The 534,761-nt window shown below is 60.1% G+C and overlaps 34 protein-coding genes, 6 long non-coding RNA genes and 3 pseudogenes across 107 annotated transcripts in view; 21 read left to right on the top strand and 22 right to left on the bottom strand.

The window, feature by feature from the left end:
- EPPK1 (epiplakin 1) overlaps positions 1-25,547 on the bottom strand; it is a 29,205-nt gene extending 3,658 nt beyond the window's left edge. The window contains exons 1-3 of one of the 4 annotated variants that reach the window (XM_086695508.1): positions 25,396-25,428; positions 20,906-21,001; positions 1-20,015 (exon numbers count right to left, since the gene is read on the bottom strand). The exon at positions 1-20,015 is cut by the window's left edge and continues 3,658 nt beyond it. In XM_086695508.1, coding sequence (XP_086551634.1) covers positions 1-19,960 — 19,960 coding nt within the window. In that variant the 5' untranslated portion in view covers positions 19,961-20,015; positions 20,906-21,001; positions 25,396-25,428. Of the gene's footprint in view, positions 20,016-20,905; positions 21,002-24,771; positions 25,002-25,395 lie in introns of those variants that run through there. The other 3 variants (XM_086695510.1, XM_086695511.1, XM_086695512.1) reach the window with 3 other exon arrangements.
- On the top strand, positions 24,150-29,099 carry LOC147571757 (uncharacterized). Of its 6 annotated transcripts, none has more exons than XR_015246792.1 (4): positions 24,155-24,282; positions 24,369-24,816; positions 28,330-28,525; positions 28,825-29,099. It is a non-coding gene; the product is annotated as an uncharacterized LOC147571757 (long non-coding RNA). The 6 variants fall into 6 exon arrangements; XR_015246794.1 differs by having other exon boundaries at positions 24,161-24,282; positions 24,609-24,816; XR_015246797.1 differs by lacking the exons at positions 24,155-24,282; positions 24,369-24,816 and adding exons at positions 26,509-27,179; positions 27,674-27,828.
- Positions 29,100-32,794: 3,695 nt separating this feature from the next.
- Positions 32,795-35,646, top strand: LOC147571756 (uncharacterized). The gene is made up of 2 exons (XR_015246770.1): positions 32,795-34,982; positions 35,297-35,646. It is a non-coding gene; the product is annotated as an uncharacterized LOC147571756 (long non-coding RNA).
- Positions 35,647-48,859: 13,213 nt separating this feature from the next.
- Positions 48,860-49,466, bottom strand: LOC147571755 (large ribosomal subunit protein eL39-like; annotated as a pseudogene).
- A 16,861-nt stretch (positions 49,467-66,327) lies between these two features.
- On the bottom strand, positions 66,328-122,357 carry PLEC (plectin). Of its 19 annotated transcripts, none has more exons than XM_086695033.1 (33): positions 122,223-122,357; positions 120,782-120,980; positions 90,052-90,136; positions 89,577-89,658; positions 88,673-88,750; positions 88,494-88,586; positions 87,430-87,596; positions 86,626-86,741; positions 86,439-86,545; positions 86,234-86,353; positions 86,061-86,156; positions 85,775-85,902; positions 85,431-85,524; positions 84,807-84,961; positions 84,402-84,711; positions 84,239-84,316; positions 83,986-84,147; positions 83,750-83,854; positions 83,547-83,642; positions 83,225-83,350; positions 81,950-82,102; positions 81,701-81,855; positions 81,489-81,615; positions 81,199-81,382; positions 80,964-81,121; positions 80,670-80,848; positions 79,347-79,485; positions 78,878-79,234; positions 78,712-78,795; positions 78,435-78,539; positions 78,235-78,333; positions 73,871-77,251; positions 66,328-73,756 (listed from the first exon to the last, which is right to left on the bottom strand). In XM_086695033.1, the coding sequence occupies exons 2-33, from the start codon at positions 120,972-120,974 to the stop codon at positions 67,538-67,540; spliced, it is 13,731 nt and encodes a 4,576-aa protein (XP_086551159.1). In that variant the 5' UTR covers positions 120,975-120,980; positions 122,223-122,357; the 3' UTR covers positions 66,328-67,537. The 19 variants fall into 19 exon arrangements, with proteins under 19 accessions (XP_086551159.1, XP_086551161.1, XP_086551160.1 ...); XM_086695035.1 differs by having other exon boundaries at positions 89,577-89,666; positions 90,075-90,136; XM_086695034.1 differs by lacking the exon at positions 122,223-122,357 and adding an exon at positions 121,725-121,910.
- Positions 122,358-122,554: 197 nt separating this feature from the next.
- Positions 122,555-129,194, bottom strand: PARP10 (poly(ADP-ribose) polymerase family member 10). Its single transcript, XM_086695957.1, is given in 16 exon segments — positions 122,555-123,181; positions 123,184-123,254; positions 123,256-123,274; positions 126,608-126,820; positions 126,823-127,094; positions 127,297-127,491; positions 127,493-127,617; positions 127,731-127,897; positions 127,900-128,031; positions 128,034-128,107; positions 128,109-128,337; positions 128,423-128,503; positions 128,506-128,546; positions 128,548-128,642; positions 128,645-128,673; positions 128,746-129,194. Coding segments are annotated over 16 exon segments (2,565 nt in total). The 5' UTR covers positions 129,131-129,194; the 3' UTR covers positions 122,555-122,744.
- Positions 129,195-129,270: 76 nt separating this feature from the next.
- LOC147571753 (uncharacterized) lies at positions 129,271-133,194 on the bottom strand. Of its 2 annotated transcripts, none has more exons than XR_015246541.1 (3): positions 132,589-133,194; positions 131,022-131,451; positions 129,271-130,183 (listed from the first exon to the last, which is right to left on the bottom strand). It is a non-coding gene; the product is annotated as an uncharacterized LOC147571753 (long non-coding RNA). The 2 variants fall into 2 exon arrangements; XR_015246542.1 differs by having other exon boundaries at positions 131,022-131,381.
- Positions 133,195-133,212: 18 nt separating this feature from the next.
- On the top strand, positions 133,213-135,397 carry GRINA (glutamate ionotropic receptor NMDA type subunit associated protein 1). The gene is made up of 6 exons (XM_086695050.1): positions 133,213-133,546; positions 133,643-133,755; positions 133,824-134,024; positions 134,140-134,268; positions 134,431-134,574; positions 134,679-135,397. Exons 1-6 carry the CDS (start codon positions 133,213-133,215, stop codon positions 134,826-134,828), a joined length of 1,071 nt encoding a protein of 356 aa, XP_086551176.1. The 3' UTR covers positions 134,829-135,397.
- A 16,326-nt stretch (positions 135,398-151,723) lies between these two features.
- On the top strand, positions 151,724-175,994 carry SPATC1 (spermatogenesis and centriole associated 1). The gene is made up of 7 exons (XM_086695559.1): positions 151,724-151,849; positions 152,709-152,806; positions 153,160-153,370; positions 167,241-167,969; positions 168,084-168,584; positions 168,702-168,841; positions 175,590-175,994. Exons 3-7 carry the CDS (start codon positions 153,163-153,165, stop codon positions 175,917-175,919), a joined length of 1,908 nt encoding a protein of 635 aa, XP_086551685.1. The 5' UTR covers positions 151,724-151,849; positions 152,709-152,806; positions 153,160-153,162; the 3' UTR covers positions 175,920-175,994.
- LOC147571751 (uncharacterized) lies at positions 153,377-159,258 on the top strand. The gene is made up of 2 exons (XR_015246806.1): positions 153,377-154,853; positions 155,535-159,258. It is a non-coding gene; the product is annotated as an uncharacterized LOC147571751 (long non-coding RNA).
- On the bottom strand, positions 171,840-178,321 carry LOC147571750 (uncharacterized). 7 transcript variants are annotated; one of them, XM_086695565.1, is made up of 5 exons: positions 174,400-178,321; positions 174,190-174,275; positions 173,564-173,619; positions 172,775-173,020; positions 171,840-172,630 (listed from the first exon to the last, which is right to left on the bottom strand). In XM_086695565.1, the coding sequence occupies exon 1, from the start codon at positions 178,319-178,321 to the stop codon at positions 177,380-177,382; it is 942 nt and encodes a 313-aa protein (XP_086551691.1). In that variant the 3' UTR covers positions 171,840-172,630; positions 172,775-173,020; positions 173,564-173,619; positions 174,190-174,275; positions 174,400-177,379. The 7 variants fall into 7 exon arrangements, 6 of the variants coding, with proteins under 6 accessions (XP_086551691.1, XP_086551687.1, XP_086551688.1 ...); XR_015246805.1 differs by having other exon boundaries at positions 172,775-174,275; positions 174,400-177,641; positions 177,754-178,193; XM_086695561.1 differs by having other exon boundaries at positions 173,176-174,275.
- On the top strand, positions 178,320-180,741 carry LOC112859396 (sphingomyelin phosphodiesterase 5). Its single transcript, XM_025922605.2, has 7 exons — positions 178,320-179,147; positions 179,243-179,315; positions 179,471-179,611; positions 179,686-179,775; positions 179,866-179,929; positions 180,007-180,142; positions 180,215-180,741. The coding sequence occupies exons 1-7, from the start codon at positions 178,320-178,322 to the stop codon at positions 180,305-180,307; spliced, it is 1,425 nt and encodes a 474-aa protein (XP_025778390.2). The 3' UTR covers positions 180,308-180,741.
- Positions 180,356-193,590, bottom strand: OPLAH (5-oxoprolinase, ATP-hydrolysing). Of its 3 annotated transcripts, none has more exons than XM_086695556.1 (27): positions 193,333-193,590; positions 189,498-189,721; positions 189,228-189,419; positions 188,569-188,668; positions 188,369-188,492; positions 188,090-188,285; positions 187,846-188,011; positions 187,592-187,730; positions 187,429-187,496; positions 187,024-187,289; positions 186,775-186,887; positions 186,513-186,683; positions 186,188-186,325; positions 185,963-186,101; positions 185,730-185,842; positions 185,350-185,501; positions 184,557-184,717; positions 184,372-184,473; positions 184,115-184,289; positions 182,390-182,574; positions 182,118-182,264; positions 181,889-182,023; positions 181,599-181,748; positions 181,350-181,507; positions 181,108-181,268; positions 180,817-180,914; positions 180,356-180,563 (listed from the first exon to the last, which is right to left on the bottom strand). In XM_086695556.1, exons 1-27 carry the CDS (start codon positions 193,565-193,567, stop codon positions 180,417-180,419), a joined length of 4,155 nt encoding a protein of 1,384 aa, XP_086551682.1. In that variant the 5' UTR covers positions 193,568-193,590; the 3' UTR covers positions 180,356-180,416. The 3 variants fall into 3 exon arrangements, with proteins under 3 accessions (XP_086551682.1, XP_086551684.1, XP_086551683.1); XM_086695558.1 differs by lacking the exon at positions 193,333-193,590 and adding an exon at positions 190,258-190,334; XM_086695557.1 differs by lacking the exon at positions 193,333-193,590 and adding an exon at positions 189,963-190,124.
- Positions 193,591-204,409: 10,819 nt separating this feature from the next.
- On the top strand, positions 204,410-204,501 carry LOC112859798 (small nucleolar RNA SNORA70; annotated as a pseudogene).
- A 50-nt stretch (positions 204,502-204,551) lies between these two features.
- Positions 204,552-204,962, top strand: LOC147571749 (large ribosomal subunit protein uL16-like; annotated as a pseudogene).
- A 3,184-nt stretch (positions 204,963-208,146) lies between these two features.
- On the top strand, positions 208,147-210,493 carry EXOSC4 (exosome component 4). The gene is made up of 3 exons (XM_025922799.2): positions 208,147-208,579; positions 209,766-209,972; positions 210,085-210,493. Exons 1-3 carry the CDS (start codon positions 208,409-208,411, stop codon positions 210,442-210,444), a joined length of 738 nt encoding a protein of 245 aa, XP_025778584.1. The 5' UTR covers positions 208,147-208,408; the 3' UTR covers positions 210,445-210,493.
- A 1,084-nt stretch (positions 210,494-211,577) lies between these two features.
- Positions 211,578-215,018, top strand: GPAA1 (glycosylphosphatidylinositol anchor attachment 1). Its single transcript, XM_025922473.2, has 12 exons — positions 211,578-211,764; positions 212,031-212,210; positions 212,293-212,404; positions 212,597-212,744; positions 212,824-212,925; positions 213,014-213,210; positions 213,285-213,481; positions 213,576-213,729; positions 213,879-213,974; positions 214,130-214,320; positions 214,402-214,572; positions 214,684-215,018. The coding sequence occupies exons 1-12, from the start codon at positions 211,691-211,693 to the stop codon at positions 214,925-214,927; spliced, it is 1,866 nt and encodes a 621-aa protein (XP_025778258.1). The 5' UTR covers positions 211,578-211,690; the 3' UTR covers positions 214,928-215,018.
- A 7,092-nt stretch (positions 215,019-222,110) lies between these two features.
- CYC1 (cytochrome c1) lies at positions 222,111-224,588 on the top strand. Its single transcript, XM_025922713.2, has 7 exons — positions 222,111-222,277; positions 222,887-223,083; positions 223,169-223,295; positions 223,383-223,540; positions 223,629-223,789; positions 224,099-224,199; positions 224,285-224,588. Exons 1-7 carry the CDS (start codon positions 222,149-222,151, stop codon positions 224,387-224,389), a joined length of 978 nt encoding a protein of 325 aa, XP_025778498.1. The 5' UTR covers positions 222,111-222,148; the 3' UTR covers positions 224,390-224,588.
- Positions 224,589-225,353: 765 nt separating this feature from the next.
- Positions 225,354-230,180, bottom strand: SHARPIN (SHANK associated RH domain interactor). 3 transcript variants are annotated; one of them, XM_086695645.1, is made up of 9 exons: positions 229,691-230,180; positions 229,228-229,402; positions 226,622-226,753; positions 226,403-226,544; positions 226,236-226,326; positions 226,005-226,158; positions 225,808-225,926; positions 225,594-225,719; positions 225,354-225,514 (listed from the first exon to the last, which is right to left on the bottom strand). In XM_086695645.1, the coding sequence occupies exons 1-9, from the start codon at positions 229,886-229,888 to the stop codon at positions 225,431-225,433; spliced, it is 1,221 nt and encodes a 406-aa protein (XP_086551771.1). In that variant the 5' UTR covers positions 229,889-230,180; the 3' UTR covers positions 225,354-225,430. The 3 variants fall into 3 exon arrangements, with proteins under 3 accessions (XP_086551771.1, XP_086551772.1, XP_086551773.1); XM_086695646.1 differs by lacking the exon at positions 226,622-226,753; XM_086695647.1 differs by lacking the exon at positions 229,228-229,402 and having other exon boundaries at positions 226,236-226,319; positions 226,622-226,749.
- Positions 230,181-230,395: 215 nt separating this feature from the next.
- Positions 230,396-233,603, top strand: MAF1 (MAF1 negative regulator of RNA polymerase III). The gene is made up of 8 exons (XM_025922492.2): positions 230,396-230,769; positions 231,582-231,707; positions 231,801-231,929; positions 232,007-232,172; positions 232,312-232,433; positions 232,516-232,635; positions 232,789-232,938; positions 233,064-233,603. Exons 2-8 carry the CDS (start codon positions 231,625-231,627, stop codon positions 233,083-233,085), a joined length of 792 nt encoding a protein of 263 aa, XP_025778277.1. The 5' UTR covers positions 230,396-230,769; positions 231,582-231,624; the 3' UTR covers positions 233,086-233,603.
- A 123-nt stretch (positions 233,604-233,726) lies between these two features.
- On the top strand, positions 233,727-242,899 carry WDR97 (WD repeat domain 97). Its single transcript, XM_086695648.1, has 23 exons — positions 233,727-233,856; positions 234,058-234,185; positions 234,364-234,992; positions 235,133-235,254; positions 235,418-236,117; positions 236,188-236,330; positions 236,419-236,655; positions 236,731-236,821; positions 237,017-237,149; positions 237,246-237,367; positions 237,637-237,697; positions 237,875-238,024; positions 238,127-238,384; positions 238,467-238,592; positions 238,690-238,773; positions 240,065-240,481; positions 240,561-240,752; positions 240,840-241,037; positions 241,127-241,248; positions 241,328-241,490; positions 241,819-242,363; positions 242,449-242,510; positions 242,587-242,899. Exons 1-23 carry the CDS (start codon positions 233,727-233,729, stop codon positions 242,787-242,789), a joined length of 5,016 nt encoding a protein of 1,671 aa, XP_086551774.1. The 3' UTR covers positions 242,790-242,899.
- Positions 239,700-241,198, bottom strand: LOC147571748 (uncharacterized). The gene is made up of 2 exons (XR_015246842.1): positions 241,100-241,198; positions 239,700-240,954 (listed from the first exon to the last, which is right to left on the bottom strand). It is a non-coding gene; the product is annotated as an uncharacterized LOC147571748 (long non-coding RNA).
- A 1,868-nt stretch (positions 242,900-244,767) lies between the features above and the next one.
- Positions 244,768-253,532, bottom strand: LOC147571747 (testis-specific serine/threonine-protein kinase 5-like). The gene is made up of 10 exons (XM_086695956.1): positions 253,525-253,532; positions 251,832-251,952; positions 250,690-251,132; positions 250,257-250,365; positions 249,856-250,058; positions 249,696-249,751; positions 249,312-249,441; positions 249,108-249,223; positions 248,532-248,666; positions 244,768-248,445 (listed from the first exon to the last, which is right to left on the bottom strand). The coding sequence occupies exons 1-10, from the start codon at positions 253,530-253,532 to the stop codon at positions 248,258-248,260; spliced, it is 1,509 nt and encodes a 502-aa protein (XP_086552082.1). The 3' UTR covers positions 244,768-248,257.
- HGH1 (HGH1 cochaperone) lies at positions 245,208-248,182 on the top strand. Of its 2 annotated transcripts, XR_015247051.1 has the most exons (7): positions 245,208-245,833; positions 245,906-246,006; positions 246,108-246,206; positions 246,412-246,503; positions 246,596-246,718; positions 246,802-247,801; positions 247,863-248,182. XR_015247051.1 is itself a non-coding variant. In XM_086696020.1 (6 exons), the coding sequence occupies exons 1-6, from the start codon at positions 245,208-245,210 to the stop codon at positions 246,976-246,978; spliced, it is 1,218 nt and encodes a 405-aa protein (XP_086552146.1). In that variant the 3' UTR covers positions 246,979-248,182. The 2 variants fall into 2 exon arrangements, 1 of the variants encoding a protein (XP_086552146.1); XM_086696020.1 differs by having other exon boundaries at positions 246,802-248,182.
- A 1,189-nt stretch (positions 253,533-254,721) lies between the features above and the next one.
- MROH1 (maestro heat like repeat family member 1) lies at positions 254,722-317,883 on the top strand. Of its 5 annotated transcripts, XM_086696082.1 has the most exons (43): positions 254,724-254,983; positions 265,637-265,703; positions 266,707-266,852; positions 271,103-271,234; positions 271,751-271,913; positions 272,083-272,181; positions 276,308-276,459; positions 277,057-277,197; positions 277,555-277,647; positions 279,537-279,615; positions 279,851-279,964; positions 289,924-289,997; positions 291,687-291,809; positions 293,457-293,564; positions 293,768-293,912; positions 294,058-294,098; positions 294,354-294,495; positions 294,767-294,819; positions 295,247-295,354; positions 295,663-295,782; positions 295,942-296,064; positions 296,863-297,009; positions 297,115-297,141; positions 298,082-298,204; positions 298,445-298,524; positions 298,624-298,735; positions 298,816-298,911; positions 299,530-299,634; positions 302,025-302,160; positions 302,266-302,378; positions 303,224-303,376; positions 308,365-308,519; positions 311,202-311,367; positions 311,946-312,142; positions 314,447-314,584; positions 315,000-315,114; positions 315,640-315,786; positions 316,015-316,203; positions 316,523-316,678; positions 316,750-316,884; positions 316,959-317,061; positions 317,139-317,204; positions 317,621-317,883. In XM_086696082.1, exons 2-43 carry the CDS (start codon positions 265,682-265,684, stop codon positions 317,704-317,706), a joined length of 4,923 nt encoding a protein of 1,640 aa, XP_086552208.1. In that variant the 5' UTR covers positions 254,724-254,983; positions 265,637-265,681; the 3' UTR covers positions 317,707-317,883. The 5 variants fall into 5 exon arrangements, with proteins under 5 accessions (XP_086552210.1, XP_086552208.1, XP_086552209.1 ...); XM_086696083.1 differs by lacking the exon at positions 297,115-297,141; XM_086696080.1 differs by having other exon boundaries at positions 316,750-317,061.
- Positions 317,884-317,910: 27 nt separating this feature from the next.
- BOP1 (BOP1 ribosomal biogenesis factor) lies at positions 317,911-343,050 on the bottom strand. Of its 4 annotated transcripts, XM_086696085.1 has the most exons (16): positions 342,906-343,050; positions 341,602-341,802; positions 331,528-331,608; positions 320,801-320,955; positions 320,606-320,723; positions 320,426-320,527; positions 320,136-320,348; positions 319,889-320,050; positions 319,709-319,789; positions 319,569-319,638; positions 319,354-319,486; positions 319,070-319,250; positions 318,688-318,976; positions 318,522-318,606; positions 318,334-318,441; positions 317,911-318,250 (listed from the first exon to the last, which is right to left on the bottom strand). In XM_086696085.1, exons 1-16 carry the CDS (start codon positions 342,999-343,001, stop codon positions 318,097-318,099), a joined length of 2,229 nt encoding a protein of 742 aa, XP_086552211.1. In that variant the 5' UTR covers positions 343,002-343,050; the 3' UTR covers positions 317,911-318,096. The 4 variants fall into 4 exon arrangements, with proteins under 4 accessions (XP_086552211.1, XP_086552212.1, XP_086552213.1 ...); XM_086696086.1 differs by lacking the exon at positions 341,602-341,802 and having other exon boundaries at positions 342,906-343,048; XM_086696087.1 differs by lacking the exons at positions 331,528-331,608; positions 341,602-341,802; positions 342,906-343,050 and adding an exon at positions 321,178-321,393.
- Positions 321,401-324,429, top strand: SCX (scleraxis bHLH transcription factor). 3 transcript variants are annotated; one of them, XR_015247079.1, is made up of 3 exons: positions 321,401-323,166; positions 323,886-323,991; positions 324,111-324,206. XR_015247079.1 is itself a non-coding variant. In XM_086696095.1 (3 exons), the coding sequence occupies exons 1-3, from the start codon at positions 322,594-322,596 to the stop codon at positions 324,382-324,384; spliced, it is 900 nt and encodes a 299-aa protein (XP_086552221.1). In that variant the 5' UTR covers positions 321,401-322,593; the 3' UTR covers positions 324,385-324,429. The 3 variants fall into 3 exon arrangements, 2 of the variants coding, with proteins under 2 accessions (XP_086552221.1, XP_086552222.1); XM_086696095.1 differs by having other exon boundaries at positions 323,939-323,991; positions 324,111-324,429; XM_086696096.1 differs by lacking the exon at positions 323,886-323,991 and having other exon boundaries at positions 324,111-324,288.
- Positions 343,051-343,227: 177 nt separating the features above from the next.
- On the top strand, positions 343,228-367,588 carry HSF1 (heat shock transcription factor 1). Of its 4 annotated transcripts, none has more exons than XM_086696090.1 (14): positions 343,228-343,517; positions 362,088-362,196; positions 362,527-362,663; positions 363,019-363,143; positions 364,299-364,374; positions 364,448-364,509; positions 364,653-364,749; positions 364,839-364,975; positions 365,061-365,336; positions 365,730-365,810; positions 366,660-366,765; positions 366,837-366,902; positions 366,988-367,057; positions 367,139-367,588. In XM_086696090.1, the coding sequence occupies exons 1-14, from the start codon at positions 343,401-343,403 to the stop codon at positions 367,342-367,344; spliced, it is 1,665 nt and encodes a 554-aa protein (XP_086552216.1). In that variant the 5' UTR covers positions 343,228-343,400; the 3' UTR covers positions 367,345-367,588. The 4 variants fall into 4 exon arrangements, with proteins under 4 accessions (XP_086552216.1, XP_086552215.1, XP_086552218.1 ...); XM_086696089.1 differs by having other exon boundaries at positions 362,085-362,196; XM_086696092.1 differs by lacking the exon at positions 365,730-365,810 and having other exon boundaries at positions 343,229-343,517.
- Positions 367,589-367,766: 178 nt separating this feature from the next.
- DGAT1 (diacylglycerol O-acyltransferase 1) lies at positions 367,767-378,972 on the bottom strand. Of its 2 annotated transcripts, none has more exons than XM_086696093.1 (17): positions 378,553-378,972; positions 373,998-374,085; positions 371,908-371,948; positions 371,732-371,817; positions 371,596-371,648; positions 371,313-371,418; positions 371,053-371,166; positions 370,847-370,921; positions 370,656-370,759; positions 370,526-370,564; positions 370,406-370,447; positions 370,275-370,319; positions 370,073-370,185; positions 369,930-369,995; positions 369,758-369,845; positions 369,607-369,669; positions 367,767-369,502 (listed from the first exon to the last, which is right to left on the bottom strand). In XM_086696093.1, exons 1-17 carry the CDS (start codon positions 378,753-378,755, stop codon positions 369,347-369,349), a joined length of 1,482 nt encoding a protein of 493 aa, XP_086552219.1. In that variant the 5' UTR covers positions 378,756-378,972; the 3' UTR covers positions 367,767-369,346. The 2 variants fall into 2 exon arrangements, with proteins under 2 accessions (XP_086552219.1, XP_086552220.1); XM_086696094.1 differs by lacking the exon at positions 378,553-378,972 and adding an exon at positions 374,296-374,553.
- Positions 378,973-385,199: 6,227 nt separating this feature from the next.
- Positions 385,200-388,798, bottom strand: SCRT1 (scratch family transcriptional repressor 1). Its single transcript, XM_086695181.1, has 2 exons — positions 388,263-388,798; positions 385,200-386,219 (listed from the first exon to the last, which is right to left on the bottom strand). The coding sequence occupies exons 1-2, from the start codon at positions 388,375-388,377 to the stop codon at positions 385,282-385,284; spliced, it is 1,053 nt and encodes a 350-aa protein (XP_086551307.1). The 5' UTR covers positions 388,378-388,798; the 3' UTR covers positions 385,200-385,281.
- A 14,835-nt stretch (positions 388,799-403,633) lies between these two features.
- CATSPERQ (catsper channel auxiliary subunit theta) lies at positions 403,634-406,094 on the bottom strand. The gene is made up of 8 exons (XM_086695955.1): positions 406,080-406,094; positions 405,693-405,891; positions 405,418-405,461; positions 405,192-405,342; positions 404,831-404,925; positions 404,524-404,719; positions 404,152-404,237; positions 403,634-403,941 (listed from the first exon to the last, which is right to left on the bottom strand). Exons 1-8 carry the CDS (start codon positions 406,092-406,094, stop codon positions 403,756-403,758), a joined length of 972 nt encoding a protein of 323 aa, XP_086552081.1. The 3' UTR covers positions 403,634-403,755.
- On the top strand, positions 404,887-412,004 carry SLC52A2 (solute carrier family 52 member 2). Of its 7 annotated transcripts, none has more exons than XM_086695775.1 (5): positions 404,887-404,905; positions 410,038-410,228; positions 410,339-411,221; positions 411,317-411,440; positions 411,548-412,004. In XM_086695775.1, the coding sequence occupies exons 2-5, from the start codon at positions 410,099-410,101 to the stop codon at positions 411,758-411,760; spliced, it is 1,350 nt and encodes a 449-aa protein (XP_086551901.1). In that variant the 5' UTR covers positions 404,887-404,905; positions 410,038-410,098; the 3' UTR covers positions 411,761-412,004. The 7 variants fall into 7 exon arrangements, with proteins under 7 accessions (XP_086551901.1, XP_086551902.1, XP_086551900.1 ...); XM_086695776.1 differs by lacking the exon at positions 404,887-404,905 and adding an exon at positions 409,249-409,341 and having other exon boundaries at positions 410,038-410,125; XM_086695774.1 differs by lacking the exon at positions 404,887-404,905 and adding an exon at positions 409,259-409,341.
- Positions 406,056-409,165, bottom strand: FBXL6 (F-box and leucine rich repeat protein 6). 3 transcript variants are annotated; one of them, XM_025922865.2, is made up of 9 exons: positions 408,709-409,164; positions 408,267-408,425; positions 408,038-408,101; positions 407,599-407,730; positions 407,417-407,524; positions 407,217-407,330; positions 406,917-407,148; positions 406,595-406,841; positions 406,056-406,306 (listed from the first exon to the last, which is right to left on the bottom strand). In XM_025922865.2, exons 1-9 carry the CDS (start codon positions 409,113-409,115, stop codon positions 406,156-406,158), a joined length of 1,614 nt encoding a protein of 537 aa, XP_025778650.2. In that variant the 5' UTR covers positions 409,116-409,164; the 3' UTR covers positions 406,056-406,155. The 3 variants fall into 3 exon arrangements, with proteins under 3 accessions (XP_025778650.2, XP_086551905.1, XP_086551906.1); XM_086695779.1 differs by lacking the exon at positions 407,599-407,730 and having other exon boundaries at positions 408,709-409,165; XM_086695780.1 differs by lacking the exons at positions 407,417-407,524; positions 407,599-407,730 and having other exon boundaries at positions 408,709-409,165.
- A 22,659-nt stretch (positions 412,005-434,663) lies between the features above and the next one.
- Positions 434,664-453,336, top strand: ADCK5 (aarF domain containing kinase 5). Of its 3 annotated transcripts, XM_086695619.1 has the most exons (15): positions 434,665-435,795; positions 444,124-444,230; positions 445,035-445,184; positions 450,686-450,761; positions 450,893-451,093; positions 451,170-451,310; positions 451,400-451,513; positions 451,615-451,746; positions 451,815-451,898; positions 451,993-452,074; positions 452,153-452,231; positions 452,318-452,409; positions 452,496-452,748; positions 452,836-452,952; positions 453,039-453,336. In XM_086695619.1, the coding sequence occupies exons 1-15, from the start codon at positions 435,784-435,786 to the stop codon at positions 453,142-453,144; spliced, it is 1,746 nt and encodes a 581-aa protein (XP_086551745.1). In that variant the 5' UTR covers positions 434,665-435,783; the 3' UTR covers positions 453,145-453,336. The 3 variants fall into 3 exon arrangements, with proteins under 3 accessions (XP_086551746.1, XP_086551745.1, XP_086551747.1); XM_086695620.1 differs by lacking the exon at positions 450,686-450,761 and having other exon boundaries at positions 434,664-435,795; positions 450,898-451,093; XM_086695621.1 differs by lacking the exon at positions 451,615-451,746.
- A 3-nt stretch (positions 453,337-453,339) lies between these two features.
- Positions 453,340-472,523, bottom strand: CPSF1 (cleavage and polyadenylation specific factor 1). The gene is made up of 38 exons (XM_086695617.1): positions 472,442-472,523; positions 472,187-472,345; positions 461,508-461,535; positions 461,273-461,415; positions 461,088-461,168; positions 460,822-460,973; positions 460,596-460,742; positions 460,327-460,466; positions 460,133-460,243; positions 459,960-460,053; positions 459,752-459,839; positions 459,552-459,674; positions 459,414-459,465; positions 459,217-459,311; positions 459,071-459,145; positions 458,911-458,991; positions 458,740-458,829; positions 458,377-458,487; positions 458,160-458,301; positions 457,904-458,082; positions 457,686-457,822; positions 457,426-457,600; positions 457,144-457,350; positions 456,905-456,994; positions 456,667-456,810; positions 456,442-456,594; positions 455,484-455,600; positions 455,314-455,404; positions 455,159-455,243; positions 454,949-455,090; positions 454,712-454,864; positions 454,459-454,635; positions 454,313-454,379; positions 454,184-454,231; positions 453,955-454,110; positions 453,744-453,873; positions 453,516-453,654; positions 453,340-453,439 (listed from the first exon to the last, which is right to left on the bottom strand). Exons 2-38 carry the CDS (start codon positions 472,328-472,330, stop codon positions 453,392-453,394), a joined length of 4,335 nt encoding a protein of 1,444 aa, XP_086551743.1. The 5' UTR covers positions 472,331-472,345; positions 472,442-472,523; the 3' UTR covers positions 453,340-453,391.
- Positions 472,342-473,266, top strand: LOC147571742 (uncharacterized). Its single transcript, XR_015246823.1, has 2 exons — positions 472,342-473,022; positions 473,106-473,266. It is a non-coding gene; the product is annotated as an uncharacterized LOC147571742 (long non-coding RNA).
- Positions 473,267-475,987: 2,721 nt separating this feature from the next.
- SLC39A4 (solute carrier family 39 member 4) lies at positions 475,988-480,806 on the bottom strand. Its single transcript, XM_086695756.1, has 12 exons — positions 480,197-480,806; positions 479,410-479,694; positions 478,745-478,940; positions 478,477-478,628; positions 478,216-478,387; positions 477,747-477,919; positions 477,452-477,589; positions 477,249-477,371; positions 476,986-477,040; positions 476,695-476,847; positions 476,393-476,580; positions 475,988-476,301 (listed from the first exon to the last, which is right to left on the bottom strand). Exons 1-12 carry the CDS (start codon positions 480,392-480,394, stop codon positions 476,173-476,175), a joined length of 1,962 nt encoding a protein of 653 aa, XP_086551882.1. The 5' UTR covers positions 480,395-480,806; the 3' UTR covers positions 475,988-476,172.
- A 3,789-nt stretch (positions 480,807-484,595) lies between these two features.
- On the bottom strand, positions 484,596-490,491 carry VPS28 (VPS28 subunit of ESCRT-I). Of its 2 annotated transcripts, none has more exons than XM_025922702.2 (10): positions 490,341-490,491; positions 488,090-488,157; positions 487,433-487,461; positions 487,283-487,320; positions 486,891-486,980; positions 486,021-486,126; positions 485,798-485,899; positions 485,201-485,254; positions 484,997-485,088; positions 484,596-484,909 (listed from the first exon to the last, which is right to left on the bottom strand). In XM_025922702.2, exons 2-10 carry the CDS (start codon positions 488,124-488,126, stop codon positions 484,792-484,794), a joined length of 666 nt encoding a protein of 221 aa, XP_025778487.1. In that variant the 5' UTR covers positions 488,127-488,157; positions 490,341-490,491; the 3' UTR covers positions 484,596-484,791. The 2 variants fall into 2 exon arrangements, with proteins under 2 accessions (XP_025778487.1, XP_086551883.1); XM_086695757.1 differs by having other exon boundaries at positions 490,271-490,389.
- A 249-nt stretch (positions 490,492-490,740) lies between these two features.
- On the bottom strand, positions 490,741-503,839 carry TONSL (tonsoku like, DNA repair protein). 2 transcript variants are annotated; one of them, XM_086695758.1, is made up of 26 exons: positions 503,754-503,839; positions 503,564-503,659; positions 503,140-503,282; positions 502,347-502,530; positions 501,866-501,995; positions 501,527-501,698; positions 501,328-501,442; positions 500,644-500,789; positions 500,391-500,543; positions 500,030-500,155; positions 499,708-499,888; positions 498,384-498,466; positions 498,192-498,281; positions 497,771-497,843; positions 497,530-497,693; positions 497,332-497,455; positions 496,462-497,192; positions 496,290-496,366; positions 495,736-495,889; positions 495,571-495,649; positions 494,722-495,023; positions 494,390-494,561; positions 493,494-493,669; positions 492,895-492,968; positions 492,225-492,358; positions 490,741-490,999 (listed from the first exon to the last, which is right to left on the bottom strand). In XM_086695758.1, exons 1-26 carry the CDS (start codon positions 503,776-503,778, stop codon positions 490,809-490,811), a joined length of 4,095 nt encoding a protein of 1,364 aa, XP_086551884.1. In that variant the 5' UTR covers positions 503,779-503,839; the 3' UTR covers positions 490,741-490,808. The 2 variants fall into 2 exon arrangements, with proteins under 2 accessions (XP_086551884.1, XP_086551885.1); XM_086695759.1 differs by having other exon boundaries at positions 498,192-498,466.
- A 4,094-nt stretch (positions 503,840-507,933) lies between these two features.
- On the bottom strand, positions 507,934-521,478 carry ZFTRAF1 (zinc finger TRAF-type and ring finger containing 1). Of its 4 annotated transcripts, none has more exons than XM_086695705.1 (4): positions 520,029-520,642; positions 511,275-511,513; positions 510,289-510,500; positions 507,934-508,692 (listed from the first exon to the last, which is right to left on the bottom strand). In XM_086695705.1, exons 1-4 carry the CDS (start codon positions 520,404-520,406, stop codon positions 508,301-508,303), a joined length of 1,221 nt encoding a protein of 406 aa, XP_086551831.1. In that variant the 5' UTR covers positions 520,407-520,642; the 3' UTR covers positions 507,934-508,300. The 4 variants fall into 4 exon arrangements, with proteins under 4 accessions (XP_086551831.1, XP_086551829.1, XP_086551832.1 ...); XM_086695703.1 differs by lacking the exon at positions 507,934-508,692 and adding an exon at positions 509,054-509,861 and having other exon boundaries at positions 520,029-521,478; XM_086695706.1 differs by lacking the exon at positions 507,934-508,692 and adding an exon at positions 509,054-509,861 and having other exon boundaries at positions 520,583-521,478.
- A 146-nt stretch (positions 521,479-521,624) lies between these two features.
- Positions 521,625-523,809, bottom strand: TMEM276 (transmembrane protein 276). Its single transcript, XM_086695708.1, has 2 exons — positions 522,646-523,809; positions 521,625-522,427 (listed from the first exon to the last, which is right to left on the bottom strand). The coding sequence occupies exons 1-2, from the start codon at positions 522,736-522,738 to the stop codon at positions 521,942-521,944; spliced, it is 579 nt and encodes a 192-aa protein (XP_086551834.1). The 5' UTR covers positions 522,739-523,809; the 3' UTR covers positions 521,625-521,941.
- A 118-nt stretch (positions 523,810-523,927) lies between these two features.
- Positions 523,928-531,341, top strand: KIFC2 (kinesin family member C2). 2 transcript variants are annotated; one of them, XM_086695701.1, is made up of 19 exons: positions 523,928-524,084; positions 524,327-524,408; positions 524,583-524,740; positions 524,859-524,997; positions 525,159-525,283; positions 525,371-525,436; positions 525,526-525,654; positions 526,085-526,162; positions 526,278-526,392; positions 526,470-526,579; positions 527,012-527,120; positions 527,230-527,387; positions 527,567-527,640; positions 529,156-529,225; positions 529,343-529,464; positions 529,553-529,676; positions 529,813-529,942; positions 530,032-530,288; positions 530,374-531,341. In XM_086695701.1, the coding sequence occupies exons 1-19, from the start codon at positions 523,986-523,988 to the stop codon at positions 530,626-530,628; spliced, it is 2,400 nt and encodes a 799-aa protein (XP_086551827.1). In that variant the 5' UTR covers positions 523,928-523,985; the 3' UTR covers positions 530,629-531,341. The 2 variants fall into 2 exon arrangements, with proteins under 2 accessions (XP_086551827.1, XP_086551828.1); XM_086695702.1 differs by lacking the exon at positions 527,567-527,640 and having other exon boundaries at positions 523,931-524,084; positions 529,156-529,260.
- Positions 530,949-533,424, bottom strand: FOXH1 (forkhead box H1). Its single transcript, XM_025922927.2, has 3 exons — positions 532,877-533,424; positions 532,415-532,519; positions 530,949-532,326 (listed from the first exon to the last, which is right to left on the bottom strand). The coding sequence occupies exons 1-3, from the start codon at positions 533,243-533,245 to the stop codon at positions 531,484-531,486; spliced, it is 1,317 nt and encodes a 438-aa protein (XP_025778712.2). The 5' UTR covers positions 533,246-533,424; the 3' UTR covers positions 530,949-531,483.
- Positions 533,425-534,761: the final 1,337 nt, after the last annotated feature.

Raw genomic sequence — 534,761 nt, 5'->3', positions numbered from 1 at the left:
CGTCCTCGGCACGGGCCAGCAGCGGGGTGAGGGCGGCCCCCACCTCCCGCGCGGTCAGCGTGCCCGCCCGGTACCTGTGCAGCAGGTCCTGCCTCAGGCCCTCGGGCACCTCCCGGTAGAAGAGGAGCTCCCAGACGGAGACGCTCTGGCCCCGGAGGGCGCCCGCGTCCGGGGTCACGCGGGCCTCACGCAGGGCGCCGCGCAGCTCCTCGCTCAGCTCGTGCACGGCGGAGCCCCGGCCGGCCAGCTGCAGCATGTAGAGCCCGGTGCCGGGGTCCTGCACGCAGCGGCGAAGCAGCTGCACGTAGGTGAGGTTCTCGTGCGTGCTGGGGTCGAAGAAGCCCTTGGTGTCGTCGCTCGGGTCCGCCAGGACGCGGTTCATCTCCTCGTCGAAGTAGCCGCGCCGGTAGGCCACGTCCACGGGCAGGCGGTGGCTGTGCACCGGGTCGATGATGCCGCCCGTGGCGATCTGGGCCTCCAGCAGGCGGATGCCGTGCTCCCGCACGATGAGGTCCTTCTTCATGGCCTGGAAGAGGGAGATGCGCTCCCCGGTGTAGGGGTCCGTGTAGCCGGTGACGGCGCGCTCGGCCGACAGCAGCTTCTCCTGGATCTCGCCGCCCACCACGCCCGCCGCCACCGCCTCCTCCACGGACAGCCTCTGGTTGCGCACGGGGTCGATGACGAAGCCGGTGGCCGCCTGCGCCTCCAGCAGCACCAGGGCCGTGCCGGGCCGCAGGACGCCCTTCCACATGGCCTGGTAGATGCTCATCTTCTCCTGCCGCCCGGGCTCGTCCTTGGCGGGCACCAGCACGCCCGCGATGCAGCTCGTGCCCTGCAGGTAGCGTTTGACCGAGTCCATCTCTGTCACCTCCTGCAGGGTCTTGGTGCCCTGGGCCAGGTCCCGCAGGGTCTCGGGGCCCAGGATCCCGGACGTGTGCAGCTCGGACGCGGACACCTGGCGCCTCAGGCCCGGGAAGGACGCCTTGCTCAGCCGCTCCTCCGCCTCCTCGACGGCCTGGGTGAGGACGGCGATGAGGGCGGGCACGGCCAGGGCGCCGGCCGCGTGCTGGGCCAGGAGCTCGTCCCGGCGGGCCTGGCTCAGGTAGGAGGAGAAGAGGACGTCCCACACGGAGGGGCGCTGGCCCCGGAACTGCCCGGCGCGCACCTCCATGGTGGCGGCACGCAGGGCCCGCTCCTGGAGGCCACCGGCGGGCTCGGCGTCGGCCCCGGCCGGGGAGGGGCCCTCGTCGCCGTCGCCGCGCCCGGGGGGCCGGGGCTCCCGCTGGCCGCGGGCGGCGTCCCCCGACGCGCCCTCGGTCCCGCCGGCCGCCTCCGCCTCCTCGATGATGGTGGTCAGCCTGCGGGTCAGCGCGGGCAGGCCCAGCGTCCCCGAGCCGAAGCCGGCCAGCAGGTGCTCGCGCGTAACGCCGCTCACGTAGCCGGACGCCAGCACGTCCCACACGGGCACCGCCGGCCCGCGCAGGCGGCCCACCTTGACCTCCATGGTGGCGGCACGCAGGGCCCCCCGAGGGTCCGGGGGCGCCGGGCGTGGGCTCCCGTCCTCGGCACGGGCCAGCAGCGGGGTGAGGGCGGCCCCCACCTCCCGCGCGGTCAGCGTGCCCGCCCGGTACCTGTGCAGCAGGTCCTGCCTCAGGCCCTCGGGCACCTCCCGGTAGAAGAGGAGCTCCCAGACGGAGACGCTCTGGCCCCGGAGGGCGCCCGCGTCCGGGGTCACGCGGGCCTCACGCAGGGCGCCGCGCAGCTCCTCGCTCAGCTCGTGCACGGCGGAGCCCCGGCCGGCCAGCTGCAGCATGTAGAGCCCGGTGCCGGGGTCCTGCACGCAGCGGCGAAGCAGCTGCACGTAGGTGAGGTTCTCGTGCGTGCTGGGGTCGAAGAAGCCCTTGGTGTCGTCGCTCGGGTCCGCCAGGACGCGGTTCATCTCCTCGTCGAAGTAGCCGCGCCGGTAGGCCACGTCCACGGGCAGGCGGTGGCTGTGCACCGGGTCGATGATGCCGCCCGTGGCGATCTGGGCCTCCAGCAGGCGGATGCCGTGCTCCCGCACGATGAGGTCCTTCTTCATGGCCTGGAAGAGGGAGATGCGCTCCCCGGTGTAGGGGTCCGTGTAGCCGGTGACGGCGCGCTCGGCCGACAGCAGCTTCTCCTGGATCTCGCCGCCCACCACGCCCGCCGCCACCGCCTCCTCCACGGACAGCCTCTGGTTGCGCACGGGGTCGATGACGAAGCCGGTGGCCGCCTGCGCCTCCAGCAGCACCAGGGCCGTGCCGGGCCGCAGGACGCCCTTCCACATGGCCTGGTAGATGCTCATCTTCTCCTGCCGCCCGGGCTCGTCCTTGGCGGGCACCAGCACGCCCGCGATGCAGCTCGTGCCCTGCAGGTAGCGTTTGACCGAGTCCATCTCTGTCACCTCCTGCAGGGTCTTGGTGCCCTGGGCCAGGTCCCGCAGGGTCTCGGGGCCCAGGATCCCGGACGTGTGCAGCTCGGACGCGGACACCTGGCGCCTCAGGCCCGGGAAGGACGCCTTGCTCAGCCGCTCCTCCGCCTCCTCGACGGCCTGGGTGAGGACGGCGATGAGGGCGGGCACGGCCAGGGCGCCGGCCGCGTGCTGGGCCAGGAGCTCGTCCCGACGGGCCTGGCTCAGGTAGGAGGAGAAGAGGACGTCCCACACGGAGGGGCGCTGGCCCCGGAACTGCCCGGCGCGCACCTCCATGGTGGCGGCACGCAGGGCCCGCTCCTGGAGGCCACCGGCGGGCTCGGCGTCGGCCCCGGCCGGGGAGGGGCCCTCGTCGCCGTCGCCGCGCCCGGGGGGCCGGGGCTCCCGCTGGCCGCGGGCGGCGTCCCCCGACGCGCCCTCGGTCCCGCCGGCCGCCTCCGCCTCCTCGATGATGGTGGTCAGCCTGCGGGTCAGCGCGGGCAGGCCCAGCGTCCCCGAGCCGAAGCCGGCCAGCAGGTGCTCGCGCGTAACGCCGCTCACGTAGCCGGACGCCAGCACGTCCCACACGGGCACCGCCGGCCCGCGCAGGCGGCCCACCTTGACCTCCATGGTGGCGGCACGCAGGGCCCCCCGAGGGTCCGGGGGCGCCGGGCGTGGGCTCCCGTCCTCGGCACGGGCCAGCAGCGGGGTGAGGGCGGCCCCCACCTCCCGCGCGGTCAGCGTGCCCGCCCGGTACCTGTGCAGCAGGTCCTGCCTCAGGCCCTCGGGCACCTCCCGGTAGAAGAGGAGCTCCCAGACGGAGACGCTCTGGCCCCGGAGGGCGCCCGCGTCCGGGGTCACGCGGGCCTCACGCAGGGCGCCGCGCAGCTCCTCGCTCAGCTCGTGCACGGCGGAGCCCCGGCCGGCCAGCTGCAGCATGTAGAGCCCGGTGCCGGGGTCCTGCACGCAGCGGCGAAGCAGCTGCACGTAGGTGAGGTTCTCGTGCGTGCTGGGGTCGAAGAAGCCCTTGGTGTCGTCGCTCGGGTCCGCCAGGACGCGGTTCATCTCCTCGTCGAAGTAGCCGCGCCGGTAGGCCACGTCCACGGGCAGGCGGTGGCTGTGCACCGGGTCGATGATGCCGCCCGTGGCGATCTGGGCCTCCAGCAGGCGGATGCCGTGCTCCCGCACGATGAGGTCCTTCTTCATGGCCTGGAAGAGGGAGATGCGCTCCCCGGTGTAGGGGTCCGTGTAGCCGGTGACGGCGCGCTCGGCCGACAGCAGCTTCTCCTGGATCTCGCCGCCCACCACGCCCGCCGCCACCGCCTCCTCCACGGACAGCCTCTGGTTGCGCACGGGGTCGATGACGAAGCCGGTGGCCGCCTGCGCCTCCAGCAGCACCAGGGCCGTGCCGGGCCGCAGGACGCCCTTCCACATGGCCTGGTAGATGCTCATCTTCTCCTGCCGCCCGGGCTCGTCCTTGGCGGGCACCAGCACGCCCGCGATGCAGCTCGTGCCCTGCAGGTAGCGTTTGACCGAGTCCATCTCTGTCACCTCCTGCAGGGTCTTGGTGCCCTGGGCCAGGTCCCGCAGGGTCTCGGGGCCCAGGATCCCGGACGTGTGCAGCTCGGACGCGGACACCTGGCGCCTCAGGCCCGGGAAGGACGCCTTGCTCAGCCGCTCCTCCGCCTCCTCGACGGCCTGGGTGAGGACGGCGATGAGGGCGGGCACGGCCAGGGCGCCGGCCGCGTGCTGGGCCAGGAGCTCGTCCCGGCGGGCCTGGCTCAGGTAGGAGGAGAAGAGGACGTCCCACACGGAGGGGCGCTGGCCCCGGAACTGCCCGGCGCGCACCTCCATGGTGGCGGCACGCAGGGCCCGCTCCTGGAGGCCACCGGCGGGCTCGGCGTCGGCCCCGGCCGGGGAGGGGCCCTCGTCGCCGTCGCCGCGCCCGGGGGGCCGGGGCTCCCGCTGGCCGCGGGCGGCGTCCCCCGACGCGCCCTCGGTCCCGCCGGCCGCCTCCGCCTCCTCGATGATGGTGGTCAGCCTGCGGGTCAGCGCGGGCAGGCCCAGCGTCCCCGAGCCGAAGCCGGCCAGCAGGTGCTCGCGCGTAACGCCGCTCACGTAGCCGGACGCCAGCACGTCCCACACGGGCACCGCCGGCCCGCGCAGGCGGCCCACCTTGACCTCCATGGTGGCGGCACGCAGGGCCCCCCGAGGGTCCGGGGGCGCCGGGCGTGGGCTCCCGTCCTCGGCACGGGCCAGCAGCGGGGTGAGGGCGGCCCCCACCTCCCGCGCGGTCAGCGTGCCCGCCCGGTACCTGTGCAGCAGGTCCTGCCTCAGGCCCTCGGGCACCTCCCGGTAGAAGAGGAGCTCCCAGACGGAGACGCTCTGGCCCCGGAGGGCGCCCGCGTCCGGGGTCACGCGGGCCTCACGCAGGGCGCCGCGCAGCTCCTCGCTCAGCTCGTGCACGGCGGAGCCCCGGCCGGCCAGCTGCAGCATGTAGAGCCCGGTGCCGGGGTCCTGCACGCAGCGGCGAAGCAGCTGCACGTAGGTGAGGTTCTCGTGCGTGTTGGGGTCGAAGAAGCCCTTGGTGTCGTCGCTCGGGTCCGCCAGGACGCGGTTCATCTCCTCGTCGAAGTAGCCGCGCCGGTAGGCCACGTCCACGGGCAGGCGGTGGCTGTGCACCGGGTCGATGATGCCGCCCGTGGCGATCTGGGCCTCCAGCAGGCGGATGCCGTGCTCCCGCACGATGAGGTCCTTCTTCATGGCCTGGAAGAGGGAGATGCGCTCCCCGGTGTAGGGGTCCGTGTAGCCGGTGACGGCGCGCTCGGCCGACAGCAGCTTCTCCTGGATCTCGCCGCCCACCACGCCCGCCGCCACCGCCTCCTCCACGGACAGCCTCTGGTTGCGCACGGGGTCGATGACGAAGCCGGTGGCCGCCTGCGCCTCCAGCAGCACCAGGGCCGTGCCGGGCCGCAGGACGCCCTTCCACATGGCCTGGTAGATGCTCATCTTCTCCTGCCGCCCGGGCTCGTCCTTGGCGGGCACCAGCACGCCCGCGATGCAGCTCGTGCCCTGCAGGTAGCGTTTGACCGAGTCCATCTCTGTCACCTCCTGCAGGGTCTTGGTGCCCTGGGCCAGGTCCCGCAGGGTCTCGGGGCCCAGGATCCCGGACGTGTGCAGCTCGGACGCGGACACCTGGCGCCTCAGGCCCGGGAAGGACGCCTTGCTCAGCCGCTCCTCCGCCTCCTCGACGGCCTGGGTGAGGACGGCGATGAGGGCGGGCACGGCCAGGGCGCCGGCCGCGTGCTGGGCCAGGAGCTCGTCCCGGCGGGCCTGGCTCAGGTAGGAGGAGAAGAGGACGTCCCACACGGAGGGGCGCTGGCCCCGGAACTGCCCGGCGCGCACCTCCATGGTGGCGGCACGCAGGGCCCGCTCCTGGAGGCCACCGGCGGGCTCGGCGTCGGCCCCGGCCGGGGAGGGGCCCTCGTCGCCGTCGCCGCGCCCGGGGGGCCGGGGCTCCCGCTGGCCGCGGGCGGCGTCCCCCGACGCGCCCTCGGTCCCGCCGGCCGCCTCCGCCTCCTCGATGATGGTGGTCAGCCTGCGGGTCAGCGCGGGCAGGCCCAGCGTCCCCGAGCCGAAGCCGGCCAGCAGGTGCTCGCGCGTAACGCCGCTCACGTAGCCGGACGCCAGCACGTCCCACACGGGCACCGCCGGCCCGCGCAGGCGGCCCACCTTGACCTCCATGGTGGCGGCACGCAGGGCCCCCCGAGGGTCCGGGGGCGCCGGGCGTGGGCTCCCGTCCTCGGCACGGGCCAGCAGCGGGGTGAGGGCGGCCCCCACCTCCCGCGCGGTCAGCGTGCCCGCCCGGTACCTGTGCAGCAGGTCCTGCCTCAGGCCCTCGGGCACCTCCCGGTAGAAGAGGAGCTCCCAGACGGAGACGCTCTGGCCCCGGAGGGCGCCCGCGTCCGGGGTCACGCGGGCCTCACGCAGGGCGCCGCGCAGCTCCTCGCTCAGCTCGTGCACGGCGGAGCCCCGGCCGGCCAGCTGCAGCATGTAGAGCCCGGTGCCGGGGTCCTGCACGCAGCGGCGAAGCAGCTGCACGTAGGTGAGGTTCTCGTGCGTGCTGGGGTCGAAGAAGCCCTTGGTGTCGTCGCTCGGGTCCGCCAGGACGCGGTTCATCTCCTCGTCGAAGTAGCCGCGCCGGTAGGCCACGTCCACGGGCAGGCGGTGGCTGTGCACCGGGTCGATGATGCCGCCCGTGGCGATCTGGGCCTCCAGCAGGCGGATGCCGTGCTCCCGCACGATGAGGTCCTTCTTCATGGCCTGGAAGAGGGAGATGCGCTCCCCGGTGTAGGGGTCCGTGTAGCCGGTGACGGCGCGCTCGGCCGACAGCAGCTTCTCCTGGATCTCGCCGCCCACCACGCCCGCCGCCACCGCCTCCTCCACGGACAGCCTCTGGTTGCGCACGGGGTCGATGACGAAGCCGGTGGCCGCCTGCGCCTCCAGCAGCACCAGGGCCGTGCCGGGCCGCAGGACGCCCTTCCACATGGCCTGGTAGATGCTCATCTTCTCCTGCCGCCCGGGCTCGTCCTTGGCGGGCACCAGCACGCCCGCGATGCAGCTCGTGCCCTGCAGGTAGCGTTTGACCGAGTCCATCTCTGTCACCTCCTGCAGGGTCTTGGTGCCCTGGGCCAGGTCCCGCAGGGTCTCGGGGCCCAGGATCCCGGACGTGTGCAGCTCGGACGCGGACACCTGGCGCCTCAGGCCCGGGAAGGACGCCTTGCTCAGCCGCTCCTCCGCCTCCTCGACGGCCTGGGTGAGGACGGCGATGAGGGCGGGCACGGCCAGGGCGCCGGCCGCGTGCTGGGCCAGGAGCTCGTCCCGGCGGGCCTGGCTCAGGTAGGAGGAGAAGAGGACGTCCCACACGGAGGGGCGCTGGCCCCGGAACTGCCCGGCGCGCACCTCCATGGTGGCGGCACGCAGGGCCCGCTCCTGGAGGCCACCGGCGGGCTCGGCGTCGGCCCCGGCCGGGGAGGGGCCCTCGTCGCCGTCGCCGCGCCCGGGGGGCCGGGGCTCCCGCTGGCCGCGGGCGGCGTCCCCCGACGCGCCCTCGGTCCCGCCGGCCGCCTCCGCCTCCTCGATGATGGTGGTCAGCCTGCGGGTCAGCGCGGGCAGGCCCAGCGTCCCCGAGCCGAAGCCGGCCAGCAGGTGCTCGCGCGTAACGCCGCTCACGTAGCCGGACGCCAGCACGTCCCACACGGGCACCGCCGGCCCGCGCAGGCGGCCCACCTTGACCTCCATGGTGGCGGCACGCAGGGCCCCCCGAGGGTCCGGGGGCGCCGGGCGTGGGCTCCCGTCCTCGGCACGGGCCAGCAGCGGGGTGAGGGCGGCCCCCACCTCCCGCGCGGTCAGCGTGCCCGCCCGGTACCTGTGCAGCAGGTCCTGCCTCAGGCCCTCGGGCACCTCCCGGTAGAAGAGGAGCTCCCAGACGGAGACGCTCTGGCCCCGGAGGGCGCCCGCGTCCGGGGTCACGCGGGCCTCACGCAGGGCGCCGCGCAGCTCCTCGCTCAGCTCGTGCACGGCGGAGCCCCGGCCGGCCAGCTGCAGCATGTAGAGCCCGGTGCCGGGGTCCTGCACGCAGCGGCGAAGCAGCTGCACGTAGGTGAGGTTCTCGTGCGTGCTGGGGTCGAAGAAGCCCTTGGTGTCGTCGCTCGGGTCCGCCAGGACGCGGTTCATCTCCTCGTCGAAGTAGCCGCGCCGGTAGGCCACGTCCACGGGCAGGCGGTGGCTGTGCACCGGGTCGATGATGCCGCCCGTGGCGATCTGGGCCTCCAGCAGGCGGATGCCGTGCTCCCGCACGATGAGGTCCTTCTTCATGGCCTGGAAGAGGGAGATGCGCTCCCCGGTGTAGGGGTCCGTGTAGCCGGTGACGGCGCGCTCGGCCGACAGCAGCTTCTCCTGGATCTCGCCGCCCACCACGCCCGCCGCCACCGCCTCCTCCACGGACAGCCTCTGGTTGCGCACGGGGTCGATGACGAAGCCGGTGGCCGCCTGCGCCTCCAGCAGCACCAGGGCCGTGCCGGGCCGCAGGACGCCCTTCCACATGGCCTGGTAGATGCTCATCTTCTCCTGCCGCCCGGGCTCGTCCTTGGCGGGCACCAGCACGCCCGCGATGCAGCTCGTGCCCTGCAGGTAGCGTTTGACCGAGTCCATCTCTGTCACCTCCTGCAGGGTCTTGGTGCCCTGGGCCAGGTCCCGCAGGGTCTCGGGGCCCAGGATCCCGGACGTGTGCAGCTCGGACGCGGACACCTGGCGCCTCAGGCCCGGGAAGGACGCCTTGCTCAGCCGCTCCTCCGCCTCCTCGACGGCCTGGGTGAGGACGGCGATGAGGGCGGGCACGGCCAGGGCGCCGGCCGCGTGCTGGGCCAGGAGCTCGTCCCGGCGGGCCTGGCTCAGGTAGGAGGAGAAGAGGACGTCCCACACGGAGGGGCGCTGGCCCCGGAACTGCCCGGCGCGCACCTCCATGGTGGCGGCACGCAGGGCCCGCTCCTGGAGGCCACCGGCGGGCTCGGCGTCGGCCCCGGCCGGGGAGGGGCCCTCGTCGCCGTCGCCGCGCCCGGGGGGCCGGGGCTCCCGCTGGCCGCGGGCGGCGTCCCCCGACGCGCCCTCGGTCCCGCCGGCCGCCTCCGCCTCCTCGATGATGGTGGTCAGCCTGCGGGTCAGCGCGGGCAGGCCCAGCGTCCCCGAGCCGAAGCCGGCCAGCAGGTGCTCGCGCGTAACGCCGCTCACGTAGCCGGACGCCAGCACGTCCCACACGGGCACCGCCGGCCCGCGCAGGCGGCCCACCTTGACCTCCATGGTGGCGGCACGCAGGGCCCCCCGAGGGTCCGGGGGCGCCGGGCGTGGGCTCCCGTCCTCGGCACGGGCCAGCAGCGGGGTGAGGGCGGCCCCCACCTCCCGCGCGGTCAGCGTGCCCGCCCGGTACCTGTGCAGCAGGTCCTGCCTCAGGCCCTCGGGCACCTCCCGGTAGAAGAGGAGCTCCCAGACGGAGACGCTCTGGCCCCGGAGGGCGCCCGCGTCCGGGGTCACGCGGGCCTCACGCAGGGCGCCGCGCAGCTCCTCGCTCAGCTCGTGCACGGCGGAGCCCCGGCCGGCCAGCTGCAGCATGTAGAGCCCGGTGCCGGGGTCCTGCACGCAGCGGCGAAGCAGCTGCACGTAGGTGAGGTTCTCGTGCGTGTTGGGGTCGAAGAAGCCCTTGGTGTCGTCGCTCGGGTCCGCCAGGACGCGGTTCATCTCCTCGTCGAAGTAGCCGCGCCGGTAGGCCACGTCCACGGGCAGGCGGTGGCTGTGCACCGGGTCGATGATGCCGCCCGTGGCGATCTGGGCCTCCAGCAGGCGGATGCCGTGCTCCCGCACGATGAGGTCCTTCTTCATGGCCTGGAAGAGGGAGATGCGCTCCCCGGTGTAGGGGTCCGTGTAGCCGGTGACGGCGCGCTCGGCCGACAGCAGCTTCTCCTGGATCTCGCCGCCCACCACGCCCGCCGCCACCGCCTCCTCCACGGACAGCCTCTGGTTGCGCACGGGGTCGATGACGAAGCCGGTGGCCGCCTGCGCCTCCAGCAGCACCAGGGCCGTGCCGGGCCGCAGGACGCCCTTCCACATGGCCTGGTAGATGCTCATCTTCTCCTGCCGCCCGGGCTCGTCCTTGGCGGGCACCAGCACGCCCGCGATGCAGCTCGTGCCCTGCAGGTAGCGTTTGACCGAGTCCATCTCTGTCACCTCCTGCAGGGTCTTGGTGCCCTGGGCCAGGTCCCGCAGGGTCTCGGGGCCCAGGATCCCGGACGTGTGCAGCTCGGACGCGGACACCTGGCGCCTCAGGCCCGGGAAGGACGCCTTGCTCAGCCGCTCCTCCGCCTCCTCGACGGCCTGGGTGAGGACGGCGATGAGGGCGGGCACGGCCAGGGCGCCGGCCGCGTGCTGGGCCAGGAGCTCGTCCCGGCGGGCCTGGCTCAGGTAGGAGGAGAAGAGGACGTCCCACACGGAGGGGCGCTGGCCCCGGAACTGCCCGGCGCGCACCTCCATGGTGGCGGCACGCAGGGCCCGCTCCTGGAGGCCACCGGCGGGCTCGGCGTCGGCCCCGGCCGGGGAGGGGCCCTCGTCGCCGTCGCCGCGCCCGGGGGGCCGGGGCTCCCGCTGGCCGCGGGCGGCGTCCCCCGACGCGCCCTCGGTCCCGCCGGCCGCCTCCGCCTCCTCGATGATGGTGGTCAGCCTGCGGGTCAGCGCGGGCAGGCCCAGCGTCCCCGAGCCGAAGCCGGCCAGCAGGTGCTCGCGCGTAACGCCGCTCACGTAGCCGGACGCCAGCACGTCCCACACGGGCACCGCCGGCCCGCGCAGGCGGCCCACCTTGACCTCCATGGTGGCGGCACGCAGGGCCCCCCGAGGGTCCGGGGGCGCCGGGCGTGGGCTCCCGTCCTCGGCACGGGCCAGCAGCGGGGTGAGGGCGGCCCCCACCTCCCGCGCGGTCAGCGTGCCCGCCCGGTACCTGTGCAGCAGGTCCTGCCTCAGGCCCTCGGGCACCTCCCGGTAGAAGAGGAGCTCCCAGACGGAGACGCTCTGGCCCCGGAGGGCGCCCGCGTCCGGGGTCACGCGGGCCTCACGCAGGGCGCCGCGCAGCTCCTCGCTCAGCTCGTGCACGGCGGAGCCCCGGCCGGCCAGCTGCAGCATGTAGAGCCCGGTGCCGGGGTCCTGCACGCAGCGGCGAAGCAGCTGCACGTAGGTGAGGTTCTCGTGCGTGCTGGGGTCGAAGAAGCCCTTGGTGTCGTCGCTCGGGTCCGCCAGGACGCGGTTCATCTCCTCGTCGAAGTAGCCGCGCCGGTAGGCCACGTCCACGGGCAGGCGGTGGCTGTGCACCGGGTCGATGATGCCGCCCGTGGCGATCTGGGCCTCCAGCAGGCGGATGCCGTGCTCCCGCACGATGAGGTCCTTCTTCATGGCCTGGAAGAGGGAGATGCGCTCCCCGGTGTAGGGGTCCGTGTAGCCGGTGACGGCGCGCTCGGCCGACAGCAGCTTCTCCTGGATCTCGCCGCCCACCACGCCCGCCGCCACCGCCTCCTCCACGGACAGCCTCTGGTTGCGCACGGGGTCGATGACGAAGCCGGTGGCCGCCTGCGCCTCCAGCAGCACCAGGGCCGTGCCGGGCCGCAGGACGCCCTTCCACATGGCCTGGTAGATGCTCATCTTCTCCTGCCGCCCGGGCTCGTCCTTGGCGGGCACCAGCACGCCCGCGATGCAGCTCGTGCCCTGCAGGTAGCGTTTGACCGAGTCCATCTCTGTCACCTCCTGCAGGGTCTTGGTGCCCTGGGCCAGGTCCCGCAGGGTCTCGGGGCCCAGGATCCCGGACGTGTGCAGCTCGGACGCGGACACCTGGCGCCTCAGGCCCGGGAAGGACGCCTTGCTCAGCCGCTCCTCCGCCTCCTCGACGGCCTGGGTGAGGACGGCGATGAGGGCGGGCACGGCCAGGGCGCCGGCCGCGTGCTGGGCCAGGAGCTCGTCCCGGCGGGCCTGGCTCAGGTAGGAGGAGAAGAGGACGTCCCACACGGAGGGGCGCTGGCCCCGGAACTGCCCGGCGCGCACCTCCATGGTGGCGGCACGCAGGGCCCGCTCCTGGAGGCCACCGGCGGGCTCGGCGTCGGCCCCGGCCGGGGAGGGGCCCTCGTCGCCGTCGCCGCGCCCGGGGGGCCGGGGCTCCCGCTGGCCGCGGGCGGCGTCCCCCGACGCGCCCTCGGTCCCGCCGGCCGCCTCCGCCTCCTCGATGATGGTGGTCAGCCTGCGGGTCAGCGCGGGCAGGCCCAGCGTCCCCGAGCCGAAGCCGGCCAGCAGGTGCTCGCGCGTAACGCCGCTCACGTAGCCGGACGCCAGCACGTCCCACACGGGCACCGCCGGCCCGCGCAGGCGGCCCACCTTGACCTCCATGGTGGCGGCACGCAGGGCCCCCCGAGGGTCCGGGGGCGCCGGGCGTGGGCTCCCGTCCTCGGCACGGGCCAGCAGCGGGGTGAGGGCGGCCCCCACCTCCCGCGCGGTCAGCGTGCCCGCCCGGTACCTGTGCAGCAGGTCCTGCCTCAGGCCCTCGGGCACCTCCCGGTAGAAGAGGAGCTCCCAGACGGAGACGCTCTGGCCCCGGAGGGCGCCCGCGTCCGGGGTCACGCGGGCCTCACGCAGGGCGCCGCGCAGCTCCTCGCTCAGCTCGTGCACGGCGGAGCCCCGGCCGGCCAGCTGCAGCATGTAGAGCCCGGTGCCGGGGTCCTGCACGCAGCGGCGAAGCAGCTGCACGTAGGTGAGGTTCTCGTGCGTGTTGGGGTCGAAGAAGCCCTTGGTGTCGTCGCTCGGGTCCGCCAGGACGCGGTTCATCTCCTCGTCGAAGTAGCCGCGCCGGTAGGCCACGTCCACGGGCAGGCGGTGGCTGTGCACCGGGTCGATGATGCCGCCCGTGGCGATCTGGGCCTCCAGCAGGCGGATGCCGTGCTCCCGCACGATGAGGTCCTTCTTCATGGCCTGGAAGAGGGAGATGCGCTCCCCGGTGTAGGGGTCCGTGTAGCCGGTGACGGCGCGCTCGGCCGACAGCAGCTTCTCCTGGATCTCGCCGCCCACCACGCCCGCCGCCACCGCCTCCTCCACGGACAGCCTCTGGTTGCGCACGGGGTCGATGACGAAGCCGGTGGCCGCCTGCGCCTCCAGCAGCACCAGGGCCGTGCCGGGCCGCAGGACGCCCTTCCACATGGCCTGGTAGATGCTCATCTTCTCCTGCCGCCCGGGCTCGTCCTTGGCGGGCACCAGCACGCCCGCGATGCAGCTCGTGCCCTGCAGGTAGCGTTTGACCTGTTCTTTTTCTCTGATGACATCTGAGGTAGTGGCCCCCTTGACCATATCCTCTAGCATCTCCTGGGTGATGATTCCAGAGTCGATCAGTTCGGAAGCTGTGATTTGTTTTCTGATCCCTCGGAACCACAATTGTTTGTTGTCCTTTTCCCTCTCATCGATTATCCCTAAGATGATGCTTACTACCTTCTGTAACGCTTGGGCCGTGCCTTTTTTGTATTCACCTATCAAGTCGAGCTTTCTCTCCTCCGTCACGTATTCCGAGTTCAGGACCTCCCACAGCGATGGCTTCTGGTCCTTGAACCGTCCCACCTGTACGTCCACCTGCTCAGCCTCCAGGGCCCTCCTCGTTGGCTCATCGATGTAGGCGGGCTTCTGTTGGTCCTTGACCACCGGGAAGAGCGTCCACCCTGTCCCTGCTTCCTTTTGGCTCCTTTCCTGCAGTTGTCGGTAGGTGACCCTCTCCTGAGTGTTTGGATCCACAAACCTTTTATTCATGTGCTTCTGATCTGAAATGAGCGGGTAGGTGTCCTGGTGTAGACACCCCCGTCTGTAGGCCACATCCACAGGCAGGCGGTGGTGGTGCTGTGGGTCGATGATACCCCCTGTGGCCTCCTGCGCCTCAAGCAGTCTGAGCGCGTCCTCTCTTCTGACTAAGTTCTTTTTCATGGCCTGGAATAGCGGGACTTTGTCTCCCGTGACCGGGTCTGCGTAGCCTTGGGCGGCCTTCTGGGCCTCCAGAAGCCTTTCCTGCACGTCCTCACCCACCAGGCCCTCAGCCACGGCCTGTTGCACAGAGAGCCTCCTATGGCTGCAGGGATCCAGCATGAACCCAGTGGCTGCCTGGGCCTCCAGCAGCTGAGCCGCAAACCCCATGGGGATGAGTCCTTTCCTGCTGGCGTCGTAGAGGCTCATCACCTCTTGGGTGGAGGGCACAGTCACCCCCGCGATGCAGCCACGACCTTCCAGATAGGTCTTCACATGTGCCAACCGGCTGAGATCCTGCTCACCCCATGCCTCTCTGTGCAGTACATCCAGGGTCCTTTTATCGATGATTCCAGAGTTGAACAACTCCGCAGCTGTCACCTGCCCACCGATGCCTGGCACCTGGATCGCCTCATACTGCTTTTCTGTTTCCTCCACGGTAGCCATGATGAGCTCCAGCAGCCGCTCGAGGGGTAGATTCTGGGCTCTATACTCCTGGATGAGTTCCCGCTTCCTTTCCTCTGGGAAGTACTGGGAGGAAAGCAGGTCCCAGAAGGAGACTTTCTGATTGGCAAACCTCCCCACGTGCATTTCTGTAGTTCTGGACTGTAGGACTTGTTTTGTGGTTTCATCGATATAAACGTAGGTCTCTCCTTTCTTTACAATTTGTAACATGTACAGGCCCGTCTCGGGGTCCTCCACGCAGCGCTCCAGCAGCTGCAGGTAGGTGAGGTTCTCGTGCGTGTTGGGGTCGAAGAAGCCCTTGGTGTCGTCGCTCGGGTCCGCCAGGATGCGGTTCATCTCCTCGTCGAAGTAGCCGCGCCGGTAGGCCACGTCCACGGGCAGGCGGTGGCTGTGCACCGGGTCGATGATGCCGCCCGTGGCGATCTGGGCCTCCAGCAGGCGGATGCCGTGCTCCCGCACGATGAGGTCCTTCTTCATGGCCTGGAAGAGGGAGATGTGCTCCCCGGTGTAGGGGTCGGTGTAGCCGGTGACGGCGCGCTCGGCCGACAGCAGCTTCTGGTAGGTTTCCCTGCCAAACATCCCTGATGCGAACGCCTCCTCCACAGTCAGCCTCTGGTTGTGCACGGGGTCGATGAGGAAGCCGGTGGCCGCCTGCGCCTCCAGCAGCACCAGGGCCGTGCCGGGCCGCAGGATATCCCTCCTTAGGGCCTCAGAGATGCTCATCTTCTCCTTCGTGCCCCGGACGAGGACCCCGGCAATGAAATTGCTTCCCTCCAGGTACCGCTTCACACTGTCCATCTCTTTCACCTCCTGCACAGTCTTTCTCCCCTGATTCAGCTCATCCAGTGTCTCCTTGTCAATGAGCTGGGACCTGAACAAGTCGTTGGCCGACACCTGCTTCCGGAGTCCTCTAAAGGTGGCCCGTGAGGGCTGTGTCTCTGCAGCCTCGACCAGGGTGGTGACTGCCGTAGCCACCTGCCGCATGGCTGTGGCCCTCCCGGACCGGCAGAGTGCCGCCAGCTCTCGCCGCTTGTGGACGCCGACGTACTCGGAGTGCAGCAGGTCCCACAGTGACACGCGGAGACCTTTGAACCTCCCAGTGCTGACAGGTACCTTCGTGGCCCTCAGGGCCAGCACCGTGTGCTCGTCCACTTCGAGCACCGTGTCCTGGGCGAGCGGCAGCAGCCAGAGGCCGGTGTCTCTGTCGGAGACACAGCTCTCCTTGAGCTGCATGTACGTCACCTCGTCTCGCGTGCTGGGGTCGAAGAAGAACTTGTTGTCCTCGTCTTTTGAGGTCAGCACCCGGCTGACCTGCTCATCCAGGAGGCCAAACCTGCAGGCTGCCTCCTGGGGCAGGTGCACCCCGTGCACGGGGTCCACCGCGCCCCCCGTGGCCAGCTGCACCTGTAGGAGCCGGAGGCCCTCCCTTTGGGGCACCAACCCCTTCTCCACGGCCTGCCACAGTGAGAGGGAGCCTCCTGTGTAGGGGTCGGTGTACCCAGCCACGGCCCTCTCGGCCTGCTGGAGCTGCTCGCTCAGTGCCCCGCCCACCAGGCCCGCCTTCACTGCGCCTTCCACAGACAGTCTCTGGCTGGTCAGAGGGTCAATGAGGGAGCCACATGCCACTTGGGCCTCCAGCAGCCTTCGCCCCAGGCCCTCGGGTAGGAGGCCGTCCCTCATGGCCTGGCCGATGCTGGCCTTGGTCCCCGATGGCTGCAACAGCAGGCCTGCTACGCAGCCCGTCCCCCACAGACGGGCCTTCACGCTGGGCTCCTCAGCGACCTCCGCGGGTGACCGCGTGCCCCGAGCCAGGGCCGCCAGGGTCTCCGCGGTGATGATGCCGGCGTCACGCAGCCAGACGGCGGGAACCTCACCCCTGGGGCCGGGCACTGTGACGTGAGCCCGTGCCAGGAGTTCTGCCTCCCGCACCCGCTTGTGCACAGCTGCCTGCAGCTGCTGCAAGGTGATCCTCCCCAGCCTGAAGTCCTCCACGAAGCTGTTCCGCTGCTCCTCGGTGAAGTGGCCAGAGCCCAGCAGCTCCCAGAGGGACGTGCCGTCCTCAGTCCCCTGCGCCGCCTGTAGGGTCTCCTGCACCTGCTTGTCGGTGGGGATGGCCGGCGCGTGTTCGGGCAGGGGCAGGAAGTAAAGGCCAGAAGCCTCGTCCCTCAGACACTGCTCCAGCAGCCGGGCGTAGCTGGTGTGTCCCCGGCCGTCCGGTGTGGGGAAGGTCTCGGATGAGCTGGACAAGGCCTCCTCCATCTCCTGGTCTATGTAGCCCCGCTGGGTGGCCACGGGCATGGGGAGGTGGTAGTGGCCTGTGGGGTCAATGACCCCCCCTGTGGCCAGCTGGGCATCCAGGAGGCGGGCGGCCTGCTCCTCAGGGATGAGGCCCTTCTTCATGGCCTGGAACAGGGACACCCTCTTCCCAGAGAAGGGATCTCGGAAGCCGGTGACAGCGTCCTCAGCCCGTCTCAGCTGGCGATACAGCTCTGGCCCCACCAGCTTCCTGCGCACAGCCTCATCCACCGACAGGGTCTCCAGACTGTGGGGGTCCACGATGGCTCCAGTGGCCGCCTGGGCCTCCAGCAGGGCGAGGGCCACCCCTGGCCCCAGGACCTCCTGCCTCATGGCCTCGTACAGGCTGAGCCGCCGGCTGGCGGGTCCCAGCAGCACGCCGCCGAGGGCACCGGAGCCGCGTAGGTACCTCCGGACGCAGTCCATGTGGAGGAGGGCTTCGGGGCTGACCGCCCCCTCCAGCACCCGGTCCAGGAGCTCCTGGTCGATGATACGGGCCTCCAGGAGCTGGTAGGCCGTGACCGGGCCCCGCAGCCCGGGCAGCGTGATGTCCGCCCACCTCCCCATCTCCCTCTCCAGCCACTGCGCCACCTGCTCCAGGGAGATGCTGTGCTGCTGGTACCTCCGCAGGAGCTGCCTCCTCTGGTGCTCGCTGAAGCATTCTGAGTTGACCAGCTCCCATGCGGAAACTCTCCGCCCCTGGAAACGCCCGAACTTCCCCGACAGCAGCAGGCTCTGGAAGGCCTGCCGGGTGGTGCCGTCCACGAGCGGGGGCTGGGTGCCGTTCAGGGGCAGCAGGCGCAGGCCCGTCTCGGGGTCCTCCACGCAGCGTTCCAGCAGCTGCAGGTAGGTGAGGTTCTCGTGCGTGTTGGGGTCGAAGAAGCCCTTGGTGTCGTCGCTCGGGTCCGCCAGGACGCGGTTCATCTCCTCGTCGAAGTAGCCGCGCCGGTAGGCCACGTCCACGGGCAGGCGGTGGCTGTGCACCGGGTCGATGATGCCGCCCGTGGCGACCTGGGCCTCCAGCAGGCGGATGCCGTGCTCCCGCACGATGAGGTCCTTCTTCATGGCCTGGAAGAGGGAGATCTGCTCCCCGGTGTAGGGATCCTTGTAGCCGGTGACGGCACGCTCGGCCGACAGCAGCTTTGCAAACACGTCAGGCCCTACGAGGCCAGCCCTCAGTGCCTCCTCCACAGAATATCTCTTGTTTTCCTTCGGGTCGAGAATGAAGCCCGTGGCCGCCTGTGCCTCCAGGAGGATGAGGGCCGTGCTGTGCCTGAGGAGCCCCCTCCCGCGAGCCTCGTAGACGGCGAGCCGCTCCTGGGAGCCCGGCAGCAGCAGGCCTGCGATGCCGCCGGTGCCCTGCAGGAACCTGTGCACCGAGCCCAGCCTGCCCACCTCCTGGGCTGTGGTCTGCCCTCGCTCCAGCCGCTCGTACGTGTCCTGGTCGATGATCTCTGCTCTCAGCAGCTCTCCTGGGGCCACGGGCACCCTCAGGCCGGCAAAGGTGGTCCTGGCTGTGGCTGCAGCCTGCTCAAGGGTGGCCCTCAGCGCGGCTGCCAGCTCCTCCCCCGAGATGGCGCCTTCCTTGTGGCGCTGGGCCAGTGCCGCCCGCTGCTGCGCAGGGATGGGCTCAGAGAAGAGCAGGTCCCAGAGTGATGCGGGCCGGCCCTGGAACTCACCCACGGCGACGGTGGTCATGGCCTCACTCAAGGCCTCCCGGGTGCTGTGGTCAATGAATGGGAGTCCTCGTGGCTCCTCTCCAAGGGGGCCCCCTGAGAGGGGGAGGAAGGCCAGTCCTGTTTCTGGGTCGGTGACGCAGCGGGCCAGTAGCTGCCCGTAGCCCACGCTCTCCTGTGTGTTGGGGTCCCAGAAGCCGGTGGCCCGGGACAGACACTGCTGAGTCTCTTGGTCCAGGCATCTGAAGCGCAGGGCGGCCTCCGGGGGCAGCCGGAGCCTGCGGGCCGGACATACCAGCCCACCTGTGGCCAGCTGGGCATCTAGGAGTCGCAGAGCCAGAGGCCTGTCCACCAGCTCCTTCTTCATGGCCTGGAAGAGGGGCACTCGGGTGCCGCTGAAGGGGTCATGGTACCCCGTCACCGCCTCTTCCGCCACCAGGAGCTGCCTGTGGAGCTCTGGGCCGACCAGGCCCGACCTGACGGCCTCGTCCACCCGGAGCCGCCGGCCGGTGGCCGGGTCCACCAGTGTGCCGGTGGCGGCCTGAGCCTCCAGGAGCGGGAGCGCGGTGCCCATGGGGAGCAGGTGCTCGCTGATGGCCCGGAAGAAGCTCTTCTTGTGGCCTGCGGGCAGGACAGCCCCCGCGATGCTGCCGGTGCCCTGCAGGTAGCGCCTCACGTCAGCCCGCGCGCTCACCTCTCGGGCCGCCAGCCTGCCTTCCCGAAGGCCCCGGGCGGCCTCGTCATCCAGGACCCCCACCTCTAGCAGCTCGGCCAAGCTCACTGCCCCACTCAGGGTGGGGAAGGTGGTCTTGAGGGGCAGCAGCGCCAACCCTGTGCCAGGGGCTCTCACACACCGGCCCAGCAGCTCGCGGTACGACAGCTGCTCCAGGGTGTTGGGGTCCAGGAAGCCAGGGGCACTGGGGCTGGCCTTGCGCTCAGACAGGCCACGCCACGTGTCCTGGTCCAGGAGACCCTGCTGACAGGCCGGCTCCGGGGCCACCCGTGTACCCCGAATGGGATCCACCAAGCCCCCCGTGGCCAGCTGGGCCTCCAGCCAGCCCCACCCCAGTGCTCCGTCTACCACCTCCTTCCCGATGGCCTGGAAAAGTGCCAGCTTCCCGCCACCGTAGGGGTCAGGGTACCCAGTGACCGCGCGCTCGGCCACCAGCAGCTTCTCCTTTAGCTCCAGGCCCACCAGGCCCTGCTGCAGGGCCTCGGACACAGGGAGGAACCGGCCTTGCATGGGGTCCACGAGGCCCCCGGTGGCCGCCTGGGCCTCCAGCAGAGCCAGCCCAAGCTCAACGGGCAGGAGGCCTTGCTTCATGGCAGCGTAGAGACTCTGTGCCTGGCCGGAGGCCTCCACGTACACCCCAGCGATGCTCTTAGGCTGGGCAGACGGAGGCCCAGAAGGGGTGCTGGTTCCCGGCACGGCCTTCATGGTCTTGGGGACGATGGCCGGGTCAGTGCTGTTGGTGACCAGGACATCAAGAGGAGGAGAGGCGTGGCCATTCATCACGCTCAGCCTGTTGTGTAGAACTCACTCACCCAAGGTCCACTGCGTCTGCTCCCTGTAGGGGGTAGAAAAGGCTCTGTTAGGGGTCCTGGAATGGCCCAGGTGGACGGGAGAGAGAGAGTCAAGAGGTCAATCCCAGACCCTGAATCAGCCTCCAGACATGGCTTGCCCTCCTGGGGGATGGGGGTCAGCATCCAAGTAAGGTCTTTTGCCCTGCCCCATGGGGTCCCAGGAGGGACCACGGGGGACCTCCGGCCAGCCAGGGCGGCCTCCAGGACGTGTGGGCTCTGTTTTCCTGCAGGCCATCCTCTGCTCTCCATCCCAGCCCAATCCCCTCAGCCCCTGCCCTCAGGGTCCCGTGGTGGGGGCTGGGCCACCTGGGCCAGAGCCCCTCCCCCCATCTCTCACCCAAACCTCCCATCTGCTCCCCGGGGCTTCTCCTCCATCCTTGGGTCAGGGACATCAGCACCCTTCCCTCTTCCAGTCACTGCCTCCAAACCCCCGCCCTACCCCAGACCCTCTGCTCTGGCTTCTGTTCCTTCCCAGATCTCCACTGGGCTCCAGCCAGAAGCCCCCACGGTGTCCCGCCCCAGCCTGGCTCTGTCTGCGTCCTCCTCTGCCCACTCCAATCCTTGTGCTCTCTGGGCTACGGCCTCTTTGTGCCCACACTCGACTCAGGGGCCTGAGGGAACACAGACTCCGTGTTTGCATGCCAGTCCCGTGGGAGCCATGGGTATGGCCACGTCTCTGGTCAGCTGGCTCCAAGCCCCAGAGAGGCTCCAAGGCTGTCCCCTCTCAGCAGACGGCTCTGTGCCCCAATTCTCTGAGCAGCAGTGACAAGGGCTTCACACCTGCACACCAACTCCTCCACCCAGGCCTGTCCCCTTCCTGTGGGATTAAATTGTGTCCGCCTGAGAGACATATCCAAGTCCTGACCGCCAGTACCTATGACTGTAGCCTTATTTGGAAATAGTCTTTGCAGATGTAATTCAGTTGAGGTCACAGAGGAGGAATGGCCCTAATCCAAAATGACTTGAGTCTCTATAGGAACACACAGGAGAGAGCCCATGGGGCACCGTCTGGAGCGGCTACAAGCCCAGACGCGTCGAGGACCACCAAGCCCAGAAGCATTGACCTCAGATTTTGGCCCCTTGAACTGAGAAGGAGTTTCTGTTGTTTGAAGCCATCCAGGTTGTGGTAATTGTTGTGACAGCTTAAGGAGCCATAGCCTCCCTCCCGCCTCCGCCCTTCCAGCCGGCCCACACCCGGTTTCTGCAGAACCACACCCGGGCCCCCCTTCCCCCTCCCCCCGGGCGCAAGCCCACACTTTGCTCCCGCTGGCACCGGCTGTCTGCTCAAGAGCCCGAACACGTCTGTCCTGGCCTCCCAGCCAGCCCCCGGCCTGCGCCCCAAGCCTGCTCCCGTGCCCGCTCAGGCAGCAGGCTCGCCCCCGCCCCGAAGCTCTCACTAAGATGAACTCGGACTGTGGTTGCCAAACCCAACAAATGCATTTTGGATCTCACTGTCTCTGGGTGGTGGGTGTGGGGCCTTCTCACTGGTGACAGGGCTCCGCTCTGCCCCCACTTGCCCATTACATCAGGGAACCCCTCACACCGTGTCTCAGGCCCCGCCCGTCCCGGAGTCCAGGAACCACGTGCCCCGGTCTCACGAGGTGCCTCAAACTCCACTGCACCCCCACGACTGCTGGTGTTCTGTAAAGGGTTCCCCCACACCCACTCCGTGCAGCCTGAGCCCTGAATTGCTCAGCCCCCACTCGCCCCCACTGGCCCCACATGGGGTCGCTGTTTCACACCGGCCCCTCTCCTGTCCTACAGCCTCCGTGGCTTGCTAGTTCCTACTGTGGCGCTCAAGGCCACCTTCGTTGCTCCTGCCCTCTCCACCGACCTCCGGCCCAGGAACAGGGTGGGATCAGCAAGTGGCCGTGAGGCATCCATGGGAGGCCTCAGCGCCAGGGTGGTGCAGGGGGCAGCATGGCCCAGGGGGTGTCGAGCACCCCCCAGTGACAGTAAGAAGCTGGGGCTCCGACAACACACACATCTGGAAGGGTGGACGCTTGGGGGCATGACCCAGACCCCATCTGGGGCTTCAGGAGGGCTGTTGGCAGGCGGCCCCCACTTCGGCCCCCTCGGGAATTGCCTTGCCCGTCCTGGGGCTGCACTGGCTCAGGCCCTTGACTTGACATGGGGCCCGCATGTAAGCCCAGCCCCTGGGAGTGGGTGAAATCCTGCCTCACCCCTTCCCTACACAGACGAGGGGCCCTTCCCACCCCCTGCAGCTCGCGTGCTGCTCAGCTCAGACTGGTGGTGCCAGGACCAGGCAGACACTGGGCGAGGCTCTGGAGGGGCACACCGCCACCCGGCTGGCCGTGTGAGCTGGGATCGGGGAAGTGCCTCCATCTGCCAGCGTTCCGAGTAAACGGAGTGTGGGATCAGGCATCTGGGATGGGGGTTAGTGCAGAGCACACGGTGGGGGTGGGGGGCATTGCTAAACAACGAGACTTTGGACGAACACAAAAGGCTGTGAGTGACCAGCTGGATGACAAAAAGTCCTTGTGGACACCTGAGGCTTTGTAGTGACCAGTCAAGAGGCTCTGATCTCTGCAGCGCAGGGCAGGCTGGGGGCTCCATCGTGAAAGGGCCACTGCAGGCAAGCTCCAGCACCAGCTCACCGGTGGTCCCGTGCCCAGGGCCGGGGGGGGGGGGGGGGGGGAGGTGACCATTCTAGAATGTGATGTGTCTGTCCCTGCAGCTGGACCATATGGGTCCAGGAACCAAGCGATGGGAGCAGACGTGGCCCCCACCATGCCTCTTATGACCCCACCACCCGTCCCTGCAGCTCCGGGGTCAGTCCCACAGGATGAGTACTTCTGCCACGGACACAGCCGCAGTCCCACTGAGCTGAAGGCCACGGCTGCTCCCAGGGCACCCCGGCTCCTTGTGTCCAGGACCAAGGGGCCGGGAGTGACCCGACCACCAGGAGAAGGCAGGGTCTGGGTGGGGTGGAGGCAGGGGTGTGGCCGTTCCTGTAGCTAATGGACACGTGTAGCCACAAGGGACCTCAGGGGCAAGGGTTTGCACACCCCAGGTGAGCACCAGGCCCGGCCGACGTGCGGTAGGGGTGGGGCGGGGGGAAGGAGGAGCGGAGCCTCAGAGACGAGGCCCATGCCACAGCTCTGGCTGGGGGCCCACCTGTTCACTGTCCCCTGTGCGTCTCCCCAGGAAGAGAAGCCCACGGGTGCCCTGCAAGCAGGGTTCCAGGGCCTGGTGTGATGGCGGTGAGTGCACGGCTGCCTCGACCTCCTTCCAGCTGCGAGCGGGGCTGCACCAGAGGCTGGCTCTCTCCTGTTTTGTGTCCTGCACTCAACGGGCCACCCCGAGTCCACTCCTCAATATGCTTGCCATCAGACCCTGCTTCTGGGGCCCGGCCTGGACACTTGCCTGGCTGCTGGGTGGGATACTCCCTTCGCACAGGGTGCCCTGTGCCAGGACTGCCTTCAGCGGGTCTGTGAGCCCGGGACAGGCCTGCCCGTCTCGGCAGGAACGCCAGGTGACACGGCTCCTGGGGCAGTTAGATAGCTAGAAGAGCGTGACTTTCCCTTGGCAATGGACAAAGGTGGGGAGAGGAGAGGGACCTCATTACCCAGCAAAGAGAAGGAGGGACATTCGGGGCCACGGCGGGTGGCCCTTGGCCTGGACATAGACAGCCGGACCAGAGCCCTGATGGGGCTGTGCTGGGTGGGGAAGGGCAGCGCCGAGACAGGAAAACCAGAGCAGTCACCAGCTTGGGGAGCAGGAGGCTCCGGTTCCCCGCACAAAGGGGATTCATGGGGAAGGGTGCCTGGGGGGCTCCGTCGGTTAAGCGTCCAACTTCAGCTCATGATCAGGTCATGATCTCAAGTTTCATGGGTTTGAGCCCCACGTCGGGCTCTGTGCTGACAGCTGGAGCCTGGAGCCTGCTTCAGATTCTGTGTCTCCTTTCTGACCCTCCCCTGCTCTCTCTCGTGCTCTCGCTCTCAAAAACAAACATTAAAAAATTAAAAAAACAAACAAAGGGGATTCATGGTGGGAGGGGGGACCCAGGAGCCTGACGGAGTACTCGAGCAGGAAGTGGGGGCCTAAGGCCAGGACAGGCCCTGTGCCCTTGGCAGTTGGGCCACGCCCCCTATTTGGTTGGCAGTGACCTTGGGCCAGGTAGGAGCCTCTTTGGACTCTGCCCAGGTGAGACAGGAGCAGGGTTGTGGAGTGGAGACCTTGGGAAGGCAGCTGGACAGAGGGGTCTGGAGCTCGGGAGAGAAGACCATGGTATGTGACTGGTGTCCAGGGCCCAGGGAATGGGGGAGGGGGCGGCTTCAAGGGCAGGACACCCTGGCCAGCCCAATGTCCCACAGAGGTGGCCAGCAGCAGAAGGTGGGCATGGTGTGTGACCGGAGGGGTAAGGGCCTTGGGGCTGAGCAGATTTTCCAGGAAGCAAAAGGGAATCTGAGAGGGAAGAGGGCTCTTCCTGCGGCTTCCCTGGGGGAGGGGAGGATGGGGGGGCAGCGCCGGGTGACAAGGGGAGGGAGGACAATCCTGAGGAGGGTGGGTCTGCATTCCTTGGCTGTGGGCCACCTTCTGCCTCTGCCCTGAAGGACATCCCCCCTCTCCAGCCCGGGGCCGGAGGAGGGCAGAGGGCTGGCTGTCCACCTGAGCCAGATAAGGACAGAACTAGGTTGCAGGCAGCCTCAGGCCCACACAGGGAGGCGGCAATCTTGGCTCTGCCCCATCGGGCAGCTGCGGAAGGATCCCACTCACCTCCTCGGCGCAGAGGCCAGCGGCAGGAGGAGCTTGGTAAGACAGGTGGGTACAGGGAAGGCAGCCCTCCTGAGCCCCGTCCTGGCATGGGTCTTGAGATGACCCCATGCGGTGTCCCTGCCGCCGCCCCACGGGGGACAGCAGGTGGCTCCCGGATTGGTCAGCGCCCCAGCCAGGAGCAGCACCGCCCTCTCAATCTGTCAGCCTGATTACCTCCGCCCAGGGCGCCTCCACCCTCCGCCGAAGGGGGGCGGCAGGCGGAACCTGACCTGCACACCCGCCCGGGGCCACCCCTGCCCTGCCCCCTGCCGGGAAACCGCTGGAGCCGGGAGGAACCCCCACCCCCACCCCGCCACCGCCCACCCCCGCCTGCCCGGGCCGCATCTCCCACGTCCCTGCCGGTAACCTCGACCCTCGCCCACCAGGGAGGGAGGCCGGCCCGGGGCTCAGACTGCCCGGTCCGGGCGAGCCAGAGCGCGGAGCTCCCGGCCGCTCCCGGCTCCACCGGCGCCTTGCCCCCCACGCCCGCCCCCGCCTCCCGGACCCGAGCTCAGCGCCCGTCGAAGGAGCTTCGGTCTCTGCTCCCTGGCCTGCCCGGGTCTGGCCCAGGCCTGGGTGTCCCACCTGCCCGCGCGGCGCCCCAGCGCTCCGAACGCAGTCTCTCGGCTCGCGGCTGGGCCCGCGCCACCCGAATTTAAACCGGCCGCGGCCCCGCCCTCATCTGGGGGCGGCGGCCCGGGGTGGGGGGCGCGCCCCGAATCCGGGTGGGGCGGGCGGGTACCCAGAACCCGGCGGGGGCCAGGGCGGCGCCCCGGGCACGCCCCTCGGTAGGCTGGCCACCCGTGAGCACCCCTGGTGAGGAATGGCCCCGAATTGCAGGGGGGCGGCTGCCCTCTCCCTCCTGCCCCTTTGACCCCTTCCCCAGAGTCCGGGTGAGGGAGCGGAGGTGGGCACAGGGTGCTGGGGGAGGGGTCCATCCCCGCCCCTCTCAGCGGGTTCAGTGGACTTTGTAAAGGAAATGCACACCTGACCTGCGGTTTCACTTTCCAAAACGCGACTGTATTGCGGGAGAGCGGGTCGGGAGGGGTTCGCACAGCTCCTCTGCTCACATGTGTGTGGGGGTGTGGGGCGGGGTGCGCACTGCTGGCCACCTGCTAGGTCTGCTCAGTCAGGGGGGTTGGGGGTCAGCTCCCCCCACTGCTGCTTAGGTCCTGGGTGTGCTGAGCCAGGGTTCCGCAGGGGCTCCCCTCCGTGTGCCCCTGGGAAGAACTGGGGTTTCTGTGTCCCCAGCAGGTTCCCCTGTCTGGAAGAGATGGCCAGACTTCACCCCACCCCGCCTGAGGAGCCTCCCCCTGGGCTCAGAGGAGGTCCCGGGTGCATCCCAGAGCTCCTGGCCCTCCTCTTAGACGCCCACCCTGGCACCGTGAGGCAGTGGCTGCTAGAGGTGTTGGGGATAGAGGCCCAGAACCTTGGGGGCACCACCTTGGTGCCTCCCACCAAAGCAGAGCCCGAGCTCTCTCCCATTCCCCAGTCCCTGCCTCGAGGGCTCAGTCTCTCTACCCCCCTAGCCCTTATCTTTGCCTGGTTCATTTTTTTTTTAAATTTTGTTTTTAAATGTTTTATTTATTTTTAAGACAGAGAGAGACAGAGCATGAGTGGGGATGGGGCAGAGAGAGGGAGACACAGAATCCGAAGCAGGCTCCAGGCTCTGAGCTGTCAACACAGGGCCTGACTGTGAGATCGTGACCTGAGCCGAAGTCGGACGCTTTAACCGACTGAGCCACCCGGGCACCCCTGCCTGGTTCATTCTTGACCACATACTTGAACAGGGCCACCCTGACAGTCACCGAAAGTGTACCTGGAGACGCCCGTGCAGGTGCAGGCATTTCTGGGGTGGAGGATTCTGGGGTCCACCCCCGTGGCTCTGCCCTCACCCCCGCCTACCAGGCCCACACTCCCACCTGCTCACCAAGGCTCCCTGGCCCCCCGGGGCTGGCCTCTGGCCACCTGTGTGCCTTGGTGCACATCCACCCATCCACACCTGACGTTCTGTGTGGCTGCCGCTGGCCACCGGGGAGCCCCGACCCCCAAGGGTAGTGAGCTCCGGCAGGGGCCCATGTCCAGCAAGGGGCGCTGGCCCAACTGCATCTCTGCCCGCGAGGCCCCAGGACACCGTCCGCGATGGCCCGCTGGGAAGCGTGGCTGTGCTGGCTGTGGCTTGTGGCCCAGAAAGTGCCTCAGAGTCACTCCTGCCCACGGCCAAGCCGTGCAGGCAGCATCGCCACCAGGCCGCGAAACCCAGGCGCGTGCCAGCCCCTCTCGTGGGAAGGAGGACAAAGGCTGGCCCTGCCCCCGCCATGCCCACTGGTCCTCTCCCGGTGTCTCCAGTTTCTTGCAGGAGCCTCCAGGTCAGCCTCTAGGTCAGCCTCCGGGACCCCCTGGGGAGCAAGCCTGGGTGACTGTCCTACCTCCCTGGCCCCCAGGCTGACCCCGATGATCAGGACCTCTCAGAGCCGGTGCCTTCCCAGAGCCCCAGCCCAGTGCGTCTGCCCAGCCACCCCCAGGCGTAGGCCTGCACTGCGGCACAGCAGGGAGGGCCTCAGGGAATTAGGGGGAGGGGCTGTGGTGTCAGGAGGCCAGTGGGGTGACTCCCCCTATGCTCAGTCTTGCCAACTGCTCTACCTGTGGCCGTCATGTCCTGAAGCTGGTGGCCCTACCCCAGCCAGCTGTCCTGCTTCCCCTAGAGGCCCTGTGGGCCAGAGGTTCCGAGGAGGGAGTCCCAGGGCCATGTTACCGTGCTGACCCTGGCCTGGTCTAGGAGGTGGCCGCGTGGGCTGCGGCGCTCGGCTACAGGCCCCACTCGGGGCCTGTAGGGCTCGGCCCGACTCAGCCTATGGGTCAGTACGGCAGCTCGTCCGCAGAGTGGCCCTCGGAGAGCGGCCCTGTCTCCTCCAGGAGGCGCAGCCTAGCGTGGCAGTGTGGCAGAGGTGGGCAGGGAGCGGAGCGGCCGGCTGACGTCTCTGCGGCAGCCCAGTGGCTCCAGCGGCAGGCCCGGGGGTTGGTACCCATGAGGGCAGCCCCTCCTTGCAGGGCTGGGCCCCTTCAGCAAAGGGGCAGAAGGAAGCTGTGCTCCCCGCGGCTCCCACGGGAACCCCTGTCATTAGAGGGGCCTCATGACATGCCTGCCTCCAAGAGGCGCCGCTGCCTCTTACCCCCTCAGTACCCCCACGTCCTGGGCCCCCCCACCCCGTGCCTCATGCTGCTCCCTTCGTCGGCAAGGACTCACGGCACAGGCGGGCCCGGGCAGTGCAGCCGGAGGACTGGGCCATGGCCTGGCTTAGCCCCGGGCGGCTGTGAGCCTCAGGACATAGCCCGGGGGTGGGGTGGGGAGGGGACCCTCTGCCCAGACAGGCTGTCGTGCCGGACGCTCAGCGCTGGGGTGAGCTGACAGGGTTATGCCCTCTTAGGGGTGGCATTGTGTCCCTCCCGCATGCTCATATATGAAGTCTTGACCCCTGAACTCCTGAGAACATGCCCTCATATCGAAGGTCGTTTCAGGTGTAATCAGTTAAGATGGGGCCTCCTGAAGTCCTGACTGCCGTCCTCACGAAAAGGGGATTTTGGACAGACGCACAGAGGGAAGATACCACCTGCAAACCAAGGCAGGGGGCCTGGAGCAGACCCTTCCCTTGTACCCTTCAAAAGGAATCAACCCTGCCCATGGCTGGACCGTGGGCTTCCAGACTCCAGAACTGTGAGTCAATTTGTTTTTCCTTTCTTTTTTTTTTTTTTTTTTTAAATTGTTTTAATGCTTATTTATTTTTGAGAGAAAGACAGACAGAGAGAGACAGAGAGAGCAAGCGGGGGAGGGGCAGAGAGAGGGAGACACAGAATCCGAAGCAGGCTCCAGGCTCTGAGCCGTCAGCACACAGCCGGATGCAGGGCTTGAACCCATGGATGACGAGATTGTGACCCGAGTGGAAGTCGGATGCTTAACCGACTGAGCCACCCTGGCGCCCCTCGTTTTTCATTTCTGTTGCTTAAACCACTCAGCCTGTGCAAACGGAGATGGTCCCCAGTTGTGAGAACCAAACCTGGCAGAGCAAGTGAAGACGGGGTCTGGGACTTCGGCACACGGGGAGACCTGGAAGCCGCTCCTTGAGGCCCCGCTGCCCCTGTGCTACAGGACAGATGAAGGGGGCGAGGGGAAGGTGCGGCCAGGGTGGACCCATCTGGTGACTCCCAGGCTGGGCATCGAGGGTGGATTAAACTAGGCAAGATGCCTGACCTGTACTTCAGAATTAAATTTCTTTGCATCTTGCTCCAAATATGTTTCCCTTCGAGTTATTGCATAAACAGGAGTCAACAATAGCAATACCGAGGTCTCAGCTGGGAGCTCTGCTTGTTAAGAAGGGGTGGAAGGTGCACCCTCCCTGACCCCACTCCCAGGACGGCTTGGCGTCTCAACAGTGGCGTCTCCAGAGCCATTTTCCCTGGCCTGTCGTTCATGCCTCTGGAGGCTGGCCGCAGGGCCTGCCGAAGCTCCAGCCCTGACCCCTGCAGGGAGAGCGGGCTGAACTTGGCGTGGGGACCTGAGGCTGCACACGAGACGAGAGCCGAGTCTGGAAATCGCCACGAAAAGCCTCTGGTCACGGCGCCTGCCCTGGCTTTTCTTCCTCCTCGTCTCTCGAGGGGGTGGGTCTCTTCCGAGGGCAGGCAGGGCCCCAGCACGGAGCCCCCGGGTCATCCAGCTGCTCTGGGGTCACCTCTCTCCTCCCCGGGCACCCTGCAGTGGGCTGTTCCCCAACCCCCCCCCCCCCCCCCGCCAGACTTCTAAGGTACCTGCAAGGCTGAGGCCCGGCTGTTATCGGGCCATAGCCCCGCCAGGTCTGCTCAGCCGGCCCCGTGTGCCCTCCAGCCCCGCGTCCTGCTCCTGAGGCTCTGACCAGTGCCCCCCGCCCCCACCCAGAGGCTTCACCTCTACCTGGAACACAGCTCAGGAGAGAGAGGACCATCTGAGAGCCCGGCCTGGCTCCCTGCACGCCTGCCCCCATCCCCACCAGCCCACCTGCTGGGCCTGGCCATGTGCCGTCTCTGCAGCGGCCCCTGCAGAGCCTGGGATACCCAGTAGAAGGTATGGTTCTTGAACAGACCCCGGGTGTGCCGCTGCCCGGCCAGGGGCCTCTGCCTGCTGTACTAGAAGCTCCAGCCGGGCGGTCCTCTGGGGGAGGAGAGCAGCGTTATCCCAGGCAGCCCCCATGCAGCACAAAGCCTCCGGGTCACCCCACCGTCCCTCCGCCATAGCCAGAGGGGACAGGGCAGGTAGAGACCACCCCTTCGGCCCTCCCGCCCCGCCGGGGGGCAGCCAACGAGGGCACCACGCCCGCTCTGGCGTCTTGAGCTCATGGAGTTTGGAGGCTGCCCCCTCCGGCTCCAGCTGGCCTGCCAGGCTTACGGGGCGAGGCTTCACGCAGCGCCCTCCCCAGTCAGCCTGGTCCTCTGCAGCTCGCGCCGGAGGCGGTGACGGGGCCAGGGATGTGGGCACCCGGAAGGACCTTGGACTGGAGGTTAGGACGTCAGCATGAAGACAATTCCCGGAGGGAGTAGGAGGAGGAACTGGGGCTTTTCTGGGAGCACCCAGCGACGGAGCACCGAGGACGCCACGGCTGACGGGCCAGCTTGTGGGCCCAGCCCTGCCCGTTCCACTCGGCGCCCAGGCTCAAGCAGCACCTCCAGCCTCCGGCGGCCCCCTCGCACACTCCCTGTGAGCGTTCGCACACCGAGCTCTGGGCAGCCCCCAGCCCTTGCCCCGGGCCCTGGGCCGTACCTGTGGGCGCTGCACCGACCCTTGGGCCCTCAGGCCCCAGCTGTCCGGGAGCTGCTTGAGGAGGGGCAGCTGCGCCGGGCAGGCTCCACACAGCCAGGTCGAGCGGCTCCAGGAGCCCCCACCTGGGGACAAGACGGTGGTCGGCATGGCCTTCCTGTGTTTGCACTGTCCCCGCCCCTACGGCCTCGCTTGGCCTCTGCCCGCTGCGCCGGGCCATCCCACGGGGCCTGGCGCTGCCCTGGGCTCCCTCCTCTTGCAGCCTCAGCTCACCCGGCAGTGCCCCCTTTGCCCTCCCCACAGGTGCCAGTGCAGCTGCCGGGCCTGGGGGCTTGGGGCACAGGCTGGCCTTCCTCCTAGCCCTCCCGACACTGCCCCTCCCCAGGGGGCCTCCGAGCCTGAGCTGCCGGCACTCCCTGCCACCTGGGGGAGGGTGTGCCGACCATCACCAGGAGCTGGTGGCTCGGCCTGGGCTGAGTGGCCCCCACCTGGCCCTGCCCCCCATGCCCTGTATCTCCTGCCCCCCTGAAGCTGGGCGGCAGCCACCATGGTGTTGGGGGTCAGGGCTCCCTGCAAGGCCCGCAGCCCCTCCACACCATCCAGCCAGCTGCTAGGTTGTCCAGGGTCCCCGGGGGCACCTGCGAGCAGGAGACATTTCGGCCCCACTGGGGGAGCCCCAACATGACCCCCCCAACGCTAAGACTGGCCGCCCTCCCGGTCGGCAGGACCCCACCTTCATGGCCTCCGTCGCTACCGTCTCCATGACCTTGTCACTCTGTCACCTCCACGGCTCAGGGACATCCCTGGTGGGAGCAGCCCCTTGGGCCCCCTGGACAGGCCAGGACGTGGCTCCTCCCCTCCACCGGGTAGCCCAGCCTGGAGACCGGTGTCCCCTGGTGGACGGGGCCTGGGGCAGCCTACGGCACGAGGGACTGGCAGTGGGGTTGGGGGGAACCACGTGGCCTGCCCAGCACCCCTATACCTCTGTGCCTAAGGCTGGGCTCACGCTGTGGGCTTGCGGTCTGGGCGTCCCCGCTGCTGGTCGCGGCCCAAGCAGACCCAGGCTGCGGCCCCTGCCCTTAGCGGCCTGCGTTGGAGGCCCTGGAACTTCGGCCACATTTGTCCACGTGGACCTGCTGACCTTCTTGGCACAGCTCCCCCAGGCCCTGGAGCCAGGCCCAGCCCTCCCTGCTGAGCCACGTCTCCCTGTCGCCCAGAAAACAGCCTCAGGGCCTCAGCCGTGAGGGTGGGGGACAAGCAGCAGAAAGGGGATGCAGGGCTGGAGCCTCTGACCCCAGCTCGGTTCCCTGTGTGGCGGCAGGGGTGGAGGCTCTCACCCCCAACCAGGCCCCATCCAGCCCACCGGCACAGCTGTGGGGCTGAGCAGGAGCCACTGCCGACGGATACCAAGCCTGCCTTGTGTGTGACCTGGGGGGGGGGGGGGGCGGCGGAAGTGTGGGCAAGGCCCACACTTCGGGGAAACCGCCTCCTCCACGGCCACGGAGACCCCTCCTGAGCCGGATCCTGGGCCCTCGCCGACCTCTCCCTCCTCCTCTAGCTGCCCCACCCTGGGGCCTGGTCACCCCCCACCCGAGACTTCCCGACACTCCTGGACTGGCTCTTGCTTCCGGGAACCCCACACCTTGGCCACACCCTCCCCCATCCAGTTCGGGGGAAACCGGCCCCTCCAACCTGGAAGTCCTTTCTCCCAGGCCTGTTGCAACAGGGGCGAATCCCCCCCAGAGGGGACGCTCCCAGGTCCTTGCCAGCCCATGGTTTTCCAATGTGCTTTTCGGTCCGGCGGTCAGGTGGGCCACCCCATGGGCCATTCACTCATTCGAGTGTCGATTCCTCCATCCGATGGCCGCTCCCCAAGCGTAGACACTGTGTCCAGCAGACAAGCCAGGGAAGCTTCGTGTCCACCACCGTGCTGGCCCCCTGCCCTCCCAGGAGCACGCCTTGCCTGGGGAGGGGTGCCCGCGAAGGAGGGGAACACCAGCCTTTGGGGGAGCTGGGGGCATCGATGGGCCCCCTCAGCGGCCTGGCCCTCCCCCCACCCCCCCACCCGACCTCGCGTCGGTAAGCCCTCAGGCCTGCCCTTGCCCGGGTACACCCTCTTCGTGGAATCTGTGCTGCCGCTACCCTGGGAACTTTCCATCGGAAAATGTTGGGTGGGGTGGGCGGGCGGACAGGCCGGGGCAGGCCGCAGACGCACTGTGGGTGGAGGGGCTCGCCCGTCCCACACCACAGCATGGCCTCCCTGCCCTTCACATTCTGATCTCATTCTCTACCCTCAGGCCCGGACAGTGCCTGCTGTGTGGCACCCCCCGTGCCCCCCCCAGCGGCCAGGCTGTCCTCTCAGCGCCCAGGGAGTTTCCAGACCGGTTGCCCCATCTGGCCCCTGGGCCACTTCCCCTCCCCCCACTCCTTCTCAGACCTCCTGGGGGGCGGGGGGGGGGGCCTCTGGGTCCTCACACCCTGTTCATGCATCTGCCTCCTGCCCAAGAGAGGGTGCCTCCGCAGAGCTAGCCAAAGGCTCATGGCTGAGGATGGGGAGGCCGGGGGCCCGGAAAGGCCTTGGAGCCGACTCAGGGCAGCCTCTGGCCCTTCCCAGGGGCACTTGGGGCCAGGGTCTGGGGCTGAGCCCGGCTCCTCCTGGGCAGGGACAGTAACAGCCACCCGGTGGGACTCCGAGATGGCCTCACCCCCCTGGTGGCAGCCTGGGCTGGCCAGGTGGCCTTCCTCCCACACAGAGTCCAGCCCTGACCTCCAGGCTGCATCACATCCCAGTCTGCCGACATGGCAGAAATTCGTAGCAAACCACGGCTGTGGGCACCGTCATTCTCAGGACCTGTCCTCAAGGCTGCCACTGGGTTCTGGCACAGGCTACGTCCTCTTCCAAGATGTCCCTTCTCCTTGCGCATTTGAGCTGGTGCTCCCCGGGCACCCCTTCCTGAGGCCCCACCTGCCCTAGTGCCCCCGCCCCACCCGGGCCAAAGACAGGACCAGTCCTGCCAGTGCTGGCTTCTACCCCTCCAGCCACAGGCACCAGGGCACAGGTGGTGGCGGGCTGAGCCAGAGGGTAAATGCCAACGGAGCCAGACCGGGGCCTTCCGGAAGGAACGCAGTCAGCATGAAGTCTGCAGACACAGCCCAGACTGGCCCCTCCGAGCCCCACAGCAACGACTCCCCGGCCTTTGTCGGGGTGACTCTAACTGGTGAACACGCTGTACATGCTGGGGCACGTCTGACGGGGGCAGTGAGCCCGGTGGGGCCGCGGTAGTCGGAGCCCATGTGGAGGAGCTGCCGTCAACAGGGCCTGATGCGGCCCAGAGTCCGAGCAGCTCCCAGGTTTGGGGGGGGCCAGCAAGTCTGCTGGGGTGAGGAGGCTGAGATGGCCCGGGGGGGTCAGGAGGGAAGGAGGGAGCCCTCGGGAGGGGCCTCAGCTGCGGCTGGGAGACCGGGGGGGGGGGGGGGGGGGGCAGCAGCTCGAAGGCCTGAGGTTCCGCCTCCCGTCCCCGCGGGGCTCCAGGTGCCAGGAGGAAGGGGCTGCCATGGGACGGGGTTGTCTCCCAGGGGAGCCCAACAGGGCACAGCCCCTCTTATCTCCTCCTTGATTGGCAGCAGGTGTGTGTTAAAATAAGAAGGGGAGAAGACGTGACAAGAGTCACCCTTTGTGTCACCGGTGCGTGTGTCTCTGTGAGAGAAGAGCCCAGAGTCTAGGGGAACCTGAGATCCAGGGGCCCGCACCCCTGTCCCAGCTGCCCCCCCCCCCCCCCACTGAGCTGGAGGAGAAGGTGGCAGGCCCAGGCAGAGGCCCCCGCGGTCCCCTGGAGGGACGGGCACACCCTAGGCTTTTGTCAGTCACCAAAAGCCCAACTCCAACTGCCTACAGAAGGGAGCACGTCTTTCCTGAGCTGGCCGGGCCAGGCCGAGGAGCAAACACACACGTTCTCCGTCCATACCAGGCTGCCTGATGCCCACCTGCCTTCCTCCTTCCAAGCACATTGAAAGGCACACTGCCCAAAAGTCACAGCATGTCGTGCTCAAGCACCCCCCCCGCCCCCCGCCGCAAAGCGGCCATGTGGCGTTCCAGCCGCTCACACGACCCTGCTCCCAAAGCCGTGCTCCCCGCCATCGAGTGGCCTGCTCCTCTTGTCCGGCGGGCGGTGGACCGGAGCCGGGCAGGCGGCACTGAAGTCTCGGCACGGGGCGGGGGCCACGGCACAGCCTACATCCTGTCTGACAGAAGCAGCCAGGACTCGTGTGCCTGGGACAGCCGGTGCCTCACGGGGACAGTCGCCTTGACCTGACACCGTGAGCCGAAGATGCCCCTTCTGGTGGCCGCTCGCAAGCCGACGACTCCAGCACGTGGCTCGCCCGGTAGGTGAGCAGCTCCCAGAACCTCTTTGCCAGCCTCAGGCCTCACTTCCGGTACCATCCCCCCTGAGAGCTGGGTGGGGCCGGCCCACTGCAGCCTGTCATTCCAGGGCCACCACCAGCCGGAATTTTTCCGGCCGTCCAGGCAGCCCACCGCCTCGGCCCAACCTCGGACGGCTTGAAAGAGACACAGGGGCGGGAGGCACAGTCACTTGCCCGGGCCTGGGCCGAGTTTATCACACCTTTCCTGAGCAGGGGAGGCCTCTGCGTCCCCCGCCCGACTCCATCTGGGGCCACGACTAGCAAAGCCCGTTCCTTCAGGCTGCAGGTGACAGAATCTCTCAGAGAAGGCAGTTCGGGCAGAAAAGGAGGTTGGCAGCTCCTGTGCATGAGACGCCAGGCAAGTGAGCCTTCAGGACCGGCTCGATCCAGTCCACCGGAGAGGGCCACGCTGTTCCCTCCCGCTCTGGTGGCTATCATTTCTGCCGTTTGGCTGCCTTCTCAGGCTCTGTGAGGCACGGGTGATGGCCCTCGGTGCACCTCGTCATGACGGGAAGAAAGGAACCTACTTGCCTCGACCACAAATTCTAGAAACGGTCACACTGACTGCCACTGGGACCCCTGCTGTTCGGGGCTGAAGTGTGTCTCCAAGAAAGATGTGGAAATCCTAACCCGGCACCTGTCAATCTGACCTTACTTGGAAGTGGGGTGTTTGCAGGTGACGTGACCAAGTTAAGATGAGGTCATTAGGGTCCCTAATCCCGTGTGACTGGTGCCCCACAAGAGAACATGTGAACACGACACGTGAAGGCAGAGACACAGGCGGGGAGGATGCAGTGTGGTGACAGACGCGGAGGCGAAGCGATGCGTCCCCGGGCCAAGGGTTGGCGGCAAGGCGCCAGCACTCAGAGACGTGGGCAGAGCCCAGCACACAGGCCGCAGCACCTGCGTTTTGGTCTTCGGCCTCCAGAACCGGGAGGGGACATGTTCTAATCCCAAGGCTCCCGGTTTGTGGCCCTCCGTCACGGCCGCCCCGGGAGACGGACACACGTGCGCACCTGAGACGCGATCATGGTGGCCCGGCCTCCGTGCCACGCTGGAGCTGGGATGAGGTCATGCAGCCCGAAGGCGGAGAGGGTGCGGCTCCGGGAGAAAAACCCGAGGTGTGCTGACCAGGGAGGGCGGGGAGGGTGCCGCCGGGGCCGGGGCACACGGCCGAGACTTGGGCCTCGTCGGGCGGGCCTGGGGCTGCAGGTGGGCCGTGACCTCCAGGGCTGGCCGCTGGGCAGGGGTGACCCCATCTCAGCCGAGGCCAAAAGAGGGCCACTGTGATGGTGGCTCAGACGCAGGATCCCTTCCCGGGCTCCTGCCCGCCTTAGACCGCGTCCCAGAGAAAGCGGGAGCTGGCAGCTGAGCCCGAGGCTGGGGGGCGCAGGGTTGGGGCGGGCGGGGGGGTGGGGGACACAGGAAGACGAGAGAGGAGTAGCGGCCGCAGACTCCACACTTGTGCTCTGAGGCTCTACTGGCTGGAGGAGGCTTCATGCGGCTCCGGAGAGCAGAGGGCAGCATGAGGAAGACGCTCTGAGCCCCTGACCCGCGGCCGAGAAAATCCGTCAGCAAGGGAGCCGATGCGCCTCCTCGTTGCCCTGAACCAGGCCTTCGTGGGCCAGCAGGGCTCGGCCCCGCCCCCCACGTGCTCACGGCCTTCGCACACGCCGTTCCCTGTTCTCCGTTGTCCGTCCATCTCCACCTTCTGGATTGGGAGGTGTCTGAACAGAGCTTCCGCGCTATCACCTGGTCCAGAGGACCAGCATGGAGCTCCGTGGTCCCAGACCACGAGGGACCTGTGGGCCTCTCTGGGACCGAGGGCGGGAGCGCGCTGCCCCGAGGCAGGGTGTAATGTGCATTCCGACCCATCCCAGTGGACGCAGACCACCCGGGCTTCTCTTCCTCCAAGCGTTCCAGGGCTCAGAGGGAGACTCGCCCACGCAGGATTCTGCAGGAGACGACCTCAAACCAAGGAGCCACCTGATGGCAAAGGAGGCGACGCAGCGGGCGGGAGACGTGGGACCCTGTCGTCCTCCACACGGACACGGCCCCAGGGTGGTTGGAACCGCCTCTAGAATCAGCTGGTGAGGCCAGGTGCTGTTCTCCGAGGCAGCTGTAGGTCTCGAACCCATAACCACGCTGCGTACAGGCGGGCTGTGTGCGTCTGGGCGTGACGGGGTGGATGCGGGCATGGCCCACTCGTCACCACTCCCGTGGCCCCTGGGAGCCGTGACTCTGTGCCTCCCATCCTGCCCTGCGGGTCCAGAGGTGCCGGTTCAGGGGGGTTTGCTTCCTCCGGGGGGACAGCGGGGTCACACTGCTCCTAAACCGCCACCTGGTTCCTTTGGGCTCCGCGTGCCAGTAGGCCAGCAGGCGGAGAAAGGAGCTACCGTTCTGCAGAGGGTGGGTGGCTGCTGCTGGCCGGGGCCGGGGAGTGTGTCCTGGGTCCGGAGCACGGAGGGGCCCGCTGAGACGCTACTGGCGACACGGGCCCGGTCTTACTTACACGTGGCAAGTTCCGCCACCTTGACTCGGCGCCGGGCCAGCGGGGGAACAGGAAGACGGGCCTCTAGGGCGGAGGGGCGGAGAGTCAGCTGTGGCTTTGGGACCAAATGTGGCACAGGTGCGCCAGCTCACCCGCCCGGCGGTTCTGGGGAGGAACCTTCCCTCCCTGTGGCAGCATCTGGCTGAAGTCTGTTTCCCTTGCTTCAAAAGCTCCAACAGAGGGACCCCTGGTTCAATCAATCGGCGGAGCGTCTGACTGTTGATTTTGGCTCAGGTCATGATCCCAGGGTTATGGGATCGAGCCCTGTGTCGGACTCTGTGCCGAGCGTGGAGCCTACTTGGGAATCTCTCTCTCTCTCCCCACCCCGCCCTCTCTCTTAAAACAAACAAATGCTCCATGAGAAACCGGTGCAAGTCCCCGTGACTTATCATGGCACCAGGCACACAGCAGGGGCACAATTAATGTTGAGTTCATCAGTGAATCCAATTGGGTGTGGAGGCACCTGGGTTCCTGCCGGGGTACTGGGCAGGCACGTGTCTAGGATCACGGCCTGTGCTTTGCCCCCTCAGCGCCTGCCCCTGCCCACGGCTCTCCCCGCGGTGGACGAGCTCCTGTCTCCTGGCCTGGACTCCACCGTCGGCCCACGTAGTTCGGGCTTGGGCTGTCAGCCACACTCTCAGACCCTGGATGTGGAGGACGTGGTTCAAGCTGAGCAGATACACCAGGCTGCTGGTGGCTGCGGCTACCGTGGTGGGTCCGTGGAGATCACTGCCTCTGACGTCTTTGGGCCACATCTGGTCCCCTTCTTCCTAGGGCCCCCCCGTTATCCTTCCAATGCAGAGTCCCAGATTGCTTCCAGAGGGAACACAGCAGACAGCGAGCCGTCCTAAACAGAGTGGTCTTGGGGCTGACATGGGGTGCAGGGCAGTGGGGGCCCCTCGCTCTCTGGGGGGAGACGTCACCTGCCTCCCACGACCCAGGACAAGCTGGCTGGCTGGGTCGACTGAGTGCTGGGGCTCCAGGTGATGGTGAACCACACTCATCTCCTAACTTGGAAGCTGGTTAAGAAATAAGACACCGGCACAGAGAGGCAGAGATAGAAAGGTCCATTGCCGGCCACTGAATTGAGGCCACAGCTCCCATCGGCACATTTTGCTGCCCTGAGCCCCTTCCCCAGCTGGAGGTGGCATAGCATCCCGGTGCCGCCCTCTCCCCAGCTGCGCTGGAAGGGAGGACAGTGTGTGTCCCGCGGACTGGTCTCCCTCACCTCCCCCGCCCCGGGATGCCCCCTCTTCCCCAAGGTGGGAGCCCCCCTCTCAGAGGGTTGAGTGAAGTCCGCGGTGGAGTTCAGAGGCAGTGGGCCGGAGCTGTCTCTACAGCCCTGGACAGACGTCGCCCCTCCCTGGCCGGAGGCGTGGACTCAGGCTGAGAAAGTCACTAGACCCTGTGGGCGGATGATCACAACATTGACAAACGTCCCCAGGGGAGGCCAGCCCTTCCCTGAGGCTCTTTCGCCCTAAGCAGCCTGTCAACACTGCTGATGAGCACCCCCTGAGCGAGGAAGGTTCTTCCGAAGCCAGGTGCCCGTATGCCGTCCCCAACGTCCCTGGGACCTCACCCTGAGCGCTCAGAGCCGCATCAGACCCGGGAGGCTGAGGCAGCACCCACACCCACGTGACTTTTGGAATGAACTTGAGCAGCACTGTGGATCGCTCGGGGGATGGGCTGGGGCGCCTGGCCACGCTTGGTTGTGAGTGGGTCCTGCACTGGGGGTGCTCCCACCCCGCCAAGGTGGTCCCTGCCTCCTAGGCACCCTGCTGGGACTCTACAAGCTGCTGGCTCTGGGACCCAGGCCCCTGCGTGGGGGGCGTCCCCTCCCTGAGGCTGTCAGACGGGGGCTGCTTGCTCTGGGTCTGTGCTGTACCGGCCTCATTTGTGGTCCCTGCCAGGCTCAGATGGGCCTCTCCCAGTGGCCACAGCCTTGCAGGGCCTCCGTCCCGGCCATCATCACCTATGACATGCAGATGGGACACCTGTTCCCAGCTTCCCAGCTTCCCCGGCCACGCGGCTCCTCCCTACCAGGACTCAGGAGCAGCCTTGGTCCGGTCCTCAGAGGGGGCGGGTCCTCGGACGGGGCCAGTCAACTTACGAAGAGGACTCGTCTGCTGGGACCTGCCTTGCCAAGGGCACCGGAGGCTGCACTCAGGTCTCTCCTTGCAGGGACAGCAGGCGCCGTCCAAGCGGCTGTGTCCTAAGGCAGAGCCGGGACAGCCTGCACAGCCTGTGCTCAGAGGGGTCGGTCTGAGGGACCCCCAGAGAATGGCGATGGCCTCCGAAGAAATTCACCAAGCTCGCGCCTCCCAGGTTTGTGTGCGAGTCACAGTGGTGTTTATCCTCTGCTCTAAGATGAGTTTGCCCTCTAAGATGAGGGCACGTGAGGCTGGCTGGCAGTCGCTCCTCGGAGTCCTGTGAGGCTGGTGCTGTCCGTGTGTCTCGCCCACCTCGCCTCGCCCTGGCGTCAGTCCTCACGGGGCGGGGCTCTTGTACCCACACGCTAGACAGGAAGAAGAAAGAGTCCAGGGGCTGAATGAGACCCCTCCCCCCCCCCCCCCGTCCCAGCTTTGTGTCTCCCAAGATGCAGAATGGAATAACCCCCCGAGCGGAGACACAGCAGGTTGACCAAAGTCACAGGTGCACTCAGCTGCGGTCCCGGATGATCCTGGGGGTGTCCCTGCACCCACACCTGCGCTTTTAAGCAGAGACTTGACTGAGGGTCTCTCTGCACTGCCGGGCTGGCGAGGGTGGAGGTTAGAGAGGGTGCAGACGTCATCAGAGGCCAGTTCAGGAGCCACAGCCCATCCCCAGCACCAGGCGGCAAGCGTCTGTGGGAAGGAGGGGACGCTGGGCGGCACGTCGTGGGACCATCTCCAGGCTGCAGGCCCTGCATGCAAAGCGGGACAGGACAGTCACAGAATGCGGCTTTTCGCCTCGTTTCCCGAGGCTGCCGTCACGATGACCACAAACAGCAGAAGTCACCCTCCCAGCATCTGGGGATCAGACTCTGGACCCAGGTGTCAGGGCCGCGGTCCCCCGGACCGCTCCGGGGTGGGGGGACGCTGCCCGCCCCCTCCAGCTTCTGGGGTCCCAATGTCCCTGGCTTGTGGCTGCATCCCTCAGTCTCTGCCTTGGTCTCCACGTGGCCTCTTTTTACCTCTGTGTGTCTCTCACAGTGACACCTGCCGTTGGATTTAAGGCCCACCTGGATAATCCAGGACGGGGTCACCTCAAGAGCCTCTGTCCACTTGCACCCCTGCTAAGACCTTCCTCCTACATTCACAGATAAGGGATTAGGGTGGAGGTGCATCGGGACCTCGGCTCTGCCCGGCGACGAGTGTGAGTAGGACCGGTGCCCAACTCTCGCCCGAGGCCCGGGCACTCCCCGTTACAGCCCCTCTGGGGGGTGGGGGTGGCAAAGGACTGAGGGGGCGTCCGCGGGCACCTTCCGCAGGGACCGGGCCGCGGTGGGGCTGCTCCTGCCAGTCTGTGGTTCTGATGCAAATCAGGGGGGCCCTAAGGGTTGCCCGTTTATTTTAGTTCTGGGGGTTTATGGTTGAGGGGACAACCCTGGGGACCCTGGTGGGCCCTGAGGCCCGAGTCCCTCTTTCCTCTGGCCGCTGGGGTCCCACCACCCGCACAGCAGCCAGAGAGCGGGAGGGGGAGGGGGCAGGGCGTGACGAACCTCAGTGACACACTCCCCGCCACCCGCAGATCTGCGCGGGGGACAGCCTGTGCGCGCTTCCAGCCCTAAACCACCTTCCGTCTCCGTCACACGCGTGTCCCACGGGTCGGGCTGCTCACCTGTGTCAGCAAGCCCTGTCCGCAGGGGCCGTGCCCCCTCCCGCAGAACCGGAGGAGCTCCTGGCGCAGGGAGGGGACTGTGGACTCCAGGCGCCCGCGTGAGGAGCCCTGGGGACGCGGGGGGCGTGGGGACGCACGGGTGAGCCCGGGGACTGGCCCAAAGCCGTGGTGCAGGCAGCTGGGCAGGGAAAGGAGGCACAAATGCAAAAGGAAATGCCAGTGCAGTGGACGGGGGACTCCAGAAGGCGGGATGAACGGACCCGACAGTGTTGGGAGGAAGATGGAGCTCAGCTTGCAGAGTCAGGGGAAAAGGACAGGATCACAGAAGAGACGAGGAGAAGTGGGCCTGACACACAACGGTGGGGCTCAACGGTATCCAAGACAAGAGGAAGCTTCTACAGCCATTGGGAGAGGAAGACGAGGCCTCCGTGTCGGCCAGGCTCATGCGGGACGCTGGATGCCAGACAACAGTGTGTTGTTGTCACGCACGAAGCGGGGCGGGGGGGGGGGGGGTCTTTGGGCCTTAGATTTGCCCAAATCTGTCCAGCCCCTCAACTGTGGTCACAATAACGACATTCTCAGATGGTCCAGTCCTCCCATGGAGAGAGCATTTGGAGCTGACAGGAAGAAGGAAAGAAGGAAAGAAACCAATGGACGGGGTAGGGGACAGTGGACTGAAGATAAGAGCACGGCCAGAAGAAGCCAGAGACAAGGCTCCGTGATGTTGCCCTTGAAGGTGAACATGGGGCCGGGAGGAGGCCAGCCGCCCTGCCCCGTGGGAGGACACGCACCCATAGACAAGGGAAATGAACAGGAGTGTGAATCTTTGTTTTAATACAATTTATTTTACTTTATATTAGAGAGAGAGAGAGCGGGCAGGGGAGAAGGGCGGAGGGAGAGAGAGAATCCCAAACAGGCTCCACGTTCAGCCCAGATCCCTGACCCTGGGATCATGACCTGGGCCGAAATCAAGAGTCAGATGCTCAACCGACTGAGCCGCCCGGGCGCCCCCGATATATTCCTTTTAGAAATCAGTGAAATTAGATTTATTCAATAGGAAGCAGAGAAGTAAATAGAACAGATGTAATAACATGGCGGAAATCAATCCGAATGTGCCAGCAGGTACACGACGCGGAGTGCGTTAGACTCACCATTAAGGGATTCTTGGATTGGACTTGAAAAAAAGCACCAACGAGATCCAACATGTGGTCTGCAAGGACCAACCCTGAAAAGCCGTTTGAGCCAAAGAAAGCTGTCCTGATCTGTGACCCAGGCAGGGCCTTCTGGAAAGGAACGGGGCTGCTGTGTGTGCTGATAAACGGAGCAGAACAGGGGGCGCCCAGCAGCCCCTCGGGATCTGTAAGAAACGCAGGGCACCCACCAACGGCACACGTCTCGAAGGAACTGCTTGTTCAGAAAGACGAAAACTGAAGGCACATACCGGAACCTCAGCGAAACAACTAAATACGACTCGTCAGACAGATACGTCCTGTAGACACAGCACGCCTGCTTTTTGAGTCCGTAGGGAACGTTTCTGCCCAAATATCAGGCCACAAAGAAGTCTTAGAACATCCCAAACAGTCAATAACTAAAGATTTAAACAAGATTTCTTTAAAAATCAAGCCATTTGAATACCTAGATATGATGGATACATTCCTAGAGATATGTATCAAAATTGGAAAATAAGACAGACCGTCAGGGGCGCTGGGGTAGCTCAGTCGGTTAAGCATCTGACTCTTTTATTTTTAAGTATATTTATTTACTTTGAGAGAGAGAGAGAGAGAGAGAGAGCACAAGTTGGGGAGGGACAGAGAGAGAGGGAGAGAGAGAATCTCAAGCAGGCTCCAAGCTGTCAGTGCAGAGCCTGATGTGGGGCTTGAACTCATGCACCCTGAGACCATGACCTGAGCCAAAGTTGGATGCTTCACTGACTGAGCCACCCAGGCGCCCCAAGCATCCGGCTCTTGATTTCAGCTCCAGTCATGATCTCACAGTTCGCGGGTTCAGTCCCCACTATCAGCACAGAGCCTGCTTGGAATTCTCTCTCTTCCTCTCTCTCTGCCCCTTCCCTTCTCCTGTCCTCTCCTCTCCTCTCTCTCTCAAAATAAATAAATAAAATCTTTAAAGATAAACAGAGTCTTAAAGCCCCAACTGGTTTCTCACCCGTCTGATTCCAGTTAGCTCTGTGTGCCAGAGGACACGCTCTCAGATCTCTGAAGACTTGGTAATCCCTTTCCACTTTGCAAATCCTGTTCACCTTTTCTTGACTTCATCGTGAACACTTCAGCCCCATCCAGAACCTTTAGTGTCTTTATCTGGAGCCATTTTGTTACCCGAGAAGGTTTACCAGGCGCTCGCCTAACCCATCAGGGATCAAGTGTGGTGCGCTGTGCTCCCCTGACTTAACCCTTGACTTAAGGCTGAGGTCTGTCACTCGAGGTGCTCCTGTCCACGGCCGAGAAGCAGTTGTCTCTTGCAACTTTCTAAGTCCCTGAAATCAGGCACTGGCTTCCTTTCCCTTCATCTTGCTCGCAAACCAGCCCGTGCTTGTCTGGGCATCTTGCTGTCTCTCTCAAGATAGAATTCACTGTCACGAAAGTCACCCCTTTAAAAGCGTACAGTTGTTTTTTATTTTTTTTTAGCATATCCCAAGGTTCAGCGACCATCAGGACCAGCCAATTCCACAACATTCCGTCATTCCTAAAGAAACCCCATACACTTTAGCGGGGACTGTCGCCTAATTTCTGTCTCTGTGGACTGGCCTCCCCGGGGCGCTTCCTGCGAATGGGCTCGGACAACATATGGTTTGCGTCTGACTTCTTTCACCCTCCCGTCACGTGGCGAAGGTCCATCCCCGCGGTAGCAGGTGTCAGCACCCCTTCCTCTTTAAGGCTGACTAATATTCCGTCGTGTGGCTCCACGACATTTTCTTTGTCCCGTCGTCAGTTGATGGACGGATCGTTCGCACTTTTTACGTGTTACGAATAAAGCAGCCATGAACGTTAGTGAGTTTTTGTAGGGACGTATGTTTTCAATCCTCTCAAGATTACTCCTCGATTTCTAGGAGTGGGACTCCTGGGTCCTATCGTCAGACTGTTTCCCCAAGTGGCCGCACCATTTCGCATTCCCACCAGCAGTGTACGAGGGTTCCCGCGTCCCCACATCCTCTCTAGCACTTGTCCACTTGCTACCCTCTGTTTGTTCGTTTTAAGTTACGGCTGTCCTCGTAAAGTGGCATCGCACTGTGGTTTTGATTTGCATTTCCCTAACGACTGATGACATTGATGTCTTTGCCATGCTTCTTAGACATTTGTGTGTCTCCTTTGGAAAAATGTCCACTCAAATCCTTTGCCTTAAAAATCTTTTTTTGTCGAGTTGTAAGTGTTCTTTATGGATTCTAAATACAAGACTCTTATCAGACAGGCGATTTCCAAATATTTTCTCCCATTATGTGGGTTATCTTTTTCCTTTCTAGATGGTGTCCTTCAAGGCACAGGAAGTTTTCATTTTGATGAAATCGAATGTCTTTTTTCTATGGTTGCGTATGCATTTGGTGTCTTTGTAAGAAACCGTTCTTTTTTAATTTTTAATTTTTATTTATTTGGGGGGGGCATGAGCTGGGGAGGGACACAGAGAGAGAGAGGGCGGGGGGAGGGGGGAGAGGGAGAATCCCAAGTGCGGAGCCTGCCAGTGCGGAGCCTGATGCGGGGCTCGAACTCACAAGCCATGAGATCGTGACCTGAGCTAAAATCTAAGCTGGGCGTTGAACCGACGGAGCCACCCAGGCGCCCTTGTAAGAAACCACTGTTAATTCCAGGTAACAAAAATGTATGTCTCTGTTTCTTCTAAGAGATTAATAGTTTGGCTCTTACATTTTGGTCCATTTTGAGCCCATTTTTGTATGTGATGTGAAGCAGATGTCTAGCTTTGTTCTTTTGCATGCGGATGTCCAGTTGTCCGGGCACCATTTGTTAAAAGATTACTCGCTCAAGTCTTGATTATTTTCCAGTAACCAATATGTCTGTCCTTAGGCCAGGATCACACTGTTGATTTGTAGCAGGTTATTGAATCTTTGTGGTAAACTGTGGTACGGAATTTGTAGTAAACTTTTCAATCGAGAAATGTGAGTCCTCCAATTTTGTCGTTTTTGAAGATTGTTTGGCCATTCTGAGTCTCCTACAGCTTCACAGGAATTTTAGGATTAGCTTATCTGTTGTTTTTAAATGTTTATTTATTTAATAAAGAGAGATAGGGAGTGAGCACACGTGGGGGAGGGGCAGAGGGAGAGAGAGAATCCCAAGCAGGCCCCCACCCCCTCCCCGCCGTCAGCACAGAGCCCAGTGCGGGGCTCAAACCCATGAACCGGAGACCACGTCTGGAGCCGAAATCAAGAATCAGATGCTCAACCAGCCGAGCCACCCAGGCGCCCTAGCCTGTCCGTTTTTGCCGAAAAGCACAGCTGGAAATGTTGGAGATTGCATTGACTCTGCAGATGAACTTGGGGATCGGTGCCATCTAATGATCCGTGAACACAAGATGACTTTCCATTTATTTAGATCTTTTCTAATTTCTTTCAACAATACTTTATAGTTTTCAGTACACAACGACTTCTTTGGTTAAACTTATTACTAAATATTTTATTGTTTTTAATGCTCTTAATGGGATTTTTCTCAGTTTCATTTTGGATTGTTCCTTGTTAGTATGAAACACAGCCGAGTTTTGTATGTCGATCTCGTATCTCGAGTCTCGCCAAACTCGCTTATTACAGCTACCAGTTTTCTGGCGTGCTTTCTAGTGTTTTCTATATTTAAGATCATGTCATCTACAAAGAGAAATACCTTTACTTCTTCCTTTCCAATCAGGATGACTTTGGATTATTTTCTCGCCTAATGGCCTGGCTGGCATCTCCTGCACAGGTTCAACAGGAGAGGTGAAAGTTGGTGCCCTTGTCTGGCTCCTGATCTTGGAAGGAAAGCTGTCCTCCCTCCACCATCAAGTATGATGTTACCTGTGGGTTTTTCCTAGATGCCCTTTATCGGGTGGAGAAACTTCCTTACTCTTTCTGCTTTGTTAAGTGTTGTGGTCACGGGTAGATGCTATGTTTTGTCAAATGCTTTTATTCTATCTGTTGATGATCATGTGGTTTCCTCCCTTTATTTATTTAATATGGCGTGTTACATTGATTAACTTTCATTTGTTGAACGCAACTTGCAATCCTGGGATATTTTCCAGTTGGTACTGGGAATAATCCTTTTTAAATGCTGGTGGGTTTGGGTTGCTAGTATTTTGTGGAGAATTTTTGCATCCATGTTCATAAGGGATATTGGTCTGTAGTTTTCTTTTCTTGTGATGTCTTTGTCTGGTTTTGTTATCATGGTAATGCTGGCCTCTTAGAATGAGTTAGTGAGTCTTCCCTTTTTGAAAGCTTATGACAAACTGATGTGGATTCTTCTTTAAACTTCTGGTGGACTTTGGTAGTAAAGTCATCTGGGTTTTTAATGAGGGAAGATTTAAAAAAAATTTTTTTTTTCAACGTTTATTTATTTTTGGGACAGAGAGAGACAGAGCATAAATGGGCGAGGGGCAGAGAGAGAGAGGGAGACACAGAATCGGAAACAGGCTCCAGGCTCTGAGCCATCAGCCCAGAGCCCGACGCGGGGCTCGAACTCACGGACCGCGAGATCGTGACCTGGCTGAAGTCGGACGCTTAACCGACTGCGCCACCCAGGCGCCCCGAGGGAAGATTTTTAGATTGTTATCTCTCTTTACCTGTTTCAGGTCCACTGTAAGAGTAGAAATTTTCTATTTCTGGGGCACCTGGGGGGCTCAGTCGGTTAAGCACCCGACTTCGGCTCAGGTCATGATCTCATGGTCAGCGGGTTCGAGCCCCGCGTCGGGCTGTGTGCTGCTGACAGGTCAGAGTCTGGAGCCTGCTTCCGATTCTGTGTCTCCCTCTCTCTCTGTCCCTCCTCTGCTCATGCTCTCTCTCTCTCTCTCTCAAAAATAAATAAAAACATTTTTTAAAAATTTTAAAACAAAATTTCTATTTCTTCTTGAGCTAGTTTATATCTTTCTAGGAATTATTTCATTTCATCCAGATGATCTAATTTGTTGGCATATGGTTGTTCATAGTATTCCCTTATAATCATTTTTATTTCTGTAAGGTCAGTAGTAATGCCCCCTTTTTCATACATGATTTTAGTGATTTCAGTCTTCTCTCTTCCTCTTGGTCTCTCTAGCTAAAGGCTTTTCTATTTTATTTATCTTTTCACTTAATGTTTATTTATTTTTGAGAGAGTGAAAGCAGGAGAGGCGCAGAGAGAGGGGGACAGAGGATCTGAAGTGGGCTCTGTGCTGACAGGCTGACAGCAGTGAGCCTGATGTGGGGCTCGAACTCACCAACCATAAGGTCCTGACCTGGGCTGAAGTCGGACTCTCAACTGACTGACCCACACAGGCGCACCTATATATCTTTTTAAAGAACCAACTTTTTGGGGCGCCTGGGTGGCGCAGTCGGTTAAGCGTCCGACTTCAGCCAGGTCACGATCTCGCGGTCCGTGAGTTCGAGCCCCGCGTCAGGCTCTGGGCTGATGGCTCAGAGCCTGGAGCCTGTTTCCGATTCTGTGTCTCCCTCTCTCTCTGCCCCTCCCCCGTTCATGCTCTGTCTCTCTCTGTCCCAAAAATAAATAAAAAACGTTGAAAAAAAAAAATTTTAAAGAACCAACTTTTGGTTTCGTTGATTTTTTTTCCTACTGTTTTTCTATTCTCTGTTTCTGTTCTAATCTTTACTATTCCCATCCTTCTGCCTGCTTTGAGTTTAGTTTACTCCTCTCTACCTTCTTAAGGTGAAAGATTAGTTTATTAATTTGAGGTGTTTGCTATTTTCAGTGTAGGTGTTGAAAGATATCAATTTCTCCGAGCACTGCTTTTGCTGTATCCCATAAGTTTTGGTACGTTGTGTTTTTGTTTTTAGTCTTTTCAAAGTACTTTCTAATTTCCCTTGGAATTTCCTCTTTGACCATTAGTAATTTAGGAGTGTGTTGTTTAATTTCCACAGAAGTGTGAATTTTCCAAATTTCTTTCTTTCTGATGATTTGTAATTTCATTCTGTTTTGGTCAGAGAATATTCTTTGCATGATTTCAATCCTTTTAAATTTACTGAGACCTATTTTATGGCCTAACATACGTTCTGTCCTGGAGAATGTTTCACGTACACTTGAGAAGATTGTGTATCCTTTTGTTGTCGGGTGGAAAGTTCTATTATGCCTGTTAGGTCTAGTTGGCCTGTAGTGGTTTTCATGTCTTCTCTTTCTTTGCTGATCTTCTATCTAATTGTTCTATCCATTATGAAAGTTGGGTATTAAAGCTTCCAACTATTATTGTGTTTTTTTTTTCCAACCAAAAGGTCTCACATATTTATTACTGAACCAACTCACTGGAGCAGAAGCTTAGCAACAGAGGAAATCATTTCCCTGGTAAAACATGTCTGTTATTCAGGTAGGAGGGATGTTACAGAGCCATCGGACAGGAACATGTGACGTTCATGCAGCATAAGTATGTGTGCCGTCTCATGTGCGATCCCTTAGAGACCCAGCTTGGTTCTTTTCCAATGCCCCCTCTTGGAGTTCTGCCTGATTTAATTGCCAATTTTCATCCAAATCCACCGGGCAATGGGCCCATTCTGCTTTTGTTTCTTGGCCGGGAATCGCTTAATCCTGAAAGTCTTGTGAGAAAACATGGCGAGGAACAGTCAACCGCACACACCACGACGGTGGGAAAAAAGTGAGAGCTCCAACTATTATTGTTAAATTGTAAGTTTCTCCCTTTAAAGGTTTTGTCAGTTTTTGCTTCATGTATTTTGAGGCTTTGTCGTTGGGTGCATATATGTTTATAAATATCGTGTCTTCTGGATTGAGTGACACTTATATCATAAGATGTTATAAGACAATTTCCATATGTTTTGTGAGCATCAACTTAGATTTACATTGCTTCTGTAGCTGTCCTATAAGTCAGGGAGGAAAAAAAGCAGTTATAAACAAAAACTACTCATATGCCGTCTTTTGTATTTATCTTTGCACATAGCTGTACTGGCGTTCTGAATTTCTTCGTGTGAATCTGAATTATTGTCTAGTGTCTTTTTATTTCAGCCCAAAGGACTTGCTTTAGTATTCCCTGTAGGTCAGATCCACTAACAACAAACTCTCCCCTCTTTGGTTTATTATTATTAAGAATGTTTTAAGCTTTTCTTCATTTTTTAAGAATGATTTTGTTGGATATAGAATTCTTGGTTGACTTGTTTTCTTTTGATTACATCATTCTACTTTGGGTACGTCAGGTCTCTGAGACGCTGTTCATTTCTTAATTTATTTTTCTTTCTAAGACTAGATAATCTCAATTGATACATCTTCAAATTCAATGATTCTTTTTCTGCTTGCTCAAATTTGATTTCGAATCCCTAGAGTGAATTTTTTAAAATGTTTCCTTATTTTTGAGAGAGATAGAGACAGTGTGAGAGAGGAAGGGCCAGAGAAAGAGGGAGACCCAGAATCTGAAGCAGGCTCCAGGTTCCGAGCTGTCAGCACAGAGCCCAATGCAGGGCTCGAACTCATAGACTGTGAGATCATGACTTAAGCCAAAGTCCGACACTTAACTGACTGAGCCACCCAGGCATCCCTCTATTTGATTCTTTTTTTTTAAATGTTTTTTTTTTTTTTTTAACGTTTACTTATTTTTGAGACAGAGAGAGAGACAGGGCATGAACGGGGGAAGAGCAGAGAGAGAGGAAGATACAGAATCGGAAGCAGGCTCCAGGCTCTGAGCCATCAGCCCAGAGCCCGACGCGGGGGTCGAACTCACGGACCGCGAGATCGCGAGATCGTGACCTGAGCTGAAGTCGGACGCTCAACGACTGAGCCACCCAGGCGCGCCTCTATTTGATTCTTTTAAAAAAATATTAGGACCTCCTGCCTGACTCAGTGAGAAGAGCATGTGACTCTTGATGTTAGGGTCATGAGTTTGAGCCCCGCATTGGGTATGGAGATTACCTACGTGGATAAAACTTTAAAAAATTATTTTAAAAAATAAATAAAAAAATAAAAAATTTTATATTGTGCTAAAATATGTAAAACAAAATTTCCCATTTTAACCATTGTAAAGCATACGGTTCAGTGGCGTTGAGAACCTTCACGATGTCACGCAGCTGTCGCCACCATTCGTCTCCACTTTTTGATCATCCTTCGATGAAATTCCGCATCTGTTAAATAATAACTCCCATGTACCCCCCCAACCCTAGCCTCCGATAGTCACTGTTCCACCTCTGCCTCTATGAATTTAACTATCTAGGCCTCTCGTATAAGTGGAATCCTACAGTCTTGTGTCTGGATTATTCCACATAGTATCGGGACTTCAAGGTTCATCCAAATCGTAGCATTTACCAGAATTTCATTCTTTTTAAAGGCTGAATAATATTCCCTTGTATGTACATACCAAATTTTGCTTATCCATTTATCCATCGATGGATACTCAGGGTGTTTCCCACTTCCTTTCTGTGAATTTAGTCTCGCTCATAATAAGTGAGTTGCCATCTTCATTTCAGGACCCAGGTTGATGAAATGACCATTTTCTGGAATATTTCTGGTCTTCCAGGCTGAGGGAAAGAGAACTCTGGCAATTAAATGCTCTGGTATGAAGATGCCGCATGCCACTCCCTCTCACACCTCATTAGCCAACACCAGTCATATGGTCCCACCAGACCGCAAGGGGACCGGGCAGTGCTAACCCTGCACCGTCCCCCCCACCCCACGTTCCCGGGAGGGTGGAGCAGTTGATGAATATTCACTTCAGTGAAAATCATCATACTTCTACTTATCCCATCTACCGTAATTTTAATTACTCAGTTTTGTAGTTTATCCTCTAAATAACGAGTAACATTATTTGGTATTAGTGATTGTTTTCTGCATAAATGATCTGGCATCATGTTACCGAATTTTGCTGATTTCTGCAAAATAAAAAATATTCGCCTTGCCCCAGGTGAACAGTGGTTCAGATGGTCTTCTGAATCTAGACGTTGCCTCATCAAAAGCGGCACCTGATACAGGCGCAGCCCACAGGACATCTACAAGGCGACATTCCTGACGTTGAAGACTTCCGGGCCTTTAATGCTTACACTTTTAGAGAATGTGGGATCTCTCAAATTTCTTTCTAGCAATACTTATACAGGAACACTTTATATTTATGTCCTCCCGAATGAGTAAAAGAACTTTACGAGAATAACGTGTGGGACAATCTTGAGTTCCATCTCAGAAACAATGGGTAGATGATTGTAGTCGCGAGAACGTGTTTTGCTCGAGGATAAACAGATGGGTGTGTGTGCGCTGGGGACACGGCTGGGGCTGAAAGAAACCACATTCCTGCTGACGGGTTCATTAACATCCTTGACCATCACTGTGTTTAGGAAGTGAAGTGTTTAGCGTTTTACATTCAGTTATACGTAAGTAAGTGTGTTACTTACACGGAAGTATTCTGCCGGTTCTTAGTTATATTATAAAGTTGATTCTCAACTGACATTTTTGTGGAGAATGTCTAATTTTTAGGAATAGGTTTTTGACATTAAATGGAAGAGGACTGTGTATGAGCAGTTGATAGCAAATCACCTAAATATTCCTTTTAATGTTTCTTTCTTTCTTTCTTTTTTTTTTTTAATTTTTTTTTCAACATTTATTTTTTTTGGGGGGACAGAGAGAGACAGAGCATGAATGGGGGAGGGGCAGGGAGAGAGGGAGACACAGAATCGGAAACAGGCTCCAGGCTCTGAGCCATCAGCCCAGAGCCTGACGTGGGGCTCGAACTCATGGACCGCGAGATCGTGACCTGGCTGAAGTCAGACGCTTAACCGACTGTGCCACCCAGGCGCCCCCGTTTCTTTCTTTATATATTGAGAGAGTGTGCTTGAGCAGGGGGAGGCGCAGAGAGAGAGAGAGAGAGAGAGAGAGAGAATCCCAAGTAGGCTCCATACGGCCAGTGCAGAGCCCGACATGGGGCTCAGTCTCACAAACTGTTGAGCTCGTGACCTGAGCCAAAATCAAGACTCGGACACCCAACCGACTGAGCCACTCGGGTGCCCCTCACCTAAATATTTTTTAATACAGTGTCTGTTCCACAGCATAGACTCTTATTTTTTTGTTTTTCAAACTTTCAAACAAACCTCTAGCGGTGCCTGGGTGGCTCAGTCCGTTGAATGTCTGGCCCTCGGTTTCGGCTCAGGTCGTGATCTCATGGCTCACGGGATGGAGCTCTGCGAGGGGCTCTGCTGACAGCGTGGAGCCTGCTTGGGATTCTCTCTCCCCCTCTCTCAGCTCCTCCCCCACTTGTGCTCGCACACGCTCTCTCTCTCTCTCTCTGTCTCTCTCAAAACAAATAAGTAAACTTAAAAACAAAGCTCTAATGCTCAATATCACCACCAACGTGCACGTGTGTCTTCGCCACGGCCACTAAGATACACCGTGTCCCCACCCTCACTCAGCCCCTGGTGGTTTTCACGCCCGAAGCGGAGATGAAAACGAAGCACGATCTCTCGAATGTTACATATAAGATAACAAGGTTCTAGGTGGCCCCCAGTTTCACCATTTGGAAGAGAATGTGTTCAGTAAGTTTCCCCCAACTCCCTGGTGTGGTGGCTGTCTTGGAGATCTGAAGTCTGTGTCTGAGCAGGGTCAGGGCCAAGGCCACCGCCTCTGCTTGATGTCCTCTAGGGCTCGCGCCGCTCAGCACCCCGTCATGTGAGCGCCCACGTGTCGAGAAGCGCAGGTCGTTTGTGATGGTCTCAGGCCACGAACACCCTCCGGTTCTGGACCGTTTCTTCCTCGGGGGCCGCGTGTTGGCAGCCTCACAGAGGGACTCAGGTCAGAAAGCCGGACGGAGGCTGACTCTTGTTAGGACACTTTGCTGCCATCTGCTGGGAGATTCTCAGAGTAGATCCGGACCTTTGCCACAGACGTGGTCGGAGACCATGAAACCGTAATTACAACACAGTGTAATGAAAATCAACAGTTGTCTACATCAAGAAGGACGTCCGTGACATGACGCTGCCCCCTTAGAGGTCATGCTCTTGCAGCCACTGTCCTCCTCCTGGCCTGGCCAGGGCAGGTCACAAAGACAAAGGACTGGGACAGAAGAGGACCCGGCGGAGTGAAGTCCCCACAATGTGAGCCTTCGCAACTCAACCCTGATGTAGATTTTATGTTGGGTTCATTGCCCTCGTGCTCAAAGACGTACAATCTCAGTTTCTTTTTTTATTTTATTTTATTTTATTTTATTTTATTTTATTTTATTTATGTTTATTCAGTTTTGAGAGAGACAGAGCATGGGCAGGGGCGGAGAGAAAGAAAGGGAGACAAGGAATCCGAAGCAGCTCCAGGCTCCGAGCTGTCAGCACAGGGCCCTATGCGGGGCTTGAACCCACAAACCGCGAGATCGTGACCCGAGCTGAAGTCAGGCACTTAACCGACTGAGCCACCCAGGTGCCCCCATCCATTACTTTAAAAAATATATATATTTTAATGTTTATTCATTTTTGAGAGACAGAGACGGTGTGAGTGGGGGAGGGGCAGAGAGAGAGGGAGACACAGAATCCCAAGCAGGCTCCAGGCTCCGAGCTGTCAGCACAGAGCCCAATGCGGGGCTCGAACTCATGAACCGTGAGATCATGACCTGAGCCGAAGTGTGATGCTTAACTGGCTGAGCCCCCAGGCGCCCCGAGAATCTCGGTTTCCTGAGGGGACGTGAGGGGTGCACGGGTGAGTGGGACCAGCAGCTCAGCGCACAGAGGTGAAGGGCAGGCCCACGCTTCCGACGGCCCGCAGTCCAGACCCACCAGCGAAGCCCCCTCTCCTCGGCAGGGTAAGGAAAGGAGGCTTCCCCCCACAGCCCGGCTTTTGTCCTCTCTCTCCACTTGGCTTATGGTTCCTTAAGCTAGCGTCCCCCAGGGTGTGGCTGCCCCCTTGGGGGTGGCGCTCAAGGCCGGCGGCCCTGCTCTAGCACCCACCACTGCCGCTCTCTGCCCCCCCCCCGGGGGTCCTGGTGGCCGTGAGGGTGGGCGTGGCTCCCCAGAAGGCCCTGAAATGTCTCGGATCGAGACTTGGGTGAAGCGGGCTGGGGGTTTGACAAGTCTGCTAGCGGTCTGTACGTGCGTCAGGAGGTTCACTGGGTCGACATCTGTTCATCAGCGAGAGTATTTCTCTGGAGAGAAGCCCCCTCTCCCGCTGCGGTTGCCCGGAGATCTGGTCTGGGTAGGAAAAGCAGGATACGCGCTTGACTCTTCTTTTCCTTCTGATCGCATGATTCTCAATTCTTGGATGTTTATCTTATTTCCAATTTTTTATAATTTATTCCCCTTTCCTTTCTTTGCTATTGTGGTAAAATACACATAACATAAAACTTATCGGGGTGCCTGGTGGCTCAGTCGGTTAAGCATCGACTCTTGATTTCGGCTCAGGTCACGATCTCGGGATTCATGGGTTCGAGCGCCACGTCGGGCTCTGTGCTGACAGTGGAGAGCCGGCTTGGATCCTCTCTCTCTCCCTCTCTCTCCTTCTCTCTCTGCCCCTCCACACACTCTCTCTCAAAGTAAACATTTAAAAAAACATTTAAAAAAAGATAAGAGTTATCATCTTAACCATTTTTAAGCGTACGTTTCTGTGGCGTCACCTCCATGCGTAACGTGCAGGCTTCACCCTGTCCTTCTCCAGAACTCTTTTCATCTTGTCCAACTGAAACAATACCCATCAAGCCCTAACTCCAAACTGTCACCTCCCCCGGCCCCCGGCAACCCCCCTTCCACTTCCTGTCTGCAATTCTGACTATGCCCCTCACACAAGTGGATTTCATACAGTCCTCGTCTTTCACGGCCGGCTTATTTCACTCAGCGTCGTGTTTTCCGAGTTCACCCACGTGGTACACGTGTCAGAATCCCCTTCCTTTTGAAGGCTGGATCATGTTCCAGTGTAAGGACGGACGGCGTTTTGCTTGTCCGCTCATCCACGCTTCCTTCCGTGTTTTAGCTACCGTGAATGTTGCCGCCGTGAACGTGGCTGCACAAAAAATCTCGAGTCCTTGCTTTCAATTCTTTGGGGCATGTGCCCACAAGTACACCTGCGGGGTCATGTGGTAATTATCAGTATCTCGAGGAAATGCCACACTGTTTGGCACAGCAGTTGTATCATCTCACGTGCCCACCAACAGCGCCCGAGGGGGGGGTTCCAGTCACTCCACGTCCTCGCCGACGTTTATTTTCTTCGTTTTTATTTTTTGACAGTGATCCTCCTCACGAGTGTGAGGCGGCATCTTATCATAGCTTTGATTTGCGCGCCCCTAATGCTTAGTGACGTCGAGCACCTCTTCCTGTGCTTATTGGCCATTTGCGTGTCTTCGAAGCAATGTCTGTTCCGTGTCCTACGCCCGTCATTGAACCGGGTTGTTGTTGTTGTAGAAGTAAGTGCTCTACATATTCTGGATGGTAATCCTTCATCAGAGCTATGCTTGCAAATATTTTCTCTCTTTCTGTGGCTAATGCCTTTTCTTACTCTGTGGCTAATGCCTTTTGATGGACAAAAATTTTTTAATCTTCATGGAGTCCGATTTGTTTCCTTTTTCTTTTTTTTAAAAGCATGTTTGCACACTTTTTTTATTTTTTTAAACATTTATTCATATTTTGAGAGACAGAGCGTGAGTGAGGGAGGGGCAGAGAGAGAGGGAGACACAGAATCTGAAGAAGGCTCCAGGCTCTGAGCTGACAGCCCAGAGCCCGACACAGGGCTTGAACTCACAGATCGTGAGATCGTGACCTGAGCTGAAGTCGGACGCTTAACCGACTGAGCTACCCAGGGCCCCTGTTTATTTTTTCTTCTGTTGCCTCTGCTTTTGCTGTCACAACCAAGAAGTCACTCCCAAATCCAAAGTCATGCATCTTTTGTCCTATGTTTCATTCTAAAAGCTTTATTGTTTTCTGTCTTTTTCTTTTTTGAAAGAGAGAGAGAGAGAGAGAGCACGTGCACGTGTGGTAGGGGGGAGAGAATGAGAATCCCAAGCAGGCTCCGTGCCCAGTGCAAAGCCCAACACGGGGGCTCGATCCCACGACCCTGGATCATGACCTGAGATGAAATCAAGGTCGGACGCTCAACTGACTGAGCCACCCAGGTGCCCCTGTTGTTTTCAGTCTTAAAATTAAATCTCTGATCCAATTTGAGTTAATTCTTGTACGTGATGTGAGCTAAGGCTCCAACAGCATTCTCCAGCATGTGGACGTCCAGTTTTCCAGCACCGTATGTTGAAAAGACTGTCCTTTCCCCACTGAATAGTCTTAGCTTCCTTGTCAAAAATCGCTTGTTCATATATCTGAGGCTCCATTTCTGAGGTTCTCTATTCTGTCCCTTTGGTCTGTATACCTGGCTTTATGCCAATAGCATGTCATCTCGATCACAGTTGGTCGGTTAGTATGTGTCGAAATCAGGAAGTGTGATCCTTCCAGCTTTGGTCTTCTTTTTCAAGATGGTTTTGGCTATTTGGGTCCCCTTGAGATTTCATCTAATTTTAGGATGAGTTTTGTATTTCTGCAAAAGTTGTCCGAAGGATTTTGACAGGGATTGCACTGAATCTGTAGATCACTTGGGTAGTATCGACGTTTTCACGATATTAAGTCTTCCAACCCGTGAACGTGAATGTGTTTCCATTTGTTTGCACCGTCTCCAATTCTTTTACAAAAATTTCTAGTTTGCCTTGCTTTTCACCTCCTTGGTTAATTTCTGATTATTTTATTCTTTTTGATGCTGTGTAAATGAGATTGTTCTGTAATTTCTTTTTCAGATCGTTCATTACTAGTCTATAGAAACACAACTAATGTGTGTGTGTTGACCTCCTGTTCTACTTTACTGAATGCATTTACCAGTTCTAACGGGGGTTTCTGTGCAACCATTAGGCTTTTCCACATATAAGATCCTATCATCTGCAAATGGAGATAAGTTGAGTTCTTCCTTTCTAATCTGGATGCCTTTTCTTTCTTTTTTCTTGTCTAATTGCTTTGGCTAGATGAAGAGAAATGATAAGAGCAGATATCTTTGCCTCATTCTGGTCTTAGAGGAAAAGCTTTCAGTATTTCACCATTGAGTATTATGTTTGCTATGGGTTTTTCAACTACACCTTTTATTATGTTGAGATAGTTTTCTTTTATTCCCAGTGTGTTGAGGGTTTTTATCATGAAAGGGTGTTGATTTTTGTCTGACGCTCTCTTCTCTGCATCGGTTGAGATGATCACGTGTGTGTGTGTGTGGGGGGGTCCTTTATTGTGTTAATGTGTCCCACAGAACTCCCTGGAGCTTTCAGGGCAGGTCTAGTGGTAAAGAACCACCTCAGTTTTTGTGTATCTGGGAATGTCTTCATTTCTCCCTCACTCTCGAAGGACCCTTTTGGTGGAAATGGGACTCGTGGTTGACAGGTTGTTTTTCCTTTTTAGCACTTTGGATATATAGGCCTTCCAGCTTCCAAAGTTTCTGGTGAGAAATCAGCTCATTATTTCACTGAGCATCCCTTGGGTGCGATGAACTGCTTCTCTCCTGCTGCTTTCAAGTTTCTTTTTGTGTTTGGCTCTTGAAGTTTCGATTATGCTGTGTCTCAGCCTGGGTCTCTTTGAATTCCTCTTAAGTTGGAGGTCATTGAGCCTCTTGGATGCTTATATTCATGTTTTTCATCAAATTTGGGAAATTTTTTTTATTAAAAAATTTTTAATGTTTTTATTTATTTTTTAGAGAGAGAGAGAGACAGAGTGAGTGGGAGAGGGGCAGAGAGAGAGAGTGGGAGACACAGAATTTGAAGCAGGCTCCAGGCTCTGAGCTGTCAGCACAGAGCCAGACGTGGGGCTCAAACTCATGAGCCATGAGATCATGACCTGAGCCAAAGTCAGACGCTCAACCGACTGAGCCACCCAGGCACCCCAAATTTGGGAGATTTTAAGCCACAATTTATTCTATCTCTTTCCACCTCTCTCCTCCTCTGGGACTCCCATAATGTGTATGCTGGTCTGCTTGGAGATGTCCCACAGGTCCCTCGGGCTCTGCTCACTGCAACCTGTGTTCCTTTTTTGGTTCTTTAGACCCGATCATTTCTATTGTCCTGTCTTCATGTTCACCGGTTCTTTCTTCTGCCTGCTCAATTTGCCTTTGAATCCCTCTTGTGAATTTTTCATTTCCATTATTGCACTTTTCAGCTCCAGAATTTCTTTTTGGTTTCTCTTTAGTTTTCCATCCCTTTGTTGATATTTCCATTTTATTCATGCGTCATTTTCTTGACATTCTCCACATCTTCCTTAAGTCCTTTGGGCATATTTTAGACAATTGTTTTAAAGTCTTTGTCTAGTAGTTCCGCCATCAGGTCTTTCCCAGGGACAGTTTCTGTTGACTTTTTTCCTTTGAATGGGCCTTATATGTTCTTGTTCCTTTGTGTGCTTTGAGATTTTTCTGTTGAAAACTGGACATTGAATCTAATAATGTGGTAACTCTGGAAATCAGATTCTCCTCCTTCCCCAGGATTTGCTCTTGACCATCATCATAAGCAGCAGCAGCAGCAGCAGCAGTCTCTGTGCTAAGGATCAGTGTCAGGGGTAAACCTAAGGTCTTACTTGGTCTTTTCTGAGCCCGTTCCTTTCAGTGGGCATGCATGGCCCCTTTCTACGTTTCCTCTTATATGCAGTTGCTTTTGGATGTCCTAGTTTGGCTCCCAAAGTGGGGGAAAGAGGCAAATAAAGTTGGAAGAAAGGGTGCTGGCTCTTTAAATCCCCCACCCCGGAAGTCTCTTCAACCAGAGAGGGAGGGGCTAGCCACAGTGAGGGAGGTGCGGCAATGGCCTCCCACATCTTTGTGTGCAGCTCTGTGATTAGAAGCAGCAATCGGTGATCAGAGCACAGACCCTCACTATTTGGAGGACGGGGCGTGTGTTGTCTGCCCACGCTCCTGCAGGCTGTGTCCACGATGCCCAGGACCACACGTGCCACTGCCTGCCATGAGAGGGGTGTGGGGCGGGTATCTGCTACTGCACTCAGAGCTCACATTGACCTCAATTAACCACAATTTACCATCTGTGTCTTCCTCCTGGGAGTTACAAGCCTTCAGTAGACTCCAGATTCCCATAGTGGTTCGACGAGACAGATTCTGCCAGTGCGACTCTAAGTGGAGGGATTCCTGGTGCTTTGGACGCTGCATCTCCCAATGTGTGACTCTCTTCTGTGGTTTCTTTTTCATTTTATTTATTTATTTTGAGGGGGGAGGGGCATAGAGAGAACCACAAGCAGGCTCTGCATTGTCAACGCGGAGCCTGATGTGGGGCTCGAACTCACAAACTGTGGGAGGATGACTTGAGCCAAAACCAGGAGCCAGATGTGTAACTGACTGAGCCACCCAGGCGCCCTGATTCTCTTCCATTATTTATCAGTGTTTTTAATTAACATTTATTATTGAGAGACAGAGAGAGGCAGAGCATGAGCGGGGGAGGGGCAGAGAGAGAGGGAGACACGGAATCGGAAGCAGGCTCCAGGCTCCGAGCTGTCAGCACAGAGCCCGACGCGGGGCTCGAACTCACAAATCACGGGATCATGACCTGAGTCCAAGTTGGACGCTTAACCGACTGAGCCACCCAGGCACCCCAGTCAATTTTAAAATATATATAATAAGTTAGTTCCCAGTATCCTCTGAAGTTGAGCAATTCGGGGTTTTTTTCTAATTTATGGATTCAAGCCGCTACTTGCTTGGCTGATACATGCATCATCCCATCTTCCAGACCTATTTCTAATATCGTAAAGTCTCACATCCCGAGACTAGAGCAAGAAGCCCCTTCTCGGCAGGTCACAGAAGTCCCACCCCTTCTGGGGACAAGCTTTGTGGAAACCACTAAGATCGGCCGCCGTCCTCCTGGACCTGGGTGCCCAGTGTGGCCTGCCACCCTGCCTAGCTTGGGTGCCGCTCCCTTGATTCACGTTGGGTCTTTAACAGGTGCCTCCTAGACGTGCTGTTGAGACAGGAGCTGATGCCGCTGGGGCCTGGAGCCCAAGGACAGGCTTCCCGGGGGACTCTGCCCTCTGCCCCAGGCGACTGCACCTGACAAGCCAATGGGCTCCCCGCCTGGAAGGAGAGCTGACAGCTAACCCCCTTCCCCCGACCCCGGTCCGGGATCACGGCACGGCCAGTTACAGGGTGGGGACTGCGGGAGAGAGGGGACAGGCAGAACACAGGGGTCAGCCGGAATCCGCTGAGGCCCCAGCAAACGAGGACGGCTCAGTCATGCTGAGCGTGGGCACGGTGCCATCCCCGGACCCCGGAGGGCGAACGGGAAGGGGGGAGAGTTTAGGGGAGAGGACACCTGGGTCCTTCCCGCCTGTGCACAAGTAGGGCACACCAGTGCTGCCACCGAGGCCCCACCCACGTGTGCTGGAGCTGCCCGGGGAGACGCTCAGCCGGACCCCGTGGGCTCAGGGCGTGTGGAGCCGCCCCCGCCCGCGGGCCTCCCCCCTCCACGCCAGGCCCTGCGCTGTCAGTGCACACGGTCCCCACAGGGCCTCCCCCCATGACTGATGGGCTCCGCTTCAGGCCAGGGGGCGCCGCACTGCCTCGTTCCCTCCACCGTGACACCCAGATGTCCCGGGGGCTCTGGGCCCTGTCCGGGCCCGCCTCCACCGTCCCTAGCACGGGGGAGAGTTACCTGCTCCCGGAGCCCAGTGGCGTGGGACAGCCTGACTGCCTGCCCGACCAGGCCGTGCCCGCCGGCCGCCTGTGTGAGGATCACTGGGCTTCCAGAACTTCCAGGCGACTGCACGTTCCCTGACGGGGGTCAGCTGTTTTGACCATGAATTTGTCATAGCGTCACCTGGGGACTTGATAGAACCAGGCAAATAACCAGCAGGAAAAACACTCTGGGAAACAGGGAAAGGATACGCTCGGTCTACGGAAAGTGGCTTGGGGGTTTTCAGCCTGAGGCAGCAGCTGCAAGCCTGGCTGGCGGGTCAGAGGGGCTCCCCTTCCGTCCCCCCCACCCCCGGGCCCGCCTCCCGCCTCCCCTGCCCACATCTTTATAAAGGATCCCTTTGTTAAGCTCTTCTCACCCCGTCTCCTGTCAGGACTCCATCCGGCAGGCGCACTGTTTTCATTCTCTAAATTTTTTTAATGTTTATTTATTTATTTGTTTGGAGAGAGAGAGAGAGAGAGAGCAAGCCAGGGAGGGGCAGAGAGAGAGGCAAGAGATTCCAAGCAGGCTCAGCGCTTCCGGCCCAGCCCGATGTGGGGCTTGAACTCACCAACTGCGAGATCACGACCTGAGCCCAAACCAAGAGTTGGACGCTTAACCGACTGAGCCACCCGGGTGCCCCTCGTTCTCTAAAGTTTGAATTGTGAGATCACGTCTGAAGGCCTGGGCTTTTCCCCTGGGCGTCCTGTGAGGCCCTGGGGGACGAGACCTCCAGAGAAGATTATGTCGGCTCGTGCCAGGTACCAGCTCGTAACCCATCTGGGACCACGTTGACTTCGTTTCTCTGCGTGCGGTTCCCCCAAGTGTGCCGGGGGAGACCTGAACTCTAAATGCCCAGCGGAAAGTTTTCCTGCAGGGTCCAGGCAGAGTCGGTGGGTTTCCTTTCTGGCGCCGTCCGCCGGTGCGCAGGACTTCTCTGGCCTACGTTTCCACTTCGCGTGGCCCCCTGAGGACCCAGATCTCACACAGAGCCTCTGCTCAGGCAGGTCCACATCCTCGTTTCCTGCGCCGCGGACCCGTCCGAGCCCGAGGCGTTGGGCCAGCAAATGGCTCAGGTGCGCGGCGGCGGCCGCCGCGGGTTTCCTTTGCTGGGTCGTGACCCCGGTACCCGAGCAGGCACGTGTTGGATTTTGCCCAGGAAATCTGTGGCGGGAGGGTCTTTCGGGGTATCTGGGTCTTTCACGCTGCTGCTGCTGCAAAACCGTCACTGTTACAGCAGATGCCGTCGGCGAGCCGCTCAACCCCCCTCTGGGGGCCGGCGTGCCCCCCTCCAGGGCTGCAGACTCGCACAAGCCCCCTGAGCCGGAGGGCCGCCCCGGGCTGGCCAAGCTGCCGGCGCAGAGATGCCCGGGACCACCCGCCCCTCCCCGAGGGCAGCCCGCGGCCAACGGCTGGTGTGGGGGTAGCGGCTCAGACCCCTGTCGCTGGAGAAGGCACCTCTCTGGCGAAATCCGGACTCCTGGGCACCCCTGGGTATCAGACTATGGCCCGACTCGAGCTGAGCGCACCGCTTCCCCGGCTGCCGTCACACCCTCTCCCGACAGCAGGCTTCCAGACGCACGTGAGTCACCGTCACAGGCTCTGCTTCTGGGGAAGCGACCAGAGACGTGGTGCCAGGTGTGGTCGCAGGAGGCACACTCCACGGGTAGAGTGCCCACTGGCCGGCGGGCCACAGGACTCACTCTGCGGGCTGCCGGGTGGGTGTTCCCAGCCCCGGTGGCTTCGCAGCGCAGCTGGTGCACAGGGAGCGGGAGCAGACGGAGCAGGGAAGGGCGCGACGCACGGTCACGTGCTGGGCTGAACCGTGTCCCCAGAGCCACCTGCTGAGTCCCACCCCCAGGGCCGCAGGGTGACTGTACTCGGAGGCGGGCCTTGGTGGGGGTGACTGAGGTAAAGGAGGGCCCTGGGGCCCCCGATCCAGGCTGACTGGTGTCCCCACAAGAAGGGGTGACCAGGGGCGCAGACGGGCACTGGGAGGGAGACCACGTGAAGACACGGGGAGGGGACGCCCCCCACACGCCAGGGAGAAGGCTCAGGAGGACCGGCCCTGCCGACAGTTTGAGATGCCCGTGTGAGATGAACAATATGTGCGCTTTGCTCTGGACCACGTCAACTTTGTGGCTCTGTCCCAGTGTAGACTGACCAATGCCCAGAAAAACACAACCGTCCGCTCGCTGATAACCTCCGCAGGCCCAATAAGCAGGAAGTGGCAAGTATTCTGAATGCCCTGGTAAGACACGTGCACCCAGGAGTGTCTGATGCATGTCTGGGTGCGTGCAGGGACATCCTCTCCTGGGGTATGCTAAGACATTCTCTCCAAGGAATCTGGGGCATGCTGGGACGTCCTCTCCAAGGAGCCTGGGGCACACTGGGAGTTCATCTCTAGAGTCTGGGACACACTGGGACATTCTATTGCAAGGAGTCTGGGGCATGCTGGGACACCCTTTCCTTGGGCATGTTGGGACACTCTAAGGAATCTGGGGCATGCTGGGACACCCTCTCCTCAGGCACGTTGGGATACTGTAAGGAGCCTAGGGCATGCTGGGACATCCTCTCCAAGGAGCCTGGGGCATGCTGGGACATCCTCTCCAAGGAGCCTGGGGCATGCTGGGACATCCTCTCCTCAGGCATGCTGGGACATCCTCTCCTCAGGCATGCTGGGACATCCTCTCCAAGGAGTCTAGGGCATGCTGGGACATGCTCTCCAAAGAGTCTGGGGCATGCTGGGACACCCTCTCCTGGGGCATTCTGGGATACCATCTCCAAGAAGTATGGGGCATGCTGGGACATCCTCTCCAAAGAGCCTGAGGCATGCTGGGACGCCCTCTCCAAGGAGCCTGGGGCATGTTGGGACATCCTCTCCTTAGGCATGTTGGGATACCCTAAGGAGCCTAGGTCATGCTGGGACGTCCTCTCCAAGGAGTCCGGGGCATGCTGGGACACCCTCTCCTTGGGCATTCTGGGATACCATCTCCAAGAAGTATGGGGCATGCTGGGACATCCTCTCCAAAGAGCCTGAGGCATGCTGGGACATTCTCTCCAAGGAGCCTGGGGCATGCTGGGACATCCTCTCCTCAGGCATGCTGGGACACCCTCTCCAAGGAGCCTGGGGCATGCTGGGACATCCTCTCCAAGGAGCCTGGGGCATGCTGGGGCGTCCTCTCCAAGGAGCCTGGGGCATGCTGGGATGTCCTCTCCAAGGAGCCTGGGGCATGCTGGGACGTCCTCTCCAAGGAGCCTGGGGCATGCTGGGATGTCCTCTCCAAGGAGCCTGGGGCATGCTGGGGCGTCCTCTCCAAGGAGCCTGGGGCATGCTGGGATGTCCTCTCCAAGGAGCCTGGGGCATGCTGGGATGTCCTCTCCAAGGAGCCTGGGGCATGCTGGGACGTCCTCTCCAAGGAGTCTGGGGCATGCTGGGACGCCCTCTCCAAGGCAATGGACAAAGTCTGAGCCTCCCCTTTCTTGCCTCTAAGGAAAAAGCCCTACACCCGGTCGGCCTCTGTGAATTTGAGATACCAGCTGACACACCAGGAACGTGACCTCGGTCGGCTTGTTGGCCTTACGGAGGCTCCCACCGGCGAGATGACGGAGGACAAAGCCCGGTCCTGGTTCGCGACGGCCGGCGTGGCACGTTGGGACGGACAGACCCCCTCACGGTGGCGGGGGGTGGGGGAGGGGCACGGGGCCGGCGGCAGGATGGCGTGGCTGGCTGCTCGGGGCCTGAGGGGCCCAGGACGGGGGCGGGGGTCGCGAAAAGGAGGCGCTGGGGGCAAGGAGCGTGGTCTCGTGCCGCATGCTGGCGCCCACCGAGCCCCCGGTGGACAGGACAGCTTGGCAGGTGCTCACCGGCCACCGGGGCTCACACAGGCCCGCGACCCGATGCCCAGATGTGGAGATGGGCCCGGCACGGGCCGACGACGCAGCTCCCCTCCCCGGCCAGCCCCGCCGCTCTCCCGTGTGCCGTGTGACGCTGCACGTCAGCCCGGCGGCAGAGACCCCAGAGCCGGCCGGCCAGTGGGGGATCCGTCGCTTCCGACTCACGTTCCAGGTGCCACGCTCAGGCCTGCGGGGTGGACCCCGGCGGGACATTGCCACGGCGCTCGGGCCCCCTTATGGCAAGGGTGCGCGGCAGGGCCCGGGGCCGCAGGGGACGGCATGCCCGGCAGAGGCTGCCGGCCTGGCGGAACTGGGGCGCCATCCCCCAGGACGCGGGCCTTACCCGGAGTCCGTGGGCCCCGCGGGTGGAGACAGGAGTCTGGGAACAAGGAGTAGAAGCAGTGGCCAGCCCACCATACTCCAGAGACCCACCGGGAGCGAGCCTGCCACCTTAGGGTGAGGAGCCGCCAGTCCCGGTCCCCAGGAGGAAGACCCCGCCACCTGGCCACGGAGACTCCTTGTTCCGGATCCCATCCCGGTGGGGATCCTGGTTATTTCTGCCGTATGCGGCAGCGGGCAAAGGAGCGGAGCCCGATAAGGACACGATGGCCAGGATTCAGGCCCCAAAGACGAGGCTCTCGGTCAGCCGCCCCCACCCTGGGCAGAGCAGGCAGGTGGGCCTCCGTCGTGGCCTCAGGGCGAGTGGCTCGGCAGGGCTGCGGCCGGCCCCACGCAGCCTCCTCTCGTGAGTTTCCCCAGAGAGAACCCGGGAGGCTGGACAAGCCCGATGTAAGGAGCGGTGTGTGGACTTGGGGCGACGGGGGCGGGAGGACCGCAGCACAGACCCTGATGCCTCGCTCACCGTCCAGCCGCCGAGGCTCGCGACCACGGCCTTCCCTGCGGCGTTAACCTTTGCTGACCGAACCAGCTTACCCGGGCTCCCTCCGAAGGATGGGCCGTGAGGGGCACGGGCGACGTTGGCTGACGGGAGAGCACGGACCCCCCTCAGCAGCGCCGCCTGCGAACGGGGTGTGTGGGCCCGGCAGAGTGACAGGCCATCAGCGGGACGAGCGGCAGGGGCTGAGGACCGTACGCGAGCAAGCCTCCGCCCTGCCCTCCGCTCGGTACTGGAAACACAGGCCTCAGGCCAGTCACGGAGGCCCTGCTCCCCTGCCCTTGGCCCAGATGCCCGGCCAAGCTCAGAGCCTGGGGCTGCAGCGTTGATCCACCCGGCCCCCAGCACACACCCGACCCGGGGATGAGAAAACAACGCAGGACCCACAGGAAGGTTGGAATTGCTTTTATTGGGGTGAGCGCTGCAGGCTCACCCGTGGTCGGGTTAGTGTTCTGCCCTCACGGAGGCAGCCGAAGCCTGGCGCCTCCACCCGCCGCCTGCCTGGGTTAGTGGAACATGCAAAGCTTCATCAGAGAGTGGAGGCAGGGGTGGAAGCCACCGAGGCCAGGGGCTGGATGGAACAAGAGGGGAGGGAACTGGGCTGGGCTGCCTGTGCCCGGGCCTGACAAGGAGGTGAGGCTGTCGTGGACAGACAGGCAGGAAGCACCCAGGGGGGACCCACGGGGGAGCAGAGTCCTGCAGAAGCCCCGGCCATACCCAGCCTGGCCCCGGGGCTGGCACGCCCGGGAGCTGGGCCGGTGGGGAGTCTGTCACCGGGAGGGTCTGTCTCCCACCCCAGGTCTGGGTCCTCGGGGCCTGGGGTGGAGGGAGGACACTGAAGGCACTTACTAAGGGACTGAGGCTGGAAGGCTGAAGCCGGACGCCTGGGGTCTCGGGACAGTGTCAGGGGCTAGGGGCTAGGGACGGCGCCTGCAGCTGGGCAGGGGCCAGGCGCGGGCCGGGCACGGGAGAGGCTTGGCCTGGGCCAGCTGGTTCTGTAGACTGGACCCTCATCTTCCCACGGGCAGGCTAGAAAAGAGATGACTAACCCCGGACCCCCTCCCTCCCCAGCAAGGCCCACCGAGCAAGGAAATCAGTCCTGGAAACAGGAAGAGAAGCTGGTTCTGAGGGCCCTGCTAGCGACGGGGCCGACCCCGCTCCCCCGGGCAGCTAGGATCAGTGGTTGGGTGTCAGTGAGCCCAGCGAGCAGGGCTGGGGCGGCGGGGCGGGGGGGGGGTGGGGGGGAACCTCGCCCAGACGATACCCTCTAGAGAGACGGGAGGGCTAGGAGGGCCGGGCTTGGGGCCGGGCCCGGGACCCTCCAAGGCACCTGGCTGTGGTGAGTGGCAGGTAGACAGGAGCAGGGAGGCCTGGGGGATGAGCTGGTGAGCGGGTCTGCACCAGCTCCCTCCCTGACCGCCTCCCTGGGACGCAGGCTGTCTGGACAGCAGATACATCATTAATATATTAGTCTGCTCTTTTTGGTTAGACTTTAGGCACCGCTTGGGAGGAAGACACCTTTGAAACGTTAAAGACCCCAACGCCTGGGCAGGGAACCTGGCCACATGCAGAGCGGGAGGGCAGGGGTGCAGGCAGCGGGTCAGGCCGCCGCGGACTCGGGGCCCCCCAGGGAGGACGCGGGCCCTGAGGCGTAGCGGCGGCCGTAGCCCGAGGAAGAGTAGGAGGAGGAGGAGAAGGTCATGGAGAAGCCGGAACCCGTGGCGTCAAAGCTGCCGCGGCGGGAGCCAGCCCGGGAACCGGTGCGCGAGCCGGAGCGCGAGCCGGCCGCGGAGCCGGAGCCGCTGACGCTGTAGGGGCTGTAGTAGCCCTTGCTGGACTGGGCGGCGGCCTCCAGCAGCCGGAGCCCCGTGCCCTCCTCCACCATGCTGCGGTCCAACGCGTCCTTGTACGAGATCTTGAGCTTGGTCTTGGGGCAGGTGAGGTACTTGGAATACGCGCCGACGTCTCGCAGCTTCTGGGCGGTTCGGGCGTCCACCATGCCACGCTGCAGGGCCTCGTCGAGGGGCACACGGCCCGGCGCGTCGGGCTCGATCAGGCCCCCCGTCAGGTACTGCACCTCCAGGAAGCGCTGGCCTGCCTCGTAGTAGAGCCAGCCCTTCTTCAGGGCCTGAGCGGCCGACATCTTGGTCTTGGTGCGCGGGTCCTCGAAGCCACAGAAGGCTTTCTGGGCCAGGTTGATGCGGTCCACCATGATCTTATCCACCAGGCCCTTGTTGACGGCGTCGGTGACGGGGAAGCGCTCCCCGGTGCTGGGGTCGATGATGCCCCCCGTGCAGGCCTGGGCCTCCAGCAGCCGCTGCCCGGTGATGTTGTCCACCAGGTTGCGGTGCATGGCCTCCGTGATGGACACCTTCTCCAGCGTCTCCGTGTCCAGGATGCCGGCCACGGGGCCGGTCTCCTCGGCGGGGTCTGACCAGGAGGCCGCCTGGGTCCTGGAGGCGGCGGGGCTGATGGGGTAGGAGGAGGAGGACCCCACGGAAGAAGAGCGGGAGCGGAAGCCACCAGCGTTGCCCGAGAGCATGTCGGCGAACTCGGTGATGGAGAGCGTGCCGGCGCGGTACTGGTCCAGCGCCGAGCGGTCGATGAGGCTCCTGGAGATGGCCTCGTCGATGTCGTACTGGCGGCCTGAGCGGCGGTCGATGATCATGGACTTGACCACGCCGTCGGAAGAGGAGATGGTGATCTCCTCCCACTCGCACTCCTGCTCGGACAGCTCCAGGTACGTCTGGTGGTCGATGAGGCCCTTGCGGTAGGCCTCGTACACGGACATCTCCTTGCCCGTCTCGGGGTCCACGATCACGACACGCCGCTTGCGCACCGAGGACTTGGAGGACGTCTTCCGCTCCCGTTTCTTCTCCTTCAGGGGCAGCAGGCGCAGGCCCGTCTGGGGGTCCGTGACGCAGCGCTCCATGAGCTGCAGGTACGTGAGGTTCTCCTCTGTGTTGGGGTCGAAGAAGCCCTTGGTGTCGTCCGAGGGGTCGGTCAGGATCTCGTTCATCTCCTCGTCAAAGAGGCCGCGCTTGTAGGCCACGTCCACGGGCAGCCGGTGGCTCTCCTCGGGGTCGATGATGCCGCCCGTGGCGATCTGGGCCTCCAGCAGGCGGATGCCGTGGTCCTTCAGGATGAGGCCTTTCTTCATGGCCTGGAAGAGAGAGATGAGCTTCCCCGAGTACGGGTCCTTGTAGCCGGTGACGGCGCGCTCGGCCGACAGCAGCTTGTCCTTGAACTCGGGGCCCACGATGCCCATGCGCACGGCCTCCTCCACAGTCAGCTTGAGCCCCTTGATGGGGTCGATGACGTAGCCGGTGGCCGCCTGCGCCTCCAGGAGCTCGAAGGCCGTGCCGGGGCGGATGATGCCCTTCTTCATGGCCTGATACACGGACAGCCGCTCCTTGGTGGCATCGACGAAGACACCGGCGATGCAGCTGGTGCCCTCGAGGAACTTCTGCAGGTTCTTGGAGACCTCCTCCACGGAGGTCAGGCCCTCCCGCAGCTGCAGCGCCGTGGCCTCGTCCATGACCTGCGAGCGCACCAGCTCCTCCACCGTGATCTGCTTGCGCAGGCCGCGGAAGGTCAGCTTGCGGGCGTCCGAAAGCGGCAGGAGCAGCTGGCCGCTGGTCTCGTGGCGACGGCACCTCCTGAGCAGCTGCGTGTAGCTGAGGCGCTCGTCCGTGGAGGGATCCGGGTAGCTGCGCACCTCGCTGGGCTCCGACAGCTGGTCGTGCGTGTCCTTGTTGAGGTAGCCGCGCTGGTAGGCCACCTCCAAGGGGAGGTGGAAGCCCAGGCGCGGGTCCACGATGCCGCCCGTGGCCAGCTGGGCGTCCAGCAGCCGCAGGGCCTCCTCGGCAGGGATCAGGTCCTTCTTCATGGCCTGGAAGAGCGAGATCGTCTGCTCCGTGTAGGGGTCCCGGTAGCCGGTCACGGCCCGCTCGGCCGAGAGCAGCCGGTCGTGCAGTTCGGGGCCTACCAAGCCCTTCCGCACGGCTTCGTCCACGGTCAGCCGCTCGCCCTTCACGGGATCCAGGAGGAAGCCCGTGGCCGCCTGTGCCTCCAGCAGAAACCGGGCCACCTCGGCACTCAGCAACCCCTTCTTCAGCGCCTGGTAGATGGTGAGCGTCTGCCGGGAGCCCGGCAGGTAGACGCCAGCCACGCAGCCCGTGCCGTACAGGTAGCGTGAGACCGACTCCGCCTCCAGCACCTCTCGGAGGCTCTTGGCGCCCTCCCGGAGGAGGCCGTAGGTCTCGCGGGAGATGATCCGGGCCTCGTAGAGGTCCTCGGCCGTGAGGCGGCGGCGGATGTAGTCGTAGGAAGCCAGGTTCTGCTGGCGCACGATCTCGGTTTTCTCGATAATCTCGATGATGATGATGATCATACGCTCCTTGGTCACCCGGCCGGCCCGGAAGTCCGCCATGAGCCGGGCTCGCTGCTCTTCTGGGATCAGGTCCGACTGCATCACCTCCCACAGGGACATGGTGGAGCCGCCGCGGTCGCCGCCGCCAGGGATGTCGATCTGCGTCTCCTCGAACGCCCTGCGGGTCTCCTCCTCCGTGTACACCTGCGTGCTCTCCACCACCTCCGTCTTCTCAGCTCCTTTCAGGGGCAGCAGGCGCAGGCCCGTCTCGGGGTCCTCCACGCAGCGCTCCAGCAGCTGCAGGTAGGTGAGGTTCTCGTGCGTGTTGGGGTCGAAGAAGCCCTTGGTGTCGTCGCTCGGGTCCGCCAGGATGCGGTTCATCTCCTCGTCAAAGTAGCCGCGCTTGTAGGCCACGTCCACGGGCAGGCGATGGCTGTGCACCGGGTCGATGATGCCGCCCGTGGCGATCTGGGCCTCCAGCAGGCGGATGCCGTGCTCCCTAAGGACCAGGCCCTTTTTCATGGCCTGGAAGAGGGAGATGGTGTCGCCGGAGTAGGGGTCCGTGTAGCCGGTGACGGCCTTCTCGGCAGACAGCAGCTTCTCGTGCAGCTCGGGGCCCACGACGCCCGCCTTCACGGCCTCGTGGACGTACAAGCGCTGATTCCTCACAGGGTCCACCAGAAAGCCGGTGGCCGCTTGGGCCTCGAGCAGCAGAGTGGCCGTGCTGGGCCTGAGCAGGCCCCGCCGCATGGCCTCATAGATGGTCACCTTCTCCTTGGAGTCCTCCAGGTAGATGCCGGCCAGGCAGCCGCTACCCCGGAGAAGCGTCCGCACAGAGTCCACCTCTGACAGGTCCTTCACAGACGTCTTGCCGTCCTTGAGCTGCTCAAACTGGGCCCTGCTGAGGACGCCGGCAGCCACGAGCTCACTGGCCGGCACCGGGGCGCGGAGGCCGCTGAAAGACAGCCTTTCCTGGCGCACGGTCTCCACCTCCTCCACGATGGTGATGACGATCTTGATGATCTTCTCCACGGTGACGGTGCCCGTGCGGAACTGCCGCACCAGCTCCTGTCTCTGCTCCGCCGTGAAGTACTCGGAGCTGAGGAGCTCCCACACAGTCACCGTCTTGCCCTTAAAGCTGCCCACGGGGACCTCAACGGCAGTCTTCTGAAAGGTCTCGCGAGCCTGCAGCTCGGAGCAGAGTCCCTCCCGCCGGGCCCGGGCCTCCTTCTCCGAGAGCGGCAGCAGGCTCAGCCCCGTCAGCGGGTCGGGCCGGCACTGTCGCTGCAGCTGGCCATAAGTGACCGGCTCCTGTGTGCCGGGGTCGCAGTAGGTCTTGGCTTCATCCTTGGGCGCCGACAGGGCTCGGCTGGTCTCCTCGTCCAGGTAGCCCCGGGCACAGGCAACGTCTACGGGCACACGGTGGCTCTTGCTCGGGTCCACGATGCCACCTGTGGACAACTGGGCATCCAGCAGGCGCCAGCCCTGCTCCCTGGGGATGAGGCCCTTCTTCAGGGCCTGGAACAGGGAGACGCTCTGCCCTGAGTAGGGGTCCTTGTAGCCGGTCACGGCCTTCTCAGCCGACAGCAGCTTCTCGTGCAGCTCAGGTCCCACCAGGCCGGCCCGCACCGCCTCGTCCACGGTGAGCCGGGCGCTCGTGGCGGGGTCGATGATGTGCCCGGTGCCGGCCTGGGCCTCCAGGAGGGCCACCGCCGCCTCTGGCTGCAGTAGGTCCTTCTTCAGGGCCTCGTAGACGCTCAGCCTCTGTCCCGCCTCCTCCAGCCACACACCAGCAATGACGTTGCTGCCCCGCAGGGCCCGCCGCACGGCATCCACCTCGGCCACCTCTCGCACCGAACGCTCGCCCTGCTGCAGCTGGCGGTAGAGATCGCGGTCGATGACCCCGCTCTCGAACAGCTCGGCGGCAGGGACCAGGGCGCGCAGGCCCTCGAAGCAAAGCTGCCCTTTCTGCTCGTGCTCCTCGACCACCGTGATGACGATCTTGATAATCTTCTCCACGGTGACCTTGCCCGTGCGGAACTGCCGCACCAGGTCCCGCCGCTGCTCTGCCGTGAAGTACTCTGAGTTGATGAGCTCCCAGATGGTCACCGTCTTGCCCCGGAACTTGCCAAATGGTGCGGACACGGTGGCTTTCTCGAACACGTCCCGGGCCTCCGAGTCAGTGTAGACCAGCTCCCTACCCTTGGCAGCCTGATCCGTGAGGGGCAGCAGGCGCAGGCCCGTCTCGGGGTCCTCCACGCAGCGCTCCAGCAGCTGCAGGTAGGTGAGGTTCTCGTGCGTGTTGGGGTCGAAGAAGCCCTTGGTGTCGTCGCTCGGGTCCGCCAGGACGCGGTTCATCTCCTCGTCGAAGTAGCCGCGCCGGTAGGCCACGTCCACCGGCAGGCGGTGGCTGCGCACCGGGTCGATGATGCCGCCCGTGGCGATCTGGGCCTCCAGCAGGCGGATGCCGTGCTCCCGCACGATGAGGTCCTTCTTCATGGCCTGGAAGAGAGAGATCTGCTCCCCGGTGTAGGGATCCTTGTAGCCGGTGACGGCGCGCTCGGCCGACAGCAGCTTGTGGTGCAGCTCTGGGCCCACGACGCCCTCCTTCACGGCCTCGTTGACGGTCAGCCGTCGGTTCCGCACAGGGTCCAGGAGGAAGCCCGAGGCAGCCTGGGCCTCCAGCAGGATGAGAGCCGTGCCCGGGCTCAGCAGCTGCCTCCGTAGGGCCGCGTACACACTCAGCTTCTCGTTGCTGGGCGTCAGCAGCAGCCCGGCAATGCCACTGCGGCCGTGCAGGTAGCCGCGCACGTCATCCCGCTGAGCGAGCTCGGCCACGGTTGTGCGGCCCTGGGCCAGCCGCTGCAGCTCCTCGGCGCTCAGGACGCCGACCTCCTGCAGCCACTGGGCCGGCACCTTCCGCCGAAGGCCGTCGAAGGCGTGGTCGGGCTCCACCTCGGCCGCCGGGCCGTCGTGGGTGACCCGGCCGTTTGGCAGGGCTTTGGCAGCCGCGGCCTGCGAGGCGGCAACCTCCTCCGAGTGCGCCAGCGCGGCCCGGTGCTCCTCCTCCAGGCGCTGCAGCCGCTCGCGCAGCCGCTGGTTCTCCTCCTCCAGCAGCTTCTCCTGCTGCTGCCGCTGCCGTTCCAGCAGCTGCAGCTCCTCCTGCTTGCGCCGCACGCCCTCCTCGGCCTCATGCTGGCGCTGCCGGGCCTCCTCCATGCTGGCCACCAGCCGCTGCCTCTCCTCCTCCATCTGCCGCTGCTGCCGCTGCTGCTCCTCCCGTAGCTTCTGTGCCTTGGCCACCTCGTCCTGGAAGAGCTGCTCCAGCTTGGCCTTCTCCTGCTCGATGAAGTGCTCCCGCTGCAGCAGGCTGTCCTTCTCCGACAGGAAGCTCTGCTGGAGGGCCCGCGTCTCCTGCACCAGCTGCTCCTGCTGCACCGCCTGCATCTGCAAGGGGGGGGGGGGGAGGGGAGGGCACAGTCAGGGAGGCCGGGGAGCCGGCCGCAGAGCAGGCCCCCACCCGGGGCCCGCCCACGTGCGCCCGTGGGGCGGGGCCGGTACCTCCTCGGACTTCAGCTGTAGCAGCCTGGCCTCCTCCTTGAGCTTCTCCTTCTCGCGCTCCAGCTCTGCGATGGCGGCCCGCAGGCGCTCGGCGTCGCGGTCACTCTGCTGCCGCTGGATCTCCAGCGTCTGCACCAGCGTCACCTTCTCCTGTGTGGCGAGCTCGGTGCGGTGCAGCTTCTCCCCGATGTCCTCGGCCTGCCTGCGGAAGCGCTGGGCATCCTCCTCGGCGCGGGCCTGGGCCCGGCTCATCTCGGCCACGCGCAGCTTCAGGCGCTCGGCCTCGGCGCTCATCTCCAGCTGCCGCTGCCGTTCCGCCTCCAGGGTCCGCTGGAAGCCCTGCGTCTCCTCGGCCAGCTGCTGGGCCATCTGCTCCTTGTCCTCCTGCAGCTGCCGGGCCTGCTCCTGCGCCAGCTCCTTCTGCCGCTGCAGCAGCTCGGCCTCGGCCTTGAGGCGGGTGGCCTCCTGCACCGCCTGCATCTTCTCCTTGAGCATCTTCTCGGCCAGGGCGCGCTGCTGCGCCAGGTCCTCCTCCGCCAGCTGCCGCAGCCGGGCCGCCTCCTGGGCCGCCACGCTCAGCCGGGCGGCCTCCTCCGCCACCTGCTTCATTTTCTCAGCCTCCTCCTGCAGGAAGCGCTGCGTGTTGTCCTTGTCACGCAGGATGAGCGCGCGGTTCTCCGCCTCGATGCGCGCCTTCAGCTTGCCGAGCTCCTCCATCTGCACGCGCACGGAGAAGAGCTCCTCCTCCACCTGGCTGCGCTGGCGGGCGGCCTCCGTCACCTCCGCCTTCAGCCGCTGCAGCTCCTCGTCCAGGATGCTTTTCTGGTGGTCCGTCTCCTCCAGCTGCAGCCGCAGCGCGGTCAGCTCCTGCTCCACCTGCGCCTTCTGCCGCAGAGTCTGCTCGGCGAACTTCTTGTGCTTCTCCATCTCGGCGTCGGCCACCTGCTTCTGCCGCAGGGCGGCCTGCTCCGCCTGCGCCCGCCGCGCCGCCTCCTGCTCCGCCTCCTTGCGCAGCTTCTCCGCGGCGGCCTGCGCCTGCGCGCGCGCCTGCGCCTGCTCCTCGGCCAACTGCTTCAGCCGCTCGGCCTCCTCCACCTGCCGCCGGGACTGCGCCGCCTCCCGCTCGGCCCGCTCCCGCGCCTCCTCCGCGTCCTCGGCCGCCCGCCGCGCCGCCTCCGCCTCGCCCCGCAGCCGCTCCAGCACGCTCTGCTCTTGCTGGAGCGTCTGCTGCAGCTCCTGCTCCTTCTGCTGCACCGCAAAAGCGTGCGCCTTCTCCTCCGCCTGCAGCCGCTTCTGCGCGGCCTCCTGCGCCAGCTGCAGCTGCCGGGCCGACTCCTGCTCCGCGCGCTCGCGCAGGCGCCGCGCCTCCTCCACTTTGGCCTTGAGCCGCTCCACCTCCTCCAGGGCGGACTTGCGCTGCCGCGCAGCCTCCTCCTCCGCCGCGAGGCTCTTCTGCACACGCTCTTCCGCCTCGCGGCGCCGCTGTTCCTCCTCGGCCGCCAGCTGCCGCTGCCGCGTGGCCTCCTGCTCCGCCTGCTCCTTGCTGCGCAGCGTGTCCTCGGCACTGCTGCGGATGCGCCCCAGCTCCAGCTCCAGCTCCGCCTTGCCGGCGGCCGCCTTTTCAAAGCTCGCCTTGAGCGCCAGGATCTCCTCCTCCACCTGCCGCCGCTGCCGCAGTGTGTCCTCCACCAGCCCCTTCTGCCGCTCCAGCTCGCTCTCCGACGCCTTGCGCAGCTGCGCCAGCCGCTCTTCGATATCCGCCTTGTGCTGGGCGGCCTGCTCCTCCAGCCGCCGCCGCTGGAAGGCTTCGTCCTCTGCCAGCCGCCGCAGGCGCTCGTTCTCCGCCTCCTTCTCCTTGAGCGCAATCTCCGCCTCGGTCTTAAGCCGCGTGGCCTCGCCGATGGCGGCCAGCTTCTCGGCGAGCACCCTCTCCGCCTCCGCTCGCTGCTGCGCCGCATCCTCCTCTGCCAGCTGCCGTTGCCGCTTGGCCTCCTCGGCCAGGGCACGCAGGCGGGCGGCCTCCTCCGCCAGCTCCCGGAAGCGGCTGGCCTCGGCCTCCAGCCTCTGCTTCGACTTCTCGCTGGTGGAACGGGACTCCTCCTCGGCCCGCGCCTTGCTGGCCAGCAGCACCTCCATCTCGGCCCGCACCTTGGCCAGCTCCGCCTCCAGCTCCTGGCGCTTCTGGGTGGCCGCCCCGGCTTCCCGCTGCAACCGGGCCAGCTCCTCTTCCAGCAGCTGCCGCTGCTGCTCCCCCTGCTCCGTCTCAGCCCGCAGCCGGATCAGCTCCTGTTCCGCCACCAGGCGCTGCTGGGCAGTGCCCTCCGCCAGCTGCCGCTGCTTCTCCAGCTCCTGCTCGGCCAGCTCCCGCTGCCGCACGGCCTGCTCTTCTGCCTTGCCGCGGCGCCGAGCCTCGCGCTCGGCCTCCTCCTTCTGCTTCTCCGCCTCCGCCTGCGCCAGGCTCTTCTGCTGGGCCACCTCCTCCGCCTGCAGCCGCAGCCGCAGCGCCTCATTGGCTTTCAGCCGCCAGCGCTCCAGCTCCTGCTCCGCCTCCTCGCGGGCCCGCTCGGCCTCTGCCTGCTGCTGCGCCCGCCGCTCGGCCTCCTCCCGCAGCTGCGCGACAGCCACGTGCTCTTCCTGCAGCGTGCGCTCCAGCTGCGCCGTCTTCTCCGCGAAGGAGGCGCGCTTGCTCTGCAGCTCCGCCTCCGCGCTGCGCTGCGCCGTCTCCAGGGCCACCTGCACCTGGCGGGCCCGCTCGGCTTCGGCCTGCCGCAGGCGCCGCTCCGCCTCCTCGGCCTGGAGCCGCAGTTCCTCGAGCGCCTGCAGGGCCCGCTGCTTTTCTCGAGCCGCCTCGGCCTCCGCCTTCACGCGCAGGGCCAGCTCCGCCTCCGCCTGCCGCTTGCGCTGGCTCTCGTCCTGCACCTGCCGCCGCAAGCGCTCCGCCTCCTCCTGCGCCTGTCGCTTCTGTGCCTCGGCCTCCTCCGCGCGTGTGCGCAGCGCCTGCAGCTCGCCCTCGGCCCCACCCCGCTGGCGCTCGGTCGCCTCCAGCTGCAGGCGCACCACGCGAATCTCCTCCTCGATGCGCAGCCGGCTGCGTTCCGCGGCTTCCGCCTGCCGGGCCTTAGCCTGGATCTCCGCTTCCGAGCTCTGCCGCAAGTGCTGCAGCTCTTCCTGGATGCTTCGCTTCTGCTGCTGCGCGTCCACCGCCGCCTCTTCCCGCCGCGCCACCTCCTCCTGCATGCGCCGCTGCAGCTCCTGGGCCTCCTGCTCTGCCTGCGCCTTCGCCTGGGCGTGCGCCTCGGCCAGCTGCCGTTGCTTCTCCAGCGCGGCCTCCACCTCGGCTAGCCGCTCCCGCTCCTCTGCCCGCTGCTGCTCAGCCAGCCTCTGTGGCCGCGGCAGAGAGAGGGAGAGAACCAGAGAGAGCGGTGAGCACAGAGTGGGCCGCCAGGCACTCACATGACACGGCACCACCACAGTTCACTCCGACAGCGCGGTGCGGGGGTTGGGGGGGGGGGGTCGAGGGAAGACAGAGGTCACAGCCCGGCGGAGGGAGACAGCGTGCACCCGCCCAGGGCACTCAAGGCAGCGAGCGCAGCCTGGCCCCACCGTGCTCACCAGCCTGGGGAAGGAGGCCCAGGCGTCCTCCCCTCTTCCCGCAGACAGGCGATGGAGACAGATGGACAGGGGGGGAGAGAGAGAGAGAGAGAGAGAGAGAGCAAAGCAGGAAGTTCGCAGGGCGTGCGAGCCGCACCCACCATACAGCCCTGCCTGAGCCCCGCCGAACACCTGCCCGCCTGGCTCTGGCTGCAGGGTCCCTCTCTCTGGACCTGGGCCCGTTCCTGCCGCCCAGCGGGGTGGAACAGGATACAACGGCCAGTGTGAAACAGCAGAGCAGATCTGAGGGCCTTGCAAGCCAGATGGCGAGTCTACCCAGGAAGCAGGAGGAACAGGACAGGTAGCCACCCTGGCCCACCGAGACACGCCAGAACCCCCCCTCCCTAGCCCCGGTGATCTGACACTCCCCAGCTCTTCCGGAGCAAGTGGCCAAGTGCAGAGGCCACGTGGAATCCCAAGGAGGAACACACACATGAGCGCCGGTAGGACGCCTGGTCGGGGGCACGTGCCAACAGAGGAGAAAGAGGAGGCGCCAGCCACCACGGGGAGAGCAGTGCAGCGCCAGGCCAAGGTGGGGCAGGCCACGGGTGCAGGGAGCCTGGGGGCAGGCCGTGCTGCAAGGAGAGGGTGCTGGTGGCCCCAGGCAGGAGGGCGGGAGGGAGCTGTGCCACGTGGTCTTATACAGGTTCCCAGGGGCAGCATCTGGGCGGGGCGGGTGGGAAGACGGCACCCCCACCCCCAGCAGGCCATACCTCCTCCTCCTCCATGCGCCGCAGGGTCTCACTGATGAACTTGATGTACTGGCTCGTGAGCGTGGTCAGCTCGCTGTACCTAGTCCGCAGGTCTACGTACTGGGGAGCAGGAGGAAGGATGCAGCCAGAGTCAGCCCTGCCATGAGCCACAGGGCCCATGCAGCCCACCCGGCCCCACCGGCCCCCACCCTTGGCCCTACCTCCTGGATGACGCTCTCAGACCCAGACTGGACCTTGGGCTTCTTGGCTGGGGAGGCCACCGGCTCAAGCTGCGCCTTGTACGTGACCAGCTGGAGCTCATAGTCCTGTGAGGACACGCTGGTCAGCTGCTAGCTTCGCTTTCTCTCACCCTGCCCCTGAACCCGCCCAAGGCTTTCACCAGTGTGGCCTGGGTTCAGGGTGCCCCCTGAGGACCCAGCGAGACTTCCTTGACGTGCCGGGCCTCCGTGAGGGTCGCAGGAAGCCAGGGAGCCTCACCTTAATGGCGTTGATATACTGCTTCGCAAGCTCCTGGCACTCCTCCACCTTCTCCCCGTGCTGCTCGATTTCCTCCAGCAGCGCCTGGCGGGCGGGGGCGGGGTGGTCAGCGGCCACGGGCCCCGCGCTCCGGCCCCACCCCAGGCCACTCCCGACCCGCACCCACCTTCTCCTGCCGCAGCTGCTCCCGCACGGCCTGGCTGTCGGCCAGCGGCACAGCCTGGATCTTCTCCTGCCGCTGCTTGGCGTCCTGCAGCCAGGCGCCCAGCGGCTCTGCGCTCTCCCGGTAGTACCGGAGCTGGCGGCCCAGCTGTTCGAGCTCACGCTGCCTCACATCCGTCTGGGCCAGCACGGCCTGCCAGCGCTCCAGCAGCGGGGCCACGCGCTCGCGCCAGCGCTCCACCTCCACGTCCCGCTCGCCGTGCTGCCGCTGCAGCCGCTCGCCCACCTCCTGCGCCCCCCGCAGCTCGTCCCGCAGGGCATCGAACACCGGCTGCTGCGCTTCCGCCTGGGCCCGCAGCTTCTGTTGGGGGCCAGAGAGGTGGGCGTGGTTTCAGCCCCAGGGCCCCGCCTCCCCCCGCCCCCGCCCCCCCCACCCCCACCCCGGGGGCAAGGCCCAGGCCCAGCGGCCGCACCTTCAGCGCAGCCTTGGTGGCCTCAAGCTCTGGGAGGGTGGCAGGCACGGCCTGGGCCTCCTTGAGCTGCTCCTCATGTGCCCTGAGCACCTCCTCGGCCCCCTGCGTGCTGCGGATCACCAGGCTGATGGTCTTGAGCCTGCGGGCAGAACGAAGCTCAGCTCGGGGCTGGCGGGTGTAGGTGTATGGCAAATCTGACGCAGTAGAACCAGAGTCCTGGTGGTCAGCTGACCCCTGGGGTCACAGAGTTCGGAGAGAACAGGGGCCTCGGGGAGAGGGTGGTGGTTGGAGACCTCTGGGACACAGGGACACTTCAGCTGTGGACTGAGTCCCGAAGACAGGTTGTGCTGTCCAGGAGACAGAAAGCTCCAACATCTTGAAGCAAAAGAGACCCCCCCCCCCCAGTCTGCTGCCCTGGGGCCTGGGAGAAGCTCTCAGCCTTCCGGCCCCAAGACTGGGTAAGGGGCAATACGACGTGCAGTTCGGGGACCTTCCTCTGAAACACCGTATTTGCCTTCACGGTGAAACAACAGCCAACGGTGAGAGGTGTTGTTTACTCTCGTGGCATTGTAAGACGTTACAGACACCGGGCCCTTTGAGCCCAGTCAGCGTGAGACTGAGGGAGGGGGGTGGACGACCGCACACCCAAAACAGAGCCTGAGCTTTGCGAACACGTGTGCCGAAGTGAACAGCAAAGGAGGAAAGACGTGCCTTTGGGGGGGGGGGGGGGGTGGTGGCGAGGGGCCAGCGGAGGAAGGTGCCTGATAAGGACTGCATCTCCCTGGGGGGCAGCCAGCACAGATCATGGGGAGGGGAGTGGGGAGACCAAGAGGGAAACACAGGCCCCTCACAAAGACCTTGGCATCTAGCCCACTCACCCACCAGCCCCCAATCCCCCGCTTGCCCTCTGCGGTTCCCCTCCCCACCCTCCGACTAGAAGTGCCCCCCCCCCACCCCTGGCTGAGCCCCTGTCTGAACCTAACTGGCCATGAGCCACCCCCATTTCTCGACTTCCTCGCTCGGCTTCTCCTTGGTCTCCTCCCTGCGCCTGCACGCCCCTAGGCCCTGGTGTCCCACAGCCCCACGCCCCAGTGAGGCACAGCTGAGCCCTCTCCCCACGTTGGGTCCCCAGGAGTCCCATCTTCAGGGCACGTCCACAACCACCACCCTGGTCTGTGCCCACCCCCCTTTAACCAGATCCGTCAGTAGATCTTTCCTCCTTGACCCTGTCCCCTAGCCATCAGCCAGGGCACAGCACTCAGGCACACTTAGGACTCTCCCGTGGCTACAGGGTCCCCCCCGGCCCCGCACAGGTGCACTCACTTCTCTAGGTAAATGGCTGACAGGCTGCGGACCTGCTCCAGCTTGCCCAGGGTCAGTTCCAGCTCTGAGCGCAAAGTGGGGGCAGCAGGTGACGGCTCGGGCAGGGCCAGGACCTTCTCGGCCTCGGCGGAGAGTCGGGCGACCCCCTTGCCCAGCCCCTCCACCTCAGCCTGGGCTTTCTGAGGAGAAAGCGGGCAGGAGACAAGCTGACTCTGGGAGCCCCGCACCCACAGCCCTAGGGAGGGGCGGGGAGGGGGGGGCGGGGAGGGGGGGCAGGGACGGGCAGGTGCCTGCCTGCTGCTCGGCGATGCGCTGGGCACACTCCCGGGCCGGTTCTTTGTCCAGCGGCAGCCGCAGGCGGTGCACGGTGCGCGTCTCACAGGCCTCGAGCTGCAGCCGGATGTCCTTGAGCTCCGAGATGCAGCGTTGGCAGCGGGACTCCTCCTGCTCGCCTGGGGATGCACCGGGCTCAGGCGGCGGCCCGGCCCGCCGCCCACCACCCGCCCGCCGGGGCCTGCCCGCCGCCTACCCTGCTCCGCGCTCTGCAGGAGCTGCTGGTAATGGCGGCTGCAGGAGCCGTACTCGCGCTCGGCCTGCAGCCGGTCCTCAGGCCCGAAGCCGCCGGCGTCCTGACTGTCCCGCAGGAAGGCCTGGTAGTGAAGCTCCAGGCTGCGCAGGGCCTGCCGCTGCTCCTCTGGCTTCAGAGTTCGGAACTGCGGGCGGCACTGGGGGCTCAGCGGGGGGGGGGGGGGGGGGGGGGGGCCGGGAGAGGCCACCCCTCACCCCCCGTCCTGAGCGCGGCCCGTGGGGAAGTCCTACCGTGACCAGGGACCAGGAGCGGATGAGCTGCACGTCACGGCTGAGGTTCTGCCACGCCAGCAGGCTCTTCAAGTCCACGTGCAGCTGGTGCCACAGTGTCACTAGAGCCTGGAGCTGGGCGTCCAGCCTGGTGGGTCGGGAGCACGGTCAGAGGCCTCTGGGCCCCGGGCCCGCGGCCGCCCACCGCACCTGCCAGGCCCCGGGCCACCCACCTGGTGACGGCTTCCTGGGCCTCCTGGTTGGGCGGGGGCACGAGGAAGCACACGGAGGGCACGGCGGCCTCACTGCCGGAGCTGCTGAGCACCTTCCAGTGGGACGGCTGAGCGGGACCCACCAGCTGGCACTCATCACCCTTGTGCACAGTCACCTGTGGGGAGCCAGAGCCGTCACAGCGTGACCAGGCCCCCCCACCCCCCGGCAGGCCCCGCCCAGCGCGCAAGTCCGCTCAGCCGGGCCCTCACCTCCACCTGCTTGTAGTCACACACGGCCAGAAGGGGCACGCGACCCCGCACGGGGTGGGCTTGGCTTCGGGGCTTCAGCTGCACGATGGCCTTGGCCCGCTTGGCCAGGCCGGAGAGGTGTGCCCTGTACTCGCCAAGCTGGTCCTTCTCATCCTGCCAGGGAGGGGACACTCAGAGACCACGGTCCAGCGCCCGGACACCACGTGCCTAGATGACGTTCCGTGAAGACCCACACGCCTGCCCCAGGCAACGAGCAAGCTCTTCTGGTACCCCACCTCTGTGCCCTGCTGCTGGTCCTGGGGTACAATGGGGCTAGGCACATGAGAGCAGGAGGCAGGGCCAGGGTGGCCACCCAGAGCTTGGCCCCCCACAGACCCCACAGCTCGTCCTTCCTTCCTGGCCAGAAGTAAGTGCCCCCTGCCCCCAGGTCCCACACCGTGTCCTCCAGGAGAGCAGCCCCACTGCACTCTGGCCGCACTCGACCTCTCCCCCTCGCAATGTAGGTCATCCGCCTCCTCCCATGCAGCCTCTCCAAGGGGCTAAACCCCACAAAGGACTGTCCGGGGGCTGCGGTCAGAGTCCACCTTGAAAGTGCCCGTGTCACTCCTGTCTGTCCCAGGATGATTTCCCAGCCTTCACTGACCCCGACTCCTGGCCACGCGAGTCCCCAGCCAGCAGGGCCTCCCCATCTCCTCTGTCATCTGTCACTCCCCACCAAGCTCCCCAGGGGGGCCCAGCACCCCTCCCCAACCCCAGGGCAGATGGGCACCATGCCCAGCTGCCCCTCCGCCCTACACAGCCCTTCAGACCTGGCCTGCCCAGACATTGGGCCCACGATGCTGGTGGGCTGTGTCCGCTGACCGCCAACACAGTGTGGCTGAGCCAGGCCTCTGCTGCTCTGGGCGCTCCAGGGGCTCAGGCAGTGGAGGACCTCACAGCGGCTCGGGCAGCCACCTGCCACTACTCCATGACCCTGCCACTAAGCCCTCCGGTTCCCCAACCCCCATCCCGCTGCGTTGACCAACCTCTGTCACATCCTCCCCCCCCCAACGCCCCTGCCCTTCTCGTCACCATGCCTCCACCTCTAGAGACCTTCACTGAGCACCCATGCGGCTCAGATGCCAGCCTGTCCCCTCCAGCTCCCCCCGCCACCTGCCCCTGCCTGTGCCATTGCCCCCCCTGCTGACGGCTGCCTGCCCTCGTCCCTCGGGGCTTCAGCACCCACCTCTCTGCAGGAGAGCCCTGAGCCAGCAGGGGCCGAGGCAGTCAACTCACCTGGGCATCCTGCAGTAGGTCCTCCAGACGCGTGACGGTGATGGAGCGGTCACAGGTGTACTTCCTGCGCAGCGTCTCCTGTAGCTTCCGTAGCTGCTCCTCAGTGTCCCGCACGTCCGAGAAGAACTAGAATACAAGAAGGGGTCAGGCGGGGCCAGTGGGGCCACAGGCTGCTGAGTGTCTGACACAAGTTCTGCGGGGCGGTGCCGTGACCCGTTAACCGCATGCTAACGGACGCGGACGGGGGCCTGGAGTCCCCCGTAGTGGTCTGGGGCTCTGTGGGGATGCTGCCACTGAGGCAGGGGGAGGGCCTGCTTCTCACCTGGAAATAGGCCGTGTTCTCCTTCAGGTGTGCCTCGATACAACAGCACAGCTGTAGCATCCAGCTCCACTGGGTCTGCAGGGCGGCCTGGAAGGACTGGCACCCGCCCAGGCACAGGGTCAGGCCCCCTGCCGGCCCCTGGGGTCCCCACGGCCGGCCCCCACCCCCAGCTGGCCCTGGGGGTCCCCACGGCCCGCCCCCACCTCCACTGTAGGCCGAGCAGGGTGCCCCTCCCGCAGCAGCCGGTCCCCGGTGCTCTGAATCTCCTTGATTTTCTTTTCCTTCAGCTCCAGCTCACGCATCAGGGCCTGACACACAGACAGCGGGTCTCAGGGATGGTGTCAGGGCCACACCAGGGTCCACCGGTGGAACACCAGACGGCATCCTGGGACCCAACTGGGGCAGGGCAGTCACGGAAGGCTCTAGAAAGTGACCTCACCGAGTAGCTCTCCTTCTTGGCAGCCATGTTGGAGTTGTGCTCCCCCCAGTCGAAGCCCACCTCTTCCTCTTCCTTCTCACTGAGCCACATCAGCTCTTTGGTGGCAGCCGCCACGAAGCCGTGCAGGCCCTCCAGGGCACGGAGCCGGGCCTTGGAGGAGTTCTGCAGGTAGACGAGAGAGGGGTCAGCAGGCCACAGCGCCCGCCCCCGTGCCCCCCGCCCCCCCTCCTCTCCCCCCAGGCCCCCAACTCACCAGCAGCTTGGCGTACTGCAGGTCTAGCCGGCCCAGGCAGTCCCGGTAGGCACTCCGGGGGCCTGGGGAAAGCTGCCCCTGTGGGAGGCACAAGTGGTGAACCTTCCGGCGACCGGGGTCTGCCCCCGCCCCCTGCACTGCCCACCCCCAGGGGCCTGCACACCTCGTCAGCTCGCGCCCGCTCAATCTTGGCCCGGAACTCCTCGATGGACTGGTGCAGGCCACGGTGGCTGCCCAGCTGCGCCTCCACACTGGGCAGGTCCCCACCCCACTCGGCACCGTCCACCCGACGCTGGTTCTCCTCCACCCAGGCCAGCAGGTCCTGTAGGTAGCGCAGGGAGGCGTCCTCGAGCTCGGGCCGCCTCTGCGTGCTCTGCACCGTCACCTGGGTCACGGGGGCAGCTACGCCTGCCTTCAGCCGGAGGTTGTACTCGGTACGGATGGCCACCAGGCGCTCGTGCAGGCGGTACACCCTGGGGACGGTGGGGACAGTTGGAGGGCTGAGCTGAGGCCAGGCTGCGCCGAGACCCACCCCCCCACCGCCCCCCCAGCACGGGGCATGGCCCACCTGCGGTACATCTGCTCCCCCTGCGGGTGACGCCCGTCCTTGAGGGTCTGCACGTCGTTGAACAGCAGCCGGATCATGCCGTCGGCCTTGTCCAGGTCTCGTTCCACCTCGGCGGCCCGCTGCGGGGCCTTGTTTGCGGCCAGCAGGCGGACATCCTGCAGGCGGCACCCACAGCTGCCTCCGGGGCCCTGACCCATCCTTTCCCCTCCACCACCCAGCCCTGCACTTGCCGCTAACAGGCACCTCTGGCCGGATTGCCAGCCCCTGGCCCCGCCGGGTCCGAGGGGCTGGACCTCCTCCTCCCGTGCCCCAGCCTCTCCCTCCACAAACTCCCGCCCGAGCTCACAGCCCTGCCCCTGCTGGGCCGCCCTGTGGGTCTGGAGCCCTCTCCACCACCTCCTCCCACCGGCACGCCTCTCAGGCCTGGAACGGAGGACGGTGGCCTCTTCTACATCAGCTCTGCCCAAAGCGAGCCGTCAGAGTTGGCGGCACAGCAGGAGAGGAGCTGGGGCCTGCTCTCCGCCCACTGGCCACAGGGCGTGGCAGGCTCTGGGCCACCAGCCTCCCTCCGGCCTCCCCGCCCCCTGCCCCCCCCCCCTCGCCACTGCCGGCCCCTCCCCTCACCGACTGAAGCAGGATGTCGGCCTGCTTCAGCTGCTCCTCGCACAGCACGGCCTCCATCTGCAGTTTGCTCACGATGCGCTGAAGACACTCCAGCCTGCGGCCCACAGCACCCACGGGAGCCGGCGTGAGTGCGGTCCTCCCGACGGGCTCCCGGCCACAGACCGCGCCCCTCCCGCCGCGGGCCTCCCTGCCGGCCCTGCGGCTCACGGCGGAGCCGGCCCCAGTGTGGGATTCCCAGCCTGGGGGGGGTGGTTTCCTCCTCAGGCAGTGACTCACCCTCGGGTGGCTTCCCGCCCCGCCACAGGGCCCCACCCGCCCGCTGCCTCCCCCACCCCCGCACCCACCTCTCATACTCTGCCCGGAGCTGCTTCTCTCGCTCCAGGATGGCCACGTGCAGCTTGCCCCATTCCTTCTCCACATCCAGCGGGTGGTACCCAGGGGGCACCTTAAGCTGGCCGGCTTGCACCGCACCCTGTGGGCAGGGGCCAAGCTCGGAGGGATGCCCGGCGCCCCCCGGCCTGCCCCGCCCGGCACAGCCCGGGTGCCAGAAGCCCAGCAACGAGGCCGTGCCCCGGGGTCCGGGCCCGTGGACGGCACCCCCCCACACCGCCCTCCAGGACCCCCACTCACCTCCAGGAACTGGTAGATGCCCTTGGACCGGTTCTTGTCGGCCTCCTTGGCCGGGAGCTCCGTCTCCTTAAACTTCAAGAACTGGCACCACAAAATCTGTGGGGAACAGGGTGTCAGCGGCTGAGCCGGGGCCCCGCAGGGGGCGCGGGAGCCGGTGCGGAGGACGGGCCCACCTCGATCTCCTCAAAGCTGGACGGGAACCTGCGCTCCTCGAAGGCAGCGGTGTGGTGTCGAACCCACTGCAGCAGCAGCAGCACGAGCTCCTGGTACTCCTGCCAGCGCAGCTGCAGCTCCTGGAGGCGAGGGGGAGGCCGTGAGGGGCCGCCCACCCGCCCCCCGCCCCGCCCCGCCCCTCCCCTCCCCTCCCCTCCCACTCACGTTGGCCTTCACCCCGTCCTGCACATCGGGCACCCGGGGCATGGCATCGTACAGGGAAGACACGTAAGTGATGATGGACTTCTCGTCGGGCTGAGGGACGTCCACGTCTGTGGGAGAAGGGCAGGCGTCAGAGGGAGCGCGGCGAGCGGGCACGCAGGGCCGAGGGAGAAGGGGCGCTGGCACGCACCCTCAGGGTCCAGGAGACGGGTCACTCCCAAGTCCCGCTCCGCCACGGAGAAGGCCTGGTCCAGGTTCTCAAGATTGGTCTGACGATACACCTTGTTCATGTCGATGAGCATGGGCCTGGGGACACAGGGGCAGGTGTGACAGTGAGGGCCATGGGGCGGGTCGGCACATAGACAGGGACGCGGAGAACCAGCTTCCCCCGCCACGTCCCTGCAAGCACACAACCCCAACCCCACACTCACCCCAAAAAATACACCACCCGCCCCGCTAGTGCCCCATACTGTCCATCTGTGTGGCCCTGCGTGCAGACACTGTGCACTTCAGGCCTCGCCCCCTGGAGCTCAAGGGGCCTCTGGTGGGCATAGGTGCAGGGTGGAATACCGAGTGAGGGTAAAGGTCAGCCTAGAATTCCTGCAGCTGCCCTGCCCACCAGGCCCCAGGTCCTACGGGGGGGGGGGGGGGTGCAGGGGTCCACTGAGAACCGTTCCCACCGTGGTCTGGCTACCCTGGCCCCTTCTGGGGCATCCATGTGGGGCTGACACTGGGCCCCTGACCTCGAGGCAGTCAGCAGAGCCTCTGGAAAGGCCCTGGGCGGAGGAGGAAGGGGTGTGGGTGGGGCCGAGCCTGCCTGCACCCTTCCAGAGGGGTGGGCTGGCACTGGGACTCAGCCGCCCGAGGCTGCAGGTTCCTGTCGGTGGCAGGCACCCCTCCCGCCACCATCCCTGCCCCAACTTGTTTGAAGTTGCCCAGCTGAGGTGCTCCGGGGAGCTCCAGCCAATAGCCCCTGTGGCCCCAGGCCACCTACTTGTGCCGATGAATGATGGCATTGAAGAGGCGGCCGTCACGCCAGCTGGAAGTGAAGTTGTCACAGTGCAGGCCCTGGTAGCCCTCCACCATGCGCTGCGACCACAGCAGCAGCTTCTCTTTGGCCGTCATGTCCTCCGACTGCCCGCTCACCTGGATGTCCGAGATCTGCCCCACACAGCGGGCAGGAGGCAGGACCTCAGCCACATACCCCGCCTGGCACCCCTGACCTCTCGTCCGAGCACACGGGAACCACCGGGCCAGCTGAGGCACAGCGAAGCCTCCGGGGGTCCCTCCCACATCAGGGGAGCCACTGGGACCCCCATACCTCAGTGCCACAGGCCTAGGCCACTCCAGCCAGCGGCTGCCACAGAAGTGAGAGCACTCAGGCCCCACTGCCATCACATGGCGGGGACCTTGGGCACCTCCCTGGGTTGATGGAGGCTGGGCCCAAGGAGAGCCGCTGCCCAGGAGCCCCAGGCCTAGAAAAGGCTGTCACCGCCAGGGTGGGGGCTGGATCAGCCCCCTCTCCTGCTGCAGGCTCAGGGGAGGGTCCTGGGTCTCGGGGGGTATGGCTGGCCTCCAGGCCCACATTTAATCCAGCCCTTCCAGCCCGGGTCTGCCAGCCTGTCTGTCTGTACACCCGCCTGCCTGTCCCCACTGTCTGTCTGTCTGTCTGTCTGTCTGTCGGCCTGCCAATCTATGTGACTCAGCTGCCGTGCCAGCCAGCCTGCTCAGCTCTCAGATTTGCGGCTTCCTGTGCGGCCGGGGCAGGCAGGGGTGAGTCAGCCAGCGCAGCAGCGGATGCTTCTCCAAAACCCTCCCCGGGGCAGGGGCTGCATGCACAGAACGCATTCCTCTGCAGGGAGGCTCTGCGGGCCCTGCCCAGCTGGGGCCAGAGGGCACAGTACAGGCAGGCCTCGCAGAGAGGCCTGGCCCTCAGGCCATGGCGCAAGGACTGGGCCGGGGCGCGGTGCAAGGCTGGGAGGCTCCAGGGGCGGCGGGGGGGGGGGCGCCAGGACACCAAGGGCCCAGGCCCCCAGGCCACAGCCCCAGAGACTCCACCTGGAAGTGCAGGATGATGGTCCAGATCAGGCCGAGGGTCAGCTTGGGGTTGCCGTCGGCGATGTCATCGTTCCTGATGTTCACCAACTTCACCTGCGAGCAAGCTGCCCTCAGTCACACCTACCTACGGGCCGCCGGGGAAGGAGGACGGCAGCCAGTGGCCGGGTGGGCAGCCTCACCTGGCGGTGTCGGAGGTAGTCCAGGGCGATCTGAACGTTCTGCAGCTTGTGGAAACGCATCCTCCCCTTCTCCCGGGGCTGTGGGAAGAGGCGTGGCCGGTCAGCGCCCACAGAGCCCGCCACGGCCCCCATCTGCCCACGGCACCCCCAGGCGTCCGTGGTAACAGCACCGAGGTCTTCCCCCAGTGGGGCAGCAGCCCTTCCCACGTCCCCGCGCACCCTCCCCAGCTGGAAAAGGGAGGCCAGGCCCAGGCTGTGGGAAGGAAGGAAGGGGTGGGAGGAGACAATAGCCGGGAAGCCGAGGGCGGAGGGCAGTGGCACACGGGGAGGCGTCCTCCCGGCCCCCCGGCCGGGGTGGCAGCCCGCCCCCCACCGTGGGCCCCGGGCCCGGCCCCGGGCAATGCAGCAGGCAGGACACGAGGCAGCTGGATGCACAGCCATCCGCCCCGCCAAGCGCCAGGCACAGGTCAGGCCAGACGGGCCGCCAGCCCCAGGTGAGCTGGGCTCCCAGCCTTGGGGAGCCCATGCGCTGCCTTGGCCAGCAGGCACGACCACTCACCAGGCGCGAGCTCCTGATTACGTCCCGCTCTCTTGGCTGCCCGGCCAGAGCAGGGCATAGGGTAAAGGGCAGAGGCCAAGGTTCACAGTCCAAGCAGCAGAGAAACCGAAGCAGAGCAGAGCGTGAGGTTATGGGTCGGGGCTCCGACACGGAGACCAGCGGGGCCGTGAACCCGCGGCACAGGGATCGGGGCCTCTCCCAGGCTGGGAGACACAGCAGGGGCCGCGGCCGGGCTGGACACGGACTGGGTACATGGGAAGGGCCCCAAGGAAGGAAGGCAGGCAGGGGTATCTGGGTGAAAGGCAGGCGGGGCTCCAGAGGGGGCAGGCGGGCGGGCGCACGCACCAGGCTGTCCCCCGAGAGGACCTCCAGCAGGGAGATGAGGTTGTGGCCATCACGGAGGTCTTCGTACAGGTCACTGATGTGTCTCTGGGCCTGTGGGGACAGAGGAACCGGGCTGGCTGCACCTTCCCCGCAGCCACCAGCAAGGCCCCAGCAGGGGAGACGGGCAATGACCCCCACGCATGCCCCGCCCCCACAGAGGCACCTACCTCTGCCCTCCAGTGCTACAGGGAGAGCAGGAGAGCCCGGAGAAGGAGGAGGAAGAGGAGGGGGAGAGAGACAGGAGGCGGGAGCAGCGTGGGGGAGGCAGGGAGAGGACAGAAAATAACAGGTTTCAGATATGAAAAGATGAGCTCCCAGGCCGACAGTGGGGGCAGCCCTTGTTCGGGCAGGAGGGCCAGGGGCGCCCTCCGTCACCCCCACCCTCCATGTCCCCTGCCCCACGGCCACGTGTGCGCGCGCGCACACACATGCACACGTGTGCGCGCGCATGCCACCAACCTTGATGAGGTGCTTGTTGACCCACTTGGTGAAGGTTTTCTTCTGCACCCGGTCCCGTTCATCTGGAAGAGACAAGACCAGGTCCCCTGAGGCCTGGGAGAAGCCACAGGAGCCCCCGGGAGGGGACCACCACGCAGACACAGTGGGTGGCACCCCAAGAGGGCCTCAGGATCATACGCGGAGACCCAGCCCACCCCCCCCTCCACGTGGACCGGCAGACACTCAGGTGCCCAGGCCCCCCCCCACCCACCCTGCCCACGCAGTGGGGGCCTGGGGGTGCTAGGCACACGGAGAGCCTGCCGCTGCTCAATCCCCCTATTGTCTCCCTCTGGGGATGGGAGGGTCCAGAGGTGGCAGCCACACCCAAAGCCCACAGAGTAAGTCTGGCCGGCCCCACCCCCACATGCTGCCTCTGCAGACCTGAGCAGAAACTTCTCCCTGCCAGGACCCAGGACCGGTCAGGGGCGTGGTGAGGGGGAAGCCGTACCTTCCCAACAGGGCAGCGGACTCCACCGGACTTCACCGGGCCGCAGAGAGCCCCCACCCACCACGGCCCTATACTCCAGATCGAGGCCACTGCCCGCCCTGCCAGCACAGGCCGGCCCTCTCCCCGCAAGGGTGGCCACCTGCCCCCCCCCCGGCCCCCGCAGCCCTGCACCTGCGCCAGGACTCGAGGCACACCCGCAGCCCAGCCCAGCTCACACTCTGCCCCTTCGTTCAGACCCTCTCGGAGAGGGGCCCCACCCCCACCCGGAGCCAGGCATCCTGCAGCAGGAAGTGGGCCCTTCCTGCCCAGTGGGGAGCGCCCACTACCTTTCTTGCCCTCTGAGGCCCTGAGCACGGCCAGGTAGAGGTTGTCCTCCGAGCTGGTTCTCTTGTGCCCCAGGCCCTCGGGCTCAGGCACACGGAGCCGGTGCTGAGACATGGTGGCGCCCGCCCCTTCGGCGCTCGAGGCCCCAGGTGCTGAGCTCCGGCTCGGCTCTCGTGGCACACGGGCGGCCCTAGGCTGGCGCCCCGCCGGACTCACAGGCTAGCGCAGCGCCAAGCAGGGTCGGTGTGGCCACTCCCTGCCCGCTGTACTCCCTCTCAGGGCTGGCCCCGCCCCGGGAGCCCCACCCCGCCCTGCCCACCCACCCCCCCGGAGAAGGGAAGGAGGAAGGTGGCCCCTCCCCCCCAGCCACACCCTTGGCCCCGCAGACACAGGAAACCCAGGGGTTTCCTCACCCACCCGGCCAGCCACAGTCCCCGGGTGGGGGGGGGGGGCACCCAGGGGTTCGAGGGGCACCTCCTGGTGCCAGGACCACACACCATGCCCTGGACCACCCCACCACAGGGAGCGGTGCCTGAGTGGGGCTTGGCCCCCGGTGCCCCACAGCCCACACCTCCCTTCTGAGCTTAAATCCAGGACCACCCCTCGGCCTGCCCACCTTGCTGGCTAGGACCCCAAACTGAGACACGGCGGGCTGCGGGGCCAGCTGCCCGTCCTTTTCTCGAGGCCCGTAAGTCATCCCTCCTCATAGACCTACGCACCCTGGGCCTGTGGCCCCTGCCCCCTGCTAGGCTCCACTACAGTCCCGTGCGGGCCTGGCCCTTTCTGAGCTGCCCACCAGGCACATCCTGGAGCGGTGCCCCCCGTTGGGAAGCAGAGCGCACGGCGGGGCAGGAGCGGGCACATAGCTGAGCGTTGACTCATCAGGCAGGACCGCCCAGCCCCAATCTGCAGGAACTCTGCCCCAAGTTGGGGGGAGGAGGGTACGCAGGGGGCTGTGGGGAGCATGAGGGAGGGGGGCCGCCAGTGAGTCAGGGCTGGGGAGGGGGCCCCAAGTTCGGTGACTCACGGGAAAGGAAGCCACACCTGGGGGCTGTTTGCAGTCAGGCGGGGTTCACAGATAGCAGCTATTAAGGATCGTAAAGGCGGGAGGCAGAGCAAAGGGTGCAGGGTGCTGCCTGGCTCCCTCCGCTCTCGGACAGACCCGCCTATGGCCGGCACCGGGGCTGCCCTGGGGCCGCCGAACCAGCCACAAGAATTTTCCAGTTGGAGCATCCGGCTTGATGTGATCCAGCTGTGAGCCGCTGCCCCCCTACCCTGAGCCTCCCAGCCAGTGTTCCGGGAAAAGCTCTCCCCACCCCCGACCGTGCTGCCCCCGCCATGGCCAGCGGAGGGCGCCCAAACACCAAGGGGCAAGGGGTACTCAATCGCAAGGAGCTGGTTACAACCCTGCTCCTCCACATCTGTGACACAGCCAGACCCCCAGGGCTCTGTCCCGTCCCAGGTCTGGAGAGAGTCCCTCAGGCTTGGAGCCCGGACTTGGAACCTGGCTTAAGGTCAGGCACTACGCACCCCACACCCTCAACCGGGCAGGGCCTGGGGAGGTAAGGCCACCCGGGGAGGCTTGGCTCAGCCGGGCTCGGCAGCCCCCACAACCCCACCACACACCAGCTCTTGACCCTCCAAAATCCCAAATCTGACCCCCCCACACACCCTCCCGGCCCCTCCCCAGGTTTGGAGCCTGGAGAAAGGCCTCTTCAGAGGACCCCCCGGCCCTAGCAGGGAACCCGAGTTCAGGCCCCTCCTGAACACCCGCCATATGCAGTCTCTGGGCTGGTAACAGCGGAGCGGGGTCCCTTCTGGCAAGGGTGCGGGTGTCACTCTGGTGAGGGGCGGAGACACCTCAGGTCCCTGGTATGGGTCAGGAGATGGGAGCAGGGAATTCTAGGACAAGCAGGAACCAGGAGTCAGGGCCTAAAGTCCGAGACTTGTGTGAGCCCCCAGCCCAAGTCCCTTCTCCAGCTTTCTACCACTCGGGGTCTGCAAGGATGCTGGGAGTGGGGGCAGCTCCCACACCGGTTCTGCAGGAAGCTCTCCCGGTTCCGCTGCCTCCTTCCTCTAGACTCCTCCTCTCCCACCACCTCCAAAGCCCTTTTCGCACGCCTCCTCCCTTCTCCCCCCCCCCTCACCCCCCCACCCCTCCCACCCCCTTGACCCTGGCTGTGGTGAGAGGCTCCCTCCCCTGTCCTTTCCATTGAGACCTTCAAACCAACAGGCACTCCCTTCCAGCCGGGCCACAGCGGCCTCCGACACTGCAGAGGACCTCAGTCTGCACTCCCCAGGAAAACACGCCCCCGCCGCGGCACTGGTGCTCCCGTACAACGCTTGACCCTAGTACTGTAGCGGGCCACAGATTTTCTGGCACTAGCCAGGGTCCCCTAGAGCTGCCCATGACCCTCTGCGAGGTATCGTCGCCCCCTTTTACAGATGTGGAGACTGAGGCTGGAGGTCCCACAGCTCGTGAAGACGCTCCTGGGTTGGAAAACCTACAGGCCGAAGAGAGCCCCGCCCGCCCATCCCTCCCTCCTCCGGCGTCGGGACAGTCTACGGCCTGGTGCCCGAGGCAAAAAGAAATCAGGGCCGGAGCCCAAGCCGGCCCCGCCCACCTTCCCATCCCCCTTCTCCAGAGGAGGAACAAATCGGGCCAAGGGGACCTCGCCGCCTTCCTTCCCAGGTGTTTCCGGAGCAGAGCGTGGGGGCGGGGCTGCACCTGGGCTGGGCTCCGCCCCTTCCCGGTCCGGGAGACGGTGCCCCCCCCCCGCACCTCCCACCACTCGCAGCCTCACCCACCTACGCAGCACAGCTGCCCGTAGAGGTAGCCCCTGCGGGCCTGCTCGCAGCCCCCGTCCAGCCAGCACGGCCGTTCCAGCACCACCTCCTTCCGCAGGGCGAAGGCGCCGCCCGCCCGCCCGGTGCCGGCCGCAGCCATGAGCGCGGGCGCCCTGGGGTCGCCCACAGCGAAGCGAGGAGGACGGCGCGCAGCCTCTGCTCCACAGCCCACGCCGCGAGGAGGCCGGCAGCGGGCGCACCGCCCAGACCCGAAGAACCTGCCCCTAGCGGGGCGCCCCGCCCAGCGCGCCGGGAAGCCGCGCCCCTACTTGGAAGGAGAGGACCCCGCTAGGCCTGGGGGGCCGGGGGCAGAGGGAGGCTGCCCGATAGAACAAAGGGGCATGGGAACTCGAGGGCCGCCCAGGTTCCCGCGGAGGGGAGCCTCGGGGGACGCCCAGGCGCCGGGAAACTCCCCTAGGCTGACGCCCACGGGACTACGTTCCCGGAGGCGGGCGGTTGGGGACCGCGCTGGGAGCAGCGTCTGAGAACAGCCGCGAGCAGAACAGAGGCAGCAAAGCCCCAAGGGAGCACTGCAGGGCAGGATCCAGGGTGGCGACGGCAGAGAAGCCCCTTCCCCACGTGGGGGCAGGGAACAAAGTGGGCCGAGGGAGGGAGGAAAGGTCACTTCTAGGGAGGAGAAGCCCTGACCCGGCGCATTTTACTGGACGCCCCTGCAGCTGAGTCACCAGCCGCTCCCCAGTCCCCAAAGCCACGCCTAGAAGCCCCATCGTGACTCGGGCCTCCGGTCTAGCGGCTCTGGCACCCAGGCTGAGACTGGGCAGACCCTCCAGGGACAGCTCTGGACGCCCTCACCGCAGGCCGAACCCCGCACCCTGTCCACCCAGGCACAGACCAGAACACAACTCCAAATCCCGGTTAGGACAGCCCCTCAGGCCCGAAGCCCAAGCCCCAGGGCCCCGCCCACCCGGCTCCATTCACTGGAGGCGGGCCCCACCCCATCCTGTGCCGGGCAGTCCTGGCTGCTGCTGCTGCGGGCTGTAGCCCAAGGCGGGTGACTTTGAGCAGGGGGAGGGCAGAGCGCAGCCTGGCTGCCTGCCCCTTGGCAGTCCTGGACCCTGACCGAGGGCGCTGAGACACCTGCCTCACCTCGGAGGCTCTGCGCAGGCCCAGCCCCACCTCAGTGCTAGGCAGGAGCCTCTCCCGGGCCCTTGCCCTAGGACACTAGCCCTGCACCTGCCCTACACCTGCCAGCTGTGCAGAGGCCTCCCTGGCAGTGGGGGCGCTCCTCTCCTGCTCACGGCCCCAGTCTGGAGCCTCCCCAAACTCCTCCTCTCCCACCAGGACAGGGCTCCAGACTGACAGAGCCTCTGAACCCTGGCTCCACCCCAGGAAAGCAGGCAGGGTCTTCAAAGCAGCAGAAGAGATGGAGGGGAGGGGTGCGGGATGGGGCGGGGGGACTCCGCTCTCCCACCGTGTGCAGTGCAGGGGCGTAGCTCAGGGACAGGAAGGGGAGGGCACAGGGAAATGCAGGGGTTGGAGGGAGGCGGCCCCTCACCCTGCCCCGCCTCCAGCCCCCAGGGCAGGGGCGGTGGCCGGAGCCCGCTGCCCAGGCGCGGCCCAGACGGTAGCTGCCAGAGGCGCTTACCTTGCACTTCCTGCCCCCGCCAACGCCCCCTGCGCCAGTGCCACACGGCGGCGAGGGTAACGACGTGGCCCACGACCACCAGTGACGGGAACAGGCTGCCCGAGGGCTCCATGGCTCTGGGGCTGCACGGCTGTGGGCAGAGCGGGCGGAGCCTCCCTTCCCTGCCTGGAAGACGGTGGTGGGGGGGGGGGGGGGCGCCCGGGGCCTGTGACCGCCCTGCCTGCAAGACCGCCCTACTGTACCGTCTGCCTGGCGCCCCAGAGACGAGTGCCGTCCACAGCACCAACTATGCTCCCGCCCGCCTCCTCTGCCTCCTCCCTCCCGGCCACTCGGAGGTCCCCACCCACCTCCCACAGCGCCCGGCTCAGCTGTCCCTTACGCACAGCTATCACGCTCAAGGTTAGCTGGAGCCTTAACCCCTGCTTACCCACAGCCACACCCGCCCGGAGGAGGGGCCTGTAGTGACGCACAGCGCCCCCCCCAGCACAGCCCAGCCAGCCTCTGCACACCCCCCCAATTCCTCCCCAGGAGGGTGACGGCAGTGTCCGAGCACCCCACTCTGCCTCCAAGGGTGCCCTCTGGTGACAGCTGCCAGGAGCCCACCAGGGGGACAGGCGCCCATTCGGGGGAGGCATGCCAGCACCCCAGGCCACGCTGGCCCCCCAGGCTTGCAGCTGACCCAACCACCCTCAATGACAAACACCCCCACAGAGCCCCAACTCCCCCAGGTGGGCCTGCGAACAGGGTCTAAGGGAGGACCGGGGTGATGGCCTGGGAGGGCAGGTAGTGTGCGGGGGGGTGGGGGGGGGGGAGTAAGGTCGGAGCCTCCCCCCAGTGCCCCCAGGGACTCCTGCTGGGCTCTCACAAAGCTTCCAAAGGCTGCCCACCTACCCGGCACGATCTTCATTAGGGACAGCGGCAGGAGCCCACGGGGCAGACGGGGAGTGGGAGCAGGCTGTGGAGAGGGTCACAGACCCCTCTGAGGCGGCCGCGAGCCCCGCGGTGGCGGGTGGCGGTGGCGGTGGGAGGAGGGCACGGCTGGCCGAGCTGCTGTCAGCAGCACTGCCTGTGTCCATGGGGGGAGGGGAGGGGTGGGCAGGGGGCCGGAGGGGGGGGTGGGGGGATATAAATATCTGAGGAGAGCAAGCGAGGCCGTCATTCGTCCAGACTTAGAACATGACGTCCGACGCTAGGGCACTGGGGCCCAGGCCTTCACCCGAGTCCAGTCTGGCCGGCGGCACCACCCCACACTCACCCCCCAGGCTCCTGCCCGTGATTCTAATAATAAGAAGCCACCTGGCGTCAGGATCTGCCTCAGAACAAGGCCTAGCACGGGCATTCAAAGCCTGAGGGGCTCATGTCGCCTGGGAGGAGACGCAGTCCTTGCCCTGCCCAACCCCGCCAGCCTTTCGGGGTGCCGGAAGTAGCGGGGTGCGCTTGGGGAAGGCAGGGAGACACCGATCCCTTTCTCCCAGAGGGCCCCACCACACAACTCACTCCACACAACACCAGGTCCGGGAGAGACAGGACAGCCTCCCCAAGGTCACACCCCCGGCCAGACACCCAGGTGGCCCCAAACTAGGATGGGCCACAGGAAGCTGGCCAGCCCCCTCCCCTCCCCAGGCTGCCCCTAATGCTGCCCTGGCCTTACCCCAGAACCCCCGGCAGCCTCCCGTGTGCAGAAGCCTGGGGCCGGAGGTCCCTGTCAGCAGGCATGCCCAAGCCACATCCTGGACTGACCGGGACCTCAGCGTCGGAGGGGGGGGGACAGGACATGGGGGTCACCCTCCTACCATTCCCCTCCCAGGTGCCCTTGGGCCCTGGGAGACAAAGGGTTAAGGGTCGGATGGAAGGGTTTGCATCCTATTTTGTAGCATTTCCTGTGTGTCAGGCACCATTCGATTTCAATTCTCAGAGAACCCCACAATGGAAGTCTCATGCTGTTACCGCATCGTACAAACGAGGAAACTGAGGCACAGGAAAGCAAAGAGCTTGCCCTTGGTCACACAAGGCTGTGCTTTGAGCCCAGGCAGTGTCTGCTATGTGTGGTCCCTCTGCAGCAAAGGGCAGCGAACCACCCTCGGACTCCGACCGCTGGGGTACAGGCACCGTGGTCCATCTGGGGAGGACCAGGAGCTCTGAGGAATGGGCGCTGGGCCCCCAAACCTCCTGGGGACCAAACCTGCATTTCAGAAGCTCAGCAGGCAGCTGAGGGAAGCCTCAGAGGAGCCCGGGGGGGGGGGGGGGGGGGGGGGGGGATCCACAGACATTGGGAGGACCGGCCCCTGAAGGCTGGAGTGGGCGGCCTCCCGCACCAGACACGCTCCCAGGCAGCTCTGAGAGGGAGGCTGGCTCATCCCTGTGCCTCCTAGCTCTGATGTCCCAGGCAAGGCCAGCAGCCTCGAGCCCCCAGGGCCCCAGCCACAGGCTGCCTGGGAGATCCCCGTCCAGCCCTGCTGGAGCCCACGTGCCCATGGCCCCCCACCCGGGCCCTGCTCTACCTTGGCCGAGCTGAATCAGCTCCTCCATGCTGTACCTGTCCATGGCGGCCGAGCTCGGGCCAAGCCGCGGAGGCAGCAGAGAGGAAAGGCAGGGGTGGCAGGAAGGAGGGAAGGGTGGGAGGCGGAGGGAGGGCTCACTCCGGCCCCGGCCTCCCCACCCAGCTCTGGGAGCGGTGACTCCTCCTCACAGCCACCCCTTAGTCAGTGACTGGAGCAGAGCTGAAACCAGCAAGGCCCAAGCCCAGTGGACCAACGGGTCCAACCAGCCCAGGTGGGACAGTGGTCGGGCCTGCCCGAAATCCTCAGTGCAGCCGACAGGGCCCGCCAGTCTTGCCCGCTAATGCCCGCCTGGGCATCCCCCTCCCCCCCAGCCTCCACAGGCCCACTGGCCCTGGACTTCCCCACCCTCCTCAACACCCTCATTCTCCCAGGCCCCAAGGCTAGCCGCATCCTCCTCCGCAGGCCCCACAAGCAGCTCAGTCCCAGCCCCCCTGGTCTCCAGCCTAGGCAAATGCCACACGTGTCCCTGCGTCTCCATTCCCACGAGCTGAGCAAGACCCAGGGAAAAGCCCATCTAATCCTGCCATAACTCTGCTTTCAAAACCCACTGGAGTTCTACAGATGCCGCAGCAAACGTGCACAGACAGGGACCCAAAGCCAGCGGCTGCTGCAAAAACCTGTCCCACCACGTGGCGCCACACGGCCATGAAGAGAGCAAGTCAGTGGTGCGTAGAGTGCGGTCTCCCTCTGGGACAGGAGTGCCACGGGGGAAAGCCAGGGTGCGCTGGGGGTGGGCAGAAGCAGTGCCGTCAAAGGCCGCTCGCTTCCACTGTCGGAAACGGCTCCAGAGCTGCGCTGAGCTGCTCGTGTGGAATTCTGAGCTGGGCCAAGCGTTACTATTTGAAATGTCAATGAAATTCGGATACCAAAGCCCACGGCCCCCACTCTCCACCACACAAGGGAAGCTCAAACTCCTGCTCCCACCCCGCCCACCCTCCTGCGGGGACCACCTTCCTACGGGACTGCTCTTGCTTGGAGTAGGAGCTCCCCAGCAGTCAGGCGCAGCTCAGCACACCTCCTCGGGGGGATCTTCCCTGATTGCTCCTAGAGCGACCGCCCCCTGGCTCATTCCTCATCCAGTCCATCCCCAGATGCTGGGGGCTTGGTTTGGGTCTGGCCGATATGTGGCCAAACGAGCAGTGGATGCCTTCCCACGAGGATGAGCAGACCACCAGGGCTCCCAGGTGGGGACGGAGGTGCAGCAGGGCACATGTGACTGCCTGCGGCGCCCACGGCTCCTTGGCCGAGGCTGGACAGGCAGAGGCGGCCCACTGGCCGAGGCCACTCTGGTGATCGGTGCAGTGGGCCCCACACACCCCTGCCTTCCCCTCCTACCAGCTGACTGGAGAGGACAGAGCCAGCAAGGAAGGGGTCCGTGTGCTCGTTATTGTAAACTCTGAAAAGCTGGCAATTCCAGGTGCAGCCTGAGCGCGGAGGCATCACAACCCCACAGACTAGGACGTACCCACACCACGGCCAGCATGCAGCATGCCCGAGGTGCCCCCGGCCAAGGGTGGCCCTCAGGTCCGGTGCTCGGCCCTTGGGGAGCCCACACCCGCAGGCCTGACTCAGCCTGGAGCTGGAGTTCATTTCCTGTTGGAAACTCTGAGCTGCCGCCTGTGGCTGTGGCCGGGAGGCAACACTGAGTCACCTCCACCAGGGCTGGGGGTGCCCTCCTCTCTGCCCGCTGCAGCCACACCCAGTCCCCCATCCTGGCCCCGCTACCATCTGCCCGCCCAGCCTGGCCACAGACAAGGAAGGAAGGGGAGAAAGGAAGGAGGAGCCTATACTCGACACACCCACAACCCAAGACAGGGACAGCTCAGGGGCTCCGCGGCAGGGATGCAAGGACCCCTGGGCTGGGACTTGGCCACTGAAGGCCAGTCAGTGCTGACCACGCACCCCGCCAAGCACTTGTCTCCTTGTGGGGGACGCTGTGACCCCACCGACAAGAGTTTGGAGAGGCCACGCAACTTGTCCAAGGCCATGGGGAAAGCCCAGAGACCATCCCTCTACCCCACCACCTCACTGATCCTCCCAGATGAGCTCCCAAGGCACAGCTCTAGCAGGACCAACCCACACCAGACCAGAACTGGGTCCCGCTCAGCACCTTGGACCTGCACCTCGATCCCTTGAGCCCCATTCACCTGGCAAACTCTTGCCCACCCCGCTAGCCTCAGGCCAGGCCCCTTTCCCAGCCCCTTCCACACCAGGTTCCTCCCCAGGTGAGAAGACACAAAGAAGGAAGCAGGAGCCAAGCCTGCCTTCTGCTGGGGCACCAGGGCCACCCCAAATCAGCACCAAGGCCAGTGAGCTCTGAAAGTACATGTGTGAGCCTCACGCTCCGTGGGACACCAGTCATCTGCCTACCTGGGTCCTGCCAACGCAGGTGCTTAGGGACAGAGGATGACAGAGGGGAAGGACCCCTGGGGCCCTAAGATCTATTCCATCCTCTGTGACCCGGCTTCCACCGGAAAGGGTCTGGGCCCGGTGCTGCCACACCCTGGCCACTGGCTTGCCAGGCAGTGCGTCTGCCAGCTGTCTCCTCCTCTCCCCCAACCCAGAGCTGCCCCCTCGGCCCTCACCAACTCCAAGCTGGCCAGGCTCCCGGGAACAATACCGCATCACGAAACCATATGGGCCACAAAACCATGGGGGCAGATGTCACCCCCCCCCCCAAGACAGACTCAAGGCTCACAAAGGTCAGCCAGTTCACCTGGGCTACGCTGCTGGAGAACAGTGCCCCCCGCATTATTCCGGCTCCTCCCTGCAAGCTACCGCCTCCAGCAGAGAGGGCCTAGGGGCAGACAGGAGTGAGCGGGGCACAGGGCAGTGCTGGGGAGAGAGGCTAGCTGGTGTGGGGCAGGGCTGTGCCAACAGCTGGTCCTGCCAGTCCAGGCTTTGTGAGCCCCACCCCTAGCCAGAAGGGGAGCCTGGGGCTGGGCTGGCAGTGGCCCACCCACCCCAAGGTCCTCAAGCCGGGAGGAGGAGCCACGTGGGTCCAGCACCCTCGGGCAGAGACAGCACCACCTGCTGGTGTGAGCGAAGTTCCCCCACATGCACTGCCACCCCCAGCCCACCAGGGCTGCGCCCGGGCACCCCCTTCCCATCCCCCAGGGCTGGGGGCAGGACGCAGCTGACCTGTGGCTGGGGCAGGCTCCGGGCCAGGCCTCACCAGGTTCCCCGGGGCGGTGGCGGGCACCACGGGGGGCTCGGGTGCCCCCTCCTCAGGCTCCTTCCGACGGTAGACCCGCCGCTCCTCCCGGGCAGGGTCCTCAGCGGGCAGAGGCCCCCACTTTGGCGGGCAGCCCAGGGGCCCCTGCACAGACTGCACATGGGGGGTGCGTCGCGCAGGCATCACCATGGCGACAGGGCGGCGCACGCGCTGCAGAGAGGCGGGCACGATCTCCGGCGGCAGGTGCAGGTACTGGCGCAGGTGGGCGATGCCCTCATTGGTGAGGTACCAGTAAAAGTGGCGCCAGGCAAAGGTCTCCCGCACCAGGCCCCGGGCCCGCAGCGAGGCCATGGCGCACATGACCTGCAGATTGGTGACGCCGGGGACGTGAGGGTGCAGGCTGCGGGGCCTCCGATCCTTCTTGGCCACCATCACGCCTTCACGGAAGAGCACCTCGTAAATGGCCCGCAGCTGGTCCAGCGGCATGAGCATACCCGCCACCATGGCTGCCAGAGCCCCAGAGGCGAGGGTGACGGGCGGGGCACAGGGAGGAGGTCCACAAGGCACCTCGGGACCGGGCGAGACGGAGGCTGGCAGGCGGGCTGGGCTCGAGGGCACGGGCTCCGCGGCTTGTGGCTGTCGAGCCGGGCTCCCTGGCTCGCTGAGATTCCGGCCGGCACTGCCGCCTGCCCACCGCCTGCGCGAGCCTCCCGCCGGCCCGCCCTCCCTCCGGGACGCCCAGGCCGGCCCCCTCTGACTCAGCAGCATGGGCGGCCCCTCCCACCCACAGCCCCCGGGGCCCCTCGCAAAGCGGGGGGCCCCCTCGCAGAGTGGGGGGCACCTTGCCATGGCAGCCCCCCCCCCCGGCAGGCCCCCCCTTTCCAGGCCCCACAGCTCCCGCGTCAGAAATTACGTCAGTTTCTAAACACTTCCTTCAAGGTTTCTTAGACTAGGGGGAGGGGGTACGACAGTGGCTCCGGACCTGGAATCTACAATGGTGGCATAATAGGCTGGGGGGGGGGGGGGGAGGATAGCAGGGGAGGGGGGGCTCAGGCTGGGGACCCAATTCAGGGTTGTGGTCTCAGGTTTCTCAGACTCACGAGGATCTGAAGGCGGGTACCGGGCTGTCTGGGCCTGGCGGGGCACTAGAGGTCTGAGGGGAGAGCTGGGGTCTTGGGGGGCAGAAATCTGGATGGAAAGCTGGGGTCTTGGGGAGCAGAGGTCAGAGGGGGGACCGCAGTGGCATGTGGACAGGCGGGCTTTGGACACCACTGGCCGCTGTCCATCACACAGGCAAAGGGACAGAGCCCCCACCTCCAAATGCCAGGCCCAAGACCGTAGCCACCCTCTTTAACACTTCCCATGCCAGGCCAGATCAAAGGGGACCCCGAAACACTCTGAGCAGGGCACAGGGTAGGGGTGTCTGAGCAGCCCCAGGCCAGCTGTTGGAAGCCAGAAACTTCTCTGCTGCCACAGGAAATCAAAGTCACCAAATCCCTGCCACCCCAGGCAGGCCTGGTGCCCCTACTGCCACACAGACGCCCCGCCCTGGGTGGCCTGAGTGCCCCCGCCCGTGGACCAGCGGGGCAGGAGCAGGAGGAGCAGCGCCACACCAGAAGCCGGTCAGGGGCCCAAGTCAAAGGGGGACCAACAGCGGGGTCCAGGAGCTGCCCGGTGGGGCCCTGGGGCCGGATCCGGCCACACCCATCAGTCACTTCCAGGCTCCCACAGCTGAGGACCCAGCCGTGGATGTCCTGTGCCTCCCCCATTCCACCCAGTACCGCACTCTTCCACGCCGTGCTGCCCGGACCCGCACCCAGCCACGCTCTCCCCTTCCCCCAAGCCGACACACCCATTCCCACCAAGCGCAGCTAACCCGGGAACTGATTATAAATAGGGCCAACAGGGCGGGGGTGGGGGATCCCGAGGTGGGAGGCGCCCGTGGGCAGGCGGCCAACTGGCAACGGGTGGGGGCGGGTTTATGGGGCGGTTGCCATGGCACCGCAGAGCCGGGTCCAAACAGCACCGCCCCCCCACTCATGCACACATATACATTCACACATACATGCACACGCACACTCATTAGACACACACACGCGTGCGCCCAGTCCTGGCGGACGCGGCGGTGGAAACTGAAGACGCAGCCAACCGTCCGGTCCGCACGGCCCCGCCCGCCAGCTCACTGCGGCGCCCTTCCCCCTCCCCCCCTCCATCCGCCAGTCCCCAGCAGCCAGCCGCGCGGGAAGCCGGCCAGCCCACACGGAGACGGGCTCCGGGAGGACGCACCGCTAGCGCGGCGGTGGACACGTCCACGCCCCTTCAGCCCAGGGGCGCCTGCGGGCCCTCGCGGCCACCCGGGCTGGGGCTTCGAGAACCAGCGGCAGCTGTGGTTCGGGACAGCAGTCCCCCAGCGCTCCCCCAGCCCTGTGTGCGAAGAGCTCGTCCACTCTCCTGGCCTGTCCCTCGGCCCTGCCCCACAGACCTCCTGCTCTCCCCTGCCCACCCATAGCCCCTCACTCACCTCCTGCTCTCCCCCCATGCCTACCCCATGCCATCTTCCTGGTTGGATTTCCCGACCTCATCCCCCCAAATCCCCAAGCCAACCCATGCCCCCCCCCCTCCCAAAATGATTCCAAGCCACCCCAAGGCCTCCCAAGCACTTGGACCTAAGGTCTCTCCTCCTACACGGGCCTGCACGAGGTGGCAGCCACGTGGGGCTCCGCAGAAAAGGGGCGGGGCATGGTAGGGAATCCCCCTCCCTCCCAGCAGCCCGGGCGCCCCCAGCGGCCGAGGGGAGCAGCAGGTAGGAGCCTGGAGCAAGATGTTCGCGGCAGCTTCCGCTGCTCCGCCACACCGCACCCCCCCCCCCGCTCGCCCCTCTCCGCGCCTGGGTGGGGGCGCCCCCCACAAAGTCCCAGGGCTGGAAGGATGCCCCCTTTCTGCCCCGCCCCCACCCTGCAGAACCGCAGCCGCAGCGGCTGATTCGGCGCCGGGAGGGCCAAGGCGGGTAGGCAGGGCGGCCTCCTCCCCTCGCACTCCGGGCCCTCCAGGTTTCCAGGGCAACCAGTCGGAGCCCTCCGGCAGCCCCCGGCCCCCCCACCCCGGAACAAAGAGCCGCAGTGTGGACTTGCCCGGGGCCAGCCCGCCTGGCGCCTCCCCGCAGTGATACCCACTGCCCTGGCCTGTCCCCTCGGACGCTGGGCTTGCAGGGCGGCAGCGGGGCGGGAGCTCCGCAGAGTCCGGGAGGAAAAGGGGCGGGCCCGCAGCCCAAGCCAGAGCTCACCTCCGACCCGCCTCCGCCGCTGCAGCAGCCCGCCCCGCCCCCCGACGCTCGCTGCAGGGCCGCAGGGCTGCGGCAAGAGTAGCCCCCGGCCAACCCCCGGCGGACCCCGACCAGCTGGAGCCCTGGCGGTGCACGGGCCTGGGGGCTCCTGCGGCCCCAGCTCCCCATCCCCAAGGCTACTCCAGGGGCAGCAGACCTTGACCGCGGCCCTGCGCGGGGCTGCACGCAGCTGGAGGTCACTGCCTGGTCCTCGCCCCCTGGCTCGGGCCCCGGCCCCGGCCCGCACCTTTGAGGGAGCTGATCTCCTGCTGGATGGCTCTCGAGGGGTCCATGTCTCCGTCGGGACTGAGGGCGGCGCGGCTGCCGCCACGCAGAGTCCAGTCCCGCAACGCACTGCCCCGGCCAGAGCCGCAGCCTGGGGGAGGAGCCGAGAGGCCCGGGGCGGGGCTTGCCAGTCAGGGGCGGGGCTTGGGCTGATCGATGCGTTTGGCACGGCAGCCCTGGCGCGAGCCCCCGCGGCGCGCCGCCCCCATCCTCCAGCCCCCACCTCGTGCGGCCAGACCCCGCTAACTCCAGCCGGACTGCCGGGCCCTAGGTGCGCTCCGACGGCCCACCCCCGGCCACCGCACAGTCCCTCACAGTGCCCTCTGGCTCGTTCGTGCACGGTCACTCACTCCTTCCAGGAGATACCCACAGGTCTGAGCCGCCCCGCGACCTCCTGGACCAGCACCCTGGTTGCGGCGGGTAGGTGGATCCCACCAGGGCAGGAGCCGGAGGCCTGCCCGCAGTGGTACCCCAGGACCCTAAATCAGCCCCTTCACCACCTTTCACGCCGCAGCGGCTCTGCCTCTGCCCACCCACCCCCCTCTCCCCGGGAGGCCAAGCCCTCCCCACCCCACCCCCATTCTCCTCTGGGCCACCTCACTCAGTCCTATGACTCAAGATGTTCTCTCTACTCTGACTGCTAGGGTTTCATGTCCAGCAGGACTCCACACTGCACCCCAGCCTCTAGCTCTCCACTCAGCAGATCCCAATCAAGCTTGTCTTGGGATGCCCTCGTCCCCCCAGCTCCAGGTGCACCTCTATCCACCGTCCACAGTGCAGGCCACCCCCCTGGGGCTACTGTGCAAGCGCACATCCCTGCACGGCCAGCCCCACAGGTCCTGGGGCTCTACCTTCCAGCCTGTCCACCACTGCCACCATCAGTCCAGGCCCCAGCACATCTCCCGGCTCCCCCCACCCCTACTGTCGCTGTCACTGCTGAGGGGGTCAGTCTCCTAAGCCACAGCAGAAGACTGTCACTGCCAGCCTCTGGGGCAGAATGCGGGCATTGGCACTGGCAGGGCGGGGCCAGGGTGGAGTCTATATCATCGCACCTCACAAAGCCATAAAGCAGGAGCCGTGCCCACACCTAAGATGTGAGCCCCAGGTGCACCCTGCCTTCCCACGCTGGTTGTGTCCTGTTGCCACAAGATGTGGCCAGCCTGCCTCAGTCTCCTTCCAGGCCGGGCCACCTCCTCCAAGCAGCCACCCTTATTGGCCGCAGGCCGGCTCGTCAGGTCAACCAGAGGAGTGTCCCAGACCTTTCACTGGTCCCCTCACATGGGGCTGCCCACCTGTAAGTGGCCACTGCAGTCCCCTGCGCTACGTGCAACCGGGGGCTTCCAGGAAAGTGGCGGCAGCCGGAAAATCCAGTGAAGAGGTGTCTTCAGCCTGCTGCCGCCGAATGTGCCCCAAACAGCAGCCGCAGTGTGGCCTCCGAAGTGGGGAGCAGCCACGCGGACCCTGGAAAGGCTCCACAGGACACACTGGGCCTGTTCTTTGGTCCCTTCTCAGAGCAGGCTTCCCAGAGGAAGGGGCAGTGACGTCAGAGCCAAAAGACAGGCTACCTCTAGCAAGCAAAGGAAGACAGACCACTCGTGCAAAGGCCCAGAGAAAGAGGAGAAGGGTCCGGTCAGCCCCAAAGACTAGAGACGGCCAGAGCAGGGAGAAAGGGGCTGGAAACAGCTGTCGGTGGGTTTCACCAAGCTAGGGAGGTCCCTCAAACTACCTTGGACAAGGGCCCCGGGGGCAAGAGATATGGGCAGTGAGGAGGAAAGGGCGCAGGTTATCCAGGTCCCGTGGGAGAGACGGGAAGGTTCTGTCCCCCCCACTACATCCTCAGCCTTTACCGACCTCGCTGCCCAGGAGGCCTCATCTCCAGGTCCTCAACAGGGCAGATGGCCTGACCCAGCCGCATGGCTCTCTCATGCCCATCTAGGGCCCTAGCAGGTCGCCCTGGCCACGGACTCTCACCCCGAGCGAGGCCAAACCCTCTTGAAGCTTTCTGCAAATTCCAGGAGGCAGCACACGCCCTCAGGGTCCCTGGGACCTGAGCTGAGCCCTAACACCACAACCAGGTGCTCCCTCCTTCCCAGCACCCCCATCTGGAACAAAGCCCTCCTCACAAGTCGCGGAAGACGCCAACAGGCTGAGTCATGGGCCAGGGCCAAGGAAGCACCCCTGCCCCTGCCCCCACGCAACCTCATCTGCCATCTGGGTAGTTCTACTGCTCCCAAGACCCCACCCGCCCTCAGCCTGGCACTCCTCCCTATGGTTCCCCAGCTTCAAACCTGCCCCCCACCGCCCCACAGCAGCCTGCCCTGTGGGGGGGGCCCCCAGCAGGGGATCCAGGCGGTCCCACACAGGTCGTGCCAGCAGAGACCTTCCACTTAGGGTCCCCGACAATCACCCGGCGAAGGCCTGGCCCAGTGAAACCCCACAGACTGTGCCCTGCAGGTGTGAGCACGGGGGCCGTCTCGCCCCACAGCCATGGCCCAGCGTCTGCCTACACCTCGGGAAGCTTCGGGCCGGGGCAGGAGCCAAACGTCCCGCCTGGGAAGCCGCCCCTTGCAGGATGATGACAGCAGGAAGCCAGCCAGGCCAGCCGCTCTGGGAGGCCCCGGGGAAGTCTAGGCCCACTGCAGCAGCAGGCTGGGTGCCCGCCAGGGCTCCCGGACACCCTGGCGAAGGCTTTCACCTTGGGCCCCGTCCAGCTGTCTCCGTGCAGCCCCGCTCAAGAACAGCATGGTTACCAGGCATCTGCCAGAGACGGCTGCGGGATGCCGGCTCCCACCCCCACGTCCCCCGCTCCGTCACTCTGCCCTCAAATATCTTCCACCGCCGTCCTCGTTCCCACCCCCAGCGCCTCCACCGCTGCACTGGGCCTGGCGAGCACCTCTCTCACCACCCGGTGGCCCACGCTGTCCCACTTCCAGGACTCTGCCATAGCAGCCAGGCCACTTCTGCACACGGGCCAGGTCCCTCCACAATCCTGCTGCCCACCCCCACCACCACCACCTGGGCACCTGGGCGGCTCAGTTGGTTAAGCGTCTGACTTTGGCCCAGGTCATGATCTCACGGCTGGTGGGTTCGAGCCCCGCGTCAGGCTCCGCTGACAGCTCGGAGCCCGGAGCCTGCTTTGGATTCTGTGTCTCCCTCTCTCTCTCTCTCTCTCCCTCCCCCGCTCTCACTCTGTCTCTGTCTCTCAAAAATGAATAAAAAACATTAAAAAAAATTTTTGTAACATAATAGAAAAAAACCCTTCATTAGCGATGCTAGATATAAACCCCTCTAGAATGAGACAAAAATCAGAACTGAAGTGCAGAAGGGCCCCCCAGGCATAAAAACTGGGGCCCACGAAGGGGGGACTCATGCTCCCCCAGCTCACCCCTGCATTCATGCTAACTCCAGCTCTCATCACCCCTCCCGCCGGGAAGCCACCTCAGCCCCTCACTCACGGAGCGGCAAGGTTCCGTGGTCTGCCTGAAGCCCTACCGTGGCTGCTGGGTGGGGGGAGGGAGGGGCTCTACCGTGGGTGCCGTGGGTGCCGTGGGTGCCGTGGGTGATGGGCGGGGAGAGGAGGGAGTCCCCGGGGACTGCAGCAGACTCAAGTGCAGGACCCAGCAAACATCTCAGAAACCCCTTAAACGCCGTGTTAGAACAGAAAACGCCCACCTGCCCTCAGCAGGGCAAGCACGTGAGAAGTCTTCCTAGCTTGTCCCCTCCCACCCACACGCAGCCTGGGAGTCACCGTTGCTGGCTTCCTGTTTATTCCTCTCCAGTTTCTGTATGGAAAATCAAGCAAATGCAAACACGATTCTTGATTTTTCTCCTTTTAACACAAAAAGTGACACCTCCCGTGTCCTGTCTGACCCTCGGTTTTCCATCAGTCCCCCCACCCCACCCCCGGAGGCCTGTCACCCGGGAGGCCCCTCGGGAGCATGGTTCCCAGCGGTGCTTGATCTGATCAGATTGGATGGGATGTGCACCGTCACTGGCTTGGCTCCCACAGCTTCACCAATACAATCCAGAAATCCAAGTTTTTGGATTTTTGCCAATCTGATAGGTAAAAACTAGTATCTTGGTGCAGACAAGGCTTACGTTTTACACACCACTGACCCAGAAATTCTATTTCAAACGAATGTCATAGATACACCCGACAACCCAGCTCCAAAGCCACTTCTTGCAGCAAAAAGCAAAAAATTGAGACAACTGAAAAACCAAAAATAACCCGAATGTTCTCTTAGAGGGCATTAGTTTAAATAGGATGTGGTTACCGTACAAAGGCATATTATGTTACGTGATATCATATTGTAAATAAATGTTATAGAAAGATGTTCCTGTTGTGACATTAAGTAAAAGAGAAGTTACATGTGTCTAAAAATACTCTATAATACCAAATTATAAAATCATAAACTAAACCGTACTACAAAATGCTATGCATTTTTTTTTTTTAAACAACAAGCACAAAATAAAGAGATGTGAAAGTTTTACGATACATCGACCAACACTGGAGGGACACTTGGGGGGAGGGCTTGGAGTGGCGACCCTGAAAAAGGATCTTTTCACGTCTGAACCCCTGGTGCCTACAACCAACTGTGACCTTATTTGGAAATTGGGTCTTTGCAGATGTTACTAAGTGAAGGGTCTCAAGATGAGATCACCCTGGATCACGTGGGTGGGCCCTCAAACCAGTGGCAGGAGTCCTTAAGAGAGACAGAAGAGACCCTAGGAGGAAAAGCCCCAGAAACCAGGCAATGCCAGCAGCCACCAGAAGCTGGAAGAGGTGAGGAAGTCCTCTAGAGCCTCCCAAGAAAGTGTGGCCAACACGCTGACTTTGGACTTCTAACCTCCAGAACAGAGTTGATACATTTCTGGTTCTTAGACCACGTGTTTGTGGCAATTTGCTACGGCAGACACAGGAGACCGGTCAAGGTTTCGTTACGGGGCACGGTGAGCAACACCTAAGAGTGTGGACGAGGCTTCGGAATCGGGCAGTGGACTGAAGAACATGCCGGAAAAAGCCTGGGCTGCGGTGAACCGCTGGTGGAAACCCAGATGCTGGAGGCGATGCTGGTGGGGACTCAGAAGGAGGAGAGGGACGCGCACTGGAAAGCGGACGAAGGAGACCCCTATGGAACAGCGGCAGGAAACGCGACTCGACGCTGTCCTGCTGCTAGGTGGAGGCCGAACTTGCGAGTGGTGAACTTGGACCTTTAGCCGAGGAGATTCCCGGGGGAAGTGGGAGGGGTGACCCACCTCCTCTTGCAGCGCATGGGAAAGATCAGAAAGATAGGAAAGACAAGTTGTGGAAGGGGCTGTTACCCAAAAAGGGAACCGGCACTGGTGACCCAGGAAGGTCACAACCTGTTCAGGTGGCAGAACGTGTACCTGGTGGGAAGGCGGGCCCTGGAGAGAGTGCCAAGGCCGCGACCACACAGCCCCCTGCCGACCAGGTTAGACGTCTGGCCCCCTGGTCCGGTCAACCGTCTCCGCAGAAGCTGGGAACGGAGAGGGGTCACCCAGAAAAGTCCCGTGGAGAACCCTCTTGTCCGGAGCCACGGATCCCTGTGACACACAAGGTCTGTGAGAATGTTGTAGGAGCAGAAACACCACCAGCTGGGACGGAAGGTGGTTAGCACTCTCATGTGCTCACAGGTTAGCTCGTGGGCTGCCCCACAAGGACAAGGAGTAGGGGACCCCAGAGCAGAGGCCAGGGGCGGAGGCCGGACAGCAGAGCATCAAGCCAGAGAGGAGTTTTCTCAGGAATTTGCCCTGTGGGTTCAAACTTGCTGGGGACTGGTCAGCCCTCTATCCCTTTCCATTTCCCCCCTTTTGGAATGGGGGTGTCTATTCTATGCCAGTCCCACCACTGTCTTCTGGAAGCGTTAAGACTGGCTGGCTAGTTTCACAAATCCACAGACAGACAGGAGTTTTGCCCCAGGGACCATATCCAGACCCTCACCGATATCGGATCAGATGAATGTAGCCTGTACGTGACAGACGTGGATTTAGGGGGGCGGCGGCACTGGTTTCAATGGTGGTCCCCAAAATACATGTCTACCTCCAAACCCCTAGAGCCCATGAATGTTATCTTACTTGGAAAAGGGGGGGGTCTTTGCAGTTATAATTAAGGATCTTGAAATAAGATCATCCTGGATTACTCAGGGAGGCCCCAAGTGCAAGGACACGTATGCTTACAAGAGGCAGAGGCAGGACACAGGGGGAGGCCATGTTGAAGACGGAGGCAGGTACTGGACAGAGGCCATCACAAGCCAGGGAATGCCAACGGCCACCAGGGTCTGCCCCAGAGCCTCCAAGGGAGCATGGCCCTGCCGATACCCGGATTCTGGACTTGTGGCCTCCAAAGGGTGAGAGAGTAAAGTTCTGTTGTTTCGGGCCACCGGCCACCGGATGCTGGCAACTTACTCCAGCAGCCACAGGAACCTACCACAGGGCTGTCTGTCCTCGTAAGCAGGCGCGAGTTGCTAAGGAGACAACAGCAAAGCCCACCCATGTCCCTCAGGGCCACCTTGGTGCCTATTCTATAAGCTTTCCCTGCCGCCTTTCGCCTAATAAGGAAGGGGGAAAGGATACGTTTCAAAAGTTCAAAATACACACTCACTTGAAAAACCAAAGAACGGAAAAAAGACATAAGAGACACCTCTTTCTGGTTTCCCACCGCTGCCTCACACCTGCAGTCCTGCACCCCGCACCCTCCGGGGGGTCCCCCCTAACCCCACCGTCCTGGCCACCAGCCCGTCTGAACCCAGACCCCAGACCAGCTACAGCAGACGCTTTCTAGAGTCTTCCTTTCCTGCAGAACTGGTTCCGGATCTGTCCCCGGCCCCGGAGCCACAGTGGGCAGCAGAGCGTCCCCCCCATCCTGTCCTTGGCCCCACAACCCCTCTGCCTCAGGACGGCAGTAAAGGTCCCTGCCGAGAGCTGACCACCTGGACAGGACAACCCTTCTGCAGCTAAGCCTGGCCCCAAGCTGTCCTGGAGCAGAAGAGGGGAGGAGAGGAGAGAGAGCAGGCCCCACAGCCTCCTGTCCCACATCTTCTGAGTGGGCACCTTCCTCCCTGCTCACCCCACATGGCCCTCAATGGCAAGGGGTGATCACATTCAGCCCCACACGTGTGGACGGGCCCAGCACCCCACGGTGTCCACGACGCCGAAGGCCACAGATGCCCCTCCGGGCCAAGGCCTCCCCTGCCCCAGGGACCTCAGGCCAGTGCTCCGCCTGCCTCCTCTCTGTCCTGGAGGACGTCCTCCCTCCCACACCGCTGGACATCTTACAGCCCCACACGACCCTTCTTACCCCTCGGCACCTCCAGCCCGATGAAATCCCCAAACGGATCTCACCAAGGCCCCCAGTGTCCCTTATCATCAAGTGTTGGGCACTCTTCGGGCCTCATCCTGCTCGAGACCCCTCGCCCAGGCAGCCTTCTGGCTTGTCACCCCTTCCCCGGGGCGCCCAGTATAAGGCTCTGCCCTGCCCCAGCCCCCGGCTCTGCTTGTCCAGCTGCCCCCGGGCTCGGAGCATGGGCCTCTTCTCCTCCTTGTGGGGGCCCTGGGGTGCTGTCCCCAGCCTGGCCTCCGCCTCCCAGGGTCCCCGTGTGCTTGCTCACCTGCAGCCCGGACGCCCTCGTCCACGCTCCTGTTGTCCCGCCCTCTGGACCTCCGCGCACCAGCACCCCGCCTGCCGCCACCTCAGCACCTCCGCGCCTCTCCTCAGCCGCTTGTCTGGGGGCACCCAGGAGTCACCATGCCACCAGGACCCCCACAGGGCTCCGGCTGGGGGCCCGCCTTTCCCTCCCCTCCGTCCCCTCACTTTTAAGCCACGCTTGTCACATAACATAGGTGCAGCAGGACACAGACCTGGCCCTCAGAAAGCTGTCTGGTGGGAAAGGAGATATTTAAAGTCCTCTTTGTCACCCACCAACCCAAGTCTGGACCCTGAGCGTGACACCCCAAGGCTCCAGCCCACCTCTCAGCCCAAAGCAAATGCCGATGGATTCAAGAGGTTTCGTTAGAAAACAAAAACAAGGGGCGCCTGGGTGGCTCAGTCGGTTAAGCAGCCGACTTCGGCTCAGGTGATGAGCTCGCGGTCCGTGAGCTCGAGCCCCGCGTCGGGCTCTGTGCTGACAGCTCAGAGCCTGGAGCCTGTTTCAGATTCTGTGTTTCCCTCTCTCTGACCCTCCCCCGTTCATGCTCTGTCTCTCTCTGTCTCAAAAATAAATAAATGTTAAAAAATAAATTTTTTAAATAAAAAAATTAAAAAAAAAGAAAACAAAAACAAGCATCAGAACTGGAAGAAACTCTCAACAAATGTTTATGGTTTGTTTGGTTTTTATTTTTTAGAGAGACAGAGCACAAGCAGGGGAGAGGCGCAGAGGGAGAGACAGAAGCCCAAGAAGACTCCACGCTCAGGGCAGAGCCCGACATGGGGTCGATCCCACGACCCCGGGATCAGGACCTGAGCCAAATCAAGAGTTGGACTCTCAATCAATTGAGCCACCCAGAAACCCTCAGCAAATATATACTTTTTAGTGTTTGTTTATCTTTGAGAGAGAGAAAGAGACAGAGTGGGGGGGGGGGGGCGAGAGAGAGGGAGACACAGAATCGGAAGCAGGCTCCAGGCTCCGAGCTGTCAGCACAGGGCCCGACGCGGGGCTCAAACCCACGAACTGTGAGATCATGACCTGAGCCGAAGTCGGATGCTTAACCGACTGAGCTGCCCAGGCGCCCCAAGACCGGTAAGTTTTTAAAGCTGATACGGCTAAAGATACCACAGACAGGATTAAGTAACAATCAACCAAAAATGGTCATGGTGTGAGTTGTCAAGACAGCAACTGGGGGCACCAGGGGGACTTTTAAGAAGCTAACAAGTTGTTTCGTCATGTGCGTGCTGGTCACAAGGCAACTTTGAAATTTAAGTAAGCTTTGTGTGTAAAATTTGCTCGCTTTTCTGTAGGAATGTTACATTTCAATAAAAAGTTTAAAAACATAACAAACTGGTGAAAAGATTGAAACGTTTAAAAAAACAAGGAAGTTAATATTCATAATGTGCGAAGAGCTTTTATAATTCAAAAAGAAACATAAGATCTTACAGAGAAATGAACAATGCTCTTTTTTTCTTTTTTAAACCCTGGATCCCTACCTGCCTCCCTCCTAGATCTGAACAACGGTTTTGAATGGGTGAATAGGTGACTCGTAAAAGAAAAAAAGTGAAAATAGCCAGTAACTAGGAAACAAAACTCACTTTATTTAAGAATCAAAGAATGCAAATTAAAACAGTTAGGATTTTCTCATCAATCAACTGGCAAGGAATCGGAGGACTAGTTTGTCTTATATCCTGCATTCACCTACGTCAGAGGGCAATCCAGAAATATAATGATTTTTAACGATGAGCCCAAATGTCCATGTAAAGGGACCCGGTAAATAAACTGTGGTATTTCCATGTAATGGAATATTTAGTATCCATTACATTTTTTTAAAAGGGGGCTGGGGCGTTGGGATGGCTCAGTTGGTTAAACCTCCCACTCTTGATTTTGGCTCAGGTTGTCATGTCACGGTTGTTGAGATCGAGCCCCGAGTAGGACTCCTTCACTGAGCACAGAGCCTGCTTGGGATTGTCTCTCCCCCCACCCCCTGCCCATCCCTCACTCACTCTTGCCTGTGTGCTCGCTCTCTCTCTTGCTCTCTGTCACTCTCTCTCTCAAAAATAAACACTAAAAAAAGAAAGAAAGAAAAAGAAAGAAAGAAAGAAAGAAAGAAAGAAAGAAAGAAAGAAAGCAAGCAAGCAAGCAAGCAAGCAAGCATGAGGGGCCAAGACCATTCAATGGGAAAAGAGCAATCTTTTCAACAAATGGTGCTGGGACAACTGGAATCCACATGTAAAAGAACAAGGTTGGATCTTCACGTCATGCCATACTCAAAAATTAATTCAAAACAGATCAAAGACCTAAATGTAAGGGCTAAAATGATAAAAATCTTGAAAGAAAATATAGGCATAAATCTTCATGACTTGGGAATACGCAAGAATTTCTTAGAAATGATACCAAAAAGACAAGCGCTAAGAAAAAAATAGGTTAACTAGACTTGCCAGAATTAAAAACTTTTGTGCTTCAAAGGACAAGCACAGGAAAGTCAAAAGATAACCCATAGAATCACACAATTTTGCAAATCATCTATCCGGGAAGGGACGTGTATGTAGAATACATAAAGAACACTTACAACTGAACAGTAAAAAGATAAAAACCCAATTTAAAAATGGACAAAGGATCTGGATAGACACGTCTCAAAAGAAGGGACACAAATCACCACTAAGCACAAGAGAAGGGGCTCAACATTATTAGCCACCGGAAAATGTAAATCCCAACCACAACTGAGATATCACTTCCACCCGCTAGGATCGAATGTCTATAATCTGAGAGGCAGATAATAGTAAGTGTCGGCGAGGACGTGAAGAAATTGGAGACCTCACACGCCGCTCAGGGGGACGCAGAAGGGTACAGCTGGGTGGAAAACAGTCTGGCAGCCCTTCTACCAGTTAAACATAGAATGACCACATGACCCAGCAAGCTCACTCCTTGGGACCTACCCAAGGCAGATGAAAGCATAGGCGTGCACCAACATTTGCACATAAGCGTTCAGGGCAGCATCACTCATAATAACTGACGGTGGAAACAACCCAAACGTCCACCGACTGATGCACAGATAAACAAGGTCTGAGGGGTCCACGCCATTCGGTATTACTCTGCCGAAAAAGGAATGAAGTCCCGTGACATGCTACGACATAGGTGGACCTTGAAAACATGAGGCTAAGTAAAAGAAGCCAGGTGCAAAATGGTTTGATTCCGTTTATATGAAATGGCCAACAGAGGCCAATCCATAGATACGGCAGGTGGAGCAGGGTTTGCCAGGGGCTGAGGTGTGAATTTAAGTGTTCTGGAATTGACTATAGTGGTGGTCTCATGAGCCTATTAACACGCTACAAACCATTGATCTCTCTCTCTCTCTCTCTCTCTCTCTCTCTCTCTCTCTCTCTCACACACACACACACACACACACACACACACACACACAGTGAGACTGGGGCCAGACATGTGACTTTAACTGTTTCTCTGTGTACTTCCATAGTGCTTGCTTGTTTTCTTTTCTTTTCTTTCTTTTTCTTTCTTTTCTTTCTTTCTTGTTTTCTTTTCTTTCTTTACTTTTGACAGTGAACACACACCAAAAGTGCTCTCCAAAGCCCAAATAACTGCTAGCCTCCGCTCCCTCCAGCTGAGCTCTGGCCACCAAAGATGCCACCCCATGCTATCACCCCCTCACCCATCCAGCACCCTGCAAATGCTGGCTGAGGGCCCGGGGCTGGTGCCAGGGACGCACATAACCCAGCTCAGAGTCCAGGACCGGAAAAGGTGAGACATGTGAGGAAGGTGCCGGGCGTGACGGCAGCCCTGTCAGGGAGCTGGGGAAGCCCCTCCAGCTGAGTCTTAAGAAAGCACAAGACAGGCGTTGGGCACGTGCCCCGTGGACACGATGACCCCCCCCTCCCAGCGACCTTCCAGAGCCACCTTCTCCAACCCCCTGCCTGGAGGCCCTGCCCCCATGCTACCCTACGCTCTCCACGCCCTGCTCCTCCCGGACCGTCACAGCAGCTTTATCGACACCCCAAGGCACCCCAAGTGACACCCACGCTTGGACCCACGCTGACTCTGTTACCGCCCTGCCCCCAGCCTGATGGGACAAGCCTGAAGTCTCCACCCTGGCTGCCTGGGCCCTCCTGGCTAGCCCCACTCCCCACTCCCTGCCCTGACACCATGGTCCCCGACCCCCGCACACGCCACTACTGGGGGACTTGGGCCGCTCCTTTACAAACACCCTTACCCCAATCACCTGACCCACGTGGATTCTCCTGCACCCCAAACCCTTCCCACACCCAGCCTCTGAATTGCGGCAGGCCAGGCTGTGGGGAGCTGGGGGTCGGGACACCACCACACAGCCCCTCAGCACAGGAGGCTCTCCCATAGGGCCCCCAGAGCTTTCCGGCCAAGGGGCCAGCCACTCCTGCCCCACATGGAATCTGCCTCAGACAGAAGGCAGGGAGGATGGGGAGGGGCAAGGGCTCAGGCGGACAGGAAATTGAGAATGTTCTGGGAGGGGCAATGACCATGCAGGGTCACTGCCGGGGATTTCCAGGGGGAGAGCCCAGGAATGAGTGACACGTCCAGGGTAGCGCCTGGGGTGTTGTGGGACTGGGGAGGGAGACTATCCCTGGGGGGAGGGGCTGAGTGGCCACACTCGGGAGGGGCAGATGGGGAAGGAGCAGGGCAGGGGTGGGGCTGGGGAGTGAGTGCCAGCTTGGGGTAGAAATCAGGAGGCAGAAAGAAGCCAGAGCCCTCCGTGGGCCCAGCAGGGACCAGGAGTGCCCGGGCAGGGCTGGGTGGCAGTCCCCCAGGCAGAGACAGCTGGTGCTGTGCCAGGCCCCAGGAGAGGAGGGCTCTGGCCCCCGCCCCACCCACACGTTGGCTGACATCAGGCGCCATGCCTTCCTTCCCTCACTGGGGGAAGCCCTCCACCTCCAGGGACAGGATGGGACTCAGTCCTCCGTGGTCCAAGGGGCTCACAACGGTCAGGCCTGCGGCCATGGCCCAGCCACCTCTGGCTTCCTCTAGGCTGCTCCTGGCCTGGCCACAGGCATCCCCCCGTCCCTCACCCAGAGGGGCTAAGGAGTCACAGGGGTGCCTCGTATGACGCAGAAGTTCTCCTGACTCCCAGACCTGCACGGATGCCCCCCCCCCACCCCCACCTTGCTACCCTACTTTAGCAGTGCTCAGCCGCCAGAGCCACACGCGCCCGGGGAACTGCCCCATGGCACTGGCAGGTCTGCTTCGGGAAGGTGCCCCTGCGCCCACAGGCAAGAGCCAGGCGAGAGTTGCCCTCTGCCCTCTTCACCTCTGTCCACCACATCCAGGATGCGGACACAGACTGAGACAGCCCCGTGTATCTGACACCAAGCCTGGCGTCCAGGGAGCACGGGCGCTGAGATGGGACCCCCAGGGATCTGTCAGCGCTCACTCCTGGGAGGCAGGCCTCCACCCCAGGGAGCAGAGGGGACACGGCTACTCAGCCCAGGATGCCGCAGAATGATGCCCAGGACAGGCTCTGGAACCGCACGCACCTCTGCGACCTGATCATATCAAGGAAGGTTCTGGAACGGGCCACTATTTATTCTGTGTAGGCATCCTCACCGGAGTGTCCAGTTCATAAACAGTCTGTCCCAGGGTATGCCAGAGAGCTGTGGCCCACGCGGGCCGCTGCTTCCTTGCGCGGGACCTATCCAGGGGGACCCCCACCCCCAGCCCAAGGCTAGGCCAGCTGTGGAAGGTGAGAGCAGCGGCCGGCCGGCCCTCTGGGTAACTACCCCCCTCCCTCAGGAGCCCACTGTCACAGGATCACCTCTACCGACACCAGGCAGATGAGCTGGAGAACCACACAGCACATCCACCTTGCCAGAGATCAAGCAAAGGCCGTGAGGGGAGGGTGGCCGGGCAGGGGTGAGCCCTAGGCCCTGTGAGACCTCTCTCCCTGCCTGGGTGAGGGCAGTGGGTAGAGAGCGAGGCCCTAGCAGGACCTCTCTCCCTGAGCTGCCCTTGGGGTCAGAGCCAGCAAAACCAGCCACGTGGAGCTGGAAACAGCTCTGGTCAGCTCTGCCCACGGCCCCCACCTCGACCCTCTCCAGCCACTCACTCTCAGGGCCCTAAGCCTCTGTGGGCCAGGAGCCAGGGCCACGTTGGTGCCTGCTAGAGCGACCCAGGCAGCTGACCGCAGTGAGGCCCTGGGCAGGTCCAGAGACCCCAGGGAGGGGGGAGGGGGAGGGGGAGGGGTTCTGTCAAAGCCACAGAGCCAGTTTCTCTGAGGAGGAAGAGAGGGTTGCTCTGTCTTCCCCAGCCCCCAGCTGCCCCCTGCCCCAGGGGACAGAGAAGGGCTGTGAGGAGCTCCTTGCCAGGGGAGGGTGTCAGTCTAGGTGCTGGCCAGTTTGGGGAGGTGAGGAGAGGCCACAAGTATGTGACCCACTGCCAGGTGTGGCGGCCGCCCCCACCCCACGCGGGGGCGGCGCCCTGCCGAGGGGCAGCGGACAGCTCAGCCTGGGCCCACGTGTCTGCTGGCCTCAGACCGGGGACACTGGACACCGGCCCCGCGAGCCCCCGCCCCGGCGCGGCCCACCCCACCGCCCGCGCCGCGAGATGCCCTATTAAGGGCATGACGGCGGGGGCTCCGCCGGGCGCCGCAGCCTGCGGGTGTCGGGCGGGCCGGGCTCCGGCTGGGCGGCGATCTGACGGGCGGCCGCGGACAAGGGGTCAGAGGCCGGAGGACCCGCCGGGGCCCCGGCCGGACAGCAGGTCGCCCGCGGGGCGCGCGGGGCCCTACCTTTGTACTTCTCCCGCACCTCCTCGTAGGCCTGGATGAAGTCCAGCTCGTCGGGCGGCGGGCCGGGCGGCAGCCGGGCGGCCATCCCCGGGCGCGGGACGCGGCGGCGCAGAGCGGCCTCCAGCCCCGGCGGCCACTGTCCCCGCGGCCGCGCGCCGCTCAAAGGGGCGGCCCCGCCCCGCCCCCGCACCCAGGATGCCCCACGGGCGGGGCGGGGCCGGGCGAGGGGCCCTGGGGCCGGGGCCGCGCCGGGCAGGCTCGGGGCCGCGGGGCCACGCGCGTCCCGGGGCGCACGCCCCTCCCCGCCCCCGGCCGGGTCCCGGGCCCCGCGGCCCCTCCCCGCCGGCGACCTCACCTGGCCGCCCCCCCCACCCACCCCCCCCACCCCCGGCGCGCCCCTCCCCTCCGCCCTCCCGCCGCGAGGCTGAGGACTTGGTGTCTTCGAGGTAAAAAGAGCCCCCAAGAGGAAACATGTAAGTATGAAAGGGCTGAAATAGGCGATTTGCGGAGGAAAGAAAACAAAACGTTTGGTAAAAACAGAAGACAAATTCTTTCCCGCCCCTGAAATGGGCACAGACCCGGTCGCCAGGGGGGACAACGGTCCGGGTGGGGCGCCCCTGGCAGTACTGCACCCCAGCCTTCAGGGCTGCTACCCCGTGACCAGAATCGGTCACGGAATCCGTCCTAGCACAAAGGTCGTGCGCGAGGGTCGCGCCCTGCGGCCCTGACGGCAGCACAGCTCCTGGCAGGGACTCCCCCTCCCTCAGGGCAGGGGCTGACCCCGAGGAAGGTCCAGGCCTGAGAAGGACATCCACGATTTGCTGTCCAGTGGGTAAAAATCCTTCAAATCCGTATGTGACGCTTGAAGCCTGGCGGGTCCTGCGCCCGCACCCACTGTCCTGGGGCATCTCCCTGACCTCTGGCCTGTGTCTCCACCCACGGCCCCCAGTCCCATCCTTGCCCCACAGCTGGCCTTCCAGGCCTGTCCCCACCGGCCTCAGGGTGCCCTCCGGGCCTCCTGCAGGGGCCAGCCGTCCCGTCCAGGTGCCCCCATCATCGTTCTGTCCGCAGAGAGGAAGGGGGTCAGAGCTGCAGCCACTGTCGGGGAGACCCTCAGCTGGCTCCTCCCTCTCCCAGCACATCCTGCCTGATGGCCGCCAGCCCTGGGTCACCCACTCCCCAGCCGCCCGCCCCACACTCTCAGGGGCCTCGACTGGGCCTTTCCCACCCGCCTGCCCCGAGCAGCAGCTGCTGGAGGGCGAGGCAGGACCCCGAATCCCCCCGGGGGGCTGCAACGCTAGCCAACCGGGCGGCCCCTCCTCTCCCGCTCCTGTGTGCTTCCACACACCGCCAGCGGTAGCAGACCAAGGGGCCCGGAAGATGGCTCTGCCCGCAGGAGCCCAAGAAGGCGTCAGGGCATCCGGGCCCTGGCTCCTTGCGAGGCCAATGATGGCACCCCTGCGGCGGTCGCCACCTCAGGCCTCCTGCAGCTGACAAGAGGGTGCCAGCAGGTGGCGCTGTGCTGCCCGCGATCACCTGCCACAGACCGGGGCCCTCGGACCAGCTCGCCCTCTCTCAGCGCCCGCAGGTAGCGCGCAGCAACAGCTCAGTCAACAAGCCAGGGTTAATGTCCGAATCGGACAGACGAGGCCGCTCGGCGTTACCTGCAATGCGGATGACTGCCCGCTCAGCAGGGTCCAAGACACTCCCATTGCCCCCGGAGCCACCTCCACCTCGCCGGGTCCTCTGCGTTTTCCCCAGGTTCCAGGGCAGTGTGTCCCCGGGGCTGGGCGAGCTGCTGCTGCCTCCGCTGGCATCCTCGGCCGCTGCCCGCACCTCGTGGTCCTCGGCCGACATGGCCTCCTGGAGAGGGAGCGGGAGGGGTCACCCTCTGTGTTTAGGCGGATACCGCACACTAACCAGCCGCTCCGTTAACCTAGACATTGACCGCACCCTTTCCACCCTCACCCCTCCTTGTCCCGCTTCACCCACATACTGACCACCCCCCTCACCCCTCCTTGTCCCGCTTCACCCACATACTGACCACCCCCCTCACCCCTCCTTGTCCCGCTTCACCTACATACTGACCGCCCCCCTCATCCCAGACATTGACAACTCTCTGCTCCCACCCACAACTGGCCTCGATCCGACCCGCTCACCTCTGGGACACCCACACAAAGACACCCTTCCTCCAACACTGACCTCACTCCCTTGTCTCTCACCAGGACACTGGCACCTACACACTGTCACCCAGGGGCTCATCCCACCACTCAGACACTAGCGTCCACTGGCTCCCACCCGAACCTGGACGTCCCCTCTACACCTCCGATCAGCAGGCAAGCCGGACCATCAGGACCGCACTCCCTTCCCTCTGCCAGCCGTCAGGGAAGGACCCCGGCCCCGGCCCCTGGTCGCTGGCGCTGTACCTCCAAGCTCCAAGCTTCACCCTCCAGCACCCCCATCGTCCTTCCCCGCCCCCAGCCCCGTGCGGTCCCACCTCGGTCTCCGCAGTGAAGGCCTATAAATATCTGGAGCCGCAGCGGCGTGGGCCGCAGGAGCCCGGCCTCCCCTCCGGCAGCCCGCCCAGCGCCTCATGCACGCCCGCACCGCCGGCTGCCGGAGCACACGCACACCCACGCGTGCCCGCTGCTCTGCTCCCGGTCCCCGGAGCGCTGGCGTGCGGGAGGTGAATGGGGCTCTGTAGCGGAGGGTGGAGTGCAGTGGGGGCACAATGTGGGCTCTGTGCCTCCGCCCTTCGGCTCAGGGCTGGGGAGGAGACGGCGGGCACCGAGCTGGGGGCCACCCGCCCCGCCCCCCACAGGCTGCTCTCCGGCACCTCTGCCGCTCCCCCCACCCCACCCCGCCGCCCCGGCCCCCCGCTGCCGGCCGCGCCTCCCCGGCAGCCTTTCCTGCCCACACTCGGGGCACCGCCCGTCCAGTTCCGCAGTCTGGGGCGCGCAGAGGTGGTGTCGTCCCGAGGGAGGATGGGCCGCGACGCAGCCCCAGTTCCGCGACGCCTGCTCCCGCAGAGCACCCCCCCCCCAATCCCACCCCGCAGCTCCCGCACCCTGCGCGCCTCTCCATCCCGGCCCCGGTCCTACGTGCCTGGTGGCTCAGCTCGGCTAGGCTCGGCCGCCGCAGCCCGACTGCTGGGCCAGGAGAGCCGCGGAGGCTGTGCGGGCGGAGCGAGCCCGGAGCCCCGCCCCGGTCCCTGCCGAGCGCCGCCCGTGCGGTGGCAGCGCCCGAGCGCGCTCGGGGCCGGGGCCTCACCGAGGCTGGGACGCGCGTCCGGCTCGGAGGGCAGCGCCGGAGCAGCGCTCGCCCCTCCCGCCAGGCGCAGCCCTCCCCGTGCGTACTGGGCGGGCCGGTCGGCAAGGAGACGTTGTTGGAGAGCGTGCGTGACACTAAGGCGACGTGGGGTCGCAGGGGTGCGCGCCGGGTCGCGCCTTGGCCCGTCGCCCAGGGCCGCCTCGAAGGAGCCACGGACGCTGCCCCTCGGCCCTCGCCTCCAGCCGCGCCGAGGTCCCTCGCCCCCCAAGCGGGGGGCGGGGGTGACCGGGAGCTCCCGAAGGCCCCGCCGCCTGGTTTCACAAACACGTTTATTCAAACAACGGAGTTGCGTTCGGGCTAGGTCGGGCCGGGGTGGGCGGTGTCGAGCTGGCCCACCCTCCTCCCGGGCTCTGCTGACCCCTGGCGGCTGGGTCGGCCCCAAGCGGGGACACAGCCCTGGCCCTCCGTGCCGGCACCCACCTGTCCACGCACAGCAGCCGGAGGCAGGGGCGCCCCCAGGGGCAGCGGAGGCAGCCGAGGGGCCAGCAGGGCTGTGCGCCGCGGGGAGCCGGGCGCCAGGGACTGCTGGGCCGAGCGAGGAGGGGGCCCTAGGGTTAGGTGGCTGGAGAGTGGCCCAAGAGCCCAGCCGGGTCCCCTGGGGGAGCCTGCTGTGAAAAGTGACCAAGATCCCGGGCCGGTGGAGGCAGCCCAGGAGCAAGTGCCAGGGGCCTGCAGAGGGGGCACCCGCAGGCCTCAACGGCCCTGCCTGTCGTCACCTGCCAGCAAGAGTGCCCGAATACCCCCTTGTGGCCGTCAGCGTTGGGGGGCCAGTAGCCGTCCTGAAGCGACAGGGAGGGGCACCCTGCTCCCCTGCCCAAAGAGCGTGCCTGTGAGAGGAGGGGGGGACAGCTGAGGGCCAGGGTCGCCAGGCATCGGCAGAGCCCGCATCCCCGCTGCCCTGTCTCACTGTCTCACTGTTGAGGCTGCAGTAGCTACAGCCTGAGCACAGATGTCAGCTCAAGGACTGCCCACGCCATGTGACAGGTCCAGGGCCCGCTCAACCGGCCGCCTCTCACAGACCGCCGCAGCGGGTGCCACACACGCTCCACCTGCTGGGAAGCCAGTCAGGGCCAGGCTCTCCGGAGAGCCTCTTGCCCTACCTGCTGGGCCACCCCAACAAAAGTTGAGAAATCAAGAGCCTTCTCTTGGTGGAGCCAGGGTCTAGGGAGACCACGCGGCTCCAATCATGCTGTGTCCAGCTGCGGAGGCCAGGCAGACATTGGCTGCCCGGGTGGGGCCCCGAGGCCTGCGGGTGGGCAAACCCAAGCACCCACCAGAACTCGGCACCCACATCCGGGTCCCCCTGCAGAGAAAAGCTAGGCTAGGCGCCCACTGCTCACAGGATTTCCCTTGAAACACCGAGGCCTGTCCTGGACCTCTCGGCACTGGGAAGACCGCTGTCCGCCATGGGGGGCCAGTTCAGGGGCCCAGACAGAGCTTCTGAAGAAATTCTGACTCACCTCTTCAGGGGGGTGCAAAAGAATATCACATCCGTGAAACAAGACTGACTTCTGTGAAAAGGAAATAGTCTGAAAACACGGAGAATGGAATGTCTGAGTTGAGTCCAGGGGGGAGACCGGGTGACGAGATCAGGAGTGGAGTCGGGGGGCGTGACTCGGAGCCAGCGGTGGGGGCCCCGTGGGGACAGGGCGGCCCGCACGGGGGTCTAAGGCCTGCACAACCGGGCCTCTGCGAGAAAACGGGGCACAGGTGGCGGCCAGCAAGTGAGGGCATGCGGGGAGGAGTTTCCCTATGCTGAAGGCGGCGTCTGCCGATGGAGAGGATCCACGAAGGGCCGAGAAAGACACATCCCCGGCACCTACCTGCTGGGGAACCTTCAACTTTTTTTTTTTTTTTTTGCAAGTCACACTTTGTCTTTTTTTTTTAATGTTTATTTATTTTAGAGAGAGACAGAGTGCTAGTGGGGGAGGGGCAGAGAGAGAGAGAGAGAATCCGAAGGAGGCTCCAGGATCTGAGCTGTCAGCACAGAGCCCGACGCGGGGCTCGATCTCACGAACCGTGAGATCATGCCCTGAGCCAAAGTCAGACGCTTAACCGACTGAGTCACCCAGGCGCCCCGACTTTCAAAGCAAAAGAAAACTTCGCCAGTCTCCAGACACACACACACCCAAAGTCTACATGCAAACGGGACAAAAATCTTGGGAAAAAATCCACATGCTCGTCACAAAACTGCTTGATGCTAAGAGACCACAAGTGGATTTTTGTTTAGCTTTCCAAAACACAAACTGTTTAAGAGCGAAGAAAAAGAGTACTGTCTTTCAAAGATCTGAAGGAAACACTTTGACCCTGAATGCCGTAGCCAGCGACGCTGCAGACGTCGTGGGAGGAAACAAGCACAGTTTCGGGTACACGAGAACTCGCGACACATACTCAGCTTCGCGGGAAGGTCTCAAACACCCGGCAGCTGTCCTTGGGGGGGGAGCTATTCCGATATCAACTGATAGATGCAAATGACCTGTAACGGTAAAAGGCAAAATAGATTTAAGAGTCCAGGATATTTACTACCCACCCAAGGAGTTACCTCTACTAAGCAGGTGAAGAATCTGCAGGAAGGGAACAAGGGGGTGCCAGGCAGCCGAGCACAACCCAGAAAACAGGAAGAAAGTAAAAAAAAAAAAAAAATTAAGTGCCACGAGTCCTTGAGCCCTATTCTTTCATGCAACACAGCTGTAACAACTAGGATTTCAGTTCCCTGTTGCCCCTGTGGTTTAACGGTGAATATTTTTTCATTATCGCTCTATGTCCATCACCGTACGGCCCAAACACGGAGCCTCGTGATGGCTGTAGACAGAAGATGACGTCGGTCAGCCTTGGTGACATCATAAAAGTAACGTACCTGACCAGATTGTGATGGAAGAGGCAAGGGGAGACCCAGGAGGGGAAGGAAGCCCACTGTCCTCGTCCTCCGTGGAGGAAGTTCGAGTGTACCATGTAAAGTCACAGAGGCGCTCCCTGGCAGAGTCATGTGCGTGTGAGGAACTGAACCCACAGAGGAGGAAGGGGTGAGGGCAGCGGGGCCTCCGCTTTTAGAGTGCCAAGTCCAGACCTGGAGGGAAAGCACTTCACCCAGTTACAGTGCTCACCTGCAGGAGAGCGGTGGGGCTGGCGGTGGCGCGTGTCTGGGCCAGGTTGGGGGAAGGCCACAGCTTTGTGCCTCAGTGACGAGGCGGGCTCCACAGTCCCCTCCCGCGTGCCTGTCTGCGGGCCGTGAGCACACGACCTGCCCTCCTTCCTAAGTGACCGGCTCATTTTCAGTCCAGTCCCTGCCCTCACCTTGCGGCCACCCTTCGTCCTGCTGCTTGTCAGTCGGGGCGCTGGTTCCCCACCGGTGGCTCCCGGTCTTTGAGGCACACCCACGCTCAGAGTTTCCACATCTAGGCAAATAAAAATACTGCAGCGAGCCCTGTTTTTGCTGGGGCAGACGCTGTGGCAGGCAGAAGATCCCAGAACGGCGCCGGGCACATTGTCTGTGAGACGAGCAATCCTCACGGTAGCCGCGAGATGGCGTCACCACCCCATGCTTCAGACCAGGAACCCGGCAGGGAGAGGCCTGTCCTTCACGGTGGCCGTAATCAGCAAAATGGGTCCCCGGGCTCAGGCCTGTCAGATCCTGCCCCCCCCCACCCCCCCACCCAGACTGTGAAAACCTTCTGGGCAGGAACCAGGTCTCAGGAGCCCCATGCTGCCTCGTCCCCCAACCCCGACACAGGCAAGAGTGTCAGCCCGCAGGCTCTGCCAGGCTAAAGTGGTGGCCATGACCCAGGAGGTCACGAGGCCGGCCAGACGGAGCGTGGACCTGACCAGTCGATGCGCACCCTGCCGTGAGCAGCATCCAGGGGGTCAGGGAAGACACTCCAGCCCGTCCAAGGGCCCCTTCAGCCTCTGCTGTGGCGCTGACGCCCGGAGAGGAAAGGGTTCCGGGCCACGGCTAGAGCACTGGACCCTGATGGCTGGCCCACCCCACCCTCCCCCATCCGGGGCACAGCCTCACGGAGGGGGGGGGGGCCCGAAGCTGCCAAGAGGAAGGCCAAACGCTGACTGCAGGCCAGCCCGCAGCGCTGTGTCCCGATACCATGGAGGACGGCGCGGTCACCGTCAAGGGCAGTGCTCACACCATGGCACCGCTCCAGACGGGGTCTAGCTCTGCAGGCGACATGCCCCCCAGGACCCCGCCATCTCCTCCCGGAGGCACACCTCTAACGCCCCTAGTGCCCCCTCCGGCTTACCCCCATCCTGCTCAAAGGCCACACGCGCCACCAGCCAGGCCTGGCCACCAGTGCCCCCCACCTGGGAGCCCATCTTCTGCCTCCAACACAGGGGATCCAGCAAGGAGAGGGCCAGGGCTCACTGCGGCACACGGCGTCCTCCTGCTGGGCCGCCCGGCCTTGAAGCTCCAGGGACCGCTCGCGGCCAGCACGCCTCCGCTTGCAGCCGCCTAGGCCCCTCCCGGCCCTGGGTGCAGACTCCCCCTCAGGCTTCTCTGTCCCCAGCTCTGGAGGCGGCCAGCCCTCCCCATCGGGGTCCTCCAGGGTGGCCATCAGCCCTCGGACCTCCTCTGGGTCAGTGGCCAAGCCCAGCCAGGGTGCGGCTGCAGGAAAGGATAATTCAAGTGAAAGGTGGAGAGAACGTTACGGGCGCAGGGCCACAAAATGGGTGCGGGTGTAGGGCAAGGTAGATGGTGAGGTCAACAAAGGGCCATGGGATGTGCTGGGGTCCCCAGTGTCATGCTCCCCCAGTCACTGCCTGTACTGTCTGGGGCCACAGGGTGTGGGAGTGGCCAGAGGGGGCCTGGAAACTGGGTCCACCTTTCAGGAGGGAATGTCAGGGCCCAAAGGCACCCATCCCAGCCAGGCCCCTGAGCAAGAGTGGGGGAGACACCTGGGGCTGTGATGAGGGACAGGGGAGGGGCAGGGTGGCCTCTGTCTCTACCTCTTCAGGGTCTGTGTCCAGGGCAGCCCTGGCCAGACGCTCTGTCCCAAAGACACATTGGAACTGAGCCTCCGGCCCGGAAGCGCTGATCTGGGTCTGGGCCACCCAGGAGCCTGGCCCTGCTCTGGGCCTTCAGGCTCAGCACGTGACAGACAATGCCCCCTAGCGGACTTTGCAGAAACTACTCCGCCCCCTGGCATGGGGCCAGGGCTCCCCAGAGCTGTAGGACCATGGTAGGAGGGGGGCGGTTTGCAGGCTCAGGGCACCGGAAAGGTATCCAGAGCCTCCAGTGGGAGGAGAGCCAAAGGCGACGAATGCTCCTGGGACACTCACCTGAAAGCCAGTCAGATCTAGTCCTCCCACCGGGAAGACAGCAACACGTCCCAGGCCGGCAAGAAGGTCCTCGTGGTCAAGTTGTATGAAAGGCATGGTTCCCGGCTCCAGGGACAGCGCCATACCCACCAGCACCCCCACCCCGGTGGCCCCGCAGGCCCCAGGCTCACCCACCCCACATGCTCCAGAGACCCTGGGGCAATCTCCATAGGGCCCGCTGGGCCTGGAGGCCCCACAGACCCCGGGCTCATCAGCCCTGCCTCCTCTGAAGAGCCCACTGGCCCCAGGCTCACCAGCCCCCATGTCCCAGTGACCCCACGAGCCCTAAGCTGACTGGCCCAGCCTTTCCAAGAGACCCTATAGGACCTGTCTGCAGAAAGGCTCCTTCCTACCTGTGCTGGTGCCTCCTCAGAGCCCAGGGTCACCGTCCCTGCACCCTTCAGTGCCCTTGCTGGCCCTCCGGCCTCCAGGACAGCATGCTCAGTGGCCCCAGGCTCCAACTCGACCCGGCAGTCCCCTCCACTGGTGTCCTTGGCAAGATTCTCAGGCTCATGGGGGAGGAGACTCAGCTCTGATTCCTGCAGCCGGTGGTCCTGGTGTAGAACCACTTGGGCCACTTGGGGGAAAGGCGAGGACAGAGGGCCATCGCGGTGTGAGGGATAGGGAGGGGTAGGCCACTCAGTCTACCTAGCCCCACTCCCCCTGCCAGTGCTGGAAGGAGACAATGGTGTCCAGGAGCCCAGGCTGGCTGCGAAGGCCCTCCAGGGGCCCCTGCCACCGCAACACACACTTTCCAGGTACAGCTCCAGCAGCAGCAGGTGCGGGAGGGATGCCCCCTCGCACACGCACAGCTCAGGCCTGGGGCACCCAGGCCAGGGACAGACACCTCAGCCCCCTAAGGCCCGGGGCCGGGCCCGGGCCTGTTCCCCCAGGACGCGGACCTCTATGGGGGAGGGTGCAAGTCGGCTCAGAGCATCTCCCCAACAGGCACCCCCGCCCCAGTCCTGCCTCTCACCCCCCCCCCCCCAGAAGGGCAGGGGCAGTTGGGCCAGGACCCGGTCTGGTCCGGGGCTGTCCAGGGCATGGCGGGGATGCTCTGGGTGCCCCATGGCACGCAGCAGGGTCTGGCTCTGCGGCTCCAGGCGCTGGGGTGCACAGCAGAGGGCAAAGGAACACGGCGGCACCACGGAGCATGCGCCCCTCCTAGACCCAGACCCTCGCTGCATCCTCGCTGGGGCGGAGAGGGGCGTCGGGCCTGCAGCCCGCAGCCGGCAGAGGGCGCTCAGGCTGCCCCTTCCACCCGCCCCCTCACCTGCCGGCTCCTGAAAAGTGCCAACGCCCCCTCGGCCGGGTCTCCGCCAGCTCCGCACAGGGGTCCCCCCGTCCCCCACCCCCAGCATCGGCTTCTCTAAGCAGAGCACGAGCGCCTCGTCCGCAACATCAGGCGGCAGCCCGCGGAGCTCCGCTGCTGCCCACCACCCCTCCCCCCACACCTCCCCTCCCTGTGACCACCGCTGCCTCCCCCCACCCCACCCCTGTCCCCGCATCCCTGGGGCCTGACCCGGCGGGAAGGGCAGTGGCGCCACAGTCCCACCCTGCTCTTTCCAGCCCCTTCCAGGACCCTCAGCAGCCTTGTCTGGCGTGCCCCCGCCCCCTATCACGTTGTGTGTTTGAGGCGGGGAATCTCACACTCCCCAGACCCTGAGCTGCCCCAGCCCCTGCCTTCAGACAGGACTCCTGAGTCTGCTCTGCAGGCAGAAGGCCTGGGGCAGGAAAACAAAAGTGAAACTGCGGGAGAGAAGGGAGAGGGGGCTGGGGACCGCCTCCCAGGTGTTTCTCTTCCTCCAGGCAGGCCCCTCCTGTAGGACCCTTCACCCCAGCTCCTGTGCCTGCAAAGAGCCCCTGGCTGACCAGGAGGTGTGGCCAGGTCTGACCCCTCAGCTCAGCCCACTAGTCCCATCTGTCCCAACGCAGCTCACAGGCTGGTGGGGCGTGGGGAGTGGCCCCTGGGGGTCCTCTACTCCCACTGGCCTCTCCCTGTGAACCTTAAAATGGCCAATCACTCTCCCTACTCAGTGCACCGGGGGTCTTGAGTCATTGCCTCCCACTCAGGGACCTCAAGCTCGGTGTCACTTTCCCCTTGGGTGGCCAGGCCTGCTCCTGGCTGAGGCTGGCTGGCACCTCTCTCCAGAAATCTTCGCAGACCCCACCGCTCAGCCCTCACACCTAGCAGGTGACTAGGCCTCACGCCTCAGGAGTGAAGGCGAGCGGCTCCTGTCCTCGGCCCGCAAGTCCTCTGCCCCTCCCAGCACAGCCACGCTCTGCGTCCTCTGCTCGCCTTCCTGTGGCTCTCCCGTCTGTGCACCTGCCGGTCCTCCCATCCGACTCCATCACTGCCCTCGTCGTCATCATGGCTAACCTAGAAGGGGCAGGCGCTTTGCTGACACGGCTGGCTGCAGGGGAAATGGAGGGACAGACGGGGCCCAAGGCAGTGCCGGGCCTCGCCCGGGCTGCACCCTTAGATCCACACCCACTCTTGCCCCCACCCCCACCCCCGGCCCATCTGCTTTCAGCCTCTCAGAGTTGTTCCCATGACTGCTCTCCATCTCCTACCTCCCGTCTACCCCTCAGCACCTGCTACTCCCCCAGGGGGCTGAGGACCGGCCCAGCCTGCACCTCAAGTTGCACACCGAGCGTCCCTGGCCTGTGCCTCCATCGTCGCTTCCCCAGATCCCTGCCCTAACCTCTTAATCTCCCTCTGCCACTCCTGCACACCCCACTATCCATCCCCGACAGAGAGGGCAGGGTGAGCCTCATAAAGCGGCACAACAGCCGCCACAGCTTGAGTCACTCGCAGCAAAAGCCAAAGTCCAGGCTCTGCCTGACCAGGCCCCAGTGCCCTCTCTGTCCCCATCCCCCATCCTCTTCTTCCAAGGCAGCAGATCACTCCTACCTCAGCACCCATGCACGGGCCCTACCCTCTGCCTGGATGGGCCTCTCCCACAGAGTCACCCAGCTCCCACCCGACCCCCACCCCCATGACTCCCCTACCCCACCCTTATTGTTAGATTTAACCTGAACCTCAAGTCTCTAAGGACCTCTGACTTGCATAGGCCCCATCCAAGGCCCTGACTTCAACTTCATATGGGTCATTTTTTAATTCTTTTTCTCAGATTGGGCCCCTCAAATTGTATGAGCTTCTGGTTCTACAGAACCTGAATCTATCCCTGCCCGCTCTATATTTTCTCTTCTCGTAGAACTCATCACCTCCTAACGTACCATGTAACCTACCTAGTACACAAGTCCCTGACGTAGAGGGTCTGCCACTGGCAGCAATGTACTGGGGTAGCTCAGATCATTACGCTTTCAGGAATTCTTGTGAACAAGCTGTTAAACCGGTGGTAGCTCGGAATCAACTGTGAGGGGTGTATTTGTGACATTAGCACGTGCAAAAGTTTGAGATCAGGGCTTCCCCTGCTAGCTGCGGGTCTCAAACTTTGAACCAGCACACCATGCGTACAGGAGAGAACATCTTCCGGGCCATTGCGGGTCTGGGAGAGGCCAACCGTGGCACAGGAAGGTCCCCAGGCACTGCTGCAGAAATCGTCCATGGCTGTGACAGTCAGCACATCGTCAAGAGGACCGCTGAAGCTAAGGGAAGACGCTGACTTGGCCTCCAGTCCTGGCAATGAAGCAGGGCTAAGAATGCCACCTTTACAACCTAAAGACGTGATGAAGACAGGAAGGATAAAAGGCCCAGGACCCCACTGGAAATAGTACTCAATGGTTGCTAGAGAGGATGGAGCAGTTAAGCCATCAGGCCTCTGGGTTTGGGATAGACTCGGACGAAAGGGCAAGGGAAAAGAGAAAGCGATGTTTTAAGACCAAGGAGGCATAGAGAGTCCTTGGCAGACTCTGCATATGCCAGATTTAGGAAGACCTTTCCCAACTCCCTGAGCCGAATCGGCCAGACCAGGCCTTTGTCTGTAGGGTCTCAGCCCTCACGGCCCAAGCCTTACCCTTAGGCGGGACGCAGGGCGCAGGCCTGGGACCCGGAAAGGAGCCAGTAAGGCGGCCACAGTGGGTAGGATCCAACCGGGAAAAGCCCGACCCTCCCTGCAGAGCACCGCCCGCAGCCCGGCTCCACCGCCCCCAGGCCCCGCCCCGAGCCGCAGGCCCCGCCCCGCGCGCCCGGCCCCGCCCCGTCACAAAGCCCGGCGATCTTCCAAGCCGCAGGCCCCGCCCCGTCACAAGGCCCCGCAGCAGCGTCTCCGGGCCGCAGGCTCCGCCCCGCACCCTCGGCCCCACCCCCGGCCCCGCCCCGTCACAAGGCCCCGCAGCGTCTCCCGAGTCGCAGGCGCAGGCCCAGCCGAGCCGGCCGCCGAGCGGGTGCTGGTGTGGGTGCGGGCGCAGCCGCCATCGACCGCGCGGTCGCGCACCGGACACCGTGCGCACCGTTCCGGAGGCGCCCCGCGAGTGGTGAGTCCCTGGCCCGAGCGCGGCAGCGTGGCTACCCTCTCGGCCGCCGGGCCGGCCGCCCCCGCGCGGGCCCTGCGCAGCCGAGCGGCGCCGCCGAGGGTCAGTCGGTAGGTCCCGCCGGGGCGCACGGCCCGCTCGGGCCGGGCGCGGCGGCGGCGGCGGGCGGCGGGCGGCAGGGGGCGGGGGCGGCAGCGACGGGACCCCGCGTCCCGAGCGCACCCCCACCCCCGACCGGGCCGCCGGGCCCACCCGCCCTGGGTGCGGGCTCCGAGGCCGCCGCCCCCACCCGCCTCGCCGTCTCGCCTGCTTTGTTCCCCCGCACGCCCTCTGGTCGCTTCCATCCCCCACACACCCCCGCACCCCGCTGTTCCTGGCGTACCCTCCTGGCAGGCACCCCGGCAAGCGGATCCGGGCCTGCAGCCCCCACCCGGGGAGCGAGGGACGGTCGGGCCTGCCTTTGGACAAGGGTCAGGGCTCTCGCTGCTCACAGATGGCCTGGGGATTTCCTGGGATAGAAATAGCCGCCGGCTCTGGCCCCTTAAAGCTGCTTAAGGGGCGGGTTGCGAAGGGGAGGGTCCGGGCACACCCCCACACGTCCCTGACCGCGCCCCCAGCCCCGACCCGGGCTGAGCTCTGACCCGGGAGACGCGAGCAGCGGTGATAAACCTCCTCCAGTTGCTTCTAAGAAACAACCGAAGCCAAAAATCACGAAGCCGACGAAGTCATCATCTTATCTGTCCCCTCCTCCACTTTTGGGGTCGTCTCAGAGCGGCCCCTTGTGAGGCCCCGCGCCCAGCTGCCCAGTCCCCACTGGCTCTCCAGATCCTTCTGCTCAGGCTGGGCTGCCAGTGGCCCTGGGGGCAAAAGTCATGAGTGCCCCCCTTTGTGTCCTGGTTCCCTGCAGCAGGTGGGGCGGGGCGGCGGTGGCTGGTTCCGGGGACTTGTCACCGCAGGGCTGACTTCTCTCTCTCTCCTCTAGGGGGAGACCACAGAACCTGAGGCCATGCCCCATGAAAAGAGTTTCTTGGTGTCTGGGGACAGCTATCCTCCCCCCAATCCTGGATATCCTGGGGGGCCCCAGCCCTCCATGCCTCCCTACCCGGGGGCCCCTTACCCACAGCCCCCTTTCCAGCCTTCCCCATATGGCCAGCCAGGGTATCCCCAGGGCCCCAGCCCCTACCCTCAAGGGGGCTACCCTCAGGGCCCCTACCCCCAAGGAGGCTACCCTCAGGGCCCCTACCCTCAAGGGGGCTACCCGCAGGGGCCATATCCGCAGAGCCCCTTTCCCCCCAACCCCTACGGACAACCACAGGCCTTCCCGGCACAGGACCCTGGCTGTGAGTAGTGGGGCGGAAGCGGGGGGGGGGGGGGGGGGGAGGCAGGGGCTCTAGGTGCCCTCCAGTGGCACTGACCCAGCCCATCCTGGTCCTCAGCACCTCAGCGTGGAAACTATCATGAAGAGGGTCCCCCGTCCTACTACGACAACCAGGACTTTCCTGCCACCAACTGGGATGACAAGAGCATCCGCCAGGCCTTCATCCGGAAGGTGGGCAGAAGAGGCCGGGGAGGGCGGGGGCTGCGCTGGGCGGGGCTCTGAGCTGGCTCCCTCCCCAGGTGTTCCTGGTGCTGACCCTGCAGCTGTCCGTGACGCTGTCCACTGTGGCCGTGTTCACCTTTGTCGGGGAGGTGAAGGGCTTCGTCCGGGAGAACGTGTGGACGTACTATGTGTCCTATGCAGTCTTCTTCGTCTCCCTCATCGTCCTCAGCTGCTGCGGAGACTTCCGGCGGAAGCACCCCTGGAACCTGGTTGCACTGGTAACCCCGCCCCTGCCCCGCCCCGTGTTCTGGGGGGGTGGGGGCTCCCACCACAGGAGGATGGGGGTGGGGGGTTGGAAGCGGCTCCCCAACCCAAGGCTCCCTCTCCCCATAGTCCATCCTGACCGTCAGCCTGTCCTACATGGTGGGGATGATCGCCAGCTTCTACAACACTGAGGCGGTCATCATGGCCGTGGGCATCACGACAACCGTCTGCTTCACGGTGGTCATCTTCTCCATGCAGGTGAGGGGCCCCCGAAGGCAGGGCTGCGGAGGGCCCAGAGGCCTCCCAGGGGCCCCGGCACCCAGAGCCTCGCCCCCCACCCCACCCCGGCCCGCAGACCCGCTAGGACTTCACCTCGCGCATGGGCGTGCACCCAGAGGCCCCCCTCCCCCCTGCCCGCAGACCCGCTACGACTTCACCTCGTGCATGGGCGTGCTCCTGGTGAGCATGGTGGTGCTGGTCATCTTTGCCATCCTCTGCATTTTCATCCGGAACCGCATCCTGGAGATCGTGTACGCCTCGCTGGGCGCCCTGCTCTTCACCTGCGTGAGTCGAGGCGGTGGGCGGCCCCCGGGAGGGGGGGCTGGGGGGGGGGCGGTGCGCAGCGTGCAGGCTTGTCCCTCAACAGCACCCGTTGCCGTCGCCTGCAGTTCCTGGCAGTGGACACCCAGCTGCTGCTGGGGAACAAGCAGCTGTCCCTGAGCCCGGAGGAGTACGTGTTTGCCGCGCTGAACCTGTACACGGACATCATCAACATCTTCCTGTACATCCTCACCATCATCGGCCGCGCCAAGGAGTAGCCCGCGCCCGGGCCCCGCTCAGGTGGCCTGGATGGCCTGGACCCTGCCCCTGGTGTGGCAGTGCCATCATACCTCCCCTCTCTCTCTCTGGGCACCGCCTGGGAGTGAGGGGCCCCCCCTCCGACCCTCCTGTGTGTATACTGCAGATACTTCTGTCTGGACCCGCCGTGGCCAGCATGGCCCCTTCTAGCCCTCCGGCCCGCCACAGGGCAGCGGGGCCAGGTCTCCATGCCTCCTCCTGCCCACTCACTGTTGCATGAGCCCTGTCTGCCAGCCCACCCCAGGGTCTGGGGGCGACACCAGGTCCCAGGGGAGAGGGGTGAAGCCAGGAGGTGCGGGTGCACGTCTCCCCTCCGGTTCCAGCCCCCTCCCATGCCTGGCATAGAGAACCCTCTCCCTCCCCTCCCCTCCCCCGCCCCAGAGCGCTGCCCTCTGGGGGCCTGAGGGCTGAGGATCTTGTCCCTGTGCTGAGCCCTGAGGGCAGAGAGATTGAGAGTATTTCAGGGGAGGAGGGCGCCTTCCTCTCGTCTTGCTGTCTTTAAAATTCCAATAAACGGGACCTTCTGCTCTCTGCCTTCCCGTCACTGGCACGGCCGCTTCTGTGGGTGGCAGAAGCTCTCGGCATCACCAGGTAGAGGGAGGAGCAGGTTGGCCTGCTGGGAGGGGAGGTCAAGGACAGAACAGCAGCCAACCCTTCTCCACCTGCACCCCACCCACCACCTCCCCAGCCGCACCATAAGGTCTAGGCCTAAGACTCGCACGGGAAACTGAAGGCCTCTTGAGGTTAAGCATGGGGCCAGGGGATGGTGACTTTGCCCTGCACTCCTGGGAACTGCACGACAGACGAAGGGCTTGCGAGACCCTCACCATCCAGCCCTGGGCCCGGGAGCAGCACAGGCCACTGACAGAGCAGGCCCATGGTGCCCCTCACAGTCCGGCTCTGCCAGGCCCCAGCGTGCCCACCAGTGCCCGCGCCTGCCTCAGTCAGAGGCCGTGCACCTCCCCATGCCGTCCCCATGACACACCTGCGGCCCGGAGCCCCTGGCGGAAAGCTGGACAAAGACTAGGGGCTTGGCCAGTGGGGTCCCTCGGCCTGCCTCTTGTACCTTCTGGCCTCGCCTCAGTCCCAGCTTGTTCTGGGTACCCCACCCCCACTCTTGCTCCCTCACTTCCGGGCCCTCGCCCACCCTAGCGCCAGGCTGCGCATCCAGAGGCCAGCCAGCTGTCCCTGTCCTCACACCTCGAAAGAGGGGCTCCTGCACCGCCCAGGGCCCGGCTCCCTCAGAGCAGCCCCCTGCCCTGAGATCACCACGGCCTTCCCCCTGCAGGGCCCTCCCATCCAGCCTGGCTTGTGAACCCTCTCCTGGGGCCCCTCCGCCCACCAGCCCCCCCCCCCCCCCCCCACCCATTAACCCAATCCTTTAACCGGCCCAGCAGCCCAGCGTCTGTGAAGGGACCCCCGCACCGCAAGTTGTCTACAGGCACCTCGACTGGGGCCTGAACCGAGTACGTTCTCCCCGCCAACCTGCTGCTGTGTCGTCGTTGCCAATGGTCTCCACCCCGGCCACCCAGGCCAGAGCCACAGCTGCCCTCTGTCCTCTCCCTACCCACCTTCCCCTGCCAGGGAAGGCCTCCCCATGCTTACCTGTGGGCTCACATCCACCAGCCGTCTGCCGGCCAGGTGTATTTCCAAAACCCCGATCATCCCACCTGCCTGCTTGAAACCCTCTGATGGTCACCAGTGGGATGAAGTGCACCCTCCTTGCCCAGCACACAGGCCCTGCCATCTGCCCGCTGGCTGCCCAGCTGGCCTCCCCGTCCCCTCGCCGCTCAACCCCCAGGCCTGACCTTGCACGGCCTAAGCCCCAGGCAGGCCCCGCTTCCCCGGGGCAAGGCTGTGCACCACGGGGCCCCTCCTGGAGTCCACGGTGGCTTCATGTGACACCGTGCTCCTCTGTCACTCTGCCAGGCAGGCAGCACGGCTCCCCTCTGTCGCCTCCCCTCGGCTGCGGGCTCCTTGAGCAGGTGCCCCGCCCTACCCGGGGCTCTAAGCATGCAGGAACCCGCTCAGTGCTCGCTCACAGACCCATCAGGGATTCGTGCCGAGGAAGAAACACGGGGTGCTCACATGGTGAAGGAGAATGTCGGTTGAGGTGAACGAAAGTCCGGAATAATGGCCAAGCGTAACATGCAGGGACAGTGTTTTCTCAAGGAGCTGGAGGAGCACACGCCCGGCTTCCCCGGGACGGCCAGGGTTTGGAGGTGCGGGGCAGGGGCCGGACGAGGGCCAGCAGCAAGTCCCTGCTTCCTTACGCCCTCCCCACGTCGCCCAGAAGGGCCAACCCCCCTCATAGGTCCTCTCTAGCACCACTCCTGTGACCCCGCGGCTCCCTGGGGTCTGAGGTCCCCTCGCCGCACTGAGCCATAAGCTGGGCCTGTGCACGTGCAGCCGTGTCCAGTGAGCTTCCACCCAAGGGCACGGTCGTGGCCAACTATACTAAGGCCAAAGAAGGCTAATTTATTCTCCAACCGAAATGTCTATTTACGCAGGTCAGCGTTAAATCCATTCTCGTTCCAGAGATGAACAGACACAGTGCGCACCTCCATCACGCTCCTCGCCGAGCAACACGGCCAGTGGCCGTGCAGAGCCTCGCGGAGAGGCCGGCATAGGACCCCAGCTCTCTAACGCCCGGGGCCAGCACCCGGTGCAGGCCCAGGCACAGCACAGGCGTCAGCCGTAGGATGAATGCATGAACTTTACGTGGCGCTGGCTGCCCCAGGACCAGGGACAGAGACAGACTTGGCTTTCAGGACTTTGGCTCAGCTTCAGCGTCAGTGGGAAGGCTTTTCAGGAGGGCGGACGGCAAAACTGAAAGCCCGCGAGAACGCACTGAGGCACATCTGGCACGACCACATGGAAGAAAGGGGGGAGCGTGCAGAGTCATGGGTGGTCAGGGCCAGGTGCGGACAACCGAGGAAAGAAGGCTCCGGAGTCTGGAGTCTACCCTGTGGGCAGCGAGGAAGCACTTCCTCCAGTGAAGGGGCCGGCAGTGGTTTGAGTGGAGGCAGGACGATGAGAGCGGGCCCGCGGGGAAGGCGCAGGGCGGGGGCAGAGGAGGCACTGAGGGGAGGCCCGGCCCGAGAAGCTTGGCCTCTTCCGCCTGCAGAACATTCTGTCTCTTGACTGTTTTCGCTCGGTCTCGGGCGTGTGGGGCCCTGGAGACCTTCTAGCGTGTCCAAAATGCAGATCCCTCTCCCTACAACTTCTCAGCTCCCGTCTTCAGCACTGAAGGCGCCTCTTCCCCCAGGGGTCTTCACCCCTCCGACCCACTTTGTGACACCATCCACATCCTCCGAAATGGCAACCTCCACGCCCTTAGGTTCTCGTGTGGCAATGCCTCCTTCCAGTCTGTGCCCTCTGTGCTCCTTCATCCCGCCCTGGCCTGCGTTCCTGTGGCCCGGCCAGCTCCCGGTCCGGGGAGGACGCTAGCATGGGTTCAAAATCCTCTCCACCCTGGGGCGTCTGGGTGGCTCAGTCGGTTACGTGTCCGACTTTGGCTCAGGTCATGATCTCGTGGTTCGTGGGTTCGAGCCCTGCATCGGGCTCTGTGCTGGCAGCTCGGAGCCTGGAGCCTGCTTCGGATTTTGTCTCTCTCTCTCATAAATAAACATTAAAAAAATTTTTTTAAAAATCCTCTCCACCCCCATTGCTGTCACGACCCTGTGGCATTTCTCCTATCTCCACCCTTCTCCCGAGTCGAGGCCACAACCCCACCCGTCTTTAGCACTGCAGATGGTGATGAGCCCCCTTATATGCCTTCAAGGGACTTCCAGTCCAGACCTGGGGTCTCAACTCCCACTCTTAACACACAGGACTACTGGATAAAATACTTTTATAGTTTTAAGTACACATCGCTGAACAGCAGTGTAAGAAACAAATGTGAGGAGAGACCACCTCAGCTGTGAGGGAAGAGTTACAGCCACGGGACTTGGAGAGGTCGTGCTAAAAAAAATAAGACTTAGCATCCAGGACCCACGAGGGAAAGAGGCTTGGTGAGACCCCAGGCTTTTGACCGAAAGCCTGGAGGGTTCCAGCTGGGGGACTAAAGCACAGACCCTTAACCAGAACCACACCCAGGCTGGATTCAGCTCTGTCCCTAGTGGTTGAAAGTAATCAGCTCCTTTCTGTCTGCCTGGTAAGGAGATGACATCATCCGGAGTCTCTACAGGGTTTTTTTTTTGTTGTTTTTTTTTTAACACACAAAGGCTGTCATTTAATTAAAAATTACTAGGCATTTCAAAAGACCACATGACTATTTTTCCAAGAGGAAAAATAAGATACAGAAATAGACCTGGGGGTGACTCAAAGATTGGAGGTAGCAAAAAAAGGGGAGCTTTAAAATAAATATGATTAATACGTTAAGAAAAAATTGGAGGGGGCAGTAGAGAAACATGGACGAGAATGTGGAGAATTCCCCGAGAGAGTTGGAATCTATGTAAAGAATCAAACTGAATGGAGGACTACAATTAGGTGAAACTAAAAATTCAGTAGCTGCATTTAAGACCAGATTAGACAAGTCAGAAGAAAGGATTACTGAGCCCAGAGGTCAATAGAAGACATCCCAACTCCCAAAGAGAGAGAAGGGACGGACAGAGAAAATGTAGACATGTGCTTCTGCTATGGGGCAGGAGGCTGCAAGGTAGGCGCGGTTCTGGAAGGAAAAGAGAGAGCGGAAAAGGGACGTCTGAAGAGATAATGCCTGAAAAACTTCCAAAACCAGTGATACATCAACCTGCAATCTACCAAAACTGACACAAAAGCGTTATGCTGACCTCGTAAAGTTCCCCAGGTTCTGTTATGAGCCCATGATCATGCGCTGAAACGCGTCTTTCCAAAACTCACACGTTGAAGTCTAAGCCCGAGCGCTCGCTGTGTGTTCTTGTCTGGAAATCCCGTCACAGCAGGTGTAATGAGTTAGGACAAGGTCACACCGGAGTAAGGTGGGCCCCTAATCCAGTGTGTTTGCCGCCCTTATGAAAAGGGGAAACTTGGGCACAGGGGCCTTCTCCTTCTCTGGCCCCTGCCTGAGAGGAGCTGTCACTGTGTCTGTCCATCTGCCACAAGTGACAGCGGGACTGCCCCAGCTTCCTGACTGGGAGACACAGGCAGACGCTCAGGGCCGAACCCCAGAATCTGAAGGCTGAGACCCCTTGTGCTACAGGACTGTGAGCGTGGGGCCAGGGCCGATGGCCAAGGTGTCCTGGTGCTCGGGAGGCAGAGATCTAGCCAGCGGGGCCGGCCACCTCTTGCGTGCAGTCCACTGTCACAAGAATCCCGGCCACCTCAGCAGCGGCTGGCACACAATCTACGAGTGTCACTCTGATTTGTGGTGGACGCCACCTTAGGAGCACCGCCACCCCAGGGCCACCGCCACCCCAGGGCCGTCTCCACTCTGTGCAGCCAGAGGCCTGTGATGGTAAAGAGTTCCTGGCACCCCTACCCAAAACAATAAAGATGTCAGGTGACTTTTCTCAAAAACAAAAACAAAAACAAAAATATCATACTGAAGGCTCTAGCAAGTATGATAAGGCAAGAAAAAAGGGCACGTTTATTTATTGCAGCACGACCACGTAAACAGGAAATCCTCTGAAATCTACCAAAAAGACGACTAGAACAAACAAATGAGTTTGACGAGATCATAGTACACAAGGTCAACAATAAAAGAGTCACGCGGGGCTCCTGGGGGGCTCAGTCAGTGAAGCGTCTGAGTCTTGATTTTGGCTGAAGTCATGATCTCGCGGTTCGTGGGCTCTGTGCTGACGGTGTGGAGCCTGCTTGGGATTCTCTCTCTCCCTCTGTCTCTGCCTCTCTAAATTAATTACTTAAAAGTCATATACGTATTAGGACCACAAGTCAAGGAAGGCATGTGGCCTCCAGAACCAGCAAAGAGCAAGGAGACAAATTCTCCCGAGATCCTCTGAAAACAAACACGGTGCTACCTACACCTGGTTTTTAACCCATCAAGACTTATCAGACTTCTCGTCTACGGAACCGTAAGATAGTAAAGGTGTGTCGTATAAATAAATTCTCATATTGCTCAAAACGTTATGTAATTGTTCACTGCTATGAACGTGAAATTTTAAAACTCTATATACGTATGTGTTAACTATATATACATTAAAAAAACCCATCAAGTGCTTAGGGACTATGGCAGAGGCTCCCTAAGACCACTCTCAGGTTTGATGATTCGCTAGGACTCACAGGACTTAGCATCTACTCCAACTCACCATTAGGATTTATTAAAGAGAAGTACTACAAGGCAAAATCAGCAAGGAAAAGAACTCATGTGGCAAAATCTAAAGGAAGTCAAGTGCAAGCTTTCAAGGGTCTCCTCCCTGCGGAGTCATACAAGATGAACCTAATTCGTTGACCAAGGAGCTGGGATCACGTGTGTGAAATGTTGTCGATCAAGGATGCTCACTGCAGACTCAGCGCCCAAGGTTTTTATAGGGGCTGATCACATAGGCACCCTCTGCCCGTGTTCTGTAGCAACCCCCAGACTCTCAGAAGGAAAGCAGACGCTCGGCCGAAGCCATGTCGTTTGAACGAACAGCTTAGGCACAGTTCCTTCAGCCTATCGGTTCTGGGAATTGTGGGAATCCTCCTGAAATCAAGCTGCTAGATGAGAAGCAAGGGCCAGCCTTGCAGAAAGACCTTTCTCAGGGGCGTGGTCTCAGGCCTTTTCTACACAGTAATACATTTATTTTTTTTTTCAACATTTATTTATTTTTGGGACAGAGAGAGACAGAGCATGAACAGGGGAGGGGCAGAGAGAGGGAGACATAGAATCGGAAACAGGCTCCAGGCTCTGAGCCATCAGCCCAGAGCCTGACGCGGGGCTCGAACTCACGGACCGCGAGATCGTGACCTGGCTGAAGTCGGACGCTTAACCGACTGCGCCACCCAGGTGCCCCTACACAGTAATACATTTAAAAAGATATGTGCAATCCACGTCCACTGAAAATGACAAACATTGCTGAGAGGTATTTTTAAAGACCTAAACAGAGAAATTTACATTCATAGATCAGAAGACTTAGGGTGTCAAGAGGTCAATTCTCTACAGATTGATATAGAAATCCAACACAATCAAAATCAAAATCAAAATCCCAGGGGGTTTTATTGTAGAAATTGACAAACGTCTTAAGATTTAAATGGAAATGCAAAAGATGCAGAAAAGTCAAAACAGTTTTGAAAAAAGAACAAAGTTGGAGAAGCTATTCCACCTGGTTTCGTGACTTACTGTGAAGTGACAATAATTATAAGGAGGACACAGGTGAGTGGAACAGAATAGAGGATCCAGAAAGAGACGTACACGTATTTTTTTAAACAAATGGTTCCATCTGATGGAACCAGCAGATACCACTAGGAAAGAATCTCGATCCTTACCTTACATCACACACAAAACAACTTGAAATGGCTCATAGACCCAAATATAAAAGCTAAATTTATATATTAAAAAAACCCTTCTAGATGAAAACACAGGTGAATCTCTTCACGACCCTAGAATAAGCAACTTTCTTAGATAAGACGCAAAAAGCGTGAACCACTAAAAAAATCTTCGCTAAAAGCTTTTACTCTCTAAAAGACACTGCTGAGGAGGGGCACTGGGCGGCTCGGTCAGATTAACGTCCGACTTCGGCTCAGGTCATGATCTCACGGTTCGTGGGTTCGAGCCCCGCATCAGGCTCTGTGCCGACAGCTCAGAGCCTGGATCCTGCTTCGGATTCTGTGTCTCCCTCTCTCTCTGCCCCTCCCCTGCTCACGCTCCGTCTCTCTGTGTCTCTCAAAAACGAATAAATGTTAAAAAAAATTTGTAAAAGACACTGCTGAGGAAATGAAAAGACAAGCCACAACTTGGAGAAAATATGTGCAATGCACGTGTTTGACAAAGGTTTATATCTGGACCACATAGGTGCTTCTGCAATTTCAGAATCAGAAGGCGCGCAACCTAATTTTCAAAAATGGTCAAAAGACTTTAGGAACCTCATAAAAGAAGATACACAAAGGGCCAACAAACACACGCAAATATTTTCAACATCGTTAGGCATCAAGGAAATGCAAGTTAAGCCACAACGAGATACCGGTCCACACCGACCAGTACAGCGAAAACAGAAAGATTTACAATAACAAACATCGGCAACGCGGAACAACGAGGGCTGTCATGTGCCGGTCGCAGAAACGTGGAAGGTACGACCACTTTGGAAAACAATTTGGCAGTTTCTTACCACGCTAAACAGCTATTTACCATACGATCTAGCCACGTCGCTCCTAGATTTTTACCCAAAGATGTATACACAGATGTTCACGGTGGGCTTCATCCATGAGAGCCAAAAATGGAAATGCCTGAAATGTCCATCAAAGGTGAGTGGATAAGTTGTGACACAGTCATGTGATGAAATGCCACCGAGCCATAAAGAGCAGTGAGCCAGTAATACTAACACAGCCCCGTGAGTGGATCTCAAGATCAGAACGCTGAGCAAGAGACGCCAGACGCAAAAGAATACGCACTGTCTGATTAAAAGACTGCTGGGGGGGCCTGGGTGGCTCAGTCGGTTAAGCGTCCGACTTCGGTTCAGGTCATGATCTCACGGTCCGTGAGTTCGAGCCCCGCGTCGGGCTCTGTGCTGACAGCTCAGAGCCTGGAGCCCGTTTCAGATTCTGTGTCTCCCTCTCTCTCTGGCCCTGCCCCGTTCATGTTCTGTCTGTCTGTCTGTCTCTCTCTCAAAAATAAATAAACATTTTAAAAAAAGAAAAAAAGAAAAAAGGCTGTTAGGCCCAGGGGTTGGAGGCGGGACTTGCCAGGGAAGGGCGCACAAGGGAACTGTTGGCGTCACAGAAATGTTTTATCCCTCGTTGTAGTGGGGGTCACTTGGTACATACACTTGTCAAAACTCATCAGATTGTTTGCTTAAAATGGGTACATGTTATTGCATAAGAATTATACCTCAATAAAGGTGATTTTTCAAATAGGAACGTGGGGGCTCCTGGGTGGCTTAAGTCGGTTGAGCGTCCAACGCTCGGTCTTGGCTCAAGTCACGGTCCCAGGGTCACGGGATCGATCCCCCCCTTAAGATTCTCTCTCTCTCTCCCTCTGCCCCTCACCCGCCTGTTCTCTCCCTCTGTCTCTCAAATTAAAACATGAACGTGAAGGGGCGCCTGGGTGGCGCAGTCGGTTAAGCGTCCGACTTCAGCCAGGTCACGATCTCGCGGTCCGTGAGTTCGAGCCCCGCGTCAGGCTCTGGGCTGATGGCTCGGAGCCTGGAGCCTGTTTCCGATTCTGTGTCTCCCTCTCTCTCTGCCCCTCCCCCGTTCATGCTCTGTCTCTCTCTGTCCCCAAAATAAATAAACGTTGAAAAAAAAAATTAAAAAAAAAAAAAAACATGAACGTGGAAAAGATAAAAAATAAAGTGTGAATGTGGGCAAAAGATTAACAAAACCCTTTCCTCTTCTGCTTGACAGTGTGACCTTCGGTGAACTCCCTGTGCACCCCCGGTAATCAGGTAGAGGTAGAATGTTGGTTTGACTCGCAGCACTGCTTATGGTAACGCTTTGCCCTACTGGTAAGCGGCCCGTGGACAGGGAGCAAGTGGAGAGGAAGCAGCAATGCCCGAGGGAAGCCGTACTCTGAGCCCCCTGGGGGACAGTGGCTCTCGAATCAGGACCCCAGAAGCTCCGTCCGCGGAAGGGCCCAAGGCCCGACGACTGCCGTGAGGCGCAAGCTTTGGAGGCCAGGGCAGCTCTCGCCCTGCCCAACGTGGACCTCACCATCTTGAGTGTGAGTTGGCACCTGTGGGTCCACGGAGGTGGCCTTGTCGGCTCCGTGACTCCGTCAGAAAAGGAAGACGCAGCTGCGGTGCTGGCCGAGCTCCATTTCCTGCCCTGTGAGCAGACGGATGCCAAGGGAGACCCCTGGCTACCTTGTGGCCGGGGCTGGGTATCCCGCAGACTGAGGCCCCTTGGGGGACACCGCAACGGCTGTTTCACAGAAGAGCGACCACAAACGGCCACAACACGCACAGTGGCAGGTCCAGCCGCATAAATCATCAGGGGAAGGCAAGTAATGGCGGGCACAGCGTATGCGCTCAACGAACACCTGCACGACTGAGGCCGCGACCGCGACGAGATGCCAGTTAATGTCCACTCGACCAGAAAAAATGCACAAGCCCGGCATATCAGGTGTCGGAGAAGTCACGCAGCACCAGGAATCACTTTGTGCGTTGGCGAGCAAGTCAGTTAGTAAGCGAGTTTGGCATTATCTTGTCAGGTGGAAAACTTGCATTTCTGCCACCCGGAAATCTGCACGTGTGCCCAGGATAAACGTTTGCACGTGTTCGTCTGCAGACACGTGGGAACGTTCGCCGTGTCACCGTTTACACTAGCAGAACCCCGTAAGCGGCTAGACGTCTGCCGACGAGATTACGGGCGTGTAAATCGTGGCGCGTGCACAGAATACCGGTTCCCCTGACCTTGTCCTCTGACCACAAGGCAGCGCAATTAGAAAATTAACCATAGGGGACACCCCGTCGTCTGGGCAGAGTGCCCGGCGCAGCACAGGAGGGCACTGATACCCCAAGTCCCTGTGACGGCAGGAAAACCACCCCCCCGCCCCCGCCCACGCTTCCGAATGCAGAGCCCCTGGTGAGAACCACAGCCCTCAGCGCTCAGGATGAAGTCACATCCTGATGTGACCTCAGGCCCCACGTGACATGCCTGCGCGGCCACCGCCCTCGCCTCCCACTCGCCCCCACCGTGCACACGTCAGCCACACACGTCGTCCCCACCTCGTCTTCCTTCAACCCGGGTGGATCAGATGTGAGAACCCGTCCCCCTGGAGCGCTCCCCTGACCCCCACCATCCGGGGCTCCTCCAGCAGAACCCTTGCCCCCCGTGTGGCGGTGGCCTGTCCGCCGGCAGGTGCGTCCGACTTCACGTGACTCTCTAGTGGCCGCGGCACGACCACGGCTACCCCGATGCCTCGCGCGAGATGCGGCGCCCGACTGGCGCTCAACGGATCTAGCCCTTGTGGAACTGCCTTGTGCGTTAGAGAGCGGGCCGCGTTCCCGGAGCCCAGTGCGGAGGGGACGGTGGGACGGGGACAGCCCCCGGGGGGTCTGGGACACCGAGAAAATGAAGTAGCCCCGCCAGAGGTGATTCACTCACCGATGCCCGTCTTCCGGGATCTGCCTCTTTCGCCTTGTACGACGCACAGGGCGGTTTTCCTTCTGTGCCCCCACCCACCCCACCCCCGTTCCACTCACGGTGCTTCGGTCCTGCTTGAAGCCCACGCGGCTCCCGCCTGAACCCTGCAAGAGCTTCTCGAGCATCGGCCTCCCCACTTCCAGTCTTGAACCAGACACACAGGCGAGGACCTCACTCCCGGCTTAAAGGCCCCCCAAAGGCTACCGTTGCCTGTACTAATCTCGGCTGTGGCTCCTGCAGCCAAGGTCCTACTGGGCCAGCGGGAGTCACGCCCTCCCTGGGCGCCCAGCCCCCTCGTCAGGCGTCACACCTGCCCTCCTGGGCGCCCCGCTGCCAAGGCTGGCCGCTTTGTCCCCTGAAGACACCGAACTCGGGGCACAAGTTCTCGTTTATTTTGTGTCCCCAGTTCTTCACACAAGAGCCGCTCAGCAGAAGGCGGCCGGCCCGAGGACCAGCCAGGAGGAGGCCTGGGGCACTGGGGGGGACCTACACTTGCTCCCGCCAGTGTCTGGCTTCCTCCTGGATGTGCCCTAACAGCATCTCTCTACCTGTTGTCCGTCTCCCCTTGGCCCTCTGTCCACCCGCCCCTCCAATGCTCCCCTTGGAAGGTCCCGGTCACGGAGCCTCAGGCCCCCGCCCCTCCTGTCGGTCCTGCCCACCCCTTCCCCCCCTGGCCGCCTCCTCTCACCCCTGCAGGCACTGCCCCCCAGGATTTCAACCTTCCTCAGGCGCCTCCTGCCTGCAGGCTCCCAAAGCAAGGCCCACTGAGGCTCCCCCTTAGCGCGAGCTCCAGATGGCAGCGACAGGCCCCCCGCACAAGGACTCTACCTTGGGGGCACTCCCCTCCCAGCCCTGGGCTCAAATCCACACACCTCTTCCCCCTCCCCCCGCCCCGCCCAAGGCTCCAGTGTGTCTTTCCTCCCCCAGGGGTGCAGGCCTGCCCCACACTCCTTCTTAGCCCCCTCTGACAGGCCTTGCCCACCCTGTCCTGAGGCGGTCCCAGGGCACGGTGGCCCCTCATGGACCTCAGCACTGCCCGCCGGCTTGCCCCACTCCCCACAGCACCTCCACCTCCATCCGGCTCCCACAGGCGAACAGCAGCTGGTGCCTCGAGCACTTCCCAGGCCCTCACCCGCCTGGCGCCGCACAGACTCCAAACCACCCTGCCCTGCCCCCTGCCTACACCCCTGTGCTCCCACCGCAGCCTCCCTCGCTGACGGCGCCTCCTCGTCCCTGCCCACACCGTCCAGCCCCACAGTCCTCTCCCAGTCCTTCCGTGTGTGGTGCTGCCTCCTGCCTCAGGACCTTTGCTCTGCTTCCTCATCCCCCGCCCTCGGCGACAACACCGCCTCCGAGGCCCTACGGCCCACCCTGCCCATCTTTCCCCCTCACCCCATTCCCCTGCAGGACCCTCGCCCTCAGTGCCCGGGCACCCCTCCAGTCTCGCCCACACCGTGTGCCTAGGGCTTCGAGCGCATGTGCACGCAGCTGGGACGCGTCGGACGCCGCTGCGAACGGACAGAGAAACAGCCCGGCCGGGGTGGGGGGCGGGGGTGGCCGGAGCCAGACCACAGGGGACGAATCAGTGGCCTGGCGCGGTCACTGGCCGCCCCCAGTCCCCACCCTCAGCGACAGGGGGCAGAAGCCCAGGGAAGACGGTGTCCCGGCGCACGAGTGCCTGCCGACTGGTGAGGACACACAGACACCCCCACGACCGACCGGGGTGTTTACTGGAAGGCCCGCCCGCGGTGGGGGCGCGGGGGCGGGGCCTGCCGGTTATCGGGAAACCAGCTGGGAAGTTGCGACAGGCGGGGTCGGGCGTGGCCCGGCGGCGGGTGTCTGGCACGCGTCTACGCGGCCTGGTCTGCCCGGCTGGGTGCAGCAGTTGCTTTCCACTTCCACCTAACGTTTCTCGTGGGCGAAATGCACGCCAACGAACGGGACCGGCCGCGTGTATGGGCCGCAGGGAAACAGTGCACGTTTGCAATAAGCACTGAGGCAAAACCCTCCGTGTTTGTGTCGGGTTCGCTCTGAGGACGAGACACCCCCACTCCCCTGTGGCCGGAAACGTGTAGCGCACTATTCCCCAAACTGAGGCTCAGGGACCCAGACAGGCTGAAGGGGGGGTGGGGGCCCTAGGGCCCCCATCTGAGGGACATGGGCCTCAGGCCCCTTCCTCCGGCAGCACTGGGGCGTGGGGACCCCGAGCCTCCGAAGCCCGTAATCGGGGCCAGGTGTCGGGTGCCACGTGCAAGCCTGACCTCGCAGTGACCTTCACATATCATCGAACCAGAAGACAAACTGGAGGGTGGGTGCGATCAGCCCAGCCTGCGGTGACCGCACATTCCCACGGCCACCGGCCAGCAGAAGGCGAGCTGGGCCTAAAACCAGGCCCTCTGTGGCTCACCACTTCCCTCTGTGTTCTTGGAGGTTCCTGATAAGAATTCCTTCGGAAAGGTCCGTTGCGAGTGTGCTAAGTGAGGGCTGGGCAGAGGCCGACTCCTCATCCCTCGCCCCCCCGCCCCCACCAGGAGCAGGTCGGCCCTGGCTGTGGGGCCCACAGAGGCACCACTCAGACCCCGGTCCGTTGCAGGGGAGGCTCACGTGGCACGTTGAGTGGACACAGCCCACAGGAGGTGGGTGAGGGGTGGGGAAGCTCTGGGGGAGGGGCCTAAAGCCCAAGAGGTGCCGTAGGGGGTGCAGGCGGTGGAGGTGCCCCAGACGAGGGCTGGCGGAGAGGCTGGACTTCTGGAGGCCGAGAGGGTGGAGGACGCAGCAGAGACAGGCGGGGCCCGGGCTCTTGCCGCCTGAGGGTTCGTGAGAGAAAGTGCTGGTCGTGCACTCAGGGACACGATACAGGCTGCTGCACCTTGGGGCTCACCGGGGTCTCGGAAGGGCAGTAGGGGGAAGAGAGGCGTCGTTACCCCATTGGACAGATGGAGGAGGCGAGGCGCAGGGAGGAGACACAGTGAAGCGGGAGGCAGAGCCTGCAAGAGGGGGGCGGCTCGCAAGCCGAGGTCTGAAGAAGGAGGAGGAATCAAGGAGGGTCAGGGCGGGGGGGGGGGGGGGTGGGGAGGCGGCTGGGAGGCCCAGCCCTGGAGCCCAGGGTCCGGAACCCCGCCGCCCGCCTGCAGCAGCCCCGGCCCTGGGCGCCCCTAGCCTGCAGGCCGCCTGGGCTCTCCCCTCCTGGCGCCTTCCGAACAAAGCTCTTTGTAGCTAACGCGCTCCAGAGACCGACAGAGGCCTCCTGGTCTCCGCTGGCCCCTCGGCCCTTCCTGAGGAGCGACCGAATGGACCCGTGGGGTTGGTGACCAAGTGACACTCACAGAAGAAGACGCTGCCTCTAGCCAAGGCCTGGAGAGACCTTCCCCTGAGGCACCCCTTCCCAGCTCCGGCTGGTCGGGCCCTGCCTGGATGAGCGGGGCCATCGCAGTCCTAAGGGGACAACGTCAGGAGGGGACAACCGGTCCCTCAGAAACCTAGGGGCACATCCTCAGACACTCAGCAGGCCAGTTAGCGCCTGCCTTGTTTCTCCTGCCAGCATATCTTCTCCAGCTTCATGGGGAGAATGCTTCCAGGAAAAACAAAATTTAAGGGTTGAATAAAAACTGTATTCACACGTTTGCTGAGCACCTACCATGTGCCAGGGCCTGTGCTGGACTCTAGAATGCAGAGTGGAGACCGTACGGCGGGGCCTTTGTCCTCTCCTGGGACACCACCCTGGGTCTTCCCTCTGAACAGAGCCGAGGGCCAGTGGGGGGTCAGACCCCCAGGGGGGTCCCTCCCCTGGCAGCTGTGGGAGACACACGCGCGCGCGCGCACACACACACACACACACACACACATGCTGCCTGTGCAGGGGTGAGGCTGGAGGCAGGAAGAGCAGGTCAAAGAGCAGGCTCCAAGACCTGCCCCAAGCCCCAGCCCCCACCGCTGGGAAAGGTGGGAAGACCCGACTGGCCGTGGGGACCCGGGCGCCCCGGGGAAGGTCTGGACCAGGCACCGGACATGGAGGGCTGTGCACCGGTGTCCCCACCTGGAGGACGGAGACTGTTACAACACTGCCCGGCACACGGTAAGCACCCAAACCGAGCTGGCCACGGCCCTTTCATTGTCTGAAGTGAAGGAGAGGGAAAGGGAGGGAGGAGTCGCGGCTGGCATCCAGGAGGGCACTGCACTCGAGTGCCATCTGGATCTGTGGGAGCACAGACTGGGCAGATTCCTCCCAGGAGCTCCTTGTGGGCCACAGGGTGGGACCCCAAGGCTGTAAGGGCCACAGCAGGCAGCACGGAAATGATCACCCAGCCGGGATTGTTAGGACGCTAGGGCCACGGGCAGCACGGTTCCTTCCCTGGGACCCCCCCCACAAGCCCAGAACGGCACGCCACAGTCCGCCCGTGTGGACGGAGGTAGGAGGGGGTGTGGACAGAGGGCTCTAGGTTAAAGGTCCCTGTTCTGTAGCAACTTTTTGCCTTGAGAAGATGGCTTTTACAAGGAAACTGACAAAGAGTCCCAAGCCAAGAAGGGAGCAAAGATCCCCTGAGGCCTCGCCAAGCTGCTGTGCTGAGCGGAATCTCAGGAGGCAAATTTGAATGGGGACAAACTGTGCAAAGCCAGTGACCCGAGACCAGCAGTGGAGACGCCTGACTCAGCACCAGTGGGGACACTGGAGGTGTGTGTGAAGTGAATTCCTAATGCGCCGTGAGGGATGCAGAGCAAACCCCGCGTGAAGCCGGGAAGCCGGGAAGCCGGGAGCTTCCTGCCAGTCCTTCGGGAAGAGTCAGGGAGAAGGCGGGGAGGGCCACCCACTCCCTCTCGCTCCCGTCACGCCATCCAAGTTGCTGTGGGTAAAGCTTTGGCCGAAGCCCTCGCTCTTTGCAGACTTTTGCTACTTCGTCCCAAACTCAAGCCCGCTAGGTTTGGGCACAGAAGGACAGTTGTACACAGGACAGAACAACGACAAGATAAGTGAACTGGAAGGAAGGGAGATACGAGTGGAGGGACAGAGACCAGAGGGGGCCTGGGCTGTCCGCATGTCCGCATGGGACGGGCTGCCGGCCGCGGCGCGGTGCCGGGAGACCCGGTGGGGGGGCGGCGGTCTGCCCTCGCCCCAGGCTGCACGGTGGGAAGGGGAAGGATAATATAACAATTCCGGTGTTATTTTAGCTCCAGGGGTACAATATAGTGATTCGCTAAACCCCCAATTTCTAACACAATGCCCGCCACACAGTAGGTGCTCAATATACCGTTTTCGGAGGGAAAAAGCAGTGTGTAAAGGGAAGTATCGGTCGGATTCCTCAGATGTTGAGAGATTTCGGGAATGGGCTCGTGCAGTTGTGGGGACTGGCAAGCCCCAAATCTGTAGAGGAGGCCAGCGGGCTGGAAACTCAGGCAGCCGTGTGGGAGAGCAGCGAGGCAGGATTCCTTCCTCCCTGGAAAACCTGGGCTCCTGAGGTTTCCTGCTCCTGAGGCCTTCGGCTGCTTAGATGAGGCCTACCCACATCAAATCAACCGATTGTAGATGCCAGTCACTTTGCAAGATATTTTCACAGCAATATCTACACGAGTGTTCGACCAAACACCTGGGCACCGGAGCTCAGCCCCACTGACCCGTCGACGGAACCACCCCAGCTGCATCAACCCAAGGAGAGGACAACAGCCAGGCAAGACTGGATGGTAGAAGGCGAGTGGGAAAGCCATGAGAAGCTCAGTTCCCCACACTGTGAACAGCAGAGTGGTGACGACACCCCCCCCCCACCAGGTGAAAGGGGCCACAGTGACGCAGCCGCGATGACTGTCCAGGATGTGGGAGGAGGGTGGGGGCAGGCCCCCGTTGTGAGGCCCAGGTAGAATGCTCAGCTCAGGCTGACTCCGAGCCGGTCCTCACCCCCACCTCCGGCTCAGACCTGGGCCTCACTGCCCTCTCCGCCTGGGTGGACACCCCAGGACACCGCCTCACTTGACTCCCAAGGTCAGACCCCCCCAAGATTTCTGAGCAGGCAGTTCTTAAAAAGGGAGCACAGGGGCGCCCGGGTGGCTCAGTCGGTTGAGCGTCCGACTTCGGCTCAGGTCACGATCTCACGGTCCGTGGGTTCGAGCCCCGCGTCGGGCTCTGTGCTGGCAGCCTGGAGCCTGCTTCGGATTCTGTGTCTCCCTCTCTCTCTGCCCCTCCCCCGTTCATGCTCTGCCTCTCTCTGTCCCAAAAATGAATAAACGTTAAAAAAAATTAAAAATAAGAAAGGGAACATGACGGGGACTCCCAGGTCTGAATTCCCGAAACCTGACGACCTGCCGAAGGACACAGTCTTGGGTCTTGAACTCACGCGGGTGCCGTGGGGGGAAGGGTGGGGCCCCGAGTCACCAGAAGCGGAGACTCCAAGCTGTAGGGAGCCAGGAGCGTGGACAAGGGAGCCCCCGGGCCAGCAGTCAGAGACAGGCTTTGAGCACCTGGGTTAGAAGAAAGTATGGCCACTGTCCAGGGGCCCAAGGTACAATGTCCTGGAGAGAGGCCAACAGGCTAGCTCCAGGTGTGCCCAGCGTCCCAAGGAAAGGGTGCCCTAGCCAGGAAGACGGGTGATGAGTTTCCATTCCACAGAAGATCACTGGTTACCCACCTGCAGTGCACCTAGGCCCTCTGCTGGGTGCTGGGGAGCTACAGCACGCCCACGTCACCGTAAAGTGAGCCCAACAGCACCAGCAGCCAAGCGCACAGAGCCAGGTAAGCGCTGTGATGGAGGCGCGGCTGCAGGGAAGCCTAGAGGGCAGAGATGAGCTCGCTGGGGTGACAGGACGCTTGAGGGAGCAGGCCCCTGCAGACACAGGAGGGGTCGGTGCATCCCAGCCGAGGCAGGACCTGTGCACAGGCCTGGAGCACGGAGGGCTGAGCCTGGCAGAGCAGAGAGGGCCGGGAGCAGGGCACAGCCTCTGACCTCACAATACCCAGGGCCCACTGGGCCAGCCTTGCCTCTGGCAGACCCTGGTGCCCTCCTCCCACCCGGGCGAGGCCCGGGGCCCTGGGCAGTCTCCAGGTGCAGAGCCCCGACTCGGGCTGCACCCATCCCGTTGCCCCAGGGCATGTCTCTACTCGCCAATTATGAGGGGCTCCGGCATCAGATCGAGAGGCTGGTGAGGGAGAACGAGGAGCTAAAGAAGCTGGTGCGGCTCATTCGGGAGAATCACGAGCTCAAGTCGGCGATCAAGACGCAGGCGGGCGGCCTGGGCATCAGCGGCTTCAGCGCCGGGTTCGGCCAGATGGCGGCCACTCCTCAACACCAGGGAAACTGTAAGAGACTGGGGCGGGGAGGGGGTCTCTGGGAGTCCTGGAGACAGGGCACGGATAGTAACGAGCGGGTGGGACGGTGGCCCCACCAGGGGAGGACACGGGACCATCGGGACGGAGGCCAGAGCTGGGCACCAATTCCTGCACCCTGATGGGAGGAGGCCCCGCTCACCCCCCTCCTCTAGGCTGACCGTCCAAGCAGCCCCAAAGGCTGCGAATTTCCCAGCTGTGGGATCCAAATGTGCCGCGCTCCTGGGTCTAGTGTGTCGCTTGCCCTCCTTCCCCCTCCCCCCTCCCCCGAGCACCCCCCAGGGCCCTGCGCCTAGAGATGGCCACTGACAGACAGCCCAGATCCAGGAGCCAGGGACAGAAACCAGGACCGAAGCTGAGGTCTGGGAGTCATTAGCGTGTGGCAGAGCCCTGGGGCTGGAGAAGATGTAGGGTGAGACGGAAGAGGCAAAGCACTAGCGGGCATTTGCAGAAAAAGTGGTGATCGGCCGGCTGGGGCCTCGGGAGCAGGGACTGAGCCAGGAGGGGGCTGGGAGGCCACGCGGCTGAGTGTGGTGATAGGGGCAGGGAGGGTCTGGGGACAGAAAGCTGTGGGCAGAAACTGGCTGGCACTGAAGATAACGGAGGGGGAATTTCTGGGGGTGGCAAGGCCCCAGGGTGAGGCGATAGGAGTCGGCGGCTGGCAGTGTGCTGTGAAGGTTACACAGGGCGAGCCGGCGATAAAACCCTGCGGTGGTCACACCGTAGCCGTGCCCTCCCGACGGGGTCCTCCCTGTGCCAGAGAAGGCCCTGCGCCCCGCCCTCCCGCTGGCCCCTTCGTCCCCAGTCGGGCCCAGAATGGTCTTCCTCCCCGAGAGGAGGACTCTGCCCATCCTGGGGCCCCTGCAGCTCGGCCGTGGGCCACAACACTCAGCTGCTCCGGGAAGGTCACAGGTGGCTTCCTAAGTGCCACATCCTTCTAAACCTCTGCATGCAATTTGGGACCGATGACCCCCCTCTTTCTGGGTTTACCCTGGGCAGCATCACCCACCCCCTGCTCCGGGCCAGCCCGGGCCCTGCGCTCCACCGCCAGCCAGCCCAGCACGGGCCCCCATCCTCCACGGGGCTGGAGGCCCCTGCAGACAGTCGTGCAGGCCCAGCAACTCCCTGGCACTCGGCTCACTTCCAACCACACGTTTCTGATTGAGAACTTGGCCTTTCCACTGGGATGCTAAGCCCTCCCAGGTCTGTGCTCCTGCCCTGAGGGTCCCACGCCAGGCCCTTACTCTTGGAAGCTGCCTCCCTCTGGTCCCCACACACCGGCTTCCCTGCTCTTGAACCGCACTGTTCATCCGCGCGGCCTTCACCCCCTCACTGGCCACAAGAGCACAGGCCTCTCCTCGGAAAGGCTTTATTGTAACGACTGAGACAATGCGTCGGCAAAAATAAAGACGCGGGGAGATACAAAATAAAAGAAATCTCAAAGCTTCACAAAAAAGTAAGTCTTCTCCTTTTGGGCTCGATTCTTAACAGAATCCTTGGGCCACGTTGGTTCTTCCCCCTCCTGAGGGGCCCGGCTTAGGGGGTCAGGAAAGGCTTTCTGGAGGGGGTGAGCCCACGGTGGTGGGAAGGCATTAGCGGGCGAGCAGCAGCTCCTGCAAACGCCAGGACCAGGGGGCAGCAGGGACGCGGGACCCGTCAGTGAGGCTGACGCCCAGGCTGTGTGTGGGTGAGCGTACTGGTTGCGTGGGGGGGGGGGGGGGGGGGCGCTAAGTGTGTTTGTACTGTGTGAGGATCGTGTGATTGTATCTGTGAGTGTCCTGTGAGTGTCCGTGTGGTTGTATCTGTGTGTGTGAAATCTGTGTGGTTGTATCCGTGACTGTGTGGGGTATTATCAGGGCCAGTGACACTGAGCAGTTCGGCTAAAGAGGTCAGCAGAGGTCAGATCAGCGGGGACACAGGCCGGTTCCTAAGGGCAGAGAGCAGGGCCCGGTGGTTGTGGCGGAGTGAGCGAGTTCCTGCTGCGGAAGGGTCCCTCCAGCTGCTGTGGGGACGGGATTCGGAGGAGACGAGAGCGAGGCCGCACCGGCTGAGGCCCTTGCAGCCCTGCGGGTGGCAGACCACAGCCCAAACTAGGGGCGGAGAGAAACTGACTCAAGCTAACTGCTTGGATGTGCAGGACGGACAAGGGAGTCCAGAAGGTGTCTCCCTTCGGGCAGAGGTGGTGGGGTGCCTGGCAGCGTGAACTCCTGAGACTGCGGAACTCTCCGTCCCCGCGCCCAGCCAAGGAGGATCCCTGTGGTGGCCTCGGAGGAACTTTCTCTTTCTCAGGTCACTTCCTGCTTCTGCCTGCTCCTTGTGACTCGCCTTCCTCGTGGAGTCAGGCTTTTACTCTTGATTTCCTCTTGTGAACTCAACCTCCAGTTCCTCTTTCCGGGCTCGCCCTTGCACTCGGTGTACGCTCAGGCCCGCCGTGCGGGGCTCAGGCCCATCCCCGCGGGAGAGGCGGCCCGGGCTGTGCCTGTGCTCGAGCGGCCGGCGCAGGGCTACCCCCGGCTGGGAAGACGCCTGCGTGGAGCCACCAGGCAGCAGCGGCGACACAGTCCTGAAGCTCCGGCAGACGTCAGGGCTGGAGGGAGAAGGTTCAGGAGTATTGACCACTGAAGCCGCAGGAGGGGTGAGGCCACCTGAGAGGGGCGAGCGCAGCCAGTGCATGAGAGAAGCGGGGAGACGAGGGAAACCTCAGAGTGTGATGTCACAGAAGCCAAGGCACAGCTTCGAGGGGGCAGAGTGTCAACAGAATAAAGGCTGAAGAGTCCGGGGCCTCTGCTGACCTGGTGTGAACGAGCTCGGTTAGACTTGACCTCCACCGCAGGTGCTAGCGGCCCAGGCTGTGAGGTGAAGAGTGAGGAGTGACGGAGAAAACGGCACGGTAGGCGGCTGACGCTCCGTTCCCGAAGCACCCGAAGCGCGGCTGGGGGCAGGCAGGAGCTGCTCGGACGCAGCCAGGCTCCTCAAGATGGCCGAGACCTGACCTTGTCCCTCTGCGGCGGGAAGGAGCCAGGAGAGGCGCTGGGAGGCGCCCCTACGGAGGGGAGGGAGGGCAGGAGGCTGAGGAAACCGGAACCATGGCTTCCATTCTCCCTGGAAAAATGACACGGTGGGAGCCGAAAATGAGGAAGGTGTGACACCGTGGATGCGGCGGGAGCTGAGAGTGGGACCTGGGGGGGGGGCCCGTCTGGCTGTGCAGGGAGCTCGGATGGTGCCACCCGCCTTGGACCCCTTGGACCCCTTGGATCGCAAAGGCGGCAAGCCACCAACTTGCTCAGCGGCGTTTGTTTGGGGCTCTGGAGGCGGGGGAGGCGGCAGGGACGCAGGCAGGCAGGCGGGGCAAGGACGGGTTTGCGCACCTCACAGAGGGAAACGGAGGCCAGCTGAGCTGTGGGGCGCAGGGGCAACGAAGACGCCCGTGTGCTGGAGATCCAGAGAGGCTCCAAGCCGGGTGCCAAGTGTTCTGAGCGGGGCAGAAGGCAGTCCGGCACGCTCAGTGTGGGTAACCAGAGCAGGTGGAATGAACTTCACGGGGAAGAACAGGTGCCACGAGGTTCAGGCCTCGGCCCTGGAAGCATGGCAGGTGGGAGGTGGAGTCAGGATGGCATTTGGGCTCCAGGAGCCCTGCCCTGGGATGTCCCAGCAGATGGAAGACGGATGGGAAATCAGGGCTGTTGGAGTAGGGAGGAAATGAGGGCCAAGCCGAGCGCACAAGGGACCACGACAGTGGCTGTCAGGACAGGTCAGCTGGGGGGGCAGGGCTCCGCTGCTCTTTGTGCCGGGACCTCCCCCACCCGGACTCCTTCTCTACCCAGGCCCACTCTGTTCCCAGCCCCTGCTGCCCTCTGTCTGTCCTCTTGGGAGCTGCAGGCAGGTGGAAGTTTTCTGCCGCGGGGTGCGGCCTACTTCCTTTTTACCACCCCTGCTCCCCACCACCTCCCCCACCCCTTTGCTGCCCCCAAACCAGGGGCTTCCCTCCCCTCCAAGTCTGTCCATCCTCTCGGGGCCTTCTCCATACTCCCCACCTCCCCAGGACCCGTCCCTCCTGCATCAGAATCCCAGCCACCCTCCTCAAATCTTCTCACACCCCTCAGGATCAGGATCAACTCCCCCTCAGGACCATGGTCTCCGGGATACAAACTCCCACCTGGCCCCTAACCCTACCCTGACCCCCCTCTACCTCCCATCCCAGGATCTGACTCTAAGCACCCTAGGCCTATCCTCCCAGGACCCACCCCCCCTGGGGACCGTCCTCCTCTTAGGATCCGTCCTCCTCCTGGACACCCCTCGCGGCCATCGAGACCCATCCCCCCACCAGGCCCCCAGGACTAGACCCCCACTCAGGGCCAGCCCTGTCTCCCAGGCCCTGTCATCATCCCCTTTGGCTCTTTCCCCCCTTCCTGTCGCCCCAGCACTCTTGGAACCCTCAGCTAAAGCCACTGACCACTCTCCCCTCTGTGGCCCAGCTTCCCTCTCCATTTTCCCGGGTCAAACACTGTAGCTCTGATGCTCTGGCCCCGCCTCCACGCAGATCCTCCTCCCAGTGATCTGGCCCCGCCCCGTGAGGGCCCCGCCAGTGCTCTGGACCCGCCTCGTGTCGGCCCCGCCCAGTGCCCTGGACCCGCCTCCTGACGGCCCCGCCCCATGAGGGCTCCGCCCAGTGTTCTGGCTCCACCTCATGACGGCCCCGCCCTTTTCGGGTCCTGCCCGGTGAGAGCCTGCCCAGGGCTCTAGCCCCGCCTCATGACGGCCCCGCCCAGTGCTCTGGCCCCGCCTCGTGACGGCCCCGCCCCATGAGGGCCCTCGGGCCTCGCCTCGTTTTGGCCCCGTGAGGATCTCGCTCCTGTGAGGGCCTGCCCAGTGTTCTGAACCCCAGTGAGGGCCCCGTCCCCTGCCGTGGGAGAACCCGGTTTTTGTGGAGACCGGCGACTGCCTCCCTCAGGGGGGCGGGGTGGAGGCCAGAGGACCCCGGGCGGGATGCCGGGCCAGGGTCTACCCCTGGGCCTTGCTGACCTGAGGACTCCAATGGGGCCTCGGAGGGAAGCGAGGGACTGTCCTAGAGGAGCAGGTTGGGGGGATCAGAGTTCAGTCAAGCAATTTATTTATTTTAAAACATTTTTGAGTTTATTTACTTTTGAGAAAGAAAGACAGTTTTTTTTGGGGGGGGGGCACAGAGAGAGAATCTCCAGCAGACTCCTCACTTTAAGGCAGAGCCCAACTCAGGGCTCAAGCCCGTGAACTGTGAGGTCATGACCTGAGCTGAAATCAAGAGCCCAAAGCTTAAGGGACTGAGCCACCCAGGTGTCCCAGTTAAGCACTTTAAAACGTTGTAAGCTGCATTTGCAAATCTAAGACATTTGCTTATCGTTTTAACATTAATCTTCCGATGTAACGAGCAAACCTTCTTAGACCCTAGATAATTCTTACGTATAAAATAAACTATAAACACGGTGAATCTAAAACTCTTTGAGGCTCTAATACTGTACCTAAGCCTAGGAAGATTTCAACTTGCAAATCTAAATCAATTAAATACAAATTAGGAAAAGATTAAAACAATCACAAGTACATTTTGCATTAGGATGCAAAGCTATGGGACTGAAATCTCCTAAGTTTTTATGTAGATTCCAGGCAGCCCCTGCTGTGCGATCCGAGCGCCAGGTGTACGCCACGTGATCAACCCTCCCACGCACCACCTGGTGCTCACCCCACCTGCGACCCTTCACCCCCCACCCCTCCCCTCCGGCAGCGGTGGGTTCTCTGTACTGAAGAGTCTGTTTCTTGGTTTGCCTCTCTCTCCCTTGTTTTTTGAGGCTTTCATCTTTTTGTTTCTTAAATTCCTTATGTGAGTGAAATCTTTCTCTGATGTATTTCGCTGACACTAATACCCTCTAGCTCCATCCGGGTCCTTGCAAACGGCAAGATTGCCTTCCTCTTTGTGGCTGAGTAACGTTCCCTTGTGTATTTACACTACATCTTTTTCCCTCAGATCCAGCATTAGGGTTTGGTTTAGGGCCACAATAAGGGGTAGGGTTGTTTGTTTGTTTGTTTGTTGTTTTAGGCCAGGGTGAGGGTGTGGGCCTGCTTTCCTGCCGTTTAGAGACCTCTCCAGAGAATAAAACCGCAGACTTCGTGGGGGTGAGAATAAACAAGGCAGTCATCCACCAAGCTGAGGCGAAGAGGGGATTTGTTGCTCTCTAAGTGGATTTTCTATTGGTCCTTCTCTTTTTATCTCTATCTTCAGAAATACTATACCCATCTTCAGAAATACTATACATTCTTTTTTGTTGTTGGTTTTGGTTTTGATCTGCACTCCCGTTAGTTAACACAGTGGGTCGGATCAGCTTCAGGTGTAGGATATAATGACTCAGCACCTCCATACACCACCCAGTGCACCCAGAGCACCCAGTGCTGATCCCAAGTGCACTGCTTCACCCATCCCCCACCCCCCTGGAGGCCAGCAATATAACAACTTTATTGAGATACAGTTCGAATACCATACAATTTGCCCACTTAAAAGTGTGTGATCCAGCAGATTTTTGTATACTCAAGGTGTGTACAAAGCACCACAATTTGAGAACGCTTCCATCAGCCCAAGAAGAAACCTGTCAGCTAGCTGCTACCGCCTACCCCTTCACAACTCTCAGCAACCATTTATCTACTTTTTGTTTTTATGAATTTGTCTATTCTGGATTTTTTTTTAATTTTTTTTAATGTTTATTTATTTTTGAGACAGAGAGAGACAGAGCATGAGTGGGGGAGGGGCAGAGAGAGAGGGAGACACAGAATCGGAAGCAGGCTCCAGGCTCTGAGCCATCAGCACAGAGCCCGACGCGGGGCTCGAACCCACAGACCGCGAGATCATGACCTGAGCCGAAGTCGGACGCTTAACCGACTGAGCCACCCAGGTACCCCATGGATGATTTTTTTTTTTTTTTAAGTAGGCTTCACGCCCAGCGTGGAGCCCAGAGTGGGCCTTGAACTCGTGACCCTGAGATCAAGACCTGAGCGGAGATCAAGAGTTGGACGCTTAACCAACTGAGCCGCCCAGGTGCCCCACTGGATATTTCTTATAAATGAATCACACACACGTGGCTTTTGGGTCAGGTTTCTCTCACTGAGCATAATGTTTTCAAGGTTTATCCATGTTGTGGCATAAATCAGTACTTTTAGTTAGGATTGCGGTTTTTTTGTTGTTTCAGGGATGAATAATATTTCATTAATGGCTACACAACATTTTGTTTATTCGTCAGTTGATGGACTTTTGGATGGTTTCCTCTTTTGGGGTACCATGGATCACACTGCTATAAACATCCATATATGAGTTTTTGTGTGGACTTATGTTTCCATTTCTCTGGGGTATATATCTAAGAGCAGCATTGCTCGGTCATATGGTAACTCTATGTTTAACTGTTCGAGAAACTGCCAGATCGTCTCCCAAAGTGGCTGCACTATTTTTCATTCGCACCAGCAATGTATGAGTGTTCCAATTTCTCTATATCCTTGCCAATACTTATTATCTGATTTTTTAATTATAGCCATCCTAGAGTGTGAAGTGGTTTTGATTTGCATTTCCCTGGTGCATAATAATGCTGAACATCTTTTCTGTGCTTATTGGCCATTTGTATATCATCTTTGAGAAATGTCTGTTCATGTCCTTTGCCCGTTTTTAAGTTGGGCCATTTAACTTTTTATTACTGACTTGTAAGAGTTCTTTCTAAATCCAAGTCCCTTACCAAATATGTGACCTGCAAGTGTTTTCTCCCATTCTGTGGTTGTCTTTTTTACCTTCTCGAAGGTGTCTTTTGAAGCAGAAGCTTTTAATTTGGATGACGTCCATCTCATCTATTGCTTCTTTCGTTGCTCACGCTTTTGGGATCACTTTTAAGACTCCATGGCCAAATCCAAGGTCGTGGAAATTTACCCCTATGTCTTCTTTTTTTTTTTTTTTTTTTTTTTTTTTCAACGTTTATTTATTTTTGGGACAGAGAGAGAGCATGAACGGGGGAGGGGCAGAGAGAGAGGGAGACACAGAATCGGAAACAGGCTCCAGGCTCTGAGCCATCAGCCCAGAGCCTGACGCGGGGCTCGAACCCACGGACCGCGAGATCGTGACCTGGCTGAAGTCGGACGCTTAACCGACTGCGCCACCCAGGCACCCCCTTTTTTTTTTTTTTAAGTGTATTTATTTTGTTTTGAGAGAGAGAGAGAGAGAGAGCACGAGTCGGGGAGGGTCAGAGAGGAGAGAGCGAGAATCCCAAGCAGGCTCTCCACTGAGAGTGCAGAACCCAATGTGGTGCTCTAACCCACAAACCATGAGGTCGTGACCTGAAGTTGGATGTTCAACCAACTGAGCCGCCCAAGCACTCCTGCCCCTGTGTTTCCTTCTAAGAATTTTACAGTTTTAGCTCTTACAGTGAAGCCTTGATCCATTTAACTTTTGTATATGATAGGAGGTAAGCGTCCAACTTCATTCTTTCACACGTGGGTTCCAGTTGTCCCAGCCCCATTTTTTGAAAAGATTATTCTTTCCCTATTGAATTGTCTTGGCCTCTTCATCAAAAACGAGACCACAGATACATGGGTTTATTTCTGGACTCCCTATTCCATTCCATTTGTCTATATGTCCCTCCTTATGCCAGAGTCACAGAATCTTGATTACTGTAGCAAGTTTTGAAATCTGAAACTGAGTCCTCAACTAACTTGCTTCCTTCCTTCCTTCGCTTCTTTCTTCTCTCTCTGTTTTGTTTTGTTTTGTTTTGTTTTTTTAAGGTAGTGTAAGAGAGTGAAGTGCAGGCTAAGCAGTGATTGTAACAATGAGTCCTCTTTTTTAAAATGTGGCTTTGGCCGTTCTGGGTCCCTAGCAATTCCTTGTGAATGTAAGGTTCAGCTCGGCCGTCTCTACAAAGAAGTCAGTTTGCATCCTGACGGAGATTGCACTGAATCTGCAGATAAACTTGGAGAGCACTGCTAGCAACAATATCAATATTGTTACTTCCAATATAAATTAATATAAATTGGCTTCCAATTTGTGAACGTGGGACGTTTTTCTGTTTATTTAGATCTTCTTTAATTTCTTTCAAAAATGCTTGTAGTTTGGGGCGTCTGGGGGGCTCAGTCAGTTAAACGTCCTACTTCACCTCGGGTCATGATCTCACAGTTCATGGGTTCAAACCCCGCATCGGGCTCTGTGCTGACAGCTCGGAGCCTGGAGCCTGCTTCCGATTCTGTGTCTCCCTCTCTCTCTGCCCCTCCCCTGCTCTCTCTCTCTCAAAAAAAAAACAACAAACTTTTTAAAAAATGTAGTTTTCAGACAATATGATTTGCGTTTCTTTTTTTTTTTTTTCCTTTATTCATTTTTGAGAAACAGAGAGAGACAGAGTGCGGGGTGGGGGGAGCAGAGAGAGAGGAAGACACAGAATGCGAAGCAGGCGTCAGGCTCTGAGCTGTCAGCACAGAGCCTGATGCTGGGCTCGAACCCACAGACCGTGAGATCACGACCTGAGCTGAAGTCAGATGCTTAACCAACTGAGCCACCCAGGGGCCCTACATTTCTTTTGTTAAATTTATTTCTAAATATTTTATTCTTTTGATGCTGTTTTTTATTTTTGAAATATTCATTGCAAATGTTTGGAAATACAGTTGACTTTTGTAGACCCTGATGAATCTGGCACTCTCTGTATCCTGAGGACCACACAACCCTTGTTCAGATAGTGACATGCTATCTGATTGAATTTTGGATCTTGTATGGCTCTCTCAGTGGCCACAGTTTCTCTGGTCATTCTATGGACACTTCCTTCTGTGGTCAGATTAAGCTCTCGGTGGCTGAAGGCACAGATAGATCTCAGTTCCTATCCTGACCAATTTCTTTTTCATCACCAAGTTTCATCTCCACTCGCATACACATCATTTTCTTCTTCTTTATGGAACACTTGCTGTGGCCCACGCACTGTTCTAGGAGGAGGGACACAGTGGCCCACAGACCCACCCCTGCCCTTACGAGACGTCCGTTCTAATGGGGGGAGACGGGTCAAACTGTAAGTCAATGTAGGGCATCCACAGCCTCTCAGGAGGAAATAGCGCAGGAGAAGGGAACGGGACGGCTGGGGTGAGGGGACTGGCGATTTCGGGTGGAGGACCTCACCGAGGAGGTCACGAATGGCGAATGACGGCATGGGTGGAGCGCGGGGCCGCCACGCAGCGGGTAGAGCGCTTCAGGCCGAGGGAGCGGTCAGCGCACAGACGGAGGCCTGCGTGTGCCTGGAGCGCTCCCGGAGCAGAAAGGAGCCCCAGGGGCAGAAGCAGAGTGTGCAAGGGGGAGACGGGGAGAACTGAGGTCAGAGAGGTGACAGGCCAGATCATGGAGGGCCCCGCATGATCTAGCACTAAAAACAAGACGGTGAGCTGATGGGCACTTTAACTGGTACACACTGGCAGACGTTGGAGGGCGAAAGCTGGCATCAGGAGACCAGCCGGGAGGTTCCTGTGTCTGGCCGGGCACCATTGGTATGGACCAGGGCGAGGCCGTGCAGGGGTGCGCGTGCACGACTCAGGGCCCACGAGCAGGTGCGGCAAGCAGGCCGGAGGCGGGGTGTGCCTGATGACGAGTGTTGGGGCTGACTGCACCGTCTGGGGTCCAGCCTGAGGAGCCAGCGGGGCATGGAGCCGGTCCCCACGACACATGGGCTCGCCGAGGACGAGCAGACTCGGGGAGCCCGAGGCGCCCCCGGGAAGGCAGATGAGGCGGGGCCGGCAGCGCCTGGAGGAAACCAGGTCACCGGGAGCCTGATGCCAAACCAAGACGGGGTTTCACAGAGGAGGAGCGCTCCGCTGTGTGAGCACCACCCACGAGGAAGGTGGGGCCTGAAAACCGGCGGCGGGTTCTGCAGTGTGGGGCCGCCGCTGCCCTCAGTGAGTGTCCGGGTGGAAGGAGGGAGAAAGCCTGGCCGGAGAGGGTGTGGGAGGAAGAGGAGAAAATGGAGGGAGATGACGAGTGGGGACGTCTTAGAGGGACACGGAGGAGAGACGTGGGGGGCCAGCCACGTGGGAACCTGATCCCCAGGTCTTGGGGGGGGCCTGGTTGCGCTGGGGGGGCACCACTGGACGCTCCTGCGGTTCCCGACTGTGCGGCTCCTCTCCTACATCATCCGGACCCTCAGAGGAGACAGCCCAGCAGGACAGACGGCCCGGGTCCCACCTGCGTCCCTGCTTCCTCCTGCCGTCCTCATCCTCGGCTCCTTGAGGCCCTCCCCTAACCTGCGACCCGCTGCCCTTCCCTTTCGGGCTCTTCCTCCCCACGGCTCCTTCTCTTTGGCCCACACTTTCATTGTCTCTTCGATCCTAAAGCAAAAATCTCCAAAAAGCCAAAACCAGAAATCATAAAAGAACCAACCGACTGCTTGACTTGATGGTGCAATTTTAATGTATTCGTTTGGAAAACACAAGTAACAAAACTTGAAACAAAAGTAAAGTGACCGGACCTTTTGCCACACGGTCCCTGGGCAGACGTCTGAGCCACAGCCCAGGGACTTCCGGGGGAATGCCACAATGTTTCTGAGGGGTCTTAAAGAAGGTAGATTTAGCAGTGTGCGTTAAGGACCTCTAGGATGTCTACTTTCAGGGGGAAGAATCCGTAAGAAGGACTTTTGTAGTATAACCTCAGCATCACTCACCGTCAGGGAGATGCCCAAACCACAAGGAGCCAGCACCTCACAGTCAGAACGAAATCAACGACACCAGAAGCCACAGGCGTGGGCGAGGATGTGGAGGAAGCGGAATCCTTTCGCCCTGCTGGTGGGAATGCAAACTGGTGCAGCCGCTCTGGAGATCAGCATGGGCGGGGGGGGGGGGGGGGTCCTCAAAACATTGAAAACAGAGCTACTCTTCAACCCAGCAATTGCACTACTAGGTATTTACCCAAAGGACACAAAAATACAGATTCGATGCCCCAGTGTTTGTGGCAGCACTTTCAACAATAGCCAAGTTATGGAAAGAGCCCAAGTGTCCGTCGACTGATGAATGGATGAAGAAGACGTGTGTATACACACGACGGACTATTACGCAGCCAAGAACAGAATGAAATCTTGCCATTTGCAATAACATGGATGAAGCTAGAGGGTATTGTTCTAAGCAAGATAAGTCTGTCAGAGAAAGACAATGTGATTTCACTCACATGTGGAATTGAAGAAAAAAACCAAACGAGCAAATGGGGGGGAAGAAAGAAAAAAAGAGAGAGGCAAAGCGAGAAACAGACTCTGAACTCCAGAGAAGACACTGCAGGTCACCAGAGGGGAGGGGAGTGGGGGGCGGGTGAGCTAGGTGGGGGGGGGGGGGATGAAGGGGTGCACTTGTGATGTATGGAAGGGACGGTTTTCTATGTTATTTTCCAAAATCTAATATTACACTGTTTGTTAAGTGACTGGAATTGAAATTGAAAACTTAATAAAAAAAAGATTTAGGTAGTAGAATTAGTTGTCATTGGGAAAATTGGTCAATTTGATGCCCATCGATCGAGGAGGCTCCACACGGTGGCAGGTGGGGGAGCTGGGAACCGCAGCGGCCACGGAGCAGCGTCCTCAGAGAAGGGTGCCGCTGGAAGGCCGCGTGGGGGCCCAGCCGGACGACAAGTGGACGGAAGGACACGGGCGACAGAGAAGGCCCAGGAGCAAAGAACGGAGTTTACAGTTTTAAGTGATTGAAGGAGAATCAGAAGAATACTATTTCTGGACATGCGGAAAGTACCCAAAACTCAAACATCAGCGTCTCTGAATAAAGTTTTATTGGTACAGACCCACCGTATTTGTTTCCGTGACGTCTGGGGCCACGCTGGTACCACAGCCCAAGGTGATTGGTCACAAGAGAGACCGGATGCAAAACTGGCCGTATTCACCACCAGCCCTTAATAGACAAGGTCCGTCTACCTCTGATCTATAAACTCACGGAGAGAGTCTTCAAGGCAACGCGGAGCTTTTCATCACGCCTAACGGCAGGATGACAGGACTACGACGGTTTCTAATCTTTCTTTGGACTTTTCCGTAGCTCCATTCTTTCTCTGTAGTGAGCGAGCACGTGACGCCTAACGACAACCGCCTAACTGGCAGTTTTCACACTGAGCCCTCCCCCAGCTTCTGTGCCCCCAGGGGTCTTCTCCCCCAAAACAGTGGTCATTCAAGGGCTCGCTCCTCAGGAACCCAAGGGAAATGGGCTGTCTGCCCCCCCACCCCCGCCCAGGGATCCAGGAGTATGAAGCAGCCGTGTCTGGGCCAGCCCGCCCTCTTGAACCTGCATTCGCTATTCCCGGGGACACTGCGGGCAGGCACGGACGAGCCACCATCGGTGCCACTGAGGCTCTGTGCCTGTCCCAGCTCTGGCCTCCCTGAGCATCCCACACCTGGTGCAGCTCTGCTGTCCCCACAAGGACAGTGGTCAGGAGGCCCGGGCCCACTGCTCCCCACCAGGGAATGGATGGGTCCACTTGGCCACCTGGGGGACCACCGCCAGGAGACCCTCCTCAGTGAGGGGTCAGTAGCTCAGTGCAGTGGGCACATGGAGGGCTGGGCAGCTGTGGAAGGTCCCTGTGACTTGGTGGGGGGGGGCAGGTGTGCAGAGAAGTGAGCCCAGGGGGACAAGGCTGCCTCAGAGGACGGAGAAGAAGCGGGCCAGACCCTCCAGTGGGATCTGCCGAGTCGCCCCACAGACCCCGTCAGCGGGGGAGGGTCATTGTCCGGCCACCCAAGAGACAGGTGCAGAGCTGGTCAGCTCGTCAGAGGCAGGCAAGCACCCGGGCCCTCCCCCCGTGGGCCCGCTGGGGTCTCAGTGCTTTCTCTGTGTCCCCCAGGTGTCTTCCTGCCCCCGTCCCCGGCAGCAGCACACGAGCCCGTCCTGGAAGAAGTGGGCATTGTGGCTCTGGCACCCCTGGCCGACATGCTAAACAGCCCGCAGCCCAGCCCCACGGCAGGCCCCATCGTGAGCCCCCTGACGGGCCCCCTCAGCACCTTGCTGCCCGGTCCAGGGCCCATGTCACAGAGCGGCCTGTTCTCCACCATCCTGACCGGCCCCCTGACTCCGAGCAGCCCCCTGGCCAGGCCCCTGGCAGTGGCCCCAGGAGGCACACTGGGCAGCTCCATGGGCACGGTCTCCACCGGCCCTCTGATTCCGAGCAGCACCCTGGCCGGCCTCATGGCAGTGTCCCCAAGAGGCACACTGGGAAGCTCCATGGGCCTGCCCTCCACCGGCCCCCCGACTCCGAGCAGCCCCCTGGCGAGGCCCCTGGCAGTGGCCCCAGGAGGCATACTGGGCAGCTCCATGGGCACGGCCTCCACCAGCCCCCTGACCCCGAGCAGCCCCCTGATGGCACCTACGACAGGCACAGTGGCCATCTCTCTGAGCAGCCCTCTGCTCACCTCCACAGCTGCCCCTCTAGGTGTTTCTCAGAACCTTGTGGCCAACCCCGTGAGCAATCTGGTGCTGCCGGAGGCCCAGAGGGTGCGGCTGACAGAGCCGTTCCGAGGATGCCCATCTGGACCCCATCCCTCCGCTGGAGCAGGGCCTGCTGGCACCACCAAAGGTACCCTGTGCAGGGGGAGGGACGGGAGGGCACCCCCAGCCCCCGCCAGGCCGGTCCTGGGTCCTGACTTGCTCTGACCCTCCTTCTCTCCTCTCTGCCCCACAACGTCACTAGTCCCAATGTCCACTGAGCACCCACAGCCGACCCAGGACCTGGAGCCTCTCGGCGTGACATTTGTGGGCGTGCCCTTGCACACCTCTACCCCCATGGAAACCAAGGGCGCAGCTGGCCCCGGGATGGCCTTCTCCTTCAGCACCTCGGACGCCCAGGCCCAGCCCGGTGCCCCCCAGGGACAAGCAGTTCCTGCCCCTGCCCCCGTCGCCCCTACTGCTGCCCCCCAAGCTACCACCGACTACGCCTCCCCCGGCACCACCCACGTTGCCCAGTGCCCACCCCCGTCCCCCACCCGGGCACACCACCCCTCCACCCAGCCCTCATCCACCCCACACTCCCCTCCTCGAAATCCCCATTCCCCACCTCGAACCTCGTCCTCCCCGGCTTCAGTCAACGACCCCCAGGGTCCACGCGGCACAGAAACATCTCGGAAAAGCATGGTGGAGTTGGAACGGAAGCTAGCCCACAGGAAGATCAGCAAGTTTCCGGACAGCCCCCGAGGTCTGTGACACAAGTGCAGCGACACTAGTTGGGCGGGGTCTCCCCCGCTGCCCCTGTGGCCCTCCCTGGCCCCGGCCTGGGCCGAGGACCATTCCCTCCACCCCCTGTTGTCCTCAGAGTCGAGGCAGCTGGCCTGGGAGCGGCTGGTGGGGGAGATCGCCTTCCAGCTGGACCGCAGGATCCTGTCCAGTATCTTCCCCGAGCGCGTGCGCCTGTACGGCTTCACCGTCTCCAACATCCCAGAGAAGATCATCCAGGTGCCCGGTGCCCGGTTCCCCCTCACCACCAGAGGCCCTGTCCCTGTCACCCGTTAGGGTTGGGGGGGGTGCGGGCCTTGGAGGAGCCGCCGGGGGGGCCCTGCGCGCCAGCCTGGCCAAGCCCATCGGAGTCCGCGGGCACCCTGTGGTGGAGGAGGCATGGCGTTCAGCCCCAGTGGCCAAAAGGTGTCCAGGGCGCCTGGCAGCAGGAGCCTGTGGGCCTAGCCACGTGGCCTCCCCAGGGGACAGTGCAGGGCAGGGTCCTGAGCACGGTCACGTCTGCACTGCCCCCCTTTGCCACTGCAGTGGCTTCCAGATGGCCAGCCCTCATTCCCAGGGGCCCTTCCCCCACTAACAGAGCTGATGCCTACCCCCCCCACCTCCCCACCGCTGCTGGTGCCCTCTAGGGTCACTGGGGTGGCACAGGGTAGACAGGTCCCAGAACCTCTGAGCAGCTGGTGGCCTCATGACCAGGGACCTCAGGCCCAGGCTCATTCCAGTACATTCTTAGCACGCCATCCACTGAGCCTGCTTCCTGTGAGGGACACGGCACACAGGGCTTCTCTGGGCACGCCTACCTTGCCACCGAGTGCGGGAAGCTTGGTGTTCAGCCCCAGTGGCCGAAAGGCGTCCAGGGCACTGGGAGCCTTGGAAGACACTGGGAGGGGAGCCGTCACGGGGTGTGGGCTGTGCCTGGCTGGATGCCCAGAGGAGGCTGTCCAGAACGATCGATCGCCTGTGCCTCCTCTCCCACCAGCGCGCCAAATCTGGCTGGGCCCCCACGCCGGGGGACGGGAGAGGCGAGCCTTTGGGGCTTTCCTTGGGAAACAGGCCTCTGTTCCTGGCCACTTTCTCTCCAGCGTTTTTATCTGTAGACTATAGACCTGGTGTGTGATCGGCAGGAATAGCTCAGGGCTACCGTGGGCTCATCTGAGTCCCGGTTTGAGCTCGCCTTTTCCTTTGGTGTGTGTGTCCTTTGGTTCGGTTTTTAATTTTAATGTGGTCAGAATGATCTACCTTTCCCTTTGTTTGTACTTTTCACGACTCCCTTAAAGCTAGAGCGGTAGAGGGCTGGGCCCAGCCCTGAATCCATCCCGCTTCCCCCCCACCCCCCACCCAGCCCCATGTGTGTGGGCTCTCCAACCGCTGCTCTGACTGTCCCCAGCCCATGCTGTCCTCCTCGGTGCAGTGACAGAGCCCGGCACCTCTCTTCTTCCAGATTGTTTCAGCTCCTCTGGGCCTCTCGCTCAGTGTGAATTTTAGGAGCACCCGTCAAGCTCCAGGAAAAACCTCATTCAAGTATTTGGTTCTGCATCACTTCCCAGATTGAACAGGGGGACGTTTCACGTCTTTACGGTGTCGGTTGTTCTGATACCCCTGCCATTTCTGCTGCCCATGTCAGTGGGGCCCACCGTGGTCACGTTTGGTCTGAGGGTCCTTGATGCACAGCCAGGACCCCCGCCGCCAAGGCTGGGTCTCAAGTGCAGACTGGCCATGGCTAGTTAGAAACTGGCAAACAACACGGGCGTAAGCACAATATTTACGTCTCTACAGTGTTGCAGCTGATATCCAGTTGGCGAAGACGACATTGGATTACAATGTCTGGTTTAAAGTGTGGTAGAGCTTTCCCACTGTTTGAAACCCACCTTTAGACGGAAGGTGATAAAGACGTATCACCGTTGACACGGGACTCTGCCCCGAGTCCGCTGTGCGAGCCCTCTGGTCCCCAGCCCCTCTCCACTTAGCGGGAGCCGGCAGTTCTGCCCAGGACTCCACAGTCACAGCACCAGCCGGTAACTCCTAGAGGAGAGGCAGGAAGATGAGGGCGGGATGTACCGAAGGCACTTTTCTCCGGCGTCTGAGGAAGTCAAGGAGCTCGGTGCCCCCTGGGCCAGTGCTTGTGGGGGAGGGGCTGTGGCTGGCACCACTCATTCCGTCCCCAGTCCCGGAGCCACTGGCCCCATTCACCTTCCATCAGCAATGACCAGTGCTGCCAGGGTCCTACACTTGTGCCCAAGCTCCTGAGAAGCGCCCTGCCGAGCCCACCCGCACAGACGTTGTCTTCGGGGTCTGACACCCCCCCAGCTGGCCCGCCGCAGGGTGACCCTGTCTGGTTCCACCCGAGGAGCACGAACGCTCTCAAGGCCATCCATCCTGCCTGCTGGCCTGGCCCATTTGTTGATTCCTATCAGGATCCAATTCCACTTTGCCTAGACTTTTATTTCATTTCCTGAAAACATCTTGTTTTTCTGCGTGTTGAACTCCAGTGTTGGTCGTTGTTAGAATCCCTAAATTCTATCCAGACCCACCACCCCTGGTCAAACCTGGTGTCCGAACCTGGCTCGTTTGCTTCACGAATGCTGGATAGTTTGACGACTGACAAGTTTCAATAGAGCCCCGTTGCCGAATGAGGACTTGTTGACTGTTTTCAATGAATCTGGTCATCTTTTTTATAAGTTCACAGTCAGCTGTGCCATCTTTTAAACTCAACTAAAAGTTGTGCCGGTGCCCAGACCTGTCACCTCTTCTCCCCAGCTGCATACATCTTCTGCTCCAGGTGGGGGGGGGGGGGTGCTCTGAGTACCTTCCTTTCAGCTTGCAATCACAGCAGACCTGAGCCCAGCACCCGTGTGAGGGTCACGGAGGCACCTCATGGCTGTGTCCAGCTGGGTCCTGGGCCCCCTAGTGCTCTCTGGAGCCCCACGCACTGGCCTGCCGACAACAGTTGTGGTGTTTGCATAATGGTTTGTTTCCAGCTACCATGCCAAACTCTTGTTCTGGTTCTAACAGCCTGTATATCATCTTGGCTTTTCTATGTAGATGGTCATATTGTACAGTGTTTACAAGAAGCAGATAATACAGCAACCTCATCCTGTTTCTGGCTTGACTGCAAACACACACGTCAAATCTGTCCATTAAGTACAATGTGTGTCCAGGCTTTTTGCCAAATCTTCTTCAGTCACAGTTCTTGGTTGCAGATAACAGAATCAACACTAGCTGATATAAACAGAAAGAGGTTTATTATACACGTTTAGGTGAGGACACAAAACTGGGCACAGAAGTTGGTATGGCTGCCCCTGAAGAACCAGGGTCATAGCCACTGCACTCTCGGAGACCCCTGCTCCCCCTGGGCACCACTGTCTCCCGGCATCCACATCCGCCTGCAAGTTCCACTCACGGGCCCTGCTGGGCAGAAGCCCAGGTCGCAGAGGTCCCTGAGCCACAGGCGAGTCTGGAAAAGGCTTTCAGCTTCAGAAAAGCACTAGAAGCACTAGAAGGGAAGCCTGATGAGGCAGCTTCAGCCCCTGCCACATCAGGTTAAGTTTTTCCTCTTCCTCATTCATTGACACCTTTGGGGGGTTTTCTTAATCATGAATACTTTTATGAATGTATTTTCTGCCTTTCATTGAAAAGATCACACGAGTTTTCCCTCCCTCCCTTTTAACATTTCGGAAGGACACATGAGAAGGTATTCTGATCATAAACCGCACTGTATCCTGGTGTTTTTGTTTTTGAGAGAGGGGGAGAAAGAGGGCGCGCGATCAGGTGTGGGAGGGGCAGCGGGGGGGGGGGGGGAGGGAGACACAGAATCCAAAACAGGATCCAGGCTCTGAGCTAACGTGGGGCTTGAACTCATGAGCCGTGAGATCATGACCTGAGCCGAAGTCCCACGCTTAACCAGCTGAGCCCCCCAGGCGCCCCACCCTCGTGTTTTTAACGCCTCCAGATGCCGTTTGCGGTTATTTACGACTTCTGCAGCTTCGCTACTTATCTCGCGAACACACCGAGCTGCCGTGACAGAAAGAAGGGGCGTCAGGAAGCCGCGTGTCCCTCTCCCCGTGGGGCCGCGGCCGCTGCCCACCCCCTGGCTAGCGTCTGGGCCCCGGGTCCCGGACTCCGCCCAGGGGGCGGGGCTGACGGTCCCAGTCTCACCCCATTGGCCCGGTCTCGGTGACGTCAGGCCTTGCTGCCGTCGCGGACGCGGGGTCGCAGGTGGGAGTTTACCTCCGCAGGGGAAGGCGGGGCTTCGGTGCGCTCGCGGGGTTTTCTTGCTGATCCTCTGTTGATCCTTAGGATTCTGTTTCCTCGGCTCAGCTCTTTCTTTCCTTCTGCTTCCTTTTGGTTTGCTTTATTCCTCCTTCTTGGTCTGAACACTTAAGTCATTTTATTTTACACAGCCTGTGTTTGGAAATACGTGTGGGGCAAGGCAGTTCGCTCTATATTTAACCAGTGGTGCAGCAGGTGGACCCGCCCGGCCCGGCGGCCTCCCACCCACGGGCGGGGGCTTCTCAGGTGTAAGGATTTCACAAACTGCTTTGGATTTTCTCTCTAACCCAAGAGTCAGGATGCACGCTCCAGTCTCCGCCCTCTGAGGGACGTGCGGCCGCCTCTTGAGCGTTGCTTTCTAACGGGAACAAGGGCTGAACCTTTGCCGCCGTTTCCCTTAGCACTGAACACGTGTTCGGCGTCGTTTCCAGAATGGAAAGACTGGGTGGTGAACACATGTGCTCAGTTTCTTGCAGGTGCGTGCGTATTTGGTAGCACCTGTTCTCTCCTCCACATCTGGTCCAGCACCAGGTCCTCTGCTGAGTCTCCCTCTAAAGATGTTTCCCATGTATACGCCTGCGTCTACATTCACCTAGGCCCTGGACTAAACTGCTAGCACCTTACTATCCTTCCCCTCCATCTCTTCACTCCTATTATGGAGCATTCAGTGCATACCAAGTTTATATCAGACGGTCTCTGCGCTCCAGGAGCTCGCCCACTCCTGGGGAGGCCTTCAATAAATAAGAAAAGCCATAAATATGTATGCTACAGGTCCAGGGGGTGACACATGCTACGGGGGGGCAGGAGAGTTGAGGCTGGGAGCTAGGCACTGAGATGGCTTTGCTGCCTCCTCCCCGCCTGTATATACCCTGGCCTCATCCTGGCCAACTATGTCACCCCTCCTCCATTCCTTTGAAACACAATTCTGCTCAACGTGAGAGCCCACTGATGTGTCCCCTGGAGCCGGGACCGCCTCAAGGGGGTGCACACCGGTACAGATGCTGTGCTCAGCACCCCCTAGAGACATTTCCTTTACTCTTCAAAGCAGCTGTCAGGTGGTTTGCTTTCTTCCGTGTCAGAGCAGGGGAGGCTCAGACCCAGTGTGGGGACAGAAGCGGTCCCTGAACCCGGCCCTCCCTGTGGGCCCCTCTCCTTGCTCTGTGCTCTGCCTCCTGGTACCTTCCAAGCCACGCATGCTGTTCCTTGTCCTGGAAGTTTCTTTCCTCCTGAGATCCTCGTCCCTCAGACCTCAGCCCAGCACCCTCTCCCCTCCAGAGTCCCCTCCCCGCGGCAACATTCACAGTAGCGTCCCTCTCCTTGGCGCTGTCATCACCATAAACTCAGAGGGCTTTGCTCACACTTGAATCCCATCACCTGGTATGGTGCCCTGCACAGGGGAGGGCTGCGAACTATCTGCAGAACAGAGCCTTCCCCCTCTCTTGCTTCGGTGCCCGCTGCTCCCTCGCTTCTGTGGAGTGCTTGTCCTGCTTGTCCCCCCTCACTTGCCTCACCTGTGCTCCTCTCTCAAGAGGTCACCTCCTCGGGGCAGCCGCAGCCTTGCGTCTCAGTGTAAGTGTGCCCACACTGCTCTTCCCCATCCAGTACCCTGGCAGGGTGGGCGCAGGGTGCCCACCCCTGACTTCTGCTCCTGTCTGGAGCTCCACGCATCGCGTCTGGCACACAGCAGGAGCTCAGCCACAGCCCCGGAGTGAGCATATAATGGGTTCTGATGTCCTCGGGGGCTGGGGCTTAAAGCTACCCACTCACTGTGCTCTGCGCCGTCCAGCGGCCCCACTTGTCACCCACAGATGGTGGCTGAACTCCTGCAGCCTGCCTGACGGCACAGGAGCAGGTGAAAGGAGGGAGAAGGCTCAGGGGCCGGGAGGAGCCTAGAGGCAGGGAGATGAGCTTACTCCAGTGACCGTGCAGCGGGGGTGCTGAGCACAGGGCTCCAGGTACGTCTGCCAGCGGTCAGGCGTCACTTTGGCTGAGCCGAGCCAGGAGTCCAGTGCTCTATTCACAAGACCACCTGGGGAGGAAAGGACAGGGGACATTCTCGGAGAAAGTGACGCCTCAGCAGCTCGTTCCAGCAGGTTAGGAACCAGCAGGTGGGCATCCAGGAATGGTTGGAAGGGGATGAGCAGGGCCAGAGTGGGGACCTTGGGGCCAGAGTGCTGGCCCCAAGAGGTGGGACGTGTAGGAGGGCCTCAGGCAAGAGACCCCATCGACTTCAGACCTGACATTCTGTGGGCCTGGGGGCAGCTAGCTGCACGTGTGACAGAGACGTAATGTGCAGGACTCGGTGAAAATGAAAATACAGGGCTCTCTGTTCAAAACCTATAAAGAACTTCAAGATGGCTACAGCAGGACATTAAGCTGAGCGTGGGCCCTTCTGAGCCGGGGCCCTGAGTGAATGTCCAGGTCACGTGCCCGAGAGGCAACGGCAGGAGTGGGGAGGAGGGGCCGCTCTCCTGGCGAGATGCCGCGGGATGCAGTCACTGCCCGGTTGGAAGGCACAGGCAGTAAAGAAGCGGGTGGAGACCCACCGGGTTGCTGCCAGTCCCCAGACCTCTCTCCCAGGGCCTCCAGGACACCTCCCTCCAGCACATCGCCACAGCCACACCCCTCAGCCGCACCTGCCCCTCTCTTGCCTTTGCGGCGGTAGGAGCAGGAGGGGCCCTGACGGCCGCTCTCCCCTCAGGCCTCCCTGAACCCCAGCGACCACAAGCTGGATGAAGAGCTGTGCCAGACACTCACGCAGCGCTATGTAAGCATCATGAACCGGCTGCAGAGCCTGGGCTACGACGGGCGGGTGCACCCGGTGCTCACCGAGCAGCTGGTGAACGCCTACGGGATCCTGCGTGAGAGGCCGGAGCTGGCCGCGTCCGAGGGCGGCTCCTACACCGTGGACTTCCTGCAGCGCGTGCTGGTGGAGACCGTGCACCCCAGCATGCTCACCGACGCCCTGCTGCTGCTCTCCTGCCTCAACCAGCTGGCGCATGACGATGGCAAGCCTATGTTCATCTGGTGATGCCGGCTCCTGCCAGCCAGGCCCGCTCTGCCCCGCTCCTCGGTGCCAGGCCATTAAAGCTTCCCACACACGCTAGCCGCTGGGCCCCGGGCCAGAACTCCTGGGGGTGCTGCCTCCGCCGGGGTGGCCCACCAGCACCTCATCGCCCCGCACCCCTTCAATCCTGCTTGCCCTGGGGCTCCAGGCCCACCCCGGGGTCCTTGGAGAGAGCCCCAAGACCAAAGCTTGGCAGCTGTCCGCTGACGGGGGTGGCGTTCAAAGGTCCCCAGCTGCCACCGGCCTGCGGGTGAGAGCAGCAGGAGCCCCTGAGACTCGGAGGGGGGAGAGCAGGAAGCAAGGAGGAGCCGACCCGGCAGGGAAGGGCCGTGGCTGTGCCAGCAGCATTAGCGCTGTACAGAGAGCTAAAGCCTGGGTGCAGAGTGGAAGGCAGAAGACAAGGATGTGGACGTGGGAACCCTTCCCTCTGTCCTAGGCCAGGAAGAGGGCGGCGGGAGAGGGGGCAGGGAGGGCTCCTGGACCCTCACTACGGGCAAGAGGACATTAGATGGACGGGAGCCCGGAGAAAGTAGACTCACCCAAATCCTAGCGAGGGGCAGCCCAGGGAGATGTGGCCGGTTCCTAAGGCTCCACAGGGTTCCGAGCCTCAGAGCTGGAGCCGGCAGAACCCACCTGCTGCAGGGGCAGGGGCAGAGCGCAGGCAGAATGGGAAAGCCCAAGGGAGCAGCAGAGGGCAGGGGGCGTGTAAAATGGGACTCCACCAGGGGTAACCTGAAGACGAAGGGGAGGGGCCTGTGGATAGTGCAGGAAACTGAGGACTGGAGGCCAAGATGGGGGTCCTTGCCAGGGTGTGCATGCGAGATGGGCAGTGGGGTAAAGCCCACAGAGTGGCCTCTGGCCCACGAGAGGTAAAGGAGAGGACCTGCCCGAGGAAGGGAAGGAGGCTGGAGCTGCGATAGGAGGCAAAGGGTGGGCTGAGGAGGTGGGAGTGAGGACCCCAGGCGAGGAGGCTCCTGGAACACCGGTGCTTGCCGGCCAGAGCGCTCTGAGGGAACAGAAGAGTCCCAAGGTTCAACCAGAGGCATCGTATCAGCAACCAGCAAGGAAGGCAGGGAGGGAGAGGGTTGTGGGGTGTGCTAGGGCCTTCTGGCGCGGGAGCTCCCTGCCCTCTCCACTCCCAGGCCCGCTACTTCAGGGGATCCAGCCAGACCCCCGCGGAAAGGCAGGGAAGGGCTCCACATAGAGAAGTGTGACATCTAGAGACGGAAATCTCCTAGCTGTCTGCCGACAAGGCCTAGCAGCAAGACACAACTGTCGCGGTGAACACGCCCAGCACCAGATCTTGGTTTCTAAAGGGGATCAGGGATTCCTGGAGAATTGGGGGTGGGGGTGGGGGGCAGAAGTCCCTCCTCCTCCCTGGCAGCAGTCGTGAATGGCTGCCCAGATCCAAACTCCTGGGCAATTTAAGACCCAACCAGGAGAGCGGTGGGCTGTGGTTCACGGCTCAAATGATTCAGATGCGGGCCCAAGCAGGGCCCGGCAGCACCTGACAGAGAGCGGGGCAGCAGGGTCCTGGGAACCAAGGAAGCAGGTACAAGAGGGCCCCCGGATGGGGAGCTGATTTCCATGTGGCTCACGCGTCCTGAGGTTGCGGCGGCGCAAGTCCGCACCAACGGCCCCTCACCTCCCGATTGGAAGCTCCTCGGGGAAGGGTCACGGAGCGGTCTGTCACCACCGGGGACAGGCCTCTTAGGGCAGCTCTGCGGGGCTCTCACTGGGTGGCAGATTAGGGCGTTCTGAGTCCGTCCCTCCTCTGGAGCTGTGTCTTTGAACTCACTTGCGGGACACCTGAACCCCGGGAGACGGGTGGGGCTGGGGTAGACCCCGAAGTCAGGGCCGCTGGAGGGCGCCGGCAATTCCGCGCGGACTTGCGGGCCGGCGGAGGGAGCTGGACGCAGCACGCACCGCACTGCCTCCACCGGCGCTGCGCCCGCCTGCACTAAAGAGGGTCGCTCTCCATTTGCTGTAGGCTGCACCCCAGTCCCCGCTCGCGTCGGGCAGGTCTGGGGGCTCTCCCGGTGGCGTACAGGGGAGGGCGGGGCAGAGTGGGGCGAGGAGTATCTGGGGGCGGGGCTGCGAAACCAGGGTCTCTTTCGCTTTCCCTTTTGTTCCCTCCAACGGCCGCCCAGACTCCGCGCGGGAGAGGAGAGCGCGGCTTCCCGGCGCGCCGGTTGCCGCCTGCGCCCGCGCCCCAGCGATCCCGGGGCACAGCACCTACGCCGTTCCGCGCACAGGTGGCGCCACGTAACCTTGACCCCCGTGACACCCCCGCAGCTCCCGCGGACGCACGCTGGCAGCGACTGGGTCGCAGGGGCGCCGCGAGGCGGAGGAGCCCCGCACATCATGCAGACCCTTCCGGACTGGCCCCCAGCGTCCGGGGCCCCACGGCCCTCTCCCTTCCCGCACCCGGGACTGCACGCCCTCCACCGCCTGGCTCGAGCCCTGCTCTTCCCGGCTTACTGGGCCCTGGACCGGCTGCTGGGCTGCTGCGCGCCGACCGCGCGCCCGAGCGGCCTGCGGCGGCTGAAAGCCGCTGCCGGCGCTGGGGCCGCGCTGCTGCTGCTGCTGCTGGTCGGCCTGCCCCTGGCCCTGCTCGGGCTGCCGCTCTGGCTGCTCCTGCAGACCTGGCGCCGCCCCTTCTGCTACCAGCCCCCGCCGCAGTGCTGGGAGCCCCCAGCGCCCTGGCGCCCCCCCGCCGAGCCCGCGCGCTGCTTCACCTTCCTCAGCGCCAACCTGTGCCTGCTCCCCGACGGGCTGGCGCGCTTCAGCAACTTGAAACACAGCCAGCGGCGGGCCGAGGCTGTGGGCGCCGCGCTGCTCGCCGGCCTGCGGCCCTCGCGCTATGGGGCCACTGGCAGCAGTCCGCCGGGGCCGGGGGCGCCCTGCGGAGTGCTGACAGCCGAGGTGCCGGCAGGTCTGGAATTTGTGTGCCTGCAGGAGGTGTTCGACCTGCGCTCGGCGCACCGCCTCGTGAGCCGCCTAGCGCCCAGTCTGGGCCCGGTGCTGCACGACGTGGGCTCGTGTGGCCTGCAGCCCGGGCCGCACCTCAAGCTGCTCGGCAGCGGGCTGCTGCTGGCCTCGCGCTACCCGCTGCTGCGCGCCGCCTTCCGGTCCTTCCCCCACGCACGTCGCGAGGACGCGCTGGCCTCCAAGGGACTGCTTTCCGCACAGGTACCTGCCCAACCGCCGCGGCGCCTCCTGGCGGGGAGAGGGCTGGCGTGGGCTCGAAATGGCGACGGTTGCTGGGGCCCTCCGTGGTGTTGCAGGCGCAGGTGGGCATCCTGGACGGGCGCCGCGTCGTGGGCTTCCTGCACTGCACGCACTTGCATGCGCCGAGTGGTGAGCCCGAGGACGGGATCGTCGGCGCGTGGGCAGGCCGTCTGGCCTCTCCGCGCCCCCGACCGTTGGTTCACTGCCCGCGGCACCGCGAGCCCCGGGGAGGGGGGGGGGCGGGGAGCGCGGCCCCGCTGAGCCTTCCGTTCCCGCCCTCGCAGAGGACGGGCCCTTGCGCTGTAAACAGCTGACGCTCCTACTGGACTGGATCGAGCAGTTTGAAGCCGAGAGCCGCGAGAGTGGCGAGGCCGTGGCCTTCAGCGTGCTCCTGGGCGACCTAAACTTCGACAACTGCTCCTCAGGTGAGGGCAGGCTGCGGCGGGGCGGGGGCGGGGCGGCCTGGCCCCGCCCACCACGCGCTGATCTCGCCCGGCAGACCACGCGCAGGAGCAGGAGCACCAGCTCTTCAGCCACTTCCGGGACCCCTGCCGGCTGGGCACGCGCCGGGATCAGCCCTGGGCTCTGGGTACGGGGGCAACCGGGTGGGGAGCCGACCTGGGTGCGGTTCGAGGACCGCGGCTGCCGCTGACACCGCCCTCCGCCCGCCCTCCCCCAGGCACAATACTGAGCACCTCCACCCTCCGCCACTCGGTGGCCTGCTCCCCGGAGATGTTAAGGAGGTGAGTGGCGACCTGGGGGTCAGACGCCGCCCGGAACGCCGGGGAGTCCTGGCCTTGGTGACACCACTCCTCCTCAGGGCCCTGGAGCAGGAGGAAGGGCGCCGCCGCTACCTGGCGGGCCCTCTGGGCGGAGGCCGCCGGGCTGAGCCCTGGCGGGGCCGGCGCCTGGACTACATTATGTACCGGGGAGCGGTCGGAGGCCCGCTGAGCCCAGTAAGTGCCAGAATTCAGGGCGCTGGGCCGGCTGCAGCTAGGGCGACTCCTCAGTCTGACTCCCGCCCCCAGGAGGTGGAACAGGTGACGTTCAGCACCGCCCTGGCGGGGCTCACAGACCACCTGGCCGTGGGACTTCGCCTCCGAGTTTCCGTGCCCTCCTGACGCAGGCTGGCAGGCGACAGTTGGAAAGACGGACGCGGACGCAGAGCGTGAGCCTGGCCGGCTGCCGCGGGAACGCGGTGACTTCGCTGTTTATTGTGGGGGCCCTCCCTCACACCGCCTCCTGGGCTCTGCGGTACTCGTAGACGCTGCCGCGCTCAGAGAAGGCTGGGGGCTGCGGGGGCGACCCCGGCGGTGGGGCGGGGTCCTCCGGGTCCCCGTAGCCGCCCCCGCCTGGTGTGTGGAGGCAGAACACGTCCTGTGGAGCAGAGGGACAGGTTCACTGCGGGCGTGGACGCCCCCAACCCTGCCTCTCGCTGCAGTCCCATCCCCACCGGGGCAGCGCATTCATGGCGGCCGGCCTGGCCCAGGGAGGCCCACTGCGCGCCCTCTCCTTCGGAAACCAAATTAAATTCAGACGCTGGTTATTTTTGCAACTCTGCTCACCCTCTGTGGAAAGGGGGCCGCTGGAGGGCGGACGGGAATGAGGAAGGACAGATGTCAATCCTTACCCCGGGGAACACGGGCACCGACGTCTTTCCGCCCAGATTCACCGTCCGGCCGTCCTTGCGAATCAGCAGGTTTAGGCCCCGGGCTCCGGGCTCACCCCCTGCGGGAAGAGGCAAAGTGAGGCTGGCCCGGAAGGCAAGGAAGGGAGGGGCAGAGGCGGCGGGCGGGCAGAGGAAACGACTCCGTGCAAGAGGCAAGGAAGGGAGAGAGGAGGGGGGGGGCAGAGGGGAGGACACCGTGCAGGAGTGGGTGGGTGGGGCGGGAGTCGGGGATCCAGGGACGCTGCCGCTCACCGTGGAGGCCGTATGGCCGGAAGGCGCGACGCTCCGTCAGCACGGACAGCAGCGCCTCCTCGCGGAAGAGCAGCTCGCGGACGACGCCGTCGCCGCCTCGGAAGCGCCCGCGGCCCCCGGACCCCTGCCTCAGCTCGAAGCGGCGCAGGATGACTGGGTACCTGCGCGGGCCAGGGGGTTCAGAACGGTCCACCCGGGCTTGGGCTCCTGCTCCCCGCCCCGGCCGCGCCCGCACCACTCACCTGCTCTCCAGGATCTCGGGGTCGGTGATGCGCGTGTTGGTCATGTGGCTGTGCACGCCGCTGCGCCCGTGCCAGCCGGGGCCCGCGCCCGCGCCGCCCGCCACCGTCTCGTAGTAGCCCATGTGGGCGTTGCCCAGGGTCACGTTGTTCATGCAGCCCTGGCAGGGGCGAACGGCATTTGCGCTAGGCTGGAGGCATCCGAGACCCTCCCCGCCCGCGGCCCCAAGCGTGCCCACCCACCCGCCACACCTGGGAGGCGGCGCAGGCCCCAAAGGCCCCCAGGATGACGTCCACCACGCGCTGCGACGTGAGCACGTTGCCACCCACCACGGCCGCTTCGGGGGACGGATCCAGAATGCAGCCTCTGGGAATCACTACGCGCACTGGCGCCAGGCAGCCCTGAGGTGGGGGACGAGGGAGGGCAGCTCTCAGGGCGGTTGGGCAATAAACGTCGCCCTACCCCCGCACTCCTAGACCAGTCCGGTGTTGGGCCGACCCCGCCCCCAGGCTCGCTCAGGGACACAGCACACGCCGCACACCTGGTTGAGCGGGATGTCGCGGCCCACCAGGCACCGCAGGCAGTAGATGAGGGCGGACAGCGTGATGGCCCGCGGAGCGTTGAGGTTGCCGATCACCTCAGGCCCCGTGCCGCTGAAGTCAAACACTGCGCTGCCCTGCCCACGGGGTGGGGGTGGGGGAGAGAGGTGGGTCAGCAGCAGCCCTGCGGCCACGCGTCGGGTGCCCACGGCCCCGTTGCTGCGGCCTGACCTGACTCAGGTTGATCTGCACGCGGAGCCGGATGGGGGAACCATCATCCATGTGGTCCTCTGCTGACACCTCCAGGGGCAGGCCTCGGGCCTGCCGGGAGGTTCCAAAGGCCCGCAGCATATCTCGCACAGCCAGCTCCGCGTTAGCCTGGCAGACGGGAAGTTCAGCGGCAGCCACGCTGCCTTCCAGGTGGGCGAGGGCTGCCCACCTCCCCGCCTGGCCGCCAGGGGGCAGGTACAGAGCTGCCCCCTGCTCCTGCGCCCTAGGCCCACCTGAATGTGGCCCATGTAGGCCTGCACCACATCCAGGCCGTACTGCCCGATGAGCTCTCCCACCAGCTGGATGCCCTTCTGGTTGGCGGCCACTTGGGCGCGGAGGTCCGACAGGTTGTCGTGCAAGTTCCTCGTGCCGCTGCAGCCGGGAATCTTGCCTGGGGCCTGCAGGGCCTCAGTTACCGCTGCACGGATGGGGTCACCGCTGAGCCACCCTCCACCCGGTCGGATGGGGGGCTGCGCTGCCCAGTGCCCTGATCCATACCTCCTACTCCTCTGCTGGGCACTATGGGGAGTTCCCCACGTTGGCCCTTCCCTGGCCCCCCACAACCCTGCTGACACCCACCCCCGGCACCCCCAAACCCACAGCCTCCTGCCATCTGCTCAACCTTCTTCCCAAAGCCCAGCCCCCCAGGGCACCCTAGGCTTTTCCTGTGACCTCACAGGAACTGGAGGTGCCTGAGGAGGAGCAGGGGGGTCCTCTTACCTTTAACTCCTTCTGCCCCACTCCCTCCTGCCTTTTCTGGGCTTCCCTCCCCACTCCCAGGAGAAGAAACACTTCCCCTGACCCGCCCCAACTCATACGGCCCTCAGTCCGATGGCCCTCACTGGCCCCCTCTCAACCACTTCGCAAGAGCATCAGCTAGCTCTCTGGGCCTCCTGCCCCACCTCCAAACAAATTTGAACCAGGCCTCCGCCCCCTGGCGAGCCCCAGAGACCCAGGCAAGGACTCTCTCCCTAACCTAGGTTACAGTATTCTCTGAGGCTCCCTGGCCACTGCGTCTTCTGTCACGTGCCTGCACATGTCCCTCCCATGATCCCTGCCCCCTGCCCTCTGCCCCCACCCCACACACTGACCAAGGGAATGACCAGGCCTGGGTCACTCTCTTTGTGTCCTCCACCCACGGCAGCCTGTGGCTCTGTCACCCCCCCCCCCCCCCACCATCGCCCATGCTGCCTCCTCCCACTCCCAGATGCCTGCCTGGGCTCCTAGACACCTGCAGCCTCAGACCAGCTCTGTTTTCACTGCCCCTGTCCCTGGACTTCTGTCCCAACTTCACTGCTCTGTGCCGACTCAGTGACACAGCCTCCCTCCACCTTCCGGCTGTCTGAACTTGACTTCTCATCTTCATCCCTAGATCCCATCAAATACCCACCTTGATCTCCAAAACAGTTGTCCCTACCTACCTCCACTTCTGTCCTGCTTGAGGATCAGTATCATTCAGCACAGCTGCAGCCGCCCCCTACCCCACTCCCCACTCCAAGCTTTCAACCCCCCATCTACTCTGCACATGGGCTGGGGGCTTTCATGGTGTAGGGCAGACCAGTGCAGGCCCAGGAAAGTTCTCCGCGAGTCTGCAGGCCCTGGCCCCCGTCCTCACTGCTCGGTAGCCCACAGACCCAGTGCAAACACAAGGCAGACACCACCGTGAGCAGCTGCTGACCTTGAAACAGCCCCTCTCCCTCCTGTGCCCAGTCCTGTGACTGTCCTGGCCAGCTCCCCACCCCCAAAACCATTGAGCCTTCCTGGGCCCAGAAGGAGTTCACCTCAGTGCCTCCGATCATCTCTGAAAGATGATCTGCTACCACTCTGGGGTCACTACGCGGCTCCCCCAGCCTCAAGGCAGGCCTCCGCCACTCACTCGCTGCCACAGCGCCCCAATCGGCCTGGTCCACTGAACCCTCCCCCGACCTCGAGGTCACTCCAAGCCCACTCCCACTCACCCTCCTCTTGGAAGACTCCTCCCTGGACGAGTTTGAAAGACAGAAAGACGGCGCCCTCCTGCTGCAGTGTGGTGGAGTGGGGAGGCATGGAGCCCGGCGTGATGCCCCCAATGTCCGCATGGTGCCCACGGCTTGCCACGTAGAACACAGGCCGAGTCTGACCCGGCCAAAACACCTGGGGGTGGAGAGCGACCGTGAGCTGTGCTAGCAGCCCGCGCCACCCCCACCCCCGGAGACACCCAGGCAGCGGCCTTCACCGGGGTGATGACGGTCAGGTCTGGCAGGTGGCTGCCCCCAGCGCTCGGGTGGTTGCTCAGCAGCACGTCACCAGGGTGGAGGTCGGCCCCCAGGTGCTGGATCTGAGACCAGAAGACACTTGTGGAGGCGGCAGGGGCGGAGGCGAGGGGTGGGGTCAGGGAGGCCGAGAGGTGGGCCGCCGAACCTGGAACTGTACGGTCTCCTGCATGGCGCCCAGGTGCACGGGGATGTGGGGGGCGTTGGACACCAGCCCCCCATCGGGCCCGAAGAGGGCACAGGAGAAGTCCAGACGCTCCTTGATGTTGGTGGAGATGGCTGTGCGCTGCAGGATGCGGCCCATCTGCTCTGAGGGCACAGAATGAGCGGGCACCCGCTGGCCCCGCCCCACCCGCGGCATGGCCCCGCCCCGCCCGCCCACCGGCGCGACACACCCCTAGAGGACGAAGAGGCAGGACTGCTGCCTTCTGACACCCAGACCCAGGACCCGAAGGCGGTGGTGGCCCGGCGGACACAGCGAGGCTGCAGACGGGCCCCGTGTCTTGCCTGTGTGAGAGGTGCCCCCCCCCGCCCTTCCTCTCCATCCCTGCTCAGGGCCTCACCAAGAACCCGGTACCCCAGGTCAACTCTCCACCTTGCTTAGCACAGCAAGAAATCGGTGCTGAGGCACAGGATTCGGGGCGAGCAAGCCCCAGCCGACCCCGCGTAGAAGAGCTCACGGGGCCGAGCCTCTTTCCGTCCACACACAGGATGGCGATCTCAGGCCCCATGACTGCTGGTGGGAGTTAGGTGCTCCCACTGCCCAAGGCCAGCTGGTGCAGTGGGGCTGGCCGTCCCAGGGCGGCCCTGTCGCCAGCGGGGACTCCACTTCTGCCCCTTCCCTGGGTCACACTTTGTCTCTCTCTGCACGGCCTGCCAGCCACGTGCCTGCACTAGCTCTGCCCAGGGAGCAGGGCCGTGGGGACCGGGCAGCCACTCACCAGCAATGCTCATGAAGCGGTGAGAGAAGATGGACAGGTGGATGGGGTCAAGCTGGGCGCCCACCAGGCTCGGGACTTCAGCCCCCACAGAGATGCGGATGTCCCCGGTATCAGTCACCTCTGCCTGGCAGCCTGGCTCCACCAGGATGGTGCTGAAGGCAGGGGCGCAAGAGGCTGGGGGCGCCGAGCCAGACCCCCCCTCCCGTCCCAAATAGGGACCCCACGTCCCCAGGCTGGGGGACACCCAACCATAATGGGACGCCGGAGTCCTTTCTGTTCCTGTAGCCTCGGGCCAGAGAGCCCCTGCAGGGCCCCTGAGCTCACCCAGGCCCCAGCAACTGTACCCACCATGGCCCCACCCTGGCCAGGCTTCAGCCCACCTGTTGCTGTCGATGATGAGGCAGGGCCCCTGAAGCTTGTGCCCATAGGCCAGCTCTCCCAGCAGGTACACAGGGGTCTCCTGGTAGCCCCCCTCAAAGTAGCACTGGGTCATCTGAGGAGGGCGTGGGATGAGTGAGGTTCCTAGGTGCAGCCCCTCCCTGCCTCTCCCCCTCCACACCCGTCCCCTTGTCCCTGCGGGTGCGGGTGGGCAGGCCGAGGCAGAGCCACCCACCTTGTCTATGCGGGGAGGCCCGGTCTGAGCTCTGGGAACATCCTCGAGGCGAAGGCCGCTGCGGCCAGTGCCCCTCACACGCACGTCGTCCACCACCACCGGCCGGTCGGGGATGACGAAGCCAAACTCTCTCATGTACCTGCACGTCCGTCGGCCCCGAGAAAATGATCAGGGCCGGGCCGGTAGGCCACCTGCCAGGGCTCCCGGGACGCAGAGCTCGCATACCTCTCCACAAAGGCGGCCCCAAAGTCGCCAGCACGGGGCGAGCGGGCAGCGGCCGGGTGCCGGTGGGCAGACACCATGAGGGCACAGTCTGTGCCCTGATAGCGCAGATGCAGGAAGCTCTCGGTGCTGATCTGGGACCTGCAGCAGCGGGGCGGGCGGGCCATTCACACACGGTGCCCCAGGGACTCCCGTCCCGCGTCAGCCAGCCCTCCCGGACCGCACCACCCGGCACGTCGGGCAGGAAGGCCAACTAGGGGGTGGCTGGGATGCTGCCAGCCCCCTGCCTGGCCCAGCTCCCCCCTCCACTGCCCCCTGTGAGCCCCACCTGGGAAAGCCCTGGGCCCGCAGGGCGTCCACACACTGCTCCTCCAGGCGGCTCAGCCTCTGGTCCAGCTGCACAAAGGTCTCAGGTGCGTAGGGCAAGGAACACGGCTCCTGTGCCTCGTGCACCACGTCCGCCAGGGCCAGCCCCAGCGCTGACAGCAGCCCGCTGTGCCTACGTAGACGGGTTGCCTCGGCTACGTGGGGGTGCCTCCCAAAGCCAGCCCCCCACCCCGGGCAGGCGTACTGTGAACTCCCAGACGTACCTGTGAACGTGCACAGTGTCCATGCCCAGGGCTCGGGCAATGGCGCACGCGTGCTGCCCGCCAGCTCCCCCAAAGCAAGCCAGCACGTGGGCCGAGGGGTCGTGGCCTCTTGCCTGGGAAGCCAGAGGGGGTCGGTGGCGCGCCCTGCCCTGTCTGGCCCCCCACCCCTCACCCTGATGGGGTTGCCTGAGTGGGAGGTGAGGGGGTGGGGGGCAGGGCAGGCGAAGGCGAGGGCAAAGGTGGGCATACCTGCGTGAGTGCGCGGATGGGCCGGCACATGGCCTCGTTGGCCACACGCACGAACCCCATGGCTACCTCCTCCAGGCTCAGCGGGGAGGCCGGGCAAGGCCCGTTGGTCAGGAAGCTGTTGACCTCAGCGGCCACAGCCTCCAGGGCCTTTCGGGAGGCCTCAGAGGACAGTGGCTGGTCCTCTCCCGGCCCAAAAATGCAGGGGAAGGAGGCAGGCAGTAGGCGACCCAGAACCAGATTGGCATCCGTCACCGTCACGGGGCCCCCTGGGAGGTGTGCAGGGTGTGGGGGTTGGGGGCTGGGCAGCAGGGTCAGGGCTGAAGGGCGGCGGGGTGGGGGTGGGGGGGCGGAGGTAGGCCTGGGCAGCGTGGGAAGGGGCCTGGCGGGGCAGGTACCAGCTCTTACCTTTGCGGTAGCAGGCGGGGCCAGGATGGGCTCCTGCAGACTCAGGCCCCACCACAAAGAGGCCGGACCTTTGGGGCAGGGAGGACGGGACTTAGAGGTGGGTTGGGAGGCAGGGCTGGGGGCGGGGGGCAGGGGAGTGCCCAACCCAGGTGCAGGGGCTGACCTGAAGAAGAGGCGGGAGCCCCCACCAGCTGCCACTGTGTTGATGTCCAGCTGAGGGGCCTGGAGGGTGACACCAGCCGTGCTGGCCTCAAAGACATGCTCAAACTCCCCAGCGTAGCGGCTCACGTCGGTGGATGTGCCTGGAGGGGAGAGAGGGGGGGGAGGAGTCGCCGCACAGACCTGGACGCCCAGCGTCGCTCAGCCCCGGGGCCGCGGTGGAGACTCCTCCTGACCCCACCGGTCCGGCCTCCGTACCTCCCATGTCAAAGCCGATGACGGGCTGGCCGCCTTCCACCCGGTAGGTGGTGGCCGAGTAGCCAACCACACCCCCAGCAGGGCCAGAGAGCACAGCCCGGGAGCCGCCGAAGGACTCCATGGGCGCCAGGCCACCATCGGAGCGCATGAACAGCACCTGCACGTCCTGTGGGAGAGCGGCAGCCGGTAAGGGGCCGGGCAGGCAGGGGTGGGGCGGGCGGAGCAGGCCGGCAGGGGGCCTCACCTTGAGCTGGCCCTGGAAGCCACGGCGGAAACCCTGCACGTAACGCTGGATGGTGGGGGTAAGGTAGGCGTCGGCACAGGCCGTGTGCCCCCGAGGCACGATGCGCACCATGGGCATGGTGTCCGAGGACAGTGACACGTGGGTGAAGCCCAGCTCCCGGGCCAGTGCGCCCACCTGCCGCTCATGCTGGGCCCACCTGTAATGGCAACCCCACGGCGCTTCGCCTCTTGCCCACGGCCTCCGGCCCACCGCCCAGAGCCCCGGCCAAGCCGCGCTCACGTGTAGGAGTGCATGAGCACCACGGCCAGGCTGCGGACACCTCGGGACAGGAGTCCCTCCAGCTTCCCACGCAGAGCCCCAAGGTCCACAGGCTGCTGCACCTCCAGCAGGTCCCCCGTGCGGCCTGCCAGGAGGCCCGTTACCATCCGTCAAAGGCCCACCCTGCTGCCCCCGTGTCCCCAGCCCCGAGGCACCCACACCTTTGACAGGTGTCCCTGCACCTGGCTCCCCGCGATACAGCACCACGCGCTCGTCCACCTCCAGCACCTCTTCGTACAGCACCTCAGGCATGGGCACGGCCTGGGGACAGGCAGAGGCTCAGAGGACACCCAGGCCCGAGGGCCCTTGCTGGGGTCCTGCGCGGGTGGGGCAGTGCGGGCAAGGGGTTGTGTCCCGGCAGTCCAGTCCATAGGCCCAGGAGACACAGACGGGGCCAGCCCCAGCAAGGCCCCCCCACCCCCAAGGAGTGGCTCTCTGCCCCCAGGCACCTGAGTGCAGCCAACTGCCACCCCCGCAAGGGCAGCTCCCTGGAGGAGCCCAGCAGTAGGGGTGGGGGAAGGGGAGTGGGAGAGTGGAGGTGGCTCCTACCCCTCACCCCGAACAGTGTGTCTTGGGGTGCTCCACACCCAGGATCCAGGACAGGGCATGGTGACAGACAGGAACAAGACATTGTGACCACTCTGAGGGCTTGGGGGACAGAGTGCCTGCTAGGAGTGTCTGGAACCTTCTCTCCGCCTATAAGCTGCTAGCCTGGGGCCAACACTGACCCTTCCAAGGGCTGCCCTCCCGAGGGGCCAAGGCATCCCTGGGAAACCATGAGCTGCACGACGCAGCCACCAGCTGGAGTGGGTGCGCTCACCAGGTCAAAGAGGTCCTCTCGGGCCTGGGTGCCCACGTGCAGCAGGTCTCGGAAGCCACGCGTCACCAGCAGCGCCACCCGCTCCCCCCGCCGCTCCAGCAACGCGTTGGTGGCCACCGTGGTGCCCATGCGGATGCTGGCAATGCGGCTGGTGTCCAGCGGCTGGTCCCGCGGCAACAGCACGCCTCCTTCCTGGGAACCACAGGGTCCCGTGTCAGGCCCCGATCCCAGGTCCCTCCCCAGCCCACCCCTCTGCCCTGCCCTGGCCACCTGCTCCAGGATGCGGCGGATGCCCTCAGTAGGGGCGTCTGCATAGTTGGCGGGGTCCTCTGAGAGCAGCTTCAAGACCCTCACTTGCCCCCCGGGGCACTGGGCAAAGACATCTGTGAAGGTGCCTCCACGGTCGATGGCGAAATGGAAACGCCCCTCGGGGCTGCCCATGGTGACAGGGCTGGAGTCCAGCACTGACTCTTCAGCCGGCAGTCCTGGGAGAACTGGATGGAGACAGCAGATCAGGCGACAGGCCCGGGGGTCACCCCGCGGCGGCTTGGTAGCCTTGGGCAGAGCCGGGCTGAGGAGAGCAAGGGCGGGGGGGGGGGGGGGGGGGGGGGGGGGGGGGGAGGTCGGAGGAGGCGCCCGGGGCCGAGCCCGGGGCTGCAGGTCCAGCTCAGAGCGCCGCCTGAGACGCGGCCGCAGCCGGGCAGGTGGGGGCGCCAGACCTAACACCCCCGTTACCCGGTTCTCAGGGCCCCGGCTTGCGGCGCAAATCCCCGGACCCGCCAGAGGCGGAGGCGCCCCGGGGAGCCCACGGGCTGGTGGGTCTGGGGTCCTATAGCACGAGGAGGCACGGGGGCTGGGGGCAGGTGACTTCCCCAGTCGCTCGACCTTGGGGCCCAGGCCGAGTGGGACAGGGGGCACGGGGCGGGGCCTGCGCCGGGGAGGGGGCGGGGCTCGCGGCCGGGGGGGGGGGGGGGGTGGGCGGGGAGGCGGGGAGAAGCGGGGCGCTGGAGGGTCCGGGTGCGGGGCCCACCTGGCGGGTCGGCTCCCAGGCGCTCGCGGTCCGCTCGGGCCGCGCTCCCTCCCGGCCCTGCCCGCCGCACCCCCCCCTCCCCCCGCCCGGAAGCGGGGCCCGCCCCCTGCCCGACCGGTCCCGCCGCCCACGGCCCTCCGGGTTGCGTCAGGTTCGGCTCGCCGGGAGCCGCCTCCCTCCTCCGCCGGGAGCCACGCCGGGGGACCGCGGGGCGCGGGGCCGAGCTGGGCCAGGGGCGGCTCCGTGCTGGCGCGTCCCCGGCCGCCGGCCACCTCGGTTCAGCCGGCCACTCGAGGTGCCCCGGGGAAGGCGGAGCAGGCCACCCTCCGAAGAAGTAAGAGCCCAGACGAGCTCGGACTGCACCCTGGCGCGGGGCAGTCACGCCGTGAGGGACGGGGCTGGGGAGGGGGGTCGTGGAGGGGCCGCAGGCAAGGGCCCCTCCGCAGCCGTCAACCCCGCTGCTGCCCGCCCAGGGCCAGCCTTGCCACAGCCCAGGCTGGGCGCCCCGGGACCCTCACAACATCAGGGCCGATGTCCCCAGAAGCCGTGGCCGGTGCCCTGAAGATGAGGCGAAGCGTGCCCCACCCTGGCCTGTCTCCCCACGGGCAGAAGGTGTCCAGGCTCGGAGTGGACACCAACCGTGCAGGGCCTGGAGCAGGCCGTTTAGAGCTCCCAGGGGTCAATAGAGGGGATGGGGCGAGGGGGGAGACCCAAGCAGAGGGAACAGCGGGTGAAGGGGGCTTCACCCAAGGTGCCAGGCCAGATGGCCAGACAGGCAGGGGCACCCACCCACGCGCCCCAGACTTCCCCCTCCCCTGGGAGCCTTGCTGGCGCTGGAGGCCTGCTTGGTCCCTGGAGGTGAGAGCGAGGTGGGGCCGCACCCCGGGCAGCAGCGGGGGCTCCCTTCTGACCAGCGCCTCTGCAGCCTCTGTGCACGTGGTGGGGGGTGAGGGGTTTGGAAAGAACTGCACCAAGAAAGACACAAGAGACTCAGCGACTCAGGGCAGTGGCAGTGTCTGTGGCCTCCGACCCCACCTCACGCCTTCTGACAGTGGCCCCTGGCCTCTCCCACCAGCGCAGGCTCCCGTCGGTCTCTCCCCACCTCCAGCCCTGCTTGGACCTAGGACTTGAGCTGCCCTGCGCGCGCGCCGCGGAGGATGGGCTGTGACCGTGCCCAGATGACTGTGCCCCCGGCGGCAGGTGCCAGCCAAGGTACTGACCCCAGACCCCCACCCCCTTGACCTCCCTGTCACCTTCCCCATCCCTCACGTCCAGCTGGATGCCTAGACCGTCACTGTGGCCACCGCACAGGAACTTCTACCCTCCCCGGCTCTGAGGTAACCACGAGATGGCGGTCGGCGGCCCCACTCCAGGCAGGACCCCCGCCTGCAGCCCCCACCGTGTCTCCATTCACGCCTCCACAGCAGGTGCATCCAGCCCACTCTCCCCCATCACTGGGTGACTGTCCCACCTGCCCGTCTCCGCCAACTCCCCCACGTGGCATCTTCGTCCTGATGCTCAGCTGAGAGTCCATCCGGAGAGGCTTCCAACAACCCAGCCACACCACCACCCCTGGGGTGCGTACTCAGCCAGGCTGCCTGTGGTCTCAGCCAGGCCTCCTCACTGCATCAGCCTGGCCGCCCCCACGCCCGTCTTCAGCCCACGGCTGGTGACCCTCAGCGCCCAACCGTGTCTTCTAGAGGCCCCGCCCCCACGCCCCTCCAGCAGCACCGCAAGCACTCTGCTCCTCAGGGTGCACGTCCGTGGAAGGGCCCCCGCCACCTCCACTAGCCTCCAGGCTCACAAATCACATCGGGCAAGACCAGAGAAGCCCCCTGAGCCGCCCCAGTGCCCAGGCCTCTGGCCTCCCTGTGCGTCCACCCGTTCCCCACTTCTGTCTCTGGGAAGCCCCTTCTGCATGGGGTCCTGACCCGCCTCACCGACTCCCTCCTGCCAGCCTCCTTTACCGCATCTTCTTGGCGCGTGTGTCCTGAGAAGTTCCCCTCTGCTCTGCCCTGAACTGTGTCCTGCCTAACTTCCTGTACTGAAGCCTACCGGACCTTAGGGGGGTGACAAAGTCATGAGAATGGGTCCCAATGATGGCATTAGTGCCCTTATAACAAGAGACGGAAGGGGTTGTCTCCAGAATGCGAGGACACAGCCGGACAGTGGCCAACTCTCAGCCAGCAAGAGAGCCTCGCCAAGAACCGTGCCGGCGCCCTGATCTCCGACTTCCAGCCTCCAGAAATGTGGGAAGTGGACTGTTGAAGTCGTCAGCCTGTGGTGTTTTGATGGAGCAGCCCACACTCCCTGAACCGCCTCTCCAGAGACCATTCTCTGCCTGTTAACATCTCCGGGCCCTCAGAAGCAGGGACGGGACACTGTGCCAGGACTGACATGGCCCACACGCTCCCTGGCCACTTGTATCTCCCGGTGGATCTGCACAGCCAGAGGCTTCCGGGAAGCGTGGTGCCTGTCCCCATGAGAGCCGGGGTCCCCTCAGCCTGCCCGTGCCAGGGGGAGCGCCCCAGTTGCACTGCTCAAACCCTAGGAACTGCCTTCAAGTGCCACTTTCCCACCGGCACGCCCAACCCGCCCAAGTATATCCAGAGCCCCCGGCACTGTTCACTCCCCCTTCCAGCCAAGCCTGTGATTTCTCACCAGGAGAACGACCCCGACCTAGAAGACCCTCCTGGTCCTCATCTGCTCTCCACTCCACCAACGCTGGCCTTAGCACTGTGCCTCAACACACTCGACCCGCTGCCACCTCAGGGCCTTTGCACGGACCATTCCCTCAGCTCTACCCCAGCCTTGTGGCTCCTTCACTTTGGTCCAGTCCTGCTCCAATGTTACTTTCTCGGAGATGTTACTTTCTCCCCGCTGCCTTCCTAAAGAGGCCCCGGCCCCCGTATCACTCCTCAGCACCGTCTGCACCTGACGAGCCATCGCCCCACGGGAGCAGGGACCCCCCGCCCCCCCTGCCCCCGCCGCTTTCCCCTGTCTTGGCACAAGCTTGAATGAGTGAAGCCTCGTGGGCATCTGAGAAGAGCCCCCGCGGGCCCTGGCGCTCCTCACCTCTTTCGGCATCCTTGAACTTGATGGTTCTGCGCCGGGGCAGCCGGGGGCTGGTGGCCACCTCGGCCAGGAGCCCGGAGCCACAGAAGCCCAGGCCTCTGCCCCGGGTCTGGAGCACCAGCTTCAGCTCCTGGTTCTCCTGGATGAGCTGCACAAGCCGTCGCAACTCTTCATTCTCCTGGGCCAGCCGCTGGATCTCCCGCCGCAGACCCTCGTAGCTGCTGAGGGGGGACATGCCCGGCAGCAGGGGGGGCAGCTGCCAGCAGCTGTCGCCTGGCCAGGAGTAGCGGACCCCGTCATTGTGAGGTCAGCGGCCGCCCCTGCACCCGGGCCTCAGCCGCATTCCGGGTGTCAGAGCCAAGGCCCCTTGAGCAGGGCACACCTGACCTCTGACCTCTGGTCCCTGAGGGCCAAATGACTAGAGGAGCCCAGACCTGCCGAGAGCCTGGAGTCCTTCTGGGATGCCCCTCTTGGAGGACGGAAGCTTCTTTATGCCAGCCTGGCACGGAGGTGCTGCAGGGAGTGGGAGTAAAAGCCTCCCCATCCCCCATCTGGCTGCCCACTGGCCCCCAGCTGCAGCATCGCCCCCTGCCCGTGCCAGCTCACGGGGCTGGGCGACGGCTCGGTCCCCAAGGTGGTCACACAGCCAGCAGGACATCTCAAGGGGCCGGGACAGTGGCTGTTTGAGCTGCCCCACGGGAGGGGCGCCTCTGGCCTAGAAATAGCAGGAGCTGCACAGCGAGGCGGGGGGGCGGGGGGTGGGTCAGGGTCCGGGGGACGCAGCTAAGTCGGCAAGTGCATCAGGACAGGGCTGGAGGCACAGAGATGGGGCAGGGATGGCAGGGGGCAGCTGTGTCAGGTGGAGGGCAGGACGCCCGGAAAGTATGCTGTACCCCGCAGGCCCCACGGCACGCCCCCGCCGCAGGGGAACCACCCCAAAGAGTAACCACCCAGCTTACATTTTAGAGCACATGAAGGACTTCCTTCTTTCATGCGATGTGCCCTCTACCGGCACAGCTCTCTGCCTCCGCTGTCATTGTCTGTCCTTTCCTTGTATTATGACTGGCGTTTACTTCGCCATCATCTCCTGCCTGCTGACCCCCTCAGCACAGTTGCCACTTGTAGACCCGAAGTCCTCCTGGGATTTGCACGCCCTTCCCCGGCTGCTTCAGTGTGGCCTGGCCAGCTCCGGGGGGTCTTCACAGAGCAGACTGCAGGGGAGGCTGACAGCAGTGCCCCAGGGGACGGGGTGGGACCCGTGCTCAATCTCAAAGGATGTGGTGACAATTTTAACAGTTCCTATAACTAGGAAGTGTCCCGATTCTGACCGTGATGGAGTAGAGTATTTCCGAAAGGACTAGAGATCTTACCTCAAGGGCGTGACAGGCTCAGGGCAGTCGCGGCCGGGACTGGTCCGTGAGCAGAATACTAAGGCCCCCAAGGTCACGGGCCCTGCATAATCCTGGAATAAAATGGATTTTACCCCATGATTCGGTTATTTATGTGGCACAGCTGAGGAATAAAGGGAGATTACCTTGGATGAGACTCACTGAATCAGGTGGGTCCTTAAAAGAATAGGTCTCTTCCTGGTGAAGGAGATTCCATGCCCGGGAGAGTCCCCGCTGCTGAGGGGGCCCCGTGGCAAGGAGTGCGGGTGGCCTCTAGGAGCTGGCATATCACAGTCACAACACTAAAAGACCAAGAGAAAACCTCCAAAGTCACAGGATTAAAATGACTCCTCACAGATGAAAACAACAATGAGATGAACACCCAACTCCCCATCAGAAACAACAGAGGCAGGAAACCAGATGACATACTCCAAAGTTCCGGAAAGAATGACTCAAGCAAGAATCCTAGATTCTGGAAAATGATCTTTTGGAAATTAAGGTAAAATAGAGACAGTCCAAGATAAACAAAGACAGAGAATTTGCTGCTAGAAGACCTATCTTATGAGGAATACTAAAGAAAGTTCTTCACAACATGGACACGTGGAAGATCCTGAAGTCATCTCCTTCCAAGGACACAACAAATTGACAACTACACGTGGAGCAATGTCTTCCGAAAAAGCCCCGGAAGCTGGATGAACAAAGCCTCCACAACAAAGGATTAAATGGCAGCATTGAAACAGGTAGAGGAGGGGCACCTGGGTGGCTCAGTCGGTTAAGCATCTGACTCTTGATATCGGCTCAGGTCATGATCTCGCGGTTCTTGGGTTTGAGTCCCCTGTTGGGCTCTGTGCTGACAGCTCAGAGCCTAGAGCCTGCTTCAGATTCTGTGTCTCCCTCTCTCTCTCTGCCCCTTCCCTACTCACACTTTGTCTCTCTGTGTCTCTCAAAAATAAACATTGAAAAAAAAAAAAACAAAAAAAACCTTCACACACAGACTGACTCACCCCAGGACCCAGTGCAAAAACACCAGCTTGAAAGGCACGTAGACCATATATGAATGAGACCCATTTACTAATCCTAAATTTTTTTTTCAGAGAGGAAGGAACTTGTTTGTTGAGACTCTGTCCAGAGACAGAGCTACCACAGGCACCATTTTTGTGATCTGATTCTAACTCATTAGCACCAGAGAGCACAGATTGCTGAGGGTCCTGCCCACCCACCACCACCATGACCACTCCACAGCTGGGCCAGGTGAGAGCCCCGCCCACCTCTAAGCCACAGTGTGACCCCACCATAGCAGGTGGGCTCCTGTCACTCACAGAGAGGACGCTGCTTGAGCACCTGGCTCTGGTGGCCAGAGGGGATAGTGTTTCTGAATCCCACAGGACATCTTCTACACAAAGCTACTCCCTCAAGACCGGGGAAGGCAGCTGATTTGCCCAATACATGGAAACAAATACAGAGAGTCAAGTAAAATGAGGAGGCAGAGGAATATGTTCCCAATGAGTGAAGAAAGCAAAACCTTATCTGTTAAATGAAACAGATAAGCAATCTGATTTCAAAGTAATGGTCACAAAGATGCTCAGCAAACTCAGGAGAAGAATGGGTGAGACAGCGCAAACTTCAACACAAAGATAAAAAATACACTAAAGTACAAAAGAGAAGTCACAGAAAGAAGAATACAACAACTAAACTGAAAAATATACTAGAGGGGCTCAACAGAAGACTGTATGAAGCAGAAGAATGGAACAGTGAGCCGGAAGATAAAACAATGGAACCCAGACACCGCAGCAAAAAGAAAAAAGATTTTTAAAAAGTGAAGATAACTTGAGGGAACTTTGGGACAACACCAAGCAAAATAACATTTGTGATATGAGGATCCCAGAAGAAGAGAAAGAGAGATCCCAGAAGAAGAGAAAGAGAGATCCAGGAAACTTATCTGAAGAAATAAGAAATAATAATCTCAAACCCTCCCCAACCTGGGGAAGGAAACAGACATCCAGGCCTAGGAATCCCAGAAAGTTCCAAATAAGGTGAACCTGAAGAGATCCACACCAAGGCACACTGTAATCAAAGTGGTAGAGGTTAAAGAGGGAATCTTAAAAGCAGCAAGAAAAAGCAACTTGTTACTTATAAGGGAAACCCCATAAGGCTGTCAGCAGATTTTTCAGCAAAAACATTGCAGGTCAGAAGGGAGTGACATGACATATTCGAAGTGCTGAAAGGAGAGAACGTCCAGCCAAGCATTCTCTCTCCAGCAAGGTTATTGTTCAGAATTGAAGGGATGAGTAAGAGGTTTTCAGATAAAGGGCACCTGGGCGGCTCAGTCGGTTAAGCATCAGACTCTCGACTTGGGCTCCGGTCATGATCTCACAGTTTGTGAAATGGACCCCACATTGGCCTCTGAGCTGATGGCGTGGAGCCTGCTTGGGGTTCTCTCTGTTCCTCTCTCTCTCTCTGCCTCTCCCCACTTGTGCTCTCTCTCTCTCTCAAAATAAATAAACTTTAAGAAAAGAGTTTCTCAGATAAGGAAAAACTAAGGAAGTTCATCACCACCAAACTGGACTTATGATAATCTTTTTAAGTTTATTTATTTATTTTGAGAGAAAGAGAGGGGGAGGGGGTGGAGACAGAGAATCCCCAGCAGGCTCTGCACTGTCAGCACAGAGCCCGATATGGGGCTTGAACCCAGAACCATGAAATCATGACCTGAGTTGAAAACATGAGTTGGATGCTCAACTGACTGAGCCACCCGTGAGCCCCTAGACTTATGATAAATATTAAAGGGACTGCTTAAAACCGAAAAGAAATAGCACTAATTAATAATAAGAAAACATATGAAAGTAAAAATCTCACTGGAAATGTACATATATAGTAAAGATACTGGATCGATCACTCATAAAGCAAGCATGAAGGTTAAAAGACGAAAGTAATACGGAATAAAACTACAATAAATAGTTAAGGGATACAAAAAATAGAAAAGATGTAAAATGTGACATAAAAAATACAAAACATGGGGGCACCTGGCTGGTTCAGTCCATGGAGCATGTGACTCTTGATTTTGGGGTTGTAAGTTCAAGCCCCATGTTGGGTATAGAGATTACTTAAAAATAAAACTTGGGGGCACCTGGGTGGCTCAGCTGGTTGAGCATCCAAGTTCGGCTCAGGCCATGATCTCATGGTTTGTGGGTTTGAGCCCCACATCTGGCTTTTTCCTGACAGCACAGAGTCTGCTTTAGATTCTCTGTCTTCCTCTCTCTCTGCCCCTTCACCGCTCGCATGTTCTCTCTCTCTGTCTCTCAAAAATAAAAATAAACATTAAAAATGTTTAAAAATAGGGACACCTGGGTGGCAACTCTCAATCTTGGGGTTATAAGTTTGAGCCCCACATTGGGTATAGAGATTACTGAAAATCTTTTTTAAAAATCAAACAACATGCAACTGAACAACCAATGGGTCATCAAATAAGTCAATGAAGATATAAAAAAAAAAACACCTAGAGACAAATGAAAACAGAGATGTAACATGTCAGGGGCACATGGGTGGCACAGTCAGTTAAGCATCTGACTTCGGCTCAGGTCATCATCTCACATTTCGTGGGTTCAAGCCCCGCATTGGGCTCCATGCTGACAGTGTGCAGCCTGCTTGGGATTCTCTCTCCCTCCCTCTCTCTCTCTGCCCCTCCCTAACTCGCACTTTCTCTCTCTCTCAAAATAAATAAACTTTAAAAAAATGTAACATGCCAAAAATCTATGGATACAGCAAAATCAGTTCTAAGAGGGAAGTTCATAGCAGTACAGGCCTGCCTCAAGAAGAAAAATCTCAAACAAACAATCTAACTTTACACCTAAAAGAACTAGAAAAAGAACAAGCAAAGCCTAAAGTTAGTAGAAGGAAGGAAATAATAAAGATAAGAGCAGAAATAAATAAAGACTAAAAAGAGAATAGGAAAGATTAATGGTTCTTTGAAAAGATAAAAACCTACAAACCTTTAGCTAGACTAACCAAGAAAAAAAAAAAAAGAGGGATCAAATAAAGACAGGCAGAAAGAGAAGTTACAATTGATACCACAGAAATACAAAGAATCATAAGAAACTACTATGAACAATTAAATGTCAACAAATTGGACAACCTAGAAGAAATAGATAAACTCTCAGAAACATACAATTTTCTAAGACTGAATCAGGAAGAAATAGAAAATCTGGATATACTTATTTCTAGTAAGGAGATTGAATCAGTAATCAGAAACCTCCCAACAAACAAAAGTCCAAGACTAGATGTTTTTGCTGGTGAATTCTTCCACACCACGCCCCCAACTGGTGAATTCTATCAAACATACAAAAAAAAATTTAATACCTATCCTTCTCAAACTCTTCCAAAGAATTGAAGAAGAGAGAATACTTTGAAACTCCTTTTACAAGGCTAGCATTACCCTGATACCAAAAACAGACAAGGACACAACAACAACAACAAAAAAGAAAATTACAGGCCAATATTTTTTTATAATCATAGATACAACAATCCTCAACAAAATATCAACAAACTGAATTAAACAATACGTTACAAGGATCATACACCATGATTAAGTAGGATTTATTTATTTGTTCAACATCCACAAATCAATCAACATGATACACTACATTGACAAAAGGAAGAAGAAAATTCATATGATCATCTCAATAGATGTGAAAAATGCATTTGGCAAAATTCAACATCCACTTATGATCAAAATTCTCAACAAATTGGGTATAGTGGGAACATCAACATAATAAAGGTCATATATGAAAAGCCCATGGCTAACATCATACTCACCCGTGAAAACCTGAAAGCCTTCCCTCTAAGATCAGGAACAAGACAAGAATGTCCACTCTTACCACATTTATTTAATACAGTATTGGAAATCCCAGCCATAACAATAAGGCAGGATAAGTAAATAAAAAGCATCTGAATTGGAAATGAAGAGGTAAAAATGTCATTATTTGAAGATGATGTAATACTATATAGAAAACTCTAAATTCTCCACCAAAAACCTATTAGAACTAATCAACACATTCAATAAGGTTGTAGGATACAAACTCAATTTACAGAAATCTGTGACATTTCTTTTTTGTGTGTGGTATTTCTATATACCAATAATTACCTATAAAAAACGTAAATTAAGAAAGCAATCCTACTTACAATTGCATCAAAAAGAATAAAATACCTAGAAATAAGTTTAACCAAGAAAGTGAAATCTGAACACTGAAGACTATGAGACACTGATGACAGAAAATTGAAAACAACACAAAGAAGTGGAAAGATATCCCATGATCATGGATTGGAAGAATTACTATTGTTAAAATGTCCATACTATCCAAAGCAATCTACAGTTTCAATGTAACCTCTATCAAAATTCCAATGACATTTTTCACAGAACTAGAACAAATAATTCTAAAATTTGTAGGAACCAGCAAAAAAAAATCCCAAATAGCCAAAACAATCCTGAAAAAGAACAAAGCCAAAGGTATCATGCTTTCTGACTTCAAACTATACTACAAAGCTATAGTAATCAAAACAGTATGGTATTGGAATAAAAACAGACACACAGATCAATGAAAAACTGAGAGCCCAGAAATAAACCCACACACATATAAACAATTCATTTAATATGAAGAAGCCAAGAACATACAATGGAGAAAGGACGATCTCTTCAATAAATGGTGCTGGGAAAACTGGACAGCCGCATGCAAAGGAATGAAACTTGACTACTATCTTACACTATACACAAAATTAACTCAAAATGAACTAAAGGCCTGAGTATAAGACCTGAAACCATAAAATTCCTAGGCAAAAACATAGGCAGTCACTCCTTAACACTGGTCTTAGCAATATATTTGTGGATCTGACTCCAAAGAAAGGGAAACAAAAAGCAAACATAAACAAATGGGAAACTAAAAAGCTTCTGCACCGCAAAGGAAACCAGAACCAGAAAGAAAAGGTAACGACTGAACAGAAGATACTTGCAGGTCCTACATCTAATAAGGGCTTAATATTCAAAATATATAAAGAACTCATAAAAAGTAAGGAACTCATACAACTCAACAATTTAAAAAACAACCTGATTTAAAAATGGGCGGAGGATCTGAATAGATATTTTTCCAAAGACAAACAGGTGGCCGACGGACACATGGAAAGACGTCCAACATCGCTAATTATTAGGGAAGTGCAAACCAAAAGCACGATGAGACGGACACCGCCTCTCACCTGTTAGAATGGCTAGAAATCACAAGTGTTGGCCAGGATGTGGGAAAAAAGACAACCCTCGCGCACTGTTGGCGGGAGTGGAAATTGGTGTAGACACTGTGGAAAACAGTATGGAAGTTCCTCAAAAAATTAAGAGTAGAATTGCCGCATGACCCAGCCATTCCACTTCTGGACGCTTTTCTGAAGAGAACAAAAACAATAATTCCAAAAAGATATCTGCACCCTTATGTGCATAGCAGCACTACTTACAGTCATCAAGATATAGAAACAACCCAAGTGTCCATCAGTGGATGAATGGATAAAGAGGATGTTACACACACACACACACACACACACACACACACACACCTCATAGAATATTACTCAGCCAGAAAAAAAAGAATAAAATCTTGCTATTTTCTGATAACATGGATGGACTTGAGGGTATTGTGCCACAGGGCATAAGTTGGGCAGAGAAAGACAAATATATGATTTTACTCCTGTGGAATCTGAACGAACAAAGCAAAACATAAATTCATAGATACAGAGAACAGACTGATGGTTGGGGGGGGGGCGAAATGTGTGAATGGATCGATTGTATGGTGATATTGGTCGTCTCTTGGTGGTGATCACTTTGTAGTGTATACAGATGTCGAATATAAGATCGTATGCCTGAAATTTCTGTATAATGTTATCTATCCATTTTACCTCAAACTTAACAAAAAGACAATTCTTCAAGCTGAAAGGAAGTCACATCAGATGGTCATTGAAGTCCAGTGTCTCGATGCGACCGCGGTGCCAAGACTCCTGGCTTGGAGAGCTATGAATTACACACTGATGTTGTGCCCAGCCGTTGCACTTGAGGCAACGGCAAAGGCGCACGGCCTCCGGGTGGAGGGAATCCAGGACCTGTGGCCCAGGCGGGGCTGCCGCACACTCCCCTCCGACAGACGCGGGGCCCCGAGGCTGAATCTTGCGCGGCCCCTCTGGCGCAGAAGTAGCCCCTCCCACCTACCGAGGAGCCCGGGGGTGTCCGCACCCGGGGGTAGATGTCGAAACACGGGCTGCCACGGGAGGAACACACACCGCCCTCCCTGGAAGAAACGAGATCCGGTTATCAGCCCCTGGAGTCTGGACTGGGCCTTGGGCCTTACTCTGCCCAGAAGAATGCGGTAGAAGTGACAGCACGCCTGCATCAACCCTTGACCTTGAGAGGCCTGGCAGGGGCAGGACTTCCAGGAGGGCTGTGGGACCCGCTTACTCCGGATTTTGACCAAAGGGCCAACGGCATTTATCGTAGGAGGTCTCGTAAGTCTTGGTGAGAAGAGCAGAATGTGTGGCATTTGAGCCGGAACCTCCTCCCTCCCAAGCCCTGTTCCCAATCATGAAAGTTCCATCCTGACAGGGTTTAGCCAAGAACGTGGGGACTCCCCTCCCCCCGGCGCCCAGCCCTACGTGAGAGGGTCCACACTGGGCAGGACAAGCTGAGGCTACCATCCCCCTGACACAGGCTTGTAGACCAGGGCCATTTCCTCTGTCCCGCCCCCAGGTCCCCCAGACCCCGCCCAGGACTGACTTTCTTTGGGTGTTGAGTGTGGTGCCCTAGGAGTCAATGTTGAGGTCTTCGTGTTGAACAGTTATGAAAAGGCTCCAGCAAATGACCACAAACTCGAAGGCTTAAAACGACACACATTTATTCTCTTACGGTTCTGGAGGCCAGAAGCTCCAGACGAGTGCTATGGGTTAAAATCGAGGTGCTCGCGGGATGGTTCCTTCTGGAGGGCCTCGGGGGGGGGGGGGGGGGGATTCGTTCCATGCTGTGCGCTTGGGGCTACATCGCTCCGGTCTCTGTCTCCACACTTTGCCTTCTCTTCTTCGGTGACCAGACTAAAGGGGATACTCGCGATGACACTGAGGGCCCGCCTGGATAATCCCCGACAATCTTCCCATCTCAAGATCCTCAACTTAATCTTACCTGCAAGATTCCTTTTGCCACGTAAGGGCTCATAGCTTTGGGGGACTGGGGCCTTGGAGGGTATCCCTCGGCCTAATACACCGGCTGGACACGAGGCCTTCTTCAGCCGCACGCTGATCCATCAGCCGTGGATGGCACCTCACTGGTGGGGGGTCGCTTAAGCACAATCTTTGCCCGGTTGGTGGCTGAACCCCAAGCTGTCCTGACCCACATGTGACTTTTAGGAAGCCAGGCTTCAGTATAAGACCCGGGTGGTGGGGATCTGAGTAGTGGCATCATAGGCTACGCACTGTGGAGGAATAGACTTCACGGAACTGTCCAGACTAGACATAAAAACTAACAAAATAATGATAAACGAAGCCACTGGACAAATAAACTAACAAAACAGCAAGATCAACAAACCTAAGGAGGATTGGTTAATCATAATCCAGAGTCACTATAACGGCTTGTCTAAAATGTCCAGTTTTCAGGGCGCCTGGGTGGCTCGGCTGGTTAAGTATTTGATCTTGATCCGGGCTCAGGTCATGATCTCACAATTCATGAGTTCGAGCCCCTCGTCAGGCTCTGTGCGGACGGCGCGGAAAGTGCTTAGAATTCTGTCTCTCTTTCCCTCTCTCTCTCTCTCTGCCCCTACCCCACATGTGCTCTCTGTCCCTCTCTCTCTCTCTCAAAATAAATAAGTAAGCTTAAAAAAAAAATTTAAGTGTCCAGTTTTCTTTTTTTTTTTTTTTCAACGTTTATTTATTTTTGGGACAGAGAGAGACAGAGCATGAACGGGGGAGGGGCAGAGAGAGAGGGAGACACAGAATCGGAAACAGGCTCCAGGCTCTGAGCCATCAGCCCAGAGCCTGACACGGGGCTCAAACTCACGGACCGCGAGATCGTGACCTGGCTGAAGTCGGACGCTTAACCGACTGCGCCACCCAGGCGCCCCAAGTGTCCAGTTTTCAACAGAAAATCATGAACTGTGCAAAGGACCAGGATAGTGTGGTAGTTGCCCGGGAGAGATAGGTAACACTAATTGCTTTTTGAAGCCCAGATTTTGCACTTAGCAGAAAAAGACATCACAGCTTTGCTTAGGCAAATGCCCGTGAGTGGAGTGGCCGTGGGTCAGCGGGTGGTTCTGCACAGCTTTCGCTGCTGCTAAACACCCCACCCGTGCAGCAGTGACCCGTGACCCTGGACCCTCCCACCCAGCGTCCCTCCGCTAGCACCTCCCTCCTGGCTTACCCAGGCTTGCCCTACTTCCCACTGGCTAGCGCTGCACGCTAGGGACCCATGTTAGAGCTGATGGCCTGGGGCAACGAGCTCACGACCCTGGACTCACCTATCTTCCCAAGTTCCCCTTCAGTCTAATGGGAAAGTGACAGCCCGTTGAGGGTCCTGCACACTCCCAGCCGACTATTAGCCCCTCTGAGGGTGGGACACTGTCGGGACGCGTCTGTGCTGTCCTCGGTGTCAGGGTTTCTGGCTGTGCCTTTCCCCGCGGAGGCTGCTGTGCAATGGCGGCCAACAGCAGCCTCCCCGGTAGTGTGTGCAGCTTACTGACTGCACGGTTGGCCCTAAGGGACTGCGGAGACAGCGCTTCCAGTGGAGATTGATGTCTGATCACATGCTTTCTCCAATCTAGGCTGCAGACAGGTATGCGGGGTGTCTTTGGAAAGCCCCAGGGCACAGTGGCCGGGGGTGCGCACTGGCCAAGTCGTCGTGTCCATCCGTACCAAGCTGCGAACAAGGGGCCTGTGACGGAGGCCCCGCGCAGGGCCAAGTTCAAGTTCCCTGGCCGCCAGAAGATCCACGTCTCCAAGAAGTGGGGCTTTACTGAGTTTAATGCGGACGAATCTGAAGACATGGTGGCTGAAAAGCCGTTCATCCCAGATGGCTATGGGGTCAAATACCTCCCTCATCACGGCCCCTTGGACAAATGGCGGGCTCTGCACTCACGAGAACTTCAGGCTGCCCGTCCCCATTCATGCCCACCAATAAATCCTGCTTCCTGCCTGAATAAACAAAAAGCAAACCGAAAAAACCCCCCAAAAGCATAAGGGAAACGTGTTAGAGAAATATTTCGGGAAGACAATTCACGACATTATGTTGATCTTCTTTGTTTTGTGATGTTTGTGCTTTTGGTGAACTCTAAAAATTTACGTTATGTGTTAGGGTTTCTCTTGTCACTCTGTTCACTTAATTTCGCGTATATGATTTTGTCTTCTATTTGTTGAAAACAGCACTATGCAGGAAAGAGTTAACACGGCGGGGCTGAGACGGCTCTCCTTCGGAAGATGTGCTCACAGGGTTAGCTGGTGTCGGGGAGCTTCGGCTTCCAGAAGGTTCCTGCCGTTCCCTAAGAGTGGCCCATTGAGCCTAAACTCAACAAATAAATATGGCTTATGGGGATCTCCTGACTTCCTCCTAGGCATTAGGAATCGGGGTTTGTGCCAGGCAGAGGGCGCCAACATGACCAGCCCCCTGTGAACACCCTGGGTGCTGAGTCTCCGGTGAGCATCCCAGTGGACAGCATTCCACACATGCTGTCACCGCCTGCTGCTGTGGGGATTGGGAGTGTGTCCTGCGGGGTCTCTGGGAGAGGGTTCTGGAAGCTGTGCTTGTTTCCCTGATTTTGCCACATGTTCCTTTGCTGATGCTGATTACCACCCGTTCTCTGGAATAAAGCTCAGCCACAAGTTCAACAGTCTGTGCCAAATTCTACAAGTCCTCCAAGCAAATCACTGAATCCAGGAGTGGTCCGGAATTCCCGACACAGCTCCCAAATTTGTACAAGTGTGAGGCCCCCCAAACCTGGATCTACCTGTGTTTACAACACAGGGTCAGAGAATCCAGGGGGGCAGGAATGGCCCCCTAAACTGGAGACGCTGCCAGGCTGGAAGCAGGGGTGGAGGGCACGCTTCCACCGAAGGACAATAAGGGTTCCACTGATCTGGAGGGAAGAGCCATCACCCAGCCACTTTGAGCTCGGGGCTCTGCAGGCCAGGACCAACATTATTCTGATTGTCCTGGGTGTGCAACTGGGGCAGGACACATGCGGGGACCCCTGTAGGGTTTCCACCTGTGTCAATGGACAACTACTGCAATCTTGACCCAGCAAGGACGGGGACAATCCGAGCTCAAACCGCTGAGAGAAAAAGGCTGGATCAAACCACCAGTAACCAGCTGGGTCCGGCCGAAGAACTGACGGCAGGGAGACTGTGGGTGGGGGGTTGCGGAGGACGATGGCCATCATAGCCTTAGACCAGGGACAGTGGCAGGGCCGTGGCCGACTCACAGCTTTTGTGCTGTACTCAGCTCAGAGACCACCACCTCGGAGGGGACGCTGTGCTTGCAGGACTTGGGCTCCTGCTATTACACTGTGTCCATTCCGCCTGCTTTTCTCGGGACATGACGTTAATCCTGCTTCTATTGAGGGGCAGGGTCCGTGTCCCTCCCCTTGAGCCTGGGCAAGACCTTTGTGACCACCTTGACCCATGCAGTCTGGTGGGAATAACACTATGTGACTTCTGGGGCTAGGTCTTCAAACACCACGTGTCCACCTTGTCTTTTGAGGTCACCGTAGAACCCAGGCGCCATGCTTCCAGGAAGCATGGGGTGCATGGAGAGGCTGTGGGTAGGTATGCTGTCTCACAGGCCCAGATGAGGCCCCGGCCAACAGCCAGCAACAACCACGAAAGATGCGAGAGAGGAAGCCCTCAAGACCACACCTGTCAGTGTCCACGGTGACCACGGGCAGGAAAGATCCCCAGTGCAAACCACCTAGATGAGCCCAGGCAATCCTCTGGATTGCAAGGTCTGATAATATAATTTGTTGTTATTTGAAGTCATTAAGGTTATGCAGCAAGAGATAAACAGACATGCAAACTCCACGCAACCCCTTTTGGAAAGGGTGAGGGTATCTTCATCCTCAGAGGAAAAAGGTGGCCCGTTTTCCGGCTTTGCGGGAGCTGGATGTAAACGGAGGGCATGCTGGGAGCCGGGCCTGTACACCTTCCTCCTAGCACCTCCTCTCAGTGTGTGGCAACCCTTTCGGCTCATCTTCCCACTTTCCAAGTTGGAGCACGGGCTCTGGCTTCCTGAGCACTGTAGAGGAGCTGAGTCATGCCGCTGGAAGGGGGGACACAAGCCTCCTGCTGGGGACCTTGACCACTGGGAAACAGAGACACCTGGAGCAGGAGGTACCTGCGGAGGAAAACCCCTCATATCTCCCCCCTATAGACACACTGGCAGTTCCCTCCTGTGGGATTGCCACCAGGTGCTGGAATACACCAAGTCAGGATACGGGAAAGAGAGGTGAAGTCAGTAACACTCAGGACTGGCAAGGATTATGTAAAAATGTAACAGTTACTCTTGGTGGGAAGAGAGGGGAAAAAGGAACTCTCACGTTTACTCTTCATTCAGAGAATCCGCATTGTGGGATTCTATCCCCATTGCCTAAGCCCCTCGACAGGCACCCACTGCCCACGTGGGGCAGTAGCGGGGATACATCCTGGCAATCAAAAATTAATGAGAGTTCCACAAGATTGCGTGGATTTCATAAGGTGTTGAGTGAAAAACAGAAAAGTGCATATAAGATTCCCATTAAATAGTAATAACCACCACAGATCCAAATGCTACATGACTGTGCAACGGCGTGTATCTGTGCTTGATTCACATGTGATCACATTTGAGTGTGGAGAAAAACCTGGAAAGAACTATTTATTACGGTAAGGAAGAGGGTGTGGGGGCAGAGGGGATGCGGACAGAAAGAACTCGGCCAACATGGGAAAGAAAATCTTAAACGCTCTATCAAAGGAGTATGAGCATGTGTGTGTACCGTACAGATTATGTGTCAATTTTTTTTAATGTACAAATGTAAAACCTAAACGGTAGGAAAACACAAAGCGTGTCTCGGCTTGGGAGAACGCATGCCTTTACGGCTGCGGAAGAGCAAGAAAATCAGCGCTGACGGGACGCCGCATCCTGCAGCAGGCGCTGCGCTCTCCTGCCCAACCTCCGAGGAGCCTCCGCGGCCAGGGACTAGCAGGCAGGGCGCAGGCGCGGTCCTCGAAGGTGGGGTGGAGGAGTGGCCGGGCGCGGCAGGTCCCCGCCCTCCGGGACCTGGTGTAGGCGCGTGCGGGAAAGTCCGGGGAGGTCTCGGGCGGGGGGGGGGGGGGTGAGCGTTAAAACCGCCCCCGCAACAAACCCGAAGGGGCGCGGCCGGGGGATCCTTCTCCCTGCCGGTCTCCACCTCTGGCAGCCGTGGGACAGCGCCCCAAAACGCCCGCGGGCACAGCGCTCTTGCCCAGGTCAGCACCGCCCAAGACTCCCGCGGCCGGAAGTAGGGCAAGCGGGGCCGCCTGGCACCCTAGTGCTCCGAGGCCGGAAGTGGGGCGTTCGGCCGCCGGAAACCGCAGGCCGCCGGGAGGGCGGAAGTGAGGGTCAGAGCCGCCGGGAACTGTAGTTTTGCGGGGGGCGGAAGCGTGGCTAGCGGCCGGGCGACATGGCGGGCCTGGAGCTGCTGTCGGATCAGGGCTACCGGGTAGACGGACGGCGCGCCGGGGAGCTGCGCAAGATCCAGGCGCGGATGGGCGTGTTCGCGCAGGCCGACGGCTCGGCCTACATCGAGCAAGGCAACACCAAGGCGCTGGCGGTGGTCTACGGGCCGCACGAGGCGAGTGGGCGTGCGCGAGCTGGGCGGGGTGCGCGGGGCCTCCAGGCTGAGCTGAAGATGCCGAGGCGACAGCCGGCGCGCGCCGCGTCCACCCAGCCCATCTTCAGGGCCGCCGCCGCTCGCTCGGCTCCAGAGCCAAAGTCCTGGCAGCGTGGTGCACCGTGGTCCCCGCCTTCCTCACCGGCCTCTCTCCCCTCCGCCCTGCCCTCCTCTTTGCTCTTCCTCAAAGCGCCCCGCGCTCTCCCGCGTTCGCGTCCTCTCTCTGCTCTCTACTCTGACGTCATCCCCGGGGTGACGCCTCCCCAGACCGCCTTCCTCACGTGGCAAGCCCCCTCCCCTACAACCACACACTTCCCTGCCTTTCGGTAATCGGTCACTTCAGACGGCAGTGTAACTCCGTGAGGACAGGGACTTTATTTTTTTCTTTTCTTTTTATTTTTTAAAACATTTTTTTAACGTTTATTTATTTTTGAGACAGAGAGACAGAGCATGGACGGGGGAGGGGCAGAGAGAGAGGGAGACAGAATCGGAAGCAGGCTCCAGGCTCTGAGCCATGAGCCCAGAGCCCGACGCAGGGCTCGAACTCGCGGACCGCGAGATCGTGACCTGAGCTGAAGTCGGACGCTCAACCGACTGAGCCACCCAGGCGCCCCGAAGGGACTTGTCTCCGTTGCTGGAGAAGGGAAGACGACTGGGGTGGAAACAAACACGGCACGTCTGCAGAGTGGAAAGGCTGCTGGTGGGAGGTGGGGGATTACTCAAAGTGAGATTGAGGGCTTTCTAGGAAGGTGAGAACTCACCGCTTCGCAGACCAGGGAAAGTATTTATGATTTTGTGTCACACGTGATGGGGAAGCTTTGGGAAGGCAGTACCATATGTGAGCGTGTAGAGGAGACAAAGTCAGACTTGATACTTGTGAATATACCGGCCCTGGCTACAAATGGAGAATGGGCTGGGAGGGGATGAGGCGAGGAGGGAAACGGGGAGACCTGAGGGGGGACGATGGCTTAGAGATGGGCCAAGTGGCCCTCCTGTGGGGCGTTTGAAGGTAAAGTAGCTGTGTTGTTGAGATGTTGGAAGGAGGAGGAGGGGTGGGAAGGAGCCTGAGGTCCGGGGCCTGAGCTAGAGGAAGGTGTAGTGCGAGCTGGCAGGAGTGAGGCTGGCTCATGTGTCCTTCCTCCCCCAGATCCGGGGCTCCCGGGCACGAGCCCTGCCTGACAGGGCCCTGGTGAACTGTCAGTATAGTTCTGCGACCTTCAGCACGGGCGAACGCAAGCGGCGACCACATGGGGACCGTAAGTCTTGCGAGATGGGCCTGCAGCTGCGTCAGACCTTCGAGGCGGCCATCCTTACACAGCTGCACCCACGCTCCCAGATCGATATCTATGTGCAGGTGAGCAGGCAGCAGCTATCCGCCTGGGGAGGGAGAGGGATGGGGTGGGGGTTGGGAGCCCGCGGTCAAGAGCCTGATACACTGATGCCGCTGGTGGGCGCGGTTCCTGCAGGTGCTGCAGGCCGACGGTGGGACCTACGCAGCTTGCGTGAATGCAGCCACGCTGGCAGTGCTGGACGCCGGGATACCCATGCGGGACTTCGTGTGCGCCTGCTCGGCTGGCTTTGTGGACAGCACGGCCCTGGCGGACCTCAGCCACGTGGAGGAGGCAGCTGGTGGCCCCCAGCTTGCCCTGGCCCTGCTGCCAGCCTCAGGCCAGCTTGCACTGCTTGAAATGGACGCCAGGCTGCACGAAGACCACCTGGAGCAGGTGCTGGAGGCTGCTGCCCGGGCTGCCCGTGACGTGCACACCCTGCTGGACCGTGTGGTTCGGCAGCATGTACGGGAGGCCTCCATTTTGCTAGGGGACTGAGCGTCTGGCCCCCCGGGCCCGGAATAAAACTCACACACAGTGCGCTGTACTTTGATCGCCCCATAGCACTTCCACACCCTCCCAGCCTGGCTTGGTACTTGCTCCGGGGGTGGGGGGGTGGGGGGGAAAGGGGACCATCTCCCACACATGAAATACATACTTCCTGCAACCTCAAGATTCAAACCCTGAAGAAGAAGGTGGGGGGGAGTGTGTCCGTGGATGAAGAGCAATTGTGCCAGGCAGGGTTCAAGGCAGCTAAGCATGGCCTGTAATGGCCAAGCCAATAGACTCTGGAGTCTGTTTTCACCCCCGCACATCCGAGGCCCTGAGTTCAACAAGGGCTGAGGGAGAATTCAAGCTGGCTCTGGGAACCCACCATGGAGATGTGGGGGCCGTGTCTCACATCGTCTTGACTATGGCTTGGACTGAATGGCCCCTTTCAACCTAGGAGCCCTTTGGGCCTAGTTAGTCTCAGGCTCCAAAAGTAACAATAGATACATGTTGTCTAACGGGGTCTTCTCTACAAACACACACACACACACACACACACACACACGCATGTGCGCACCTGCCTGAGCACTGATCACCAGCCCCTGCAGCTCTCCCCCAGGGGCTGCTTCTCCCTTAATGTCTCTGGCATCTCTTGATCTGAATAGGAGTGCCCCCCACTTTCTACTCCACATGTCCCAGCTCCTTTGAAACCCATTTTGGCCAACGGTACTATCTGCACCTTCCTCCCTGTGGTCGTCTGGCCCTGATGACCTCGGTGCTGGACTCACTGATTTCACTTCTGCGTTCACCGCCATTTTTGACCGACATCCACAGAAACGAATCAGCCAATGCCTTGGCTTCGCGGTCCACGGAAGCCCTCTTCCTGTCTACCCACCCAGGCATTCGGACCTGTCACTGCCAGCAGCCTCCGTGCTCTGCGGTTTTCCTCCCTCCCGCCCTATTCATCCCCTCTCTGGTTCTGCAAATCGGAGCTTTCTCGCTGCCCCCGGCCAGCAGCCAGCGGTCTCCACTGCTTTGCTCTCGCGTGGTGTACACCTCCTGCCACTTCCCCTGGAGACCGCTCTCCGGCCCGCCCGACTACCGCTTCCGTTCCGCGCATGCGCGGCGGCGCGTTGGCCTTCGGGAGCGGAAGTGCGTGCGGGCGCGCCGGTTCCCGTCCGGCAGGCGCGAGGCGCCGGGCCCCGGGGCTGCAGCCGGCCGGGGGAGCGCGGTCCCGGAGCCGCCCCTTCCCGCCATGGGCCTCCTGTCGGACCCGGTGCGCCGGCGCGCCCTCGCCCGCCTCGTGCTGCGCCTCAACGCGCCGCTCTGGTAAGGGCGGGGCCCGGGGAACCCGGCGCTGCGGCCGCCGGCGGCCCCTCCGGCTGCTAGCGCCAGTCGCGTCGTTCCCGCCGGCATCGCTCGGGGCAGGAGGCCCGGGGCTCAGCTCTCCCGTCCGACGTCCCGGGTGCCCGGACTCCAGGGCCAGGTCCCTCACACACGCCCCCGCCACCCCCGGTGCAGAGGTGGAGGCCACGGGCCGCGGTGTCAGAACCCCCTAACGCTCCGGCGGTCTCCTCCGTCCCCTCTCCCTGCAGCGTGCTGAGCTACGTGGCGGGTATCGCCTGGTTTCTGGCGCTGGCTTTTCCGCCCCTGACCCAGCGCACATACATGTCGGAGAACGCCATGGGCTCCACCATGGTGGAGGAGCAGTTTGCGGGCGGAGAGCGTGCCCGAGGCTTCGCCCGAGACTTCGCTGCCCACCGCAGGAAGACGGGGTGAGCGGTAGAGCTGTGGGTCTGGAGGAAACAGTGGTGGTCAAAGTCAGGGAGCTCTTAAAGGTTCTCTTTGTGCCTCCAGGGCTCTGCCAGTGGCCTGGCTGGAGCGGACGATGCGGTCAGTGGGGCTGGAGGTCTACACGCAGAGTTTCTCCCGGAAACTGCCCTTTCCTGATGAGACCCGCGAACGCTATGTACTGTGGGGGAGAGGATGTGTCTGGGACCAAAAAAGACCTTGAGAGGGTGGCTTGGGACTGGGAAGCTCAGTGGTGCCAGGTCCTGGGACCCAGGAAATTCCTAACGGGCATCCTAGGGCGAAAAGGGGAGAGGTTTCAGCACTCTAGGGTGGGGTGGTGCTGAGGCTTCCCCGCCAATACTGCATACAGATGGTGGCCGGTACCAACGTGTATGGCATCCTGCGGGCCCCACGCGCCGCCAGCACCGAATCCCTGGTGCTCACTGTACCCTGCGGCCCCGACTCTACCAACAGCCAGGCTGTGGGGCTGCTGCTGGCGCTTGCTGCACACTTTCGGGGTGAGGCTCCGGGGCTACTGCTGGCAAGGGAGGGTTCGGCCTCTGTACCAGGCCTTGCTGACCAGCTTCTGGTCCTCAGGGCAGATTTACTGGGCCAAAGACATCATCTTCCTGGTGACAGAGCAGGACCTTCTGGGCACTGAGGCTTGGCTTGAGGCCTACCACGACACCAACGTCACCGGTGGGTGCTCTTGCCCTGCCCCGCCCCTCTCTCAGGGCCACTGTACGCGCCAGCCCTCTGTTGGCACCTCATTCACCTGCTCCTACAGGCATGCAGTCATCCCCTCTGCAGGGCCGGGCTGGGGCCATCCAGGCAGCCCTGGCCCTGGAGCTCAGTAGCGACGTGGTCACCAGCCTTGATGTGGCCGTGGAGGGGCTCAACGGGCAGCTGCCCAATCTCGATCTGCTCAACCTCTTCCAGACTTTCTGTCAGAAAGGGGGACTGCTGTGTACTCTGCAGGGCAAGGTAAGGGGGCTGCCTGCCTGGGCGGCCTGGGACCTGTGTGGGGGTCATCTGACCTCGTCCCCAAACCCTCTAAGCTGCAGCCCCAGGACCGGACATCGGTAGACGGGCCGCTGCAGGGTCTGCAGACACTCCTGCTCATGACTCTGCAGCAGGCCTCTGGCCGCCCCCATGGCGCTCACGGCCTCTTCCTGCGCTACCGTGTGGAGGCCCTGACCGTACGTGGCATCAATAGCTTCCGACAGCATAAGTATGACTTAGTGGCAGTGGGCAAGTAAGTGGCTTCTGGTCCTCCCCCCTTCCTTGCTTAGGGGGGCGAGGGGGTGCTGGGGGGTCCGGCTGGCCCTGACGCTGCGCCACGCCGGCAGGGCCCTAGAGGGCATGTTCCGCAAGCTCAACCACCTTCTGGAGCGCCTGCACCAGTCCTTCTTCTTCTACGTGCTCCCCGCGCTCTCGCGCTTCGTCTCCATCGGCCTCTACATGCCCGCTGCTGGCTTTTTGCTCTTGGTCCTTGGTCTCAAGATATCCTCTGACGGGCGGCCAGCCTCGGGTCCCCTCCACTCTAGGCTGGGAGAGCCCGTGGTCCTTGGAGTGGGGGAGTGGGATGGGCCCTGGGGCCCCCGCTGGGCAGATCCCATCACAGCTCTTGTCAGGGTCCTTGACTAGACCACGCTCTGGAACTGTGGATGCAGTTGCATGAGGCCGGAGCGGGCCCTCAGGAGGCTGGGGGCGCCTCTGGACCTGGTCCTCCCCTCCCTCCGGCACAGGTGATGGCCCCCCCCCCTCCTGCTGGGGAGGGCTCCTGGGGTTCCGGTGATTGGTACTGCTGCCACTCAGTCTCCACTGGTGGGGTGTTGGTGAGGATCCTTGGGGCCCCCCTGGCCCTAAGGCCCAGGTCCCAAGTGTCCATGTGCCCTTGCAGAGCGTGGGGCTGGCCTCGCTTGTGGCTCCCTTGCTGATCTCACAGGCCATGGGCCTGGCCCTCTACGTCCTGCCAGTGCTGGGCCAACACGTGGCTACCCAGCACTTCCCCGTGGCCGAGGCCGAGGCCGTGGTGCTGACGCTGCTGGCCATCTATGCGGCCGGCCTGGCCCTTCCACACAGCACCCACCGGTGAGCAGCCGGGCCGGCCGGGCGGGGACAGAGGGTACCCTGGACACACAGGCAGCTGCCTCCGAGCCCCTTGTCTTGCAGGGTGATGAGCGCACAGGCCCCAGACAGAGGCTGGATGGCACTGAAGCTAGTGGCTCTCATCTACCTGGCACTACAGTTGGCCTGCATTGCCCTCACCAATTTCTCGCTGGGCTTCCTACTGGCCGCCACCATGGTGCCCGCTGCCGCGCTCACCCACCCCTGTGGGCCCCGGTACGTGCCGGTCAGCCCCCGTCACAGAACTCCACACGAGGTGCCCTGCCCCCAACCCGGGGCCTGTGCTCCTCACCACGGAGCCCAGCCCGACCCTGCCTCTCCCCCCAGGCCGCTGTATGCCGCCCTGCTGGTGCTGACGAGCCCCGCGGCCACTCTCCTGGGGTGCTTGTTCCTCTGGCGGGAGCTGCAGGAGGCCCCGCTGTCGCTGGCCGAAGGCTGGCAGCTCTTCCTGGCGGCGCTGGCGCAGGGCGTGCTGGACCACCACACCTACGGCGCCCTGCTCTTTCCGCTCTTGGCTCTGGGCCTCTATCCCTGCTGGCTGCTCTTCTGGAACGTGCTCTTCTGGAAGTGACATGTGGCTGTCCTGTGGTACAGACCGGGGTGGGGACTCCCCAAGCACCCGGTGTTCTCTTTTTGGGAAATAAACAGGTGTTTTGTTTTCAGCTGCTGTTAGGGCTCGTGGCCCACTGTCTGCTGTCCTTTTGGAGCTCCTAGGCACGTGGGTAAAAAGCTCTGTCTGAGGGCCTGGCATTCCCACATACCTCCTTCCTGGAGGGCACTGCCCTGGTCCACTTGCTGCTGGCAGGAATGAGGGCCCCAGCAGCCACATCAGCCTCCAAGGAGAGCCTCGGATGGACACTGGGCTTGGCATCTGGAAATGGCACGTGTAGACCCTGCCCTGGCCCCAGCCCCATGAGCATTATGGGAGCTCCGTGCGTATCACAGTGGGAGGCAGGGTGCCGGGTAGGAGGAAACGCTGTGGTGGGTATGGCTTGGGGCCTGGTGGGATCTGAAGTGCCCAGAGACCACACTGCTCTGTCTTCAGCACTGGAGTTGAAGGCGCAAAAGGGCTTAAGCTGGAGCCCTGCAGAAAAGCCCTGGGGCATGGGGAATGGCACCCGCCCAGCTTCCCTGGAGCCAACTGGCCCAGGCCAGCCACCCGTGAGAGGCAGGGCCGAGGTGGAGCGGTAGAGCCCCACCCGGCATCGCCTAGGAGCAGGCGGGCCACATAGCGAGACCCCTGAAAGGAACTGGAATGTCTACTGTCCATTCTGGAGGGGAGAAAAGCAAAATGTTGCTTTTCAGGGTCACATCAGGTCAAGAGGCAACTCCTCGAGGGCCAGGGCACCCCTGCCAGCACCTGATGTGGCGGCTAGACCAGTCAGCCTCCTACCGGCCTCAGTGTGGAAGGAAGGCAGAGCTGCCCCGCCTGGGGAGTCCGCTCAGGACCCGTGGCCCTTCGGTGTCACACCCAGAACGGTGGGTCTGGGAGGAAGCTCTAGCCCCCAGACCCAACCCTCTGTGGGTCACTGCTGGCTCTCTGCTGAGGGGGCCACGTGCTCTCTGTCCAGCATTGTTGGGGGTGGGGGTGCAGCATGGGCGTTGGAGACCCCACTGGGGCCAGCAGCCTGTCTTTGCCCACTGTTCCCAAGTCCGGCCGGAACCTCTGGTCCCTTCAATGTTGAACAAACTGTTCTGCCCCGCCTCCCCCGGGGCTGGGAAGAGACTTGCAGCCCCCAGCCTCCCAGCGTGCCTCCCAGGCTGGCTTCTGTCAACCCTGTGCTCGGATAAGTCACAGGACAAGAGTCCTCCTGTCTTCTAAGACACACAAAAACCTCTGTTTTGCCTTGGTCTGTTGTCTCTCTCTTTGTGAGCTAGTATCCCTTCCAAAGGATTCCAGAATCCCTCCCAAGCCTTTTCCCCATGCTTTGGCCTTGATCAGTCACTTAAAGCACAAATCATGAAAATCTATTAAATCAGGGAACACACAAGTGGGGGCAGAAGCACAGAGATCATCTCAACTGTATTCTGAACTTGTGCAGAACTCTTTGTACAAAAAATTCTGAGACCATGGGAATGACAGAGTTGGTTTGTCAGGAAAGCAGGATTTCTATTCTGATTTTCAGCAATGTCACCTGTACAATACATTTCTTAAAACAAGGAAATGTTAGGCTGTGGAAATGTAGGTCAGGCGTATAGCGGTGAGTATAGGTCATACATAAGCGCTCTACTTGATGGGGTGGTAGGGCCTGTACCTTGAACCCAGTATCTGTTCTCTGGAGTCATACAGCCCAATTTTGAATCCTGTGCTTTGAGGTGTGGCCACATGACTATGCTGTGGCCAGCAGGATAAACACAAGCTTCCAGGGTGAACACCAAGCAAAGACCTCACCCAGAGAGACTGGCCCTCTGAGCCCCATCCTTTCTCTTGCCCACAGGGACGTGGAACTGATGGTTGGAACGTGAATTGTGTCTAGGACATGAGGTCCAGCCCGTGTCGAGAATGGATGGAGAGGAGCAGGGACTCCCTGGGCTTCACACAGCCCTGGGTTGCTAAACTGGGCTTCATCTACTAGAAAGGGAAACAGACTTGTACCGTGTGTAAGCCACTGTCATTTGGAGTTTTCTGACACTCAGATCTAGTTCCAACCAATACAAGAGGGACCATTGCTGAGCCCAGCTCACGTGAGGACTCAGGAGGGTGTCCGCTGGGTGAATTTGGGAGTATTTCACTATTGTGTTGATAATCAGTACTTAATAGCGCATACTCCTTTGTTGCTTGCTTTCTAGGCCCCAGAACAGAAGTGTCATGGTGGGGGGGGGGGGGGGGCAGGGACACTGTCTTATTTCCTGCTACTTTTCCAGCTCAGGGCCAGATACACGTAGAATGTTCATCTGTATTTGTTGAATGAAGGGAAATCAGAGGGAGACGACCTGGAGGTCCAGAAGGAGGCTCCAGGGGGCAGACCTGACGGCTTCCGCAGGGGCTAGAGGATCGCCTGTGCTGGGAGGTGGGGTGAGCACAGGAGGGTGAGGTGAAGGCCCCAGCGGGCAGGCCGCCCTCCACCCACTTAACACCCGGCAGCCTCCCCACAACCGGGCTCCGTGCGGATGCGCTACTTGGCCCCGGGACGCCTCTAGCGACTCACCTCGGTGCCCCAGACTTCCTGTGCTCTTCTCAAGCCATTTGCCTGGTTACCCCCACTCCCCCCGAGGCTCCAGTGTAGACAACCTGGGGACCGCTCTGGACACCATTGTCCCAAACTGCTTCTGCAAGCCCCAGCTGCCTTCATACCCCCGCTCAGGTCCTGTCTCCTGCTTCCTGCCAGGCCCCAGTGTGTCACCTCTGCCTCCCGAATGTGCGGTGGTCACCTCTAAGTCACAGTATTCAACCTGAACACCTCCCACCCCACATACACCTTCTCCCCTAGCACGCTCGCCCAGGCCTGGACCCAGGGTCAACCTAGTCTCTCTTCAGGGGATGCCCATCACCCCCAGGATAGAACCAGACTCCCCACCTTGGTCTCCAAGGCCCGTGCTTGCTCCTTCTCAACATTGTCCTTGCCCCAAAAAGCAACCTGTACCCTACTTCTCTCCTTCCAGCCCCGACACCATTAATCTACTTTCGAATTCCAGATTTGCCTAATCTGCACTTTAATATGAATGCCCTCATACATATGTGTCACAACTTCCTTTTTATGGCCAAATAACGTTCCATGTAATGGACATGCCACACTCTACCCATTTATCAGTTGACGGACATTTGGATTATTTCCTCTTTTTGGCTGTTATGAACAATGTGCCTATCAACAGTCACGAACAAGTTTTTGTGTGGACATATGTTTTCTCTTGGGCATACACCTAGAAGTGGCATTTGGAGCTCTAAATTTTCTTCTTAGCACTGCTTTTGATACATCCCGTATGTTTTGTTTTTATCACCTCATTTTCTAATTTTTCCTGTGATTTCTTTAACTGGTTATTTAGCAATATGTTAGGGGAGCTTCAGTGGCTCAGTTGGTTGAGTATTCGACTTTGGCTCAGGTCATGATCTCACAGTTTTTAGGTATGAGCCCCACATCAGGCTCACTGCTCTCAGTGCAGAGCCCTCTTTGGATCCTCTGCCCCCCCCCCTCAAAAATAAATAGAACATTAAAAGTAATATGTAACTTTCACATATTTATGAATTCCCCAAATTTCTGTTACTTTTTTTTTTTTTTTAATTTTTTTTTTTTCAACGTTTATTTATTTTTGGGACAGAGAGAGACAGAGCATGAACGGGGGAGGGGCAGAGAGAGAGGGAGACACAGAATCGGAAACAGGCTCCAGGCTCTGAGCCATCAGGCCAGAGCCCGACGCGGGGCTCGAACTCGCGGACCGCTAGATCGTGACCTGGCTGAAGTCGGACGCTTAACCGACTGCGCCACCCAGGCGCCCCCTGTTACTGACTTTTAATTTCATTCTGTTGTGGTGAGAAAACGTATTTTGTATGATTTTACTACTTTTAGATTTACTGGGTAGCTCAGTTGGTTAAGCGCCTGATCTTGATTTAGGCTCAGGTCATAATCTCAGGCTTCCTAACGTGAAGTCCTGTGTCGGGCTCTGTGCTGACATAGGGGAGCCTGCTTGGGATTCTCTCTCTCCCTCCCTCTCTGCCCCTTCCCTGCTCATTCTCTCTCTCTCAAAATAAACAAACATTAAAAAATTAGACTGGTTTTATTTTCTAACATATGGTCTGTCCTGAAGAATGTTTCATATGCACTTGAGAAGAATATGTACTCTTCTGCTGGAAGAGTGGTTCATTGATGTTTAAGTCTAGTCGGCATTGTTCAGTTTTTCAACTCTTCTTTCTTTGCTGAGCTTCTGTCTAGTTCTGTCAATTACTGAAAGTGGAATATTGAAGTCTCCAATTATTATTGTTAAATTGCCTACTTCTCCTTTCCATTCTGTCAACTTTTGCTTCGTGTATTTCGGGGCGCTGTTAGGCAAACATACCTTTACAATTGTTAGGTCTTCTTGAGGAGTTGGTCCTTTTTTCATTATGAAATGTCCTTCTTTATTTCTAGTATCAATTTGTGTCTTAAAGTCTATACTATTTGATATTCGTATAGCCACTCCAGCTCTCTTTTGATTACTGTTGGTATGGTATATCTTTTTCCACATTTTTACTTTCTACTTGTGTCTTTGATTCTAAAGTTTGTTTCTTGGGGTGCCTGGGTGGCTCAGTTGGTTAAGCATCTGACTCTTGATTTCAGCTCAGGTCTTGATCTCACAGTCATGAGTTCAAGCCCCGCATTGGGCTCTGTGCTGGGCACAAAGCCTACTTAAAATAATAATAATAACAATAAATAATAGAGTTTGTTTCTTACAGGGGTGCCTGGGTGGCTCAGTCAGTTAAGCATCCAACTCTTGATTTCAGCTCAGGACATGATTTCATGGTTCATGAGATCGAGCCCCGAGTCCAGCTCCATGCTGACAGCATGGAGCCTGCTCAGGATTCTCTCTCTCCCTCTTTCTCTACCCCTCCTGCTCCAGTGCATGCGTATGTGCACACTCTCTCTTAAATTAAAAAGAAATAAAGGTTGTTTCTTACAGACACCATAGAGTTGTGTGTGTGTGTGTGTGTGTGTATAAAATCCATTATGACAATCTCTGCCTTGAAATTGGAGACTTTAATCCATTTACATTTATTATTTTTTTAAGATTGTATTTTTAGGTAAACTCTACACCCAGGGTGGGTCTCCAACCCTCAATCCCAAGATCAAGAGTCGCATACTGCCACCAACTGAGCCTCCCAGGTGCCCCTGGTAGGTTTACTCTTTCAGCACTTGGAATATGTCATTCTACTGCCTTTTGACCTCCATGGTTTCTGATGTGAAATAGGTAATTTTATTGGGGATCACTTGTATGTGATGAATCACTTCTCTTTTGCTGCTCTCAAGAGTCTTTTTCTTTGGCTTTCAACAATTTATGATGTGTCTAAGTATGGATCCTTTTTAGTTTATCCTACTTAGAGTTCACTGAACTTCCTAGATGTGCAGATTCATGTTTTTCATCAAATTTAGGAACTTTTCAGGCATTATTTTTTCAGATATTCTTTCTGCCCCTTTCTCTTCTCTGTTCCTGAGAATTATGCATAGGTTGGTATGCTTACTGGTGTCCTACAGGCCTTTCATTTTTAATGTTGTGATTTTGGAAATCAGATGCCAGGTTTTGTTGTTGCTGCTTGTAGTAGTTGAACTCGTGTAGTGGTTTTTCTGAACTTGTTCTGTCTAGTCTGTAATGTCATGTGTAGCCACTAAAGTTCCTATGCTCAGCTGATGATCGGACAGAGATTTTCTTAAATGCCTAAAATCCATAAACTTCCCAGTCTTTCCCAAATAGCTCTGTGTACTTGTTGGGGCATATGCCTTTCAGCACTAAAGCCCCCTGTTTGCAACTGTCTGAGGCTCCACTTCCCTTTGTGCAGAGCCTCAAGGCCAGCCAGAGGTAAGCATTTGATGCTTTTTCAGGTCTTTCATGAGCCTGTGCACACCCTATTTATGTTTGTGACCTTCTATATTCCAGAAATATGTAGGGCTTTTGAACATCCCTGTGGACATTGTATTCCCCAGCTCTTCCTTTTAAGCTTTTTGGTTACTCTATTATCAGGTGCAGCTGTTATCCATTGCCCCCGGCAGCTCTGAAATTACAACTTGCCTGCAACTGCCTTCAGCAAACATCCTCAGGGCATAGACCATTGGCCCCAGGCAAGCTGAGTGAGCTTTGTAAGAGGGGTCTTCCAGGGAGCCCTCAGACAAGTTAAATCATGGCAATTATTTGCAAGGAAGGTGTTCTGCTCCCTCTACAGGATTATGTCTCCCTGCTCCATTCTACCAGGAATGTGGGCTGTAATTTCCAGGTTACCACTGGGCTGGAGAGTAGACTTAACCAGAACACCGCAAAACTCACTGTTCTTACCGAGATTCAGTTTTCTTCAATAAACACTGTCGGGATGCTGCACTCCTGTGATTAACTTCCAGAGTTCTGAAAAAGTTGACTCCCACAACTTCTGCTAGTCTTTTCCTTGCTTTTAGAGGGGGAAGGGGATGCAGATTTTCCGAGGTCCTTACTCCTCCATTCTCAATGAAGGCCGACCGTAATTTTTTGAGGGACCCTTGGCTGTCATAGTCACGGCTCCTGCATCTGACAGTTTCTGGGTAATAATAAGTGCCTAATAAATCCTTGTCAAACCCCTGCTCAGCCTGAAGAACCGCCACCACAACCCACGCGTGTGGGCCGGGCCGGGTGGGGGACAGCAGCCCGGAGGCCCCAGCCTTCCGGCACTGCTCACGCTCCACCGGAGTGGGGACCCTGACCGGGGCGAAAGAGACCGCGGCAGTGGGCCGCGAGACCCCCACCCCACCTTGCTGATTGGCCCCGGCAGGCCGCCCCTTCGCTCTGGGGGTCTGTAGGCGCTGCGACACGGATGGCCACCGCGCCAGGTCTGGAAATATTGCTGGACGAAAGTGAGCGATGGCCTCGAAGATGCCGTGGACGCCGGACTGAGGGGCCCGAGCGTAAAGGACTAAGCACCGCCGAGGCCGGAAGAACCGCGTCCGGGCAGCGGACAGGCCGAGAAAGCAGGTGCCGCCCGCAGGAAGACACCACGGGTTCCCACCCTACTTCCGGTTTCCACGACTACCTGAAGGACAGGCCCCGGCCCGCCCCTGCCCTCCCAGGCTCTCGCGACGTTTGGGCTCCCGTGGCGCCGCAGGGGCCGACGGGAGCAGCGGCCGCGCTGAAGAGGGCCGACATGGCGGCGGCGGCGGCTTCGCTTCGCGGGGCGGTGCTGGGCCCGCGGGGCGCGGGGCTGCCGGGCGCGCGGGCCCGGAGTTTGCTGTGCGGCGCGCGGCCCTGCCAGCTCCCGCTGCGGACGCCACAGGTGAGCGCTGGCCGCGGCCCCGGCCGCCGTGTGGCCCCGCAGCCCCTGAAGGTCACGGCGGGGAGGCTCTGGGCGCGGGCCCGGCAGCGAGGGAGCGGCCTCCGCCACCCGGCGCCCCCGCCGGACCTCCGCCGCCTGCCGATATGGGGCGCCGGGGAGCAGGACCAGGCGCCCACTCCCCCGACCAGAGGAGGCGCCGGGTACCGAGCGTGGGGGGCGGCGGGGCGGGCTCGCTGCCGGCTCGGGGCCGGGGGCTTTCTCCGGGGGGCGCGCCCAGGCCCGCTCCCGCTCCGGCCTTCCAGACGGCCTGCGTCCTGAAGTGACCTCAGCCTGACCTCGGACCGCGGCTTGTGACCTTGGCCTGCCCCGGCACCCTTGCTTTACATCGACCTCATCCCCAGCCCCGGATCCAAAACCATGCCTTGCGCCCCCTCCTCGGGGCCGAATCACGGTCGAGGAGCCGGCAGTGGGCTGGAGCGGGGTGGGCAGTGGTGCTCCGCAGGAGCTGGCGGGTGCGGGTGGATGGATGGGGAGAGGCAGGCGCTGAGAGTCAGATCCCCAGGTAGGGCCGGGTGGTGTTCTGGCAGGCGCTGAGCGGGGCTCTTGCAGGCAGTGTCCTTGTCGTCGAAGGCCGGTCTGTCCCGGGGCCGGAAAGTGATGCTCTCAGCGTTGGGCATGCTGGCGGCAGGGGGTGCAGGGCTAGCCGTGGCTCTGCATTCGGCCGTGAGCGCCAGTGACCTGGAGCTGCACCCCCCCAGCTATCCGTGGTCCCACCGTGGCTTCCTGTCTTCCCTGGACCACACCAGGTGTGCCGCCGGCTGACTGGGGTGGTTTCTGGGCGGTCTGGTGGGGCGGAGGCCCTGGCGCCCCTAACCCTATCCCTTTCTTTAGTATCCGGAGGGGTTTCCAGGTGTATAAGCAGGTGTGCTCCTCCTGCCACAGCATGGACTACGTGGCCTACCGCCACCTGGTGGGTGTCTGCTACACAGAAGATGAAGCTAAGGCGCTCGCAGAAGAGGTGTGGGCCTGGGGATGAGGAGGACCCCGGGGATTGGGGCTCCGGCTGCGGTGGACGGCAGGGCTGTGACGGGGCTCTTGGTGGCAGGTGGAGGTTCAGGACGGCCCCAACGAGGATGGGGAGATGTTCATGCGGCCAGGGAAGCTGTCTGACTACTTCCCCAAGCCCTACCCCAACCCTGAGGCCGCTCGAGCAGCCAACAACGGAGCACTGCCCCCTGACCTCAGCTACATCGTGCGAGCTAGGTACGCTGGCTGCCTGCAGGGCGGTGTGGGGAGGGGGCAGGAAAGTCCACCTTGTGCCAGGGCTGAGGAGGCATGGATCTGGTCCCAGGCACGGTGGTGAGGACTACGTCTTCTCCCTGCTAACCGGCTACTGCGAGCCGCCCACCGGTGTGTCATTGCGAGAAGGTCTCTATTTCAACCCCTACTTTCCTGGCCAGGCCATCGGCATGGCTCCTCCCATCTACACTGAGGTCTTGGAGTATGACGATGGTGAGCAGCCCCCACCCTGGGGGTGGACAAGCCGGGTCTTCCTTTTTCCACTGCCAGGGATGCTTTCTGTGTCATGCACAGAAAGAGGTCGTGCACTCTTCTTGGCTCCAGCACCGAGCCAGCTTACGGGCAGCCTTCGCAACCCCGTCTAGCCCAGGCCCCTGCGTGCTGGGGGGAGGGGGGGGTCCCATTGGTTTTGAAGCCTTGGTCTGGACCCCATCTCAGCTGCATGGAGGAGATTGCTCTAGGGCTGTACCAGGTTGGGGAGGGACCCCCAAGGGCAGCCCTTAACACTTATTCTTGGCTCAGGCACCCCAGCTACCATGTCCCAGGTAGCCAAGGATGTGTGTACCTTCCTGCGCTGGGCATCCGAGCCAGAGCATGACCATCGCAAACGCATGGGGCTCAAGGTGAAATGGCCGGGCGTGGGAGAGGGGCTGGGAAATGGGCTGGGGTCCTTTCTGCCTCCTCCTCCTGAGCCTGCCTCATCCCCAGATGTTGATGATGATGGGCTTGCTATTGCCTCTGGTCTATGCCATGAAGCGGCATAAGTGGTCAGTCCTGAAGAGCCGGAAGCTGGCATATCGGCCACCCAAGTGACCCTGCCCAACGTCTGCTTGCCGTCTTGCCTGAACAGGCCCGCAAGCCAAGGAGCCACCCTGGACCTGTTCAGGCCTCAGCTGGCCCGCTTGGCCAAGCTCCTCTTTCTTCGGGACAAGAGGGAAAGGGGCAAGAGACCAGGTTCTAGCTCCAGATCCTTCAGCCCCCATCATGGAAATAAATTAAGTTTCTCAACACACGTTTGAGCTATTGTGTGATGGGAGCACACGTTTGCAGGGGACTCTGGGACTAAGACCTTTGCTCTCGAGCTCTCAGGGTTGTCCCATGCAGTGTGACCGACACTGCCGTGTACAGGCTGGGGACCGGGAGGTGGCAGGCAGCACTGGAGGTGGGGAAGGGAGGCAGCCGGCAGCGGTGCTAAGGAGGCAGAGCTAGGCAGAGGCCACCCAGAGTGCGCTCCTGATCTCTTGGCTGGACAACTGGAGGGGGCAGGGTAGAGGTGTTCTGGGACAGCACCTCCTGGCAACCCACAGGGCGGCTGGGGTGAGTCTGGGTCAGACAAACGAGGCAAGCGGTAGGAGCAGGCTGTGAGGGCAAGGGGAGGGTGGCGGTGGCAGCACTCGGGTCCTAGCTTCCCCAGGAGGGAACGGGAGGAGGATCCTGGCTGGAACAGCCTAAGACTGGTGGCCACTGGGAAGGGCAAGAGCCAGGTGGAAGCAAGGAGAGGGTGTGCCTGAGGGTTTCCGGGTGGACAGCAGGAGGCATGGCCAGGTGTTAGGGAGGGGGCTCTGTGTGCCCTTGGGTTCCGGGAAGAGATCTCAGCCCCATGTGTTTCCGGGATCTCTGGGATCTGGAGGCTAAGTATAGTCACCTGGGCCTGGTTGGGTTGTCCCACCAGCTGACGACCAGGCCCTGCCTCTGCCAAGTTGAGTCCCAAGGGGGCGATGCCCACACTCCGTCCTCCCAGCAGATCGATCCGCACAAAGGCACAGGGAAGGGGTACTCAGCCGGCTCAGAAGTGCCTTTAATGACTCCCGATTGTGGCCCCTCCACAACCCTGGCTTGACCCCTAGCAAGCAGTCAGCAAAGGTCTCCTGAGAGTTTTAGGAGGGGGTCCAGGGACCTTGAGCCTGGAGGGACAGGGCCATCCTCTCTCCTTGTGACCTGGGGGTGAGGGAAAGATAAGTCATTCTGCTTGTCCTATCCCCCTGCCCATCCCCCTCCCTTCCTCGGCCTCTGGTACCTTTGCCAGCGGGGTGGAAACTGCAGGAAGGGGGTCCCAAGTGCAGGGCTTCTGGGTGCTGCACATCTCACAGCCGGGTCGGCTGGGAGCATTGATGAACGTGCAGGAAGGGCAGGACCAGCCAGGCTGTGGAGGTGGGGAAATCGTTGCTGCTTACCCTTTCCTTCTGGTGCCCAGAGAATCCCAGGCCCAGGGTGCCCAGTCCCTCACCTACCTGAAGGGGGCTGGGGAGGCTGGAGGTGGCTGGCAGAGGAGCTCTGGGCTGCCCCAGTGACTGAGGAAACAGGCGACTTAGTTCCCCATCCATCTTCTGGGGACGCTGAGGGCTGCGTCCTGTGGAAGGGGAGGTGGGGCTCAGGGGCGTGTCGGGCTGCGCCTCCCCTCCTCATCCCATCCACACCAAGGACTGACCTGGGGCTTCTCGCGGGGCTGAGAGCAGGTAGAGGAAAGCGGGGTCCCCATCCCGCTGGACCCCGTAGGAAGCGAGGCTGCACTCGGGCACACACAGGCGCCGCCCAATGACCCAGCGCTGCACAGCTGGTGGGAAGCCAAACTCCGAGAACACCTGGGGCCGGAGCATCAAGGCAGCGTCACTCGAAGGCCCCTTGCCCCGCACAGGGCTCCCCCCGACCCCATGCTTACCTGCTCCTGGAGGGTCGCAATGGTGCAGTGGGGGTGAACGTGCAGTGAGACGTGGGCAGAGGACGCGGCGTCCTCAACTGTCACCTGTAGCCTGGGCCAGAGTATAGGTCAGGAGGGAGGACGGGGACCCGGGAGGGCTAGGGATGGCAGGGTAAAGAAGACCTCACCTGATGGGGCCAGGAGGGAAGCAGGCCTCCTGGAGCTGGACACTCAGAGCCACATGGTGTCGGGCCAGGGTGGCCGCTGCTTGGGCTGCCCCCTTCTCGTCCCCACCCTCGATGGCTTGGGCCAGGCGCCCCACCAGCTCTTCTGCAGGGAGAGACAAAAAGCCATCAGGGCTGAGCACAGACTGCTGCTTCCAACCCCCTCCAGCCACCTGCCTTTACCTTTCTCCGTCAAGTCTCCAGGGCTCCAGCAAAGATCCACCTTGGGTTGTGGGGCCCGGAGTGTGGGCACTCCAGGGGGACTGGGCGGGGAAACAGGGCACGTTTCTAGGCCCAGGGCTTGGGGCAGGCTGCCTAGGAGGGAAGATGAGGGCTGGGCTGGGGTCTCCTGTGACTCGGCCCCCCAAGCCGAGTTACTCACCCAGGCCTCTGCTGACCAGGTTTCCGGGACTTTTGCCACCTCCTAGCTCACAGCCCATTCCCTGGCGTTTGGCCACACATTAAGCCAGGCCTCCCCCCACCCAATCCTGGCCCTCAAAAACCCCTAAAAGGTTCCTACCAACTCCTCTCAGAGCTGAAGCTGCACTTGGCTTTTCCTTGCTCTGGAATGCTTCTGCATGCTTCTACTGTCTAGCCTCACCTATGCCCCTCCTCCAAAGAAGCCAGGCCACTTCCCTTGGCCTCTACATGCCCTCTAAGCCAGCCAGGGATGCTCCCTTGGCCTCACTGCGGAACCAAAACAGGTCCTCAGAAGCCTGCCCCTTCTTGCTCACCAGGAGGCCTGCAATCAGGTAGTCTCTTGGTGCGCTCAGGGACACCCCTCCTCTCAACTGGCTCTACCACCAGCACAGAACACCTCGGGCTGCTCCCATCCCCAGAAAACCCCCTGGGCCACTGCCTGGCGGGGCACCTGTGTCTCCCCTTACCTTCCTCCTGAGGCCCAGCCTACCTGTCCTGCAGCTCCTGTGACGACCTCAGGCCCTCAGTGTTCTGAGCTATCTGCCCACTGTGATGAACAGGACCCCTGAGCACCCGGGACCAGGCCTGGCCCAGCCTTGACCTAGTCCCAAAGATCACACACACATACACACACAACACACACACTTGCCTCGGGACTTTGGTGCCTGCTGCTTCCTGGCCACGTGGGTGTGATCACACGAGGACCTTCGAGTTTCATTCAACCATCACCTTAATAAGACTTTCCCTGCCACCCAATTTTAAATTGCAAACCCCTCCCGGGGCACCTGGGTGGCTCTGTTGGTTAAGCATCTGACTCTCGATTTCGGCTCAGGACACAATCTCACAGGTTCACGAGTTTGATCCCTGTGTTGGGCTCTGTGCTAACAGTGTGGAGCCTGCTTGGGATTCTGTCTTTCTCTCTCTCAAATAAATAAACTTAAAAAAAAAAAAAAAAAGATGTGTGTAAATTGCAAACTCCTCTCTTCTATTCTTCCACCATCTGGCAGAATTTTACTTGTTTTCCAACTTAAGTGTTTTGACGCACAAGGTTACACTAGTACCAAGTATACACAGCGATTCCAGAAGCCTGTATGCTATGCTGTGTGCGCCACAAGTCTATGCTTACCAATGTTATATGTTCTCCTCTCTGGAAATTCAAGTCCCGAGAGGGCAGGAAGTCCAAGTCTCATTCATGCTAAGTCTCCAAGGCCTAACATGCTCAGCACAGAGCGGGTGCCAGGATGCACATCTGATGAACGAACGAACGAAGGACGTCTTTCTCCTTCTGCAAGTGCTGTGTTGTCTGGGCCCCTCTTACGTTGCATAGTAAGGTTCTTCTTTTCCCTCTGGCAGATCTTCTGACACATCTGCGGGCCCTTTCCTTTCCTTTCCTTGCTGCATTATCTACCCGTCAGACTCTCTCTTGCTTCTCTCTCCTGGTGACCTGGGTTGAACTTTTCTACTGCCAATCTTTACCTCTCCAGAGCCCCACCCCAGCCCAGATCCACCTGGTTCTTCTCCCCACAGATGTGTAAGAACCTAGCCACCCCCATTCCCTTCCACGTAGGTCCTCTGTCTGGGAGTTCCATAGTACCTTGTTTCTCCAGCTTTCTTTCTCAACCATGAATTCTTCCATTTAAAAGCCATGAAATCCGGCCAATTCCATCTCCTAAGCATCTCTGAAAACACCCTTCTCTCCAGCCCTATCTGCTACACCACCCTCACACAAAGGGAGGTCTCAACCAGTCTTTTACTTTTTTTTTTTTAATGTTTGTTTTTGAGAGCGAGAAAGAGAAAGTGCGCACGCAGGCGGGGGGGGGGGGGGGAGGAGGAGGGAGGGGGAGAGGGGGAGAGAGAGGGGGGGAGAGGGAAGGGGGGAGAGAGAGAGAGAGAGAGAGAGAGAGAGATACAAAATCCAAAGCAGGCTCCAGGCTCCGAGCTGTCAGCACAGAGCCCAATGCAGGGCTGGAACCCACGGACGTTGAGATCAGACCTGAGCCGAAGTCAGACACTTAACCGACAGGCGCCCCTCAACCAGTCTTCAGTAGCTCGAATCTGAACCTGTCACTCTCCACTGAGTACATTTCTATGCTCCTGATGCACTCCTCACCCAGACCCTGAGGGCCTGCCTGCTGGGCCTCCACATCTGTCTGCTACTCCAGGCTCCAGCTTTTCAAGCTTTCCAGCCTGTTCTCCTTTTCTCCACCTTCTCCCTCCTGGGAGCCTTCCCAGGACCCAAAAGGGGGTACGGTGGGCCCGGCTTTCCCCACTCCTTCCCCCATCCAGGCCTGGGGGGCTTGGGCTACTTTCGTTCTCTCCCAGCACTCGCAGTGCCCGGCCAAAAGGAGTCTTCGCTCCAGAGCACTAACCATTCTGTCCCTCCATGGTGGCACCTCGGACTAGAGCTGCCCACCGCTGAGCTTCCTGAGGGTTGAGGAAGTGCAGGCTGAGGGTCCCAGGCCCTCCTGGCGGGGGCTGCAGCTCATGCTGGCTGGGACCTCGGACCGTGTAGGAAACTGACTCCAAGGGCCACTCCAAACTGACCTGAGGAAGGGGAGAGTGCGGGCTCAGTGCCTCCCGCCAGCACACCCTGCATGATGACCAAAGGAGCACGACGTAACATTTACAGGCCACGTGCCCCGTCCTAAGACCCTTACTCCTATCACCTTAGGAAGCCCTCACAGAACTCCTATAAAGATAGGTAGCGGAGCATTTACCCCCACTTTGCAGGCGAGGAAACGGCAACAAGGGAAAGAGAACTGCTCAAGGGCACAAAGCTGTCTAGCGGAGGGGACTGGCCCAGGGCCCCGCGCCCCCGCCGCCCCCACTCACCGCGCCGGGTCCCGAGCCCAGCAGCTCCAGCCGGAAACGCCCGGGCCGCTCGGGGTCCGCGCTCAGCTGCAGCCTGCGCAGCTGTGCCTCGGCGTCCGGCCCCGCGCCCAGCGGCCTCACCGCGGCGTGCACAGCCAGGAGCACCGCGGCCGAGTCCGGGTCCGAGGCCGCCGCCGCGCCACCCGCAGGCGGCGCCATCTCCTGTCCGGCCACGGCCCCGACCCCCAAGCCCGCTTCCGTGGGCTCGGGCCCCTGAGCGCCTCCGCCGACCGGAAACTGGGGCCGCGAGCCTGGGGTTCCGGCCGTGGCCAGAGCGTCAGGGCCCGGCTCTGACCCTCCTGTCTTACCCAGGATGGACACGACCTAGAGGCTCGGCGGTCGGGGGCTGCAGCCGAACGGTCCGCGTCTACCCCCCGCGCCGGTCCGGGGCTAGACGCTATTCCCAGACTCCTTCCGAGACGCAGGTTGCCCGGCGGGCGGGCCCCGCGTTGGTCCGCCAGCCACTCCTGGGAAGGCGGGCTGACACCAGGGGCGGGATGAGCGAGGAGGCGCAGCCAATGAGCGCCAGGAAGGGAGGCGGGATCGCACGGCCTCGAAGAGTGACGGACAGGCAGGGCAGCCAGTAGACGTGGACGGTAGGAGTGAACGGCGGGAGACGCCCCCAATGGCTAGCCGAGCTCTCGATCCCGGCGGCTGGACCAGGCCATTCAGGGGCGGGGGGCCGGGCCTTGCGGACGCTTGTTGTTGTCCGGCCCGGGGAGGCAGAGGTCGCTCGCTCGGTCCTTTGCTCTCTCGGGCCTTCTGTGGCGGTCGGCGGGCAGGTCGGTCGCGATAGTCGGTCGCCTTCCAGGGGCGAGGCTATGTCGCGGTGGCAGCCCGGCAGGGCCGGCAGGGCCGGGAGTAACGGGACGTCGTCGCGGAGCTTCTTCCCCCGGATACAGTGCGGCCCGAACGGAGGCCGCGGCGCCGCCCTCCGGTCCTGAGGAGCCCGAGCTGCCCGGAGCCCACACCGCCTCCTTACCCGCGCCGAAGTCAACCGGCCAGACCCGGCCCGGCCACACTGAGCGCTGCGCAAGCAGGTAGGTGCCCGCTCTGTGACCGGCGCCGTGTCGGGGCCTTCAGAACTCCAGCCCCCAGCGGTCTTCGCGCCGGCGAGCGTGCGCGCGTGCGCGAGTCCCGGGGCGCACTGCCTCCTGGGATTTGTAGTTGTCCGCGACTAGGCTGGGGTTTCCCTTAGCCCGGCGGAGAGGCGGGTGCGGCCAGGCTGACGCTGGAGCGCTAGCGGCCGGCCGACCGGCCCTTCGGGGGTCTTGGTGCCTGCCTCTGTTCCGTGGCGTCACTAATTTACGAAGAAATTAGGCGCGGGGAAGAACGGAGGAAGCCTATGGCTCTCCTCTTTACCTGGATAGAGAGCCTGTAGAACAGGGAAGAGCGCTGCGCCCAGGTGACCGCAGGGCCCCAGCCCCAGCCCCAGGTGTCCTGGATCCTAACCCGGTGCGGGTTATTAGCCTAGCTGAGGAGCTTGGCCGGAGGGGTACTGCAGGAGTCCCGCACTTTTGGGGGCTCACAGTGACCCTCACCCCTAACGGTGGAGGAGGCTCTTCTGTCGCGGTGGGCAGTGTCCAGGGAGATAAACCAGAGGCCCCAGCATGAGCAAGATACTTGGTGCGCCCCCAGGTATGGGGACGGGGAGAGGGTTGGCCGAGCCAGAGCCTCAGGTCACCACTCTCAGGTAACAGGATCTAATCCGCCTCTCCTACCAGCGCGGAGGGCTTAGGAGTAAGCCGCAGGAGGGACCCGGCTTGTTTACAGCGGCTCCACTTACCCGGTTGGGAGGCCAGAGGCTGAGCCCCAGTGGCCAGATACTCATGGACCGGTCTCCCACCCTCAGGCAGCACTAGCCCCTCTGAGCGCAGGACCCCCTCCCCAAGGACATGAAGCTGTTGGAGAACTCGAGCTTCGAAGCCATCAACTCGCAGCTGACAGTGGAGACTGGAGACGCCCACATCATTGGCAGGTGAGGTGGGGGGTTGTGTAGGCTGGTGTCTCAGAGACCCTTGAGTTGAACCTGATGGGTGGCATGCTCCGTGGTCCCACGTGCCCCTTGCAGGATCGAGAGCTACTCGTGTAAGATGGCGGGAGACGACAAGCACATGTTTAAGCAGTTCTGCCAGGAGGGCCAGCCCCACGTGCTGGAGGCGCTGTCTCCACCCCAGACGTCGGGCCTCAGCCCCAGCAGGTAAGCTGCCGCAGAGCGTGCCTGCTGTGGGCTGTGGGGTTCAGGGCAGTGCTGGGCTGATGCTTCTCTCTCTGCAGACTGAGCAAGAGCCAAGGTGGTGAGGATGAGGGCCCGCTGAGCGACAAGTGCAGCCGCAAGACGCTCTTCTACCTGATTGCCACGCTTAACGAGTCCTTCCGGCCTGACTATGACTTCAGCACAGCCCGAAGCCATGAGTTCAGCAGGGAACCCAGCCTCAGCTGGGTGAGGGTCAGGTGGGGGGAGGGACCCACAGCCCCACAGCTATCTCGACTGTCCTTCCGACTTATAGTGGCCCCTGGGTTCTGCCCAGTTCATGCCTCCCGTTCTGCGTCCTAGCCAGTCCCAACCGTGACCATCCTAGGTGGTGAACGCAGTCAACTGCAGCCTGTTTTCGGCCGTACGGGAGGACTTCAAGGCCCTGAAGCCGCAGCTCTGGAACGCAGTAGATGAGGAGATCTGCCTGTCCGAGTGTGACATCTACAGGTGGGCCGGCATTCCTGCAGGAGGGCCGTGGGTGTATGTGGCACTTGGGCCTTCATGCCACTTCTTGCCCCACGCTCTGCAGTTACAACCCGGATTTGGACTCAGACCCCTTTGGGGAGGATGGCAGCCTCTGGTCCTTCAACTACTTCTTCTACAACAAGCGGCTGAAGCGGGTCGTGTTCTTCAGCTGCCGGTCCATCAGGTGGGCGCCTGGCCGCCTCCTTTCCCTTAGCCCCTGCTTTGTCACATGCCACTTCCCCAGCTGTACCCACCCCGCTCCTGACTTTGTCCTCCCTGGGGTCAGCAACGGGTCAGGGACAGGCAGTCCTAAGACCCGTTCCCACACCTCCCCCAGCGGATCCACGTATACTCCCTCGGAGGCCGGCAACGAGCTAGACATGGAGCTGGGCGAGGAGGAGGAGGAAGAGGAGGAGGAGGAAGAAGAGAGCGGAAGTGGAGGCAGTGAGGGCGGACCCGAGGAGACCAGCGCCATGGAGGAGGACAGGTGTGTGACGGTGGCTGTGGCCTGGCTCTCTGTAGCCAGGGGTCGATAGCACAGAGTGGGTGCCTCTCTGCCTGACCTCCTGGGAGTTGGCTCTGGAAGCTCACTGTGTGCCGTCTTCTGCCCAGGGTCCCGGTGATCTGTATGTGAGGACGAGGAGCAGAGGCCCCAGCTTCGTTCAGCTTCAGCCAGTGCCTGGAACCCTCACTTGAGGGTGCCCCAAGGCCTCCCCAGCTGGTGGTCATCCCGGGGCTTGCCAAGGCTGCAGCGCCGCCCGAGGCCACGCCCACCTAGCCCTTTGGCTCCCGCCTGCAGACGTCTGCTCACCCCCACGGGCTCCAGCTGCCCATGTTGTGGTCGGGCTGGACAGCACAGGGCCTGGTGGGAAGAGCCACTGCCCTGCCCCGACGAACTGACACAGGCAGGGACAGCTGGACTACAGAGTTTATTTTTGTATTTCGTGCCGGATCAGGCCTGGGCCTGCACACTCCAGCCCAAAGGGCCCGAGACCCAGTAATCAGGCCCCTGCGGTCACCACGCCGGGCTTGGCCAGCCCCTGACGCCCACCTGTACCACCCTCCCCCCCGTACCCTGCCCGTTGGGCAGCGTGCACTGAGTGTCACTTTGCTGCAGCTGGTTTGTTTCCAATAAAAAATTTCTGTGATTTAGTGGGGACCTGGGCTCCGTGCTGCGTGTGGGGCGGGGTCTGCGTCAAGGGCGGGGCTACTGCCTCCGGTATCCTAGCAACGGTCCTAGGGGCTGTTGAGCGGCCCGGACCTGCAGAGGCCAAAATGGAGACCGGAGTGTCAGATGTCAGCAACCCCTTTTCAGTAGAAGGTGACAGCCTGATCCTGGGTCTCGACTTGTATGATGCCGACAGCTATGACGTCCCGGATCCAGGGCTGCTCAAGGAGAAGAATGGTGAGGTGGCCTGGCCTCGCAGCCCCAGATCCCCACGTGACAGGCCTCACTCAGGCACCGGTTCTGTCTGCCGCGACACAACGCTCCGTGGGGAGTCCCCTAACCTGGCGAGGCACTCGGGAGGGCCCCTGGCTGCCTACAGCCTCCAGAGTTTGGGGCCCAAGACCACACATCGACAGTGTTTCCACTGCTGACCCGCAGAGTCGTTTTCGGAGCCAGTCCCGGGGCTTTTTACCAGCAGCTTGCGGTGGCAGAACATGACCCCGCGCGCCCGTGCCCGCCAGCTATGGCTACTCCTGCGTACAGGCCTCCGTGACTTCGTGGAAAAGGTGGGGCTTGCCTGTGGCACCTGCCTCGAGGCCTCTTTTCTGGCCCATTTCTTCCCCTCGCTGTCCCTAGGATGCCCCCAGCCCGGATCCCCTTGGCTCCCCTAGGCAGGGGCACTACCTCTCCTCCAGCACCCCCCCTCCCCCAGCTGAATGCAGGCCTGCTCGCCCCTGCCCGCAGGAAAAGAGAGCCGAGCTGTGCGTGGGCCGCTTGACACACGGGCTGGAGCCGCTGCGCCGCCTGACGGTGGCAGCTGGGCTGCGCTCAGTGGCGCAGGACCCAGCGGGCAGACGCTTCGTGGTGCTGGATGGTGCGGGCCGCCTGCACCTGCACAGAGAAGACGGCTGGGCTTACGAGAAGCTATGTGCCCCAGCAGTGCTCACGGGGCTGGTGGCGGTGCCAGGCCCTCTGGGTGCTGTGGGCCGCTTTGTGGGCTGGGGCCCCGAGGGGCTGGCCATACTAAGGCCTGACCTCAGCCTGCTGTGGCTGAGCAAGCCAGGGGTGGGCAGGGTGCCGGGCCACCAGCCCGTCTGCTGTCTGCCGGTGCCCAGCCTGGGGCTGTTGCTGGTGGCAGAGGAAGGAGGCAGCCTGGTGCTCTGGAAGTTCCGTTCAGGAGGCCGCTGCCTGGTGCCGTGTGGGTCACCTCTGCAGCTGCCACCAAGCCCTGCAGGTGCAGTCACCCGTTTGGTTCTCGGGCCCTTGCCCTCCCACCAAGCCCCATGCTGCTTCGCGGCCTGTGGCTCGGCTGTGCTCACCTTTGCTCTGGACAGCTGGGCTCTCGTAGACGTGCGCCGGGACCTGCATAAAACGTGAGGGGTGTCTAGGGACTGGGAGGAAGGTGGGGTGAGAGAGGACGGGTGAATCCAGGAGGGAAAACAAGTCATGGAGGGGCGCCGGGGCTCACACACCAGGGGGTGCTGAGTCTGCGGAGGCCTCTCTTCCCCTTCAGCACCATCTCGGACCTGGCCTACTGCAAGGAGGTAGAGGCCATGGTGACGGCTTCTCGAGACAGCACAGTGAAGGTGTGGGAGGCCGACTGGCAGGTCCGGATGGTGTTCGTGGGCCACACAGGTGCGCCATACCACTTAGGCTCTTGAGGCCCGTTCTCTCTCCACCCTGTGTAAGAGCTCCGGCGGTCGGGAGTCTCCGTCAGCCCTTCCCCGAGCTTCTCTGCACCGGCTGCATCCTGGGCCGCCTGCTCCCCTTCCCTGATCCCCTGGTGCCCCTCCCACAGGCCCAGTGACAGCTGTGGCCGTGCTGCCAAACACCGCCCTAGTCCTGTCAGCCTCGCAGGATGGGACGCTGCGCACGTGGGACCTGCAGGCGTCAGCACAGGTGGGCGAGGTGGCGCTGAGCAGCCGGGGCCGAGGGGTGCCATCTGGGCACGTGAACCGCCTGCTGGCGCCCGCTGGCCCCGGCTGGCCAGTGCTCTCTTTGAGCGCGAGCAGCGTGGAGCTGTGGCTCCTTCGCGAGCTCTACTCGCCGTTGGCGCAGCTGTCAGCGCAGGTGCTCCACCTGCAGACCGCGCCCGCGCTGCCCGCGCCCGCGCACCCGCCGCTGCCTATGCGCCTTGTGTGCGCATGCGCCGATGGCTCGGTCTACCTCGTGTCGGTCGCCACCGGGCGCACGGTGAGCGCGCTGCTGCTCGAACCGGAGGACGGCGCAGCCTCGCTGCTTTATTGCCTACCGCGCGAAGCACTGTGGCTGCTGACACGCGCCGGACACCTGGTGTGTGCCAACGCTGCACGATGCCCCATGCGCGTGCTAAACCGGGTGTGCCCGCCCCCGGCCCCTGCGCCCAGGCCCTGCTGCCTGCACCTATACAGCCACCTCACAGACCCCAGCAGCGCATTCGCCAGCTGGCAGATCGTACGCCAGCATGGGGGCGAGCTGTGCCTCGGTGACCTGGCCCGACCCCGGAAGGACAAAAACCGGTGGGTGCCGGAGCCGCCCACGTGGGGCGAGGTGATGGTGCCCGCGCCCACTGGCTAATGTCACGCGTAGGTACCTGCCCGTGGTGGGGCACACGGATGGCACCCTATCGGTCCTTGAGTGGCGCTGGTCGAAGCCCGTCTTCCAAACCGAGGCACACAGCCCGGGCCCCGTCACCGCCATTGCATCTACCTGGAACTGCATCGTGTCCTCTGGTCAGCATCTCTCCTCCCCCCAGGGGGCTGGCCTGGGAACCCCTTCCCTCCCCAGACAAAGGCGCAGTCCTGCCTCCCACCTGAGCAGGCGGAGACTTGACCGTGAAGATGTGGCGTGTCTTCCCCTATGCTGAGGAAAGCCTCTGCCTGCTGCGAACCTTCTCTTGCTGCCACCCGGCGACGGTGCTCTGCGCTCTGGGGAAGCGGGTGACTGTGGGCTTTGAGGACCCAGACAGCGCCACCTACGGCCTGGTGCAGTTTGGCCTGGGCAACAGCCTCCGCTACGATCACCGGCCCCAGGATGACCCCACGGACCACATCACTGGTGAGGGGCAGGCCAAAAATAAAGCCCAGGCCATCCTCTGGCCCTGGTCCCTCACGCTGAGCCCTGGTCCCTCAGGCCTGTGTTGCTGTCCCACACTCAAGCTGTATGCCTGTTCCAGCCTGGACTGCACCGTCCGCATCTGGACAGCCGAGAATCGCCTGCTGAGGTGGGTTGGGGCTGGGAAGGAGTGTGTGTGTGTGTGGGGGGGGTTGGGAGCCTGTCGGCAGCCAGCAGGGCTCCCCTACCTCTGCCCCCAGCAGAGCCCAGAGGCTGGACAGGGGAAAGGGGGCTTGCCCCTGCTAGTGTCTCAGTTTCCTCCTCTGGAGCAGGGCTGGATTCTCGCCCTGGCCACTCCCTTCAGGCTCCTGCGGCTGAATGGCGCCCCTCAGGCCCTGACCTTCTGCAGCGACAGTGGGGACCTGGTGCTGGCTCTGGGCTCCCGACTCTGCCTGGTGTCCCATAGGCTCTACCTGCCCACATCTTACCTGGTTAAGGTATGCAGTGGGCACAGGATTCCTGGGCAGAGTGAGGCTGCTGTGGGCAGACAGGCCCCCCCAGGCCAGAGCTGTAGGTTTCTTTCTCCTGTTCAGAAGCTATGCCGGAAGGTCCCTGATGTGGTGGATGACCCTCCCCTGCCACTGACCACCCAGGAGTCGCTGACCTCAGCCCAGCTGCAGAGGCTCGCCAGCTTACGTGGGGTGGCCAGTCTTAGGTCTGCTGGCCCAGCTGAACTGTTCTAGAGGCCCCTGCCTAGCTCCCCCGAGTCAGGGCCTGGCTGCGTGCACCCAGCACGGGGACCCAGAGCTCCCAGGCCACTTAGACCACCCCAACCTGTCCCAGCCCTGGCATCCCCACTCCTGGCTGTTGGGCTGTGTTCTGACAGGCCTGGCCATGCCCACCCCCAGGTGCTGGTCCCAGCCTCTGCCCAGTCCCCCTGGTGATGACAGCTAGTGTCCCACCTGTGCCCATCCCTGTCTGCAGCACGGACTTGTCTTTCATCCATCACCAGACGGCCACATCTCAGCAGCCAGTGTTGGAGGAGGTGGGGTGGGTCCCAACCCCCAACCCCCTCACCGTCCCAAAGCCCCAGCCCCTCAACCTTCCCTGGGCTCAGGCCACTCTCCTTCAGCCCCTGGGGCAGGCGTGGGATCCCGTGGCTGTCTGGAAAGCAGATGGCAAGACTGAAGGAGGAATGGGCTGACCCCTAACCCCCACCCAGGACCTAGAAGCCCTAGTTTCCCGGGATGAAGACCTTCAGATGCTGAGACTGGGGCTGGTGGTCCCGGCAGCCCAGCCCCCACCCTCCTGGCAACAGCGGCAGGAGGCCTTTGACAACTATCTGCGTCTCATCTATGGCCCTGGCTTGCTGGTGGGTATAGAGCCTCCCCAGCCTCAGCCCAGACTCCAGCCCCTCCCTTCACCCCGGGGCCTCACCCCTCACCCCTGCCTACCCCTTTTGCACCCCTTCCAGGGCATGCGTTCTGGAAGAGAGTCCCAGCAATGGAGTACTGTGACCCTCACACTGGAGAGAGAGACCTGCGATGTGTGTGCCTCGCCCACAGCTGCCCTCAGTCTTAGGCAGGCTGAGGTCTGCACCGAAGCCCTAAGGGGGCCGGCAGCCCGCCCCTTGCAGGACCTGGGGACCGGGGGCCAGCGCTTCGCCCCCCCTCCCCGAGTCCCCTTGCCCACCCCCCAGCCCCACCGGGGGGTGCACAGCAGGGCCTCCCAGGTGAGGCCTCCCGCCCCTCCCACCTCGACCCTGCCCCCATGACCCTGCCCCCCACCCTGCGACTCCTCCTCCCTCACCTCAGCTGCTGGCCCGCTCCTCTCTGAGCGGCAGCCTGGGCCTCAGTCTGGACCTGCAGCTGCAGTTGGAGCGGCTCCGAGGGGAGAAGCCTGTGGTCCCGGGCCTACCATCCCCCCACATACAGCACAGGGTGAGGCGCCCAGGCGGGTGGGTGCTGCCCACCCAGGAGCGGAGCTGCAGGGGCACTGGGGGCCCACGCTTGGCTCTGAGCCCCTCTGCTGCCCCAGATCCCCCTCCTGATGAAGAGGCGGCCCGAGGAGCTCCTCTCCAACCTCCGAGGCTTCTTTCCTGCCACCATTCAGCCCTGTGAGGTAAGGGTCCCTTGCTCTCTCTGGCGGCAGCCTTCTCACGCACCCCATCGTCCCTCTGCTGCAGACCTCCTGGTCCGATCTGACCTACGAGCCGCCTGTCGCCCTCCCCCCACCTCCTGGCCAGCCCAGCCGTGGTGCTATTGTCTGTGGGCCCTGACTCCTTGCTTTCTGGGGGCCAGTGGCCAGAGGGCCAGAGACTCCCGGAGAAGACACTAGGCACAGCCAAGGCCTCTGCCAGCTCATTGTGCCGGCACACCTCCTCCCCAGTGAAAGTGCTGGGTGAGCAGGTGCCATACGGACTGTCTGGAAGACCAGAGTCCTCTCCCTTTACAGGAGCAGAGGCCACAGGAGCTGGCCCCTTGCACTCTGCCAGCTTCCCAACGTCTCCATCCCAGACTCCCTGCACACGCTGGCACTGTCATCTGCCCGGGGCGGTACTCCATTGCGATCCTTCCTGCAGCCGTGCCATCTACCCAAACCCTCAGCCCACCTCTCCAGGCTCCTAGCACCAATTCTTACGGACATCCCGGTTCCAGGGCTGGGGGCCAAGCCCCGTGGAGAGGGTGTGGGGGTGTCAGGGCTCCCCAGAGGCTGTCCAGATTTCCTCCTCAGTCGTCACAGCTGACGCCTCCCTTGACTGTCCTTCCACCTGGTTTCTAAAGGTTCTCTTTGCCTGTCTGCGCGTTTTGGATGTTGACGGAGAAAACAGAGAGTCACGATCCGGGTAGCACAGATTTGGTAGCAACCTAGATTGAGTCCTGTTGACGAGCAAAAGCCAGGGGTCTTCACTCACAAAGTGCAGAGGCATTAGGGAACTCACACAGGTTGCTTTCTAAAAGTTGTGGCTAGAAGATGTAATCCCATTGTACACGTCACTGCTTTTCTGGGCACTTTAGTCTGGTTACCGGAAACCAGTTTTTACAGAGTGTCCTTTTTTCGCAAGATTTTATTTTCAAGCCCAGTGTGGGGCTTGAACTCACAACCCTAAGATCAAGAGTTGCACGTTCTACCCACCCAGCAGCTAGAGTGTCCACTTGCGCCCGAGAGCTCAGGGCCGCAGTCCACTGTTGAGCTTCTGCCCAGCTCCATGCAGTTCCTCTTTCAAAAGGAGGATGAAGTTTTAGTTCCCAGTCTGTACGGTCCGGGGGTGTTACACAGGTGCACATGGACGGGGGCGCGAGCCCGGTTCAGCTCCCGGAGACCCGGCCGCGGAGCTGGACTGGCCACTGAGGGGGGTGGGAGGGCGGGTGGAGTTCGGGTTCTCAGCCCACCCCGCCGTGTCCACCTGCAGCCCTCGCGCAGGCCCGTCCACTTCCCCGGCAGCGTGCCCAACTCCGTGGTGCTGCAGCAGATGTGGCCACACAGGGAGGTCAGCGGCCTCGGAGCCCCCGCCCCGCTCACCAGCCACGGCAGACACCAGGCAAGGGAGGTCCGGGGGGCTCGCTCCTGGGCTCTGTGGAAGGGGGCCCGAGCTCCCGCGGCATGCCAGCGGCCACCCGTGCTCTCCCCTCTGCAGCCAGCTGGGAGCCAGGACATGTGGCTGCCACGACGACGCGGGAGGCAGTGGCACGCCAAGCGGCAGCAGAAGCTGATCCGGTGGTTGGGGGAAGAGGAGGCGGAGGAGGAGGACGACGACGAGCTGTATCTGGACTGGGCCTCCGACTCCCTGAGCCCACGCGGGCACCTCTCCGAGTTGGAGGAGGCCAAGGTAGGCACCCACTAGGCCCCGGGGCTGCCAAGGTCAGGAGCGGAGAGGGGGGCCTGCAGCTGCTGCCGCTGCCCCGCAGAGCCCCGAGGATTGGACCCCGAAGCCCTTGCACTCTCGTGACGCCTCCGCCGGGACCCAGGCCTCGCGCGGCCCCTCGTACCCCTTCAGGCGCTCGCTCTGGGAAGAGCGCTACGGCCATCTGCCCAGGTTTCTGCAGTTTTTCGTCTGCCAGAACTGGTTCAAAAAGCTGTTCCCCATCTTCAACCTGAAGGTTCGGGGGTCTCGGGCACCTGGGAAGCACAGGATGGCGGGGAGGTGGGCAGTGCAGGGAACAGGGCCTCGGCGCTGGGTATCACAGGTGTATCCCGAAGTGGGCACGGTGGAGGGCCTGGCCTCGCTGCTCATGGACCTGCTGGACGAGGTCTCCTGGGCAGACCGCGTGCACATCCTGGGAGCGCTGCTGCGGCTGCTGCCTGACGCGAGCGGAGACCTCTGTAACCGGCTGCGGGGCATCCTGGAGCGCTTGCTCAACCTGGACCAGCCCCCCAGCCTCGAGGTGCGCCCCTGGCCCCGCCCCCAGCCCCGCCCACCGGCCCGCCCGGGGCCTCCAGCACCTACCCGGCTGCTTTGCCCCTCTGCGCTCAGGACCAGACGCAGAAGCAGTTCGTGATGCTGGCGTTGCAGCTCCTTCTGGCCTGCTCCCTGGAGTCCCACGAGGTGGTGCTGGAGCTCATGTCCTACTTCCTCTACTCGCCAGCCTCCTGCCGGTGAGTTTTGCTCCCTACTCATCCTCACCACCAGCTGAGGAAGGCTTCTGGATAAGCTAGCTGCTCACCACTGTCCCAGGCCCTGGCTCAAGAAGCTGCTGGAAGGGCTAGGCCTTCAGGATCCGCAGGGCTTCCTGTTCAAGGAGATGACGACCTGGGTCCAGGGCCCGGACGCCAACTGCAAGGCTGCACTGCGCCGACGCTGCTGCCAGGAGCTGGAGGAAATGATGGAGCGGCTACAGGTCCCGGTGGATGGGGGGGGGGGGGGGCAGGCCACTTGCCAGTGGAGCCTCTTGTCTTTCCCCTAGGCTTTTCCCAAGTCGGGGTGGGGGGGATCCAGGTACAGCTGGCTGGCTCTTCGGCTTGCTCTGTACCTGTGCTCATTGGTCCTCTCCTGTTGTCCCCCAAACCCCCATCTCTGGGGATCTTCCTGCTCCTCCCCAGGAAGCAGTCTGCAGCCAGGTCTGAAGCTTGGGGCCAGGGGCAGCACCACTCAGGCCTCCCTGCTGGGGGAGGGAGAGCCTCTGCCTTGGGCTTGGCGGCATCTTCAACTGGCTGTTTCCCCCACAGATGGAATCCTTGCAGCCTTCTGTAGTAGCCGAGTTGTCAGAGGTGCTGCCCAAGGTCTCCAGGACCTCGGCACTTTACCCTCCTCCCAAGGAGGCCCCGTCTCAGATTTCCGTGCTTTCTGGGTCACCTTTTCATGTCTCAGTGACACCCTCAGCCCATTCCTGGGCCCCCTCACTGGTGGTCTCACCTGGGGAGCTGGACTTGGCCACCCTTGAGTCCCAGGCCCAGCAAATGCTTCCACCAATGTGCTTCTGGCGGACCAGACGCACGCTGTCAGAGACACTGCGACACTTCTGCCCCTCGTCCGAGGTCCATTTGCAGCCCTCAGTACCCACTGCGCTGCCGGATAAGCCACTGCCACTGGAGCAGACGGACTGGTCACAGTCGCAGATGCTAGACCTGAGGCCGATCGATGCGCTCAACTTCTTCTGTGAGCAGCAGCGGGCCCGGCAGCAGAGTCCCCTGCAGGAGGAGCCCGAGAGCCCATGCCTGAGCTTGCGCCCACCTGTGCCCAACACAGTGCTACCACAGCCCTGGGATCGCTGGTGAGGGGGCCACCAGGCCGGGACAGGGCCTGTGTGGGGCAGCTGAGGGGCTGACGGGGCCAAACCCACTTCCCTACCCCTCCAGGCACTATCCTATCCTCCGGCTTCAGGAGGCCAAGGTCCAGAGGTCTCCGATGAGACTGAGAGGTGAGTAGGGACAGGGGGAGAACTAGACCTTGACTTCCACCTCAGCCTGAGACCTCACTGTCCTGCTGGCCCACAGGCCGGATGCCGTCCCGGCTCCGGGTGGGCAGTGCCCTCCATGGCTCCATCCGCATGCTGAAACTGCCCCTGCCGAGGGTGGAAATTCGTCCCTTCCCCCCGGCCTGGCCCAGGCCTGCCCGTCCGCTGCCCCCACTGCTCCTGCAGCCTGCTTTACAGCGCTACTTTCTGCCAGATGACACGAACCCTGACAGCTACAGTTGACCAGGCTGGTGGCCCCAGTCTCTTCTTCCCTCCAGCCTGGAGTCAGGAAGCCGCTTTCCAGCCAACTGTTCTCCCCCTAGAAATAAAGTCCAGAGGTCGTGGCCAGAAAACTGGGTGTCACCTTCATCTTTGGGGGCTGCAAGGGTGCACGGGACGGGGGGGGGGTCCTGCTTGTGTCTTGTGAATCTCCCAGTGGCCAGCTGCATGTGCAAGGCAGGAGCCAGGGCCACGCTGGAGTCTGGCATGGTCAGCACTTGTGGGGGGGGGGGGGGCAGGGGCTGTCTGCCTGGAGAGGGGCCTATCCCATGTGGGCATGTCCCTGCTCAGGCACTCAGCCAGCGTTTGTCAGTAAATTACTGAGGTCAAGATGGGAGTGGGAACTTGTGGGCCAGCAAGTGGCCAGGCATGGAGGGAGTGGGAGGGTCTAGGTGGCCACAGGGGTGTGTGTGTGTGTGTGTGTGTAAGTGTAAGGGAGGGGAGCCTGCAGTTTGCCGGAGGTGAGACCAGAATCTGTTGGTGCCTTGGTTACCCTTGGGTTGGAAGGGAGAGGAATTGATGGAGTCCCATGTGCTTTATTCAAGAAGCAATAGAGGGACAGCAACCCTTTGGACCCTTCTACCTGAAAATTGTCAGGAGACATACCTTGTATGTGAAGTCTCAGAAGGCTCAGAGGGCCTTGGCTTCCTTCTGAGCTGTCGAAAGCTCCCAGGACACTGGTCAGACAACTCGTAGGGCCCAGGTGTGCACTGGCTGTGGGGTGTGCCTTTGCGAAGGGCCAGTCTAGCTTTTACATCCTTCTTTTGGGCCGTCAAGCAGCAGTTTGTTTCCTGTGAATGTTTTCAGCCTCCGACTTTAGAAGTTTCTTCTCCATGGCTTTCTGCTTAGATAATTTGTCCGCAACCCGCCCGCCCCAGGTCCTGAACTGTGCAGCGGCTCTTGTTCTGGGGCTGCCAAGAGGGTGGCCCTTTCCTCGCAGAGTAGGGCAAGAAGCCCCAGGACCTTTGTATAAAAGGACCCATGCCTGCTAAGACAAGGACCAGGAGGCCTAGGGTGGTCTGCTGCTATAGGTGTTTCATGCTTTAAGTTATAAAGCCATTAAATTCTTTTTAAAATACCAACATGAGAGGGGCACCTGGCTGGCTCAGTTGGTAGAGTGTGTGACTCTTGAACTCAGGAGTTCAAGCCCCACATTGGGCATAGAGCTTGAGAAAATAAGTAAAAATAGATATATTTGTAAAAATACCAACATGAGAGGGTCGTCTAGGTGGCTCACTCACTTAAGCCTCTGACTCTTGGTTTGGGCTCAGGTCACGATTTCAGTCAGGAGATCAGTGCAAAGTAGCACAGAGCCTGTTTGGGACTCTCTCTCCCCCTCTCTCCCCCTCCCCCACTCCCGTGCCTTCCCACGAACTCTTTTTTTAATGCTTATTTTTGAGAGAGAGAGAAGGAGATACCGAATTCGAAGCAGGCTCCAGGCTTTTCCATATCAGCACAGAGCCTGACCTGGGGCTCCAAACCCACAAACCACCAGATCATGGCCTGAGCCGCAGTCCGACGCTTAACCGACTGAGCCACCCAGGCGCCCCTCAAAATAAACATCTAAAAAATGAAAATATAGGGGCGCCTGGGTGGCGCAGTCGGTTAAGCGTCCGACTTCAGCCAGGTCACGATCTCGCGGTCCGGGAGTTCGAGCCCCGCGTCGGGCTCTGGGCTGATGGCTGGGAGCCTGGAGCCTGTTTCCGATTCTGTGTCTCCCTCTCTCTCTCTGCCCCACCCCCGTTCATGCTCAGTCTCTCTCTGTCCCAAAAATAAATAATCGTTGAAAATAAAAAAAAAAATAAATAAAAAAAAAAAAAAAAAAAAAGAAAATATATCATGACCAGGTGGAGGTTACGTCAGGAAATACAGGCTGGTCTAACATTAGAAAGTCAACCAGGGGCGCCTTTCCTGGCTCAGTCTAAGGAACATGCGACTCTTGGTGCCAGGGTATGAGTTCGAGTCCCACACTGGGGGTAGAAATTACTTAAAAAAAAAAAAAAAAGTCAAAGTAACGGACCATGTGACTCTTCCAGGGAGGATAGAGCTCTGCCCCACCCACGATGGAAGAGGGGCCATGTAATCCGTCAGCTACCACTGGCTGGTTGGTCCCCCTAGGACCGGGGTCACACCACATGCGACGATTCCTTACGGGCGCCTCCAGGGCCACCCTCGGCCGCGGCGTGGGGCTGGGGGCGGAGCACGCAGTCCACAACGCGCAGGCCCTCGGTGTGGCTCCGCCTCCGGGCGCCGGCCCCGCCTCCGCACGTCGACCCAGCCCCGCGCGCGGAGTGGGCAGCCTCCCGACTGGTGGCTGCGGCTTCCGTTCCTCTGACGGGCCGGGTCTCAGCCCGGGTGGCGGCTGGGGTGATCCGCGCGGGCATGGGGGAGGCCAGGACTGGCGCGGGCGCGTTGGCTAGTGGGCTAGCTTCCGCAGGGTCGCCGATGCCGGAGGCCGGCCTGGAGGCGGAGGTGGCGAAGCTGCTGCCCTTCCTGGCGCCCGGGGCGCGGGCGGACCTGCAGGCGGAGGCGGCGCGGCACGTGCTGGAGCTGACCGGCTCCGGGCCCGGTCGGACGCTGCTGGCCGGCCAGGCGGCTCTGCTGCGGGCGCTGGTCGAGCTGGCCGCGGCCCCGGCCCCGGCCCCGGCGCGCGACGCCGCTCGCGCCCTCGTCAACCTCGCTGCCGAGCCCGGCCTGCACGAGCCGTTGCTGCAGGCCGAGCCCGAGCTGCCTGCCCGCCTGCTGGGCCGCGCGTTGGATCCACAGTGGCCCTGGGCCGAGGAGGCGGCCGCCGTGCTGGCCAACCTCAGCCGAGAGCCGGCGCCGTGTGCCGCGCTGATGGCAGCGCTGGAGGTCGCGGAGCCGGGGGAGTCAGGCCTGGGGCGGCTGGTGCGCGCGCTGTGCACGCCTGGCTACAACGCCCGCGCGCCCCTGCATTACCTGGGGCCAATGCTCTCCAACCTCAGCCAGCGTCCCGCGGCGCGCGCCTTCCTGCTGGACCCCGAGAGGTGAAGCCCGGGGCTCCCGCGGGGAGGGGGTGGAGGTGAACAGGGATGGCACTGAGCGATCCCTTCCTTCAGGTGCGTGGTCCAGCGGCTGCTGCCCCTTACCCAATTCCCAGACTCCTCCGTGCGCAGGGGAGGGGTGGTGGGGACTCTCCGAAACTGCTGCTTCGAGCATCGTGAGTAGGGGTGGGGGTGTGGCGTTTGGGGGGATGGGACGGAGAGATGGCCTTGGGGCCCCGCTAGACTGACCCCCGTTCCTGTTCCCCCTCCCCCCCAGGACACCACGAGTGGTTGCTTGGGCCCGAGGTGGACATTCTCCCTTTCTTGCTGCTGCCCCTGGCTGGCCCCGAGGACTTCTCCGAGGAGGAGATGGAGCGTGAGTGGCTTGGGTGGAGCCTCATGGTTCGCTGGGCAGAAGGGGACGCCAGTGGCGGGCGGGGGGGGGGGGAGAAGATGCCCAGGGCTTGACCTGGCTGAAACCTTCCAGCCAGGGAGTTGCTGAGCACGAATGGGGCTAACCCAGGTTGGGTCTGGCCTGATGCCTGGTGCTGGCACCCAGTGGCTCGCACACACCCCCCTAGGGCTGCCTGTTGACCTGCAGTACCTGCCGCCAGACAAGCAGAGGGAGCCTGATGCCGACATCCGAAAGATGCTCATTGAAGCCATCATGCTGGTGAGCAGAGGCCCTGCTGTGTTCATGCCGGCTCCTACCATGCCACACACGCGCGGCACGCTCATATCTGGATAACCTTTGCCCGCTCTCAGCTGACAGCCACAGCACCTGGTCGGCAGCAGGTGAGGAACCAGGGAGCCTACCTGATCCTGCGTGAGCTACACAGCTGGGAGCCGGAGCCCGACGTGCGCGTGGCCTGCGAGAAACTCATTCAGGTGGGTGCGGGGTTGGTGGGGAAGGGGGCGGGATGTCCGCGGTGCGCCAGCCCCAGCTGCTCACCTGCCTCCCCTGCTGGCAGGTGCTCATCGGGGATGAGCCAGAGCAGGGCATGGAAAACCTGCTGGAGGTGCAGGTGCCTGAAGACGTGGAGCAGCAGCTGCGGCGGCTGGACCGCCAGGAGCAGGAACAGCACACCCGGGAGCGGTCAGAGGAGCTGGCTCCGGAGCCACGAGCTGGAGGGGCTACACCCACCTGAGCTCCGGGCCTTCCCGCAGCCAGCTGTGGGCCTCTGGGTCTCCTTGCTCAGAGGTTGTTCCCTGCCGAGAGGTCTCTAGGGTGAATGTCCAATATGCCTGGGAGGGCGAGGGGACCTCTTTGTGCCCCGTGACTTCCAGCAACTCCGGTTGCTTGGAGCAGCGCTGGTCAGTCAGAGCTAGCCGTGCTCCAGGACTCTCAGGTGCCTCCAGGAAGATGGCTCACGGGCGGGACGGATAAACAGTGCAAGCCTGAGCAGCCCCGGAGGGCACTGTCGAGGTCTGTGCATCGGTGGGCGTCCGGGTATAAGCAGTGCCCTTTGCTGCCAGGCCCACCCCAAGTCCTCTATTCTGGGGTCCTCAACGTGCCCTGCCTGAGACCCAGCCTCAAAGGACTGACCTCGTGAGACTTTCAGCATCAGCCTGTCCTGGGATCTCCTAGGGCTGTGACCCCCTGGCCTGTCCTTGGAGTGCTTGCTGGGCGCTGTGTTCCCATCATTCTCTCCACCTTCCTGCTTGACCTGTGCCCCAGGACGGCCCTCAGCCCCTTGCTGTCTTCTCTGGCCCGCCCTGCTGTGACGTACTTGCTGTCCGCTCTGACCGGGCCCTGTCCTTGGAAGGCTTCCTTGAGCGTCCGAGCCCTTTGCCTGACACACTCGGAGTGTCTCTGTGATGTGCCTGCATCCTCGCTCTTAAGCAGACCTCTCCCCTTCCCGCCCTTTGTCACCTTGGAGCCTCCTATGGGCCCAAGAACCTTGTCCTTCCCCAGCTCCTTGTGTGGTCCCTCAGTTCTAAAGCTGCCACACCAGGCCTGGTAGAGGGTCAGTGTGGCCCTCCCCCTGCCGCGCTCCTTTCCCAGGGCCATCTTTGGCACAGGATTCCAGAGTCCTGGCCTTCCCAGGCCCCTTGCACTCTGGCACTGGAGTGCTGCTGCCGCGAGAGCTCCCAGCACCCCCACTCCGCGTGTCCTCAGTCCTGGCACTGCCTGCAAAGCTGGGGGTCCACTCCGGTTCCTCCCATTGAGGCCGGTCGCTTCGCGGGTGTGAGGTATCTCTTTCCTCTCTGGTACTCTCTGTAGTTTTCCTCTCCTCCCAACTAAAAACGTGGCACGGAGGTGTGTTCTCCCGGGATGGTTCCCCGTGGCTGGTTGCCCTTCCTGCACAGAGACATCCACATCCCCTCCACAAAATAAACGCTTTATCTGGCCTCGCCTCTGCCCACCCATGGCAGGTAGTGCCCAGGCGTGGTCCTGATGGCAGATGTGGAGCTCCGCGATAGGAGCTACCTGGAGGCGCCTACCCCCAGGCTGGCTGTCCTCGCGCTCCAGAGCCCCAGCTGGGCAGAGCCTGCACCTCTTCTTGGGTCGGCCTCTGCGGCCCAGGCGGAGGCCCAGAAGCAGTGCCGGGGGCGCCGCCTCGGAGGCTCCGAGTCTCTGCCGGGCTCCGGGTGCTCAAGCTTAGCTGGCTTCTCTGCAACCGACAGCAGTGGGGGATCAGGAGGGGCGCCGAGGGGCCGGCCACCTGCCCACACCCCCCTCCCAGGGCCCCCACCCTACCTGGCGGCATCCTGAGCGTGGTGCCAGAGAGCGCGTGCGTGGCGGGCAGCATCCAGCAGTGCGCGGCCACCTGCTGCAGGCCCAGGCGCGCACACGGGCGAAACTGCAGCAGGCCCCGGATCAGGTCCCGGCACTCTGTGGGTGAGGGCTCACAGCTGTGGCCTCCCACTGCCCACTCTCTTCCCCCCCAGCTGCGTCCATCACCATCAACAACGCTGGCAGCGTAGAGGAGTCAGCCCATTCGGACCCCCCAAATGCCTGGAGGGAGTCAGTGCTTCACCATCGTGAGATCAGGGCACGGAGAGGGAGGGCAGCGTGCCCTGGGCTGGTGCAGAGCTCGGTGGGGCCGCTGCCTTTCCAGGCAAGGAGTCTGAATCGGGGCGTCCTCTAGCCCAGCTTCCCTGTCCCCTGGTTGCTGTGGTCCATTTACCAGCCTGGGTTGGGGGTGGGGTGCCAGGTCAGTCTCCCATGCCACTCCCTCCACGCAGCATGACCCTTCTCTGGACCCAGGTCTCTCTTGCCTACTTTCCAGGCCCGAGCTGGGGCTCAGAAGGGACACAGGGTGTCCTCACTCACCTGGGGACGTGCCCGGCCTGAAGGTGGGGCCATGGTGCATCAGGTGCAGCATGCGGTGGGTCTGGTGCTCCTTGAAGGGCAGCTTCCCGGTCACCATGGCATAAAGGATGATGCCCCTGGGGGCACAGGCTCCTCAGGGCGTGCCCCCTCCCCTGCCCTCCCACGGGTCCTGCCTACGATGGGGTGCCTGCGGGCGCCATTCACAGGCTCCACAGGTCAGCCTGCTCCCCATTGTACTTGCTCATGAGGATCTCGGGGGCTGTATAGGCCACGGAGCCACAGAAGGTGCTCGGCAGCAAGCTCTTGAGGCCCAAATGGCTGGCGAAGCCAAAGTCTTTGCAGTGGGGAAGGGGTGGGGTGGGGTGGGGGTTGGGCACAGGGCAGGCAGTCCCCCAGGTGAGGAGCAGGAGGGCGAGAGAGCGAGGGCTCGGGCGGGATGACTGGGGGGCTGACCTCACGTGTGTAGGTTTCTGCAAGTGCAGCTGTGGGCAGGGGTGGGGCTGGGTCTCCTGGGAGGGTTGAGGGTCCAGCTGGGTCACGAGTCAGGATAATCTAGGGAAGAGAGTAGGGGCTGGGCCAGAGGCTCACCGGTCAGCTTTAGGAGGCCTCGGTCATCTAGGAGGGTATTCTCGCACTTTAGATCCCTGCATGGGGAAGGGGAAGGGCAAGAGGTGCTGGCCCTGGGCTCAGATGGGTGGCCTCTTGATGCGGGTGTGGGAGCAGGCTGCAGAGGCGGCAGCGCCCTCACCGATGCACAATGCCGGAGCTGCGGCGGTGGGCCACGGCGCTGACGAGCTGCCAGAACAGTCTGCGGGCCTCCTCCTCATCCAGCCCCGGGCTGCAGCGGCGTTCCGACACCCAGTTGATGTGTTCCAACAGGTCGCCGCGGGCTGCCAGCTCCAGCACCAAGGAGGAGCGCTGGCTGTTCTGGTAGGTCTCGTACAGCTGCACCTGCCGGGCGCCCACCCACCTGCCGTCACCCAAGGAGGGGCTGTCCGGTGCATTGGATCAGGGTCTCGGGATGGGGCTGAGCCCCAAGCAGAGGGGTCCTGGGTGGAAGAGGGGGTGGGCCTGGGCAGCTGGAATGGTGACGGCTGGCAGCGGGGGATGGGCAGGACGGGCACAGGCTGGGTCGGGGCCTCTGCCTACCACATTCGGGTGCCTATAGGTAGCATTGAGTGATGATGTTTCACGAGGCAGGAACTTTTGGGAGAACTCCACAGGGGCCTCGGCAGCGGAGATGATCTTGACGGCCACCCACAGGGGTGGGGGGGTGGCCGTTGTGTGTAGACCACAGCCCCTGGAGGGGGACACGGACAGGCCCCATGTCCTTTGTGCACATTGCCCAGCTTGGCTGGGGTGAGGTTGGGAAGCGGCATCCTTGGGGGGCAGTGTTGGCCTTCCCCTTCTTTCCTGGCACTGATGTGCTCAAGGGGTTCTGGAACTGGGAGTAGCCAGCTTGCAGGAGCCTTGGCCTCCAGAGAGGATGCCAGATCAGCAGGAAGGTGCCTCAGCGGGGTTAGGACAGGGCCCACTGGGGCTGGGCTAGAGGGCGGTGGCCGAGCCTGCTGCCCACCTCACCATGGCATGGTGCTTGCCCCGCAGGTCGGAGGCCAGCTTGGCGTTGTGCTGCATGCGCTCACGTGTGGCACAGGCCAGGTAGACTTTGGAGAAGGCCCCAGAGCCAATCTTCCTGGAAGAGAGCAGGTAGCCATTGTCCCTGCATTCACGCACCTGCTCCATGAAGTTTCGCTGGCCCAGCTTTCGCCTGGCACTGCCCTTCACGGGGGGCAGGGTGCCATGGAAGGGGGCAGGGCGGTCCAGCTCACTGCAGGGAGTTGGGGTCAGGGAGCAGGGCTGAGGCCTGACTTGTGTCAGATGGGCTAGGGCGACAGGGCTGGAGGAGGCTGATGGGACCGGGGCAGAGGCCAGGCAGCGACCAGGGCTGAGAGCTCGGGGTGGGAGGCTAACACAGCCGTGGACTGGTGTGGGGCAGGGCAGACTCTGGGGAAGCAGGGGCAGATTCTAGAATGGAGGGTTCTAGAGCTGCCCCTGCATTGTGCCCTCGAAGAGGGGTGTCCTTCTCTCCCCCAGGACCTGCCTTCCCTGAGAACGTCTTGCTGGAACCGACCTTGTCCCCCGTAGGGCCCACTCTTTGTGGGGTGAGAACCCTCGAGGCAGGGTGAGGCCTCTGTGGGCCATCCGAAATGTGACTGGCCACAGGGACCTTTAAAGAAGCTTGTGGGGAGCATGTGGGGAGGGTAGCCACAGGAAGGTAAGCAGGGTCTCTAAGGACATCAAGAAAGAAAAGGAAGCACAACACATACTAGCAACTGTTTCAGCGAAGCCCCCTCATGCTTTGAGAGGGTACCAAGGTGGCAGCCAGGCGGGCTGCCGGAGAGGCTGAGCCAGAAGGGCATTGGGTGGGAGCCCTCTGGTTTTCTTCTGCTGTGGCCTAGAAGCTTCTCTCACCCAGGCCAAGGTCTACTGCAAGAGGCCTTGCCCCCCAGAGCTCTCTGGAGACTTGGACACATCCCCAAGGCAAGCAACAGTCCTGGTCTGAGCCCCCACCTCAAACCCTCCAGCTCTAGGAGACAGTAGCCAACGTGGTCGGCCCTTCTTCCCCTGGCCTCCAGAGTCTTCTCTGGGCACCGTTGCCCTGGGCAGTAGCAGCTAATGTTCCTGAGCACCTGCCTTGTGCCAGGCACTGCCCTAAGGAGTCACAGGAGCTGTGGCTGCCACCTCCCTCAGCCCTGCTTCCTGTTCACAGGCCGTGCCCAACATGCCCATCCCATGGTAGGCGTTCACATCCGGGGGCTCAAACCGGATCACCACCAAGTGATTCCTGTTTTACGGGTGACGGTTTGGGCAGTGGAGGTTCAAACGTGCAGCCTTTCTGCTGTGAGCTAGAGGGCACAGTGCTATGGGCTGCTGTCCTGGAGACAGCAGGAGAGCCTGGTCTTGGTGGAGGCTTGGTGAATCTGTGGACTTGACTTGTTCCCCACCGGGATCCACAGCGGTCACAGTGTGCCTGTTGCAGTGAAGGCCTGGGGACGCCCTGGTAGGACGGACCCATTTTCTTATCCCTGTTGGACCAGAGCCGCCTTAGGTAGGCTTCTGCTTAATATTCCTTTGCCCACCCACCGCCCTTGTTTGGCAAGTTGCCTGCGACATGGAAAACGGGCAGACTATCAGGTTCCTTGCTGACTGAGGGGTACGAAAGAGAAATGGCTCCTGGTTTCAAGCAGAGGGGCTGTTATTCAGGCGTTAGGTGTTAGCAAAAGGGAAAACCGTGTGGCTCTGGCCAGGGGTGTCTGTGCCTCTGAGTTGCTGCTGTGGAGCCGGGGAACCATGCCCCTCTTAGCTTCCCAACTCCCATCAGTGCCAGAACACAACTGGAAGCCAGTGAGAATTGTGAGGAGACAGGCGGGACCCCGCTCTGTCCACCCTCCCTTTGCAAAGTCTTTCCTGCCCTCCCCTCTCTGTACCCTCAGTCATTCGTCAATTCTATGAAATTCATTGAGCACCCATCATGTGCCTGGCTTGGTGCTCAGCACTTGGGAGCAAGTCACAGACGTGGGCGTTTCTCTCATAGAACTTCCAGTTGTAGAAAGCAGATTGGCATTAATGTAGGAAAGCTGGGGTGCCTGGGTGGCTCCTTCCGTTAAGCATCTGACTTCAGCTCAGGTCATGATCCACGGCTGGTAGGTTCGAGCCCTGCTTCAGGCTCTGTGCTGACAGCTCGGAGCCCGGAGCCTGCTTCGGATTCTGCGTCTCCCTCTCTCTCTGCCCATTCCCTGCTCGCACTCTGTCTCTCTCAAAAATAAACATTAAAAATATATGTAACGTGGGGCGCCTGGGTGGCTCAGTCAAGCGTCCGACTTCAGCTCAGGTCATGATCTCACAGTTACTGAGTTCGAGGCCTGTGTCGGTCTATGTGCTAACAGCTCAGAGCCTGGGCCCTGCTCTGACCCAGCTCAGAGCCTAGACCCTGCTTTGGATTCTGTGTCTCCCTCTCCTCTCTCTGTCCCTCCCCCACTAGTGCTCTGTCTCTCTCTCTCTCTCAAAAATAAACATTAAAAAAAATTTTTAAATATATATATGTAACGTAATAAAGTCAAATGACAGCTGTGATGTGTGCTGGGACAGCCTGTGCCCTTGGGGCGTGAAGTCTGGCTGAGGCTGGGGAGTGGGGCAGAGCCAGAGGGCCATGCTGGGCACTGGCCATGGGGTTCTGAGGCAGGGCTTGGTAAGGAAAGCGAGTCCTCCAGATGTGAGCTTCCAAAAGGCCTGCCTCCTGCACTGCCCTAGCAACTTCTAGATGCTGTGGTCAGCCCCTCCCCCTTTCACCCAGTGACGGGCTGGAGTGGTTAGTGCTCTTCCTGAGGAGCCAGCCCCCCTCTGCAGAGCACCTCACCTCACCATCAGCCTTCTGGATTCTGTCCCTGTCTTTTGGGTTCCATCCCTGCAACAGAGCAAACTGAATGCCTTCTCTCTTTGGACAAAGAATGTCCCTCCCTGCACTGTTCAGCAGCCACCCTGCCCCAGTGTGTGCAGCAGGGCCCCTACTTTGCACCCCACACCATCACCCACAGCTCTCTGCAGACACAACCTGCTGCAAGATGAAGACATTTGTTGGGCCCTGGATGTTGTGCTGTTGGCCACTTCCTTCTCAAGTCGTTCTTCTCACTTTCTGAGCTTCTGGAACGCCACTCTTTTTTTTTTTTTTTTTGGTTAGACATGTCTACATGATTTCAGCCTTTGAGGGTGTGCAGGTGCCAGTGTCCCTGCCTGGGGTGCAGCTCTCTCCCGGCTTCTTCCCTTCTGAGTCCGAACACACCTCCTTCCACTTGCCAGCTGCGCCGCCTCACAGTGCTTGGTGTGTCTTGTTTGCTTATCACCTATCTGCTCTTCTCTCCAGAGCCCCGGGTCCCCAATGCAGAGACCTGCTCATCTCGTTGGCCGACTAAACGTGCATCTATCTGTTCGCGGAGGAGTCGGCGGCCCCGGGGTCTCTGGATATTTGTTGCGTGTTCAGTGGGTGCATTCCTGTGTGAGAGAAAATAGGGCACGATACTGCTCGTGTGTGTCCAGGTTGGGTCCACCTGGCGTGTGCGCCAGGACAGGTGTACGTTTGCGAGGGGACTGGCTTTGAGCACCGTGACGCGCCGAGCCCGAGTCCCCGGTGCGGCCCCCGGTGCGTTCCCCGGTGCGTGGAGCCGCGTGCAGACATCTTTGAGGTGTCAGTGCCCAAGGAGGACAGGAACAGACTGGGGGAGGAGGCCAGGTCCCGGGCGGACGAAGAGGGAAGTGCACGCCCCGCGCCTGCGCAGTGACCGGCCGCACCCCTAGCGGCCAGCTCGGCCGCGCTCGGGCCCAACTGTCAGCAGGGGCGGGCTTTGGGCGACCGGGGGCGGGGCGGAGCACGAGGCGGAGTTTGCGCACTCCTGCTCTCTGGGGCCTGGTGGGCGGGGTGGAGAGAGGGGGAGAGGGACGCGACTCCGGCCAATGAGCGCAGAGATCGTGTGGGGGCGGGGCCGGACTGCCGCGCGCCGGGCCGCGGTTGGCGGAGGGCGGCGGGGGCGGGCTCGGCGTGCGGCCCCGCCCACTCCGGTCCGGGGCTTGGCGGGAGGGCGGCGCCCGGGCCGCCGCGGCCGCAGCTTCTCAGGTAAACGGCGACCGGGAGCCGGGGACCGGCGGCGCTCGCTCGCAGAGGCGCCCCTCGGGGGAGCCTGGGCCCGAGAGTCTGGGGGCCACCCCCTCGGCCGGGCCGTGCGGGAATCCAAGTCGGGAGGCGCCTCTCCAAGGTCAGCGGACGAGCGCGAGGAGGGTCCCGGGCGTCGCGGGGCCGAGCCCGCCCCCTTCCCTGGGCTCAGGTGCGTCCAGTCCCCGGAGGAGCCGGATTTGCCGCGTCACAAGCCGGAAGAGGCCCGGCTGCCTGGCCCCTCACCTTCCTCACGCAGACTCGGGATGCCGAGTCCGGTGCCCGTGCCCTCCCTGGGAGGTGTGAGGTCCGCGCCCCTGCTCCCCGCCGCGAGGACACCGGGGTGTCCAATGGAGCAAGCCAAGCCTGAACTCTGAGAGCCCCAAAGCTCAGGGGGCATTGCATTTCCGATTTCTCCGACATTCAGGGAGGCGGTCCGGAGCGGGGAAGTAATTTGTCCAAAGTCACGAGGATTATTGGTCACAGAGTGTAGGTCGCAAAGCTGGAAGGGCCGCAGGAAACCCAGCTCTCAAGTCCAGGGGAGAGCTGGGTGGTGCGCGGCCGGGGCTGGCCCCCAGGCCCGGATGCTGGGCTCCGACCTTCCTGCAGTGCAGCGGTAGGCCCCCAGGAGAGGGCTCTGTCGGAGCGAGCAGGGCTGGACTGAACACACTTGCACACTCTCCCCTTCGCCAGCCTAGCCGAGGTGGGGGCGGGGCTGACCCGCTCAAGCGAGCTGAGTACCGAGGGGTGGGGGGGCACAGAGGCGTGGCTGTGTGGCGGTTGGGAAGGGGCAGGTGGGGCTGCGGTGGAGGCTGGCTTTGGGGCAACAGTCTTGGAGGCAGCGACCACCTTGGAAAGGGATGGTGGTAGGGGTGAGAAGAAGAGGGTCAGTGAGCGGACCATAGAGTGCCTGGCCGAGGTGGAGAAACAGGAAGGGGTGGTGCTGGTTCCTGGCCCAGATATCTGAGCGCCTGGTGACAGGAAGACATGGCAGGTGGGTTGGGGGCCATGGACAGGTCAGGGGTAAAGGTGGTGAGTTGAGTGCTAGAGCTGTCGGGGTTGAGTGGTGGCGCCTGGTCCAGATGGGGATGCCCGGTGGGCACTGGGCCCCAGGAGACCCCCGTGGGAAGCGCCAGTCAGGCGAAACTTCAGCGGCTTGACTGTGATGTGGTTCCATCTCACGCCTGTAGTCCTGGCAGCCCAGGGGCCTGAGCATGCTGCTGTCCGCAGCGTCCTCCTTTCCAGGCCTCAGGCCGTCGTGGTTCAAGCGGGCCGGGGTCTCCCGTCTCTCCGTGGTATCACAGAGGAGTGACCGGAGTTGAGCTCACTTGGTTACCTTGAAACCAATAAGCAGGCTGCCGGCTTGTTCAGACCTGCACCTCAGTTTCTCATCCCCCCCCCCCCCCGCCCCGGGGCTGTTAGCTGCCTGCAAACATGGTTGGATCAGAGGTGGCACCTGCATTCATCGCTAGTCCCGTGTGCTTGGAAGCAGGTGTTTGCGCTTAGTTTTCAGGCCTAGGGTCCGCTGAGGCCCAGGTAAGCAGTCGGGTTGAGGCTGGTCTGCAGCCGCAGATCTCGTGAGTCCCATGAGCCAAGTTATTTGGTCTCTTTGGGGTGGGGGCTCCAGGAAAGCCCCTGTGGCTCCTGGCCGGTGCTTAGGGGATACCGGCTGCCGGAGTTACAAGGACTGTGGTTTCTTTGCCGAGCTGGAGGGCTACCTGGCTTTGGGGGTTTGCATGTGAACCCAGTGACACAGCTTGGCATGACTAACGTTGAGAAATAGCGTAATCAAGTGACTGTGAGCAATGAGCCGTGGACTGCCTCTCCCAGGTCATCAGCCCACGTCCTTGTTGGTAACTCTGGAAGTCTATTCTTCCTCTGGCTCCTGTGCTAGAGGGGAAGTCCCGGGGCCTGCTGCGGGGGTGGGGGGCATTCCTGTGACCCCACAGGGTGTCCTGACTTCGCAGTCTCCCACACGCCTGTCAGGTGGACCCATGGCTGCCTCTGGGCAGTGGTGCCCATGGCCTCCTCACCTCCCATGCCCCCTTCTGACACTTCGCTGCAGTTGGCCCAGCATCTCTGTGCCCTCCGCGTGCCATGTGGCAACCGTAAAACACCTGGGTGCCCTTCAAGCCAGGGGCTTGGACTCTGGGCTTGGACGGCACCTGGTCGGCTTACTAAATGCGGTTCAGTGACTGTTTAGTTGAGGTGAATGAGGAGGAAGCCGCTTCTCCGCTTCGCTACAGGGTGTAGGATGCAGACAGGGAAGACCCTGTGAACCCTGCCCTCCTGACCTCTGCGGGCGCTTCAGGGCGTGGGTCCTGGCTGGGTCCCGGCTGGGTCCCGCCCTGCTGTTACCTAGCGATGTGTCTCTCTCTGTGTGCGTTAAAAGAGATGGTGCCTCTAAGGTACCGCCCGGGCGGTCGGTGCTCGGCACACGCTGCCCGTGAGATGCAGGGTGCCTTCCAGACCCTTCCTTGTCTCTGCACCCTCTTCCCCTGCAGAGCCTTCGTCTTGGTTTGCCATCAGCAGTCTGCTCGCCGTTGGTTTGTCTTCATAGAGAGCAGCGTCTGTGCTGCTGTCCCTGTGGGTCCAGTGTCAGCACACGGGCCACCCGGCCTGGGGCAGGGGCAGCGGACGGGACCCTACAAAACTGGTCTTGCTCAGCTGGGCACACTTTCCTTTTCCGTTTGATGGTCAAGCTCCGCTCCTTGCACTGTGGTTCATACGAATGTACCTACCCACCACTTTCTCTCATTGGTTGTTTTTGTTTTTTTATACAAATCTGACCAGATCTCCGATTGGTATTTGTCTTTCTTCTAACATCTCTGTGCACTTGTGTGAGGGTTTCTGTAGATAGAAGGTGGGTGTCACAAGATGGGTGACGCGATCGCACGGTGTGACCCTTAGGGCTCTCAGCAGATGTCCCACAGGCTCTGCTGCCTGTCCCCGCTGTGCAGTGACTACGGCACCGATGACGTCCGATGCTGGTGGAGCAGCAGGCCTCCCTGCAAGCCTTTCCCTTGTGACACAAATGGAGCCCATGCCCGAGTCCTGAACTAAGCTGCCTGCCAGTGCGGGGGAGGCCAGGGCTTGCCCCTCTGCCGGCTGTCTCTTCTGGAATTGTGTACCCTCTTTGTTCATTTTCCTGCTTGTCATCCTGATGTAGGTGAGCTCCTTTGCATGTTAATGTGGGACACATTTTTCTCTTGTTACACCTGTTGTGAGTGAGTTGTCCTTCTTTCTCTTTTGTTTACCTTCTGCTCTGGTGGTTGGATGAGTTGTGTGCGCACGGAGGCTTGTATGCTTAGGTATAAGTGTACGTGTATGGTTTTCAAGTCTTATGTATGTTTTTGACCTTCAGAAACTTTAAACTTTTATATTGTCAAACTGAGCAGTGTTCATTAAGGTGTCTGTGTTTTTGTGTGGGGCTTAGAACGTCCTTTTCTACTTCAAGATGATAAAATATTTACCTATATTTTCTTTGTTTTTTAAACTGTATTTATTTAAGCAATCTCTGTGTTCAGTGTGGCGCTCAAACTCATGCCCCCAAGGTCAAGAGCCACATACTCCATGGGCTGAGCCAGCCAGGTGCCCCTGCCTGTATTTTCTGCCAGGACTTTTACATTTCATTTTTCCATTTAACTCTTATGTGCATCTAGAACTCGTGTTGGAATAAAGAAGGATGTGGGGAGGCTAAGCTTTTCCCTGAGTGTTTAACTAGCTATTTCAATGCTATTTATTGTTGACTAATCTGTCTGTAGGATGTAAAACCCTTTCTTGTATAATACATTTACCTCCTTATTGGTGTTCATTTCTGGACTTTCTATATAGTTCTGTTGATTTAATACACTTTAATATAAATCCTCCTCTTCATATACTTTAAAAAGTTTAATTGGCTATTCGTGTATGTTCATTCTTTTTTTAAGTTTATTTATTTATATTAGAGAGAGCCAGCGAGCATGTGAGTGGGGAGGGGCAGAGAGAGAAGGAGAGAAAGAATCCCAAGCAGGCTCTGCACTGACAGTACAGAGCCCGATGTGGAGCTTGAACTCACAAACTGTGAGATCATGACCTGAGCTGAAACCGAGTCAGCTCTTCAACCGACTGAGCCACCTAGGCGCCCCCGTGTTAATTCTTCTCTATGAATTTTGGAACCATTGCATCAAGTACCCTCCAGTATCCTGAATCATATATTTACACATTCAGAAAGTTGACAGTTTTACAATATTGAATCATACGGAAGGATTTTGATTTTATTCCTTCAATGAGCAGTATTTTAAAAAATTCTGTGCACACTAAGGGTAAAAACCAAAACTTTTTCCCTTGCAGCGCAGTGGAGAAGACAGGGAAACTGGAACATACAACTGATCTTATATTCATCGTGTGAACAAAGGGTTGTGGGAACATTCCATCACTTGCCGGAAGGTTGGGTGAGCAGGAGTCCCGTGGTAGAGGCCAGGCAGGACGTCCTTGCAGAGGTGCTGAGAGTCCAGACCGTGGCCAGGGGTCTGCAGGTGGCCAGGACACCTAGAACGTAAAGGACGGAGAAAGAAGCAGAGAGGGGTTTGGGCCTGGGTCCGGGTCACGACAGCCCGTGGTGAAGGCGTTAGGTTCTGTGGGCAGCAGGAGGACTGGTAAGTCGCGGTGAGGCCTGCTAGGGTCAGCGTTTGTAAAGGTCAGCACTCTGGGCCCGGAGGAGGCGTGTGGGGGGGTGGCCCAGGCAGGACGGTCCATGAGACAGGCGGGGTACAGGACCTCAGTGGGGCAGTAGGGCGTCTACCGCCTGAGTGAAGGGCCGAAGGAGGGGAAGGAGGGCAGTGGGGGGTGCTGACGTTTATTACGCTGTGTCTGTCACCGAGGGGTGTGACTTGGTGCCATTAATTTCATTCCCTTAACAGTGTATTCGAAGAGAAGAAGTTTTTTGATGAATTTAAGTTTATCAAGTCTTTTTTTTTTTTTTTTTTTGGCGTAGATTTTGCCTTTGGTGTCAGTCGTGGAGATTTTCTTCTTCTTTTTTTTTTTTTTCCCTCCCTCAGAAGTTTTACAGTTTTAACTTTTACATTTAGGTCTGTAAATCATTTTGAGTTTTTATACGTGGTGTGAGGTTTAGGCTGAAGTTTGTTTTATTGGATGCAGATGCCCAGCTGTGCAGCACTACTTGTTGACGAGACTATCCCTTCTCCCCTGAATAGACTTTGTACCTTTGTTAAAAATCAATCGGCCATATAAGTCTTGATGTCAGGTAGGGTACGTCCCCCAATCTTTTTTTTCCAGAAGTGTTCTGGCAATTCTAAGTCTTCACACTTTCAGGTGAATTTTAGAATTAGTTCGTCCATTTCTACAAAAAGCCTGCTAGGATTTTGACTGGAATGCATCCATAGATACATTTAGGAAGATATCTTAGCACAGTATACCTCTCCATTTATTTAAGTTTTCTTTAACTTTTTAAAAATTTTATTTTAGCGCATGAGCGGGAGAGAGGGGCTGAAGGGGAGAGAGAGAATCTTAAGCAGGCCGCACGTTCAGTGTGGAGCCCAATGCAGGGCCCGATCCCATGACCCTGGGATCATGACCTGAGTCGAAATCAAGAGTCAGATACTCAACAGACTGAGCCACCCAGGAGCCCCAATTTTTCTTTTTTTAATGTTGTATATAATTTATTCATAGTGAAAATATTATATACATATATATTTTTTAGCTTACCTCTAAGTTAGCATATAGTGCAGCGTGATTTCAGGAGTAGATTCCTTAATGCCCCTCCCCCATTTAGCCCATCCCCCCTCCCACAACCCCTCCAGTAACCCTCTGTTCTCCAGATTTATGAGTCTCTTATGCTTTGTCCCCTTCCCTGTTTTTATATTATTTTTATTCCCTTCCCTTATGTTCATCTGTTTTGTCTCTGCTGTCAGCACAGAGCCTGACATGGGGCTTGAACTGATGAACCACGAGATGATGCCCTGAGCTGAAACCGAGAGTTGGATGCTTAACCAACGGAGTCCCCCAGGCGCCCCTGATGTACTATTCTTCTTATATGTTATTGGATGATTTGATAAAATATCGTTAAGAATTTTTACATTTGTGCCTGTGAGGGATATTGGCCTATGATTTTCATTATTTGTAATACCTTTGCCTGCTTTTGTTATCAGAGTAATGCTGGCCTCATAGAATCAGTTGGGAAGTATTCCCTTGTTTTCAATTTTCTTGGAAGAATTTGTGTAGAGTTGGTATTACTTCTTCCTTAAATGTTTGGTAGAATTCCCCCAGGGAAGTCATTTAGGCCTTTCATCTAGAACTTTCTCTTTGGGAGGATTTATTTTTTTATTTTTTTAAGTTTATTTATTTTGAGACAGAGGGAGCAAACGGGGAAGGGACAGAGAGAGGGAGAGAGAGAATCTCAAGCAGGCTCCGCACCACCAGTGCAGAGCCTGATGCGGGACTCAAACTCATGAACCGCGAGATCACGACCTGAGCCGAAATTGGACGCTTAACTGACTGAGCCACCCAGGTGCCCCTCTACGGGAAGATTTTTGACTTTTTAAATTTGCCGAGATTTGTTTTAATGCCCAGAATGTAGTCAGTCTTGGTTAGCATTCCATGTGCTTTTGGAAGGAATATACTACTTGTGATGAATAGATGGTTCTATAAATACTACTTAGGTCAAGTCGGTTGACAGTATTGTTCAGGTCTTCTGTACCCTTACTGATTATCTGTACAATTGTTTTGTCAGTTATAGAGAAATCTCTACTATAATTTCTATTTTTCTATTTCATTTTGCATTTCTATTCGTTTTGGCTTTGTGATTTTTGAAGTTCTGCTATTAGGCACATAAACGTTTAGGGTTGTTATGCCTCTGAAACCTACTCTGTCTATTCATATAGTTACTCCAGCTTTCTTGCGACTGGTGTCGGCCTCGTTTTTCTTTACCCCCCCTTTTAACCTCTTTATGCTAACGTGTGGTCTTTCCTGTGGTTTCTTGTGAAATACAGTTATAACTGTCTAGCTGTCTTTGTCTATGAATTCTTCTGCATCGTTTCTGGATCAGTTATATTGACTGATTCATTCTCATTGTGGTTTGTTTTTGTTTTGTTTTATGTTTTTTGGTTTTTTTGTTTTTTGTTTTTGTTTTTTTTTTTTTTTGCTTCTTTGCATGCCGAGTAATTTTTTGCTGGATGTCAGACATGTTATTTTACCTTGCTGGTGCTAGGTATTTTTGTGTTGCTGTTATTCTTGAACTTTGCTGGGATGTAGCTAAGTTACTTGGGAACAATTTGATCTTTTCGGGTCTTTTTTTGTTTTTATTTATTTGAAAAAATTTGTTTTAAGCTTTATTTATTTTTGAGAGAGAGATGGACAGAGTGTGAGGGGGGAGGAGCAGAGAGGGAGACCCAGAATCCGAAGCAGGCTCCAGGCTCTGAGCTGTCCGCACAGGGCCCAACACGGGGCTTGAACCCACGAACCATGAGATCATGACTTGAGCCAAAGTCGGCCGCTAAACCGACTGAGCCATCCAGGTGCCCCACTTTATTTGTTTTTAAACGTTTATTTATTTTTGAGAGAGATATAGAGAGAGAAAAGAGAAAGTGTGAGTGTGGGGGGGGAGCGCAGAGAGAGGGAGACAGAGGATCTGAAGTGGGCTGCGAGCTGACAGCAGAGAACCCAATGTGGGGCTTGAACTCACAAACCATGAGATCCCGACCTGAGCTGAAGTCAAACCCTTAACTGACTGAGCCACCCAGGCGCCCCTTCAGGTCTTACTTTTAGCTTTGTTAGGTGAGAGCAGACAGCGTCTAGCCTATGGCTAATTTTATTTTTTTACCAAGGCAAAACCCTTTTGAGTGCTCTTCCCAATACTCTGACTTTTGACGTTTTCCCCTTGGGCTGCTGGGAACAGCCCTGTTCCTGGTCTGTTGTGAGTTCTGGTGATGTTTCTGCTGGGTTTTTTGGGTAGTTCTTTCCCTGGCTTTGGTAGTTTTTTCTCAGATATGGTGCTTGAATCAGTTTTCTGTTGCTGCTATGATAAGTTACCACGGACTTAGTGCCTTAAATGATGTATACGTATTATCCTAGAGTCCCTGAGAACTTTAGGCTGGAGGCAGTAGGGCCGTGCTCCTTGCTGGGGTCTCTGGGGAGAATCTCTCCTGCTCTTTCACGTTGTTGGCACAATTTGGTTCGTTGTGGCTGTAGGACCGAAGTCCCCGTTTCCTTGCTGGCTGTAAACTAAGGGACACGTCCGGCTTTTAGAGGCCACCCAAATTATGTGGTCCAGAGCCTCCTTCCTCTGTCTTTAAAGCCAGCCAGGGGGGGTTGAATCCTTCTCACGCTTCCAATTTCTCCTCCTCCTCCTTCCATCTCCTCTCTTTGCCCCGCTGGGAGGGGTTCTCTGCAGTTTAAGGATTTACATACACCCTTTCGCTAGTCTCACCCGCATGAGCCAGGGGAGTCCCCCCACCTCAGGGTCTGTACCTTTAATCCCACCTGCTGAGTCCCTTTTGACATGTAACATATTCACAGGTTCTGGGGGTGAGGACATAGGCATCTTTGGGCACATTACTCTGCTGCCCAGCACTGCCCAGTAAGTCCGCCAGGACCCTCTGCAGATCTCTGGAGTTCTCTGTGGTGCTAGCGTCTATAGACTGGCAGGACCTAGGTCTCCCAAGATGCTCCTAGGTGTGTCAAGCCGGGGGTATTGCCGGGTCCCGGTGATTCCTCCTCAGCCTGGATGCACCCTCCGGGCCGTGAGCTGGAGTGGCTCCAGGGCTCCCGTCCTTCATCTCCTGACGTCTGTCACCCTGAGAACTGCAGGTCCATGTGTTTCGTCAAGCTTTCTAGTGGTTTGGGTCAGGAGGGCAGTTGGTCCGTTACTCCCGTCTGGGCTGGGAGCTGAAGCCTCTTACACTTGTTACTTACTCTTTGCTCCTGTTTGAGGTGGGTGCATGTGGCCTTTTGCACTTGTAGGAAGAGCGTTTCGAACTTGGAATTTGAGTTGGTTTAACCCTGTTTCTTCCTGGGTAGTGGAGACAGGCAGCCGTGTCCCCTCTGGGGGCAGCCGCTTGTCTCGTAGATGCAGACCAGGTCTAGGCATCGGGATTTGGGTTCTGTCTGAGCATGTGTCACCACTGCCTTTGAGAAGATCTTCGGATTCTTTCTGGAACCTGCTGCCAGCATACTTCATACCCTGCCTGATGGCTGCGACCTTTCAGCCCTTCATCCTTTGTGGGTTTGGGTTTTTTGGCCACCTTCTTGCTCTGCCACAAGTGAAATGTGTGTTTCTATTTCTTGTTTTCCTTGTTACTTTTAGATGCTTTCCAGGAAGAAAGGGGAAACACCTTGCTGATGCCAGCGTCTTTGAACCAGTGTCTTCTTCTGCTTTCTCTCTGCCTGGGATTCCTGGAGATTTCTGGTTTGCTAATTTTATCTTGTTTTCTAGTGTGCTTGTGGGTTTATTCTTTTAAAACTTGCATCTTCGGGGTACCTGGCTGGCTCAGTCGTGGAGCACGGGACTCTTGATCTCGGGGCTGTGAGCTTGAGCCCCATGTTGGATGTAGAGATGACTTAAAAGTAAAATCTTTTTAAAAATTGAAAAAAAGTACTTGCATCTTCTCTGGTCATCTCATTGAGGTTTTGGTGGGGCACGTGTGTGTGCTTGGGCCGGTCTGCCTTCCTGGGCATGTGTGGTGTTGTCACTCACTTATAATTCTGCCACCACTCGCCCCGGGATTTCTCACTTCCTTCCTTCCTGTGTTCGTAGCCAGATGAGTGTCCTCTTGCTTGGTTAGGGCCAGGTCATGGCACCTCCTCTCTCGTCTCTGTCCTTTTATGGATGAGAGGTGATCAGGGGAGGGTCCAAGATGGAGGCGACCCATCGAGGGGCGGTGGGATTGCCAGCTCACGGAAGACATCAGTGTTAGAAAGCCGTCAGCTACAGCGCCGAGGGCCTGAGGTCCCTCTGACCTTATAGGACCTTGGAGAGTGTCACGTAGGTCCGAGCGTGGCCCTGCGCTGAAGAGGCAGGGGCATTTGCCTACTGGTGGGTTTTACTCTCGGGGCCCATCTGCTGCAAGGGCTGCCTCGAGGCGTGTAGTGCCTGAAAGCCACATCTCTCAAATGCCAGGGGCGGTTTGGATGGTTGGTTTCCTCTGCCAGTGAACCCGCCAGACCCCATGCTGCCCTTCCAGCGTCTCTCGTTGTGCTAGAATTCTCAGGCACGGGGTGTCAAGCCTGTGGTGATCTGCCTTGTCCTTGGCTCTCGGGGACAGGTTTCCCTGCTGTGCACAGACTGCGGGTGATGGGTGACGTCAGCCTCGTGCGCGCCCTCTCTCGTTTACAGAGTGACGGAAGCTGCTGTAGGTGGAGTCGGGGGGCACATCTGCCCCTCTCACCGTGCGGGCTCACATCACCCTGGCCGGGCTGCCGGGTGCGGCAGAGGGGAGCTGGGAACCGTGGGGGAGGGCGCCTTCCGCCCTCCGTGACCGCCATCCGCCGTGTGCCAGATGGCTCCCTCGCGAGAAGGCACTGATGTCCTGTTTCACGCCTGTTTTTTTAAGCTTACTTATTTATTTATTTTTGAGACAGAGAGGGAGAGACTGTGTGAGCAGGGGAGGGTCAGAGAGAGAGGGAATCCCAAGCAGGCTCTGCGCTGTCAGCACAGAGCCTGACGTGGGGCTCAATCCCATAAATCGTGAGATCATAACCTGAGCTGACATCAAGAGTCGGCCGCTTACCCGAGCCCCCAGGCGCCCCTGAAATCATGGTTTATACAAACACGGTGACGGCCTGTAAACCGAGGACTCTTACGGTTTAAATGTGTTTTCGGTTACTCCAGGTTTGAGAAGAAGCCGCCCGAGCTGACGCCGGTGAGGCGGCCGAGATGGCAGAGCCCTACGTGAAGAGTGAGTGAGTGGGCTGGGCAGGGACATGGGGTAATGGAGCGCCTGCCAGCTTGGAGTCTGGGACCCGGCCGAGCGTGGCGTTGAGTGAACGGGCTTTGAGGGAAGCACTGTCGCATGGCGTGAACAGGCTCTCTCCGAGCTCTCGGTAAAGAAAAGAAAACGAGGTCGTTGTCTGCGTAGCTGCTGAATCAGAGGGGGCCGATTGGGCTGCAGGCTCCGTGTGGTGTGGGGAGTGATGTTTGCCGGGCGAAGGGGGCTTTGTGCTCTGAGTAGGGGGGCCCTGTGCCTCTGCCCCTTTCTACACAAGACCTGGGTCCAGCAGCCACCCTGGCTGTCCACCCTGTCCCTGCCCCCAGGGCCAGCGGTTTGCTGAGGCGAGGGGAGAGACGTCCTCGCCCCACAGAGCGCCTCCCCCAGGAGTGAGGATCCATAAGCGCCGTTCGCAGGCCCCGGGCCCTGGCTCTGGGGACACTGAGGATGGCAGGGTCCTGTCCGGGGGCACCGAGCCGGAGAGGTCTGGCTCTGAGTGTGGAGCATTGACCAGCAGGGATGGGACGGTGGAGAGTTGTCTCTGGGGGCAGGTGGCAGACCTCGGGTGCTGCCCGGTGTGGGGTAGATGGCCACCTAGCCCTGAGTCTATAACACCTGCCTTTTACAGCAGCCACGGTCGGGGGGGGGGGGGGGCGGGGGGCACGAAGCAAACATGGCCTGGGACGGAAGGTCAGGAGTTAGCCAGGGTGGCCTCGGAGCAGCCGGCCGGTGGGTCCCAGACAGAGACCCTGGCGAGCAGGCCGGAGGGAGGCAGTGTGTGTGCAAGAGTGCCTCGGGTGTGTGCGGCCGAGGTGTGCCAGGTGGCCAGGCGGTGGGGCCTGGGGGAGGTTGCTGGGGCAACGGGAAAGTACAGGGGTCGGGGAAGGGTAGGCGTCCTCCAACTCACAGGCCCAGGCGGTGGCTGGCGGGGTCGGCCGGGCCTGAGCACGCACGCCGGGCTTTGTCTCTGTAGAGCTGTCCACCGTCCTGCTGGAGGCCATCACCGACAAGGACCCTCTGGTGCAGGAGCAGGTCTGTGGCGCCCTGTGCGCCCTCGGAGAGGCGCAGCCAGCGGAGGTGCTCCGAGCCTGTGAGGAGTACCTGTGGCAGCACGAGAAGGTATTCCCTGCCCGTGGCTGGCGGGTGTCGGGGGGGTGAGCCGCTCCTCTAGGTGCTCCGGGGTCCTTGGGGCGGGGTCTGTAGGGGAGGGGTGGCTGCAAAGCCGGGGTCCCGGTTGCTATGAGTAGAAAGCCGCCCCTTCCGGTCCAAGTTCCCCCGACACGGGGCATTTCCGGGACACGTGAGCCGCCTCAACTTGTGGCCTGTGGGTCCGTCCCGTCGCGGGGGCACCGGGTGGGCACGTCAGGCGGTCAGCGGCACGGCATCCAGCTGCTCACAGGCCCAGGCTGTGTTGGCGTCCCCGCTCAGTCGCTGGCTCGAGGACGGACAGCTCTCCTCGCCGGGGTGTGTGCTATCCCCCGAGGGAGAGAGAGCAGGCCACTCGCCGTCAGGGACCGCCAGAGGAACGGGTGGACGAGCGCGCGAGGGAGGGCGGAAGGCGTTCGAAGCGGGGCCGCCCGCGGAGCCCGGGCCCTCTCCCTCGCCGCCCTCCCTCGGACCGCGGGCCCCCCGTGCTGGCCGTGCCCAGGGCAGCCCTGCAGGGACGCGGGCGTGCCCGTCGGTGCCGCAGAGGAGGCTGGGAGCCAGCTCTCTGTTCCGGAGTCGCTGCCGGCCCCGGGTCTGAAGTGGTTGTGTGCCAGCTCTGGTTGTTTTCGGTGTGCTTTGGGCCCTTCCTCGGAGGGAGAGGCACTTTCACAGCCTTAAAAGACCAGTTTTCCTTGTGTTTGATCTAATACTTTGAGGTGGAAAAGGGGATCCCTGTACGGCGGGAGCTACTTCTCTCTCACGTGGGACCGCCATCTCCTAGGCAGTAGGTCAGTCCCACCGGGTGGCCACTGAGCTGATCATACGGCAGCTTAGGGCCACCCCCCCCCCCCCATCCCAGCTTTGGCCCTCTTAGCCTTTCTGGCCTTTTATGTGCACGTAGGCACACTAGGGCCGCCCGTGGGGACTGTGCATAGAGCGAGTGGGGAGAGTGCACGCTCGTGCTCGGGCGCTGTGCGTGTCCACCGCGGCTCTTCCGTGGCTTCGTGGAGCTTCGCGCTGCTCACGTGCCGGGCGCTGGCCCTTCCGTGTGTGGCTGAGAGCCTTTGTGATTGTTAGCGACCCATACGCAGCAAGACGTCGTGGGCTTCCTTCTGGCCGTTTTCTAGCTCATCTAGGATTTTGCACTTCTTCCAGCCTTTTTGGTTTCTTTCATCACTTTAAGAAGAAAGCTCTCCCTTTCATGTTTGCGTGTTTGCAGTAAAAGTATATGAAGTGGGAAGTTCTGTCCTCTCGACTGAGCTCCTCGCCAGGCACCTCTCTCTGCCCCTACGCCACCCCCCCCCCCGCCCCCAGGTCTTGCCACCTGCCTGGCATCCTCACACCGTGCGTTATGGGGTTTCACCTCCCACTGACTCTCCCTGGACGCGTGGGCGGGGCGCACACGGGGACAGACCGTCCCTGCACGGTGGCTCTCAGGCCCATGGGCGGGAAGTGGCTGGCGGAACAGAGGCAGAAGTAGTCGTCTGGGTCGGTCAGGGTCACTCCAGCACGAGCAGGCTTGGGTCTCTCACAGTTCTGGAGGCCGGGAGTCTGAGATCACGGTGCCGGCAGGTTCTGTGTGCGGTGGACACCCGCTTCTTACTTTATAGGCGGCTTTCTCCTCACCCTGTCCTCACATGGCAGAAGGGAGGAGGGAGCTCTCTGGAGCCTCTTTAGAAGGCTGCACCCCTGAGGCTGCACCCTCCTGACCTGCTCGCTTCCTGAAGACCCACCTCCCAATACTGTCACCTTGGGGTTAGGTGGGTTAGGTTTCAGCACAGGCATTTTGGGAGACCGTTTGTAGCAATAGTAAAATCAAACTTTGAACTGGTAACTAAAGGTTTTCTTCTGTTTGTTCTCTTTTTTTTTGGCTGGTTTCAACTTCATGCATTCGTGTCTGGTTTTCTCTAGAATCTCATCCTAACACAAGGGAGGTCTTTCGTTTGTTTTTTACATGTTTGTGTATTTATTCCGAGAGAGAGACTTGTGTGAGAGTTTACTTGGCGCTGAGTTATTCTGCTAGGGGTTAAAATCCCAGCGTGCTCGGCAGCGAGTTGACTCCTCCACTGACCCAGGTCAGGACCTTAGACAGGTGCTGGTAGTCACTTCATGCATCGGGACCATGTGGTGACTGTCCGACCTTTGCGTCCCGTGGCAAAGGTCCTTCCTGCAGATGACCCGGCGCAGGTTCTCGAGCAGCTCTTCTTGAGCAGAACCGGTCAGCGCTGGGGGGAAGGCGGGACGACGGGCTCGCTGGCAGCACGTGAGAGTGTGGAGCCGGAAATCTCCCACGCCCGCTCTGGGCCGGCTGGTCCCTGGGCCACCCCAGCGCGGTTCCTGCCCTGCTCGGGTGACGGGCCCGTGGCTTTATCACCGCGTGCCGCGGAGCACTACATCTTGTTCTGATGGGGCTAGTGTTCTGCCCGTTGAACTTTAAGAGCAATGTAAAATGGAAACAGAAAACCTTTTTCTTTAAAAATAGGCGACTGTTGCGATCCCTATCAAAATCCCAGGGATGGTTTTTGCAGAAATAGAAAAAGCCATCCTAAAAGTCAGACGAAACCTCAAGGGATCCTGAACAGCCAAAACAGTCTTGAAAAAGAACAAAGCTGGGGACTCACACTCGTTGACTTCAAGGCTTACTACAGGGCCGCTGGAGCCGAACACCACGGTGGAGACCGGCCGAGAGACGGGCAGAGAGACGGGGCAGAGAGACGGGCAGAGAGACGGGGCAGAGAGACGGGGCAGAGAGGTGGGGCAGAGAGACGGGGCAGAGAGACGGGCAGAGAGACGGGGCAGAGAGACGGGGCAGAGAGACGGGCAGAGAGACGGGGCAGAGAGACGGGCAGAGAGACGGGGCAGAGAGATGGGGCAGAGAGACAGGCAGAGAGACGGGGCAGAGAGACGGGCAGAGAGACAGGGCAGAGAGACGGGCGTAGAGACGAATGCAATAGAGTCGAGAGCCCGGGAAAAACCTTTGTGTATGCAGTCAAATGAATTTTGACGCAGTTTATCACCCAGAGAACAAAAGCTAACACTGGAGCTTTCCCCCGGGAATCTGAGGCAGGTTTCGTGGGATCTGTTCGTCGATCTAGAGGTGTTTACCATCTGCGTTGGCTCTTTTCAGGAACAAAAATCGTGCCCATGGGTGGGCCCCACAGTGCAGGAGGCTGCTGGTGGCCTCCGTGGGAGGGAACCCCTGCTTTGACAGAGCTCCCTCCACCAGCCCAAGTCGCCTGTCTTTCTGGCCCCTTTTCCTCTGGTCGCCCAGGCTCAGTCCTGTCCCGGCACAGACCAGGGCACCGCGTGCTGCCGTGTGTGCCGGACCCCCCTCCACCTGGATGCCTCGCTCCTGGGGGCGGGAGGTCCTCACGGGAAGGCCGGTCTTGGTCTTTCCCTGCCCCCTGCCTGTTTCTTGCCCTCCCCTCCGGTCTCTGTGAGCGCCCCGGGGCTCCTGACCCGGTGGAGCCTCTCCCTTGGCCGCGCCCTGCTCTGTTCACCTCACCTCTGCTGCGGTCCGTCCTTGCAGCGAGGCACCTTGGCTTCCTGGCCCCGGACCCCGCTCCCAGCCGTCACCACACGTCCTCAGTTGAGGCGAGGATGAGTGCCAGGTGGGGCCACGGCTGCCAGGTGCCGACGAGGACTGTGTCTGGGCGGGTGGAGGGCCCACCCGGAGCAGGGGAGGAACCCTAGGACAGGGCCGGCAGTGCCGTCATTTTACCGTCCAGCCTCAGCCCTTGGGGCGAGGTCAGGTCGGGAGAAGCGTGGGGAGGGCTGTGACAGACAAGGCCCCCTCGGGGCGGGGCGCGCCTGAGTAAGGAGAGGGCCTGTCAAGCAGTCTCCTCTGACCGGTCTCCCTGGGGAGCCCCAAAACCTCCCGGTGGCAGCAAACTCTGTTGTGATAGGACCTCTCGGGGCAGGAGAGCTTCTGGCCCGGAGACCCCGGCCACAGCACGAGGGCCACCATCTGTTCACTGCGGGTGTTGCACAGAACACTCCTGGCACCTGCTGACGACCTCGTGCCCTCACCCGCTTCTCACGGTCCTTTCCTGTGCGAGGCCCGAGAGTCTGGGGCATGAGGAGTGGCCAGGCCCTGACCTCCCGCGTTGGGGCAGCCAGGGGTGACTGTGAGCTGAGTCACCCCATAGAGAAAGCAGGTGTCAGCAGGCTGCCTGGGTGCGAGCTCCCCTTCCAGGACCTTCCTCGATGGTTTCTCTGGTCAGTTGGCACATCCTTACCGGACGATGATCCTGAGGGCCATGGAGACGGTCGTGAGCAGTCACATCAGTGACCTGGACAAGGACCTGGCCAGGGCTGTCATCTTCCTGGCCTCCAGCGAGATGACCAGGGTGAAGGTATGGGGGCACCTGCCTGCTCGGGGAGGGGAGCTTCTTTCCTAGGACTTTGACCCGAGCGCATTGGGAACGTGGGCTGGCATCTGGCTGCCTTGGGCCGGCCGCCCCTTCCTGCACACTGAGTGCCCTGCTGGGATGGGGAGGCCCGCCCATAAGTGTAGAGGTGGAGCTGGAGCAGAGACAAACTTCTGGAAGTCTCAGGGCAGATGCAGGGGCACCGGTGCCGGCCCCCCAGCGTGAGGAGGACGTTGCCAGGCTCTGCGTGGGGCCGGCTCCCGGTGGCAGCACTTTCCTCTCCCTGCAGGTGGAGGGGGCAGGTGCTCGGCTCCTGGGGGGAGGGGGGAGCAGGGGATACTGGGGGAGGGGGCTTGGGAGAGTTCTCTAGCAGGTGCTCACGGGGAGCCTGAGAACAGGGCACGACGTCCCATTGTTGCTTCTTGGGCAATTTCAGGGTGAGGTCCTGTGTCCCTTGCTTGATCGGGGCATCAGTGCACGTTTTCGGGGCGGGGGGTACAGGACTTGGTGTGTGACTGGCAGCAGGCTGCCAGCAACGTCCTGGTGGCTGTTGGGAAGCAGTTCATCGGCCTGGTGATGGAGGAGGTGCTGAGCAAGTTCCAGCCTGGGGCCCTGCCGCACTACTTCGTCGTGCAGACCCTCGCCAACCTGGCGGCTTCCAACGGTAGGTTCCGCCTGGCCTGCCCCCACCGGCATTCGGAGCGAGTGGGGGGGGGGGGGACCTCTCCACCACCCGCCCCAGGCCGTGTGGCCTGGGGGCACGGGGCGGGCGCACTGCGGCCACGCCAGGTGAGGCGGGGGTTCCCTGACGCCCCCCCCCCCCCATTTTGCAGTGTTCGGCATGGTGCCCTTCCTGACGTCCATCCTGAGCACCATGCTCCCCATGCTGGGCATGGCCAAGCACGATACGATGAGGGTGGCGTTTTGCTGTGGTAAGATGGGGTCTCCGGGGCGGGGGCTGGGAGCCGCCTGCCCACCCCTTGGGTCTGGGGAGGGTCATGAGTCCTCTGGGCGGCGGAGGAGGGCTGAGCGGCCCTGGGTGACTGCGGACGTGTGGGCGGGTGGGCACTGCTGCAGGCGGGGACTCGGCCCGGGCGTCCGGCTGCTTCTGTCCGCTGGCAGGGGCCCCTGTACCTCACAGTGCGGTTCCCCGAGGCCGGGACACTTGCGGGGGTGCGGGAAGAAACCTCCCCAGAGCCGCAGAGACTTCCCACATCTCTCCCTGCTCAGTACTGGGCATCTCCGAAAGGGGTCCTTACTCCCCTCCCTCCCGGGTCTGCTGCCCTCTGTGCACTCAGCAGGGACGGCTTCTCAGGGCGGGGTCCGTGCACGGTGTGGAGGGGGTGTGGGGGGGATGGCTCCTCACGGCGGGCCCTTCGAGGCAAGGGAGGCGTTCCTGTTGGGAGGAGGGCAGAGGGTCCTGAAGCGTGGAAGGTGCCGTGGGCGGCTGCGCCCACATTGCGTGGCTTCCTCTGGAACGCCCGCAGCCCTGGCACTGAGTGGGGAGCAGGGCTCCGGTTAGGAGGGTCCTCGGGAAGGGAAGGGTGTGGTGACTGGACAGGGTCAGGGCACCTGGAGCTCAGCTGAGGGCTTGTCGGGTATTTGCCGGCCGGCCTGCTGCCCCCACTCCCTGCCATGTACTTGGGGGCGCCTGGGGCCTTTCACAGCAGCATACTGGAGCCCGGGGCCCTCGTCCGCCCCGCTCGCGGGGGCTTCGGATCCTGGGGCCCCGGGGAGGGGCTCCAGCTCCTGCCGGCTGTCCTTACGGCCCCTCGCTCCCATGTCCCTTGTCCCTGCCACGGCCTCCTTCCTGTCTTCTTCTCACGCGCTCCTCCCACCGCGGGTGATGGCAGACTCCCCGGGTTAAAGTGTAGGAACCCTCCTTGACCTGGTTTCGGGTAACGAGAATTTTCGTCAGGGTCCTGGGACAGCTGAGCCGGGGATTCCCACCGGGCTGGATGGCAGAGCAGGACCCAGAAGGTGGGGTGTGGGGATGTGTTTTCAGGTGCTGGAAGCAAGGGGGGGTGGGGAGCTGGGAGGTCACCTAGGACGGCGCATCCAGGCTGGAGGGGGAGTAAGGAGACCCCGCGTCGCAGCCGAGGGCTCCTCGGGAAGGACGCAGCTCCATCCCTGCAGCTGCCGAGGTCGCGAGCGGGGGGCCGGCCCGAGGTGCCGAAGAACCGACCCTTCTAATGCCACTGACGGTTTTTACCGCGTCCGCGTCCATCGCGTGTGAGCAGTGTTCGCTCTGCGGCGGACGTGCTGTCTGCAGGGCACGCGGTGCTCTCCGCTGACCGACGCTCCCCCGCCTGCCGTTGGAGGAGAGAGCGGCCCTTCCCGCTGGCATGGTGGGCCGTGAGTGGGCCGAGGCCTCCCGTGTCTGCTGGCCCGGGGCCACGAACAGAAGTTGGTGCCCCAGGGTCCTTCCCGGTTGCGTCTGCTGATGCTGTGGCTGGAGGGAGAAGAGCCAGAACGCCCGGAGGTGGAGACGGCGTCCCCCGGACAGCCGGTGCGCGGGCAGCCTGACCACACCGTGTGGCGCTGACGGCGGCCCCGGATTGCTGCCCGCGACCGGCGTCTCCCAGAGCGACGGCGGCAGCAGCATAAACAGAGCTCCAAGACCTGGGCGAGCAGACAGTCCAGGGAGAAGAAAACGGGCACAAAAGACCAGGCATGATGACTCCCTCGGGGGGTGAGGCGAGAGCAGGGCGTGTTGCCGGGAAGTAGCCTCATTCAGGGAGTACAGCTGAGCTTCTCGGGGTCAGAGAAGCGACGACAGATGGCAGCGAGAATGGAAGAGAAGGTCGAGGAATGTCCCAGAAAATAGAGCAAAAATGCGAACCTGGAAAACGGGAGACAGAGGGGGAAGGGGTGGCAGGCCAGGCCATGAGGCCTCATTCAAGTAACAGATGCCCCGGAGCTGCGGCTTCCAGAAGGAAGGGACCTCCCGGCGTCCACACCAAGACACTTTGGTGGGGAAAGTGGTCCGAGAGGACACAGAGGAATGGGACGGCCTTCTCCCCCGCCGGCACCTTGCCCACGGCTGTCTGAGTGGCGCGGCCCTGTCGGGCGTGGCCGGGGGAGACCCGGGGTGCCGGCAGGAGGTAGAGGTTGGCCGGTGACCCCTGCCTGGAGAAGCCGAAGGCCCCGAGGGAAACGAAGCTGGTATGAAGTGAGCTGGCCGCCCCGGCGTTGTTAGCAGGGGGAAGACCAGGCGTGCGCGCTTCTGGAGGAGAGGGGCCGGTATGCGAGAACTGCCCTTCTACCCCAGGTGTGTGTGCATAACGGATTAAAAAGTAAAACCTGGTAACAACCTGGGGGGCTCGCTTCCTGCTTCCGGCCACTCCGGCAACAGAGTGGCCTGTTTTCCTGAAACGCCTCGCTATGAGGTGCCGAGAGACGCAGGTCCGTGAGCGGCCTCCTGACTACAGAGCTCAAGGAGGCCAGAGCGTCGGGTGGACAGGGAGGAAGAGGGCCGGGGCTGCGTCCCTCCTCCAAGCAACAGGGGCCGTGCGGCAGGTGGGGACGCGAGGCCTCCTCGTGCTCTGGTGGGGCCGGAGTCTGCCTGGGCTGGACCCTCCAAGAGCCCCTCCTAAGCAGAAGGGTGGCCGGTGGCACAGGAGTGCTCCCTCCGGGAGGCAATTTTCTTCTAAAAGTTGTTGGGGTGCCTGGGTGGCTCAGTCGGCTGAGTGTCCGACTGTGATTTTGGCTCAGGTGCCGATCCCCGGGTCATGGGATCGAGCCCCACATCTGACTCCGCAGTGAGTGTGGGGCCTGCCTGGGATTCTCTCTCCCGGTCTCTCCCTGCCCCTCCCCTGCTCGCACAAGCACTTGTACACATGTGAACTCTCTCTTCCTCAGAAAATTTTTTCTTTAGCTTCTGTGTCTTGGGAACTTGTGGCTGTGATTGCTGTCACATACACACAGGGATCAGGCTTGTTCTCTCTGTCGGACTGGGGAACCCCGGCTGAGAAGTTAGCTGTGTAAGTGGCCCGGGTGAGAGCCGTGAGAGCCGTGCTGGGCAGGGGCTGGTGCAGTGCCCCGCCCACCCCCCCAGCTCCTCCGCTACCCTGCCCTTCTCAGGGCTGCGTGACAGGGGCCTGGCCTCGCCTCTCTCCTCTTATCCCTGTCCTTTCCTTTGGCCCCGGGTTCAGCCCTTGCTGACCACTCGTAGGTCTTCATCTGTGCGCAGACTTGCCCACCTGGATGTCCCCAAGCACAGCCACTTTCGTAGACACCACTGTCTCGGCCCGCCCTGCCTCAGCCCGACACTCTGCACCTTCAGTGCCCTCCCACACCCCCTGCACCCGGGACTTCTGGGCACAGCGACCCTTGCAAACTGTGCGTTATTTGTGTCTGTCTGTGAGGGGTGAGGTGGGCACAGCACCTCCTCTTTTTGCCTCGCGGTGGGCGCTGTGAACCGAGGCCGTTTGGGGACGTCGGTGTCTGTGCCAGTTCTGTATGGCTGCTGTCACACAGTGCCACTTAGAAATGCAGGGCGCCTGGCCAGCTTGGTCGGTGGAGCGAGTGACTCTCGATCTCAGGGTTGTAAGTTCGAGCCCCACGTTGGATGTAGAGATTACTTAAAAATAAAATCTTTGAAAAAAAAAGAAAAAGAGAAACGTATTCTTACGGTTCTGGAGGCCAGAAGCCTGAGATCAAAGTGTTACTCGGAGCCCTTCCTGGGGGCTCAGAGGGAGACTTGTCCCTCCCCCAGCATCTAGAGGTGGGCCCCAGACTGTGCCCTGCTGTCACTCTGCCGTCTTCTTTGTGGTCTGTGTGCTCTCTTCCCGAGACACGGTTGTGTTGGATTTACGGCCCACCCTACCCGACACGGTCACATCTTATGTAGTTCTCCCTGCAGAGATCCTCGTTCCCAGAAAAGGTCCCTTCCTGAGATTCTGGGACGGACGTGGATGTGGAGGGACCCTCATGCCGGCATAGTCCCGGAGCCCCGCACTTAGCCCCGGTCTCGGGAAGGTGTCCTGCGGGGGCGGGGGGGAGGGCGTTAGAAGGGGCGGCGGTGCAGGCGTATTACAGCCACCCGCCCTGTGGTAGCTCTGCAGCACTTCAGCGAGAGCACCCTGGAGTACCTGGCCAACCTGGACCAAGCCCCAGACCCCACGGTCAGGAAGGACACCTTTGCCACTGACATCTTCAGTGCCTACGACATCCTCTTTAACCACTGGCTACAGAGCCGTGAGGCCAAGGTACAACCTCTGCAGTCTGTCGGAACCCGTGGCCTCACCCTGCCGGCTGCCGTCTCCCACCCCTGAGCTCGGCCCACCTCCACGAGGCCTGAGCCTCGTGTGCCGTTTTGCAGGCTTTGGGGGAGGGGACTGCGGGGAGCGGGGTGGAGACAGCTATGGACACATGCTTCCCGGTGCCCGGTCCGTGTCCCCTCCCCCCCCCCCCCACCCCGGCTCGGGAGGTGGGAGCCTCTTCAGGGAGTGGAGGTGTCCTGTGTGAGGTCTTCCCAGAATATGGCTTGTTTCCTGCCCTCCGACCCCACTCTGCCTGGAGGCTCCCGGACCGTCCGGGTAGCGGGCCGAGCTGAGGCGTGACGAGTCCCCTGTGGGTGTTGCCTTCACGGCCTCCCCGGCCTGGCCACCGTCCAGACCCTGGCCGTGGTCACTCTGACCTCTCTGCCTTCGGACCCCTTTCAGACCCCCTGGTCACAGGGTACCCGGGGTTTCCTCGTTCCGACCCTGGGTTCTTGGTGAAGGCCTCTTGCCTTTCCGCTCAGGGCACCTCCCAGCATTGCCGTGCTGGTTTGGACGTGAGCATCGTTTGCTGTTTCCTCGCAGCTCCGGCTCGCCGTGGTGGAGGCTCTGGGGCCCATGAGCCACCTGCTGCCCAGTGAGAAGCTGGAGGAGCAGCTCCCCAAGCTGCTGCCAGGGGTCCTGGCCCTCTACAGGAAGCACGCCGAGACCTTCCACGTGTCCAAGGTGCGCGCCTGCACGCCGCGGCCTGTGCAGAGCTCTGTCCACCGACCGGTGCCCACCTGGCTCAGGTGGGAGGGTGTGGACACCCGGGAGGGGAAGCGCAGAGAGCGCTGTTGGACTCAGTGGTGGGTGGGGCCCAGGCACGTTTCTCCTCACTGCCCTGCCCTGCCCAGGGCACCTTCACCTTGGCCTTACCCCAAGTCCATGCCGCTGTTCCGAGCCTTCTCCTCCTGTCTTTGTTCTTGACGTGGAGGTAGGGATTCCTTATTTGAGCCCTGAGGTGGGGTCTTTGTGGCCAGGAGGTGGGGCTGGGGGGTTTGACATAGGCCCGATGGCCTCTCTCCTCCCCGTCTTGGGCAGAGCCTGGGCCAGATCCTTGAGGCTGCGGTGAGCGTGGGCAGCCGCACGCTGGAGGCCCAGCTGGACGCGCTCCTGGCTGCTCTACACGCTCAGGTAGGATGCGCAGGGGGCAGGACCAGGGGACACCGTGGGACAGGACGTGGAGGGGCCGGGGGGGGGGGCAGGATGGGGGCGGGGCGGGGGGGGTCGCACCTGAGACGGGGCAGGCTGGGGCTCCTGGGGCGGGTACAGGAGGGTATGCTGGGGGGAGGGGCGCTGGGGACAGGGACCCTGGGACAGGGGCCCTGGGGACGCACTGTGGATGGGGCTGGTATGGCAGGGACGGGGGTTCTGGTCTGCTGAGGCTTGCAGGCAGCAAGAGTGGGATGGATGGTCCAGCCAGTAGTGCGGAAGCCAGGGTGTTCTCTGAGTCGTGGGTGTGGGCCTAGCTGAGAAGAGAGCCTGTGGGGAAGAAGGAGTGATGGTCTGTGGAGAAGGGGTTAAAAGGGAAACACAAGTAGACCACAGCTGAGAAGGGAGATACTCGCCTTTCTTAGGGCTGTCCCTTCGTGTCTGTCTTTCTGTTGGGTTTTGGGTTTTCCCATATTGACCTGTAGCAGTTACTGACGGTCTTTTATTGTTCACGTAAAATTCTTGTTCCTACTTTGTCCTTCATCATTTGACTCCGTTTATGATATCTTCTGCCGTGCGAAATTATTTAATTTTTACATCATTACATGTCTGTCTGTTACGTTCTAACGTAGGTTTTCTTACAGTTAGAAAAGCCTTTTGAATTCTACAAACTATTTTTCAGATTCTCCCATTTTCCAATGTACTTGTATAGTTTAATCCATTTGGAATTTATTTTAGGGAAACAGCGAGAGTCCAGTTTTATCTTTTTTTCCAGATGACTACCCTTTGCACCTCTTCTGTTGTGTAACCAAGTGTTCTAAAACTTAGCATCTTAAGGCAGCAACCGTTGTTATCCACGGTCACTACCGGCCAGGGGCCCAGGCCCAGCTCCTCTGCTCGGTTCTGGCTTGGGGCCTCCCGTGGTCACAGCTTGAAGGCTCGACCGGGGCCGGGGGTCTGTTTCCACGATGGTGCCCTCACCTGGCCGTGTGCTGGAGGCCTCCTTCCTGGCTGGTGGCTCTCTCCCTGGGCCGCTTGAGTGTTCTGGCCGCTCGGCAGCTGGCTTTACCCAGAGGGAGAGCTCCCGGGGAGCAGGTGGGAGGCTGCTGCCGTGCCTTCTGGGACCCCCTGAGTCTCCACAACGGGAATAACGAGGAGGTGCCCGGGAGCCTGGGGCCGAGCCCTGGGGCCAGCGCCTGCACCCACCTTCCCCGCCGTTCTCTGAGAGCTAGCAGGGTCCAGCTTGGGGTGGGGCCTGTGGCTCTGGGGACATGCTCTGCACTGTTGGTCACCTCTTTGTAAGATGGGCTGTCCCGAAGAATTGCCATTGAGCCTTTTGTGCAGAGGCCTGCTGTCATGACTGTGACCAGGGGGACTGGGATGCTGGGGGTGGGGGAGGGGGGGACCTTCCATGTCACCTGCTGGGATGCAGGGGACCCCAAAGACACATCTGCCTACAGCTTCTTCAGTTTTTGTTTTTGTGTGGTTTTTTTCTTTTTTTTCTTTTTTTTAATAATTTTGGATGAACCAACGCTAGGTGTTTTGGTTTCTAGTACTTTCTGTATTCTGGAGATTAATGTTTTCCTGCCTGTGCCCAAAGGAAGTGGGAGGCTGTGTCCTGGCTGCTGGTGGGAAAAGGCGGTTTGAAGGGGCCGAGACTCTCTTCCCTGGAGACCCGAGGGCCTCTGACCACGGGGGCAAGTGCATCCCTGTAGCCCCATGAGAAAGAGCCGGAGCGAGCCGACTGGCCGTGGGGGAGGTAGAGGCCATGAGGCCTGGGTACCGTAGGAGGGACCTTCCCTCCCGGCTAGCTGGGCCCTTGGGAGACGGCAGCATCCCCTGTAACTGCTGCCGTCTGTCCCTTGGAGCAGATCTGTGTGCCCGTGGAGTCGTCCAGCCCTCTGGTGGTGAGCAACCGAAAGGAGGTGTTACGCTGCTTCACTGTGCTGGGTAAGCCGGCAGCCCACGCGGGGCCATCTGCGGACACGAACGTCTGCTCACGTGGGGGCCGGTGGACCGCTCGTGTGCAGGGGGTGGTGGCAGCTTTGGGCATGGGTTGGAGGTGAGGAGGCTTTGGTGTGTGGGCTGCAGCCCCCGGGAGGACCCCGGGGCTTGCAGGTGCCAACAGTGAGCAGGGAGCAAAGATTATTACAAACGATTATTTGGCTCTCTGCTTGCCCGGCAGCGTGCTGTTCGCCTGACCGCCTGCTGGCCTTCCTGCTGCCCAAGCTCGATGCCAACAACGAGAGGACCCGCGTGGGCACCCTGCAGGTCGTGAGGCATGTCATCAACTCAGCTGGTGAGTGGCCAGTGTGGGGCAGGGCCTGAAAGAGGCAGATAGTGACCATCTTTTGGGTGAAAGGATCTTGCTCCGATCTGTGGACGTTGGCCTTTGATAGGTGGCTGTGGACGCTGGGGCTGGGCCAGGCGCTGGCCGCTCACCCCCAGGCCTGATGTCGTTGTCTGTCACGACTGCCCCTGGGGGGGCGGGTGCCGGTCAGGGACACGCACTGGTGATCTGTGTCCTGGGTGCGGGGCTCTGTGAAGGGTGTGGGCCGGCTGTCCTGCAGAGTGCCTTGCGATCTGTGTGTGTCTGGCTCCCTCACAGTCACATGGAAGGGTTCAGCCTTCTGCTTCTAAGGTTAATCTAACCAGCAACAGCCTGGACATTTTTCACACCCGAGCTTGTGTTTTTCCGTAAGTTTTGGTCGGTAAACACTGGCCATGGGCCACGGTATGCCTGCAGCCTGCATTCAGACAGCCCAAACTGTGAGTGGATTTTTCACGTTAACAGGTCGTAAGAGCAAAGAAGGATATGACAGAGGTCACATATGTTCCTTGAAGCCTAAGATAGTTTTGTTTCTTTTTTTTTAATGTTTACTCATTTTTGAGAGAGGGAGGGAGAGAAGGAGAGTGTGAGTGGGGGAGGGGCAGAGGATCCAAAGCAGACTCCGAGCCGTCAGCACAGAGCCTGACGCAGGGCTCGAACTCAAGAACCGTGAGATCGTGACCTGAGCCGAGGTCAGACAGTCAACAGACTGCGCCCCCCCAGGCGCCCTGGCCTAAAATAGCTTCTGCTTGGCCCTCTAGGGAACACGTATGCTGACCCCTGTCCCGTGAGGTTCACTGTGGGTCGGTGCTGGGTCACACACAGTGCCTGTGGACCCGGGGCACATCTTATGGAACTTGGAACGATGCCCCTTGGGAAGAGGCAGGGACACGGGAGGACGGTGGCAGCCGGGGCTGCGGCCCAGAGTGTGCCGCGAAGCCAGCAGCGCGCCGACTCGTGGGGGAGGGCTCCTGACCTCGGAGGACGGCGGCGGCCACACAGACAGCGGAGTGCACCCTCCCCTGGTTCCCGCGGCCCCCACACGAGCCTGGTTTCACTGATCAGGAAGCTGAGGGTGAGGGAGGTGGAGGGACTTGCCTGCCGCTCGGGCCGTGGCCTCCGTGTTGGTGGCGGGACTGGGCGCAGGCGCAACGGCTGCTGTGCGTTCAGATGCTTGGACTTCCCCGCGACTGAGGGCGCTGCCCGTCCTTTGCCGATCGCTCCGCGGCCTTTGTGCTCTCAGACTCTCTTGCGCTCATGGGTTTTATCTGTGGGTTCCCTCTCTGGGCATTTATGTGCGTGTGTGTGTAAAGAAATAGACTTTCTAAGTCTCAAATGACACCGTTCAAAAGCACGCTTTCTCACTCTGTACTATACCTTAGAGAGTTACTAGCGTCAGTGTGCTTTATTACTTGTATTTTGAAGTGCAAGCCCCGTACCAAACAGCACACGCTTCTGCCGTTCAGCTTAACGAGCCTGTGAGGCCCCGGCCCGGCCCCGCAGGCCTGGAGCCCCGGCTCGACTTCTGACATGTGGTGCAGATAGGATCCTGGCACATGAATTACTTCGTCCCTGGCTTCCGGCCCTCGACACTCTGTGGGACGTGTTCGTGTGGTGTAGCCCACTCCTTCCCTTTCCGTGAGGTGTTCCAGGGGGTCAGTCTATGCTCCACCGCCCCACTGCAGGCAGGTGACGGGCTGTGTCCCGTGGCATCTGTTGTCATGCACGATGCTACCAGTGACGTTTGTCCTGTGCACATTCAGCTGAGTGTGCACCTAGGAGTAGAGTCTCATGTTGTAAGGTACGCATATGTTCAACTTAGTGGATGAAGCCATTCTGTTTAGGGGTGCCTGAGTGGCTCAGTCAGTTAAGCGTCCGACTTCGGCTCGGGTCATGATCTCACAGTTCAAGAGTTTGAGCCTGCATTGGGCTCCTCTGTCCCCCCCTCTCTCTGCACCTCCCCACTCGTTCTCTGTCTCTCTCTCTCTCAAAAGTAAATAAACATTTAAAAAATTAAAGAAGCGGGGCGCCTGGGTGGCGCAGTCGGTTAAGCGTCCGACTTCGGCCAGGTCACGATCTCGCGGTCCGTGAGTTCGAGCCCCGCATCAGGCTCTGGGCTGATGGCTCAGAGCCTGGAGCCTGTTTCCGATTCTGTGTCTCCCTCTCTCTCTGCCCCTCCCCCGTTCATGCTCTGTCTCTCTCTGTCCCAAAAAAAATAAATAAACGTTGAAAAAAAAAATTTTTTTTTAAATTAAAGGAACAAAATGCTGTAATATGACTAAAAAGTTGGGGCTGTAGTTGGATTCCCAGGCACTGTGGTCTGGGAAGCCGTGTCCTGCGTGGGTGGGCTCTGCCGTTCCGTCGGACTGGCCGCACGCGAGGTTCCTGCCTCTCGCTTTCTTTCCTTGCTGCATTGTCCCTTAGCCTCGGTTACTGTCACTGAGAAATCTGGTACTGATTTTCCTCGCAAGCGATTTGGTTCGTTTTGCCTGGATGTCCAAGGATTTTTATTTTTTTATTCTAAATCCAGAAATTTTATTGACTGTGTTGGCTGTTCTGGGGCGATATTCTGCCCACGTCTGTGAAGTGCCCTTTCGGTACGCAGTTTCCGATCTTATTTTGTCTTGGGATTTTTTTAACAGGCTTTCGATACTCAGCTGTTTCCAGACTCCTCTTTAGCGCCCTGTCGGGTGTGCTGTGTTCTCTTTGCCTCTTTGCCTGCCTTCTGTACTTTTTACCTCAAATGCTTTAAAGTATTTTGGCCTCTAGTTCCTGTTTTGTTTTTTTCTTCAGAATTTCACTTTCTAGGGGCGCCTGGGTGGCTCGGTTGGTTGAGCGCCCAGCTTCGGCTGGAGTCATGATCTCGTGGTTCGTGGGTTCGAGCCCCGTGTCGGGCTCTGTGCTGATAGCTCAGAGCCTGGAGCCTGCTTCGGATTCTGTGTCTCCCTCTCTCTTTCCCTCCCCCGCTCGCACTCTGTCTCTCTCTCTCTCTCAAAAGTAACTAACATTCAAAAAAAGATTAAAAAAAAAAAACTTCACTTTCTAATATTGAGAACAAATTGCATTCAGTAAAATGCACAAATCTCGGGGCGCCTGGGTGGCTCAGTCGGTTGAGCATCTGACTTCGGCTCAGGTCATGATCTCACGGTCTGTGAGTTCGAGCCCCACGTGGGGCTCTGTGCTGACAGCTCGGAGCCTGGAGCCTGCTTGGGATTCTGTGTCTCCCTCTCTCTCTGACCCTCCCCCACTCATGCTCTGTCTCTGTATCAAAAACAAATAAACATTAAAAAAAAATTTTTTTTAATGCACAAATCTCAAGTGTACAACTTGGTGACATTTTACATGTTGTTCAAGCACGTGACCGTTACTCAAACTGTGGAATGTTTCCGGAACCCAGCGTCTCCTCGTGGTTGTTTTCAGACAGCAGCACCTCTACCCTAAATTGATTCTGCCTGTACTGGGATTTCATGTAAATGAGTTCACTACAGCAGGTGACCTTTGTGTCCGTCTTCTCTCACCAAGCATGATATTTTTGAGATATATTCCGTCATGTCTTGTGAGTAAAACATGTTTTTTTGTTAGTGGGTGTGGATCGTTTTCGGTTTGGGGAGATTGTGAAGAAGGCTGGTGTGAACATTCTTGGACGGACCAGTGTGTGGGCGTGTGTGCTCATACCTCCAGCTGTGGAATTTCGGGGCCGTGGGACAAGTGCATGTTTAATATTCCCGGAAAGGCCATATGGTTCTACCCGATAGTCACGCTCAGCCCCGCGCAGTACATGGGGCGGGGGCAGGCTGCGGCAACCCCGGCTTCCCGGCCCGCTCCGGCCGTGGCCCGGAGTCTTCATTTTAACCGTGTTGGTGTCTGTGTGATAGCGGTGCCTCTCCACGGCTCGAACTGGAATTTTCTAAGAGTAGAGTGGGTAAGCATCTTTTCGTGTGCCTGTTGGCCTTCAGATATCTTTTTGGTCCAAGTCTTCTGCCCATTTTAAAACTGGGGTTTTTTTTTCTTATGGTCATGTCTATGAGCCGTTTGTCAGATCCGTGTAGATGGGGTGTGCCTCCTCCTGGGGTCGGCACCTTTGTGTCTGAGAAGACTCTGCCCTTCCAGAGGACGTGAAGATTCTCTCTTTTCTTCTAGGAGCTTTATTGTTTGAACTCGCACATTCGGTTCTTTGATTCATTTCTAATTAATTTTGGGGATGGTGTGAGCTGCAGGGAGCGAAGACTTATCTTCACATGGGCACCCCGTGGCCCCAGCACTGCTTGTTGTGCAGACTTTCCTTTCCCCGTCATTCTAGTGCTTTCTGGACGTACTGGTCTTCTGGGGCTGCCTTAGCGAGGTACCGCCACTTGGGTGCCTGAGCCACGGTGTATTGTCTCACGGTGTCAGAGGTCCGAGTGCCAGCAGGGTGAGGGAGGACCTGTCCCAGGCCCCCGCCCAGCTTCCGGAGCTCCCGGGGGCCCTTGGCATCGCCCGGCTTGTGGCGGCGCCGCCCTGACCTCCGTTTGCGTCTTCATCCCTGCAGGCACCTCCCTGTGTGCCTGTGTCCCAGATTCCCCTTTCGTGAGGGCACAGTGGTACTGGAGCAAAGGCCCACCCTACTCCAGTGTGGCCTCATCCTGACCTAACGAATCGTACCTCCAGGGACCCTATTCCAAGCAAAATCACATTCCAAGGTACTAAGAGTAGGGACTCGACATTACGGGTTAGCAGGTGTCTTTCAGGGACTCTTCTGTCCCACGGACCTCCCCACACCAACAGCACGCGCCCTGAATCGTTGTGGCTTCGTAGAAGGTCTTCCGGTCTGGGAGTGCACCGCCTTCAACTCTGTTCAAGACTGCTCGTCTCCATTAAAAAAAATCTTTTCGGTATAAGATGGATCACAGGCAGAAACCACGGAATATAAACATATGACTTAACAGCTCATTTTGGTTTTTTTTTTTTAATTTTTTTTTAATTTTTACTTTTTACTTTTTAATTTTTTTTTAATTTTTTTTTTTAACTTTTATTTATTTTTGAGACAGAGCGAGACAGAGCATGAACGGGGGAGGGTCAGAGAGAGAGGGAGACACAGAATTGGAAGCAGGCTCCAGGCTCTGAGCCATCAGCCCAGAGCCCGACGCGGGGCTCGAACCCACAGACCGCGAGATCGTGACCTGGCTGAAGTCGGACGCTTAACCGACCGAGCCACCCAGGCGCCCCACTAGCCCGTTTTAACCCAACACCTCTGGGGCACCTGGTGGCTCAGTCGGTTGAGTGTCCTACAACCTGATTTAGGCTCAGCTCATGATCTCACGGTTTGTGGGTTTGAGCCCCACGTCGGGCTCTGTGCTGACGGCGCGGAGCCTGCTTGGGATTCTCTCTCTCTCTCTCTCTCTCTCTCTCTCTCTCACTCCCCCACTCATTCTCTCTCAAAATAAATAAACTTTAAAAAAATACAAATACTTCTGTATTTATAATCAGGGCTCTCGAACTGAACTCGTCACTGCGGAAGCCCTTCCCTACACCCTCCTGTTCCAGTAAGAACCTCTTCACCCACCTGATAAGTAAGTTCTCCTGACTGTATAGTAACCACTTCCTTGTAGTTTTGATGATCTATCACTGACATGTACACCCAAGGTTTAGTCATTAAAAAAGTTGATATGTACATTTATGTCTCTTTTTGGACTGTGGCCATTTTGTTTATAATTGTTATAAAACACCCAAAATTTACCACCCCAACCATCTTCAAGTGTATACTTCAGCAGCGTTAATCCCGTTCCCACTGGGCAGCTCATCTCCTAAACTCTCTTCATCCTGCAAAATGGAAACGGTCCCCATTAAACAACAAGCCCCCCATTCAAGCCTTTTTGAAAAATGTTTATTTATTTTTGAGAGAGAGAGTGCAGGGTAGAGGCAGAGAGAGAGGGAGACAGAGAATCCTAAGCCAGTTCTGTGCCGAGAGCGACGAGCCTGATGGCGGGGCTTGAACCCCTGAACTGGGAGATCATGACCTGAACCAAAGTCAGACGCTCAACCCACAGAGCCACCCAGGCGCCCCTTTTAAAAAAATCTTACACATTCATGGATTTTAACACATTTAATGGGTTTCGGTTCAGTGCGATCCATACCAGTGATGCTCACATTGTGTCACCTTTGGATCACGTCAGCCTCTTCCGAGTCGAGTCCTTGGGCATGACCTCAGGGTCTTGGGCGGCTGGTGTTCCAGGCTCATCTTAGATATTTCTTGCCCCAGACCTGGAATCAGCCATTTCTCCAAAAAGCCCTATGTCCTCAGTGAGAAACTGCCCTCAAAGACAGTAGTCGGGTGCTTGATACTTCTGGGTGGTCACCGTTCCCAGGCCTTTTCAGGAGATGGGACCAAATAGCGAGACCGGTAGAGACAGAAGGTAGAAAAGCCCGGAGTTCGTACTGATGTTTCCGGTTCCACAGCCAGACGAGCGAGTCTTTCCATTTACTCTTTTCTCTCACATCTGCATCTCCTTCCTCCCATGAATCTGGTTCTCAAGCTGCGCAGAAGTAGAACATCCCAGACGCCCTCGTCTTCCCTCGTGTTACACACGTAACTAACCCTAGAGGCCGATGCTGTCACCACTGATGCGGGTGAGCGCACGGCGGGTATTTTGCACGTGCTTTCCTCGCCCTCCCCGTGCCACGGTTTTGTGCCGCGGCCGCGTCTGCGCTGTCCCGGCGGGCAGCCAGCCCATGCCGTCCTCTCCCCTGCTCGGCCCTTGTTTGTCATTGTCCTCTTGGCAGCTGCAGAGAGGATGCTTCTCCTTGCCCGAGGCCTATTCTCTGGCGGAGTCCACAGGGAAGGCTCGTGTTGATAAAGTCTTATTTGTGCTTTTGGTACGTGACACTTAGTTTTGATGATTATAAAATCCTTTGTTCACATCTCCTTGTCATTACTCTGTTTTCTTCTGACGTACAGTTGCCAGGTTTATAAAAACAAGATGCACCAAATGTTACATGGGACAGTCTTGCACTAAGAGATGATTTGTTGTTTATCTGAGATTCAGATTCACCTGGGCACCGTATTCTTCTCACGGTCTATTCTGGCGCAAACACTTCTTGTTCAAGGCCAACGTTAACCTCATTTTCTTTCCTCTTGTGTGACGTGTGTGGGGTTTTTTTATTGTTTTGTTTCGTTTTCAGACATCCAGAGGGTTTCTTCTTTATTTCTAAAGTCCAGTAATTTTACTCGAATGCCCTGATGTTGGTCACTCAGGGTCAAGCACCGTGGAGAGAGCAGGGCGCCTCCTCTTGAGAGGAGAGCACGGCCTCCCCTCCGCTGCTGCCCCAGCAGCCCCTGCTCGGACTGTAGTGAGCTCTCTGCTCAGCCACCCCGGGCGTCCTGGAGCGGGGGGCTCCCTCCCCTGCACCCTGCCGGGCTCTTAGCTCACATGTGCCTCCTTCAGAAGGGCCCGCGGACCCTGACTGCCTGTCCAGACCGGGTACCCCGTTGACGCTCTGCTTCTCTGCCTCTCATCAGTACCTTGCGTGACATTAATACAGCTTGTGACGGTCTCATTCATTATCTGCTTCTGTCTCTTGTCCCCCCTGTTAGGACACACACTATTCGGGGGCAGGGCCACGTCTGCCTTGCTCTGTATGTTCTCTCAGCATGTTGCAAGGGCCTGGCTCACGGCTGGCCTCCACGTAAACTCGAGCCGCGCGTCGAAGCTGCGGGTGACAGCACTGTGTCAAGGGTCGTCATCTGCGTGGCAGGAAGTTGGGGGGGACGTCGTGTTTGCTCGCACTTTGATACTCGTCTGTTGTTCTGAGCCTCAGGGACGTGGCACTGGATTGATGTCAGTCCTTGGCCGTGTCCCCACACCCTTGAGCCCTGGTCTGTTGTCCCCCCCACCCCAATCCCTTTTCCTGCCACAATCTGTGCAATTTTCTATTGAGTGGTTTGCATTTTTTGTTCTTTTGTAACCTTTTCCTGAGAATGTAAAATGTGAACGAAAGCTCCCAGAGCACATGCATGGTCAGGGACATCTGGCCCCTCTGCGAGCCCCGAGCCCCGTAGCGGCACCCCACCCCTGCCGTGCGCTCCCGCGGTGCGAGGATATGTCACGCCACGAGCATCACGTGGGGGAACCAAGAAGCTTCGTCTCGCGCCCTCACCCACTGGGATGTTTTTGGTGTCCCCTGGCTGCCGTCGGTGCTGTGACCTAGCTCGTAGCCTGGACCGAGCCAGGCTTGCCATCCCGCGCGGACGTCCTGGCTCCAGTGGACTTGTGCGGACCCTCAGCGTTCGCGACGGCGCCCGGTCGGCTCCGGGTCTCACACGGGGGTCTGCGGTGCCTGGCCCTCTCTGTCTTTGCCCCCTGGGCTGCCGTCCCCCACCTCCCCGGCCAGCAGGTGGTGGGTCCGGTGGCATCACACGTCGGTAGTGGGGGCTTGGTCAGCTCTCTTGCCCACTTTTCTGTTGCTCTGCCTGTGTTTTCGTCATCGATTGCCTGGGCTTCTCTTGCGCATTGAGGGCACGAGGCCTCCGGTTGCGTGTTGTGTTTCTCTTCTCCGCCCCGGTGGCCACTTCGCAGGCCGCCTCCTGCCCTCCCGAGCGTCTGCGTAACCTTCCTCTGCCCTCCTGTGGCTCCGGCTCTGCTGTCCCGCTGGGCGTGCACGAGGGTCCTTTGCAGCCTCTTACCAAAGGGGCGGCTTGTCTCGCAGTTGGGTCTGGAGTCGTGTTTTCCCAGCATGTGTGGTGCGCGTCTCCTGCTGTTACTGCGTCGCGGGAGCCCACTCTCGCCGTCTCACAGCCGGCTGGTGCCATGCTTGGTGCTGGACGCGGGCGTGTGCGACAGGCGCCCGGGCCAGAAGCGGCCCGGGAGCCCCAGGTTCGTGGTGCGAGAGGGGTCGGAGTGGAGTGACCTCTCTCCCGGGTCGTCATGTGGAAGAAGAGTGCCGTCCTGGGTCGCCCGGCTGGCTCAGTTAGCAGCACGTACAGCTCTTGATCTTGGAGTTTTGTGGGTTCAGGGCCCGCATTGGGTGTGAAGATTATTTAAAAATAAAACCAGGGGCGCCTGGGTGGCGCAGTCGGTTAAGCGTCCGACTTCAGCCAGGTCACTATCTCACGGTCTGTGAGTTTGAGCCCCGCGTCGGGCTCTGGGCTGATGGCTCGGAGCCTGGAGCCTGTTTCCGATTCTGTGTCTCCCTCTCTCTCTGCCCCTCCCCCGTTCATGCTCTGTCTCTCTCTGTCCCAAAAATAAATAAACGTTGAAAAAAAAATAGAAAAAATAAAAATAAAAAAATAAAACCTTTAGGGGCGCCTGGGTGGCTCAGTCGGTTGAGCGTCCGGCTTCGGCTCAGGTCACCATCTCACGGTTCGGGAGTTCAAGCCCCGCGTCGGGCTCTGTGCTGACAGCTCGGAGCCTGGGGCCTGCTTCCGATTCTGTGTCTCCCTCTCTCTCTGCCCCTCCCCTGCACACGCTGTCTCTCTCTTTCTCTCTCAAAAATAAACATTAATAAATAAATAAACAAACAAACATACATTTAAAAAATGTGTATCAGGAAACAGAGGGTTATGTTGCTGCTTCTCAAGGTGGGGTCCTCAGACCAGCAGTGTGAGCAAAACTGGAAATGTGTGCACCTGCAGGTTTTACCAGGCCTGCTGGGACTGGGGTGCTGTTGGAGGCCCCGCCCTTGAACCTGGCTTGACCTGACTCCGTACACTCTTTCGCCTGCTGCCCTAAATTACCAATCTTCTAGCTTTTTATTGGGCAAAATAGTGTTATTTGGGAAGAAGGTCATTTGTCCCCCAGAAAGTGGGCAGGCTGTGCTTAGGCACCGTCCCTTCCCCGTGCTGAGGGCCATGCTGAGCCGGACCCTGGTGATGAGGTCTTGGGCCTTGTGGGGGTGGGCGGGCCGGCCAGCCTCATCGTGCTGGGGAGACCGAGCCCTCTGCTGGTTTCTTGCAGCTTCTCAGATGGAAGTGAAGAAGCCCTTTATTCTCTCCTCCATGAGGCTTCCTCTTCTGGACACCAACAGCAAGGTAGACGGGGTGCCGCCTGAGCTCCACTTCGAGAAGCTGCAGGAAGTGTGGCTGGGCTGGGCTGGGAGGTGTCACTGACCAGGCAGCAGCCCCTCAGCCACACCCAGACATCAGAGGGAGGGCACACCACTGAGCGGTCAGTCCTTGACTCGCCACATCCTACTCCTGATACAGTTAACCAGACACGGAGTGGGGCAGTGGTCCCCGGACCCCCTCGGGTTGGGTCGTCCTCCAGGAGGACTCCCAGCACCCCCGGGGGGCGTCACGCTCGCAGTCAGGTTTATCACGGGGAAAGGACACACACCACCATCAGCCAGGGGTTGGGGCGCACCGGGCAGGGCCCAGGAGGGTGCGAACCGCCCTCTCCCCGCGGGGTCGTGGGCAGCGTTGGCTCCCCTGGCAGTGACGTGATGGCACGCACCAGCGTCGCCAACCGGGGAAGCCCCCAGCCCCGGCGTGCGAGGCCTTTATCTGGCTTCCGTCGCGTAGACCCGGTTCACCGCCCGCGTGGCTGACCTCAGTCTCCGGCCCCTCGGGAGGCCGAGCCGATCCCGTGTGGCCCAGAGCCCCGGGGAAACAAGGACACTGGACTCTGGATGTCCCCGGGCTTGGTGGTGACCTCCCAGCAGCCGAGGGCAGGGGCGACCCTTCCTGCACACCAGATTAACCAGACTCCATCGTCAGGCCTGGTCTTTGGGACCTTCCATGAGGATTTTAGAAACTACCAAAATGGAGCCCAAACCGCTGGGGCCACACGTGTCCCAGACTCCCATGCACAGTCCCTGGAATCCCTTCCTGCTCGCTGATGCTGCTCCGGGACACCCCTGAGAGGGCCACACCGTGTACCGCCAACAGTGCCCGTGGCCAGATGCATTCATCCCGAGCGTTCATTATGCGACCGGATTGTTTGCTCGCCCACATCTGCCCCTTCCCACAGTCACTCGGGGCACACGTATAACGGGGGATGACACACAGCTGTGAGTGGCCAAGGAGGCCCAGGGCAGTGACATTTGACCTGACGTGCAAAGGAGAGGTGTCGTGAGGACCTGAGGACCCCAGGGAGGGGGCATTAGAGCAGGGTCTGTGCCCCAGGGCTCCGCAGCACCACAGGAAGAAGCAGGAGGGCCGGGGAGAGTGCCGGCTCTGGGGAAGAGGGTTTTCGGCCACAGTGACCTGGCTGTGCCTTTGAGCCACCAGGCAGGGCCACTGAGGTGGGGCTGGGCAGCGGGCTCAATCCCAGGAACGTTTGGGAAACAGCTGCAGATTCGGGGTCCTCGCCCCGAGGCACCAGAGAGGTGCCCGCCCTGAGGGACAGCAGTCCTGCGCCGGGGCGGGGGCGGGGGGCAGAGGGGAGGCACGTCTAGAGCCAGAGTAGCAGCATGTCCAGTGCCCAGGAAAAGGGGGAGGTGTGGGGGGCGGGAGGCCCTCCCCTGAGGACGTGAGCGTGCGCACAGGCTGGCCGGAGGGCCGCTTGCGCAGCTGCGGGGCAGGGAGGACGAGGCACCGAGGCGGATCCCGTGTGGGCGTGGGTGCTGGTACAGGTGCACGTTTAGCTGTGGCGCAGGTGTGGCTGCAGGGGCGGGCACAGGCAGAGGAGAGGGAGAGCTTCCCCCCTCCCGGCTGGACTGCTGTGGTGCTGGCCAGGGCTCCCTTCGGGGCGCCTCCCTGACCCCCCTCGGGTCCGGGCAGGTGAAGCGGGCAGTGGTGCAGGTGATCAGTGCCATGGCACACCACGGCTACCTGGAACAGCCTGGAGGAGAGGCCATGGTCGCGTACATCGTGCAGCAGTGCGCGCTGCCCCCCGAGGCCGAGGTAAGGGCGGGCCCCTCACCCACCCTCCCTGGGGCTCCCGAGCTGGCGGCCTCCTGGGAGCAGGCCTGGCCAGAGGGCAGGCGGGTGGGTCCGCGTGCCGAGCACCTGTCTCCCGTGTCTGAGGTGGGGCCTCCAAGCCGCAGCGCCCCGCTTCCTTAGCTCCCAGCACTCAGAAGAGAGGCAGAACAGATGCTTGGTCCTCCCTGGGGCTTTTGTGTTAAAAGCGTTACCGAGCAAATCCAAGTTTCTTCTCGCGGGAGAGCAAGGTTGACGGCAGGAACACGCAGGCATGACGGGGTGGTCTCAGTGTCACGGCCTTGAGCCCGCCCTGGCCTGGGCTCTCGTGCCCACAGAGCCACCTGCCTGCCCAGGTCAGCTCAGAGGGGACACGTATGTCCCCACATGGGCCTCTGTGGTTAGGTTGAAATGCCGGGGTGTAACCCGCGCTAGTGGATGCTGCCGGCCCTCGGGAAGGGGGTCCCGCTGGGCGCTGCTCCCGCAGGCCTGTGGGGGGCCAGGTCCACTGCTGCTTTGGCTGATTCTGGCCTCTGCATTTTCACCGCCGCTTTGGGGCTGTGGGGCCTAAGCTGGAGAGAATCAAGTCCTCTGGTGTAGCCTATTAGTTCCCAGTGTTTTGGGGATTTGAAGGTTTCTTTAGGATATTAAAATCTGTCCAGGTGAGTAGCTTTCTGCGGCCACTGCGGACTTGTACTTTTATTGTACTGTCTCTTGTGAATCTAACCAGGTTTATTCCTGCTTTTGAGACTGTTGGGAGGGCCACCTGGCGGGTTCTGTCGGGAGGAGCGAGCCGCCCTTGATATCGGGGTTGTGAGTCCAAGCCCCACACTGGGCACGGAGGTTACTTAAAAAAGCAAAATCATTAAAAAAAAAAAAAAAAAAAAAGATTGTTGAGAGATTGTCCTTTTGATCTAGCAGATGATCAGACCTCCAAAGTGGTTCATGTTTGTTCAGTATGAAGTTCTATCTACGTTTGTAGAACATGCTTTAAAAATTGTCATTCGAGGCCTAAGCACCCCTATTTTTTCTGCTTTTGGCCTTTGATGTCTGCGTGAGGACTGTAGGTCTGCTACAGTCGTCGAAGTTCTGCTGTCTCTTGGCTGTTCGGTGCTTGCTTCTTGCTATTTGAAAGCACAGACGGAAGGCTCGGACAGAACATTTAGAGAACAGGGGCCATTTTCCTGCCTGGAACCTGCCCAGGGAGCTGGGCTCTGGGGCGCCACCTCACCAGCGAGGACAGCAGGCGTCTCTGGCCGAACCGTCAGCCGCGTCAGGCTGCGCAAGTTGCAGCCTGTTCTTGGTAGAAAATGGGAGTCTTCTCAGGTGGTTGTCGTTTCCACAAAGGCCCTCCCATTTCTACGCATGTCAGTGTTGCCGAAGCCCGCGGCTGGCAGGGAACGTGCAAGGTTTCCTCTATTCTGGGGACGAGAGCTCAGCCAGGCGAGCCCGCGTCCTTGGGCAGTTTCAGCGCAGTGTGTGTTACCTGCCCCCCGCAGGTGCCGGACAGGGTCTGCCCTGTTCGCACACGGGCCGTGTCCTCACGGCCCAGAGCCCACAGCCCACAGCCGCGTAGAGCGGTGGTGGCCCCATGCGTGCGCCTGCCTTTGCCCCCTCCCCCCCCCACACCAGCCTCAGAAGCCGGGTCCCGACAGCGAGGACCCCGCCACGGACAGTGTGCGGGACGTCAGCATCAGCACCCTCTACCTGGTCAGCACCACCGTGGACAGGATGAGCCACGTGAGTGTGCAGACCCCCCTCTGTGAGTGACCGCTCCCCCCTCCTGACCTTCTGGCCCTGCGACCGCTGAACCCTGCAGTGGGCAGCTGCAGGGGCAGGGGCGCTCGCCGCCCCCCCCCCCCCCACGACCTTGCTGAGCCCCCGCGGCGCCTGGTGGGAGCTCCTGTAGCCGCGCCGCCGACAGACCCCGGCTCTGCCCCCAGGTCCTCTGGCCGCACCTGCTCGAGTTTCTCACCCCCGTGCGATTCACCGGGGCGCTGACCCCGCTCTGCAGGAGCCTCGTGCACCTGGCCCAGAAGAGGGAGGAGGTGGGGGCCGATGCCTTCCTCATCCAGTACGACAGCAACGGTGCGCCCCTGCTCTCCCCGTGCCACCCCTGATGCCTGACCCCACCCTCGCAGCCGCCCCAAGTCCGCCCCGCCCCAGGTGCAGTCAGGGGCTGGGGCTCTGTGGGCAGGCGGCCCCCTGAGCGTTTCTCCCCCGTCCTTTCCAGTGACCCTCCCTTCACCCTACGCCATCACCACGAGACTCCTGGTAAGCGTTGCGCTTCGGCGCTCTGTGCCGGTGGCGCCGTGTCCCCTGACCACGGCACACCGAGGGGGTCTGGGAAGGCCTGGGCGCTCCCCTCGGTCCCCCTGTCCCCTGACTCCTGCTGTCTCGCAGGTGCTCCCCATGGGGTTGGGGGGACCTGCGTCTCAGAGCCGTCTCTGCCTCCACCTCCCCGGGAGGGCGGCTCTGCGGGGCACGGTGGCCCCTCGGGTCTGGAGCTCCCACCTTTACTTCCCTCAGACCGTGTCTTCCAACCCCTACCTGGGGGACGGCCGCGGGGCCGCCTCGCTGCGTCTCTTGAGCGTCCTGCATCGTAACATCCACCCTCTGCTGGGTCAGCGGTGGGCCACCACCGTCCCCCTGCTGCTGGAACACCTGGACGGTGAGGCTCCGGGCGCGGGTGGTGTTCCTCTGCCGGTTTGCATCCGGGTTGGAGAGACCACGTTTTCTGAAGTGGAAGAAACGGCCCCCACGGAGGTTCAGGACACAAGGCGGGAAAGGCGTTCCCTGCAGGGTGTCCCCTGGGAGTTATCGGGGTGTGGAGCGCCTTGGTCCTCCTGAACACAGGGCGAGGCCAGCCCGGAAGGCTCTGGGTGAACTCTGCTTCTATCGATGGGTGCGGGCCGGGCTGACAACATGACTGGTCGTTTCAGAACATACTGAAGAGACCCTGTCCCAGAAGGAGTGGGAGGAAAGGCTGCTGGCGGTGAGGATGGGGGCGGGGGGGGGGGGGGCCTCTCCAGCCTGGGTCAGGACAGCTCAGGGAGCTCAGTAGGCGCCAGTGGGGGGGTGGGGGGTGGGGGAGGATGGGGGAGCTATGGGGGGTGCTGGGGGGAACCACCTGCTGCTGCCCTCACAGGTCACTCACCCTGCTGTGACAGAGCCAGATTTCAGGGGCTTTGAGCTTCTGTGGCCCAGGAATCCTCTCTCCTGTCCCCTGCCAGGCCCACCGCATGTCTGACCACCCAGGGTTTGCTCTGCCTGGGCTTGAAGGTCATCAACAGACCATTCAGAGCCACAGCACAGGACCACCCTGAGGTCACTGCACGTGACGTCACGGGGCCTCAGTGCCCTCCCCGGCCCCCTGAAGGGCTGCATTCCTGGCCCCTCACTGCTTTGGCCCCTGCCCACAGTTCCTTCGGGACACTCTGGCTGTCGTGTCTGACAACACGTGGATTTGCCAGCTGAGCCTAGAGATGTGCAGACAGCTGCCCTGCTACAACGGGACGCCCCAGGAGAAGGTGCACGGAGGAGGGGGTGCCCCGGGGGGGGGGGTTCTGGGCAGCGTCCTTAGGCTACTGTTCTTTTGCCTTGATTCCACGTGATCTTCTGCACGAACCTGTCTCCAGTGGCCTGTGGCCCTGGCAGAGCCAGAGAGGGAGGGCCCGTGAGCCTCTTCCCGGAGGCCCACGGCTGGGGGTGCAGGAGCCCGTCGCCCCCACTCCTCGCGGTGGCCACCGTCGTGGGTGCCGGGCAGCCCCTCCCGCGTCTGCTTGGCGCTCCCGCACTCAGGCGTCGGGCGTGGCTGTGTTCCTTGGCCCTGTTGCAGAACTTCCTGTATAAATGCATTGGAACCACGCTGGGTGCCGCTTCGAGCAAGGAGGTGGTGAGGAAGCATCTGCAAGAGCTTCTGGAGACGGCCAGACACCAGGAGGAGGCCGAGCGCGAGGTGGCGCCCTCCCCAGAGCCTCTCTCTCCCTTCAGGCACTCAGCGTGTGCGTGTGTGCGTGCGTGCGTGACTGCACCTCTCTGGAGCGTGTGCGTGTGCAGGGTGCTCCTTCCCACCCCTGTCCTTGCCCAGGTGTGAGTGCATCTGTGCGTCTCCCAGGGCCTCGCCTGTTGCTTTGGGATCTGTGCCACCTCTCACCTGGATGATGTCCTGGCCCAGCTGGAGGACTTCATGAGGTCAGATGTGTTCAGAAGATCCACTGGCATTTTCAACATTTTTAAGGTACAGGGGTCAGGGTGACCGCTGGGGCGGTGGTGGGGGGGCATCTGGGTGGGACCAGCCGTGCTTCTGTCTTGGCTGTGCTGCTGTGATTTGGGGTCCTGCGGCTGCGGGTTCTGGAGCTTCCTGGGCTCAGGCACCCTGCCGGTTGGGGACAGGGCAGGGAGGTGGCATCCGGTCCGTGCTTCTTTGTGGGTGGGGCTGGTGGGTATGACAAGGGGCAGTCCTGTGCTGGCCATGGGCTCTGAGGGGCTCCCAGGGGCCAGGATGGGACCGCCCGCCTGCTGTCTGCGTGTCCTCTGCCCCCTGGTGGCCAGCGAAGGCTGCATTCTTGGGGAAGCCTGATGCAAGGGGCATGGACCACTGCCCCGTCCGCCACCCCAGTCCTCGTCTCCGGGTGCCTGTTGCAGTTACAGAATCTCAAGTCCGGGCCGGGGGGGAGGGCTCCAGAGCAGCCACTGAGAGGGCAGGGGCCCCTGCCCCCCCTGCCCCAGCCCCCGAGTTGGCTCTCAGCTCCCAGCCCTCCCTTCTGCCCACCTCTCCCATTGTGGTCCACTGCTCAGTGCTTTCCCTTCTGCTGCTTTGTCCCCAGCGGGCCCGTGGCTGGCCTGCCTGTCCCGTTCTGTCCCCGGCGGAGGGACTCTCCGATGGCGCCCTCCGCTCCTTCGGTTATGCCTCTGACATTGCTGGCCAGCTCAGCCCTTCTTCCAGAGGGACCTGGGGGTTCTGAGCGCAAGGCTTCCTATTGGGGGCAGGTAATGGCCTGTAACTGAGGCCCTGCCGACCCCTCTGGCCTCTCAGGACCGAAGTGAGAATGATGTGGAAAAGGTGAAGTCAACTCTGATCCTGTGTTACGGCCACGTGGCAGCACGGGCCCCCCGCGAGCTGGTGCTGGCCAAGGTCGAGTCGGACATCCTCCGGAACATAGTCCAGTACTTCAGCACCAAGGTGGGGGCCTCGGCAGACTGCTTGCGTGGGGGGCGCCATGCAGGCGGGGCAGGGACATCACCGCCAGAGCTTCGCGTTTTAACTCCCTTCAATTTTGTTGTTCAGGTTCTGGGAATAAAGGTAGAGACCAAGGTACAGTGTGTAGGAGTTAAGTGTGAACTATGCCTTTTCTCTTGTCTCTGGGCTGGCCTGGTTGTGAGCTTCAGGGGCAGAAGCCAGGGGGACGCCCCCTGGGGCTCCCCGGTCCCAGTCCCCAGGGATAGCATCTGGGAGCATCGCGCCAGGACGGGTCCCCACTCACCTTGGAGCAGCTTCTCCTCTTACAGCCACAGTAGGGGCCCAGGAGCTAGTGTCCCGGCCTGGATGCTGGGTGGTGGGTGGACAGAAGATGGCCGGAGGGCTTCTGAGCGGCTGGCTGGCAGGCCCACAGGCTGGGGCTCTGCTCCCCGATGCTCACGACGCCCACCTCCTGCCGAGCCTCACTAACGTGTTTCCTCTCTGGGATCTCTGGCACTAACTGGGCACTAACACCTCTCTAGGAGTGGCTGGGCCTTCCCCTTGAAGAGCAGACCCTCTGGGGTCTCCTGGGGTTGGCTGGAGGGGAGGGTATTCTGAGACTTGTCTCTTCCTGGACTTCGTGTCCCCAGGACAGCTCCCCACACCCCCTTTCCTGACTCCCCAGAGGCCGAGTCGGTGGGACAGGCAGGGGACAGTCCCTCTCTGCCGGGGCTCTTCTTGGGCGTGTTCCCTTCTCCCACCTTGAGATGCCCTTCCAGCCACACCCCAGGGTGCAGGGGACACAGCGTGCTGTCTGCCTGAGACAGGCGGAGAGCTGAGTGCCGCAGGGGCTCCAGGCCCCCTGGTCTGCGTGGCAAGAGCTGGAGGGGGACAGGCTGAGAGCCCCTCAGGGAGGAACGTGTGTGGCTGCGGGGCCTGAGGGCTGTCACTCTGGGTGGCCTCCTGTTCTGGATTCCACCCCGAGGGCCGAGAGGCAGCGGCTGCCCACCTCGGGGCAGAGCTGTGCTGTGGGGGCGGGCGTTGGTGGCCCCCCTGCAGTCCTGTGTCCTTCCAGGACCCGGCTCTGAAGCTGTGTCTCATCCAGAGTGTGTGCATGGCCAGCCAGGCCATCTGCAGCAGTGCCCAAGCTGGCTCTTTCCACTTCTCGAGGAAAGCCGAGCTGGTGGCACAGATGATGGTGAGCTCTGGGCGGGGCCCGGCCGGTGCCAGGGTGGCTCCCAGGGCGCGGCCCTAGACAGGGGAGTTGGGCCTGGAGACGCCGGGGGGGGGGGGGGGGGGGGGGGCATGCAACGAGGGGCCCGGCACCCACCTGGGTTGGGGGACAGAGTTGGCCAGAAGCCAGCGCCGGGCAGATGGCTGACCAGGAGGAAGGCTGGTGCTTGGGCCAAGGGCTGAGTCACGGGGCTGGCTCCCCTAGGAGTTCATCAAGGCAGAGCCCCCAGACTCCCTGAGAACGCCCATTCGGAAGAAGGCCATGCTTGCCTGCACTTACCTGGTGTATCCTTTCCTCTGGGTGTGAGGGGGGCTGTGGGGGGGCCCTCTGTGCACGTGCCCTCTGGGCAAGGGGTGTGGCACGGGGCCTTGACTGCGGTTCAGCTCCCTGGAGCCAGCGCTGGAAGAGCGAGTGCAGGCGGACTTGATCCGCGGCTGTCTACACAGCGTCATGGCTGTGCTGCCTGAGCCCGAGGGGGAGGAGGACCGCCAGGAGGTATCACCCTGCATCCACGGTGGGCAGCGGGCAGGCCACTGCAGGCACCGGGGTCACTGGTGGCCTCATCTCTTTCTAAGTCCCTGTACCTGGACACCATGCACGCCCTTGAGGATTTGCTGACAAGCCTCCTTCGGCGGAACATGACCCCGCAGGGCCTGCAGATCATGGTGGAGGTGTGCGGTGGGTGTGCCCTGCCCCGGGGGTGCCCCCCCGACCCCGGCAGCCAGCCCCATGCCTGGTTTTCCTGGCGCAGCCTGCTCCGGGGGCACTGGGGAGTTTGGTGCTCTCTGCCAGTGTATGGGAGGGGCGTCTGTGAACAGGAGGGCTGCCTTGCCTGGACGGGTGGGCGGATGGGGGTGGGCCCACACAGGAGCCTATCGTCGCCTCCCCTCCACTGCGTGGCACGGGGGTGGAGACACCACTCAGGCACCGGATGTGAGCTCCTGGCCGTCTAGGGCTCCTGGCGGAGCGGGCACGTGGCAGCCAAGCCGCACCCCTCCCTGCCGTTTCCGGCGCTGCAGTTGCAGGGGCGAGACTGACCTGCTTGCAAAAGCGGCCCGTCCCCTGGTAGGCCTGGTTCGCTCTCGGTCCGCCTGGGGCGGCCACGTCTGTGGGCCGGGCCAACAGGACGGGGACAGGGCCCCAGCTGTCGGAGGCGACCTGCCGTGACCTGGCCCGCCGGCCGGGGACGGGCGGCCCGGCAGGGATGCTGAGCCGCCCGCAGCGCGCAGGCTGCTGCTTCCCGGGCTCACCCCTGCCCCGGCACCCATGCGAAGCCCCCTCTCCCCCAGCACCTGAGCCCGTGGATCAGGTCCCCACGGGGCCACGAGAGGGTGCGGGCGCTGGGCCTGAGCGCCTGCCTGCTGCAGCACTTCCTGGAGCACCTGCACGTCAGCGTGAGTACCAGGCGACTCCCCTGCCCCGGCCTCGGTCCTGGGTCCCCTGGCCTGGGGGCTGCTGTGTGTGGCCCCCACGTCCCACAGCACCCTCCCAGCTCCCTGGTGCTCCTCCCTGGTGCTCCTCTGGCGGTTCCACATTCCGGGGGCCCCACCATCCTCTTTCCGGAGACGTGCACAGAGGGCCGGTCAGGACCAGGAGTCGTCCTCAGGGCTGGCCACTCATAGTAAAACCTGACGGGCACCCCTCTCCTCGGGAGCCCCCGCGTCAGCTGCGGGGAAGGGGAGGTGGGGGCGGGGTAAAAGAAAGCGAGGACGTTTGGGCAGAGGCAGGGGGTCTGGAGCGGTAGGGGTGGGCTGCGAAGGGGCTCAGTCCGGGAAGCGCGTGGTTGTCTGGCACTTTGGCGTCTGCGGGGGGGGGGGGGGGGGCACGCTGTCGGGGCTTCGCGGCTGTGCGCACAAGGCCGTTGGTCTAGGTGATCCTCGGATAAATTTCGCGTCGTCCTGAAACATCCCTGTTGTGATTTTGGTAGGGATTGCGTGGGACTGATGGATTAACTTGTTGAGCATCCATCAGTAATGGGTCTTTCCACCCAGGCCTCTCGGAAACGCAGGACGGCATCTTCACGCGGCTCTGCTGTGAGAGATTTTGGTGCCTTTGCCAGTGAAGCGCTTTCTGCAAGCGCTGTCAGTAACTGTCTGACTGTAGTTAGTGCCCACGGAAAGCGTGGATTTGTGGACCCTGAGACGCGAGGCGGTTCGTAAGACCCCGTCGTCGTTTCTTTTTTTTTTTTTTTTTTTAATTTTTTTTTTTTTTCAACATTTATTTATTTTTGGGACAGAGAGAGACAGAGCATGAACAGGGGAGGGGCAGAGAGAGAGGGAGACACAGAATCGGAAACAGGCTCCAGGCTCTGAGCCATCAGCCCAGAGCCCGACGCGGGGCTCGAACTCACGGACCGCGAGATCGTGACCTGGCTGAAGTCGGACGCCTAACCGACTGCGCCACCCAGGCGCCCCCCCGTCGTCGTTTCTAATGAGCGTTGGTTCGTTCTCTTGTGCTTCCAGAAGCACAGTCGTGTTGCTTACAGACGCTGATAATTTGGCCTTTCCCCCCAACCCCTGTGCCTCTCGGCCTCTCGTGTTGCCTGGTGTTTCCAGAACAAAGTGGGGACTGACAGCAGCCCCCGGCCTCTAGATAGTTGCACTGCTAGGCATTCTCTATCCTGTTCCAGCTGCGTCTTTCTTTTTTTAAGCTTATCTGTTACTTTGTGAGAGAGAGAACGCACGCGGGTGGGAGAGGAGAGGAGGGGCGCGGAGAGAGAATCCCAAGCAGGGTATGCAACCATCCGCACGAAGCCCATCGTGGGGCTCAAGCTCACGGACAGTGAGATCATGACCTGAGCCAAAGTTGGCCTAACCGACGGAGCGACCTGGGCACCCCTGGTCTGTCTTAATGAGGATGTTTATCAGGAGTAGATGCTTGTGGTCTTTTCTCTTGGTTTTTTGTTTGTTTGTTTTTTGTTTCTTTTGCTTTGTTTTTTTTTTACCTACCCAGAGCCTGATTGTTTGTCTCGCTGGACCTGCTGCATGTGTCTGGATGGTTTTCGCTTCTGAGCGAGCTTAGGCGGCCTTTTCCCACAAATTCTTTCCTGGCCTGCTTTTCACATAAGCCCAGTCTAAGTAGAGTTCACCTTTGTGTGTAAGGTGACAGATGTCTGGCCTCGCTGGGAGGAACGGTGGCTGGCCCCCAAGGTCCTCCCTGCAGCCTACGGCTGGGGTGAGGGCCTTCAGCCGGGCCCTCAGAACAGCGGAGCCTGACTCTCCCTTAAAGGCGCCTGTGCACGGACAGGGTGCGGGCGCTTCCCCAGGAGGCCTCATGCGTGGCGGGCCGATGGGGGCAGGTGGAGGCAGGAGACCGAGGGGTGTGCAACTGATGTCGCGAGGCCGTTTGTTCAGTGTGGGGCAGGCAGGGCTCTGTATCTGGCCAGGAAGACTAGGCCCCGGAAGACGGGCCCGGGACCCCGCTAGGGCGAAAGGCGATCTCACGCAGCCCTTCACCTGACGGGACCTGTGTTCTAGGGGAGGGAACGTCCCACACCTCCTGGCCAGGATCAGCAGAGCCCTGCCCCCCTCTGCTGCCCGTGGGGACTCCCTCTTTATCTCCTGATCGCCCCTCTGCCTGCACACACCTGCTACCGGACCCTCCTCCTCTTAGGGGTCCTGGCAGGGCAGCAGCTCACCGAGGAGCTGTACTGGTCACACCCCTGCCTGTGTCTGGGTCCAGCTGGTGCAGGGACACCTGCCCACTCCTGGCATCTTGGGGGGCCTGGCCCTCCTCTCTGTCCCCCCCAGTGTTGCACGAGGGCCCCGTCCTTCTGCCTCTCCAGGCCCTGGTGCCCTTCCACAACCTGGGCCTCCTCATTGGCCTCTTCTCCCCACGGTGCGCGGACTTGTGGCCTGCCACCCGCCAGGAGGCTGTGAGCTGCGTCCACGCCCTGCTGTACCTCCAGCTGGGCTATGAGGGTGAGCCCCTGGCTGGACAGAGCTGCTGGAGGGAGGAGGGGTGGAGCCTGGGCCTTGGGGGCCAGGGAAGCACCTGCCCGGCCTCCCTCTGCCTTGCCTCTGAAGGCTTCTCCCGTGACTACCGGGACGATGTGGCCGAGCAGCTCCTCGCCCTCAAAGAAGGCCTCGTGCACCCCGACCCCACCGTCCTCTTCCACACCTGCCACAGCATAGCCCAGGTACCCGCCGGGGTGGCGCCGTCACAGCAGCCAGCTCCGAGCACGCCACGGGCTCTGCAGGGCGCCGGGTGGGTGTGCCACGGGGCCAGCGGGCTGGCCCTGCTTCCACCTTCCTGGGGTCAGCCCTCCGAGGCCCAGCAGCAGGGGCGTCAGGAGCTCAGCTGCCGGCTCCGGAGAGCCGAGGAAGCTGCCCCAGCCCGCGCTGTGAGCCCCCACGCCGGGACGGCACTCCTACTCCATCTGGTGTCTGGACCTGGCCCTCGGGTCCCGAGGCGGCGTGCTCTCCTGCGGAAGAAGGAAGGGAGGGGGTGAACGGGGCCCTTCCTGGGTGGGGAGGGAGGACTCCGCGGGAGGAAAAGACGCAGCCCTGGGGGACTCCAGGTGGAGTGGGAGGTTTGCGGCTGGGGCCAGACATGGCGCGGCTGCCGTCTGTGGTTTTGTGTCCCTTCCGTTCTGTGTGCTGCTTTAATGAGTGGCTCGCTCTGCTGTGCTGACCAGACGAGGAGGGGGCTCCGGTCCGTGGCTGGGCTGCTCAGGGTGGATGTGCCACCCCCCACCCTTGACCCTGCAGTCTGGACACCTGCAGGCCACCCCACGGGTCAGGAGGGCAGCCGCCCCCAGACTGCCTTCCAGGGGCCTGGGTCAGGCGGGTCCTTGAGGCACCCCGTGTCCCGGCAGGGCCAGGCTTCGGCCCCGGCGCGCCTCCTGTGCGTGAGCCGCCACCTCGCCCCCGCACCCACGAGGGGGCGAGGGCGGCTGGAGGAGGCACCCGGCAGCCCCCGACCCCGGGATGCTGGGTCTGTGTCCCCACCGGCTCAGTTCTTCTGACACAGCCGTCGTCCTAGATTATTGCCAAGCGCCTCCCGCCAGAGCAACTCATCAGCCTCCTGCTGACCTTGTTTGAGAGTCTGGGAGACCCGGACAAGAACTGTTCGAGGGCGGCTACCATCATGGTCAACTGCCTGCTGAGGGAGCGAGGGAGCATGCTCCAGGAGAAGGTGAGGGGGGCGGGGTGGGGCAGGGAGGGGAGGGGCCGGGCTGGGGCCCGGAAAAAGGAAGGGGAAGGGGAAGGAAAATGCGGGGGGGCGCCGAGCCCCGCGGCGGGTGGGCACTGGCTGGGCCCTCTCTCCGGGCCCTTCGGAGAGTCCCACAGCTGGCTGGCCCACGGGGGCCCTGCCCGGGGCGCTCACGTGCCGCCTGCTCCTTGTGGCCTTCCCGTTCACCCTGTCACCTCTGTGTGCCCTTGGGAGCTCAGGTGGCCGTCTGCGTAGTTGTTCCCAGTCGTGCGTCAGCAGCGGCCCTGCGTCAGCGCGTGTGCCGCGACAGCTGACACGCACGTTCCGCGCTCGGGTCCCCGCGGGTGCGAGGCGGGCTCCGGGGGTCGGGTGGCTGCTACAACGCCCGCCCTGTGAATCCCCGAGAGGCGGACCTGTTGACCGGGAGGGGTTCGAGGCTCCCTTTGGAAGTGGAGCGTCCCAGCAGAGCACGGACTTGTCCTGGGGGTCCCCACGGATGTGCACGCACAGGCGTCCGCCCGCTCCGGAGTCCCTGGTCCCCCAAGCCGACACCCCGCAGGCTGCCCCTGCCTCCCTGCAGTGCGGAGCACCGGCTGGTTCGTACCCCGTAGAGACGGTCTCGCACCCTTCGGGCCCTCGTGTGCCGCCCCTGCTGGCGTGAGGTCACGCACACCGTCGCCCGCGCCTGCGCACCGCCTGGCTGCCGCCTCAGGGGGCACGCGTGCAGTTCCCAGGAGGGGCCGCGTTGCCGTGGGCCGCATGAGGGTGTGTTTCTGTCGGGGACACGCCGGGAGAGGCCGCGCCGTTGCCGGCACCGGTCCGCGTCGTCCTGGGGGTGAGTGGCGGCTCCACGTTGAGCGGGATTCGCGTTTCTCTGGTGGCTTGTGAAGCTGAACGCTTTTGTACGCGTGTGCCGTGCGCAGCTGGAGACGCCCGCGTCTTGCCCATTTTTTTTCTGGGTTGTCTGTGTTTCTCCTGTTGATTTGTGCCAGTACTTTATATATTCCGGATATGAGTTCTCTGTCAGAGATACGCACGCACACGTGGGCACACGGACATGTGTATGTCACCAGTACCTTCTCAGGGAGGGACGAACAGGAGTTTGCTGATGGAGAAGGTGGAAGAGCATCAGAAAGGGCCACATGGCAGGAGAGCTGTGCGTGGTGACCCCTGGAGAGAGAGAGTGTCCCCTCAGGAGACACTTGTCAACGGGCTGCAGGTGTGACGGGAGGGCACGGCCACGGTAGGGTTTGCTGGGGGAAGGCTTGGATTTTATTCTGCACTCAGCGGGGGCCCCCCCGCTTGGACCTGAGTGGTAGAAAGGGGCCCCGGAGGCCCCATGCGCGTGGAGGGGACGGGCCAGTTTGGAGGCCGGGGCCGCTGGTGTTCCTGGTGCGTGGGTACACGGGCCACACTCCGTGTGTCCATCCGGCTGTGAGTGCGGCTGTAACGGGTGTGCGGACGGCTGGCCCTTGGGTGAACTGCCCACGGCGGGGGCTCTGGGTCGTTCAGGCCTCTTTGAAGGTTTGGAGGAGCCTCCTCTGTTCCCACGGCGGCTGCACCGGTTCGCGTTCCCGCCAGCCGTGCAGAGGGCTCCCTTTCCCCACATCCTCACCCACACTTGTTTTTTGTTTTGTTGGTCGCAGACCTCCTGCTGGGTGTGAGGTGGCGCCTCAGAGTGGTTTTGACTTCATTTCCCTCAGGATTGCTGACGATGCACTTGGCCGTTTGTCTGTCTTCTGGGAGACCTGTCTGTGACCTTCGCCCATTTTGCAATGACGTTGTTTGGTCTGTTGTCGTTGGCTGTGCGGTTCTCTGTATGGCCTGGCCACTGGCACAGTATCGGGCGTGTGACCCGGGAGTGTTTTCCCATTCTGTAGCCCTCGATTGTGTCCTCGGACACCTAAAAGTCGTCGTTCTGTAAGAGGCTCCATGCCCGGGGCGGGGGGTGGGGGGGGCGTTGAACCTAGGCCCTGAGATCGGGAGTTGCCAGGTCCTCCTCGCGCACAAAAGGTTTTCGATCCGACGCAGGCCTAGGTTTTTGCCTTCGGTGCCTGTTCCTTGGGTGTCATGGCCAAGAAATCACCACCAAATCCGTTGTCGTGAAGTTTCTGCCTGGTTTGTTTTTTTGGAGCCCCCGTTCCCAACAGAGGAAGGCTCCTTTCATGGGCCCGGCGTGCCGCACCAGCCGGCGGGGGCTCAGGGTGCTGCCGCCTGCACGGTACCCTTCCCAGCTTCGGCCCACAGACACGACACGCACCCCCCTCGCCCCCCAGAGCGGGACTGCTGACGGCCGGGCTCGTGCTTCAGCGCGTCTGTGACACGCACCTCCGTCTTCCACGTGACGGGCACGCTCGCATCCTGCACCCGCGGAGGTCACGCGGGCCACCACTTTCCCCCCTGCCCCGAGAGGCCTTGGCAGGGGGCCCTCTTAGGGACACCAGGACACTGTTGAATGTCTCCGACACGGAATCAGAAAACGTGGTCTTGGCGGGCGGCGTGACCGGACCGAGGGCCCCCGGCCCCAGCGTGCAGCAACGGTGAAACAGAGCATGTCGTAGCGTGAGCGCAGAGGGCAAGACGGGAGGGCGCCGGCTCCTGACCTGGGTCGTCTCGGGAGGGAAGAGAACGGCCTTCTCTGGGTTGGAGGGACGTGTGCTGGCGAAGCCAAGGGGAACAGGTGAGAGGAGACCCTCTGCAAACGAAACGGGGCTGCTGCTGTGGAGGCCTCCCGGCAGCTCCGGCCCGGCGGCCCCCGGCTCGGGCATGTGCCCGAGAGACGTGGAGACAGACGTCCCCGCGAAGACCGGCACGTAGACGCTCACGGCAGCGTCGTGCTTAATGGCCAAATGAAGGAACCTGAATGTCTGTCGGTTAATAAACATAAATAAAACACATCCCACCCGTACGCTGAAATGCTACTCGGCAACCCGGAGGAGTGAAGTATGAAACACGCTCCGCATGGATGAGCCTTGAAAACGTCGTGCCCCGTGAAAGACAGCAGCCACCAGAGGCCACCTAGTGTGTGAGTCTGCAGGGCCGGGAGGAGGCCAGGGGCCGGGGCCGGGTGGTTAATGCACACGCAGCTTCTCTGGGGTGATGGCAGTGTCCTCGCGCAGCACGACCCTGTGTCTGTACGAGAGACCGCCGAGGGCTGGACTGCGTGGCGCGTCCTGGCCCGGCGGAGCCGTGAAGAGAGCACACGGCGGGAGACCGCGCCGTGAGGGGCGGACACCAGCCTGGGGCACGGGCGCAGGGCCGGTGAAGGTGAGCCCTGGAGCTGCCTGGAAGGTGGAGGGCGCACGGGCCGTCGGAACGCAGACCCCTGGCTGAGACCGGACGGAGCCGGCTCACCGGCACAGACCCCAGCCCGCGGGCCCCCCGCGGCCGAGCACCGGGACCTGCTGCCACGCTCACGAGTCGCACGGATCGGAGCCGTTCACGCGCCCCAGTGGGTTCCGGCCGCCGAAGAAAATCCGCAAGAGCGAGGAAAACGCTAGAGAGGACAGATAAACCCACGGAGACCATTAGAAACACCTCTGAGGAGACAAGTCGGGGAAAGAGCCAACATCCCGGAGAGGAGGCAGCGAAGTGAAGGAAAGAGGAGAAGCCGCCACAGTCCGGCTCAAAAACCCGCCCTGGGACGGACGCACGTGGGGAAGATCCACGGTTACGTTAGTGCCGGAGGGCGGGAACGTTACGTGCACGAGCGAGGCGTGTGTCCAGGCCGGGAGCCCAGGGGAAGGGGGAGCGCCGCTGGCCTTGGCCGCTTCAGCAGTGAACTCGGACGGGAAGGGCCCACAGATGTTCTTGCATCGGTGGGAGCCAGGCCCCGGCCCAGCCGGTGTGGAAAACACCTCCTTCCTGCCAGAGCCCTGGGGCCGGGGTTAGGGACACTCTCTACCCCGGCAGCTGGGGGGGGTGGGGGGATGGGGGGGGAGAGGGCGGGCAGTGGGAGCAGAATCCACTTGCTGCACCCACAGTTGTGAAGCGAGTGTCATCGTGGTGACAAGCCTTTCGAGAAACGGTGGTAAGGACACCGGTCCCCATGGCCGGGTAGGGACCGCTGGCCTGCCCCACTCCAGGCACGTGGCCTCCCACGTTTCCTAACATCCGAGTTGCGCACCTCTTGTGCCCCGCACGCTTGCAAGACTCTACCACACGAGCAGGCGTGGGCCTGGCCTGGAAGGTTCCAGGTCGGAGCCAAGACCTGTACCTCCCTGCTCCTCCTGCTGCCCGGCCGTCGGGTGGGCTCCTCGGCCGGCTCCGCCCGGGCACCTGGGAGGTGGCCAAGTCCACAGTCGGCTGGCTGTCCCTGTCCAGGGACTGTGTCCCTGCCGCCGTCTGTCTGCTGTCGTCTTGGACTGTGGTGTCTTCCCGCTGCGCAGCCGGGGCAGTAGGCGATCCCCGTGGTGGGGCCTGGCACCCCTTTCCCAAGAGCCCTGGGCACCCGCAGTGACAAGCCCGTGCCCAGAAGAGGGCCCGCTTGCCGCGTCGGGGCCTGGGCTGTGCTCTGGCTGCCCCTTCTTGAACCAGATGGCCCCTCTCGCTTCTGGGATGACAGCAGCCTGCCAGCCGCGGTCCAAGAACGAGCGTCCCCTTCCTGGTCCTCGCTGTCGCAGCCCACCGCTTACCTTGCCTTTGCTGGGCGAGGGGGGCCCGGGGCTTGCGTCCCCACGTGGGGGCGTGCGGGGCCATCGCAGCTGCCGGCCTCCGTGCTCCGTGTGTCACGCGAACGCTGCCCGTGTGCACCCTGGCACGCGCTCTGCTCTGGTGGCCTCCCACGTGGAATCTGGGTCCCCGCACCGGGACGTGGCATCTCTCTCCGTGGTGGCCGGCGGTGATCCCGCGGGATTCCCGCCCCCCGTGACCCTGGCTGGGGGGCTCACAGCTGGCGGCTCTGATGGCGCTGGAACGCCTCCTGGGGTGGGTGTGCCCAGGGCCTGACCCCCGCGCCCCCCGCCCCACAGGTGCCCGAGATCGTGAGCGTTCTGCGCTCGAAGCTGCAGGAGACCCGAGAGGAGCACGTCCTGCAGGCCGCACAGCACAGCGTGTACCTCCTGGCGTCCCAGCACTGCGCGGCCGTGGTGTCCAGCCTCCTGGGCGGCCCCCTGCCCTTTGACAGGTACCCTGCGCCTGCCGGCCTTTGGGGTGGACGGGGTCCCGGCCGCCTGGGCCGCAAGCCGAGGTCAGCCCAGACTCGGCACTCGAGGGTCCCGTCTGCCCCGCGTGGCGCCCCGGCACCCCTGGCTCCTTCCCGCGTTCTCTGTCCCCGATTCTCTTCTGCAGGGCACCTGTCGCCATCCCCAGCCCCCCACCCCGTGCACCCCCACTCACACCCCCAGCTCCCGAGTTTCCGCCCACGAGCCTCACAGGAGAGCGTCTCTCCCGGCCGAGGACCATGCCCTGGTCCTGCCTTTGCTGTGCGCAGGGCTGGGAGTGGTCTCGGACCCCGGCGCGGTTGGTACCGTCTGCCCGCCGTCGGGCGCCGCCATTCTCCCTGACGCGTGTCCGCTCTGGGGGTGTGCCGCTGGGCGGGGGTGAGCGCACGGTCACGGCCCCTCCTCCCCGGGAGTGCCTTCTGCATTTCCATCCTGTCCCCGCCAACCTTTCCTCGTCCGTCTGTCCTTCCAGCGTAAGTGGCTGCACCTCCCCACCGACGTGGTGGGACGGGATGGCAGCCTCAGCGGGGACCCCTCTTTGCCGCTCCTCTTCTGTCCTGATCGTCTTTCTTGTGTCTTGTGGCCGACGGGCTCTTTTTATAGATTGGTCTTCCCCTGCATTAGTTTGGAAGTTGTCAGCCCTCTTTCTGTTCTAGTGGTTGCCCTGAGAGTGGCCCCGTGTGCGCAGAGCCTGGCTCACGACTGTCTCCCTTCGGGCAGCCCGGGCCTTTGCCCGCCCGCCCGCCCGCCCCCTCCCCCCCCCCACCCCGCACGTCCTCACCTACAGGACAGGGTAGGGTCGCGTGTTGCCCGCCGTCGGTGCCCCTGCTGGGTCTGCTCACGCACCTGCCACCTGCTTCTCGCTGAAGAGCACACACTGTCCACACCACTGGCTGCAGCGTCCCGTGCCTGCAGGCGGCCATCCCCCAGGCGGCTCCCGCCCGGCCCTTCTCGAAACCCGAAGGTCGCCGCTGTCTGACTGCTATCGTCAGACAGGCATTTTGCCTGATCTTGAACTCAAACAGAATCAGTGTAAGCAGAATCGTACGGAATTTTCTCCTGGCTTCCTCGGGGTAGTGCGCTGTCTTCACGGTGCACGCGCCGCTGCTCGTCGTCATGCTGCGCTGCAGCCGTGGGCGACACGCCGGCCGCGTCCAGGAGCCGGACGGTCCTGGCGCAGGGGGCCAAATGTGACCCGCCGCCTGTTTTTGTACGGCTGGCGAGCCAAGAATGAATTTTAAACTTACAAACGGTTAGAAAAAAGATTTTTTAAAGAGTATTTCATGATGTGTGAAAATCACACGGGATTAAAATTTGCCCACACGCGAAGTATTCTCGGAACGTGGCACACCCGTTCGCCTCCGCGTTGGTGTCTGTGTCGGAAGCGTGCCGTGCCCTGCCCGGGATGCAGGTGGACGGGGCTGCCCAGCGGCGAAGCCCCGTGCCTCCCCGGTGTCCCTCTCTCCTGGTGGCATCTTGGCCCCTTGCTTTCCTTCGCCTGAAGTAGGTCCTCCAGACTGCGGGGGGCGAGCTCTTTACTGGCCGTCGGAAGACACGTTCCTCTGGCCGCCCTCCGGGGATATTACTTTGGTAGGGTTGGCATTTGGGTTGGGCCGGTCTCCCGTGGCGGGAGGGGGCGCGTGGCTGTTCTCTGGCTCCCGCGGGACTCACTAGTGCTGTCGTTCTGAAGGAAGCCCGCCGGCTTTTCTCCGCTGCGCACGGGCCGGGCACTTGTCACTGGCATCCCGCCTGATGCCGGCAGGGGCCCGCAGCCTGCTTTCCTTCATCCTCGTGCGTTCTGAACACTTGCCAGCCCTTGTCTTTTCAGATCCTCTCTCCACCCTGTGCTTCTGGGACAGCCTGTCACCCCACCCCTCACGTCTCTGGTTCTGGTCTCTGAATTTCCACTGTGGTCTTTCTTGTGCTGACTTCGGGTGACTTCTTCCCGTGACCTTCCACTTGTCCCACGTCACCCCTGCTCTGCTCAGGCTGGCGCCAGTTGCCTCTGCAGGGCGCAGCGTCCCGTGTGTCGTTTCCGAAGGGCCGTGGGTTCTCTTTCAGAGTTGCTTATCGAGGGGCACCTCAGGGCGGAGGGGGGGGGGGGCCTCTGTGGGTTAAGTGACCGACTCTTGGTTTTGGCTCAGGTCGTGAACTCACGGTTTGTGAGTTCGAGTCTCGCGTTGGGCTCTGCTGACGCTGCAGAGCCTGCTGGGGGTTCTGTCTGCCCCTCTGCCCTGCTCTCTCTCCAAATAAATTTTAAAAGTCGCTTATCGAGTTTTGGAGTTTCCGGTTCCCATTCGGTGCTTGAGGTCTGTCGTTTCGGTCTATAAGCGTATTAAGAGCTGTAGCTTCTGCGGGGTCTCACCCCCGAGGCCGAATGAGGCTGTCTCCTGCAGGAAAGCCTCCTGTTTGCTTCTGGCAGCTCCCAGGGGACTTCAGGGCCTCTGTTCAGGCCGAGACTTTTCTCCCTGCCCTTTATTGCCAGTGCTGCTCACCGGGGTCGGGGGACGGGGTGGGTTCGTTTGGATGCGAGGTCAGGGCACCGCCTGCCCGGAGCGGAGCCCTTGGAGTCTTGTGGGTGCATCTGGGGTGTGGGGCCGAGCCGGCGGTGGCCTGGAGGTGACTGTCCTTCTGCCTTGTGGCAGCCACACCTGCACCCTGTGGCGGGCGCTGGCCCTGGAGCCCAGCCTCACCACACAGGTCCTGGGGCTGCTCCTGGAGAAGATGAGCAGGGACGTCCCGTTCAAGGAGACCCGGGCCTTCCTGCTAAGCAGCTCTCCTGGCCGCGAGGCCACGCTGCTGCCCCTTGCGGTGAGTGGGGCCCCGGGGCTGATGCGCATTGCCCCCTTCTGCCTGCTCCCTGGTGGTGAGGGGGCCGGGTGAGGGGCCGCGCTGCCCCTGGCGGGAGGAGGACCCCACAGGGGGCCTGGGTGCCACCCCTCAGGCACCTGGCAGCTAATGGGGGCGCCGGAGCCGGGCCAGCTCGGAGCCCAGGCTCGTAAAGGCCCCACAGGTGTTGGTCCCCAAGGGAAACCGCTCCGTTTCATCCTGCGGAAAAAAGCAAGCCTGGCTTGGCAACATTTCCAGCAGTAAAAGCAGCTGTGAGAATTTCCTCCTCCTCCTGCTATGGAAGCAAGGGCAGATGGCCGGAGGCCTGTCCCCAAGGGGGTCACGCTGCCCCCCCCCCCCCCCCCCCCGTGCCTGCCTCCTGCCCCGGGGGCCTCCCGCTCCCCCCCCGCCCGCCCGCCCCAGGACCGAGACCTCTCAGCCCGGCGGGGGCTTCGGGCTGGTGTGGTTCTGGGGGTGCAGAGCCCAGCCTTCACCGTCGCCAGCCCCGTTAGAAAGGGCTCCGGCGGGAGGGCTGAGCCTGAAGCGGCCCCTGTCCGCAGGCCACGTGTGCCCTGCACGAGGTCCTGAGCGCCCTGGAGTCTGGGCCCGCGGTGCTCGAGCTGTACCCACAGCTGTTTGCCGCGCTCCTGCTGCGGGTCAGCTGCACCCTGGGCGTCCTGCTGCCCCGGAGCCTGCAGGCCAAGGAGAGGAGGAGCGTGGGCTCGGCTGTGGCCCCGAGGAGCCTCGAGCCCTGCAGGTAACCGGCTCCTCCTCTGCCGCCGCGGCACCACTGCGCCCCGCCGCCCCCCGCCCCAGGGATGATGTTCCAGGCTACGCTGTCCACCCTGGCGGCGCGGTTTCCTCGGGCTGTGTCTGGGACAGGCACCGTGGGAGAGGCGGCCCCAAGTCTGTGGGGTGGTGCCGTCCTCAGGGTGGCCCGCAGGGGCTGTGTGGGGACACTCGGGTGGGCCCAGAGTAGCACCGCCTTCCGGGAGGTGGGGCTGCAGGGAGTATTCGGGGTGCATGTGGGGCCTGGGCTGAGCCCCCACCTCCACCCCCGTGTCTGCAGCCTCGGTGCTCAGCCCTGGGTCCCTGCTCCTACGCTCTGCACCAGAGCCGCTTCTTCAGGCAGAAAGCGTGCGGTGGCCTCACCGCCTCTCCCCAGGGCCCCCTTACAGGGGTCAGATCCCCAGCCCCGCGGGGAGGGCTCAGCACCAGCCCCCACACCACTGGCCTGTGCAGGCACCTTCCCTCTCTGCTCTTTTTGGGGGTATGGGCCCTGGTGGTCTGTCAAGTGGGCCCTGGGGCGGGAGAGCGGGACAGGCAGGGTGGAGCTGCTTGAGGGAGGTGGTGGGCCGAGGGCTTCAACAGCTCGGGCGTCGGTCCCTGGGCCCACCATAGTGGCACTTCGGAGCCCAAACGACGGCCCCGGGGCCACAGGGCAAAGGGAGGAAGCTGATACCCCGGGGCCTGCAGACCTCCCCACCCGTTCCAGGCGCGTGGGGCCGGATGGGCCCCGGGCCCCGTGGTGGGGACAGACGGGGGCAGCGTCAGTACGCCCCGCCCCGCCGCCGGAGCGGCCCCGGCCCGGGCGCTCTGGGAGGGGCCGCGTGCCGGAGCCCGGAGCCCCCCCGGCTCTGCGCAGACCAAGCAGAAAATGCGAATGCGCTGGCAAACACCGCCGGGACTGCACGCCACAGCTCGTGAGCCCTCAGCGGGGTCCCTGGGCTGCCACCCCGAGCTGAGACGTGCGCAGAGCCAGGCGCAGGTAGAGGAGGCCCGTCAGGCCACGGTACGGGCCGCATCCGTAAGAGCTCCGGGCAGCGGGGTGGACGAGCCAGGGAGGCGCCTTCTCAGCCAAACCTGCATCTCCCCACTTTAGATTGGCTGTAGCCAAAAATCGCCCTAAATGAGCCGTCTTGGTCAAAGGCAGGCCACCTGGTGGATGCCCCTTCCTCAGTTGCTGGCCACGTCAGGTCAAGCGTCCACCCTGGGCCGGGAGCTCCCAGGGCCGGCGGTGCGGGGCCACACGCATCTGGAGGCCAGCGTGAGGCCTGGAGTGAGAGGTGGCCACTCGCAGGGGCGAGGTCAACACCGGGCCAGGGCTGCTGTGGCCCCAAGGCTCCCCACGTGGGGTTCCGGGAGCCCCGACGAGCTCTCTTCGGGCCTCGGGCTTTGGTGTGAGGTTCTCCCGGGTGCCAGACCGATGCTGCTCCCCACCCCCCAACCCCCCACCCCCGACCCGGGACCATGGGCCGTGCCCCTGCGGCCTGCCCGCTGCCAGCCCCGCGTGCCCCAGCTGGGCCCCGTGGGCGCAGCCCCCACCAACCGGGGAGACAGGAGAGCCAAGTGCCTGCAGGGCTGTGGGAGCAGGCACAGCAGCAGGGTCAGCCCAGCCCTGGCCGAGTTTCTAGAGGGAGCCGGGCACATCCTGGCTCCCAGGTGGGAGGCCCTTCCTCACTGGCACAGAGCCCCATCTGTGGTCCCCTCCTTGGGCTCCGGGGTGTCCCAGGGTGGGTGTGGCTGTGCGCACGCGAAAGCAGGGGACTTAGGTGCAGGAACAGAGCCTGATTCTCAGGGTGTCGGGCATGTCTGAGGCCAGACACGTCTGTGGTGCAGTCACAGCCCCAGGCCTTTGGAGACCCTGCTCCGCCCTGCCCACCGACACTGGGTTTCCCAGGCACTCATCCGAAGGCTCCGTGCTGCCCAGGCAAGAAGAGTCAGACGCCGATCTGTCTTTTGGGTTCATTTTTGTTAACGGTTTTGTTTTCTTTTTCTTCTTGTCTTAGTTTAATTAATGAAGGTCTTTAAAGCAAGGGACAAAAGCTGTTGGTTGTTACCCTAAAAGTGCCGGAGGGCCCTGCCTGCTTCCAGAGGGTCTTGGGGACGCTGCCCATCGTGGGGGATGGGTGGCCAGATGTCTCAGCAGCTTGAGACCAGAGAGGAGGGGAGGCTGCTCCCCAAGAGCACGGGTCTGTGCGTATGGTACGGAGCAGAGGGACACACGGGGCCTCTGCCGCCCTCACCCTGCCCCCCAAACCCACCCCCGCGTGTCCCGCAGCTGCGCGGTGGATGCTCTGCAGGCTATGCTGCTCCGGGGGGGTAATGAGGACGTGGTGCGGCGTGTGGAGCTGGAGGGGGGCTGGCAGCTGCTCAGGACCTCAGCAGGACACGAGGAGGGGGTCACCCGGCTGGCCAGGTAAGGGGGCCGTGCCCCTGCACACAGGCTCCAGCACCGCTGAGGCACAGTAGGCCAGGCTCTCTGACAGCAGATATTTAGGGGCACCTGGGAGCCAGTGAGCCCAGCTTGGGGCCTCTGGCACGTGCGTGGAAGCGGAGAGGCCACCAATGCAGCTCTGAGCTTCTGGCCACGTTGACAGTCTCGGGGTGGGGGGCAGCGGGAAGGCCCCTCTACGGAGGCCTGGTGAGGTGGGCTAGGATACTAGGGAGGGAGGATATTCAGGGTTCAGCACCTGGGGCGAGGGCCTTAAGGGCCGGGGCCCTTGACCAAGCGGGCTGGGAGGTGGGGGCAACCCCTTGGGTCCACGTTGGCTTGGGTGGCTTCGGAGCAGCCCGAGGTCCCAGCACCTGTGCTGTGTGGCCTCCTTCCACAGCGCCATGGCCAAGTGTGCAGGCCCCCGGCTGCCCCTGGTGATGAAGGCGCTCGTGTGCACACAGAGCAGTGTGTATGAGATCCAGAGGGTCACCTCCACGGCGTTCCTGGCCGAGGTACTTGTCACTTGTTCCGATCTGCTGAGGGCCTGGGAGGGTGGGGAAGGAAGCCCCCTCCACACAGGCAGGCACCGGCCTCCCCAGCCAGGGCCATCGCCCAGTTCCCGCTTGGCGCTGCTGGGTCCAGAGGCCGCCAGGCCAGGCCTGGTGACAATCCCACTCTGTTCAGTGGAGGCCTCGGCTGTGCGGTCTGTGCTGGGCCCTCACGGGGGACGCACCAGCAGCCACAAGGCCCGAGCCTCCCTTGGATGCCCCCTTGTGGCCGACAATGCCAAGACTTGCCCAAAGGCCACAGCATTGGGAGCTGGGGTGTGGCCGGGGTCAGGAACTGGAGAGAACCAAGGGAGGCCCTGAGTTGGCCTCTGCCACGTCCACTCCTCGTGCGTGTGAGCTGCCCGGTGGCGGGGAGCAGGCGCCGCTGCGGAGGCAGCCCGGACCGCCCAGGGTGGGGCGAGCCCTGGGGGTGGGGGAGGGGGCTTGGGGAGGGTCAGCGGCAGGTGGTCACAGCACCTCTGCCTTCAGCTGCTCAAGAGCAACGTGGTGAACGACCTGATGCTTCTGGAGTCGCTGCTGGACAACCTGGCGGCGCGGCAGAAGGACACGAGTGCCAGCGTGCGGCGGCTGGTGCTGCGAGGCCTGGCCAACATCGCCTCCAGCTCCCCGGAGAAGGTGAGTGGGCAGGGCAGTCACCGCACCCCGCCCCCTCCAGCCCCCGCTGCCCTGCCTGTGGCTTAGGGCCAGAAGAGCTGCGGTGGGCAGAGAGACCCAGACAGACACCGTGTGGGCAGCGGGGACCTTCAGGGAGGTGGCCCACTGAGCAGCACAGTGGGGCGAGCCTGCGGGGTGGGGAGCCGGGTCCCCCTGGCCCCGTGACAGCTGAGTGTGGGGCACCCCCAGGTGCAGGCCCACGGCCCCCAGCTCCTGACAGCCATGATCGGCGGGCTGGACGACAGGGACGACCCTCACAGCCTGGTGGCCCTGGAGGCCATGGTGGGCCTGGCAAGGCTCCTGGAGCTGGTGAAGCGCCAGGACCTGCGCTCCGTGCTGCTGCACGTTGCCATCCGGATCCGGCCCTTCTTCGACAGCGTAGGCCGGGCAGGGTGCAGGGGCTCCGACAGGCCGGTCGGCCTCCCCCTCCCCCCACCCCTGCCAGGCGGCCTGGAGCCTGCTCCCCGGGCCCCCGCGGGCCGTGGCACCCCCACCTCCACCCCACCCCTAGAGCTCAGGGCTGGTCTCAGCCTGGAGCTGCTCCCCATGCCAGCCTGTCTCGGTCAGTCCCCAGGCGCCCGTGCCACAGGGACAAGGAGGGTGGCCCAGGGAGGGGGCCCGAAGCCCCGCGCTGGCTGACACCTGCCCTCCCACCCTGCCCCGCCCCGCCCCGCCCCACCCCACCCCACCCCACCAGGAGAAGACGGAGCTCCGCTCTGCGTCCATCCGCCTCTTCGGGCACCTCAACCAGGTGTGCCACGGGGGCTGTGAAGACGTCTTCCTGGAGCAGGTTGTTGCTGGGCTGGTGCCCCTGCTGCTGCACCTGCAGGATCCCCAAGCCCCTGTGACCAACGTGAGTCACCGGCGGGGACGAGCGAGCCGGGCCCCGCTCACGGGTCAGGGACTCAAGTTCACGCCCTGCAGGCCTGCAGGTTCGCCCTGCGCCTGTGCGGCCCCAACCTGCAGCATGAAGAGCTGGCGGCCGTCTTCCAGAAGCACCTACAGGAGGGCCGGGGCCTGCACTTCGGGGAGTTCCTCAACGCCACCTGCAAGCTCCTGGTGAGGGTGGGGCGCACTGGGTACCGGGGAGGGGGCCGGGGGCCCGGGACCGAGACCGAAGGCCTTCTGTGCAGATGCACCACTTCCCGGAACTGCTGGGCCGCCTGGCGGCCACCAGCCTCTTCTACTTCAAGAGCAGCTGGGAGGACGTCCGTGCTGCCGCCCCCATGCTCATGGGTGAGCCCTGCCCCACCGTCCCCTTCTACCTGTGTGAGCCCCTGCCCTACCCTGACCCTGCCCTGCCCTTGCCGCAGGGTTCCTGGTGCTGCACGCGGAGCCGGAGCACCAGCCACAGGTGGACCTGGAGCAGATCACGGCAGGTGAGCCCCGCCCCGGCCCCGCCCCCCCAACCTGTTGGCTGCTGAGCCCCGCCCCGGCCCCGCCCCCCCCAACCTGCCGCCTGTAAGGGGCCTCCCTGACCTGTGGGCACCAGGGGACTAAGTGATTTTCCTGGATTTCAAGGATTTTTCCCCTGTCACTGGTGACCTCATCGTCTCTAGTAATTCACGGAAACTTCTTAACTGTTCCAAAAGAGCTTAAAAAACACTAAAAAAGGAAAAACTATCTTTCCGTTGGCTCCCAGGCGCTCCCGGCAGAGGCCTGTCTTAGGAGGGCGGTGGGCGGGTGGCCCCCCGCACAAGGCGGGGGTGCACCATGGGGTCCTGGCCCCCCAGGCTCCAGGCACCGGGAAGGGGGCGGGGCCGGGACACCCTGATAGTGGCTCCCCGTCCCCCAGCGCTGCAGCTCCTGCTCAAGGACCCAGCCCCCCTGGTGCGCGCGAAGGCTGCCGAGACCCTGGGGCGCCTGGTCAAGTTCGCCTGAGGCTCCCGCAGCAGTGCCAGCCCGGGTCTGCGCCTGAACCCCCACGATGGGGCCCTGAGGAGCTCCCTGCTACCAAGGGTCCAACCCCTGCCATTCCAGACAAGGCCCCTGGAGGCCGGGAGGGCAGGCAAGCTGCTGTAACCCCTGGTTTCCAATAAAGCCATCCGCTCCTCAGCAGCTGGCGTAGGCGTGCCAGGACGTAGCCTGCCCTTGTGGGGTGGGTCAGTGGGGTGCCCCTGCGCACCAGGCGAAAAAGGCCCCAAGCTATGGGGTGGGGGGGTGGGAGCTGGTCAGGAAGCCCAAGTCAAGGTCACACCACTGGTCAGCAGGGAGAACGAACACCTCTATTAAGGGTCCCGAACACACGTGCGCCTGGGGACACAGGGTGGCCTAGGTGAAGAGGCGGACAGTGCCGTCAGCCCCGGAGGAGAAGACCCACGGCTGGGTGGGGTGGAAGGCCACGTCCAGAACGCCCAGGTCTCGGGTCAGCGTGTGCCCCCGCAGCACCTTCACAGGCACCAGCAGTGGGTTCTGCAGCAGATCACTGTGGGGGAGGGGAGAGGGACTCGGGTCAGGGAAGCGCAGCCCCCAGGCGGCGGGGGGGGGGGGGGCAGGTCCAGCACTCACTTGTAAACCATCCCATGGCAGACGATGATGCTCCCGTCGTCGGAGCCAGATGCAAAGAGCGGGTACCGGGCATGGAAGGCCACAGCCCTCAGGGCCTTCTTGTGGTGCCTGCAGGGCGGGGGCTGGGTGAGGGCAAGCTAGGGCAGGGGAGGGACAGGCCAGCACCCACATCCGCATAGGCGCCTCACCTCAGTACCCTGTACGGCTCGCTGGAAAGGTCCAGGTCGAACCACACCAGCTTGCTGTCATAGCTGCCACAGATGACATTGTCCCCTGGGAGCAGATGGGATCGTGAGGACCTGCGGGGTGCACGCTCCCCCCCAACACCCCCCCCCCCCCCGACAACGCCCTCACCTGCGGGGTGCACCGCCAGGCTGGACACCCATTTGCAGTTCGGTCTCAGCTTCTTGGTGAGCTCCTGGCGCAGCAGGTGGTAAAGGCGGACGCCACGCTGGGAAGCCACCAGCAGGAAGGGGCGGACAGGGTGGAAGGCCACCCGCTGCACCTGTCCGTGGCTGCGGCGGAAGGGGCTCTGGCTGCGGCGCCGGCTCAGCTGATGGATCAGCACCTGTGTGTGGCCGGCGGTGGCCAGCACCACGGCCATGTAGTCCCCACGCCCGTGCCACGTCACCTGCGTCACTGGCTGCAGGAAGCGACGCTGGCTGAGCTGGGTCCCCCGGCTACCACCGCTCCCCCCCCCCCCGCCCCGCACATCCTGACCCCGCAGCCCCCACACCTTGCCGTGGGAGACGCGCAGCCGCAGGCCCCTCTGGCGCTCCTCCTCCGAGGCCTCCAGCCAGCTGGCAGGCTGCACGGCGGGCTCCTGGGGCGGGACGAAGGTGCTCAGCAGCTGGTCCGTGCCGCCCACCACTAGCCGGTCCCCCAGGGCCGGATTCAGTAGCAACACCGAGTCCTCTCTGCAGGCCAGAGTGACACACAGCCCCTGAGGCTCGGGCCCGTGCCCGCCGCCCCCTCCCCCCCCCCCCCCCCCGCCGGCGCCCCCCGGGGCCTCGCACTTACACTGCCACGGCCACCAGGCAGAGGGTAGGGTGAGGGTTCCAGGCGATGCTCCTCACCACGCCCCCCACGGGCACGGTCCTCATGCAGCGGGCGGTAGCCACCTCCCAGAGCCGCACGGAGCCATCGTCGGAGCCTGGACGCAGCGAACAAGGCCTTCGTCACCTGGTCCTCCCACCCGGCCCCCCGAGCTGGGAGTGCCCCCACCTCAGGCTCACCTGAAGCCAGCCACTGGCCCTCCGGGGATACACTAAGGCAGCGGACAAGGTCGCTGTGGCCCCTGTAGACCTACAGAGGAGGAGGAGTAAGGAGACGGACGAACCCACGCACTCCCTCCCCCACCCGCCCGACAGCCTACCAGGGCCTGGCACGTGGGGAAAGGCTGCAGGTCCCGCGGCCTCGGCAGTTTAGGGATGAGGTCTTCTGGGTCCACGTTCACCTGGATGGGAGAGCGAACAGTCACCCCATCCCCACGTCCTGTGCCCCTGCCCGGGCGCACCTTCCCCCCCTCCCCGCCCCCCCTCCCCCGCCCACATACCCTCATCTTGCGCTGCCGTGGGCACAGGTAGAGGTCAAGGCAGCGCTCGAACCGTTCCTGGATGAAGCGGCCGTACGCGGGTACGGCCCGCAGGCTCGGGAACCTGTGTGGCAGGAAGTTGAGCCTCCTCTCGCCCGGCTCCTGCTGCTCCCACGCCAGACGCTGCGGAGACGGGTGAGCTGGGAGCTCGGGGCCAGGGACGGGGCCCGGTGCCCCCCACCCCCACCCCCCGTGGCGCGAGGCCCACCTCGTCTTCGCTGAGCAGGTACTCTGGAGGCGGGTTGTAGGACTCCGCGTGGCCGGGTAGGGCCAGCTTCGGAGCGGGCACGTGCATCTTGTGCCGGCCCAGCACGGCGTCGGGGTCTTCCTGCGCCCACAGGTCATAGAAGCTGGGCGTGGGGTCCTGGGGCCGGCGAGGCTGGATCCAGCCCATCTTGATGGCGTGCACCATGCGAGACACCTGCAAGGGCAGACCAGGTCGGCACGGGGCACGGCGGGCGCAGGGGCGCACAGTCCCGGATGCGGCGCTGCACCCACCTTCTCCTTCTCCACCAGGGACGGGATGAAGCTGCGCTTGTCAGCGGGACGGTTGGTCACTGGGTGGACCATCAGGTCCCCGCTGAAGAAGTCCACGGCAGGCTGGAGGAACAGACACAGATGTGTGGGCCGGGGCCCTGCAGCCGCCCCGGACACCCAGGGCGAGCTGCCGCCACCTACCTCATACGGGTCGAAGTTCACGTCCCCAAACTGGCCGCTCTGCAGCCGCCGCACCAGAGCCACCTGCTCGTCCGTCAGCCGCACATCGTGACCCGTCGTCCGGTCCTGCACCGTGCGCCTGGGGAGCCACCTGTCAGAGCCAAGCTCCGGGCCCCCCTGCCCTGACCCCACAGGCCCTGCCCCGAGCCTGCTCACCAGTAATCAGGGTTGTCCATTTTGTCCAGGAACTGGTCCAGCTCGTCACGGGTACGCAGGGGCTTGTAGATGCGCCTGCCGTCCAGGTCATAGCCCACGTGGGGGAAGTCCTCGTACCACTCCAGGGGCACATTGCCCACCGTGTTCCGGATGTCCTGGGGGCAGCAGGCCAGCGCGTCGGCACCGGGCACCCACCGTGCCCACCCCTCCCTTCAAGCTCCCCAAGTCTCAGGCAAGGGTGGGTCCCTAAGGAGGCCGGGGGGACAGTCCCCAGGCACCCTGACACAGGCCCTCTCCCTGGGGTGTGACGTGGCATGGCGGCCAGTGCTGTCCCCCACCGCCCCCCTGACTGGCCCTCAGAGGCGCCGGAGCTGTACCTTCACATTTTCCACTGAAGTGGTGCCAACCCCAGAGCCTCCCCCCTGGATTCCTTGGCCAGGACTCTGGGCAGCCACAGACAAGGGTGACCTCATCGCCCATGGGCTCCCTCCCCTGGTGGGGGCCTTAGGCAAAAACGGGTAGCCACGGGCAGGGACTCAGGGAAGACCCCACAACCCGCTCCAAGAGGAGGGAGAAACCACTGCCTTCTGCCCTGCAGACATTCAGGGACCCCCCCCCCCGCAACCCTCCCTGGTGCTGCCTGCCGCCCCCCCTCCCCCCCCCCATCCCAGAGCAGCCACATTCCTGGACACACATTCCTGGTCGAGGCCCCTGCCAGCCACCACCCTCCCTCCGCCCAGCACGGAGACTGCTGCCCAGGCGGCCGCTTCCTGAACAGTGGCCACAGGGGGAGGGGCCCAGATGAGACTGAGCGCAGCAGGGAGCCCAAAGGCCCCTTGCAAGGGGCACAGGACCCCCCCCCCCCCCCCGCCCCGGGCTCTCCCCATCTGCACCTGCCCAGCCCAGCCCTGCCGACTTGTGTACTCCCCTCCCAGCAAGCCCATCTTCCAGGCACACCCCCGTGCCCCTGTCCCTCCTCTGCACAGGAGCGGGGGGCTCCCACTCTACACAGGCCCAATTCCAGTCCATGCGGCCATCCCTGTATTGAACACACCCCGGAGCATGCAAAACGGGAATGGCGGGGTGGGGGTGGGGGGGTTCCCAGAGCAGGGATACAGGCAGGAGCTGGGAAAGAGGAGGGTCCCGGGCAGAGAGTACAGCTGACGCCAGAATGTGTGCCACCGGGTGACCCCACACACGACTCCACCCCTCAGGGCTCCTCTGTACCCACTCCCCACTCTGCCTGGCACAAAAGGCTCAAGTGTACACAGGAGGGAGAGACAGACAAACAGGGTGTGGCCAGGCACCAGGGCCAGGGCATCTGAGTTAACTTGATCGTGCCAGGGGAGAAGACCAGCCTGGGTCATGGGTCCCACTTGTGACCCACTCCTGCCCACCTCCCCACCCCCCCCAGCTGAGGGAGAGGAAGGGAGCTGCAGAGCCCTGGTACCACCCATCAGGGGATTCCCGCTTCCCCGCGTCCCCAGAGGAAGCGAGATGCTCCAGGCTTCTTCAGCGTGGCGCGAGAAGGCAGAGGGACGAGGGCCCCTGCTCCGTGCGGCCTCCGGGGGCTGGGAGGCGGGGAGGAGGGCGGGCCGGCGCGGGGGAGGGGCCGCCGCCACTATAAAGGCCCGGCCCGCGGCCCAGCTCCAGCCCGGGACGCACACGTGCGCGCGGCGCCGCAGCCGCCACCGCGGGCCACCGAGACCCGCGCCTCCCCGGCCCCCCGGGCGGCCGCGCGGCTGGCGGCATGCGCTGCGCAAGGCGGAGCTGACGGCGCGCCCGCCGGCCCCATGTCCTTCGCCATGCTGCGCTCGGCGCCGCCCGGCCGCTACCTGTACCCCGAGGTGAGCCCGCTGTCGGAGGACGAGGACCGTGGCAGCGAGAGCTCGGGCTCCGACGAGAAGCCCTGCCGCGTGCACGCGGCGCGCTGCGGCCTCCAGGGCACCCGGAGGCGGGCCGGGGGCAGGCGGGCGGGGGGCGGCGCCCCGGGGCCCGGGGGGCGGCCGGGCCGCGAGCCCCGGCAGCGGCACACAGCGAACGCGCGCGAGCGGGACCGCACCAACAGCGTGAACACGGCCTTCACGGCTCTGCGCACGCTCATCCCCACGGAGCCGGCCGACCGCAAGCTCTCCAAGATCGAGACGCTGCGCCTGGCCTCCAGCTACATCTCGCACCTGGGCAATGTGCTGCTGGTGGGCGAGGCCTGCGGCGACGGGCAGCCGTGCCACTCGGGGCCTGCCTTCTTCCACGCTGCGCGCCCCGGCAGCCCCCCGCCGCCGCCCCCACCACCCCCCACCCGCGACGGCGAGAACGCCCAGCCCAAACAGATCTGTACCTTCTGCCTCAGCAACCAGAGAAAGTTGGTGAGTGTCGCCCACCGGGCATCCATGGGAAGAGAGGCGAGGAGGATGTGGTGGCCCCTGCTTCCGTAGGACCCTAGCTACTACCCACACCTGTCGGGCAGAGAGTGGGGCCAGAGGCAGGCAGAGCGCCCCCCCATCCCCACCCACCCCCGGCCGCACCTGTGACCTACTGTGCCCCGGGACCCTGGGGAGTGAGGAGCACAGCAAGGGCCCAGCTGGAGCAGGCAGGGCTGGACCTTCTTGGGCCTTCCCCCCCCCCAGGGCCACAGGTTCCCACGGGGACTGAAGAGGGCCACCCAGGGTCAGGTGGGGGGGGTGGGGGGGAAGCGGCAGTCTACGAAGCAGGGAGGCCACTAAAACTGTAAGAGGCTGGGACCAGACCAGAGTTCAAGCGACTCTGGCCACCCACCCTGTCCCCGAAGGAAGGGGACATCACCCCCCTAATCCGTTGGCCCTGCCACGGCCCCTGGCGCCGGCCTAAGGCTTATCGGGCACCTGCTGCCTCTCCTCCGGCCCTGGCCCACGCCCCTGGGGCTGCCCACTCAGACCTCTGTGTGGCTGTGGGGTCTGCAGACAGGCTGGGGGAGAGGGGCACGTTGCGGGAGCGCTGGCCGGCTGTGATTTACAGCTGCTGCTGCTGCGCTCGGTGGCACCGGAAAAGCAGGGTGAGCAGGGAGAAAACGCGGCGCGGCTTTTCCCGATCCCCATTTCCTCTCCAGACGGCACGCGTGAGCTCCTGGGGCCTGAACATCTGGGAAACTTAATTTTACAGTTTCGGCTGTGCAGCACCGTGCTCTCTTCCCCAAAGTGCACGGGGACGCCGGGGTGAGCGCGGAAGGGGGTGCAGCACCCGCCACCCGAGACAGCACCCAGCGGGGAAGCCCAGGCGCGGGCTGGCACTGGGTCTCCACCCGGGCCCTGACACCACCCCCTCCCCTCTGCAGAGCAAGGACCGAGACAGAAAGACTACGATTCGGAGTTAGAGGCGACGCCGCTGGGCTCTCCACAGAGAGCCCCCCCGTGGACCCGACTCAGGCACAGGCCTCCTGTGAGGGCGCCTCAGGCTCCTCTGGGGCCAATGGACGGACAAGCGGCGGCAGGACTCTGCACTGGCCCAGCTGGCCCAGGTCCACTGGAACCTTCTGTGCTGGCTTCCTACCTGGGTTTTCTTCTGGTCACTACGTGCTGGTATTTTGTGTCTTTGATATGATAATATAAAGTCTGGAAACTTTGTATAATTAAAAACAAAACAATATCGTCCAACCGTGGAAGCACTGTTTTCTGGAAGGTTCAGAATCCAGCCTGAGCCCAGCCCAAGACCACGCTCCCAGCTCTCAGGGCGGTCTCTTCATGCCCCATCCTCCCTGGGCCCAGAGGCACCAGCTCCCAGGGAAGGCGTCCACCTTCCAGGGGCTGGGCCGTCCCTCCCAGGCCTGAGCACAGCGAGGTACCTCCTCCCGGCCTGGTGGCTGAAGGAGACGGGTGGGGGAGAGCAAGGCTAGGAAAGGAGAGAGGGAGCCCACTGCCCCCACGGCAAGGGACCAAGCAGGGCGGCCTCCACTCCCAGGGCCTGCCTGGCGCCCATGCCTCCCCTGCAGGGGTGAGGAATCCAGGGCCGGCAGCACAATCATGCCAAGCCTTGGGGCCTCACCCTTTGCCACAGAGACCCAAGAAGTGGACACTCAGCCAAGAGGCTGAGTGAGGGGCACTGCCGTTGGAGCGGGTCTCCGAGCCTCGGCGGGCCTAAGGGTGCGGGCCAGATGGCACCCATCTGCAGGCACCCCGGGGTGCCCACCCCTGCGGGGGCTGCCCTGGCTCCCCCAGCCCTACACGCAGCCACTTGCAGCGCTGCTCACACGGAAAGGAACCCTGGCCGCCCACCGCCCTGCTCCGCCGAGCTCCTCCAAAGGCCCCACCTGCCTGTGAGGAGGGCAATTTCAGGCCCCCTCCCCGAGCTGTGCACAGCTGGCTGACCATTAAAATCCTGCAGGTGACAATTACGGTTTAGTGGCTCCAGCTCTGCTGGCACAGCACAGAAGAAAGGCAGGGGGCGGCCTTCCACGAGCCACCTCCCCCACGCTGGCCAGGCGGGCCAGCAGCCTGACTTCCGGCCAGACCGGGTAGGGAATGGCCGAGGGCGCCAGGTGTCGGCCCTGGGCCCTCCCAGCCCTCAGCACAGGCTCAGGGGCCCCCACTGACACACTCCCCCGGGCCCCGGGGAGAGGCCAGGTGCTAAGGCCCACGTGGGCACCCCAACAGGGCAGGCCCAGAGCTGCCCCCCTCCTCTGCACAGAGGGGCTCCGGGGACCTGCAAAGCAGGAAGTGGTGGAGTAATTCTGGAGGAAATTCTCAAAGCCAGAGCCATTAAGGGCTAGAGGGGGGCTCTGTCCAACGTGATAGAAATATAACAGGATAAAAAGTCGCCACGGCAGGTTCCATTCGGAGAGAAACCCAACCCCAAATTTCCTTTCCTTAATCCTGCAGGAGCCTACAGCTGGCCAGAGGAAGGAGGGAGAGGGCAAGCCGGGTCACTGCAGAAGCCCCCACCCCACCCGCCTGCCTGGGGAGCCAGGACCCAGGCCGGAGACACGGGGGTCCAGATGGGGGGGCTGAGAAAGGCATCCCCTCTCCTCCCAGGCGGGACCTGGGGGAGGTGTCCAGGGAGGCAGGTGTACCCCAGGATCTTTGTGCTCACCCCCCTGCTTCACTGGGCACCGGGTGCGGTTCTGTGGGGGTGGGGGGAGGGGGCATGGCCCACCTGCCCCTCCCCTACTAGAATCACATCTCCACACCCGAGCCTGGATGGGGGCCGCAGACCCCCCTCATGAAGCCCCCCAAGATGATGAGTACCCGAGCGGGCGCCCACCTTGCGACCACAGCGCAGTGCCGCACCCACACACGAGGCTGAGAGCGCAAACGGAGGGGACCCCGAGCCCCAGAGCTGACGGGGTGTCAGGAAGACCCTGCGGGGGGTCTTCCGAATCCGGAAAACGGGTGGGAGAAGACAGAAGGATGGTCCCCAGAGACCCAGCCCGTCAGGGCCCAGGGCACACAGGCCCAGCTCTCCACGGCAGGCCCTGTGACTCCAACAGTGGCTGCAGCTTGGCCGACTCGGGCCTGGGCAGTGGGCCCGGCGCTCCCCGAGCTGCACCGGTAGCAGCGGCGGCGGCGGCGGCGGCGGCGGTGGCGAGGGCCTGGCCCGCCAGCCAACAGGAGAGAGCGGAGGGGCGGGGGAGGAGCGCTCCGTCACCCTTCACTGCTCCAGAAATTCAAACCAGACGGGGGGGGGGGCGGGTGGCGGGCCAGCCAGAGCCCGAGCCCAGCAGCCCCACCGGAGTCCACTCAGCTACTACGGCGGCTGGGCTGGGGCGGCAGGTGCTCTGTGCCCGCTGCAGGCCCTGCCTCCCTCCCAGAAGGCCAGCCTCGTCGTCCACTGAGAGGGACAAAGACCCCGGGTTCCCTGCGTGCGCGCCCCAGAGACAGCTGGAAAGGAGGGGCCGAGCCCGCGCCCTGGGCCAGCAGCCGCCTCTGTGGGCCAAGCTGGGCTGGAAACACTCTGATCGGCCCCGGCTGTCAGCTCCCTGTCCCCGGCCGGGGGAATGAGCTGCTGGCGGCACCACATGATTCATCACCAGGCCTCAGCCCGCAGGCCAGCCGGCCCCCACCCTGCTCAGCACCTGTGGGCTGCCAGGAAGCACATGTGACCCCGCGGGGGCAAGCACCTACCAACCCCTCCAGGTCAGGCACCGAGCTCGGAGTACAGGCTGAGGACACAGACACCCCCGTGCTCTCCTGGGGGGGCCTCTGTGCCCCAAGCACAAGCCTGTGGGATGAGGCCAGCGGGGGACCCCACCCCCCAGACTGCACCGGACACAAGCGGCAAGCAACAACTGGCTGATGTGTCGGCTGGGATTTTTCCGCTCTCGAGGAGCCCCTCCCCTCCCCCTCCCCAAAGTGGCTGCAGCTGTCAGGACCGCAGATTGGAACTGCAGGTAGGGCGCTGGCCGGCTGCCCACCTCCCTCCCGTGTCTGTCTGCGAGAGAGGAAGCCGGCCCACCTCTGGAATCCTTCACTCTCTCCTCGTTCTGCCTCTCCCACCTGTCCCCTGGGAGCGTGGGGTCAGCCGCCCTCGCTCAGGCTCTCTCTTTTCCCTTGCCCCTCTCCGATTACAATGCCGGCAGTGTTCGCTCCGCTCCCCCTGCACGAAGCTCCCGCCTGTCTCTGAGCACCACTCAGCCTTCCTGAGCCTCGGCCTCTCCTCGCTCCTCCATGGTGTTTAATCTCTGTCAGAACACCGGGCAGAGGAGGCCGGGCTGTGTGCCCCAGGCTCACCTGCTGCCTCGGAACCCATCGAAGGTTCCAGCAGGATGAGTCCTGGTTCACGGGCCAAAGGGAAGAAAGCCAGGTCCTACTTGGCCTCTTCCCGCCCCAAAGGCCAAAGCCAGGTGAGGAGACCCCAGCAGGGAGCTCGGAGCCACCTTCCCAAACCCCCTCCATCAGACCGCCACTCACATTTGCTAACCCAGGTAGCAAGGCACCTCCGCAGAAGCCGACCCCAGACACCATCACCCCCATCTGCCCGTCCCTCTCGAAAGTGCTGCCGGCCAGGCCCGCCGGAGCCATCACGTGCTAGCACAGAGGCCTCCAGCCCACTGCCTGGCCCCCACGGGGTCCACGCGGTGGGCAGAGGGTGCCGAAGCTGCCCCAGCTCCCAGGTCTTCGGCTACCCCAGACCCCCACCCACCTGACCCTCTCCTGGGGCTGATCAAGGTGCAGTGAGCAGTCCCACCTGGGGCCCTCGACTCTTGACTACCTGCAGGCAGGCGCTCCCAGAAACCCCTCTGGAGTGCTGCGTGTGGGCCCAGGCTCGGGGCCCCCGGCTGAGTGGTGGAGACCCCATTCCAAGACCCACTGTTCAAAGAGCTGCTGCTGCTTCAGGTTGGTCCCCAGAGCTCCACACCTGCCCCCATCCCATCTCCAGCGAGCTCCAGAATCTTACCCGGAGGACTCACCTCAGCCCCAAGCACTGCCTGCACACAGCTAGCCCCTACCTGTGGCCCCTGTCCCCAGCCCCCTCTGCAGTCACTACCCTCCCCCCCCCCACCACCTTTCCCTCCACAAGCCAGCAGCCACACCTCCAGCCCCAGGGCAAACCCTCGGGTCCCTCCAGGCACTCTCCCACCCACCTGCCCCGCTGGGTTCCTGCTGCCAAGGAAACTGGCTCCAAGTGGGCACGAGCAACAGGCCGGGGCCTCCACCACCCACGTGCCGTGGCTCTGAATCAGCCCCCCCTTCACCTGCCAGCGGCCACACGGGCCCCGCACTGAGAGACCCGGGGCTATCCCTGGACACGTACCACATCCCTCTTAAGGGACAGCTACTTCAGCCACTGCACGCTCCTCACTGCCCCCGCCCCCACCCCCGGGAGGGAATCCTCTCTCCTAAGGAAGGAGGCAGCACGGGGGCGGGGGGGGGGGGGGGGGGGGGGGCAGCACTGGGGAGAGGAGGGCGTGCCTCCGACCGGGCACCGCAGGCCTGGCTCAGAGGCGGAGCCGGGCAGAGGCACCGAGGGGCACTCTGCGGTCACAGCCGTCACATCCAGTGCACCCTGTGGCCACCACCTGCGAGGCCGTGGGTCAGACCGGCGGGAAGGGACAGACCAGAGCCTGGCCGGCGGCCCCGCTTGCGGGCCGGCTGTGGGGGTGTCAGGCCGACACGAGCAGGCTGAGCGCCGGGCGCTCTCCACAAACAGCCCGAAACCTGAGCCGACAGGCTCCCGCTGCCAGCAGCGACGCAAGCGCTCGGAGCGCGCGGGCGGCCAGGATGGGCGGGGCGGCGGCCCCGGGAGGAGCGGGAGGCCGCCAGCGCTGGAGGCAGCTGCCGGTTCAGTAGCTGGGAGAAGCCATTAACGGCCGTTTGGCGAGAGAGCAGAGGGGATCGCGGGCTCTGGATGCAGACAGGCCTGGGCTCGTCCCCGCGGGATCCCAAGTTACTTGGAGGCCAGGGCGCCGCGGAGCCGGCCAGGGCTGCAGCCCGGCCCCCGCCCGCCGCGGAGGTCTCTCCGGGCACAGGAGGGTCCCACGGTGGACAGGAGGGGGTCAGGCCCTGGGGCTCAGGGACTGGGATGAGGTGGATGCCTCCCGGTCTCCCTGGCCAGAGTTCAACAGCCACCCCTCACCTCTCACCTCTCGCCGGCCTCAGTTTCTCCCAGCTGCTCGGAACAAAGAGGGGCCCCGATGCCGCGAAGGCCGCCGGCCCCCTCCCCCCACCCCGCCCCACCTCCCCCGGGTCCGGCGGCTGGATGAGATCACGTCTGTGAGGTGCGGTGCCGTGGGAGAGGAGTGAGGTGGACGTGTGGGGGTGGGGTGGACACAGCCCGCGGCTGCTCCGGACTCCCCCCACTCCAGGCCCCCCGCCAGACCCAGCGGCACGTCCAGGGGACTTGGGCCCCAACGTGGCTTGGGATGTGAGTCTGGGGGACTGAGGAGGGCAAACGTACGGAAACAGGACTCAGACCATCCCACGAGGGTAGACTGCCACTCATCAGTCAGCATCTGGGGTGGGGGGCTCCCCAAAGCCGAGGCCAGCAGTCAGAGGGTCCAGAAGCCCCAGCACACACCGGCTCAGGCCTCAGATCCAGACCCAGGGGTGGGGCGGGGCGGGGCAGGGCCCAGGGGAAGGGACTCCAGGTGTGGCCACCGCACAGCAGCATCCAAGAAGATTCTCTCTCCCAGGAGCACGAAACCCGTGAGGACACCTCTGCCGCCGGCCAGAGCCCGAGTGGGGTCCACCTGGTGCCGACCACCTCTAAGCACGCTGCAGGGAGAAGGTGTAGCTCTGACACCAGGAATGTGCCCGGACGGCGGCCCCCGAGCCCTATGCTCTGCGCCGGGTCTGTTCAGGTGCCCGACGGGACCCCTCGCCGCCTGGCCCCCAGGCCTGTTCCCTGAAGCCCACCCCGCTTTGCCAGGATGGCAGAGACACCCACAAAGTCAGCACGGAAGGACCCGGAGCACCCCGGGCACACGTGCTGCTCAGGGAAGCGTCCGCCGGGCCTGGCGCGGCTCCTGAAGGCTGGGCTCTGCCGCCCCCTCGAGCCGCAGGCCGGCTGTGCTGGCAGAGCTCAGGAAGGCGGGCATCGGGCCCCCTCCTGTCACTCACACATATGGGATAGTCATTGCCAGAGGAAGCGGCCCCCGCAGGCCGGGCCGGGAGGAGCGCCTCCCTGTGGGCAGGCCGAGGCCCCTCCCCCGCCTCTGCACTCCATTTACAACCATCATCGATTTCTCAAAATACCAAATATAAAAAAGTAGCCGACAGGATGTGGCTGCCGACAGCCAGAGCCCCTGGGAGGGGGGAGACAGGCAGGGAGCCGCACTGCGCTGGCCCCCCCTCACCGTGCGCGCCCGCTGCTCCGGCCAGGAAACCAATTTATTTTGTTTTGTCTCTGTTCTCTAAACGCACAGAGGCCAGATCGGGCGGGCAGCCAAGGCTCCTGCAGCCGCTGCCAAGAGAGCGTGAGGGTGGGGGTGGAGGCCGAACAGGGGAGGGGGCGCGTGCCTCCCCAGGCCCCGGGACAGCCCCTGACAGGCAGCTCTGGAGGGCCGCTGTCCCTGCAAGCCATGCGCCAAAGCCATCCCCCTGCAGCTCCAAAGAGGCACACACCTGGGCGCCCACCAGGGCCCCGGGAGGCGCGGGGCCACAGCCCTGCCAGTGACTGGGACACACGTGGGAGGGGACAGGCAGGAGGAGATGGCCACCTCCGGGCTCAGAGCTCCTCAGCCTCCAGCCCTCCCACATCAGGCAGGCCCAGGGAGCTGAGCCTCTGGCCCACACACCAGGGCCTCCGGACGCCAGACTGGGCACCACTTGCCCACCGCCACGCTTGTCCCTTCAGACGACAGACGTGAAGGAGCGACCGGATTCACTGGAGCCACATCAGTCCACTCCTCGAGGACACCGAGGAGAGCGGGGGCGGAACACCCAAAGGCCACCCACCTCCTGCCCTCAGCACCCAGACCCGTCACCCCCTGAGGCCCAGCACAGGCCAGCTGGTGCGACAGAAGCCACCCCTGCCCCAACCTCTCCGTGCCCACCGAGAGCACAAGCACAGCCTCCGCAGAGCGCACGGGGGACCCCAGCATCAGGGGCCGCCCCACAGACACCCCTGGGGGTCCACCGCATCACATCCACCCTCCCTCCTTTCCTAGTGATCCCACACACACTCACCCTCCTGCAGACAGGTGTCCTGACCCCAAAATCGCTCTCCCAAACCACGACTGGGGCCCCTCACTGTGGCCTGACTCCTCTGTACCCAGCACAGCACAGCCCCCCTGGGGAGGAGGCAAGCCCAGCCCGCACCTCCTCATCAGAGCTGTCTTCCGCGTACTCTTCGTAGCCCTTCGCTCTCGCCGCCTCTGTCCTTGGGGAAGGGATGCCAGCCTGTAGAGAGAAGGGACAATTGTTATGTCAGGATGCGATGCCCTCTGACCTCGGACAGAGCCCAGGCCCGAAGTCCCTTGGCCCCTCCTTGGGACTGGAGGCTCGGGAACAAACTATCCCTCTTGCTGATGCTGAGGCCGAGGTTCCCGCCGCCCCCAATCTCTAGGCAGTTCCAACCCGGCCCTGGGCCTCAAGACAAGATCAGGGTCACCCCAGGTCTAAGCAGGCCTCGTGGGCCTCACCTGGGGTCCTGTCAAGGGCCAGCCCCGTCACTACATTCAAGTTCCTCCAAGGAAGGACCCCAGGGAAGGGCTGACACCTGGTGCCAGACTGGAAAAGGAACAGTCAGCAACAAAGCCACCAGCTGAGGGCCTGGCCACCCCCGCACCAGTTAACGAAAAAACCGGCTGCAGGGCTCCTGGCCCGACAGCCCCTACCCGGCCCTGCCAGGTTCAGGAGAGCCCAGGGTCCAGGGGCAAGGTGGGAGAGGCCACTCGGGGGCAGCAAGTAAGGGCAGGGCAGGGGGGTTACCCACACCCAGGCCAGCCGCTCTGGAGGCAGGCCTGTGGCACCTGCTGCTGGTGGTCACGAGGCCACAGCCGGCTCACTCCTAGGGCAAGACCCTCCTCCCAAGGCGGCCTCCGGTCTGCAGCAGCTGAGAGAGAGGCGCCCCCTAACCTGCAGAACGCTGCGGGGGACACAGCCCTCTGGCACCCACCCCACCCACGTGTCCACGGCCCCAGGCTGACCCCGGTCCACCAGGTCAGTGAGTGGGCGCCACTGAACGTTCACACCCTAACCTGGAAAACAGATCCTTCCCTCACGGGGTGGGGGGATCGGGTGTACCGGAACCAGGACTGATGGGGAAAACAGCCCTACCTCTCACTCCTGGGCGCAGTAAAGTACTCTGGAGCAGGAGCCCCTGAGCGCGGCACCCCCGCCAGAGCCCCGCTCCCCCTGACCGGGCAAGAGCCAAGGGCCTGCGAGGCGGCTCTTCCTCTCGCCTGTTTTTTCCCTCAGTATAAGGAGGGTGGGAGACTAAGTTTTTCTCCAGGCCAGGAACAAGGCGGGATTCGGTTTCCATGTCTCCCCCACCCCGCTCCCCGTGCTGCACGCGCTGTGGGAGCCGTGCCCGCTAAAAGTGGGTCAGCACCGCCTGATGGGTGCGGGCCGTGGGTGGGGGGCAAGGAGGGCCCAGAGCTCTCCTCCCATCCTTGCCCGAAGGGAGCTCCGCCTGCAGCAGCGGCCCGGGGGCACACCTGCCCCAGGCTCAGGGCCGGGCACCAGGCCTCCTCAGCAAGTGCCCCCAATGCCAGGCCACGGCCAGCAGGTCCACGGTGGCGGCCCCGGCCAGGCTCCACGGCCGCCCACAGCACCAGGCCTGCTGACGCTCTCCAGCAGCACTGAACCCTGCAGAGCCCTACATCACCTGCGCCTCAGGCCATGGTCATGGGGTCCCCTTGTCCTCCAGCGCACCCCACATCGTCCTGTGCTGGGTGTGGCCAGCGCCCCGGGCAAGCGTGCAGGCACAGGGAGCCAGAGACAGGCCGGACCCGGCAAGGAGGGGCACCCCAGCAGCGGGCAGCAAGTTCCCACACAAAAGAGCTGGACCCCCAGCCCTCCTTGGTCTCTCTCCAGAAGTGGTGCTGCAGGCAGCACGGTGGCCACCAGGGGGCAGTAGAGGCGCGGGCGCAGCCCAGCTCCAGGATCCAGGGGCGGCTCCGGGAGCGACCCCTTCACAGCCTGGAGACCCTTTGCCGGGCATTCAGGAAAAGGAAAATTTTAAAAGACAACTTAAAAGGAACGTGAAACACAAAGGACGCGAACCCAAGAACGGGGGCCCCACCATCCTTGCCTCCTGTCTCTCACTCGGCGCAGCCCTGCCACCGTCGGAGGCGGTGGTCCTCAGGCGCAGAATCCAGGAGGTCGGGGTCTGCCCAGACCCACACCGTCTGCAGGACACGAGCACCCACCTCAAGACAGGCTCAGCCCTGCGTGGCACTGCCCCCTCAATGTGCCCACATTGGACACATTGGTGGACACAGAGAGAGGCAGCCTTCTGTCGACGAGTGCCCCCCCGACCAGGGCACAGCAGGAGCGAAGGGCAGACCCATGTACAGTGGCGCGAGGAACTGTGGGGCATCAGCAAAGAGGCCAGCAGCAGGCAGGCAGTCCGGGGGCCAGTGTCCAGGCAGGGCCAGAGGCACGCAAGGGCACGCCGAGCACTAGGGAGAGGGAGGCCGTGTCGACAGCCGGGCAGCAGGCCGGGACCACCTCGGAGCGGAACGAGCAGCGGGCACCCCTGGGTGAAGGGCCACGGGGCAGACAGCACTGGGAGCCCGGGTCAGGCCGTGTCCCCGAATCCTGGGCGGCCTCTGGACCTGGTCCTCAGGGGAACTCGCTCCTGCTTCTCTACCCACCCCCAAGACTGTAACACACCGTAACGACCGAGGCAGGGGCCCCGAAGGGGTTCTGACAGCCTAAATGGCATCTCATTGCCGCTGCAACAGACCCAGCCCGGCCACACCCCACTGCCACCGCCAAGCACGCGTGTGACAACACAGGCTCCCCGACCTCCCAACGCGGGCTGTGCTGGCTCAGACTAGGTCAGCCAAGCTGAAACTTTGCTCCCTGCACGGCCCTCCCTGCGGGGTCCCGGGCAGGACTGCTCACAAGAGGGTGCTGTCAAGAGACTCAGAAGAAAGGAAACAGCAGCCACCACACCCTGAAGGTCCACAGGAGGTGTGCCGGGCTCGGGAGTGTCCCTGACACCTCGGAGCAGGGGTCACATCCAGAGCGCTACTGGTAACACATGTTCTCAGCGACCCAGGGGAGGAGCAAAGACCCCGTGCACAAAGGAGCCTCCAAGAACCCGATCCGCAGACCCTCCGGACTGGCCCTCGCTGCTGCGGAGCCTCCTCAGGGCCCAGCTCAGGAAAGGGCCGGGGTCGAAGAGCTCCGTGCACACGCCCGTCCACGCACATGCCAGTCTGACCAGGAGCACGGACTGACGCCGAGGAGGTACACGTGTTAGAGAACATGCACCACCGGGGCCTGCCAAGGCCAGAGAGAACATGAGATGAGAACACCCCTCATTTCTCAGAGAAAAAGGAGGGAGACTCGGGGCCAGGGTCATGCCCCGGAGCAGGACCCGGCCCAGCACAAGGAGATGGTTGCCCTTGCCTGGCCAACATCAGGACACCAGAGACCGCTGACCTCGCAGGGCGACCCGCTTCCCCATTTACAACAGAAAAACTGAGTGAGACTCGAAGCCACTGCTGCACGTGGCCGCAGGGGAGGAGGCCGAGGACCTGCCGGCACCTAGACCTGATTCACACGAGACCCTCGGGCCGAGGCCACGGCCAACACGGCCACGAGGTAAGGGTCCGAGAGGGATGGCGGGGGTGGACGCTGTAGCTGTTCCAAACCACAGCTGTAAATCTTTGACTTTCCTCCCATCAAGGGGCAGTCTACGTGCCCCCTCCCCAAATCTGAGTGGGCTTGTGGCCGGCTCACCTGTCCGAGGAGAGCAGCCCCGACTGACGATGCATGAATTCTGGATCCAGACCATGAAGCTCCTGCACATCTGCCCCATATAACAGACAGCCTGTCCTCAGAGCCCCGACAGTGGGGACGTCCCAGACGGGCAGGCAGACTTGCCCAGTGAGCGCCCATCATGCAGGCTGCCCCAGCCTGGACACGAGTGGAGAGGCCCCAGATTTCTTCCTCAGGACCCTCACCTGAGCCCCCCAAACAAGGGGTGTGATGACTGATGGTCCTGCTAGACAGAACATACCAGAACCCTGGAGGGACACGGCTGAGGGAGGCTGTGGGACCCCCCCCCAATCCCACTGACGATGTCACCCGGACACGACAGCACCTCACCCTGCCTGAACTCTGATCCCCAGAAATGAGAGTGCCACAAATGTGTCATGCCTGGAGGTAGCAGGGCAGGTGGAGGAACCACTGCCTCCCCTCCCCCACGAGGCCGCATCCTCGCTCCTATGGTAGGCGCTCCATTAACTAGCTGGTGACAGTCATCGGATGTGCCCCCAGCTGCCTCCCACAAGCCACAGCTCCACCGGTGCCAAGACCCAGGCGGGCCCCTTCTGCCCGCAGGTCTGCAGCACACAACAGGCAGAACTCTTCCTGAAATACCTACAGAACACTACTCACGGGCACGATCACTTGTACGGTCACATTCTTGAATGCGGTGAGCAGACTAATGAGCCAACAATGGGAACTTCTGAACGAAAGACAACAAAGTAGGAAAACCCCACGTAAATGAGGACCCGAGTAAACACAACAAGGAGGAAAAATGGGTCCTAAACAAGCACAAAAGGGTAAGACGACTCTCAATACACAAATCCACTCGACACAAGTAGTCCAGAAGAAGCACGAAGACCTCACCTTTCCCAGGGGACCGCAGAGAGCTGCTGGGAGGACGCCGGCAAGGGAGCACGCTCCTGCCTGCCAAGCAGGAAGCTAGGGATCTGGGAACAGGGAGGGCAGGGGTCGGCGTGCTGGGGACAGGGGGAGCCTGAGGAAGCTCCCCATGCCTGAGAGTGGACACAGGAGGGATGCAGGCAGGCGGCCGAGAGCCAGGGAGAGGCTGGGCGGGGGGGTGGGGCAGAGGTGACACCCGGCACACAGGGAACACGCAGCACGGGGCCCCTCTACAGCCTCCTTCAGTGACGCGTGTGCCGAGGACTGTCCGGCTGGGGCAGGCTTGCAGACGGGCCATGCACAGAGTGAGGGGCAGGGGCTGGGCCCCACCTGGGCCTTGAGCTGGAGCCCGTGGGGAGCAGAGGGCGGGGCTTGGGGAGGGGATGCAAGGCCCCCAACGCCAGGGGTCCACATGGCACTCCCTGACCCACATGAAGGGGAACAGAAGTGGGGCCTGCAGAGCCTGACCTTCGAGAAATAGGACAGTGATGGAAACTGTGTCTTGGGGGGCACACAGCCGGAACCATGCTCCCAGAAACACAGGAAAAGATGCCTCGTTCCCAACTTAAGAAAAAAATCACAGTGCAACACGAGGCCACTTTCCACGTATTAGAGTAAGAAAATACTGAGGTTTCACCACGCACTGTCTCGGCGGGATGGGAAACAGGTGCCTCGGGGGGTGTGGCGAGTTCAAATAGCACACTTTCCTTCCGCTAAAAACGCATCGGCCTTTGACCCAGAGATGCTTCCCGGAACGTATCCGAAAACCTGCTTGCACGTGCAAGCAAATGAGGGGAGCATCGCAAGACCACCGGGACAGCACAAGGTCACAAGTGCCCACCCACCGGCGGCCCGTGCACGCTGCAGGCACCGCGCGCGAGGGTGGTCCTGAGACAGAGAAGAGCAGGGCAGAAGACGGCGGTTAGGAAGCCATCACACACGACACAAACGGGCGCCTGGATGTGCGAAGAACACCCTGGAGAGACCCAGGGTCTCTCACCCTCAGTCCTCACCCTCGTGCAGGAGCAGAAGGCAGGGCAGGGCGGGAGGAACGACCCTCAGGAACTCCCGAGCGAGCGCTCTGCTGTGTCCCTACCGTGCACGTCACATATTCCACGCAACCCTAACAAAGTAGTGGACACATCTGCACGGCCACCAAACCCCCAGGAGGAAGTGGAGGAGGAGCTTGCCGATGGTGGCACCCAGGGCAGCCAAACACCGAAGTGGGTGACCCTGAGCACCTGGGCCACGTAACCCCATCTCTGCCCGTGGGAAAGGAAGGTGGGCACTCAGGGCAGTCTCCAGAGAACATGCCTGTGACCACCTGGCCATCCACGATCACGTGTGGAGGGTCCCAGCAGGATGTTCGTGGCCTGCCCGGGATGGCCTGTGGCAGCCACACGTGGAACCCGTGGACAGACTTATGGGGCAGGGTCCCCGGACAATGACCTATCAGCCCCATACCTCCCAGAACCATTAGGCAAATAAGGCAGCCCCCGCCTGCACAGGTACTCGGCAGCCTGCGTCACTTGATCAGTGTGTCTGGGCCAGGGGGCATCAGAGACAGTCGGAAAAGCCCAGAGGACCGTACCCACAATTAGCACCTATTTCCTGCTGGCCTCTGCCCCAGGATGGGTGTCCTTGATGTGACGTTAGAACGCAGCCTGACAATGAGGCAGGATGCTCTTCAGGCACGTGAAGCAGTGTGGCCACCTGCTTCCTTGGAAGTGGGGGGAGCCTGGAGACAGCTTGTGTACAGGAAGTGGAAGAAACGGCGACAGGAGCCAAGTCACAGACGGGAGCACGCAGCAGGGAGAGAAGTTACTGCAAAGCCTCACGGCACAGTGGCCATCAGCACCTAGTAAGAACCAAGCCCCAGGAAGGAGGCACCGGAGCAGGAGGAAGAGCGGAAGAACATTTTGCTTGGTCGTACAAGCTGGAGTGGGTCCCTGGGAAAACGCCACTTCGACCTGACAAGCAGCTCACCTACAGCCACTGTTTGCAAGACCACAGAGGCGGCCACGGCCAGAAGCCAGAGAACGCTGGGGCTTCCTGTTAAAAAGCTGGGACACCCGGCAAAGACACGAGCAGAAGCTGGTGTCACTGCTGGCAGGGGCCCATAGAGCTGACAGTGGTAGGGACACCGATTCTAGAAGCTGCTCAACGGAAGTGGGTCTTGGGTTGATGGCCCGTGCGGGTGGCAGGAACACCTTGTCAAGACAGGTTGACATCTTGACAAAAGCCTCCATGGTGTGACAGGTAGCAGGCCCCTAGCTACAGCAGGTGAAACCCTGAGGGGACCTTGACCCAGGGGAACCCCCCCATGATAGGGCTTCAGACGGTGGAGTGCAGGCCTGACCGGGGCTGTCATGGGGCCACTCTGGACGCCCCATACGGCCACGTTCGGGCAGATAGGAACACACGGGAAGCGGTGACTGGCTGCTGGCTCAGTTTCTGGCTACGAGGCTACGTGCTGCAGACGGGGCTCAGGCCATCCAAAGAGGGGGTGTGGGCAGAAAACGCGGAGGGGGAACCAGCTCAACCAGGTGGATGGGTGTGAAAGGCTTGAGGAACAGGTGGAAAAAAGGAGAGACAGGGAGATTTCCACTAAGCGAGAGAACACTCCCCCCACACCTCAATCCCCTCTCTCTGCCTCGAGGAGTTCAAACCTGAGCCTGACAACTGTGATTAGAACAGGAAGTGCTCCAATACAGGCCACCTGTACCCCTCAATGAAAGCATAAAAAAGCCAGAGATGTGAACGCTGACTGGCACAGGGCAGGGCAGGACCCTGAGGTGGCCATCCAGGGTGTGTGTGGGACTCAGAACCGCTCATGGCTCGTGGGTCTCGTGTCCGGGACTGCCCACAAGAGACAGGGATGGCCTTACGGCCTGGGCGTGAGCAGGAAGGAGGGACACCTCCCAGGCAGGAGACGAGGAGGGTGAAGTCCTGAAGCCGTCCCCACATGGCACACACCGGAGGGGCCCCGGTCCCGGCTTCAAGTGGGGGGCAGGCCAGGCTGCCGCAGAGCCAGCTCCCCCGGACGGAGGGCTGCGCCCCACCTTCTGACGAGGGAAGGCATCTGGTCTCTCCTGGGGACCAGAGACGAGGGGACTGTGGCCTCAGTCCCTGCTGGATGGCCCAGCAAGCAGACCGAGAAGGCGGCCCTGCAGGGAACACCCGGCCACGTTGGCACAGAAACCTGAGAAGGACCCATGTGGACAAGCACGTGCCCAGCAGCTCAGAAGGGACGGAGCGTGGGCACACGCGGAATGCGCCCCTTCCATCAGACCCCCTGGACATCCTCTTGAGGTACCTGCACTGTTACCTCATTTAGAGAACTTAAAAAAAAATTTCCATTAAAGGGGCGCCCGGGCAGTTCAGTCATTTGAGTGTCTGACTTCATTTGTCTGACCTGACTTCAGGTCATCAACTCGCTTTCATGGGTTCGAGCCCCACGTCGGGCTCTGTGCTGACAGCTCAGAGCCCGGAGCCTGCTTCAGATTCGGTGTCTCCCTCTCTCTGCCCCCGCCAACCCCTGCTCACATTCTCTCTCAAAAATTAATAAAGGTTAAAAAAAAAAAAAGAAAGAAACGTTTATTAAAAAAGTTACTTAATTTTTTTTAAGTAGGCTCCACACCCAACACAGGGCTTGAACTCAGGACCTAGATCAAGACTGTGTGCTCTCTATTGACTGAGTCAGCCAAGTGCCCCAAAAGTTAGTTAACTTTTAAAAATTACTTTTAAAATTCTGTTCATAAACAAAGACAAAAAACCCTTTGTAAAAAAAAAAAAAAAAAACGGGGGGACGCCCGGGTGGCTCCGTCGGTTAATCATCTGACTTCAGCTTAGTTGATGATCTCACAGTTGAGTTCGAGCCCTGCGTCAGGCTCTGTGCTGTAAGCACGGAGCCTAATTTGGGTCCTCTTTCCTTCTCTCTCTGCCCCTCCCCAACTTGCATGCGCATGGGCTCCCTCTCTCTCTCTCTCTCTTTCCCTCCCTCCCTCAAGTAAAAATACACTTTAAAAAATTTTCTTTCAAAAAAAAAATTGGGGCACCTAGCTGGCTCTATCTGTAGAACATGTGACTTGATCTCAGGGTCATGAGTTCAAGCCCCACGTTGGGTGTGTAACCTACTTAAAAAATACGTTAATTAATTAAATTAAATAAATATGTCAGTGTGTGGACCCTTAATTTTAAAAGGGGGAGAAAAGACACGGGAAGGTGATGAAACTGTTAGCTGTGGTCACGAACCACAGCAAAGGCATGGAATGAGAACTCCCACTCTGTACCGAACAGTGCTGAGAAAACATTTAATTTTTGTCAAGAAAGTGTATTTTGTAATGTTTTTAAATGTTTATATATCTTTGAGAGAGGACACGCACAATGCTCAAACAGGGGAGGGGCAGGGAGAGAGGGGACAGGGGATCTGGGGCAGGCTCCACGCTGTCAGCACAGAGCCCCAAACGGGGCTTGAACTCACAAACCATGAGATCATGACCCAAGCAAAAGTCAGATGCTTAACGGACGGAGCCACCCAGGCGCCCCTATTTTATAATTTTATAAAGTTAAAAAGAGGGAAAAATAGTTGGCCATCACCCTACAAACCATGGTCAGTACAGTAAACACATCTCTCCCTGCACACCAGCATTACAACTAAGGCTTGAGTGAGTGGAAGGTTGAAATGTGACTTTAAATCTTTTCTTCCTAGGAAACAGAACAAGCACGGCTTTTTGGTTTCTATTATGGGGGTGGACTTCTGTATGATTCAAAGTCGTAACTTCCAGAACACCAGACCCACTGGAAATATAGTTATAAACTACTTTCTACAACATTCCAGGGGCGCCAGGGTGGCTGTCCGTTGAGTGTCTGACTCTTGATTTCGGCTCAGGTCCTGATCTCAGGGTCGTGAGTTCGAGCCCCACCTGGGGCTCAGTGCTGACAGCAGGGAGCCCACTTGTGATAGTCTCTCTCTCAAAATAAATAAACTTTTAAAACCAGTAACGAAAACACTCCAAACAGCTAATGTCATATTTTAGTTTAAGCTTTTCTCTCATTTTTCTCGCTTGAGACAAGAGCCGAAGTACCCCTTCCCCATCACCACAGGGGTGGGCACGATGCCGAAGCGTCAACCAGCAAGGCTCTCTGGGGCCGGGCTCGAGTGGAATGGCGCTCCTGTCGGGCCGGCTCCCTCATGTGTGTCCTGGGAGCTCCCCGCCAGACAGTCTCCTGCGCATGAATCCCCACCTCAGGCTTTGCCCCTGGGAAACCCAGGCTACTACTGAGTCTAGCAGAGAGAGCTGAGTCCTATGGAAAGGTGACATCAGAATCATCTGAGGGGGAGGCCCAGGGAGGTGGACTTTTCGAGTTCCTGAGAACAGAGCGCATAACTGTGAAAAACAGCACCCGACTCAGAGCGCTCCAGCTCCAACCAGGAAGCTCGAAAACAGCAGTGAGGACGCTGAGAGCCCGAGGCCTGGGGGTCGCTTTCTTTCCTGGCCACCTTCATGCCAGAAGGGCCCACCAGGAGGCTCCTCACTCACCCACCTGCACCTGCTGCCCAGAGGTCTCCTCCATCCTGCTGTGGCTGTCATCACCGCTGGCCCCATCCTCTCCCTCGGCTGGGTCATCCTCACTACTGTCGCTGCCGGAATCCTGCAGGCCTGAGAACACGCTCTCCTCGCTCTCAGACAGGCCAGAATCACTGCCATCCCAGAGGCTGGCAGCCGACGCAGAGACGAGGGCAGTCTGCAAGAAGCAGTGTTGGTGACAGCCAGGTGTCCAACCCACCCTCCGCCCACCAGGCACCCTGCTTGCCGACCGCTGGCTCTGTGTGGCCAGCCTCCAAGGCCACAGCCCTCAGGCTTCTTCAGCAGAGCTCTGCTCACCAGACAGCATCTCATCCCTAACTCTGCAGGACACGGCATACAGTTTGTGACCTGGTCACTGCCTTTACCAGAAAAGGTTGAACGACAGGAAATCGTACACCTTGAGGAAGCACTTAAGCACAGAGTCGCGGACTCACTATTTCTTAACAGTTTGCAACTCCCTCACCTTCTTGGACACATAAAAGTTACCCCACGGTACGCGACCTAGTCACCATGGACACGACCCTGCTACAGCTCACCGCACCGTCTACCTCTGGCATTTACTCAGGTGCACAGTGATGACAACAAACAAATACCGCAAACGCAAACAGCTCCTCGAAGTACGGACCAGGTGGTGGAAGCAACCAAGTCTGGTGCCCACAGCTACCTCCTGGTAGGGCAGGAGGGCATCCGACCAGGTGACGGGGGAGCCTGATGACACAGCTAAGTGGGGTCCGTTGAGAAAGGCTGACCTGTACATGCCTCCTAACACTTTCTACAACCCAGATGTAATGACATCACGCAACCGACCTGGGGTTAGCTGGACAGCAGGCGTGGCCGTGAGTCCACTTAAAATCATGTCCAATGCAGTAAACCCTGGGTTCCAGGCAGGCTCTTTCAATCTCGTCTCTTACCTTCAGAATACGCCTATCGCATTAAGCGCCGTATAGACGTGTAGATATTTACACAACGGCAGGACGCATAATTCAAAGGGTCTGAGAGGCTGCTGCACAGATGCCACCTCTACTTCCCGCTGCCTCTACTCCGCCTCCCACTCCAGCCACCCCCTGCGCAGGTGCTTGCTGCCAAGGACGCTCGCCACGAGGCCACCTCCAGCAGGGGACAGACGGCCCCTTCTTTCTCGCATCCCCGGGCCCGCAGCGCACCGGGCGGCCTCGCCGTGTGCGGAAGAGCCACCACGTGCGGCCACAGGCCCCGCCGCCCGACCCCGCCGCCCGGCCCCGTCCCCGTCCCCGCTGTCACCTCCTCCGGCTCCAACTCCGGCTCGGGCTCCGACGGCCGCTTCCCAGGCCGCGTCCCCGTGGCCTCCGCACGCCCCGCGCCCCGAGCACCCGCCATGCTACCCGGCTAGTCCGGACCCGCGCCGCCACTTCCGGCAGCGCCGGCAGCGTGGGGACTGGGGGCGGGGCCTGCGGGGTCAGGGGGCGCGACCGGTCCCGCCCCGCCCGGGCCGATTGGTGGGGCGGGGCGGGGCCAGCGGGCGCAGGCGCGCGGCGGCAGGAACGCGCGGGCCTGGGGCGGGGCCGGCGTGCGCGCGCCGGGGTGACGCGGGCGGGCGGCGCCGGCGGGAACGCGCCCGTCGCAAGATGGCGGCGGCCATGCTAGGCCGCGGGGCCGTGTGTGCGCAGCGGACGGCGGCGGTGGCGCTGCCCCGGCGGCAGGCGCGGCGGCGGCGCTAGCCCGGCACTCGGCCCCATTTCGCGGTCGTCACCACCGCCTCTCCCCGCCTTGCACGGTATGGACCTGCCCGTGGGCCCCGGCGCGGCGGGGCCCAGCAACGTCCCGGCCTTCCTGACCAAGCTGTGGACCCTCGTGAGCGACCCAGACACCGACGCGCTTATCTGCTGGAGCCCGGTGAGGGGGTGGGGCGAGTCCCCGTGAGGGGTGGGATGTGGGGGCGGGAGCTCAGGGTCAGGGTTCGGAGGAAAACGTGCGGGGCCCGCTCCTTGTGGGCCCCTGCCGCGCCAAGTGTCCCTGGGCTGGGGAGGAAGGGCCTCTTCTTTGGTCTTTCGCTAAGTGTTGAACAATCGCGGAAGTGTGTCTGTCCTTAGAACAGTACCCAATCTCGCTGGCGAACAGTCAGCCTAGGTGATCCTCTGAATCTTCTCAAATGAGTTTCCAGGGTGGTGTGGTCGGCAGCTATTTGGAGAAAATTAGGACGTGGCGCGTGAATTGGAGGGCGTTGCTCTAGTGCGAAAGGAAAGGGAGCGAAAACAGAAAGTAAAACGTCATAAAGTTCAGATTGATCTTGAACCCATGTCCAGAGATAGTAGAGTTGGGCTTTCCTAGAGCAGCTTTGGTTTTCATTCTTCACAGGACGAGTTTATTCAAGTCCTTGTCTCCAGTTGCCTGGCAGCAGGCTTGTTTACATGGTTTGACCCTGCAAGACCGGACGACTCCGGTTTTGCAGAGGTAAATCAGAGAGTGTGTATGGAGTTGAAGCTCAGAATCTGCTGTTCCCATCCGAGCTGTGATGTCGTGTCTGGGAAGGCCAGAGCCATACCCCAGGCTGGCAAATGGGTGACCTGAAGAAAGGCCACTCTGGTCATGCAGAGCCTATGGGTGCCCCCAAATACGCTTTGACCTCCTGAGGGCCAAAACGCTGGCTTTCTCAGACTTTGTTAAGTACTTCTCCTTCATGCTCTTAGGCCATTAGGAATGAAGACATGTTTAGCTTGAAGCTAGCCCCTAGCTGGAGGCCAAGTTCTCTCTTGGGCGGTCTGTTTGCTCAAGTTTGCTGCCTGAAGACTGGGAATAAAGAAACTAGATATCATGCAGCATTCTTTTGGGAGACGCTTTGTGTTGGTTTCAGTGACATGCCTGTGTGGGCACTCTCCATTTCTCAGTGCACTGCCTGTTTACTCTGATGACGGACTGGAGTCCCGGAGAGGGGCAGCATGCTTTCCCAAAGGCTGCCGTGTTAGTGCCATCCACTCGTTCCAGACCTTGCATTTTTCTGACCCAAGGGAGTGGGCTCATATTTCTGTCTTCTTTTATCTTCCTTCTTCCTCTTTTTCCTTCCCCTAACTCCCAGGACACACTCTTAACCCAGACCAGGGAGGGGCATCAGAAATGCTCTGGAATATTCCAAGCCTAATCCTACTAGGGTGATCCACCCCACCTGCTAGGGTGCCCCTTAATCTGCTCTCTTTTTCTGCTTAGAGATCGTGAGGCGAGTGGGTGAAGTGTCACCAGCGTACTCTCCAGGACCCACAGCCTGTGTTCTGGGCAAGGCCTTTGAACAGGAATGGTCAGGCCTGTGACAGCCTTCACTTAGAGTGGCTGCACCACCCATAAACCCCGGGCTGGGGGATGGGGAACCAGCTGGAGCACAAGTATTTGATCCTTCCTGGTTTGTATGCAGGTCAAGCAGGACATAGTGGTAAGGGCTGGCACCAGCAGTGAATATAGAAATCACAACAGTAGCTCAGCAGTGGAAGGAAGCCCTTTTCCAGGCTGTGCAGGGGGCTGTTGAGCTGCCTGGCTCAGAGACAGGAGATGGTCCTATACCTGTGGCCTCTGTCAAAAAAGTTCACACAGGGCCTTCAGCAGACTTATGGCCCGGAGTCTGGCTCTCAGAGGCCTTGGAAAGCTCTGATGTCTTTGTTTTTGGTGTTTTTTCCTTTGTGTTGGAAGTTTTCTCTCAGTTCTACCAAGAGAGACTCACCACATTTGACCTAAGGGACAAGGGGCAGTCAGAGGATTGGTGCTTGACTCTCAAAGGTGAATAAGGTGGGGGAAGCGGTTCATCCCCAGAAACCCTGGCCAGTGGGGCCAGGTCCGAAGAGCGTTGGGCTTTTTTATTATTATTATTTTTTTTAATTAACATCCAAATTAGTTAGCATATAGTGCAACAATGATTTCAGGGGTTAGGTTCCTTAATGCCCCTTACCCATTTAGCCCATCCCCCCTCCCACAATCCCTCCAGTAACCCTCAGTTTGTTCACCATATTTATGAGTCTTCTGTTTTGTCCTCCTTCCTGTTTTAATGTTATTTTTGTTTCCCTTCCCTTATGTTCATCTGTTTTGTCTCTTAAACTCTTCATGAGTGAAGTCACGTGATATTTGCCTTTCTCTGACTAATTTCACTTAGCATAATAACTTCCAGTTCCATCCACATAGTTGCAAATGGCAAGATGTCTTTCTTTTTGATTGCCGAGTAATACTCCATTGTATATATATACCACGTCTTTATCCGTTTATCCATCGATGGACATTTGGGCTCTTTCCATACTTTGGCTATTGGTGATAGTGCTGCTGTAAACATGGGGGTGCATGTGTCCCTTCGAAACAGCACACCTGTATCCCTTGGATAAATGCCTAGTAGTGCAATTGCTGGGTCGTAAGGTAGTTCTATTTTTAGTTTTTTGAGGAAACCTCCGTACTGTTTTCCAGAGTGGCTGCACAAGCTTGCATTCCCAGAGCGTTGGGCTTCTTGTGCCCAGCCTGAAGGACAGACCAACAGGTCACTGCCCCCAGACAGTCGTGTTGGCTTACTCACTCTGAGATCCTCATACAGTTAAAGACACCCTGGGCACGGCATCTCAGCGGGTCCTTAGAGGTCCCACAAGACCCTGCAGCTCCTGCTGCTGTAGGGACGGACTCGGTGAGCATGAGTGTAGCCTGTGGGTGTGCCCCAGCGCTTCTGACCAGCAGCCTGTGCTGTTCCCCTTACCACCCACACCCACTGGGACTCTGTGAATTGGGCCTGTCTGGCCTAGGGATCAGGCCTGGGTGAGGCTGGGAGGTGCTTGACGGCACAGTTTAAGGAGGCGCTTTTTCTTAGGGCCACGTGGAGGAGGCCCTGGTGGGGGGGGCTCCTTAAATTTTGGCCTTTGGCGCCTCTCTGGCCCCACCCTGGTACCGGTCTGCTCTGTGCAATTCTCTTTTCTTTGGGAGCAGGAATGAACCTAATAGGATTGTGTGGAGGTGGAGGCCTAGGAACTGGAGGTCGCCAAGACCAGGCCTGTCCCAGATGGCCCTTGAAGTGCCAGCGGTCGGAGGCTCACTCTGGAGGGGCTGGGTCTCTGGGTGGAGGGTCCTAGGCACAGCGCTTCCTGTAGTTAGGTCATCAGCTCCCTGTGAGACTACTTGAACGGGTCTGCGTGCAACCCGTACACTCAGAGCTGGCCATGGAACATTTCCAGAGCTCCCATGACTGGCAGGAACGCTCCTCCTCTCCTGGCATTGAGAGCCAGGTGAGGCCTGCTGAGCTCGTTCTCAGACAGCCGGCAGGACCGGGCAGGCCCTCTGGATCTTGCCCTTGGGGATCTGTCCGTTGAGCCAAAATGCTGAAGGAGCACCCCGGGTTAGTGCTCCCCAGTGGCAGGCTGGGAGGCACATGGCAGGGCCCGGAGGCTCCCAGGGCCTCCCTGAACCCAGACGGCTGCAGGACCAGCTGCCAAGAGCGGCACAGGTGTGCTTGTCCAGACCTTGCCTGCAGCGTGAGGCTAAACTGAGCCTTTTTGTATCTGTTCTCCATCCACAGCCATGCAAGAAGGTGACAAATGGCTATTTCGTAGAGAAGAAAACTGAGTCTCAAAGACATTAGGAAACTTAGCAAAGAAAGCTGGGGATTGGTTAAACTGAACCTGAAGGCCACCGTCTTCCCGGTGATGGCCAGCTGTTGCTCTCTGACTGCCTTCTCCCGGCGCTCCACACTTCAAGACGCCGGCCCCACCCTCACCTGCTTTCTTAGTTAGACCCTAGCTACGCTTGGACTGCCCTGTGCTGCAGGCGTTCACAGGCAGAATTGTATTTTGGATTTTTACCTGAGAGTTCCCCTTGCTTCTTCTGTAGACATAAACATATACGTGGACAGACAGATGGACGAGACCGGCAGAGACCTATAAACGACAGGCTGTACATGGTAGCCTCCTGCGTCTGTTTCCTCCTGGCCCCCGCCCCGGGGTGGGGAGGGGGGAGGGGCCCAGGGCGGGGCTTCTCAGAAGGGGGCTGGAAGTCTGGGCCATTGACGTTGACGGTCTCCTTGAGGAGAAGGTAGATGTCCAGGGCGTCGCCGTGTGCGCCTGACTCCTCAGGACCCGTGTGTGCTCAGAACTCTTTATTAAAGGACCAGGGAGGGGGCAGTGGAACCTGCAGGACCCACCCTGGGAGGTGCAAAGAGCTCCCGTCGTGTATCACTGGGGACTGAGCCAGGGTCCTCGCGCTCCATACACCCCGGGGCTTCCAGCTCTGGCTGCGGGATTCTCTCCAGCTCTGGAAGGAGGCTGTGAAACGAGGAAAGCTGCCCTCAAATGCTTCCCAGTCCTTGTAGCACAGCAGCCAGCACCACCGACTCTTCCTTTCTTGACCCTGAAAGCTGTCAGAGTGAGCAGAGTCACTAACCTGCACGTGCTCAATGGTCTGGAGGTGTGAGTCCAGGGGCCAGTGGCCAGAGGGCCAAGGATTAGGAGGGATGTATTGGTGCCTGTGTTGCAGGAACTAATAAAGTGAACTTGAGCAGAAACCAGAAAAGGACGTGATGGTGCAGATGGTCTCACACTCAGATAAGGACACAGCCAGGGTAGAGGACGGGTCCTCAGTGGCTCTCCCTTTCTGGACCAGCCTCACGCCCCCTGACACCTCACTCTACACCCGGATTCCTCTGCTTCTGTGGCCACGTTGGCTCCAGCCATACTCTCACTGCCTCTAATGCCCGTGTTCCTGGAACCCAGAGAGTAGTCGGCCAGCCACATTCAGAACGGAGCACATCGTGCAGACTGGTCTTTGGATTGACTTTTGAGGAACAAAAACGGGGGACTAAGGTGTCCTGGGGCAGATACTTGAAAAATGCAGTGGTATTCCCTCATGGAATACAGTGGTTGTTAACCCTTTGGGGTCGTGGAGCCCTTGGAGAAAATACTCAAAGACAGAGACCCTGTCTGTAAAAACATACATCCCTGCAGAATTTTGGATTCATTTTAGGTTGTTCCCAGGGCCATCAAAAATAAGACCAGAGGCTCCAAATTTAGTCAGACTTGGCAGTTACCAAGAAGTGCCTCTTGGGGCACCCGACCTGCTCAGTGCATGGAGCATGCAACTGTTGGATCTTGAGGTTGTGAATTCAAGCCCCATGCTGGGTGTAGAGTTTTGTGGGTCGTTGTTATTTATATACTTATTTACTTACTTACTTATTTATTTATCAAGAGCACATGAATGCTGAGGAGAGGGGCAGAGGGGGAGAAAGAATCCTAAGCAGGCTCCACACTCCGTGTGGAGCCCAACATGGGGCTCAATCCCACGACCATGGGATCATGACCTGAGTCAAAACCAAGAGTCAGATGCTCAACCGACTGGCTATCCAGGAGCCCCCAGAGTTTACTTTTTTTTTAAAAAATGCGTTTCAGGGTGAGGGCATTGGTTACCAGCAAGCAGATGGGCACTCACTTCTCCCTGTTCCTTCCATATTTCTAATCAGAGGCCTTTTTAGGAAAAGCTAAGATCACCTCCAGGATTCCCTGGAGGCAGCAGAGAAGGCGGGGCCTTGAACCACGAGGCAGGGAGAGAGAACATCGGGTTCTGTGATGGATTCACCAGGAGACATCTGAAACTCCTGATGGCCCTTCAGGTAGGGCTTATAGGACACGTTCAATGTGGGCTTAACCCTTGAACAGTGTTCAGGATTGGAAAACAAGGACAGGTGAGCCACACAGGTTCCAGTCTTTCTACCTAGAGGCAGTTTTCAAACTCCAGCACAGAAAGGGGAAACTTAACAGCCCAGACTTTGGAGAAACTGAGGCATCTAGAATTTGCAAGGTGTGGTACCAGAGAAGGGAGCTGGACTAAGAAAGAGCTCCAGGAGTCTGCACATGAGCCCCTTCAGGTCTTCAGCAGAGTTCTGGTTCACCCATCCACAGGAGGAGACCTATGAAGCCAGCCTGAGAACCTTCTAGGGAAGGAACAGTCACTGAGGAGAGCTCAGACAGGGCCATGAGTTACCTGAATTCTCACAGCCAGAGCAGAGGAACCATGTTGAACACGTAGAGCGTTCAACAAGGACCAGAAGACCTACAAGTTGGAGGTGGGACTGAATTAAGAAAGGCTGCCCCAAATGCAATGTAATCGAGTGTAAAGACAAGCCTTGAAAGGATCAGGCTGATCCACACGAAACCCTCTCAGGAGGAATACCACAAAACCCAGATGCAACGTAAAGACCCCCGTGTCCAGGGCCCAGTCAGAACTAACAGATGAGCCAATGGGCGTGAGAGTGCACCCTGTGACAAAGAAGGGGAGTCATAGCTGTGTTCCCAGGGGTGATGGGAACTAGCCAACAAAGACCTTAAAGCAATTGTAAAATATTGAGTGCTCAAAGAAGCAAAGCAAAACCATGAAGACAGTGGAAGAGAGAGAGAGAGAGAGAGAGAGAGAGAGAGAGGAAGGAGCAAATAAAATGGCAATGGAAAAGTCTATCGTGCAGAATTCCACATTATTTGTGTAGACACTCCCTCCAGGGAGGTGACACATATCTCCCCACCTGTACCTGTGGCCTACACATAGTGACTTCCAAGAAGCACCGAGTGGGAAAGGGTGGGGGGTAAACTACAGTGGAGACCCCCGACAGACATGGCCTCATGTAAGTGTCCAGCCGTGGTGTGATGACAAAGGCACTTAACCTCTATGGTCTTCCTCTCCAGAACCTTCTGTAACCCCAAGTAACCTCATAACTGTGAGGAAAAGACACAGGACAAATCCAAATTGAGGGAAATTCTACAAAATACTGGACCAGTACTCCTCAAAACTGTCAAGGTCATGAGAAACCAGAAAAGTCAAAGAGACTGTCATAGCCAAGAGGAACGTAAGGAGACATAACAACAAAGTGTGGTGTAATCTCTTAGGTGAAGTTCTGGGACAGAAGGATAGTAGGTAAAAACTAAGGAGATCTGAATAAGATACAGACTTTATTTAGTAAATAATAAAGTGCAGGTATCCCACTTTTTTTTGAGAGAGAGTTCATTTTACGCTATTTCACTTTTATAACAAAAGACCTACATTACTATCTGTTTTCACTAACTGAAAGAAATCCGAAGAGGAGTTTCATTTTTACAAAAAAAGGCAAAAGCAAAAATAGCATCCAGCATTGATTTTGCAGCGAGCTGTTACAGAGGCAGCGTGCGCTCCAAGCAGCAGGGGTGGCCGCGCCAAGCTCCTTGCTCAGGAACTCCGTTCAGATCTCGCATCAAGCTGCTAGAGCTAGTGCTCTGTGTCCGTGAGCGTTTGTGGTTCATCTCTGCTTCGTTTGTGTATCTGTTTGCAAGATGTGTTCTTAGGTATCAGAAAAGCTGAAGAGAGGTGATTTTTTGGGTCTGGGAATACTCTAAATTTTTCCATGTCAATTAACAGTAATTCTTGGCTTTGTGAATGTTGACATAGGAACGCCGTACTTCCGGGCAGCATGGGAAACCTGCATATTGATTCTTTCCTTGTGACAACAGTGTTAACACTGTTAACAATGGCGTGAGGGCTATGTGAGAGCTCTGTACTGTCTTCCCAAGTTTTCTGTAAATCTCAAGTTACTCTTAAAAAAATGAAAATAAAAAAAAAAGTTATTCTAAAATTCAAAGCTTTTTTTTTTATACGTCACTACTGGGGATTAATAGCGGATTAGATTCTGCAGAAGAAAAGATCACTGAACGAGAGTAAGCATAGATGCTGTCCATGGTGATGTACAGGGAAAAACAAGACTGGAAATAGTGAGCAGAAGCAGAGCCTCACGGGGATGATATCGCATAGCCTGACACACAAGTGGAGTTCCAGAATAACGGGAAAGGGAATGCTTAGACATAGTTGTCCAAATCTTTGGAAAGCTGTGAACCCACAGATCCAAAACTTAAAAGAATTCCTAAGGAGGATAAGCACACACAAAAAACAAACGAACAAAAAGACCCAGGGCATATCACTAACAAATTACTGAAAACCGATGAAGAAAAAATCGTAAAAGCAGCCAGAAAAAGAAAGAATTGCACAGAGAGGGACCCAGACCAGAACAACACTGACTCAGCACCTGTGAGATGCGAGGCCAGAAGGGAGCTCTGTGGATGAAGTCTGGTCGGCATTCAGAACCCACTGTAACTTACCGCATCAGCGGACAAAGAGAAGAAAACCCGCACGACGCCTTAATGGTGGCAGGGGAAACATTGGACAAACTCAACACTCACTTTGTGATAAAAGCTTAGCAAACTGGGAAGGGCATTTCCACAGCCTAATAGGAAGCGGCTATGAAAACCTACAGCTGACATTGTACTTAACCCTGAAAAAGCAGGTGCTTCTGCCACTCCTCTTCAACGATGTGTGTGACACCCTGGTCGGGTAGTCTGGCAGATATAAGTAAATAAAAGACCGAAAAATTGGAAGGTAGGACATAGAACTGGCTCTGTTTATAGAAAACATTGTAATTTACTTAGAAAGTCCCAAGAAATCTACAAAAAAAAAGAAAATACCAAAGTGATTAGAACTAGTAAATGAGTTTGGTGAGGTCACAGGATTCAAGGTTGATGTAAAAAAACCAATTCTATTTCTGTATACTAGCAATGAACCCTTGAAAATGGAAATATTTAACAATAGCATTAAAAAAACACAAAATAGGGGCGCCTGGGTGGCGCAGTCGGTTAAAGCATCCGACTTCAGCCAGGTCACAATCTCGCGGTCCGTGAGTTCGAGCCCCGCGTCGGGCTCTGGGCTGATGGCTCAGAGCCTGGAGCCTGTTTCCGATTCTGTGTCTCCCTCTCTCTCTGCCCCTCCCCCGTTCATGCTCTGTCTCTCTCTGTCCCACAAATAAAAAAAAAAAAAAAAAAAAAAAAAAACACAAAATACTTACTGGCCGTATTATCTCTTGCCGTGTAACCAGTTGTCTCCAAACCTAACTGCTTTAAACAGCAAACGTCTCACAGTTTCTGAGAGTCACGAGCTGATTCTGACGCGAGGTCTCTCACGAGACTGCAGGCACTTCGAGGCTCAGCTGCAAAGAGAGACCCACTTCTAAGTTCGCTCAAGTGCGTGGTGGCAAGTGGCTTCCGTTCCTCACCACAGGAGCCCCTCAGCCTGCTCCCTCGGCCTGTCAGCCTGCTGCTCCCGGAGCAAGGGATCCAGTGTGGCCTTTGTAATGTGTTCTCGGATACATGTCACCTGTTAAATGCTGGTGGTCACCAAGAACAACCCAGCCACAGCACAGGAGAAGGCAGCACAAGGTGTGAGCCCCCAGAGGCAGGGATCATTGGGGGCTGCCTGTAGACCAGTTACCACGGGTGTGGACCTTGTAAACCATGTATCAAATTTGTGCACGGAAAGCTATAGAACACTGCTGAGAAAAATTAAAGAGGATCTAAGTAAATGGAGAGAAATGCCATGGTCATAAACAGAAGACCCAGTGTTGGTAAGATGAAAACAGATTTCACACAATCCCAGTAAAATCACGGCAGACATTTTTGTAAATGTTGGTAAAGTGATCCCTACTAGAGTTTATTATGAAAAAGCAAAGCCAAACATTCTCAACAGAGAATAGACAGACAGTTTTTTTTAGTTTATTTATTCATTTTGGGGGGGGGAGGGCGGGGAGAGAACAAACAAAAGAGGGGGAGGGACACGGAGAGACAGGGAGAGGGAATCCCAAGCAGGCTCTGCACTGTCAGCACAAAGCCCAATGTGAGGCTCGAACCCTCAAATGGTGAGAGATCATGACCCAAGCCAAAGTTGGCCACTTAACCAAATGAACCACCCGGGCACCCCTTCAGACATTTTTTTAAAGGAGAACAATTGGAATGCTCACACAAATTGATTTCACAATTTACTATAAAGCTGTAATAATCGGCACTGAGTGAAACTGGCATAACTGTAAACATATAAACAGAACAGACTAGAGAATCCAGAAAGAGACCCACCCATTTAAAGTTCATTGATTTTTGACAAAGGTGCCGTTGCAATTCTATAGGAATAGTCTTTTCCACACGTGGTGCTGGAATAATTGGGCGCCCGTAAACACAGATGTGAGCTCGCCATGTGCCTCACACCGTGTACAAACACTGACTGAAATGAATCAGACTGAAATGTAAAAGCTAAGACTAGAAAACTTCTAGAAGGAAAAAACCTGAATGACTCAGTTGGTTAAGCGTCCAACTTCAGCTTAGGTCATGTCATAATCTCCTGGTTGGTGAGTTCGAGCCCCACGTCCGGCTCTGTGCTAACAACTCGAAGCCTGGAGCCTGCTCCGGATTCCGTGTCCCCCTTGCTCTCTGCCCCTCCCCTGTTCGCACTCTGTCTCTCTCTCTCTCTCTCAAAAGTAAATAAACATTAAAAAAAAGAAAAGACCCGAATGCAAATGTTTATAGCACTTTTATTCACAAGAGCCAAAAATAGGACACGACCCACAGGTCAGCCTGCTGGGGAGTGGCCAGACAAGCGGCGGCGCCCCCCGCAGGGAGCTCCACTCAGCACTGAAGAGGAGTGAACAGCTTTCCGGGAGACTCTGTGGCCGAACCTTGAAAGCATTCTGTTGTGCTAAGTGCAAAGCACCAAGCACAAAAGGCTGCATACTCTGTGATTTCATTTATGTGATATTCTGGCAAAGGCAAATCCAGGGGAGCAAAGATGAGGTCAGTGGTTGCCTGGGGTGGGGGTTGACCACAGACGGGCATAAGGATAATTTCGGGGGTGATGGAAATGTCTTCGGTTCTCGCATATGGTGGTAAACAATTGTATGTCAAAAGTGGATCAAGCTATGCATTTTAAATTATAAACTTGATGTAATTGTATCTTCCCATTTGAGAAATGTGGGGTGGGGGGGTGTCCCTGGTGGCCAGTTATGTAGAGATACCTAGTCAGCAAGAGTGTAACTCAGCAAACACTTTGTCCTGGGGACGAGACAAGACACGGTCTACATCATGCGCATGGATGACAGATGTAGCCTGGGAGCGCCTCCGTCAAGACTGAGAGAGAGTGTGCAGCCCCAGAAGGAGCAGTCTTTTCTTCCATCTTCCATCCGAGGGGGACTCCATCTCCTGTCCCACGGATGTCCCCCAGCAGTCCACCAAATGCCCGCTCCCTGAAAATGTGAGAGCACCTAATGCAGTGCTCAGAGGCAAGTTATACAATTAAGTGATCCCATTAGAAAATAAGAATGGCTTCTAAGCTTCCACCTTAAGAAAGTAGAAAAAAAAGCAAAGTAAACCCAAAGCAAGCATAAGGAAGGAAATGAGAAAGATGACAGAAGTCACTGAAACCGAAAATGGTAAAACAGTAAAATAAATTAATTCAAAAACTGATCCTCTGAAAAGATAAAAATTGGTAACTTGTAGCATGACTGACAGAGAGACAAGACCTGAATTGCCAATATCAGGAACAAAGAGGATATGTGTCACGGCAGACCCCTCTGACGGTATGAGGGTAATAAGGAAGTGCTTTGAGCAGCTGTATGCATGTGCATTCGGCAACGTGGATAAAAATGGACCAATTCCCTTAAAGCCATAAAGTGTCAAAACTTACCCAAGGTGAAATGGATAACCTTAACGGTCCTAACTCTATTAAAGAAGTTGAATTCTTGGGGTGCCTGGGTGGCGCAGTCGGTTAAGCGTCCCGACTTCAGCCAGGTCACGATCTCGCGGTCCGTGAGTTCGAGCCCCGCGTCGGGCTCTGGGCTGATGGCTCAGAGCCTGGAGCCTGTTTCCGATTCTGTGTCTCCCTCTCTCTCTGCCCCTCCCCCGTTCATGCTCTGTCTCTCTCTGTCCCAAAAATAAATTAAAAAAAAAAAAAAAAAAAAAAAAGAAGTTGAATTCCTAGTCATAAACCTCCTAAAAAGAAAAGTCCAGGCCCAAATGATTTTACTGCCAAATTTAAACATTTGAAGAAGAAATAACACCAATTATACACAACTTTCTCCAGAAAACCAAAGGAGGGAACACTTTGCAGCTCATTTTGTGAGGCAGGCATTACCTTGGTATCAAACACGGGCACCTGGGGGCACCTGGGTGGCTCATTTGGTTAAGCAACGGACTTCAGCTCAGGTCATGATTTCATGGTTCGTGGATTCAAGCCCCACAACTTTGGCTCAGGTCATGATCTCACAGTTTGTGGGTTGGAGCCACCCCACCCCCGGCCGGCTCTGACGACAGCTCAGAGCCTGGTGCCTGCTAAGGATTCTGTGTCTCCCTCTCTCTCTGCCCCTTCCCTGCTCATACTCTGTCTCTCTCTGTCTCAAAAATACATAAACCTTAAAACACACACAGGGGTACCTGCTGGCTCAGTTGGAAGATCACGTGACTTTTGATATCAGGGTTATGAGTTTGAGCCCCATGTTTGGTATAGAAGTTATTTAAAAATAAACTTTTTTAAAACTTAGACAAAAATAGTCTAAGAAAACTAAGAACCAGCATTTTTCATAATGTTTTCTGTAAAATGTAAGCAAATCTAGCAATATATAAAAAGAGTGATGTCACAACACAAGGAACTTATTCCAGAAATGGAAGGGTGGTCCAGGATTTTAAAATTAAGTCAGTGTAATCCACTATGTTAACAACGTAAAGAAGAAAAGCCACATGATCGTATTATTTGCAGAAAAAATATTTGACAAATTTGATGTTCATTTATAAAAAAAAAAAACAAAAAAACAAAAACAAAAAACTCAGGAAACTGAGAATAGTGGGGAACATACTCAGCCCGATAACAAAAAAAGATCTACACCTAACATCATACTTAATGTTAGGAGAGACTGAATGCTTTTCCCTTAAGATAGAACAAGGTACAATTCTATTTTCACCAGTTCTAATTAGCATTGTACTGGAAGTCCTATCTAGTAATTGAAGACAAGAAAAAGAAGTTAAAAGAATATATATTGGAGAGCAAGAAATAAAACTGACCTTATTTATAGATGGCATGATTGTCCACACAGAAAAATCTCAAGAAATCTATAAAAATACTTCTAAAACTAAAGAATTGAGTTTTGCAGGGTCACTAGATACCAGGTCAACATACAAAAATCAATTGCATTTCTAACGAACAATAGGAAATTGATGTGTTTTGTTTTTTAATATCATTTACAGTTGCTCCAAAAGACTACTGGGGAGCCTGGGTGGCTCAGTCGGTTAAGCAGATGATTTTGGCTCTGGTCATGATCTCATGGCTCGGGAGTTCAAGCCCCACGTCAGGCTGTGTGCTGACAGCTTGGAGCCTGGAGCCTGCTTCGGATTCTGTGTCTGCCTCCGTCTCTCTGCCTCTCACACTGCCCCCCCTCAAAAATCAGCATTTTTAAATTTTTTTAAAAGATGAGAACTTAAATACAAGCATAGTAAAACATGCAGGGATCTGTATACCAAAACTATAGGATTATAAAAACACTTATTTTTGTTTTTACATTTATTTATTTTTGAGAGAGTGAGACAAAGTGAGAGTGGGGGAGGGGCAGAGAGAGAGGGAGACACAGGATCTGAAGCAGGCTCCAGACTGAGCTGTCAGCACTGAGCCCAATGCGGGGCTCGAACCCACAGACCGTGAGTTCATGACCTGAGCTGAAGTTGGACGCTCAACTGACTGAGCCACCCAGGCGCCCCTATAAAAACGCTTACGAAACAAAGCAGAGTTGACCTCAGGAATGGCATACCATGTCTATTGATTTTTGGAAGCAAATCTGGGAAGTTTTCAGGCCTTATTTCTTTTAGTATTTGTTCTGGTCCTTCTTTCCTGTAACGAAATGTACTCCATTTACACGTACGCTGAGGCAGTTAAAGGTTTGGGGTTTTGTTTTGTTTTGTTTTGTTGAGACTCCTTTCATTTTTCTTTTCTCTGTTTTCTCTCTGTCCTGCTTTCATCATCTCTATCAATCCATTTTCAAATTTGTTGATTTCTTTGTTCTGCCAGTTCACATCTGCTGTTGAGTCTTTCTAGTAAATTCCTCATTTTGGTTATTGTACTGTTGGGCTCTGGAATTTTCATCTGACTCTGCTTTACAAGCCCTGTCTCTTTGTTGCGATTCTCTCTTTGGCAAGGCACTGTCACCTCATCTTTAAACATATAGGTGATGTTTGCTTCGAAGTCTTGAGGAAACTTTACACCTTGTCCCTCTCACGCTCCGTTTCTGTTGGCTTTTTCTCCTTTCCCTTGTGCACAGGTCACACTTTGCTGCTTCTTTTCATGTCTCATAATTTTATTGAAAAAGTATATTTTAGGTAATGTAGTACTTCTGGATGACCACCCCACCCACCACCCACCTCCCCCCCACGCTTGTTTTTGTTTTGTGCTGGTTTGTTTTGTGACTTAGCTGGGTTATTTTAGTGAAGTCTGTATTCTCTTTGACCTCAGTGTTAACTCTACTGCCTCCCAGGGTATTACACCCAGACTTTAGGCTCTAATTACTGCCTGATTGTGGTGGTGTTTTTTGACGGTGCCCCAGGGCACAAATTTTTGAGCGGTCTAACCCAATTAAATTCAACCAGTGGTAGTGTTGAAGGCCTGTCTTTGAGGTTTGTTCTGACTCTGGGAGGGCTGTGAGCTGCCTCTCTCCTGTAGAACAGGCTGGGCCTGGTTGAGCTGGTTACTCTGAACCAAGAGGTGCCGTTGTTTTCAAGAGCAGCCTTACGCTTGAACTTCCTTACGTTTTGTTTCAAATAAAGTGAGTTCCCTTGGGGAGCCCCTTCAGAGCTCTCTTTCCTTCTGACTGCCTCTCTCCCGAGAAAATCTCACAGTTCATGGGATTGAGCCCCGTGTCAGGCTCTGTGCTGGCAGTGCAGGGCGTGCTTGGGGTTCTCTGTCTCCCTCTCTCTGCCCCTCCACCACTTGCACAAGCACACTGTGTCAAAAATAAGTAAACTTTTGGGGCGCCTGGGTGGCGCAGTCGGTTAAGCGTCCGACTTCAGCCAGGTCACGATCTCGCGGTCTGGGAGTTCGAGCCCCGCGTCAGGCTCTGGGCTGATGGCTCAGAGCCTGGAGCCTGTTTCCGATTCTGTGTCTCCCTCTCTCTCTGCCCCTCCCCCGTTCATGCTCTGTCTCTCTCTGTCCCCAAAATAAATAAACGTTGAAAAAAAAAATTAAAAAAAAAATAAGTAAACTTTTAAAAAGAAAAAAATAGGGGTGCCTGGGTGGCCCAGTTGGTTAAGCATCCGACTTCGGCTCAGGTCATGATCTCACAGTTTGTGAGTTCAAGCCCCACGTTGGGCTCTGTGCTGACAGCTCAGACCCTGGAGCCTACTTCGGATTCTGTGCCTCTTTCTCTCTCTGCCCCTTGCCCACTCATTCTCTCTCTCTCTCTCTCTCACTGTCTCAAAATAAATTTAAAAACATTAAAAATTAAAAAAAAGAAAAAGAAAAAAAAAAAAGCTCTGTTTCACTTGGGAGTGGTTCAGTAGATCTCACACTTGAATCCCAGAAATGGAAATTGCTCCTTCCTTTTCTTTTTTTTTTTTTTTTTTTTTAATTTTTTTTTTCAACGTTTATTTTTGGGACAGAGAGAGACAGAACATGAACGGGGGAGGGGCAGAGAGAGAGGGAGACGCAGAATGGGAAACAGGCTCCAGGCTCTGAGCCATCAGCCCAGAGCCCGACGCAGGGCTCGAACTCATGGACCGCGAGATGGTGACCTGGCTGAAGTCGGACGCTTAACCGACTGCGCCACCCAGGCGCCCCACCTTTTCTTTTTTTTAAACTTTTTTTATGTTTGTTTATTTTTCAGACACCCCCCCCCCCCACACACACACACAGCATGAGTGGGGCAGGGGCAGAAAGAGGAGACAGAATCCGAAGCAGGCTCTGAGCCTGGAGCTCTGAGTCAGATGCTTAACTGACTGAGCCACCCAGGCACCCCTGCTCCTTACTTTTCAAAGCGAGGCTTTGCTGGATATACAATTCTTGGTTGACCGTTTTTTTTCCTTTCAGCCCCTTTACTTTTTTTTTTTAAGTTTATTTATTTTGAGAGAGAGAGCAAGAGCGGGGCAGGGGTAGAGAAAGAAAGACTCCCAAGCAGGCTCTGCACTGCCAGCATGGGGCCTGACGCAGGGCTTGATCCCATGAACCATGAGGTGATGATCCGAGCTGAAACCAAGAGTTAGACATGTAACTGACAGAGCCCCCCCCCCCAGGTGCCCCTCCTTTTGGCCCCTTTAAATGTAATCCTATTGCCTTGTGGCCTCTGTGGATTCTGATGAGAAATCAGTTTTAATCTTTTTTTTTTTTTTTTTTTTAATGGAGTTTGTTTAGCTTCCTGGACGTTTTTTATCAAACTTAGGAAATTTCGGGCCATTATTCCTTCAGCTATTCTTTCTGTCCTTTTCTCTCCTGGGACTTCCATTGGGCATAAGTTGGTGCAATTATATTTTTTAATTCAGATTTGGTTCATTTTTATCTTTATTGGTATTCTTCATTCCGCAAGATGTTCTCATGCTTTCCTTTATTTCTTTAGCTGCCATTTCATTTCATTCTTTGAACAAATTTGAAATTGTTGACTTAAAGTCCTTGTCTAGTAAATCCAACTTACAAGTTTCATTAGGGATGGTTTCAATTGATTGCTTTTTTTCCCTAGTGTATAGGCCATGTCTTGTTTCTTTGCAGGTTTCATACTTTTTCATTGGAAACTGGACTTTGAATTAATATAATGTGGTATGTGTTAGGTTCTGAATATCAGATTCTCTCTCCTCCCCAGATTTGTTGCTGTTGCTATTTCTTGTAGTTGCTGGTATTCGTTTGTTTAGTGACTTTTCTGAACGAATTCTGGATGACTTATGGTCTTTGTTGTTCGTGACCACTGAAGTCTGCTTGGCTAGCTTAGTAGTGAGCTAGTCAAGGGAACAGAAATTTCCCTTGCCTCCTGGAACCAATAAATGTCCTGTTCTTTGCCGGGGGACCCCGTGTAGGTGTTGGGGGATTTATTGCATTCGGCACACAGCCCAGGTAGGTGGCGCCTCTGCTTTGTCCTCTGCTTCCTGCTTGTGCAGAGCCTCCAAGTCAGCCAGAGGTGCGCGCCTAGGGCCACGTCAGGTCTTCCCTGATTGTCCACACAGCCCTACACATGCATGTGACTTCCGGATGCCCAGAAATGTTTTGGAGCTTTTCAAAACCCCTCTCGAGGTCTCATTCCCTAGCTCTTCCTTTTGAGGTTTTCTAGCTAGCCTGTTTTTTGCCCTGTTATCCTCTGTCTGAAGCAACCACAAAGTTTTGAAATCCTCTTTTGATGTCATCAACAAACATCCCTAAGGAAAAGCCTTTTTGTACTGGGAGAGCTTTGGGTCAAATCAAGCAAAGACAGCTTTACAAGTGGAAGCTCCCAGGGAGCTGACTGGTCCGAGAGTAATTCTCTGGGAATGGGGCTACAGGAGGGGAAGCGGGAACAGGGCAAGTCAAAATACCACAAAGCTCACTGATCTTACTGCAGGAGAATCATTTTTCTTGAATAAAGGCTTCCCATGTTGCTGTTGATTTTCAGAGTTCTGAAAAAGCGCACTGTAACGTTTTGGCCGGTTTTCTTACTGCTTCTTTGGAGGAGAAGACTTTTCAGAGGCCCTTTCTCCACCTTCTCCACCCCTTCACATGCTTATATCTGGGTTTATTTTCACATGCACGCACGTGTGTGGACACACAAGGCTCTAGCTTTCGCCTACCACCAGGGTTCCCCTGGCTTCTCTCTCTCCTTACCTTCAGCCCCTTCTTCGATGGGGGAAGCCATGCCCAGTGTCCCTGGCGGACTCAAGGGTAGCATGTCCTGTCACCCCCCACCCCCTCCTCCCCTCACCACTCTCTGGCCCTGTTCCAGGACCCTGCCCCACACCCCAAGGCCCTTCCAGCAGAGGCTGGCCTTGCCAACCTTCTTGGTAGCTTCTGGATTGAGGTCAGAAAGAAGATGGGGGTGACTGGTGCCTCGGCCGATTGAGCATCTGACTCATGGTTTCGGCTCAGGTTCGTGGGTTCGAGGCCTGTGTCAGGCCCTGCGCTGACAGTGCGGAGCCTGCTTGGGATTCTCTCTCTTCCCCTCCCCCACTCACCCCGTTTTTCTCTCTCTCTCAAAAACAAATAAGAATTTTAAAAACGTGTGTTTTTAAAAAATGAGGGGATAGAAGATGAGTAACGCAGTGACTGTTTCGCAACCTCTTCTTCCCGCCGCAGATGCCGAAAGAAGAACGAGGTTGCATTTCTGAACACAGCTGTGTGTTTGCCTCCCATTTGCTTGGCTGCCTCACCTTGGGGTCTTGGTTGTTCCTGGGGGAAATCTGATTAAAGCAAAAACAAGGTCCCCTAAAGACTGGGCGTGAGGTGCCGCGTGTTTCAGGCAACTTCTGGAGCCCCGGGGCAGGGCTTCCTGGCTGCGATGAGGTCCCCTCATCTCTCTGGCCGTGTGGCTTCTGTCACCCAGTCCCGGGCCTCCAGCAGGGCACACGCAGGAGCGGAGGGACCGGGCACATCTGGGGACTTGTGCCTCGTGGGCTGCGTGTGACTCTGCCGCGTGCCTCCCAGCAGAGCGGGAACAGCTTCCACGTGTTCGACCAGGGCCAGTTTGCCAAGGAGGTGCTGCCCAAGTACTTCAAGCACAACAATATGGCCAGCTTCGTGCGGCAGCTCAACATGTGTGAGTACCCTGCTATCTGGGCGTGTGGGGCGGGGCATGATGCAGAGCCTGGCGCATCTGGGGGGCCTGCGGCCAGGGCGCCTCTTCCCAGGGGAGCAGAGTCTCAGGGAAGAGTCTCTGAAGTCCCAGCCAGACACAGGCACACACGCTGGTGAGGGCTTGTCGTCTGGGGTATGGGGTCTCCCTTAGACCAAGACCACCCAGCTGCCGCAGGCAGTGGTGTGACCAGAGCCGTGCCAGGCATTGCCTTCCTCCCGGACCCCTCCCTTTGTCCCTCGGTGGGGCGATGCCCGGCCCTGAGGCAGAGCTGCTCCACCCCGTCATGTGCAGACGGCTTCCGGAAGGTGGTCCACATTGAGCAGGGTGGCCTGGTCAAGCCAGAGAGGGACGACACTGAGTTCCAGCACCCGTGCTTCCTGCGTGGCCAGGAGCAGCTCCTTGAGAACATCAAGAGGAAAGTGACCAGCGTGAGTAGTCTGCCTCCCTTTCTCTGCCTCCTCAGACCTTCCTCCAGACTATGAGAGGGAGCAGCGGCTACTTGCTGTCCTGCTGGACCTACGACTGCTAAGGGCAGTCAGCTGCTGGCCTGGCCGCCCTGAGCCCTCCTCTTGATGGGCCCTCTCCTCCCTGCTTGTCCATCTGGGACTCCCCTTGGCCATTCCCCCATCAGCCACCACATTGAAGGCCCCTCTCCAGACTGCCAGCCCAGCCCCTTGGCCCTTCTGCGGCATCCCAGGCCTTCCCCTCTTCCCCCGGCGGGGGGGAGGGGTGGGCACCTCAGTAACTGTTTCCCCGTCCCCCCCGCCTCCACCGGGGTCCCAGGTATCCACCCTGAAGAATGAGGACATAAAGATCCGCCAAGACAGTGTCACCAAGTTGCTGACTGACGTCCAGCTCATGAAGGGGAAGCAGGAGAGCATGGACTCCAAACTCCTGGCCATGAAGCAGTAGGTTCCATGCGGCACGTGCAGGGGGGCGCCTAGCAGGGGACGTGGCGGGACGAGGGGACCCGTGGGAGGCAGCCTGAGGAAAGAGCAGACAGGAGAGGTGCAGGCCTGGGAACTGGCCACCCCCTCCTGGGGCCCCTTCCCACCAGCCCTGCCTCCTACAGTCTGAGACAGGGACGCTCCAGGCTTCTCCCAAGCGCAGAATTACATTTGGACTTGTGCGCGCGCCTTGGGAGACAGGGTCTAACCCAGTTCCCGCCCCAACGGGCAGAGCTGGGCTCCTGGCACCTGCCTCCCCTTTCGGCTCCTCACACTGCGTCCCGAGTGTGCACTCCACAGGCCGGGGTGGCTGGTCTTCACTGCCCCCACACGCCAACGCACCCGCTGGCCCCCACTGCCGCCGGGGCACGTTTGGCCACCAGTAACCGGCCCTGTGCTCCCCTCCTCAACCAGGACCCCTAACAGGGCTGGCCTGGGCCGCCTCCTATGCACTTGGGGGCCCCGGGGACCTCAGGAACCGCAGCCTAGGGTGGCTGTCCTCAGCTTGGTGTGGTCCGAAAGCCTCTCAGGGGGCAGGTCCTCATGACCCCCAAGTCCTGGAAGAGGCTCCTGGGCTCTGTCTCCACATTTGGGGCTGGCAGAAGCCTCTGGCTATAGGACATCTGGGTGTGGGGCCAGGTGAACTTGGGCTCCCAGGACATGGGTGCCTTGCAGGTTGAGGCCAAGAGGGGCAATTCCATGTCAGTAAGACACTTGGGGGCCCATCAGAAGGGCCAGGCTGCTCACAGCCCTGCTCACCCAGACCTAGTGACATAGGACGGGCATAGGACAGCTGCCATATGCTGCTCTGTACCCCTGGCCTTCTCTCCTCTCCTCAGGTTCAGGTGGGGCAGAGATGGCTCAGAGGGACGGTGGGGGGGGGCAACACTCAAGGGTGTCCAGGAGGTCTCAGGACCCTGGGGTCCACCCAACACACCCAGTCCTGTGCTCTGCCCCCACCCCCACAACTGACACACCCCTGCGTGTCCTCCCTGGCGGTCTGCCCCCAGCCCTGTTACCGCCGCACCCCAGACCCCACGCCTGCCCAGGGTGGGATGGGGGGCGGGGTTCTGTGGAGGGCCCCCAGCACTGCTGACCACGCCCACTGTGTTACAGCGAGAACGAGGCCCTGTGGCGGGAAGTGGCCAGCCTGCGGCAGAAGCACGCCCAGCAGCAGAAAGTCGTCAACAAGGTGTGCGGCGGGCCTAGGGGGAGCCTGGCGGGCCCCTCGCAGGGCCAGGCTAACTGTGCCCTTCTGCCCGCAGCTCATCCAGTTCCTCATCTCACTGGTGCAGTCCAACCGGATCCTGGGGGTGAAGAGAAAGATGTGAGGCACAGGGGGCGCCCGTCCCCAGCACGGGGCCCAGGGCCACCCTGTCTCCCCCTGGCTGAGGCCCGGGTGGCCCTGAGGTCTCAGGGAGGCACCTAAGCCCACCCCTTACCGCCCCCTCCCCCCCCCCCCCCCCGCAGCCCCCTGATGCTGAACGACAGCAGTGCGGCACATTCCATGCCCAAGTACGGCCGCCAATACTCCCTGGAGCACATCCATGGCTCGGGCCCCTACTCGGTGAGCGCCGGGCGCGGCAGGACTGGCCTGGGCGGGGGCAGGCACGTGCTGCAGCACCTGCCACACAGGTCACCTCCCTTTGATGGCAGGCTCCCTCCCCGGCCTACAGCAGCTCCAGCCTCTACTCCCCAGACACCGTCGCCAACTCCGGACCCATCATCTCCGACATCACCGAGCTGGCCCCCGGCAGCCCTTTGGCCTCCCCAGGCGGAAGCATAGATGAGAGGTGGGGGCCACGTCACCCAACCGTCAGGAGAAGGGTGGGCCCACAGAGGCGGCAGCTGCTGACGTGTGTGTCCCCCGACGTGCAGGCCAGTGTCCAGCAGCCCCCTGGTACGCGTCAAGGAGGAGCCCCCGAGTCCTCCTCGGAGCCCCCGGGTGGAGGAGGCCAGTCCTGGACACCCGTCCTCTGTTGTGGAGATACCCCTGTCCCCGACCGCCCTCATTGACTCCATCCTGCGGGAAAGCGAGCCTGCCCCTGCCGCCCCGGCCACACCCCTCACGGATGCGGGGGGCCGTCGCCCCTCACCCCCGCCCCCACCTGCCTCGGCCCCTGAGAAGTGCCTCAGCGTAGCCTGCCTGGACAAGTGAGTGCCGCCCCACCCGCCTCCGCCGCAGCCTCAGGAAGCACGTCTGGGCCTCTAGCTAGCGCTGTCCTGGGGGGCTGGTGTGGGGCGGTCGTCAGGCTGTGGGCGCAGGGGCGCCGGGGGGTGAGCCAGCAGACCTGGCCCTGAGCTCAGAGCCCGTTGTCCCACATCCCCAGGGCCTCAGGAGCCAAGGGTGTGCAGCCTTGCAGGTCTGTCGCACCTGCTTTCTGAGCCGCTCTGGCCACTGCTGTCACCCCTTCCTGCGACAGGCCACTGCATCTGTCCTGCCCAGCAGAGGGCTTGCCCCAGAGGCCAGGCAAGCAAGGGCGGGGGGCACGGAGTCCACCTGGCCCCCACCTGCAATCGGGGGGCTCTTGTCTTTGTATCTTGCAGTTTGGCTCGCGCTCCACAGATGTCTGGGGTCGCCCGCCTCTTCCCCTGCCCCTCCTCTCTGCATGGCCGAGTCCAGCCAGGGTTAGCGCCGTCCCCACTGGGGAGGGAGGAGGGCTCCGCCAGAGCTCAGGCCCCTCCCCAGCTTCGGACCAGACCCTGGCCTGGCCATGAGCACTTGGCCCTGCCTGGTGAACGGGCGTCCCGGGCCCTGTGCAGCAGGGAGCAGCCCCCCCACCCCAGGCTCTGGGGCCCAAGCCAGTGCCCCAGCTCACTGACCGACAGAGATGAGCCTCCCCGCCTGGCACTGCCACTGGTGCAGCCAGGCTCCTGGCTGCCGTGCTGACTGGCTTCCTCTCAGGTTGGGGCAGGGCCCTGTGGACACCTCCCAGAGCCAGCCTGGCCACCTGTCCAACGGCACAGGTCCACCAGGTGGCCCAGGGCCTTCTCGGCCACAGCCTCCAGACCCAGGTCTCTTTCCCGGCATGCACCAGAGTAGAGACCTGCCCTCCATACCCTGCCCGCAGCTCCCTCTCCCCATCCCTGCTGTCTTCCAACGTAGAGACAAGACCTTGCCGAGCCTGAACACCGCCCCCAGCCCATCCTGAGCCCCCCCTGTCATTTTGGCTCAGCCATTTAGTGCTGTCAGAGGCCTTACTTGGCCTCACAGTGACAGGACCGGCTGGCACAGCCTGAGCCGCTCTCACCCCAGTGACCAAGCACCCTGGCCCTTTCCCACACACGTTCCCACCCCAGGCCCACACCAGGTGTGCGATGGGGCCCCACCTCGGAGGGCTTCCCATGAGCCCAAGCAGGGTGGGGGTATAGCTGAGGACAGCCCCTCTCTGTCTGGTGGGTGTGATCACCAGCAGGAGGGCACCTGGCTGGGGGTGCCTAGGGCTCCACTTTACCTGCCCTCCTCATTCTGTCTAGGACCGAGCTCAGTGACCACTTGGACGCCATGGACTCCAATCTGGACAACCTGCAGACCATGCTGACAAGCCACGGCTTCAGTGTGGACACAAGCGCCCTGCTGGACGTGAGTGCCTCCCTACCCCCACCCTGCTCACAGCTCACGGGCGCAGCCTGACCGCCCTCCCTTCCCTGCAGCTGTTCAGCCCCTCAGTGACAGTGCCCGACATGAGCCTGCCCGACCTTGACAGCAGCCTGGCCAGCGTGCGTAGGCGGGGCGGGGGGGGCGGGGGGGAGGGGGGCGGGCAGGGAGCAGGAACCTTCACTCTGCCCCCTCCTGCCCTGGCAGATCCAGGAGCTCCTCTCTCCCCAGGAGCCCCCCAGGCCCCTTGAGGCAGAGAACAGCAGCCCTGACTCAGGTGAGCCAAGCCCTGAGCCCCTGCCCTGCCCCAGCCCGGTGTCCCCACCCGCCAGTGCCCTGACCCAGCCCCCACCCTCAGGGAAGCAGCTGGTGCACTACACGGCGCAACCCCTGTTCTTGGTGGACCCGGGCTCCGTGGATATGGGAAGCAGCGACCTGCCCGTGCTCTTCGAGCTGGGGGAGGGTTCCTACTTCTCGGAGGGGGACGACTACGCAGATGACCCCACCATCTCCCTGCTGACGGGCTCTGAACCCCCCAAAGCCAAGGACCCCACTGTCTCCTAGAGGCCCCAGGGCGAAGGCTGGGCGTGGAGCCTGCTCAGCAGCGAGGGCCCCAGCCCTGTGTGCCGTGGCAGCTCGAGGCCTTACAGCCATGCTTGGACTGCCCCTCACTGTGGCCGTTCCCAGGCAGGATTGTATTTTGGATTTTTACATGAGAGTTCCCCTTGCCCCTTCAGTAGAGAGAAACACATACATGGACAGACAGACGGACGAGACCGGCAGAGACCTATAAACGACAGGCTCTACATGATGGCCTCCTGCGTCTGTTTCCTCCTGCCACTCCCCCCCCCCCCAGGGGGGGGGGGGAGGGCCCCAGGGCGTGGGTTCTCAGAAGGGGGCTGGAAGTCTGAGCCGTGATGGTCTCCTCGGAGAGAAGGTAGATGTCCAGGGCATAGCCGTGTGCACCTGACTCCACAGGACCCGTGTGTGCTCAGAATTCTTTATTAAAGGACGAGGGAGGGGGTGGTGGGACAGACCCACAGGAATGCCCTGCCCAAGGCCTCCCCACATGGGACCAGGTGGGGCATGGACAGACAGGCAGGCTGTGCACATCTTCTTGGCAGAGGCACCCCGTTTTTCATGCATTCACAAGGCACTGGGCTGGTTTTTGGGGGGAAGGGTTGGGTGCCGAGGGGTGGGGAGGTGACAGGCCAGAGCAGCCTGCCTGATGATCTGTGCCCCCAGGAGTTCACTCCCTGCTCACCGTCCTCAGCAGGGGCCAGGGAGACACTGCCTCCACCCTGGGATCCAAAAAGGAACCCCTCCCCCCCCCCCAAGGGAGCCTTCCCCATCCCCCATCCCCACCGTGGCAACTCCACTATAGCCAAAGGGAAGGAGGATGTGGAATTGAACAGGTGCTGGGTGGGGCAGGGGCAGCACAGGTCTTGAGGCGGCCGCCCAGACACCTCCTGAAGACCCCTGTCTTATCAGGCCACATCTGTGAGTCAGGGCACATCTGACCCAACAGGGCCTTGGGGTTTCCAGTACAGAGAAGGGGCAGGCCTCAGGCCAACAGCACCCAGGAGATGCAGAGAGCTGGTGTTGAAGCATCTCCACGGATGCGTGTGCTCATGAGGGAGACCCAGGTCAAGGCTTGGGCCAGGCCACCTGCCTCCTCCAAGAGGCAAGAGTCCCCGAGGCTCTGCATCTGTCCCCGGTGAGCACCCCAGCATGTAGCCACCCTAGGGGCAGCAGCAGCTCCCCAAGGGTCCGTTGACTCAGCCTCTGTGAGCTCCATGGCCTTGTCTGAGAACTGCACTCGACATGCAACTCCGCCAGCCCCCTGGTTGGTCCTGACTCTTGACCCTCTTACACACCCCAGTCTCCAGCCACGACCCCGAGCCAAGGTCTGCTGCCGGGAAGTCCTTGGTCAGCCTCTTCTGAGGCCCTATCACAGGGACCACGGAGCTCTGAGCTAACCACCACCCCCGACAAACTCGCACACAAGGTTAACAAGGGCAGTGACAAGGTCAGGGAGTGTCACCTCTGCTGAGCCTTGTTAGGCAAATGGGAGTTGCCACCTGTGATGAGCTGTGTGCCGGGAGGAGGAATCTGCCTGACCACCAATACCTGGCCCCCATCCCCAGCCTCAACATCACCATGGTGCCCTGCCCAGCGATGTTCCAGGACACAGCACCCCAGGAGACCCGGGCATAGGCACCAGTAAGGCCAGTGGGACCCAGCTCCCCCTCCCAAGAGCACAACTAGCACCCCACAACCCCAACAGGTTGAGGGCAGCCACTCTGGACAGTACTTTATTGAGTTCCTCAGACCCCTGGGCAGGATCACACAGATTCCTGGGGCACTGGCACTTCCCACCAGCGCTGGCCTGTGCCTGGTCTGCCATCCCTGAGCAGGGCAGGAAGGAGCCCCATGAGGGCAGAGAGGCCTTCCGGGGGAGGGGGGCGTGGCTGGGAGGAGGCAGTGGACAGCCGAGCCCCCTCCCTAGCACACAGGTGGGTGATGGGCCCTGGCCATCGGCAGCGAGGACCTGCTGTGGAGCAGCTCAGGCCCCGACCACCGGGGCCTCGTAGTTGAGCACGTAGTAGTCGTGGACATACATGAGCACGGCCACTGGCTGCCCAATGATGAGCGTCAGCCACACAGCTGCGTTGCCGTAGTTTCCCTGGAAGAAGCGGCTCACTATCCATGCCAGGGGTATCTGGGGACACATACCCCAGGGGCCACAGTCAGTGGGCCATAGTGACCACAGGGCTGGCGGCTCCCAGGGCAGCGGGAGAGGGTGGCTGCAGAGGGAATGCTCACCTGAGCCATCATGCCTGTGAAGGCCCAGAGACGGAACATGTGCAGGGGGATGCTCACCAGGTACTGCAGGGGGAGTGAAAGGATCAGCTGCCACTTCAGGACACACACACACACCCCTAAGGTGAGGCCATGATGCCTGCAGAGCACTGACCTCATGGAAGAAGGCCGAGGCAAAGAACACCCCCATCCTGGCTACCCACTTGCTGCTGCCCCGTCGAAGCATGGGCTTGTAGAAGTGCCTGTGGAGGGAGGGGGCCGTGGGATGGGTGCCCGGGACCACACGAAACTGCACACCCACCAGGCACATTCCTGCCCGTGCCCACCTGAGGCACCACTTGTGCACAGGGATGTTCCAGTTCTGCCAGAAGTAAGTGACGGACTCAGAGTTCCTAGGAACAGACAGCGGCAGTGAGTGACCAGCTGGCACCATAGCCCAGCCCCCAGCCCCACGCCCAAGGCCACCCACCACCAGTCCCGGTAGAACTCCCGGTCTCCAAACTGCATGAGCTCAGCCACGGCGTTCATGCAGGAGTGGAAGAACCAGTAGAAGAAGATGAGCCAGATGAGGTGGTTGGGGACCTGTGGTTGGGGGGAGGCAGGTGCCAGGTTCCAGAACACCCCACCCACCGGCTCACTCGTGCCCCACCCCACCCAGCCCCGTGGCTCACCGCCAGCTTCAGCAGGCGCTCAACGATGCGTGAATAATCCATATCCTGCAGAGACAGAGCTGAGCTGGCTCCCCTAGCCGCAGCCCCACCCGTCATCCCCCACCCCACCGCAGGAGAGCCTGACCCCTTACCTTGAAAGGCTTCATGGAGTTCTGGATGGTGGGGACCATCCACTGCAAAAGAGGGCACACCGTCAGCCCCCTGGCTACCCTGAGCTCCCGCTCCGGCCCGGCCCCGCCGGCCCCGCATACCTGCTGGATCAGCCCCACCTGCAGCTGAGTCAAGAACAGCTGAGGGAAGAAGCAGAGCAGCAGGCTGAGTCCCCCAGCAGCCAGCAGACCCCAACCCCTCGAGGCACCACCGCCCCGCCTCTCTCCTCACCATCTCAAGGAGCCGCCGCAGCAGGAAGCGCTTTCGGATGCGGGGAGAACGGGGAAAGTTGAGCTCGTAGCACAGAGTAGGAGCGAAGAGGAAGTAGTACAGATCTGGAATGGCAGGGTGGGGCTAGGGGGCCTGCTCCTTGCTATCCCTCCCTGGCTGCCCTCTAGCCACACCCCGGGAAGGGTCCTCACCACGGTAGGTCAGGTTGTCTGGGTAGCTCACGGTGCGCGGGGCCGCTCCCCCGTTGGCCTTCTTACCTGCAGAAGCTACAAGCAAGTTGGGGCGGGGGGGGGGGGGGGGGGTAGGGGGGTGGCGTGTGAGGCCTCACTGCTGCCCAGGTCTGGCCCCGTGGCAGGTGGCACAGGCTCCAAGGCCCCAGCCCCAGGCAGCCCCTCACCAGACTTGGCTTTGGCCTTAGCTTTTCGCTCTCGGCACCACAGGTTGACGTCCCGGTAGGAGAAGAGCTTGAGGAAGAGGATGGTGTACACCATCAGAGCCAGCACGGAGCCCACTGCGGGAGAGGCAGGCTCAGGCCACAGCCCCCCCACACCACCCGCGGGAGAGCCACGGCCACAGGCACAGCCCCTGTGGTTGACCTGGGTCTCTCCTGCGGGCCCAAGACAGGTGGGAACGGGTGGGATGAGGGAAGGGGCACACCTGGAGTGATGGACTCAAGCAGCAAGGCCACAGCAGCCGGGAAGCAGAGAATGGTGGCCAGGTTGACCACGTGCAGCAGCAACCCTGCCTGTTCCGTCAAGGCACCCTGGGGGGGGGGGGGGGGCGGGGGCAGCGTGCTCAGCCAGAGCCCCCACTCCCTGGGGAAGGGCTGCCAGGCCTGGGGCACAGGCCCTCCCAGGGAAGCTACACACAGCCTGAAACACAGGCCTAATGAGGAGAGCAGACCTCTAGGCAGGGCAGGGGACACGAAGGCACTGCTTACCACTGCCAGGCGCTTCTCCACCTGGAATGCAGCCACAGCAAAGACATTGGCCACTGAGGATGGAAGTGCCATGGGGCGATTCAGGCCCAGGTCAAGGCCTGTCCCCACCCGAAGCCCTCCCTGGCTCCCAGCTCACCAATAACTAGGCACAGGGCGGGCCAGCTGTAGGGGTCCTTCAGGAACAGAGACACCACCTGGATGGGGTCCACCAAGATGCCATACCTGGGGATGGGGGGTGGGGTGGGGATGAGGGCCTGAGCAGGTGGGGAGAGGCCTCAGGGGCAGGGTAGGGGCCCTGGGGAAGACACTCACTTGATGAGGTTTTCTAAAAATAACCGTGCATTGCTCAAGATCTGCAAGAGAGAGGAAGGGCACAGCCCCATGAGCCTTGGCCACAGGGCACCCACCCCAGCTCGTCCCAGCACCTATAGCGGCAGGAGCCCTGGGTCCGGATGGCAACCCGCACCTACAAACCCAGGACGCAAGCCCTGTCTGACCTCCACGCCAACGCTAAGACTTACCACCCACCTCACCCCACACTGGTGCAGGGACAGCAAGTCTTGCCATTGCCCGCGTCACCCCAGACACGATACTGGCGTCTACAGTGGTGCAAAATGACCTGATGCCTAGCAGCCCTCATCTGTCCCACTGAGTTGGTGACGGCCCCAAGGCCCAAGCCTGCCCAAGAATGTCCTTGCAGTGCCTCACCCAAAACTTGCAGTGCCTGGGTGAGCGGCAGATGCCACACCAGGGGTGCCCACATCCTGGGGAGTGGGGAGAAGCAGCGGACCAGAGTTCTAAGGGGCTCAGCAGCCAGGCCTGGAGTGCCACCTGGTGCTTGGGCCCCTGCCCCTCTCCCGCTATCCCTGTAGCATCCAAGCCTGGGCACGTGGCCCCAGAGCAGCTTCCAAGGGCAGAAACCCCCTCAAGCTGGGCTCCTGGCTCCAGCCTGGGGCTGGGGAGCGGCTTCCCTCTGCAGGCACCCGGGTCTCCTCTTCCACCCACAACACACACACCCTGCCTAGTGCCCCAAGCTCAGGCCCTGACCAGGGCTCATGGTAGGTCCTGTGGAAAAGTGATGCCAGCAAGGGGACACTCATGGGTCCCCTGACTGCCAGGTAAGGACTTCGCACAGAGATGACAAACAGGGACGGGGGTCCTGCCCTCCCGAGCCACCCACCTGACCTGCCAACCTCCTGCCAGGCACAGATGTGCTGCCGTCACACCTGGTGGTGGCCTGTCCTGAGAGCCCACAGCAGGCAGGAGCCAGAGCTGCTAACGGGCAGCGCTCACCTCAAGGCCCAGGCCACGGAGGGACGCAGCAAGCAGCCTAAACATGGGACACAATCTCCTTCAGCGAGGGGGCAGTGGAGGCACCGGAAGCAGGGGAAAGGTTTTGGGTCTGCGCCAGGCACCAGAAGCAGGGGAAAGGTTTTGGGTCTGCGCCAAAGGGCCAGGCAGGCCCAAGGGCTGCAGGGAACACAGGTTGCTGCTCAGGCTGCCAGTACAAACCCAGCCCAAGCATGGCCTCCAGAGGCCAAGGACACAACACCTCCTGAGATGATGTCAGGCAGGCGTTTGACCCACCATCCCCTTGCCTAGCCAGCTTCCCACCCACCAGACTGTGTTGCCCCCCACAGCTCCCTGGAGAGACTCCTGGGGCCACCGGCAGGGAGGGCGTGGGTGTGCCTGGAGCCCCTTCCACATGGGTAATCACCGGAGCCGTACCCGAGGCCGTCATGTCAGGGCAAGGGTCAAAGGTCTCTGGCTCAGTCTGAGCGGTGGGGGCTGGACCCAGACAGGAGCTTGCCCCCTGCCCCACCCTGTGGGCTTGCCCCTTTGAGCCCTGGGCTCTAGCTGTTTCTGGGCCAGGGCTGCTGGCCCCACCCCCACAAGGTGCCAGCGGGAACCGGGCCCCAGAGGCAGGGGCCACAGCCAGGCCACACGGTGAGGTGGAGGCAAGAGCTCTGTCTAATCCCTTCATGGGGGCACCTAGGACAAAGGCTGAGGGAGAGAGGCCAGGTGCCCTCAGAGTCGGAGCTTGGGGCTGCCAGACTAAGCCCAAGAGCCATCCGCTAAACCCTGCTCCCCGCCAGGCCAGGCCTGCCAGGGGTTCCACGCCCACAAGGGCCATTCAGAACAGCAGAAGAAACTCTTTTTTGGACCCCCAAGACCACTCACATGTGCTATTCCTGGGATTCAACAGGGACGAGAGTTGCGTGTGTGGCCGATGCAGGGACCATCACCATAACTTTCCCCCCACCAGCCCAGTGCCCCACACAACCCAGCCACATAAGCGCTGGCCCCTTTCCCCCAGAGGGCAGAGCTGGTACCCAGGCAAAGGTCAGCCCCGAACGGAGCCCTGGCCACAGGGCCACCTACTCCGATACCATGCTACTCACCAGCATCACCACACACCAGTTCAGGATCCCACGATAGTTGCTAAAGCCACTGTCAGAGCTGAACAAAGAATCTTGCAGGCGGTGGCACCTGGTAGGGCAGGAGGCACACCCTCATAAGTAGGCACCAGCAGAGCACCCTGGGCCATGAGAACCCTGGGCAGGACCAAAAGCGGGCTCACTCCTCCAAGTCCAAGGGCAGGGCAGGGCCCAAGAGCCCAGCCAAGTTCAGCCCCTCAGGAGCCAACCTCAGGGCCCAGGGCAGGGCAGACCCCAGCCCCTTCCCCTGAGCGGCTCTCACCCATCCTGGCCCAGCAGGGTGGTCCGGGCCCCACCCAGCCCTCTCTTCTGCCCACACATCCTACTCCCCATCTACAATCACAGGAGAGCCAGGCAGGGACGAGCTCTCAGGGCCACCAGAAGCCTGGCCTCCCAGGCAGTGGGCAGGGTCATGCCACAAACAAGAACAGCACAGCTGGCCCTGCCCAGCCCAGGGCTACGTGCAGCTGGAGCACCCCAGGCCAAGAGCCTGGCCTCACTCCCCAGAGGCCTCTGGCTGCCACCATGAACGCTGGCTACAGAGTGGTGACAGGCCCACAGGAAGTCCATTCCAGGATCTATAGGCCCACCTGTAATGCTGTGCAGAAGCGAGGGCCTCACTGAGTCAGCCTATCCTACCACCCAGCACCCTGAGGGCCCCCCCCCCCCACCCGACCTCAGACAACCTCCTCCTCCATTTGGCCTACACAGCTTTGAATGTGCACAGGGATCCAGGCCAAGGGCCAGCTGAGCACCTGGACTTACATGCACCTTCCCGGGGTCAGAGGCCCAACCCTTATACATTCACATAGCCTCCAGTTGTTTCTAAAAAATCATAACCTGTCCCAGCTCGGCCACAGGATGAGCGCTGTGTTCCTGCCCAGAGCGCTCCCCACCCAGGTGCCAGAGAGGAGCCCACCCAGGTGCCAGATGCCTAAGGGCAGAGAGGTCTCCCCCAGAAGCAGGAAAAGGCAACTTCAGTGCCCACCCATGAGAGTTCCCACCTACTGCTGAGGTCGGGGACACATAAGCAGACTCTCACATCCCTGCCTGATCCTCTGGGTGACACAGAGGTAGAGGAAGGGCCACAGCACGGCTGGGGCAAGGCCCAGACCCAGCTCCCAGCTCTCTCAGTTTGCGGCCCCACCCCACCCCAGCTGCCATGCCACCAGGAAGCCCCACACGACATTGAGCAAGGCCTCCGGTTTTGTAAGACATGAGGCCAGGGACACACATCTCCACCTCTTGAGACACCCAGGTAGGAAAAGTGGGCTCAGGTGTACACACCAGAGTCACGACAGCACAGATGTCCTCTCAGTGCTGACCCCACCTCAGTGGCAAGCCTTCCTTTGGTCGGGGTCAACACCTAGACGGCGCCACACAGGAAGTGAGGGACTGGAAAGTCTGAGATGCTACTCAGCACTCTTTAGCGAGAGCAGTGGCAAGGTCTGTACCGCACCTGGCCCATGTCTGACCTCCTTGCATCCAGCTTCCCAGTCTGTCCTGGGCCTGGCGGTGAGGCCACAGGGGCCCTCTTCTCCCCGAGTCTCTGCACTTGCTTTCCTGTGAGGCCAGCACAGGTCCAGGGCCTCACTCCCCAGAGGGGACAATCTCTGGGCCTGTCCACTAGACAGGGGCCTCCCCAGCCCTTCCGCCAAGTTTGAATCTGTCCACTTTCACTGGAAGTGTCCCAGAGGCCCTGGTGCCACAACCTGCCACCCCCATCTGCACAACGTTTCACAACAGTGTGACCCCTTGCCCGCTTCGGGCCACCAAGGAGACCATGCCGGCTTTATTTTCAGCAATCTCTAAGATGAAAACAGGGGTGGAAACGGGTATTGTTTTCCAAGTCTGACACCAAATGATATTATAAAAGCTTTTTCAGATTCCTGTGTCAGGCTCTCCAGGCCTTCCCAACCTGCCCACACCCACTCCCTAGGTCCCCCCACAGGGCTCCCGACCATCCCCCTGCCCCAGGCAACCCCATTTCCACGCACATCAGAGACCCAGGGAAGGAAGCCCACCACCCACCAAAACCCATAAGGCCCAGCCTTGCCGGCGCGCTCAGCAGCAGTGGGCCAGAGGGCAGGCAGGCAGGATATGGCCACGGTCTCCAGAGCTATCTCTGTCACCCTCTCCCCTACTACCAGGGCCACCCACACCTCTGTGCCTTCCAGCGGTCCCACACCTGCTCCCCAGGGCCACTGTAACTCATCGCATGTATCATCTCACTCAACTCTCCCATCAACTTTGGGAGGTAGGTGCAAAGGAAAACTAAGCCTGGCCAAAGTTCAAAGCTTCCCCAGGGGCACAGCCCTCAAGTGTGGATCACAACTGGGGACCACGGGGTCCAATTCCAGGGCCAAGGGGAGCCAGGAGGGGGCAGGCTGCCAGCTCTCCTCCCAGCCGCCACTTCCTCAGCACTTCCTTCACCGGGCCTCGGGGCTGAGCCCTGGGGTCCAAGGTAAGGAGGCAGGCTCTGCATCTGGGAAGACCCCAGTGGAAAGGAAGAAACAGAGGGCAACCCAGGAACAAACACCCTGGGAGAGCCCTGAGACTAGAAGGCCCTGCTGGGAGTGTCCATGAACAGAGAGCCAGATGGCACGGGCAGTGTGTGGGGTGCCCTCTCCTTCCTGCCCCAGAGCCACACCTGGCCATGGCCCGGAAGAAACGAGTTCACACCCAGAGCCTGACCCACCTGCCCAGGCCAAGGTGAGCAGGAAGTGCAGGCAGGGGAGGAGGCCTAGAGCCCAGGGAGCAAGGAGGAATAGGGAGGGAAAGGCAATAAGCAGAAAGGAGGGGAGACAATTAAGAGGAGGCTGACAAGGAGATGAGTAGGAGCCAAATCCCAGGAGGGCAGCCAGAGCCAGCTCTGACCCTGGCGGCCCTCTGGGCCCTGGGTCACCGGCCTTTGAGAAACAAGCACACACAGCCTGCACGACCTGGAGACCAGGAGAGGACCGTCCTTGCCAGCTCCCTCCCCAGCCCTGGGCAGGCCCACCCCTGCCATCTACTGCTCCTCTTCCCAGGGGGCCCAGACTTCCAGGCCTGGCAGACGGGGCTGCCACTTGCTCAGCCCAGCTCTCAGGGACATGGGAGAGGCTTCTGGACAGCTGGCCCTGGCAGAGCAGGGAAGTGACTGCCCATCCCAGAGTGGCAACTTGGCCCAAAGTCAGCACTCCCCATCTTACACAAAAGGACACCAACTCCTGCCACCTCTGGAGGAGAGCATGCTAGCCACGCCCCTGCCTCCTGACCGGCACTTAGCAGAGGGGACTCCAGGACCCTCGGTCCTTTGCAGCCTCCTTCAGCACCTTCCCAGGCCCGCAGGAAACAAGCCCCTTTCCCCGCCCCCCCCCCCACCCCCGACCCTGCAGGAAAGGCACGCTCCTCCTCGCTTCTGCTCCTCCGCCACAGCGCCTTCAGGGACTCCGGGCCTGACCTTTGCTCACACTGCTCAGTACTGACATCATCTTATCTCTCAGGTGGACTGGGAGCACCACAAGGGCAAGGCCCCTGGCCGCCTCACCCACCCTCTCAGCACAGTGAAGAAAGCCTCCGTTCTTGGGTACTGAGAGAGCAAATCCTTGCCAACAGACTGCCTAGTTGCCCACTTCCTCCTTGATAACCTCTAGCCCCAAAGGCGCCCCCAAAGCCAGAGCCCCCGAGGATACCCGGGCCACACTGAAGGCCAGAAGTGGGAGAAGGAGGTTGGAGGCAGCCGACACCCTGTCCTTCCAAGTCCTCCCAGTCAGTCAGGTTTCCTCCCCCAACGCCTTCCCGCCAGACCTTCAGATAAACAGGGTGCCCACCTGTGGGCACTTCGAACCCCTCTCCTGTACCCCAACCAGGGGTTGAGAGTCCCAATATAGGACCCAACTTGTTCTGACAAGGTAAGCAGGGCCCCAGCCCAGCCAGGCACTGGGTGACGGAGGGACGAGTGTGTCAGGAAGGGAGGAAGGGACCCCCGCGAAGACGACTCTTGGGAGGGTCTGCAGGGAGAGAAAGACTCTCACGCTGCCCTGTGCCGACCCTCAGGCAGTCCCAGGCTCCTGCCGGCTGCCTCCCCAGCAGGTCCACCCTCCTATGGGAGACCTCCTACCACCAAGGCACCCCTCAAACCCCCAGGAGAGACCTCCTCAATTACAAACGACCTGATCCCTCCTTGTTCCAGACACCGAAAACTTGTGCGTAGCAGAAGCCAGCCGGCCTGGGGGTCAGCGTCCTGAGTTACCCTGAGGAAGAGCCTAAGGACCCACATGAGGATGTGTAGAGAGAGGGGTGGGGGTCTGAAAGCCGGACTGCCGCCGGCTCCCCTCTGGCCCCCACGTGGGTGACCTTGGCAAGTGACTCTCCACTCCTATGCCTCAGTACCCCCGCAGGGGCCCAAGGGGGGCACACCTGTCCACGCCAAAGTCCGGGAGCCAGGCTCTCCGACTCGGAGCCCGCGCTGCTGCGGTCACTCCCGGGGATGTGGGGAGGGTCTCGGGCAGGGGTTAGGGGTGAGACGCCTCGCTACCTCAGATCCCAGTGGCCGCTGCCCACGTCGGAGTCTCCGTCCTCGCCCTTGTCCGGGGCCGGAGTCGGCGCCGGCGCGTCTCCCCCGGCGCCCACGTCCCGCACCTCCTCTTCCGCCACCGTGGGCCCACCGCCGCCCTGGCTCGAAGGCCGTGAACCCGTCCTCCGGCGCCGGGAGCCGCCCGCGCCGCCGCGGTCGCCCATTGCCTCAGCCCGCACCCCGTCCCGGCCGAGTCGTGGCCCGCCGGGCTCGCAGCGCCCAAGGCCCCCGGCCCCGCCTCCGGACTCTCGGCCAACGGCCGCCACCGCCCCCTGCCGGACGCCGTAGCCCGCGCGCAGGCCCGGGCCGCCAATCAGCGCGCGCCCTCCGGGCAGCCCGAGGACCACGGTCTGGTCTCTCCGGGAGCCTCTAACTGGCCAGCCGCGGCGGCGCGCGCCCGTTTGTAGTCCGCGGGCGCGAGGGGTATTCTGGGAGTCGTGGTTCCCCCCGCGCGCGGCACCCTGGGAGCCGGGGCCGCCCAGCGCGGCGCACGCTGGGAGTCACGGTAGCCGGGCTCAGGCGGGAGCGTGTCTGCTGGCGGACGGCCCGCGACGGGGCCACTGCCCCGCGGGCCTCAGCGTCTCTGCGGAACTCGTCAGGCTTCCTGGCAGCTGCGGGCCGCCCCTGACCGCTTGCCTGCTTCTTCTCCCACTGTGTAAACACCGGGTTTCGTCATTCCCCAGCCGAGGCGCGCAGTGTGGGGTGTAGATTATGGAGAAATGCCTCTTGCGTTACCGTCCGGCCGCCCACGTCCCTGGGGATTCGCCTCGCCCACCACCCAGAGTGTTGGTTCCGGAGCGCGCGGCGCGGCGCAGTTGTGCTCCACGAGCCCTCTGGTTACCACCGCAGAAGCACCCTCTTTACTTCGGCTTAGGTTGTTCCAACAAGCGCCGGACCGAAAGATGGAGCAAGAGAAAGCCCTCCCAGGCCCCGTGTCCCTGGGAAGCCCGCCCGGCCCACTGACCCTACCTCAAAGTGCCCAGCAAGGACAGGGAAGGTGCAGCCCCCCCCCCCCCCCCCCGACTCCCATCCCCGCGTGGCCACACTGTGGCCCGCCTCCACCCGGCCCCCCTTGCACCCACCTCCACAGACTTGCAGGGCCTCCCTCACTTCCACTCCGGCTAGTTTTGCCAGGGCACGTGGAGCCTGGAGTGTCGGATGGTGGGGACCCAGAGGCTTCCGTATCATTGCACAACCGCACAGTGCAACCCGCTAGGGAGCAAGTGTGCCTTCCACCTTAGCTTGACACACATCTTTGCATAGGGCATGGAGTGTGAGCACCCTGGATTTCAGAGTGTGAGGGTTCACTGGAGGCTGAGGGAGGGTTTACCCAGCAGCAAAATGGGTTAGCCATTCACTCCCAAGGTGAGCAGGACCAAGAGCACCTGTCTAGAAGCAAATAAACTGAGAGGTTCAGCCTCAAGTTAGTGGCCTCTATGGGCTGGCCACTGCCTTTCCCCCGGGCACACCCCTGTTCCACCACCTTCACCACAGTGCCTGGGCCCCCTAGTGACACATTCCTGTTGCCACTGGGCCATCTAGGACTGATACCAGCCTAGCATCTCTACCTAGCAGGCTAGGGCTATCTGATAGGTGGCTTCGAGTAACCGGGCTGCCCTGACTGGGGCTGGAGAGCCATTCCCACACACCCACGCAGCTCAACTTGGGTGAGTCAGGATCAGTCTTGTCTCCTATCCAGTCTTCCAAAACTCTCATCTGTTCATTGGGTGGTCTGGGCCAGGCAGAGCTAGGCCTGAGCTAGTACTCCAGCTAGAGTACTGATCCCAACGGAGGGGGAACAAAGGAGAGGGTCCTCTCGGGAGGCCAGCATGGAGGAGTGAGCCCTGGGAGCTCTGCCACACACACCCACGAGTCTCTGCATGCCTTCTGGCCGTGCCATCCTTCAATACAGCGCCAAGAACTAGAGGCCCCGCCCAGGCGGGCAGAGATTGGCGACTCGGGCTTCCAGTAGGCCTGCAGAAGCCGAGTGCAGTAGTCAATAATGAGTGAAGGGTCATGTTGGAGGCAGCTGCCTGTGCCCACATCCCAGCTCCAAACCGTCGGCTGTAAGTGGCAGTGGGAGTAAAGCAACCAGAGTGGACAAGGGATCACCAGGGAGGACCAGTCTGGTGGGGAACTGGTGGGACAGCCAAGGTTCTGGCACTGGAGTTGAGTGAGAGGAAAGCCAGGCATCAAGTTAAGAGGTAGGCACAGGCTGTGAGAACACCAATAAGGAAGAGCCTCAGTACTGGTGTGGGCTGGTCCTGGAGGAGGACATTGCCTGTGGGAGAGTGTGGGCCAGGCCTCGGGAGGGAGAGTGGGCCAGTGCAGCAGCTTTAGAATTCCCCCTACCCCGGAAGCTCCAGTTACCTTAGGATCCAGGGCACCAGAGGAGAGGGTAAAGGTTAAGGTGGGTGGGGTTTCTTGGTGACAATGGTGTGCAAGAGGGGTTGTGGAAGAAAGCTCAGTGGGGATTTCCCTGCCAGGGGCAGCAACTGATTAAGGGACTAGAGGCCAGGAGCCTTGCAGGCCTGGCTGGAAGAGGTTCAGAGGTTAGAACCTCAACCTGTGGCTGAGGTGCCACAGGCAGGCCACTGAGGTCTGTGAAGGGTGCGGCCAGCCGGGAGACATGGGACATGGTGGTTAGCAGACCATGCTGCCCATTCTTTGGGATACAAAGCCCTGTCCACGGAAGTCTGTGGAGACTGATGGTTGGACTCATCCCAGGCCTCAGGGAGTCAGCCTTCATCCTTCCACCCCCACTGCCCCTCAGGGTCCTGAAGAAGCAGAAATCACCAGTCTAGACTCAAAAGCTGGGAAGGAATGGGCATTCCTCCCTGCCATTGGCACCCACCCAGGGGTGACTCCAGGTGTAGGGTGGGTGAGGTACTGGGACAGGACTTATGTCAAAGGCAGGCCTTGGATAAGCTGTTCTCCCCGCTGATTGTTCACATGCAAATTTGGCGAATGCTTACCCCAGCCTGGGGACAGTGAAGGTCAAAGGTCCCTGACCTCTACCAATAACAGGGGCTTTCACTCCTAGGGTTTTACTGTTGACAGTGCTCCCCAGAAGAGGGTGCCCACCTCCATGTGAGCCCCACCACGAGCAGCCTACCAACTGACATCCTCCTGAAGGTCAGGCGCCCCTGCTGTCCACTCTGATGAAGTCTAGGCAGGCCTGTCTCTGCTGGGGTTCAGCCTGCTCTGGGATGACCTGGTTTGACTACATGTCTCCAAAGACTTTGGGCCTCTCAGCTCATACCTGCCAACCTGAGTATCAGGGGGCATTGCTGGGGCGGGGGGGGTCCCTGTTCCTGGCCTGTCCCTGACCAGCACAGTCCCACCCCTCATCTCAATTTGATTCATCCTGTCTAGAGCTTGAGGGCTGTGGGTGGCTGTGGAAGCCTCTCTGTCCCCTGGGTGGCCCCTCCCCAGAAGCAGCATGAGTCAGCTGTCTGTGGAGGCCTCCTCAGACAGTGGGGGTCAAGATGTGAGCAGCAGGAAGCAGAGGCCAGACTTTGCACCTTCTCCTGTTCCCATTTTCTCCACTGGCATTGAGAAGGGCTTGTTGGTGGCTGTCAAGCCTGAGGAGCAGCAGGAGCCCCTATGGGAAGAGTAGACACACCTCTGCAGGCCCTGCTGTACCTACTCGGGTGATTCTAGATCACTCTTGGGCCAGGCCTGAATTCAGGCTGGAGATCCTAAGCAGAGCCGAACAGCAGAGCCTAACCCCAGTTCCTGGCCCAGAGCAGACTAACCTGCCAGCTGCTTTGCATGGGGGGGGGCGGGGGGGAGGGGGGCGGTTCTCCCGTGGCTTGGCCTGCCAAGCTGGCCCTCCCATGGGGAAGAAGATAGCCCTCCCGAGCAAGGGGACAGTGCCACACCCTCACGAAAGGTAGTGACATGACCTCAGGGCTGTGTGGGCAGGCTGCCACTCCCAGCACTGGACCTGCACCAACCTTGCCTCTGGGATGCAGCAGGGCTAGGAAGCGGCCCCCCAGACATCCCAGCACCCCCTGTGGCATGGGCCCAGCACTGGATACATCAACCCGACACTCCAAGTTCTATCAAGAGTGGCATTTATTCTCCTCGTGGAGGTGCGGCGCTCCGGGGAGCTGGTGCTATTGTGCTTAGGAAGGAGGTCTGTCCGTCCGTCCGTCTGTCCGGCCGGCCCAGCCCCAAACGGGGGCGGAAGAGGGGCGCGGCCCGAGTAAAAATCCCGGCCTGTTCCGGGTGGGAGTATGTACAAGGCGGCGGGGCGCAGGCGGGGGTGGGGGCGGGGCAGGCCGGCGGCCGCAACCCCCACCCGAGGGCCCCCGCATCTCGGGCCCTACTCGTAGAATCAGTACAAAATAGGTGCTACCTAAACGTTCCTTCTACCTGAATTCGCTAAGTCGGTTATTGTGCTGCTTAGTTATGGGGGCGGGAGGGGGCCCATGGCTTTCCACGGCGGCGGGGTGTACGGAGAAGCGGGAGACCCTGGCCGGCCCACGGCCCTCTGGCCTTCTCCTTAGGTAGGTAGACAGGCGTGTGGGGGTTGGGTGGGGCGCCTGTGTGTGCGTGTGCATGCGGGTGTGCCCAGCACAGGAGGGCAGGCCCCAGCTTGGGAGCTGTGTGGACACGAGTTGCGGTATAGAGGGTTTGGATACGGGCCCCGCTGCGCTGGGCCCTCAGTCTGCTCCTGCAGGTGCGGCTCGGCGGCAACTCGGGGCCCACTGGGGTGGCGCTGACCAGGTCATACACTGCAGTGTGCACCTTTTGTCTGGCCTGGGGCCTTGGCCCCACACAGCAGAGCCTAAGTGGCCGAGAGATGGAAGGACTGAGAGTCGTTATGGGTGGCCCTGGTCGCGCTGGGCCTTGGGGGCCCTGGGTCTGTGCCACCTGAGCTGAGAACGCTAGGCGCAAGTCAAAGGTAGAGCCCAAGTGCACCCAGCACTGGACCCGGGCCGGGGTGGGGAAGAGGTAAAGGGGATGCAGGGTTGGGTCTAGGGGCCAGGCCTTTCTCTGCATGTGCGGCCCTCCTTGGCCCACCCAAACCTGATGGACGCCTGTCACGAGCGTGCAGCCCCTGCAGGCCGCTGCATCCCTGGCCGACTCTGCAGCGGGCCTGGCACATAGTAGGTGCCCAATGAACAGTTGGTGGGTAATGGAGGACTGAAGGAGGGGTCTTGGGGGCAACCACCCCGCCCCTGCCCCCTGGAACCATTACACCCGCAGGGCTCTGCCGTGGGGGGAGTAGGGAGGAGGAGGGGAAGAAAGTCTGCGCGTCCGGCCCCGCGCAATGTCCCTGATCTAGGGGCCTATGGGGTGGATAGGGCAGGGGGATACCTGATTCTCAGTAACTCTAGAGGCGGCGGCAGCTTCGCATGCAGTGCGCATTATTGCTCTATAGTCGGCATCGGACTAACTAAGAGGGAGAGGGAGCGGGCAGCCCCGGGAAGGGACGGGAGGAGGGCTGGGGCTGCATGCAGTGACGTCACAAAGGCGGCGGCCAATGGGGCGGGCCCTTGGGGCGGGGTCGCCGCCGAGGCTTTGGCATAGACGGGCGAAAGTTGGCAACAGAGTGGGGGCGGGGCCTGGGGCTCGAGGGTGGGGCCCAGGTGGGGGCGGGGTTCGGGGGCGGGGAAAGTGATCCCGGACATCCCAAGCCCCGGGCGTCGGCGGGAAGGATGGGGGCCTCAGCGCCCCTTCCCTGACCCGAGTGCAATCCGTTCATAAATAAAACGTACAAATACAGAAAGAAAGAAACCCGACGCGTCCGCAACCCCCCCAGGGGGCTTTACCCGCAAAGCGAATACAGAGAGGTGTGTAATGGGCCGTGCCCAGGCCTGCCTGCCGGGCCCCAGGATCCGTCCTCCAACACCGAATGCCGGGGGACGAGGGAGGGGGCCCCGGGGCAGGGCGGGAGTGGGGTCTGAGGAGGTCGGATAAGTCCATGCGATTCGATATGCGTCATTATTATTCGTTATGAAGGACAGAGCCCGGGAAGCTGGGCTGGAAGAATTCGGATTTGGCAGAGGATGCGGGGCGAGGGTGGGAGAGCGGCTTGGACTGAGGCCCCAGAAAGAACCCGAGGGAGAGGGGTGCCGCCGTCCGCCTCTCTCCCCGATCCCCAACGCGTCTATCACTCCTGGGCTTCAGCGAAGACTGAGGAGTAGGGACGCCTCTGCAGGCCCCTCCCTCCTGCTCTACCCCCTCTTCCCCCCCCCTCCCCGGTCTGCTCCCCGGACGTCTAGGCCGCAGGCCTGGCCCTTGGAAGGTTTGGGAAAGGAGTGGGGAAGACCTGAGTCTCTGCGACGCGATCCAGGGGCGCAGAGGAGGGAGGAGTGGGGGTGCTCCCCACCTCACCCCACCCCGGTCTTCAGAGACCTAACTCGGAGATGAGGTTCGGTTCTGGGTCTCCTCGACCCTATTGCTGGGAAAAAGCCTGGGGCACCCTGGAGGGGAAGGGAGGGGGTTCGGGGTGGGTCTCCCCTCAGGACCCTATTGCTTGAAGGGGCCGACAAGGCCCCTGGCGGGCGGGGCGGGGCCGGGCCCCCTCCCTCTATTGCTGTGAGGAGGGGCCCGCCCTCCGCCGCCCCCCCCCCCGCTCCCCCCCCCCCCCCCCCCGCCCGGGCGCTGGCGGAGACTTCCCTGGGGGCCCGTATTGCTGAGAGCCGCCCCGGCTGGGCTGGCGGAGGCACCGCCGCCCTAGGCCTGCACGGGGCTGAGCTGCGGCGAGGCGGCGGGCGCCTGGGCCGCGGGGCCGCCCCCGCCCGCGCCGCCCTTGAAGCATGCGGACTCGTAGTGCTTGTTGAGATAGGACTTGAGCGCGAAGCTCTTTTTGCAGCGCTTGCACTGGAAGTGCTTGAAGGCCGAGTGCGTCTGCATGTGCGCGCGCAGGTTGGAGCGGTCTGCGAAGGCCTTGCCGCAGTGCGCGCAGCCGAAGGGCTTCTCGCCGGTGTGGGAGCGCATGTGGCCCTGCAGCAGCCAGGGCCTCGAGAAGGCCTTGCCGCACACGCCGCACTTGTGGCGCAGGTCGTGCGTGAGCAGGTGCATGGCCATGGCCGGCATGGACACGTACACCTTGCCGCACGTCGGGCAGCGCCGCGCCAGCTGACTGTCCAGGCTGCGGTGCGTCTGCTTGTGGCGGCTCAGGTTCGACGACGTGGCGTACGTTTTCCCGCACTCGCCGCACGCGTGCCGGCCCCCTGCGCCGCCGGCCCCGGGCCCCGCGCGCGCCTCCGTGCTCACCCCCGCGCGCGCGCCGCCCCGGCCCGCGGCCCCGGCCCCCGCGCCGCGCGCGCCCGCCCCGGCCCCGCCTCCGCCGTCGCCGTCGGGAGCCGCCGCGGAGGCCGTGGAGGGAGCGGCGGCGTTGGCTGCTTTACGGCGCGAGCGCCCGTCGGTGATGAAGAAGGCGTCAGCCGCGTAGCCCTCGCTGACCGCCGCGTCGCCGTTGATGTAGCCGCCCGCGGCTGTGGCCAGCTCTGGGCGCGGGGTGGGAGGCGGTGCCGAGCCCGCGGCCGCCGGGCCCAGTTCTCCACGCACGGCCGCCGCGTACATGGGCTCTGGGGACGGCCCTTTGAGCAAGGCCGCCTCGGCATCGCCATCGTAGACGGAGGCGGGCCCCGCGTAGTCGCTGAGGTATCCTGAGGGCCGAGGCGGACAGACAGGCAGACACAGAGGGAGGGGAGGCGGGCAGCGGGCGAGACACACACGGGCAGGCGGCGGGAGACACGGGGTCCGGGAAGGAGGGGACCAGAAGAAGGACAAAGGAGAAGGGGCCGGGGTACCGCGGGGCCAGGAGGACGGAGGAGGCAGGGAGGGGAAGAGAAGAGAGGAGAGATGAGACTGGGCCGGGCCCCGGCTCCGCCCCCGCCGCCCGCCGGCCCCACCCTCACAGGGGGAGGGAAAGAGGCGCATCCTCGGGTGCGGCTGCCCCCCTTCCGCGGAGCCTCAAGGTCAGGGGGGAGGGGCGGCGCTTCCCTCGCCCTCCTTCTTCCACCCCTCCTCCCCCTCGGGTTCTCCCCACTTCAGCAGTTTTCCCTGATTATGCAACACACTGCGGACCCGCAGCGCACAAAGCCAGGGCCGCCCACCGAGGGACCCCGTAGCTCCCGCCTCTCGAGGTTCCCAACTGCTCTTCCCCGCGGCACCTGGAACTCGCGCCCAGCCTTGATGCTGCCCCTCCTTGGTCCCCTAGGCCCCCCAACAAGCCCTGAAGACTTCTGCCTCCGGCAGGCCCTCCTTCTTACCTCTCCACCCTCCTTCTTACCTCCCAGGTCTCCTACTACTCACTGAACTTGACCCCCTTCCAGCTCCAGCCTTATATTCCTCCATCCACTCTCCTTCTTCCCCAGCTCCCTTCAGTCATCCTCCACCCCTGGGTCCTACCTTGTTACACATTGCCCTCTTCCCCCAGGCCCTAACCCGTTGTGGGAGCCTTCCCAAGCCTCAGGACAAGTGACCAGGGAGCCGCTGTGTTGTTGGAGAGTGCAGGGGCATTCCGCAAGGGGACACCTTCCGTGGGACAAGCTGCAGGCAGGCAGCATCATTCATGCTGGTAACTGCACTTGTTCTCAAGGCACAAGATGAATCTCACAGCCTCAGAGTCACAAATGCACACACCGAACGATGCAGCCTCTGGCTTCTTCAGGGTTACACCCAGCCTCCCAGCCACGGTCAACCCTGGAGTGCCCTCACAGGGTGGGTTGCACGAAGATCCCGGCAAACCACCTACTCATGCAGGGTCACACATGCGGCCACCCTGGACACACTCTCAGCCAGGGTCGCCAGTCACATGGGTGCCCAGCAGCCTCAGAGTCACATGGTCCCATGTAGTGGCACACAGGCAGGCACACACTCATACAGGGTCACACACAAGCGCACACAGTCACATGGCTGCACGCAGTCACATGGGCGCACACAGGCTCACACACAGGCTCACACAGGCTCAGGTCACACTGGTTCTGCCACCCCACGCTGCTGGCACCCCCAGCTCTCTTGCCTGCATGCTAACAGTTGTCCTTGAACTTGGGCACCCTTACACAAAGAGCCTCCCCCTGACACCAGCACCATGGACCTCCCTACCTACAACCCTCCTGCTCACATTCTCCTCCCTGATCCTGGTTGCAGGGGAAATACTGCTGCTGCCTCTGCTGGTACCTTAGTCCTGACAGGTGGCGGCCCCCACTGGACCCATGCCTACTCCCTGGAACTCACAGCATTCTGCTAACCATAGCCAAAAGAGAGAGGGAGAGAGAGAGAGAGAGAGAGAGAGAGAGAGAGAGAGAGAGAGAGAGAGAGAGGATACTGAGGAAGGCCCAGGTTTCTGGGTGTGGGTTTGCATGCATCCAGGTCCTGTCATGTCAGCAAGTGCCCATATGACTGTCTATGTCCTCGCATGCTCAAGGTGTGGGGTACTTTCTATTTCTGACCTTTGTTCCCCACCTTCTCTCCTGCACTGACACTCTCCCTGCCCGGGTCTTGGCTCTGTTCTGGCCTGCCTCTGCTTTCCCCTCTCCCCACCCTCCTCCACAGTCCGGTTCCAGCCACTGCCTCCTTCTGGTTCTGCTTCCCTCGGGTCTATTTCCGGGGGCTCCTGACCCCTCCAGCCCCACACTCTGGCCCTCTGCCCCTTCCAGCTATTGCCTTGGGCCCCTTGCTGCCCCCAGACTCAGCCCAGCTCGCACCTTTCTCGTGCAGTCGCACTCCGAGGTCGCTGCGGGCGCGCCCGTAGGAGCTCTCGAGGTCCGCCGAGGAGAACGTGTCAAGTTTGACCTTCTTGACCAGGAAGGACCTGGGCATGATTCCTGCGGGGCTCCGGCGCTGCGGGCCTGCGGAGCCGGGGCGCGGGGGGGGCTGCGGCCGCGGCGGGGCCCCGTCACCATCCGAGGAGCGGCGGAGGCAGCACGGGTCCCCACTCTGGCCTTTGGATGCTGCCGCTGGAGTGCCGTCCTCTCTTCTCCTGCCTGCCCTGCCTTTCCTCCTCTCCTCCTCTGGACGCCTCTTCTTTTCCTTCCTTCTTCTCTTCTCTTCTCTCTTCTCTTCTTTTCTCTTCTCCTCTCTTCCTTCTTCCTTCCTTCTTTCCTTCCTTCCTTCTTTCCTTCCTTCCTTCCTTCCTTCTTTCCTTCCCTCCTCTGGTCCCGGCTTCCCAGCCCGCAGTGCCGCCCCTGGACAGGCGGGGGAGGAGGCCGGGGGGTGGGGGGTGGGGAAGGGGGGAGCGGCTCCGTCCCGGGCCCGGAGGCTGCGAGTGGGTGCAGGGCTGGCCCGGCTCCGCGGCCCCCTTCCCCTCCCCCCCCCACCGCCGCGGCGGAGCCTCAGTCAGCGACCCCCCATGCCCCTGGGGGTGGAGGCGCCGGGCCCGGGGAACGCGGCGGCGGCGGCGGCGGCGGCGGCGGCGGCGGGAGCGCCAGCAGCTTCAGCACCGCGGCCAGCGCCGGCCCGGCCAGCACCTCGGCCAGCGACCGGGCGCGCTCAGCCGCCGCGGGCGGCGAGGGGCGGGCCGCGGGGGCTCTGCCTCCAGGCGGGGGTCCTCGGCGGGGGTCTCTGGGAGGCTTGCTTTATTGTTCTGCAGCCCGAGCGAGCGGCGGCGGCGGCGGCGGCGGCGGCGAGCGGGGGGCGGGGGTCCTCGGGGGGAGGGGTGCGCAGGGAAGGCGGGCCGAGGGAAGGAGAGAGGGAGGGACGGGGGCTCCGGGGGCGGGGCTCGGCGCTCGGACAGCTCCAGGGCCCGGCCTCCTGCGCCCGCGGCCGCCTCTGCCTGCGGCCGGGCCCAGCCTCCGGCTTTTAAAGCCCAGAAGCTGAGGGAGGGGGAGGGAGGGGAGGGAGGGGAGGCCGGCGGAAATGGCTGCGCAGGGCCGGGCCCGTCCAGGGTCTCCTGGGAGGGGTCTTGGGGATGCCGCGGCCCCCGCGTGTGTGGATTTCCCCCAGGCAGCTTCGGGAATAGAGGCCCAGCGGTCTGCGGCATTGTCGTGCGTGGGGGGAGAGGCAGAAACAGGCCTGGGAGTCCTGCGCCCCGGACCGGGGGGATCTTTTGGGGGAGGAACGCAGGGCGGATCCCAGTCTGGTCCAGCCTGCCTAGCTTTCGGGTATGGAGGCTAGGGATCTTCGGGGGCGAGAGGGGGAGGCGTGAGGCGAAGGAGCGAATGCTGAGGCAGCGAAAGCGCAGTGTGGAAGCGCAGCGCGCGCCCCGTGCCGCAGTGTCTCCCTGCCACTCGGTCACCCGGGCTGACCCCGTGCCCGCTGGAGAGGCCTCCCTCCACCCCCGCCTCTTTCCCAAGGGGTGGATGTCGAGTGCAGCGGCGACGCAGCGAGCGGGCTGTGAAGGGGGAGAGGGGCTGCCATGCCCTTGCTCTGGAAATGCGACTTCATTGGTGGTTTTACACCCTTCCGCGCGGCCGCAGCTCCCCCCGGCGGCTCCGCAACCAGGCGGATAACCCTTCCCGCGGCCGCCCGCCCCGAGTTTGCAGCCCCCATGACGTCAGGCCCAGCCGCCAATGGCCGGGAGCGGGGGTGTCGGGGGCTCCAGGCCGCACAATGGCCGCGCGCGGGGACATATGTCCTCAATTAGAGCCCGGCGCTGCCATTGTCCCCTCCCTCGCCTGCGCCGGGTGGTTCGGGTGTCCACGCTCTTTCGGAGCGCGCCTCCGCGCGGCCTGCTGTCACTGAGTACCAAGGTCGCGGGGGCGACTCCGGGGAGTGTCCGGGCGCGGCCGAGCCGGGAGCGCGTGCAAGGTGGGGGCGCGCGCGCACCCGTCGCTGCACGCAGTGACCTTGTGCAGGGCGGCTCGGCGGGACCGCGGACACCGGCCGGGAGCGCGCGGCGGGCGGGCCGCACCGGGAGCGTGCGTGCGGGCGCGTGCGGGGAGTGCGGCGCCGGGAGCCACGCAGCCGTCTGCCTGCGCCCCGCTTCCGCCCGCGCCTCGGCCCCGGAGACACGCGAGCGAGGGTGTGAGCGAGCTGGCCCCGCATCGGGGGGCGCGGCGGAGACTCCAGGGCCGCTTTGTGGCAGCGGCCGCGGCCGCGGCTGGATATTCATCTTGCGTGGCAGGAGTCCCCGAGGGGCGGGGACCGGGCGCCGCCGCCCCCTTATCGCGGAGCCGCAGCCGGCGAGGCCCGAAGTGGGGGCGGGGACGGGGACCCCCACCCCCCCCCCCCCGCCTCGGTCGAGACTGTCGTCCCCGCTCGCTCCCAGGGGGGGCCCGGCCGAGGCGCAGCCGGAGGCGCGGGGCCAATTAGCATTTTGATTGCGGAACTGGGGGCCCATCTGGACCGAGGCCTAATTACCGGGCAAACCCTCCGGGCGCCGGCGGAACGTGCCCGGCGCAGTCCCTTCACCAGCCCCGTCCCCCCCCCCCCCTCCGGCCCCCCTCTGCCGTCTCCTCCCGGACGACCCGCCCCCTAACTCCTTCTGACTACACCCCTGTCCCCTCCGCCGGTCCCGGTCGCCCTGTGCCCCAGCCTTGTGCTTGCATTTCCCCGACCCCTTCCGTCATTCTTCCGCTCAGCCACCTGTCCTGTCCACGTCTTCTGTGCCTCCCCCCTTCACCTCTTTCGTCATTTTTCTATCCCTCCATCCAACTTCTCTGTCCCTCCATCCCCTGGCTCGCTGTCCGAGTCCCCGCCTCTCTGTCAATTTCCCCGCCCCTTGGGCTCCAAACCCTCTTGACGGACAGGGCGTCAGAGCACGGACACATGTGTCCCACGGCCGCGTGCTCCCGAGGGGACTATTCGGGCAGCCCTTGATCGCTCTCGTTTGGGTGGAGTCCGCAGCCCCTCGGGGCGCCTGGCGGGGAGGGGCAGGTGGGCCCGGGCCTTGGCCATCAGTCCGCAGTGGCCAGCGTGCAGAACGCACATGCGGCCCGGGCTCAATTACTTGGGCCTCCTCGCTCCACCTCCTTTCCAGCACCCCTCCCTCCCCTGCCGACATCCCCAAGGTCGCCGCGCCCCAGTCCTGGGGTCCAGCTGGGAGAGATGGTGATTCTCATGCCTGTGGAAAGTTTCAGCTCTCCTCCACTGGAGGCCACCCTGAATCTCCCACTGAGGGTTGGAGGCGGAGTGGGGGAGGTGGGGAGGGGACTTTGTTGCAGGAGAGGACAGGGTCCAACAAGGCTGCTTTGGCTCCCAGAAGACCCAGCCAGTTGAGGGATACTCTGACCCTCAGGGCCTTAGCACCCAGCGTGCTTGGTCTCTCCACCCTGTCCCCACAGAGTCTCTGGTCCTCAGAGACTCTGTTCCCTCTGACCTCTAGCCTCTTACCCATCTGGGGTGGGGGGATGTGGTATTGGTTTTATGCCCTGCCTCCCTCTGCTTCTGGGTGTGCCACCTCCAGCCCTGTGCAGGCCCCATGTGGCCAAAGGAGAGACTCGCAGTGTTATGTCCCCAGCACCCCACCCTCCAGCAGAGCCAGCGGCCCTGTGTGTGCTCATTCGTGGGCCCTGTGGCCACTGTCTCACCTGCCTGCACTCTAGTTGAGCTCCAGTCCAGTCTAGCCTAGCCTACAGGGTCCATTCCTCCTTCGGAATCCCTCTCCCTGGCTGCCAAGATCCCACCCTGGTTAGGAGCCTCTTTTGGTCTGCCTCCTTGGCACCCAAACCCCCTTCCTCAGCCTTCTCTCCTGTAGGGTGGGGGAGTGGTGTTTTGTTTACCTGGAAGCTAGTTCAGATCCTGTGTGCATAGTGGGCTGTCCCTGACCTGCTCATTCTGGCTCAACCCCCGGTTTCCTATCCGTGGGGTGAGACTCGCAGCTCGGAGCGTCCACTCTCCACCTGCTCCTAGAGCCTGGGGTCCAGCCCAGGACGCAGATGCTAACCAGAAGGATGAGTAGACCATAGCTTGGAGAGTGAGAGCAGGAAGGCTCAGAGACCAGGCCCGGGAGACAGTGTGTGCTTTGGCCTCTGCTCCAGAGGAGATGGGGTCGCAGATCTTTGAGGAACAGCAGGAAGCCCGGGGCTGGGGGTAGTAAGCAAAACAGTTGGATTTATCCAGGTTTGGGCTTTTGCCAAGTGAGCTTCTGAAAGGGGCATCTGAGCCAAGGGGGTGTGCAAGGGAGAGGTGGCAGTGATTGTGGCATCCAAACGGAGTGAGGACGTGGGGGCTCTGGAGTGCTAGGGTCAGCGGGACTGAGCTGGGGCAGGTGCTGGCCTGAGAAGGGGGTGTTGAGCCGAAATGCCAGAGTGGGGGTCAGGGGACAGTTACTGGTGGTGACAGGGTCGAGGGCATAATTGGGGCAGAGGGCGAGGCCTTTGGCAGGAAGAAGAGGTCGAGACTGAGGGGCAGGGCGTTGAACACGGTCACGGGAGTATTGAGACCACCAGGAATTCAGGCCTGGCGCGGCGGTGGGGCGATGCCCACAGCAAGGGCCGGTGTGGGTGGTGGGCACAGCTGATGGCTCACTTCGGCTGGGACTGTTATGGAGAGGAGGGGGGAGGGGGCTGCAGGCCACAGCGAGAAATGGGGCGGGGGGGGGGGTGGTGGTGGCTGAGGTGGGGAGAGAAGGCTGGCGGGAAGGGAGCAGGGTGGAGGGGACCTGGGACTCCCAAGGGAGAGCGAAGGCCCAGACACAGGGCTGAGGTCATTGGTGGGAGGGGTTGCTGGTGCCTGACTGGATTCCAGAACAGGTGATGTGTACTAGGTGAGGACGAGGGCGTGAGGCAGAGCAGGTCCCCGCTGGGACAGGAGCTTTGGAGCTACAAGGGAGAGGTGAGACCACAAGGCAACTAAAATTGTCTACTTGGAAAACACGAGGAGAAACAAAGATCAAACATCAAAGTGCAGGAAGTACAGTATTTGTATAACAAGGAGTTAATATTCTGATTCTAGAATAGTTGCTATAAATGAATTCTACAGAAGATGCTGACACCCTCAAGGGGTTAACAGGCAATTTACTACACAATAAATAAGAGACCTTACCAGAAAAAACATGCAAATTAAACAAGATACAAATTTCAGGGTTTTTAAAATTTTTTTTTCAACGTTTATTTATTTTTGGGACAGAGAGAGACAGAGCATGAACGGGGGAGGGGCAGAGAGAGAGGGAGACACAGAATCAGAAACAGGCTCCAGGCTCCGAGCCATCAGCCCAGAGCCTGACGCGGGGCTCGAACTCACGGACCGCGAGATCGTGACCTGGCTGAAGTCGGACGCTTAACCGACTGCGCCACCCAGGCGCCCCAATTTCAGGGTTTTTAAAAATGTTTTTATTATAGAAAATATCAGATGTACATAATAGTGCAGAAAGTCAGATAATGACACATGTGGCCGTCACCACCATCACCCAAGACTGGCTCACAGCCAGTCTGGATTCTTTTCTGCCCCCTTTCCCTCCCCCAAATCTCAGATGTCATATCACAAAATGCCACTTTTCTCTTGGCAAGTAAACAATGACATGAGAGCACAAAGTGACACAGGAGTTGTGTGAGGGAGCCTCTGCCCCAGCCCTGAGCTGACCCAGTCCCGGCTGGGGGCACCAGATGTGACAGGGCACTGCCCCCTTCTTGCTTCAGAAAGGATGTCCCCTCAGCTGCCTGCGTTTAGGGCCATCAGAGAGGCCCAAGTGGCCCAGGTCCTACTTTGTTCCAAGGGGTCCAACTGCCTGAACTGGTCAGACCCTCTGGCCTCATTGCAAGCCTGAGATAGAGTTTCAGTAAAATGCCTTATGTGTGGAGGTTCCATCCGTTTTAACAAATACAAGTGCTCTTTTAACCAATGCCCCTATCGAGACACAGGACGCTTCCGTCTCTCTCCGGGACAGTTCTTTGGGGGACTTGTAAAGGAAGCTGGAGAGGGAAGGAGGAGCAGGAGAGTGAGCCCTGGGGGAGGAGAGGAAGTGCAGGGAAGAGAGGGCGACCAGGGGGGACACTCTGGTAGCAGTGAGCAGGCTGTGTTCCTTGGAAGCTCAGCCAGGGGTCACCTGACAACTTTGTAGTTCTTACTCCCGTGTGGACCTTCCTGCCCCCACCTCCCTGACCTCCCCCTGGGGTTGCACACTTTCCACATTTTCTCTAGAACACAGAGGAAGAAAAGGCTGAACAGAAAGAGGCAGAGCAGGACATTAGCGGGCTGTGGCGTTACTTACTTCGCATGGCTTAATATGCATGTGACGGGATCCCGGGAGGGAAGAGGGATTGGGGGAAAAAAACGTAGAAATGGTCAAAACGTTTCCAGATTTGATGAAAATTATAAAGTGACAAACCCAAGAAGGTCAACAAACCCTAAGCATATGTTACAGGAAGAGCACCGCACGAAGGCACATCATCATCAAAGGATAAAAGGAACTATTAAAAGCAGCCAGTCAGGGGCGAGGGCAGAAATCAACACATGCTATGTACAAAGGAGCAAAAATAACGATGACAGATTTCCCATGGAAGTAAAGCAAGACCTCACCTAGCCGACTGTGGGGCAACATCTTTAAAGGGGCACCTTCCTTTAAAGATAGAAGAGGGGCACCGGGGTGGCTCAGTCAGTTGAGCATCTGACTCGGGCTCAGGTCATGATCTCAGGGTTTGTGAGTTTGAGTCCTGCATCGGGCTCTGCGTTGACAGCTCAGAGCCTGGAGCCTGAATCAGATTCTGTCTCCTTCTCTCTCTGCCCCTACCCCCCTCCTCTCAAAAATAAGTAAACATTCGGGTGCCTGGGTGGCTCAGTCGGTTGAGTGTCTGACTTCAGCTCAGGTTATGATCTCACAGTTCTTGAATTTGAGCCCTGCATCGGGCTCTGTGCTGACAGCTCAGAGCCTGGGGCCTGCTTCGGATTCTGTGTCTCCCTCTCTCTCTGCCCCTACCCCCCTCCTCTCAAAAATAAGTAAACACTAAAAAAAATTTTTTTTAAGTAAAACAAAGTGCTGGAAGAAAAACATTGTCAACCTAGAATTCTATACCCAATGAGAATATCTTTCAAAAACACAGATTAAATAGACTTTTCAGACACCCAAAAGCTGTAAGAATTCATCACCAGCTGACCCACACTACAAGAAATCCTAAAGAGAGTCTGACAGACAGAAGAAAGTGACACCAGATGAAAATCTAGATCTCCACAAGGAAATGAAAAGTATGGAAATTGTAACTAGGTAAATGTAAGAACTTTGTTTCTGGAGTGCCTGGCTGGCTTAGTGGCAAGTCTTGATCTTGGGGCCATGAGTTTGAGCCCCACGTTGGGTGTAGGGATTACGTAAATAAATAAAACTTTAAAAAAAATTTGTTTCGGGGTGCCTGGGTGGCTCAGTCGGTTGAGCGACCGACTTCGGCTCAGGTCATGATCTCACGGTTTGTGAGTTCGAGCCTCGCGTCGGGCCCTGTGCTGACAGCTCAGAGCCTGGACCTGCTTCTGATTCTGTGTCTCCCTCTCTCTCTGTCCCTCCCCTTCTCATGCTCTGTCTCTGTCTCAGAAATAAATATAAAAAAATTTAAAAAAATTTGTTTCTTTTTGGGGCGCCTGGGTGGCGCAGTCGGTTAAGCGTCCGACTTCAGCCAGGTCACGATCTCGCGGTCCGTGAGTTCGAGCCCCGCGTCGGGCTCTGGGCTGATGGCTCGGAACCTGGAGCCTGTTTCCGATTCTGTGTCTCCCTCTCTCTCTGCCCCTCCCCCGTTCATGCTCTGTCTCTCTCTGTCCCAAAAATAAATTAAAAAACGTTGAAAAAAAAATTAAAAAAAAATTTGTTTCTTTTTATTTAAAAGATAAACAAATGGTTAAATAGAATTAACAATGTATGTGAAATTTATAACATGTATGGAAGGAAACTGTGTACCTGGATAGGACAGTGTTTGGGCGGGGAAATGGGAGGACAGGAGGCAGAGTCCTTACAGCCTAAGCGAAGTGGCAAAGTCACTGGAACGTGGACTGTGAGGAGGTAAAGATGTATCTGTAAGGAGTAAGAAAATGAAAACAGCACGACAGTGGCAGGTGATAACAAGGAAAAGAAATCATACAAAATTCTCGACAAATCCAGAAGAAGGCGGAGAAGGAGGAGAAGGAAGGCACACGGCGAGACGGTGGGTCCGAAGCAGCCGTGTCAGTCGTCCCGTTACCTGGAAATGACGGGAGCGCCCGACTACAAGGCAGAGGCCGTGCGCTGGCTCAGAAACAGCAGGGCCCGGTTATATGCCGCCAACAACAAGCCGGTGGTGAGTACAAAGACAAGTTAAAATCAGGGTGGGAAAGTTACCCCACATAAGCGCTAAAGAAAGCTGGGTGCTGTGTTCATACTGGACAAAGCAGATTTCCAAACAAAGAATGTTGCCAGGGATCGAGAGCGTTGTTTCAAAGAAGGCTAAACTTTCGGCAAAAGCTGTGCCGGGACCGCGTCCAGGTTGGGGATGAAGGACAGCCTGACACGTGGGATGCGGATAGCTGGACATCTTGGATTCCCGGACCCCCTGATCTGGGCCTGCAGAAGGGCTTCCTCTCCTTGAAGATGTACAGGGACCATGCCCTCTTCAGACCTCAGAGACGCCCTTAGGGTCGGTCTCCACTTCCCACCCCAGAGCCTGTGGCTCGAATGAAAGCCGTAGCTTAACCCATCCCAACACATGTTGTGGGCATGGAAAGGCGGGCAAGCACTAAACCCCAAAAGAGCTGTAGTGGGTTACAGTGTTCTTCAGAAGAAACGTCCAGAGGGGCTGCGCTACTAGGGTGTAACGCACCTGTCCCTGCCGGCGGGCCACACGGGTCCAGGAACCACGGGGCAAGAGCATACGTGGCTCCCCCACACACACACACACTCCGCCCAGTGAACCACTGGGAGCTTGGGCTCTCTGTCCCCACAGCTCCGGGGTCAGTCCCACAGGACGAGCGTCTCTGCCAGGGACACAGCTACAGTCCCACTGAGCTGAAGGCCATGGCTGCTCCCGGGGCACCCAGATTGAGGAGACTGTCAGCAGAGGCTATAGAGTGTGGACCCACGTTAGCAGAAAAATCAGTGAGACGGCTGCCTACCGCCACGTGGAAGATGGAAAATGTACTTAATGAACTGGTTCTGGGCGAGATTTCCAGGAAAACGGTGAGAAGGCCTGCCACGTGTTGAATCGTGTCACCTGCAAAACCAAACAAACAAAACAATGACCAAAAGAAAACACAGCTCTGTCGAAGTCCTAGCCCCCAGTATTTCGGGATGTGACCCATCTGGAACTAAAGTCATTACAGATGTAATTGGTTAAGAGGAGGTCATAACTGGAGTAGGGGGGAGCTTTAATTCAACAGGACCGGTGTCTTTACAAGGAGACAAACCACACACACAAGACAAAAGACCATCATGAGAAGCAGAGGGAGATCAGCCGAGGGACACCAAGGACCGCCAGCACCACGAGAAGCTGGAAGAGGGGCCTGGAACAGATTCTCACTCAGCGACTCTGGCAGGAACCAGTCCTGCCTTCACCTGGATTTCAGACTTCTGGTCTCCAGGAGCATGAGAAAATATAGTGCTGTTATTTTAATCGACCCGGCAGTCGTAGGAAACCAGTGCGGTGCCAGCTGGCTTATTTTCACAATGAATGATATCACAAGCAATGAATGAGCTGGAGAGGGAACTGTTTAGTTTTCATGAAGAATTTAGAGAAAATATTTCCTCCTTAGGACTTGCTGGATTGAAAAGTAAAATATTTTTTCATTCCCAGTCTCTCCAGCTTGTAAAAGGTACTCAGAGTGAGAAATGGCCTCTGAGCAAAGATCAGATCCAGAGCATCACCGCAGAAATGCGTTCTCGATGTATAGATGAAGCCCAAAGTGAAGCCCTAAGACCCCTGAGAGACGTAAAGCAGGATCTTGTAGACCCCGTCAGCTCAAGAAAAGGGCTTCTAAGGATCTCAAGGACACTGTCAACAGCACTCTGGGCTTCCGACTGGCTCAGTCAGAAGAGGTGTGACTCCTGATCTCTGGGCCATGATTGGAGCCCCATGTTGTGTGTAGAGATGACTTAGACAAACAAACAAACAAACAAACAAACCCCAGCAACGCTCTGATTTGCAATCCAAGTAAAATGAGGTCTGCCTACAAAAGACGTCTTGATGTACATCTTGTTCAATGCACTGGGGTATAATTTGATATACAGAAAACCTACATGGGGGGTTTTAAAGGAATCATACTGTCTTGGACTAAAAGAGATAGAGATTGTTCAAAATGAAAAAGCACCTTTAGGGTTCAAAATTTCTGTGTGCAGATAGTAAGTCAGAACACGGGCCATTTCCTATGGAAAAGAAAGGGTGACTCAGGAGAGAGCCAAGAAGTGAGAGAGCAGAGTCAGGGGCCTCTGAGACCGACCAACCAGGAAGTTACTAGCGGAAAACATAGATGGGTCCTGGTCAGGGAAGGCTTCCTCCTGGAGCAGATGTCTAGCAACGGGGGCTCAATTGCATTGCAGAATTTCTACCGACCATAATTGCTGCATACTTCCCACCCCTCCCGTTTTTTAAATAAACTTTGTGCTTCAGGGGCGCCTGGGGGGCTCAGTCAGTTAAGTGTCCAACTTCGGCTCAGGTCGTGATCTCGCGGTTCGTGGGTTCGAGCCCCGCATCGGGCTCTGTGCTGGCAGCTCGGAGCCTGGAGCTGCTTCGGATTCTGTGTCTCCCTCTCTCTCTCTGCCCCTCCATCACTCGTGCTCTCTCTCTCTCTCAAAAATGAATAAACATTAAAAATTTTAAATATGTTGGGATGAGCACTGGGTGTTGTATGGAAACCAATTTGACAATAAATTATGTTTAATATAAAGAAATAAAAGTGTTTTGTCTTGAAAAAAAAATTGAAATAAACTTTCTACTTCAGAATAAATTTAGATTTACAGAAAAGTTGCAAAGATGATACAGATACTTCCTGTACACTCTCCCCTCATCTTCCCCTAATGTTAGTATCTTACATTTCTGTGGTACGTTTGTCACAAACCAAGAAGCCAACACTAGTATGTTACTATTGATGGAGCTCCAGGCTTTATTTGGAGTTTGCTGTGTTTTGTTTAAATTTTTTTTAACATTTATTCATTTTTGAGAGACAGCGAGCAGGGGAGGGGCAGACAGAGAGGGAGACCTAGAATCGGAAACAGGCTCCGGGTTCCGAGCTGTCAACACAGAGCCCGATGCGGGGCTTGAACCCACTAACTGCGAGATCAAGACCCGAACTGAAGTTGGCCGCTCAACCGCCTGAACCACCCAGGCGTCCCTCCCCCTTTTTTATATGCTAACATTTTACTGGTTGCAGCAACCAATTCAAGGCACCACATTGCATTTAGTCTCCTTAGTCTCCTGTGGTCTGAGGATTTCTTGGTCTTTCCTTCCTTTTCATGACCTTGATTGACAGTACGGTCACTTCTGTAGAATGTCCTTCACCTGAGGTTTGTGTGATGTTCTCCTGTAGTTAGTCTGGAGCTTAGGGTTTGGGGAGGAGATCACAGAGGTGATGTGGTCTTCTCCTTGTGTCAGAACAGAGAGCACATGATGTCAACATGACTTATCACTGAAGATGTTAACCTTAATCGCTTGCTTAAGGCGGTGTCTGCCAGGTTTTTCTACTTTAAAGTTATTGTTTTTCCTCTTCCATACTCTGTTCTTTGGGTGCAAGTGACTAAACCCAGCCCACACCCAAGGCTTCCCCCATATTTTCATAGAAGTGTCTATTGAAGATATTCTGCCGGTCTCATTGATGTACATGGGGTGGGGGGAGGGGAGATAACTTGTTTTTTTCTTTTTTTCTTTTTAGTTCACAGGTCTCTGCACTGAGCATCCACACAGCTGGGTTGAACCCACGGAAGGACACCTGGGAACCCTCATTTGCACCTGGACCTGACTTAGATGCAAGATCCCGGACTTGAGGACTGAACTGGGTGCCAAGGTGACATACTGGGGGGCCTTGGAGGGTGGTCTGTCATGGACTGCCTACAATCATGACCCCCATAAAGCTGGTTTTCATGTACTTGGTAGACCGCTTCCGTACTGACTCTCTGGGCTTGGCCATTGGGATATTAGCACGAGTGATGCATGCAGAGATTTAATGGGATTGTGGGGCACTGGGGCCAGTCCTCTTGCAACTCTCTCTCTTGGAAACCAGGAGCAAAATAGTCTGCTGAATGATCAGGCACCACTTGGAAAGAGGCCCTGGAGGATGGGGGTCAACCTAGACATCTGGCCCCAGCCGAGCTGCAGCTGATGCAGCCACGAGCACCCCAGCTACACGCGGGGTAACCAGCCGGCTGGGCCCACCCAATCCGCAAAACAATGAGAAAGTATTTGCTGCTTTAAGCCCTTAAGTTTAGGGTGGTTGGTTATGTGGCAGTAGAGAACTGAGGCCCTTGTTCTTTGCCCCTCAACTCCTGTCCTCACTTTCTGCCTGCCCAGCTCAGGTCCCATGGCCCAAAATGACAACCGCTCCCTTGACCCCACACTCCTACAATACTGTCCTTAGTAATCTCCAACCCTTGTTAGACCAAGCTATCTGCCTATTCCACCCCTGCATCCAAGCAGCAAAACTTTGCTGGAGAAAAACACAAAACCATACTCATCCTTTACTTACTTTATTTTCCATGTTTATTTGAGAGAGAGAGGGAGGGTGCAAACAGGGGAGGGGCAGAGAGAGATGGAGACACAGAATCCGAAGCAGGCTCCAGGCTCAGAGCCGTCAGCACAGAGCCCGACGCGGGGCTTGAACCCACGAACTGCGAGATCATGACCTGAGCTGAAGTCAGGCACTTAACCAACCGAGCCCCCCAGGTGCCCCAAGCTTTTCTCTTTTGCATAGAGTTCTACATAAGCCATCCAGAGTTGGCAGGACAGTTGCACAGTCTTCAAGTTCCACAATTCTATCTTGTTGCATCGCTATCCTCAACACATGCATTCTACCTTGTGGTCTAAGTTGGTTGCTTGAGCTCCAGTCATTGTGGGTGCATTCCAGGCCATAAGAAAAAAGGAAATGGGAAAGATACCAAACCCCTCCCTTTAAGGACACAGCTGGAAATTATACATACTGATTCTTATATTGCATCGGCCAGGAATTAGTCTCAAGACCACACATATCTATCTGCAATGGAGAGTAGGAAATGCAGTCTTTATTCTGTGGGACCGTATGCCTAGTGCAGGATGGGCAAGGACAGCCTGCTTACAATTGCCACGTTTTCCCAATCCTCTCATCTTCTGCCCAGCCAAGAAATTTGTTCCTGCATGATACCTTTACACTTCCTGTCCCCTTCCCCAGAGCTCCACACGACCACCGCCTCCTTGTATCAGCTCAAGTGCTGCATCCTTGGAAAGGTCTTCCCTGACATCCCCCCACCCCCACCCCGGCTAGAGGACACCACCCCACCTCCAGCCACTTCAGCAGTATAGAAGTTAGCTCCTCAATATATGTGCCTCTTATGATCGTCAGCTCCAGGAGGGAGGGAACTTTGCCTTCCTAGATGAAACTGAGTCCGCAACCTGAAGGCTGAGAGATCTGAGCAGCCTCCCAGAGCCCAAGGGACTGGCATGCCCTTCTAACCCATCCAAAACTGACAGGCAGCCTGGGCACCCCAGGTCTGGCTCAGTCACATGGCACTCACCCAGTCAGCCTAGCCCCATGGCCTACACTTGTCACCTTCCCGCATAACATCGTCCCCCAACCTGTCCCAACCCCATCACTGCTGAGCTCTGTCCACCCTCTCCAGTCTGTCCCCCTGGTAAAAGCAGGGCACTCTGTCTGTCTGTAGGCAGACAACTTAGACCCTCTTCAGAGGGGCAAGAGGACCCTGCATTTGCGCCATGAATAATAATTGCTCCCTGGGGCTGCCTAAAGCAATTCCAGCAGTCCCTGGACCCTGCTGGGGACAGGCAGGGATGCTGGTGCCCCACTGGGTTTGGCCAGCTTGAGGATCAGGAGTCGGTCAGTGAGTGGCTCTGAGCCATGGTTCCAGGGAGGGCCAGCTTCATAGCAGGTGTGACCTGGGCAGTCACACAGGGCCCCAATCCCAGCCCATACTGGGTTTTGTTGTTGTCGTTTTGTTTGTTTTAATTAAGCAAACTCTACCCCCAATGTGGGGCTTGAACTCACAACCCAGAGAACCTGAGTCACATGCTCTACTGACTAGCCAGCCAGGTTCCCCCATACTGGGTTTGATACTCTAGCGTCTCCTTCTGGAAATTCTTAATAATTATTTTTAAAACTTATTTATTTATTTTGAGAGAGAGAGAGAGAGAGAGAGAGAGAGAGAGAACGAGAAAAGAGGCAGACAGACGGAGAGAGAGAATCCCAAGCAGGCTCAGCGCTGCCAGCACAGAGCCCAACGCAGGGCTCAATCCCATGAACTGTGAGATCATGATCTGAGCTGAAAATCAAGAGTCGGATGTTTAACCAACTGAGCCACCAGGCGCCCCAGTAACTTTTTAACAAGGGGCTCCGCATTTTCAGTTTACATGGGGTCCGAAGGTTCTGGTTCCAGTGACACTCAACTGACACGATGCCCAAAGACTCGGGTCACCAGCATGGCGCTGAGGGGACATGCTGACCAAGAGAGCCACGCGGACAGCACCAGCTGCCACTTCTGCTGGGTCCCCGATGGCCTACTGCCCTCTCTGCGCCCGCAGCAGCTCCCAGTGCCCAGGACGTGGGAACACCCACTGGATTAGGGCATATGAGACTGGTATTCCAGCAGGTGTGGGGGGCAAGCTCCAGGGACACACGGGCCTGCCCCGCACGGCAGGCTTGAGCTCTGGTCTAGGGCTCCACAGCTTACTCCCTAGGAGCACTGAAGCAGCAACTCTGGGGGCTGTCTGCCAAGCTGTACCCTGGGCACAAGGCTGGACCTGTAGCTGTGCTCCGTCCCACTGCTGACGGGACCAGGCACCGAGTCAGGCTGACCAGTCAAATTCTGACCCCTGCACGCTGCTCACTGTTCTGCACTCCCGAGCCCGGACAGGACCAGGTGAGTGTTGCTGCTCAAGGGAGGCCATGGGTCCCACACCTGTCCAGTGAGGACTCCAAATTCCTGGCGGCGCTGCTGTTCATTACTCACCCTGCTCCTCCGGTTACCCTCAACCAGCTCAAAACTCCGAGGTTTGCTCCCTGAGGCCCCCGAGCTGTGCCTCCTGCCCCCCCCCCCCCAGAGGAAACACTTGCCTGGAAGCAAGAGGTGGCTTTATTGAGGGGAAGACTAAGGTCCAGTGAAGGTGGGAAATCACAGGGAAAGGGAGACTGTACGCCTGAGGGGCAGGGGCAGCGCTGGGGCACCTGCCTTCAGAATCACACGTCCAGGTCAGACTGCAAGGTCTGTTGGCCATAAGTGCCGGTCTTGCGCTGCACGATGCCGGGGCTGAAGGTGGCCCCCAGCGGCCAGTGACGGACCACGTGCCTGTACGACTTGGTCAGGCAGTCAAAGTAATTGATGTTGAGTTTCCGGGCAATGTGACGGCCCAAGTATTCCATTTGCTGTGGGAATGGGTGGCGGTGAGCTCTCACCTGGACCGAGAGGACCTGTCACCTCTCCACCAGCTGCCAGCACTAAAGTCTGGGCCAAGGACCACATGGTATTCACAGTCTGCCTGGGAAATGGCCCCATCGGAAGACCCTAAGCAGTGGCAGGCCTCCTGTGGAACCGAGGAGGGAAGGGGCCCCAGGGTGGATTGGGGCAAGACCCACCTCGTAGCGCTCCGACAGCTGCACCAGCACCAGCGGCTCCAGCTTGTGGCCGCATAGAACCAACTGGAAGAAGCACCTTCCATAAGCTGGAGAGGGGCAAGCGGCTCAGCCAGAGGCTCTAGGGGATAGCAGCTCCGGTGGGGAGAGAGCTGGGGGGGGGGGGGGGGGGATGAGGGAGGGGAGAAGGGGCGCGCGCGCGCGCGCGCGTGTGTGTGTGTGTGTGTGTGTGTGTGTGTGGCTCTGAGGACCGTGGCGGGGGCGGGGGGACAGTGGGCCGTCTAGCCAGCCCCGCCAGCCCCGCCACACTCCCGGAGCTGTTTCCCTTGCACACCCTTCCCCCCGCCCACCGTCCGTGGCCGCGCCGGGCTTCACCGTCGGAGCTGAGCGCCAGGCGCACGTAGACTAGGTGCATGGGGCCCTGGCACACGGTGCGGCCCTGGACGGAGAAGTGGTACGTGCCACGCGTGTGGTTCAGCACCAGGCGGCGCCGCGGCAAAGACGAAATCATGAGCCACAGGCCGACGACCACGCCGCACGCGGGGAAGCCCCAAGTCTCCTGCTTCTGCACCTGCGGCAGCCACAGGGACCTGAGCAGCCCGGGGTTTCGGGGGCGGGGCACCGAGAGGTGAGTCCAGCCCCCCGGGAGGAAGGCCGTGGGGGCGGGCCCAGGAGTTCAGACCTGGCTCACGAAGCCGAAGCTGACGAGGAGGAGGCAGACGACGAAGAGCAGTGTCCCCTTCCACAGCGTGTCCAGGTAGTACTCAAGCACGAAGACTGGGGGCGGCGCGGTGGCGGTGCGTGAAGACAGCAGGTCCCCGCTGGCAGCCGGCGGGGGTGGCGCCGGAGCTCCGCCCGGAGCAGCCGGCCCCGAGCAAGCTGCATCGCCGCCAGCCCAGGGCTCGGCCCCGCCCCCGCCCCTTCCGACTCCAGGCCCCGCCCCCTCCGCCGCCAACCCCGCCCGGGATTTTACGCCACCAGGTTCAGACGTTAGGCCCCCGGCTCCCGCACCCGCCCTGCTCGGGTTCCGGGTCCGCGCGCACCATTGGGCTGCTGTTGGATGAACGGGTAGAAGCTGTTGTTCTTAAGGCGCTTGGCCAGGTGGCGCTCGGTGCAGAACAGTCCTAGGGCCCAGAGCTGGAAGCGCTTGCCGCCGGAGGTGGTGGGCAGGCCGCCAACCCGGCCCTTGGGGGTCTGGGGTAGGCACAGAGGGTCAGCTGGGCTGCTAGGAGGTTGGCACCGCCCAGAGGCTCACAGTCGCACTTCTACCTGGGAGAAGAAAGGCTCCAGGGCTGCGGTCCAGGAAGGAGCGGCTTTCAGACAAAGACAAGAGGAGAGAGACACCAGGTGGTGGTGTAGGCTGGTGTAGGCTGGGCGAAGCCCGGGTTCTAGAAGTTCTGCACAGCGCGTTCTAGAAGGGGCTGTTCTGTTGACTGTCCCTTCTGCCGGGAGTCCTCGAGCCCGACCCTGAAGTGAGCGTGCTCTTCCCCGCCAGTCCCCACACCACCAGCGGCCCCCCGAGCAGCCCGGTTCACAATCCTCACCTGAAGGGAAGGTGGCTGGATGTCCCAGGCCTAAGCTGCAGAGATATCTGCAGGCAGGCGCCCCACACTGAACCCCATGGCTGAGTAGGGCCTCCCCCTTTCCACTGCCACTTCTGCCCAGGCAGAGCTTCAAGCACAACCACAGGCGCAAACATATCTCAGTGTCTCTGAGAACGGGACACACGCACCCAGTCCAAGACTCAAGCCCAGCAGTGAGTCAGCAAGGCACGAGCACACGCAGCCTCAGGAGCCCTGGCAGACCACCCCTCCCCCATGGCACAAGCTCTCCCCCAGCCCTAGCCCTGAATGGTTCCTCAGGCACAGTACCTGTCCTCTCAACCACACCCCAAGGACCACACAGAGTTCCTAAAAATGTTTTATTGTAACAAAACGTTCAAACATCGCAACTGGAAAAGGGTGGAGGGCACCGCAGGCTGCCCGAGGGTCTGAGGTCTGGAACTGCCTAGCTGGAAGAAGAGGGGCTGGTGAGCAGCTGCTCCAGGCACCACTGGACTTCCTCCTGGCCTCGGTAGGCCCGCTTCAGGCCCCGGGGAAGGCAGCGGCAGGACTCCAGGTTGAGGTACAGCAGGCCTGGGCAGCTGCTGATCACAGAGCTGTGGGGCAGGGCAGGCCATGGGGAGTTGAGCCACTGGCTCCAAAAGACCCAGGCCCTGGCAGGGCTAGGCCCGGGTAAGGAGCCCTCTCTGCCCATGCCACAACTGGCTTTGCCACCCCCAGCCACTGAGGCCCAAGCCCGGTACCCCCTTGGCGTCCCTAAGGTCAATCCTGAGCAGGGGCTTGGTCCGTATGTGCTCCCCTTTTGGATCCCTGAAGCTTGCAAACCAGGCTTGTCAGGGAGGCAAGCTGTACTGATTGCAAGGACCGAGGGAGGGGAGGCTGACCTGACTGTGCTCGGTGTGACCCGGGTGCCCCTGAGGTTGAGCGAGCACAAGGCTGGGTGTGAGGCCCCAGGCGTGACTGAGAAGGCGGCCAAGGCCTGCTCCAGGTCCTTCTCGCTGAAGCCCTGGCCACTCAAGTCCAGTTCCCGCAGAGCGTGGCACCATTTCTGGGTCAACAGATGGCTGCCCTCTTTGGCTAGAGTCAGCCGGTCTGACGTGCCATAAAGACCCAGGTGAAGCTGCTCCAGGTCTGGAGGTGAAGAGCAGGCATGAGCTGTGGGGTGGGCAAGGGTACCCACACCCCTCCTGCCCAGAGAAAGCTGACCTTGACATGGCAGATCATGCAGGCCACCAGGTGTGATGCGGGCACAGCCGCGAAGATCCAGCAGGCGCAGGTTAGGGGAATCGTGGAGCAGGCGGCCCAGGGCTTCGTTGCTTACAAAGTTGCAGCTGGAGCCGGCGAGGCAGAGCTCCTCAAGACTGGGGAAGCCTGGGCCAGGAGTCACCACTCGCCCGGAAGGCTTGGGCAGCCACATCAAGTTCAGTAGCCGCAGCACCTGGAGCAAGGCCTAGGCTGCAGGTGGGGAGGGAGAGTGGCAGGTGGGAGAAGAGGGGTGTCAGGTACCTGCAGCTGGGGGCAGCCTTTCTGCAGGGCCTCGACAGGCAGCTGGAGAGGAGTGCTGTTGCGGTTGATGCCAGTGCTCACCTCCAGGACCCGGAGCTGGGGGCAGCAGCCGCCCTACAGAGGTGGAAGAGAACACAGGGTCAGTGGCCTGGCTGGCCTGGCGCAGCGTCTGGTTCTGCTCCTACCTGTCACCAACCTACCAGCAGCGCACCCAAGATGGCTGTCGTCTGGGAGCTGTAAGTCAGCCACAGCTTGCACATTCGGGGCCCTGCCTCCTCCAAGAAGCTCACCACGGCTGTAGACTCCACCTGGGAACCCAGCACATGGGTACCTGTCACCTCGGCCCGGGCTTCTTCAGGGCCCCTGGGGACACAGGGCTCACCATGGAGTGCTGTATATCCAGGCTGTGGAGCTGGGGGCAGGCTTTGGCTAGCATGACCAACGTATCAGGGGTCACACCGTGGCAATCAGAAAGCTTGAGGAAGGTGAGCCGAGGACAGGACTCGCTAACCAGCTGGGGAAGACAGAGCATCGGCAGAGATTGGGGGAAGGCAAGCTGTGGTCCACAAAGGAAAGAAACCAGTGGCTGACATCAAACCCTCTTTGGTGACTCAACTATGATCTCCTTCCTGCCCATGCCAGGCCAACATGGGTGCTCCCACTTCTAACACCTCTCTACTGAAACAAGCAACAGGAAATGAGAACCGGGCAGGCCTCCCCACGGGGCAACATTGGGCTCCATGTGCCTGCCCCACTCCCTGGAAGTACTGGGCAACCCCAAAGTGTCATGACTGGTGCGTAGGGCAGTCCAGAGCTCTCACCTTCAACACAGGGTGTACCTGGGACTTCCAGTGGATGAGGGTCAGCCTCTGGAGCTGTGAAAACCTGGGCCGACAGCAGAGGCAGAGCTGCGTAGGATTCCCACGGTGCCCCTCTGTTGGCGTCCTCCCCACCCATCACTTTGGTATATGGAAACACGAAGGGGCTTGGGGCTTTGTACAAGCCACAGAGATGAAATGAGGGCATAAAAGAAAAGAGGGAACGTCTCACCGATTGGGCATAAGCCATTCCAGAGAAGCGAGAAGCTTCTTCTCCGCCTTGGCTCCGCTCTTGGCGAGGCGGCCAGCCAACGGGGGCGACAGGGTCACGGTGTGCCAGAGCGCAGGCTGGGAGGCAGCTTCGTGCCAGCGGCGGCACACGCGTGCAGCCCTGGGAGAAAATCTCTGCTGAGGGGCTGGGCCTTTCCGGAGCCGCCGCTGTGGGGTTTTCTAAGAGGAGTAACCTGTCCCATTTTATTCTCACAACGCTGCAGACACCTCAGCACAAAGACAGGCCCTCGGGGCTCTAACTGGACCTCGTGAGAGACTGTGCTCTCTCGTCTGCGTGTGTGAACGCTCAGATGGCTTCGCCCTCGGCCCCCGCCTCAGCCACCCGCTCGGTGGCCAAGAGGTCAGCCTGAGCCATGCTGCTGCGCTCGATGGGCCTGGGGTACCTGCCGAGGAAGGGCATGGGCCCATCGGACGCCACCAGCAGCCCGAAAATCTGCAGCAAGATTTCCAGGGGGATGCGGTCGCCCCAGCCTGGGTCGGGCCCCTGCTGCGGCTCCGAAACCGGAGCAGGTCTGGGCCTAGCCTTGACCGCCGCGGCGCGGGACGCTGGGGGCACTGGCCGCTGAGTGCGGCGGGCTGCACGCCTCTGCACGCGAGTGCGGGCAGGCCCAGGGCCGGGCAGCACCAGGAGCATGCTGTCCGACTGCAGCAGATGGTAACCGGAGCCGCTCGGCGCCAGCCGGTCCCACCACCAGTCCTCCGCCGAGCGAGCCCGCACCCCGACCGGCCGTGCGCTCCGTACGCTGCGCGGGGGCCGCCGCCGAGCTCGCCGCGCCACCCCGGGAGCCATAGCTACCGGTCAAACTCCCGGACCGCCCCAGGGGAGCGGATGGGGCGGGGCCTGTGGCGGAACAGGCGAGGCCGCCGGGCGGAGGCGCAGCGTGACCGCCTAAAGGCGGGGCCTGAGCCCCGGACCAATCCCCTCCGCGTCGGCTCAGCACTGACTTCCGGGGCGGGGCTTCCGGCGACAGGCCATGCCGGGGGCTGGCCCCCGCGGCTTCCTTGTCCGTCGCCCGGTGGGTTGGAGTTTCCGCTCCATCCGGGCAGCGTTTCCCAGTCCCACCGGCTCTGGGTCGAGGCTGCGATCCTGGGCCGGAGGCAGCGCCCTCGTAGCGTGGCGAGACGACTGGCTGTCGGGTCGGGGAGCGCGCAGGTGCTGGATCAGGAGGCGCACGGGCCGGCTCCTCGCTGCCCCCCTGATGCAGAGAGGGGCGGCGCCGGGCCCGCCCCTCCCCGCCGCTCGGGTCTTGACTCCTGCGGTACTGGGTCTCGCTGAAGCCTCGGTCTCCCATTTGGGCGCAGAAGCCGCGGAGGTGTGCGCGGCGCCTGATGGGTGTCTCTGTCCCGGAGTCGTGTCCGTTTTGGAGTGAGGGTGGTGGTGGCCTGGGCTACTCAGACCCGCAGATCGGGTCTTTCTTTCCCCATCTTCCTCTGGGGCCGTTGGCGCTTTGGGCAGGCTTTCTGCTTCTCTGCTCGCACACCTAGCCGTGCTATGTGGTATGTTTGGCCCGTCTCGTCCTCAGCCCCCACCCCCGGGCACCTTCCCGTTTTCCTGGTCTAGGCGGTCTGGTCCTCTTCAGAGTCCAGTTCTGCGTTTCTGGTCTGTGATCCCGAATACGGGTCTACTAACTTTCAAGGTAGAAGAAGTCATGAGGTCCCAGAAGAACTGAAGCGTTGTGTTTGTTTGTTTTTTGTTTTTTGTTTGGACCTAGGTGGGGAAAGAGGAGCAGGCTGTGACCCTGTCCTGTTCGGAAGGACCCAGCCTCGGGCTGAATGGCAGCACCCCCGCTGGGCCGTCTGGTATTGACCCACCTGCTGGTGGCCCTCTTTGGCATGGGTTCTTGGGCTGCCATCAACGGGATCTGGGTGGAGCTGCCTGTGGTGGTAAAAGACCTTCCTGAGGGTGAGTGGGAGTGTGCAGGGAAGTGGGGGGACATGTGCCAGGTGAGGTGGCTGGCAGCTGCTCTTTGTCCCTGAGCATCTAGCCCCTGACGTGATTTCCCTTCCCTGCAGGTTGGAGCCTCCCATCCTATCTCTCTGTGCTTGTAGCGCTGGGGAACCTGGGTCTGCTGGTGGTGACCCTGTGGAGACGGCTGGCCCCTGGCAAGAGCGAGCAGGCCCCCATCCAGGTGGTGCAGGCACTGAGCGTGGTGGGCACAGCCCTGCTGGCCCCACTGTGGCACCACGTGGCCCCAGTGGCAGGGCAGCTCCACTCTGTGGCCTTCCTAACACTGGCCTTGGTGCTGGCACTGGCCTGCTGTGCCTCTAACGTCACTTTCTTGCCCTTCCTGAGCCACCTCCCACCTCCCTTCTTGCGCTCCTTCTTCCTGGGTCAGGGCCTCAGTGCCCTGCTGCCCTGCGTGCTGGCCTTAGTGCAGGGCGTAGGCCACCTTGAGTGTCTGCCAGCTCCCAACGGTGGCACCCTCTGGCTCCCCCACGACTTCCCGGAGCGTTTTCCTGCCAGCACCTTTTTCTGGATGCTGACCGCCCTTCTGGTCACTTCAGCTGCCGCCTTCCAGGGTCTTCTGCTGCTGTTGCCGTCGCCACCGTCTGTACCCACAGCAGGTCCAGAGTCTGACCTGCAGGTGAGAGCCCCCAGAGTGGAGGAGGAGGAGGAAGAGGAGGAGGAAGAGGCCTTGCCACTGCGGGAGTCACCGAGCCAAGCAACAGGCGCCACTGCCAGCCCAGACCCTGAGGCCCACAGGCTGCTCCCTGTGCACAGAGCCTGCCTGCTGGGCCTGCTGGCCGTCACCAACGCACTGACCAATGGCGTGCTGCCTGCCGTGCAGAGTTTTTCCTGCTTGCCCTATGGGCGCCTGGCCTACCACTTGGCGGTGGTGCTGGGCAGTGCTGCCAACCCCCTCGCCTGCTTCCTGGCCATGGGCGTCCTGTGCAGGTACACGTGGATGCCCAGGCCGCTTAGGGTGGAGTTGAAGGATAGGGGCTGGGTCGTGGTGCAGCCAGCCCTGAGTTTCTGCTCCACCCCTGCAGGTCTCTGGCAGGGCTGGGAGGTCTCTCCATGCTGGGCATGCTCTTTGGGGCCTATCTGATGGCGCTGGCAATCCTGAGTCCTTGCCCACCCCTGGTGGGCACCTCCGCAGGAGTGGTCCTCGTGGTAAGTACGCTGGGACACTGAAGCAGAGAGGGTGGCAGTGGGGAGGGGGTTTGCCTCAGAGCAGCGAGCATCTCATGCTCAGCCTGCTGCCGTGTCCACCCTCCCAGGTGCTGTCTTGGGTGCTGTGTTTGGGCGTGTTCTCATACGTGAAGGTGGCCGCCAGCTCCCTGCTGCATGGTGGCGGCCGGCCGGCATTGCTGGCGGCTGGTGTGGCCATCCAGGTGGGCTCCCTGCTCGGTGCTGTCGCCATGTTCCCTCCCACCAGCATCTATCACGTGTTCCGCAGCGGGAAGGACTGTGTGGACCAGTGTGGTTCCTAAGCCTGAGCAGATGGGGACCTGACTTCGGGCTGGGATGCCACAACGCCCAAGCGCCCATGACCCAAGGAGGCCCTCTTCACACATGGGCACGCTCACGGACACCTGTACACTCCACAGCAGACACTGGCCAGGGTGGGGACCACAGAACAGGCCCAGAGCCAGGGCCCAGCTAGAGCTTCGGACTTGGCCCAGGCCTGGAGCCTGTGTGGGATTTGCACAATAAATCGTTTCGTGGGTCAGAGTAGTGAACTTGTGTAGCACCTTTCTCTGTGCAGACAGACCTCCACGGAGCTGGGGTGACTTGGACTGTCCATCGGGGCCGCGTCACCCCTGGCTGGTTGCTCTCCTAGATCCTGGGGTTGTGCCCTCTGAGCCCCAGACTCTTGCCCCCCTCCCTCCATTGCTCTTTGGAATTTCCTCAGAGAACAGGCTGTGGTGGTCAGAGGCAGTGTGGCACCCACCCAACGTCAGTTCATCCAGGATCTGCAGCTGCGTGGCGAGGCCTCTTCCCAGCAGGGCCACTGTTCAGCAAGCATGTCTGGGCTGTGTGCTGTGCTGGGCCAGCTGGGTGCGAGGGTCGGGCAGAATGGGCTGTCTTTTTGTGACCTAGCAATCGTAGTGTCTGTTCCTTTGCGGGAGCATCCTGCCAGGGGCTTCTCGCCAGGTGCAGGCACAGAGGGGCTCAGTGAGTGGGGCTTAGAAGAGACTGGGGTGTGAGGCTTCAGCCAATCTTGGGATCCTTCTGGTCAGAAGCATCGCTCCTTTTCCTGAGCCGCAAGCCTTTAGTTTCTAGCTCCTTGTGTGATCAAACCTGTAAACATTCCAAACTCTTTATTCAGACAGACAGGCAGCAGCTACCTTTTTTCTGGGCTTCTGGTAAATGGCCCCTGCCCCTGAGCAGCCTACATCTGCCGCAGTGCTGGGACAATGGTCTGGGTCTGTGCTTGCCTCACGTCCACAGGGAGCAGAGCCGTAGCCCTTACCGCAGCCTGTGGCGGGCTGCGTCGATCTCCTGCGCAGAGGGCTGCAGGGAAGCCAGGCAAGAGGGCTGCAAGGGTTCAGGAGAGGAAGCTGCAGTGAACAAGGGCCGGGGCTTCTGGCCCCTCCTCTTGGCTTCCTAGGCCATCAGGAAGCAGAGACCCATGGGGGACACAGGCTCCACAGGGGAGGCAGGACGCCTGAGCTGTGATCCGGCGTGACTGGTGTGGAATTGAGATCCCATTCTCCCAGACAAGGGGTCTCATTTCTGCAGCAGGGAGCCCATAGCTGCAAGGACCTCACCTGATGACTGTGGGGGCTGGGAATAGCGGCTCCTACTCCTGCTGACCCAGCCCCTTCCCACGATTGTTCTGGTTTCCGCATGCCCCTTCTAAACTTCAGAAGCTGCCTGTCCTTGACTTGGCCTGCATGTGGGCTTTTGAAGGCTCCTTATTCTCCCTCCCTTAACAGGACCAGCTGAGCAGGAAGGAGGGAAGGACCCCCAGGCCCTAACCACTGGAGCCTCTGGTCTGGGGTCACATCAAGTATTGGGTGGAGTCAGGCTCCCAAGTAGCTCAGACACAGCTCAGTGCTGAGGACGGGAGGCCACCTGCCAGGCCTTAGCCTCCTGGGATGCTGATGGCCTAGAAAAAAGGCAGGGGCAGGGGGGTTCATGTGGCTGTTTGCCTTTGGGAGTGGGGGCTGGCAGGTGGGGTGCGAGCTGCATAAGTGCCTTTGGTGGTTGTCAGTGGAGAGATTCTGAGGGAGGAGGATGAGGGCATGGGGGGTGGGGGTGGCAGGGGCGGGTAGCCACGCGCCTCGGCACAGCCTCTGCCCTCGGACCCATTAGCACTCTCCCCGGCCCACCTTGGGACTGAAGCTTGTGGCGCTGCCTCCCAGTTCCGTCCTGCCCTCTCTTCCATCAGGAGATGATCAAAGGTATTTGCAAGAGCCTCCCGTCTGCCCACGTGTGCCTTTGTACTAGCTGTACCAGGCCAGAGGGCGACAAAGGAGGAAGGCTGTGTGGGACATGCACGGTCTCCTGGAGAGAGGGGCAGGTGGCCCTGAGCCTGAGGCCAGGGCTGGAGGTAGACAATTTGAGGAAGCCACTGCCCTTAGAAGCCTCAAGGGCCTTCCTGTTAGCGCCTCGTGGGAAGTAACTAGGGGAGGGAGGTGCCGAAGAGCCAAGTTCTCGAGAGCTGCCACGGCACACTCTCCCTACTTGAAGCTGGTCGCCAGGGTGCCCACACCTCCAGCTGGACGGCAGGTAGCCAGCCACTCAGGCTCACAGCCCTGCCCGAAGTCTTTCTCAAACTCAGGGCTGGGGGAATTTGAAGGAGACCCAGAGGGGAGGCAGTGGCTGAGGCAGGACCTTTGGTGCCTGGCTGTCCCCAGAGGGCACTCCCTGGGCAGGAGCGAGGCCTGAGCCTCAGGGCCACTGTTGCCTGTGCCACCACCGGCAGCAGTCTCCTTGGTTCCTCAGAACCTGCCCCGTGCAGCCCCCTCTCCCAGGCGTGTGGCCGCTGCACCTGAGACAGAGCTCGGGAGTGTCCGGATAGGCCTCACCTGGCTTTGGTGGGATGAGGAAAGGTAGAGCCTTCACTGTCCTCAGTCCTGCGGGGTCCCTAGGGAGGTGTGGGCTCCGATGCGGTTGGAGGCGTGGCGACTCCTGGAAAATAAGACGCTTGCATTCTCATTCTCCTCTGCTCAGGGCCCCCACTGCCTGACTGGGGACACAGGATGATAGTCTTCTGAGGGGCTTCCTCTCCTCCATGGGATTCAAAAGGACCTCCTAGCTTTTGTGGCACCAGAAACTGGGAATGTGGGAGCATCTGGGTCTCCAGAATCAGCTGTTCTGGTCACGTCCACCCTGTCTCAGGGAAGCTAACTGCCTGAGGCCACAGGCCACTTGGGTGTCCCCTGCTCCAAGCACTGGCCTTGTTCTCTCCCCTGCACCTTCCAGGGGGTTCTGATGGGGCGTTAATCACAGGACCACCTGCCTCCACCCTGTGGTTGGGTGGGTGGCCCAGATGATCCAATCCGGGTGCACGCCTCCTGCCCGTTGTCACCGTACAACAGAGGGACGTTGCCTCTGTGGAGCAAATCAGGGTCTACCGTGACATCTCCCCTAGTGTGTCCGTCATGCCAAGAACTATGAAAAGCTACCCAGACTCTTCAGGGAGCACGCCTGGGAATGAAGGCAGCCCAGAGGCAAGCAGGGGGAGAGGTGGAGAGAGGCAGAACCCAGACATGCTGGGATCGCCTGGATCCAGTCACACCTGAGGCCAGACCCTTGGACTTCCAAGTTATGTGGGCCCACAATTTCTTGCTTGTTTAAGCAAAGGAGAGTGGGTTGCTGTCCGTCACAGCTGAGGGCGTGGTGGAGGGCGTCCCTTCCCTGAGACGCTCAGGGAGCTCAGACCTTTGGACACCCAGCAGTGGTCCCTCCTTCCTTGCCTGGGGGAGAGTTCATCATTCTGGCGACTCTCCCTGTCCCACTGCCCGTGACCCTCCCTCTAGTAGGCCAGCCCAGCTCCTTAGCAGAGTGCTTCCCTGACCTGCTCCTGACAGCAAGGGAGAGTTCCCCAGGCATCTGAGCCTCTCAGAAGAGCACCCAGAGCCCAGCCAGGCAGGTGGCAGGCAGGGACTTCCTCAGCTCGACTACCCAGATAAGTTCCCCGGGCCCGCTCCCGGGGGAAGTGTTTCTTCTGTTTGCAAAAAGTATGAGCATTTTGACTCGGTGAAAAGCTACGAACAACTTGAAATTTATACCCCTTTGCGAGGGCGGTGAGAAAACTAAGCTAGTTCCGAAAGCAGATTGGAAGAGACTTCCTGCCCGGCGCCTCCTGGCACCCCCTGAGCCTTCCCGAATGTTCTCTTTGAAAAGTCATTCTGTGGATGGCACCTGCTGAGAGTGTGGTGTGGCTGCAAAGGGCTGAGTGCACGCAAGTCTCTGGGGAGGCAGGCCTCCAGCCAGCCTCCAGGAGGCATGAGAACACGGGCAGAGAAGAGGTGTTGCAGACAAATGCAGAGGGGAAAAGAAAGCAGGTACTCAGAGAAGCTGGGGGTCTGGAAGCCTCCCCTGAAGAGCAGAGAGGGGGAGAAAGGTGCCTGTGGTCTGTGGTGAGGTGGGGGGACCCTTCAGGAGGGGGGCGAGCTGGTGGTGAGATGACTGTCGGGCTGGGAGCCCGGGGCCGGGCACCCCCGCCCGCTGAGCTCTCCTCAACATGGAGCGGGGGTGGGCTTCCCCTTGAGGGTCCGCTGTGCTGAATGAGGATGGCCCGCTCGGCTGGGTCACTCTCCCAAGCAGTGTGGTGGCACCTGGCCCCAGGACTCTTGACGTGAAGAACATCACATCACGCTTTATTTTTCTGAATCGAAGGTCACCGTCCCCCTCCCCTCCACCCACCGCGCCAGAGGTCAGCCAAGCTCAACCATCACTGGGCCTCCCCTTTCCCCGGGTGTGCTAGAAGCACAGGGGCTCTGGGCAGGGTGGGAGGCGGTCTGGCTTCCAGTCCGTGGGAGTTGCCATCAGAGCTGTGCTAGAGCAAACTGGGGAGAATTGAGTGGGGGGGATTCGAGGGCCAAGACCTTGAGGAATTGGGGCCTGAGGATGTGGCAGGTGGAGACTAGACTTGTCGCTGGGGTGACAAGAGATGAAACTTGGGGTTTGGGGAGGTGGTCTGGGACAGAGTGGAGCAGGGTTCGGGGAGGGGCTTGGAGTCTGGGAATCCTGGGGCCTGAAAATCAGGGGCATTTAGGGGATGGGGCCCAGGCTGTAAAAAGTTCAAAACTGAATGAGCAGGGGCGCCTGGGGGGCTCCATTGGTTAAGCGTCCGACTTGATCTCAGCTCAGACTCGTGACACTTGATCTCAGGGTTGTGAGTTCAAGCCTTGCGTTGGGCTCCATGCTGGGTGTGAAGCCTACCTAAAAAAAAAAAAAAAAAAAAAATCTAAATGAGCAGAGCAGATTACTGGTGTCTCTAAGGAAAGCTATGCTCTGTTTAAAGCACATCTTGCCAGGCTCTCGGATTTATGAGGTTGGTGCCTCTCAGTTGTCTTCAACCCATTTTACAACTCTGTAGATGACTAGTAGCAATGGAAATAATTGTTTTCCATAGACTTGAAAATGAATTCTGTCCCTGTGGAAGTTCAAGTGATTTCTCTCCTCCAGTTGTGGAAAAAGTCGTTTCCTTTAACTCCAACATTTCTTTATTCTATATAGATTTGTGATTCTTTGATGTCTTTGAAGCAATTGTAACATTCCTGAATCTCGTTTTTAAAATGACTTAAGATCTTTAACATGTGTTAATTTTATACGTGTATGAGTTAAGATTCTGCCTCTTTCTGGGGTGCCTGGGTGGCTGAGTTGGTTGAGTGTCTGACTTCAGCTCAGGTCATGCGTGATCTCACAGTTTGTGAGTTCGAGCCCCACATAGGGCTTGCTGTCAGTGGAGAGTCTGCTTGGATCCTCTGTCCCCTTCTCTCTTTGCCCCTCCCCCACTCATTCTCTCCATCTCTCTCTCTCTCAAAAATAAGTAAAAACAGGAACACCTGGGTGGCTCAGATGGTTAAGCGTCTGACTTTGGCCTAGGTCAAGATCTCGCTGTTTCTGAGTTCGAGCCCTGTGTCAGGCTCTGTGCTGACAGTTCAGAACCTGGAGCCTATTTCAGATTCTATCTCTCTCTCTCTCTCTCTCTCTCCCTCCCTCCCTCCCTCCCCCCCCAACTCAGGCTCTGTCTCTCTCTCTCTCTCTCCCTCAAAAATAGATAGTAAAAAATGTTTAATAAATAATTAAAAACATTAAAAGAACTAAAAGAAAAAAGATTCTGCATTTTCCTGAATGTTATCCTGTAACGGTTTTGGAGGTCCTCCGCCAAGATGGCCAGTGAACCCCCTGACTGACCTGGGTGAGCTGTGTTTCCTGAGTTTATACCTCACAGGCTAAGCCCAGGCACGTCTGTTCTTGGTTTCTACAGAGGAGTCTGAAGTGGCAATACAATTGTGATTCTCTCTCTTTTTTTTTTTTAATGTTTATTCTTGAAGGAGAGACAAAGTGTGAGCAGGGAAGGGGCAGAGAGTCAGGGAGACTCAGAATCTGAAGCAGGCTCCACGCTCTGAGCGGTCAACACACAGCCCAATGTGGGGCTTGAACCCACGGATAGTGAGATCATGACCTGAGCTGAAATCAGATGCTTAACTGACTGAGCCACCCAGGCACCCCTAGAATTGTGATTTTCTTTTTTTTTTTTTAACGTTTATTCATTTTTTGAGAGACAGACAGAGTGTGAGTGGGGGGAGGGCAGAGAGAGAGGGAGACACAGAATCCAAGGCAGGCTCCAGACTCTGAGCTGTCAACACAGAGCTCAATGAGGGTCTCAAACCCACAAACTGTGAGATCATGACTCATGAGCTGAAGTTGGACGCTGAACTGACTGAGCCACCCAGGTGCCCCTAGATTTGTGATTTTCTAAATGTAATTTTTCTAATTATAATTTTCCTCTCAAGTTATTTTGTGGGTTTTGTTTGTGGCCAGTAAGTTATTCCTGATTGCTGACAGCGGTGGAGCAAGGGGGTTATTGGTTTCATGGTCTGACCGTTTGGTGAGCTCTGTAAATGAACTAACGATTTATAGACATCTAGTGTCTATTGGATGGGACACAGTGGAGAATCTGGATTGTTAATTTTTTGTTTTTGACCATTAAGCTATTATCATTAAAGAGGCCGATAGCAGATTTGAGCTGGCAGAAGAAAAAATCAGCAAACTTGAAGATAGGTCAATTGACATTATCCAGCCTAGGGAAGAAAATGAAGAAAGAATGAAGAAAAATGAACAGAGCCTCAGAATCATATGGGATACCATCAAGTATACCAAACATACACATGATGGGAGTCCCAAAAGGAGAGGAGAGAAAGTAGCAGAAAAAATACTTAAAGAAACAATGGCTGAGGGGCACCTGGCGGGCTCAGTCAGTGGAGCATGCGACTCCTGATCTCGGGGTCATGGGTTTGAGCCCATGTTGGGTGTAGAGATTACTTAAAACTTAAAAAAAAAAAAAAAAGAGGGGTGCCTGGGTGGCTGAGCCAGTTGACTTTCCGACTTATGATCTTGGCTCGGGCCATGACCCCAGGGTCGTGGGATCGAGCCCTGCATCGGGGTCCACACTGAATGTGGAGCCTGCTTGATAATCTCTCACTCTCCCTCTGTCCCTCTACCCTGTTCACATGCTCTCTCACTCTGAAATAACATTTAAAAAGAAAGAATGGCTGAAAACTTTACAAATTTAATGAAAATGTTAATATAACATATAAGAAACTCAACTCACTCCAAGTGGGATACAAAAGGGGAGTCCACACCTAGAGACATTATAATCAAACTGCCAAAAGTCAAAGACTGACGATCTTAAAAACAGCAAGAGAGAAGGGATTCACCATCTACGAGCGATCTTCAGCAAGACTAACAACTTATTTCTCATCAAAAATCATGGAGGTTGTAGGATGACCTCCTCAATGTGTCGAAAGAAAAATCTGTTGACAAAGAATTGTGTGTTCGGCAAAACTCTCCTTCAGATATGAAGGAAAATTAAGACATCCCCAGAGAAATAAAAACTGAGAGGAAAAAAACCAATTTGTCATCAGCAGACCTTCCCCGTATGAAATACTAAAGGTGATCCTTCAGGCTGAAATGAAACGACACTACACAGTAACTTAATTCCACATAAAAAAGAGCACTTGTAAGTAAAGATAACTACGTAAGTAAATACAAAATTCAGTATTCATGCATTTTTAATTTATTTGTCCTGACTTCAAATATAATTGCATAAAGCAATAATCATAAACCCATGTTGATGGATTTATAACATAAACCTATAATTCATGTGACAATAACGGCAAAAAGAAAGGATGGAATGGAGATACATGGGAGTAAATATATGAGTAAAATTCTTATATATTATTGAAATTAGGTTGGTACTAATATGAACAAGATTTTTATAAATAAAAGTGTTTGATCCCAGGGAAATCATTAAGAAAATAACGAAAATACGTAGTAAAAGAAATAACAAGAAAAAATAGTACACTAGAAAATAGCACAAAAGAAGGCAATAATGGAGGAACAGAGGGACAAAAAGACACAGGAAAACACATTGCAAAATGCAAATGTAAATCTTAACCTGATCAGTCCGTACATTAAATGTCAACAGACTACACACAGAATGGATTTTTTTTTAATTTTTTTTTTAACATTTATTTATTTTTGAGACAGAGCATGAACGGGGGAGGGTCAGAGAGAGGGAGACACAGAATCCGAAACAGGCTCCAGGCTCTGAGCTGTCAGCACAGAGCCCGACGCGGGGCTCGAACTCACAGACCGCGAGATCATGACCTGAGCCAAAGTCGGACGCTTAACCGACTGAGCCACCCAGGCGCCCCCAGAATGGATTTTTTAAATGACTTCACATTTTGCTGTCTACAAAAGGCATTTTACATTCAATTACAATTAGGTTAAAAGTTAAATGATGGAAAAAGATATTCCATGTAAACAGTAACCAAAAGAGAGCTAGAGTAGCTATACTAATTTTAAACAAAATAGCCTTCATTTTATTTATTTTTTAAGTTTTTACATGTTTATTTATTTTCGAGAGACAGTGCACGAGCAGGGGAGGGGCAGAGAGAGAGACACAGAATCTGAAGCAGGCTCCAGGCTCCGAGCTGTCAGCACAGAGCCAGACGCGGGGCTTGAACTCACCACGAGATCAAGACCCGAGCCGAAGTCATACACTTAACCGACTGAGTCACCAAAGCGCCCCCAAACAAAATAGACTAAAGCAAAAATTGTTGCTAGAGCTAAAGAAGGACACTTTACAGTAATTAAAATGTCTGGGCACCTTGGTGGCTCAGACGGTTAAGCGTCCGACTTCGGCTCCGGTCGTGATCTCACGGTTCATGAGTTGGAGCTCCACGTCGGGCTCTGTGATGACAGCTCGGAGCCTGGAGCCTGCTTCAGATTCTGTCTCTCTCTTTCTCTGTCCCTCCCCCCTCCTCAAAAATGAACGAACATTAAAAAAAGTGAAAAGTAAAATGTCAACCCAGAAATAATTATTCTAAACATACATACACTTAACAACAGAGTCCTGAAATACATACAGCAAAAACTGACAAAATTGAAGGGAAAAATGAATAATTCAGTAATAATATTCGTAGATTTTAATGCCCTACTCACAATAATGGGTAAAAGAACTAGATCAGAAAATCAACAAGAAATTGAATATTTGAATAACACTGTTATCCAACCATCGTAAAATGACTTCTTGAAAACACTCCACCCAGCAACGGCATAATACAAATTGTTCTCAGGTGAGCATGGAACATTATCCCGGACAGACCATGTGTCAGGCCATAAAACAAGTATCAATAAATGTAGACGGACTGGGGTGCCTGGGTGGCTCGGTCGGTTAAGCGTGTCAGGTCATGATCTCACGGTTCACGAGTCCGGGTCCCCATCAGGCTCTGTGCTGACAGCTGCTTTGGATTCTGTGTCTCCCTCTCTGCCCTTCCCCTGCTCATGCTCTTTCTCTCTCTCTCAAAAATAAATAGTTTTTAAAAATTTTAGAAGCATTGAAATCATAGAGTACGTTCTCTGGCTACAAATTACAATTTAAAAAATTAAAAATTAGAAATCAATAACAGAAGGAAAGCTGGAAAATCCACAAGTATGTAAAAATTAAACTACACTTCTGAATAACCAATGGGCCAAGGAAGAAATCATAAGGGAGATTAGAAAATACTTTGATATGAATGAAAATGAATATACTATATACAAAAAATATACATAATACAGTGAAAGGTGTGTTTAGAGGAAAATTTAGATCAGTAAACTGAAAAGAAAAAAATCTCAAATCAATAACCTTAATTTCTGGGGGCATCTGGGTGGCTCAGTCGGTTAAGCGTTTGACTTTGGCTCAGGTCATGATCTCACAATTTCTGAGTTTGAGCCCCACGTTGGGCTCTGCGCTGACAACTTGGAGCCTGAGCTGCTTTGGATTCTCTGTCTCCCTCTGTCTCTCTGCCCCTCCCGTTTGCATGCTCTCTCTCAAAAATAAATAAATAAACAAACGTTAATAACTTAAGAACACCTTAATTTCTACCTTAAGAAATCAGAAAAAGAAGAGTAAACCCAAAACAAGCAGAAGGGAGGAAATAATAAAGATTAGAGTACCAAAATCAGACAGATATATCGTAAGAAATGAAAGCTATAGCCAGTATTCCTTATGAACATAGGCACAGATACCTGCACCAAACACTAGCAGTCTGAACGCAGCAGAATCTAAAAAGGAATATATCATCTGAACAAGTGGGATTTATCCCAGGAATGACAGCTGGTTTAAGATATGAAAATCAGGGGCACCTGTGTGGCTCAGGTCATGATCTCACAGTTTGTGGGTTTGAACCCTGCATCCAGCTCTGTGCTGACAGCTCAGAGCCTGGAGCCTGCTTAAGTTTCTGTGTCTCCCTCTCTCTCTGCCCCTCCCCTGCTCTCTCTCTCTCTCTCTCTCTCTCAAAAAGGAATAAACATTTTTAAAAAGATATGAGAATCAACCAATATAGTACACCATATTAATAAAGGACAAAACCCACAACTATCTCAATAAACATCAGAAAAAGCATTTAATGAAGTCTAACACCCTTTCATGGTAAAACAAACAAACACCCAACAAACTAGGATTAGGAGAGAAATTCCTCAACCTGATAAAGGACGGACAGAAGAAACCCACAACTACCGTCATATCACTGGGGAAAGACCGAAAGGTTTTCTCTTACGTTCAGGAACAAGATCAGGATGTTTGCTTGCTATTTCTAATCATCATTGTAGTGGAGGTCCCGGTCAGGGTAATTAGGCAGGAAATATTTATAAAAGACATCTGTACTGGAAAAGAAGAAGTACAAGTATTTCTATTCTCAGATGACATGATTCTAGGTATAGAAAATCTTAAGGAATTCACAAAAACCTGTTAGAACTAAAAAGGAAGTTAACAGGGTTGTAGATACAAGATCAATATACAGAGATCAGTTGTATTTATATACACTAACAATGAACAATTTGAAGAGAAATTATGGGGACACCTGGGTGCCTCAGTCGGTTAAGCGTCCAACTCAATTTCGGCTCAGGTCACGATCTCACGGCATGAGCTCAAACCCTGCATCTGGCTCTGTGCTGACAGTGAGGAGCCTGCTTGGGATTCTCTCCTCACCCCCACCCCCACCCCCACCCCCACCCCCCACCTCTCTCTCTCTCTCTCTCTCAAAATAAATAAATGAACATTTAAAAAAACAAAAGATTGGGCAGTACTGATGTCCTGGCTGGATCAGTTGGTGGAGTATGTGACTCTTGATCTCAGGGTCATGATTTCAAGCCCCATGTTGGGCATGGAGATTACTTAAAAAAAAAAAAAAAAAAAGACCGGGCAGTATGGTACCAATGTAAGGATAGACGCAAGGTCAATAAGGTAGACTCTGAAGTTCAGATGGCACATTACACTTATGGTTATTTGATTTTTGACAAGGTGCCAAGACAATTCAGTGTTGAAAGAATAATCTTTTATACAATTGGACATCCACAAGCAAAAGAATGAAGTTGAACCCTTACATCACACCATATGCAAAAATTAACTCAAAACAGACCATAGAGCTAAATTTAAGAGTTGCAACTATGAAATTCTTGGAAGAAAACATAGGAATAAAATTTCAGAATCTAAAAGCATACAAAAGGAAAGGTAGATAAATTGGACTTCATCAAAATTAAAAACGTTTATATTTACTATTATTCTTTTTAATGTTTATTTTGTAAGAGAGAGAGTGTGTGTGTGTGCGCACGCGCACGTGAGCAGGGGAAGGGCGAGGAGAGAGAGAGAGAGAGAGAGAGAGAGAGAAGAATCCCAAGCAGGCTCTGCGCTGTTAGCATAGAGCCTGACACAGGGCTCAATCCCACAAACTGTGAGATCATGACCTGAGCTGAAATCAAGAGTCAGATACTCAACCGACTGAGTCACCGAGGAGCCCCGTGACCTCTTACTTTATGAAAAGAGAGACTCTAGAATTAATCATGTTTGTTAGATATGCTATTATTGTAAAGAGGCATCCTAACAGAGGAGGTGCTCAGCCTTCTCCAGGTCAAATTTGTACAGGTAAAAAGGTTTTAACAAAAACATTTTAGAAATCACATACTCCATGGGAAAGCGCCAGGGGAAGTCCCTGGAGATTTGCCAAAGTTCACATTGTCCATAATGTTTTAACCTCAGTGAAACATCTGTCACAACATGCAGTAGGTCTGCCACATGTCCCTACGTTTGCAGGAGTCCTGCTGGCCCTTTGCCTGATGGTCTTTGGCAACAGGAGTGCAATATTAATCACCAAATTTCAGTTATTATTTAAATCTAGCTCAGCCCATTCTGACTTCTGTAATCTGAATCTAGCACCTTCTAATTCTGGGTTCTCAACCTGGGATGCACATCAGACTCATCCATGGAGTTTTATAAAAAATATAGGTATCTTAGCCCTGCTTCAGACTCACTGAATTACTTTACTGGTGTTTTTGGCATATTCTTTGGCTTTAGTGTATATTTTGCCTCAGCATTACTGTTATATATCATAATTTTTTCCACTGTAGATATTATTCACCCACATTTATAAATCAGATGTAACATTAACCATCTTCTCTGAAAACAGGTTGAATCAGGTTTAAATGGGTTTAAAGAGATTTTATCTACATTTTTTAAAAATTGGTTTTATGATCTTTGCCTTGCATGTCACAGAAACAACCAAATTTCTTTATCGGTTGCATTATTCTTATTTTGAACTCTCATAAGACCGCTTACATTTGAAAATGTTCGGTAGTAAATTAACCACATCCACTGAGTCTCTGTCATCTTTTGTTTGGCCTGAGGCTCTGCAGTCAGCCACAGGGGGGAGGCTGTGTCTTCAATTAAGGACAGTCCCAAAACCCCCTAGAAAAAGAAGCAGACTTCGAACTATTGACCACTTGGAGAATGGACTCTGGGCACAGCTTCTGCTGGCATCACTCAGGTGACTTTCAAACCACTTCTGGGGCTGAGTTAGTGTTTCCAGTCTCTCACCAAGAAGAAGCTGATTCCATGGGCTGGATGCTCATTCCAAACCCAGCAGACCAAGGATTGCTAACAAGACTGTGTGTGCAGGTAAGGCAAATGTCACTACGGTCATTTGCCTGAATACCATTGATGTTTTAATGTTCTATTTCCTGGGTACCTAACGAGGCCCTTTCTCTTTCCCTCAAGCTATTTGTAACCATATCAATTTAGTAGACTCTTTCTATAAACTGAAATGCAATCTTTATATTTTCAAATATTTTGTTTTTAAGTAATCTCTACACCTAATGTGGGGCTCAAACTCACAACCCTGAGCTCAAGAGTTGCACACCCTGATTGCATCAGCCAGACACCCCCTCAGTTTTTTTTTAACTGAAGTATAGTTAACACACAATGTCACATTAATTTCAGGTGTGTCACATAGTGATTTGGTAACTCTATATGTTATGCTGTGCTTACCACAAGTGTAGCTACCATCTGTCACCATATAATACTGTTACGATATCATTGGCTATATTCCCTGTGCTGTACCTTTCATACCCATGGCTTATTCATTCCATAACTGGAAACCTGTATCTCCCACTCCGCTTCACCCATTTTGCCCATTCCCCCATCTACCTCCCCTCTGGCAGTCACCATTTTGTTCTCTGTATTTATGGGTCTTTTGTTTGTTTATTTGTTCATTTGTTTTGTTTCTTAGATCTCACATATAAGTAAAATCATGTGGTATTTGTCTTTCTCTGTCTGACTTACTTCACTTAGCATAATACCTTCTGGGTCCATTGATATTGTTGCAAATGGCAAGATCTCATTCTGAGTAATATTCCATTTATCTACATGTTTGTTTGTTTTAGAGTTTGTTTATTTATTTATTTAAGTCATCTCTACACTCAGTGTGGGCCTGAACTCACAACCCCAAGATGAATAATCTCATGTGCTTCCACCTGGCCAGGTGCCCCAATATTCCATTTAAATGACATTCGATTCTCACTGAGTCACCTCCCTGACCCTGATAGTCAGAAACTGAGTGTTGTACCTTTCATGGCGCTATAGATATTTACATATGTTCAGTAGCTTATCCTCCTTTTTACCAAGACAAAATTGGAAAAACCAGCTATGCACTCAAGGTCTTTCAGACTGCGATGCTGAGAGTGTCACTCACTAATCAGGTATGATTGATCACTTCTATGGAGCTTGGGTTGACTTTATGGAGTCACAGCCTACAAAACTCTCCTAGTCTGGAAAAAAAAAATCTCCTAGTCTGACTTCAGTAAAAGCTCAGGGGACAACACAGAGAAGGTGCCCTGCAGTTCAGTGCTGCCACAGCTCTGGCAAATGCCTGGTCTGACTCAACTGAAACACAAGATGGCCCCAGACTGGCCCACTAACAACACAGGGACCAAACCCTGCCCACAACAGGCAAAGAGAGCCATTACAGATGAATGGACTGAAGAAAAAAGTGGCTCAGTCACAGTAGTAGGGTGCGTGCAACATACATGGAAGAGACCCCGAAGCACCAGTTTTGGGTGAACAGGGGAGATTGCACTATAGGACTTCTTCTTAAGGGCCACTACTTTCCAGAACAAGAGTTGTAGCTGAATTTCCTAAAACATAGGAACAGACACAGAGAGTTAGACAAAATGAGGAGACAGAGAAATGTGTCCCAAATGAAAGAACAGGACAAAACCGCAGCAAGACACCTAAATGAAATGGAGGTAAGTAATATGCCTGATAGAGAATTTAAAGTAATGGTCATAAAGATACTCACTGGGCTTGAGAAAAGAGTGGAGGACCTCAGTGAGACCCTCACCAAACAGATGGAAAACAAAGAACTGATTAGAGATGAAGAACTCAATACTGAAAATAAAAATACATCAGAAGGAATAATAAATAGCAGATTAGAAGAAGCAGAAGAACAGATTAGCGACCTGGAGGATAGACTAATGGAAAGCACCCAAGCTGAACAGCAAAAAGAAAAAGGAATAATAAAAACTGAGACTAGGTTAAGGGAACTCAGCAACACCATCAAATATAATAACATTCGCATTATAGGGACCCCAGAAAAGGAAGAAAGAGAAAAGGGGGAAGAAAATTAACTTGAAGAAATAACAGCTGAAAACTTCTGAAATCTGGGGAAGAAAACAAAAATCCAGATGCACGAGGCACAGAGAGCCTCCAACAAAATCAACCCAAGGAAGTCCAAACCAAGACACATAGTAATCAAAATGGCAAAAAGTAGTGATAAAGAGAGAATTTTAAGAGCAGCAACAGGAAAGAAAAACTGTTACATATAAGGGAAACCCCATAGGGCTATCAGGGGATTTTTCAGCAGAAACGTTGCAGGCCAGAGGGAATGGTATAATATTTTCAAAGTGCTGAAAGAAAAAAAACTTTCAGCCAGAATTCTCTATCCAGCAAGGCTATCATTTAGAACAGAAGGTGAGAGAGGGGCGCCTGGGTGGCTCAGTCGGTTAAGCGTCCGACTTCGGCTCAGGTCACGATCTCGCGGTCCGTGAGTTCGAGCCCCGCGTCGGGCTCTGTGCTGACTGCTCAGAGCCTGGACCCTGTTTCAGATTCTGTGTCTCCCTCTCTCTCTGACCCTCCCCCGTTCATGCTCTGCCTCTCTCTGTCTCAAAAATAAATAAACGTTATAAAAAAAAAAAAAGAACAGAAGGTGAGAGAAAGAGCTTCCCAGACAAACAAAAATTAAAGGAACTCATCACCACTAAACCAGTCCTACAAAAAATGTTAAAGGGAACTCTGAGTGGAAAGAAAAGACCGTGAGTAAGAGTAAAAAAAAAGTAGGAAGCACAAAAGCAGCAAAATTAAGTATATCTATAAAAGTCAGTCAAAGGATTCACAAAATAAAAGGTTGTCAAGTATGATGCCATATGCCTAAAACATGGTGGGGTGGGGAGGAGTAAAGAATGCGTTCAAACTTAAGCTATCATCAACTTAACACAGACTGACTGCTATATGCAGAGGAGGTTGTGTACAAACCTAATGGTAACCACAACTCAAAAACCTATAATAGATACACAAAAAATAAAGAGAAAGGAATCCAACCACTAAAGGAAGCCAGAAAGACATGAGAGAAGAGAACAAGAGAAGAAAGGAACAGAGAACCACAAAAACCACCATAAAACAAGAAACAAAATGGCAAGAAATACCTACCTGTCAATAGTTAATTTCAATGTAAATGGACTAAACACTCCAATCAAAAGACATAGGGTGATAGAACGGATAAAAAGGCAAGACCCGGGGCATGTGGGTGGCTGAGTTGGTTAAGAGTCTGACTTCAACTCAGGTCATGATCTCATAGTTTGTGGGCTCAAGCCCCTATGTTGGGCTCTCTGCTGTCAGCACAGATCCCACTTCAGATCTTTTGTCCCCCTCTCTCTCTGCCCCTCCCCAGCTCATTCTCCCTTCCTCCCTCTCTCTCTCTTTCAAAAATACACATTTTTAAAAAAAAGGCAAGACCCATCTTTATGATGCCTACAAGGTACCTATTTCAGATGTAAGGACATCTGCAGTTGAAAATGAAGGGGTGGGAAAGGATTAATCATGTAAGTGGAAGTTGCTGGGACAGCAACACGTATATCAACAGAATAGACTATAAACAAAGCCTGCAGGGCACCTGGGTGTCTCAGCAGGTTAAGCATCTGACTCTTGATTTGGGCTCAGGTCATGATCTCATGGTCCAGTCTGTGAGATTGAGCCCTGTGTTGGGCTTCACGCTGACAGGGCAGAGCCTGCTTGAGATTCTCTCTCTCTCCCTCTCTCTCTGTCCCTCCCCTGCTCCTGCCCTCTCTCTCGCTCTCTCTCACACTGTCTCAAAATAAATAAATAAACCTAAAAAAAAAGCCAAAGCCTGCAATAAGAGACAAAGAAGGAAACTACATAATCATAAAAGGGACAATCCAACAAGAAGATATAACAATGGTAAATATTTATACACCCAAGATGGGAGTACCCAAAACATAAAGCAGCTGATAACAAACATAAAGTAAGCAATCAATTGTAACACAATAATAGTAGGGGACTTCAACACCCCACTTATGTCAATGCACGACTCATCCAAATAGAAAATCAACAAGGAAATAATGACTTTGAAGACACATTGGACCAGACGAATCTAACAGATATAGTCAGAACACTTCATCTTAAAAGGGTAGAATACACATTCTTTTCTTTTTCTTTTTCTTTTTCTTCTTTAATTTACATCCAAGTTAGTTAGCATATAGTGCAACAATGATTTCAGGAGTAGATTCCTTAATGCCCCTTACCTATTTAGCCCATCCTCCCTCCAACAAGCCCTCCAGCAACTCTTTGTTTGTTCTCTATATTTAAGAGTCTCTTATGTTTTGTCCCCTCCCTATTTTTATATTTCTTTTGCTTCCTTCCTTTATGTTCATCTGTTTTGTATCTTAAATTCCTCATACTAGTGAAGTCACATGATATTTGTCTTTCTCTGACTTTGCTTAGCATAATACCCTCTAGTTCTATCCACGTAGTTGCAAATGGTGAGATATCATTCTTTTTGATTGGTGAGTAATACTCCATTGTATATAGATACCACATCTTCTTTATCCATTCATCGGTCAATGGACATTTGGGCTCTTTCCATACTTTGGCTATTGTTGGTAGCACTGCTATAAACATGGGGGTGCATGTGCCCCTTCGAATCAGCACAGCTGTATCCCTTGGATAGTTACCTAGTAGTGCAATTGCTGGGTTTAGGGTAGTTCTATTTTTAATTTTTTGAGGAACCTCCAGACTGTTTTCCAGAGTGGCCGCACCAGTTTGCATTCCCACCAACAATGCAAAAGAGATCCTCTTTCTCCGCATCCTCGCCAACATCTGTTGTTGCCTGATTTGTTAATGTTAACCATTCTGACAGGTGTGAAGTGATATCTCACTGTGGTTTTGATTTGTATTTCCCTGATAATGAGTGATGATAAGCATTTTTTCATGTGTTGGTTGGCCATCTGGATGTCTTGTTTGGAGAAATGTCTATTCATGTCTTTTGCCCATTTCTTCACTGGATTATTTGTTTTTTGGGTGTTGAGTTTGATAAGTTCTTTATAGATTTTGGATACTAACCCTTTATCTGATATGTCATTTGCAAATATCTTCTCCCATTCTGTCAGTTGCCTTTTAGTTTTGCTGATTGTTTCCTTCGCTGTGCAGAAGCTTTTTATTTTGATGAGGTCCCAATAGTTCATTTTTGCTTTTGTTTCCCTTGCCTCCGGAGACGTGTTGAGAAAGAAGTTGCTGCGAGCAAGATCAAAGAGGTTTTTTCCCGCTTTCTCCTTGAGGATTTTGATGGCTTCCTGTCTTACATTTAGGCCTTTCATCCATTTTGAGGTTATTTTTGTGTCTGGTGTAAGGAAGTGGTCCAGATTCATTCTTCTGCGTGTCGCTGTCCAGTTTTCCCAGCACCACTTGCTGAAGAGACTGTCTTTATTCCATTGGATATTCTTTCCTGCTTTGTCAAAGATTAGTTGACCATACATTTGTGGGTCCATTTCTGGGTTCTCTATTGTGTTCCATTCATCTGAGTGTCTGTTTTTGTGCTAGTACAACACTGCCTTGATGATTACAGCTTTGCAATACAGCTGAAGTCCAGGATTGTGATGCCTCCTGCTTTGGTTTTCTTTTTGAAGATTGCTTTGGCTATTCGGGGTCTTTTCTGGTGCCATACAAATCTTGGGGTTGTTTGTTCTAGCTCTGTGAAGAATGCTGGTGTTATTTTGATAGGGATTGCAATACACATTCTTTTCAAGTGCACACGGAACATTCTCCAGAATAGATCACATGTTAGGCCACAAAACAAGTCTCAACAAATTCAAAGAGATTGAAGTCATATCATGCATCTTTTGCAACCAAAAGAAATCAACCACAAGAAAAAATCTGGAAAGAGCACAGACACATGGAAGCTAAATAACATGCTGCTAAACGAGGAGTGGGCCAACTAAGAGACCAGAGAGGAAATTACAAACTACATGGAGACAAATAAAAATGAACACACACTTGTCCAAAATCTTTGGGATGCAGCAAAACTGATCTAAGAGGGAGAGGGAAGTTTATAGCAATACAGGCCTACATCAAGAAGCAAGAAAAATCTCAAATAAACAACCTAACTTTACACCTGAAATAGCTAGAAACAGAAGAACAGAGACCAAAACAAATATGAGGAAGAAAATAATAAACATTACAGCAAAAATAAATGAAACAGAAACTAAAAAAATCAAGTGAACAGGAGCTGGTTCTTTGAAAAGATCAACAAAAGTGAGAAAACTTTAGCCACACTCAAAAAAAAAAAAAAAAAAAAAAAAAAAAGACTCAAAACCCTCCTCGGATTCTGGGCCTTACAGGAGGTGGTCAGGAAGACTCACTTCCTAGCAGGTTCAGGAATGTAGAAATTCACCCAACTAATAGGTATTGTGTTTCGCACCTTGGGAGAATAATAGAGACTTTTGAAACTTCACTCCGAGATTTCTTATGAAAACTTCCAGCAAAGCAAATCTATGGTTTAACACTTGTTACACCCCCATAAATGACTGGATCACACTTACTAAGACCAGCCTCATTTTATGGCCCAGAGTGATCTTATTTGAAAAAAAAAATTTTTACGTTTATTTATTTATTTTTGAGAGTGAGAGGAAACACAAGCAGGGGAGGAGTAGTGGGAGAGGGAGAGAGACAGAATTCCAAGCAGGCTCTGCACCATCAGTGCAGGGCCCACCTTGGGGCTTGAACTCATGAACCACAAGATCATGACCTGAGCTGAAACCACGAGTCAGATGCTTAACTGACAGAGCCTCCCAGGCACTCCTTATTTATTTTTTTAAATGTTTATTTTTAGGGGCCTGGGTGGCTCAGTCAGACCTCTGACTTGATTTCAGCCCAGGTCACGAACTCACAGTTTGTGGGTTTCAGCCCCGCATGGGGCTCTGTGCTGACAGTGCGGAGCCTGCTTGGAATTCTCTCTCTCTCTCTCTCTCTCTCTCTCTCTCTCTGCCCCCCCCCCCCACTCATGTGCATGCACACATGAGCGTGCGCTCTCTCTCTCTTGAAAATTTTTAAAATATTTATTTATTTTTGAGAGAGAGCACAAGTGGGGGAGGTGCAGAGTGAAAGGAGGACAGAGGATCCGAAGAGGGCTCTGTGCGGACAGCGGTGAGCCTGTTGTGGGGCTCAAACTCACTAACGGTGAGATCATGACCTGAGCTGAAGTCGGATGCTCAACCAACTGAGCCACCCGTGTGTCCCATGGAAAAAAAAAATTGTTTTTAATTGGAAGTTGGGAGGAGACAGTAATAAGCACTTTAAATTTTGGAATAAACAAAATGTATTAATACCATGTAATAAATACCATGAGATCATGACCTGAGCTGAGATCAAGAGTCAGACGCTCAAGCGACTGAGCCACCCAGGTGTCCCACATTAGTGGTATTTCTAACAGAAAACCACATCTGGTCAGAGTCCACCTTTCTGGATTATTTGATTCTGATTCTACCAGATCTACCTCTCATCCCCTCGGAGCTGTCTTACAGCTCTCTAAATCGTAGATGACCAATAACAATGCAGACATTTCGTTTTCATAGATTTGTGAATAAATGTGGTTCGGTGGAGATTCAATTGCTTTTTTGTGTGTGGAAAATGCCAATCTCCATCTATGTTTAAATTCATTTCAAAAAATGTAAATGTCATAAACACTTTATTTTACAGATTATAAAACGGAATTTTAAAAACAAACAAACAGGGGCACCTGGCCGGCTCAGTTGGTAGAGTGTGTGACTCTTGATCTTAGGGTTGTGAGTTCGAGCCCCATGTTGGCTGTAAAAGTTACTTAAAAATATATTTTAAATAAATAAAGAAAAGAAAAAATTCATTTCATCGTCTCTTTACTCCACATAAACTTGTGGGTTTTGAATTTCTTTTGAATCTGTAGTCACTTCCTTGTTCTCTCATTAGTTCAGAGTTTAGTCAACCTTTGACACACTGTACTGGTTTTTTAGGAATGATGAAACAGGTGCGCCTGGGTGGCTCAGTCGGTTAAGCATCTGACTTCGGCTCAGGTCATGATCTCACAGCTCCTGGGTTCTAGCCCCACATCGGACTCTGTGCCGACAGCTCAGAGCCTGAATCCTGCTTCGGATTCTGTGTCTCCCTCTCTCTCTGCCCCTCCCCTGCTCGCACTCTGTTTCTCTCTCAAAAATAAATAAACATTAAACATTAAAAAAAAAAAAAAGGAATGATGAAACAAATCACCACAAACTTGGTGGCTTACAATGACAGAAATTTATTCCATGAGAGTGCTGGAAGCCAGAGACCTGAAATCAAGGTGTTGACAGGGCTGGCTCTTTCTGGATGTTGAGGCAGACCCCGTTCCAAGGCCCTTCCCTGCTTATGGTGTTGCCAGTGATCCTGGGCGTCCCTTGGTTCGTGGCCACATCCCTCTGTCTCCAACTCTGCCTTCACATCGGCTTCTCCCCGTGTCTCAGGTCTCTTTCTCTCTTCTAAAGACACCAGCCACTGGACTTAGAGCCCATCCTCCTCCAGGATGATCTCATCAGGAGAACCTTACCCCAATTACATCCATAACACCCCTATTTCCAAATAAAGTCCTATCACAAAATGCAGAGGTTAGGACCTGGACCTGTCTTTTGCAGGAACACTGTTCAGTCATCAGATACATGTTCGTTTATGTTTGTGTGAGAGTCATGCTTCTTAGTAAATCCATTAAAAAACAACAACAGTTTTGTAGACTCAAAGGCCTGGGAACACAGGGCTGCTGGGAGATTTGGGAGATGTGCTTGGCATGGGGGACTGGCGGACAGCACTGGAGTGGACTGTGTGTGCGGTTTGGGTGGACCAGGAGTAGTGGTCACTTGGTAGAAGGTTTTCTTGTTCCTGGGACCCAGCTGCTTCAGTTTTGGGGAAATAACTTCACATAGCACCACCAGGGGTAGAGCCCCCCATTCAGTCCAGGTGCCTGTGCCTGGGACAGGAGCCCCAGTCAGTACTAGGGTCCTCTGATGTGGCAACAGAACAGAGGTCATTCCTTTGTGAGTCTGGGGAGTGGTAACTGGCTGTCCCTTGTTTCCCAAAAGTGGACAAGAAAGCCCCTCACCCACCTCCACTCCCAGCCCCAGGGCAGGTGGCCCAGGCTTCCTGAGTGTCCGTGTCGGAGCTCATGTTGCTACTCTCAGCCTTGCTAGGGTCACTTCTCAGACACCCGGGGAGCATTTCCATATGGGGTAACTCCTGGACCTGTTTCATTAAACATTATGGGGTTAGGTGAGGAGGCTGAATGTGGGCAACTGGGAACATTCCAGAAAGCCTGGCCTTGGGAGGGGCTCAAGTTCCACTGTCAGGCCATGGCCTGGACTCCAGGGACGCGGTGGTGAAGACTGTCTTCCTGGCAAGGCAGACAGAACAACAACAACGACAACAACAACAACAACCACAAAACAGTGAAGGCAGCTGTCTGTGTTCGGCCAGAGTATGGAGCCCAGCGTTTGTCATACTGCGGACAACGGGAACAAGGTGCTTCTGGATAGCCAGCCATGTTGTAGCAGAAGAGACCTGGGGTGGTGTGTCCCGTGGCCGGAGACGCTGGCTTCACTTGGCCCAGGGGTAGCGACAAAAAGCAGGCACCATTGGGCTGGACGGGGAGGAACTAGGAGGAGAGGGAGGAACCAGGTGGGAGGAGAGGGGGCCGTGCTGGAGGAAAGGAACAATGTGGGAGGATGGGGAGGAGCTGCCAGGTGGGATCGGCCAACGTGGAGAAAGCTTTCAGGGCAGTCCACGTGACGGTGGGGCTAGCAGGTGTGCAGCAGGGGACACAGGCCCAGGGCGGCCGCTGCAGGACGGCCAGGCAGCTGGAGGCTTCGTCCCCGAGTCCCCGACCTCGAGGGGCGTGGCTGCTGAGAGGAGGTGCCGGGAGGGGGGCGGCGCGAGCTCTGCGCTGAGGCGGCCTTTGGGGAAGCTCCGCTGGGTGGTAGCAGGCTGGGGTACCGGGGAGGCGGGGTTTTGACTGCCTGAGGAGAGAACCCCGAGCGAGTGGGGTTACCCTGGCAGGGGTGAGAGGAGGGAGGAGGAGCACCGGCCCGGGCTCAGAGGGCCTTTGAGGGGAGGGGACGGGGTCCTGCCCTGCCATCCGGGCCGGCTGGCGGGCGGGTGCGGGAGGAAGAAGACTGCCCGTGGGCCTTGCCTGCCCTGTGCGCCCCAATCCCGGCGTGTTGGACTGCCCGCCTTCCCTGACGCCCCGCACACAGCAGGCGCTCCGAGGCATCCCCGGCTTGGGTCCAAGGAACAAGGGCGTTGCACGGAACAAGGAGCTGCTTCGGCAACTCAGTCACAGCCTCATTTTGCAGCGAGGAAAGCGAGCCGCAAAGCAGTTTCACCTTAACCCGTGGCACAGCTGTGCTGAGCTGGCGGGCCGCCCCTCCCCGCCCCACCGGCGGGGCTCCGGCTCTCTGAGCAGCGGCCCCCTGCCCGCCGTGCGCTCCCATCTCCCTCCGGCGTCCGCCCACGCTGTGAGCTCCTGGGGAGCGAGTGCGCAGACCTCCCCGAGCCTCAGCTTCCATCCGGGTGGGAGAAGACCCCCCACTCCCCGTCCCGAGCGGCAGTGAGCCCTGACCCGGGAATTGCCTGTCCGACTGGCCGCCGCCGCCCGGGCCGCGTCCTCCCCGGCCCAGGCGCCTGGCGCTGCCCAAGCCCTAAAGCAAGCTCACGGGCGCCGCCAGGAGGCGCTGCTCCGCCGCGGAGGCCAGCACGCGGGGGCGTGGCCTAGGGCTCCGCCCACCGCCTTCGGGGCGGGGCGCGCGTGCGCCCTGCTCCCCGCCTCGCGGGGACTGCTGGGCCGGAAGACGCGAGTCTGCGGCGAGCGGGAGCAGAGCGGCGGCCTGGAAGATGTGGCGGCCGGTGAGTCGTCCCCCCGCGCGGGCGCCACAGATCCCGTCAGTCTCCGTCCGGAGCCCTCGGAGCCACCCCAGAGCCGCCCCGTCCTGGGCGCCGTCAGGGACCCTCACAACCCACCGACACTTCCTCCCCGCCCCGGGACCGTCGCTCCCACCTGTCAGGGACCCTCCCCCCACACCCCCCCCTCCCCGGGACCCTGACCCCCTGCCCGGCAGGGGCCCCCAGGGCTCTCGGGGGCGTCCTTCACATCTCTCAGAGTCCCTGTTCCTCAGGGTAGAAGCCCCTAGGCTGTGTTGGGAGATGCTGGGTACCACCTAGGAGCCCGAGCCCACCGCAGAGCCCTCTCCTCTCGCCGGAAGCACGTGTGCTGGGTTAGGGACCCGCCTCAGAGACAACCTCTAAACCGTATCCCCTCGTGGACACCGCTGTCCAGAGACACCTTTTCCCAGGGCAGTCTGCCCTGGCTTCCTGGACTGATGGACACCCTTCCTACCCCTCACTGCTTCATCTCTGCCATAATCCCAGACCGGAGTCCCCGTCTTTCCTTCTGCCTGCTCCCCTGGGAACCCTGCCCCTGGCCACCAAGCCACCTGAGACCGTCCTGAGCTGACGCCTGCCCCCGGCTTGTGAGGAGATGAGAGGACTCTGGGGGGTGTGGGGGCCGCGGTGTCTCCGGTGGGCTGACAGCGGCCCTGGCTCGGAGGCGGTCTGTCCCCCACCCCCACCCAGACTTCCGCCTGGCCCTCGGCTGTCCTGCCATCGCGGTGCTACTCGAGTTCTGTCTTGGTTGGGCCTCCCCTTGTGTTGTATCTGCAGTTAGGACGGGCACCGTTTAAACCGGCTCTCACGATCACTGACCCAGGTCCTAGCCACGGCCTCCCCAGGGATCTGGGCTTTTCGTCAGAGGGCTTAGAGCTGAAGACACCTTCACCTTGGAGCTTTGCGCAGAGCTTGTGTTCGTTCAGTGAGCCTAGCCGAGTCGGCGTCGTGCCTTGCCAGGAGCAGCTGCCCTGCACAGGCGTTGTAGTCTGAGGTGGAACAGGGTTAGTCCGAGTCAGGCAGAGAGACGCCGAGTGGGCCTGGGCACAGCACTTTACAGCTTACAGAGCTTCTGCACATAGTCGGGTCACTTAATCCGGCAGCCTAAGGAGCAGGCAGGCAGGCGTTAGCTTCTGATCAGGGGCTGCTCACAGCCGCCGAGTGGAGCAGAGCCCATTCAGCTTCTGGGTCCTGACTGGTGCCAAGAGGCCACAGACCCTTGGAAAAGAAAGGGCAGGCTGTTCGTGGCCCTCAGAGCCCTCTCCAGTCTCACTTCCTACCCACGGGAACACTGCTGTGCCTTGGTTTCCTCCCTGCTGGAAAGTGCCCGGGTTCTCGTCACCTCTAGTCCTCCTGTTTTAGGGCCTCATCGCGAGGTTCAGCAGTTGCTTCTTCGCGCTTTGGGTTGGGTCACCTGCAGTGACCTTTCATCTGCTAATCTGCTCTGTCTGATCGACAGGGTGCTAGAAAAACCGGCACCTCAGCTTGTCTTTGACTTTGGAATATCTGTTTGATTCTGACTACTGAGAGCTTTTTGTTGTTGTTGCTACTTTATGGGTTGTTAGCTGAGTTCCAGATGAACACTGTGTCTGCAGGCAGGCGGTGCACACGCTCTAAGAAAGCATGAGAGGCTGGGGTAGAGGAGGCCCAGTTCAGCTCATGCAAACTGGAAGGCTCTGAAGTGGTGGCCGTTGAGACACGCGTGCGCCAGGACTGTCCCAGGCAAGCCAGGGCATGTGGCCGTCCTGGTGAGAAGGCCTGGTGTGTGTGTGTGTGGGGGGGGGGGATATTCTGGGGAGCCAGAGCTCTCTCTCTCTTCCTGTTTGCTGGTGTGTCCTGGTGCCCAAGCTCTGGCTGGTTTGGGTTATACGTGATGTGGTGGCAGTTGTCCTGGGCTGGTTCCTCGAAGATCTGGCTGCAGATTCTGCCCTGTGTTTATAGCCACATGCCTTCTTTGGGCTTTGGGGATGTCTCTTGGGTGATGGGGATAGTTTGAGGAGCACTGGGCATCCCAAACTGGAGGGAGCCACGTTCTGGAATGTGCCTGTGGACCCTGGTGGGGGCTCTGGAGTTGTCAGCATGAGGCCTCTTCCTAGAAGTCCTGTTCAGAGCCGGGCTGCTGTCATCTCTTACCTGATTGTGCATATTGCTCACCTAGCATCCAAGGCTGGGCCATGTGGGGGTGCTAGTTCGTTCTGTGCTTAGCACCGTTTGTCTCAATTCAACAAGCCTTCCTCGAGCTCCTGCTTTATCTAACAGGCACTGCACTAGATCCTAGAAGCACAGAGATGATGGAGAGGTGAGCCCTGCACAGTCTGGTGGGGGGCAGAGACTATAGGCTAACAGTCACACTCCAGTGTGATAAGGACAGCGGGAGAGGTGTGTGCAAGGTGCAGAGGCGGACGGGGGGATGACAGACAGGACTGATGAATGTAGGGTCTGGCGAAGGGTGTTCCAGGCAGAATAGCAGCCTGGACAAAGGCCTGGGCCTGGTGCTGCGTGGGCTGTCTGGGGTCCACCAGAGGGATCTTTGTTATGGGAAGGTGACTGAGGAGTCACTCCTGCTGCAACGGCATCTAAGAAAACAGAAAACTGTTACTGGGGGCTATGGCCGGGGCTGTTACCTTTCTGGCCTCCCCCACCCTGAAGCTTGGGGTGCAGCCAGGGCCTTGTGCTTTAGTAATAAATGTGTTATTTATTACTATGTGCTCAGCAATAAAAGATAATTCAGATTTAGCATTCTCCTCCATGAAAGAACACGAGCGTGGCCCCTCCCGCTCAGCGCTCACAGGGCCATCCGGAGGGTCTGGGCTTCTGGGGAGTCTGGGGTCAGCCCCTGGTCTTCAGGCAGCCACGCCTGGTGCTGGCAGGCTGCATTCCCGGCCAGCCCTTGCTTCAGCCTCCGAGTCGTGAGGCCTTTTGCTCTGTCCCCCCAGTTCATTGGCTGGAATAGCTCCCTGATCATTCCCTTCCCTTCTGAAAGCTGATGTCTCAGAATAATCATTGTCCATCGGCTTCGGGCGTTTTCCTGCTTCGTCTGCAGTGATACAGCCTCTGAACCAATGAACCCATCGGAACTCTTCTGCCCTCTCACTTTGCTCATACCCTTCTCCAGTTAACTAAAGCATTTCTGCATATTCTGTATATAACCGATCTCCAAGTTTTACATATGTTGGAAATAGTCTCTCTCATCTTCTTGGCTAACCGCTTTTCTTCCTTGTGAAAAAGCAGTAAGAGGCTGATGATCTTTTAATATAAGTAGTTCACTTTAATCTAGCAGGTATGTACTTCTTCCTGTTAGGTGGTGTGGGCTTGTGGGGACAAGGCTGTTGGCAGGAGAGTAAGGGCACGGGGACCCACAGGTGGCAAGGCACAGGAAGGCTGTGGAGAGTAGCTTCTCCTTGACCCCAGCGTGACCTCAGCATGCCCATCTGCCTGGCCTGTCGTGTGGGCTGGGCACTGTGCAGAGTGCTTTGCAAATGTCCATTCACTTGTCCTGTACGTTAATACTACAGCGGTCCTTGCTTTACAGATGGGGAAACTAAGGTACAGAGAGGGACGTCACTTACCCACACACACTGCACAGATAGCATTTGCCGGAGCCTGCATCCCAGTTAACAGGCTCAGAAGTCTGGGTTCATAGTCTGCCCCAGCTCCTCAGCCTTGGCTCCGCCTGAGTCTCTAGGGCAGGGCCACCCTGGGCACTGGGTGGTGTCGAGCAGTGTCCCTGGCCTCCACCCATTCAGTACCGAGAGCACCCCTTTCCCCAGGTTGTGGCAGCTAAGAGTGTCTCCAAACAGTGCCAGACGTCCTGGGCACACAGTCTCCCCCGGTGAGTACCCCTGCCCTGCACCAGCTGCCTCATCTTCAAAATGCCACCTTCCTCGGACGCGGAGAAAAAGGAACCCTTGTACACTATTGGTGGGAATGCAAACTGGTGCAGCCACTGCGGAAAACAGTGTGGAGGTTCCTCAGAAAGTTAAAAATAGAACCACCCTCCCGTCCAGTAATTGCACTACTAGCTTTTTTCCCTCCAAAATACAGAAACACTAATTCACAGGGACACATACACCCTGGTGTTTATTGCAGCATATTTGCAGTAGCCAAGATACGGGAGCAGTTGTAGTGTCCACCGACTGATGACTGGATAAAGAAGATGTGCGCACGTGCAAACACACACACGCGCGCGCGCGCGCACACACACACACACACCAGAATATTACTCAGCCATAAAAAGGACTGAAATCTTGCCATGTGCAACAACACGGATAGAGCCAGAGAGTAATAATGCTAAACAAAGTAAGTCAGTCAGAGGAAGACCTACTGTGTGAGTTCACTCACGTGGAATTTAAGAAACAGAACAAATACAAGGGGGAAACAGACAAACCAAAATACAGACTCTGCACTCCGGAGAACACACTGCTGGCCACCAGAGGGGGTGAGGGATGGGTGAAGCAGTGCACTTGGGATGAGCACCGGGTGGCCTATGGAGGTGCCGAGTCATATCCTACACCTGAAGCTGATCCGACCTGGTGTGTTAACTATACTGAAACTAAAATAAACTTTAAGGGGCGCCTGGGTGGCGCAGTCGGTTAAGCGTCCGACTTCAGCCAGGTCACGATCTCGCGGTCCGTGAGTTCGAGCCCCGCGTCGGGCTCTGGGCTGATGGCTCGGAGCCTGGAGCCTGTTTCCGATTCTGTGTCTCCCTCTCTCTCTGCCCCTCCCCCGTTCATGCTCTGTCTCTCTCTGTCCCAAAAATAAATAAAAAACGTTGAAAAAAAAATTTTTTAAATAAACTTTAAAAAATGCATGACAATAACATAAAAGTCAGGAAGGTTAAAAATAGAATTGAAAGTATGTAAAAGTATTTGCATTTGGAGGAGGTGGTAAAAGTTTGTGACTATATTTCAAGTAGAGAATTCATAGTTTAGTCATTTGTGTTAACTACACAAAGCTTTGTAAGTGATTGCAACAAACTAAAAGTTTATAAAGGAAACAATAGAATCATTAAAAAGGTAAAAAGTTAAGTCAAAAAAACAAAAACAGGGGCCCTTGGGTGGCTCAGTTGGCTGAGCATCTGACTTTGAGATCAGGGCATAATCTCAAGGTTTGTGAGTTCGAGCCCCGCATCAGATCCTCTGTCTCCCTCTTTTTGCCCCTCCCCTGCTTGCAAGCATGTGTGCTCTCTCTCTCTCTCTCTCAAAAATAAATAAACATTTAAAAAATAAATTAAAAAAAAACACAAAAACAATGCCACCTTCCTGGCTGGGACTTGGAGCATCATAGCAGCTTTGATCATGAGAAAGTTTAAATATAGGGACACACTCTGACAGAACGCTGCCACATCGTTAATTGTCCAGTTACTGGCCACCTAGATCCACCCGTTTTTAATATCCTGCCCTAGTTGTTATTATTTTTGTTTGAAATTGTGTATTTTGTTGTCATTGGACCATTTGAAAGTAGGTTGCAGACATAAACAGTCTCTAAACATTCCAGTGTGCATGCCCTCAACAAAACATTCTCGCTTAATCGTGCCTAAAGATGTGAACAATAATCCTGTAATGTCTGTCCATATTCTGACTTGCTCATTTGCCCAGAAATGTGTTTGCAGGCGCCTTTTTTTAGCCTGAAGTGCGTCGTCGCGGTATCATGTCTATTTGGCCTCTCGATCTAGAAGTCTTCCCGCTTTTTTTTCTTGTGACTTTTTTTTTTAACTTCTTGTTATAAAAACTGGAAAATATTTACAGAAGTAGAGATAATTAATAAATGGCTGTGCCCAGCACCAGTATTCCCAAGTCATGGGTCCTAATGACTTTCTGAAGAGAGCAGGCTGTTTACAGAATGTCCCACAGCCTGGATCTACTTGTTGGGTGTGCTCAGGGTCACTGATACTGAGTGCTGAGCTCCAGTGGCTGGCAGCTGGTGGCTGTCGTCAGTTCTTGCTCGGTGGGCTTGTTCTTACTCAGTGGGCTCACTGTCTTCCAGAGATCAGATTCCTAGCACAGCTCTCGCGGGCCAGAATTTCAGGCAGCTGGCGAGTGACTGCGTCTGACACTCCCAGGCTCTCAGGCACCGGCCTTGGGCCGTCTTGCCAGTCCCTCGCACTTGTCTTGAATCCACTTGGCTCCATCACCCAGCCCCCTCCTCATGGGCTGACTTCCCCAGCACATCGTCCATTCCCTGCAGGAAAACCCCCAGGGCCCCTTGGGGTGCCCTGCCTGGCCCCAGCTCACCTTGCTCCCCAGTCTGGTCTTTTCAGGCAGCGGCCCCCCTCCCCACTGCACCTGTGAGCATACAGTGTCTCCACGCGGACCTCTCCTCCCCAGAAGTGCCCTGTGCTCTCCTGGCTTCAGGCCTTCCCTGAACCCACATCCTCTGCACAGAAGACCGTCTTCGGTGTCCACGTGGAAGTCCCACTTGCTGCCAGGTCATGGGTCCTCCCTCCCTATGCCCTCACACTGCCCTTGTGACTTCTGGGCTTTGTCTACATTTGTCTGAGGTCCCTGGTCACATGCAGGATCCAGTGTCATCCTGGGCATCTCTGGCGGGTTTGTTTGATGCGTATGTGTGCTAGAAGATGCGGGATCAGGTGAGGCGTACGATATCCGAAGACCTTGAAGGGAACAGGCGGGGGCCGGACGGAGCCTGGACAGAGCTGTGTCTGAGGGGAGTGTGCGGTCTGGGTGTGACAAACAAGGTGGGAGACCCTGGCGGGAACCACACATCCTCCAGGTACATACTAGTGTTCAGAGCAGCTGTCACCCAGATGTCTGAGCTCACAGACGCCCATTCTCTGGGCTTCCTCTTCTGGTGAGCCTCAGCGTGGCCAAATCAGGTCACGTGGGCTGGAGGGCGGTGTGGGAGGTGGGGTGCCCTGAGGGCGGCGGGGGCGCCGGGCCATGCTGTCCCTTGCACAGAAAGCCTAGGGACTCTGCCTGCCCCCGTCCTTCTGCCTGTGGTCGCCTTTCTGGCCTCTGTGGGGTTTCCTTGGGCATCTGCACTCACTGTGTGTGGCCTTGCTGAGCAGAGGTTTTCTGTCAGCCTGCGCTCTCCTCTTGGGACAATAGGTCATGGACCTTTTCCTTTGACTTTTGTGTTGTTTTTCAGTCCTTGAAATTGTCGTCAGGGCTGTGTGCATTGGCCAGAAAATGTTAGGAAAGTCAATTCCTTATTTGGGCCGGGCTTCATGATGACAACGTTAGCATCTGTGCCGTGGGTCATGACTTACTACGCACCACCTTTTCTTCCCTGAAAGGAGAATTTGCAGTTGGGGAATTTGTGGTTGAGGAACTCTTATTTCATAATTGAAATAAGATCGAGAGAGCAAGGCTGTCGGGGCAGGAGAGCCATGAGGTTTCCATGGCCACTGGAGTAAGCGGCGCCCCAGGCAGTCCCCGCCCTCTTTCTGGTTCGGTGCATCTGCCCCGCTCCGGGTCCCTGCTTCTGGGTCCTAGCACGTGCTCTCAGAACAACTTTTTCCTGCTTCTGGTCTTCCACCTGAGAGTCTGACATCTGTCTTCCTCCCTCCGTCCATCCCTCCCTCCCTCCCTCCCTTCCTTCCTTTCTTCCTTTCCTTTATTTATTTATTTTGAGAGAGAGAGGCAGAGGCAGAGAGAGAAGGGATGGGGGAGAGAGAATCCCAAGCAGGCTCCACGCTGTCAGCACAGAGCCCCACGTGGGCCCGAACCCACGAACTGCAAGATCATGACCTGAGCTTAAACTAAGAGTCGGATGCTTAACCGACTGAGCTACCCAGGTGCCCCCTGACATCTTTCTGATTGTGTGACGAAGCATTATTGATCTTTCCTTTAGAAATTAAGAATGACTTCCTGAGGCTGCTGGTCAGTGGGCAAACAGCAGAAAAAGAGTAAATCATAGGTCGCAGGGCCCCAGTGGAGTGTCAGAGGCAGGGACTGAGGGGTGTCAGAGGCGGGCGTCATAGGTCCCAGGGCCCCAGTGGAGTGTCAGGCAGGGACTGAGGGGTGTCAGAGGCGGGGATGTCTCTAGTGACCTGTCGAGGTGCAGACTGTGTGTAGCCTTTCCTTGTCTCCTGTGATTCCCGGATCTTGGCCTTACTCGCAGGAGATGGGATGGTCTTTGCCTTCCTGAGTCAGACATGCAGGCCGGGCCCCGCGCACAGGGCCCGGCAATGCTGACTCGCTTCGATGGCATATTTGGGCACCGGAAGGCACAGGTGCCCCTCAGATCCAGGCCTGGGAATGCCGGGGCAGCAGGAAGCTGGAGGGCGAGTTCTTGCCGCGTCTGACCCCTTGCTGCTCGCTCACCCTGCAGGCCCAGCTCTGCCGCGTCCACTCTGCCCTGCTGCGGAGCGGGCAGGAGCCCTGCCCGTCCCCTGCCACCTTCTTCAGGAGAAGCCTCGGGGTCCTGCCTGCAAGGTGGTGAGTTCTCCGCAGCCACAGGTGCCCTCGAGGGCGCGTGCTTCTTGCCAGGCAGGGAGGGAAGACCTGTCTTGTGTGGCCCAAGGCTGGGCTTCTCTGCTTCCACCCCAAGACAGATCGTTTGCTCTCTGGTGAGGTGGCTTGGAACCCCCACCCAGGGCCCAGAGTTCGTGGGGCAGGACTCCCGGCCAGCGGCGGCCAGTAGACCGCAGCTAGAGCCGTGTGCTCTGAGAAGACAGAATGACCGGTCCAGGCCGGTGCAGGAGGGCGGGAGTGCCGTGGATGGGGCCACAGCCAGGGGTGGAAGCAGCAAGAAATGTGGGTGAGGGGGTTCCAGGCCTGGGGCCCGTGGGTGGGGTGGGGCAGCATTGAGGGGCGGTGTCAGGAGGCCGGATCCGGGCCTGGTGGAGCTGCTGCTTGGTGACCTGGGGCAGACGTGTGACTGGATGCTGGGCTCCTGGCGGCCTCGCACCGTAGTAGCCGTCACCTGTGCGTGTTGCCCCACGCTGCTGTCTGACGCTCTGCCGTCTGGTTGGGCCGTCGTGGAGGTGACGGGCTATAGCTCCGTACGGCGCAGGAGGCCCCGGTCCTGCGAGGGTCACAGCTCTGCCTGCGAGCTGCTTCCCATGTAGCCAAGGGGCCCCCTCCTGTGCTCAGCGGCCCCTCGGAGCCCGGCGTCCAAGGTGACCGGGAACACTCGAGTGTCCACGTGGGCACCCGGAACCCGTGTTAGCTGCAGAGCCGGGCCCCGGTGGGCAGGGGCAGGAGCGAAGTGACCTGAGCCATGTACCTGTCTCCCTCCAGGTCCGCGAGACCCCGGCCCCTGTGGAGGAAGGCGCTGTCTGCCACGGTGATGGGGGTACCCCTGCTTCTTGGGATCCGCTATTTCACCGCAGAGCCTCAGGAGAAGAGAAGGATGAGGCTTGTAGTGGACGGTGTCGGGCGCTTCGGCAGGTAAAAGCGGCTGGGGGCGGCGCGGTTCCTCCCCGGCGCAGCCCCGTCCCGACACGACACGTGTGGGCTTGAGCTGGGGCCAGGAAGGGTTGGGGTTCCGCTTGGCGCTTGCAGGCTGCCTTCCAGGCGCCCTCGTGCCGCCGGCCGAAGCAGCTGAGCGCCGCAGGGTCCGCGTGGGCGAAGTGCCGGTGAGCCGCCCACACGGGCCGCACCTCTGCAGACCCTTCAGATCAGCTTTGACCAGTTGGGGGGACGAGAGCTGGTGCCTCCCCTGCCTCAGGCTTCTGCCAGCTGGTGGGCAGACGGGCTGCTGCCACCACCGCCTCCTCCCCTCCTCCTCCCCCTCCTCGCCCCCGCTCCTCCCCCTCCCCCCCCCTCGCCCCTCTCGTCCTCTCCCTCCTCCTCCCCCTCCTCGCCCCCACGGAAAGCTGGCATCCAGAGAGGATTGGGGCTCCGAGAGGAGGGCTGTTATGCCTCCTCTACTCCCATTGGACCGGACTAGAGATGGACTGTGTCTGGTCGTTAATATCAAGGGTGCCTTAAACTAAAGGCCCTTTTCACGCTCCCTTATGTCTCAGTGCAAGATTCTTGGAGGGAGGCAGTAAGGGTGATCTTCCTGTTGGAGCACCTTAGACATTTCTGCTGTTGGTCAGATCCAGGAGTTCCTACAGCCAGAAGTCCTGACAAGCAGCTCTTGGCGTTGGGTGAAACCTCCTCCTTCTAGCGAAACTCACTGTCGGGCTGGGCCGGGGGTGCACGTGATTGCTCAGCAGAGCGGCTCACAGGAGACCTTGGTCAAGGAGGCTGCAGGGTCGGGGTGTGGGGGTGGTCCTGCTCTGCCAGCTCTGAGCACCTGCAGCCTCTCAAACCTGGGTCATTTCTCAAGGGAAGGCTTAGGACTGCTAAGGCCTTCAGCACTTAGCCAGAAACTTCTCTGAGGTTTATGCTAATGGAGGCCATAGATGGCTGGAGAGCTGAATGCTTGACCACTTCCTGCTGTGAGGACACAAACCCATCACTTCTTAGCTCACTGATGGCTGTCTCCCCAGGTGGTCAGGTTTGCTCGAGGGCAGCTTCTGGGCCATGACTTCTCTGTCCTGCAGGGTTGCACAGTCTCCACAGCCCTCAGGTTGACGAGGGCAGGCCCGGAGTCTTGTCTCCTGTGAGCCTCCACCACGTGGGACTGTCCAGACTGTGCAGCCTGGTTCTGAAATGCACACTCAGCAGGTCTGGGCTTGTCTCACCTTCTGCCTCTCATGTGCTGTTATTTCCCAGCATCGGGTGCCCCGTCAGCAGGCTTGGCATGCCTGCCTTCTCTGCTTCCTTCCTGAGAAAATGTAATTTTACAGGGGCGCGTGGGTGGCGCAGTCGGTTAAGCGTCCGACTTTGGCTCAGGTCATGATTTCACGATTCGTGAATTCGAGCCCCATGTTGGGCTCTGTGCTGACAGCTCAGAGCCTGGAGCCTTCTTCAGATTCTGTGTCTCCTTCTCTCTGCTCCTCCCCTGCTCACGCTCTCTCTCTCTTTCTCAAAAAAAAAAAAAAAGTTAAACCTTTAAAAAGAAAATGTAATTTTACAGCTTGCTTTCTGAGGCTGAGCTGGGATTAGAGGGAGGGGAGCTGTCCTTGTCAGCTGTAAGCCCCAGCAGTTGCTAGGAGAGGCAGGCTGGGCACAGGGTGACCACAGGGCCTCTGGAGTAAGGGGCACTGTGTACTCAGGAGCCACGGATGGAGCACAGGCCAGGGGCAGGTCAGGACCGGCTCAGCACCAGGAGAGTCGGGGGCTTGTTCTGGTGCAGAGAGCAGAGATCAGAACATGTCGTACATGTGTGAGGACTCAAAGATGGGGATGGTGGAAAGTTCACACCAAGGCCTTGGTTTCTTATCCCACCCCTTACTTAATTTTAACTTTTCAGAAACTTTTGGGCTTTCCTTTTTTGGATACAATTTCAAATGTCCAGAAAAGTTGTAAGAATAATACAAAAGAACTTTTTCTTTTTCCTTGAAATATCTGCATATAAGTTGTCAGTGTGCTCCATTATCCCTGAAACCTTGAGTGTGTTTCCTAAACAAGGACATTCTCCATAAGCACAGTCAGGAAGCTGATACGTTATAAGCCTCTAACCACCTTAGCTCATTCACATGTATGGCAATAACCTTTTTAGCACAAGGATCCCATGCTAGGCCTATCTCTAATCTCCTGCGGTCTGGTACATTCCCCCTTGTCTCTTTGGCTCTTTTTTTTTTTAAAGTTGATTTATTTATTTTGAGACAGAGAGAGGCAGAGGGAGAGAGAGAATACCAAGCAGGCTCCACACTAACAGTGTGGAGCCCGATGTGGGGCTCAAACCCACAAACCGCAAGATAATGACCTGAGCCAAAATGAAGAGTTGTATGCTTAACCGACTGAGCCAACCAGGCGCTCCTCTCCTTGGCTGTTATGGCTAAACTTGAGGTCAAGCATGGTCCCCCAAACCCCCACGTGTGCCTAGGGCTGTCCTCAGGGATCCCCATAGACAGTTTCGATAGTTCCTTAGGACAAATCACAGAACTCAGGAAAGTTCTGGCCTCTGGATTATGTTATCAAAGCAAAAAAGATACAAATTAGGATGAGCCCAAGGAAGAGATGGACAGAGTAAGGTCCAGGAGAGTCCCAAACTCAGAGCTCCCATGTCCTCAGTGACACGTTACACCCCCACTCCTGCCCTGTTGTTGTGTGACCGTGCATTTGGGTATTCCCTGAGCTTCGGCAAGCAGTTTCTAGTGGAGTTCCATTACATAGGAACAATGGAATCATTGGCCTCCTGATTGAACTCAGGGTCCAGTCTCCCTCCCCTCCCCAGCTGGGCTGATATCTTGGCTCAGAGCCCCCAAAATTCTAGTCACATGGTTGATCTTTCTAGAGATCTGAGCTCTTCGTTAGCATGAACCATCCTGGCCCATCATGAATCAGACTCTCCTGTCACTCAGGAAATCCCACGGTTTTAGAGGCCCCCTGCCAGGAGCTTGGGGCAAAGGCCAGGCAGGCCCTTCTGAATAAAGCTAATTCTTCATTACACAGTGACCTTGACACATCTGGAGGCTTATAGGCCGGTAATGTACAACAGGGGTCAGCAAACTGTGGCCAAAAGTGGCTGCTGCGTGTTTTATAAATCAAGCTTTCTTGGAGCCGTAGTCACGTTGCCTGAGGCTGCTTTCACTACAACAGCAGAGTGGAGACCGTGTGGCTCATAAAGCCCAAAATACTAACTCTGTAAAGAAAAGTTTTGCTGACCCCTTTTGTAGAAGGCCTCTCTGGTTGGGTTTGTCTGATGCGTGCTCACAGCTGGATTCAGTTGGTGCGTTTGGGCAGGAACAGCACGGAAATGACACCGTTCTGCACCTGTCAGGTGGCACGTGGTTTCAGTGCGTCCCAGTGAGCTTTGCTGTTTGGTTCCTGGTCTTTGCGTCATGTCGATGTCTGTTCCTGCCACCCCTTGCCCACCGCCTCAGGGCTCCCGGGGCATCTCAGGTGAATTCATTCTTATGTGTTCGCCAGATGGTGTTTTTTTCTAATTCAGTCTTTCCACGTTTGTTAGTTGTCATTGTACTGTAAGAAAAAAATTTCTCTTTTCCCCATTTATTCGTGTCAGTCTGGACTCATGGATTTTTTATTCTGTGGGTCGCTCTCTGTTGACATCACTGTGGATTTTTTTGTTGCCTACTGCTCCGGGATTGGCTGGTGGGAGCCCCTTCAACCTGGCCTTTGCGATCCTTTTTTTCCTCCCCCCCCCCCAGGTTTTTATCTAAATTCCAATGAGCTAACATAGTGTACTATTTGTTTCAGGTGTACGTCCTTCCTTCTATCTCCAACATTTTATAGTAAACACTTAAAACGGTGGAATTGGAGACACTATGCTGTGAACGTAGATTTTGCCATTAACATCTCAGCTTTTTATTTTCTTTTCTCCCATCAATTCCTACCCCTGAATCCTTTTGGCATGTCTCCATTTCTGGAGCATTTGGTTCCTCCTTTTGCACTGAGATACTCCAGGCTCATTTTGTTCTTTCCCAGGTCTGGAGTCAGCTTCTCTCCAAGGGAGTGGGAGAAGGGTCTTAAGGATGATGTAGACGTTGGGTGTGTGTGCTCCCAGGCCCTCCCAGACTAGCGCTGGGGGCCGTTAGGGCACGTGAATGTGTGCACGCGCGCGTACTTAGGTGTGTTTGTTTCCTGCCAAACCTTGCTTTCACACAGATACTTCCCCACAGGGACCTTTCTCATTCTCTCCCTTTGTATATCTGTGACGCCCTTCTCCAACTGGGAGAATCCTGGCTTCCCCGTCTTTAACTTAGTGGCTTATTCGATCGGTCACCTTGCGTGAAGCAGTTACCCAGCCCCCCCCCCACCCCACCCCCACCTTTGCAGACCTTGCATTGGCTTTTGGACTGAATTATTCAGGGAGGGAAGCCCTCTCCCCTGCGTCTGTGGAGCTCAGAGAAATCCTGTGTCCTTGCTCACCCTGCCAACCACGCATTCCCTTCTTCACAGGCAATCCTGTTTGTTTCCTGTGTGGGGCTAGGGGGTGAGTGGGGCAGAGCTGGTCTACGGGGGACAGTCTGGAAGGCACAGGGCATGGGCTGAACTCACACGCTGCTCTACGTGACTGCTGGGAGCAGCGTGTACTGCAGCAAGGAAGCAAACCTATCCAGGATCTAGCAGCCTATTCCTTCCTGCCTTTTAATTCCGACCCTTCTGTGACAGAGGTGACCGAGAGGCAGGGAGGTAGAGGTTTGGCTTGACCAGTGGCCTCAGGTCCTCTCAGGGCTTTTTCCTGAAGAACAGGAGCCCCACACCCCACTCAAAGGTCTGAGGGTCTGTGGTCTGTGACGCCAGAGGCCTGGACTCAGCCCTGGTTTTTTTCCCTCTCCAGACCCAGGGTCCCTGTCCATAGCCTGGAGGGCGGGGAGCGAGTACCCTCGCTGTCATAAGGAGGGGTCTGGGCCCCCAGGACAGCTCCGTGGAGCTGTCCGGGGACATGTGGAGAGTGCCTGGGGGGCTGGCAGAGCCCAGTCTGGGAAAGGAGGCTGAGTACAGAGGCAGGGCCAGCAGTACGGAGGGGCCTGGAGCCAGGTCACATCTGCACATAGGAACTGGTGACAGCAGCCAGCTTGCCGGCCATCACTGCTGCACCAGTTCTTAGTTGCTGTGAAAGAATGAGAAAGAAGCCATGCCTGACTGGTAGGGCGCGAGCCGTCCCCAGACATCCTGGATGCTCGCTGATGCGCGTTCAGGGACAGGGGTTGCATGGACGCGGGCTGCCCATTGTGCAGACCAGGAACGGAGACCGCCCTGCCGGCAATGCTGTCCGGGAGCAAGGAGGCTAGACCGGAGCCCGTCCTCTGTGTCCTGGTCCGGCCTGTGATCCCCACAGCCCCTGCCACGTGCTCACTTTGGTCTGGTGGGCTAGTGGGGGGTCTGAGGCCCAGTGCCTGCCAAGGGCTGAGGACAGCCTGTGCCCACAGGTCTCTGAGGGTCGGCCTCCAGATCTCCCTGGACTACTGGTGGTGTGCAAACGTCGTCCTGCGAGGGGTGGAAGAGGTTTGTCCCCGTGTCCTGGCCACGGTGGGGGGAGGGCCAGGGGAAGGGGACAGGCCAGATGGAGGTAGGTGTTGGGGGCACTAAGGAGGCACCTGCCTGCCCCCATCCCTTCCCTCCATGCCTGTGGTCAGAACAGCCCGGGGTACTTGGAGGTGATGTCTGCATGTCACCAGCGGGCGGCTGACGCGCTGGTGGCCGGGGCCATCAGCAACGGGGGCCTCTACGTGAAGCTGGGCCAGGGGCTGTGTTCCTTCAACCACCTGCTGCCCCCGGAGTATATCAGGACCCTGCGTGTGCTGGAGGACAGGGCCCTCACCCGCGGCTTCCGGGAGGTGAGCCCTACTCTTGGGCTGGGAGCTGGGGGCCTTGCACGGCCCCCACGCTGCTCCAAGAAGCCTCTCCTGCCAGGTAGACGAGCTGTTCCTTGAAGACTTCCAGGCCCTACCCCACAAGCTCTTCCAGGAGTTTGACTACCAGCCGATCGCTGCTGCGAGCCTGGCCCAGGTGCACCGAGCCAAGCTGCACGACGGCACGGCCGTGGCTGTGAAGGTATGGGGGTGGGGGGGGTGCCGCTCCACAGCGGGCTCTGGGGCTGTGGTGGCGGCCCTGGGTCCTCCCTGCAGCCTTGCCTGACGCAGGTGCAGTACATCGATCTGCGGGACCGCTTTGACGGCGACATCCACACTCTGGAGCTCCTGCTCCAGCTCATCGAGTTCATGCACCCCAGCTTCGGCTTCAGCTGGGTCCTCCAGGTAACCGCTGCCCAGAGGCAGGCTGGAGCAGTGTCTGCACGTGTGTGCTGGGGGTGGGCTGGTCCCTGACCTGGACCCCCAGCTGCCCATGTGGCCCCCAGGACCTGAAGGGCACCCTGGCCCAGGAGCTGGACTTCGAGAACGAGGGCCGAAACGCTGAGCGCTGTGCACAGGAGCTGCAGCACTTCCGCTATATCGTGGTCCCCCGCGTGTACTGGGACACGTCCAGCAAGGTGGGCTGGGCCCCCTCCTGGGTGGGAACGTACGGGCCTGCTGAGCTCAGCCACTTGCTCTCTCCCAGCGTGTGCTGACAGCTGAATTCTGTGAAGGCTGCAAGGTCAACGATGTGGAGGCCATCAAGACCATGGGGCTGGCAGTGAAGGACGTGAGTGCCGTGCGTGTCGGCGCGTGGATATGGGAGGGGTGTGTGGGCGCCCTGAGCACAGGGCCATGGTGGCGTAGTCCTGTTCTCTCTCCAGATAGCAGAGAAGCTCATTCAGACTTTTGCTGAGCAGATATTTTACACAGGCTTCATCCACTCTGACCCCCACCCTGGCAATGGTAGGAAGAACCCCCACCCCGGGGTGAGGGTGGGGGGCCAGGGGTAGGGGGGCGAGAGCCAATGTGCTGTGTCCCTAGTTCTGGTGCGGAAAGGCCCAGATGGGAAGGCACAGCTGGTGCTGCTGGACCATGGGCTCTACCAGTTTCTGGATGAGAAGTAAGCAGGGAGCAAGGGGGGGGGGGGGAGGTGGGGGCGGGGGGCACTGGCCGGGGTGCTCTGGCCTTACTGCTGAGCTCCCCTAGGGACCGGGCAGCCCTGTGCCAGCTGTGGCGGGCCATCATCCTGAGGGACGATGAGGCAATGAAGACACACGCAGCCGCACTCGGGGTGCAAGGTGAGGCTGGGGCGTGCAGGCGTGTGGGCTCGTGGGGCACGCGGGCCTGGCTCACTGTCCCCCCCCCCCCACCCCCGCCCCCCCAGACTATATCCTCTTCTCCGAGATGCTCATGCAGCGGCCCGTGCGCCTGGGGCAGCTGTGGCGCTCGCACCTGCTGAGCCGCGAGGAGGCAGCCTACATGCAGGCCATGGCGCGAGAGCACTTCGAGGACATCGTGCGGGTGCTCAAGGCCCTGCCGCGGTCCATGCTGCTCGTGCTGCGCAACATCAACACCGTGCGCGCCATCACCACCACCCTGGGCGCCCCCGTTGACCGCTACTTCCTCATGGCCAAGAGGTGGGCGCTGGCTGGTGATGCCCGGGGGGGGGGGGGGGGTGGTGGGGGGTGGAATGACTGTGCCGGACTGACCGTGTCTCTGGGCAGTGCGGTCAGGGGCTGGAGCCGCCTGGCGGGTGTGGCGTACCAGAGTGTCTACGGTGCCAGCCTCCTGCGCCACATCAAGGTCATCTGGGAGACATTCAAATTTGAAGTGGCCCTAAGGTGAGGGGGTGGGAGGGGGCAGGCTGGGGCAGGCCGCCAATACCTGCTCCCCACCAACCTGTGACCCCTGTGCCCTCCCACCCCAGGGTGGAGACCCTATCGATGCGGCTCACTGCCCTCCTGGTTCGGCTGTTGTTCCAGCTGGGCCTCCTGCCGGAGACCCAGGAGCTCTCCCAGTACCTGGAGACCTAGGGAGCCCCAGGGACAGCAGACCTCAGAGCTCACCCAGCGTCCAAGCAACAGATCAGGGTTGAAGGTGCATGTGCCCCAAGACCGGGGGCGCTGAGGCAGCGGTGGCCTGGAGCGGGTGTGGGGGACAACACGGGGCTGTGGCCACAGCCCAGACGGGAGACTCCGTAATGACCACAAACTCTCTTCAAATCACTCTTTTCCTCGTGTTTTGTACAAAAAGGGGTGGGGGTGGTGCACGGGGGTGGGTCTAGAAGTGGGCGGTGACGCGGTCCGTCTCCAGCAGGTCCTCCAGGATCTGCAGAGAGAGAGGGGCTGGTGAGGGGGTAGGGGGCAGTGGGGAGGGCGGGGCGGGGCAGACGGGGTGGGCTTACGATGTCGGGGGTGGTGCCGATCTTCTTGGCCAGCTCGCCGCGCTCCATGGTGCTGAGGTACAGGTAGCGGTTGAGCAGCTCCCCGTCCAGGACGTTGCGCACCGCGTTCTGCAGGATGCGCCGGTCCACATGCAGCATCCTGGGGAGGCAGGCAGGCAGCAGGGCAGCAGGACGTGGGGGGGGGGGGGGGGGGGAGAGGAGTTGGGGGAGGGAGCGGGGCAAACTCACCGGAAGGCCCTGGGGTTGAGGCCGGCGTGGTGGGGCAGCATGGTGGTCAGCGCGTTCTGAAGCATTAGCAGCCGCCGGTAGGTCTTCTCCTGCATGGGCAGTAGCAGCCCGATGCCGCCGTCCAACGTGGCTGCGGGAGGCACGGGGTGAGCCGGGCTGACCGTCCCCTGCCCCGCGCCACACACCCGCCCCCATCTGACCCGGGACTCACCGAACCACGTGATGTGCTTGTTCTCCCACACGACTGACTTCTTGCTTGGTCCCTCGGTAGCCCCCCGGCATGGGGTCCTCCAGAACGTGTTCACGTGGGCGCCCACGTGGAAGTCCGCCCGGCGGAGCAGGCGCATGCCCCCAAAGCTCTCTTTGGCTAAGCCGGAGGGAGCTCAGGTCACTGCCCGCCCAACCCCCAGCCCCACAAAAGGGGAAGAGGGAACACTCACCTTCTGGCAGGTACATGTACACCATGAGGTTGCGGTCACGGTCAGACACTGGGGAGCAGAGCGCCCAGGGTCAGCCCGGCCACACCCAAGGTCTGGAAGACCCCAAAGCCCCCCAGGCCCCGTGCTCACCCAGGAAGCCCAGTTGGGCGTTGTCCACCATGAAGTCCACACTGTACACCTCCAGGGGCTTGGCATCCTGAGGACGGGGAGGAGGGGTGTCAAGGTCGGCCTGAGGCCAGCACCCACCCAGCACTGTGCGCAGGCCCCACGGGTACCCGGGACACAAGGCTCAGTGTCTTGCTCTCCTCCTGGTAGCGCAGCAGCGAAATGCTCTTCATGACGTCGGCGGCCAGGATGAAGTTCTTGACGCTGATCATCTGGTGGATGTAGAGCTGGGTGTCGATGAAGGCCATGCCGGTCAGCTCGCTGGCCCGCAGGCTCCACAGGAAGATCTAGGGGGACAGAAGGAGTAGGCAGCGAGCGGAAGGCAGCGGGCAGGACTCGGGAGGGCAGTGGGAGAGGGCACACCTTCTGGCCGATGGCAGACACTAGGTGGCCGTTGCAGTGGCAGAGGGCAGTTACTGGCCCTTTCTGCTCCTTCTCATACAGGACTTTGAACTTGTTCTTGGTCAGGGGCTGGCCAGGCTCAGGCACCACCTCGATCACATCCATGATCAGGATCTGCCGGGGAAGGAGGGTGGGTGAGGCACAGGGTCGGTGCTGGGGCTGCCGGGCACGGCCCGCCCCCTCCTGCTAGCCCCTTACCCGCCCTCGGCACGTGACTTCCTCCCCCTGCATGAGGCAGGTCCCAGCAGCCACGTAGCCCTTGAGGCCGGACACGGTCTCCTCACTGCGCAGCGACACCGTCTTCATGCAGGTCACGTGCTCCCACTCCTCCAGCTCGATCCTGCACACGACAGGGTCAGGATGCAGCCTACGGGCTGGCCCCAGGTCCCCAGCCAGCCCCAGCCCCACCTGGCATTAGGGATGGCCTCCCAGCTGACTGGGGAGATGAGCTGGATGGAGAAGGCCTCCTGCTGCGGGTGGATGTACCGGTCGTCTGCAAGGACAAAAGGCGACGGTCAGGGTGGGCAGCCCGAACGGCAAGCCCCCCTCTGGGCGTCTCGCACCTCTCTCGATGGTCTCAAACTCCTTCTCTTCACCGGTCATGCGTGGGATGCGGGTGCACGGCATGTTGGTGCTGGTGGCAACAGCATACACCTGGGAGAGTGGAGGGCGTCACGGGCAGGCCGGAGGCAAGACCCAGAGGGTCTCTGGCCTCGAGGGGATGGGGTCAGACCTTGGACTCCACGTGGTAAGCCACATAGTGGGCTGTGCAGCGCAGTGGAATCTTCCTGACAGGCCACGGGGCGTCGTATGACAAGTAGGCAGGCAGGACACTGATCCTCAGCTCACCCTGGGAGGCGGGGTACAAGGGTCAGGGAAGCCAGGCACCCGCCAAAGACAGGCCAGGCAAATCCCAGGCTTCTGAGGGCTCCGTGCGGACAGCCCTCAGCTCTACTGGCACAGGTGTGTGCAAGGGGCTGAGACCAGCTGTCCTGTGCTTCACCGGCTTGCTGTCCCCTCCCCCAGGCTCACCCAGGACTGGGATGCTGGCCACAGACTTGTCTGGGCCAGGGCAAGGGAGGACCAGGCTCACAGGAAGCTAGAGGCTGGAAGCAAAAGCTTACCCGTACACTGACCACACCAGAGTCTGCACAGACGGGCAAGGGAGCCCCTGCCAGGGCCCCCCTTCACCCGTGGTCCCAAGCGTGTCAGCATCTACAAAGCCCTGGCCGTGCGATCATCGCTGTTTTCTCAGTCACCTGGGGTCACCTCTGTCAATATGCTGGCATCGTGGAGGAGGAAATGGGAGGCTTGGAGAGAGTGGGTGCCTTGCCCAGAGTCACACAGCTCCTGAAGGGCAGGGCTGGGGTCTGAGCCACACAGCAGTGACTAGGCCTTGGCCCCGCAAACGGGTGCCCTTGTGGGCTACGGTCTCCACTGCCGCCTGCCCTGTCCTCCAAGCTTTCCCAGTGTTAAGCCCCAGGTTGCGCCTCTTTGACCCTGGCCCTGTCCACTGTCTAGACAGCTCCCTGACCCTCCAGATGAAATCCAGGATCCTGCCCTGTGACGAGCCGTTGAGGGCCTCATTTCGGGGGCCCCCGCACCTCTTCCTGACCCAGGCATCACTGGTGAGCGTCAGATGGAAGTGAGGAGGGCAACGTGAAGCAGCCTCAGTCCTGGGGTCTTCCTACCTGTCTGTTGAAGTACAGGAATCCACGGGGGCAGTTGACGTTGTGGAATGGGGCAAAGGAGTCAATGGGGCCATCGATGCCCATGGGGTGCAGCCGCAGGGCCCCCCGGCCAGTCACCAGGAGCCAGTGAGGTGAGGGGCCACAGATGAACACCTGAAGGCAGGTACTATGAGAGGAAGCCCCATCTGCACCCCCCACGGGCCCCCCATGAAGCCACCTGCCTACCCCTGAGTAGCCATAAATGTCCTCGAAGTATCGGAACCGTGCCACACGGCCACGGGCCCCAGCCCCCTCCTCAGCGCTGCCGCCTTCCACTTTCTTCTTGGATGGCTTTGGCTTCTTCTCACGGAAGTTGATGTTGTGAGGGACCTGGGGGTGGAGGTGTGTGCACCATGAGGGCCGGGTCTCCCGCCGGAACACGTTCCACACCCACCCCACACCCGGCACAACCTGGTCACCGCACCTTCTTGAAACGGACTTTGAGGTTTCCCTGGCCGAGCTGGGAGTCATGGGGGAAGGCCTCGTAGATGAGCAGCTCCTGGTCCACGTGCACCTGTGCGGCAGTGAGGGGTCACCAGGGGAAAGGAAAGGCACACTGTGGGGTCACCACGGGAAAGGGGGGGGGCGCCCTGCAGGGTCATAGGGGGAGGGGCAGGGGGGCAGTGCAGAGCCACCATGAGGGGACAGAGGGCCCATACTCACCAGGAGGTAGGGCCTGCTCTGGCGGCTCCCCAGCGCCACCAACAGCACCTCCTTGACAAGGGGCAGCTCCCCCTGGCGCGTGGCCTCCTCCTTCCGGGCCTCACCCTGTGTGGTGGGCTGACCAAAGGAGCTGTCCACCAGGACCCGCTGCCCCACGGGAAAGTTCTTCACCAGGAACACCAGCCGCCAGTCAGGGAGCTGGTAGATCTGTGTGGGGAGTGGGATTAGCAGCCGCAGGGAGCAGGGGACAGGGAGCTGCGTGGGGTGCAGGGCATCACACACCTCCAGGGTTCCGTTTTCCCGCACCAGTAGGCACCAGTGAGTGGGCTCGGCCCGGAATGGGGTAGGGTCCCGGTCAGCGGGGGGTTGGCTGCTCCTTCGGGCCTCCTCCTTGCTGGGGCTGAAGAGGGAGCCCGAGTCCCCGTACAGCATCTCCTCCTCGTCGTCCACCGTGGGGCTGGAGGCCGGGGCCGGAAGACAGGTCACGCGTGGCCTGCCACAGGGAACCTGGCCCCAGCCCGTGCCCCGGCCACCCAGAATACCTGGTTTCGGAGCCCTGGCCCTCCGCCTCCGAGCCACTGCGGCCCCCCAGGTCATCACGGGCCCCGCCCAGGCGGCTCTCAGTGGTGAACATGCCGCTGACGTCACGGTACACGCAGAGCGTGATCACCTTGGACTGCTGCAGGGAGAGGGGCGGGGCTCAGCTCCGGGGGAAGGGGAGTCAGCAGGCTGTGGGCGTGGCAAGGGGAGGGTGGCTCACATGGTGCAGCGGGGGCTTGTGCAGCGCCAAGCGGTGGTGACGACCCCCATATGAGTCGCTCTTGAGCAGGAACATGGTGACGTGGCCCTCGGCACTCATGATGACCACGTAAGGGTCAGCCACGGCACACTGCACGATGGGGGAGCCCAAGTCCACGGGGATGAAGTGCAGCTGGTTCACTGTGGGCACAGGACGGTCAGCACCGGGTGGTCAGCACCGCCCACCCTTGCCCACCTGCCCACCTGCCCGAGCCCACCTCCTTCCAACAGGCGGATGCCGAGCGGCGACACCTGCACGATGTAGCGATTGTCCCCAATGTTGCCAGCAAAGACCGTGGGGCCCTGCGTAGCAAAGCCACTAGTGTCCAGCTCCATGATCTCCTGCCCTGTCTGCAGGATCTGCAGGTAATGGGAGAGTGAGGCGCACGCTCACCGTGGGACCCCGCCCCAGGCTGCGGGACCCCCACCCCTTACCATGGTGGAGTCTTCCCGGCTCAGGATAAGGAACCCGTGTCTTCGTCCATCGTCTTCCGCCTCAAGAGTGCTAGGCTCCTGCTCTGCGCCCTCCCCCTTAGAAGTCTCCTCCTGTGACAGCAGAAGGAGAGCAGGAATCACACCACCCAACCAGGGGTGCCTGGGAAGAGGGTGGGGGGAGGGCAGACCCCCAGCCAAACCAGAGCAAGTGTGCACCCAGGCCTGCCTGCAATGTCACGGCCAGCCCTGTCCTGGGCCCCACTGCCTCCAAGCCACCCGCACGCTCAGGCTGAGTCCATGCGGACGCGGCAACGGGTCACCTGCCCCACTCAGGGCCTCCTCACCAGCCCAGGATACACCTACTTGCTCCTTGCGCACAGGGGCGATGACTGTCCACATGTCATAGCAGCCAGGAAGCTCAAACGTTGTCACCACCTGGGGCCGGATGCTCTTCTAGAAGGACGAATGGGGGGCGGGGGGCGTCAGTTCACCCAGGTCCCACCAGGAGGCACCACACCGCCTGCCCCCACATACCTGTAGGACCGACAGGGCCCCATTCTTCCCATAGCCGGAGCACACCACGATCTCCAAGTCTGGCTCGGGACTGTTCTGGAACTGCACAGCAGCTCAGAGTGAGGACAGGGCTCCACTGCTGCGTGAGCCCCTTGCCCCCCATCTCTTCACCCAAAAGCACCTCTTCAGAGAGGAAAGCAGGCTCGCCCATGGCAGCGTTGGCACAGGGTCCGATGTTGAGGATGCTGTCACATACCTGCAGACACAGCAGTGCTCAGGCAGGCAGGCCGGCTGGCGTGGGAGGCCCCTCCCTGTGCCCAACCTCACCTCAAAAGAGTAAGTGGCCAGCTGTGTGCCCGACTGGGCCTCGCTGCCGTATACTTCAATCTCATCCACCTCGTCCTGAGGCACCGACTTGCCCCCTGCAGCAGACAAGAGACCCCGTCGGGCCAGGAGGCCCGGATGCCTGGCCGCCAGGCCTAACCCCACCAGCCCCTCCCTGTCCCGTGCAGGCCTGTCCTCACCTGACCAGCCCACCGTGGAGTCCACTCGCTTCTTCTTCGAGGGAGGCTCTTCCTGCAAGGCAGGAGGGGACAGTGAGCAGCCCTCTGAGGCTGGCCCTGCACAAGAGGCCAGCATCCTGACAGGCCCCGGGCACCCACCTTGTCAGCAGCCTCTCGGACGGCGCTGGCCGGAGGTTCCTGTAGCTTCTCTGTGTACTTGAGGAGGAGCGAGTTGCCCAGGCGAGAGCCGAGGAACAGGTACCCAGGCTCCATGGTGACCATCTGAAGACCAGTGGGCGGTCAGGGTGAAACCAGGCCCAGACCCAGGGCCACCTCCCACCCACCCAGTCCCAACTCACGCTGGTGGTAAGGACACTGGCGGCCGCCTTGTCGAAGTGGAAGGCGCGGACACTGCGCATGCCGTCCGTGATGAGGGTCAGCACGTAACTGCCAGGACGGGGAGCACTGAGCTGGGGGCAGGGCTCGGAGGGGGGGCACGGGGCTCACCGAAGGGAGGGTGTGGGCAGGGCGGAGGGCACGGGGCTCACCAAAGGGAGGGAGACTCACATCTCACCACCCTTGAGGGAGATGACCATCTTGTCGTAGGAAATGAAGGCTGCCTGGGCACAGTCGAGGGTGATCCGCACGCCCTCCTGGGTGCCTGTGCAGGGTGCGGTTAGACAGACTCCGCAGCCCTCCTGCCCTCCCTGCCCTGCGGTCCTGCCCCAGCCCACACTCACGGAGGGGAAAGGCGGTGGTGCCGGTGGTGAGGCCGTTGAGAGCCACGCCGTACGGGGGGACGCTCTGGTTCAGGTACAGCAACGAGTTGACAGCAAAGACCACCACCCCACCTGGAAATGGACATGCTGGTGGGCGGGGCTCAGCGCCCTCCCCCCCCCCCCCCCCCCCCCCGCCCAGCCCCATAGGGGCTCACCGATGGGCTTGGGCACAGCGAGGGCCTGCGTGCAGTCGAAGGGGAGGCTGGTGAGAGACCAGATGACAGGGTGGACCTTCTGCGTGATGTTCAGTGAAATGGCCACAATGGAGCACGTGTCCTGCCGCACAGCCACCCGCCTGGGGACAAAGAAGTAGGTCAGCCAGGGGGCCAATCACAGCACTCCAAGGGCGGGGTGGCCCAGTCCTAGTCCCAAATGAGACCCACCCCAGGCCTTGGCAGCTGCAGCCACAGCAGAGGGGCCTCACCCAGGCCAGGTCTGGTTGGGCTCGAACAGGATGAGCAGGGTGGGCTCGTAATAGCCGTGCAGGAACTGCAGGTCTACGATGTTGAGCAGCTTCTCGTCCAAGCCGCGCACATCGATGATGTAGCTGGGCAGGAAGCTGGACCTCTGCCTGGGGGCGACAGGCTTTAGTGGGCGGAGGAAGGAGGGAGCTCCGGTTGGACGAGCCCCTCCCCTGCCCCAGTACTCACCCCTCCCCCATGAGCCCCTCATGCTCCTCGGCCAGGCTCTCCCTGCGGAAGGGCAGGACCACCAGGCGTGTGCCGTAGATGAGCATGGCCGCGCAGCGTCCGTCGGGGTCCACCCGCACCCGCGGCGTATGCACATTCTGCACGAACCCATCCTGGGGGCAGAGGGCACCGTTAGGCCAGCCTGGGGATAGGAGGGGAGCAGGGGGCAACGGGCTGGGGCGGGAGGGAGGGGGGCAGGGAGGGCTGGGGGCATGGCCTGGACCTACCCGTAGCTCAGGCTCCTCAAAGTAGTGTAGAGACAGGGTCTTCAGATCATGGGTGCCTGGGTCATACTCCACCACCGACAGCTGGAGGGCAGGTCAGAGCTATGGCCCCAGACTCCCCTCCCCCCAATCCCCCCTCCCCCCACAGGCCTCCCACACCCACTCCCACCTCCAAGGCCATCACCTACCTTGGCATCCTTAAAGCTCAGGAGCAGGGCATCCCGCTTGGCACCCGCCAGCTGCACGCTGGCCATAGACATGACGTTGCCGAAGAAGGAGAAGGAAGCCACCAGCTCCAGCTTTTCCCGGTGCTCCCGGTGGGCCTTTCCCTCTGGGGGAGAGGCCGGTGGGTACAGCTCTGGGCCCGCACCCCAGCCCCCACGGCCCCAGGTCTGGGGCCAGGGCAGCCTCCCCCGCACTCACCTGTGCTCCTGTCATTCTTGGTTGGCGCCTGGGAGAGGGAAGAGGAGGGTGGGCAGTGAAACCACACTGCTGCAGCCAGACATCTGCGAGTCCTACCTCATGGTGGGACCAGGAGGGGAGACAACGCAGGGCCAGCCCTGCCCAAACCCTCACTGCAGTGGGGACCATGCTTCCAGACACTTCTAGAGACAGCCGTGCACACCCCAACCCAATGTGCACAAACTCGTGCTCATAGCCTGAGTCCCCAACTTGGCTTCCCAACAGCCCGCTCACTCCGATGCTAGCAGTGCTCAGGGTCAGAGGCTGGATGGCAGCTCTCTCCGTGCACCCTCAAACCTGCCTGGCCGTGCCCCCCACAAACTCACCCCTGGGCCCAGCCACAGCACGGACATCACTCTACGAGACAGGCGTCCAGCTTGCCCTGAGAGCTGCCACCAGCTGCCGACCACAAGCGACCGCCCCCGGCTCCCCTGACACGTAGGGTGCCCACTGAGCCTGCACCGGGCATGCTGCCGCAGAGGGCCGTGGCCTCGCCCGATCCCACAGCCGGCCAGGGCCTCCCCAGGGTGGGAGAGGGCGTCCGGACTGCGCTATCCAGACTGCAGAGCGTCCATAACCTCGGGTAATGAAACCGCGGCAAGTGCAGCCGTCCTCTGTGCCACACAGAGGGCCTGGCGGTACCGCCACGCAGAGGCACGTTTTTTACAGAAAAACAAGGGCTCCAAGCTTCGGTACGTTTTCGTGTCCATACGAGACCGTTCTCTGTTAGTGGTAACAACACACTGACACACACACACTCGTCAATCGTCACTTCAAAGCAAAGTAGAAATTTTAATAACAAGAAACAAGATCGTTTTTAATGACATACTTGTGCTAATGGGCAACGTCCTGAAAAGAGCTGCTTGAGAAAAGCCAAATAATTAACTCATTTCAGAAAAGTCATTTTAGGGGGTGCCTGGCTGGCTCAGTCAGGAGAGCACGTGACTCTTGATCTCAGGGTCATGAGTTCAAGCCCCACGCTAGGCACGGAGCCTTCTTAAAGAAAAGAGGGGCTCCTGGGTGGCTCAGTCAGTTAAGTGTCTGACTTTGGCTCAGGTCATGATCTCGCAGTCTGTGAGTTCGAGCCCCGTGTCGGGCTCTATGCTGACAGCTCGGAGCCCGGAGCCTGCTCCGGATTCTGTGTCTCCCTCTCTGTCTCTGCTCCTCCCCCACCCCTTCTCTCCCTCTCTCTCTCTCTCTGTCTCCCAAAAATAAATAAACATTGGGGCGCCTGAGTGGCTCAGTCGGTTGAGCGTCCGACTTCGGTTCAGGTCATGATCTCACAGTTCACGAGTTCAAGTCCCGCTTTGGGCTCTGCGCTGACAGCTCAGATCCTGGAGCCTGCTTCTGATTCTGTGTCTCCCCCTCTCTCTGCCCCTCCCCCACTCACACTCTGCCTCTCTCTCAAACATAAATAAACATCAAAATTAAAGGGGCGCCTGGGTGGCTCAGTCGGTTAGTGTCCAACTTCGGCTCAGGTCATGATCTCACGGTCCATGAGTTCGAGCCCCGCGTCGGGCTCTGTGCTGACCGCTCAGAGCCTGGAGCCTGTTTCAGATTCTGTGTCTTCCTCTCTCTCTGGCCCTCCCCCGTTCATGCTCTGTCTCTGTCTTAAAAATAAATAAACGTTAAAAAAAATTTTTTTTTTTAATTCTTAGTAAGCCAAGAATGCAACTTCCTCAACCAAACAAGGGACATCTACAACAACCCTTCAACAAGGTCCCACTGGAGTGAAGTGTCCCAGTCACCTCTGTGACCAGGACCAGCCGGGACACCCACACTCCCCTTGCCGGGGGTGAGGTCAACACATACAGACCAACTGTAGTCCCACCCACAAGCAAAATGCAGAGTGAAAATCTTGAAGAACTTCAAGAGACATATGGACCTAGTCAAATGCTCTAACATACTACTGGCATCGACGGAGGAAGGGGAAGGGCAGAATCAATAAATGAAGATGTTGACCAATCGTTTTCCAAAACTGATGAAAAGCATCAATCTACAGACTCAAGAAGAGCAGCAAACCCCAAAACAAGATAAATATAAAACAAACCAGGGGTGCCTGGGTGGCTGAGTCGGTTAAGCGTCCAACTCTTGATTTCAGCTCAGGTCATGATCTCTCGATTCCTGAGTTCAAACCCCACGTCGGGCTCTGCACTGACAGTGCGGAGCCTGCTTGGGATTCTCTTTCCCTGTCTCTCTGCCCCTCCCCTGCTCATGCTCTCGCTGTCTCTCAAAATAAATAAATAAGCTTGAGTAAAAAGATAATAATAACAACGACAACGATAATAATAACGAAGCCACAACCAGAGAGGAAGGACAATGGGTGAGAGGGGATATGCAGGAGGAGAACAGGCAAGTCCAGAAAACAAGCCATTTCTCGTCCTGGCCCCGTCCCTGGACAGAGCCCCCTGACCTAGACTTCAGCCCTATGTTTACAAATGCCCTGCCACAGGAGTAAGCCATTTCTTTCTTGTTGAAAAAAGAGAAAGAAAACAAAACTATAACCAGGTGCATCACAGTAAAAAGACAAAACCAAGGGGGCGCCTGGGTGGCTTGGTCGGTTAAGCATCCGACTTCGGCTCAGGTCATGATCTCACGGTCTGTGAGTTCGAGCCCCACGTCGGGCTCTGTGCTGACAGCTCAGAGCCTGGAGCCTGATTCGGATTCTGTGTCTCCCTCTCTCTCTGCCCCTCCCCTGTTCATGCTGTCTCTCTCTGTCTCAAAAATAAATAAACGTTAAAAAAATAAAAATAAAAATAAAAAAAAAGACAAAACCAAGGACAAAGAAAAAGACCTTAAAAGGAGCCAGAGGTTGGGGCGCCTGGGTGGCGCAGTCGGTTAAGCGTCCGACTTCAGCCAGGTCACGATCTCGCGGTCCGTGGGTTCGAGCCCCGCGTCGGGCTCTGGGCTGATGGCTCAGAGCCTGGAGCCTGTTTCCGATTCTGTGTCTTCCTCTCTCTCTGCCCCTCGCCCGTTCATGCTCTGTCTCTCTCTGTCCCAAAAATAAATAAACGTTGAAAAAAAAATTAAAAAAAAAAAAAAAGGAGCCAGAGGAAAAAGGAGACATCACCTTCATAAAAGCTGGTTTTCACTTTTTTTTTTTTTTTTTTAGGGCGGGAGGGAGAGAGAGGGAGAGAGAGAGAAGGAGAGAGGGAGAGAGAGAGAAGGAGAGAGGGAGAGAACTCTCAAGCAAGCGGGGGGGGGGGGGGGGGGGCGGGAATCCCAAGCAGGCTCCACACTCAGCACAGAGCCCAACCAGGGACTCAATCCCTGGGATCATGGGATCATGACCTGAGCGGAAATCAAGGGTCAGACGCTTAACTAAGCCACCCAGGTGCCCCCATAAAAGTTGATTTTCACCAGAAACCATACAAGCCACAGACAGTGGAATAACATCTTGAAAGCGCTGAAAGGAAACAATTAACCTAGAATTCTAAACCCAGTGAAAATGCCCCTCGAAAAGGAAGCTGAGATAAAGGCATTTCCAATACAAAAGTGGAGCAAACTCACGGCCAGTAGAAAACCTGCAGGATTATTAAAGGAAGTTCTTCAGGTTGAAAAGCCCAGCATAAAAAAGGATTATAAGCTGCTAAGAGCTCATAAGGCTGGGAGGATATAAGGGGATGAAGGACACGTGGGAGAAAGGAGCACTCTTGGCGGCAGGAAGCCCACACAATTAGAAGAGGGAAGAGGCAGGAAAAGCAGCCGAAACAAAAACCATCGGTGGAACCAACAGGAGTAAATGAAAGTTTGAGGAGTAAGACAACGTTTACACAACCTCAAAATATGTCCCACAAGGTACTTAGTAGTTACCACGGGAAACGCAGTGATGTTCCGGGGGGAACCCCGCCATCCAAGCCAGCAGCCCAGTGACTATACAAAGAGACATCTTCTGTTACAAAAGACATCATATCGGGGTAAATTGGCAGGATCTGACCAGGCCTGGCCTTCTCCCAGTGTCACTGTCGTCATCAGACCATTGTTCTGTGGCTCTGCAAGAGACAGACCTCCATGCTGTCAGGGTGCACAGGACGCGCTGACCTCCAGGAGCTGAGAGGCCTCCTGTCTACGACTTACTCTCCAGGCTTAGGGAAAAAAAGAGAAGAAAGCAAGCAGATATGGCACAATGTTCCATCTGGGACTGTGGGTAAAGGTACATTGGAAATTTCTGCTCTTGAAACTTCTCTCGAGTCTGAAATGATGTAAAATTGAGAGGCTAAAAACAGTAATAACGTACTGCAGGGCTGATAACGTAGGTCAAACCAGGGGCCCAGGGAGATAAACAGGGCTAAAGTATAAAGGATTTTATACTGTTCCGGGAGCAGCAAAAATGCTCATCTAAGCCAAACTGTAATAAATCCAGGAGGCCTAGCGTAACTGTTAACATCACTAGAAAATAATATGAAACACGTAACTAAAAGCCAAAAGGAAGATAAAATGACTTAAAAAGTCCTCACTAACCCAAAACAAAGCACAGAAAAGGAAAAAGAATGAGGGTGTGGTTAGAAAGACAGTGAGACAGACAGTGATTCAAGCTCAAGTGCACACAAAATTACATTAAGTGTACATCTGCCAAACACCCAATTAGGGGACAGAAACTGCCAAATGATAACACCCACTATCTGCTGTGGAGTCACTTTCAATGTAGGGACACAGATTTAAAAAAAAGAAAAAGAGGGGCCCCTGGCTGGCTCAGTCACTGGAGCATGCGGACTTCGATCTTGAACTCCGGGTGGCGAGTTCAAGTTGCACATTGGGTGTAGAGATTCACGTCAAAAGAAACCCCAAAAAACAAAAAAACAAAAAACGGGAACGAAGTTGAGATAGCTACACTGCTACTGGACAAACTAGATTTTAAGGCAAAAAATATTAGAAACAAAAAGGCAAAAAGGGATATTTCATCACAAAAAGTTCAGTTCAAAATTAAAACATTATTCTTTTTTTTTTTACTTCAGAGAGAGGAAAAAAATGCAATGGGGGGGGGCAGAGGGAGAGAATCTTAAGCAGGCTCCATGATCAGCACAGAGTCCGACACTGGTCTTGATCCCACAACCCTGGCACCATGACCTGAGCTGAAATTAAGAGTTGGACACTCAACCCACTGAGCCACCCAGGCAACCCCAAAAATTACTCTAAATTTGTCTTGTATGTACCTAATAACACATGTACAACGCACAAAATTCTCGACAGTCCTATGGGGCAAGTGCCCGTTGGTCATTTTAAAATCATCTTAGGGGCACCTGGGTGGCTCAGTCAGTTAAGCCTCCGACTCCTGGTTTCAGCTCAGGTCATGATCTCACAGTTCGTGGGTTCGAGTCCCACATGGGGGTCTGCACTGACAGTGCAGAGCCTGCTTGGGATTCTCACTCTCTTTCCCTCTCCCCCTCTCCACACCCCCCCCCCAAATAAATAAATAAACTTCAAAAATTTTTTAAAAACTATCCTAGATATTCTTCATTTTTGGCTCTTCCATGTAAATTTGAGAATCAGATTACTAAATCTAATGAGAAACCTACTGCCACTTCGAAGACACTGAATTTATGGGTTAACCTGAGGAAAGTTGACATCTATACGACGTGGAGACTTTCCATCCATAACCGTGATCTATTTTCTATTTAGCTGGGGCTTCTGTTAATTTCAATCGACCACAATGTATTTTCCCTCCCAAAGGTCACAGGGGCCTCTCCTGCTGCCCAGTTGCACCCCTTAGGCGGCCCCAGGCCACGCACTCACCCCCCTCCCACACACAGCTTCTCTGCTCTGCACCCCCTGCCTCTTGACAGAACTGCCCTTGCTTCCCAGCTCACCCAAAGGACGGAGGCCCCAGCCACACTGCCCACCCCACACACATCCCCACCCGCTTTGTGCTCCAGGACTTCCCCACTCCTGTCACCCCACTGCAGCCACCTGCACTAGATTCCACGGGGGCAGACTGAAGACAGCCTCAACGGGGCCCATCGCCCCCCTCCTGAGTCTGGACTAGAGGCAGCTCTGAACAACAACAGGCCGTGCGGAAGGGGGACCAGGTTCCCCAGGGCCCGGCCCTTGGGATCACTGGCAGCTTCTTCCTCCGCGTAAGCAAGCGCTCCAAGTAAGAGGCCCAACCACCTCGAGGCCACCATGCCAGGAAAACCAAGCCAGCTGCGTGGAGAGAGAGGAGCAGAGAGACAGAGACAGACACACCCGGCTTGCCCCCAACCCTTCAAGTCACCCAGTGGAAGCCCAGACCTCACAGAGCATAGGCTAGGTGCCTCCACGGTCCACACTGTGCCCTGTCCAAACCCCCAAGGGACTCACAGACGTATGCGTCCGTGGTACCAGACCGCTGTTGGAAGCTCCAGGGCAGCCTGCTCCACAGCAATGACCAGACTGATCCCGAGCGCTCTCACCCACCTGAGGAGCCCTCTCCAGCTTCCCCCCATCCGCTTCACCTCCCACCCCACACACTTCTCTGACCCGAGAGTTGCAAACGTTCCTACGATGGGCCAAACAGCAACTACCTGCCTTGGCCTTCGCAGCCACACGCAGTCTGGAATTCTTGAATTCTCGCAACCTTGAGGGCGTACAAAGCTCCCGTGGATCTCAGTGGGCTGCGAGTGGGGGCGGCTGGCGAGCCTGCTGCACTGGCTGATTCCGCCCCGGCGGGCAACACCCTGCTCTCCCACTCGTCTTTCGAAAACCCTCTTTTCCCACCAGTCACCACTCCATCTCTTTGATTCCCTCTTTGCACAAATCTCCAGAAAGCCGTCTATGTTCACCGGTACTAATTCTCTTTCTCTGCTCGGCTCTTAACGCTGCAGGCCCACATCCCCGACGCCCCTGTCAAGAGTCACCAGGGCCTCCAGATCATGGGCCTCACCTGAGGCCCAGCGGTAGGAGACCCAGGGTCCCAATCGGCCACCTCCTCTGGGCTTGGGCTTTCCTCCCTCCTCCCTGGCCACACCTCCTCCAAGTCTTCCTCGGCCTCCTCTCTTCTTCCCAACTGCTCAACGCCGGGGCACCCCAGGGCCCAGATGGCCACCTTCTGGGTGACCCCGACCAGCTTGAGGGTCTGACGGGCCCAACTTCAGCTCCAGGCCACACCCTGCTCCTCAGCACGACTGCTGCTCTAACTCTCCCGCAACCTCGCAGTGCGCTGTTCCGTCGGCACCGCGGTACACCTGTCAGCGTCTGGAGTCCAAGAAAGTCCCAACGGCTCCGGCCTCTCAGAGACCATTATCTGTGAGCCCTTCCCACTGTGACAGAAGGGACGGCGTATCATGTACAGATCAGGTTACGAAGACACTGTGCTTTCACCTGGGTGAGCTGTTCTCTCTCTCAGCCTTCATTCTGGGGGAAGCCGCCCTGTGGTGAGGCTCACGTGACGGACCGAGGCCTCCTTCCGACAGCGGGCTGTGCGAGTAAGAAGCAGAAGCTCCGAGCCCACAAGGACCTTCGGAGGACGGCAGCCCTGGCCAACATGGAACTGCGGCGAGAGACTGTGCAGGGGCCACCCAGCTAAGCCACTCCCGGCTCCCTGACCCCCAGAAGTTGGGGGATATCGTCTGTTGTTTTAAGTTTCTAAGTTTGGGGGTGCCTTCCTTGTTATGCAACAAGGAACATGATGTCCCAAGAGGAGCTCCTATGTCCCTTTCGCCATGTCAGGTCACAGCAACTCCGCCCCTCCCGGTGCTCAGACCAAAACTGCACCCTGGCAAAACCTCAGCATTGCCCGTGGCGCCTCACCCCTTCACATCCCACATCCTGTCCATCCTGAATCTGACTGCTTTCCACCAACCGACCACCTGATGCTCCTGACTGGTCTCCCTGCAGGCCCCCCTCCCACCTCCCTACAGACTTTTCAACACAGCAGCTAGAGTGACCTTTGCAAAACACAGGTCCTGTCACTCCTTAACCTCACCTCAGAGTTAGCAGTCAATCGCTACATTGGCCTAAAAGCTCAACATGCTGATACCGGGCCCCCACCTCACCACCTTTCTGACCTTCTGTCTTCTCCTCACTCTTTTTTTTTTTTTTTTTAAGTTTTTATTTAGTTTTGACAGACAGAGAGAGACAGAGCGCAAGCGGGGGAGAGGCAGAGAGAGAGAGGGAGACACAGAATCTGAAACAAGCTCCAGGCTCTGGGCTGACAGCACAGAGCCCGATGCGGGGCTTGAACTCATGAACTGCGAGATCATGACCTGAGCTGAAGTCAGACACTTAACTGACACCACCCAGGCGCCCCTCTTTTTTTTTTTTTTAAGTAATCTCTACAGCCACCGTGGGGCTCGAACCCATGACCCTGAGATCAAGAGTCAGTCACCTGCTCCACCAACTGAGTCAGCCAGGCGCCCCTCTGCACTCACTCCTCTTTTCCTCGGGGCCTTTTGGCTGGTTCTGTTCCTTTTTTTTTTTTTTTTTTTTAGTTTATTTATTTACTTTTAGAGAGAGAGCTGGGGAGGGGCAGAGTGAAAGAGAGAGAGAGAGAAAATCCGAAGCAGACTCCACCCTGCCAGTGCAAAGCCCGATGTGGGGCTTGAACTCACAAACTGGGGGATCATGATCTGAGCTGAAATCCAGAGTCAGACGCTTAAACAACGGAGCTACCCAGGTGCCCCATCTCTTGGCTGGTTCTTGAACACCAGTCCCTACTGCCCTAAGGCCTTCAACTGCCTGGAACCCTCACCTGACACCCACAAAGCTCTCTCCAGCCCCTCCTCCTTGCCTACTCAAATCTCAACTCTGCAAGGAGGCAAAATTTAACACCACACCTGGCTCCCTACTCCCCGACCCTGCTCTGATGCTTTCCACAGCACTTTAAACTACAGCCCAAGGCGGGGCGCCTGGGTGGCTCAGTCAGTTAAACATCTGACTTCGACTCTGGTCATGATCTCGCAGTTCATGGATGGGTTCCAGCCCAGCGTCAGCCTCTGTGCTGACAGCTCAGAGCCTGGAGCCTGATTCAGATTCTGTGTCTCCCTGTCTCTGCCCCTCCACCACTCATGCACGCACGCACTCTCGCTCTCTCTCTCTCTCTCAAAAATAAACAAAAAAAAACCAAAACAAATAAACGAACTCTAGCCCACGGTATTACTGGCTGTGTGTGGTCTGTCACCCACTGGAACAGCAGCACCACAAGGGCAAGCCTCTCTACCTGTAGTGCTCACCAACATCTCCCAAAACAAGCTTAACAAACATCTGCTGAAAAGACTCGAGTGAATTCCAGTGGGCTGTGAAACCTTATGTAAAAAATATGATGTAGGGGTGACTGGGTGGCTCGGTTAAGCTTCTGACTTCGGCTCAGGTCATGATCTCGCGGTTTGTGAGTTCGAGCCCCACGTCAGGCTGTGCTGACAACTCAGAGCCTGGAGCCTGCTTCATATTCTCGGTCTTCCTCTCTCTCTCTCTCTCTCTCTCCCTCTCTCTCTGCCCCTCCCCCACTTGTGCTCTGTCTCTATCAAAAATAAATGTAAAAAAAATTTTTTAAATATACAATGATGTAAATGCTTCCCATTTGTCTCTAAAGGATGACAGGATCAGAGAAGGGGGAACTTTATTGGAACATAGGAGTGAAAAAACTCTAGTGATTACAGCAAAGACGCTCTCATACAATATGGGCACTGACGGATTCATTCAATCACTTTTAGTAACCTCTACGCCAAACACGGGGCTCAAACTCATGACCCCAAGATCAAGAGTCCTATGCTCTTCCGACTGAGCCACCCAGGCGCCCCTAGTACTCTACATATTTAATGCAAGAACAAACACACGTGTCCTGAAGTAGGTGCCCAGGAAGGTCAGCCTCCTTCCGTCCGCCCCTCTGACCCCACGTGCATGCTGCGTCAGCCCCTACTCAAAGCCTTCGGTGATTCCTCCCTGCTCTGGGGTCAACCATCCTGACCACGATGTGCCTTCTTCCCCCCACCCCACTTCCGCTCTACACCCCAGTCCAACCGTGCCTGCCCCCGCCATCCTCAGCTGCTCTGGCCTGTGTGCCGGCTATTCCTTCGGCCCGCAACACCCTCCATTCCCCACCCTTGTGCCTGGAGAAGTCTTACTGCCCCCTTGAGAACAGGTAAGAAACCAGCTCTGGCAAGAAACTTTCGTAGACCAACTCTCACCGCTTGGGCAACCAGAGCATTTGTTTCCTCTACGGATGGGTCCATCCCACTCTAGAAAAACTCCTGTGGGCTCTCTGGCCCCACACGAGACCCAGCCTCGTTCCTTTGGCCAGGAACTTTGTCCCGTCTTTGTCAGTCTTCCTGTCGGACTGACACTCTGGTCTCCCTCGTTCCCTCCTCTACCTCAGCTGCACTCGCTCCAACCTCCAAGCCTGTTTACAGGTGTGTTTCTACTTCGCGCGCGGTCTCTGCCGCCGACTTTTGGTAGCTTTTGTTCACCGCTGTACCTCCACTGCCCAGCACACAGTAGGCGCTTACGTGATTTGCTGCAAAGACCGAAGAGCACAGAAGACGCACAGGCGCGGGGAGCGGAAGGCAGGCGGAGCGCTGCGGCGCGGAGAGAAGCGGCACGGAGAGAGCCGCCCCGGAGGCCGCCGCGCTCGGCGGGGCTCGCTTCTCCGTCCGCCGCCGCGCGCCGCCCTCGGCGAGTACTCGGGAGGCTGCAGGGAGCTGCGAGGGGCCGGCGCGGCCCGCACCTACCTCGGCGTCGCGGTTGAGGCGGTACACGTAGAGCTGCGAGGTGCCGGCCACCACGAGGTTGCGCTCGCTGTTGTTGAAGAAGTTGCAGTACATGGAGAACTCCAGACCGGTGGGCGGGTGCGCCTGCTTGTACACGGCGTACATGGCGCCGAGCCCGAGCTGCGCGGGGAGGCGACGGGATGAGCAGGGCCGCCGCGCACGGTCCCGGCCCGGCGCCCCCTCCCCGGCCGCGCGCGCGCGCGCGCGCCCGCCCACCTGGCAGTTGGAGCCGGCTCGTGGGGGAACCGCACCGCGGCGGACGCGGCCCGGCCGGACCCGGAAGCTGAGCGCCCGGGTTCCGGGCTCCCGCGCCTGCGCAGCGCCGCGGCGGCAGAGTGGCTGCGCGCGCGACAGCGACCCCCGGTGGCTAGGGGGTGGCAGGGCAGCCTCGCGGCTCTGCTCCGAGGCTCTGCGTCCGGAGACCCGAAACCCCGAGCTCGCTCTGCGCTCGGCTCCCTGGAGAAGCCGGCGGCGGGGTTGGAAACGGGGCTGGGGGTGCGGCGGCTCAGGGCCCGCTGCGCCGGGGGGCCGCTCTCCCCGACGCAGGGTGGGGTCACCGAGGAGGGTCTAGGCCGCAGGAAGAGGCGACTTGCCCCCACCAAGCCCGCGTGGGCGAGACGCGGTGCCCGGGTGGGCCAGGAGAGCCTCGCGGTGCGGAGGCCGTGAGGGAAGACATGAGCCCAGTGAGGCTCTCGGCAAGGGCCGCGGCGGCCCGAGCAGTCCGGGGATCGGGAAAGCTTCCCGGAGAGATGACTGGCCGCGTCCCTGCCGCCTCCCGAGGAGGTCTGGCCCTGCAGGTATGCCGGTCCGCCCTCTACAACGTGAGCGCTCGCCCCAGGGCAGCGATTTTCGCCCTTCCCGTCCTCTGCTCCCTCCCCAGGCCCAGCACAGTTGCCCACGTGGAAGACTCTGGAGCCACGACCAAGCACAGCTAACGGAGATGTCTCCTCGCTTGGCAGGGACTCGCCCTGGGTACCGTTGTACAGACCTGGGACTTAGGAATGGAATAATAAGAAATAAAACAAGTAAGGGGCGTCTGGGTGGCTCAGTCTGTTGACTCTTGATTTCGGCTCAGGGCATGATCAGAGTCATGGGATCCAGCCCCACGTCCGGCTACGCGCTGAGCCTGGAGCCTGCTTGGGATTCTCCCCCGCCCCTCTCCCGTGCTCCTGTGTGTGCTCGCGCGCTCTCTCTCTCTCTCTCTCTCTCTCTCTCATAAAAATTATAATGAGTAGGGGCGCCTGGGTGGCGCAGTCGGTTAAGCGTCCGACTTCAGCCAGGTCACGATCTCGCGGTCCGTGAGTTCGAGCCCCGCGTCAGGCTGTGGGCTGATGGCTCGGAGCCTGGAGCCTGTTTCCGATGCTGTGTCTCCCTCTCTCTCTGCCCCTCCCCCGTTCATGCTCTGTCTCTCTCTGTCCCAAAAATAAATAAACGTTGAAAAAAAAAATTAAAAAAATAAAAATAAAAATTATGAGTAAAAAAAAAAAAAGGAAGTATAGTTACACCCAAGAAAATGACATAGAAACATGGGTTTATGTTGCACCCATATCTGCCCACTTGCTCGTGTCAGCAACAAGGCTGACCCTTTTGTAGTGGACAAAGGGGTCACTCGAATGCCCAGGCAGGCGTGTGACCCCTGAGCCACACCAAACCCCCTTTAAAGGTCATAAGAAAAACTGTAGCCGGGACACTAAGTTTTGGCATCTCTGTCAGATGGGCACAGTCATGGTGCCCACATCATAGGACGTCTGTGATGATTGAAAAAATCAGGGCCCACAGAACCCTTGGACTGGAGCTTGGCACATTGGAAAATGCCCTAACAAATGAACAAGAACTCATCTGTGAGAGAGGTGGTCAGTGCAGAGAGGGCTGGAGATCCTGAAGGAGCACAGTCCCGGGGAGGGCAGCGGTGGATAGGATGAGGCTCCATCCCAGTCAGAGGAGAGGAGACGGTGGGCAGCGGAACCAGGAGGTTGCAAGGTTGGCAGTGGGAAGACAGAGGTGAGCCTGCCTGGTGGATGTACTTTCTCAATGAGAGATGAAGGTAGGGGCCTATCAGCAGATCTGGGGCTTGAAGTTGCTGGGGAGGGACCATGATGGGCTGAAGAATCATCCAAGGCTGGCGGTGGGGGGGGGGCGGGGGCGGGGGGGAATGCCAGTACAAGCCCTGGCCTTGCCCTCTGACCCTGAGCTTGGGCCCTGGGGCTAGTGGACACTACAGGCCATGCTCTTGCTCCTCTGAGGCAGCGCTGTGCTGGGAGTCAGTGGTTTTTCTGCACCTTCCTTCCGTGCCAAGAGGCCATCTCCGTGTTGTAGACCAGGTTTAGGAGGAAGGTGGTAGTTCCCACATTTCTCTTTTGTGCTGTTGGTGAAGACTCTTGGAGAATCAATACCTCTTGGAGAGGCCAGAGCGTCTGTCTACCGGGGTCAGGCCCGGGAGTTCTCAGATATGGCCTTTTCTGCCTGCTTTGCCACAGATTACTGGCATGCAGCCTCCACCTCCCTCCAGCACAGGTGGACCCACGGAGCGTAACGTAAGACTGACTTCCACTCTCACGCTTTTGTGTCTGTGTGTGTGAACAACAGGCCGAATCTGATGTCCCCTGGACCCCTTCCTCTTTTTGGTCTTTCCTCCCACCTCCTTTCTGCTACCTGGAAAGTGCATTTAAGGGCTAGAGCTCTGGCAGCCATTTTGGACTGTGAGGGGTGTTGTGGATTGAATTGTGATCCCAAAAAAAGATATGTTGGAAACCTAACCCTCGGTACTTCAAAATGTGACTTTTATTTGGAAATAGAATCATCGACAGATGGAATTAGTTCAGATGAGGTCATACTGGAGTAGGCACGCTGGTAATCGGTAGGACTGGTGTCATCAGAAGAGAAGAGATACAACAGAGAAGGTCACAAGATGGAGGAAGACTGGAGCTATGCCTGCTACAAGACCCAAACCACACGTGGCCGCCAGAAGCCAGGACAGCCTCATGGGATAGATTGTCTCTAGAGAGTTGAGCAGCAGGGGCACCTGGGAGGCTCAGCTGGTTGAACGTCCGACTCTTTATTTCACCTGAGGTCATGAGTTCAAGCCCCGCGTCGGGCTCTGTGCTGATAGTACAGAGCCTGCTTGGGATTCTCTCTCTTTCTCTGCCCCACCCCCACGTGTTCACTCATGCTCTCTCAAAACAAATAAACATCAAAAAAATAGTTGAGAAGGAGCACGGCTTACGGACACCTTGAATTTAGACTTCTGCCTCCAGAACTGTGAGAAAATAAATTTCTGTTGTTTTAAGGCACCTAATTTGTGATAGGCTGAGCTACAACCTTAGGGGACTACAAGGGTCTGTGAGGATGGACACTTGGGCCGAGGACAGCGCAGCAGAGTCAGAAGGGGCCGGGGCCCCGCTGACCACGGGCTGTCACATACGCGGGTCCGACTACCTCCAAGTAGTGATAAACCCTCGTCTCTGTGAGCGCGGTGCTTGTTTCGGCCCTTCTGTGAGAAGTAAACAAGTCTGATTCCTGATTGGAGACCGGGTCCCCCTGCTACCTGCAGACTCTGGCCAATTTTTCTGAGTCCACTCCCCACACAGGGCTCCCACATTTCCCCACGCAGGACTGGGGCTGGCTGCCTGGAGATCCCTTAGCACAGGCTCCTGGTGCCTCATCGGAGCCCCAGGGGGAAAGAGAGGTACTGCCCCCCCTCCCCCCGCCCCCTGCCTTTCTTGGTGGGAGAAACTTCCCTAACAGCAAGGAAAGCAGCTGGGCTCCAAGGGCAAGAATATTTTTATTGAATAGGGATGCTGGGTCATGTGAGAGGGAGACTCTCAAAGGCCTGGGGCTCTCTGGGTACCCAGCTACAGGTTCCACACTGGCTAGCAGACCCAAGGAGCTGAGATAGCCCAGGGGGCCAGCAGCCAGCATCAAGGGCCCGAGAGTAGGGGGGGTGGGCATCAGAGGGTGATGTTGTCCTCATACAGCGACAGCAGCAGCAGGACGGTCCAGCCGCCCAGCAGACCCATGTTGTGCAGGAGGAAGAGGAGCCAGGGCCGCTGGTCCCGCACATGAAGCATGGCTGGAAGCTGAGGAGGAGGTAGGCACAGGTGAGCGACCAGCTCTGAGCCCCTGCTCGGCTCACCCCCAGGGCAGCCGACTCCCGCCCTCAGTCCTGACCATGTCGCAGAGCGCCACGTAGAGGAAGAGGCCAGTGGCCACCGCCAGGATCCAGGCCTCACTGTCCTCTCCAACGTCGACAGCGAGCGCCACGTAGAGGCCGACGAAGGCAGTCAGCGCTGAGGCCAAGTTCAGCAGCAAAGCCCGGCGCACCGACAGCCCCGCGTGCAGCAGGGCAGCGAAATCCCCTGGGGTGGGCGGATGGGGGGGGGGGGGGTCAGGCCGAGAGGCCCGCCCATAGCCGGGCAGGCCCCGCCCCTGGCCAGCGGCCGGGTCCCCAGGCCCTGCCTCGCGCTGCTCACCTAGCTCGTGTGGCACCTCGTGGCAGAACACGGCCAGCGAGGTGGCCAGCCCGGTCTTCCAGGAGGACGCGAAGGCGGCGCCCACGGCGAGCCCATCGGCGAAGTTGTGCAAGGCGTCGCCCAGCGTGATCACGTAGGGCAGCAATCTCAGCTCTGCGGGTGTGGTGGACGTGGGTCGGCGCCGACCTGGTCCCCCACCTCGGCGCCCCCACCTCTGCTCCACAGGCCCGCGCTGGCGCTCTGCACAAATCCGTAGCCCCTAATCCTTCTGGGGCTTCCCTCGGGGCTCACCTGAGCTCAGTCTCCGGGGCTCCGAGCTCAGCAGCTCCGGGCTCTCCTCTGTCACCTGGAGGGGGTAGGTCCGTGTGGATGAGCCCCTGGGCAGGGAGGTGAGGAGGGGCGTGGCGGGGCTGGGTCTCCTGATCAGCAAAAGAGGAGGCCATGGACAGAAGCGCTGGGGTGGAGGCGGGGCGGGGGCGGGGGCAGAGGCAGAAAGGGGTTCTTGCAGGGGAAATTCCATGAGGGATGGAGACACTGGGGAAGGGCCAGCTCACCAGGTCTGCGCGAGAGCCTTCGTGGGGCTGCTTAGGCGGCCGGAGCTCGCTGGGTGCTAGCTGCAGGGACACTCCGTGGCTGTGGCCACCGTGGCTGTGGCTGCAGGGCCCATCCTTTGAGTCCTGTGGGGACAGTGGCTCAGGGCCCAATGGGCCTCCATGACTCCGCCCCGTCCACCCACCACCTCCAGCTCCCACCTGACCTCAGGGTCCAGGGGCAGCAAGAGGTTGAAGAGGTTCTCAAACAGGAAGAAGGTGTAGAGGCCACCCAGCATGGCCACAAGGCGCCAGGTAGACTGTGGGCCAAGGCCCTCCCCGCTGTGCGTGTGCAGCCCTAGCACCTGGGGAGGGAAGGGGGCTTTAAGGCCTCCCCCACCCCACCCACCCCTGGGGACAAGGACGGAGAGGCCAGGGAGACAGGAAGGGCTCCAGGAGGATGGGCCTCGAAGGACTGGGCAGGGAAATTCCCGTCTGGGGAGGGCGGGGCAGCGGGCTGACCTTGGGTGTCAAGTGGAGGATGGCATCCCCAGTGAGTGCACCCACAGCCATGCTCAGGAAGGTCTGGATGATGTAGTGGGAGGCAGCACTGTAGGTGGCACAGGTCAGAAGCAGGAGGCCGAAAATGGCACAGAGGCAGATGAGCAGCGTGGCTAGGGAGCCATATAGATACCCTGGAGAGGGAGCGGGGGCCACAGGGCTGAGATGAGAGCCTTTCTTGCTTCCCAGGGGAGGGTGTCCAAGCAGGGCCCAGGGAGCCGGCTCACCAGGGATGCAGGTGGTCAGGCTCCGGCCATTCCTCTGCTTACGCTAACCCTTGAAGCCCCATCCTCTACCCATCTAGGCCCCCACACTTCCCTGTGACCCCAGCGGCCACTTCCTCCTCCCTGTGAGGCCCCACCTCTGTGGCACCAGCACCCAGCGCCGATGGGTACGGCAAGCAGGCACAACTGGGGAGGCAGGCACTCACTTTCCGCCTGACTGAGCTGGTCCTGAGTGGGGGGACTGGACTGGGGGCTGCAGGCCCCACTTAGTTGCTGCTGGAGCAGGGCCGGGCTCAGTTGGGCCCAGAGCTCTGGAGTCACCCCCGCCTGCTCAGACAGCCCGTACACGGCCATCACTTCACTGGCACTCAGGCATACCTGAGGGGTGGCAGGAAAGGGGGTCAGGGACCTGAGCAGACCCATGAGCCCCCACCTCTCCCCAGGACGGTGGTGCATGGGCTGCTCACTGTGTCCCACATGCTGGAGCTGCCGTTAGGGGTGGCAGGGGGCACAGTGCCCTGGTGGTTGGCCCCCTTTCCCAGATGACCATGGTCGCTGTGGTCACTGTGTGTCTCCGCCACTCTCCCTACCCCCAGGCGCTGCATCAAGGCCTCCAGCTCTGGCAGGGGGGACAGAATCACAAAGTGTGTATGGGCTCCAGGCCTGCCCTCCCCAAGGACATGGAGGTCAGGGACTCAGGGTACTCCCAACTCTCTGGCCCCGCCACAGCCTCACCAGCCAGTGTGATGTTGGGATTCTCGCCACTGTGCTGCCGGAACACAAAGTCTACAAAGTACTGGGGGGTCGGCAGGGCATGGAGACAGGACCCACTGCTGACATGGTCCAACAGGGCGGCCAGGACCAGGCCAGGGTTGCTGGGAGCTCCTGCCCCTGCTGCCTCCTCCAGCAGCTGGGGCAGGTCCACACAGGCCTGGGGGAGGGGTCAGGGCTCAGCCTTGCCCGCAGGGTGGCCTTCCTGGCCTCCAGCTCTACCATCAACCCTAGTGCCCTTGCATGCCACCGACCCCGAGACCCGCCCTAACATGGTGCCAGATCAGGCTTCTCAGAGCACCACCACCTAACCCTGCCAGCCTACGGCCTGTGCTGGGTCTGACCCCTCCCCGAGGGCCCTCCCTATGGGCCCAGGATTCTTCTCAGCCCCTGTCTGATGAGGGCCCCGGGGGCTCCCCAGGTCCCTGTCCTGAGTGGTATCGGACATCCATTTGTGATCCCTGAGCCTCCCAAGTAGGTCCCCAGACTCCCCCAGGTGTCCAGGAAGGCTTTGTGGGATGTTCTGCCCACTGCAGCCAGGCCCAACCCCCTAAGTGGTCTCCTTTCTCCATGGATCCCCTTAGGTCTTCCCCATCTAGTCCCTCTGCCCCACCTACCCAGGCCCTCACCTTCTCTGCAGCAGGCCAGCCAGCAGCCTGGGCCTGAATCCTTTGCAGCAGCCTGCTCAGGCCTGGGGTCAGGGCCTTGGGGCCCTCCAACAGGGCCAAGAGATGGTCAGCACGGGTGGCCCAGCGGCCAGCCTGGACATCTGCACATGTGCCCTTGGGGTCACTGAGGTAGAGGGCAGCGGCGGCACTGAAGCGGGCGATGTGCCTGTGCTCCAGGACTGCCCCCCCGGGGAGCCCTGGCTTCTCAGGCCTGCCCAGGGCCAGGGCATCATCCACAGAGAGGCACTATGGGCAGAGACAGGTGCCTATGGTTAGGAAGCTGCCTGCTTCCCTGTGGGGCCCACACACACTGGTCTCACCCTCCCCCTCTCCCACCCACCCCTCCATCATCACTCTTTCACACACTCCCACCGTCACCACCCTCTCGATTACACACACACACACACACACACACACACACACACAAAAGGGCTCGGGGCAGTGGTCCACCCATCCCAGGGTGGCTTCTTCCCGGAACCACTGCCAGTTTGATGGCCTGGGGACTGACGGAGGAGGCGGCCCTGGGATCCTGGAGCTATATGTATCCGTCACAGCCCCCGATCCTGGGAGCGCAGGCCTGTCTGAACTCAGAGCAGAGGAAGGTGGGCGCTGGCCTGCAGGCAGGGCCTGGGTGCTTGGCCACCCGTCCTCGCCTCGGCCCGCCTCCTGGAGTTTGCCCAGGCCCTTTGCTTCCAGCCCTGGGGCGGAGCGGGCCTGGGCTGGGGGACCCATCGGGTGCGGCAATTACCTTTCCACACGGCCCGTCGGCGCAGTGCACACGGTCCGCCAGTGTATTTAACAGGCTGCCCAGCACCACACGGTCCAGAACACCCTGGCCCGAGGACAGCAAGGTCAGCAGACGGGTAGGCTGAGCTGCCACCATGGTCACCATCAGCACAGACAGCAGCAGCCCCAGCTGGAGTCGAACCAGGACTGTCATGGTCATGCTGAGGCCCCTGTGCACTCTGTGCTCTGGGGAGGCCGCTGACGCCAGGGCTGGCTGGGGCTCTCGGGTCGCCTAGGGCCGGACTGGGGCTGGGCTCTGACCCGCCCGAACGCGTGAGGACCTCTCCCAGGTATTTTTCCTGCAGGGCTCTGTGATTGGCTGACTGAGGCACCTCAGGTTAACCATTCCAGCCACAGGTCCTCCCCGAGGTTGGAGCCACTGCCCGTGGGGGGCAAGAGCTGGGCCCCTTCCTCTGCAAGGACAGCCTGGGCATCTGCTAGCTTGTCTGTGGCTCTGCAGAACTGTGGGGCAGGGCTGCGTTTTCTATGCCCGAGGGGTAACCCTCTCTCTAAGGTCTGCTGCCAACAAGGGGGGCCTGGGCCAGAGGTCCCCAACATTCCACCTGAGAGGCCTGAACACACCCCTGCCCCACTCCCCTCCCAGCCCCTTCCCTGCTTGGCTTCCTTGGTTCAGGCAGCTTAGACACCCTCACCCCACCCTCAGCCTTAGGTCCCAGTTGGGGGTGGGGGGGTGGGGCCCTCTTCTCCCATGCGCTGGGGAGTCGTCCTCCCCTTCCCGAACTCTGGGGAAAATGCCTGAGGAAATGGCCAAATCCCCACAGGACGCAAGGGGAGCCCACTGGGCCTTCTGCTGGCTGCCTCCTGGCAGAGGTCTCTTGGGCTTTCCTGGCAGGAGGAAGTGGGGCAGGATCCCAAGCTCCAGGCCCAGGGGCTCCAGGGAGGGCTGTGACTGCCAGCTCTGCACCCGCCCCTCCCTGTTGGCTCCGTCTCTGGCCTTTGAACCTCTTGGCTTATCTCTGCCTGGTTGGCAGGGGAGGGGCAGGCCCCAGGGAGCCAGCTGGCACCCCTGGCCAGGTCTCAGGGCAGCCTTTGTGGGGTTTTTTTTTTTTTTTGCTTCCTGGAGGGAGTGTGTGGGCGTCCCCTTCCCCACCTGGTTCAGCTGGCCACTGACCCTGAGCCCTGTGAGGTGTGGTTGGGATGGAAGAGGTGAAGCCCTGGGGCAGCTGGGAGCCAAGGCCCAAGGGACTCTGTCCCCAGAGTCCCGCGGGCCCAGGGCAGGGCATCATGCTGAGGGCAGAGTCCTGGGCCTGAGGTCGCCCCCACACCCCCACACATTCATGCTGGATGGCACCAGTGTGATACCCCTGGGTCCTAAGAAGGGGCTGGGGCAGAGGAGACAGGAAGAGCCTGACAGGGGTTTGGATGATTCTTGGAACCCTGAGTCAGCAAGGAGGGAAGTTGGAGAGATTCAGGCACTCTGAAGACTGTAGGCACAAACTGGCCTTTTTCCTATCCCACTGCACCAGGACCACGGGGCTGGCTGCAGCAGGAATTGGGGACCTGGCTGCTGCCTCAGGCCACCCACTGCTCAAGGGTCTATTACTTCTGGGCAAAGATCTCAGACCAGCCTTCTAGGCTGGCCTTCCCAGGTCCCTGGGCTGGTGGCAGAATTGCCTGAGCCATTGAGGCTTGTGGCTTGCACTCCCTGGGGCAGCCCCTTTGACCTCAGGAACTTCATGCTGGCCCATATTCCTTTGCTTCATGCACCCTCCACCTCTCCCAGCAGATGCCCTCCATCCCAGCCCAGAGCGGCCGCAGAAGGCATCACCAGTGCCCCTGCACATCTGACTGCCCCCTCCCTGGTGCTGGGGTCACCCTCTGGGTGCTGCACCCTCTCTTGTGTCCCTGGGCCCTTCCTACACCATCCCATCATCCAACACGCACACTGCAGTCCCTCCTGTCTTCAAACACACCTGTGTCCATAGCAGCACTAGTTCAACCTCCAAAACACAGAAACAACCCAGGTGTCCACTGAAGGATGGATGGATGAATGAAATACTGTCTATGTAATATAACGGGAACCCTGGCAAGCTCTTCCGATCTCCTCTGCCCCAGCCCCTCCTTAGGACCCTGGGATATCACACTGTGGTGCCATCCAGCATGAATGGGGGGTGGGGGGAGGGCGACCTCAGCCTTAAAAAGGAAGGAAACTTAGGGGCACCTGGCAGGCTCAGTTGGTACAGCCTGTGACTCTTGATCTCAGTGTCGTGAATTCAAGCGCCACATTGGGGATAGCACTTTAAAAAATTTTTGACACATGTACAACATGAATAAGCCAATCGCAAAAAAATAAACCCTGTAGGACTCCACTTGTAGGAGGCACCTAGTCAAAATCTAGGGACAGAAGGCAGGATGGTGGTGGCCAGGGGCTGGGGATGGGGAACGGGGAGCTAGTGTTTACTGAGGACAGTTTCTGTCTGGATGTGGTGATCGCTGTACAGCATTCTTGGTGTACTTCATGCCGCTGAGCTTTAAAACGTTTAAAATGGTCGGGGCGCCTGGCTGGCTCAGTCGGTAAAGCGTGTGGCTCTTGATCCCAGGGTTGTGGAGTTCAAGCCCCACAAAAAAAAAATAAAATCTTTACCAAAAAAGGCAAATTTTATGTTGCGCTTAATTACAATAAAAAGAAAAAACCGTATCGACCAAAACAACCTCCATTGCCCCTTCAGCTGCCATCGACATCAGGATCTGGGGTCTCTGGCACTGGCAGTGTCTCCCAGGCTCCCCTGAAGCCCCCCCCACCCCAATCCTGTCAAAGCCCCAAGGGCTCCCCAGGCCTCTTAGTGGCGAGTTTCCCCATCTCAGTCTGCCCTGGACCCAGCTGCTTGTCCGCGGCTAGGGCGTCTCTGGGTTTCCTTGGCCCCAGCCATCCCTTCTTCCGCTCCTTTGTGGTGTTTCTATCCCCAACCTCCAACTGTGACAGTACCAGTCCCAGGGCCTCTTGGGTACAGTTCCTGGCACCTATCAGAGTGAGTTTTTGCCATGGAGCTAAAAAGCCTTCAACGTGTTCACTTCCTTCATTCTGAAACTCCAGCTTCTGATGTCCAGCCACCCACCTGATGCCCTTGGCCAGCTGACACAATTAGATTCCGCCTGTGCCGACAGCTCTGGCCACACCCTCACGGAGCCCCTCTGGGTGCAGGTGTCCACATGTCCACAGGAGCTCCTCCGTCTAGCTGTTCTAGTGCAAGGCCTGGGTGTTCACTGCACACCGCATCCAGCCCAGCAGCAAACACTGTGGGTGTGACACACAGCACGGCCCACACCCGGAACCGAAGGACCCTTCTCTGCCCCCCCAACCCCCACCGGGCCAGGCCCCCCATGCCAGTCGCCGCTCTCTGCTGTCTTTCCCTACTGAGACCCAAAGGACATGGGGCACGCCTCCGCTCTGAGGCCCCTGCTGGCATCCAGGGCTCCAGGTACAATCCCAAGTCCTCACCTGGCCTCTCTGCCCCCCTTCTGCCAAATGGCTCTCTACTCTCTTCCTTGCCGACTCTGCTATCCTTGACCGCCTGCCCCGTGCAAAATGGCACCTCCCCAACTGGCAGCCGGTTCACACACAGACTTTATCACCATCCGAAATACTACACGCCTTACTTAATTGCCTTTAATGCTACAGACATCCAGAAGTACTACTAGGAAAAAGGAATGCTACAATTAAGCTCTAGCCTGTCCCTCATCCCAGGGCCATAGTTGCCAAAACGTGACACGATGCACCCCGGAATCCAGAGCCTTGGTCTGTGGCTTGCTGCCAGCTGCCTGTGAGGAGGTGGCCGTGACGCCGGGGGCCAGGGCTTCTGCAGGGTTGACAGCCCCTGGCCTCGCAGCAGGTGCAGTAAACACTGGTAACTGAGCCAGCATCGGCCTGTGGACACCCGTGTCCCCACCCGAGGACTGTTGCTTCCCCCACCTGACCTTGCTCCCGAGCAAGGGACACCCTCTGTGGTGGGCAAGACAAACTGTCTGTCCCGTGAGTCATCTACTGGGGCCCCGGTGAACCACTACAAGGACAAGGCCCTGCGCTGGCCTGTGGCGTCCCCCAGGGCAGGGAGAGGTACCGGGGGCAGCACAGCAGTGCTCCGGCCCCCCAGCTGCTTAGAGCTCTCAGGTGAAGGGTGGGGAAGCGGATGTGAAAGGCAGCCTCCTCTGTGGTCAGATTCAAGCCTTACCTGGCCCCTGCTCCCAATCACCCAGGGAAGCTGGCGTCAGACCCTTTCCTGAGGAACGGGCCGCACGTTCAGAGCCTCTGTGCTCCAGCGAGGCAGGATCCCACCCGAGGCCCAGAGGGAAGACAAAAAGGCAGGGCAGGCCCGGCTGGGGGAGGGCAGCCACAGCAGGCATGGGGGATCAGAAAGCATCTTTATTGTGGGGAGGGCAGGGAGAGAGCTCTGGGGTGGACGGACACACAGACGGAGGAGCTGCTATGAACAGCAAGGCGCATGCAGACCATCCAGGGGTCGAGCGTGGAGCGCAGCTGCGGCCCCTCCACCGGGCCCACCGGAGAGCCTTCCTCCCCAGACCCCGGGACAGGGGGCCTCAGGCATGCAGGAAGCGGTTGAAGGCGTTGTAGGCCGACTCCAGGTCAAAGAGCATCTGGCGCACCTGGGAGTCATCTAGCTCATCAGAGGCCGACATGCCGCTCAGGGTCTGCAGCCTGTGGGAGCACAGCACTGAGGTGTGTGCACGGGAGGGGCTTCTCGGTCCTTGACGGGGCAGGGAAGTCTCGGGCAGGGATGCTCACCACTGGCTGACGGTCTGGCGGCCCTCGAAGTCGGGGGGCAGGTGGCTCATGCGGTGCATGGTCTCCATCAGCTCCCGCAGATCAGGCTGGATCTGTGGACAGGACGCTCGGCTTCCTCTGCCAGGAACCCTCTCCTACCCCTGCCCCTGCCACTCCCTTCTCCAAGCCACCCCTCCATCCCTCTGTCCCCTCCGGGAGCCGCACCTCATCCATGGCACGGATCTCCAGGCGCAGTTTGTCCATAACCGTGATGAAGAGCTGGGAAGAAGTGTGTGTGTGAGGTACCACAGACCCGCCGTAGGGGCTCAGGGTGGGGGACTCCTTGCAGCTCGCGGGCCTGGTTCCTCTGCGGGGCCAGGCCCAGGTCAGCCCCCACCCAGCCCGTCTGGCCCGTTGTCTCCCTCCTCAGCCTCTCTCCTTGGCTATCTGGTCACTGGGTCCCTGCTGGACCCCCCTGTTCCCATAGCCCATGAGCTCTCCTCTATGCCACCTGGCCCACGGGGTTTTGGCTAGGCCTCCTGGATCTGTGGGTGCATGGGAACCCTGGCTGCACTGACCCTCGGTGCCTCCCACAGGGGTCTCTCTTGGATGCTGCCCAGGGAGAAGGTCCTGCCCACCCCTCATTCCTAACTATGAAGACCCCCTCCCGGTGTGTGTGAGGGCTGCGCCCTGGGAGCCCCGGGCTCCTGTGTACACGGTGGCCACGGCAGGCAGCGTTGGCCCCCCTGACCTCTCGTAGGCCCCCGAGGCCGCAGGAGCCCCCCTGGCCCCTCATAGCTCCCCGAGGCCGCGGGAGCGCACCGAGACCACGTCTGCAATGCAGCGGTTCAGGTTGCCCTTGTCATCTTTGATGGTGATAGGACGGTCCTCTTTGATCCTCTCCATGGCGAGTGGGCAGTCCAGCTGAGGGAGGGCGGGTACCATGGGTACTGGGCCTCACAGGGCAGGTGGCCAGACCCTCCCCAACAGCACCCACACCTCCCGCCTGCTGTTCCCCGGGAAATGGAGGGGCCAGCTCACTCACACGGAACTTGCGGCAGAATTCATCAATGGAGCTGATTTCTGCGCCCTGAACCTGCCGGAAGGCGGCTTTGTACTGGACCAGGAGCCGAGAACAGGCTGCAGTGTACCTAGGGAGAGGGCCAGGCTGCTGCCCTCAGTACAGGCTAGCCCTGCCCACACCTCCTCTCTCTCTCGGCCCATCCAGACACAGGGCAGCTCTCAGAGAGATCAGAGATGGGCCACGAAGGCTGAGGCTTCCCTTGGAGTCTAAATACAAGACCTTAGGAGGACAGTAAGCAGAAGAGGGAAGTGGCCCAAATACGGCTGGCTGCCACACGGGATGAGCCCAGACCCAGGCAGAAGCCTGGCCAGCCCCCTCTTCTGGAATACACTGGCCACACCTCCACATCGACAGCTTGTGGACCTACAAGGCAGGCCTATCTCACTGAACAAAGGCCCCGTGTATCTCCTAAGTGCCAGGCCTGGCCAACAGCGCCTCACATGCTGATCTCCCTGACCCTTCTGCTTGCCTTCTGCAGCCCTTTTGTCAATGAGGACATCTGTGCCCAGGGAGAGCCCCTGGCACAGGGGGAACCCCCGACCAAGGTGGTAGACAGGTCTCTCCTCCTGAGACACTTCTGTACCACGACTAGGACTTCCTGGCTGAGACGGTGCCAAAGCCACAAGCACCCAGGGGCAGCCTCCTTGTGCTGGGTGGCTCCCACAGGAGTGGACCCCCTCCCAGCCTGGAGGAGGCAGGATCCATACGAATCCCCAGCTCAGGCCTCAGACCCCTGCTCTTGCTTCCTCCTGAGCACCCATGCCCTGGAAGGCAGAAACAAGCTTCCACAGACTGGCTCTTATCACCGGTGCAAGGTCAGCGGGCTCTCACTCATTGGGGGTGACGCAGTCCTTGATGTATGCCTTCTCCAGAGCCTGCATTGTCTTCACAACCGCAAACAGCTCCGCCATGTTGTCATATCTGAGGATAGTGTGTCCATCAGGCCACGGCTACCAAAGCCCAGGGAGGGCACTAGCCCTCCCAGGGTGAAGCTGTGGCAGAGCTCTGCATTTCAGCGGCCTCTCCCCACCTGCCCCAGCAGAGGCTCCTTGGGAACTGTTTCGCCAGCCTGACCCCAGAATGGGGGTGGTCCAGAGGTTGGGGGAAGTTACTCAGGGGAGGCAGGTGAACATGGTGTGTGTGTGTGTGTGTGTGTGTGTGTGTGTGTGTGTGTGTGTGTGAGAGTGTGTGTTGGGTGGGGGCAGTCCAGGGGCGGGACTCACTTCTCCCGTTCCCGGGCGTTCTTGTACAGCTTCACCTCCTATTGGAGAGAGGACAGCGTGTCAGCCCGTGGTACCAGGGTGGCTGCGGGGTCTAGGTGAGGCTCACACAGGCGCTGGCCAATGCTGGCCAGGTGGACATCTGCCACTCACCTCATATAACTCCGGCTTGTTTCCAGGGGCTGCAACAGAGCAGAGGGCTAGCAAGCTGGCCGCAAAGGCAACCCCAGGGGGCTTGTCCACTGGCCCTAATCCCAGCCCCATTTCATTAGCCCACCCAAGGCCTCACCCTGTGAAACATCCCAAAGAGCCCAGAGGGAACTGGAAGATAGAATTCTACTCCCAGCACCCCACCATCTTGTCGCGGGGTGGGGGACCTGAGCACACGACACTCCTCTGGAGCCAGGGAGACACATGCCAGGCCTGGCTCCTCATTCCACCGCTGCTCCTCAGTTACCTCACTCTATAGCAGGGTCACCACACCTTGCTTACGGTGCAGGGACACGGCACAAATGATGTTTGTCACATGCTTTGTGACCTTTCCCCTGGCTTGACTCCAGGATACCCAGGACCCCCTGAGATTCCAGCCACACTAAAGCTCTTATCTTTGTGCCAAGTGGGTCCCACCTGGAGGTCATCTCTGGGCCCCCTGGTGATAAACTGCACCAGTCCCTAGCTGCCCACTGAGGCTTGTATGGGGGAGACACTTATAGCTCCTCCCCCACCCCCCCCCCCAACCCTTGGCCTCTGCAGCAGGGCCTGAAAGCCTGGACCCTCTGGGTCCCTGGGTCCAGATTGGGCCACACTCACCTCCCATGCCTGGAGTGGCTGGGATCCCGTGAAACATCTTGTAGGGCTCAGGTGGCCACAGCAGAGACCTGGGGAGTAGAGCCAATGCCAAATCAAAGGTGACCCCTAACACCCCTGGGTCTCATGTGCTGGACCTCATGAAGAGCTTCCCTGCCCTCAGCAGAGTCAGAGTCAGACAAGAGATAGCTGAGATAGGGAAACTGAAGAACTCCATGAATATCTGCTTTTTTGCTTCCTTTTCTGCTTTTATTCTTGCTAGCACCTGTACCCCTGCCTTGCACATGCCTTATAGCACAAACGATGTACGTCTACCTTGTAAAGGTCAAGAAGTTAATCATTTCTTTGGAGTCAGCACAGTAGATAACATCTGAAGAGTGACCGGGCAAGGCTGTCCTGTGCATATTCCAGGCCATTGACATGGGACTTTAGACATCTTGATGTCAAGACCCCCAGGATATGTCTTTGTCCTGACCAATGTCTGGATGCCTGAGAGGACATAACCCTCAATAAAAACTCCTGACCCCAATCAGAGACTCACTATTCTTTGCTTTCCGAATTTCCCAGATGCTCCCTCTGCTATGCTCTGTCAGTTATGCTATTCAATAAACTCTGTTCTCACTTCCTTCAGGCTCACATTTGATTTCTAACCTGTGTGAAGGTAAGGACCCTCTTGGCTCGTCCAGCAGGGACCCCCTCTGAGTCCCTGGACCTGGCCTGCCTACATCATAGTGATGAACACACAAGGTGTTATGTGCTGTGGTGAGAACACCAGTTCTGCCCTAGAGACTGTCAGGAGAAAGTGGGTGCTGAGGAGCATCTCAGGAGAGGAGAGACCAGTGGCGAGGGGTGGGGGCGCACTGAAGGATGCAAGGCAGAAGATAAGAAGGTGGCAAGTTTCAGAAGACCAGGGGAGGAGCATTTGGGCAGAGAGAAAAGCGTAAATAACACAAGGCCTTTCAGAGGAATGCAGTGAGAGGGATAGACAAGCGGGGGACAGAGCTTTCCGAATGAGGATGGAGGTGGAACCAAGGTACACAGCTCTGGCGATCAGAACTGAGTTTTATACTAACGCAGCGGGACTCACTGACAGATTAAACATAAGCTCTTGGGGCTCCCAGGGGGGAAGTGGGCTGAGAAAGAACAAAAGCATGAGGCCGCTGGGAGGGTCCTGCCCACTCAGGTAGTTGATGCAGTGCCTAGAGTCAGTTTCAGCCATGCTTTGGACGTGAAACCAAACCCACTGAAGAAGTATTTGAAACAGAATGTTAGTTGAAAAGGAATCAAGAACAAGTCCCCTATTTCTGGCTCAATGACAGTCACGTGAGCTGAGTCGGAAGAGATGGAAAAGGAGCAGACTCCCAGGAACGCTCGCCCTGGCCTGTTGTGTGGGGTTCCAGAGGCTCCACAGTCATCCAGGGTGTGCTGAGGCAGTTCAGGCCAGAGGAGAGGCCAGGCTAGCTAGCACCGCTGACGCCTGACACTAGGGGTAGGTGGCGTCACACAGGGGACGATTAACAGGGGAACGAAGAGAGAAAGCAGCCCAGGCTGGAGCCCTAGGGTACCCAGGGATCAGAGGGACCAGAGGGAAAGGGTTAAGGAGCACGTCTCCGAGGGAGGGATCTTGTCAGGGAAGGCAGATGCATTACAGAAGTCCAGCGGGTGGCAGCTGGGAGACTACTCAGCAACCCGTCCGAAGCTTCTAAGAGGGGGTGCCCGGGCGGAGAGGACTGAAGAGCGGAGAAATAAAGGAAAGAAAGCGCCTGCAGTTCTACGGTGGGATTCCACTCTGTCGCGAAAACGAATGTCCCCTAGCTACAAACGAACATATAGCTAAATCTCAGAGGCCGGACACTGAACCGAAAAGCGAGTTTCTAGATAATGCCCACATTTGACTGTGTAGATGCCGCCCAGACGGCCCCCGGGTCCAAGCGAGCAATGAGGCGCCCTGAGTGGGGCGGACCGTGGGGGTGAGGCCCGACCGGATGCGGAGGACGGACCGGCACCCGCGGGACACACCCGGGGCTCCCGCCCGCTGGGAACGCCGCTCTCAGGGGCGTCAAGCCCGGGGAAATGGCTTCGCAACGCCGGGCGGGGCCGGGACTAAAGAGACTACCCCAAGATGAGGAACGAGGTGCCTGGGCGCGAGGGGGTACCCTGTGCGACAAGACGACGCGCACGGACCTAGCCCAGCGGCCTTTTCCCATCCGGTTCAGCTGGCCCTTCCTAGTTCGCCCCACCCGGCCCGGGGTACCTGCGCTCGCTCTGCCGGTCTGGGGGACCCGCGGCGCCGCGCTCCCAATCGACCGCTCGGCGCTCTCTTTGACGTTTGCGCCTGCGCACGCACTTACCCCTAGCTCCCTCAATCTACGCTCGATCACCAAGGTCTACCCCTGAGCACACCTCCCTCCCAATCGACTACCACCATGACGTCCGCGCCTGCGCACCCGGAAATGGGCGCGTCCCGACTCCTGGCCACGCCCGCGGCCATACAAGCCACAGGCGGGAAGGGGCTCCGGGAAAGGAGACTGCCCTCTCCGCGTAACCACCAAATGACCAGAGCTGCCCCCAGTTCCAGCGGGCTCTCAGCTCCCCTACAGCAAAGTGAACCCCCGCTTTCCCCCTCCCACCCGCCTTCCAGGCAACAGCGGGGGTGGAGGCAGCAGCGGCGATCGTTTATTTGAGGCGAAGGTGGGTTGCAGGGCAAGGGCAGCGCCGCCTGTCAGAGGCGCCGGTAGAAGAGCTGGGGCCCTCGGTCCAGTGTGCACGCACTTCCAGGCTGGCCGGGCAGCAGCTGGCGCAGGGCGTCACGGTCCTCGGTGGAGAGGCGTCTGCTGCACAGCTGCAGCTCCTGGAGCTGCGTAGTGATCCTGTCCCAGAGGCCCAGGCCCAGGGGGCCCTGGACAGCACAGCCTGCAGGGGGGGAGGGGGGAGCTGGTCTCAGGGAGCAGGCCCCAGCGAGGTAGACGGGGGAATCCCGCAGGAGCCAGTGGCGTTCGCAGTACACCTATGGAACTCCCAGGCCTGTGTTCTTTTCTACCAACGTGGTCCTCAGGAAGAGACCACTTCCCCTGAGCCCCAGGGGCTACAACCAGGTGCTTGGGCAGATGCCCAGGAGAGGCCCACTAACACCCTAGGAAGGCATGTGTGCTTCCAGAGAGGCCACCCGGTCCGTGGGTTCCTTTCATAGCCAGTAGGCAGGCAGGAGGGAGACTGGCTAAAATAAATGCTGCAATCACATCTGTGCCTCTGACAGTTTCTATGACAATGCCTGGGGTCTTTCCATCTGTAAAATGGACACTATAGGAATGCCTATGGGTCTTAAGAGGACAGACACTAAGCTGTCAAGGTTTGATCTCCAGGGAGGCCAGAGTGCCCAACAGGCTCAGGACCCTAGGGAGCTAGGGGAGAGGACAGGTACAGATGCCAGGTGTGTGGGAAGCAGCCCCTTAGCTGTGTGCAGATATCCCACCAGCTTGCCTTCAGGGCTGCCTTCTTGGAGGAGCCGGCTTGGCCTTGTGGGGTGGGAGTGAGGAGCAGGAGGAACCCAGGGGTTCCCTGTGTACACATCCACTCCTAGTCCTTATCCTCCTAGAGGGCAAAGCCTGATACTCTCCTGCCCCAAGCCCTGGCTGGATGTGTCAGGCTATTGGGTGGCCAGTTTACCAAATTAATGTCTCCTGGGGTCATCGTCAAGGCAGCTCTGGTAGGATACTGTGCCTGGGTGTGGCCAAAATGAGAATACACAGGCTGGGAAGGTAGAGTCAGGGCAGGCCCTGCCTGGAAGTGGGAAAATCCCTCGGTGGCAAGTTCTTGCCATCCTGATCTTGAGCTCTGTCCTTTTGCCAATGGTAATTAGGAAATCCTTGTGAAACGGGACCCACCCCCTTCCCCCCCCCCCCCCCCCCCCAGTCACCATGGTCTCTGAGGTTCAGGCTGAACAGGCCAAAGGCAAAGCCCCCATGGTCCTCCCTGCCCTGTGTTAGGAACCAGGCTTATACCCCCTTCCAGTCACACTGGTCACTGTTCCCCACGGTATCTAATTAAAGGAGCCCAGCCCACCTTTGCCATCTGGCTGGTAGCAGTGACAGCCCATTTAGAGGAAGCACCAGGGCTTCGGGTAGGTCCCCAAGCTCACCTGACAGGCCAAGGAAACTGAGGCCTTGGGGCCGCACCTGGAGGGCAGACAGGAGCTCCTCCAGGCCAACACGGCCAATCTCAGGGTTGGCAGACAGGTCCAGTGAAATGAGTGAGGGGCAAAGAGGAAGGCATCTAAGACAACATGGGAAGAAATAAAGGGGTCAGCCTCTAGGGAGGGAGGCCCCCAGTACTGCAGAAAGCTGCCCCAGACAAACCACAGCTCTGGGAGCCATAGGCCAGGCCCTATAGGCTCTGCCCCAGTATGCACGGGTGCAAGTACTTCTCTAGGGCCAGCTGGACACTGCCAAGGGCCAGGACCATAGTGACCAGGCCTGGGTATATGCCTCCCTGGCTTGGGTGCCCAACACCGCCAAGAGCCAGCTGAGGCTGGAGGGTCATGAGTGGCCCCGGTATGGGCTGCTACAACAAAGGGTAATGGGAAAGGCTGTCAGGAGCCTCAGGAGTACGGGAAGAAGAAACACAAGGAGGCAGGCTTGAAAGCTGGAAGGAGTGAGGGGAAGAAGCTGTTACTACCAGTTGTTACTACCAGGGCCTCGGGTAGGTCCCCAAGCTCACCTCCCTTCCCTGCCCAACCCAGCGCTCCAGGGTACTGGGACTTGAGATCAGACTCCCTCAGAATAGTGCAGGAGTGGGTGGCACAGCATTACCTGCTCAGTTCTCTCACCGCCTTGTCGCCCAGGTGGTTTGCAGACAGGCTCAAGTGAGTCAGAGCACAGCCTTCCTAGACACAGCAGAGGCCCAAAAGGAGTAGGGTTGAGTGGGGCACCTACCCTCTCTGCCTCCCAGTAGAGGACCCAAACCCAGGTCAGATACCTTCCTTCTTCCTCAGAAACAAGGGGCCAAAGACTGCCTGACCCCCAAGGCACCAGAGGGGAGCAGCATCCCTTCAATGTGAAAATCAAAAGGAAACGCCTCCCCTTCTAAGTCATACTCGACATGTGAAAATCACAGGGATCAGCCCCACATGGAAGAGTCAGGGGAGAGAGCCCTAGGAAGCCTGGCCAGACCTTGGGAATCTGCCTGGGGTCCCAGGCACCTTTCCTGCCGGCCAGGAATTCACAGCCCGAGGCAGGCAGCTCTCCCAAAAGCTTCACCCACAGCTGTTCTTTCTGAACCTGCAACCCTCTTCCCAGGCTGCTCCTACCCCTGCCAGGTCTCAGGTGCGGAACTGTAGCCCGGACAGCCCAGCCTTGCTTTGCCATGGCAACCCCCACCCCCACCCCTCTCCCACCAGCCGCATACACACCTTAGTCAGGAATCTGACCACAGGCTCCACGAGGTCTGAGTCACTCTTGCTAGCTGCCACAGAGCTAAGCTCCAGGCGCTGGAGGGTGTGAGCGGGCAGGCTCTGCAGGGCCTGGGCCAAGGCACTGGTGCCCAGGATGTTGTAGGACAGAGACAGTGTCTTCAGGTGCTTGGCATCTGCACGGGGGACCAGAACCACTGTCAGCCACACACGGTCACCAACCCAGCCCAGCTGCAGTCCTAGGCCCAACACCTTCATGATCCCTCTGGGGAAGCTATCATCCCTGAGATTTTGTGCATGCAGAACTGAGGGAATTCCCACCTGGGGTTTCCCAGGCAGGGAGGGGACAGGGCCAGACCCTTGAGCCCACCCTCTCCCCACCACCTCTGGGCTACCTGCCTCCCCCAACCCAAGCCAGGACGGAGTACCTGAGACAGGCTCTGGGCCAGGGTGTCTGTGAATGATGGGGTGGGGTTGGAGAGCACCTCCTGCTGCCCTAATCCCAGCCTCTCCTCTGCTGTTGCTCTCACATCCCCAAGCCCCACTTCCTAGCCCACCACTTCTGCAGAAAGGCCCCCTGGAGGACTCCTAGTTCCCAGTCTCTCAGTACTGGGACCACAACTCTCCGCGGCCTCGGTGTCCGTGGTGGGATCATCTAAGGCAAACGGAACGCTAAGAGCTGGTGAGAATAGGGAGACAGGGACAGCGGCCCATGGCACGTCCTAGGGGAATGACCCGAGCCCAGGAAGACCTAGCACATCCACCTATGTGCTCCTAGACACCACGCCTAGTCGCCCGGGGCCCCTCTTGCTCAAGGCTCTCTGTGCCCCTGGACATGCCCTTCTGATGGCAACTGGAACCCTGGGGCCAGGGAGCGGACATGCCCATCAGCTCACCTTGGAAGGCACTACCTAGGGCTGCCTGGTGGCTCAGGAAGAAGCTGGGGCCAAAGCCACAGGCCTGGAGATGCAAGGTACTGAGTGAGGGGCAGGCTTGCAGGATGAATGCCAGGGCCTGACCACTGCCATCCCCGAGAGGGTTCATGCTTAAGTCCAGCTCCTCCAAGTTCTGTGGAAGACATGGGCCCCCTGGAGAATCTGGTCTCCTTGCCATCCCAGAGCTGGGCAGAGGTCAGCACTCGCCACTGCACCTTCCCACCCAACGACGGGCTGATTGCAAACGTTCTGATGCCGCCCTGTTGCCAGCCTGCTGCTCCCCATGCCTCTACCTGCAAGGTGGTCTGCCCCAGGAGGCCTGTGGCAAGCTGGCGTAGGCCTTCAGGGCCCAGGTGATTGGAAGAGAGATCAAGGAGAATCAGGCCAGGCATGGTGCCCAGGGCGGCCAGCAGCTCAGCAGCACATCCATCCCCCAGCCGGTTCCCTGCCAGGTGCAGCTCCCGGAGAGCCGCGTGCAGCTTCAGGGCCCGCAGCAGTGGGGTGAGCTGGGTCTGGCGCAGGGCCAGGGAGCAGGCGCTGAATGAGGGGCCCGAGCCCTGGCACTCCATGGCCTGGAGCACCTCCTGGTGCTCCTCTGGAGGGGGGGGATATAGCGTCACCAGGACCAGAACCTGCCGTTCTGCCCTGGGAATCCTGGGGGGGTCAAACCAAACATCTCCCTCCTCACTCATGAGCCCTGGGACACCCCAGAGGTGCTGCAGAGCCCAATCCCACAAGCCTGTGGGCCCAGCATCACTTGAGCCCCCACGCGTGGCTGGTGGGTGGGGATGTCCCTTCTCTGACTTGTCAGGTCCTCTCGGCAGGGCTCCAACCTCTGTCACCGCCATATCTCAGGGCCCAAGGCAAGCTCCCTCGGAGAGCCACCCTGGACCTACCCTTCAGTGGCTCTGGTGACTCTATGCCATCCCGCCTCCCACAGGGCCAGTGTTGGGGAACACCCACATGTGTGGGCACCGGGCAGAGGAGGAAAACCTGAGGCCAGATGTCGGGGGAAGGGTGCCTCGGTGGATATCTAGGGCTCTGGGACATTAGGCCCACAGACCTGGGAGTGGCACAGGAAAGTGGACCATGAACACCCAGCCCCTCTGCCCAGGCCACTTGAGGCTCTCCTGGGCTCCTACCTTGCTGCAGGCTCTGGCAGGCCCTGCGGTAGCGGTCAGCCAGCGGGGGGAGGTCCCACGAAGTCACCTCAGCCAATACCTGCAAAGCACCGTCACTAAACAGCCCCGGGGGCCCCCCACGCTGGGGGCTCTCCTATGCTCAGGGCCCAGGCTCCTACCACTCACCTCCTCATTGCTCTGTAGCACATCAGGGATGGGGTCCTGTGGGGCCAGCAAGGCTCCCTCCTTTCGCAAGACGAGCCTCGGCAGCAGCCCACAGGCCTGGCAGTAGCGCTGGGCAGCCTGATCAGCCAGCCAGGCCACAGAGTGGACCTCCCTGCTGCAGGGACAAAGGGGAAGCTGAGCTGGCCGGGTCCCTGTACACACTGAGGAAAAGCCTCTAGGGTCCTGCCATCTCCAGGTCTATAGCTCTTCTGTCTGGCTCCCTCCCCTCCCCTCCCGCTGCCCCTGCCCAGGACATGCCCGTGCTCTCTGCAGCTCTTCCAAGCTTTTCCTAGGGGCCACGGGGCCTGGCCTAACCACTCCAGCGCCGTCTATGCTCCCGCGGGGCACTCTTGCCCTGGCCTGCAACCTCACGTCAGCTATGGGAGGCCCCCTGGACAGCAAGGTGACGCAAGTCAAAGTAAGCCCTTGTGACCCGCGCCATCTGATCTGCAAACGTGAGGGTTCTCCCAGGGGTGCCGGGGAAGCTGGGACTCGGAGGGCATGTGACGCCTTACCTGTGTGGGACGGGGATGAGGAAAAGACTGTCCTGAACTCGCACTCGCACCCGGATGGGAGGGGGCAAAGACGGACCCTGCTGGGTGGGGGCAGGGCACAACAGCCTCAGTCAGAAAACACAGCCGTCTAGCCTCACTGCCCCCACCGCCCCCACCCAGGGAGTGCACCCACCGAGGGCTGGCCCGCCACAGGGCTCTTCTCCCCACTGGGCCCCGAGGCCCTGGAGACATCCGGGCTCCATGGAGGCTCTGCAGCCAAGCTACCGTCTCCACCTGCCCTGACCAGTGCACCGCAACTCCTGAGACGGGGCAGCCGGCTCTGCCTGGCCCGGGCCCGGGGCCTGCTGGAGCTCTTGTTGCCTGACCCCGAGGCACTACGACCGGTACTGTCACCACTGCCTGGGGAGCGGGGCAGATGGTCATCCTGGCGGCTGTGGAGCAGTGGTGAGTCGTCCTCCAGCCAGTCTGAGGCCAGACACTCCTCTTCAGGGATGAGCGCTGGCCGTTGCTGGGTGGCCTCGCCTGGACCCCAAGGTGGGCCGGACCCCAGGTGGCAGCTCTGGGCACTGCCCACGCCTCGGATGCCCACCCAGGGAGCACTCGCTGCCGCCGCCTCCCGGTTGCTGGTGGATCCGGGCATCCAGGCTTTGTCCTGTTGTGGCTGGACAGAATGCCGGGGCCTCTTCTGGTTCGGTCGGGGGGGGCCTGGGTTGTCCTCACCCTCTGAGCTGCTACTGCTGGCCAGTTTGTGCCTGCTCCTCCGAGGCCTGGTCACAGCTGGAACTGTCTGCCCCAGAGAGACCCTAGCACGAGCCTGAGAGTTCTCTGGGGGTCCTGGGCAGGGGCTCGAGGGAGGAGAGACCTCAGGGTCAAACAGATGGTTACGTGGAAGAGCGTGGGGAGCTGTGGGGGGATAGAATCTCGTGTGAGGCAGCGTCCATCACTACCCAACCACCCATGCTAAGATGTCACTTGGAATCAGGGCCTGGGGCACTCTCAGGTCAGGGAGAGCCGTCCCCAGGGGCAGACGGTCTGTACTTGCCTCGGCCTGAGGGGGCCGCCCGGAGCAGCCTCTCCATGGCACCAGCCTTCTCTCGGGTTTCGCTGTCCAGATCCTTGCCATACAGCTTCACCCACTGCTGCAGTGTCTCCAGCGGGCTGTGCCCCTGCGTAGCGGTTGGCTGAGCAGGGCCGGCAGGAGCACCCCACCCGCCACGGCCTGGCCTGTACCCCCACTCACCTTCGTGGTTCGGAGCGTGACTGACGCTCCCCGTTCAATGAGCAGTTCAGCCACCTCGAAGTGGCCGCAGTTGAGGGCATCGTGCAGAGGGGTGATGCCTTCACAGCCCTGGCCGCCTGGGTCATCTACCACAGCCCCGTGGTCCAGCAGGAAGCGGACAATGTCTGTGGGCCAGGAGATGTGAGCTAGCTCCCAGCCTTTGTTGGCCCTTGTCCTTGGCATGTACCAGCCCCGTACTCACCCAGATGCCCGTAATTGCAGGCCTCATGCAGGGGTGTCCAGCCACAGTAGTCCCGAGGGTTCAGGGGGTGGCCCTGAGACCAAGGATGGGAAGGAGCCTAACCTGAGTATCCCTCAGGCTGGCCTCACCGTGGGGCTCTGAGGTCCCAGGAGAGCCAGGGCCTGGGTCTCAGAACTCAGAACGGGCCCCGTAAGTCTACCCTCAGGCCTGGCTCTGCCCTGGCCTAGGTCCTAGGGGAGAGAGATGGTCCCCACACAAGATGCATCATCTCAGGGAGGCCCCTGAAGGGACTTGTGCAGGCCCAGCAGCCACGATGCACCCTGTAGCCCCCATGCCCTGCCCTATCCCCTCAGGGAGACAGTGCACCCCAGGAAGAGTCCCCATGACCCACAGAATAGCTAGAACAAGGCAGCAGACCCACCTGCCTTACAAGGTCCTGGACACGACCCAGGCGGCCCTCGATGCAAGCTCGGTGGAGCAGAGTCTCCCCAACGTCATTGCGCCGGTTCCACTGTGGACAGTTGTCCCAGGACAGGAAGCAGAGGTGTGAGGGGACCAGGCAGTCCTGGCAAGCATGGGAGGGACACACGCAGTACCCCCACACCATCCTCACCTTGTTCACCCTCTGCCGGCCCAGGCAGGCCCGCAGCTCCTCGTCCTCCTCCGGTTGCTGGGACCAGCCCTCAGCATCACCCTCTGGAACAGAGCCGGGCCCACTCCACGTAAGCCAAGCCCCCCCGTCCCCAGGCTCCCCTGACCTTCCAGGCCTGGAGGACGGGGGTCCAGTGTGGACTGCTATTCCACTCCCAGCCCTGTCCGTGGTTGTTCCTCACTCACAGACCCCCGGCCCACAGGGGATGCACCCGACCTTTCTGCCCACCTGACCCCTATCCATCATGTGCTGACCCCATGCCCAGACCTCTCTGGATCTCCCCACCCCAGACTTCTGTCCCCTCCTGGGAAGCACCCTTGTCGGGCCAAGTCACGCTCACATTACAAATAGCTCATCCTGTGAGCCCAGGTGCCCTCCACCTGCACGTGCCTGGCCTTCCTGTCTGCATCTGCCTCCCCCAACTCACTTGGCTGACCCCACTCCTCTTCTCTGCTCTTGTCCTCTACTCCCTCTGCTGCTGGTCTTTGCTAGAACCTTCTTCTACTTCACGGGCTCCTCTTACATGACCACTTGCTGAGTGGTATTACCTATATAGTTCTTGCTTTGGTCCTCTAACTCTCCTCTGGCTGCCTACACCCACATACTGGTGACACGCAGCCTAACCCCCTTCTAAAGCATGGCATAACCTTCCCACAGCCGTTGGCCGCTCACTGAGAGGTTCTGGAAGCCCCTCAAATTCAAAACTGAACTTGTTCCTTGTGGCCCCAGGGACAGGTCTCCCACCTCCCGCCTCTCAGCCAGAAGCGAGCCACCGGCTTGCACCCACCAGCCTGGCACCCCCTGGGTGATGGCTCCAGCCTATCCTGCACACCCACCTCCCACAAGGCTGACCCTGCCAGCCTTGAGAGAAAGCCTGCACCAGCTCTCAAGGGTTTCAGGAAGTGCTGAGCTCCTGTGCCTGGCAGCCAGTGTGCTGTCTCCACTCCCCTCTTGTCTGCCCTGTGCCCTCCTCTCGTGGTGCCACTTCTCCAGGTCTGACCCTGCACCTCCTTCCCCAGCAGATACCCACTAGCCTTCCCATCAATGACTCCTCCAGGAAGGTTCCGGAGCTGCCTCAGAGCCCCCCACCCCCACTCCCCTCTTCCATCTACCAGCACAGACCGCCCTTCCTCCACAAGGCTGAATCCTCCTGTCGCGAGCCGGTGAGCAGCCCCAATGAGGACTCCACCCTCGCGGCCCAGCCCAGGGCCCAGCCCCAGCAGGTGTCAGGGAGGAAATGCCACAGGCAGCTGGCATAGGGGCCAAGGCAGCATTCGGGCCTCACCACTCTCCGAGAGCTCCACGTCGCTGGCCTCGGGGGTGTCACCATCACCCTCCTCCTCCTTATCCTCGTCCTCCTCCTGGTCTCTGGGCACACTCAGCTCCTGCAGCCTGGCTTCAGTGCCAGGGGCCTCCTGGGGCTGCAGCCTTAGCTGCACGCTGTGGAGGTGCTGTAAGACCTGCCTCTGAGGGGCAGGGGATGCCCAGTTCAGGGCTCCAGGGGCACTAGACACCCTGAACGGGGAGATGGGGGTGGGGGACGAGGACAGGCAGGTCACAGGAAAGCTGCACTGGGGGGTTCCACGTGCGTGGATGGGCTTCTGTACCTGCAGCTGGGGCCGCTGGGCCTGCTGGGCACAGCTGAGAGCCTTTTGGAAGCATGGTGCCAGCAGCTCATAGGCATCGCCGGCCTCCTCTCGGGATAGCGCAATGTTTAACCAGGTCTTGGCCTCCTGGAGCAGGAGGAGGAGGGATGAGCTTTGTGGCTGCTGTCCGCCCCACGGAAGTGGCCCCGGCCAAGGCCCAGCTCCCACTGCTGCCCCCACGAAACAGGAGGACGGCAGCCCTAGAAAGGGAATGCCTGTCCACACAAACACTCGAGAGTGGCGGTCCTGAGGCAGAGCCGTGGAGACCTACTCGCATAGCCCCTCTGCACCCCGGGTAGGACCGGACGCCATTACTGCTCACCTCCAGGGCGTCGCCACCACGCAGCCTCAGCTCCTGTTCATAGTGGGACACGGCCCGGCGGTGGTCCTTCATGTCTCCCAAGGTGGTGGCCAGGGACACGTGGATGACGGCCAGCTCGGGCCCCGGCCTGCTTAGCAGTTCTGCAAAATACAGCTGTGGAGGCAGTGACAGCGAGGCCAGGGCTGCCTCACACCCCAGCAGCCCAGAGTGTCACGACCTCCCCTTTCCTCCCGGCCCAGCAGGGGACGCACACCTGCTTCTGGTAGGCCTCGGCCGCCTTGGGGAAGTCGCCTGCCTTAGAGAACAGGTCCCCCAGTTGCTCACAGATGCCCATGGCACGCCGGGGGTCACTGGCCTCTGACTCTTGCAGCTGCTGCTGCAGCTGGACCACTGCCAGCACTGCAAGAAGAGCCTTAGTGAAGAGGGGACACAGCGTGGGGCTCCGACCCGACCGCCACCTGTGACTCGTGTGCCCTGGGTGGGCTGTCCACTGTCTCTAGGCCTCTGCTCGCCCCTAGGTAAGGGGGCAGTAACAAAACACACCTCGTGGACTTGCTGCATGGATCAGGAAACTAGTAACTGACACCTTGAAGAAGCACCTGGCTCACAAGGGGAGCTACTAGCTCCTGCCACTTGTCAGTCCTCACGGGCCACACGCGCCGTCTGCTCTCCCATCCTCTCTGGCAACACTTTCGTCTCCGCCTTGCCAAAAAGATCCTGGCTCGTCTATAAATGCCCAGCCAGCCTCCTGAGCACCCTCAATGCGTCCCTCAGTGTGTCCCCCTCTGACACACCATGCTGAAGGCTCAGAGAAATGGGGGGCTCTCTTCCCAACAAGAAGGGGGTGGGGAGCAGGAAAAGGCCTCACACTGATGCCGCCATCTCCTCACCCCTTCCGGGGGAAGTTCAGCACCCTGGGTCCCCTTCCAAAGCTCACCATATTTAAGGGTCCGGCAGATCGCTGCCTTCTGCAAAGGCTTCTGAAAGCCCAGCCTGTAGGCTTTCTTCAGGGCTCTTTTGGCAGCCAAAAAGTCCCCCAGGTCTTGGAAGATCTGGGGAGAAAAGAAAGGTGAGATTGCAGGCTCCCTGGAGCCCGAGCCCCTCGGCAGGCAAGGCCCAGAGCTGTAAGTGGGCACCTGCGAGATGAGCACGCAGCAGTCGCTCTCCATGAGCTCCTTCCTCAGGGCACGTGCGCACTCACGGGCCCCCTCCAGGCAGCGCATGGCTTGGGAGTGCTGCCCTCGGCGCCAGTGGATGGCACCCAGGTTGTAGCGGGCACGGAATAGGTCCTCGTAGAGGCGGTTCTGCCTGTGGGAGGCGACAGGGCTCAGAGTGACTGGGGGCACCCAAGCGCTGACATGTAGCTGCTGATGCTAAGCCAAGCCTGCTCTATGCCACAGACGTGCGGCAGGTGAGCAGGGAGGGCAGGCAGTGCTCTCTCAGGAGGCTCCTTCCTCCAGGGACGGAGGCCTTACTCGGCAAGGAAGATGCTCTTCCGGAAGTAGTCATTGCACGGGGCCATCTGCTGCAGGCTCTCAAAAGTGAGGCCCAGGTTGAGGTAGAGTCGGGTCCTCATCTCACTCAGCTCTCGCTTGGTCAGCGTCCCTAGAAGATGCCCCCACAAATCCTCAGTGCCTCATCCCCATTTGGGGTATCTAACTTGGGGTCTGTGCAGCCTCTCCCCCACCCCTCTTCCTGTCTCTTGCTGTGGTGACGAGCTCCTGCTGTAGACAGAACGTGGGAAGGAGCAGACAACGCCCAGACGTGAGGCTATGGGGAGCACAGGCCATGCACCTCCTCATGGGAGGCTTTGAGGACAGATCTCAGCCTAGCAAAGGGTGGGCCCAGGCAGGTAGAACCCACCATACAGACAGAGCAGACACTGGAGCTGTGGCCTCCTCTGCTAGCAGGTCAGGAGGCAGAGGTTGGGAAGGCCTGGCCTCTGAGGGCCCTCACCCTGCAGCTTCTCGTCCACAATAGCCAAGCTCTTCTCAAAGGCAGTCTGTGCCTGCAGCAAGGCGTCCTGTGACTGACAGTGGTCATAGATGTCCAGGTAAGTGCGGCCAATGGTGGCCCAGGCCCTCTGCAGCTCAGTATGATTAGACAGGGAACGGGCCAGCTCCAAGTAGCGGTGCTGGTGCTGGGGTGCAAAGGAATGGCCATTGTGAGCCAGCTCCCACCTCAAATCCCATATGTACCCCAACTCCAGGAGGCGCCTACCTCTGCCAAGGAGAACCCCCTACGCCCCTCAAATCCCCACAGAGCAGGACAAAGCCAGGCTGCGCAAGTCCCATATCCTCTGTGCCATGGGCTGCCTGTGGGGACAGCGGTGCCACACTCCAACCAGCCATCATCATCATATGGAGGAGACGCTGACTGGGAGTTAGCTGGGCTGTTGCAGCCCTTCTCGCCAGGACCCGAGCAGGCCCTTTGTGGACAGTTGTGCCAACTCCCCAGCTGGCCCACAAACACAGCTCAAGTGTTATGTTCGTTAATGGTTTGTGGGGCCAGACTCCCAGGCTATGATGTGCCTACCCAAAGACCAGACTACAATTCCCTGACACAGGGCTGCCTGAAGAGGCCACGTCCAAGCGTGTCCCCCTCTAGCCAGAGGCCAAGACAGTGAAAACTGTGCTTCTCTCCTCAGAAAGGGACCAGCTCGAAGTGTGGGCTCTGCAGGGCCGGGTGTGGTCAGCATGGGTGCTGGGGGTGGGAGTGGGCGCTGGGGGTGGGAGTGGGCTCTGCCCACCTTCAGGGCAGCTGAGTAATCCTCCAGCTCAGCCAGTCGCTCTCCGATCTTGCGGTGGGCCACGGCACAGCCCAGAGGGTCATCGATGCTCTCCAGGAGCTGTAGCTCATGCTGGTGCTCTCGCAGGGCCTCTGTGTAGCGGCCTGGGCAGGCAGGCGCGGCAGGCTTCAGCCCTGGCTGGGCAGTCGGCCAGAGGCTGCGAGGGCGAGCGAGGGCGAGCGAGGGCGAGCGCAGCCGTGGCCGACCCTGGGCGGCCGGCTCAGCAAGGTTCCTGGCCCCGGCCCTCGGCCTCCCCTCCCCCCACGCCCCGTCCCCGCTGGCTCACCCGGTCCCCCATCCCTTCCTGCCCCCCAGGGCTCCGACCTCCAGCCCTACAGTTCTCCCGGCCCTGGACCACAAGATGGGCCAGGCCCGGGGCACGTACCATGGCTGGCCAGGAGCTCCCCCAGCTGGTGGGAGAGGGCGGCCTCGTCCCGCAGCTGCCCGCTTCTCTGGGCCTTGGCCTTGGCCTTGCTCAGCTCTGCAGAGAGAGGGAGACGAGGCAGGGACGCTAAGCTTCTTCGCCTGAGTGGGCCAGACCCTCTCCTCGCCCAGCATTCCGCCCGGAGACTCACGACGAAGCTCGCGCTCCACATTCATCCTCGATCAGCCGCGCGCGGGGATCCGGACTTCCCGCGTTCCCTGCAGCCGCCGCCGCGGCTCCGCCCCCGCCAGGCGGGGTGCATCCCGGGAAATGTAGTCCAGCCGCCCGAGGCATCGTGGGAGCTGTAGTCCGGCTGACGTCCGGTCAGGAAGGACAGTGAGAGGGCGGCGGGAGGATCGGCACCTCCGTAGGCTCTTGGGGTCGCGTGGAAGCTGAGCCCCATCCTCACCCCTGATCCCGGCCCCGCAGCCGCCCTTGGGGTGCGGTCTCCTGCGCTCGTGCTGCCGCTAACCACTCACACATGCGCAAAGCCTATCTGCGTGAGCGACTTTACTTGGGAGACACACTGCCTTCATTTAAAAGGAAATGAAGGGATCTATGATCTAATACCCTTGAGTACTTGGATATGTGCATGTAATCAAATACGCCCCTTTTCACAGAGCCCGCGGAACAGCCACGAATGCAACCCCAGAGCCGTCGCGTTCAAGGACACAACCCCCCGTGTTTTGGGGGAAAAGGGGGGATGGATGTGTCTTCCAAAGTGAACAAAGTACTTCTTCCTCAGTGCGCACACAACGAACTCTTGAGGGCTTGGTGCACCCAGGCCTCAGACCTCTAAATGCCTGTCCTGTATCCACTGCTTTGAGGTTTCAGTCCCCACTACACAGCACATCCAGCCCCGGATGCAGGGTGATGAGACTGGTGTCCAAAGACCCCAGGGGAGGCCCGGAAACAGTGTGAGGTGGCTGCATTTATTCTCTGTGGAAGTCAAAACAGACCCAATAGGGTAAAACTCTCAGCCAGTGGATGAACCATGAGGCCCACAGTGGAGGAAGTGAGAGAGGGGGTAGATGGGTCTGTGGGTCTAGGGAAGACTGCCCAGGACCGGTGATGAGGCTGCAAGGAGTGGGGGCAAGGGCAAGTCTGAGGAACTGCAGGAGATGGGAAGTTGGATCCAGGGAACCCTTTTCTCTTGGAAGGGTGAAGGGCTCTGCAGGTCCCTAGTTGGGTCTCGTGGGTGGGGAGCACAACAGGGAGGCCCTGAAACCAAAAGAGCTGCTTGGAGGGCAGGCTGCTGGAGTGTGAGGAGCACAGTGAGGGGTATGTGGAGATGTGGTAGGGGTGAGAGAGCGAGGCCAGCGGGGGTAGAGACTGGCTCAGCTCAATAGGCCAAGGGCAGAGACTGTGTTGGGGCTCCCCTTCCAATGTCAGCATTCACAAGACAGCCCAGAGAGGACCCCACTTGTCTATGCCTCAGCTTTCCCACTGGTCAGACAAGATGTGTATGTGGGGCAGTACTGAGCAGGGTCCAAGGAGTGGGGGCCGGCAGGGGCAGCAGCTGAGTCCTGCCCAGGATGCTGGCTTCACCCAGGGAAATGCATCCATGAGGCTGGCTTTTCACATAAGGAAACACAGACAAAACATGGTTTGGAATTTTTTTGAAACTATATAGTTACATACAGAAAATATCCAAAGAGAACGCAGACCACAATAGTGACACGTAAGTCATTTCCCACAATGATAAAAACACCTCTCGCTTTCCTCTTTAAAAAATTATTTTTATTATTTTTGCAAATGTCTCACTTGGGTGAACTGAGGGATGTAGTGCACATAGGGGAGTGGTGATGGCAGAGGGGGCAGCCTGCTGTGTGCCCCCAGGCCTCCTCCACATCTGCCAAGGTTGCACCCCCACTCTCTCTAGCTCAGGATGCCAAATGCCAAGGGGTCCTGGAGACAGACCACTGGTGTTCTCTCCTAACAAGGAGGTTGGGAAATCCCCAGTAAATCGATGACCCCGGTGAGATGCCACAAGTAGGTTTGTGGCATCAGCTTCCAAGAGTGGCCACGACACACTACAATCTCCCAAGGTACCTGCCTCCACCAGGATGTAAGGCTCAGCTGCTGAGGTGACCGTCAGAGTGGGGGCTGTGTTGGGGAAGGCGATGCTGGGATGTATTACTACTCCTCTTGGGCACCCCCCAGACATGCCCTTGGGCTGCCAGAAATAGTGGGCTGTATGCCCCCGGCAACCCGGGAGCCCTGGTGCTGCAGAGCCCAGCCCATCTACCACCCCCATCTAAGAGCTGCTAGGCCTAGGACTGTGGGGACAGGGCGCAGAAGGCCCAGCTGGCCTTGGTTTCTCCCTCCTGTGGCCCCCGGCCTGGTCCCCTCTGGCAGCCACATACCTGACCTGCATAGAGATGTTGCCTCCCACCCTACCCCACCCAGGAGAGCCTTCGGGCGCTGCTCCTCTGCCAACTCAAATCTCTCACACACAAACCTAAATTACAGGCAGACCAGGCAAGCCTGCCCCTACCCTGACTTCTCCCCAACATGGTCACTTAGAAATCCAGAAACCCTACACAGAGGGTGTCCATCCTTGAGAGATGCGGAGATCCAGGGACATGGGACCATCCCCTCTACACACAAGACCTAGCACACGGCTACCTGAATGTCATCCTCTGTATCTGCCAGGTGTGTGTGTGTGTGTGTGGGGGGGGGTGGTGGGCAGCACTTGAGGACAGGGGGACTCATGCCAGGGTGTGCTCCCAAGGATGTGTTGGGGGCCAGGGCACGGGGTCTTTGTGGAGGGTAGGAAACCAAGTGTAGCACCTCTGGGTGTCCTCAGTGGCCAGGCACAGGTGGCCTTGCAGGAGGGGGTTGCCCCATAAGCCCCACGCCCTAGACTGGAAACAGGAAGCTAAATAGTCTTCTCAGTAGAACTAAGCGAGCTGCCCTGGGGTGAGAATTGGCTCAGAGGGCTGCCTGAGCTAGGCACTGGGATGAGACTCTCACTCTACCCCATGCATGGCTCCTTACCTCTATTTTTCAGCCCCCAACTCTTGGGCCAGGAGAGGGAGGGACCACAGGGAAAGGCCAGGCCTGCGGCTCTGCACGCTTACTGTCAGGGCTGCCCCAAGTGCTGAGCCTACAGGGCCCTGGAAATGGGGAGCGAGGCTGGCAGAGGAGGGCAGAGACTGCTCTGAAGCGTGGGGTAGGCCAGGCCTGGGCCGAAGGAAACGGTTCTTTGGTATTGAAGCAGCAGAACCCTATCGCAAAAGAGATGTGTCTCCTAAGCAAAGGAGGGGAGCCAAGCTTTCCCCTCTCCAACGGCTCCGAAGGTCTCAGGGTCCTCCACACAGGGCTCCTACCCTCCCTGTGAGGGCCCCACACAGGGCCTGCTCACTGCTCACTGAGGCCGTGAAGAGCTCCCTCCAGTGAGAAGCCACGTCGCCCAGGGACTGACCTCTGGGAGGTGGCAGCCAGTTCCTGATAGCAGCACGGGGATGGCCAGCCCACTGGAAACCTCCCAGCCAGGCTAGCTCACTGCCTGCGGCCCCCACAGCTTCCCTCACAGGCTGGGGAGGCTGCGCTCTCAAGGCTGAATACAGAAAATAGATTCTCTCTTGCTAAATTTACATAACTTATAGAAGAGCCTGTGAAGAGTTTAATTTTGTTTTCCTGGAAAGAGACAGAATTTCACCCTGCATTCCGAAGCATCTGCTGAGCCCTGGCAGCCAAGTCCTATCTCTCTGGAGCAGCTGGTGTGTGTGTGTGTGTGTGTGTGTGTGTGTGTGTGTGTGTGTGTGTGTGTGTGTGTGTGTGTGTGTGTGTGTGTGTGGTTGCGCGCATGTGTGCGCTGGGGCTGCTGCAAGACCCGGGTCCTGCAGCTGGTGTGTGTGTGTGTGTGTGTGTGTGTGTGTGTGTGTGTGTGTGTGTGTGGTTGCGCGCATGTGTGCGCTGGGGCTGCTGCAAGACCCGGGTCCTGCAGCTGGTGTGTGTGTGTGTGTGTGTGTGTGTGTGTGTGGTTGCGCGCATGTGTGCGCTGGGGCTGCTGCAAGACCCGGGTCCTGCAGCTGGTGTGGGTGTGTGTGTGTGTGTGTGTGTGTGTGTGTGTGTGTGTGGTTGCGCGCATGTGTGCGCTGGGGCTGCTGCAAGACCCGGGTCCTGCTTGCTCCCCTGCCCAGGCCTGTGACAGAGGGGGCAGTGTCTCCGAGTCTCTGGCAGGGGGCGTGCATGGAGGCGTAATAACAAGGACCTGCGGGCTGAGGCGTAATAACAAGGACCTGCGGGCTCTGACCCCCAGGCCAAACCAAAGCTCCCCCGATGTCCAATTACAGCCACACCTTTCCCTCGAACAAAACAGAAAGTAGGAAACAAGGGTGCCTTTTTAATTGCAATCAAATATGCCGTCTGAAGTCAGCGTGCTCCCTGAGCCCGGCCCAGGGGCCGGGCACAGCCCAGAGCAGACGGTGCGCCTCACTGCGCCACGGGGGCCAGGGCATGGCCACGGGCTTAGCCCCATCGTGTCCCTGAGCCACCGTCTCCTCTGCAGGTGGCCCGGCCTCCGGTGCCTGGGACAGGGGAGGCGGGGCGGAGGGCGAGGTGAGAGCACTCACACCTTCGCACACGCATGCAGACCTTCCCAATGTTTGCATCTGTTCCTTCTCCTCTGCTAAAACGGTCAGACGGCACTGCGAGGCCGCTGCGGGGCAGGCGCGGGCAGCACGGCGCCGCCTACTTCTGTATCTGGAACAGGAAGAGCCGCAGGTTGATGTTCTTGGCGGCTAGCAGCTTGTTGCACTCCACAGAGTCGACGATGGGCAGTGGCACGTAGTCCGTCTCGTTGCTCTCGTTGGTGAAGACAAAGTGGTAGATGACGGGGCTGATCTTTACATCATCGTACGGGCCCTTGAGCAGCAGGAAGGAGCACTCCAGGGGCGCCGTGACCTTGCTCTTGAGGAGGAGCTGGAAGGAGAGTGTGCGCTTGCATGACAGGTTGGGGTTCCGCTCCGAGTCGTTCACGCGTGCCTTCAGGACCCACGTCTGGTTCAGCACCGTGAACCTTGGCGTCTCGTAGTACAGGCGCGTGATGAAGTCATCTGTGCGGTATGGCCGAAACTGGACCTCTGTGGAGACAGACAGGCCGGGAAGAGCCGGCAGTCAGTGTGGGTGGGGCCAGGTGGCGGTGCCTTCCGAAGGCCGAGGATGCAGGCTCAGCCAGGGAGGAAGGCGACTTACCAGGAGGACACAGCGTGCTCTGCTTGTCACAAGGCAAATCAAACGCAATTATGGCAAATGGAGGCGCACACAAGCTTTGGGGGAAACAACTACAAACAGAAGTAACACGCATTAGCTGCAGGGAGTCCAGAGGCTGAAAGAAGTGAGCGGCCCGACCCCCGCTGGCCTCCCTCTTCGCCTCCCCCAGGGCCCAGCCCAGGCAGAGGGAGGCCCACCCAGGGGCGTGGGTAAGCAGACACACAGACAGGATGCGTTCTGAGAACAAGTGCACTTTATTGGTTCTGATACAGAGCTGCCAGAAAAGCCGGCGGGCGGTCGGGCAGGCAGGCAGGTGGCACGTGAGCCCGCACGGGGCGCAAGGCAGAGCGCTGGCGTGTGGCCCAGTGCTGGGCTCCTGTGCTGTCACACAGTTCTCTCAGCACAGCCCGGGGCCCACGGCCCGCGAGTCCCTCCATGGAGGTGGCCAGTCCTTCCTGTGTGGACGAGGATCCCTGCCCAGCCACCGCCACAATCATGATGCCTTGGCCTGCCCAGACCCACAAGGCCCGGCCCGGACTGTTTGTGCCATGGCGCCCACCAGGGCAGCTGAGGCTGCAACTAACCAGGGGCCATGACCTGCTGCTGCTGAGGCTGCTGGCCCTCGGCCTCCCGGGCCTGTGCAGGCCTACACCTAGCCAAGGCCTAGTCCAGGCAGCATGGTGTGACCGGTTGCCTGCGACCGCCCTTGATGCTCTGAGCCGGCTGCCTGGTGTGGGCTGAGTAGTAGAGGGTCGTAGTCTCCCTGAGTGGCCCCAGTGGCAGCAGGTGCTTCTCGCTGTTCTCTGTGTCTGGACCAGGCTTTGGCCTGGTTCCTGCTCCCCAGCATGTCCAAAGGCAGTGGCCGTGGCCAGGAGAGCCCATGAGATCCAGTGGGCCCGAGTGCGGTCCAGCCTGCCCGTCTCTGGGCGTCCACTCCCGGCTCTGCATTTTGAGCCGGGCACCCTCAGCTCATTCAGGAGCCCCGCCCCGAGCATCTTCTCGATGGCCTCAGGAAGCCCTAGGCCACTGCAGTAATTGCCTGCAGGCAGGACCGGATGTGCTGAGTGCTCTTCTCGCCTTTGGCTCCACAGGACAGGCCTCTAGCTCCCGGGCCCTCCAAGACACACCCACCTTCTGCTTAGACCCTGACTGTCCCAAGGCTGTGCAGCCCCACGCAGTAGGATGCCACGTCATTAGGGTGGCAGGGCCGGGGAGGGGAGGACAGGTGAGAGGGCCTCTGAGAGCCATGCAGGTGCCCCCGGGGTCCTGCCCCGGCCCATCCCCTGCTCGGCCTCTGGCACATCTTCGCCCCCAAGGTGTCCTCCCATTCGCCAAAAGCTTGTCCAGAGCCTGGCCATCCAGCATGGCCTGTGCTCACTGCTCAGAGCCCACTGCTCCCCAGGCTCCCAGCGGCCGCACCCCCCCCTCAGCCTGTGTGGCATGCAGTGGGCCGTGGGGCGCCTCACCTGTGTAACCGATCTTCTCAAAGCTGAGCAGGCTGAAGATGCTGTTGTAGAGCTGCATCTCCTTGCGGTGGCTCTGGTCCATCTCGTCTAGGATCTCCATCAGCTCGTTGCCCGTCTTGGTTGGGTGGGCGCACGCAGCCTCATGCACCGTCAGCTCGTGGAAGGGGCCATGCCACGGGCAGCCGATGCGCTTATATTTGCACTGGGTCACCCTAGGGAGGAGGCGAGCACCGTGGTCACGGCCTGCGCCCTGTGGGAGGTGGCTCTGCCCAGTGGTCCTCCAGAGGTGGGCCTCTGCCTAGCCCTGCTCATATACAGACTACCCCCCGAAGGCCATTTTCCCCATGTGCCAGCTCTCAGGAAGGGGTCAGAGTGTGTGTGAGAGAAAAGTAGCACATGAGAGCTGTGGCTACACAGGCCACCTACACCCTTTGCTGTGAGAACTCTCTCTCCTGCTTAATAACAGTGGCCGCTGACCATGGTCTTGCACCCCATGCAGCTTCACGCCAAGCGAGGCTCGGTGGCCTGGCCCCACTGGCAGATGGCAGTGTCAACCAGCAGGGGCTGGGTGGGGGTGCCCGTGCAGCTTCACACCAAGTTCCTAGAACTTGTCATGCTCTCCTGGGCCCCAGGATGCCAAGGACAGATAGCCTCTAAGAGGCCACCATGCAGCCAGAGAACCCTGGAGAGCCAGGGTGCTGTCCAAACAGGCCAGCCCTGTTTGGTCCAGATCCAAGCCCCCTGCCCTCTGTGGGGCCCCACCCCCACCCCCAGCCCCTCGAGGGCCTGGGTCCTGTGTAGCTCCACCCTAGCCCATTCCTTCTAGGCTGTCACTGGGCCATGTGTGCAGAACCCAAGGCCAGGGCAACACAGCCAGAGCATCCCACATGCTGCGGCCTCGCCTGCACCAGGGTGGCCTCCAGACCCGTCCTGGGCCCCACACGCGTGGCTAAGCCTCTGGTGGGCAGGCCGGCCCAGGCGGTTACCTGTCCTGGCACTCCTCTTTCTGGTGCCTCTCCAGGAGGGAGCGGGGAAACTGGCGCAGGCAGAAGCCACACTCGGAGGGCAGCTCGCTCACGGCTTTCTCCACAGCCAGGTTGCGGCAGCAGAGGCTCTTACTGATCTCACAACGACAGTTAGGGCACGTGGCCTGCTCCTCCTTCAGCCGGGCATCTGCTAGTAGGTGGATAAAACAGCCAGCGCACATCAAGTGACCGTTAGTACACTGCGAAGAAGGAAAGGGAGATGAGCTCACAGACTTGCAGGACGTGCACACACGCACGCACCAGCATGCCCTGCCAGCTCCAGCTGCAGAAGGGACTGCTGGCGAGGAGAGGCACAGGCACGCTGTTGTTTAGCAAACAGAGCCACTGCTCAGGTAGGACAGGCCTTTTTCCTGGAACACTGCAAAGACACGGCCGATGGAGCTCCTGTGGAGAGGTGGGTGACTCAAAAGTGGCCCCTGGTGGCTTACAGAGGTAACAGATCTCCACCGAGGCAGGCCCACTAGTGGTGATTGGTTTGGCCACACTGGGGCTTGAAGCCTGGCCTCTTCCCATCCCAGGAGCTAGGGACTGCCTCGAGAGTCCCCTAGAGGCCCTGATTTCGGGACGCCTACAGGAACACAGGCTCTTGTCTGGGCATGGCTGTGGCACTTGGCCAGCAGCTGTCAAGTGCGGCAGCAGACACTGCTCCCCTGTGCTGGCGGCTGGGGGCCTGGCCCCTCCACTCCAGCCCTCCTTGGCCAGCACTGGTGAGAGTGTAGTTGCCACCCACGCAGTAAGGCTGGCTACCGGCAAGGGACTTCCTAAAAACTGCACAGAGCTGTGGCAGGTGAGGAGGCCCAGCTGGCCTGGGACAAGGATGTGTGGGCACAGTGCATGCCTGGAGGGGAGAATGGAAGCTGCAGGCAGGGCATATCGCTGAACTAGGTCGGTAGGAGCCAGGCCCCCTCGTTTTGTGAACCCACAGATCTGAGGCCCAGACACTGTCTGCCAGCAACCTGCGCCTTGCTGGGGGTCCTTGCGCATGTGGGCAGTGGGCTGCCTGCTCAAGTCCTGTGTTGGGTCTCTGACTGATTCCACACATACCTCCTGAGTGCTCACTTGGTGCCGTCGAGAGAGATACACAGGCTGTGGGGTTGGCCCTCCAGGGGCTCCTAGTAAGAAGGGCAGGAGAGGCCCACAGAGAAACCGAGAGACACAAGAGCAAAGACTTGAGCTGAGTGTCCCCTGAGGGCAGACACACCTTCCCAGGACCTGATCCTGACTAGTAAAAGCCTGCAGCGGCAGATGGGGAGGAGCAGAGGTCAGGGAACATTGAGGGGACACATGGGGGTTCTGCCAAGGGTGGCTGGATTTCCACTTGGAGACTCTCCCACAGCCAGCTGGGGGTAAAGGGGCAGACAGCGCCATCAGAGGTCTCGCCAGCAGCTAGCCTGGGCTCACCAGCTGTGGCAAACCTCCAGAAAGCCACTGGGCCACAAGCTTCCCTTGAGGTCCAGGACCCTTCTGGGAGGGGGGTGCGGTGCAGTAAAGGCCTGGCCACATCCACACACACGGGGTCCTCAGTAGACACCCGCTGCCATCCCACCACTTCAGGGGTCTGTGCACCCAGAGCTGGGGGGCTAGGGTAGGCTGTGAGCTCTTGGCACCCATATGCCAGGCCTGGGGTCTAGTGAGTGGTGGGACTTACGTGCTGAGGACCGGTGGGGGTAGGCTGGTTGGGGACAAAGGCCTCACACGTTGAATCCGTGTCCACACAAACACCCCACAGATTATGTGCACTAAAATCTCAATTTCTAAGGTCAAAAATTAAAATGTGCAAGATGTGGAGGAGGCGCTGGCTGGGCTCAGGTTTGGAGGAAAAGGGTCTGACGGGGGTGGGCCTGTGCCAGCACTGGACACACAGGCTAGGTGCAGAGTGCTGCTGGCCCAGCCAAGGGACAAGCCAATACCCACATTCAGCCAGCACCTTGCCAGTTACCCAAGGGATCCGAGAAGTAGTTGGGAAGGGCTGAGGCCTGCTCACAGGAGGAGCAGGCTGGAAAGGCAGTCTACCCTGTCTACTCCCAGAGGTCAGTGGAGAAGCCAGAGATGCGGTGACTGGAGAGGAGGGGGACACAGATGCCATAGGCCCCTGCCACCCTGTAGGAGGCACAGAGACCAAGGGCCTGGGGCATACCTTTAATCACAGCCCCCACCGCGGGCCTGAGCCCGACAGAGGCCTGGGTTCGCCAAACCCGAGCCCCAGAAAGAAGACTGCTGGGGTGTGCAGAAGGCACAGGGAAGCTGAACACGCGATCTAACTACTAACTCACAGGAGGGGGAGACTTCAGGCCGCCCCCTGGAAGGGAGGCCAAACCACAGAGAACCACATTCAGTGAAGCCACGACCAGTGCCTGGCACCCTCAATGAGGAAGCCTGGCCAGATGCACACTATGAGACCCTGCCCCCCCCCCCCCCCCCCAGGGCCCCACACCACTCCATATGCACTCTAGTTCTCGATGCTTCCTGGTGAGAGGTTGCCCGGGCAGGGCTCAGCTCTGCAGTCACCACTGGCCTGAGCAGAACAGCGACAACACCCACCTGGCATCTCTTCTATTTCAGGGTGGCCCAGCTGGGGGGGTGTGGACCTGAGGGTGAGAGGCTTGGATGGCATCCTAAGACCTGAGGAACACCAAGGTTACCACGTGTGTGACTGCTCACCTCCCGGCACTGCCCTGAAACCCCGCTATTCTGAGGCAGAGAGAGGTGGCCTGCAGACCCCTCCCAATAGGCCCCTCCTTAGAGCTCGGGGGCTGCAGGAACATCCAAGCTCTCACGCCAGCTCCCACCCCTTTCCTCCTGCAGCCTCTAGACCCAACACGGGTTTAGGTGATAGGATTCCACAAAGAAGCACTGAAACTTGCCCTCCTTCGGGGAGAGGTAGGGCCCCTGCCCCGTAGATCCCAACAGCTCAGTTGAGAGCTGGAAGACAGTGAGCCAGCAAGATGCTGCAGCCCGGCCAAGAGACAAGCTGATACCCACACACAGCCAGCACCTCACCAGGTACCCACGGGATGCTCCTGGGTGGAAACAAGGTGGCTGGCCTGGGTCCAGCTGACACCCAGCCCAGGAGATCTGTCCACAGCAGGGCAGTCACCAGGCTCCAGAGCCCTCCCTGCTATCCAGGCCCTCACTGTCCTCCCGAGCAAGACCCTGACTCCACATGCAGGCCTGGCCACATGCTAATGTAGACCCAGCCTCCTCAGTGGCTAGGCTGGACTGCACCTACCCTGATTTGCCCAGCCAGAAGCTGAGTCCCAAAGGGCTTTGCACAGTATCAGCTGCCTGCCAAGCCTTTGATGGACAGCCCCAGCCAGAACAGGCCAGAATGTCCCACTCCACATGCTAGAGCCAAGCTCCCAAGAGCCTGGGTACCCCAAGAAGCAGCTCCTGCAGCGCCCACCCGGGCTGCCGGTAAGATCCTGATGGGAGGAGGGGCAGGAAGAAGGGCCTCCCAACTCAGAACATTACAGAGCCTCCCAGGACAGATGGTGGCTTAGACTCTAGCCTATAGCTCACCAGCAGCATAACCCTGGCTTGTTGCTTCCCTCTCTGGGCCTCACTCTACTTAGGCACAAAGAATGACAAAGACCGACTCACTTCATCATGTGGGGTGAGACAACATGTACCACAGCATGGCTTGGCCCCCAACACATGACAGGCACAGAATAAACACTCACCATGGCCATCACAGAGCAGAGCCTGGCCGGCCAGTCACGTGGCCCCCACCTGCAGAGCCTCAGAAGGGACTCCTGGCACAGGTGTGCAATTTCAGCAAAAGCCCCTCCCTCACCCCTGAAGTCCCTAGCCCCATCCAAGCCACAGCAATCCCCTCCAAAGCGCTCTGCAAATGGCCCAGGAATGGGCATTTGTACCTGTCCCTGCAGGACATCACCCAGGAGTCCCTCCCTCTCTCTACCTGGGCACAGGCAGCTTACAGGCACCCAGGTCAGCTTCCCCCTGGGCTAAGGAGCTGAATGTACCTTCCAGACTCATGAGTGGGGAGCCCTGACCTCAGGCCTTGAGCTATGAGAGGGTCTTAGAAAACACCCAGCCACCCCACCCTGTCTTCTGAAAACCAGGCCTTGGTCAGTCGGCCTTTCAGGCCCTCTTTCAAGCCTGGCATACATCATCCCCTCAAATCCTAGGCCCGTGAGAGCAGCTCACCATCAAAAGCATAGCTGAGGGCACTAACCGCAAAACTGCTCCTTAGCCCAGCTGCAGGCCCCCCTTCACCACGCCCATCAGGGCTGCAGGGCACTCCACACCCCCCACGTTTGGCCTGAGGTCTCCTCAATCTCTTAACTCAGGTGGCCTAAGAGGGACCTCACTGTGTCCAAGGAACAAAGGTGTTTTAGGTAAAGCCAGGACTCTAGCTCTCCGCCACCTTTCTGGTTTTAAGCCCCGGACCCTGGGCTCCTGTCATCATGCTAACCCCCGAGTCAGGACTGAGGCTCTTGCTGAGAATGTGGATACGCCCTGGATCAAAAGGCAACTCAAGTGACAAACCACCACCACGAAAAAATAAAACTTCTCATGTGGCCAGAGTCCAGAAACTTTGCCCTTTCTATGCTCTTGTTTCAGATACCTAGGCAGATACACTTCTGTAGCTCTTTTCTGCTACCTTTCTCACCTCAAGGCGAGAGCCAGGAGCTAGAGAAGAGAATCCCAGGCCAGGTGGGCAGGCAGCCCCGCAGGGGATTCCTTAAACATCATTTAGAATAGAGCCTGCAGCATCAGGCATGCTGACAGTGACGGGATGCCCCCCAAGGCCTGTGAGCACACTGGCTGGAGCCTGGACAGAGGTGGACCCACCCCCGTTTCCTAGGTTTTTTGTTTTTTTGTTTTTTTTTACCAACGTGACTGCCAATCAAGTATCCAGTCCCCTTGCGCCAGGGCATGAGGCAGGTCCTGGTGGAGACCGGAGGCCTGGGGGCGAGAGGCACAGCAAGACATCCCCTGTGCTCCCACAGGGCAGAAACTGGCAAGTGCCCCGTGAAGCGAGGACAAGCATCCTGTAGCAGGGAGAGACAATGGCTACAGAACAGGGTCACTGCCTCTGTAGGGCCCCAGAAGAGAAGTAGGAGTGGGGACGGGGCACGCAGGCGGAAGGGGCACAGGAGCAAAAGGCTGGAGGGGTGAGGTGTGTTGCTGGCAGGCCAAGGTCTGAGGCCAGGAGTGGTGGGCCAGAAAGCCAGTTGGGGCCACATCCTGTGAAAGACCCCCCTGCCTACTCCTTCACCCTGATGGAGGTCACGGGGAACTTTTTCTGGCAGAGAGCCCAGCGAGGGGTTGGCAGAGCTTGTGGCCTCTCCCTCCAGATGCTGGACCACAGCTGAGGGCCTCGGTGATGTCTGCAGGGTCATACCAGGTGTGTCACACAGAGGACACACTGGGCCTTGTGTGTAGGGTTGGGGGACAGCCTGGGAAGGAGATCAGGATAAGGTTGCACCTTCAATGCTCCAGTCACCAGAAAGGCTGCCTTTGTTTCCCCCAGAGGAGGCGCTCCCATATGCCGAGGGGGCCGGGTCACATCGCCCTGGCACCACAGTTCTGTATCTACAGCAGGTGCCTGTCGCTCACTCCTGCATGAGTGTCCCTGTTGCAACTCCAGTCCTCCTGCCCCCACCTGGGTGCTGCTGACTCTGGAGATGTCAGGCCAGTCACCAAGGACACACCCAACACCCACACAAAGAACATCAAAGCCAGCATCTGCTGAACCTACTCTGTCCTTGATCTGACCTGACCTACCTTAAAGTAGGCCATGGTGAAAACCATTTGCATGACTGCCTTGCTCTTATACGAAAGCAGGTTTCCCAGCCCAGGTGTGTGGTTTGATGTGCTAGATGTGTGGGAGAGCCAGCTGTGTGAAGCCAGGGGCTCAGGCTCCACAACAGCCGGAGAAGTCTGCTCCAGGTGAGCTCTTGCCACCACCAAGGCTCCCCTGGTGGCATGGATGTGGGGGCTGGTGGCCACAGCACTCTCAAGTTGCCACGCACTCAGCCAACTCCAGAGGCCCATGGAATTGTCCCCTGCAGACCCAGCCAGGCACAGTGCACTGGGCTCACCATGGCCACTGGTAATTCTCCTCACCCCAGAGCTGGGCACCATCTGAGACAGTCCCCAGACGCACAGCGTGGCTGGTGCCTGCTCCAAGCTGTGTGTCCTGTTGGAGTCAGGAGAAACGTTGCTGGTAGGAACAGAGAATGGAACACGTCACATGCCTGAGACCAGCCCACCAAAAAAGGACAGTCAACACGGCATACCAAAGAAGACCCCCAGAAATGGAGGGGCTGAGGCCAGGCCAAGAGATAATGGTCAGCAGTGGGACCCAACCAGGGACATGAAGAAGGTTAGGAGACAGCATGTATAGGGCCTACGCCATTTATGACCAGATCCTCCTGGGAGCAAACCCAGCTCATATGCATCCAGGCTCGTCCCCACCCCTACCCTCAATGTCCCCATCCAGGTCACATGCAGTGGGGAGCCACCAAGAAGCCTTCCCGCCTTCTTCCAGCTCATCCCTCAGGCCCCTCGTGGGCACTGCTATACATCCATGCCAGGCATGCCCCCACCCACGGCATGGCTTCCAGCAACCAAAGCACGTTCCGATCCGTGGCAGGACTCTAGTCAACCCTTCTAGAGCCAAGGGCTCTACCACTGATCACATGTTCTAGAGCTTTCTCTAGGCATCCAGAGATGAGAGAGAAACAACTCCCTATCAAGGCCCAGCTGTCACTTTGGAAGAATGGAGGTAGGGCAGGGGCCGGTGCTAAAGCCTACAGTTCAGCGTCATGGTCTCTCCTTGCTCAGCAGGCCTGTTTCCAGGGAAGCTGCTGAGCAGAGCTCACTAGGTCATGGGAAGGCCACAGGTCAGGGCTATCTCAGCTCCTCTACTCTCTCCATCACAGCTGTTTAGCTGCCTGCCTCCAGTCTGCCCAGGACGGAGCTCAGCTCCCAGCACACTGCAGGCCGGTTTGAACCAGCCAGGCTCAGAGGCCCCATCACCGGGAGCTCTGGCCAGAGGCACAGCTTTGGCTCTCTGTGCTGAGTGGACCAGGAAGCAGCACCATGTGGCCTGTCATCGTGCCAGGGCCAGGTCTAGCCCACTCACAGGACGGGGGGGAGAACCCCAAATTCCCCTGGGACCCTCCCCCACAACCCATCATTGGCTTGGCTTTTTTGGGCTCTCATTTAAGACCCAAGGAAGGAAGACTTCTTCCACCTGAGAGGATCAAAAGGTCACCGGCAAGGAGAAAATGGGCTGGAGAGGGGACAATTCCTGAAGGGTCCCTCCAAGGCTGAGGGTCCATGGCAAGTGCTCCTCCAATTGGGTCAGAAGGCCTGTGGTATTCCTGAGCTAGGGCCTCTGGCCAGGAGGTTAGGCAGAGAGCCAGTGCCCTCATCCCAAAGAACTCAACCCACTTCCCTGCCAATGCCTTCTCTTTCCTCTGTCACCTGGGTACACCAGGGTCCTCCTAAGCTACGTCATGCCAAAGCAGGAAAGGATTTGGAGATCTAGAGGCGGGGGAAATGGCAACCCAGGTTAGCCCGGTACTGCTTACTACTAAAACGGCCCTCTCGCCCATGGCCCCCTGTTTGAGTAACAGAACAAAGCCCCATCAGCCATCACCAGTCCTATAAGTGCAAAGAAAGGTGACCGAGAACCTGTTCCATTCCTCAAAAGGATTCTGGGAGGAAGCCTATAAGAGGGGTGGGGGTGGGGAGAGAGACAGGTGGACAAAGAAGAGAGCACACTGTAAACTAATTCTAGGGCCAAGGTGTGGCCCCTGCTGCTCTGTGACGCCCATGTAAGATCCACCTGGGCCAAGTCCCCTCTCTGATGGCTGTGGCTGGTTAAGGACGGAGTCAAGCCAACATTCTGGATTCTCAGATGGTAAAAGGAGGGTGGACACACCTCCTGGAGTGCTGGTAGCCTGAGAAGCCAGGCCTGGTGTGGGTAAAGTAGGAAGGGGTGGGAATCTAACTTAAGGCATAGCATACACAGAAAGCATAAGGTCAGCCTGGAAAGAGAGGAGGGACCCAGACTGTGGGGTTTGATGCAGGTAGTTCACCCAGAGGAAGAAATGAGGGGAAGGGAAAAGAGGTGATCCACTCCTTTCAATTCTCTTCCAAAATGAAAGGCAAAGAGAGTTCTTTCAATAAAGAGGTAGAAGGTACATGACAAGTGCTTGAAGGCAGGTTTCGGGGGTGTGGCTACTAAAAGAATAGAGAAAGAGCTGTTGAGTGAAGAGGAAAGACCAGGGTCTCCCCAAGCCCAGGGAGCTCAAGAATGAGGGGAGCAGGCTGGGGGGGGGGGGGGCGGGGGGAGGGGGAGGAGGGAGGAGAGCGAAGGGGCGCGGAATGTGGGTATCTGTCACCAGCTTTCCCTGGGGGCAGCTTGAGAGGATGAGCTGGGGAGTGCTGAGGTGGGGGCAGTGGGGAAACCCGGAAAGTAAAGAAGCGAAAGATTCCGATCTGGGAACAAGAGAAGTCAGTACAAGAAGCTGGTTAGCAGTAGGAAATAAAGTGCTAACAGAAGGAGAATGTAAAGCTTCCGAAGAGCCGCCGGTATCCCGACTGCTGGGCCCCGGAGCTCAGACCTGCCTTCCGAGGATACGCGGTGCCCAGGGAGGGGGGCGGCCGCGGCGGGGCTGCAGCCGGGCTGGGTCGGGGTCGGGCCGGCGGCCCTACCTGGTACACGGAGGCCTTAGGCAGGTCCAGGCAGACGGTGCAGCACAGCACCGAGTAGAGACGCTCCTCCAGCTTCCCGCTGCCCGCCGCCGCCGCCGCCGCCGCCGCCTCGGCTGCCTCGGCCGCCCGCAGCCGCTTCTTGGGCGGCGCGTCGGGGTCGCCGGCCGCCTCCTGCAGCTGCCGGGCGCCTGCCAGGCCCGCCTCGTCCGGGAGCCCGGGCCCCGCCGCCTCGCCCAGAGCCGCTGCCGCCGCCGGCCCCGCGGCCGCCCCTGGCCCGGCCCCGACCCCGACCCCAGCCCCGACCCCGGCCCCAGCTGGCACGGCGCCGGCAGGCCCCGCGGCCGGCCCGCCCCCGCCGGCCTCCTCCGCGCCGGACATCGCGGCCGGTCGGCCCGGCGGGCGGGTGCCGGCGCGCACCCGCGGCTGGAGGTTAGGGGCGCCGCGCGCTCCCGCCGCCCTCTCGCTGCCGCCGCGACCCCGCAACCCCGCTCCCTGCGCCGCCGCCTCAGTGGGTCTGGCCCGCGCGTCGCCCCGAAGCCGCCGCGGCCACCGACCCCGGCGCGGCCGCCATCTTTGTTTTCGCTGCTCGTTCCCCCTGCCGCCGCCACCGCCCCCTCGGTCTCCCTGTCACGTGAGCCGTGCGGGGCCAATGGGAGAGCCGCCCAGGGCTAGATGGCACGTCAGCCAGACCCAATGGGCGCGCAGGGACGCCCGAGGGCCCGCCCCTGCAGAAAGTAGGCAGGAAGAGGGCGGGGCCCAGGGCGACCTGCGGGGGGGCGCGCGCTCGGGGCAGGGAAATCCTAGGGTTGGGGGCGTGCGCGCCGCTTCCGGTCCGTCTAGGGTGCGGCCCACTAGCCGAGGCCACCCGGTTGGTGGGCATCCCTGGACCGCCACGTTGGGATGTGCTTGCGCTTTTGTCCCCCAACACTCATGCTTGCGTGCAAGAATCTCTGGCCTGGCTCGCTGGAGTGAAAAACCCCGTCGGCCACTCAGATCCTTCTTGTGTGGGACCAGGTGTGCTTCCACGGGAAGCACGCATAGAATAGACACAAGCATAGAATATCTCGAGAAAGGACTCTGGACCCCGAATCTAACCCACTGTTCTGCCCAAACCCATTTCCTAACCCTGGGGTTAGGAGCTGAGGAGGGGTCCATTGAGAAAAGTGAGGGTCTTGGGAAATCAGGACCTGCCTTACACAGGCGAGCGGGAAGATGAGTACATGTCAAGTCAGCTGAGTGGGATTGTGCAGTTCTGAGGACAGCTGTAATACAGCTGTAATACAGCCCTTCCCTGCCCCCACCCCAACAGGCAGCCCGTGAAGGTCACTGTCCCAGAGTGCCACCTGCCAGGTTGTACCAAGGATATTCAGAACTCTACTATGTCCCAAAAGAGCAAGGGCCCAGAAGTAGGTCTTCTCAATCTAGGGGCCCTCCTGACAAAGGTGACAGCAGGAGGTCAGGCTGGGTGATGCCCCAGGGCTAGTTCCAGGGCAGCCCCTTTCTTTGCACAGGGAAACCAGTTGCTGCCCTGGAGCTTTAGAAAACTCACTGGAGGACCCCTCCCTCGATCCCTTTCAAGAATGGGCAGATTCCATATTCCTGCTGAATCCCTAAGGTTTATTGGAGACCAAGCCTCTCTCTGAATCCAAAACCATGGCCTGCCCAACATCAGGCCCCAAAACGTGCCTGGGGCCCCATCTCCTTAATTCTTGTCTAGGTGAGTCCCCAAACTCAGCCAGAGGAGGGACAGTGCCCAGACTCTGTCTCCTGGCCAAGGCATCCATCACCGTGCAGCAAGCTCTCTTTGGGAGGCAAGAGAGTCCATCCTTAGGGGAGGAGGCCCATAGGAGCAGGCCTGTGGGAGGGGAAAGGTGGTAGCCAGGGCAGAAGCCCCACCTTGCTGTCTGCAAACATCACTCCCACTGCAGGCGCTGTGTGTGCAGGGCTCGGTGGTAGGCCCAACTGCCTGCAGCCAGGGCACAGCGACAGACATCCTCCTTTGGAAGCAGCAGAACTTTGTCCTCCTCCAGCCGGCTCAGGAGGCCTGCAGCCCCCAACATTGCGCCCCCCCACATTCCATAAGTGTTGGTCGTGAAAACAGCCACAATGAGGATCGTCACTGCAACCACCAGCACCACTGCCTGACCAGCTACAGAACGGCCCTCAGCACCAAGGTGGTCACCAGCCACTGCCAGCACCATTCCTCCTCCCAGGAGTAGGTTGGCAGAGGAGCGGTCCCCATTCACCCAGTGGAAATCGAAGGCCAGAAGGGGCAGGCCGATGACAGTGGCCACCCAGGCTCCAGCAAGACAGTCTTCATCTGTGCCCAGCCCTGGGGCCAGCAAGGTGGCAGAGGCCAAGGCCTGGAGCAGGAAGCCAGCAGCGGCCCCTCGACTTGCCTGTCAGCACAAGGATAGGAGGAGATGTGGGGGGGGGGGGGGGGGGGCGGGTAGCCAGGACTTCCCTTTAAGGAGGAAAGAGTGTGGAAGTCTCATGCAACCCTGGCCCCCACAGTCAACCTCCCACCACCCTTTCCCTGATCCGGGGAACTGGACCTGATCCAGGTCATTGCAATCTGGGAGTGGGATACACCCCTGCCTGGCCCCAGTGTACTCACCTGGGCAGTGCTCACCGCTGCGTGCAGAGACACCACTCCCAGCGCTAGGTGGGACAGGGTCGTGCTCCACTCACTCCACGGCTTGGGGGCCATGCCACCTCGGGTGGTAGTAAATGTGGAACAAGAAGGGGCTCTTCAACTTTGGATTGGAAGAAAACGCAGAAGCCGGCGACCAGGAGCCCTAAGCGAGACTCTCCAGGACTACCAGTTTCCAGAGCCCCATTTCTAAATATTGGGAAAGGCTCATCCGAAACTTTCCAGAGCCCTGGGGCCACTGGACACAATTGTGGGGAGGAAGAACCTAATTTGGCCGGGAAAAGAAGGGAAAAAGCGGCGCAGGGCCTGACCTGGTTAGACGTGAGTTCTGGGGCCCTGGAATCCAAGTCGGGGTGCCAGACCTTGGGGAGAGTTGCGCGCAGGCCCACTCGGCCTGGTCTCTGCGCTCTGGGAAGCGCCGTTTTCAGAACCTGGCCTGGAAGGAGCTAGGGCGCAGGCCGTCAGCGCTGGCTGAGCTGCGAGGCCCCACCCCAGGGGCGAGCTGTAGATTGGCGTCGCCCGCCACCCTGCCACCCTGCCACCCGCCGGCTGCCGCCGGGTCTCCGGCTTCCTCCCGGCGCTGTCCGGGCGCGAACCAACGAGAGGAGCGGAGGCTAGAGCGGCAGGGGGGGGGGGCGGGGCCTGGACGAAGAGGACGTTCTAGGACAGCAAGAAGAGGTTGTCAGGGCGGAGAGGCGACTAGGAGGAGGCCGCTCTGTACCACGGCCCGGGTGCGATAGCCAAGTGGTTTGGAGGGACTCTGTGGTGAGGGGAGGAGCTGTGAGGGGATGGGCCCGAGAAAGGGGAGGGTCGCGGGCGGAGCCTTGAGGGGAGGGGATTGGCTGTGAGCGGTATGGGCGGAGCTGGGAGGGGAGGGATGAGTGGGGAGGGGCTGTGAAGAGATCTGGGCGGGACTGGGGCGGAGCTATGAGGAAGGGGTTACGTGGGGAGGGGCGCTTGGATTCCCCGGGGCTGATGGCTCTAAGCGGCGAGAGCTGTGGGGGCCTCCGCCGAGGGTTAGGAAGGATTCCGAGGAGGGGGTGTGTGGAGGCCGTGGGCGCTTTCAGCCCGGGGTCTCCGTGAAGTGGGAGTGGGAGGCGCAGGGCAGGTGTTCGGGTGCAGCCCCGGGGGCCCCTGTTTCTGGCATCCCCTTTCCTCGCGCGCGCGTCCTCCACCCGCGGGAGCGGGGCCGTGGGGGCGGCCGTCTCGAGCATGCGCACCGGCTTTGCACCGCGCGGGCGCGGAGTCGGGGCGCCGGGACGCGGGGCGGCGCGAAGCGGGGCCCTCTGCCGCCCCGCGCTCCCATGTACGCCTTCTACTCGCTGCTCATCTACATCTTCTACAGCCTCTTCCGTAGGGATGGCGGGGCTGCGGTGGCCAGCGACCCCGGGGACCCCGCCCAGGTGAGCGGAGCGGGCGCTGCACAGCCCGCGACCCCCTTCTCGAGAGCGGGTTTTGCGGGCCCGCGCAGCGTACGTTCCCAGGGCGCCGACGCTGGGGAGGAGGGCCGTGCCGAGGACCCCGTCTCTGTTCTGGTGTTGGAAGCGGAGACCTCAGCCGCAACTCCCTTGGCCAGGTTCCTGGGGGGAAAGAGCCCCACAGGCTGCCTACCCACTCCTTCGGGGTCTCGCTGCTCCCTCCCTAGAGTGCCGGTGGCAAGCCCGGGGGTCGCCGCCGCCCCGACCAGCCCACGGCAGAACTGTGGACCGAGCTGACAGGCCTGGTCGGTAGGTGCTGTCGGTGCATCGGGAGAGCTGCGTCCCCGGGACCGTGAGAGAACCCTGCCGTCGGAGAGAGGGAGGGGTGCCCGTGACCTCTTTGGGAGGGAGGAACACAGCTGGTGCCTTCTGGTGGCCTACCCTCCAACACGTGAACCGCAAGCCTCCCTTTCCCGCTATCAGGCCTCACAGGCTGCTCTGAGTCTGAGGATGGGCCGGAAGAGGGAGCCGAGGGCCGCTCTACCGAGGTCTCCCTGGAAGAGGCTCTCGTGCGTCTTGCTGAGTTCCTCTCCGTCCAGCTGGGGGCGGAAGAGAGCTGCCGGAACCCTGACCTGAGCAAGGTGAGCGGTTTGCCGAGCGTCCTGCCTCGGGAAACTCATACTCTATCCATAGTCCTGGGTCTTCCCATGGCTGTCATCACCTCAGTCTCCTTCGCTCCGATTCTTATCTCCTTTACAGCCGAGCGATGTCCCCCCACTGTTGACGGTGACCGGTCAGCTCTTGGCCCTCCTGGCATGGATTCGGAGCCCCAGGGGGAGGCAGGCCCTGCCCCAGGGTATTCATCCAGCCTCGGAGGTGCAGCCTCCCACACCTGCTGGTGCGTAAGGAGTAGTGAGTTGAAAAGGGAGTGGAGGGAGTGAAGTCCAGCAGAGACTGAGTGGCTCGTTGTTCGGGGCCCATGCCCAGCCTTGCTCCCGAGGTGTCCCCTCCTTCAGGTTAGAGACCTGATCAGTCCTAACTGGGTCCACCCCACCCCAGGATCCCCACCTCAAGAAGAAAGCCCTTCCCTTTCACCAAGGGGTGAGGCCCAAGGGCAGAACCCTCCCCAGTTGGAGGAGGACCAGAGAGCTTGGCAGCGGCTGGAGCAGCTCATCCTTGGACAGGTGAGGGGCCCGGAAGGGCCCGGGACTGGGGTGGGAGGGAGTGGAAGGACATGCTCCATCCACCCTGTGCCCCTCCCTCCTTCCCAGCTAGAGGAGCTGAAGCAGCAACTCGAACTGCAGGAAGAGGAGCTGGGCCGCTTGCGCCTGGGTGTGGTAAGGCTGCTGGGGGTGGGGCTCCAGGAGGGGGACACGAGAGGGGGCCCCAGCTTTCAGGTGAGTTAGAGGGCCTCTTTCTCCGCCAGGGGGCGACAGACTCAGAGAAAAGGGTTCAGCATCTAACCCTGGAGAATGAGGCTCTGAAACAGAGCCTGAGCCTCACTCGGGACCTTCTGCTGCACTGGGGCCCTGGCCCCTCCACCAGGGCCCCCCAGGTATCCTCCTTAGCTGCTACCATTTTTGCAGTCTGGGGCTCCTGAACACTTGGCTTCCTGCAACACTGCCCACGCTTCCTCAGGATCTAACGCTGCTGGAAGGGAGGCAGGGGGACATCTTTGACCTTTAAGGGTCAGAGACTAGGATTGTGGACAGGCCCTGGGACGGTCTGTGCAAAGTTGCCCCAACAAGGGACCAATGCCCGTGGGAGAATACCTCGACCCTGTCCCATGGCTTTCCAAGTGATGGACCCCAGAAGAGCAGAGGGACTTGGGAAAAGGAGTCCTGTCTGGGGTTGGGAGACATGAATTCATGAGCAGCTCTGCCTGTCTGTTTGACTTCCCCATCCATGAAATGGGGCTGCTGGAGTGCCCCTCCCTGAGTTCCCTCCTGGCTCCATAGATGACACAGCTCCCATCCTTCCCACAGGAGGAGGCAGAGGCATTGGTGGAGCTCCAGAGTCGGCTTCAGGAAGCCCAGGACACCACAGAAGCACTTCAGGTCCAGGTGGGCGCTGAGCCCAGGGGCCGGGAAGTCTTGGTGCACTGGGAGGGGGGTATCTGAGGCAGGGCCTGGTAAGTGCCTATTTCCTCAGTGACAGGGGTGGAATTGGGTGGGACAGCTGGGGGTGCAGGAGGTGCAGCTGCAGGGCCTTCGGGGGGCCCTTCGGCAGCTCCAGCAGGAGACTGAGCAGAACTGCAGACGGGAGCTGCAGCAGATGCTTGGGCAGCTGGCAGGTAAGGGCGGGGTCCAGAGGGCTCATGGGAAGGCCATGTGGTCTGGGCTTTCCCTCACAACAAACTCTCCCTGACAGGACTTCGGGCACGTATGGCCAGTCTGCGACAGGGCTGTGGGGACCTCCGAGGACTGGTCAGCACATTTACCCAGAGCTGTCAGTGTTCGCTCAGTGAGGCCCGGGGCCAGGTCAGGACCATCTGCCCTCTCTCCAGAACATACTCTCTGGGCAGCCCAGTCATCGTTCTTCCATGGGGAGCCCTTGTTCTTTCTTCCTTCCCAGCCCCCGGGAGCTGCCTGCTCTAATGGAGGTTGTAGGCTCTGGAACCAGAACAGCTTGTGATCTCACACACCCTGGGTGTGATCTCATTTCTGTCTGTGCAAACTGGGGAGACTGTAAACCCCTCATAAGATGGCCAACCCCAGAGGAGACAAAGGTCTTCCCATGATCCTCCTGAGATTCTGAGTCTCCATCCTGGGCCCACTGTATGATGCCCCTAGGGGCTCAAAGCCACTGAAAGTTGTAGGTCACCACAGCTGGTGGTACCATATTGCCCTCAGCACCCGCCCCACCCCCAGTTCCTTTGCTGCCCCCACTTCCTCGCATCCCTATTCCACCAGGTATCCTGGGCCCTGGGGGCTCTGTCAGCTGGAGGGGCTGGGACTCAGCTCCCTGAAGAGCAGCAGGGGCCCCCAACTGGATGCCCGGGGCGGCTGCTGGAGCTCAAGGGTATGGCAGGCTTGGGAAGTGGAGGAGTGGGGCGGCAAGCTGGAGGAAGTGGAGCCTCTGCACGCTTCGGGGCGTGGGAGGCAGCCTACTGATCTGATCTCCATCCCAGGAAATATCCGTGTGCTGTGTCGACTGAGGCCAGGGACACCCTCCAGCCTGGTGAGCTTGGAGCCTGGCCCCAGCGGCACTGTCACCACCTGCTATCGAGGGCGCCAGCGTCGCTTCCGCCTGGACTGGGTCTTCTCTCCAGAGGCCAGCCAGGAGGAGGTGATGCTCCGCCCTTGCCCTGTGCTGACCTTCCCTCATACTGCCCCAGAGTCCGAAGAGGCTTCGGGTTTCCCCTTTCATCTGGCTTCCCCAGTGGCTGGACTTCAGCGAAGGGAAGGGAGCAGGAAGATCTGGGAGGCAGGAATGACAGCCTAGCTGGGTACCTCCTTTCCTTCCAGAAATTTCCATCTGCATCCCCCCACCAAGCTCTGCAGTTCCAGTGGAAACAAGCCTTTTCTGATTTAACAGGAAGGTCAACATTTTAAAAAGTAACTTTTTTACCAAGAAACTAAGGAAGATGAACTTCTCTGAGATATGGTTACTGCTCATGCAGAGCTGGCTGCAGAGCACAGCTAGGGTGTTGCTGTGGTGGGGACACTGCTGTGACCTCCTTCCCCCTCTTCCAGCCCTGGGGGAGTGGGCCAGCTTTGAGGGTAGGCTCACCTCCTTGCCCTGTGGCCAAGAAGGCAGTGAGGGCGTAAGGGTGAGCAGGTGGTGTCCAGCCCCAGTGCTCTCCCAGTGCCTGGTGCAGACCCTGCTTCCTTCCCTCCTCCCCTTTCCTGCCAGGCCCACCAGCCACCTGGCCTTCACACACTCCCTGTCTCTGTCTACATGCTTCCCCATCAGAACTTCCAAAGCTCGGGAAATGGAGGCTCAGAGCTGGGAGGGGATTAGGGAAGGGGCAGCGCTAACAGATTCCAACCTGGCCTCACAGGGACACTGTGTGATGAGTATTTGGCAGGTGGTCAGGGCTCCCTCCCCCACTTCCTGGAGCACCACAGCTGTTTTTCACCTATTTCTCTATTTCACACACTTCCCCTGGCCTCAGCCTGCATCCCAAGCTTTAGCAGCCCTGTGCAGGCCCCCCTTGTCCGCTGCTTTCTGGGCAGCCCTCTGGACAGGGCTCTCCAGTTCAATGGGTCTGAATAAAGGAAACAAAGGCATCTTTCACTGAGCCCCCTCACCTGTGTTTCCCATCTCTGCAAGGGCACCACAGTCCCTCCATCACGGTTACCCCCAGTGCTTCCTTCCGTTCATGGAATCTTGGTGACCTCACTGGCAATTCTGGATTCTGCCCTCATTGTTGGCAGCCAACGCATGAGGCAGAACTCACAGGCTATTCAGTTGCCAGCCCCCCGGGCCACAAAAGCTGGCCATGTTGCTGCTCAAAAGGCTGCTGTTGGGGTCCGGTTGCCAACAGGATACAAGTCCCAGCCCCGCCTCCCCCTCAGCCGCCTCTCTGCACCCTTGCAAGGCCAGGGTTCCAGTGATCTTGGCTGGCCACCAACCTGTACACCTGTGGAGCCTTTCTGGGCTGATCATTTGTAAGCCAAATGCTGCTAGGCCTCTTGGTACATGCTCCCCTTTACTCCCTACAGCAGGTGCCACTATAGTCATCACCTTACAGAGGGAAAATCTTGGCCTGAAAGGACGATATGTGCTTTGCTTCCAATCACACCTGGGGTTTGAACCTGGCAGCCAAGCCCACCATTTGGGCTCTTGGCTGCTGCTCCCTGGGCCTCCCTAGTGGACCTCAGAATTCCAGTGCCCTGCGTCTCCTGTTTCTTCTTTTGTCACATCCCTTCCCTTCTTTGCCTGGCAAATTCTTGTTAAATGCCACCTTCTCCGGGCAGCGTCTTCTACCTGTCGGGAGATCCACACTTCCACCATGCTCCCCTAGGGCCAACCTCCCAGGGGAATCAAGCTTCCTTCCAACTGTGTCTCAGGTCCTGGGGCTTAGGACTCCTCCCACCCCTCCTACCCCTAGGTCTTCAGGGAGCTGGAGCCAGCCGTGCTGTCCTGCCTCCAAGGCTACAGTGTCTGCATTTTCACCTACGGTCAGACAGGGACAGGGAAGACCTACAGTATGGAGGTGGGAAGGGGGGGACCCTGGGTGGCTCCTGGGGCCAGGGGCTCGGATGGGAGCCTGATGTGGCACCCCACCCTGTGCCCAGGGCCCGCCAGAGGACCCTGGCATAGCTCCTAGGGCACTGCAGTCACTGTTCCAGGAGATGGGGACTGAAGGGCAGCACCGTGTGACTCTCAGCATGGTGGAGATCTACAATGAGGCTGTCAGGTCAGGGCCTGCAGCGCCTCCTCTGCACCCTGTGCCCTGTCAGTGACCCTAGGACCCTCAGAAACCAAGCCCTTCTCTTTCTCTGCAGGGACCTGCTAGCCCCAGGGCCTCCTGAGCGCCTGGCCGTGAGGCAGGGCCCAGCAGGCCGGGGGGGCATTCAGGTGGCTGGCCTCACCTACTGGGACGTGCCCGACCTGGAGATGCTTCACCAGGTAAGGCTGCCCGGGTGGCATTGCACTCACCCCACCCCCACCCACCGCCTCCCCGCAGGCCTTCAGGGCCCCGCCTGTGCTCCCACCTGGGGACGCAGACCCGGCAGCAGGCAGGCCCTATCGCTCCGCCCTCCAGATGCTGAGCCTGGGGAGGAGCAACCGGGCCACCGCCGCCACCACCAAGAACCCGCACAGCTCACGGTCGCATGCCCTGGTCACACTGACACTGCGTACGGCGTCCCCACCGCGCGGTCCAGGCACCGCAGGTACCGCAGCGCGCGCCTGAGCCCTGCGGGGGGCCTCGCAGCACCCGAAACCTGGGCTCCCTCCACGACGGGCTCGCTCGCCCCTGCAGGCACACTGCACCTGGTGGACCTGGCCGGATCGGAGCGTGCCTGGAAGGCAGGGGCGGCCGGCCCGTCGCGCGGAGACCGAGACGGCGCCCAGCGTCTGCGGGAGGCCCGGACTATCAACCGCTCGCTGCTGGCCCTGGGAGGCGTGATGGCCGCGCTGCGCGCCCGCCGGCCCCACGTGCCCTTCCGCGATTCGCAGCTCACGCGCCTGCTGCAGCCGGCGCTCGGGCCTGGCGCCACCGCGGTGCTGTTGTTGCAGGTGGGCGGCCGCAGGCGTGGGAGGGTGGTGTGCAAGCCCGGCGCCGCCCGCCCCGGGCCCGCCCACCAGCGCCGCTTCCCCGCAGATTTCCACGCGGCCCGAGGATCTCGGCGAGACCGTGTGCTCGCTCAAGTTCGCCGAGCGAGTGGGCCGAGTGGAGCTGGGGCCAGCCCGGCGCTGCAGGGCCCCGCGCTCCGGGACGCCCTCTTCGCTCAGCACCGACACGCCACTTACCGGGACCCCCTGCACTCCTACGCCGTCCCCCGGCAGCCCTCCGGGACCCGGCCCGGGCAGCGGCTCCAGCTCGGGCCTCGGGACCCAAAAGGAGGCGCCCTTGTAGTTTAGCCCCTGGAGTTGGAGTCTGCCTCTGCCGGCAGAGGCAGCAAATCTCTTACGCCCTCACAACCTCCTCGATCTCTGGGGGGGCCCGCTGCCCCCCCCCCCCCAGAGTTGGCTCCCCTGCCCCCGCGAGGAGTATCAAGCCTAGGGGCGTGATTGGCCCTCCCTCCCCCAGGCCCTCAGTTTCCTCCTTATCACCATTTGCTGTTATCTCGGCCCACAGCAGGGGATGAGAGAGCCCTGGGAGGTAGACCCCCGACGACCAAGTGCTTACCCTCCAGATCACCACCCCATCACCAAAAATCAGACTTGGCATTAAAATGTTGTCTACTCCTTTACTGTTATCTTCCCCACTACCACCACCCAAAACGAGTAGGGTCTTGATTTCTTTTCCCCAAAAAGGTGCTACCTCATTCCCAGGCAGTTGAGGGAGGACAGGACAGGCTGGAGCCACCATTAGGTTCTCCCTCCCCCAGCGTGGAGCCAGGGAGAGGAAGTGACACATGGTGATGGATGGATGGAAGGAAGGATGGACGGACAGAGAGGGTCAGAGAAAGTGGGATCAGGAAGGGGCTACTGCAAGCAAAGTCCCCACTCTTTCCAGCCTTGCCTCTGGGGGTAGGAGAGGCATGACGGACCCTGGGGGCCAGGGTGGTGCCTAGCCAGACCACCACCTTTGTGGGGTAGTCCAATAAATATCGTGGATTCTCAGCATCGCTGGTGCCTGGTGTTTCAAAGCTGCTGTGGCCACAGAACACCTCTGGGTCCTCTTGGCCTTGGTTCCCCAACAAGCCAGTGGTGTCAGGAAGGGGTAGGAGAGGGAAGCAGCCCCTGCCCCGGGGGGGGGGGGGGGGCCTCACAGGCTGTACCAGGAGAGTAGCCAGCCTGGGCTGGAAGCAGCTGGATCCTGGGAGTGGCTAACCCACACATCGTAGATGCTCTTGTTGGGTGGCACCCCCTGGAAGAGGGCATCTAGATCCCAGAGCAGCCCTGGGGGGGCATGGGTTTCAGGGGCCACCCCCCAGAAGGCTGGGCTAGTAGAAGGTGGGCACTGGGGACAAGATGTGGGTGGTAGCGGAGCCAAGGGCATTACCACATTGGGAGTGTAGATGGGCAAGTAGGAGGTGGGCAGCTGCCCCCAAAGTGAGGCCCTGTGACTCCCACCAGACAGTCCCCCAGCATCTGGGGAACCCTGCAGTAAGTGGAGGGGCCAGGCTCTGTGCTCAGGGGAGAGGGGTGAAGGCCTGCTGGTTTCCCCCTGCGAATTAGTCTCCCTATCTGTTTTTTTGGACCCGGGAAGGGGGCAGAGGGGCCACAGAGGCCTCTCAGAGCGCAGGGGTGGAGCAGGCACCACCTTCTCCCCACTGTGCCCAGATCCTGTGTGACCCGGGCTGCTCTGTGGCACCCCCTCCTTGGGGTCCCTTAGCAGAGACTTTATGCTGAAGCCCTCACTGGGCGGCTGCTGAGGACTGGGTGGTGGCTGAGGACTGGGCTGCGCCTGAGGACTGGGTGGCCGGTAGGGCCAGCCGTGCAGCACGTAGGGGCCCAGGTCCTTGGCGAAGGCTCCCCGCACGCCCCTGCTCTGCCAGCGACGGCACAGGGCCGTGTTCTGCAGCCGCAGCGCCTCGGCCGGGATCAGGCTCACGTCGACCGCCCAGAAGTTGCCCTTGGCCTGGGGTTTCGCAGGATCTTTAGGCACCTGGAGGGGGTGGGGAGGCTTGGGTGGGGCCGTCCGACCCCAGATACTCAGGATTTCCGCCCGGGCTCCGACCCTCGCCCTACCCCACCTTGCGGAAGCATCGGTTGGAGGAGAGGTTGTGGCGGATGGAATCCTTCCAGCCCTCGTAGTCGTCCCTGAAGAAGGGGAATGCAGCCTGGACCTGACGGATGATCTGAAACACGGACCGGGGGTGGGTGCCTGGGCCGGCGCCCTGAACCGGGACGCAAAGTGGAGCAGCACCGCCCCTCCCCCACAGCCTGACTTAGGAGCGTCGCGCCGCCCCCCCCCCCCCCCCCCCCATTAACAGAACACCTCTGCGCCGGAGGGAGAAAAGGATCGAGGGAAGGGTCCTGCCCGAGCACCTCAACTCCTTCCCCCCTGGTGCCCAGGCCGGGACTGGTCCCACTGACTTAGCTGGGTAGGGTAAGGTGGGGTCGGAGGCCGGAGCCTGAGCTTAGGAATAGGTGGGGGACGGGTCTGGAGAAAGGTCCAATCACCGAGTGTGAGGGAGAATGGGGGTCCCTCTCACCTGGGCCAGCTTCAGCCTGCGGGAGGGTGCGGCCTGGATCACCAAGGCAATCATGGCCAAGTAGGTGTAGGGGGGCTTGTCATGACGCAGGTATCTCTTCTTCCTCCTCTTGGGGGGCTGCGATGACGACTCCGACCCAGGAAGCCCCAGGCGTGGGTTGCTGCAGGGCCCCATGCAGGGGAGGCAACCAACGTGGGCAGGGGCCTGGCCCCGTGGACGGCACAAGGCAATGGGGCTATGTAGCGTGAGGCAGGGCTGAGGGCCTGAGGCCCGCGGGTCTGGCGGGCCAGACCCTTTATCATTCGGATGGAAGGGGGAGGGGAGGGGAGGCAAAAGGAGGGACGAATCGTCGGTGGGGGAGGGGAGCATGCAGAAGGCTGCCACAATTAGCAGGTTTCAGTTAATCTGGAAGGGAGGGGCAGGGAAGATTCCAGTGGGGGCTGCAGGCAGCCACCCAGGGCCTCATTCCTCACCCCTGGGCTGCCTTAAGCACCCCCTACAAGCTGGGAGGAAAAGCCTTTGGAAGGGGCCAGTGACCCATAGTTACTTTATCCTGTCTGTCTGGGTTGGCCCTCAGGCTCCCATTTAATAGATGAGGGAGTTGATTTACTCAAAACTGACCTGCCAAGAATAGGTGGGGCCTGCCGGGAGTTCAAGGCTGAGCAGCTTCCAGGGCCTAGATGGTGGTCTGGGAGGGCTTCCTGGAGGAAACTCAGAACAAAATAGGGAGGTAGTGGATTCAAGAAATTTTCCCAGGGGTTGCTGCAGGGCCCCAGCAGATTCCCAAGGTCTTGGAGGCCGCTTTCCTCACCTCCATGGTGCCTGTTAACAGTGGGAGCTGAACAGCTCTCATTATTAACTGTTCACCCCTCTGGCCCTGGGTGAGCTGGACCTGTCTGGCTCCAGAGGACTTCTTGGAGGCAGGCTTGCCTCTCTCCTCCTCTTTTGGTCCTCTGGGTCCAATCCTCTTAAGGTTGCTACCAGGACGATGCCTCTCCTTCTTCTGGGGGCACTTGGGCAGTGTGTGCGCGCGTGGGGGGGCGGGGGGCGGGGCGGAGAAGTCTAGCTGGAGGGGTTTAGGGGTTTACTGGACACCTCTTGGTGCCAGACCTTGAGGATAGAGCTTCATGGGTCATAGTTCCTGCCCAGGGGAGTGTGCAAGGACCATCTGGCTTCACTCTGGACAGGAGTGAGTGCAGGTGCATTGCATGAGTACACAGGAAGGGATTCTCAGACAGCCACAGGGCCATGAAGCTTAGTCTAGATAGAAGATGTTCCCCAGGCAGGTGGAGGCTGGCCTGAGTGGAGATGGGGCACTCTAGGTAGTAGAGTGGAGGCTCAGGCTGGGGAGGTCTGAGGGGTCAGCACTTGCTGCTTGGGCCTGGCTAGAGCCTCTGAGGGTTTTAGCTGGCACAGGACCTTCCCTAGAAGTGCGGTTCCAGAAAAATGCCTCTGGCAGGTGTCCTGATACTGACTGGTCCTCTTAACCCCCAGACCCTATTCTTCTCTTCTTACTCTTCAAGTTGGCTCCACGCCCAACATGGGGCTTGAACTCATGACCCTGAGATCAAGAGTCACACGCTCTACTGACTGAGCCAGACAGGTGCCCCTCCCACACCCTATTCTGTCCCTTCACCTTCTCTCTGGCTATCTGATCTGTTAAGGCCTTTGAGTCCGTCAAGACCTATGCTCTGTACCATGCCCCAAGGCCCAGCCCTGCTCCTTACCAGCAAGTTTGGCCAAGGGGGTATCAGGCCCAGGACACTAGCAGTGGTGGCTGATGCTGTTATCACTATGATATGAAGTATATCACTACTTCAAGAATTCAGCTTTTCTTGGGCAGTCCCTCCCCCCCCCCCCCCGCCCACATTATACTCTTAAATGG

Source organism: Puma concolor, chromosome F2 (assembly GCF_028749965.1).
Source record: "Puma concolor isolate L17-30 chromosome F2, mPumCon1.1.hap2, whole genome shotgun sequence".
NCBI classification, from domain to species: domain Eukaryota; kingdom Metazoa; phylum Chordata; class Mammalia; order Carnivora; family Felidae; genus Puma; species Puma concolor.
This window is presented reverse-complemented; position numbering and strand designations above follow the sequence as displayed.

Bases quoted from the DNA above. Each gene is read 5' to 3' on its own strand.
- VPS28 (XM_086695757.1), bottom strand. From the start codon at position 490,293: ATGGGAAAAGGCCGCTGGGCTAG. The intron at 488,158-490,270 runs GTCCGTGCGCGT...TCTACTCCCCAG, and splicing joins GGAAAAGGCCGCTGGGCTAG to GTCTCTGCTGTGGCCACCTG. The intron at 484,910-484,996 runs GTGAGCATCCCT...GTGCTCCCACAG, and splicing joins CGCCAGACCGTCAGCCAGTG to GCTGCAGACCCTGAGCGGCA.
- SPATC1 (XM_086695559.1), top strand. From the start codon at position 153,163: ATGTCTCTACTCGCCAATTATGAGGGGCTCCGGCATCAGATCGAGAGG. The intron at 168,585-168,701 runs GTCTGTGACACA...TGTTGTCCTCAG, and splicing joins GTTTCCGGACAGCCCCCGAG to AGTCGAGGCAGCTGGCCTGG. The intron at 168,842-175,589 runs GTGCCCGGTGCC...CTCTCCCCTCAG, and splicing joins TCCCAGAGAAGATCATCCAG to GCCTCCCTGAACCCCAGCGA.
- FOXH1 (XM_025922927.2), bottom strand. From the start codon at position 533,245: ATGCTCCCCTCCCCCACCGACGATTCGTCCCTCCTTTTGCCTCCCCTC. The intron at 532,520-532,876 runs GTGAGAGGGACC...TCCGTGTTTCAG, and splicing joins GCAGGCTGAAGCTGGCCCAG to ATCATCCGTCAGGTCCAGGC. The intron at 532,327-532,414 runs GTGGGGTAGGGC...CACCCCCTCCAG, and splicing joins CCAACCGATGCTTCCGCAAG to GTGCCTAAAGATCCTGCGAA.
- FBXL6 (XM_025922865.2), bottom strand. From the start codon at position 409,115: ATGGCTCCCGGGGTGGCGCGGCGAGCTCGGCGGCGGCCCCCGCGCAGC. The intron at 407,525-407,598 runs GTGAGCCCTGTG...CTGGGTTCCCAG, and splicing joins TGGATATACAGCACTCCATG to GTGGAGTCTACAGCCGTGGT. The intron at 407,331-407,416 runs GTAGGTTGGTGA...CCACCTCTGTAG, and splicing joins CCATCTTGGGTGCGCTGCTG to GGCGGCTGCTGCCCCCAGCT.
- HGH1 (XM_086696020.1), top strand. From the start codon at position 245,208: ATGGGGGAGGCCAGGACTGGCGCGGGCGCGTTGGCTAGTGGGCTAGCT. The intron at 246,207-246,411 runs GTGAGTGGCTTG...ACACCCCCCTAG, and splicing joins CTCCGAGGAGGAGATGGAGC to GGCTGCCTGTTGACCTGCAG. The intron at 246,719-246,801 runs GTGGGTGCGGGG...CCCTGCTGGCAG, and splicing joins CCTGCGAGAAACTCATTCAG to GTGCTCATCGGGGATGAGCC.
- SHARPIN (XM_086695645.1), bottom strand. From the start codon at position 229,888: ATGGCGCCGCCTGCGGGTGGCGCGGCGGCGGCCTCGGACCCGGACTCG. The intron at 226,754-229,227 runs GTTAGTGCTCTG...CTTCCCTCCTAG, and splicing joins CACCATGGAGGGACAGAATG to GCAGCCTGCCCCAAGCCCTG. The intron at 226,327-226,402 runs GTGAGGTCTTCT...ACTCTGGCCCAG, and splicing joins TTCCCTCCTGGCCCCATCAG to GCTACAGGTGACAGTTGAGG.
- TONSL (XM_086695759.1), bottom strand. From the start codon at position 503,778: ATGAATGTGGAGCGCGAGCTTCGTC. The intron at 496,367-496,461 runs GTGGGTGCACTC...CCCACCCAGCAG, and splicing joins CTGTGGCGGGCCAGCCCTCG to GGTCCGTCTTTGCCCCCTCC. The intron at 493,670-494,389 runs GTGAGCTGATGG...TCCCCCGTGCAG, and splicing joins CCTAGGTAGTGCCTTCCAAG to ATGCCAAGCACCTGAAGACA.
- TMEM276 (XM_086695708.1), bottom strand. From the start codon at position 522,738: ATGGCCCCCAAGCCGTGGAGTGAGTGGAGCACGACCCTGTCCCACCTA. The intron at 522,428-522,645 runs GTGAGTACACTG...TTGTGCTGACAG, and splicing joins CAGCGGTGAGCACTGCCCAG to GCAAGTCGAGGGGCCGCTGC.
- CATSPERQ (XM_086695955.1), bottom strand. The intron at 404,926-405,191 runs GTGCGCGCGGAC...CGCCGCCCCCAG, and splicing joins CATCCAACAGCAGCCCAATG to TCTTCGTGCTTGAGTACTAC. The intron at 403,942-404,151 runs GTGGGTCTTGCC...CCATTCCCACAG, and splicing joins AGCTGTCGGAGCGCTACGAG to CAAATGGAATACTTGGGCCG.
- HSF1 (XM_086696089.1), top strand. From the start codon at position 343,401: ATGGACCTGCCCGTGGGCCCCGGCGCGGCGGGGCCCAGCAACGTCCCG. The intron at 364,510-364,652 runs GTGAGGCACAGG...CCCCCCCCGCAG, and splicing joins CTGGGGGTGAAGAGAAAGAT to CCCCCTGATGCTGAACGACA. The intron at 366,903-366,987 runs GTGCGTAGGCGG...CTGCCCTGGCAG, and splicing joins TTGACAGCAGCCTGGCCAGC to ATCCAGGAGCTCCTCTCTCC.
- LOC112859396 (XM_025922605.2), top strand. From the start codon at position 178,320: ATGCAGACCCTTCCGGACTGGCCCCCAGCGTCCGGGGCCCCACGGCCC. The intron at 179,148-179,242 runs GTACCTGCCCAA...GTGGTGTTGCAG, and splicing joins AGGGACTGCTTTCCGCACAG to GCGCAGGTGGGCATCCTGGA. The intron at 179,776-179,865 runs GTACGGGGGCAA...GCCCTCCCCCAG, and splicing joins GGATCAGCCCTGGGCTCTGG to GCACAATACTGAGCACCTCC.
- PLEC (XM_086695029.1), bottom strand. From the start codon at position 101,578: ATGGTGGCGGGTATGCTCATGCCGCTGGACCAGCTGCGGGCCATTTAC. The intron at 88,587-88,672 runs GTGAGGCTGCCC...GCTTGCTCGCAG, and splicing joins ACTACCTCCGACACCGCCAG to GTGAAGTTGGTGAACATCAG. The intron at 73,757-73,870 runs GTACCGGCCCCG...CCCCCCTTGCAG, and splicing joins TACAGCTGAAGTCCGAGGAG to ATGCAGGCGGTGCAGCAGGA.
- KIFC2 (XM_086695701.1), top strand. From the start codon at position 523,986: ATGTACGCCTTCTACTCGCTGCTCATCTACATCTTCTACAGCCTCTTC. The intron at 524,998-525,158 runs GTGCGTAAGGAG...ACCCCACCCCAG, and splicing joins GCAGCCTCCCACACCTGCTG to GATCCCCACCTCAAGAAGAA. The intron at 529,943-530,031 runs GTACCGCAGCGC...TCGCCCCTGCAG, and splicing joins GCGCGGTCCAGGCACCGCAG to GCACACTGCACCTGGTGGAC.
- SCX (XM_086696095.1), top strand. From the start codon at position 322,594: ATGTCCTTCGCCATGCTGCGCTCGGCGCCGCCCGGCCGCTACCTGTAC. The intron at 323,167-323,938 runs GTGAGTGTCGCC...TTAATTTTACAG, and splicing joins TCAGCAACCAGAGAAAGTTG to TTTCGGCTGTGCAGCACCGT. The intron at 323,992-324,110 runs GTGAGCGCGGAA...TCCCCTCTGCAG, and splicing joins AAGTGCACGGGGACGCCGGG to AGCAAGGACCGAGACAGAAA.
- SCRT1 (XM_086695181.1), bottom strand. From the start codon at position 388,377: ATGCCCAGGTCCTTCCTGGTCAAGAAGGTCAAACTTGACACGTTCTCC. The intron at 386,220-388,262 runs GTGCGAGCTGGG...CTCGGCCCTCAG, and splicing joins AGTGCGACTGCACGAGAAAG to GATACCTCAGCGACTACGCG.
- CYC1 (XM_025922713.2), top strand. From the start codon at position 222,149: ATGGCGGCGGCGGCGGCTTCGCTTCGCGGGGCGGTGCTGGGCCCGCGG. The intron at 222,278-222,886 runs GTGAGCGCTGGC...GGGCTCTTGCAG, and splicing joins TCCCGCTGCGGACGCCACAG to GCAGTGTCCTTGTCGTCGAA. The intron at 223,790-224,098 runs GTGAGCAGCCCC...TTCTTGGCTCAG, and splicing joins GGTCTTGGAGTATGACGATG to GCACCCCAGCTACCATGTCC.
- BOP1 (XM_086696085.1), bottom strand. From the start codon at position 343,001: ATGGCGGGTGCTCGGGGCGCGGGGCGTGCGGAGGCCACGGGGACGCGG. The intron at 341,803-342,905 runs GTGACAGCGGGG...TGCTTCTTGCAG, and splicing joins CGGAGTTGGAGCCGGAGGAG to ACTGCCCTCGTCTCTGCGTC. The intron at 319,251-319,353 runs GTAAGTGCGAGG...TCTGGCCTGCAG, and splicing joins TGCCTGGTGGCCGTGGCAGT to AGAGGACTCGGTGTTGCTAC.
- ZFTRAF1 (XM_086695703.1), bottom strand. From the start codon at position 520,406: ATGTCCGGCGCGGAGGAGGCCGGCGGGGGCGGGCCGGCCGCGGGGCCT. The intron at 511,514-520,028 runs GTAGGGCCGCCG...CCTTCTTCGCAG, and splicing joins CTAAGGCCTCCGTGTACCAG to TGTACTAACGGTCACTTGAT. The intron at 510,501-511,274 runs GTAACCGCCTGG...CCTCCTCCCTAG, and splicing joins AAAGAGGAGTGCCAGGACAG to GGTGACCCAGTGCAAATATA.
- CPSF1 (XM_086695617.1), bottom strand. From the start codon at position 472,330: ATGTACGCCGTGTACAAGCAGGCGCACCCGCCCACCGGTCTGGAGTTC. The intron at 459,466-459,551 runs GTGGGTGCCCGG...CCTGCCTTGCAG, and splicing joins TCCGAGAGGCTGCTGACAAG to GAAGAGCCTCCCTCGAAGAA. The intron at 457,823-457,903 runs GTGAGCCACCCT...CTCTCCCTGCAG, and splicing joins ACAAGCCCCCGCTGCACCAT to CAGTCCAAGGTGATCACGCT.
- ADCK5 (XM_086695619.1), top strand. The intron at 445,185-450,685 runs GTAAAAGCGGCT...CTGTGCCCACAG, and splicing joins GGTGTCGGGCGCTTCGGCAG to GTCTCTGAGGGTCGGCCTCC. The intron at 451,514-451,614 runs GTAACCGCTGCC...TGTGGCCCCCAG, and splicing joins GCTTCAGCTGGGTCCTCCAG to GACCTGAAGGGCACCCTGGC.
- DGAT1 (XM_086696093.1), bottom strand. From the start codon at position 378,755: ATGGGCGACCGCGGCGGCGCGGGCGGCTCCCGGCGCCGGAGGACGGGT. The intron at 369,996-370,072 runs GTGGGTGGCCTT...GTCTGTTCCTAG, and splicing joins GAGTTCTACCGGGACTGGTG to GAACTCTGAGTCCGTCACTT. The intron at 369,670-369,757 runs GTCAGTGCTCTG...CTCCCCCTGCAG, and splicing joins CCTCGGCCTTCTTCCATGAG to TACCTGGTGAGCATCCCCCT.
- LOC147571750 (XM_086695560.1), bottom strand. From the start codon at position 178,321: ATGATGTGCGGGGCTCCTCCGCCTCGCGGCGCCCCTGCGACCCAGTCG.
- MAF1 (XM_025922492.2), top strand. From the start codon at position 231,625: ATGAAGCTGTTGGAGAACTCGAGCTTCGAAGCCATCAACTCGCAGCTG. The intron at 231,708-231,800 runs GTGAGGTGGGGG...TGCCCCTTGCAG, and splicing joins GACGCCCACATCATTGGCAG to GATCGAGAGCTACTCGTGTA. The intron at 232,173-232,311 runs GTGAGGGTCAGG...TGACCATCCTAG, and splicing joins GGGAACCCAGCCTCAGCTGG to GTGGTGAACGCAGTCAACTG.
- SLC52A2 (XM_086695772.1), top strand. From the start codon at position 409,300: ATGCCGGGGGCTGGCCCCCGCGGCTTCCTTGTCCGTCGCCCGGTGGGT. The intron at 409,639-410,037 runs GTGTGCGCGGCG...GTTTGGACCTAG, and splicing joins TGGGCGCAGAAGCCGCGGAG to GTGGGGAAAGAGGAGCAGGC. The intron at 411,441-411,547 runs GTAAGTACGCTG...CCACCCTCCCAG, and splicing joins CCGCAGGAGTGGTCCTCGTG to GTGCTGTCTTGGGTGCTGTG.
- MROH1 (XM_086696080.1), top strand. From the start codon at position 265,682: ATGGCAGAGCCCTACGTGAAGA. The intron at 295,355-295,662 runs GTGCACGGAGGA...GCCCTGTTGCAG, and splicing joins ACGGGACGCCCCAGGAGAAG to AACTTCCTGTATAAATGCAT. The intron at 299,635-302,024 runs GTGAGTACCAGG...CTGCCTCTCCAG, and splicing joins TGGAGCACCTGCACGTCAGC to GCCCTGGTGCCCTTCCACAA.
- OPLAH (XM_086695556.1), bottom strand. From the start codon at position 193,567: ATGTCCCCCCTCAGCAGCTACGAGGGTCTGCGGCGGGAGATCCAGCGG. The intron at 186,888-187,023 runs GTATGCCCACCT...CTGGCTTCCCAG, and splicing joins CCATCCGCGCACTCACGCAG to GCAAGAGGCCACGACCCCTC. The intron at 181,269-181,349 runs GTGAGTGGTGCG...TGGCCCGCGCAG, and splicing joins CCCGAGATCCTGGAGAGCAG to GTACCCAGTCATCCTGCGCC.
- SLC39A4 (XM_086695756.1), bottom strand. From the start codon at position 480,394: ATGACCATGACAGTCCTGGTTCGACTCCAGCTGGGGCTGCTGCTGTCT. The intron at 477,920-478,215 runs GTGAGTGCCTGC...CTCCCTCTCCAG, and splicing joins CCAGCTCAGTCAGGCGGAAA to GGTATCTATATGGCTCCCTA. The intron at 477,372-477,451 runs GTCAGGTGGGAG...CTGTCCCCACAG, and splicing joins TGCTGCCCCTGGACCCTGAG to GACTCAAAGGATGGGCCCTG.
- WDR97 (XM_086695648.1), top strand. From the start codon at position 233,727: ATGGAGACCGGAGTGTCAGATGTCAGCAACCCCTTTTCAGTAGAAGGT. The intron at 233,857-234,057 runs GTGAGGTGGCCT...GCTGACCCGCAG, and splicing joins GCTGCTCAAGGAGAAGAATG to AGTCGTTTTCGGAGCCAGTC. The intron at 236,118-236,187 runs GTGGGTGCCGGA...TGTCACGCGTAG, and splicing joins CCCCGGAAGGACAAAAACCG to GTACCTGCCCGTGGTGGGGC.
- GPAA1 (XM_025922473.2), top strand. From the start codon at position 211,691: ATGGGCCTCCTGTCGGACCCGGTGCGCCGGCGCGCCCTCGCCCGCCTC. The intron at 212,405-212,596 runs GTACTGTGGGGG...TACTGCATACAG, and splicing joins ATGAGACCCGCGAACGCTAT to ATGGTGGCCGGTACCAACGT. The intron at 213,730-213,878 runs ATATCCTCTGAC...TGACTAGACCAC, and splicing joins TCTTGGTCCTTGGTCTCAAG to GCTCTGGAACTGTGGATGCA.
- LOC147571747 (XM_086695956.1), bottom strand. The intron at 250,366-250,689 runs GGTGAGGTGGGC...CCCACCCCTGTG, and splicing joins CGGGGCAAGCACCATGCCAT to GGTGGCCGTCAAGATCATCT. The intron at 249,224-249,311 runs GTGAATGGCGCC...CTGTGCCCCCAG, and splicing joins CAGGCTGACCTGTGGAGCCT to GGGCATCATCCTTTATGCCA.
- EXOSC4 (XM_025922799.2), top strand. From the start codon at position 208,409: ATGGCGGGCCTGGAGCTGCTGTCGGATCAGGGCTACCGGGTAGACGGA. The intron at 208,580-209,765 runs GCGAGTGGGCGT...TTCCTCCCCCAG, and splicing joins TGGTCTACGGGCCGCACGAG to ATCCGGGGCTCCCGGGCACG. The intron at 209,973-210,084 runs GTGAGCAGGCAG...CGGTTCCTGCAG, and splicing joins AGATCGATATCTATGTGCAG to GTGCTGCAGGCCGACGGTGG.
- GRINA (XM_086695050.1), top strand. From the start codon at position 133,213: ATGCCCCATGAAAAGAGTTTCTTGGTGTCTGGGGACAGCTATCCTCCC. The intron at 134,269-134,430 runs GTGAGGGGCCCC...CCCTGCCCGCAG, and splicing joins TGGTCATCTTCTCCATGCAG to ACCCGCTACGACTTCACCTC. The intron at 134,575-134,678 runs GTGAGTCGAGGC...CGTCGCCTGCAG, and splicing joins GCGCCCTGCTCTTCACCTGC to TTCCTGGCAGTGGACACCCA.